Source organism: Lithobates pipiens, unplaced genomic scaffold (genome assembly GCF_037356315.1).
Source record: "Lithobates pipiens isolate NorthernLeopardFrog02 unplaced genomic scaffold, aLitPip1_a1.2 Scaffold_13, whole genome shotgun sequence".
In the NCBI taxonomy this organism is placed as follows: Eukaryota; Metazoa; Chordata; class Amphibia; order Anura; family Ranidae; genus Lithobates; species Lithobates pipiens.
This window is the reverse complement of record NW_027507718.1, coordinates 296,071,976-296,532,836: the sequence shown is the minus strand read 5'-3', so window position 1 is coordinate 296,532,836 and position 460,861 is coordinate 296,071,976. Positions and strand designations below refer to the sequence as shown.

At 43.5% G+C, this 460,861-nt stretch overlaps 1 protein-coding gene across 1 annotated transcript; it reads right to left on the bottom strand.

The window, feature by feature from the left end:
* Positions 1-91,148: 91,148 nt before the first annotated feature.
* SYNPO2 (synaptopodin 2) lies at positions 91,149-446,528 on the bottom strand. Its single transcript, XM_077476817.1, has 5 exons — positions 446,283-446,528; positions 209,218-209,369; positions 185,926-186,710; positions 167,965-170,351; positions 91,149-104,138 (listed from the first exon to the last, which is right to left on the bottom strand). The coding sequence occupies exons 1-5, from the start codon at positions 446,385-446,387 to the stop codon at positions 103,581-103,583; spliced, it is 3,987 nt and encodes a 1,328-aa protein (XP_077332943.1). The 5' UTR covers positions 446,388-446,528; the 3' UTR covers positions 91,149-103,580.
* Between the last annotated feature and the right edge of the window lie 14,333 nt (positions 446,529-460,861).

Here is a 460,861-nt window from a genome sequence, read left to right as displayed (position 1 = left end):
ATGTTTCACCTGCGATGAAGGCTAACTGCTGAATGGCTTCTCTGCCGTTTGACAGTTCTTGAATAGATAAGGGGCGGGGCCACCGGGTGGCATCACCTGGTGGCACTGCCTTTTTTTTAAACTCTTTTATTTTTATACTTTTACATACATACAAATTCATATAAATACACTGCCTCTCAAAGGCCTCTTATATCTCGAGATCCATTTTTCCAACCATACCAAACTCGCCTGGCGACCTTACCAGGTTGGGTAACTGTCCATACATTATTATACACCCTTCTCAATTACACGTCCCACTGCAAAGGAGACGAGTCCAGAAGGGGGCACAGTGTACCACAGATAAAAACAATAAATCTGTGTGGTCTCCTTAACCCCATTCTGTTCCCTCTGTTTAGTGTCTATAAACCATTTATACCCAGCCCATCCTACTCCCCCCTCCCCCCTTCTCACCGGTGCATTTTAAACATTCCTCACTGTGCACATTATTTCTTTTACTTTTAGTTTAAATACAATATGTAGGTTATAATTATCTCTACTCTCCCTCTTACCCCACTCCCCCCTCGTCTCTACCCCTCTCAGCCTGGCTTATAGTGGGGAAAAAAAAAATTGAATATGCTGATACCACGACAGTTCAGATTGTATAGTTTTCCTGAGACAGTGGGCCCATCGTCCCAGAGTCTAGGTTCTAACCGGACCGTCAAGCCAGACATGAACTTCCTGAGGTGTTTGAAATAATTGTACATTGCCTTCACAGACTACTCACAAACGGGCAGGGTATAACATAGAGTATTTTAACCCTTGGAGTAGCAGGCGTTTCTTAAATTATTGAAAATTTGCCCTCTGTTTCTGAACCTCTGGTGAAAAGTCAGGAAAAAACATAATTTTCGATCCATTATATTTAATATAGTTTAGAACCCGCACCTGTCGCAGAATATTTTCCTTGTCTCTATAATTTAGAAACTGTATTAGAAAAGGCCTTGGGTATATTTCCCGATTTCTGTTGGCGGGTAGGGACCCGATGAGTACGTTCTATTACAATTAGTGAAGAAAAATGATCCGTGGAAAAAATTTCAATAAGCCATCATTCAGCCAAGTTAAATTTTGGGTCATTACCCTCGAAGTATCCGACGGACCAAGTGCCACGCATGCTCAGATCAAATTCCTACACCAAAGTTATTGGCTACTAGTGTGAACGTAGTCCCGTCGTAACGAAATAACGTCATCACGTCGGATTTTCCGTCAACTTTGTCCGACCGCGTGTATGCAACAGTTTCGGACAAAATTAGTCGGACAAAATCCGACGGACAAAATGCGACGGATTTGGTTGTCGGAATCTCCGACCGTGTGTACAAGGGCTTAGTGGATTCTTGTACATTTTGGACATCCTTGCATATGTGAACAACTTCTTCCTATGGCCTGTACCTGGCCTGTAAGCATGGAGAGGGAAAAACAATGTTGCATCAGAGAATAAACATCCCTTATGCCCTGCACACATGTTTGGACCTTTCCAATGGAAAATGTGCAATTGGATTGTGTTGTCGGAAATTCCGATCGCGTGTGGGCTCCATCTAACTTTTTCTGTTGGAAGTTCCGACACACAAAGTTTGAGATCTGGATCTAAAATTTTCCGACAACAAAATATGATCGTTTAAATTCCGAACTTGTGTAGACAATTCCAAAGCACAAAGTGCCATGCATGCTCAGAATAAATTACGAGACGAAAGCTATTATTCCCGTCATACGTGTTGTACGTCACCTCGTTCTGAACGATTGGATTTTCCGACAACTTTGTGCGACCAGGCCAAAATCCGTTGGAAAAAATCCGACGGCTTTTGTCGTCGGAATGTCCGACCGTGTGTACAGGGCATTAGGCTGCTTTTACACTGGGGAGTCAGCAGCTTCGTTGGTAAAGCGCCGCTTTACTGTAGTTTTTTCAGAGGTGCTTTTAACCCTCCGCTAGCAGCTGAAAAAGAGTTAAACAACCGCAGCAGTGCTTTGCCGTCAGTTCGGCAGTGCTGCCCATTCATTTCAATAGTCAGGGGCGCTTTAGGAGCAGTGTATACACTGCTCCTTCACCGCTCCAAAGATGCTGCTTCCAGGAGTTTTTTTAATGTCCAGCCAGCATATTGCCTCAATGTGAAAGCACTCAGGCTTTCACACTGAGCCTGCAGGGGAGTCATTTTTCAGGCACTTTACAGGCACTATTTTTAGCCCAAAAGTGCCTGAAAATGCCTCTGTATGAAAGGGATCTTAGTGTGGGTTCAAAAACCTTTTCAGCTATGCTATCCTCTTCAGTAAAAACAGTTGGAGCAATTGAAGTATCTACATCCATACTCACATTGAGCGTAGAGGGGTGAAATCAAGGGGGGGGGGGGCATTCCTTATCACCACAGGAATGCCAGATCGACTGAGCATCCATCTTAGTAATTTTCAGGCATGGTTCTTCTATGCTGGAGACCACCCAACACTCCTCTAGTTGTCCATAGTGGTCTTGCATTGCGATAGTACTTTCTTGGTGGGCAGCAGTCCCTCTTGTGATAGTTCTAGATTGAGAAAAAGAAGAAGGGGGCATTATGCCAGCGCTCCCCGATCCTTCAGAATTTTAATTAGCTTTAATAGAGGTAATGGTTGTGGGGCTTCTGCTCTCCTTACTTTTAGACATGCCAGCCAGAAAAAAAAAAGCAGGTAATATTATATTAGACGCCCACAGATGAAGACGTGATGACGAAACGCGTATGGGCGTGACCAAGCAGCTATTCGTAACTACAGAGCGGTCGATTTGTACGATTGCCCGGGACCCGCCGTGGAAGCCGAGCCTGCATTCGATCTAAGACGCCCGGAGCCGCGGTGAGACAAATCCGGTTGTTCTAGTGGTTACATCTCTGTGAATGAATTTTTATTGATTATGTACGTATGGTGTATATGCGCACAAATTTTTTAAAAGAATAAAGCAGTTTGCACTATGGAACCTCTTTTTGCTGTTTTCTATATGTGAACTTGCTGCTGGGAGTGAAGTGTTAAATCCGAAAAATCTATGAGGACACAGGAATTGGGTACAGAGGAATACCAGTGAAAGACTATTTATAAAGAGGTGCCTGTTAACCCATTGGGTTCTGGTGAGTGCTTTACCATAAGGGGTGTCACCGGCTAACAAGCTCTTTCTGCACTGGTGGTCTTTTCTTGGAGATGGACTTTTCTTTCTGTTTTCCATCATTTTGGTGTTTCAACTAAAATCCCATCCTCAGATGTGTGGGACTTTTTAAGGACATTACTGTGGTTTTTGTTGTAAACCATGGGGCTTCTACCCTCTTAAGAATGATTGTTTTGTTGTTTTAGCGCTGTCAATATGGTATATATTGGACAATAGATTCACGAGGGCTATATACTATATAATTTTTATAATATTATATTATACCAACAGGCTATCACTCTTCCAAAGATATAAAGTCTTAGAATAGCCTCTGCACTGCATTCACCACTGAAACCTCTGAACTCTTCCACACAGCGTCCAAACAGAAACCTCACCAGCCTCAGCGAGGAAAAAAGCAGGCAGGGGAAGCATAAGGCGAGAGAGGTGGAGAGGGGGAGACAGGAGGAGGGAGAAAAGAGAAAAAAGGAAGATCAGCCAGCCCTGTGGGAGATTCCGTTGGTGGCGGGGATCACAAACCTCTCGACAGCAAGACGGGTCAGAAGAAAGGCTTTCTTACTTTTCCCAACATGTGGACCCTCAGAGATCCTAAGACCCTCCAGAACGCAGGGCAAGCAGGACAAGCAGCTTTCATCCCACAAAGTTGTGGCGGCATACAACAATAGCCCCAGCATGAGTACAAACACGAGTGGGGAATACAGTACACAGCGGTGGGTACCAGGGTTTGAGCAGGGTTTCAACAGGGTTTTGAGAGAGAGAGAAAGGACCTGTCTCTGTCATGGCTCAGTCAGCCTTCTGTGTACGCTATAGAATGGAACGTGAAGCACGGAGCAAATAATCTCTAATCTTGTTTCGAGTGCACTAAAATGTGGCCTCATCATTAGTAATGAGCTCGGTGTTCCACTTGAACGCATGTTCAACTCGAACAGGGGCCGTTCGCTTGTTTGGCGAATTCACAACTTTGTGGACCGTTCGCACCATATTCGTGTGATGTGAATGGCCCATCACAGTGCATTGCTTGCTCCGGATTGGCCAAGCATGCACTGTGACCCCGCATGCTTGGCCAATCACAGCGCCGGTAGCCAGGAGAGCCATAATTGGCCACAGGCAGGATGCCTGTGGCCAATTATAGCTCAGTGGGGTTTAGTACATGCCCCACACTATATAAGGCCACCAGCACGGTGGCCTTGTGTAGTGTGTTGGTGTGCAGGAAAAAGCAAGATAGGCAGGGACAGTGTCTTTTTGCTTGGGAACCTAGCGCTGTTACAGTGGGTGTTGTGTGCCTCCTGCTTAGTATACACCTGAAGCTACCCTTTATTACTGGTGTTCTGTTTCTGTAATACAGGTATTTGCAGAAGTTAGAGTGGGTGTTGTGTGCCTGCTGTACAGTATGCACCTGACGCTACCTCTTATTGCTGGTGTTGTTCTGTTTCTGTAATACAGGCATCTGCAGCATTTACAGTGGGTGTTTGTGCCTCCTGCACAGTATACACCTGAAGATACCCTGTATTGCTGGTGTTGTTCTGTTTCTGTAATACAGGCATCTGCAGCAGTTAAAGTGGGTGCTGTGTGCCTCCTGCACAGTATACACCTTAAGCTACCCCTTATTGCTGGTGTTGTTCTGTTTCTGTAATTCAGGCATCTGCAGCAGTTAATGTGTTTGTTGTGGGCCTCCTGCACAGTATACACCTGCAGATACCCCTTATTGCTGGTGTTGTTCTGTTTCTGTAATACAGGCATCTCCAGCATTTACAGTGGGTGTTTTGTGCCTCCTGCATAGTATACACCTGAAGATACCCTGTATTGCGGGTGTTGTTCTGTTTCTGTAACACAGGCATCTGCAGCATTTACAGTGGGTGTTGTGTGCCTCCTGCACAGTATAAACCTAAAGCTACCCCTTATTGCTGGTGTTGTTCTGTTTCTGTAATACAGGCATCTGCAGCAGTTAAAGCGGGTGCTGTGTGCCTCCTGCACAGTATACACCTGAAGCTACCCCTTTATTGCTGGTGTTGTTCTGTTTCTGTAATTCAGGCATCTGCAGCAGTTAATGTGTTTGTTGTGGGCCTCCTGCACAGTATACACCTGCAGATACCCCTTATTGCTGGTGTTGTTCTGTTTCTGTAACACAGACATCTGCAGCATTTACAGTGGGTGTTGTGTGCCTCCTGCACAGTATACAACTGAAGTTACCCCTTATTGCTGGTGTTGTTCTGTTTCTGTAATACAGGCATCTGCAGCAGTTAAAGTGGGTGTTGTGTGACTCCTGCACAGTATACACCTGAAGCTATCCCTTATTGCTGGTGTTGTTCTGTTTCTGTAACACAGGCAGGCAGCTGCAGTAATTACAGTCGGTGTACTGTGTCATCTGCTCAGTGTGCACCTAAAGCTACCCCAATTGCTGGTTTTCCCAGATCCCTGCAGGCCATTACTATGTCTGGAAGGCCAACAAGGAGAGGCAGGCAGACAGTCACAAGCCAATAAAAGAGGGCAAGCAGGCTATGTGTCTAGAGACAACAGTGCTGGTCGTGGATGCGGTGCATCATCATCAGCACGTAGCCATGGGACACGCTTGTCCTTATTTTCGGCAGCTGGACACATTGAGCCGCATCAGGCCGAAGACCTGGTAGAGTGGATGACCAAGCCCTCCTCATCCTCCTCATCCTCTCTCACCCAGGCTCAGGGTACTAGCAAAGCAGCTACCAATGCGTCCTCTTCCCTCGTCTCAATGTCATCAGTCACTCCTTCCCTAGACCCACCATGTCCTCTTGAAGAATCCCCCGAACTGTTTGAGCACAGTGTTGGGTAGCTGCTCCTGGAGAATGCCCAGCATTTTCAAGGCTCTGATAATGATACCCAGCTAGAGGAAGGCAGTAGTGTGAGCACAGAGAGAGGGGATGCTCAAGAAGGAAAGCAATCTGGCAGTCATGTTCCACCAGCTGCAGCATACTGCCAGGTTTGCTCCAGTGGTGAAGAGGGAGGGGATGATGAGTTCACTGACTCCACATGGGTGCCTGATAGGAGAGAGGAGGAGGCCCATCTCCAACAATGCAGGATGCCTTCTGGGGGCCAGCTTAAGGGCAGCACACCGACTGAATCACACTGCAGAGCTCCACCTGTGCAGGGCGCTGCCTCTGCGCGTTATTCCAAAAGTTCTTTGGTGTGCGCCTTTTTTGAGACGAGTGCATCAGATCGCACCGCTGCTATTTGCAACATATGTCTCAAGCGTATCTCACATGGCCAAAACATCAGCCGCTTGGGCACCACATGCTTGACCAGACATATGTTGACCTGCCATGCAGCTTGTTGGCAAGCGTACCTTAAAGACCCACACCAAAGAACAAAGCGGACCTCTCCTTACTCCTCATCAGCTAGGATCTCCAACCCCACTAGACCTTCAGTCCTCTCTGAAACCTGCACTGAGAGGAATGAAGGTGTAGAACTAAGAGTGTCACAGCCAAGTAGTTGCGAGCACACTGCTAGCAGTACACCGACGTCCGATTGTAGCAGGCAAATTTCCCTGCCCCAGCTGCTGGACCATCAAAAGAAGTTAATTCCCAGCCATCCACATGCCCAGTGGTTGAATGCTAACTTGGCTAAATTGGTAGCACTTCAACTGCTGAATTTTCAGTTGGTAGACTCGGCCCCCTTCCGTGAGTTTGTGCAATGTGCGGTTCCTCAGTGGCAGGTTCCCAAACGCCACTTTTTCTCACAGAAGGCGATTCCGGCTCTCTACCGGCATGTGGAAGGCAATGTCCATGCCTCGCTGGACAGGGCGGTCAGCGGTAAAGTGCATATTACCACTGACTCATGGTCCAGCAGGCATTGACAAGGACATTACCTATCTTTCTCGGCCCATTGGGTCACTCTTCTGGCAGCTGGAAAGGATGCAGGACAAGGTGCAGTAGTGCCTCCAAAATGCTACTACTGGTTGTGACACGCCTCTCTCCTCCACCCCCTCCTCTTCTTCTTCTTCCATGGCCTCTTCCAGTGCTTTGTCCTCGGAACCAGCGGTGATCCGTAGGCCTTCAAGCGGCTACACAAGTATGCAGGCAAAAAGATGCCATGCCGTGCTTGCGCTGGTTTGTTTGGGGGACAGGAGCCACACTGGGGCAGATATTTTGTTAGCTCTGCAGGGGCAGGTCGAGAGGTGGTTGACGCCATGCCAGCTTAAGCCAGAAATAGTGGTTTGCGACAATGGCACCAACCTCGTCTCCGCCCTCCAACAGGGACAACTGACCCATGTACCCTGTGCGGCTCACGTCCTTAACCTGGTGGTGCAGCGGTTCTTGGGCAGGTACCCGGGCTTACAGGATGTCCTGAGGCAGGCCAGGAAAGTCTATGTGCATTTCCGCCAATCACTTAATGCCAGTGCTCGGCTGGCTGAGCTCCAAAAGGAATTGAACCTGCCCAATAACTGCCTTATCTGCGACATTCCCACCAAGTGGAACTCTACGATGACCATGTTTCAGAGGCTGCACACGCAGAAGAGGGCCATCAATGAGTAACAGTGCGACTTCGGCACCAGGACAGGGTCAGGGGAGCTCGGTTTTTTTTTCACCACGCCAGTAGGGCATGATCAGGGATGCATGCACTGTCCTGTCCCCATTTGAGGAGGCCACGAGGATGGTGAGCAGTGACAGTGCATGCATCAGTGACACTGTTCCTCTTGTCCACCTGTTGGAGAATACGCTGCGTGGAATAATGGACAGAGCACTTGAGGCAGGAAGAGGAGGACTTCCTTGCCTCTCAAGGCCACCTTTATCCAGACAGTGTTCCTGCTGTCCCGCCGATCACACAGGAAGAGGAGGAGGAGGAGGAGGATTGTGTCAGCATGGAGGTGGAGCCTGGCACTCAGCATCAGCAGTCTTTTAGGGATGATTTACAGTCCCAAGAATCCCGTGGACTTGTACGTGGCTAGGAGGAGGTGGCTGCAGATCATGTCGTCCTTAGTGACCCAGAGGACTCCAGACCGAATGCCTCAGCTAACCTACGCTGCATGGCCTCCCTGATCCAGGGAGCCCCGTAATGATCCGCCCCAAAGGGGAGGGGTAATGGAGGGGCGGGCATGACCTGGTGCCTTAGGAACCAGGAAGATAGTAGAGGGAGTGGTAGGTTAGGAAACAGAAGGGGAGGAGCGGTATAAAAGGGGGGCGGAGCTATAGCGGGAGCCAGTGCACGAGGATATTCGTCGGAGGAGGCAGCTTTTATCACTGCTCCTCCACGCATCATGGCGGCGGCGCCCACGAGGCCGCGGAAGTGCGGGGAGACGGTGCAGCGTACCAGGCAAGTGGAGGACCTGATGGGGGATGACACGGATGCGGGGGGTAGCGGGGTGCCTGTGCAGCGGGCCCGGTGGTCTCAGCCGCCGGAACGCTTTCGCCGGGCCCCGCCCCTCGGCCACCTCATGAGCATGGGAGCCTGATGGGGGACAGGTCGGTCCCCCAGCTAAGCGGAGGCGGCAGGAATGTCGGGGCACGGGGCGGTCAGCACGCCGCCATCTTTCAGCCCGGCAGCCAGTCACGGGGGGATCCCAGGGAGGGCCCCTGCACCAGCGGGGGATGGAGGGAGGGGGTTCAGAGGGCTGAGGACATTGCGCGGAAGCCGGGGGTGGGGGAAGTGCACGGCGGCGGACACAGGGAGTCGAGAGGCGGCGCGGGGGGGGGGCGCCCCGGGTCGGGCACACACCGCCGGTCGGGGGGAGGGTGCCCCCTGTGAAAATGCAACTTTCCGGCTGTCGGAGCGATACGGCCTCTGGGGGGGTCGCCCAGGGGGCTTCCTTTCATGGGTGGACAAGGACGTGGCGGAGCGGTCAGACGGAGAGCTATCCACGGATGAAGAGGTGCGGATCCAGTGGTGGAGAGCGGCGGCGCGGCGTGTTCCTGGTCGGCCCGGTAAGTCGGTGCATACTGTCCTTTCTGATGCTTTGCAGGGGTTGCTGGGGGTGGTTCAGTGTGTGTACAATGGGGCGTTGGTGCCGGCGATGCCGGTGAGTGGGAATGGGAGGGTACAGCGGGTGGCGGGGTCTGGCCCGACTGTGCCGGGGCCCGCGCCTCCAATCCTGGGGCCTATGGAAGGGCTACGGGAATTGGTAGGGAGGTTTGGGTGGCTGTGGTAATGCCGGCGGCGGTGGTGGAGCCTGCAGCACCCACAGGGGATGGGCCGTGGCGCGTGGGGGGGGGGTCCAGGGCGACAAGGTGGCAGAGGTGGGGTCCGGCCGGTCGGACATGGTTAGGATTGGGGACGCGGCACGATGCGAGAGGTACGTTTGCTTCGAGGGCCTGCTGGGAGCACACCTAAAACCGGAGGGCCGTGGGGAGAGATGAAATGCTGAGTATGTGGAGATATTCTCACTCCTCCGTTAGGGGAATTCAACTTAGATCGGGTCAGGCCCACTGACACCAAATAAGATGACGGGGGGAAGAGGCATTATAGGCTGATACAGCGGCCGTTGGCGAATTGGTTGCAGGCGTTTGCGACCTGGGCGAGCGTATTTGGTAAAATGAGCCCCCGAACACCGCTCTGCGGGGTTTTTGCTATATGGACGCCGTCGGGGAGGCCCGCCGGGTGTACGGGGGTATTGCATGGCTACGGTACGATGAACAGTACTGGCAGCGGCAGGCGGTACGTCCGGTACTACGGTGGGGTCACAAGGACATCAGCCTCTGGTTGCGGCTGATGTCCTCGGCTCGGGCCCCGTCTCAGTTTTTCTTTTCAGGGGGCCCCGGGGGGTACACCCTCCTGAGGGCTGTTGGCCGGAAAACAGTGGGGAGTGTGCGGGCTGTTCAAAGAGGGCACCTGCAAATTCGGGGGTGCGTGCGGATTCGGGCACGACTGTTCAGGTTGCGGGGGGGCCCGTGCATCGTCCTGGTGCTGTAGGGAGGTAAGACGTGCCGGCGACGCTTCTGACAAGAGGGAGGACGCCGGTTAGGTTGGGAAGGATGCTTCCTTTCCTACGTGAGTTTCCGGATGGGGGGGGGGCTGCGCGGCTATGGCCGAGGGTTTCCGGATACCTTGTGACTTGACGGTGGTGCCACTGTGGGCGAGGAACCTCAGGCAGCCCTGCAGCATCCCGCGGTGGTGTACGGCAAGTTGGGTGAGGAGGCAACGATGGGACGCACGGGCCGTCCGTTGCTGGAGAAGCTTCGGGGGGGGGACCTTGTGGTGTCTCCACTGGGGGTTGTCCCCAAGAAGGAGCCGGACAATTTTCGTCTCATACAACACTTGTCTTTTCCCAAGGGGGTTCGGTCAATGACTTCATTGATCCGGAGGTCTGCGCGGTGTCATGTACGTCCTTTGACACGGCTGTCTGGTGGGTACGGCGGTATGGCCGGGGAGCGCTGCTGGAAAAGGGGACATCGAGTAAGCGTCTGGTTGCTACCGGTGCGCCCGGACAGCTTTCAGCTGTTGGGTTGGCGTTGGCGGGGGCGGTTCTGCGTGGACAGGTGTTTGCACGTGGGCTGCTCCGTGTCGTGTTCCGTGTTCGAGCAGTTTAGCTCGTTCGTGGGATGGTGGTGAGGGATGTCTCTGGCCTTGAATCAATCATTCACTATCGAGACGAATTTTCTCGGCATGGGCCCCCGGGCTTCCGCTGTGTGTGCGATCCTCCTTTCTACGTTGCAGCACATCGTGAGCATTTTCGGGGTGCCATTGGCGGCGGGATGAGCAGGGGGCCCGGGGGAGACGGAGGCCCTGGAATACGGGCTGACGTTGGAAGAGCTGGAGGACTTGCTAGGGGGGATTCGTGGGATTTAGGGCCGCCCAAAAAGTACTGTTGAAAAGCTTGCGGTCTTTGCTTAGGAGACTGACCTTTGCGGGACGCATTGTACCTATGGGGCGGGTGTTCTGCCGCCGGCTGGCGGCTGCGATGGCTGGGGTGCATTCACCGACGCACTTCAGTCGCTTGACGAGGGAGCACGGGGATGACTTAGGCGTGTGGCGTGCATTTTTGTCCTCATACAACGGCCAAGAGCTAGGTTTGGCCGGGCCGGTGAGCACTGTCGATGTGGAATGGGTTGCAGATACAGCCGGGTCAACGGGTTATGGCGCGTTGCTTTCGGGGCAAGTGGGTGCGGCGTCATGGCCGCAGTCATGGAAGGAGGCTGGTTCCCTGGGCAAATTTGGTGTTGCCGGACCTCTTCCCGAGAGTGCTGGCATTGGAGCTGTGGGGGGTGAGTGGCAGGAACTTGGAATTGCGTATTAATTGCGATAACGTGGGGGTGGTGCAGGTGGTGAATCGCATGTCGGCATCCTCCCCCCGGTTATTAGAGTCTTGAGACAGTTAGTCCTTCGGTGCCTGCATTTAAAACGTGTTCTTTTATGCAGTTCACATCCCGGGGGTGTATACTTCCTTGGCTGACTTACTGTCTCGTTTTCGGTGGGACAAGTTCAGGGAACTGGCGGCTGTGGCGGGAGTCCCTTGCCCGGAGTGGATGTGGGTGCTGCCCTGGGAGTCGCCGTGGGAGGGATACAGAGGTACGTAAGTGTGTCTACCTGGTTTGCATACGAAAGGTATGGCAGGGATGGCAGGGGTTAATGGGCTAGGTGTCCTCGGACGGGGATGCCGGCGACTGGCGTTCACTGGTGCTGTATTTAGTGGTACGTACTATGGAAGGCGGGCGCTCTGCGGCCGCGATTGACAAGGAAATGGCAGGCTTGTCTTTCTGATGTTGCTGGGTTCGGAGGATTGGACAAATGGTTTTGGGCAGGACGTATGCTGTGGGGTTTTCGGAAACAGGTAAAACGTGGGGACAGAAGCCGTCCGGTAGGGTTTTATGATTTCGGCGGCCATATGTGCGTAATTGGGAGCAGTTTGCTGGTCATGGTTTGCGGCAATATTGTTTCCGGCGGCTTTTTCCTTATCATTTTATGGGGGTGTTTGGGGAATAGCGGTGTAATGGGGTCGGAATATGCTTTACGCTCCTGCCGCATCGGGGCGGCCGGGTGTGGGTTGGATATACATCGGTGCGTAGGATAGGTCTTTGGGATTCGCGTAGGTTCAGGTCCTACGTGGGGCCGCAGCTGGCGGCCGGTCAATCTCGGTGAGGTGTGGTGCTGAAAAGGTATTGCTCAAAAAAAAAAAAAAAAAAAAAATGAAAATAAATGAATAAATTAAAAACATAAATAAATAAATAAATAAATAAAAACGAAAAAATAACAACAAAGTGGTACTCATAGTTTGGATCGTGGGCCACTCTGGTGTTCGCTGGGGGGCCAGGAGAGGAGACATGTGACCGGATGGGAAGCAGCTGGGGATTTCCAGGGGGAAAGCAGGGTTACATTGGTTGGAAATCCTGGACAGGCTGTGGGAGAGGTTGACGGGTGCGGTGGACAGGTATGTGCATTTAGACCGTCCTCCGGATGTGTTGGTTCTCCATGCTGGGGGGACTGACCTGGGGGTCAGGAAGGTTGGGGAACTGCTCGGGGACGTGAAGGCGGATTTTCAAGCGCGGTTCCCGAACACAATGATATTGTGGCCAGACATTGTGGCCCGGACCCAACGGGGGCGGGCTTGGTCAGTGGCAAGTATCCGGATGACGAGGATCCGGTTCAGGTGAATAAGGTGGTGGGGTGGTTTGTGGTCAAGAATGGTGGGTTGGTAATCGGACGCAGGGAACTGGAGACTAAGGTGGGATTGCACCTGAGGGGGATGGGGGTACGTCTCACGGGGGTTGGCATTGCTTTATGTCCCTGGGTTTGCAGGACGGCCTCCAGAAGGCATTGGGGTGTGGGGTTGCCCTCAAGGGTAAGGTGGTCACCCTTTCAGGCTGTGGCGGTATCTTTCTGGTGGTCTTTGACGGTGGCGGTAAACGGAGGTGATCAAAAAGGGGTGGGGGGCTCATCGGTAATATGGGCCCCTCCGGTGTATTCCTGAATGGTGGACGGAATACTGGGATGTTGTGTATTCCTGAACGGTGGACGGAATACTGGGATGTTGTGTATTCCTGAACGGTGGACGGAATACTGGGAGGTTTTTCACTGCAGGAATTGGTTGTCTCTGAGCGGTCACAGCTGGAGGCCGGGTATGTAAAAGGTACCGCAGTGAGGTTGGTGTTTTGGTTTAAAGTGGGTCACCGTCAGAGATCACCAGACTGGAATTTAGTTTAAAAATGTGGTTTATGGTTTGATATATGTTTATATATATTTATATATTTATATATATATCTTTGGAGTGAGTAAAAAGTTTTGGTTGTGTTAATAAAGGCTGTTGTGGCCAGTTTACTCCAAAGAGAAGGTGTGGTCTCATTATTAGTAAGGTTGATAAGAAGGTCGAGGTGGCAGTGGTTAAAAGAAAGGGGACATTTAGGCTACGCAGGTCAAGGGAGCCCCGTAATGATCCGCCCCAAAGGGGAGGGGTAATGGAGGGGCGGGCATGACCTGGTGCCTTAGGAACCAGGAAGATAGTAGAGGGAGTGGTAGGTTAGGAAACAGAAGGGGAGGAGCGGTATAAAAGGGGGGCGGAGCTATAGCGGGAGCCAGTGCACGAGGATATTCGTCGGAGGAGGCAGCTTTCCCACCCTCCCTCCCTACTGTGGGGTTGTTCTTTAGTGCGGGGGTGTTTTTGTATCTGGTTGGTGTTTTGTTTTTGTTTTGTTTTTTCGTTTCTTTTCTTTCTTGCAGGGGCAGATGGCTGGTCGTCACAACAGTGGAAAACGGCCCTTTGGGGGGCTGCAGCGGTATCTTTCTGGTGGTCTTTGACGGTGGCGGTAAACGGAGGTGATCAAAAAGGGGTGGGGGGCTCATCGGTAATATGGGCCCCTCCGGTGTATTCCTGAATGGTGGACGGAATACTGGGATGTTGTGTATTCCTGAACGGTGGACGGAATACTGGGATGTTGTGTATTCCTGAACGGTGGACGGAATACTGGGAGGTTTTTCACTGCAGGAATTGGTTGTCTCTGAGCGGTCACAGCTGGAGGCCGGGTATGTAAAAGGTACCGCAGTGAGGTTGGTGTTTTGGTTTAAAGTGGGTCACCGTCAGAGATCACCAGACTGGAATTTAGTTTAAAAATGTGGTTTATGGTTTGATATATGTTTATATATATTTATATATTTATATATATATCTTTGGAGTGAGTAAAAAGTTTTGGTTGTGTTAATAAAGGCTGTTGTGGCCAGTTTACTCCAAAGAGAAGGTGTGGTCTCATTATTAGTAAGGTTGATAAGAAGGTCGAGGTGGCAGTGGTTAAAAGAAAGGGGACATTTAGGCTACGCAGGTCATGCAAAGCCTGCAGAAGGTTCCTCGTATTCATCGGATCAAGGAGAGGGACCATTACTGACTGGCCACTCTCCTTGATGCACGGTACAAGGGTAAGGTTGCGGACCTTATCTTGCCATTGCAGAGGGAGCAGAGGATGAGACATCTCCAGGAGGCCTTGCAGAAAGGTCTGTGCAACGCGTTCCCAGAGACTGGGAGGTTACAAACTCCTGGTCCTGGACAACGTGTTGCTGAGGCATCGGTCAGAAGGAGCGGTGGAGAAGGTGGCCGTCTGACTGATGCGTTCAGACAATTTTTTTAGTCCGCAGCCCCAAGGTATGATTGGTTCCAGCAACCATTGCCAGTGTCTGATTTACATGGTGCAGGAATACCTAGGGGCAAGGTCAGACTTGCACACCTTTCCCACCGAAAATCCTCTGGCTTACTGGGTCTTGAGGATGGATCACTGGCCAGAGCTTGCACAGTATGCAATTGAGCTACTGGCCTGTCCTGCATCCAGCGTTCTTTCGGAACCCACCTTCAGTGCTGCTGGAGGCTTTGTAACCGATCACAGGGTGCGCCTGTCCACTGACTCAGTTGATCGACTGACCTTCATAAAGATGAATCAGTCTTGGATCACCACCAGTTACCAAGCACCTGAAGCTGATGTAACCGAATAATTTTTTTTAAATGTCACATACCTTCAAGACTGCCTATGCTGATGCTGAGTGACTGATCTGTTATGCTGACTGACTATCCTCTTCCTCCTCAATGATCCTGCTGATAGCTTGGAAGAACATTTTTGGTTCTGGGTGATGCCACCAGTGGCTAAGGGCCAATTTTTCAGCCCCTGTTTAACAGGGGCGTGTAATTACACTTTTATATGCAATGCTTTGCAGCAGGGCTCATTCCTGCCCTCCAAATAGAGTATCTGGGAGAGGTTGCAGTGTCAGGGCACCAGCACCAGTGCCTAAGGCCCAATTTTTCAGCCCCTGTTTAACAGGGGCATGAAATTAAAATTTTTGATGCAATGCTTTGCAGCAGGGCTCATTCCTGCACTCCAACTAGAGTATCTAGGAGAGGTTGCAGTGTCATAGCACCAGCACCAGTGCCTAAGGCCCAATTTTCAGCCCCTGTTTAACAGGGGCATGTAATTAAAATTTTTGATGCAATGCTTTGCAGCAGGGCTCATTCCTGCACTCCAACTAGTGTATCTGGGAGAGGTTGCAGGCTCGTGGGACCAGCACCAGTGCCTAAGGCTCAATTTTTCAGCACCTATTTAACAGGTGCATGTAATTACAATTCTTGATATAATATTTCACAGCAGGGCCCATTCCTGTGCCCACCGAGAGTAACCGTGAGGACTTACAGTGTTGTGGCACCAGCACCAGCACCACCACCACAACCACCAAAGGCCCAATTTTTCTACCACTGTTCAACAATGCCATGTAATTACAATTCTTGATATAATCGTTCACAGCAGGACGCTCCAGTGCCCACCAAGAGTCACTTTGCGGGCTTACAGTGTTGTGGCAATACCAACACCTTAGGCCCAAATTTCTGCAGAGCACCTACTTTCAAACATCCAACTTACAAACGTCTCCTACTTGCAAACAGAAGGAGACAACAGGAAGGAGATGAAAAAAGACAGACGGCAAAAAAAATTATACAGGGGTGATATCCCTTCCCTATGTTTTCCAAAAAGCTTAAAAATAGATTTTTTGACTGGAGCTACACTTTAAAAATGTACCAGTTCAAAATTACAAACAGATTCTACTTAACCCAACAAACCTACAGAGTCCCTGTCTTGTTTGCACTGCCTGTATACTGCTGTTCTGAGTATATAGGGCCTGGACGCCCTACACCTTTCCTTTTTTTAATTTCGGTACAGGGTTTTCCTTAATATCTGTACAAGACCCAAAGGGGCTGGTAATGGGCAGGGGGGCTACCCATGCCATTTTTCTCACTGATTTTCATCCATATTGCCGGAAACAGACATTACATTAAAACCGCAAGCAGTTTTAAATGACTTTTTTTTCCGTTAAATGTCATTTTGTGCAGGGACTGTTCTAAACACAGGAAACACGTGCCACTTTACAGGCATACTATAGACACCCCCACAGGCACGATATTTAAAGGAATACTTCACTTTTTTTCACTTTAATCATTAAAATCAGTGCTCTGTAGAAAACTTTAGTTTTTAAAAAAATATTTGCCATTGATCCATGTCCCCTGGGGCAGGAGCCGGGTCCCCAAACTCTTTGTAGGACAATATCTTGCATATTATCCTTTAAAATTAGCACTTTTGGTTTAGAATGTTCGAGTCCCATATACTTTAACAACTTGCCCACTGGGCACTTAAATACCCTTAATAAGCAGACCAATTTTCAGCTTTCAGTGCTTTCACATTTTGAATGACAATTACTCAGTCAAGCAACACTGTACCCATATGACATTTTTGTCCTTTTTTTCACACAAATAGAGCTTTCTTTTGGTGGTATTTAATCACTGCTGGGGTTTTTTTTTGTGCTATAAAAGAAAAAAGACCGAAAATTCTGTAAAAAAATGAATTTTTCTTTGTTTCTGTTATAAAATTTAGCAGATTAGTAATTTGTCTTCATAAATTTTGGCCAAAAATTATTCTACTGCATATCTATGGTAAAATAAGTACAAATTGGTGGATGTTATTTGGTCTTTGTGAAAGTTATAGAGTCCATAAGCTATGGTGCCAATATCTGAAAATTGATCACACCTGAAGGACTGATGGCCTATTTCAATTCCTGAGACACTAACATGCCATAAACGTACAAATACCCCCCAAATGACCCCTTTTTGGAAAGAAGACATTCCAAGGTATTTAGTAAGAGGCATGATGAGTTTTTTGAAGTTGTCATTTTTTCCCACAATTCTTTGAAAAATCAAGATTTTCTTTCCTTTTTTCTTTTCACAAAATTGTCATAATATCAGTTTATTTCTCACACACAGCATATGCATACCAAAAATTACATCCCAAAACCCATTCTGCTATTACTCCTGAGTATGGCGATACCACATGTGTGAGACTTTTACGCAGTGTGGCCACATACAGAGGCCCAACATGCAGGAAGCACCATCAGGCGTTCTGGAGCACCCAGGACAATTCTGCCATTTCTCTCCTACATGTAAAAATCATCATTCATTTGCTAGAAAATTACATAGAACCCAAAAACATTATATATGTTTTTTTAGCAAAGACCCTAGAGAATACAATGGTGGTCGTTGCAACTTTTTATCTCGCATGGTATTTGCGCAGCAATTTTTCGAACGTGTTTTTTTTGGGGAAAAAAACTGTTTTGTGCTTAAAAAAAACAAACAGTAAAGTTAGCCCAATGTTTTTGCATAATGTGAAAGATGAAGTTACGCCGAGTAAATAGATACCTAACATGACACTCTTCAAAATTGCACATGCTCGTGGAATTGCACCAAACGTCGCTACTTAAATTTCCCCATAGGCGACGCTTTACATTTTTTACTGGTTACATGTTTTGAGTTACAGAGGAGGTTCTAACGTTCGCAGTGATACCTCACATGTGTGGTTTGAACACCGTTTTCGTATGTGGGCGGACTTACATATGCGTTCGTTTCTGCATGTGAGCACATGAGGACAGGGGTGCTTTAAATTTTTTTTTTTTTTTTTATTGTTCATTTTACTTTATTTATTTTAGTTTGACATTTTTTTCCCCAAAAATCTATTTTTTGTTCACTTTTATTCCTATTACAAGGAATGTAAACATCCCTTGTAATAGGAATATAGCATGACAGGTCCTCTTTACAGTGAGATATGGGGTCAATAAGACCCCGCATCTCACCTCTAGTCTGGGAAGCCTGAAATAAACAAATAAAAAAAAAGATTCTGGCTTTGATCGTATTGGCGAGTCGGTAGAAGCACCGGAGGGCGGGGGGGGGGGGGGGGGAACGTCCCCTCTCGCCTCCTGTAAGCCCTTGTACACACGGTCGGAGATTCCGACAACCAAATCCATCGGATTTTGTCCGTCGGATTTTGTCTGGCGGATCTTGTCCGAAACTGTTGCATACACACGGTCGGACAAAGTGTCGGAAAATCTGATCTTTCAGAATGTGATGACGTAATTTAGTTACGATGGGACTACGTTCAGGCTAGTAGCCAATAGCTTTGATGTAGGAATTTGATCTGAGCATGCGTGGCACTTTGTCCGATCGGAACTCTCTACACATGATTGGAGTATGTCCGATCGGAGCATTTTGTCGGAAAATATTTCCGGCAAGTTGGAAAATTTGGTCCGACGGATATTCCGACAGAAACAGTCTGATGCAGACCACACACAGTCGGAATATCCGACAAAACGCTCCGATCAGACACATTCCGTCGGAATCTCCGATCGTGTGTACAAGGGCTAAGAACGATCAAGCAGCGGAACTGCCGTTATGATTGTTCTTATGGTGTAGGGAATCGCCGGTTGAAAAAGCTGATATCTGAATGAAGCCTGTAGCTACACCCATCATTCAGATATCCCCAAACAAACTCAAGGACATCGTATGATGGCTGGCTGGGTATTGCAGGATATCACCGACTATGGCTGGGTATTGCAGGGTATCACTGATTATGGCTGGGTATTGCAGGGTATCACCGAGTATGACTGGGTATTGCAGGGTATCACTGAGTATGGCTGGGTATTGCAGGATATCACCGACTATGGCTGGGTATTGCAGGGTATCACCGAGTATGGCTGGGTATTGCAGAGTATGGCTGGGTATTGCAGGGTATCTCCGAGTATGGCTGGGTATCTCCGAGTATGGCTGGGTATTGCAGGGTATCTCTGAGTATGGCTGGGTATGGCAATTTATGGCAGAGTATTGGCAGGGTATTGCAGAGTCTTGGCAGAGTATTGCAGAGTATTGGCGGGTATTGCAGAGTATTGGCGGGCAGAGTATTGGGGGGCAGAGTATTGGCGGGCATTGCAGAGTATTGGCAGGGTATTGCAGAGTATTGGCAGGGTATTGCAGAGTATTGGCAGGTATTGCAGAGTATTGGCGGGTAATGCAGAGTATTGGCGGGTATTGCAGAGTATGGCAGAGTATTGGCGGGTATTGCAGAGTATTGGCAGGTATTGCAGAGTATTGGCGGGTATTGCAGAGTATTGGCGGGTAATGCAAAGTATTGGCGGGTATTGCAGAGTATTGCAGAGTATTGGCGGGTATTGCAGAGTATTGGCAGGTATTGCAGAGTATTGGTGGGTATTGCAGAGTATTGGCAGGTATTGCAGAGTATTGGCAGGGTATTGAAGGGTTAATTTTCGGTGAGCAGCACTGTGGGCACTGCAGATACAGCCCACAGTGCTGCTGACACCGATCTCTTCCCCCTCCGATGTACCAATCGGTACAGAGAGGGGAGGGAGGAACCGGCATCATAACATGTTTTGACAGAGCGATCACGTGGTAAACGTCTGCAGGTCACAGATGCTCTCTAGCGCACGCCCCAGGTGGCGCACGAGAGCGGAATTCTGGGAGGACATTATATAACGGCCTCTCAGAGTTAAGCAACCACCCTGTAGCCGTTATCCGGCTATGGGGCGGTTGTTAAGTGGTTAATAGAGTTCTAAAGTTCATACGAATTTTCGGTCCGTTCGAAGGTTCTGGTGCGAACCAAACCGGGGGGGGGGGGGGGGGTTCGGCTCATCCCTACTCATCATACAGATAATAATTTTATTTAATTTTATTTATAAATGTCAGTTTTGCTGCAGCACGTTCTATACATGATACAGATGCGCCTCTTTACAGGCAGACTAAGGGTACCCCCCCCCCCCCAGCAATATATTTAAAGGAACTTTTCATTTTTATTGTTTCACTTTAAGCATCATTAAAATCACTGCTCCTTTAAAAACTATTTTTTTTTTTAAATGTTTGCATTAGTACTTACAATGGGCACTTGATTTTTCAACTTGTGGTCCCATAGACTTAAATAGGGTTTGCGGTTCGGGTCCAAACTTTTGCAATGTTCGAGAGTTCTGGCACAGATCGAACCGGGGGTGTTCAGCCCATCTCTAGTTGTGAGATGGTATGAAGTTTGTCAATGATCTCTCCTTCTGAAAATACTAGTTTTATGGCTTTCATGGCTTTCATGATGATCCATTGGCTTTAGTATTTTCCAAGGTACTATTTTATAACATGGTCTTTTGACTTTTAGGAGGAAGAGGTTGGGAGTTTTGACTTTATGCTAAGTTTCCCAAGCTGCAAACTTATTTCAGGAACAGTATCTCAGAATATTGATAGCCAGGCAACTGTGTTTTTTTAAATAAAAAAAACAAATTCAGTTTCACTTTAAATTCTGTCCTTATAAATACAAAAAAGTTAAAGTAAAATCAGTGCTGTAAGATCCCCTCCCATCAATTGGCACGTTCTTCTGTCTGCTAAACTGTTGACTTCTCGTAGAAAAAATATTGAAATTCAGTTGCTTTTTTTTCAACCACCATGGGTGGTTTTGCTGTAAGGTATGAAAAAACAGACAAAGAGGATCTGTTAGCCCAGTTAATGAAAATGTAAAAGTAATAAACTTTTAGTATCCTTAAATTTACATAAACAAGTGACCAAGTCCAGGTAGGATCATAAATGTTATTTAATAAGCTCACATTTTGTGGTTTTGTTCATTTCCTATTTATGAGGATGTAGTAGTTAATGCAATTTTCAATGTTTTTATAGCTGTAAAGTAAGAACATTTACAGGAAATAAACCCAGCTCAGAAATCAACACTTCTGTGAGTGTCCATCTTTCGTGCCCCTTTCATTGTGCTAAGTAGTTTCTCCTGTCAGCCTCCACACAGCTGCTTTAACCACTTTGCAAATTTAATTTCCATTTTCCCTTTTAGTCATAATTTAATTTTTTTAGAGATGTGTTGGTTTTACATTCTTTGACAATTTGCTTTTGTACTATATCCTAATATATTATATAGATATTTGTCAGTTTTTATGTTATCAGTCAACATTTACCTTTCAGTTTAGGAAAGCGGGTTACCCCTTTTACCCCCAAAAAAAAGGATGTTTGCCTTAAAGTGATACTAAACACACAGTGTTTCATTTACATTGACCCTTCTATTTCTGTATATGGATGATGACACTGTAATTAATTTTACTAACCCCTTTGCGCCTAAGGGTAAAACAAATCTAAATGCTTAAGCCCAGTTTTGCCATGTGTTAGTAAAACCGTACATATTATCACAACTACTGTGTGCATCCAGGTGGATTATACCTTGCGTTTGTCATTTGGTGGTAAATGGTAATGGATATCTCCTGATTGTTTTATTATTAAAGGAAAACTGGCCCAAAATAGTAAAAAAAATATATTTTTTTAAATTTACCTGTATATTTATTTATTTTGTTTTATTGTGCTTTTTTTTATTGAATATAGAACATGGTAGAGTACAGAAACAAAAACATGCAAAGAAAAGCACATTTGGTGCATTGAAATTAGTACTAGTACAAAATGTGTAACAATATTAAAGGGAATACAAAGGGGTGTAATCAGAGGGCTATAACCTATAAGTAATTGAAAACCGAAGCTAAGGGACTGAACTTTTGGGTTGATACGTGGGTATTAGGTTAGGTTTAGGGGTGTGGTGACGTACTCATATTTGTCCCACAAATCCTAAATTCTATCAAATCTATCCACTGCATCGTACAAAAAACTCTATAAAAATAAATCAACACATCCAAAGATGAATCAATCCATTAGAAGAGAGTCAAAAACAGCGCATAATAGTCTACAGTGGTGTGAAAAAGTGTTTGCCCCCTTCCTCATTTCCTGTTCCTTTGCATGTTTGTCACACTTAAGTGTTTCGGAACATCAAACCAATTTAAACAATAGTCAAGGACAACACAAGTAAACACAAAATGCAATTTGTAAATGAAGGTGTTTATTATTAAAGGTGAAAAAAAATCCAAACCATCATGGCCCTGTGTGAAAAAGTGATTGCCCCTGGTAACTGGTTGGGCCACCCTTAGCAGCAACAACTGCAACCAAGCGTTTGCGATAACGTGCAATGAGGCTTTTACAGCGTCCTGGAGGAATTTTGGCCCACTCATCTTTGCAGAATTGTCCTAATTCAGTTACATTAGAGGGTTTTCGAGCATGAACGGCCTTTTTAAGGTCATACCACAACATCCCAATAGGATTCAGGTCAGGACTTTGGCTAGGCCACTCCAAAGTCTTCATTTTGTTTTTCTTCAGCCATTCAGTGGTGGACTTGCTGGTGTGTTTAGGATCATTGTCCTGCTGCAGAACCCAAGTTCGTTTCAGCTTGAGTACACGAACAGATGGTCGGACATTCTCCTTCAGGATCTCTTGGTAGACAGCAGAATTCATAGTTCCTTTTATCACGGCAAGTCTTCCAGGTCCTGAAGCAGCAAAACAGCCCCAGACCATCACACTACCACCACCATATTTTACTGTTGGTATAATGTTCTTTTTATGAAATGCAGTGTTCCTTCTACGCCAGATATACTTGGACACACACCTTCCAAAGAGTTCCACTTTTGTCTCATCGGTCCACAGAATGTTGTCCCAAAAGTCTTGGGGATCATCAAGATGTGTTGTGGAGAAATTGAGACGAGCTTTGATGTTCTTTTTGCTCAGCAGTGGTTTTCTCCTTGGAACTCTGCCATGCAGGCCATTTTTGCCCAGTCTTTTCCTGATGGTGGAGGCATGAACGCTAACCTTAACTGAGGCAAGTGAGGCCTGCAGTTCCTTGGACGTTGTTGTGGGGTCTTTTGTGACCTCTTGGATGAGTCGTCGCTGCGCTCTTGGGGTAATTTTGGGCGGCCGGCCACTCCTGGGAAGGTTCACCACTGTTCCATGTCTTCGCCATTTGTGGATAATGGCTCTCACTGTGGTTCGCTGGATTCCCAAAGCTTTGGAAATGGCTTTATAACCCTTTCCAGACTGATAGATCGCAATTACTTTCTTTCTCAATTGTTCCTGAATTTCTTTGGGTCTCGGTATGATGTGTAGCTTTTAAGGATCTTCTGGTGGACCTTACTGTGTCAAGCAGCTCCTATTTAAGTGATGCCTTGATTGTGAACAGGTGTGGCAATAATCAGGCCTGGGTGTGGCTAGAGAAATTGAACTCAGGTGTGGACAACCACAGTTATAGTATGTTTTAACCAGGGGGGGCAATCACTTTTCACACAGGGCCATGATGGTTTGGATTTTTTTTCACCTTTAATAATAAACACCTTCATTTACAAATTGCATTTTGTGTTTACTTGTGTTGTCCTTGACTATTGTTTAAATTGGTTTGATGTTCTGAAACACTTAAGTGTGACAAACATGCAAAGGAACAGGAAATGAGGGGCAAACACTTTTTCACACCACTGTAATTATAGACAATCACAATAGTGTGCAATGAATAGTAAAATACTTCCTTATTAAATTTATAATCATATAAATTCACAATGTATATATGTTGAGTAGATTACAAACTCTATGGCCGCGTACACACGGGCGGACTGTCCGCCCAACTAGGTTCGTCAAACAGTTTGACAAACAATCCGTTCAAAATTAGCATGAACGGACTTGACCACACACGACGAACGAACAGTCCGCTGAAAACTTGCGCGATGACGTGAATGGCACGTACGACGGGACGAGAGATTCGAAGTCCAATACACTGCAATGCAACCTTCGCCGTGTAAATTCTTTCTGAGCATGTGCGAGACTTAGTTTCTCGAACAAGCCTACACACGAGCGGACTGTCCGCTCAAACCAAGTTTCAGCGGACAGTCTTACGGAAATTCCGAAAAACTTTGTTCGTCAGACTGTCCGCTGAAACTGTCCGCTGAAGCCCACACACAAGCGGACTGTCCGCTGAAACACTGTTCAGCGGACAAAGTTGGGCGAACAGTCCGCCCGTGTGTACGCGGCCTATGTCTCATTTTATGTCCATCTAAAAAAAGTCCATCTAAAAATTATTTTAGCGCTTGATGGTGAGTCTATTAATCTCGCAGTAATTCAACTTAGTTCGTTAAACTCTTGACATATATTGCACCATTGCCCGGAATACACCTCCACGAGTGCACACATGCAAACACCGCAGAAAGTCGGTGCCAGTGAGACACCCTTATGCCCCGTACACACGAGCGGACTTTTCGACATCCAAACTCCGACGGACTGAGTCCGGCGGACTATCCGATCGTGTGTGGGCTGCAACGGACTTTAGCGAAGCTAAAGTCTGACGGACTTTAGAAATGAAGCATGCTTTAAATTTTCCCGACGGAACTCCGCCGGACCCGGTCCCCTTTGAAAAATCCGCTCGTGTGTGTGCTACTCCGACGGACTAAAACCGACGCTAGGGCAGCTATTGGCTACTGTCTAGGAACTTCCTACGTCGAATCCAGTCGTACGTCATCACGTTCGACTCCGTCGGAGTTTGGTGTGATGGTGTGTGGTCAAGTCCGTTCGGTCGAAAAGTCCGCCAGAACTCCGTCGGAACTCCGGCGGAACTCCGGCGGAACTCCTTTGGAGGTCTGTCAGACTTAATCCCTCTCGTGTGTACGGGGCATTAGGTATTTCTCTTACCAGACTCAGCTGGTTTCACAGATCTTATCAAGAAATCCTGTTAGGTGTAAATGCAGGTTTCCTTCCCCTTCATATACCGCACCACTCGATCTCCGAAAGAAGGATAATTACAAAGAAAAACACATATAGTGTAATTCCATTAAACAAACAAGGTGCTTTATTAAATTAAAAAACCGCCAAACATTGCACTCACAGACGTTGAAACTTTCAAAGCATGGGTTCAATACATGGATTGTCAGCTAGGCTCAGATAGGTTTAGCTAGGTTAAATGATGGTCCTACCGCCCTCAGCAATGGATCACTCCCCGCTGATATCTCCCGGCTCGGTCCCTCTCCTTTTATTTCTCCTATCACTCCTGCTGTGTTAAACTCGTATGGTTCCACCCTGACGGGTTTCGTCGTATTGACATCATCTGAGGGCACTGCATCACCACTGCATCATCTACCTGGGCTGTCATGTGTTTCATTCTACGTATTTTGGAAATATCCTGTAGAAACTGATGCTGAGATGGGGGTGGGGGACAACCAACAGATAGGGATAACTCGCTTGGTGGCCAGCAAGATATAGCAGGCTAATTTGTTTGGTGCTTTCCCCAGTCCAGAAAAGGGGAGACTCAGAAGGAGATGTAATGGATCCAGTGGAAGAGATTGCTCAAATATACGCTGAGGCAGAGACATCAGCATGGACCAAAAAGGCACAATTATTCACATTGCCAGAAGATGTGGTAGTGGGTACCTCTAGATTTACCCCATCTCCAACTAAGAAGAGAGAGGGAGGGGTCATAATGATGCAGTATTTCTGGGGTCCTGTAACAGAAGAGTAGTATTTTAAGTGCTGTCTCTCTCTGCATCACGCACCTGGATACTTTGGACTTTGAAGTCCAGATCTTAGCCCATTGAGGGAGGGAGATTGGTGTTTGAGTGATATGGGCACATTATTGCATATAAGTGTGTAAGTCTTCAGAGCATGGAGAGGACTCCTGCAGTTATTGGTATACGGTAGATATTAGCCGCATTTGATGGGGCCTACATTTAATGGGAACAAAGGAGCTCAAAGGCTGTTGGTTTAGGTAGAGTATGTGTCAGAGAGAGATTTTATAGGCAATGAATCACTTGGAGATTTGAGTAGAACAAATTGTTGTGTATCTGGTGCTTAGACTGGAGGTCTACAAAGGTCTGGAGCTTTCAGGTAATTGGATGAGCAAATTGGTGGAGCTGGAACAGACCCGCTTGAGCCCAGGGAAGCATTTGCATGTGGGATAGGCTGTCTGGGATTAAAGGGTTGTAGAGAAAATTTGGGGGGGGGGGGGGCGGGCACGATGAATAGAGAGAGAACCTTGTAGCACAAGTACGCCATATCTTTAATGAGAACAGCATAGAGCCCAGGCTTTGAAGTTTGGTATCCTCTTGCAGTGGGGGCGACCAGATTAGGGTGCAAGGATGAGCAGGGAACAGAGAACCTATCTCAATCTCCGACTATCTATTTGGTGGTGAAAGGCTAGACCAGGATACCACTGCACAAAGATGTGAGGCGAGGTAATATTTGTGAATGTCTGCGGCCCCCAGACCCCCTCAGTTTCTGGGAGGGAAGATCACTGAGCTTGCTACTCTGTGGGCCTTATTCCCCTATATGAATCTTAGGAACCATTGTTTGATCAGTTTGAGTTATGTGGCAGCACGCAGGTAAAGTCACCTGGTTGTATCCAGGATGGGAAATATGTGTGCCCTAGATTCAGGCTTTATGCAGACTTGTATAATTAGAGGGGAAGAGTTAATGAGCCCAGCTGAAGTAAGTGGGCTCATTAAGACCTCTACAAAAAACCCCAGCATGCTTAGGGAGATGCTCCATCCTGGAACCAGTTTTGTGTTGTATAGACTGGGGAGTGTGATATCTGCTCTGTGCGGTGAGTTAACGCCTGTGTGGCAAACCTTTACAACAGAGGCAAGGACTGGTACAGCACAAGGCTGCATCCAGTTGTTAGACAGGGAATCTAAGTGTGTAGTTAGAGGTCAAGCTGACCAGGATTTATTTTCATGTTTTATTTTTGTTTGGCTGTTATATGTATCACTGCATGTAGCATAAATAACTGCTGTGCCTGATTTTGTGTTGTGAACCCATCCAGGGGGTCACACACACCCGCTGCCGAGCTAACCCCTCACAGTTGGTGGAGAATTTTGGCAGTTCTTTTTATTTTTATTTTTTAAGGCCAGCATGGAGGAGATACTGAGACAGCTGGCTCTAGCAAATGCAAATCAGCAGCAAACAAATGCGGGTTTACAAAGGAGCCTTGCAGCTCGCCAGCAGAGTCTGGAAGCTCAGCAGAAGGCTCACCAGCAGAGTCTGGAAGCTCAGCAGAAAGCTCACCAGCAGAGTCTGGAAGCTCAGCAACAAGCCCAGCAGCAGACAAATGCAAATCAGCAGCAGACAAATGCAACTTTGCAGCAGAGTTTGGAAGCTCAGCAACAAGCCCAGCAGCGATCTGAAGCCCGCTTCATAGACCTGTTGCAGAAGCAAGAGCAGAGTTTTCAACAGCAAATAGAGACATTGATACAGCAACGTCCGCAGACCAATGAAGCAAGTGGTTACAATAATACCGCATCCTTTGGTGTGAGCCGTTTACTGACAAAAATGACTGGAGAGGATGATCCGGAGGTGTTTTTTACCACATTTGAAAGGACTGCTGAAAGGGAAAAGTGGCCTAAGGAGCAATGGGCTGGACTGGTGGCCCCTCTGTTAACTGGGGAATCGCAGAAAGCTTATTATGACCTAGAGCCTGACCAAGCAAAAGACTATGTGGTACTAAAAACAGAAATATTGGCAAGGCTGGGTGTCACCCTGGCCGTCTGGGCTCAGCGTGTGCATAATTGGACTTTTCAGGTTGGAAAACCCCCCAGATCTCAAATGTATGATCTCATTCACCTGAGCAGGAAGTGGCTGCAGCCAGAGATTTTGACCGCACCAAACATTGTGGAACGTGTGGTTATGGATCGTTTCCTGAGAGCTCTTCCTACTGCCATCCAAAAATGGGTAAGCCATGGAGACCCAGAAAATGCAGATAAACTTGTGGATCTGGTTGAGAGGTACTTGGCTACAGAGAACCTGACCACCTCTTCCAGGGACTCACGGACTTTCCATCCTAAGACCAGATCATCCCCAGTGGCGGGTAAGATGACTTCAAGGGGTGAGGGTGGAGAGAGTGAGAGGATGGGAGTTCTACCTAAGGTCTGGCGGGAGCAGCCCAGGAAGCCCATGCTGCAAGAGACAGCGAAAAAGATTATTTGCTACCGCTGCCGGCAAGAGGGACATATTGCAGCCAATTGCCCCGTTGTGGATGAGCCTATGCAATGTGACTTTATAAGGGAGAGACGTCAGTCGCTGTTTGCGACAGTTGCATGCACTGCCATTCGGGGACCTGAGAAACATTTATGTAAAATGTGTATTAATGGTAGAAATGTTGATGTGTTGCTGGATTCAGGTAGCCTGGTAACATTGATAAAAGCTGAATTAGTTACTACAGAGGTCTCTGGGAAGAACAGGGTGGCTGTTATTTGTGTGCATGGGGACACCCGAGAGTATCCTGTAACTTCAGTGTTTTTTGAGACCCCCAAAGGTAACCTCTCTCATCAAGTGGGGTTAGTGTCTCACTTACCACATGATGCTATTGTGGGAAGGGATTTTCCAAAATTCTGGGAACTCTGGGATTGTCCTGAGCCCCCCACTGGTGCCCCTATAGACCAGGAAGATGACCAGAATTCCTCTGGGAGTGGTGAGGACTCTCCTGAATTTCCCTTGTCGGTATTGGCGGGGGAAACTCGAGAAACTGGGGAGGAACCAACATCTTCAGATGAAAACATGCCGTCTGTGGAGTTTTCAGATCTTGAGGTTCACAGGGAAAATTTTGCCACAGAACAGTTAAAAGATCCCACCCTAATAAAGGCACGGGAAAATGTGGTGAAAATAGATGGCGAGTTAGTGAACCCAGATAAGACTTGCACTTATCCTTACTTCACTATGGAAAGGGACCTGCTGTATCGAGTGGCTCAAAGGGCAGAAGAAACCATTGAGCAACTTGTAGTGCCCAAACCTTACAGGAAGTTGGTGTTAGAATTGGCCCATGGGCACATTCTGGGAGGTCATCTGGGGGCCGAGAAAACCAGAGAGAGGGTACTGCAGAGATTCTATTGGCCTGGGGTCATGAAGGAAACAGAAAATTATTGTTCCTCCTGCCCTGTGTGTCAGAAGTCGGCACCTATGCCACATTTCCGTAACCCGCTGGTACCTCTTCCTATCATTGAGGTCCCCTTTGAGAGGATCGCAATGGATTTGGTAGGTCCGATAATGAAGTCTGCTAGGGGGCATCAGTACATTTTGGTTATATTGGACTATGCCACCCGTTATCCGGAAGCAATTCCTCTTCGAAATACCTCGGCCAAAACCATAGCCAAAGAGCTATCTCTTGTTTTTAGCCGCGTGGGTATTTGTAAGGAACTGCTTACGGACCAAGGTACACCCTTTATGTCCCGGGTTATGAAAGAACTATGCAAGTTGTACAAAGTGAAGCAATTGCGTACATCTGTGTATCACCCCCAAACAGATGGGTTGGTTGAAAGATTCAACAAAACCCTTAAACAAATGTTAAAGAAGGTGGTGGATAGAGATGGAAAGAATTGGGACTGTCTAATACCCTATCTAATGTTTGCCATTAGGGAGGTACCCCAATCCTCTACGGGTTTCTCACCCTTCGAGTTGCTCTATGGGAGACACCCCAGAGGGCTGCTGGATATCGCCAAGGAAACTTGGGAAAATGAGAGTTCTCCTCACAGGAGCGTGATTGAGCATGTCGCCCTGATGCAAGATAGAATTGCACAGGTAATGCCAATCGTAAAGGAACATTTGACCCAAGCGCAGTTAGCACAGCAGAGAGTGTACAACCGTGGGGCCAAGACCCGTACTTTTTCCCCGGGGGATAGGGTCTTGGTGCTAGTCCCTACGGTTGAAAGCAAATTTCTGGCCAAATGGCAAGGTCCATACGAAGTACTTGAAAAAATTAGTGAGGTGAACTACAGGGTTAGACAGCCAGGAAGGCAAAAGCCGGAGCAGATCTATCACGTCAATCTGCTGAAAGCCTGGAGGGATAGGGAATCCCTAGTCGCAGAGACTTTGTCACAAGCACAGCCTGATTGCTTAGTTCCTGAGGTTGGAATAGCAGACACCTTATCGAAAGCCCAACAACAGGAGGTTAAAGAGTTTGTACTTCGCAACAAAGAGATTTTCTCTGAGCTGCCGGGACAAACATCTGGCGTAGAGCATGACATTATCACCCCGCCAGGAGAAAGGGTAAAACTAAAACCTTATAGAATACCAGAGGTCCGACGGGAGGCAATACGTGGGGAGGTTCAAGGGATGCTGGAATTGGGTGTGATAGAGGAGTCCCAGAGTGACTGGTCCAGTCCTATCGTACTAGTGCCCAAACCTGATGGGAGCTGGCGGTTTTGTAACGATTTTCGACTATTGAATAAAGTTACAAAATTTGACACCTACCCCATGCCGCGTATAGATGAGTTGATTGACCGGCTGGGAACAGCCCGATATATGACAACTCTTGATCTCACCAAAGGGTATTGGCAAATTCCCCTGGCCGAGTCGGCCAAGGAGAAAACTGCGTTTGTAACCCCAGATGGGGCATTCCAATATAAGAGAATGCCGTTTGGGTTACAGAATGCACCGGCAACATTCCAACGGAAAATGGATAAGATTCTGAGGCCCCATCAGAAATATGCTGCAGCTTACCTGGATGATGTGATTATCCATAGCACAGACTGGGTCTCACATTTGCCAAAAGTACAAGCAGTCCTCTATCCGGGAAGACTCTATCCGGGAAGCTGGGTTTACGGCCAATCCAAAGAAGTGTACCATTGGACAGGAGGAGGCCAAATATCTTGGGTACACTATTGGGAGGGGGGTGATAAAACCCCAAGTCAATAAAGTCGAGGCCATACAGAGTTGGCCACGTCCCAACAGCAAGAAACAGGTACGAGCCTTTCTGGGAATCGCTGGCTATTATCGACGATTCATTCCCCATTGTCATGAACCAGATGTGACCAGAACTGTGTGACTGCGACAAAGTGAACCAGACACAAATAAGTGAAGGTAAATTTATTAAGCAAACGCATATAAATGTGAACACACCACCAATACGAACTAAGTGAACAAACCAAACAACCAAACAGTGAAGATAAGCAAATAACCAGTATATGTAACAAAAGGGAGTACCAGAATCGTAGTCAAGCCAGGCCGGGGTCATAAAAAGGAGGTCAGCAGATGGGGGGACAAGGAGAAAGGGAACAGGTACAGGAGGCAGGAGGCAGGTATCAGGTATCAGGTATCAGGTATCAGGTATCAGGTATCAGGTATCAAACAGGCTGCAGGTCAGGGCTCAAGGACAATACCAAGGCCAGGTGTGTATGAACTTGCCGGGTATTTATAATGGCTGCTGTCAGTCATGTGACGCCTGACTGCAGAGGGCAATACCTGCTCCACACTGCCAGGATCCCTCCGCTGGTGGACACCAGTACTGCGGACCAAAGATTACATAATTCCAGCAGGAGACACCTGCTGGTGGATCGCAGTACTGCATGCCAAATAATTGATATTACCAGCGGAGGGAACCTTTCCTGACACCCATTTTGCTTCTCAGGCTGTGCCCCTCACCAACCTGACAAAAGGGAAAGAGTCGGTCATGGTTAAATGGTCCCCAGAGGCTGAAGAAGCATTTCAGTCCTTAAAAACAGCCTTATGTAGCCAGCCAGTGTTGTACTCACCAGACTTCTCTAAGGACTTCGTTGTACAAACTGATGCATCAGACGTTGGGTTAGGAGCAGTGTTATCCCAGGTCTGGAATGGGGAAGAGCACCCAGTCATTTACCTCAGCAGGAAGTTGAAGTCCCATGAGGTAAATTACGCCACGATTGAGAAGGAATGTTTAGCAGTGAAGTGGGCTCTAGACTCCCTTCGGTACTATCTGCTAGGTAGGCACTTTGACCTGGTGACTGATCACGCTCCTTTAAAGTGGATGGCTCAAAACAAGGAGACCAATAGAAGGGTAAATAGGTGGTTCCTGGCCCTACAGGAATTTAACTTTACAGTTAAGCATCGCCCTGGTGTTAAAATGGGGAATGTGGATGCTTTGTCTCGGATACATGCACGTCTGACTGCTTGTGTTACAACCCCAAGGTTGAAACAAGAGGGGGGGGTATGTGGCAGCACGCAGGTAAAGTCACCTGGTTGTATCCAGGATGGGAAATATGTGTGCCCTAGATTCAGGCTTTATGCAGACTTGTATAATTAGAGGGGAAGAGTTAATGAGCCCAGCTGAAGTAAGTGGGCTCATTAAGACCTCTACAAAAAACCCCAGCATGCTTAGGGAGATGCTCCATCCTGGAACCAGTTTTGTGTTGTATAGACTGGGGAGTGTGATATCTGCTCTGTGCGGTGAGTTAACGCCTGTGTGGCAAACCTTTACAACAGAGGCAAGGACTGGTACAGCACAAGGCTGCACCCAGTTGTTAGACAGGGAATCTAAGTGTGTAGTTAGAGGTCAAGCTGACCAGGATTTATTTTCATGTTTTATTTTTGTTTGGCTGTTATATGTATCACTGCATGTAGCATAAATAAACCGGATCTTTTGTTTTTTACACCTACAACGCTGTCTGCTGTGCCTGATTTTGTGTTGTGAACCCATCCAGGGGGTCACACACACCCGCTGCCGAGCTAACCCCTCACAGTTAAGACATGGGTATGGGAACTGACAGGGTCTCAAAAAAGTTTAATAAAGAGAGAGAGACGGCGCCCTCTAAGTGCAGCAATAAACAGACTAAAATGTATTAAAAAGGTTTAAAAACACTCACATATGGTTAGTGGTGTAAAGGCACATCTTAGATACAACGTTTCATCCGTAAATCCCTTAGGACACAACTCATGGGGGCTGTATTGCAGGGATCCCAGCATCTATCGTTTAGCCGATGGTGTGTGGCTTGATCCATTCCATGACTGTTTCAGGATGGTTGGAGAGGTGCTGGTCACTGTAATGCCCCAGGATTGGTGTTCAGCAGAGTCTGTGTCTTCCGGGAATGGGCTGGGGTGTGTCATACAGAGAAGAGAGTGGGTAACTATGGGGACATGACATGCGCAGTGGGAAAGTGTCATATAAGGAGGAGAGTCGATAACTATGAGAACAGGACATGCGCAGTAGCTAGCTAGGATTATCTATGGGAACAGAAAGATTACGTACGCGTGGCTGTAATGACAGTCATGCGCAGTGACTATAGATAAATTCAGAAGAGCGGACCAAGCTAGTGTGAACAATAGAAGAATAGGTAGAAGGGAAAAGGGAAACAGAATGGGAACATACTGATAGACAATAGATTGATAGATAGTAAAGATGTTAATAATAAAGAATAATTAAATGAGAATAAACATGAAAATAAAAGTAAAATTAAAAATAATAATAATGATAATAAAAATAATAAAAATTAAAATAAAAATAAGAATACGGTACAACTAAAATATAATATATAAAAAATGTAAAAAAATAAAAATAAAATAAAAATAAAAATACAAATAAAAAAACAAAAAAAGGTCTAAGTGAAAAACCAGTTGTTACCTATAGACGTGCCAAAACATTAAATCCCAGATAGCACCCAGCAAAATTAAAAGGTCTGCTCCTCCTGCCAACACTCTTACAACATTTTTAGACATTAAATGCATGTACCAGTGTAAAAAAACGCTATGTCTTACCTGTGCTCATGTCAACCACAAACAAAAAAACTTCTACCATAAGGGAAAACCATACATTATCCCTGAATTTTTCAACTGCGGCTTGGAGTACGTTATTTACTGCCTCACATGCCCTTGCGGCCTACTATACCTAGGCCGCACTATACGTGCTCTTCGCAAAAGACTTGGCGAACATCACAATCTAGTTGAGAAGGGCAAGGACAAACATAGCGTCCCCAGACACTTTAAAGAATATCACAAACAATCCACCATAGGCTTACGTGTCTGGGTTATAGAATCCATCCCACCTACTTTTCCAACTGCCGAGCGTTATAAACGCTTATGTGAAAGAGAAAATTTCTGGATCTATAAATTAGACACCCTGTCTAGCATGCACAGTCCCAGCTTGCGTGACACACACCTCTTTGTTTTCCCATTACCGCCCACTCACCTCACCTCTCGTGTTTGGTATATATATGTCTCTCAACCAACATGGCCATTATTATAGCCTGATGAAGGAGCACGCATGCTCCAAAGCGCCGCTCACCCCAGCCCGATCCCGGAAGACACAGACTCTGCTGAACACCAATCCTAGGGCATTACAGTGACCAACACCGCTCCGACCATCCTGAATCAGTCATGGAATGGATCAAGCCACTCACCATCGGCTAAACAACAGATGCTGGGATCCCTGCCCTACAGCCCCCATGAGTTGTGTCCTAAGGGATTTACGGATGAAACGTTGTATCTAAGATGTGCCTTTACACCACTAACCATATGTGAGTGTTTTTAAACCTTTTTTAATAAATTTTAGTCTGTTTATCGCTGCACTTAGAGGGCGCCGTCTCACTCTCTTTATTTATCATCTCCTAGAGCTTCTTCTTGCTTTAAGACTGGCAGCCCACTAGTGTATAGCCCTTACTTTGGACCACTTTTATGGACTACCTTGATGAACTACATATACCATAAACCTCTTATCGTGATCATTGATTTAATTTCATCTGAAGGTGTATGTGGACATATATAACCTACATAAAGAGTTATACACTCATATTATATATAATTTTTCATTGTATGTATTTTTTTTTCTTTTGCTAAATTCCGGAGTGCGCCATATTACCCTCTCCTTTCGTTGTGCTATTCTCCAAAAAGTTTAGTAGTTTAGGCATAACTGACATTTTCAACACATTGATTCTGCCTAACCACAATATTGGAAGGCATTGATGGCCTTAAACAGTGGTGTGTAGTTGGTTGAGTACAGGGAGGAGTAGGTAGGGGTAATTTGTACGTGTAGATATTCAAGAGATGTGGTGCACCAGTGGTGTGGGTATGAGCTTTTTAGGGATGTAAAGGCAAGGCTTCAGTTTTAGAGGTATTAATTTTGTAACCAGATAGGGAGCTAAGCCGATAAAGGAGATTGTGTAGGGATGGAAGGGAAATGTGAGGGTCGGTGAGGGTCAGATATCAGGACGAGACCGTATAGCTTCTGCCAAGGGTTCTAGACATAGAATGAATAGGATCGGGGATAGAGGATAGTCCAGTCTGGTACCATTTGACATAGGGAGGGTCTGGGATGTAAATGAGGACATTTGGACCTGAGATGAGGGGTTGGAATAGAGGGCCAATAAAGCAGATATGAATGGACCGTGAAACCCAAAATTGTAAAGGGTAGCAAAGATGTAGGGCCAGCTTAGTCTATCAAACAACTTTTGGGCATCTAGGCTGAGGATCAGTGCAGGTCTGCGTACTCTGTTTAGCATATCGATGATATCGATGGTGCACTTAGTGTTGTCCCCAGTGTGTCTAGTAGGGAAAAAGCCTACTTGGTCTCTATCAATTAATTTGGTTAGGAATTGGGATAGGCGATTGACCAGAAGAGTGAAGAGTTTGTAATCTGAATTTAGGAGTGCAATTGGTCGGTATTTGTCTGGGGTGAAGGTATATAAGAATAAAAAAACGATTGGCGGGGGCCTTGCCTTGTAGAAGAGATTTGTATAAAGATGATAGGTGAGCTGACAAGATCGGTGAAAATGTCCTATAGTAGGAATAGGGGAGACAGTCTGGGCTAGGGGATTTGTGTAAAGGTAGGTGTTTAATATTATTAGCTAATTCTTCTCCAGTAATAAGATGTGTAAGTCCGGCTTGATCAGTTTTGGTAGTTTTATGTCTGATAGAAAAGTCTCGAACATCTCCTGATCAAATTGGGGATGGAGTTCTGGGGTTAAACAATTGTAAAGTTTAGCGTAAAACTCACCAAAGACCCGAGTCATAGTTTGTGGGCAGTGGGTGGGGGTCCCATCGGGCTGTTTAAGGTGATCCAGGAAAGGAATGGAAGGACCTAGGGTTGAGTCTGGAAACTAACATTCCACGTGGTTTGTTGTAGAACTCGTAGAACTTTTGCTTAGACCATAGGAAGGATTTGATTATACTTGACATCTCCAGGGACTTTAGCCTGTTTCGTAGCAAGGTTACTGTCCGCAGTCGAGCCCCTATGGGAGAGTGAACTAGGGAGCGCTCAGCTGTTTGCAGTTTGGCCAGTAAGGACAATTTCAGGAGAGCAAAATCTTTCTTTCTACGGGAGCTTACTGAAATACATTGCCCCCTGAAATACGCCTTGTGAGCTTCCCATAGAGCGGATGAACTGGAGACAGTGCCTACATTGAGCTGAAAGCATTCTACCAGAGCGAGGGAGAGTACATCTTTAGGTTTGGGGTCATTTAGCAGTGATTCATTAAGTCTCCAGTGACATTTCTTAGGGTATGCAGTGGTGAGGGAAAGGTCTAGAGTCAGGGGGGCATGGTCCGACCAGGTGATGGGGCATAATTCAGCTGACACTATATTGGTAGAAGAGGAGCCATCACAAAAATGTGGTCTAGAGAACAGGTCTAATCTAGTCTAGAGAACATCTTGGGGGGGGGGGGAGATTAGAATAAAAACTGTTTGCTAGTAGGATGTTTAATCCTCCAAGTGTCTTGGATGTGGATAAAGATTGCACTGGGAGGGGTAGTTTAGTGTGGAACAGGGATCTCCTATCTCGTTTAGGGGAGAGTATTGCATTGAAGTCTCCACTTATCACCGTGAAGGGCTGTGAGAAGCGTGGGAGCTGTTCAAATGCTTCAGTTAATAATTTTATCTGACCTGAGTTAGGTGCATAAACATATAAAATTGCATTATTATGTAGCGATCCTGTGGGTCTAGATGCATGGACTTGATCTGGAGAGGGCAGGAGCGACTAATCAGTATTGCGATGCCAGCCTTACCAGATGAGTCAGATGCCATATGAAAGATTGGAAAATATTTGGATGCAAATTTAAAGGAACCTCCAGCGCGGAAGGGGGTTTCCTGAATCAGGATCACATCCGCATCGGAGGCCCTGAACTCCTTCAAAGCCAGCCATAGTTTTTTAATGCTGTTCAGGCCTTTCACATTGTTTGACACCAGCTTTAGAGCCATGCCAAGGTAGTAAAATTTAGCCAATGTAGATATACTGGAACAGGTAACTTCCCAGAAGTGGTATTATAGGTTAATAACTAGGGATGAGCTTCGTTTTCGAGTCTAACATACGTTCGACTCGAACATCGGCTGTTCGCCCGTTCGGCGAATTCCGAAAGTTATGGGCCATTCGCGCCAAATTCGTGTGGCGCTCATGGCCCACAATGCACTGCGTCATCGCAGTGCATTGCTGGCTCATGATTGGCCAAGCATGCACTGTGACCCCGCATGCTTGGCCAATCACAGTGCCAGCAGCGAGGAGAGCCATGATTGGCCACAGGCAGGATGCCTGTGGTCAATCATAGCTCAGGCTGTGTAGTACACGCCCCACACTATATAAGGCCGCCAGCGTGGCGGCCTTGTGTAGTGTGTTGGCGTCTGAAGCAGTTAGTGGGTGTTCTGTGTACCTTCAACACAGTATACACCGATCGTTATCGGCCGATTTTCGATCTTGCTCTTCTGTAGTGGTTGTTGTCTGCGTGCCCTGACCGCAGTATACACCGCTATAATCACCTCACCGATATAGCTAGTGATCTATCTTTTATAATAGAGCTTGCAGTCAGTAGTGTTAGGTGCTTGTGCGTGCTGTCTGCGTGCTCTGTACCCAGTACACACCGCTATATCCACCTACATAGCTCTTCTCTATTTGAGCCCACTTGCCATCTGCAGGAGTTATTGGAAGTTGTGTGTGCCTCCAGCACAGCACAGTATACATCTGTATATACCCCTTTATCTCTGGTGTTCTATAATAAAGGCATCTGCAGGAGTTAGTGGGTGTTTTGTGCCTCCAGCACAATATACACCTGTATCTACCCTTTATTGCTGTTCTCTAATAGAGCCATCTGCAGGGCTTAGTGGGTGTTGTGTGACTCCATTACAGTATACCCCTTTATCTCTGGTGTTCTATAATAAAGGCATCTGCAGGAGTTAGTGGGTGTTGTGTGCCTCCAGCACAATATACACCTGTATCTACCCTTTTTTGCTGTTCTCTAATAGAGCCATCTGCAGGGCTTAGTGGGTGTTGTGTCACTCCATTACAGTATACCCCTTTATCTCTGTTTGTCTATAATAAAGGCATCTGCAGGAGTTAGTGGGTGTTGTGTGCCTCCAGCACAATATACACTACCCAACTGCTGTTTTACCCAACTCCCTTCCGGCCATTACCATGTCTGGAAGGCCAGCAAGGAGAGGCAGACAGGCGCGAGCCGATAAAAGAGGGCAAGCAGGCTCTGTGTCTAGAGACAACAGTGCTGGTCATGGACGTGGTGCATTGTCATCAGCACGTGGCCATGGGACACGTTTGTCCTTCTTTTCAGCAGCTGGACATGTTGAACCGCAACATGCCAATGACTTGGTAGAGTGGATGACCAAGCCCTCTTCATCCTCCTCATCCTCTCTCACCCAGTCTCAGGGTACTAGCAAAGCAGCTGCCAATGCATCGTCCAGACATATGTTGACCTGCCATGCAGCTCGTTGGCAAGCGTACCTCAAAGACCCACACCAAAGAACAAAGCGGACCTCTCCTTGCTCCTCATCAGCTGGCATCTCCAACCCCACTAGACCTTCAGTCCTCTCTGAAACCTGCTCTGAGAGGAATGAAGGTGTAGAATTAGGTGTGTCACAGCCAAGTGCTTCCGCAGTACACCCACGTCCGATTATAGCAGGCAAATGTCCCTGCCCCAGCTACTGGACCGGCGAAAGAAGTTCACTCCCAGCCATCCACATGCCCAGCGGTTGAATGCTAGCTTGGCTAAATTGCTAGCACTTCAACTGCTGCCTTTTCAGTTGGTAGACTCGGCCCCCTTCCGTGAGTTTGTACAATGTGCGGTTCCTCAGTGGTAGGTCCCCAAACGCCACTTTTTCTCACGGAAGGTGATTCTGGCTCTCTACCGGCATGTGGAAGGCAATGTCCTTGCCTCGCTGGACAGGGCTGTCAGCGGTAAGGTGCATATTACCGCTTACTCATGGTCCAGCAGGCATGGACAGGGACGTTACCTGTCTTTCACGGCCCATTGGGTCACTCTTCTGGCAGCTGGGAAGGATGCAGGACAAGGTGCAGTAGTGTTGGAGGTTGTTCCGCCACCACACCTCCAAAATGCTACTATTGGTTGTGACACACCTCTCTCCTCCACCCCCTCCTCTTCTTCTTCCTCCATGGCCTCTTCCAGTGCTCTGTCCTCAGAACCAGCGGTGCTCTGTAGGCGTTCCAGGGGCTATGCAAGTATGCAGGCAAAATGATGCCATGCCGTGCTTGCGCTGGTTTGTTTGGGGGACAGGAGCCACACTGGGGCGGATGTTTTGTCAGCTCTGCAGGGGCAGGCCGAGAGGTGGTTGACGCCACGCCAGCTTAAGCCAGGAATGGTGGTTTGCGACAATGGCACCAACCTCCTCTCCGCCCTCCGACAGGGACAACTGACCCATGTACCCTGTGTAGCTCACGTCCTTAACCTGGTGGTGCATCAGTTCTTGGGCAGGTACCCCGGCTTACAGGATGTCCTGAAGCAGGCCAGGAAAGTCTGTGTGCATTTCCGCCGATCATTTAATGCCTGTGCTTGGCTGGCTGAGCTCCAAAAGGAGTTGAACCTGCCCAAGAACCGCCTTATATGTGACATGCCCACCAGGTGGAACTCAACGTTGGCCATGCTGCAGCGGCTGCACACGCAGCAGAGGGCCATCAATGAGTACCTGTGCGACTACGGCACCAGGACAGGGTCAGGGGAGCTCGTTTTTTTCTCACCACGCCAGTGGGGCATGATCAGGGATGCATGCACTGTCCTGTCACCGTTTGAGGAGGCCACAAGGATGGTGAGCAGTGACAGTGAATGCATCAGTGACACTGTACCTCTTGTCCACCTCTTGGAGCATACGATGCGTGGAATAATGGACAGGGCACTTGAGGCAGAACAGAGGCAGGAAGAGGAGGACTTCCTTGCCTCTCAAGACCCCCTTTATCCAGACAGTGTTCCTGCTGTGCCACCTATCACACAGGAAGAGGATGAGGAAGAGGAGGAGGAGGATGATTGTGTCAGCATGGAGGTGGAGGCTGGCACTCAGCAGCAGCAGTCTTGTAGGGATGATTTACAGTCCCAAGAAACATGTGGACTTGTACGTGGCTGGGAGGAGGTAGCTGCGGATCATGTTGTCCTTAGTGACCCAGAGGACTCCGGACCGAATGCCTCAGCTAACCTACGCTGCATGGCCTCCCTGATCCTGCAAAGCCTGCGGAAAGATCCTCGTATTCTTCGGATCAAGGAGAGGGACCATTACTGGCTGGCCACTCTCCTTGATCCACGGTACAAGGGTAAGGTTGCCGACCTTATCTTGCCATTGCAGAGGGAGCAGAGGATGAGACATCTCCGGGAGGCCTTGCAGAAAGGTCTGTGCAACGCGTTCCCAGAGACTGGGAGGTTACAAACTCCTGGTCCTGGACAACGTGTTGCTGAGGCATCGGTCAGAAGGAGCGATGGAGAAGGTGGCCGTCTGACTGATGCTTTCAGCATTTTTTTTTTTTTTAGCCCGCAGCCCCAAGGTATGATCGGTTCCAGCAACCATCGCCAGCGTCTGATTTACATGGTGCAGGAATACCTAGGGGCAAGGTCAGACTTGGACACCTTTCCCACCGAAAATACTCTGGCTTACTGGGTCTTGAGGATGGATCACTGGCCAGAGCTTGCACAGTATGCAATTGAGCTACTGGCCTGTCCTGCATCCAGCGTTCTTTCGGAACGCACCTTCAGTGCTGCTGGTGGCTTTGTTACCGATCACAGGGTGCGCCTGTCCACCGAATCAGTTGATCGACTGACCTTCATCAAGATGAATCAGTCTTGGATCACCCACAGCTACCAAGCACCTGAAGCTGATGTAACCGAATAATTTTTTTTGAAATATCACATCCCTTCAAGACTACCTATGCTGATGCTGAGTGACTGTCCTGTTATGTTGATTGTCTATCCTCTTCCTCCTCCGCTGATATGTTGGAAGAACATTTCTGGTTCTGGGTGATGCCATCAGCCCAATTTTTCAGCCCCTGGTTAACAGGGGCATTTAAGTACAATTTTTGATGCAATGCTTTGCAGCAGGGCTAATTCCTGCAATAAAACTAGAGTATATGGGAGAGCTTGCAGTGTGGTGGCACCAGCACCAGTGCCTAAGGCCCAATTTTTCAGCCCCTGTTTAACAGGGGCGTTTAAGTACAATTTTTGATGCAATGCTTTGCAGCAGGGCTAATTCCTGCAATAAAACTAGAGTATATGGGAGAGGTTGCAGTGTCGTGGCACCAGCACCAGTGCCTAAGGCCCAATTTTTCTGCCCATGTTTAACAGGGGCGTTTAAGTACAATTTTTGATGCAATGCTTTGCAGCAGGGCTAATTCCTGCAATAAAACTAGAGTATATGGGAGAGGTTGCAGTGTCGTGGCACCAGCACCAGTGCCTAAGGTCCAATTTTCCTGCCCCTGTTTAACAGGGACATGTAATTACAATTCTTGATATAATATTTCACAGGAGAGCCCGTTCCTGTGCCCACCCAGAGTAACTGTGAGGACTTATAGTGTTGTGGCACCAGCACCACAACCACCAAAGGTCAATTTTTCTACCACTGTTCAACAATGGCATGTAATTACAATTCTTGATATAATTGTTCACAGCAGGGCGCTCCAGCGCCCACCAAGAGTCACTTTGAGGGCTTACAATGTTGTGGCAAAACCAACACCTTGTTCCGCCATTTCTGCAGAGCATATAGGGCAGGCCCCTACATTCAAACATCCAACTTACAAACATCTCCTACCTGCAAACGGAAGGAGACAACAGCAAGTGAGATGAATAAAGATGTACGACAAAACAAATTATACAGGGGTGATAACCCTTCCCTATGTTTTCCAAAAAGCTTAAAAAAAGTTTTTTTGACTGGAGCTACACTTTAAAAATGTACCAGTTGAAAATTACAAACAGATTCAACTTAACACAACAAACCTACACAGTCCCTGTCTTGTTTGCACCGCCTGTATACTGCTGTTCTGAGTATATAGGGCCTGGGGCCAACACACATTTCCTTTTTTTAATATGGGTACTGGGTTCCCCTTAATATGCGTACAAGACCCAAAGGGGCTGGTAATGGGCAGGGAGGGCTACCCATGCCATTGTTCTCAATGATTTTCAACCATATTGCAGGAACCAGATATAACATTAAAACCGCAAGCAGTTTTAAATGATGTTATTTCCGTTTAATGACATTTTGTGCAGGGACTGTTCTAAACACGGGAAACACGTGGCACTTCACAGGCATACTACAGACACCCCCCAGGCACCATATTTAAAGGAATATTTCACTTTTTTTTTCACTTTAATCGTCATTAAAATCAGTGCTCCCGCCAAAACGGCCATTTTAAAAAACATTTTAGGCATTGACCCATGTCCCCTGGGGCAGGAGCCAGGTTCCCAAACCCTTTTTAGGACAGTATCTTGCATATTAGCCGTTAAAATTAGCACTTTTATTTCGAACGTTCGAGTCCCATAGACTTCAATGGGGTTCTAAAGTTCGTACGAATTTGGGGTCCGTTCAAAAGTTCTGGTGCGAACTGAACCGGGGGGTGTTTGGCTCATCCCTATTAATAACCTTATATTAATCAACATACCATACTGTACTGTAGAAAACATTAGAAAATGGCAAAGGAAAAAAAGAGAGAGAAAGAAAAATAACATAATAACAGAAAAAAGTAAAAAAAAAAAAAGTTCTGAGCATGTGTAGCTGCAAAATAAAAAAAGTCTGGATTGGCCTAAAAAAAGACCTAATAAGATGTGTAGGCCTGAGTGGCAAATGCGACTCAGGAGTCCTTGGCCTCAGCCAGAGGAAAAATGGGGTAGCCAGGCAGACTCCAACTGGTGAGAAATACGGGGTCCCGCTGTACTGCTCCGGTAGTGGTGTTAACAGACAGAAGACTCCATAGTCAACCTTACATTGAAAAACTGAGATTCCAACAGAAGGAAGTAGAAAACAACAATGGAAAGCACCCCGATGGCAAAGGAGGGCAAAAAAAAAGAGAAAAAGAGCAGTTAATCTTTCATCATTGGCAACAAAGTGAATCGGGACAAATAAACCCCATGAGAAGGTGTTGTGGGCTTTTGAGATCACAAGGAAAGAAAAACTTCCTGATAGAAGACTCACGGGGATCAGGTAGGTTGTCTATGCCATTGAGGATGTTGAGGAGTGGAGTAAGCCTTTGATTGTTTTCCTCACACTGGGGTCCAGATCGATGATGGAGCTGAAGGAAGTCGGGGGGTAGTAGGCATTGGTTGCCCTTCATCCGGTGGTAATGGTGGTAGGACCAGGTTTTTGAGGAAGGAATCTCTTTCTTGCAGATCTCAGAGGGTATGTTAGGCGCCATCCTTTGTTGCACTGAGGGAGAACAGGAAGCCCCAGAAGTAAGGGATCTTGTGTAGTTGAAGGTGAGAGGTGATGGGACTGTCAGAAACCATGAAATCAGACTGAAACAGAAGTAATGTTAAATCACACTTGTTTAATAATAAAAGTAAATAGAACAAACATAGTCAAAACATAGCCAAAGTTAACGGATAGTGAGCCAAGCCAGAAAGCCAGGGATCAATGTAGTGGAACAGCAAGCAGGATCTGGAGCCAGAAGGTATGTCAGCCAAGCAAGTCTTTAAACGGGAGCGCAGGAGATAGTCTCTGTTATGTTGACCAAGGCAAAGATCCTCTGGGCTGGATGGCTTAAGTAGGCAGCACTGACAAGCAGGATATCATCAACAGGTGAGTAGCTGTGGAGAGATAGGAGCTGGCAATTAGCTGACAGCTGGGCAGCCAGTTCAGAGAAGGAAGGGCTGATCCCAGCCCTGACAGGGACATAGTGAGCACCTTTTAGCACCTTTTAGCCAGGGTGATTGGAGAGAGGTAGCTAAATATTTGAATTCTGTCACCTTTATAATAAATATGGTATCGGTTGCAGGTAGCTAGGGTCAATGACTCTCGTAATAGTGGAACCGCAATCTCACGGTCTGGCACCAGCAGGATGTTTGGGAGCTTGAAACCTGTGGGCCCGATCAAGGCGCCAGTCTATGTCCATTATGTCAGGAGCAACATGGTTGAACAGGCCTAACAAGTATGGTCTGATGTTATTTCTCAGCCACATTCTCTGAGACCTTGCGAATCCTGAGATTTTGGCCCCTCTCCCTGTTTTCCAGGTCTTCCTGTTGAAGTTGTAGCAGGGACATGGAGTTTTAAAGAGAGGCATTTTCCTCTTCCAGGGCCTGAACATACTGTAATGTCTTATCAAACTTGGTTTCTAAAGTTGCTGTGCGCTCACCAAGCTGGTTGATCTCCCCTCTGAGTTCCCTAGAAATCTTCCCCACCTCTTGGGCTATTCCCCCTTTGAGCTGCTGTACTAGAGCCTGTAGTTTGACATCAAGCAGTTCAGGGTTTAAAATGGACTGCGAGGGTGAAGGGAGATGTGAGGGAAGGGCTTGCCTGGAGTTTTCGTCCTCTATCAGGGTGCTAACGTACTCCTCTGGGTCTCCTTGGGTAATCGAAACCGGGCAATGAGGCCTAGTCAAGTAGCGGTCCATTGTAACTACAGGCCGCGGCGCTTGCGGGGGGCGATAGTAAAGTCGTTGGTCCCCAATATTTACCATGGGGTGCTAGGAGACTGTAGGGGTCTATAGTTCTTACTCCTGTGACGAATGTAGGCCGATGTAGCTGTGCAGGGGTCACGGAGAGCAGAGCGGGTCCGGAGCTCAGGGATCACTCGTCCACCATCTTGAAGAGCCGTGCATGCCTGGTCGGCTTGAAGGGGTTAAAAAAACAACCTTTTTCCTAATCGATATACAGTTGTCACATGACTCAGCTCTTTCCCAGCATGTTTGTAGTGAAACATAAGAAGGATGAGCTTCTAGTCCTCTGCTGCTGGTCTGTGTTTGAACGTTCAGACAAGGAAGGATAAAAATTGTTAGTCTGAGCATTAGATGGCTTGTTCATGGACGTGAGTAATTTGGTCAAGTTTTTGTTTCAGTACCATGCCAATGTCTTGATTTTCGATTGACGAAATTAGGGTACGTGGAAGTGATGTAACCTTTAGACACTCCTTTCCTCCTACATATTTAAGAAACATTTAAAACAACAATTTTATGTGTGCACTGCATTTGAGGCCATTATAGATTGTGTGGATGAAAGCCAGTAGTCTATTGCTATAGTGATGCTTGGAGTTTTGGCCATTCAAAATCAAAAAGAAGAGGAATAGTAACATTGTTTACACTTTCATTATTTACATTCATGGAGAAATACATTACATGCCTTTTATCATAGAACAGGAAGAGAGCACAAAACAAGGGCATATAGCACAATAAGGATGGTACTTCCCCTGAATACATTATATCATAAAATACACACTATAATGCTGCAGGGCCACCTGCTGGTATAGACAGCTATAATGCATAAACACAGTTACAGTATGTAAGCAGATTGCTGTTGTTCTTTCAACACTCTGTTGGTAACCATTGTTTTGTTCTGCACTAGTCATTGGCACCTGTGATTTTTATTCTACTGTATCTCCTCCTTAAACCCTCCCTAACTGCCAGGAGACTTCCAGTAAAGGGAGCTGCTCTCAGACAGACTCCAGCACAGAAAAACAATCTCATTCTATAAGAAGTTCCTTTTACCACCACTAGTGACATCAGCAGGTTCCTTATTGACCAATAGAAAATGGACTGCATGCAGCCTGGAATATCCATGAGCTAGTGACGGGCAAGAAAATAATTGCAGAAAATATTGTGATTACTTTATATTGGCATCCAAAATAATTAACCCTTTTAAACTCTTACTATATGTACAGTGAACTTAATTTTTTTTGTATTTCCCACTAAATTTACTAGGTGGAATTATACAAGAAGATAATGTATGTCGTGTACACAGGAGCGGAATTTCTGACAGAAAAAGTCAGATGGGAGCTTTTCATCGTATATTCCGATTGTGTACATGCCCCATCAGACTTTTTACGTCGATAATTATGATGAACCTAGAAAGAGAACATGTTCTAAATTTTTCTGACGGAACCAATTCCTATCGGGAAAACCGCTCTTCTGTATGCTGTTCCGACATACCAAAAACAACGCATGCTCTGAAGCAAGTACAAGACAGAAGCTATTGGCTACTGGGCATTCAACTTCCTTTTTCTAGTTCCGTCGTATGTGTTGTACATGTTGTACGTCACCGTGTTCTTGATGGTTGGACTTTGGTGTGACCGTGTGTATGCAAAACAGCTTGAGCGTACAAACGCTTGTGTGTACAAGGCATAACTGGTGGTACTATGCTGGCTTAAACTTGAACTTTAGGAGATTTACCCCCTTCATGACCAGGCTATTTTTTTACTTTTTGGCACCACATTACTACAACTGACAATTGCGCGGTCATGCAATGCTGTAAACAAATGAAATTTGTATAATTTTTTCCCACAAAGAGAGCTTTCTTTTGGTGTTATTTAATTGCCACTGGGTTTTTTATTTTTTGCACTACAAACAAAAAAAGACCAAACATTTTGAAAAAAAACAATATTTTTTACTTTTTGCTATAAAGCATATCCAGTAAAAAAATGTAAACAATTTAATTTCTTCATACGTTTAGGCCAATATGTATTCTACTACATATTTTTGGTTAAAAAAAAATCCCAAAAAGTGTACATTGATAGTGTTTGCGAGAAAGTTATAGAATCTACAAACTATGGTATATACAGTATATATACTGGACTTTTTATTTTTTAATAGTAATGGTGGCGATCAGCGACATATAGCGGGACTGTGATAGTATAGAAGTCAATCTGACACTAACTGACACTTTGTGGTAATCAGTGACAGTGCTAAAAATACAGTGCATCCGGAAAGTATTCACAGCGCTTCCCTTTTCGCTTGTCCACCTTTTGTTATGTTACAGCCTTATTCCAAAATAGATTAAATTCATTTTTTTCCTCAAAATTCTTCAAACAATACCCCATAATGACAATGTGCAAAAGTTTGTTTTAAATCTTTGCAAATGTATTAAAAAGAAAAATATCACATGTTCTGTACATAAGTATTCACAGCCTTTGCTCAATACTTTGTTGAAGCACCTTTGGCACCAATTACAGCCTCAGGTATTTTTGAGTATGATGCTACAAGCTTGGCACACCTATTTTTGGGCAGTTTCTCCCATTATTTTTTGAAGGACCTAGATGGGGAGCGTCAGTGCACAGCCATTTTCAGATCTCTCCAGAGTTATTCAATTGGGTTCAAGTCTGGGCTCTGGCTGGGCCGCTCAGGGACATTCACAGAGTTGTCCCTTAGCCATTCCTTTGTTATCTTGGCTGTGTGCTTAGGGTCATTGTCCTGTTTGAAGATGAACCTTCACCCCAGTCTGAGGTCCAGCGCGCTTTGGACCAGGTTTTCATCAAGGATGTCTCTGTACATTGCTGCATTAATCTTTCCTTCCATCCTGACTAGTTTCCCAGTCCTTACCACTGAAAAACATCCCCACAGCATGAGGCGTCACTGTAGGGATGGTGTTGGCCAAGTGATGAGTGGTGCCTTGTTTTCTACACACATGACACTTGGCATTCAGGCCAAAGAGGTCAATATTTGTTTCATCAGACCAGAGAATTTTGTTTCTCATGCTCTGAGAGTCCTTCAGGTGCCTTTTGGCAAACCCCAGGCAGGCTGTCATGTGGATTTTACTGAAGAGGGGCTTCCGCCTAGCCACTCTACCATACAGGCATCATTGGTGGAGTGCTACAGAGATGGTTGTTCTTTTGGAAAGTTCTCCTCTCTCCACAGAGAAATGCTGGAGCGCTCCCTGACTAAGGCCCTTCTCCACTGATCGCTCAGTTTGACCGGGCAGCCTGCTCTAGGAAGAGTCCTGGTTGTTCCAAACTTCTTCCGTTTATGGATGATGAAGGCCACTGTGATCATTGGGCTTTCAATGCTGCAGAACATGTTCTGTACCCTTCCCCAGATCTGTGCCTCAATACAATCCTGTCTTCGAGGTCTACAGACAATGACCTGGACTTCATAGCTTGGTTTGTGCTCTGACATGCACTGTTAACTGTGGGGCCTTATATAGACAGGTGTGTGCCTTTCCAAATCATGTCCAATCAACTGAATTTACGACAGATGGACTCCAATCAAGTTGTAGAAACATCTCAAGGATGATTAGTGGAAATAGGATACACCTGAGCTCAATTTTGAATGTTATGGCAAAGGCTGTGAATACTTATATACATGTGATTTTTGCATTTTTTATTTTTAATAAATTTGCAAAGATTTCAAACAAACTTCTTCACATTGTCTTTATGGGGTATTGTTTGTAGAATTTTGAGGAAAATAATGAATTTAATACATTTTGGAATAAGGTTGCAACGTAACAAAATGTGGAAAAAGTGAAGCGATGTGAAAACTTTCCGGATTTACTGTGTCACTTTACTAATGACACTGGATGGGAAGGGGTTAACATCTAGGGCAATCAAAAAGGTTAAGTGCGTGCCTAACAGTGCTTGGTGCATTCACTATGTGCTGTTTTTACTAAGGGATGTGGCGGTTATTATTCCCTGATTTGCAGGGAAATAAAAACTGGCACATTCCAGCTGACAGGACAGAGATCCGTATTATTTACATTCACAGAGCTCTATCCTGCCACCCTCTTCATCGATCAGCGGGTTCTGTCAATCATTGGCTGGGACCCACTGATTGGCTTGTGCTGTGACTAATCACAGCACAGGAAGAGCGCTGGCGGCGTGCGACCCCCTGCCCGGAAGTGCTGGATCATGCACTAGATACGTGGTCCGGCACAGGAGAGCTGCTCTACCGTTATACTCCTACATGAGGTGGTCGGCAAGCGCTTAAAGTGGTTTTAAACTTCAGAAATTAAATATGAACAAAGCATATCCCTCTGTAGTGTTGATTTATCTCAATTAAAAGCACTGCTATCAGCATGAATCACTTCTGACAAGTTTTCCTGACACCAAGAGAAAAATGATGACAAAGATGTCTACTGTAAGTTGTCTATTATATACATCTCTACTGTAGGCAAACATAACTTGTATTTAGGTTTACTTCTTTTCTTGGCTCTGGAAATTGCCTACATTTGATTGTGTTGGTCCTTTCTTTAGACGATATCATATTTAATTCCCAACTGCAAAGTTCTCAGTTCTAATGGATTGTTGTAAGATTAAACCACACTTTAGGGTGTGAACAGGACAAACAACTGTGACCTCTTTGAACATGTTCCCACTTCATCATGGTATTTGCTTTCATAACAGCTGCTTCAAACACATTTTGTGCAACTGTACTGTAATTCTGTGTTTGCACCAATAGGTCACCGTCAGTATGTAAATGATCAGGTTTTGAATGAAATCCTTGAAATTGGCTTAAAGGCAATCTGCAGAGAGAGATTTACATAGGCAGCCATTTCTGGCTTCCTTTTAAAAACATGTATTGTCTGGTTGTCTATGTAGTTTTTTTATTTACTGACCTGCAACAAGCAGGCAGAATCAAAAGTCAGAACATTTGTAGCCAGGTAGTGTTGGCCCTTTAAGAAGAGGCGGGGACGTGTGTTGCTGGGCATGGTCTCTATTGCTCACACTGCAATGCTTGTGCCTTTCCTCACTCTCTCCCTTCACAACAGGGAGAGAAAGGGGTTTTCCTATTGGCTGCAGCCCTGGGAATCCCACCCACTGCCCAGCAGAAGAAGAGGATTGCCTAGTGATCCTGGGAGTTGCAAGGATTCATGGGGGATGTAGCCCCCAGGAAAGATCCTGAATCAGGGAAAGAATGTGTGGAACCACAAGTCCCAGGAAGGCTGTGTCTAAAGTGCAGAAGGAGAGGTCTGGAAAGCTTGGGCTGCAAGGCTCAATCTCATGAAGAGAGCATGTGGATAAAGGTTTGCTGGCTGAAGCTCCCGTGACTGCCAAAAGAGTGCTGCACAGAGCTGCACAGAGCTGTTGGAGAAAGAATACATCGATAGAGAGAGACTGCAGGGGTGAGAACTGCATAGCTAGAAGGGAGGGGAACCTGTGGCTGCTCTGCATGTATAGTTGCATGCACCACAAACTGCCTTTGCCACCCTGATCAGGCAAAATCATCACTGCTGCACCTGAGTTCTGCTGTTGAATGTGGGAGACCCCCCGCCTCAGGGCTACCATCTCCATTCTGCAGAAAGACTACAGCTGAGCATTATCCAAGAGAGAGGTGGTTCTGCTTTGATCCTATCGAGTGAGGCACTGTGCAGCTGCTGCTTTTTAGGTCTGCTGCGGCTCTGCCGTCGCATCAGGGACTGCTGGAACTGAATACACTTAAATCCATTAACTTTGAACTGGATGCCCCAGAAGAGGGAGGAATCTTTGTGACATACTGCAAAGTGGCCACCATAGCACGGATGCATGAGTACTTGCTGCAGGCCAGCAAGTGCTCATGCAGATGTGCGCAAGTGTTCCCATATGTGCGTGCATGTGTCCATGTGCATGCCCGGGTTGGCACACACCTGCCACAACCTGGTCTCAGTGCCAGCACTCCACTATTTGCCAGCCAAGCTCCAGCCAGTATGCTGCCTGCCATTTCTTGGTATGCTGCATCTGCCTGCCATCCACTCTGCTACCTGGCTCAACGTTAGTGAAGCACAGACTACCTACCTGTGCAGCCTGCTGGACATGCCACAGGTTTTCATACTTCACCTTGCTGTTGCAGGTCACTGTCCCACTACCAGCGGCCCTTGAGCCAAAGTTGTAAGAGAGCCTCTTCATCTCAGGCTGTACCTCCAGGTACATGATTTGTTCTACAGAATGTTTTCCTTTTCTTTTTCAGATTACAGAACTCTCTTTAGAACACTCCAGCACAGAATTTGTGCCCCAAAGCTGACCACAGACATCTATTTACAAGTTACAAGGGAGAGGGTAAAGGGGAGGGGCTGTATTTTTATCTATGTTTAGTGCATCCGCTTAAAGTGATTGTAAAGGTCCATCTAGATCCAGCGATGTTGTAGAAATGTCTCGGCTGCCCGGGACTCCCCTCCTCATTGGCTGAGACAGCAGTGCTGCGCCATTGAGAAAGGGAGCGGAGCCAGGCCACAGCTCCGAGTCTGAATGGAAACAAGAAGCTGTGGTTTGGGCCGGGTGCCCCCATAGCACTCTGGTTGCGTGCTCAGATAAGGGCCTGGTGTGGATTTTTGGGGAAACCCCATGCCATTTATTTTTTAAATTTTGGCGTGGAGTTCACCTTAGCATCCATACCAGACCTGAAGGTCCTGGTAATGTAATTTCGGGGGACCCCCACACATTTTTTAAAAAAAAATTTCAATGACTTTTATATGAATTGTCGCTTGAACTTCCAGCGTAGATTCTGCAGAAGGTACGCCCCTTTTCGCAGAATCTACGCCCCTTTCCGAAAGTCCCCCGCTGCCTGCTGGGAAACACACGGATCCCAGCGACAGCGGGGACCATCCTTATTGCGCAGCGCGACTCGCGCATGCGCAGTAGGGGACCGGGAAATGAAGCCGAAAGGCTCCACTTCCTGATTCCCATACCTAAGATGGCGGCGGCAGCACCCGAGAGACGATCGAGAGATCGGCTTTGGGTGCCGATATCGCGGGCGCGCTGGGCGGGTGTCATTATTTTAAAAGTCAGCAGCTGCAGTATTTGTAGCTGCTGGCTTTTAAAAAAAAATAAACGGCGGACTCCCGGCGGACTCCCGGCGGACTCCCGGCGGACTCCCGCTTTAACACAATAGTGAGACATGAAAGTATAAATTGAAGACCAGGAGGCCGCTCTGCAGATTACTTCAGGCGCAACGTGACAAGAGGCCGCCCATGAAGTTGAGAGACTTCTAGTAGAGTGAGCTGTAACCGCCTCAGGAGGAGCCAAGCCCTTCTCTCTATAAGCCCATTGGATTGCCTGGACCACCCAAGCAGCGATGGATCTGACGGAAGCCTTAGAGCAGTTTGACGAAAGGAAGCTGTAACAGCCAAGTATTGCCTTAGAGTAATTCCCATATCAAGAGGATGTGGATCCGGACTCCCAGCAGAATTGAAGGTAGGAAGTGTGATTTCCTGGTTTTCATGGAAAACAAAGGTAACCTTGGGATTTGTTCCTAACATTGAAATAAGGACCACACTATCTGGAAAAAAGGTGAGAAAGGGTTCCTTTGCACCTAGAGATTGAATTTCGGAGATTCTCTTCGCCGAAGTTATGGCTACCAGGAAAGAGGTTTTAAGGGTTAATTCTCTGACTGAGAGAGATTTGTCGAGTTGTGAGAAGAAATCCAGAACCAATGGAAGATCCCATTTGGGAAATCTAGGTTTGCACTGTGGCCTAAGCCTGACTGCTCCTTTGAAAAATTGTTGGGCCAAAGGATGATTGGCCCATGCGACTCCAGAGAATGCTGAAATTGCTGACACCTGAACACAAAGAGAACTAACAGAAAGAGAGATATCCAATCCTGACTGCAAGAAGCTTAAAATGTCCCGGGCTGTCAGTGTATTACAGGAACTAGACCTTGAGGACTTTGCCCAAATTCTCTCATATACCCGATTGATACTACTTCTTCTTGCACTAAGGAGAGTAGGAATAACCTCTTCGGGGCAGCCTAACGCCTCCAACCTTCCCCTTTCAAAAACCAAGCCCTTAGGCGCAGGTGATCCGGGCAAGGATGTAATCTCGATCCCTGAGACAGAAGATCTGGTCTGGATGGTAAAGGAATCGGATCCCTGACACTGAGGAGCATCAGATGCGGAAACCAAGGCCTGTTGGGCCAATAGGGAATTATTTCTATCACTTCTGCTGTCTCTGACCTGAGTCTCCACAGGAACGGAAGAATGACAGGAGTTGGCAGGTAGCCATAGGTCCTGTAGAACCACCATTTCTCCGTCAAGGCGTCCACCCCGTAGGCTTGAGGATCCCTATACCTCGAATAATACCTCACTAGTTTCTTGTTGCATGGGGAGGCAAACAAGTCGACTTCCGGAGAGAGCCCCAACATTAGGATCCAATTGAATACTTCCTCGTGGAGAGATCACTCATTGTTGTCTAGAAGTATTCGGGAATGGAAGTCTGCCTGGACATTCTGAACCCCCGGAACATATGTTGCTGTCAGATCTTTCAGGTTTCTCTGAGCCCAGATCATAATCGGTTCCACCTCCTGGAGATGGGAGAGAAGGGTAGACTTCGAGTACCCCCTTGCCTTCTTATATATGCTACTGCTGTGGTATTGTCTAGTCTGAGAAGGACTGAAGCTCCTGAAATCAGATGACGAAAAGATAGTAGAGCCTGGAAGGCTGCTCTTAACTCCAAGATGTTTGACACCATTCTTCTGAAGATCCCAGGTGCTGCCTGACCACTGACGAAAGAAACACTTCTGAAAGGGCCTCATACTCCACTGCGCCCACCTCACCATTGGAATTGTCACCACCATAGTGCCTATAATTTTCAAGCACTGGAGAACCTGGAGATGAGAGGCAGAGAGGGCCAGACGGATTCTACTGACTATTGACATCTTCTCTTCTGGTAACGAAATGGTGCCTCTGACTGTGTTGAATAGGGCACTTAAAAACACCAGGGACTGAGATGGGTTTAGCTGATTCTTCTCCAAGTTCAAAATCCACCCAAATTCCTGTAGGGTGGAGATGACCTGCCCTCGGTGTACTAGGAGTTGTTCCTTGTCTTGAGCCAACAGCAGAAGGTCGTCTAAGTTGTGATGTAGACAAATCCCTTTGGTCCTCAGAAGAACCACCACTGCCAACAGTACTTTTGAAAATACACGCAGAGAAGTTGACAGTGCGAAGGGAAGGCACGTGAATTGAAAATGGAGCTCCCCCACGGAGAAATTGCTGGAAATTTTCTGCAACAGGAACATGAAATTACACGTCATTGAGGCTTATGTAGGCCATCCATTCCCCTGCTTGAACAGACTGTTGAATTGTGGATAACGTTTCCATCTTAAACTTTATTTTTTGATAAAACGCTTCAAGTGAGTTAGATCTATAACCGGCTTCCAGGCCCCACTCTTCTTCTGGACCATAAAGAGATGCCTCGCTGGTTGACTGGAACATGGATTCGACGTAGGCTAAAAGAATTTGTCTTTTTTCTTCTGTAGCCGGAAGAGAAGTGGGAACCCACCTGAGTCTGAGAGATTCTTTGAAGGTCCAAGCATGGCCTGAAGAGACCGTCTTGATGGTCCAGAAGTATTGAATCGAGGCCGCCCAGACATGGCGAAAGTGGAAAAGACGACCCCCACTTGACCTGTCTGAGCGGGCCCAACCTCAAAAGGATTTGGTCATTTCCCTCTCTCCTTTTGAATCGCTTTTTGTGGATTTCTTAATGGACAATTGTCTTGACTTCCAGGACCTGGAGAATTCACGGCCTGGTCTGTAACTACGAGCTTCCCTAGCTCGTTCCTGGTACTGTCTCTTTGGAAAAGACCTTCTCTGGCCTTGCAGACACCGATCTTGGGGAAGGAACCCCGACCTCCCACCAGTGGCTCGGGTAATAGCTTCATCTAATTTATTGCTGAAAAGGGAGGACCCCTCAAAGGGGATTCGGCACCATACTTGTTTTGAAGCTGGGTCAGCCAGCCAGGGGCGGAGCCACAGAGCCTGCTTGGCAGTAATGGAAGAAAGCATTACCCAAGCCACCAGGCGTATAATGTCAATAGAGGCCTTTCCAAGAAAGGCAGAAGCCAGTCTCAACTCCTGGATAGGCAAACTCTTGGCCGTATCTTCAGAGATATTTCTGAGCATCTTGTCTACATTATCTGTCCATACTTCCATTGCTTTGGACACAGCAGCCAGGGCTAACCCTGGCTTACAGGCCATACCTGCTGTAAGGTACACCCTCTTCAGATCGGCATCAATCCGCCTGTCCAGAACATCCTTAAAAGAAACAGTATCCTCTAAGGGAAGTGTCACATGTTTTACCAGCCTCATGACGGCTGCATCCACCAACGGGATAGTCACTGTCAGGTATGGCAACCAAAGGGTGGCTATGCACAGAGGATTCCCAAGTATCCTGCAACTGAGTCTCCCTCCCTGGAGAACGTGAAGGCTCTGTAGGAGGAAAATAGGACTGGTCATCAATGTTTCTAAGAGACTCCTTAACAACCCTTTCCACCAGGGATTTAAGTTGCTGGTCCGTATTTCCCCTTTCCTTAGAAGCCTTGGCGTAGCAGAGATCTCACAAAGATTTCCCCACAGGGACATGAGCTCTACACCCCCAGCAGGAACTAGCTGAGTGACTGGAGTGAGCCTTTGAGGAATGCGATCGTTCCTCACTATGGTGTCCTGATCTTGAGGAAGAACCGTAATGTTTAGATTTGGAAGAGGAGTGCCGGTGATGTGACTTGGAAGAGTCGCTCCCTCTGTGAGAGCTGTGATGCTGTTCTGACCTGGCAGGGCTGAATAAAAACAAAAAAGAGACCACAGAAAACAAGACATCAGGAAAAAGGGAACAAGCCAGATACACACCCCCCTAATCACTGGTCCCTCAGGTGGAAAAAACAACATTCCAAATACCTTTTATGAGAGGACTGGCCACAGGCAGGCGGTAGAGAATCCATGTCCTCAGCGATATCCATTTGTACTGAAAAAATGACAAAGGGTTCAATGCAAGGGACAGGGAAAACATAGCTCACCTGTCCCAGAATGGCACTTACCAGTAAATGCAACACAGGGGCAGAGGGAAGTCACCGCAATAGCCCGCAAGCATTCTCAAGGCTTGCAGACTAATTCCCCTGTTTAAATAGTACGCCCCTGTGATGTCACTGTCACGCCTGTGCACATGCACGAATAGCGTAATTTTGCTGCTATCGTGAATGCGCGAAACCAAGCCTCGATCTCGTACTGCACTCATGCATGTGCAGTACGGCCGAAAACTAAACCGGAAGTGAAACAGCGGCTGGAACTCAGGAAGAACCAGCCGCCATGCCTGCAAACAAACAAACAGCATAAAACAAAAACACAAATAGGATAAGAAATATTACATAAACTGCTGCTATGAAGAACAAGAAATCTCTCACCACTCCCACCATGATCAATCACCCATGCCGAAAGTAAGATAAGATGACACCTGACTTTCCCGGGGCAAACAGGTCACCTGCTAATAGCTGGCTGTCTGACCAATGCGCAGCCTGCCTGCCAGTGGCCAGGACATGGACTTCTTCTAAGCGCCTCTTCCACTGCCCACTTCATACCTTGCTAAAAGCTAGGGCTTAGCGGAGTAATGCCACTTTCCAGACCCAGAGTTGCAGTTCGGCCAATCTCGATCGTGGAAATGAAAAGATCTTTGGGTAGAAAGACCACCACTAGGTCCTTCAGAGGAGGACAAAAAAAGAATAGATTTATGGGAGTAGTGTCCTATAGGGTAATGGAGGCAGGACTTAACCCACACGTTGATGCCACGGAGTCTGTCAGGAAATATATATATATATATATATATATATATATATATATATAAAAGCTGTTTTACCTTTTAAAGGATTTATATTTCTGTCAATTAAGTTATGAGATTTACAAAGCCAAGCCACTAAGCAAAGTTTTGTCATTCATGGAGGGGATCTGATTTTTCTCTGCTGAAGTTCAGTTTTGCTTACCAGTCTCTTTCCCACCCCCAGTCTGATGCTGGTGAGCTTTTCTTATCTTAGTATGCAGGAGCCACTTATTCATTTTTATAATTAAAAATTCCTATTTGGGCAGTGCATGGAATATGTACAAACATAAACATTACAAAAATGCATGAAAGAAAAAAGGGTAAACAGAACGTTCTGTATTTGTTATGTAATAAAAAGGAAGAAAAAAAATATGGTTTATTCTTTGGCAGAAGCACCCTGGAAATATCCCCTATGTGGCCTTTTCAGAACAGGCCTTGTACGAGTTACAATGTACATTGTTCATCCTGTTTACAGAGGTATGGATATGGGACTGATTCCAACCATTGGCCAATCACCTCTGGAGGTGTCACCTCACTGACCATGAGAAGGATTCTTGCCTCCTGAAGTGCTAATTGGATTTATGTACCTATTAGGCTAGTTTGGGATTATGATTTCTGACATCGGAACATCATCTCGATCATAGCAAGTCTAAGCACTACATGACTGCCACAGGTGGGTCCATATACAGTAAGGCCTCTTTCACACGGGGCGGATCAGTAATGATCCGCCCCGTGAAGATCCGCTCGCTCAGCGGGGATCGCTCCGTTGTCCCCGCTGAGCTTGCTGCGGACAGGGCGGTCTCCGCACACTGTGCGGGGACCGCCCTGTCAGCTCTCCGCTCTCCTCTATGGGGATCGGACGAGCACGGACCGTGTGTCCGTGTTCGTCCGATCCGCTCTGCAGACGGATAGAAAAATAGGATTTTCCTCCGTCTGCAGAATCGGACTGTTGCGGAGGCGGACGAAATCGGGTGTCTGCGGATGCTCATCTACAGACACACGCTATCCCATAGGGATGAATGGATGTCCGTATTTCATCCGCAAACGGATGGATGAAATACGGACATACCATCAGCATGTGTGAAAGGGGCCTGTCTGTCCTTAGGGGGTTCATTGCAAACAAGACATACCATTTTATATCTGCAGGTAGCTCATAATGACTACTATTGTAAGGGGTCATTTTTTCTTTTTATAACTCAATTTTATTGTAAGTTATACCGAGTAATAAAAGTACAAAGTTGAACAGTTGATCAATATATGAGTAATCATGTGATAAGCAGATCTATCGTATCAATAGACGGTATACAGAAGACATTTAAGAATCAGTTGAGTACGTCTAACAAAGGTTTAGCAAATAAAGGTGAAGGTAAACATTTGTATTGTGTTGTGTTTGACAGGTATTTGAGCAAAGCTATGGTCAATTGTGTGTGGAGAAGGCGTTAGGGTTTCAGATATGTGGTAGAACATTCATGGAAAGTAGGCATTTAGGATGTTTGAGCCAAATATCCTAGTGTTTTTGGAATTTAAGAATTTGTAGTTGGGCTTAGCCGTGCATACATTCCATCAGGCAGTGGTTATTTAGAAGAGCAATTAGCTCCAAGCTAGAGGGGGGTGGGGGTTTTCTAATTTTGGGCAATAGCTAGTCGAGTAGCAATAAACATGTGAGAGATGACCGTGTAAATCCATATCCAGACCCAATAGTACTATTTGAGGCTTTAGGGATACAGGAGTTAGTAGAATGGAGAGGAGGAGTTTAGAGAGCATAGTCCAAAATGCGATGAGGATTGAACAGTTCCACCAAATGTGTAGTGGGGTTCCTGGAGTTCCACAGTTTCTCCAACAGAGATTGGTGGAGGTTGGATAGATGCGGGCGAGCTTAGTTGGTGTGAGGTACCAGCTATGGAATAACTTTTGGACAGTTTCCCAATGTAACACACATCTTGAGATTTTCAAAGGTGCTCAGAGTGAGTGGTGCCACTGTTGGCAGGTGTAGCAGCATTGCAGTAGCTGTTCCCATTTTAGCATCGTTGGGGTCTTAGAAGTGTGGCAGGTATCAGTGATGAGCTTGTAGAAAAATGGGATTCCGCACCGATAAGGAGTGGTTAGGTTGAAAAATCTTGTCACATGCCATGGTAAAAAGTTTTTGGACCATTTTACTTTAGATAGGATTGATCGTGCCCTAAGGTATTTTAAAAAATCTTTAGCTCCAATATGCAGTTGTAGTTGTAGTTGTTGGAAGGACATGAGTGTGGGGCATTCATATAGGTTTCCAATAGTTGAGATGCCTGTGGTGATCCAGTCGGAAAAATTTATGTTAGGTGCAAGAGTGTGGAGGGCTTCCAGAGGTATATGTGAGAGTAGACATAACAGGATGCCTTTAGAAGATTGTATAGTGGCTTTCCATGTCTTGATGGTAGCATTGACAGTGTAAAGGAATGAGTGAGTCTCTTGGTATTACAGGAAGAGGGCACTGAGCATCTGTTTGCGATGGGAGGCGAGTGCTGCTCTTTCTATTTGAAACCAGGTGGTTCCACCAGACTTTAGCCTAGAATTGTTGCTTTATAATATGCTAGGTTGTCTGGTGCCCCCATCCCTCCAGAAGTGATGGGTTTGCATAGGGTGTTGCATTTAAGACAAGAGTGTTTTCAGCCCCAGATGAAAGTTGTTATTATAGACTGTAGCTGCAATAGTTGCTTTTTGCTTTTTGCTATTTGAGAAAGGGTACGGGCATAATTCGGAACATATATAAGGCATGAGGGAGAAGATACATTTTGGCGAGGGTGATTTTACCTGCCCAGGAGACCAGAGTGTGTTGAAGTACTTTTACAGTTTTTTGAAGATTTGATACAAGATTATGAAAGTTGCTAGTTTGTAAACGAGAGGGGTGATTAGTTGTTTGCCCAAGTATGTGAGAATGGAGTTGAGGGTTCATGAGAAAGATGTCCGAACAGTGATCTCGTTTTTGGTGCATTGGTCAAGGCCTATACCTAGCATGCTAGATTTGGAGAAGTTAATTTTATATAAGGAGGCCCTACTAAATAAGTCTAAGGTATGATGAAGTGCTAGTAGTGAATTAATAGGGTCAGCCAGAAAGATGATGACATCATTGGCGTAGAGGCCTATTTTATGTGTTTTATCTCCGGTCGTAATTCCTGATATGAGTGGGTTGTCACGGATTGATTGGGCTACGGGTTCCATGACAAGGGCGGATATTAAGGGTGAGATTGGATACCCTTGGCGTGTCCTATTAGAGCTGTAGAAAGGGTCTGAAAGTAGTTTGGAAGTCATTACCCTGGCGCTGGGAGAGGAGTAGAGGGAGAATATTGTTTGCAGAATGGTCCCAGAGAAGCCGAATTTCCGTAAGATCGCTGTCAAATAGGACCAGTCCACCCTTTCAAACGCCTTCTCTGCATCAAGGGAGATGAACAGAGAAGGCGTTTGATGGTGTTCTACCCACTGTAGTAGATTGATAAATCTGCGGGTACCGTCTGATGCTTGTCTACAAGCCACAAAACCTACCTGGTCCAAATACACTAGTTGTGGGATAATGTTTGAAAGCTTTGTAGCTAATAGTTTGGCATATAGTTTAGTGTCAGTGTTTAGTAGGGAGATGGGTCTGTAGCTGGCATGGTCATCCGTCAGTTTGCCTGGTTTTGGAATAGTGTTAATATTGGCTTGGAGAGATTCTGGTGGAATGGAGCCGGTGACAGCAGTCAAGTTGAAGGAGTGACATAGATGGGGGGTAAGGAGCTTAGAGAAAGTTTTATAGTACTCATTACTGAACCCGTCAGGGCCTGGACCTTTATGAAATGGCAGGACAGCAGGGCTCGAGTCCTGCGGGAATGCATGGGAACGGCGTTCCTGTACTATTTCCACAACGGGAACGCCGTTCCCATTAGCCGCCTGAGGCTATTCAGCGCGTAGTCCGCAGCTCCTCGGCCGCCCGAGTGACTGGTTGCTAGGCTAGGACCACTCCGCGTCTGGCAACCGGTCACGTGACGTCGGCCATACACGTGGGCACGCACTGTCAGGAGTCAGTGGCCAGTGCGCATACGGCCTCCAGCGCAGCCAGCGACAGACACACGCCGCTTGGATCTGGACTGTCCCCTCCCTCCCCTCTACCCAGTGCCTGTCCTGGCCTCCTGGGGCCACAGCCGCTGCACTGCTACCAGTTTACTTCTCTCCCGAGAAGGGAAGAGGATACCAGGTTAGTCACTAGTGTGTTATTAAGTTGCACTCTGCAATACCCTGCCAATACTCTGCAATACCCTGCCAATACTCTGCCAATACCCTGCCAATACTCTGCCAATACTCTGAAATACATACCCTGCTAATACATACCCTGCCAGTACTGTGCCAATACTCTGCAATACCCTGCCAATACTCTGCAATACATACCCCGCCAATACTCTGCAATACATACCCCACCAATACTCTGCAATACCCCACCAATACTCTGCAATACATACTCTGTCAATACTCTGCAATACATACCCTGCCAATACTCTGCAATACTCTGCAATACCCTGCCAATAATCTGCAATACATACACTGCCAATACTCTGCAATACATACCCTGCCAATACTCTGCAATACTCTGCCAATACTCTGCAATACATACCCTGCCAATACTCTGCAATACCCTGCCAATACTCTGCAATACATACCTTGCCAATACTCTGCAATACATACCCTGCCAATACTCTGCAATACCCTGCCAATACTCTGCAATAACCTGCCAATACTCTGCAATACTTACCCTGCCAATACTCTGCAATACTTACCCTGCCAATACTCTGCAATACCCTACCAATACTCTGCAATACTTACCCTGCCAATACTCTGCAATACCCCGCCAATACTCTGCAATACATACCCCGCCAATACTCTGCAATACATACCCCTCCAATACTCTGCAATACCCCACCAATACTCTGCAATACATACCCCGCCAATACTCTGCAATACATACCCCGCCAATACTCTGCAATACATACCCTGCCAATACTCTGCAATACATACCCTACCAATACTCTGCAATACTCTGCCAATACTCTGCAATACCCTGCCATTACTCTGCAATACATACCTTGCCGATACTCTGCAATACATACCCTGCCAATACTTTGCAATACCCTGCCAATACTCTGCAATACCCTGCCATTACTCTGCAATACATACCTTGCCAATACTCTGCAATACATACCCTGCCAATACTCTGCAATACCCTGCCAATACTCTGCAATACCCTGCCAATACTCTGCAATACATACCCTGCCAATACTCTGCAATACTTACCCTGCCAATACTCTGCAATACCCTGCCAATACTCTGCAATACCCCGCCAATACTCTGCAATACCCCGCCAATACTCTGCAATACATACCCCGCCAATACTCTGCAATACATACCCCGCCAATACTCTGCAATACATACCCTGCCAATACTCTGCAATACCCTGACAATACCCTGACAATACTTTGCAATACCCCACCGCTACTCTGCAATACATACCCGGCCAATACTCTGCAATACCCTGCCAATACTCTGCAATACCCCGCCAATACTCTGCAATACCCCGCCAATACTCTGCAATACATACCCCGCCAATACTCTGCAATACATACCCCACCAATACTCTGCAATATCCCACCAATACTCTGCAATACCCCACCAATACTCTGCAATACATACTCTGCCAATACTTTGCAATACATACCCTGACAATACTCTGCAATACTCTGCAATACCCTGACAATAATCTGCAATACATACACTGCCAATATTCTGCAATACATACCCTGCCAATACTCTGCAATACTCTGCCAATACTCTGCAATACATACCCTGCCAATACTCTGCAATACTCTGAAATGCCCTGCCGATACTCTGCAATACCCTGACAATACCCTGCCAATACTCTACAATACATACCCTGCCAATACTCTGCAATACATACCCTGCCAATACTCTGCAATACCATATCAATAGTCTGCAATACCCTGCCAATACTCTACAATACATACACTGCCATGACCTATGCATTCGGTAATTACCCCTTCCGTAAGTTTTCTTACCCATAACTGTATCAATACCATTTTACCTTTTCCCATTCCCAATAAATAGACCACACCGGAGTTTGGAGTATAAATTGGCCATAGCAGCCTTTTATTTAACCAGAACTTTAACCAAAATAAAATAAATAACTTTAATGTTATAATAGAAACATACTTATATACATATTGCAACAGCAATTACAACTCCCAGTCGTTTGGTCTTTGACGGTACCTCGGTTCCATTTAACGTTACTATTTTCCAAAACCAAAAACCCACTGCGGGACCAAATTTGTACCATACAAGGCCTCCGGTCGTTTAACAGCCCGGAGACAACCCCACCTTCCCGCAGTGTAACCAAACCCGTATCCCAGCCTACCCTTCCGCTGGGATACACCAAAAGGGGCACATACGACCTATGAGCCCCCCACACCGTTCCATCACCTAATTTGTTTTACCCCGTCAAAGACCAAAGACACCGCCTTCCACTGCTATGACGACCTCCACCACCGAACCTGCAAGAAAAATGAGAAACCCGACAGCAATCGGAAAACAACAGTACAATAACTCAAAATAAAGGGGCGGGTGGGTGGGCAACTTCCACACTTGTGACCCACGCTTCCTGTTTCAGCTCCTCCCCCTCCTTATATGGCGCTCCGCCCTCTCCTCTCTCTCTCCTGCCGCTCCACCCCTCCCTCTTTCTACTCTGCAGTTTAACCCTATAAGGGGCTACCTAGCATTTGTCATGCCAGCCCTGCACCTACGTCTAGCCTGCGTTTCCGGGCTTCCCTTGACCTATGCATTCGGTAATTACCCCTTCCGTAAGTTTTCTTACCCATAACTGTATCAATACCATTTTACCTTTTCCCATTCCCAATAAATAGACCACACCGGAGTTTGGAGTATAAATTGGCCATAGCAGCCTTTTATTTAACCAGAACTTTAACCAAAATAAAATAAATAACTTTAATGTTATAATAGAAACATACTTATATACATATTGCAACAGCAATTACAACTCCCAGTCGTTTGGTCTTTGACGGTACCTCGGTTCCATTTAACGTTACTATTTTCCAAAACCAAAAACCCACTGCGGGACCAAATTTGTACCATACAAGGCCTCCGGTCGTTTAACAGCCCGGAGACAACCCCACCTTCCCGCAGTGTAACCAAACCCGTATCCCAGCCTACCCTTCCGCTGGGATACACCAAAAGGGGCACATACGACCTATGAGCCCCCCACACCGTTCCATCACCTAATTTGTTTTACCCCGTCAAAGACCAAAGACACCGCCACAGCCCGCAAGGATGACCCCTTAGCCTTAAGGGCCCCTCCACACCCGAAGAGCCCGCTCAATCCCCTCCTGCACCCCCAGAGTCCACAGGTCAGTACCCACCGCCGTGAGATGCACACCATCCCCCCTGAGGTACATACCCACATTTACCTCCAACTCCGTGTGCCGTATCACCAACCCCCCATTCCGGGACACAAACCTCCCCAGGGCCTTATTAACCTTAATTCTAGCCTTATTAATTCGAACCACAGAGCGAGCCATACGCCACGCGGTCCGTGCAACGATGTCCGACCAGATCACCACCATGCTCGGAAAATCTCTCCGAAGCATGAGAAAATCCCGTTTCACATCTGACACAATGTCCCTGGTAGACCGGGCCCCCAAATCGTTACCCCCCACATGCAGCACCAACACATCCGGGGGCCTATCAAGCCTGGCGTACCGAAGAAATTCCGGCACCACCCTGTTCCACTTAAGCCCAGGAATCCCCAACCAACGTACACTCGCCTCCCCCCGGGAAATCCCCAGCTGCCGTCCCTCCGGCCTGACATCTGCTCTCCTGGCACCCCAAAAAACATAGGAGTGCCCCAATATCCAGACGAGGCGTTCGCGACCTCCATCTGAAAGGAAAAACAAAAACACTAGAGCAACTATACCAATCCCAACCACGACCCCACCAAAACATCCACCCCCCCCCGCCTGCTCCAAAACATGAACCCAAACCCTGAACACCCCTTACGTCAGATGTGGTCGCACGTACGACCGAAAACGCCGAGATTCCCAGCGCCCAATCCGCTTGACCACCGCCTCGTCCAACCCGCACCTGGCCGCCTCAGTGGCTGCCCCGATGCGGAAGGAGTGGGAGGCGAACTGAGTGCAATCCAAACCCCCAGCCCGCAGACACCTCCGAAACACCGCCACAAATTGAAAACGGGACAAAAAGGTGCCGTCTTGATGCACCAGCAACGGGCCCGCCCCTTGCGGCCGAACCCCCAGGAACTCCGAAACCACCCTCACTGGGCATAACCCCGACCCCGGTAACTCAAACAACCATACATCCACCCCAATCCCAGTCTGATCTGTCTTGGACCTACGCAGCCGCAAACGCACCCTATCAGCCCCCAAGGTCACATCCTGACCCAACAAACCCCCCCCAACAGCCTTAGCAGGACTGACCAACTCCCCAACCCGAAAAGCCCCAAAGAAGGCCAACGAAAAAGCCGCTCGGAACAACCGCACCTCGTAACCCGAAGTGCACTGTTCCCCCAAGCGCCCGCAGACAACCTGTAGAACCTGGAAGGTCACCGGCCTCCGCATATCCCTCCGCGGATTGCCCTTCTTGTACCCCTTAACCGCCTGCTTGACCCAAAAATCCTTCGTGTGATCAACTTCCCCACGCAACTTAAACCAAAACGCCAGTGCCGCAAGCTTGCGCTCAATCAAGGACACCGACCCCGCGCGTTCCATCACCCTAGCCACAAAGCACAACACCAAAAGCCCCTGCTCACCACTCCCACCCAGCTCAGCGTCCGCTAGCCGTGTAAAATCCAACCATTCCTTCCATACTTTACAGTACGCCGCCCAGGTCGCCTTGCTCACCGACCTCCTGATCCAGTCCGTGGCGAGTCCAATGCAACCTCCCAGAGCCACCCCGGGCAGGGGATCCCATCTCTCGCCGCCTCCGGAGCCAACGCCCGAAACCTCTCCCACTGGAATCGAGATAAGGCATCAGCCACGTTATTGTCCACCCCAGGCACATGAACGGCATACAAAAATATGTTAGCCTGCAAACATCGCAGCACCAGGTGGCGCAGCAGCCGGATCACCGGCTGCGAGGAAGCCGACATCCGATTGATCACCTGCACCACTCCCATGTTGTCACAGTGCAACCTGATCTTCAGATCCCTGCACGACCCCCCCCAAAGCTCCATCGCCAGCACCACCGGAAACAATTCCAGCAGCACCAGGTTCTTCGCATACCCCGCCTCCACCCACGACCTGGGCCACGCCTCTGCGCTCCACTGTCCCCGAAAAAAGGCCCCATAGCCCGCGGACCCCGCCGCATCCGTCACCAACTCCACGTCAAAATTACTCACCGGCCCTTTCATCCACACCGACCGTCCATTGAAGTCTTCCAAAAAAGTCTGCCAAATCCGCAAGTCCTCCCTAAGATCCCGTGTCAACCGAATGAAGTGGGTTGGAACCAGGACACCCGCCGTAGCCCCCGCCAGCCGGCGGCAAAATATCCGCCCCATCGGAATGATCCGGCAGGCAAAATTTAACTTACCCAGGACCGACTGCAATTTCCGCAGTTGCACTTTCCGCACGCCGACCAACTCCCGCAGCTCCTGCCTCAGTCCCTCGACTTTGTCGTCCGGCAAGCGGCACTCCATAACCTCCGTGTCTATTTCAATGCCCAAAAAACTCAAGACCGTGGCCGGCCCCTCCGTTTTATCGGCCGCCAACGGCACCCCAAAGCGATCCGCAATGTGTTGCAATGTGGCCAAAAGGATCGCACACACATTGGAGGACGGGGGGCCCACGACAAGAAAGTCATCGAGGTAATGAATCACCGACGCCCAGCCCGACACATCGCGTACCACCCATTCCAAGAACGAACTAAACAGTTCAAACAAGGCACAGGACACGGAACAGCCCATGGGCAAGCACTTGTCCACGTAAAACCGTTCCTGCCAATAACACCCCAAGAGCCAAAAGCTCTCCGGGTGCACGGGCAACAGCCGAAACGCCGCCTCAATGTCAGACTTCGCCATAAGGGCCCCCTTACCGTACCGCCGCACCCAGCCTACCGCCGCATCGAACGACGTGTAAGAAACCGTGCAGGCCTCGGGATCGATAGCATCGTTCACCGACCCCCCTTTTGGGAAGGACAGATGATGGATAAGCCGGAACTTGTTGGGTTCCTTCTTAGGCACCACCCCCAACGGCGACACCACCAAGACCGGCAAAGGCTGCTCCACGAACGGTCCACACATCCTCCCCAAGGAAACCTCCTTAGCCAATTTGTCGCTGACCACCCCCGGATGCCGCAAGGCGGACCTCAAGTTCCTAGCCACCGGGGGAGCCACCTCCAGCGAACACGGAATCCGAAAACCCACCGCAAACCCCTCCCCCAGCACCCGCGCAGCCCCCTTGTCCGGATACCTATTTAGAAAAGGACGCATCCTTTCCACCCTCACCGGGGTTGCTCCCCTTGAACGCAGGGTCCCCAGTACGCTTGCCCCTCTTAAAACAACGGGAGAGGGAGTGAGTGCCTCCGCAACCGGAACACTCATGTTTAAATCGACAGGACCCCCCGAACTTGCAGGCCCCTTCGTTAAATTGCCAGCACACGCCCATCTTTTTTCCGGCCGGAAGTCCAGAGGCGGGGGTACCCCCGGCCCCCCCCTGAAAAAACTGCGAAGGCGTCCGCGCCGACGCCATCAACCGCATCCAAAGGCTGATATCCTTGTGGTCCCACCGAATATCAGGCCGCACCGCCCGCCGCTGCCGAAACTGCTCGTCGTACCGCAGCCAAGCCGTACCCCCATACACCCTATGCGCTTCCCCGATAGCGTCCATGTAACAAAACAGAGCCGAGCAGTGCTCCGGCGCCGTCTCGCCAATCACGCTGGCCAAAATGGCAAACGCCTGCAGCCAATTAGGGAAGGTCCGCGGTATCAGCCGATACCGCCTCTTCTCCTCATCGTCCTTCTTAGAGCTATCAGGCTTGACCCTGTCCAAATTGAACTTCTCCAGGGGAAGCAACGAAAAGATCTCCACATACTCACCCTTCTTGATCTTGTCCCTTACCTCCTGCTTGAGATGCGCCCCCAACGGCCCTTCATAACAGACATAAACCTCACACTTAGCCGCGTCGGCAAGCCGAACCAAATCCACCCGAGCCGCGGCCTCTTTCGCTGCCACCTCCTCCCCCGTACTTACCGAGGATGCTCCCGCCACCGGCGTTTCCTGTTGCGAACTTACCTCCACAGTCCCGGCCACCGGCGCCTGCAACCCTGAGGGCGAGCCCAAAGCCAGCGACCCGAATGCCCCATCCCCTGGCCCTAGTAAAGCACCCCCTCCCTGGGGCACCCCACCCCCCAAAAGTGAACCCGAACTGGACCCAGACCCCAGACCACCCACCCAAGGCGCCACCTGCGGGGGGCCCCCAGAAGCCCCGTCAGCAAACCTCTGCAGCAGATCCTTCAAACCCCCCAACAAAGCCTGCAACGATTCCTGGGTCCCGCCGGAGGCAGGCAACCCGCCCGCCTCCCGCGGCACCACCCCCGCGCGGCCCCACGCCCCGCTCCCAACCACTCCCCCTGACAGACACCCCACATCATCAGGCAAAACATTAGCATGAAAGTGAAGCCCCTTACCTGGCTGCGTGGGTCCCCTCCCGTCAGCCGACCCTCCGGAACCTCCAGCCGCCTCCACTCGACCAAGGACCTCCTCTTCGGAACCCGACAGCTCCCCCTCGGAGCGCACATCTGCCGCGGATGGCATAGGCGTCGCAGACCCTCCGGCCGCTGGGCAGCCCGGGGGTGTAGCAGCGTTGCTGGTAGACGCTCCGTCGTTGCAATAGGCCCGACCAACCATCCTGCCGAGCAAGGCACCCGCACTGCGCACCCGTGCGGGCCCCGTAGGCCTGTTCCCGTCCACCCTCATGGCTCCGCTTCCACTCCTCTCCGACCTGCCCGCCGCGTCTGGTAGCATACGCGCAGGTGTGGCTCTGGAACTCCTCCGCCGTGTCTCCCCGTGCGGCGGCAGCACCGCGGCCGCAAGGGGAACCGTGCTCCCTCCATCAACTGACCGCGCCGGTGGGGAGGGGGTGACCGCAGGCTCCAAACCCCCACTCCCCGAGCCCCGCCCATGAAAAGGATTCCGCCCGGACCCCCCCCTAGCCCCCGCAGATGACCGTTTCGCGGGGGGGGCCGGCGGGTCCGCTATCGGGCTCCTGGTAGGGCGCTGGACTCTGGTGGAGGGGCCAGGAGAGAAGCGCTCCGGAGGCCTGGACCGCCGAGCGCGTGGTGTGGCATCCCCCCCCTCTACAGGCCCCCCCGCCGCCGCACGTGTAATGGCCGCCACCTGCTCCTGCAGCCAGTCCGTCCCTCGCGCTCCCGCCGCCGCACGGAGCCGCTCAAAAAGCTCCTCCATGTCCCCCATTGTAGGCAATGTCCTCCCGAAGTCCCTGGCAGCCAAAATTAACACCCGTCCCGCCCGCAATGCCTCCGTGTAGCCCGCGCTGTACCTGTGCGTCCTTCCAGCCAGGCAACTTCCACACTTGTGACCCACGCTTCCTGTTTCAGCTCCTCCCCCTCCTTATATGGCGCTCCGCCCTCTCCTCTCTCTCTCCTGCCGCTCCACCCCTCCCTCTTTCTACTCTGCAGTTTAACCCTATAAGGGGCTACCTAGCATTTGTCATGCCAGCCCTGCACCTACGTCTAGCCTGCGTTTCCGGGCTTCCCTATACTCTGCAATACATACACTGCCAATACTCTGCAATACATACCCTGCCAATACTCTGCAATACTCTGCAATACCCTGCCAATACTCTGCAATACCCTGCCAATGCTCTGCAATACTCTGCAATGCATACCCTGACAATACTCTGCAATACCCTGACAATACTCTGCCAATACCCTGCCAATACCCTGCCAATACTCTGCAATACATACCCTGCCAATACTTTGCAATACATACCCTGCCAATACTCTGCAATACTCTATCAATACTCTGCAATACCCTGCCAATACTCTGCAATACCCTGCCAATACTCTGCAATACATACCCCACCAATACTCTGCAATATCCCACCAATACTCTGCAATACCCCACCAATACTCTGCAATACATACTCTGCCAATACTTTGCAATACATACCCTGACAATACTCTGCAATACTCTGCAATACCCTGACAATAATCTGCAATACATACACTGCCAATTTCTGCAATACATACCCTGCCAATACTCTGCAATACTCTGAAATGCCCTGCCGATACTCTGCAATACCCTGACAATACCCTGCCAATACTCTACAATACATACCCTGCCAATACTCTGCAATACATACCCTGCCAATACTCTGCAATACCATATCAATAGTCTGCAATACCCTGCCAATACTCTACAATACATACACTGCCAATACTCTGCAATACATACACTGCCAATACTCTGCAATACATACCCTGCCAATACTCTGCAATACTCTGCAATACCCTGCCAATACTCTGCAATACCCTGCCAATGCTCTGCAATACTCTGCAATGCATACCCTGACAATACTCTGCAATACCCTGACAATACTCTGCCAATACCCTGCCAATACCCTGCCAATACTCTGCAATACATACCCTGCCAATACTTTGCAATACATACCCTGCCAATACTCTGCAATACTCTATCAATACTCTGCAATACCCTGCCAATACTCTGCAATACCCTGCCAATACTCTGCAATACATACCCTGCCAATACTCTGCAATACCCTGCCAATACTCTGCAATACCCTGCCATACTCTGCCAATACTCTGCAATACCCTGCCAACACTCTGCAATTCCCTGCCAATACTCTGCAATACATACCCTGCCAATATTCTGCAATACATACCCTGCCAATACTCTGCAATACATACCCTGCCAATACGCTGCAATACCCCACCAATACTCTGCAATACATACCCTGCCAATACTCTGCAATACCCTGCCAATACTCTGCAATACATACCCTGCCAATACTCTCCAATACTTACCCTGGCAATACTCTGCAATACCCTGCCAATACTCTGCAATACATACCCTGCTGATACTTACTCTGCAATACTTACCCTGCCAATACTCTGCAATACCCCGCCAATACTCTGCAATACCCTGCCAATACTCTGCAATACATACCCCGCCAATACTCTGAAATACCCCACCAATACTCTGCAATACCCCACCAATACTCTGCAATACATACCCTGTCAATACTCTGCAATACATACCCTGCCAATATTCTGCAATACTCTGCAATACCCTGCCAGTACTCTGCAATACCCTGCCAATACTCTGAAATACATACACTGCCAATACTCTGCAATACATACCCTGCCATTACTCTGCAATACATACCCTGCCAATATGCTGCAATACCCTGCCAATACTCTGCAATACTCTGCAATACATACCCTGCCAATACTCTGCAAAACATACCCTGCCAATACTCTGCAATACATACCCTGTCAATACTCTGCAATACATACCCTGCCAATATTCTGCAATACCCTATCAATACTCTGCAATACCCTGCCAATATTCTGCAATACCCTATCAATACTCTGCAATACCCTGCCAATACTCTGCAATACATACCCTGCCAATACTCTGCAATACATACCCTGCCAATACTCTGCAATACCCTGCCAATACTCTGCAATACCCTGCCATTCTCTGCCAATACTCTGCAATACCCTGCCAATACACTGCAATACATACCCTGCCAATACTCTGCAATACATACCCTGCCAATACTCTGAAATACATACCCTGCCAATACTCTGCAATACCCTGCCAATACTCTGCAATACCCTGCCATTCTCTGCCAATACTCTGCAATACCCTGCCAATACTCTGCAATACATACCCTGCCAATACTCCAATACATACCCTGCCAATACTCTGCAATACTTACCCTGCCAATACTCTACAATACCCTGCCAATACTCTGCAATACCCTGCCAATACTCTGCAATACCCTGCCAATACTCTGCAATACTCTGCAATACATACCCTGCCAATACTCTGCAATACATACCCTGTCAATACTCTGCAATACCCTGCCAATACTCTGCAATACCCCGCCAATACTCTGCAATACATACCCCGCCAATACTCTGCAATACATACCCTGCCAATACTCTGCAATACATACCCTGCCAATACTCTGCAATACCCTGAAATTACCCTGACAATACTTTGCAATACCCCACCGCTACTCTGCAATACATACCCGGCCAATACTCTGCAATACCCTGCCAATACTATGCAATACCCCGCCGATACTCTGCAATACCCCGCCAATACTCTGCAATACATACCCCGCCAATACTCTGCAATACATACCCCACCAATACTCTGCAATATCCCACCAATACTCTGCAATACCCCACCAATACTCTGCAATACATACTCTGTCAATACTTTGCAATACATACCCCACCAATACTCTGCAATATCCCACCAATACTCTGCAATACCCCACCAATACTCTGCAATACATACTCTGTCAATACTTTGCAATACATACCCTGACAATACTCTGCAATACTCTGCAATACCCTGACAATAATCTGCAATACATACACTGCCAATATTCTGCAATACATACCCTGCCAATACTCTGCAATACTCTGCCAATACTCTGCAATACATACCCTGCCAATACTCTGCAATACTCTGAAATGCCCTGCCGATACTCTGCAATACCCTGACAATACCCTGCCAATACTCTACAATACATAACCTGCCAATACTCTGCAATACATACCCTGCCAATACTCTGCAATACCATATCAATACTCTGCAATACCCTGCCAATACTCTACAATACATACACTGCCAATACTCTGCAATACATACACTGCCAATACTCTGCAATACATACCCTGCCAATACTCTGCAATACTCTGCAATACCCTGCCAATACTCTGCAATACCCTGCCAATGCTCTGCAATACTCTGCAATACATACCCTGCCAATACTTTGCAATGCATACCCTGACAATACTCTGCAATACCCTGCCAATACTCTGCCAATACCCTGCCAATACCCTGCCAATACTCTGCAATACATACCCTGCCAATACTTTGCAATACATACCCTGCCAATACTCTGCAATACTCTATCAATACTCTGCAATACCCTGCCAATACTCTGCAATACATACCCTGCCAATACTCTGCAATACCCTGCCAATATTCTGCAATACCCTGCCATACTCTGCCAATACTCTGCAATACCCTGCCAATACTCTGCAATACATACCCTGCCAATATTCTGCAATACATACCCTGCCAATATTCTGCAATACATACCCTGCCAATACTCTGCAATACATACCCTGCCAATATGCTGCAATACCCCACCAATACTCTGCAATACATACCCTGCCAATACTCTGCAATACCCTGCCAATACTCTGCAATACCCTGCCAATACTCTGCAATACATACCCTGCCAATACTCTCCAATACTTACCCTGGCAATACTCTGCAATACCCTGCCAATACTCTGCAATACATACCCTGCTGATACTTACTCTGCAATACTTACCCTGACAATACTCTGCAATACCCCGCCAATACTCTGCAATACCCCGCCAATACTCTGCAATACATACCCCGCCAATACTCTGAAATACCCCACCAATACTCTGCAATACCCCACCAATACTCTGCAATACATACCCTGCCAATACTCTGCAATACATACCCTGCCAATATTCTGCAATACTCTGCAATACCCTGCCAGTACTCTGCAATACCCTGCCAATACTCTGAAATACATATATACTCTGCAATACATACCCTGCCAATACTCTGCAATACATACCCTGCCAATACGCTGCAATACTCTGCAATACCCTGCCAATACTCTGCAATACCCTGCCAATACTCTGCAATACTCTGCAATACATACCCTGCCAATACTCTGCAATACATACCCTGCCAATACTCTGCAATACCCTGCCAATACTCTGCAATACATACCCTGTCAATACTCTGCAATACATACCCTGCCAATATTCTGCAATACCCTATCAATACTCTGCAATACCCTGCCAATATTCTGCAATACCCTATCAATACTCTGTAATACCCTGCCAATACTCTGCAATACATACCCTGCCAATACTCTGCAATACATACCCTGCCAATACTCTGCAATACCCTGCCAATACTCTGCAATACCCTGCCATTCTCTGCCAATACTCTACAATACCCTGCCAATACTCTGCAATACATACCCTGCCAATACTCTGCAATACATACCCTGCCAATACTCTGAAATACATACCCTGCCAATACTCTGCAATACCCTGCCAATACTCTGCAATACCCTGCCAATACTCTGCAATACCCTGCCAATACTCTGCAATACCCTGCCATTCTCTGCCAATACTCTGCAATACCCTGCCAATACTCTGCAATACATACCCTGCCAATACTCTGCAATACATACCCTGCCAATACTCTGAAATACATACCCTGCCAATACTCTGCAATACCCTGCCAATACTCTGCAATACCCTGCCATTCTCTGCCAATACTCTGCAATACCCTGCCAATACTCTGCAATACATACCCTGCCAATACTCCAATACATACCCTGCCAATACTCTGCAATACTTACCCTGCCAATACTCTACAATACCATGCCAATACTCTGCAATACCCTGAAAAATACTCTGCAATACATACCCTGCAATACTTACCCTGCCAATACTTACCCTGTCAATACTCTGCAATACTTACCCTGCAATACCCAGCAATGCCCTGCCAATAATCTGCAATACCCAGCAATAATCTGCCCTACCCGGCCAATACTCTGGAAAACCCTGCCAATACTCATCCTGACAATATTCTGCAATACCTTGCCAATACTTACCCTACCAATACATATTCTGCTAATATCCAGCCATACCCATCCATGCTCATCCAAAATATTATTGGGGGAGATGACGTGGATATTACAGTGGGGGAGATGTATATTACAGTGGGGGAGATGTATATTCAGGGCCGGACTTTCAATAGGGCTTGACGGGGCTCAAGCCCATGGGCCCCGTCCAATAGGGGGCCCCGCGAGCCCCGCAAGCCCATACTTTGCACTAGGCGTCCGCGCTATAGCAGGCTACAGCGCGGACGACAGTTGCTGGGAGGACGTCTTTGTTTACTTCCCCTGATGCGTGCTGCGGGTGCGCATCGGGGAAGTTCTGTGTCGGCAGTGTCCCTTGGACACAGCCAATCACAGATCATGCTAAATGGCCAATCACAGCGGCCATTTAGCACTGATCTGTCCAATGAGAGATGATATCATGAGATCATCTCTCATCGCCGGCTCTCCCCCTCACAGAGACAGCCTGTGAGGAGGGAGAGCGACGTGCAGCCTGTTACTGTGAGTAAAAAAATAAAAAAAACAATGTAAAGTGCTGTCCCCAGTGCCATCTGTCCCCAGTGCCATCTCTCTGTCCCCAGTGCCATCTCTCTGTCCCCAGTGACACCTGTCCCCAGTGCCATCTCTCTGTCCCCAGTGCCACCTGTCCCCAGTGCCATCTGTCCCCACTCCCCAGTGCCATCTCTCTGTCCCCAGTGCCACCTGTCCCCAGTGCCACCTGTCCCCAGTGCCACCTGTCCCCAGTGCCATCTGTCCCCAGTGCCACCTGTCCCCAGTGCCACGTATAAGTGCCATCTGTACTCAGTACCATCTGTCATCAGTGCCACCTGCCCCCAGTGCCACCTGTCCCCAGTGCCACTGCCATGTATAAGTGCCACCTCTCCCCAGTGCCATCTGTCCCCAGTGCCACGTATAAGTGTCATCTGTCCCCAGTGCCACCTGTCCCCAGTGCCACTGCCATGTATAAGTAAGTGCCACCTGTCCCCAGTGCCATCTGTCCCCAGTGCCACGTATAAGTGCCATATGTCATCAGTGCCACCTGTCCCCAGTGCCACGTATAAGTGCCATCTGTCATCAGTGCCACCTGTCCCCAGTGCCACTGCCATGTATACGTGCCACCTGTCCCCAGTGCCACGTATAAGTGCCATCTGTCCCCAGTGCCACCTGTCCCCAGTGCCACTGCCATGTATAAGTGCCACCTGTCCCCAGTGTCATCTGTCCCCAGTGCCACGTATAAGTGCCATCTGTACTCAGTGCCATCTGTCATCAGTGCCACTGCCATGTATAAGTAAGTGCCACCTGTCCCCAGTGCCACGTATAAGTGCCACCTGTCCCCAGTGCCACCTGTCCCCAGTGCCACTGCCATGTATAAGTGCCACCTGTCCCCAGTGCCCTCTGTCCCCAGTGCCACGTATAAGTGCCATCTGTCATCAGTGCCACGTTTAAGTTCCATCTGTCATCAGTGCCATCTGTCCCCAGTGCCACCTGTCCCCAGTGCCACTGCCATGTATAAGTGCCACCTATCCCCAGTGTCATCTGTCCCCAGTGCCACGTATAAGTTCCATCTTTCATCAGTGCCACCTGTCCCCAGTGCCACCTGTCCCCAGTGCCACTGCCATGTATAAGTGCCCCCTGTCCCCAGTGCCATCTGTCCCCAGTGCCACGTATAAGTGCCATCTGTCATCAGTGCCATGTATAAGTGACATCTGTCATCAGTGCCATCTGTCCCCAGTGCCACCTGTCCCCAGTGCCACTGCCATGGATAAGTGCCACCTATCCCCAGTGCCATCTGTCCCCAGTGCCACATATAAGTGCCATCTTTCATCAGTGCCACCTGTCCCCAGTGCCACGTATAAGTGCCATCTGTCATCAGTGCCATCTGTCCCCAATGCCACCTGTCCCCAGTGCCACATATAAGTGCCATCTGTCATCAGTGCCATCTGTCCCCAGTGCCACCTGTCCCCAGTGCCACGTATAAGTGCCATCTGTCATCAGTGTCACGTGTCATCAGTGCCACCTGTCCCCAGTGCCATCTGTCCTCAGTGCCACCTGTCCCTAGTGCCATGTGCAGGGCCGGACTTTCAATAGGGCTTGACGGGGCTCAAGCCCATGGGCCCCGTCCAATAGGGGGCCCCGCGAGCCCCGCAAGCCCATACTTTGCACTAGGCGTCCGCGCTGTAGCAGGCTACAGCGCGGACGGCAGTTGCTGGGAGGACGTCTTTGTTTACTTCCCCTGATGCGTGCTGCGGGCGCGCATCGGGGAAGTTCTGTGTCGGCAGTGTCCCTTGGACACAGCCAATCACAGATCATGCTAAATGGCCAATCACAGCGGCCATTTAGCACTGATCTGTCCAATGAGAGATGATATCATGAGATCATCTCTCATCGCCGGCTCTCCCCCTCACAGAGACAGCCTGTGAGGAGGGAGAGCGACGTGCAGCCTGTCACTGTGAGTAAAAAAATAAAAAAAACAATGTAAAGTGCTGTCCCCAGTGCCATCTGTCCCCAGTGCCATCTCTCTGTCCCCAGTGCCATCTCTCTGTCCCCAGTGACACCTGTCCCCAGTGCCATCTGTCCCCAGTGCCATCTCTCTGTCCCCAGTGACACCTGTCCCCAGTGCCATCTGTCCCCACTCCCCAGTGCCATCTCTCTGTCCCCAGTGCCACCTGTCCCCAGTGCCACCTGTCCCCAGTGCCATCTGTCCCCAGTGCCACCTGTCCCCAGTGCCACCTGTCCCCAGTGCCACGTATAAGTGCCATCTGTACTCAGTACCATCTGTCATCAGTGCCACCTGCCCCCAGTGCCACCTGTCCCCAGTGCCACTGCCATGTATAAGTGCCACCTCTCCCCAGTGCCATCTGTCCCCAGTGCCACGTATAAGTGTCATCTGTCCCCAGTGCCACCTGTCCCCAGTGCCACTGCCATGTATAAGTAAGTGCCATATGTCATCAGTGCCACCTGTCCCCAGTGCCACGTATAAGTGCCATCTGTCATCAGTGCCACCTGTCCCCAGTGCCACTGCCATGTATACGTGCCACCTGTCCCCAGTGCCACGTATAAGTGCCATCTGTCCCCAGTGCCACCTGTCCCCAGTGCCACTGCCATGTATAAGTGCCACCTGTCCCCAGTGCCATCTGTCCCCAGTGCCACGTATAAGTGCCATCTGTACTCAGTGCCATCTGTCATCAGTGCCACTGCCATGTATAAGTAAGTGCCACCTGTCCCCAGTGCCACCTGTCCCCAGTGCCACGTATAAGTGCCACCTGTTCCCAGTGCCACCTGTCCCCAGTGCCACTGCCATGTATAAGTGCCACCTGTCCCCAGTGCCCTCTGTCCCCAGTGCCACGTATAAGTGCCATCTGTCATCAGTGCCACGTTTAAGTTCCATCTGTCATCAGTGCCATCTGTCCCCAGTGCCACCTGTCCCCAGTGCCACTGCCATGTATAAGTGCCACCTATCCCCAGTGTCATCTGTCCCCAGTGCCACGTATAAGTTCCATCTTTCATCAGTGCCACCTGTCCCCAGTGCCACCTGTCCCCAGTGCCACTGCCATGTATAAGTGCCACCTGTCCCCAGTGCCATCTGTCCCCAGTGCCACGTATAAGTGCCATCTGTCATCAGTGCCACCTGTCCCCAGTGCCACGTATAAGTGCCATCTGTCATCAGTGTCACCTGTCCCCAGTGCCACTGCCACTGCCATGTATAAGTGCCACCTATCCCCAGTACCACTGCCACTGCCATGTATAAGTGCCACCTGTCCCCAGTACCACGTATAAGTGCCATCTGTCCCCAGTGCCACCTGTCCCCAGTGCCACTGCCATGTATAAGTGCCCCCTGTCCCCAGTGCCATCTGTCCCCAGTGCCACGTATAAGTGCCATCTGTCATCAGTGCCATGTATAAGTGCCATCTGTCATCAGTGCCATCTGTCCCCAGTGCCACCTGTCCCCAGTGCCACTGCCATGGATAAGTGCCACCTATCCCCAGTGCCATCTGTCCCCAGTGCCACGTATAAGTGCCATCTTTCATCAGTGCCACCTGTCCCCAGTGCCACGTATAAGTGCCATCTGTCATCAGTGCCATCTGTCCCCAGTGCCACCTGTCCCCAGTGCCACGTATAAGTGCCATCTGTCATCAGTGTCACGTGTCATCAGTGCCACCTGTCCCCAGTGCCATCTGTCCTCAGTGCCACCTGCCCCCAGTGCCACCTGTCCCCAGTGCCACTGCCATGTATAAGTGCCACCTGCCCCCAGTGCCATCTGTCCCCAGTGCCACGTATAAGTGTCATCTGTCCCCAGTGCCACCTGTCCCCAGTGCCACTGCCATGTATAAGTAAGTGCCACCTGTCCCCAGTGCCATCTGTCCCCAGTGCCACGTATAAGTGCCATATGTCATCAGTGCCACCTGTCCCCAGTGCCACGTATAAGTGCCATCTGTCATCAGTGCCACCTGTCCCCAGTGCCACTGCCATGTATACGTGCCACCTGTCCCCAGTGCCACGTATAAGTGCCATCTGTCCCCAGTGCCACCTGTCCCCAGTGCCACTGCCATGTATAAGTGCCACCTGTCCCCAGTGCCATCTGTCCCCAGTGCCACGTATAAGTGCCATCTGTACTCAGTGCCATCTGTCATCAGTGCCACTGCCATGTATAAGTAAGTGCCACCTGTCCCCAGTGCCACGTATAAGTGCCACCTGTCCCCAGTGCCACCTGTCCCCAGTGCCACTGCCATGTATAAGTGCCACCTGTCCCCAGTGCCACCTGTCCCCAGTGCCACGTATAAGTGCCACCTGTCCCCAGTGCCACCTGTCCCCAGTGCCACTGCCATGTATAAGTGCCACCTGTCCCCAGTGCCCTCTGTCCCCAGTGCCACGTATAAGTGCCATCTGTCATCAGTGCCACGTTTAAGTTCCATCTGTCATCAGTGCCATCTGTCCCCAGTGCCACCTGTCCCCAGTGCCACTGCCATGTATAAGTGCCACCTATCCCCAGTGTCATCTGTCCCCAGTGCCACGTATAAGTTCCATCTTTCATCAGTGCCACCTATCCCCAGTGCCACCTGTCCCCAGTGCCACTGCCATGTATAAGTGCCACCTGTCCCCAGTGCCATCTGTCCCCAGTGCCACGTATAAGTGCCATCTGTCATCAGTGCCACCTGTCCCCAGTGCCACGTATAAGTGCCATCTGTCATCAGTGTCACCTGTCCCCAGTGCCACTGCCACTGCCATGTATAAGTGCCACCTGTCCCCAGTACCACTGCCACTGCCATGTATAAGTGCCACCTGTCCCCAGTACCACGTATAAGTGCCATCTGTCCCCAGTGCCACCTGTCCCCAGTGCCACTGCCATGTATAAGTGCCCCCTGTCCCCAGTGCCATCTGTCCCCAGTGCCACGTATAAGTGCCATCTGTCATCAGTGCCATGTATAAGTGCCATCTGTCATCAGTGCCATCTGTCCCCAGTGCCACCTGTCCCCAGTGCCACTGCCATGGATAAGTGCCACCTATCCCCAGTGCCATCTGTCCCCAGTGCCACGTATAAGTGCCATCTTTCATCAGTGCCACCTGTCCCCAGTGCCACGTATAAGTGCCATCTGTCATCAGTGCCATCTGTCCCCAATGCCACCTGTCCCCAGTGCCACATATAAGTGCCATCTGTCATCAGTGCCATCTGTCCCCAGTGCCACCTGTCCCCAGTGCCACGTATAAGTGCCATCTGTCATCAGTGTCACGTGTCATCAGTGCCACCTGTCCCCAGTGCCATCTGTCCTCAGTGCCACCTGTCCCTAGTGCCATGTGCCATCTGTTATCAGTGTCACGTGTCATCAGTGCCACGTATTAGTGCCATCTGTCAGCAGTGCCACATATTAGTGCCATCTGTCATCCGTGCCACATCAGTGCCACGTGTCATCAGTGCCACATCAGTGTCACGTGTCATAGTCCTGGTGCTCCTGGGCCTTCAAAAGTGTAATAGGTAGTCAAGAAGTTAGATGTGTAATTTATGCTCCTAGAACACGTGACGGCGCTCCCTGCATGTTGGGCCTCTCTAAGTGGTCAGGCTGTGGAAAAGTCCCACACATGTGGTATCGTAATACTCAGGAGGAGTAGAATGTACAATTTATCTTGCACTACTTTGTTCAATGAGTTATTTTGTTATATTCTTGCAATTGATTTGTTATGATTGCAACCTTACAAGGTAGTTGATTGTTTTTCAATATGTTTTCCAGGTAAATAAGTGTTTTATATTCTCATTCTGACCAAGACATTTGTGCATTGCAATAAACACTTGATCACTTTGAACTTTTTTAATCATTATTTATTTATTGGAAAAAAACTTTTCAAGCTTCAATCAGTAATAGATTATTACTTTGTTTAGCATTTAACACTCAAAAAGGTAAAAAATAGTGTAGCGCTTCTTAAGTGATAAGTGTCATCAACATGTGTTAAGAAAATGATCATATAACAAAGATCATATAAATAGTGTAAATGGGCAAAATAAAAGTCCAGAAAATGGGTATAGGCTTCCGTAGTAAAGCTGGCACGAAGATGGTTGAACCATATCAAAGTAAGAGGGAAATCCTACTAAACGGATATGTCCATGTACATCAGCTTGTCTGGAAACATTAGGGAAAGTAGATAGATACTTCTTACCAACTCTGTTGGACTCACACAGTCGTATGACAGTTGAGTCAGTAAAGCTTGGGGTCACAATCTGGGACCGAGGGGTGGATCGAGGAAGGTCCGTCAAACTTGTGAGGAAACTCCAAAAGACTGTATGCCAATGATGAATCTCACCGGTAGGACTTCAGGACAGTTTGGCAATCCAGCTCGGATACGGCCACCACACACCGATACTCCAAATACCCCAAGATGGAGGGGAAGAGAATTTGGGGGTTTTAAACCAAAAAAGAAAAAAAGAAAAAGCTCCACATGGTGCGGGTCAGACGGTAAAAAAAGTAATTTATTTAAAAGTCAAAAAAATAACTAATGACTTAGTGATCACAAAGCAATGGAGTAAAAGTAAAAATAAAAGCAATGTAGGGTGCCAACAGCTAGCCCGACGCGTTTCGACACATATGTCTTCAACAGGGGCATGTTGCTATTGTTATTTGTTTGTTATTTTTAGCATTTAACACTGTCTACGGTACCAGTCACCTTTTAAAAGTAGCTTGGCACTTCAAATAACGATTGGATCGATTATATTGTTACGGGACCAGATGGCGACAAATTAATATAGAAGGTAGGGCCCGAAAGTGACTCAAGCCCAGGGGCCCCCAGCACCCTAAGTCCTGCCCTGTGTATATTGCAGTGGAGACTATATGGTGGTGACATTTTCACAGGTTTTTTCAAATTCAATTATTATTTGCTGATCCGAAAAATGATCCGATCCATGACTCTGATCCAAGGAATGATCCGATCCGTGAGTTTTTTGATCCGTTGCCGATAATCTTGCATGGCAAGGGCAACGTTATTCCAGTTTGTGGGATATAGGATATTTGGAACAGGGTGTATTTGTGTTAGAAATTCCCTGCGAAGGGAAAGATCATCACCCATTGTGTTGATTATTCTGTTTGACAAGTTAACTTATTTTGTTTTTGTAAACTGGCACTTTACAATAAATGTTGTACTGTATTTTCTGTGAAATATATATGCATATGAGCGTACCTTTTTTTTTTGGTGGGGGAGTGGATCTTGGGTGGGAGTTGCCACACTTTTTTCCCCAGGACTTGACCCCTGCAGGACGGCAATGACTGTTTCTACTTCAAATGGGGAGAATAGATCCTGTGCTAGTGAGGGAAGGTGTATGTCTTTCAGGAATTTATTTATGTCAGCAGAGGACAGTGGTAGGGTGGAATTGGAGTTGGTTAGATTGTATAATTTAGAGTAGTAGGAGCTGAATTAATCAGCAATGTCTTTAGGACTGGTGAGTCGTGTACCGACATGTCAGTAAGGTATGGTATTTTAGTTTGTGTTAGTTTGCGTTTAAGTCGTCTGGCTAGATATGCTCCATTTTTGTTGTGTTGTGATTAGGATTGTAGGTGGAGGTGTTTAAGGTGGTAGTCAAAGTTTGTGTGGAGATGGGCAGTGAGAGCTTTTCCAGCTGTATGTAGTTCAGAGCTAAGCAAGGGTTTGTTGGCTTTTTCAAGTATGCGTATTTGCTCTAGAAGTTTGTTTGTGGTGGTATTGTATTTTTTTTTCACATGGGCCCCCAACTTAATCAGGAGGTCTTTGATGTAGGCCTTGTGTGCATTCCACAGTGTAGAGGGGTTGTTTATAGCCCCAAAATTGGTTGTAAAATACTGTTGAAGTTCGGATAGGATCTGTTTTTGATATTGTGGGTGTGCAATAATAGAGGTATTGAGCCTCCAGATGGTGTTGTTTTTGGTGGTCAGTGCTGGTTACAGCTTTATTGAAATCAGTGCGTGGTCAGACCATGTAATAAATCCAATTTTAGTTTCTTGGACCAGTTGTAAAGTATGTTTGCCAGTCAAAATGATCTATCCAAAAATATGCATTTTGTGTGTTGACAAAAAATTGTAATCCCTTTCTGTATCATGGAGGCATCTCCAGGGGTCATATAGGTCCTCTGAGTGGATCAGGGAGGAAAGAGAGGTAGATCACTTATGGGCAGGGTTTGAGGTGTCTAGTGAGGGGTCTACAATTTGGTTAAAATCACCAGATGTGATCAAGGGGCCTTGTTGGAAAGGTTCCAATTTCTTCATCATGGTTTTGTAGAAGCAGTGCTGATTAGTATCGGGGGAGTAGATGTTAGCAATAGTCATTGTATGGTTGTTGACAGCAGTATTTAGAATTATGAATCTGCCCTCCGAATCTATTTCGGTGTGAAATGGTTGGAAGGAAACCAATGAGCGTATCATAACCCCTGTTTTTTCTTGGTGGAGTTGGCGAAGTAATAGTGTGGGTATTGTTTGCGGGTACAGGAGGGGGGTTTGCTGGAAATAAAATGAGTTTCCTGTATGCATAGTATGTCAGAAGTTTGGGATAATGCTTCCTTCCCTAATAAACTTTATTTATAAGGGAAATTTAAGCCTTTTGCGTAAAGGTGATAGACATCTTGGCTTGTATTTAGTGGAGGGAGGGGGGGGGGGGAGTATACTCTTTCAGTTGTCGCACACAGATAGGTGTAAGAGGTGTTAGACCTGTAATAGTGTTACACAGTATGCAAAACGTAGCTAACAGTCTAAAGTTAACCAGTAGTACAGTAGTGCAATAAACAGAACTGGTAAGAAAGAAAAATAAAAATATATTTGAAAAATGACAAAAGAACTGTAAATTGCTTGGCACTTTTTCCCTTTTGGGGAGAGAGTATAGAGAGCAGTCAGTATAACGCTCATCAGGGACAGTTGTTGAGATGAGAGAATGTAGGCTTGTTACATCAAAGTTTCAGGGGGCACTTTGTGTCTTGAAGGAGTGAAGACATAGGATGTTTTTACCTGCAAGTGGTAGCAGAGGTGTTGCTTCTGGTATCCTGGGTTTGTGTTGATGGTCGCTGAGGTAGCGGGCCAGGCAGTGGTGAGGTAATTAGGCCCCAGTTTAGCATACGTTTGATTCCATCCTTGGGTGTGAAGATGTTGGTGTTTTGGTTCTGGTATGTGACTACCAGTTTAGTTGGAAAGCCCCACTTATATGGGTTATTGTGGTTCCTAAGGATTGCAGTGATCTGGTAGAATTCCCTCCATTTTTGAGCTGTGGCAGCGGAGATATCTGTGCATTCTGACACAGAAGAGTAGGAATCAGGTAGTGGAGAAGTGGATCTGGCAGCCGCCATGATATTTTCTTTCACCTGAAAGAAGTGGATATATCCAATATGTCACAAGGTACAGATGCAGGAAGGTAGCTAGGTTTGACAATGTGATTGTCAGGGAACTCACCGTACGTATGCCCGTCCCCGTATAGCCGCAGTTCCCCTTTGTTTCAGGCGCCATGCGCGGTGTCCCCGTCAGAGGCGTACGAGTTCCAGGACGAATGGACGTATGCTAATCCGAACACGTGGACGTACGCCAATCCGAACACGCGGAGACACCCGCGCAAACTGAACGGATGTACGTATTCACGCACGGACGGCCACTTCCACCAATTCTGGCTCACTTCCCTCTATATAAACAGGATCCTGGCATGACACCAGTGCTGGATCGTCTTCAGCTACTCCTGAAAGACCTGATCGTTGCTCCTGTGACCTTGTTCCTGTGAACCTTGTTCCTGTGACCTTGCTCCTGTGATCCTTGTTCCTGTGACCCGTTCCTGATACCCACTCCTTGGATACCCCGTGTTACTATCTCCTGGACTACCTTTGACCTCGGCTTGGACTTTCGACTTTGGCTTGCTTCCTGATTCTGTACCTCATTTGCTAGCACGTTACCAAACCCTTGCTCGTCATTGATTACGCACCTGCCTCTTGTTATTGTACCGCATTGCCCGCCAGTTGCCGACCTTGCCTGTTACAGACACGTAGTGCTCCCTGCACACCTGCTGAACTTCCGCTGCCTACCTCCGTGACCAGTCAACACCTCTTCTACCGTGAGGACCCAGCGTCTCCAAGGTCTTCAACTTCCACCTGCAGGCACCTGCACCCTTTCGTTGTCCTCACGCCCCCTGTTCCCATCTCCAGGGGCATGGAGACCGGAAGCGTGCGAGAGGCCACCCTCAGCAGTCTGACTCCGCTATAAGGTACGTGACAGCGATGTGTCCGGTCAATAACCATGTTGGCTTGGTGCAATTGAGGAACGAGCTCGAGGAATAGTTGTTGGAGGTAGGGGATCAGATTGGGAGGTTTAACAGTTTCTGGTACACCCTGGAATTTAATATTATTCCTCCTTGAACGGTCCTCTAAATCTGCGACTTTGGCTTGCAGATAGTGTGTCTCCTCAGTGTGTTGATCATGGGTATCCACCATTTCATTATAGCCTGCAGTGTGTTCAGTGAGTTGCTTTTCTAGGTCATCATTGCGGTCTTCTACCTGATCAATTCTGGATTGTAACATGGAGATTGAGGACCTCAGCTTGTTGCGCATATCCTGTAGGGACAGCAGCATGAGTTTGAGAGTGTGCTCAGATGTGGGCTGGTCAAAGGCAGACAAAGTGGCTAGGGAGTCAGAGCAAGCTATTTCAGGGCCTACAGCTGCTGGAGGGTACCAATGTTGTTTTTTAACCAGGGGAGTTTTGTTAGGAGAGAGGGCTGGAGACTGAGCGGTTCTCTTACCTTGATCAGTGGGAGAAGACTAAGAGGAATCTGTGTCCAGAGCTGTGCTAGCCATCTCCTCTGGGCTGATAACATAGTCCTGTGGGTCTCTGGTGTCTGGAGAGGATGCGCGGGGCACCGTGTCGGCGACATCTTTGCCGTTCTGCATGTCAGCTTTACTGAAATAGTCAGTGAGGCGGCATGGCTTGTGTAGGCTGGTATTACTCCTTCTGGACATACTGCTCGCATGCCAGTTAGATCTTCTCCCCTCTGGTGTGACAGAGAGGGGGGAATCACGGATATTAAGTGCTGCGGGTTTCTGTATGTCCCACGGCTGAATGGAGCTGATTTATCAGGTGGCCATCTCGCTTCGTGACCAGCCACTGTGACTAATACTTTGCATTCTTATTAGAGATGAAATAGAATCCTTCTGATCTTTGGAAAATGATAAATGTTTTGTAGACAAGACGTCACTACCCCAACTCTCCATCTCGTACAATCAGAAAACACTTTGCATTCATTCAGAAAATGCAAAGCATTTTCTGAATAGAACCCAGAAGCAAGTGGAGATTACTGGAGTAGAGGTGGGATTTACAGCTTCCCATTGGCATTAGCCAGGTATGATATAGGGATCTGCTGCCCTCTACTCTCTGTATTTGTTAATTACCACAGAGTTGGTTGGTTATAGGCAGGTACTTCCTTTCCATTTTAGCTGGGTTAAAAACCCCAGAGGAAGGAAGTGGAAAGAGCGATGCTGAGATCCTGTTCATGAAAAAGCTGCTTCTGAATCCAGACCAGAAACAGGTGTTATTAGGCAAGTGCTCTTATGTTAAGCAGTTTCCTATTGTTGCTTATAGCTTCTGGGGATAATATCTACAGACTGGTGACAGTAGTATATCTGTCCCCTTGCTGTTATCTCACATACACTATACCTGATAGCTAAGTCTGTGATATAGGTGTGTGTGTGTGTGTGTGTGTGTGTGTGTAGTGGTCATCTTGCTGCATGTTAGTGAGTGAACCTATTGCAATAGAGTTTATTTACAGTACCTGTTAACCTTGTACTTTCTGGTCTTTGATTTTGTAGCTAGTTTTAGCTCAGGGCTCAATACCCAGCATGGGCTAGAACCAGGGTAGGCATCTGATGGCTACTTGATAGTTAGAGGTCCAGTTGCATTTGACAGTTTATAAGCTACTAGGGACTACTGGGCTGACTCTGATTTCCAGTGCCACACCACAGTTTCTGCTGGTCAGAAGCTGCATTCTAGGCTGATTGGACAACACTTGGAGGATCACCACTGATCTTTTCTTCAGGGCTACGACACCAGGACAAACGCTGCATTACAATCATCTCTAGGGGCCCTTGCAACTGAACTTTGCTGAAACAATCATTTGACAATATCTTTATTAATAGGTATATATGCCCGGGTATATGTGCACAATTCCACTAGGACTGTATTATATCCATACTGGTGTACATTTATACATTTATGGTTAATATTATATATAGGCTGCAGTAGTTCCCTTGCTCTCAGTTACCTTGCTTACCTTTCCAAACTCTGCACATGAAATGAGTTTAAAGCTGTACTCTGGGATATCTAAAATAATCTACAATTGCATTGGGGTCCCTCAGCACTGCCAGGGTTAAATACGTTTTAGAACTATGGACCCTACATTGTACTTGATGAGGTCAGTGTGTGACTGCTGGCTGGAGCCTATAAGAGAAGTGGCTTTGGGTGACCGGTCACACAGATGGAGGGAATCTGCTGGAGAAATGAATAATGTACACTCTATTCTTCTACTCCTAGATGACCATTCAACTCTTGCTGTGTGTGTGGGAAGCCCACTGCAAGAGTAATTTTACTCTTGCTGGGAGTAGGGCTTTAAATCCTTGTTTCTGCTGGCTGACAGGAGCATACAAAACATGTAAATATACCATGGCTCGTTGGCCCCCTCTCACACCCACCACTCCATAGGCTCATGCTTAGGTTGCCTGGTGGGTAATCTGGCTCTGACACAAAGCAGCGAAAGTCCTTATAGGGTACAAAAATATCTAAAGATAGTTTTCTATTTAGGATACATTCATAATTTAGTTTATTCAGCATTAAATGGAGCTTAGTTATGTAGCATGAGGCTGTATATTCTGAAATATTTACATTTTTGGTAAACTCATTTAACCACTTGCCGACCAGCGCATGACGATGTACGTCGACAGAATGGCATGGGCAGGCAAATGGGCGTACATGTACGTCCCTTTAAATTTGCCGCCCTGCCATCGGGAGCGCGCCGCCGGCGACGTGCTCCCGCGCTGGTCGGGACCCCCGTGAGTCCGGTCGCGGGACCCGCGGACTCGATCGCCGCGGGCATCCCCGCAATCGTCTCACGGAGCGGCCAAATGAAGAAATGCCGTTGTAAACAGCATTTCTTCATTCTGCCTAGCAACTAGTGACGCTGATCTCTGCTCCATGTGATTCGAGCAGAGATCAGTGTTCACTAAATGAAAGCCCAACCCCCCCACAGTTAGTAACACACCCCTAGGAACACTTAACCCCTACACTGCCACCCACTGGTTAACCCCTTCACTGCCAGTGTCATTTACACAGGAATCACTGCATTTGTATAGCAGTGATTACTGTATAAATGAAAATGGTCCCAAAAATGTGTCAAAAATGTCTGATGGGTCTCCCACAATGTCGCAGTCACAATAAAAATCGCTGATCGCCGCCATTACTAGTAAAAAAAAATAATAAAAAATTATTAATAAAAATGCTATAAAACTATCCCTATTTTGTAAACGCTATAACTTTTGCGCAAACCAATCAATAATCGCTTATTGCGATTTTTTTTACCAAAAATATGTAGAAGAATACGTATCGGCCTAAACTGAAGGAAAAAAATGTTTTTTTATATATTTTTGGGGGATATTTATTATAACAAAAAGTAAAAAATAATGCGTTTTTTTCAAAATTGTCGCTCTATTTTTGTTTATAGCGCAAAAAATAAAAACCGCAGGGGTGATCAAATACCACCAAAAGAAAGCTCTATTTGTGGGAAAAAAAGGACGTCAATTTTGTTTGGGAGCCACGTCGCACGACTGCGCAATTGTCAGTTAAAGCCACGCAGTGCCGAATCGCAAAAAGTGGTCTGGTCTTTGACCAGCAAATTGGTCCGGTCTGAAAGTGGTTAATGAATCCAAGCTCTGTAAGCTGAGATAACATGCACTGCATTGATGTATTCACACAGTTTCACAGTAACCATGAGATAAACCAAAGTTCAGAAATATTCCTTTATCCCATTGTTTTGCAAATCTATGTACACTACAAACTGTATGATATTGCTGTTTTATTAACCTGACAGCTTATTATTCTAAATAGGAAACCTTCATTTTATTTTCAAATATTAAAGATTCTAACTACCAGCAAGAATGAGTCCTTACACTTAAAGTGGAGGGCCACTCCAAAAAAAAATTGCCTAAAAATGTTCCTAAAAAATTAGAGGGAATTTTATTTTTTTTAACTTACCAGAAATGCCTGTTGCTAGGCAGATCGTCCTAATCTGCCTCTTCCTATTCTTTGGTGATCTTCAGTCTTCTACTCATGTCGTCTTTTAGTGAATGGGGTGCGGTGTGTTCTGGGAAGTGTGTGTCCCCCAGAACACAGCGTGCCCCATTCACAAAGCGCTGTGTGACTTGTGCATGCTCAGTAGGAAATGGGCAGTGAAGTCGCAAGGTGGACATCGCGGGCACCCAGGACAGGTAAGTGTCCTTATTAAAAGTCAGCAGCTACAGTGTTTGTAGCTGCTGACTTTTAATTTTTTTTTTTACCATTTAAAGAGCATCTGTCATTTCAGATCCATCATGACAGCTTCTGTTAGCGGCATCTACTCACCTGCTTCCACCCCTCCCTCACCTTGTTGTGTCACTGCCGCACCACCAGTCATCTCATTAAAGTAAGTGGGACTGTCAGTGAGCCAACAGTGGCTCAGAGGAGCTGCTGTGGGACAGAGATGACAGTTGCTCTTTAAAAATTATGATTTAAATCAACTTGATTTAAATCAAATCCGTTCTGCGTTAAAGTATATAGGTGAAGGTAAATCTAAAGGAAATTGAATAAGAAAATTGTATAATGTATGGCCAGCTTAAGGCCCCTTTCACACTGGGGCGGTACGGGCGTCGGCGGTAAAGCGCCGCTATTTTTAGCAGTGCTTTACCGTAATTTTAGCGGCGGACGAAAAAGGGTTAAAACTGCCCGCTGCAGCAACGCTGCTTTGCCAAAGGTATAGCCACGCTGCCCCACTGATTTCAATGGGTAGGAACGGTTTAGGAGCGGAGAATACACCGCTCCTTCACCGCTCCAAAGATGCGGCTAGCAGGACTTTTTTCACTGTCCTTCACCGTCCTGCCAGTGCACCGCTCCAGTGTGAAAGCCCTGCAGCTTTCACACTGGAGTGAAAGAGGCCGGTTTTTTCAGGTGCTACACAGGCGCTATTTTTAGCGCTGTAGCACCTGAAAACTGCCCCAGTGTGAAAGGGGCCTAAGTGTTGCCTACCTTGCAACCCTTTCTTTCGTTCAGGGCCCCTACTGTCCAGGTGTCCTACCTATTTTCTGTCCAGAGTGGATAGAACAGCCCCTTACTGCTTCCTTTACCCCGGTGACACCAGTTAGAAAGTGCAGCGTGCTTCGCACATGCGCAGTAGAGAGCCGGGTGGGGTAAAAAAAAAAACATAGCGAAGAATCGTGCACAAAACGAAGGATATAAAACGTTATATTTAATATATTAAATTGGATTTGTGGAGAAAATATTTACGTGGTTCTACTCTAGGGGGAATTTGTATTCGCTTTACTGATTTCAATAACTTCCTTTAGTTCTTTTTTAATAGGGCAGGGTAAAGAACGGTGATGATGGGTGAAGTGCACTAATCTATAGCAACCAGTCAATTTTTAAGTTTGCAAATAAACTGCAAAAGATTGAACATCCAATCACATGATTGCCTGTTGGATGTTCTGATTTACTGCTCTGTGTACATTTGATGCCTGATTATGTAACATAATAAATTAAAATTTCCAATGAAATCATAAAGAGAGGAAAAATAGGTGATGTGTAGTTTGTGATGGTCTGTAGTTCTAAGACCGCTTGTTTACAAAAGCAGCATATGGGCACTTTCCTTTCGGTACTTTTGACAACATATCCTGTTATTTGACCTTGCCTTCTTATAATCTCCTGAATTCAGTGAATCTAAAGCAAAATTGTACAGAGAAAGAGATTAAGTGATTATCCGAAAGCCCACATATCAAAACATTAATTCATCTTCCGTTTGTGCTCTAAAGTAATATTTATTAAATCACATAGTTTATCTTCTCAAACATGGGTTTTCTAAGTGGTCTTTTTTTTTCTTCCATGGACAATCAAAATAAACATTCAAACTTCATAAAGGAAAAAAACAAACAAAATACATTCATCAAACAAAGTTAACATAAGATCTGGATGCCAAAGTGATTTACAGTATGTCAGTGGTCCCCAAATGTTCCATTTCCGTGCTCTTCTGTGCATCCAATGTTCAGTTTATATAATGGAATGCTAATACAGGTCAAAGTATACTGCTTTATATTGGTGTAGAGGAAACAATGCCTGAAACAAGACACTTTGTTTGCCTCCTGTATTTTTTCATGGCTTGATTGCATTTATGAGCTACCAAATGCAAACTTTACAAACAAAATCTAGACAGATTTATGATTTGTTAGAGACCAACCTTATTTTTAAGGGGACCTTGCATCATGAGGCAAGGCCTGCTTACTAAATAGACGCCCTATGAAAAGACACTGCATACAAAAACAGGAAAAAAAGCCTGAAAAGAAAACTCAAAATGTAAAAAAGAAAACTTAAAAAAAAAATGTATTTAGCCTACATCCTGGCACAATCCTTCTGGTGAGATCCTGGGAACCCCGAGGATACCTAATCTCATGAGTAAAAGCTCCCACATAGTGCAATTTTGGACAGAGCATGTAAAGCTTGCAATACACATTTAAAAATTTAGACAATTTTTGAGGAATTGGTCGAATTTTGCTCATTGGGTAGCCCTGTCGGTTGCCATTCAGGGTCAGTCTATCACCAGAGAATGTGTGTGTGGTGTGTGTGGGAGAGGAGGTTACGAAAGTGCCAGCTCCTGGGCAGGGCTGGATTAACGTAGGGGCTATTGGAGCTGCAGCTCTATGCCCCTACCTTAATATAGGCCCAGCCACCCAAAAAGAACAGACTGCTCATGGAAAGCAATGGGTCAACGGGAAGAGATCTCCCCTGATGAGCCCCGTTTTCCGCATGCACAGCCTGGGTAGGGTGGTTGGATTGATAATGGGCACCACATGAGCAGTCCTAATGGAAGCCTGGGGCACACCTATGCAGGGCTCTTACAGAAGTCTGGGGCTTCTATAGTGTTAGGCCTGCGCGATGCATGGCCCTTATGGAAACCTGGCAAATCAAATGCCAGGCTTGCCTGTGTGCCCGTGTCCTTTTGAGCTTTGGTGCAAGACAGCACAGGCTCTTGAAAATGCAGAAGTGTGCCCAGTAAAGTAAGTGTGCTTTTTCAAGCCACCTAGGCCTATTTAATCCTTGCAGTTTAAGGGCAGCCTGCAGCTGCAAGGGAACATTTCTGCCTTCCCCAGAATGGGCTTTAGGGTGCATCCACACCGGTAAATGTACCATAGCAGTGGTAGGCAACCCCTTTGAAAGCAATAAGAGGCAACTGGCTCCCGCAGCTAATTGCATTCATCCGTATGTAAATGCTCATGCAGCGATCACATGCGAGTGTTCGGCCCGGGATGTAGACTGCCAACTAATCAGAGACAGGGTGCATTCGCAGGTGTGAATGCACCCTTAAAGCACAAAATATTATATTATCTCCTCATTTTTACAAACTCCCTGGCATGAATCTAAAGTGATGGATGATAGGGAAAAATTGGACTAGTGAAATGCATTGGCATGTGGAAACCACTGACATAAGGTGTACAAATATAATAAAAAAACATGCATGTATAAAACAAGGATAGTTGTACAAATGTGAATGGGAACACCATGAGTTAAAACACCTTAAAAACACTAATCACTACAACATATATTGTCAACCAAAACAAAACAGCAGTAAATATACAATTTAAAGGTAAGGTTGTCTGGTGGTGCTTTCCTATTCAGCTTGATAGTGTTGGATTTGTTTGCCATTTGTTATTTTTTTCCTGAATAGGATAAAACTCCATGTAAATTTTCGAAAGCAGAATCGAAGAAAAAAAGGACAGGGCCTTTTTGGCTTCCTAAGATTCTGTTGACTCTTCCTGGCCTATCTTGGCATAAACTTCCAAGTATGCATCAATGAAGCTCTGTTCAAGCACTTTATTTTTGGAAGGCTAAACGGAACTCAACACTGATGTACCATTGGTGCAGGAAAAACACCCACAAGAGCCAAAATAAAAAGTTCAATTGTCACGTGTGCAATAAACCAATGTCAATATTTCCACTGACTAGTGTTATCTACAGCCTTGCATGGCAAACATGAAGGGGGGGGGGGGGGGGGCGCTATTGTTAAAAAAGATTTAACGTGTTTGTTAACCCTTGGGTAATGTTAATAACATATACAGCATTTCTGTACATCTACTGTGTTGCTGAAAGAGGTATACAAGCAATTAACTAGGCACCATCCACATATTACCATGTAACAAATATAACTATCATACTGGCAGTGATCACTTGGATCTTGCAAATAGTATGGTGTAGTAATTTCAATCTTGATCTGGACATGGCATTGTTATATCCAAATGAGTTAATTTACAAAAAGTGTAAATTATTCATTTAGAAAAGTGTAGCATGGCTCACTTCAATTGTCGAATGCAGGGGTCTATTGGCTATGACCCACAGGCCACATCAGGCCCACTATGTGGATTTTATCTTGCTCACAGCTAGGGTCAGTGGTGTATCCTCAGACTCAATGCGCAGACAGAGGATCCAGATCAGTTGGTCTTTGCTTCATGTGGGGATCCTGATGTATGGGGGAACTATGATAGGGACCTTTTTGTAAAGGGCGGCTCTAAAGTAAAAGGAGGGCTTCTGGTGGGAAAGGGGCACTCTGGTGTGATGGGAAGCGTTTGGACGTGAAGAGGAGCTTCTGATATTATTTTATTAATTTCTTTATAAAAAAGTTATTTTCCTTACGGCCCATGAATATTTGTAAGATACATAATGTGGTCCTCGTGCTGAGACCCCTAGTCTAAGGCATAATACTTTTTCCCTCCGCAGTGAATATTTTTATTAAACCTATCTTTATTTTATTCTCTAAGCCAAGCGGGCCTTCTTTCCTCTTTAAACCCCAAATGTGTTCCTAATGGGGGAGCTTTAGCTCTTTACAAATAAATTCTCTATTATAGAATATTTTACTGCTAATGAAAAAAATGTAACTACAGATATGTGTGTGTTGTTTAAAATTTGTATTAATTCTCAGCATTCCAATATTTATCTATGCGGAATACCATTTACTAGGATAGTGTCTATTGCCTTGTATGTTCAGTGTATTCAATTACAAGTGTTTGTATGTATATGAGCGTGTCAGTAAATATACCCACGCCTTGGGTGAACATTGGAAGATTTCTCATTTTTGAATGTATTGTTTCTTTCTTTCTTGATTCAGCTATGCTTCCACAGCTGCTGTGGGCATTACGGCTTCTGTACATTAGAATGAAACAATAGAAAAACCATCAAAGAGTGCGGTTAACGCAAGTTTTCTAATTCTAAACACGAGTAATAGGTTGCCATGGAACCCATGCAAGGTATGTCTGGTACGGAAAACAGGATACCAAACAGTCATATAAAACTTCCATCGATATACAGTACGGCAACGACTATGCACAAATTCAAATATTTTAATGCATATGCTTTCTTTTCATCCATATTCTGCCAAGTATGATAGTTCAGACTTTAAAGCATATGTAAATCTTAACAATGAACTTTTCTCATTTGATCCCTTTTGATCTGCTAAATATACATTTGAAAACATTTTGTTATATCTGTTTTATAAGTGCAAAAAACAAAAAAAAAACCTCTTTATCAGAAATTCTTTCCTGTTTTCCTGTGCTCTCTCCCTCTGTTATCTCAAAAGGCCATTTAACCCTACCTGTTCGTATTTTGGACTACAACTCAATTAGACCCTATCCTGCGGATAAGAAGTTAGTGGAGGTAGTTGTAGTTTAAAAAAAGAAAATAGGCAGGGCTGACACCACATATTCCACAAAAATGTTGGTTCTTGTCAGCCCCCAATAGGAAATCAAGAGCTGAGTGAATTTCTGGCAGTTCAACCCATATTTGTCTATACTTGCTGGTCTTTACGGGTATAAAATGCTAACAATATGGGGAAATATACATGTATTACAGTGATGCAGTAAAGTGGAGATTTTGGTTTCTTCCAAAAGAACGTTTTGAAATTCCTGTTCTGCTTTTTTCAGGCCAGGGACTCTGAAATTATTAAAAAGGTAAGTTCATCTTTTCATGAAAAAATAAAAGGTAAACTTTCTCTAAATATCCTGGCCACCCGTCTGGACCAAACACCATTCAATGCAGGTCCAAACACCATACAATGCAATACACAACCCTGGAATGAGTATGCATCTTAATGCTTACTGGAAGAAGAAGCCTCAGATGCAATCTTCATTGGCCAGCATAGTCACGAGGCTGTGCTGACCAATAAATGCTTGCCATTGCAAGCAATATGATGGGTAATCGCACCGGGCCTATGTATTCGAGTGTAGGATATATGGGCTGCTACATATGCTGCCTCAGCTCTCATGCTAGGTGTTTGTTGCTGCTGCTGCTGGTGGAATCAGCGACCGATGGCCTGGTCCAGCCCATTGGTGAGTATGGGCCCCTAGCCTGACCCCGATGATTACTCACCATCCTGCCTATTTGATGCAACATACACTCATTAATTTGATTTACTACTTGTATTACAGAATTAGAAAAACATTTACCCTGAAGAGCGAGCGTGGTCTTGTGAAACATCGTCAGGTACTACTCCCCATGCTTGCAAATGTTTGTATATTGGTATATATTGTTTTACCATGTATGTAGATTGTTTCATGTTCACATTGTATGCATATTTTATCAGCCTGTAGTTATTGCTGTTGTGTTTCAGATGCGCAACAACTGTAATAAATCTATATTATTTTACTTCCATGACATGTTTCTTGACTAACCATATTCACCTCACTACATCGGCAGCATCAGGCATCACAGCTGCTATGTGTAGTTGAGCCTGGAGGGGCTTGTACTTGATTCCGAGCATGCATGAACTTTTGTGCAACAGACAAGTGTACACATGATCGGAAGGTCTGACAACAAAGTTTTGTTGGCGGAAAATTTGAGAACCTGTTAGCCAACATTTGTTGGCAGAAAGTCCAACAACAAATGTTCGATGGAGCATACACATGGTCAGATTTTCAACCAACAGGCTCACATCCAACATTTGTTGTCGGAAAATCCAATCGTCTGTACGGGGCAAGAGAGTCAGTATGATAGCCAGGAAACCAGTATTTTCAGAATGACATCAGAAAAAGCAACTCAACAGACACAGTGACCAATTTGCGTTACTAATCTGCCAATATATTTTTGAATTGTGGAAAGCAACCACAGATTGTATTACCTCAATGCAAATAGCAGCCCTATTTGCAACTGAACACAGTATTTAAGTGCCACAAGGCCACAGTGCCAACCATTGCGCCATTGTGGACTGTTCACATACCTACACCATTAACTTACATCTGCACATTTCTCATGGTAACCAGAAAAGTTTGAACATTTCCCACTGGTTACAATAGATACTTTAAAAGACTGTACAAGTACAAGGGAATACAGCTGTGAATTCTATTTACATAAATATTGAAATCATGCTTTAGAATATCAAAGTTGCCAAACAGGTGTAAAAAAAGCAAAACTTGTTTTTTTCTTACTAATATAGAAAACCAGAAAACTTATATATTTTGTATGATTTAAGTGGACAATGTTTCCTGCTGGTTTAGTGGCCTTACCATCACTACAAAGCAATAAGCATACCATACAACTTATTCAGAACAGCAATTTTGCTTCAGAAGGAGATTTAAGTGATGTGTTTTCATTCCAGCATCCCTTGATACATTCAGTATCAGTACCACACTTTACAGTATTGTAGGTGTTCAGTTAAATTGGTTTACTGCCACCTGCAGCACATAATTACCCTTAAAATGCGCTCAACAGTAAAACTGCTCCAAAGTGCATAATTACACTTTATCTTTGCATATTGTTGGCTAAGCTGTGACGTCTTACCACCATCTGAACTGAATTATTCTGTCAAGTAATGTGCCCAAAGCCTACAATGTACAATGTACACATTATATGACCATTAACCAGCTGGACTAAAGACATTAACTGAGATGAAAAAGACAACTCTCACTTCTTCAGCTTTCATTTCACATAACATGCTACGCAGGGAATTTCTACATGCTAGTAAATTCACTCAAACAGTGCTTCAAGGTTACTGTGAAGGGTAATGGATGTGTCAACATCAAGAAGATGTAATTGAGAATCCTTTACGTTATTGATAACTGATATGCTTGTTTATTTCAGACCAGGGACCCTGAAATTATTAGAGGGTAAGTTCAAGTTTACATGAAAAATTAAAAGGTAACTCCAAATATCCTGGCCACCCCTCTGGACCCTAATGCACATATTGACCGTGATGCCCTGTGCAGAAGAAGAAGCCTCAGATGCACTTCTCGTTGATCAGAATGACCATGTGGCTGCACTTACCAAGGAGCACTCACCATTGCAAGCAATTTCATGGATACTCCAAGGTTGTGTATTGCAGACATCACAGCTGCTACGTACAGTGAAGTCTAGATAGGTGTCCAGGATATTTGGAATTAGTTCACTCTTTCATTTTTCGTGAATAGGTGGATTTACCCTCTGAAGCTCGAAGGTCAGTATGATAGCCAGGGAACTAGAAGGACATCAGCAAAAGCAGCTGTATTTTTGTAAGGACAGGTTTCTTTTAAAGAGACTGTCACTTTGCCCATTTAGTTCAACAAAACAGATTTTCTTGTAGGAAGATCCCACACCCATGGCCACTGATGCTTACCTTCTCCAGGCTTTACTAGTCTAATACCAAAGTTGGCCATGTAGGCAATGGCCCTAAATAAATGGCACCTAACACTTTTGGATCTGCATCATTCTACTGGTTATGTGACATTGTATATAACATTGTTTTTGAAACCTCCGAACAGACTCCTAAGCATACACTTTTTCCTTTGTTTTACTGAGATCCCCTCAAGAATCCTAATAACTGGCTAGGTTGACCTCTATGTCCATATATTTTTTAGATCCATTTCATATAGCCCAAACTAATGTCAGAAAATGACATGTGTAATGCAACGTTTAAAATGCTTTGAATGTACAGTCTTACAAGACACTTTCACAGTTTCACATACCATTATACCTCCCATAACCAGTTTCTCTGATCATACTACCGGTAGCTCTCTAATAAGTTTGTCTTTTAGTTCACATACATTTAGATTCTTTTCCTTTTTTCAAATATTTAGATTCTGCCTTGTGTAACCCTCTGTGTATTTTATTGTTTCTGTGTCAGTCTATATTTTGGCTTTAATGTATCCCTGAAATAAATGCTAAAACAGTCAATTCAGTCCTAACATATGACCACAAGGGTAAAAAGGGTGGGACTACTTAATGGTGTATGGCATTCAAGAACCTTAACTTCTACTTCCTTTATTATCCAGCTGTACATATTAAGACAGCATTTGCCTTTCCTTCACATTCGTTTTCTTTTGTGATTGCTTGCGCTAGTGGCCCTAAAAAAAATTGAGAATGGTATCTTTTTTCTAGTGTTATAAAAATATGGACACCTTAAAGGATCACTAAAGGCATTTTTTTTGTTGTTGTTATACTTACATGTTATACTTACTTGGTATACTTACCTCCACTGTGCAGCTCGTTTTGCACAGAGTGGCCCCGAACCTGCTCTTCTGGAGTCCCTCGGCGTCTGTCTCGGTTCTCTCCTGCAAGGACTCCACAACTTCATGCGAAGTGCTTGCGGGCGCGCTCCCATGATACAGCTGGCGGCCGTAGCCGCTCTCTGTATCACTCGGCCCTGCCCCCAGCGCGCCGCATCATTGGATGTGATTGACAGCAGCGCGAGCCAATGGCTGCGCTGCTTTCAATCCATCCACTCTAGCCAATCAACAGCCAGGGTTAGCAGCGAAGAGAACGTGGGGGGCGAGCACGGGACTTTCGAGGGGTCAGGTAAGTAAAACGAGGGGCTGGGGGAGCCGGCATTGTCAGATGTTTTTTCTTGTAAGGTGAAAAAACTTTTACCTTTACAACCCCTTTAAAGGCTAAGGATAGTCAAAGATATAAGAACTCTAATTGAGGCTGCAAGATTTTGTTTGTTACAGTGCCCAATAAGATGAACAGGAGCACGGGGGGGTTGAGGATATTAGAAATGTTAGATCATAGGTGATCCTTGGGTTTAGACTAAATGTGAGATTTGAACTTTGAAGGCTTTTCATAATTTTATACATTGTTTCATGTTATCCCCAAATTTAGGGTGTAACATGAAACGTGGTTTAAAACACTGGCCTACCTTCCGTACCTTCCTTGAATTGCAGGGTACTTCTACCAGGGCAATCCTGTGATTTTTTTTTTTTTATTGTGGCTGTGTGTGGCTTTACCCATTCAGGTTTGTTATTGTGTTATAATACAAGTTACAGTACTACAAGTCCCATTTGCCATTGGAGCAGATTGGAAATTTGCACAGTGCACTGGCTAAGCTATCTCTCCAGCCTTACCACTATGTAGTTCAACTGCATGTCCTCCAGTTTGGTCCGTATCACTGTAAAGACCCGAGTTTGAGGGAAAGTTTTGCAAAATTCGATGCACTGCATCCGTGATGTGCTGATGCAAGGGCAATGCTATGCAGGATTTATTGCAAAAATTAAGTAAATGCACTTCTTCTCTAATATATCAGTGCTAGTGCATTTACTAAATTTTTGCAAAAGGTGTACTTAGGGTTTGGTTAAATGTTAGGGTGAGATTAACTGTTGCGGTCAAGTTAAAGTGGAACTCTCTCAACCAACACTGACTTTTTTAATCCTTATGCTGCTAGCATTAGTAAATAGATAGGGAAGGTTATAATATTTACTTGCTTTACATTTTGAAACTAACAGTGCTGTGCTCCTTTTAGCACAAAAATAAATGCCCTGCATTGATTAATTAGGTCATTAGTTGATTTAATAATGTCCCTGTTGGGATTGATAAAATATTCTCAATCTGATTTATTTAAATAGGCCTTAGGGTGATTCACATGTGTCTTATTATTCAGGACTAGATAACTAGAGGTTACCTGTTTATTTGCAGATGCCACCAGCAATAACTAAGTGAAATAAAGATCCAACAAATTATCATAAAGCTTCGTGGCTCCCTGGTTACTGCAGTCTGCCCAGTCCTCGTTTTGGGGGAAATGTTCATAAATGAAAAGTTTTACTGAAAATAACAGCTCCCTGCTGTAGCAAATTCAATCATGCTTTGCTGTTTTTGTCTTCCATTGGATCAACTGTGGGTATAGGATTGTTTATATAGTATAGATTATATTTTAATTTTCTTTTATTGATTGAACTAGATGGACTTGTGTCTTTTTTTCAACCTGACTAACTATGTGCTGTAACTATGTAACACTCAGTATCATATAACAGAAACAGTTGTCAACCATCAGTAAATTTACTGACAGTTTGTAAAGATCTGTGACTTTTAGAACTGTCCGTAAATACCAGGGACTGATAATTTGTCATGCTGTGTTGACTTTTGTAAGTATAAATCAGGCAAATTGCTTGTTATTGAATTTTGCCAGTGTTTTCATATCATGTTTATACTGTTTAAATACCGACTGTCTTAGATTTTTAAAAGGAGTTCTGCCATTTTTCAGGTTGCCAGTAAAAAATGTGCTTCGTCAATGTCCCACGTTTTGCCAGTAAAAAAATGCCGCTGGAGGTTGGCAACCCTGAACCAAAGTACAATATTACTGTTGCTTTGTCTTACCATATCTGAGTAAATTCAGAGCAAATGCCCACAGATGAGGGAAGTGGAAACTGCTGAGAAAGGTCACTCTCTGTACATCTTGTATTATACAGCTATCCCTTTTCTCTGTATATTACCATAAACTGCTGTATTTATTGGCATATAACACGCTACGGCATATAACACACACCCCAATTTAAGAGGGAGGTTTCAGGATTTTTTTTTTTTTTAAATAAACCACTTTGAAGCAAAATAATGGTCAGTGAGCATCAATGCAGCCTGATTAGTGCGCATCTGCAGCCTTAATGCAGCCTAATCTGTGCCCATCTGCAGCTTCAGTGCAACCTGATCTGTGCCCATCTCCCCCATCAATGCAGCTTACCATCTCTCATCTCTCGCAGGAAATCACAGAGCCATTATCTGTTTACTTGGCTCTCAGTCAGTCGGCAGTCACATACACAGTCCCGCCTCCACCATTGTCATTGGACCAGTTCCTGTGATAGACTGAACATTTATCCAAAGTCGGTGGCGGAGGTGGGACTGTGTGTGTGATGTGCGAGCCGAGTTAGAGCCGAGCTGAGAGGCAAGTGGAGAGGAGATGACGGCTCTGCGATTTCCAGCACCACTCGTCCCCATCCTTCCCCTCCGAGGTACGCTGTTGGCGTAAAACACGCACCTGCAATTTCCCCCTATTTTCAGGGGAAAAAAGTGCATGTTATACGATAAATACTCCAGTGGTAGCCGTATAAATTCAGTGTGCCAGCATCACAGTAATGTTTATATTTTTGTGTCAGTCATCACATAAGAAGCTTTCTGACAGAAGAAAAAGTAGGCATCATTCACAGATGCCTAGGGATGCATGATATATGTCTATGGACTTGTGATTGCCAGTTTATTGGTTGGGTGTAACATCTCTATTTCTGAAATTCTATAGCATTACTTGCTAGTGAAAAAAATAAACTTTCTGTTTTTAGCTGTTGTAAATAATATAAAGAGCTGATAGGTCTCATCAGACAGCAAATCATGAAATACTTTCCAATAATCAAAAATACAAGGATACATTTCCAGCTTGTCAGTGAGAAATACTGTACTACGAACAGGTGCAAAAAACCCAACAGTGCAATGCTGAAAATAATGAAAGCTATTTGTCTTCTTAGGAAAATACCTGTGCTGTATGTATGCAATGGGCAAGACCTTTTTTTTTTTTTACAGATTTAATGTACACAGATATCTGGAGGCTGCAATGTCTTCTAGCTTAAAATCCCAGGCACTTTCCCATGCCTGAGGAGCCAGAGGTAACTTGTACAGGTGCCCATATAAGAGCATAGCTCCCAAATGTCCCTGATTTTGAGGGGCTGTCCTTGATCCCTCTGTCCCTCTTTCTTCCTCATTTGTCCTTCATTTTTGGTCTGATCTATATATTTGTATACAGGGCCAGGACAAGGGGTGGACGGGAGGGCTGGCTGCCCTGTGCGCAATGGTTTACTGTAAGCATGGGGGGGGGGGGGGGGCTTCCTTCTGTTACAAGGCTGACAAGAGTAGTGACAGCAGCAGGGATTTTAACAAGTGAGAGACTGGGTGTAGAATCCCCTAAGCTTGTACATCATGAACGGGGGAGCACAGTTTGACATCTTTGCCCTGGGCATTGGATGACCTTGTCCTGGTTGTATATAAAATGCACTTTTTATCTTGCAAAAAGTGTTTCCAAGTGATAAACCTTTCATACAATTTCTAAATGGCTGCATTTGTAAATTACAAAAGCCAGTATAAAGGAATAGTAGTGGTAAAAAAACAAAACAAAAAATAAACTTGTGGGTTTAACTAATCATTTTTTTTGTATAATTCTGCTTAAAGGGGGGTGTCCCTCGTCCCCATCTCAAAAAGTTGGGAGGTGAATGGCTGCACAATGCCATACTCATGTTAATGCAGATGGCTTGTACATCAACAGTTGTTCCACATGTACACACAACACATTTCCCTGAACATGGTACTTTCATGCTGGATGCACATGTGTGTAAATGGCCATGCACAAACTTTGGTTTTTACAAAGTCACATACAGCCAATCACTTGTATAGGCAGCTGTGCACCACACCTACAATTCCTTAGAAGCAGGTAAGCCATGTTTTTTTTTTTTGTGTGTTTCTTTTATGTATGCAACAATAGTCAGTCATGTTACAGGAAAACAGGTAAGGCCATAGCATCATATAGGGATCAGTACAAAATTACAATCTTCATGATGCAAGTGGGTAGAGGACTGTAGACAGCCATGACTCTGGAAGGGTCTTATACGAAATTGCCTTTAATAAGAAACACAATGAGAGAAAGATAAAACTTAGTAAAGGTCATAGCCTAAAGATAAGCATTTGGCTGGAGTAGTGATGGGGATTTTATGCTGGAAGACTCTGCAGCCTCTAGACATCTGTGTGCATGGGGCCCAACTTGAAAAAAACTGTACAAAGGCATAAACTCTCAGCATTTATAAAGTGTTGCATAAAGAAGGACTTTACATCTTAATCCCTCTGATCACAAGGAAGTTATATATATGCTGGACCTTTCTGGAAACACATTTAGCCCATGCCACAACCTAGGAACAGCATCACTACCACTGGGCCATTAGCATAGCTTAGAGGTTGAATTGGTAAGCAATTTGATACTTAGCTCCTCCAGGCCCTAGGATAAGGATTGAAGTTTGGATTATGACCTGTTGACATGCCATACTCTGATCTAGTATCCAAAGGTAGAGATCGAGCATTAATTATAGAGTGTGTACTTGAATATGGATGCCTGAGCTGGTAACCACATTGCAAAGATGGTGCAGACACTACATTTTTCGGTACTGTTGAAATACTATTACGCTTATTTTCAGATAAGCTTCTGTAGAGACTTGTGCTTGGTACATTGGAGGTGGTCTTCCAAGCTGCTGGAGGTCCTGGTAAAGTCTTTCTACGTGCAGCAGACACTACATTGGAAGATATTGACTCATGTAAAGATTGTGGCAGAAATGCATCATCCACAAACCCTAGTGGGGACTTCGCTGCCGCTTCCCATGGAGTTAACTTCTTCCCTGGCGTTTCTGGTGTTGTGGCTGATTTCCCCACATATGCCGGCGCTGGCTGAAAAAGCATGGGCGATATCGGTGAGCCAAATGGTTGTGAACCGGCAGATGAAAGGCTCCTAGCAGAGAAGGACATAGATCTTCCATCATCTCTTTCCTAGATGAAACACAATCAGGAAGAATTCATACTTTTTTACATTGTACTTAATCAGGTACAATTATACAAAAAAACTCACTTGAGCATGAATACAAACACAATATCATACATACAAAACATACATCCATAGAACTATAGACAAAACTTTTTTTTTTTTTGGATAGAGAAAGGGATAGTTATGACCCCTGTCAGATTTTTTTTTGCCATCTGTGTCCCACTGTGGAGATTTTTCTTCACTTTCTGTCCCATACTGAAACAGAGAGTGAGAAGAAATCCCTGCAAAATAAGGGAATTCTTTTGGGATCCTCAGGTCACCAGAACTAGTGTCCCCATTGGAAGATTTCCCCTCTATTACTTTTCTGAGAACAACCCAAAATTTAGGATCTTAATTTACTTTCACTTTCAACGATAATGGTAAACAGGACAAATGGAAAGGGTCAATCTCCCTAACGGGGCACAGACCGCAAGAAAAACCTGACAGGTGTTCTAATCTCCCTACTCTATCCAAAATGAAAAAATAAAGATTTGGCTTTAGTTGTACTTTAATTTGCAAAGTGAAAATTCTTTCTTGGTTAATAAACCCAAATGAGTCACTGACACAGCAAGTATGTAGGCCAGTAGTACTTACTACTCATTTGACTACTTGCTTAATGCTTGGTGTATATCAGCAATGCAAGTACTGAAGCATATCAGTTAACTTTTATAACCTACACATTTCTATCACTACGGTTTTCTTTTAGATTTGTTAACCTTTGTAATGTAATATATCGGTATTAATATTTCCCTTTTATAACATTGATATTGACAGTAAGAGCTTCTTTAGTAAATGAACGAAAAGAAGAACGGTTATGTAGGTTAAATGTAATGTAACTGACCTAATTAGGAAATGAGCTTGTAACATGAAGAACCAGTCAACTAACATTAGTGTGTGACAGACCTAGTTAGGAGGATGCTCATTATGTGCTCAGCAGGATACAATGATAAACTGGGATAGTAGAGCAGAGACTGCCATTGGCAGCACACACATGAGGCTTTATGGAGTTGTGTTTACAATTAGCTAGAGCACAGGTCATATGGTAGGTTGAATACAGAACACAACTTTATTCTTTGTGTTACATGTGTCCTATTTTATTATTTCTAGAAATTGACACGCTCAAGTCGTTGTCATTGATGCTTTGCAGCACTGGGATCCTCAGTTCAAGTCCTGGTTAGAATACTACATTGGTTTGCATGTGCTCCCTGTGCTTGTATAGATTTCCCAAGGATACCCCAGCTTCCTCCCACACTCTAAACACACCCTGGCAGGTTCAATGGCTCCCATATAAAATTGGCCCTAGTATGATATTCAACTGAGAATGCTCGAGATGGCTGCCCCAACAGTTAATAAATCGCTTAGAGCAGCAGTCCCAACCTTTTTGGCACCAGGGACTGGCTTAGTGGCAGCCAATATTTCCGGGGACCCTGGTGGGTTTATGAAAAACAGAGTTGCCCCTCAGACCCCTTCACACCACAACCCTCCTTTACAGGACAGTCCCTCCTTTATATCAGTTTAGTGTTCAACAATCCCAATTTACATCACAGTTCCCCCTTTAAAGCTGTTCCACAGTACCCTCAGATCCCCTTCACATGACAGCCCTCTTTTCATTACAGTGCAGTCCCCTTTACATCACAGTGCTCCAGTGCAAACCCCTTTAATTCAATGTTTAATGAGGACTGCACTGTAAGGGGGTACTGTGATGTACAGGGAACTGCATTGAAATAATTCCAGTGTCCATTTATCGTGCAGTCCCCTTTATACCACAGTGCCCCTAGCAATCACAGTCCCCCATCACAGTGCCCCTTGCAGTCATGCCCACTCCCCCCCATTGCTCTCTAACATCACAGTGCCCCCTTTTAACTTCTGACTCCCCTGCACAGTCCTACCTTTGGCAGGGCAGAGACAATTATCAGCCTGTGTCTCCTCTCCCCCATATCCCGCCCAGCCGCTGATGTCATTCTATAAGCAGGGTAGAGGGCAGGAGGAGCTGCAGATCTGAACGGAGGAGGGGAGCTGCCCAACTTATCATGTTAACAAGCTGGTAATTACTGTGTTGTTAAAACGAAAAGCCTCCCGCTCTCTGTGCAGAATTCTAACACAGAGATGTGGGAGAGGATATACAGGTTGAGTGGTATGGCCGCAGAGCAGGAGGTGATCAGAGACCACGGTCCGTGATAGTTCTGTGCAGATTTCAGTCGCCAGTCACATCCTGCTGTGCAGCCCAGTCATCAACTTGCCACAGATTGGTACTGGTTGCGGACCCCTGGCTTAAAGTCACCATGGAGAAAAGCGCTAAAAAATATATAAATGAATTAATATAAGAGTTGCCATTGTGGACTTGTTTTTAAAGGTGTTGGCTCCAGGGTTATCATCTTTATCCTTGCTGCATTCCTTTGGTGCCCTTTTCTCATGGGCAAAATCAGGTGGTTGTGGAGCATTTTTACCCAAACTCATCTACTAGTTAAAATGAGGCAATGACTGACGGACAGCCATATACACATTGCTGCAACTAGCAAAAAAAAAAGTAGGGCATATCACGGTTAGTGGGAGAATGGGACCATGCTGCAACTGCATCCAATGGACAATTTGTGTGGCACAGTGGCATGTCCCGCCTGAATGATTGTTAACCGCGGACCAGTCACTGCTGACAACACGATCCACCGCAGAGCGCAAGTTAGTAGTTAGACCAATGTGAAAAAGTCCTTAGTGAGTCACTGACCAGGAATAAGGGGTGTTCCAGTTATATGGATATATAAATGTGCTTTGCAAGTCAGTGACTCACTAAATAGAGAAAGTAGAGGGATCATCACAGCCTTGGAGTTTGTTTGTTCCAAAAGTAGTTGACAGGTTACTTTTAAAAAACTTTTTTTTAAATGTAAGCTTTTAAAGTAACCTGTGAAGACAGAAATAGGGACCTGCCATTTCCGAAGCAGTCAGGGTGTCAAAGGTCCCTGAAGTCAAACAGCTGCTGGCCAGTCATCTACCCGACCTCCAACCTCTAAGGTGTCAGGTACAAACTAAGTGTAGCTAAATAAAGGGAAATATACTTTTTGAATATATGTAATTGTAGTAATTTAAGCTTGACTCTTAAGATTTGTGCACAAGCCCACTTGTGGCTGGTTCTCTTTAAAATCCCCTGCAAACTGAATTTTTCAAAACAATAAAACTGCATAAGAGAACAACATACAAGACTGGGTAGAGATACACAAAAAAGTAGAGAAATCAGCTCCATGGTCAGTAATTTTCATGTGTTGGCATGTAAACATTTGTGATAATGTTTACATGCATTGAGTGTACAGAGCTGCTTGCGTCCTAGCAGCAGCAGGATGCTAGGTAGCTTCATTGGGAAGCTGCCTGCGTCCTAGCAATGGAAGGATGTTAGATGGCTTAGAAGCCACCTGCATGCCAGCAATGGAACGGTTTCCTTGAGAAGCTTCCTGCATTCTTGCAATTAAAAGGCTCTAGGCTTTCTTGAGAAGCCTTCTGCATGCTAGCAATGGAAGGAAGCTGCCTGCATCCTAGTAACTGAAGGATACTAAACGGCTTCATTGAGAAGCTGCCTGCATCCTAGCAACCGCAGGACGATAGGGACTTGATTAAGAAGCTGCCTGCATCCTAGCAACCAAACAAAGCTGTACCCTTCTTGAAAAGTCTTCTGTGTTCTAGCAATGAAAGGATGTCAGGTGGCTTCCTTAAGAAGTCACCTGCATGCTAGTAATAAAAGGATGCTAAGTTTCTTGAGTAGCCATCAGTGTCCTAGCAATGGAAAAAAGCTGTCTGCATCCTTTCAACTAAAGGCAACTAGACAGCTTAATTGGGAAGCTGCATGCATTCTAGCAACTGAAGGATGCTAGGCAGCTGACTTCAGAAATTAATAAAAATGAAAGAAGCTGCGCTAAATAGTCTCAAGTATTGCAGGAAAATCTTCATAGTAACAGCATGTTATTTGATTGACATTCAGGATGGAATGAATCCTCTTCCCAATAGCACCACAGTGATTTAAACAAAAAAGTGACCCGCTACCTGAAGAAAAACCTGCTTACTGGATGGCAAGCAAAAAATGCATGTGGCTATAGCCCAGCCAAGGCCTTTACTTGCGCAGAAGAGCTCTGGCCGAGTGTCACAGGATGAATGGCTGTAAGTTTCCCAAGCCTTGGCACCATTATGAAGTCCGTGACTGTTGCACTCAGCAAGTGACCCAGAAAGACTGACCATATAGTCTAATACAGTGTGAACATTTTAAATATAAAAAAGTATTGCACTAATGTTTAAAAGTTGCATTGAAAAGTAAAAGCTGGCCAGCTGGCTTTTAAATGGTCAGTCTTTCTTTCTGGGTCACTTGTTCAGTTTAGGCCGATATGTATTCTTCTACAAAAAAATCACAACCCCAAATTCGGTATGCAGACACTGTGTATCTAGCACTACAACATATCACAATTTGGGGTTCCTATCACCAAGTGACCCAGAGATAGGAGGCCCCAAAATTTGCGCAAAAGTTATAGTGTCTACAAAATAAGGGATAGATTTATGGCATTTTTATTATCTTTTTTTTTTTTTTACTAGTAATGGCGGCAATCTGCGATTTGTATCGGGACTGCGATATTGCGGCAGACAAATTGGACACTTTTGATACATTTTTGGGACCATTGACAATTATACAGTGATCATTGCTATAAAAATGCACTGATTACTGTATAAATGTCACAGGCAGGGAAGGGGTTAACACTAGGGGGTGATCAAGGGGTTAACTGTGTTCCCTGGGTATGTTCTAAATGATGTGTTCTAAATGATGGGACTGATTAGGGGAAGAGAGAGATCGGTGTTCATACTTAGTATGAACATACAATCTGTCTCCTCTCCCCTGAAAGAACTGGGATTTGTGTGTTTACACACAGATCCTGGTTCTCGCTCTGTCACGAGTGATCGCGGGTGCCCGGCGGTCATCGCGCCAGCCAGGCACTCGCATTGGCTCCAGGCACACGCTGCGCCCCTAGTGGCCAAAAGCCAAAGCGAAGTAAGGTAATGTCATTTCGCCCAGCCTTGCCATTCTCCGGCAGTAAAACTGCGGTGGCTGGTCGGCAAGCAGTTAAGGTCATCACAGAGGACAAGGAGGCACTCTAAGATATGTCATCATGAGTTAACATGGGTCAACAGGCCATCTGGTTATGAATCATCATCTTGTCTCAGACAAACAAACCCACAATGATTATATATATATATATATTTTACAGTGCTTATGCCAGCATCTTTCCAAACATTATTGATAGTGGCAGATTTAAGACATCTGGTATACTGAAATGGGCAATCATGTTTTGGGCATATTACTACATTTATATCTAGAGGAAAAAAAGATTTAATCTCCAAATGCGAAAAGGTTTCTTCACAGTAAGAGCAGTGGAAATGTGGAATAGACTCCCCCCGGAGGTGGTTCTGGTAATTCAGTAGATTTCTTTAAAAAAGGGCTGGATTCTTTCCTAAATGGACATATTATAACTGGACTGATTACTAACACTAAGCCCTTGTACACACGGTCGGAGAATCCGTCGGAATGTGTCCTATCGGACCGCATTGTCGGATAATCCGACTGTGTGTGGTATGCATCGGACTGATTCCGTCGGAATATCCGTCGGACCCAATTTTCCAACTTGTTGGAAATATTTTCCAACAAACTGGTCCGATCGGACATACTCCGATCATGTGTAGAGAATTTTGATCGGACCAAGTGCCACGCATGCTCAGATCAAATTCCTACATCAAAGCTATTGGCTACTAGCCTGAATGTAGTCCCATCGTAACGAAATTACGTCATCATGTTCTGAAAGATCGGATTTTTCGACAACTTTGTCCGACCGTGTGTATGCAACAGTTTCGGACAAGATCCGACGGACAAAATAGGATGGATTTGGTTGTCGAAATCTCCGACTGTGTGTACAGGGGCTAATAAGTAAAGTTGATCCAGGGAAAATCCGATTGTCTCTCGGAGGGATCAGGAAGGATTTTTTTCCCCTGCTGTAGCTAATTGGAGCATGCTTTGCTGGGGTTTTTCAGCTTCTTCTGGGTCAACTGTGGGTGAAGGATTGTTTATATGGGATTGTATGATTTTTTTTTTAAATCTTTTTTGTTTGAACTAGATGGAGTTGTGTCTTTTTTCAACCTGACTATGTAACTATGTAACATACATGTAAATGAACCCCGAACCTAGAAAAAACCCTGAAACTTGCATCATCATGATAGCCAAGTAACAAGCATTTTCATAAATCAATCATGACAGCCAGGTAACTAGTAAAGTCAGCAATGTTCGCCTCTATATTCTCTTACTACATGGTAATACATTATATCAACTCCCATACATACATGTTATACTCTGCTGCAACTATGCAGTAAGACAGCAAAAGTCAGTATGTAGAAACAGACATATACAAGATCTAGTTCTGTACGGTAAGACGCAGGTGAAAATCCTGTTTTTCAGAATTGGCTTTGTGCCCAGTGAAACTGCATTCAGCATGCAGCCCTACCCCTTTCCAGTTTTCTCTGCCTCTAAGGAATTTAATAGATGGAATGTCCAACAGTGGGAGCTGGCTGTAAAGACAGATCATGGAACGTTACAACCTTTTTTTTTAATCCCACCATTTGCTTTCTGCATTAACATTTTTTAATATCTGTTGTAGCTGTAATATGTGTAATAGCTTAAAACGTGTATGCACTATTTGATAGGAGCAGGCCTCCCCTGTTATTGTAGTCAGTAGTTATTGTTCTCCTCCAAGTGAGGTCATCTACATGATCCAGAATGCTGGAAAATCTCTGCATGCACTACTCATGTATCCTCATTATTGCTACCCAATAATCCATTATGCTGGAAGATCTCAGTGGTTGATAAGGAGTACTTTGATTGCCCATGCATCCTTCTTACTTCTCACATACTTATCCAGTATGCTGGAAAATCTCTGTAGCTGTACATCAAGCACTTCCTTAGCTCATACACCCAGCCTAATGCTTATCTAAATGATTGAGTATACTGAAAAATCTCTGCATTTGATGTTAAAGTGGAAGTCCAGGCATGTGATCCCGCAGCTCTCTGTACCAGAGCACTCAACAGTGGCTGGCAATTTCGGGAGTCCTGATGTCACCCACAGGCTCCCATAGCCTAGCAATTGATACAAGGAAACGACAGCTGCAGGGTCATGTGACCAGACAGTAACGGATTAAAAATAGATACATATACAGATCTTTTTTTATATATATATACTGTAAGTTAGGCTTGTCTTCCACTTTAAGAACTTTCATTGATCATGCACCTTCCTCATTGCTCAGCTACATGATCCAGCATCCTGGAAAATCTCTGTTTGCTAACAAGCACTTTCACTGATCATGTACCCCGCTTATTGCTCATCCAGTATGCTGGAAAATCTCTGTATTTGATACCAAGCTCTTTGGCTCATCATACCCCCTGCCTATTGTTCATCTGAATCAGTGGTCATCAACCCTGTCCTCAGGGCCCACTAACAGGCCAGGTTTGCAAGATAACTGAAATACATCACAGGTGATACCATTTGCTGCTCAGTGATTGCAGCATTCTAGCCTGCATCTCCCCAAGGTAATGCATAAAACCTGGCCTGTTAGTGGGTCCTGAGAACAGGGTTGATGACTACTGATCTACATGATCCAGCATGCTTGAAAATCTGTGTTTGATGACAAGCCCTTTCACTGATCATCCACCCTGCTCATTGCTCATCTACATGATCCAGCATGCTGGAAAATCTCTGTGTTTTGATAGCAAGCACTTTCACTGATCATGCACCCTGCTCATTGCTCATCTATGTGATCCAGTATTCTGCTGCAAAATCTGTGAGTTTAATGACAAGCACTTTCACTGATCATGCACCATCTTCACTGCTCATCTACGTGATCCAGTATGCTGAAAAGTCTCCAATCTCCTGCTACTTATTTTATTCTGGCAAGTGGCACCCGCTGCTGTCAGAATACCTGAACAATGGCTGCATCTGACTGGATGCAGCCACTGTTTGGCGGACAGTTTCTTTTCCAAATCCTTCGATTTTAGGGTTGAAGGTGTTGGGAGGAGTGGCGCCAGCAAAGCTACATTAGGGCTAAATAAGGACTACATATCCCATGATAGTAGTGATTGCTGTACTGACTCCGCCTCCTGAAACTCCTCCTCTCAGCTCCTCTGTAGATCAGAAGGCAGGCTCTGTGACATGTGTGGCACAGCGATGCCCACTCACAGGGCATAGGGAATACGTGTCACAGAATTCAAAGGAATAAATGTGTGTCTTTACTAAGTAATCATTCAGATTAAAAGGAGTAGGCTAGAAATAATTGACATACAATATGGAAATGAATAGATGACATTATGACCATAGATAATTCTATCTGCGGATATTACGCTATAATGAGATCATTTGTATGCTCTGCTTCAGGCCAGTGAAAACAATCAGGTGATTTTTATTACAGCAAAACTGGTTGCTGAAACTCTGAAGTGGGTCAGAGATCACATTTTTTTCAGATAACATTGAAGTGGATCTATGTAGTCAGACAGAAAGTTTACCATTCTGCAAACTTGTGAGCTCTATAGAGATGGAATGTCTCATATACCAGAGATACAGGTATCTGCCATTCAAGTACTTTCTTATCATTTCAAAATCATCCTACAGCTCTGTAAATGTGGCTGATGTCCAAAAATGTTAAGTCATTTCTCTTTCATGGAAAAACGCTAACACAACAGTAGAAGGAATGGCGATGGCTTTTTACATCCATTGGATGTTACACAGGGGGTGCAAATCCACTTTTCACTGCAAGTGCACCTGGAAGTGCAGTCGCTGTAAATCTAAGGGGTAGATCCGAAATGAGTGGAAGCTCTGCTGATTTTATCATCCAATCATGTGCAAGCTAAAATGCTGTTTTTTATTTTCCTTGCTTGTCCCCCTCGGATCTACAGTGACTTCACTTCCAAGTGCACTTTCAGTGCAAAGGGGATTTTCCATTAGTAAATAAGCCCCATAGTTACATAAATAGTTACAAAGATATCCAGGTTGAAAAAGACACAAGTCCATCTAGTTAAAAAAAAAAAACATACAATCCCATATACCCAATCCCATACTCACATTTGATCCAAAAGCAGACAAAAACCCCCAACAATTTGCTCCAGCAGGGGAAAAAAAATCTTTGTGGGCCTATCGCATGTGTGCTTCCTAATCTGGCATTTGCAAGTGGATGTGTGCGTTAACCTTCAGGGTTGCTGTTAATTATTTTTTTAAATCTATTATTCATTATAGTTGACATTTTTTTAAATTCTGTTTTCATTTAATTTTATTGACAAGGAGGTTAACAAGCCTCAAATGTGATTGCATTAGCAGGTGGCAGGTTCTCTTTATAGAGACATGAGGAGTCTAAAATACCTCTAATATTTCCCATACCATCTTCTGTAACTGATCAAACCCAGGGGATAGGGTGTAGGGTAGGGTTTCCACCTCATCTCTTTAAACCCGAACAGATATGAATTACACAGGCTCTCTGAGGCTAATTTAGGGCAGATACGGCACCAATTGAGTTTAATTACCACCCTATCTGCCACAGGACCCATTTAATTCATATGTGTTTGGTGAAAGCTTCAGCCAATCAGGGCACAGAGCACTGTCAGAGTCATCATGACTATCCAATCATGGCTCATTCCCACCCCACAGTATAAAAGTATTCTTTCAATGACAGCCATTTTCAGTGTGATTTTGGCGCTGAGAGATATAAAACAGGCACGGTTTGACAGGTGCCTATCATTGCAATTTTTTACAGCAAGGCCAATTCTTGCTTTCATCAAGAGTACCTCTATAGGTTTATGGTGGGAAGGCGCCACTGACACCCAAACATCAATTTTTATACGCCTGTTACTTCTATACAAAGTCAAAGTGACACCAGAATGTGTCCAAAAAAATCTCTGATCTTGTTCCCAGTGCACTACATTGTGGCCTCATCATACACACTGGCTCCCCAGTTGTTGCTGAGCAAAATAAAGTCAGCTTGCAGGGAAAATTTCATTTCCTGACAGACTCCATGGCAGCAACGTGTGGGTTAAGTCCCGCCTCCACTACCCATAGGACACTACTCCCATAAATCTTTGCTCCCTGCCCCTGGCCGTGTTCTTTTTTTGTCCTCCTCCGAAGGACCCAGAAGTGGTCTTCCTACCTGAAGATTTATCATCCCCACGATCGAGGTCGGCCGGTCTGCGACTCTGGGTCTGGAAAGTCGCATTACTCCGCTAAGCCCTAGCTATTAGCAGGGTATGGAGTGGGCAGTGGAAGAGGCGCTGTGAAGAAGCCACATGTCCTGGCCACTGGCAGGCAGGCTGCGCATTGGTCGGATAGCCAGCTATTAGCAGGTGACCTGTTTTGCCCCCTGGAAAGTCCGGTGTCATCTTACCTTATCTTCGGCCGAGTGATCGATCGTGGTGGGAGTGGTGAGAGGTTCTAAAAGTTCTTTATGGCAGCAGTTTTTGTATCTTATTATTTGTCTTCGTTTGTTTCTGTTTGTTTGTATGTGCAGGCATGGCGGCTGGTTCTTCCGCGTTCCAGCCGCCGTTCTACTTCCGGGTTTGCGTTTTCGGCCGTACTGCGCATGCGCGAACGCGGTTGAGATCGAGGCTTGGTTTCGCGCATGCGCGATAGCGGCAAAATGCCGCTGTTTCGCGCATGCGCACAGGCACGGCGGTGACATCACAGGGGCGGGCTATTTAAATGTGGAATTTGTCTGCAAGCTTTGGGAATGCTTGCGGGCTGTTGCGGTGACTTCCCCCTGCCTCTGTGTTGCATCCACTGGTAAGTGGCATTCTGGGATAGGGAGGCTATCCCTTCCCTGTCCCTTGCACTGATCCCTTGTCATCTTTTCAGCGCGTATGGATATCGCTGAGGACATGGATTCCTTACCGCCTGCTTGTGGCCAGCCCTCTCATAAAAGGTATTTCTAATGATCACCTGAAGGTCTGGTGGGGGAGGGGTATGTATCTGTTAGCTCTGTCCTGATGTCTTGTCTCTTGTGGTTTCTTGTCTTGTGTCTTTTTCAGCCCTTCCAGGTCAGAACAGCATCGCAACTCTCATAGAGGGAGCGACTCCTCCAAGTCGCATCACCGGCACTCCTCTTCCAAATCTAAACATTATGGTTCCTCCTCAAAATCAGGACACCGTAGTGAAGAAAGATCGCACTCCTCGAGGACTCAATCTAGTCACTCAGCTAGTGCTTGTTGGGGGTGCAGAGCTCTTGTACCGGCAGGAAAATCTTTATGCGATCCTTGCTATGCCAAGGCTTCTAATGAAAGGGGTGATGCGGATCAACAACTTAAAACCCTGGTGGAGAAAGTTGTTAAGGAGTCCCTCAGAAATATTGAGGGCCAGTCCTATGTTCCCCCGGCAGAGCTGCCACTTTCTCCAGGAAGGGAGACTCAGCTGCAGGATACTTGGGAATCCTCTGCGCATAGCCACCCCTCAGCTGCCATATCTGACAGTGACTCTGATAAAAGTGATCCCTGTGTGGGCTTTGATTTCGCTCTACTGCCTCCTCTGGTCAGAGCTGTTAAAGAGACACTGAACTGGGAAGATTCTGTGGCTGCTCCTTCCAAACAAAGAAAATTCTTTAAGCAATTAAAGAAGGAACGGATTAATTTTCCTTTTATTTCTGAGCTAGGTGAGATTATCACAGATGAATGGGGCAAGGTGGAGAAGAAAAATTCCATGCTATCAAAGGTTTCGAAACTCTATCCTTTCAATGAAGAAGAGGTGAAGCATTTGGAGTCAGCACCGTTGGTAGACGCAGCAGTCATGCGGCTGGTGAAACATGTCACACTTCCCTTAGAGGATACCGTGTCTTTTAAGGACATTCTGGACAGACGAATTGATGCTGATTTGAAGAGAGTGTATCTCACAGCAGGAATGGCCTGTAAGCCAGCGTTGGCTCTGGCCGCTATGTCCAAAGCAATGGAGATATGGACAGATAGTGTAGATGAGACACTTAGAAATATCTCTGAAGATACAGCTAAGAGCTCGCCTATCCAAGAGCTTAGGCTGGCCTCCGCCTTTCTTGGGGAGGCCTCTATCGACATTATACGCCTGGTGGCTCGGGTGATGCTTTCTTCTGTTACGGCTAAACGGGCTCTTTGGCTCCGCCCCTGGCTGGCAGACCCAGCCTCAAAACAAGTATGGTGCCGCATCCCCTTTGAAGGGTCCTCCCTTTTCGGCAATAAGTTGGATGAGGCTATTACCCGAGCCACTGGTGGAAAGTCGGGGTTCCTCCCCCAGGACCGGCGTTTGCAAGCCCAGAGAAGGTCTTTTCCAAAGAGACAGTACCAGGAACGAGCCAGGGAAGCTCGCAGTTACAGACCAGGCCGTGAATTTTCCAGGTCCTGGAAATCAAGACAATCCTCTTTTAGAAAATCTACAAAAAGTGATTTGAAGGGAGAGAGGGAACCAACTAAACCCTTTTGAGGTTGGGCCCGCTCAGACAGGGCAGGTGGGGGCTCGTCTTTTCCACTTTCGCCATGTCTGGGCGGCCTCGATCCAAGACTTCTGGACCATCAAGACAGTCTCCTCAGGTCATGTTTGGACCTTCAAGGAATCTCCCAGACTCAGATGGGTCCCCACCTCTCTCCCAGCCTCAGACGAAAAAAGGCTAATTCTTCTAGCCTACGTGGAATCTTTGTTGGCTCAAGGCGCCATTATCCATGTTCCAGTCATTCAGCGAGGCATGGGAATCTACTCTCCTTTGTTTATGGTCCGGAAAAAGAGCGGGGCCTGGAGGCCGGTCATAGATCTAACCCACTTGAACAGTTTATCAAAAAAGAAAAATTCAAGATGGAGTCTTTATCCACAATTCAACAATCGGTCCAAGCAGGGGACTGGATGGTCTCCATAGACCTCAAGGACGCCTATTTTCATGTCCCAGTTGCAGAAAATTACCAGCAGTATCTCCGCTTCTCCGTGGGCGAAAGCCATTTTCAGTTTACTTGCCTTCCCTTCGGGCTATCAACTTCTCCTCGTGTATTTTCAAAAGTATTGTTGGCAGTGGTAGCTCTCCTGAGAACCAAAGGGATTCGTCTACATCACTACCTAGACGACCTTCTGTTGTTGGCTCAAGACAAGGATCAACTTCTGGTACACAGGAAGCAGGTCATCTCCACCCTACAGGAATTCGGGTGGATCTTGAACTTGGAGAAGAGCCAGCTGGTCCCATCTCAGCGGCTGGTGTTCTTAGGGGCCCTATTCAACACTGTCAGAGGCACCATCTCATTGCCAGAAGAGAAGTTGTCAGTGGTCAGGGACAGAATCCGTCCAGCCCTCTCTGCCTCTCATCTCCAGGCTCTCCAGTGCCTGAAAATTATAGGCACTATGGTAGCGACAATTCCGATGGTGAGGTGGTCACAGTGGAGGATGAGGCCCTTTCAGAGGGGTTTCCTTCTTCAATGGTCAGGCAGCAAAACCCAGCTGATTCGGATCACCTTATCCATGAGGAATTCCCTTCTGTGGTGGCTCCAACGGGAAAATCTCTGCAACTGCCATTCCATTCTCCCCATCTCATGGGTCACCATAACAACAGATGCCAGCAACAGGGGTTGGGGCGCCCACTGTCTGGCGGAAATGGCTCAGGGCACCTGGATTCTCCCCTCCAGAGGGACGGTGTCGAACATCCTGGAGTTAAGGGCAGCCTTTCAAGCTCTGCTAGCCTTTCGGCATCTGATTTCAGGAGCCTCGGTCTCTCTCAGGCTAGACAATACCACAGCAGTGGCGTACATAAGAAGGCAAGGGGGTACCCGAAGTCTATCCCTTCTCCAGGAGGTGGAACCGATCATGACCTGGGCTCAGAGGAACTTGAAGGATCTGACAGCATCTTATGTCCCAGGGATTCAGAACGTTCAGGCAGACTTTCTTTCCCGGATACTTCTGGACAACAACGAGTGGTCTCTCCACGAGGAAGTGTTCAGCTGGATCCTGACAATGGGGTTCTCCCCAGAAGTCGACCTGTTTGCCTCCCCTTGCAACAAAAAACTAGAGAAGTATTATTCAAGGTACAGGGATCCTCAAGCCTACGGGGTGGATGCCTTGACGGAGAAATGGTGGTTCCACAAGGCCTATGCCTTTCCCCCAACTCCTATTATTCATCAGTTCCTGAGGAGACTCAGGTCAGAGACAGCAGAAGTGATAGCCATAATCCCTTATTGGCCCAACAGACCCTGGTTTCCGCTTCTGATGCTCCTCAGTGTCAGGGATCCAATTCCTTTACCATCCAGGCCAGACCTTCTGTCTCAAGGGTCGAGATTACATCCTTGCCCGGATCACCTGCGCCTAAAGGCTTGGTTTTTGAAAGGGGACGGTTGAAGGCTTTAGGCTGTCCTGAAGAAGTCATTCCCACTCTTCTTAGTGCTCGAAGAAGCAGTACTAACCGGGTATATGAGAGAATTTGGGCGAAGTTTGCAGATCACTTGTCTTCAAGATCCAGTTCCTGTAATACCCTGACAGTCCGGGACGTCTTAAGCTTCTTGCAATCGGGATTGGATATCTCCCTTTCGGTTAGTTCTCTCCGGGTCCAGGTTTCAGCAATTTCAGCCTTTTCCGGAGTCGCATGGGCCAATCATCCCTTGGTCCAACAATTCTTCAAAGGAGCAGTCAGGCTTAGGCCACAAAGGAAGCCTAGATTCCCCAAATGGGATCTTCCATTGGTTCTAGATTTCTTCTCTCAACTTGACAGAACGCTCTCAATCAGAGAATTAACCCTTAAAACCTCTTTTCTGGTAGCCATAACCTCGGCGAAGAGAATCTCCGAAATTCAGTCTCTAGGTGCAAAGGAACTTTTTCTCACCTTCTTTCCAGATAGGGTGGTCCTAATTCCGATGTTGGGGACAAATCCCAAGGTGACATCTGTTTTCCATGAAAACCAGGAAATCACTCTTCCTACCTTCAATTCTGCTGGAAGTCAAGATCCACATCCACTCGATTTGGGAGTTACTCTAAAACAATATCTGGATATTACAGCTTCTTTTCGTCAATCTGACTTCCTCTTCGTGCTATTTAACGGGAAAAGTAGAGGCGCCAAGGCCTCCGTTAGATCCATCGCTGCTTGGGTGGTTCAAGCAATTCAATGGGCTTATAGAGAGAAGGGCTTGGCTCCTCCTGAGGCGGTTACAGCTCACTCTACCAGAAGTCTCTCAACCTCATGGGCGGCTTCACGCCACGTTGCACCTGATGTAATCTGCAGAGCGGCCTCCTGGTCTTCTATTCATACTTTCATGTCTCACTATTGTGTTGAGCCAGCTTCTTTATCCTCTGTTGATTTTGGTTTGAAAGTCCTGTCGGCCGACAGTGTTAAATAAATCTTTTGTTCAGCATTTTTTGCCCTCCCGGGTGTGTTTGGCGAGTTATTTCCCACACGTTGCTGCCATGGAGTCTGTCAGGAAAATGGAAAATTCCTATCAAAATACTTACCGTAATTTTCCTTTCCTGATGGACTCCATGGCAGCAGGAGTTCCCTCCCAAAATGGCTGGAGTAGGCTAGTTACCGAACACGGCCAGGGGCAGGGAGCAAAGATTTATGGGAGTAGTGTCCTATGGGTAGTGGAGGCGGGACTTAACCCACACGTTGCTGCCATGGAGTCCATCAGGAAAGGAAAATTACGGTAAGTATTTTGATAGGAATTTTCCATTTTTTTTTGGCTTCATAAATGCAATTATTGCTGCAGCAGATTCTAGACATGGTGGTACAGATTTGCCACTTTACAGGTAGACTAAGGGGACCATTGACTTTAATGGGGTTCGTTATTCATCTCCGGACTTTCGTGGTGTTCAGAAGTTCTGGTGGTCTGTTCGGCCCATCCCTATACAAGCAGAGCAGCGATGTGTGATTTGAGCCCATTCCTTTTTAATGGGCTGAATTGCACTGCACTGCAACAAAAGTAGTGCATGCACTACTTTAAAAAAAAAAAGCGCTGCAACCGGATTGCATGGCGCTTCTGTACCATGCGATCTGGTGCAGGCAAATATAATGTGTTTGCGACCTGTGTGTAGGCAGGTGCCTACAGAAGGGTTAAGGTTTTTTCTATGCTGACTCATGTTTTAAGTTATCTGGGTCAAGTCTGCTGTCTTTCCTGTGAAACTGTTACAATGTTGATATATGGAGGATCTGGGGAACTGATTCCCACCAATTTTCTACAGATCTACATAAAAAGTGGCCCTTCAGTGCTCCAAGGAAGAGCTGCTGGAAATACTGACGAAATGTCTGCTGTTATGCAGCTGGACAGCACTCCTAGCCCCCGTGCACACGGTCGGAGAATCCGTCGGAATGTGTCCTATTGGACCGTGTTGTCGGATAATCTGACTGTGTGTGGTATGCATCGGACTGTTTCCGTCGGACCAAATTTTCCAACTTGTTGGAAATATTTTCCGACAAACTGGTCCAATAGGACATACTCCGATCATGTGTAGAGAATTCCGATCGGACAAAGTGCCACGCATGCTCAGATCAAATTCCTACATCAAAGCTATTGGCTACTAGCCTGAACGTAGTCCCATCGTAACGAAATTAAGTCATCACGTTCTGAAAGATCAACTTTGTCCGACCGTGTGTATGCAACAGTTTCGGTCACAATCCGGCGGACAAAATCCGATGGACAAAATCCGATGGATTTGGTTGGCAGAATGTCCGACCGTGTGTACGGGGGCCTAGTTGGTTGGCCCACTCTAGGCTCCTTGAGGGACTGGGAGCCTGAGGACTCTTAAGCACCAATCTTGGACTTTCTGCCTTTTAAGTATCTTTGTCAAACATAGACTATATGAACTCTGTGCTACCTCAGGTAGATTATTTACCAATCATGGACTGTGTCTCTAGTAGACAATAATGAATCTCTGCTGTTATTCAGGCATGATTACTCTATGGGTACTAAGGCACCTTGAACAGGAATCCATGAGAAGCTGCCTGATGAGAGCTGTACCTGTGTATTACCTTTCTTCACTAAAGTTATTGTTAACTGTTTAATGCCTGGTCTGAAGTAGAGAGTAGATCCAGTACACTTTAGTCCAGCATGTAGTTTTCTGCCTAGAGTAGGCCATATAGCCATGGCTAGGGACAACTGTATATGTATCATAGCTTAAATCAAGCAACCAGCCAGGAAATGGGTGTCTTGGCATATGGTGATAGTTACTCTGGTAATGAAGGGGGTGTTGTGCTCATCCTCTTTACTATCAGCTGGCTCCCTGCATTTTAGGACCAGACCTGCAGCATCTAGGCTGGAGTCAGGGGAGAGATGTAGAGGGGCACCTGAGAGAAAGAGTGAAGTTAATTTCCTGTATCCTTCAGTAACTGAGTACATGTCAATGGGAGGGAGGTGACAGGTGTTGCTGGATGCTGGTGCAGGCTGTGCGGCACTGGTTCCTAAATGTTGTGCACCTGGAAGTTGGTGTTCTCTAACTGTGGTAGTGTTTGCAGTGCTTAATGTAACAGTACAGTCAGGTAGCCAGCAAGCAAACTCCTGCATAGAACCTAAGCAATTAGCGAGTGTAGTTCTAGTGTCCCCCCACTAGGGTGCCTGAGCCCCCCCACATGCTTGCATGTCGTTAACTTACCATTGACAACCGTTCTGGTGTAAATGGACACTGAAGGCAGAGGTCAATCTGTGCCTGTGCTGCCACTTCAAAAATTAGTCATTCAGGAGAGACAAAGACACCAATAGTGTATATTCGGTGGTGGTGGCACAAGCACAGGAAGACCTCAATCATTCATGACTAAAGGCCAAGGTCATTCTGCTTCCGCCCTGCCACCACTACCTACATATGGTTGATGTTTACATGTCATGCCCGAATACATTAGGCAGCAGCAGCTGTGCATAGGGGCTATTATACTGTAGGTATATAATCGTTAGCATAAACATTTACATGAGTACAGCTCAAAATACAGTAAAAATCAGATTGCAAACACTAATTTTCTAGTTGTGGCTTATGCAGGTCAAAACCGGAGCAATGTGAATGGGCTCACAGCATGCAATACTGCTGTGTTCAGATATGGATTGCGAATCTGAATTTGGTGTACACCAGGGTGAATGAGCCCTTAGACCTCTAGGAAAATGATGAAGTCATATGATCACTAAAAATCCACTGCTAGAAAAGGAACAAAGTACAATTTTTAGAAAACACAAACTTTCAGAAAATGTTCTACTTAATAAAAAAGAATGAATACCTGTAATTTTAGTAGAAACAACATAAAGCCCTGAACCTGTCTAGATATCAGCAGCACTTGGACTGGGCAAGGGAGGTCTCACTCCGAGCCAATCAGGGTTCTGTTTACAGTAAACTTGCTTACAGGAAATCATAGAGTTAAAGTGGTTGTAAACCCTTACAGACCACTTTAACCTACAGGTAAGCCTAGATTAAGGTTTACCTGTAGGTGCAAGAAATATCTCCTTAATCTACACAGTTAAGGAGATATTTTCCTAAAAACAGGCACCGCTGTCTACGGCACATGCGCGCCATAGACAACTGCACGGGCGCACTGAGCGTGTCGTTAGTGAAGGTGATCATGCCATCACTAACGGCTCCCAAGCGCATGCGCCGGAGTGGTGTCATCGCTGCTCCGGCCAGTCGCAGAGCCAGAGCAGCGATACCCGGAAGTCACTCCGGGTATCATGGCAGCGATGGAGGAAGTGAAGGAGGGTAGCTTTGGGGGCTTCGATCTCAGGTAAGTAATTCATAATAAACTAGTATGCTATGCATACTAGCTCATTATGCCTTTATTTTTATTTTTTTGTAGAGAGGGTTTACTTCCTCTTTAAGCTGACCAAAAACAGTTCTTTTCTTCTTTTTTTTTTGGTTCAGCCAGTAGACGGATTCCTCCATCCACACAAAAGAGGTGGATGAAGAAATCCCTCTTGCCGAGACATTGTATTCTGAAAACGGGAAAAAATACTATGCTCAGCAACAAAAAAATAAATACTAATACTATACTAATAATAATAATAAAAATTCTATGCTCAGCAACAAAAGTTTTCCAACATCATCGTCTCTTCGGTAGAAGTTGATCAAACGATTGACTTCTGTTGAGCAGGGACAGCCACACACCAATCAAAGACTGGCCAATCCCTTCGGAACCAGACAAATTTTGGTCAGCCCATGGCCAGCTTTAGCCTGCTCATTGTGCAGACGCCCCTTCACTCTCCAATCACAGTCTGGGGCTGGTCCTGGACCAGACTGTATTGCTTAGCTAGACTGTGGTGTGTAGAGATCTAGGACCTAACTGCGTTGTCTGGCAGGGTTGTCTGAATTTCACAACTGGCTGAACAGACTTACAAATTAATGGCAAATTAAATAATTATATATCTGTATTCCAACTGTCCATTAAACTGTTTTACCTGTTGTTTCTGTTTTTTTTTTACATTTTGTGATTGCTTAAGGGCTTAGTTGACATTCAGCTATTGATGCTCCACTTACAGAATGCTATCTCCAGTGGATCCCTTCTCAGAGGCATTTGGCGTAGGGTGAATTATTATTTTTTTGCCACAGCGTGTGCACGCCCTTATCTGGCTGCCCTTGCAGCTTTAGGTGGAGGTGGTAAAAATGCAGCTCACCCATTTTTACCATCACCCCCCTTTTTCCCAACCGCAAATATGAGCTCTTAGAATACAACTGGATGTAGAGGCAAATCTAGCTACTCTTGGACAATTATTTCTGTTTTTGAGAATTAGTTCCAAATTAGCCCCACTGATTCAGAAGATCCTGAATGTCCTAAAATAAGTCTGCCATTTATTTTTTCTTCTTCTTTTGAATGTTTATCATTCAAACACAACTGTTAATTACATATAAGATGTTGAAGAGTGTTAGCCTGTTCTAAAAACTGTCTAATAGAATATTTTATTTTTAGTGCTCCAACAAAGTAGACTGATTCCCACTCAACGATCATTTCCCTCAAAACTCATATTGCGTTGATTGTTCTCCTATTTAAAATGTAATATGTACATTATGAATCCATTATGTTTCTACTTTTAGTAATGACATTTCAGATGAGTTCTTTTTTTTTTTTTTTTTTTTTTTACGGGGTAATTAAATGATGTATTATCATGTAGCATTTGCTGCCATCTGCTGGCAAAAAAGCTTTATTACACTAAAATGAAAGCATTGCAATGGCATTCAGTATTAGTTTTAAATAAAATTAATGTTCAAACTGCGGTAATAGTATTTTAAAGCCATAGTGTGGGACTTGCATATAATATCTTAAGCTGAAAGGAGAAGAGGCAAAGCCTTAGTATAGATGCTATCCTTAAAGTGTTCAAAATATTTTATTTTCATTCCATTTTAATAGTTTTGCTACAAAACCTAAAACACAGCTTATTAATGCTTGCACTTTTACATTCACCTACAATTTGCATACTGCAATCACATAGTTACACTGTAGGTTGCAAAGTGTGGTCTTGTTCACATGGCTTCAGCTTGTATAAGAGCAGTGTACAAAGCATTTGTAAAACTTTATTTTGTAATTATTTAAATTTGTAAAACTTTTGTTAAACTGGAGTTACACCCAAAAGTGGAACTTCCACTTTAAGGCCTTCTGACCCCCTGACATGCCACATTTGGCATGTAATTTTTTTTGGGAGGGGGAGGGGGATGAGTGAGTCCCTAGTTTTGACAGGTACCCAGCTCCCACTTCTGCTCATGGTGCCGTGCTGCTGAGCAGAAGTTCTCCTCTCTCCCCTCCCTCCCTGCAATCTTCTGGGACATGTCACAGGTCCCAGAAGATTGCGCAGCCATTCTCAGCGTGCAGTGAGACTCATGCATGTGCAGTAGGGTTGCCACCTGTCCAGGATTCACCCGGACAGTTCGGGTTTGGAATCATGTGTCCGGGTTTCAGACTGTTTGAGACCTGGACACATTATTCAGACTGGACTATGGCTTTGCAGCAGGGTTGCTGGCTGCAGTTGTCTAAGCTGAGAGTGTCTTTTACACACTTTCACACTGCCCAAAGCCAGCACTAACAACACCCCCCCCCCCCCCCAACACACAAACACACATGGGAGAGGAGAGAGGGCTTGATATGCACCCCCCCACCCCTCCCCCTCTGCATCTGCCCACACTCCAATCTCCGGCTCTGTGCCTCAGAAAGGGAAAGTTGGGGCTGGAAACTGAAGTCCAGCAGCTTCAGATACATCTGAATGAGAGGTGCCAAGGGGTGAGTGAGCTCACCATCCATCCCTGTCTGTGACTGAAGCCTCCCCCTTCTCTCTCCTGCCTCTGAGTGAGTACACTAAGGTAAATCAGGATTCTCAGAGCACCCCTTACATCAGAGTTCCCCTTTACACCAGAGGCCACAGTGTTTCTCCTTACATCAGAGTCCTCTCAGTACATCAGCCTTCTCAGTGTACCCACTTAAATCGGGGGTTTCCAGAGGATCCCTTATGTTAGAGGCCCCAGAGTTCTCTCTTATATCAGAGTCTGCAGAGTCCCCCCTTACAGTGAAAGGGAACTCTGCGAGTTCAGATGTAAAAGGGGAACTCTGTGGACTCTGATGTAAAGGGGGACTCTTGTTATTAACTTCATATGATCAGAAATGTTATGTAATAGCAAAATATATATATATAGTAGGGATGAGCTTCGTGTTCGAGTCGAACGTACGTTCGACTCGAACATTGGCTGTTCGGCCGTTCGGCGAATTCTGAACGTTTGGGCCGTTCGCGTCAAAATTCGAGTGACGCGCGCGCGGACCACAATGCACTGCGGTGGCGCAGTGCATTGCTGCCCCATGATTGGCCAAGCATGCACTGTGACCCCGCATGCTTGGCCAATCGCAGCGCCGGCAGCGAGGAGAGCCATGATTGGCCACAGGCATCCTGCCTGTGGCCAATCATAGCTCAGGCTGTGTAGTGCACGCCCCACACTATATAAGGCCGCCTTTGAGGCGGCCTCGTGTAGTGTGTTACTTAGCATCTGAAGCAGTGGGTGTTCTGTGTACCTTCAACACAGTACACACCAATCGTTTTTGGCTGATTTCCTATCTTGCTGCTGTGTAGTGGTTGTTGTCTGTGCCCTGACTGCAGTATACACCACTATATTCACCTCACCTATATAGCTAGTGATCTAGCTTTAACCACTTAGCAACTGCCCATTGCCGATTAACGGCTTCAGGGGGGTTGTTTAACTCTGAGAGGCCGTTAATTAACGGCCTCCCAGAATTCTGCTCTCGCGTGCCCCGAGGTGTGCGCACTCGAGAGCATCCGTGACCGCCGGGTCGCATCACGGATCACGGCAAACGGCCGCTCATAGCGGCCGTTTACCACGTGATTGCTCCGTCAAATGACGGAGTGATCACTTGGAAACAAACCGGCGTCATGTTATGACGCCTGTTCCTCCCTCCCCTCTCTGTACCGATCGGTACAGCGGAGGGGAAAGAGATCGGTGTCAGCAGCGATGTGGGCTGCATCTGCAGTGCCCACATCGCTGCTCACCGAATTTAACCCCTCAATTCCCTGCCAATACTCTGCAATACCAGTGCATACTCTGCAGTACCCTGCCATTACTCTGCAGTACCCCGCCATTACTCTGCATTGCAGTACCCTGCCATTACTCTGCAGTGCAGTACCCTGCCATTACTCTGCAGTACCCCCCATTACTCTGCAGTAACCCCCATTACTCTGCAGTACCCCCAATACTCTGCAGTACCCGCCATTACTCTGCAGTACCCGCCATTACTCTGCAGTACCCCCAATACTCTGCAGTACCCTGCCATTACTCTGCAGTGCAGTACCCTGCCATTACTCTGCAGTACCCCCCATTACTCTGCAGTAACCCCCATTACTCTGCAGTACCCCCCAATACTCTGCAGTACCCGCCATTACTCTGCAGTACCCACCATTACTCTGCAGTACCCCCAATACTCTGCAGTACCCTGCCATTACTCTGTAGTACCCCCCAATACTCTGCAGTACCCTGCTATTACTCTGTAGTACCCCGCCAATACTCTGTAATACCCTGCCATAAATTGCCATACCCAGCCATACTCAGAGATACCCAGCCACACTCGGTGATACCCTGAAATACCCAGCCATAGACGCCCCCCACCCCTCACCGCCCTCCGGTGCTTCTACCAACTCGCCAGTACGATCAAAGCCAGAATCTTTTTTTTATTTTTTATTTCAGGCTTCCCAGCCTAGAGGTGAGATGTGGGGTCATATTGACCCCCCAGATTTCACTGTAAAGAGGACCTGTCACCCCATATTCCTATTACAAGGGATGTTTACATTTCTTGTAATAGGAATAAAAGTGATCAAAAATATATTTTTGGGGAAAAAAATGTCAAACTAACATAAATAAAGTAAAATGAACAATAAAAAAATAAAATAAAAATTAAAGCGCCCATGTCCCCATGTGCTCGCATGTGCCACACATGTGAGGTATCGCCGAGAATGTTAGAGCGAGAGCAATAATTCTAGTCCTAGACCTCCTCTGCAACTCAAAACATGTAACCAGTAAAAAAAAAAATTTAAGCGTCGCCTATGGGGATTTTTTAAGTAGCGACGTTTGGCGCCATTCCACGGGCATGTGCAATTTTGAAGAGTGACATGTTTGATATCTATTTACTCAGCATAACTTCATCTTTCACTTTATGCAAACATTGGGCTAACAAGTGGTTAATAATAGAGCTTGCAGTCAGTAGTGTTAGGAGATAGTGCGTGCTGTCTGCGTGCTCTGTACCCAGTACATACCGCTATAATATAGGGCAGGCCCCTACTTTCAAACATCCAACTTACAAACATCTCCTACTTGCAAACGCAAGGAGACAGCAGCAAGTGAGATGAAAAAAGATGGACGACAAAACAAATTATACAGGGGTGATAACCCTTCCCTATGTTTTCCAAAAAGCTTAAAGATAGTTTGGAGCTACACTTTAAAAATGTACCAGTTGAAAATGACAAACAGATTCAACTTAACACAACAAACCTACACAGTCCCTGTCTTGTTTGCACCGCCTGTATACTGCTGTTCTGAGTATATAGGGCCTGGGGGCCACACGCATTTCCTTTTTTTAATATGGGTACGGGGTTCCCCTTAATATGCGTACAAGACCCAAATAGGCTGGTAATGGGCAGGGAGGGCCACCCATGCCATGTTTCTCAATGATTTTCAACCATATTGCAGGAACCAGATATAACATTAAAACCGCAAGCAGTTTTAAATGGTGTTATTTCCGTTTAATGTCATTTTGTGCAGGGACTGTTCTAAACACGGGAAACACGTGGCACTTCACAGGCATACTACAGACACCCCCCAGGCACCATATTTAAAGGAATATTTCACTTTTTTTTTTCACTTTAATCGTCATTAAAATCAGTGCTCCCGCCAAAACGGCCGTTTTTAAAACTTTTTTTTGCAGTGACCCATGTCCCCTGAGGCAGGAGGCAGGTCCCCAAACCCTTTTTAGGACACTATCTTGCATATTAGCCGTTAAAATTAGCACTTTCCAATTCGAACGTTCGAGTCCCATAGACTTCAATGGGGTTCAAACGTTCGTACCGAACACGGGGGTCGTTCGCAAGTTCTGGTGCGAACCGAACCGGGGGGTGTTCGGCTCATCCCTAATATATAGTTTATACTATAAAAAAAAATTGCCGTGCGCCACTAAAGTGTTCGGGTTTGACTTGAAGAAAAGGTGGCAACCCTAATGTGCAGTGCGCAGCCGGCTGTGAAACCTCAAGCTGTCACAGCCGAGTGCCCACACTTGCAATGCCGGTGCTGCGGAGAGGCGGAAAGAAGTGAGGCTTCGGGCAGCCACATCGCTGGACCGTGGGCAAGTGAGTGTCTGTTTATTAAAAGTCAGAAGCTACACTTTTTGTAGCTGCTGACTTTTAATAAACACAGAAATGGGTGGAATTCCGCTTTAAGCTCCTAACAGCTTTGTTTAAAGTGACACTGAATTATACCCGTATTCTGCATTTTACAGCGTTTTTCTGCTTCTTTTGTCATGTCCTCCATGAGCTCCAGAATTTCTACTTTCCCCCCCACATCCACTTGGAACAAGCAGTGTACCCTAGTTGTGGTCATGCACACTGCTCTGTTGCTCTATGCACACTACAAATTCCATAGTCCCTAGTTAATTTCAGGAGCAAGTAAGAGGGTAGATATGCTCAAACATACAGTGGTACCATGGAGAACAAATGTAGCCACCCTATAACAGTCAGATCACAGCTGCAATAAAAAAAAAAAATTGGTTTTGGAAATGGTTTTGGAATTTGGAAGGTACTTTTTTTTACGTTAGCAATACCTAGAAATGTCTTTTTTTTTAAATCAGAGTTTAGTGTTGCTTCATTTCACTTCAGTCCAGTATGGGGGTATTAAACACAGATATTAATAAGAATGCTGACTCCAATTTTAACATGCTGTTATCAGGATTCCACTTTGAACAGCCTTCAGGTAGTGCTAAAGGCTTCTAAAGCCTGCTAGCTTAAAGAAGAACCCTGGACAAAATTGTTACTTTCCCATATAGTGGGGCTGTGCCCGCACTGCATGGGTTAATTGCTAGGGGATTGCAGAGCAGGGATATACTTACCTAATCCGCCAATCCTCCTCCCCCCCGCATGTCTTTCAAATGGACTGTTCCTGGCATCATCACGCCCATAGACCAGCTCTGGACGTGAGGACGGCAGGAACAGTTCACCACTGGACACGCAGGAGTGTTTTTTCTGGAGGATCAAAGGATCGGGTAAGTATAAAAATTTTAGTAGTAACATTTCTTAAAGTGACGTCAACACTCCCATTGACATCTGGGCCTAACTTTAATCAAAACTGGAGCTAATGGGTGCTTTCAGGGTTTTAACAAAGCTGCTTAAAGCTTGCTGTCAGAGTAGAATTATCCAAAAGCCAACTTAGGCAGGAGCCTAGGGCCAAGAGGATGTCCAGCTACAAAGACATTGCAGTAAAACAGGGGGATAGTGTGTTGCAAATCTGTGCGTCTGCCTGTCATTTCACAAAGGAGAATGCATTTGGTGGCCGAAAGGGCAGGCCATGTCACTACAGAAAAATGGGGTTGCTTTTCTGTGCCCGTTAAAATCCTTATCAATGTCATTCAAAATTTTTAGGCGAGCAAAGATGCTGTCTTGACCCCATTTTGCCTTAATTCTTGTCTCTGCTTGCGGTACACACTGACCTTACACAAGCTGAAGCCCATGTGAACAAGGCCTCAAGGACACAGGGGTAGACAGGTTGCTTTTTCTTGAAAAGAAATGTAAATTTTTTTTAATAGGCAAATACAGGAAACCAGCTTGCTTCCTGTAAGGATGCCTTAGTGCCGATTCACACAGGGGCAATACGACTTCAGAGCGACTTTGCAATGCGTCTTCAACGCCACTTTAATGCGACGTTGAGCAACTTACAACGTGACTTCAAGTTGCCCCCAGGACAGGCGACTTTGGCTGTGGCCAATCAGAGAATAATAAGCTCTCTGGGAAGGAGGGGTTTGCCTAGGTAAACTAATTTCTTTTCCTGTCACTTCAATATAGATGGAGATCCCATTTGGAAGTAACTTCCATTGAATTCTATGGGTACAGGTCGCCTAGAAGTCGCCTTGAAGTAGTACAGGAACCTTTTCTGAAGTCGGAGCGACTTCAGTAGTGTAAGACAGCTCTCATTGACTATAATGTAATTCCCAATGTCAATCGACTTAGGGCGACTTTAGGGCTGACAATTCGGATCCCAAGTTGTTGTAGTGTGAACTGACCCTTAAAGTGCATGTAAACCCTCACATATACCCAGTGAAGTGAACAGCCTCAGACGATACACAGGGATGAAACAAATCTTCCCATATAAGTTTTACATGTATATCTGCTGTCTTCACCTTTATATACTGTTTAGAAAATGCAGATCATGTTAGAATTTTCTCTTCCTGGTTTCCCTGTAGGAGGGGAGTATTGCTAGACACTGTGAGACAGCTGATTGGAGGAAAGGCACACACCCCCTCCCCACACATGAAGAGGTTACCTGTGTATAGTTTAGTAGTCTGCTAATCTACTTATAGCAACCTCCCTTGACACACACTTCTATCTCCCATCAGGGAGAGCTTTTCAAAAGTTATCATGCTTAGGGAGGACAAAGTTACAGGACTTAATGCTTTGAAGAGTGATAACAAAACTCTGCAGATATATGTGCCCAGCTCAAAGTTCATGAATCGGGTTTACATCCACTTTACTCAAAAAGTAAAGACTTACTTATATTTTATTGGGAACACCTAGAAATGTTAACCCTAAGAAAGTTTACCTTTGATCTTGATATTTCCTTGGAAAACTATTCCTAACGTGATTGTGCCTAGGTACTCCTGTGCATACAGCCTCCTAGCTGTATATCTGCAGAATGAAATCATCTAAGGCAGTGCTGCCTCTGACTGCTAGTTTCAGGAGATTTTGAGTGACATTTGGTGACGTCACTGCTGCACTGCTGGCTGGAAAGGAATATGCATTTCACTGCTTCTACTTCATTTATTCTGAGTATGATTTACTTCCTCTCCGGTTACTTGAACATTTCCCACCCTATTCATCAGATCTCCCTATTCAGATAGGCAAAGCACTGCTCAACTATTAAGACGGCTCCCTCCACACATAGGCCTAGTGCAGAACAAGGTAAAGTAACTTTCCAGGTGGAATGGTAGACTTTGCAAGAAGATGATTTCCTAGCTTTTAGGAATGTAGGGATGACCCTAAGGACCTGGGCTTCAATAGCTATGCCACTGAATTCAACAACTGTAAAGCAGGATGGTGGGCCAACCCTTAATGGTCTGGCTGATCGGGAAGAGCTAGGAGAAAGTCTGCCAGGAGATTGAGTATGTCCAAGTACCATGTCCTCCTGGACCAATTCAGTGCAATATGAATCACCTGAATGCTCTTGCAATCCTGTGGAGCAAACTAGGGAAGACCTTTAGAGGAGGAAAAGCATAGATCAGGTTGAGCTGATCCCATTGAGTCACCAGAACACCTACACTGAAAAGCTGGACCTTCCCTGGACCTGTAAAATAAAAACCGTGACGCGCTACCTCTTTATTTAAATAAAAAAGATATACTGTGCTGAGTGTAAAAGACCTGTGCCACCCAGTGGCTAATGTCAATATACTAAAAACGTGTGCATCACTTAAATTAGGACATTCATAAAGATAAAAAACAGTCTTCTATAAATGAAAACATAATAATGAATAATAGTGAACACTGGCACCTAGTGAAACTCGTGCAATAATAATTCAATTAAAAGTCCATTCAGAGTGAACATGCCGTATCAATTCTAAAGCAATAGTGAGGTCCATAAGTGACTACATGGGTAATCTTCAGAGTGACTTAAACCCTCTACCAATAAACCAATGCACTCACCTCCCCATAAGACCCCAATTGGGTCTAGTCAAGCCTTCCCCACAGGTGCCTCCCTGGTGGTTGATGTAGGCCATGGCCGTGGCATTTTCTGGGCTTATTCTTGTAGAAACTATGCCTCTGTGGGGTCCAGCATTGAAGGGACAACCAAATCATGCTCAGTTGTAGGATGTTGATGCAAAGTTGAGCTTCCTCTGATGACCAAATCCTTTATACTAAGAGGTTACCCAGGACTCTTCCCCAGTCCCATAGACTGGTATCTATTATTGGAACTTTCCACTTCTTTAAGGAAAAGGGTTTCCCTGAATACAGTGCAGAGTTGGAAATACATCTAGCCAGATGCATAAGGTGGTCTAAGGATCACGTCTGTTTGTCCCACGCTGCCTGAATGTTGCTTGCAATGGTCTGGTGTAAAAATGGGTGCACTGGACTGCCTAAAAGGAGGCTACCATCAGACCTAAGACCCTTATCTGGGCACAAAGGGTAATTTTAAGTTATCAGCAGCAAAGCCTAATATAGCACTAGTGTCCATTTATATGTAAGTTACTTCTGCAAGCCATAGAACAAGGGCCCTTACTAGGGGTGGACCTATGTCTACAGGCTTGTGTTATTGTTATGCTGGTCGTACACATGGCAGTTTTAGGGCATTTACTAGAGCTGCACAATTAATCGTTAAAAAAACGCAATCTCAATTCAACCCCCCCGACGATCTCTATTGCAGTGTTTGCTGATTCTTTCATATAACAAATGGAGACTTATCTGCTCACTCAGCTGTCAAAAGAAAACATCCGGGCAGTTTTCCAACATGAAACACTGTAACTAACTCTTCCTTTCTTAGATCAAAAGGATAACCTTCTGTGTATAAAGAAAAAAATCCGACGATCTCTATTGCAGTGTTTGCTGATTCATATAACAAATGGAGACTTATCTGCTCACTCAGCTGTCAAAAGAAAACATCCGGGCAGTTTTCCAACATGAAACACTGTAACTAACTCTTCCTTTCTTAGATCAAAAGGATAACCTTCTGTGTATAAAGAAAAAAATCCGACGATCTCTATTGCAGTGTTTGCTGATTCATATAACAAATGGAGACTTATCTGCTCACTCAGCTGTCAAAAGAAAACATCCGGGCAGTTTTCCAACATGAAACACTGTAACTAACTCTTCCTTTCTTAGATCAAAAGGATAACCTTCTGTGTATAAAGAAAAAAATCCAAGCAGTCTGCCAAATTTTTAACAACGTGTAATTGCAGGAAGTTTAACCACTTAAAATCAAAATCTTTTTCCGACACTTGTTTAAGTTAAAATCAATATTTTTTGCTAGAAAATTACTTGGAACCCCCAAACATTATATATATTTTATCAGAGACCCTGGGGCAGTGATGACGAACCTTGGCACCCCAGATGTGTTGGAACTACACTTCCCATGATGCTCATGCACTCTGCAGTGTAGTGAAGCATCATGGGAAATGTAGTTCCAAAACATCTGGGGTGCCAAGGTTCGCCATCGCTGCCCTAGGGAATAAAATGGCAATTGCTGCAATATTTTATGTCAAACTGTATTTGCCCAGCGGCCTTTCAAACGCAATTTAGTTTTTTGTTTTAATGTGAAAGATGATGTTACACCGCAAGAATCGTGATCTATCTTCTAAGCAAAAAAATTGTGATTTTAGCCAGCTCTAGCATTTACAACCACTTTCCAATGGCTTTTGTTTCTAATAGTGACCTAACAGGTCAATCAACCTACTGCCCACAATTTTTATTGTTTAAAATGTTGATGCATTTATTTTTTTGATTGTTTTTTGAAACAGAAAACTGCCCTGCCTTGCCTTGGAGGTGACAAATACAACAGATCCACGCTGCCATAGGTTTAGTCACAGATCCTGCTTTGGCTTTACCTTTGAAAATGCCAAACCCAAATGATTTTTTTTACAGCAGCTATCCCATTCATGCTTCATAAGCTGCACTTTCAGCTCCCTCAGATGTCATTTTTTGTAGGCCTCTCTGAACATCAGCCACGTTATGTACTTGGCATACACATGAATCAGTCAAAATAGTCTACTTGACATAGCATCGGTGTCTCATTAAACTCTAATGAACTGTCATTTAATTTGATTTAACTATATTTTTTACATTGTTACGCAGGTCACATCCCCTATTTATACATGACCGATAAGCTGAAGAGGCTTGGGGACAGCTGTTTTGTTATCCTAATATTTCTACCTAGAAAATCTGGGGGTTATGAACTATGTGTATCTGTACTGGGCATTATTCCCTGTGTGATATTACTGACTGTTCTTCAAGACTTCAAAGCTTACATGACTAGTGGAGCTTAGTAATCCAGAAATATTTCTCAAGAGCGTGCAAAAATATAAACTGCTATGCCAACTGTTCCGCGCCTACTCCCATTTTTCAATCTGTTAAAGCACGGGATATAGAGCATTTTCTTCTTCCCCTCTTAGAACTCTGTGCCTGATGGGTAATATGTATTGTAAGAAAGAGACGAGAAGTAGAATTTTGATTACTCTCATATAGGTGATTCTTTGTATCAGTGCCCTCCTGATTTTTTTTTTCTTTTATCCATGAGCTACATTCAAATATTGCAAATGCTGGAGGCTCACATTATGAGGCCAATTCCAAGTGGTTGTAAAGGCTGAAGGTTTTTAGTTTACCTTTTACCCTTCTTTTGTCAGCTCTCCCCCCTAGACCCCCAAATACTTACATGAGCCTGATCTTGATCCAGTGCTGTGCCCGAGAGCAGTGGCACTGCTCTCTCTCTCCTCCCTTGACTCATTCTCTCCTGCTGCTATCAATCAATTCCAGTGATGAGGTAGCCCTACATTTTTCACTGATCTTTGCATTGAATTTTTGTTACCTTCTTATGTAGCGGCTGTTCATTTTTCTTCACTAGCTGACATCACCAGGGTCCTTCTATTGGGTAGGAACTAGCCGCTACCACTTTTCAGAGACGTGAAGAATGTGAACTTTTTGATAGCTCAACAATGTGATCTTGTAATCCGGTTTTGTCTTTCCAGTCTGTCTGCTTAACATCTGAGTTGGGCATCTGTATGCAATGCATACTAGCACATTATGAAATTGCCTTACAGTTGATTTTTTTTATAATCAGCCGCGGTTTAATACCACTTTAACCCCTTCCCACCCACCTGTTATAGCCCTTTAACTAGGAGGTGGGCAGCCTAGATTTCATGAATAAGTGACCACTATCATTGACTATGGTCACATGATTGGACCCTGTCCTGCTGGCTGCCAATCATAGCTAGAGATTGGGAGCTGTCAGTGATAGCTACTGTAGGTTGCTATACCAGGAGCATGCAATGAACACACTCCCGACGAAGGAACCTCAGGTGCCATGGACACATAAGTGTCAGCGTTATGTGGTCAGCAAGAGGCTATTGAGTTCATCTCACCTACAAGTGTGATTGCAGGTGAGATGACCATGTGAGGAGCTCTCCTGCCAGCATTTTTTTAAAGCCATACCAATGCTTCCTAATTTTTTAAATCAGCAGTATGCCCTAACTACATGCATACCAATGCTTTTAAAAAAAATAATAGGCCTCTTCGATTCAAAATATAGCACTAAGTATAAGGCATCAAGGAACAGCCTGTTTATGGTGTCATCAGGTCAATCTACCTGACCCCTTTTGTACAGTTTTTAGTAAATGGTAAAAAGTAAAATAAACTGATAGTTTCTTAAATCTATTGCACGCTATTGTTTAGATGTCTGCTCTTGAACCCCTTGGTCTGCACAGTCGCTCTGGCAGGGCAGGACTTAGGGTGGTGGGGGCCCCTGGGCTTGAGTCACTTTTGGGCCCTACCTTCTATACATTACCGTATTCATCGGTGAATAACACGCAGTCCCAAGTTTGGGAGGGAATTTTAAGGAAAAAAACTTTTAGGAGGGAAGTTTAAGGAAAAAAACTTGCATTTAAATGCCCATCAATGCAGCCTTATCAGTGTCCATCTGCAGCCTTGTCCAGTGTCATTGTAGCCTTGTCAGTGTAGCCTTGTCATTTGCAGCCTTGCCCCAGTGTCATTTGCAGCCTTGTCATTCGCAGCCTTGAAGTTTAAAAATGGCGCAGCCGAGATACAGAGTCCTGAGTATCTCGTCGGCTCTCGGGTCCTCTCAATGGCTCTTGGCAGCTCTTGGGTCCTCTTGCTAAGAGTAGCCGAGTGTACTCAGCTCGGCTCACAGTCACGCCCAGTCCCTGTGTTATGTCCATCATAGGGCGGGACTGGGCATGACTGTGAGCGGAGCTGAGCCGAGTACACTTGGCTATGTATCTCGACGGGGCCACCTATTGGGCGGGGCCCATGGGCTTGAGCCCAGTCAAGCCAATGGTAAGTCCAGCCCTGCGCTCTGGCCATTATGAGCAGGTCCCTCTGTCCATATGCCCATTGGTATGAAGGAAAAGCCAACATTCCCAGGTGGACAGGAACAGAATTGGGAACTATGTCAGGGGGATCTCAGTACCCAAAAGAAGCAAGAAGCCAAGGGCTGCATAGGCTTAACTGACCCCACCTATAACTAAAATAACACTTGGCCTGCTTTTTTAAGACCTCATTCACATCTAACGATTTAAAATGTGCATTTTTTGTACGTTTTCCCATAGGGTAGCTCATTTATTTCAATGGGATACCCTACACATGGCAAACACGATAAACTTGCTCATAGACCATTTTACCATGTTCTGGTTTGTTCTGTGCACTTTGCTGCATTTGTCACGTGTTTTTGTGCACAGCTAATAGGGTGCCATTAAAAATTAAAACGTTAATATGTTAAAAACATGTGTTTCTGCGTACATTCCCCGAACACACAGATGTGAATGACACCTAACAGTCAGGTACATAAAAATCTGCAGCTAAATCCCTGACAATCCGCCTATGTCTGAATGATCAAAAAACATCCATTATGTAATGCAGGGCTGGCTGAAGACAAAGGTTTGTAGAGCTGCACATATAATAGTAGATAGTTACGTTAAAGAGTCACTAAACCAACATCTTTAAAAACTATCAATAAATGCTGCATTATATTGTGTTCATACTCACTTAGTCACTATAAGATTTGCTTTCTGTTTTCTGCAAAAAACCTGGTTGATCCTGCATTTCTCTATCTCCCCATTCTGTCCATGTCCCCAAATCAGTTAGGGATTTTGCAGCTGTGGTGGCAACTCTGCACATGCTCCGTTTTCAGTGAGTTTCTATTCTAATCTTTTCCTCCCTATCACATCTGAGCAGCCCACGTGACTATAGAGTCACACATGTGGGGGTTAACGCAGTGGTAAATGACAGCCCACTCCCTCTTTCCTCCTCTTCCATGCCCATTAACAAGCTAAACACAGTGGGGGTGGGATATTTCATGTAGATTAATGAAGGCTTCACCTCCCTTTTATTGTAAGACATGGGGTCAAGGAGCTTGACATAGACGGTGACTGCCCACACCATGTTTTTGCCGAAAAATAATAAAGATTTGATTTCAAATATATATTTGTATGACAAATTAAATTAAATTAATTTATTGACATTATTTATTTTTCTCTGTATTCCAAAGGCTGTTTTTTTTTGTTAATTTATTTTGAACATCTGACCAGCAGCAGAGGACTAGAAGCTCCTCCTGCTTATGTTTCCCTGCAGACGGGCTGGGAAAGATCTGGGTCATGTGACAGATGTATATCAATTAGGAAAAAAATACTTTTTTTTTAAATAATTACAGTGCCGTCATCCATATACAAAAATAGAAGGCACAATGTGAATTAAACAGTGTGTGTTTATTATCACTTTAAATACCCACAGAAAAAGGTTCTGGTGGCAAAACTATCTTGTCACAGCCATGCCAAAACCATTATTATTATGGTTGACCAGGGTGAATATGCTAAGCTCACTTTGAGATAAGACATAGCTAACACAGCTGGATATCACATTTTAGATCAAAGTGGATCGTATTGCTGGAGCACTGGAGGTAAGCAGGGGCGGACTGACCATTCGGCCACTCGGGCACTGCCCGAGGGCCCCAGGCCACCTGGGGGCCCCACCAGGGTTGCCAGCCTCAGTAAAACCAGGGACGGTATGTAAAAATCTGTGTTTTTTTTACATCTGTCTCTGAAATGTCCCTTACTGACATCCTTTTGGTCTAAAAATCCCGAGATTATAGCTGCCCCAACTCTCCAGTACCTTCTCAGCCAATAGAAACATGTCTGTGTATACAGTGTGTACATGTATGTGTATACTGTGTGATTGTATACTGTGTGTGTGTTTGTGTATACTGTGTGGCCCCACAATCTTTGATTGCCTGGGGGCCCCATAATCTCCTATTTCCCGGGCACCCCATGAGTTGTCAGTCCGCCCCTGGAGGTAAGTTAATAACTTGTGTGTAGTTTATAGTCATCCAGGGGCTTTCACCCAACACTAGTCTTGTAGTACTGGATGGATTTCACATCAAAGTATCAAAACTTCTAATTCATCATAAGGAGCCTTATTTATCAAAGTACATGTTTGTGTTGCCTTTTAGAAACTAGTCAAACTCCAACCTACAATGGAAAATAACATTTGGAATCTGAACACTGCCTCTTTTTGTGATATTCATTCACCTTCCCCACGGGCCCCCACCACTCTTTTTACCTGTCTAAACAGAAGTTTTGTAAGCTCAGTGTTTATCTGTGTTGGAACTTGCACAGGTTTAAAGAATATGTAAATCCAACATTTCATATTCCTGATATGTGCCTGCTGTACCATGTACTTGTATGATAAATTATCCTGGTCGCTTTTCCTTTGTGTGAAATCCCTGATGATTCTGCCAGTCCCTCTGCTTTCCTATTACAAACTGACCACACTAAGCAGGATAACACACCATGGTCAGTTCTGTAGCCTTGCTTTGAACTCGGCCTGCTCTCCTCCAATGATCAGGCTTGTCCTGACACCCCCCCCCCCCTTACTTTCACCGGGAAGCTCAGTGTGCTTCTGCTTTTCTTCCCCAGCTCTTGCGTAACTGAGGACAGAGGACATGTGATCAAAAACAATTATAAATACCTCTTTATCACTTATCTTATACATGTGTGGTTCATTTCGTACAAAGCGAAAATTCGTACAAATTTCTGAAAATTCGTACATTCGGAAGCATCCGAAATACAAATTTCTATGCTTTCGAATTGTATACAAAAATTTGTTAATGAATTTCAAATCCAAATTCCGTTACAACAGAAATGTGATTGGTGTTTTGTTGACCAATCAGAGTTTTTCTTCTGCTGCCAAGTGAGGGTTGGGAAAATTACCTTTTTTAATATGGGAGAGGGAGACTGGTACTGGTAGTTGATGGGAGATTCAGAATCGGACAAAATAAGAATGGTCATTATTATTGTTTTAATATTGTCATAATAATTATGATTATTCGTTATGATGGAGTTAAAAACCCAGGAAGTCAGCGCTGATGGGAGCCCCTCATAATGAGCACAGCACAGGGATGGTGGGAGCCCCTCATAATGAGCATAGCAGGGGTACAGCCCCAGGAAGAAGTCAGCACAGGGATTGTGGGAGCCCCTCATAATGACTCGACGACTCCCATATTGAGAAAGGTATTTTTTGCTTTTTAAATTCATCATAACGAACGTTCATAATTGTTATGAAAAGTTAACGAAAAAAAAAAAAAAAATATATATATATATATATATATATATATATAATATTTATTTCGTACAAATCCAAATTGGATTTCGGACACGAATTACGAAATGCGAATTAACAGCTAATACGGAACGAAACAAATTTATTGACGGCGCACATGTCTAATATCTATACACAAATGGTTTGCCCTTCATTTCTATTTTAACCGGTTGGGCAAATGGCTGGGCAAATGTGCGTACCTGTACGTCCCTTTAAATTTGCTGCCATGCCATCGTGTGCGCGAGCCGGCCGGGACCTCCGTGAGGTGGGTCCCGGTCCCGTGGACTAGATTGTCGCGGGGATACCTGCGATCGTCTCACGGGGAGGAAGAACGGGGAGATGCTAATGTAAACAAGCATCTCCCCGTTCTGCCTAGTGACAGTGTCACTGATCTCTGCTCCCTGTGATTGGGAGCAGAGATCAGCGATGTGTCACATGTAGCCACGCCCCCCACAGTTAGAAACACGCCCCAGGACACACTTAACCCTTACCCTGCTCCCAGTGGTTAACCCCTTCACTGCCAGTGTCATTTACACAGGAATCAGTGCAACTGTATAGCACCGATTGCTATATAAATGACAGTGGTTCCAAAAATGTGTAAAAAATGTCTGATGTGTCCGCCGTAATGTCACAGTCACAATAAAAATCACTGATCGCTGCCATTACTAGTAAAAAAAACTATTAATAAAAATAACTTTTGCACAAACCAATCAATACACGCTTATTGTGATTTTTTTTACCAAAAATATATAGAAGAATATGTATCAGCCTAAACTGAGGAAAAAAAAAATTATATATATTTGGGGGCTATTTATTATAGCAAAATGTAAATAATAATTTTACAAAATTGTCGCTTTTTTTTGTTTATAGCGCAAAAAATAAAAACCGCAGGGATGATCAAATAACACCAAAAGAAAGCTCTATTTGTGGGAAAAAAAGGATGTAAATTTTGTTTGGGAGCCACGTCGCACGACCGTGCAATTGTCAGTTAAAGCGACGCAGTGCGGAATCACAAAAAGTGCTCTGGTCAGGAAGGGGGTAAAATCTTCCGGGGCTGAAGCGATTAAACTGAATAGTTTCTTTTACAAGCTTGTGGTTTACAATCACTTTTCTCCAGTGATGTGCTCTGGCCTAGTGTTTGGCTCACCATTATGAAAGTAGAGGCGACCATATTCCCCATACATGCAGGTATTAAGTATTTGATAGGGGCATTTCACTACTGGCCACCAGTGTAATGGAGAACTTTTTTGCTGTCCACCAATGTAAGGGTGGACTTCTCCACTGACCATCAATGCAAAGACTTAACCAAAAGTGGACACTTCAGCAGTGACCACAAATTAAGATGGACAACAGGATACTAATGTAATGGTGACTTTTCCACTGACTATCAGCGTAGAGAGTAGTGCACTGGTCACTCTGCACAGTTCATACCCCAGACATGCAATTTTTATCAACAAATTCAATGCAATTTTTGGAATCCACAATGGTTACATAGGGACCCAAAATGCATACCCTGTTTCCTCTAAAATAAGACCTAGCGTGATTGTCGGTTTTGGCTGCAATATAAGCCCTACCACCCAAATAAGCCCTACTCTGTTTCATCAAAAATAAGCCCTACCCTGAAAAGAAGACCTACAAGGACTTTAACTAGGGCTTATTTGGGGGGTAGGGCTTTTATTGCAGCTATCACCGACAATCACACTAGGTCTTATTTTAGGGGAAACAGGGTATGTGTATAAAGCCAAACAGAAAATAGGTATGTAGCCAGCAAATCTCCCGGCAGCATTGTAAATCGTTACAGTTATAGTATAATTAACAATGTTCTATAGTCACAGCATACACTTTCATTTTATAACATCAGCACTGTAATTATAATACAAACAAATGTTTGAAAATCCAATATGAGTTTACTTGAAAAATCTCTTTTGACGTTGTGCCTTTCATGAGTGCTGCCTGTCTGCCGGCCATCTCTTTCCACCTTTTTCTGGATTCCCTGCATGCTCTGCAGTGTCTCCTCTATGGTTTATTTTCAATTTCTAAGGACTATGTAACACCCTCCTAGATAGGTGCTAGGATTAGTTAGATTTAGTGCTGGCTCACTGTGTTCAGTCGAGCTGGGTGTGTTTTTGTTTTTATGTACATTTGGCTTGCCTCACTGTAACCAGGGTGGCTGTAATTATTGGTAAATTTTAAGGATGCCCACGTGCAGCACCCACCAGGAGGTCGGCACTGCGCTGCGCTAATCACAGGCAGTGAGACATTTCCCGATCTCAGCAGCCGTGCATTGGGACAATGTCTCACTGATTAGCTTTTATTAGCGCAGCGCAGCGCAGTGCTGACTTCGTGGTGGGCTCTGCACGTGGGCTGTGCGAACACACCCAAGCGCATCCTTAGTAAATAGTTCTGCTGATTGTAGTCAGTGCAGCTGATTAATTAGCTCAGTTCAGTGTTCTCAGCTGCTGCCAATTTGATAACTTCATCTGCTTTCCAGGGAGCAGTGATAATTTTCTGGAACATAGGTGTGGAGCTATGCAGATGGCAGTATGAATATTAATGCAGCCCTGGCCGAACCCAGAGAGCAGGGCCCTGAAGGCATGCTAGGAGTCTGTATAAATTATCTGAGCACACTGAAATATGGATATTTTCCTGGAGAGATTTAGTCCAGCCTGAAGAGCATGCTGCCCTACAGGGTAACGCTGCCATGTGCTTGCTGTTCATGAGGCGTCAAGGTGAGCCACCTGTGGGCCTGGATTCTGAAGCTACAGAGAGCTGACCGAGGGGCTGTCTGCTGAAGATCTAGTCTGGTATCACTGGAGGAATGTGTCGCTTGGAAGTTGGAAGGAGGCAACCAGCTTTCCTTGGAAATTTTGTGAGTACAGACTGCTAAGAGATCTTGCAGACTTTTGGGCTGCTGCCACCCCTCTTGTGCTAGAGAGTCAGCTGTGTGTATGCTAGGGTTGCCACTTTTTCCTTAAGCCAAACCCGAACACTTTAGTGGTGCACAGCAAAAAAAATTTTTTTCGCAAACACTATAGGATTGTAACAGACCTGGGACACCTTTGGGTGCTCCAAAGAGAATAGTAATGTGGTGTGCATAGTGCTCCCTCACCCTCCTATCAGGCCCTGTTCTGAGCCCCATTCCTGTCTAAATATTGTGTCCGAGTTTCAGGCGGACTGAAACCCGGACACACGATTCAAAACCCAAACTGTCCTGGAGAGCTTAGTCTATCTAGTTCTCTGTGAAGGGATTCTGTACTTGGTGCTCAAAGAAAGAAGCTTGTTTGCTTTTACTGCTCCCTCTACAATCCAAATGAACAGTCTGCTATGTGCAAGGACTTCTGCTTTGGTTTTAAAGAAAGGAGTTCACTGTCCTCAACCTGTACATAGTTTCTGGACACTAACATCGGTTTTAACCTTTCCTGCGCTATCCAAAATGAAAAAAAAAAAAAAAAAGGTTGTGGCTTTAGATATACTTTAATTTTGGCATTATGAGCATCCTTTCTTTTTCAAGTGTAAAGAGTACTATATACTTGCTTTCATTGTTTATCTTCTCTAAAAGTACTACAACATTGCTGACCTACTGGGTTTAACGCTTGTTGAGTCACTGAGTCCACTTTATACAATCTTCTTTATGGTCAGTAACTCAAAAACCATTGAACTCAAACACAGTCACGCAACTAACATTTCAGAAGGAGGTCAGCAATGTCACACTCGGCAGACTTTTATTTTATTTCGGGAAACCTAAAATATTGTACATTTTTTTTTGCATTTTCTTATCCAGCCAGCAGGTGGCAGTCATGTTTAGTCCATTCCATAAATTACAAAAAGAAATGAACAGCTTATTTAAAAAACAAAAACAAAAAAAATCACCCTAGCTCAAGATATTATCCCTGCAAACTCACAAGTCTGCAATCCAACGCTGGTTCAATTCTGGGCTGAATGATGCCAAGTATCATTTAACACACTTCCTGTGAGTCCAGGGTGTCAATGACCAACCTCCTTGGGAATACATTTTTCATGTGGTCTGAACTTACAGAAGAATTCAGCAGAGAGTGGTGCTACAACAAAATCTAAAATCTACCCACCACCAGAGGAAACTTGGTAACAGAGAACCCGTGACATGACAAGGCCAACTGTAGACAACTGGAAACACGGTATGTACAAAATTAGAAAAGGGGGGTGTTGATGTATTGCTCCAAAAGGAGAAAAAGAAAGAGACGAAAAGGACAAAAAATACAAAAAAGAAAGAAGAATGAGACAGGCCAGTAGTTTATTATCTCATCTGCCCTCCTGTTGTTTTCAATGGGTTTTAATCAAACAGAGGGAGCTATAACGCACATAGCTTCTATTCTGTTGCCCAATTCGAAAATTCTTGATAGTTTGTGAATTCTGTATCTTGGGAGCACCTTGAGGTGGCTCTAGTGACCATCATTTTGTAGAAGACTTTTGCCTGCTAAATGCTTCCTACACTTCACAATAAACAAGTAACTAAGGAAAATAAAAAATGGAAAAGTGGCTAACAGCAGTCTTAGATCCCTCCACTATCATCAGTCAGCATGAGCCCTTAAAGTGTTATATGGTTCACATGGAACAGGAAAACTGAGTCATTGTTTGTGTCTGGGAGATAACCTTATAATCATTGAGACATTCCTAATATTCAACACTCTGTAAAGAACCAGAATAGACATAGTCATGTTTCCTTTTCATCAGGGTGGGCTTAAGATGGAATTAGAAACAGGAAATGTTGAAATCTCCTGTAATTTGAGCATATACTGATAGGTTAAGCTTAAAGCTAACTTAAAGAGGAAGTAAACCCTGATGGGTTTACTTCCTCTTTTTTTCCCTGCAAAGGTAAAGCATAATGGACTACTATGCATCGCATAGTAGCTCATTATGTGTCACTTACCTGACACAGGAGCCAGCGAAGTCGCCGCTGTCCCCTGTAGTCCGCCGCATCCATGTTGCTGGTGGCGTCTCGCAGCTCCGACGAATCACAGCGGCGCAGCCGCGATGACGTCACTCCCGCGCATGCGCACGGGAGTCGCGTCTCGCAGCTCCGCCGCTGCCACTCGGCGAAGCCGCGATGACGTCACTCCCGCGCATGCGCACGGGAGTCGACAAATTAGGCAAATCCATTCTTGGATTTGCCGCATTTAGTGCGCCTGCGCGCCGCTGTCTACGGCGCATGCGCCGTAGACAGCGGTGCCCATTTTCGGGCAAATATCTCCTAAACCATATAGGTTTAGGAGATATTGCTTGGACCTACAGGTAAGCCTTAATCTAGGCTTACCTATAGGTCCAAGTTGTTTGGAAGGGTTTACTTCCTCTTTAAAAATTAAGCTTAAAGGCAGCCTGCATGTAAATACAGCATTTACTCCAGACTGGCATACACCCATCAAAGATTTTGATATTTGCATAACTACTCCCAAAAGCCAACCGGTGTTGATTACTGCCGTCCCCTTCCACCAGCCATGATATGTATGTGTAGCACTGACCCCACGAAGGAGCGGCCGATTTTATTGGGCTTACCGTTACCTTCTTCACCTCGTATGCGTCTAGGGGTTTCCTGAGGTAGATGACCCAAGAACTGTAGAGACTGACGCCAGATCCACGTAAAGGGTATTTTTATTTGCGAAAAGTAGTTAACAACACAGTCTCTCAACATAGGGTTAGAGGGTTTAGGTAGAAAAAGTCCAGGTACTCTTAGTGCTAGTTTCAGTATGAAAAAGTCTCTCAAATACAGAGAATAGCCATTCATAACTGGATCCTCACCCCCATTGGATAGTCCCTCTCTCACCAGGCCCAGCAGCCAACAGGGTGCTCAACCCAAGAACAAGTCTCCGCCACAGACTTTACTATGGAACACTTGAGAGAAACTTGGAAACTTGGAAAACACTCGTATGGTACCAGTATCTTGCAGCCGACCCGTGATACCACACGAGACCGGATTCACTTGGGTCCTTCAACTTGTCCAGACTCTTATTGAGAAGCCAACCCTTGCATGGCCTTCTCTCGAAGAGTCCTCCCCTGGATACCTTCACAGTTGCTGGGCCTCTCCACTAACTGAGACGGCACCAGACCACCTCTGAATCCTTCCTTCAGTTTCCTCGCCTCGGGTTAGCCATCCCCAAGACATAAAATCGGGTGGATCTGCACCCCAGGCCATAGAAGTCCTGGGGGCTGGTCAGGAGGACCAGGACCATACAGTCAGAACATACTTCTGGACCGGAACCCCGAAACACATGACATCCGCACCTTAAGTATCTTCTCCCAGAAGGCACAGCAAGAATGACACTCCCACTGGGCTGGTTCCTAGAAAGAATAACCTTAATGCACCCAACTATTGTGTTTCAATACCTGCCAAAAGTGACAGCGCCACCTATGGCCAGGCAGAACACCCTGCAGTCCAGTCAGACTGGTGCTGAGGTCAAAACACATAGCGCATGCTCTTCAGGAGCCGGCGCTACATACTCGCCCTGGCAATTTAGACAATGTCCTCATCGTCTGGGAAGGGCAGGAAAGACCCAGAAAACAAAAATCTAGCTCTACCAAAATGGAGTACCTGACTTTAAGGTAAGAATGGGGAAAAGTGAAGAAACAATAAAATTTTAAACATTATAAAAACATTGGTTAGCAACACAGGATCATCCTCACACACAATGCAGCCCAAGACCTATCTACCTAAACCACCCACTCTCCGGTAGCTTGATAGACATTCTCCCTGCAAAGAAAAGCACCCATCAGAAACTGCTGAGTCCCTCTCTTCCAACTTAACTGTTACCAAACGCTTAGAAGCATAGAATATTAGAGCGTACTCTTGCAAACTTGCACCATCTAGTGGTGAAAGCCATAAGTGCTAGTCCACACACAAAAATCTCACATCTCTAGGCACATAAGGGAGCTCAAACCCATATTCTAATGCCACCTGCTTGTTTAATAGTCTTTGTGATCTTGCAAGCTTTGGTAGGGCCCTTGCATTCCCAGATCCAAGGGGCATACAGGAATCAGGGGCTGGGTTTAGGCGTGGGCAGATTAACGGGTTTGGTCAAGGCTACGTCTATGGTTGCTGGGGTTTCCGCAAGTGGGGTTCCACTCCCCGAATTCAGGGCCAGCAATCCGGAGATGCTGTAAGTGGCGGCAACATCGTCCGAATTAGCCCAGAGCATTTCCTGTGACAATGTCTCGAAGAGGTCATCATCTCCAGTGTCAGATAGAGAGTCTAACTGAATCTCTCAGTTCCTCCACTGGAAGATAGTTCCTCAAAGTCCCACCCAACACAATGGCCCCAGATCTCTCACCATCAGTGTTGGTCGACCTCTCCAAATCGACTTCCTTCCTCCGGTTAGGCTTGATGGAGCTCATAAAGTGTCTTCGACCATGGCCGCTGGAAAACTTGGATCACCCTACCTTCTCTAAGGCAGGCATCGTTGTGGCAGTCACAGTGGATGATGCTGTATCCATTATCTCCGGAGTAGTTCCTCCGACGATGGCAGCAGTAGTAGTGGTTACAGAGTAGTAGTGGTTACGGTGGTAGTGGTCACCTCTCTGTCCAGAGTACTGTCCGTGACAGGCATCACGGCTGTGGTAGGCCTCACGACAGGAGCATGAGCAGCAAACTCCTCTGCAACCAAGCCCGTGGTCCAGTCCACACAAAAGGCCCTATGCGGCACAACAGGCTGTTCCACGCGGAATAAGTACTCCCCTTATCCCGTACAGTGGGCGAATGGCCGTGGACTTGTGGCCAGTCCTGCACACCTCCCACACAGCATCCCGAGGGCCCCAACCCCTCCCGAGGTGTACAGCAGGAAACGCCCCTGAGGTGCCAGGTTGAATTCTTGTGTCAGTGATCAAAGTCCCTGGGTGTCTCATACCCGCAGGGATACCCGCAGCTGGCATCCTGGGTCCCATGGCAGGCGATGTTCCCGGAACACCAAACATTCTCGTTAGCTTCACTCTCAATCTTATGCACAGCCTTCCTTCTCTCTCTTCCGCGACACTCCCACGTGGTGCCTCATGCAGGGAAAAGAGAAAGGCCAGACTCCTCCCACTGGCTCCTCTGGTCATGCAACTCGCAGGCTTTTTCCACCCAGAGTTTTCGCACCAACAGTGAATGTCAATCATTTTGGTGTTTCCAATATGGCATAGTCCAAATATTAAACCCTCTACCCGATAGTAGTCAAGTACACAGTTCTTTTGTTGCGAGGGGTAACATAAATCCTGGACTCGAGCCCCCACATGAAGCACTGACCCCCGAAGGAGAGGCTGATTTTATTGGGCTTAGCGTTACCCTTTTCACCTTGTATGCGTCAAGGGGTTTCCCGAGGTAGATGGCCCAAGAACTGTAGAGAATAACGCCAGATCCACTTAAAGGGATTTTTATTTGCGAAAAGTAGTTAACAACACAGTCTCTGAACATAGGGTTAGAGGGTTTAGGTAGAAAAAGTCCAGGTACTCTTAGTGCTAATTTGAGTATGAAAAAGTCTCTCACTTCAGCAAATCCAGAGAATAGCCATTCACAACTGGATCCTCACCCCCATTGGATAGTCCCTCTCTCACCAGGCCCAGCAGCCAAAAGGGGGTTCAACACAAGAACAAGTCTCCGCCACAGACTTTACTATGGAACACTTGAGAGAAACTTGGAAACTTGTAGAACACTCGTATGGTACCAGTATCTTGCAGTCGACCCGGCGATACAACATGAGATCGGATTCACTTGGGTCCTTCAACTTGACCAGGCTCTTATTGAGAAGCCAACTCTTGCGTGGCCTTCTCCCAAAGAGTCCTCCCCTGGATACCTTCACAGTTGCTGGGTCTCTCCACTAACAGAGACGGCACCCGACCACTTCCGAATCCTTCCTTCAGTTTCTTCACCTCAGGCTAGCCAGCCCCAAGACGTAAAATCGGGTGAATCCGCACCCCAGGCCATGGAAGTCCTGGGGGCTGGTCAGGAGGACCAGGAGCATACAGTCAGAACATACTTCTTGACCGGAACCCCCGAAAACATATGAAATCTGCACCTTAAGTACCCTCTCCCAGAAGGCACAGCAAGAATGACACTCCCACTGGGCTGGTTCTGAGAGAGAATAACCTTAACTAGACTGTGTTTCAATACCTGACAAAAGGGACAGCACCACCTATGGCCAGGCAGAACACCCTGCAGTCCAGTCAGACTGGTGCTGGGGTCAAAATTTAGAATGATTAAACCCAAAACCAAACTGCGGTTTAAGGGTAAAGTTAACTGACAAAAAACAGAGTGTGCTCTTCAGGAGCCGGTGCTACATATGCTTTGCATAGAGAAGCACAGAGCCCTTTTTGATGTCACTGTGTCCTAAATTAGGTATGTGTTGGGTTCTTGATTCAAAACTTCAAATTAACAAGTTCTTGTGAGTATTCACCCAAAGTGAAATGTCACTGCACTTATTATATAGGTTCCAATTATATAACACTGTACCAAAATGTTCATGAACTCAAAAAACTGTTTATTGTAGAATTGGGCAAACAGTCTTTATACAAATCCATTAATTAAAACACACAATGGCCATAAGTGTTCATAATGTGGCAAAACAGTTCCCAAAAAGCCTATTGTGTGAAATGACATTCAAGAGGAAGAGCTTACTTGGCTCCAGAATAAAGATGGTGGCCTGCCAGAGGCGAGGTTACAACTGGTAACTGCTAAATTAAATCCCGGTGGTGTGGGGACACAGATGCAAACCGGAGCACTGAAAGGAATACTGCTGTAGAACTGAAGATGTGGTTGAAGTTTGGCCGGTCTCTGGAGACAGCTGGATGTGATGTCAACAACCTAGAAGAGGAGCCGCCATCTGAAAACCAAGTGGGGCTGGAGTGCAAGCCAAACTGGAGTCAGAAGTAGGGTATGTAGGGCATATGCTTCCTGGCCGGCTTTTAATTTAATCTCTCCATACTGTCTCAGTCACATGACTTGACAAAGGGCCACGTCCAAAATGCATTGTCATGATGACAGCATAGCCTACTTCTGACTCCAGTTTGGCTTGCACTCCAGCCCTACTGCCCCGGAACCTGTACCATGTGATCGCTGTGACCAATCACAGCAGAAAACCCGATGATTGTACACAGTGGTTGGCTTCCATTCATTATATACTATTGTGTTGATCTCTGTGATTGGTAGCAGTGATCACACTGTACAGACAAGGCCAATCACAGCCCATCTGTACCATTTGATTAGCTGTGGTCAATCACAACTAATCACAATAGTTAACACTGAATGAATGGATTTTATTCAGAAAAAAATGCTTGCTTATAACAGTGAAAGCAGTGAAAAAAAGAACTATGGTAACACTCAAGCCCTTAATTCCGTCACTTCCGGGCTTTCATGACATCACATCCAGATCGCAATTCAGGCTTGGAATGCATGCCAATTCGAGTAAGGCATGCAGGGACTGGTTAAAGCTTCCTAAGTTGTATACACTGGTGCAAGTTCTGAGGCACTGCTGCTCTTCTGGCATTTTTTATATCACATTATGACCTTAAGGTCCTCAAAGATCGGGGTGAAACCCTAAAGAGAAACTGTCTGGGATAAACCAAAAATGCAGATTGACCCTCTGTAAGGGAGGGTCATTTGGGTCTGGTGAGTGTGCATTCTAGGAGGGACTGACTCACCCTCTCCTGCACCTTTCTGTTGGACGATCACCATGACCCACCTGCATGGAGATTGCATGTTCTCCCTGTGCTTGCATGGGTTTCCTCCCACACTGCAAAGACATGTTGGCAGGTACACTGGCTCCTGTATAAATTGGCCATGTGTATGTATGAATGTGAGTTAGGAACTTTATATTCTAAGCTCCTTGAGGGCAGGGACATATACGTTAAGCTCTGCAGAAATCGATGGAGCTATATAATTACCTGTAATAAATAAACTTTTTTAGGCTACTGCACTTGCATATGACAATAGCTGCTTGCACTGCCTTCCCCAAATAATTTTTTATAATAATTTAGCCTGGCAAAATTAACAGTAATGAAGCTACCGGTATAAAGCTCTTTTTTAACCAAATGTCTTAATGTTTGTTCATTAGATTTATTTTTATGGTCTATGCATTGCAATTCCTGCTGGTCGTATAAGCCTTCACTACAACCCCCTACATTACTTTCACAGCAAAAGTGCTCATTACTTTCTACTTTATGTCCCCAGTTGAATCAGGGGAGTCATCTCTTTTTGACGGCTCTGAATATTTTCTTGGAGATTTGTGTGCTGTGCGGTAAATTACACAATTTATCCAGACAGTCATGAATCACAAATGCGTCCTTTCTATGCACATTGGACAAATCTCTGCATGCATATATTCATTCATGTAAAGATAAATATTCACAAGATTGGTTTTCTAAGCAATTTGCTCTTTGCTACCTGCAATGCAATGCAATCTTGAGAACCAAGCTTAGTTTCTTGAGAAGCAGATGAAAGTGAAGTACAGCCTAATCATTTAGCCCACTGCATGACCCATGTATATAAAACAAGCTGTCACAAGTGTAGTTGTTTATCAGTTTGTCAGCTGTCTTTCCTTTAGCGACAGCCAAAAAATGTCACTTGTAAATTAAAATAAGTAAACATTGAGGTGTTGCGAAAGGCATCTTCACTCTAATGACCTTGCAGCAGTAAAGCATGATTTCTCTGAAAATCTTAAAGTGGTTATAAACCCTTGCATATGCCCAGTGAAGTGACCGGCCTCTGGTGATGCACAGAGATGAAGCAAATCCTCTTACATAAGTTGTACCTTTCTATCTGCAGTACTCTCCACATCTGTTCAAAGTGCTGAATTATAAAGCTTGTCTGAGGGTTCAGAAAAAAGGGGAGAGCTGAAGTTACACTCTGCAGAGCTCAGAGAGGAGAGCTCTGAGAGCTGATTGGACAGATAAGACACACTCACCTCAGCAGAGATGTTGCCGGCACTCCTTCCACCAGCTGTCTGTCTCTCATAACAACAGGAGTGTATTCCACCACAGAGGATCCCTATCCTGTACAGAGGTATAGAGGTTCACAAGTTAAGTGCATGTGAGGATCCCACGCAGAGTGCATGGCGGGTCCCACTCCATTACTGAGGAGTAGTAGTGGAAAATGCTTGACAGGTAGATGTGGACATATAGCCCAAGTTGGATGTGGACATTGGCTCAGGTTGTCCCTCCTAAATGCAGACTACACAGAAGTTGTGCATTGACCCAAGAAACCAAGAGATAACTAGAGAAAAGTTGCGGTGTCAGTGTGCATGGTGTATGTTCATCTCTAAGAGTGGATGCCCACCTTGAGGTTGAGTATTCCCTCACTGCAGTCTCAGCCTGGTTCCTAGGCATTGATGAAGACAACACAAAGCAAAGGTACCCCATGTGTGTGAGAAAAGCAGCCCTGTAACACAATGCTTAATGTAGGCCAGAAGAACCTACACAGGGTAGGCCTTCCATGTGACCCAGTGCTTGGTGTCCAACAAGTTAATGGGGAAACATGGAAGATGTGACAAACAACCTATCTACCATTGTAGGCCCCACCTTTCCATACACCCGACCTACAAGTACAAAAGAGAACCAAAAGAAAAACTCACATGAACTTATTATAGCTGAATCCAAATATGCTATTTTCTCCTTTTTACAATGTTTATTCCCATTTAAAGAAGAACTTTTACTCTCTTAATCAACATTGACTTTTTTTTTTTAATCCTTATGCTGCTAGTAAGGATGAGCCAAACACCTCCCGGTTCAGTTCGCACCAGAACCTGCGAACAGACCTAAACTTCGTGTGAACTTTAGAACCCTATTAAAGTCTATGGGACACGAACGTTCAAAATCTAAAGTGCTAATTTTAAAGGCTAATATGCAAGTTATTGTCCTAAAAAGTGTTTGGGGATCTGGGTCCTGCCCTAGGGGACATGTATCAATGCAAAAAAAGTTTTAAAAACTGAAGTTTTTTCGGGAGAAGTGATTTTAATAATGCTTAAAGTGAAACAATAAAAGTGTAATATTCCTTTAAATTTCGTACCTGGGGGGTGTCTACAGTATGCCTGTAAAGGGGCGCATTTTTGCAGTGCTTAGAACTGTCCCTGCACAAAGTGTCATTTCTGCAGTAAAAAAAGTCATTTAAAATCACTTGCGGCTATAATGAATTGTCGGCTCCCCGTAATACAGAGAACAGTCATTGAAAGTCATTGATAAAAAAAAAGCGTGGGGCTCCCCCAAATTCAATTACCAGGCCCTTCAGGTATGGTATGGATATTAAGGGGAACCCCGCATCAAATTTAAAAAAAAATTACGCGGGGTTCCCCCCAAATATCCATAGCAGACCCTTCAGGTCTGGTATGGATTTTAAGTGGAACTCCACACCAAATTTCTTTTAAAAAATGGCGTGGAGTTCCCAATAAAAATCCATACCAGACCCTTTATCCAAGCATGCAACCTGGCAGGCTGCAAGAAAAGAGGGGGAGGAGAGAGTGCCCCTCCTCCTGAACCGTACCAGGCCACATGCCCTCAACATTGGGAAGATGCTTTTGTTGAAGGGGCCTCATTCCCACAACCCTGGCCGGTAGTTGTGGGGGTCTGCAGGTGGGGAGCTTATCAGAATCTGGAAGCCCCCTTTAACAAGGGAACCCCCAGATCTTGGCCCCCCCATTTGAAATAAGGGAGTACAAAAGTACCCCTACCATTTCACAAAGTAAGTGTAAAAGAATGTTAAAAAAGACACACACACCGTTGCAAAAGTCCATTATTAAAATTTAAAAAAAAGATTCCAGCGGTGGTAATCCACTCTTGCTATCCAGCGATGGATGATCATCTCTCCGGGGTCCAGCGATGGCTGATCTTATCCAGCGACAGGTGATCTCTCCGTCCAGCGCAGCGCATCCATCCTCTGTCTCCACTGGCAGAGACACTGCGGGGACCCCGGCAGCCTGACATTTCTAACGCAGGTTTCCATTACATCAGAGGGGGGCGGGGTCACCCACAAGTCATTGGGGAAGCCAGGCTTTCCCACTTGCATCAGAGGGGGCAGGGTCAGGTGACGGGTGGCCCCGCCCTCCACATAAGAAATGTCAGGCTGCCGGGAACCCCGCAGTGTCTCCGCCAGTGGAGACAGAAGATGGATGCTCTGCGCTGGAGGGAGAGATCACCCATCGCTGGATCAGATCAGCCATCGCTGGACCCCGGAGAGATGATCATCTGTTACTGGATAGCAAGAGTGGATTACCACCACTGGAATCTTTTTTTTTTTTTTTTTAATAAAGGACTTTTTCAACGGTGTGTGTGTCTTTTTTAACATTCTTTTACACTTTCTTTGTGAAATGGTAGGGGTACTTTTATACCCCCTTACCATTTCAAACAGAGGGGCCAGGATCTGGGGGTCCCCTTGTTAAAGGGGGCTTCCAGATTCTGATAAGCCGCTGCCCGCAGACCCCCACAACCACCAGCTAGGGTTGTGGGGATGAGGCCCTTGTCCTCGTCAACATGGGGACAAGGTGCTTTGAGGGGTCACAGACCCCCAAAGCATCCTCCCGATGTTGAGGCCATGTGGCCTGGTACGGTTCAGGAGGGGGGCACTCTCTCATCCCCCCCTCTTTTCCTGTGGCCTGCCAGGTTGTGTGCTCAGATAAAGGGTCTGGTATGGATTTTTAGGGGGAACTCCACGCCATTTTTTTTTTATTTGGCGTGGAATTCCCCTTAAAATTCATACCATACCAGACCTGAAGGGTCTGGTATGGATATTTGGGGGGAACTCCACATCATTTTTTTTTTAAATTTGACGCAGGGTTCCCCTTAATATCCATACCAGGCCTGAAGGGCCTGGTAATTGATTTTTTTTATCAATGACGCTTTTTTTTTATCAATGACTTTCAACGACTGTTCTCTGTATTACGGGGAGCCGACAATTCATTATAGCCACGAGTGAGTTTAAATTACTTTTTTTCCTGCAGAAATGACACTTTGTGCAGGGACAGTTCTAAGCACGTGAAACATGCGCCCCTGTACAGGCATACTATACACACTGCCAGGTATGAAATTTAAAGAAATATTGCACTTTTCTTGTTTCACTTTAAGCATTATTAAAATCATTGCTCCCAAAAAAACTTCAATTTTTAAAACTTTTTTTGCATTGATAGATGTCTCCTGGGGCAGGACCCAGGTCCCCAAACCCTTTTTAGGACAATAACTTGCATATTAGCCTTTAAAATTAGCACTTTAGATTTCTCTCATAGACTTATACAGGGTGTTCCGCAGTTTTTCCATTTTGCCGCGAACATCCCAAATTGTTCACTGTTCGCCGAACAGGCAATGTTCGAGTCGAATATGAGTTTGACTCGAACTCGACGCTCATCCGTAGCTGCTAGCATTAATAAATTGGAAATTATATCATATAATTTTTTTTTATTACATTTCCTCAGTTACTTCCTGGTTTACAGGTCTAGGCAAATGATGTGATACATCCCAGGAATCTTCAGGAGGATAGGAGAGGAGGAGGGGTTTTCTCAGCAAAGCACACCTCCCTGCCTGCATGCCTGAGCTACGGACAGATGGATTCCAGGAACTAAATGCTAGTTAAATCATTTGCCCTTACTCAAGATGGCCATGACCATAAATGCTAGGGGGTGTTTTTCAAAGTGATTTCTCAGCAAAATAAAGCATGGAGACATGGAGGGATGGTTGAGTTTGCTTTTAATTCTAAAAATGAATAAAAGCGTTTTTGGTTTCTGGTGCTCTGATACAGTGTTGTCTGCTGTAATGTGAATTTACTCAATGGCATTCCATAATATTCTGTGTACAGTTTACATTCATGTTTGCTTATGCTAGCAATGTCATGTGTAATATAAAAGACAGCCCCACCTAAAACTTGTAAGCTACTTTTAGGTGGGCATGTTTAGCCATCCAGTGAGAGATCTCCTCTGGGATGACAGAGGATGAGTTACATCTCAATGATTTGTGTCCACAGCATCTTCCACAAGGGTGATATCAAAGGTGTTACTTTGCTGCAGCTGTTTATACACTCCCCTTTGTAGATGACTGACCAGGGGAACTTGACACTAATAGCTTGCTTTATGATGGCCATAACAGATGGGCAGAACTGGCAATTCTTATCATTGGTGTCCCTAAGAGAGGTTAAAAGTCAGCTTGAGATTTACCAGTAATTACACTACATTTAAATATAAGTTTTTTTTTTGTTTGTTTTTTGGAGCTGGCCCCAAACCCAAACCATTGTGCCTATATAATAATACCGTGTAAAGAAAAACAACTGAATAATAACCAATGCCAATCAAAAATCTGTTTTTCATTTATGTGTGTACGATATAAAAGTTTTCACAGGATATTGTACGCTACTAGTCTTTACTTATAGAACAATACATTGTGGCCTTGCTCTACACTGATAAATTAGATATATGCAATGCATACTTTGTCAATGTCTTTCAAATCTGTGGAAGGTTGGCACAGTTTTTTATGAGATTGTAGTATAATACCCAGAGACCGACTTCAATTCTGCATCCTCTTTGGGCCACATTTCCGGTGTCCTGCTTAACCATAAAATCCAAACTGAGTCCTTATTCAACAATTATATAAAATACAACCACATAAAAGGGTATTTCTTTACAGATAACGAATGTAAAATGATACTACAATTTTAATTACGGTATGTATCTATGTTCCTTTTCTGGCCATTACTGTTCATTTCTTGACGATAACTAAAAATTTTTTGTCTTTTAGGCTGGGTTCACACCATTGCGAATTGGATGTGGGGCAATTCTCAATAGCAGGAGATTTCAATCGGCTCTCTATGGGGCCGGTTCAAAAATCTCCGGTGCAAATTTGCTCAGGAACCCTGTGCATCTTTTAGTCCATTTCAGGTCCGAATTCAGCCAAAAATTAGGGCTGAAATCGGACCTGAAACGGTGAACCAGGAAGCATCGGTGATGGTGTGAACCCAGCCTTAAATAAGGGCATATTAAAAATGGTCTAGTCTGGATTTTGCTAAGTAAGCGACCGTCCTCATTATTTTGTTTTTTATGTCTTTAACTTGCTGATCACACTAAATTCCAATGAACTTTAGTAAAAAGTTCTCTGCAGCCTGACAGTTATTTCAAGTGTTACTCCATAAAAAAAAGATTGAGAAAGGCTAGTATATAGTGTATTTTTTTGTTGTGTTTTGTAGAGTTAATTTAGGAACATATAATTTATGGGAGGAGTTATTAGAGGACGTAGCCAAATGATATACATGTTGGTTTTTACCAGCCCACTGGCTTGCCACCTTCATCCACTCCTGTGCCTCCCTAAGCAGTATGTGCTTTAGCAGCTTACATAGAGGAAGGAGAAAATGAAACCCATGTGTCTGCTGTATAAATTATGCTACCTTGCTGACCCAATCCACTGCCGATTATTGATATTTAACCACTTGAGGACCGCCGTATTGCCAATGTACGTCAGCACAATGGCACAGGCAGGCACAATCACGTACATCTACGTGATTGCCTTCCAGCGGGTGGGGGGTCCGATCGGACCCCCTCCCGCTGGTTACGGCGGTCCGATTCGGTCCAGGAGCGCTCCGTGATGAGGGGATGGCCGTTGGTTTTCGGCCACCCCCTCTGGATCGCTCCTGGCCAATGAGAAGCTTCCTCCCCTGTGTATTGTTTACACAGGAAGGAGGAAGTGATGTCATTCTCCTCGGGGCGGTCTTTTTGACCGGACTACGAGGAGAAAAGTAAAAGTAAGTGTGCACCAACACTACACTGACATGTAGGTACACACAGGCACACAAACCCCCCCCGATCCCCCCCCCCGATCTCCCCCCGATCCCCCCCCGCCCCCCCTCCCCCCCCAGTCACAGTGTCACTGATTGCATTGATCATTTCTTTACTGATCAATGCATTCAGTGTCAGTTGTGACAGTAAAAACTGTCAGGACAGTTAGTGTTAGGTCCAGGGTAGCCCCCTATCACCCCCCAATAAAGATTTAACCCCCTGATTGCCCCTAGAGTTAACCCTTTCACCCCCTTTTGCCAGTGTCACTAAGCGATCATTTTTCTGATCGCTGCATGTGTCGCTAGGTAGCTAGTTATTTTTTTAGGTTCACCGCCAGGTTTTTATATCGCTAGGTACCCCGATATACTACCCAATAATGGTTTTAACCCCTTGATTGCCGCTAGTTAACCCTTTCACCCCCTTTTGCCAGTGTCACTAAGCGATCGTTTTTCTGATCGCTGCATCAGTGTCGCTACAGTCGCTAGGTAGCTAGTTATTTTTTTAGGTTCACCGCCAGGTTTTTATAGCGCTAGGTACCCCGATATACTACCCAATAATGGTTTTAACCCCCTGATTTCTGCTAGTTAACCCTTTCACCCCCTTTTGCCAGTGTCACTAAGCGATCGTTTTTCTGATCGCTGCATTAGTGTCGCTACAGTCGCTAGGTAGCTAGTTATTTTTTTAGGTTCACCGCCAGGTTTTTATAGCGCTAGGTACCCCGATATACTACCCAATAATGGTTTTAACCCCCTGATTTCTGCTAGGTAACCCTTTCACCCCCTTTCACCAGCGATCACAGTATAAGTGTCACTGGTGACGCTGGTTAGCCAGTTAGTTATTTAGGTTCCCCGTCAGGTTTTTATATAGCGCCAGGGACCCCCATATACTACCTAATAAAAATTTGAACCCCCTGATTGCTCCTAGTTAACCCTTTCACCACTGATCACCGTATAAGTGTTACGGGTGACTCTGGTTAGTTTGTTTTTTATAGCATCAGGGCACCCACCATTTATTACCCAATAAAGATTTAACCCCCTGATCACCCGGCGGGTGATATCAATTAGGTTTTAGGGTCAGGGTCTGCGTCGCCCCAGGCAGCGCTAGGTTAGTGCCAGTACCGCTAACACCCACACACAAAGCATACACCTCCCGTAGTGGTATAGAATCTGAACAGATCAATATCTGATCTGATCAGATCTATACTAGCGTCCCCAGCAGTTTAGGGTTCCAAAAAAACGCATTGTTAGCGGGATCAGCCCAAATACCTGCTGGCACCTGCGTTTTGCCCCTCTGCCCAGCCCACCCAAGTGCAGTATCGATCGATCACTGTCACTTACAAAACACTAAACACATAACTGCAGCGATCGCAGAGTCAGGCCTGATCCCTGCCATCGCTAACAGGTTTTTTGGTAGCATTTTATATTCAAATCCGGAAGGCAGTGCTTGGTTTTCGGGGTCCCGTACGTGGCTAGGCTCCCAAAAAGTCCCCCACATGTGGTATCCCCGTACTCGGGAGAAGCAGCAGAATTTATTTTGGGGTGTAATTTGACTTCTGCCCATAGCATGTGTGAGCAATATATCATTTAGTGACAACTTTGTGCAAAAAAAAAAAAAGTTTGTAATATTCCCGCAACTTTTGGCAAAATATAAAATATTCCATGGACTCAACATGCCTCTCAGTAAATAGCTTGGGGTGTCTACTTTCCAAAATGGGGTCATTTGGGGGGGTTTTGTGCTATTTTGGCATTTTATGGACTTCGAAACTGTGATAGGTAGTGAGGAGTTAAATCAAAAATTTGCACCCTTAGAAATCCTGAAGGTGGTGATTGGTTTTCGTGGTGCCGTGCGCGACTAGACTCCCAAAAAGTCCCACATATGTGGTATCCCCGTACTCAGGAGAAGCAGCAGAATGTATTTTGGGGTGTCATTTCACATATGCCCATAGCATGTGTGAGCAATATATCATTTAGTGACAACTTGGTGCAAAAAAAAAAAAGTTTGTAATATTCCCGCAACTTGTGGCAAAATATAAAATATTCCATGGACTCAACATGCCTCTCAGTAAATAGCTTGGGGTGTCTACTTTCCAAAATGGGGTCATTTTGGGGGGTTTTGTGCTATTTTGGCATTTTATGGCCTTCGAAACTGTGATAGGTAGTGAGGAGTTAAATCAAAAATTTGCACCCTTAGAAATCCTGAAGGTGGTGATTGGTTTTCGGGGTGCCGTGCGCGACTAGACTCCCAAAAAGTCCCACACATGTGGTATCCCCATACTCGGGAGAAGTAGCGGAATATATTTTGGGGTGCAATTCCACATATAACCATGGCTTGTGTGAGCAATATATCATTTAGTGACAACTTTTTGTAAAAAAAATTTTTTTTTTTTTTTTTGTCATTATTCAATCCCTTAGGACAAAAAAAATAAATATTCAATGGGCTCAACATACCCATCAGCAATTTCCTTGGGGTGTCTACTTTCCAAAATGGGGTCATTTGGGGGGGATTTGTACTGCCCTGCCATTTTAGCACCTCAAGAAATGAGATCGGCAGTCATAAATTAAAAGCTGTGTAAATTCCAGAAAATGTACTCTAGTTTGTAGACGCTATAACTTTTGCGCAAACCAAAAAATATACGCTTATTGACATTTTTTTTACTAAAGACATGTGGCTGAATAAATTTTGCCCTCAATGTATGACTAAAATTTAGTTTATTCGATTTTTCTTATAACAAAAAGAAGAAAATATCTTTTTTTTTCAAAATTTTCCCTCTTTTTCCATTTATATCGCAAAAAAAAAAAATCGCAGAGGCAATCAAATACCATCAAAAGAAAGCTCTATTTGTGGGAAGAAAAGGACGCAAATTTCGTTTGGGTGCAATATTGCATGACCGCGCAATTACCAGTTAAAGCAGCGCAGTGCGAAATTGCAAAAAGACCTCTGGTCCTTAAGGTATTTATTGGTCCGGAGCTGAAGTGGTTAAAACCACTATCTTCAGGAAAAGTCATAAAGGGGTAACTATGAGAATTTATTTAGAACCAGGATGGTTTATTCATTTTTTTCATTCAGCATTAAGCTGTACAATTTCAAGGCTATCTTTATACTAGTAAATCTTCCTACTTAATTAAACAAATGAACCATGACTGTATGGAAACTATAATCTTTGCTACAGTCCTGCTATTACTGTTATGAATCTCTATTGTATTCACTCGAACTGGGTCTGGAAATTCCAGCATTTTTTTTTTCCCCCAGGAGTAGACTCCTTTACCCCTGCCAAGTAGGGGCCAGGATAATATATAACCTGCACCAATGAAGGAAATTGAGTAAATAAGTTAAATATAAAAATGTGAATGCCTGCATTAGCTTCATTGCATCCAATGCCTAATAACCTGGTGCCTGGCAGCACCTGGCCTGTGTTTGGAGTTGGGCATCTATTTTATTTTGAACCTGGCTCCTGGCAGCACCTGAACTGTGTTAACTTGGGTATTCATTTTATTTAAACCTCTTCTCTTGAAACAATTGTTGGGTGATGACAGGTATCAACACAGCTGAGGACCCACATGCTTCTATATCTCCAGCCATGGGTGTCCCAACTAGAGTTGCCACCTCATCCCTTGAAACCCGAACACCTTTGAATTACACAGGTTCTGATGCTGATTAAATGCAGATAAGGCACCAAGTGAGTTTAATTACCACCTTAATGAGCCACGGAACCTGTGAAATTAATATGTGTTCGGGTTTAAAGGGATGAGATGGCAACTATAGTCTCAACCTGTGTGCCTGGTGTGCTAAGATGGTCCTAATGGGGGGGAGATCCAATGTTTTTTTTTAAATATATATATATATATATATATATATATATATATATAAAGAAACAATTTTAAGTGACGTACTGGTGGATACAAGCCCAAAATGTAGTCCATAGGAGTGCAGCAGGCATATTGTAGGCACCTGTGACAAGTATTCCTAAAAAAAGACTGCATTTTATTAACCTCCCTGGCGGTATGATTCAGTCTGGAATTAGGCGCTGAAAGCGGTACAATTATTTTGCATGGAAATCTGGCGTTTTATTTCGTAGTCCTGTAATTTTTAGGAATAACGCTCTTAAATCTCTTCAAACCAGAGTCTAGTAGACATCCCGGGTATGATAAAGTTTATAATATAATAAAGAATAATAAAAATTATTCAATAATGTAATCAAATCCTAAAACACTGAAAAAGGGACACTTTCTGGTTGCTATGAACAATCCAGGCAGAAAAAACGGTATTTATAATATAAAAGTGCATGCAGGGCACTGCACAGACCACTAGGGACAAAGGGGGTGGGTAATTTTTAATACAGCACTGTAATCTGTAAGATTACAGTACTGTGTGTGTTTTGTGTGTTTTTACTTTTTTGAATTTCCCGCCATTCTCCGCTCCCGTGCGCCGTAACGTCGAAGGGAACGGAGCTCGGCGGCATTCGGCACTGTGAATCGAGCGGAGGACAACTCGATCACACAGCGCGGGGGACATCGCTGGATCCAGGGGACAAGGTAAGTAAGTCTCACTGTGTCCTCCCCTGCATCCAGCGGTGCGATCCCGAGTCTGGCTCGGGGTTACCGCTCCTGCTAGTAAATTCCCAACCCGAGCCAGACTCGGGATTACCGCTAGGGAGGTTAATTACAAAAAAAATGATAGCACAATATATTCTATATATATATTGTGAGAGTCCGAGGCCCTGACGCTGTGAAAATGGTTGCTAAAATGACAGAGGATTCTCAGAGGTGCAGTTTGAGAAGCTCCAGCATGTGAGCAGACAAAACTGTGTTAAGTTTTCTCTAGGTTTGATAGTGCTGGGTCAGAGCCTATAGTTTGACAGGTCTAAAGTGTCTTGGGTGGGACGGAACCTTCAATCCTGTGTCTGGAATTGAGAGGCACCTGCAGCCTGTGTGATTGCACAGGTGTGGCATTGTCATTATTAACCAAGTTTGAGCATAGCTCAGAGCAGGTTACATTGTTGTGAATTTTAACGTATTAATCTAAAATTAGAGATTTCAATTTTACAGAAATACAAATATATAAAAAAAAGGAAATTTTAGGACAAAACAGCCAATTGTTTTTTTATGGTAAGTTATCAGTTGCTGTCATCACGGTTCCTTTGTTCTCTATTTGGTGGTTCACTGACCTTTAACAAGCATACGCATATCATTTGTCTGGAGAACCAATAAAACATCTGTTTTATGTGACTTAGGCCCCTTTCACATATGGTCCACCATTTGTCAGTTTTTCATCCATCCATTGACGGATGAAAAATGGACATCAGTGCATCTCGATGGAAAAAAAAGTTGTAAATGGATGAGCATCTGTTTACATCCATTTCTGTCAACATCTGTTTTTTGGAATGCATCAAAGCCCTATTTTTCTTCCGTTAAGAAACCGATTCAACGAAAAGTGGATGTAAACGGACAAACAGCCTGTTTTTGCATGAAACTGGACTCAAGTGGTTAAAGACTCTAGCTGGTGGATATAAAAAACTGACGTAAAAAACGGATGTAAACTTCCTCCTTGTTTTCTTTAAAAAATCCTGACTGAACTGATAAAACAAATGGTCCGCATGTGTGAAAGGGGCCTTATTGGGGTGGATTTACTAACAGACTGTGTACACTGCAAGTGCAGTTGCCCCAGAGCTTAGTAAATTAAGGGAAGCTCACCTGATTTCCATCATCCAATCACGTGCAAGCAGAAATGCAGCTTTTTCATTTTCTTTGTATGCGATTGGATATTCTTTGCAAAGTGAAACTTCATCTCATTTACTAAGCTCTGGAGCAACTGCAAAGTGCACCGTCTATTTGCCTTTGGTAAATCCACTCAATTACTGGTAAAGGAAACACAAGTATGACATCTTGAAGCTTACATCTTCAAAAACAAGTTATTAGTGGCTGGCCGGTTCCCATTAACATCAATTTTCTACATCCACTATTATGGAATTTTAGTATTCCAAAGTGCTTTGGGGATTCTCATTAAGGATCGATGCTTCAGTTTTTTTTGCTACAAAACACCTAATAGTCACAAAAAAATAGTTCTAAATACAGAATTCTCTTTAAGGTGATTAAACTACATTATTAGTCATGCACTGAAATAAAAGGTAGGAGACAGAAAAAGAAGACAGAAATATTCTTTTTTTTAATGTTAAAGTGAAAAATACAGCAAATCAACAGTGGAAAAATGAAAATGTGCAGCAAACGTTGAGATCATTCAGAATTTGCCTATAATGTGTACAAGAATGTAACCAGTGCATGAGGAGATAAAATCTAAGACTTGTAAAGAAAAAAACTGAGAGACTACTTATGAAAGGTCTATTCACATTTGTGCATGGACAATAATGCATGCTCTTTCGTGTGGTGAGATGCAAAGAATGAATAATTTTTCTGTACTATTATTGCTAATGCTAATTCTGAGCGACACCACAATGCAATGTACATTTATTCCATGCATTGCAGTTACCACAATGTGAAAACAGCCTATAGGTTTGACAGGCCTGTAATCTGTCTTTTTGTTTTCAGACAGTCAGGATTAAAGGTGCAAAAACCTTTTATGGAGTTATCACATCCATTTCTCTGGTTTTACAGTAAAAACATAGGTTTTCTGGTCTTCCACCTCATGGCAATTTTTATTTTACCCAAATTTCCCAAAATAATTGATCATGGGAACAGTGGTAAATCAGAAATCAATTTTAAACATACTTAAAGGTTTTTGTACATCATGGTAAGGACCCCTTGCTAAATCACCAAAGGCTGAAAGTGCAGAGAGTTAGCTTACAGCCTTGGTTAATCAGGCCATTAGTTTCCAGTTACTTGAAAGCCACCTCTTATATGTGTAATTTAAAAACATGCCATCCAAGTACAGCACACATACTTTCATTAATTAGTGTGTGATGAAATCAGATAGCTTATCTATCCATCCAACTGGCTTCAAAAGGGCATGCTTACTTGCTAGCATTGCTAGATTTGCCCTGAGGACAGTGATCTGCAATCTTCAAACTAGAAAAGTTTTCTACTAGGGTTGGCAAGTGGAGGAGGGCCTTCTATTGCTGATTACTTTCCATCTTTCTCAAGTGGCAAAGAAGTGGACCCTAGCAATTACTGCAAGTAGGCGTGGAAATTACCATAATAAAAGGCATATTAATTTTGTTGGGCAACTTGTTTAATTAACTGAATAATTAAATTATAAATTGATCAAAGCATCCTACCTAGACAACTAATACCAAAGGAAAACCACAAGTTCTGATGGGACATGCACATCACAAAGTGATATGGTGAACAGGCAATGATTCATAAAGCAACATGTTTAAGGGTCTTATTTTAGTACTTGATAATATCTGTACTTATGTAGCCACAGCACAAAACTGGCACGTGGTTTCATTTTTGCAATCCAATAAAATCTGATAGGAGCTATGTGTGCAGATTATATTCTGGGCTACAGAAGAATAAACTTGCAATGCATTTACATTTTTATTACTGAGTGCTGACTACTAAGTGCAATTGGTTTGACCCTAATGTCTGTTGGACTGTAGTCATATTTAGACACCCTCCATAATATAACATACTATTAATGTATAATGTAATAATGTAATATATAAATGTATAATGTAAAATACTATTTTAGGTGTTTTGGGTGATGTTTTTTCTTTTAAAAAGTAACATTACATTTATTTTTCTGATTTTATCTCTTCTTACTGTATTCGTCAGTTTTCAAAACTAACAGGTTACATTCTTGTAAGTAGGGCAGCATTTCTGATTACAGAAAGATTACAGAAGTGGATGGTAGAGTAAAAAAAAAAAAGTGACATAAAGATAATGACAAACGTTGAGAAATAAAATGTATATGAAAGCAGCAAAAATGCCAGAGACTCAAAAACATACACTACTAATATCTCAGGCTTGAAGTTTGCAGAACTGCAAAGCATCTTCTGCTATGAGGGTGTATACAAAGTCTGTCTTCCTAGTTTATAGGCTCAATAAAATACATTTTTAAATGTTCCTTGTACAATTCACATGAAAAAAGTAGGTAAGCGTACATGATGGATCTTTATGGTAGAAAAACCCATATTGCATAAAACTACCCCAGCATTTATGTACTGTAAGACATCCATTTTGTGTGCTATGTCTAAGCCAAAGCAACTCTGTTGTTAAAATAAAAAAAATGAAAAACAGACTGTCTGTAAAGGAGTAATATTTACAAGTCCCGGCATTGGTGGCATTGCTTTCCTACACAGCTACACCAGCTAAAAAATAATCTCCATCACCTGCCATTTCTGGTTAATTAGGATACCTGCGTCCCCTGCTGCACATTGTGGTTTCCCTGTTGGCCACTTCATTACTACAGCTCTGCAGAAACGCAGTGGTGAGCTAGGGGCCAATGGGAGGAACCAAAGCACACAGTGGGGGACGCAGATATCTGACACACCAGGAAGTGTTGGATGCTGGCATTTTATTTTTATTTTTTTTGGTCACTGTAGCTTTGCATGTGAACAAAGACTGGAGTACTATTGAGACTAGTAAGAATTAATACTCTTCTGTTGGCTGTTTTTTTAAGTTTTTTACAGAGTTGCTTTAAAAAGGTAATCTGTCACCAAAGCAAGCATAGATTTGAATGTTTTATAACTAAAAATAAATGCCTTTTATATTTTATAATGTAATGCAATCCTGTGTTACAGTAGACAGTACTGTAAAATGTACGGACTTAACCTGATCACAGTGATCGGGTGGCCTGTGCGTGAAACAAGGTTTCTATTTTTTTAAATGGCTTTGACCAGTCTTCTAAATGCATATATACAGGAAAAATCCTTCTCATTATTTCATAAAATTACAATTAATTATTATAGTGCTTATCGCTGGTGTAGGGTATAATAATAATAATAATAATAATAATAAAATAAAAAAATATATAGGGAAAAGGTTTAATTGCATTTCACAGATGTAGCACTATAAAACCTCTCTAAAAAAACTCCAAAAAAACTACCAGTCAATAAAACCATTTATGTCAGATCCCAGATCATCCTTTGTTACTAGAACCCCACACAAGTGAGTTGTCTTAGTGACAGCAGATGTCTACTTATTATATACATGACTCATACACCTCATAGTAGTTTCAGTTCATGATAGATAAATAAAACATTTACTCAGCGCCCACTAGCATACGCATCACTTATAAATTGCCTTGATTATATTTCTGTTGTACAGCTACACTTTCATTTAGGGAACCTTTAAATGTTTATTATAAGCTACAAACTTTTAAAAATACCTGTTTTAAAGAATTTGAATAAATTCTAATATGGTTCTATGTTGTAAACAGCAGCCAAAAAAGTGTGGGTGTGAAAAGTCTACTATGTGAGCTGTTTTCACTGAATATTACCGTAATTCAGAATGTAATGATCAATATATTATATAAGAAGTGACCCAACACTTGCCCTTCCCTATTTTTCTTATTACATACTTTGTATACAACACCTTTCAATTATTTAAAAATAAAAACTCATTCTTTGGTTACAGTCAAATTGCCCACACAAAACACCTATCTACATTATCAACCTTCTTTTTAGTTATGGACCATTTTACACTGCTCTCTACTGCAGTTGCAAAATTTGAAAAAAAAAAAATACTGGGGAACTGGGTCAATTAAGTTATGTATGTACAGTAGCATTGTATTTAGTGAGTAAGATTCTAATATATTATAAAGCATAAACAGTACAGTCCTGCTTACTTAATAGTATACAACTGTAGGCATCCGTTTGGGGCATCTAGTATTGGTAAGTACTGCAATGAAGTTCTAATGATAGGTAAACCAGTGTGCAATTTATTTTAAAAGAGTTGAGTGATTTGGACCCAGATTAAAAGGATGCTACAATGTAATGGTATTAAGTAAACTCAGAACAAACAGTATGTCAGGTCGCCACCACTGCAAACTATTCTATTCCTTTTCAGCTGAAAACATATTTCCAAAATAAAACTATTCTTCACCAACTTCTGGTTTCCACACCTGGGCTGTCACACCAGCTTTCTTTGCAGAAAATTTAGGCCTCGGAGGAGCGATCAGTTGTGTGATCGGTGATTCTTGTCTAGGCTGCATTGGATAGCTGATTCTGTGGGTTTCACTGGATGGGTTTAACGCAATGGACTGGTAGGAAGGTTGTGTATTGTAGACTGGCTGAGAATTTTCAGGTGGTGGTACGAAACTACTACTAGGAGCAGTATTCACTGGCTTATTGAACTTTGCTTGCTTGGTAGAAGAACTAAAGTCTGACTTAGTGTTTTTCTTCGGAGCTTCAGTATCAGAGGCACTGTCAGATGGTGGTTGAAAAGTAAACAAGGACGAATTAAGCTGATATGGTTGATGTTTCATGACCTGAAGAGCACTGAGTGTTTTGGTAGGCTTTTTCTTGGCAGCTGAAGATCCCGTTTTAGAAACAGATTTGTTTGCGGCAGTGGGATAAAGTGGTGACTGGATTGGATTATATGCTAAAGGAGGAGGTGCTCGAACATTGGATGAATATTTCCAAGATGGTGGTAAAGAAGGAGTAGGAGAGAGTGGTCGAGCTGCTTTTTCTTGCACTGTAGTTGAATCCACTACAAATTTTTCCATTCGGGACTGTCTCCTTGCAAATAACTCAGCTCCTTTACCTCTCAAGGCTGGCATTTCATAAGCTGTTCCAACAGCAGATGTTCCTGATGGAGTAGTAGGAGGTGTTTTTGGTGTATACAGTTGATTTGCTACTGGAACTGTTGCGTGAGGGCCTCTTAAGGGGCCTGATAAATTAAGAGAGGTCGGGGGATTGTAAGAATTATATTTTGGTTGCGCTACATTAGCTTCCACAGGGGCTGCATTTTGAGGAGAATTTTGACTTGAAACCACTTGTGGTGCTGGAGCAGTGGTTGGCGGTGACCATATTGGAGCAGCAGTTTGAGGGTTGTAAGAATTATAGTTTGGTTGTACAGCATAAGCTTCAACAGGGGATGCACTTTGAGGAGGATTTTGAATTGAAAACACTTGTGGTGCTGGAGCAGCAGTTGGCGGTGCCCATACTGGAGCAACAGTTGGAGGGTTGTAAGAATTATATTTTGGTTGTACAGTATTAGCTTCAACAGGGGATGCCCTCTGAGGAGGATTTTGAATTGAAAACACTTGTGGTGCTGGAGCACCAGTTGGAGGTGCCCATACTGGTGAAGTTGGCATTGCTGTAGGGGACTTAACTGAAGGTTTTGGGGCAACAGGCGGAGGAGTTTTTTGCTTGCCAGCATGGACGTGCATAAAGTTACATGCCTCTGCTCCTAGACTAAGGTAATCTTCTTCAGGTCCAGACTCATTACCAGTGTTACGTTTGCCTTCTCTGGTCTGAACAAGAGAAAGAAGCTCAGGATTTGGATTTATTTTAGGCAGTTCTTTAAAAGTGAACATAGGTTTTGTGCTCCTTCGTTTTGCTTCCTGTAAAATTCCTGTTTTGTTGGCTGGAACTGAGATTCGTTCATCTCTAGAAGCTATTTGTTCTGTTGAAAATGATGGAGCCCACACAGCTGCTTGGGCTTTGGCAGACACTGGTGAAGACACATGAAACCTTGGCTCAGGGGGTGGAGTAACTGATGAGTAAGGGGGTGGTGCAGGCACATCTGACATTGGACTTGCTATATTTCTAGTAGGAGAAAATGGTATTGCGGCCCTATTCTGTAATCCCCCAAAAGGTTTTGGGGTTCTGTTAGATGGAGGCTGAAGTGAAGGGATTGACTCATGTGCTCCAACAAAACCATTCTGAACTCTTGTTTGGCTATTGCTGACCTCAATATAACTTTTACTCACACAGCTCTGCATTTTTATGCTCTGCTGTTGCTGTGTCTGAAGTGAAATAGTATTATTTACATTCTCTATGACAGACACCTTTTCTTCGATACTATGTTTCCGGAGTTCTTCTTGCTCTGCTGAAATCTGATCCATCCTCTGCTTCCTTCTTGCAAACATAAGGACCCCTTTACCTTTGGTCTCTGGAAGCTCCTCCATTGCGTCACCACTATTAAGTTTCTTTTCAAACTCTACAAGTCCAGTATCCCAGTCAAATGTTACAATTTTTGTGTCGTTTTCAGGGTCTGAAAAAAAATCGTCATCTAGATCTGACTCACTGGCCCCATAAAATGTAACATTGAAAGTATTCTCTTTATTCTCTTCGTCCTCGTCTTCGCTGTCCACCTGCCTTTCTAGTTCACCAGTACCGTAGCTTGTCAAAGTAAATTTCCTGGCCCTTTGGCGACGCTTCTTAAACATCAACACCCCCTTGGAATTGGGGTTTGGGGCAGCTGTCAGCAGCAAGGCAATACTTTTACATTTAGACTTGGCTTCTTTAACTTGCTTTTCGGAGAGGCTTTCACTGCGCCTAAGCTCTAAAAATAGATTTGGAGAGAAAAACAACGATTAAGTCTTTTGCTATACATTATATCTTACATCATTTGAATAAATAACTCACATAATGAAAATACCTTTAGCTATAAGCTGTTCGTAACCCAAATGACAAAATTTAATTAGGAAATGGTGGATATTATGGATACAGGGTGGAACTGGGAACATTTGGTTTGTGGGACAAATAGAATTAATTGTCCCTAGGGACAATATTTTTTGGGCTAAATAAAGTGTACAATGTAAAGTGCACCCTGGTGTTGCAGTACTTGGTGAGCAAGGTAAAGGGTGGTTGTTAGAAAAAGGATATCGTTTATATATCCAACTTCTTACTACTTTTAGCAGCTGCCCTCTATTTCGGCTCTTGAAATTCATTCACATTACATCTCAGAGCTGCAACAGAAGAATTCTATCTGTTCGAAGCTGTGATCACAGGTCTGGGGATCAAGTAACTATATAATGGTCACCACGTGTCATTGACTGTAGGTCCAGCTCTGATCAATATCTTAATTGTGAAGTATCTGCACTAAGGGTTACTAGCACAAAAACACTTATGCTGCATACACACGGTCAAAAAGTGTGATGGGAGCTTTTGGTTGGATATTCCGACCGTGTGTATGCTCCATCCAACTTTTTCTGTCTGAATTTCCAAAAGAATTTCCAAAAGATTGAGAGCTGGTTCTCTATTTTTCAGACGGAAAAAGTTCTTGACGGAAATTCCGTTCGTCTCTATGCAATTCCGACACACAAAAAAACGCATGCTCGGAAGCATCAAACTTAATTTTCTCAGCTCATCGTAGTGTTGTATGTCACCGCGTTCTTGGCAGTCGAAAGTTCTGAGAACTTTTGTGTGACGTGTGTATGCAAGCCAAGTTTGAGCATAATTCCGTCGGAAAAAACATCCAAGATTTTTCCGACCGAAATCCCGCTCCCGGTGTATGCAGCGCATAACTGATACTGGTCCAGGGGCCAGTACTACCCTGTCCCCAGATCCTCTATCCAAAAGCTTTTGAAATGTTTTCTTTTCTCCTTATCTAATTTTTTTTTTCGCCAGCATTGTCTGCCTACCCCTTCCAATGCATGAACATATGCTCAGGAAATACAAACATGTAAGTTCGTGAAACAATTGTTTAAAAAAAATACTTTCTAGAGAAGCACATCTTATATCTATGGCCAGATTTACATTTGGAGAACTGCATTGAATATATATTTGCACTATTGTACTTTACATGCATTAGTGTGTTATGGTGCCATTCATTTTCAATAAGACAGCTATTTATTATATTGGTTGTTGTGGTCACACAAGTGTCTGTAGATGTCATGAAACGTATTTATTAAAGTATTGGTACTATGGACTAGCTTCATAATCACTAATTATCAAATTCAAATTTGTCTATTATTTTCCAAGGCAGGTTTTAATCCAACATTGGGGGTTCTGGGGTATTATGGACCTTTCCTAATGTCGCCCTTTAAACTTTACAGGACAATTGACCCATTCCAGTCATTTTGCAGCTGGTTTAGGGGACAGTTTAATGTATGTGGGTCACCAGCAGACAAGCATGGAATAGTTTGCTAGTCTGTTAAATTAAGGTAATCTCATCCCTTTGGCACCAGGCAATGGGCCTCATAATCATTTTCTTGGGGTTACTGGAGTATTTATAGTTAGATGGGAGTAGCTAGAGAGAGAAGCAGGTTGTGAGATGTTAGGCATGCTCCCCAGAATGGGCCTTCTCTGCAAATTGAGTTGTCAATCATGACTTCCAAAGCAAGTTGGAACCCATTATTGGCAAAAAGCATAACAGAAGGGTATATACAGAGAGAGCAGCAGAATTGACATTATTGTGAAGTGGAAGCCTGTCAGAACACCTGTTCCACGGTGAACACTCAAACCTGATATAAAGAATATATTTTGTGTGGAAATGTTATTCAAGTCACTTTGTTGGGAAGCCCTTTGTAAGAAGGAACTAAAATGTTTGCTATTGAAAAGCATTAAGTAACATAGTAGGAATGCAACCTGAACTGACTGGGCCATCTGTGTCATTATGGGCTGGGATAAAAAGAGAGTGAGATGTTCAAGTAAAGAAAGGTGCTTATCACCCTGGTGGATTCTGTCTGTGCAGTCAGATCTAGAGAATTCCGTGTCTATCCTGTGACCTTTCGTTGTAGTATTAAATGTTCCACTCCTGGCCTGGTTTCTAGGCCCGTGTAAGGAACTGTACTTTGGAAGCCCTCATAAGCAGGAGGGCCACTAAAGCTCTGTGTGTGCGTTTAGGAAGACAGAGAGAAACAACCTGTGTCCTGGGAGAAGTGAGCTCAGTCTCAGGACTGGTACCTGTGTTGTATGTAAGAAACAGCTGCGGGCTAGGCTGTCTACATCTGTCTAAACAGATCTTTGTGACCACAGCAATGGCATAATTATCCCAGTCACTAGAACAGGCATGCCACCTGTTTTATATGCAGGTTAAGGCTTTTTGATGGGAGAAGCAGCCAGGCCGGTTGTCTGAATGTTATTATTTACTTCCTGATAAGTTGAAGCTGTCTGTAGTGCGTGTTCTCTGCCCATTCTAGGCAATCTGATTATGCCAACCACCTAGGGTTGCCACCTTTTCTTCAAGTCAAACCCGAACACATTAGCGGCGCACATTTTTTTTTTTAATAGTATAAACTATACATATATTTTGCAATTAAGTAACATTTCTAAGCATATGAAGTTGATCACCAGAGTACCCGTTTACATCAGAGTCCACTTTCAGAGTTATCTTACACTGTAAGGGGGGACTCTGCAGACTCTGATGTAAGAGAGAACTCTGGGAACTCTGACATAAGGGATGTTCTTGAAACCCTGATTCAAGGGGGAACACTGAGAACTCTGATATACGGAGAGGACTCTGCTGTAAGGGTGGCTTATGGTGTAAAGGGGAACTCTGATGTAAGGGGTGCTCTGAGAACCCTGATTTTTTTTGTGTGTACTCATTCAGAGGCAGGAGAGAGAAGGGGGAGACTTCAATCACAGACGGGGATGAATGGTGAGCTCCATCACCCCTTGGCACCCAGCACCTCTCATCCATATGTATCTGAGGCTGCTAGACTTCAAATTTCCGGCACCCACTTTCCTTTTCTGAGGCACAGCCCAGGGATTGGAGTGTGGGCAGACACAGAGGGGTAGGGGTGGGAGAAAGAGGAGTGGATTGAGCCCTCTCTCCTCTCCCGTCTATGTGTGTGTGTGTGTGGGGGGGGGGGGGGGGGGGATTGTTAGTGCTGGCTTAGGGTAGTGTGAAAAAGTGTAATAGACACTCTCGGCTTCGACAACTGCAGCCAGCAACCCTGCTGGGAAGCCATAGTCCAGTCTGAATTATGTGTCCGGGTTTTCAGGCAGTTTGAAACCCGGACTATGATTCCAAACCCGAACTGTGCGGGTGAATCCTGGACAGGTGGCAACCCTACAACCACCTCAAATGTCCATACTGTTCATTAAATCTTTAACTGGATTCACTTATTACAATGTGACTGCATTATGGTTATGCTAAATATCATTTTCAGGCAACATAAACCATTTCAACCAACTCTTTGACACTGTTTACAGCTACCAAACACCAAGAGGTTATAATAACTGTACTGGTAAATTGCCTTTATTCAAGTCAAACTTGTTGCAGGAGGTTAATATCTTTTTGTGCAATGCTGTGTGTGTGTGGCCAGCATTAGAATTACTAAAGCCCTTTAGCCCATACACACGACAGCTCAGGTCAGAGCCACTGTACTAACTATCCAGTGTTAGTACAGCGATTTCCTCTGCTCTGCTATTGTGTTCTGACAGGGGGACAGCCCCCCACCAGAAAATTAGTCGGTTGGCAAACCTTTTTCAGTCATGTGCCTTCAACAGAAGCCGGCCGAATGGCTGGCTACTGTCAGTCCGGCTGCTGTACACATGGGCCAAATGTCGGCTGGTTTCTATTGAACCGGCCGATGTCGGCCGACATTTGGCCTGTCTGTACTAGGCTTGAGATTAATCTAATGTGAGGGCCCACCTAACCAATCTGTTCCATTTATATACAGTCACACAGGTCCCTGTGCTAAATAGTTCTTAATAAATCGAAAGGAGATTGCAGTTGTGGCCAGCATTATAATGCTGAATGACAATAGAGTTGAAAAAAAAAATTTGTGTTTCTTCTGGTTCAGTGCCCAATGGGAGGGATCATCTATCCTATCAATGAAAGGAACTGACTCCCAATGTAAAATTAGACAATTTACTATTGAGTTAGCTTAGTCTTTTTTGTTTTCTGACCTAAAGGTGAAGGATCAGAGGTAGCAAAATGTAAACAGACAATAGAGTCAGTTTACACCTGGCTGTCCGCAGGGCACCAACTGAACGGGCACGAATGTAAAAAAACTCAGAGGGTCTGTTCATAGATCCCCTGCTGCTCAGAGCTGGCTCCGCTCCATGTAAAAGGGGCCTTAGTCATTCTTTAAACTGTACCTATCTTTAAAACTTTTTATTTCCATTTTGGATAGAGTGGGGAAGGACTACATCCCCTTAAGCCCACATTTACATGGTGCTGTTTTGACATGCGTTTTGATGTGTCAAATCGCCGGCTATGCCCGGCAATGGCACTGTCCTAATTGGTGCGACGCTGACTTTGCAGCGCCGCACTGATTCCCAAAAGTAGTTCCTGTACTACTTTTGGTGACTTCGGGGGTGATTTGAATAGACATCTGTGCATGAACCTGCACAGAAGTCTGTCACCTGAAGTTGGACCGCATTGCCGGTTTGAAATCTTGCGAGTTCAGCTGACCTCGCACAATTTCAAACTTGCCCTTAACATGAACATGGGCTTAAGGTTTTTATTGCATTCTGCACTGGTTAGACAAAAAGTGATGGGCAATATAAAAATTTAGAATTGTCACTGGAAAAGAGAGTAAGTGAACTCGTGCAATTAGGAAAATAAGGCCGGCCATACACTGATCAAAATTCAGCAGGGACTGGTTGAATTTTGATCCATGTTTGGCCCCTGTGGTCAAACAGAAGCCTATCTATTGATCAACTTCTGTTCAAGCACCCAGTTGGATTTTAGCTGCTCAGTTAGTGCTGCAGGCTATATTCTGCAGCACTGATCTGTGTATTGGACATGTGTGGATGGGGGAATCAGGACAGTTTTTTGTTCAGCCAACTGGTTGAGTGAAAAAAAATTACTAATGTATGGGCTGCCTAAAAGAGGAATTACACTTATTTTTGTTGAGGTTTCCTCACACTTTTTGCTGCATTTCCAGAGCAGGAAATGAAGAAAAATCTCTCCAACAAGACATATACAGCAGAAAATAAACCAATTGGGAATTTAAAGCAGTTGTAAAGGCATTTTATTAAATATATAATAAACATGTTTTACGTACCTGCTCTCTGCAAAGCTATTGCACAGGGCAATTATTTCAATCCAGAGCTGCACTTGTCTACAGATTGCTCTCCTCTCTTCCTCTCCTCACAGGCACAGAGGCAGAAGTGGGAGACATTGGCTCCTGATGCTGTCAGTCAAATCCTGTTAGAAGGGAGCAGGGGGTGGGGCCAAGCTGTGTATATTTATGGATGCACATAGCACAGCTTGGGAGTGAACCCGCGTGTCTGCTCCCATAGCAAGTGATTCGCTATGGTGGTAGACACAGAGAAGGAGAGTGCTGGGGGGCCCAAAAGTGAGGTTCAGGGCCCCTCTGTGCAATACACAGAGCAGGTAAATATAACATGTTTCTATCCTTGGACAGCATAGGGATTAGCACTTCCTTCTAGCAGCACTAAGGTTATTGGTTTGAATCCCAAGTAGGATACTACCTACCTAGGGTTCTCCTGTGTGGATTTCCTCCCACACTCCAAAGACATGCTGATAGGTTAAAGAGGAAGTAAACCCATCGATTTAAACAGTTAAAAAAAAAGGCATGCCGGGAATGCTAACTGCACATTGGCTGTGCTCTCAGCCAAACTATCAAACCATCCAATGGCTGGTGTCATAACGAATCACATGTGCAACACCATAGCAGTTGAAGATTAAACAGGCAAAGATGGCAGCTTCCTTGGCTAAAAACGATAGGGGAGTTTACTTGTGGCTTGTGTGACTTGTGGCTTTAAGTGGCTCCTGTTTCAATTGACCCTACTATGCAAATATATATAGTTGTGTTAGGGACCTTAGATTGTAAGATCCTTGAGGGCAGAGACCAATGTGAATGTACAATATACTGTATATGTATTAAGTGCTGTGTAAATTGATGATGCTATTTAACCACTTCCCTGCTGGCCTATAGCAGAATGATGGCTGGGCGGTGGTTGCATTATCCTGACTGGACATCACAGGGAGGCGCTGCGCAGCGGTCGGTGGTGTGTCACTCTGACACACCTCAGCTCCAATCATGGTAAAGAGCCTATGACGTAAGCTCTTTACCACGTGATCAGCTGTGACCAATCACTGTGATTGGTCACAGCTGATCACAGCGTGTAACCAGGAAGTGCCGGTAAATGGCTTTCCTCGGTTTTTGTGCTAACAGGGAGAGCCGATCGATGGCTCTCCTGTCAGAGTGGGGGGGGGGGGGGTCTGCGCTGATAATCAGCGCATTGATTATCAGTGCAGCCCCCATCAGAGGTGCCCACCAAAGTGCCAATCAGTGCTCATCAGTAATGGCTGTCAGTGCCCTAAACAGATGTCAATTAAGGCCCATCAGTAATGACTGTCAGGCAGCACTGATGATGAGGTACTATCAGTGGCATCTATTAGTGCCCATCAGTGGCATCTATTAGTGGCCATCAGTGCCACCTGTCAGTGCCCATCAGTGTGCATATTAGTGCCCATCAGTGCCGTATATTAGTGCTGCCTATCGGTGCCCATCAGTGCTTCATATCAGTGCTCATCAATTCTATATATTAGTGCTGCCTCATCAGTGCCTGTCAGTGCAGCCTCATTTTATAACAGAAACAAAGAAAAACTAATTTTTTTCCAAAATTTCAGTCTTTTTTCGTTTGTTTAGCAAAACATAAGAACCCCGGTGGTGATAAAATACCTCCAAAAGAAAGCTCTATTTATGGGAAGAAAATGATACAAATTTAGTTTGGGTGCAGGGTTGCATGTCCGCGCAATTGTCATTCAAAATGCGACAGCACTTGAAGCTGAAAATTGTCCTGGGCAGGAAGGGGTTAAAGTGCCCTGTCTTGAAGTGGTTAAGTACCTTTAATTAATACATTTTAGAAAGAAAAAATTCCAGCCTTTACAACCGCTTTAATGATTCACAAGTACACGTTACTAAAGTCTTAAGTATCCATCTCTCCTAAGTTTAGTTAATTTGATATCATAATCAGTTTGGTTTATGTCTAGAAACACACGTGCTCGCACAGCAGCCATATTATGTTTTAGAAACATTTTCACCTAACAGACACACTAGATATTTTTAGTCAAAGTGCCTGAGCACACGTGTCACCAAACCAGAAGATGAGTTAGAGTTGCATTCTTGCCTTTGCTGGTTCCTTACTTCCAGCAACTCTACCTCAGCAACGCATTCCAGAACTGACTATCCTAATGACAGAGTTTATGTGACAGCTTCCAACAGCTGATTAGATAAACATTCACAGACTAGGCACTTCATGTGGACACCGAACATGCTGTTTCCTCTTGTCATCCCAAGAAACAACTTAAAGAACTTTTTACTCTGTTGTCCACAGCTTTTACAGCAAGCAAGGTTGCACAGAAGCTATTTCGTTGTATCTTCTGCATATGTGTAAATTAAATGTATGGGAAAATATAACTACAATATAAAAAATTAGTGTACACTCTAACAATACATTTTTCGTATACCCACTTTGTAATTTTCAGACACACCCTACTGTTCGATAATGCTATGTGCCCAGTGTGTGAGCTTTATTAAAGAAAAATTGTTTTATACCTTATTTCAGAGCGCCGGCAGGCGCTCATGTGACCACCCGCTGTTCCCGCTCCTGATCTGCGGGATGGGCTGAGAATCCCCTGTTGACGTCAGTTGGAAGGAGAGGAGGAGAGCAGCGGGCGGTCACATGAGCGCTGAGCGGCGCTCTGGAATAAGGTATAGAACAACATTTTTTTAATAAAGCACACACACTGGGCACATAGCATTATAGAATGCTAGGGATTGTCTGAAAATGACAACGTTATTTTAGTCGCAGGATGGGAGGGGTGAGTATTGACATGAGCTGACAGGCAGGAAGGGGGAGGGGAGGACAGAGAGATAGCGGATGACAGAGGCATATAAACTGACCATGGTGTCAGGGCTCAGCAGCCATGATAAACCGTGGTCAGTTTATAGAGGGTAAGACAGCACCAGACAGGATCAACCAGCTGTTTTTGATTATACACAAGGCCAAATTACACAGCTGTTATTCATGCTTTAAAGGAATAGGATCAATTTTTTTCTTTTTAGGATAACAAATGTTTTAATTGCTTCCTTTTGGGCTGTTAAATGAACCACTGAATCAAGGCTGTACCTAACCTGTCTAATTTGGGGGTGCAGTAAGAAAAAGTCAAGGAGCCTGCTTTCTGAACTCTAAAAAGATACATAATGAACTATTAATGTAATTTGATGAAGACAATGAACTTGGTAAAGTTAGCTAAATGAAGTACATGTGCTTCCCTAGAGTCTCAGGAAAGCTTTGTAAACCCCTTTTTGTGCAATGCAGGAATCCTGCAGAAGAATGTGCAGAAGTAGGACTGCCTAGTCTCATACAGCCTGGGGTGGGTGCAACACTGAAGTCTGTGGGGTGGGGCTTGGCACTCCCCCACATCCGGCCTTGCTTTAAAGGAGAAGTACAGCCAAAGCTCGTTTGGCAGTACTTTTCCTGTGAATCACAGGAGTGCAGATCATTCTGCAGCCCTGTGACCCATTTTCAGCAGACAGCGGGCTGAAGCTGAAGCCCGCTGTTGGCTGATGTCACAGAGCCAGTCTAGGCTCGGGAAAGATTACGACCATATGATTGGGATCCAGCCACCTGCCTGGACTGGCACCTGGCTCAGCCCCTCAGTGAGCCACTGAGAGCCTGAACCAACCGCTCCCACCCCTCAACAACCCAGTGCCCCAATGAGTGTGGGGAGGGGGCAGAGTAGAGATCGGTGGCTGACAGTCATGGCTCTCTGCTCAGGGAGCTCTGTTTTATTGCTTGATTCTCAGCCTTAGAACTGGCAGGAGACAGATGCTGCATTCATGTAGGCAAGTATGATTCCAAAAATTCCCTTTTTATTTAAACAAATTTTATTATATCCATTTGACAAGTTGTGTTCATCCAGCCAGAACTATTGTGAGCTGATACCTTCCAGTGCTCTCTGACTCTGGACTGTTATCAGTTAGCATTGTTCTCTGCCATCTCTGTGGAATACAAACACCTCTCCCTTTAGGCCCCATTCACACCAGGAATTGCACATGAACACATTGCACATTCCTGCGCAATTCACATGCGGTGCAGTGCGATTTGATCCCGCTAATTTTCAATGGGCTGAATTGCACTGGACCACACTAAAAGTGGTGCATGCACTGCAACTTCAGTACCAGGTGATCCAGTGCAGAAAAACGCAATGCATTTGTGACCTGATTTTGGGGTGTTGTTAACTCAACATTGACATCCCTGCAGATCACAACTGCAGTGCGTTTTGAAAAACGTACGTTCTGGTGTGAACTGGCCCTTATGGAGAAAAGAGTGAGGTGTTATATAGTCCTCCCATTAACCCCCCTCCTGTCCTAGAGTGACAATGCTGCTCAGTGCAAAAAGAGTTACTGTATTTATCACACTTTTTCCCCCTTAAAATCAGGGGGAAATCATGGGTGTGTGTTATACGCCGATCCCCCACTGATTGTTAGCTTCTCAGCGGCTTTCGGCAGCTTTTGGCCGCCGAGAACGGCCGAGTGCGGCACGCCAACGAGATACGGAGCGCTGCCAAGATACACAAGACATCCGCTCAGTATCTCAGCGGCGCCATTTTTAAACAGCAAGGCTGCAATGCAAGCCTGCAACGACACTGACAAAGCTGCAATGCAAGGCTGCAACAACACTGACAAGGCTGGAATGCAAGGCTGCAAATGACACTGACAACGCTGCAGATGGACACTGATAAGGCTGCAAATGACACTGGACAAGGCTGCAGATGGACACTGATAAGGCTGCAAATGACACTGGACAAGGCTGCAGATGGACACTGATAAGGCTGCAAATGGACACCGATAATGCTGCAAATGACAAGGCTACACTGACAAGACTGCAAATGACACTGGACAAGGCTGCAGATGGACACCGATAAGGCTGCAAATGGACACTGATAAGGCTGCAAATGACAAGGCTACACTGACAAGGCTGCAGACGGACACTGGACAAGGCTGCAGATGGACACTGACAAGGCTGCAGATGGGCACTGACAAAGCTGCAATGCAAGGCTGCAACAACACTGACAAGGCTGAAATGCAAGGCTGCAAATGACACTGACAAGGCTGCAGATGGACACTGATAAGGCTGCAAATGACAAGGCTACACTGACAAGATTGCAAATGACACTGACAAGGCTGCAAATGACAAGCCTACACTGACAAGGCTGCAAATGACACTGGACAAGGCTGCAAATAGACACTGATAAGGCTGCATCGATGGGCATTTAAATGTAAGTTTTTTTCCTTAAACTTCCCTCCTAAAAGTTTTTTGCCTTAATATTCCCTCCTAAACTTGGGGTGCGGGTTATACGCCAGAGCTTGTTATACGCTGATAAATACGGTATTTGCAGAATTACCAGGTTTAAAAAAAAAAGGAAAAAAGGATGAAAAAGAAAACGAATGAAGCCACCACTTCTAAAAAGCAGTAAGCTGCAATGCTATACATTTTTGTTTTTAGTTTAGATACATCTTAACTGTGTTTAAAAATAACACCTTTAGCTTGATATAGCACAAAGCCACTATGAGGGAAGGCACAGCTTTCTGCTCTGACCTACATCTGGCCATAGACAGGACAATTTTGGTCTTATGCAATGAAGATTGGAGAATCCAATGCTCCTGTTTAGGGAAATTTGGGCTTCCCATAAAATTTAATTTTATGAATGGGGTCTGGAGATAAATCCTCAATGTTTTGGTGTTGAATTTGAAGGTAAGCATATTTTTGAAAAGTGTAATTAAAAAAATAGTAATTAGAGCGGGACCATCATAACTAATGAGAATAAAGAGATTAAATAAAAGATTTATTAAAAGATACACGAGGATATCTGTTATTATTATGAGGTACCCTTAGCAGCATTTACCTACAATTATTCATGGAGAAGTGCCAGATTCAATCCATTCTGATCCCTTCACTACTAAGAAGCTCCCTCATTACTACTCACAAACACCCATCTACTTCAACTTTTAAAGGGTTTTTTATTAAAGAACATAATGACATAATGGGGTTAATTTACTAAGACTGAAGAGTGCAAAATATGGTGCAGCTCTGCGTATTAACCAATCAGCTTCTAGTTTTTATTTATTTTTAATTTTTTATTAAAGCTCAATTGAATGAGCTGAAGTTAGAAGCTGGTTGGTTACCATGCACAGCCCAACTCTGTTTTTGCACGCTCCAGTTTTAGTAACTGAACCCCAATGAAAACATAAAATAAAAACGAATGGCATGTTCTGTTCATGCCGTAGTGCACTGGTGCAAACACCACAAATTGTTTTTTACATGTTGAAATAAATGGCAATGCACATACACGTTGGGGTTGATTTACTAAAGGCAAATAGTCTGTGCACTTTGCAAGTGAAGTTGCACTAATTTTTCCAGAGCTTATGAATGTATCGAAGCTCTAATGATTAACATCATCCAATCATGTGCAAGTAAAAATGTTTTTCTTTTCATTTTCCTTGCACCTGATTGGATATTCTTTACGAAGTGAAGCTTCATCACATTTACTAAGCTCTGGGGAAAATAAGCGCAACTGCACAGTCCATTTGCCTTTAGTAAATAACCCCAATGTGTTTCAGATCACTAAAGGAAAGCACTTGGTGTTAATGAGCTCTTAACCCTCCCTGGCGGTATTCCCGAGTCTGGCTCGGGGTGAAAATGTTGTACTATTAGCGGTAACCCTGAGCCAGACTCAGAAACGCATCGCTGGATCCAGGAAGAGTATGCTTACCTTGTCCCCTGGATCCAGCGATGTCCCTCCACTGTACGAGCAAGCCGTCCTCCGCTTGATCTATCACATCGCTGGGCTCCGTTCCCTGCAAGCGTTGCGACGCACGGGGACGGAGAATGGCGCCAAATTTAAAAAGTAAAACACAGTATACATACAGTATAATGTAATCTTACAGATGTGATGTATGTAATTATTTCACATCCCCTTTGTCCCTAGTGGTCTGTCCAGTGTCCTGCATGCAGTTTTAGATTATAAAAACTGTTCTTTATGCCTGGAAACTGGAGATTGCCCATAGCAACCAAAACTGTCCCTTTACATCAAAAATGATTTTAGACCAGCTAGAAAACAGCGATAATAAATTGGACTCACTCGCAGAATTGAGGGATAGCGATTTGTGGGGAGATCCGTCATCAAATACTGAAAAGTAATGACAGTGACAATTCTGCAACTGAGCAAATTTCTGTGTTTTTGATTTGATTACATTATTGAATAATTTTTATTATTATTATATTATTATTTGGTATAACTATTTATAGTTATTTATTATATTATAATTTCTGATTTTGTTTTTCAAACTTTATCATACCCGGGATGTCTGCTAGCCAAATTTTCATGCAAAATAATTGTACCGCTTTCAGCACCTAAAATCTGAAATACTCATACCGCCAGGGAGGTTAAAGTGGACTTATTATTAAAATCACACTTCACACACATCAATAGCACACACGTTAACATTACCAAAAAGCATATTTAAAACAAAAAGTAACCCTTTCTTGCCATTAACAAAAAGCACTACTCTGATCTTCACCACAGGGGTTATTTACTAAAGGAAAATACACTTTGCACTGCAAGTGCACTTGGAAGTAAAGTCGCTGTAGATCCGAGGGGGACGTGCAAGGAAAATAAAAAACAGCATTTTAGCTTGCACATGATTGGATGATATAATCAGCAGAGCTTCCCCTCATTTCAGATCTACCCCTTAGATTTACAGCAACTGCACTTCCAAGTGAACTTGCAGTGCAAAGTGGATTTGCCTTTCGTAAATAACCCCCATGTCACTTACAGCCATGCATTGTGAGTGTTTGACATCATATGTGGGTAGCACAGTGGTGTAGTGGTTAGCACTTTCACTTAGCAGAAAAAGGGTCACTGGTTCAAATCCTAACCATGACACCATCTGCCTGGAGTTTGCATGTTCTCCCTGTGCCTGTGTGGGTTTCCTCCAGGTACTCCGGTTTCCTCCCACACTCCAAAGACATGCTGGTAGGTTAATTGACTTCTGTCCAAAATTGGCCCTAGTATATGAATGGGGACCCTAGATTGTGGGCTCTATGAGGGTAGGGACCAATGTGATTGTGTGATGTACAGGGATAGGGACAATTGTAGACACTCACTCAGGATGGACTGGTGTCTTTATTCAACCTTGCTAACTATGTAACTATGTAATTGAGCTTGACAGGTTGTTGTTTTTTTTTTTTTTATAAATAATATTTTGTTCTCTTTACATATTGCTATCAATATGTCTAGCAAAGTTTAACTAGAAATGTAAATGTTCATTAAAAAAATAAAATAAATCTTAATAATAACAAAATGGTTTAAATTAATAAATTATACTTTGTTTTCTTTAAGCCCTTGTACACAGAGTCGGACATTCCGACAACAAAATCTGTCGGATTTTTTCCGACGGATTTTGTCCGAAATTGGCGTTACACACACACGGTCGGACAAAGTTGTCGGAAAATCTGATCGTTCGTAACGTTATGACGTTATTTAGTTATGACGGGACTACTTTCAGGCTAGTAGCCAATAGCATTGGTCTAGGAATTTGATCTGAGCATGCGTGGCACTTTGTCCGATCGGAATTCTCTACAAAACGGATCTTGTTTTCGGAATTTTTTTTATATTCGGCTCTCAAACTTTGTTGCTCGGACATTCCGACGGAAAAAGTCAGATGAAGCCCACACTCGGTCAGATTATCCGACAACACGGTCCGATCGGACATTTTCCGTCGGAATGTCCGACCGTGTGTACAAGGGCTTATAGATAAACTTGCTATCAATATGTCTAGCAAAGGTTAACTAGAAATTTAAATGTTCGTTTACAAAAAAAAAGAAATCTTAATGATAACAAAATGGTTTTAAAATAATAAATAATACTTTGTTCTATTTAATAACCTTGCTATCAATATATCTAGCAAAGGTTAACTAGAAATTTAAATGTTCGTTTACAAAAAAAAAAAAAAAAGAAATCTTAATGATAACAAAATGGTTTTAAAATAATAAATACTTTGTTCTCTTTAATAAATAACCATGCTATCAATATGTCTAGCAAAGGTTAACTAGAAATGTAAATGTTCATAAAAAAAAAAATCTAAATAATAACAAAATGGTTTTAAATAAATAAAAAATACTTTGTTTTCTTTAATAAATAGAATTGCTATCAATATGTCTAGCAAAGGTTAACTAGAAATGTAAATGTTTGTTTAAAAAAAAAAAAGAAATCTTAATAAATGGTTTTAAAAAAGCGTGTGCAACTTTACGTTTAGAAACATCTATATGATCATTTATAATGGCGACTCTAAAATGCTGATATATTTATTGTAAGCCCCTGATACTATAACTGACAAGTGATAGCTTCCAAACAGTTGTCAGAGGGCTCACTGTCAAATGTATAACATGGTGACTCCTCCTCCCTTGCGAGCTTTTATTAATACCCAGCCCTTATGCATGGAGCTAAGTTAATACTGATGGTGATGCAATTTCCATAGGCTGTAAACCAAAAGCACACGGGGGGTGAAAGGACCAGAGCTGAATTCTGCTACCAAACACACACAGGATGACATATCCCTGTAGGACAAGTTACCCAAATGCACAGTTACATTTGAGATTTGGGTTTTTACCAGCCTACGACATGCCAATGCTATGGTTATCCAGGAAAGTTTAGTGAATTCTGTGCAGTCAGCATGCAGTTCTGGACTACGTCAAGCTACTTCTCAGAATAGATTTAGTGTCTGACCTCTAATGGGAGCAAGGCAGAAGAAATAGTAAGTTCACTTCACAGTCTAGCAGACTCACAAAATGGAAAGGATCATGTAACTAGTCGGTGCCACACATGCTGGTGTCTGTCAAACTGTCAAACTGCAAGGATCATCAGGCTTTTCGACTAGTCTGACTGGCTAATAGTCCATTTTGGAAAAATCTCACTCCCCTGAAGAATGAATTACTAATCAGCTTATTCAGTATTCCAGATTCCTTTGACAAAGGAAAGATAAATAAAAAAAAAGGATCTCCCCAAAGACATGCATTGACATAAAAAAAAATAAAACTAAATAAAAGTCGAAAGGGTTAATAAATGATTAAACTATAAGCCAAGTACACAAATGACAGTTACATATAAGAACAATGCAAACAATGCCTTGGGGCATACTTACTGGCGTGCCTGGCCCGGTGTTTATTGGGTCTCACAAGCTCCCCTTCTGCTTGCTGAGCCTCCTCTCCTTCCTCTGAGTCTTCTGCTTTGATTCCAAAGGAGACAGTGGAAGGAGGTCCCTCTGTCTGCCCTCCTTCTTCTCCAGATATTACACACCCCCTGTCAGACTGAAACCTGGGCTCCTTTTCTCTGCCAGAACAGTCTAAGATCAATTCCACCCTTGGGAAACATGCTTCACTTGTCAGTCCCGCAGAAATCTTTGCCTGTTGTTTGCCCACTATGTGGAATGTAGCAGATGTCTGCTGCCTAGGTGGCTCTTTGTCATCAAGGTGGTCAGAGACAACTTCATCTTGTAGCACATTGTGTTCTGCTTCTGGAGATGTACACTGGTCATCACCCGCAAGAGTTACAATAGGTGAACCTACACTGCCCAAATGTATGTCCTGTGGGAGTGACAGTTGCAGTTCAACCATAGCACCTTCTTCTATTCTCCTGGTCAGTGTGATGTCACCTGTTGTGCCATCTTTGGAAGTTTCAATCACTCTAGGGGTAATCTTGTGTTCCATCATGACTTCATTATCTTTCTTTACTCCGATCAACACTGCATCACAACCTGCTTTTGAATAAAGTGACGGATATTGCATTTCTTCAGAGAGGTTCTGTTCTGTGGGCACAATTTCTGGGCCCAGACGGATCTGTAGCATGGTACTTTCAGTGTACAATTCTCTGTTAATATTTTCCTGTTCTCCATTCTTATTTTCTGCTGATTGTGACTTGCTTGGTGCCCTGCAACAATAAACGATAAATATAAAATATGTACATATTTTTGTAATCAACAGCATTTTATGCCCTGTACCCTAACGTTTTATAGCTTTATAGCTTTACAGAGTGGTGATGCAAAGTGACTAATATGAAAGCACATCCATAGCTGATATATTACTTCTGGATAGATTCTGAAGTATTGGAGGGAATGCAGCATAGGAAGACCACCAATAAGCTTCCAAACAGGGCCAGATCTAGCCAATTTTATTTGGGGTTTCAGTAAAAAAGGTTAGGGGGCACAATGTCAACACTATGTCTGAGCCACTGACAGTCTATCACACAGTGTCATGACCCGGGAAACACTGTACTAGGCTGTCATTCGATTACAGTGATTAAACAGAACCCGTGAGCCCTCATATCAGGTGTCCCTGTCAGAGTCCCCATTCACATCAGGAGTCCTCATCAGAGTCCTCTTGATATAATGAGTACTTATCAGAGTTCCCATTTACATCAGGATCCCCATCAGAGTTCCTTGTTACATCAAGATGCCCATCAGAGTGCTCCCTTGCATCAGGTGTCCCATCAGAGTGCCCTCTTACACCAGGTGTCCTCATCAGAGACCCCCCCCTTACATCTACTGTTCTCTGCAGAGTGTTCCCTACATCAGGTGTCCCCATCAGAGTGCCCCCTTACATAAAGTGCCCCCATTAGAGTGCCCCCTTAGATAACATGCCCCCATCAGAGTGCCCCCTTACATGGATTGTCCCAACCAGAGTGCCTCCTTATTTCCAGTATCCCCATCACACTGCCCCTTAACCATTTCCTGTCTGGCCTATAGCAAAGTGATAGCCGGGTGGTGGTTTTACTGCTCTGGCTGGACATCATATGACATCCTTCAGAACAAGCCAGTTGTGCGTGCCCCCCGGGGGCATTTAGCGCTGCGATTGTGTGAGTAGAGGAAAGTCGATAAGCGGCTTTCCTGATGGGAGGATCTGCACGGATAATCAGTGCAATAATTATAAGTGCAGCCCCATCAGCGATGCCTGCCAGTGCCCACCAGTGATGCCCATCAGTGCCCACCAGTGATGCAAATCAGTGCCCATCAGTGCTGCCTTTCAGTGCCTCCTATCAGTGCCCATCATTGCCGCCTATTGGTGCCCATCGATGCCGCCTTTCAGTGCCCATCAGTGCCGCCTATCAGTGTTGCATATCAGTGCAGCCTATTGGTGATCATTAGTGCTGCCTATCAGTGCCCGTCAGTGCAGCCTCTTTCGCGCACATCAGGCAAGGAGAAAAAAATACTTACAGGCATACCCCACTTTTAAGTACACAATGGGGTTTATTTACTAAAACTGGAAAGTGCAAAATCAGGTTCACTTCTGCATAGAAACCAATGAGCTTCTAACCCCAGCTTGTTCAATTAAGCTTTGGTAATAAAACCTGGAAGCTCATTGGTTTCTATGCAGAAGTGAGCCTGATTTTGCACTTTCCAGCTATAGTAAATAAACCCCATTGTGTACGTAAAAGTGGGGTATGCCTATATTTACAAAACTGTATAACAGAAACTAGGAAAAAACATTTTGATGCCACTTCAGTGATAGCCACAATCTTCTGGGCCCTGTGCTTCAATTCACAGAATGCCTTCAATACAAGGCACTCTCTGATTGGAAGAGGTGGAGGGAAGGGGAGGTGACGTCACTATCTCCACCTCCTTCAAACAGAAAATGCCTTGAAAAAATGCAGGGCATGTTGTGAATGGCACAGGACCCAGGAGATTGTGATTATTACTGTAGCAGTAGTGATTGTCAGCTTCCCCAGTGGCGTCTCATATATGATATATGGATACTTACATTGGTCCAACCTGGCCCAATGTAAGTATGCAATAAAGATCATACCTGGAATTCAGTTTTAAGACAGGAAGTGCAGTGAAATATATTCTGTGGACATTCCAGGGGAATCCCCCAGCCAGGCAGTTACTTGCACTGGTGGTGCAGGCACGGAGGAGCCGGCTCCCGTACTTGCATCAGTGCCAGTGACATCAGTGGGGGGGGTGGACAGCCAGTCATCCCATGTGTGATGTTTAGGGGTGTGTAAAGTTCTTCCTCCACTGTCCCAAGGGTCTTTGCTTCAGCTTATTGCCTGCCCCGGATCCCTACACCTCCGGTAAGGCATTCAGGCATTCCTCTCTGCAGGCACCCTATTCCAGCTCCCCCTGATACAGGACTACTTTGGTCAGGTAGATGAGTGCATGTGTCAGGTAGGTGAGTGTAATGGTCAGGCAGGTGAGTATAATGGTCAGGCAGGTAAGTATAATGGTCAGGCAGGTGAGTGTAAGGATCAGGTAGGTGAGTGTAATGTTAGGTAGGTGAGTGCATGTGTCAGATAGGTGAGTGCATGTGTCAGATAGGTGAGTGCATGTGTCGGGTGAGTGTAATTTTCAGGTAGGAGAGTGTAATGGTCAGGTAGGTGAGTGCATGTGTCAGGTAGGTGAGTGCATGTATCAGGCAGGTGAATGTAATGGTCAGGTAGGTGAGTGTATGTATCAGGTAGGCGAGTGTAATGGTCAGGTTGGGGAGTGAATGTGCCAGGTAAGTGAGTGTATTGGTCAGGTAGGTGAGTGCATCAGGTAGGTGAGTGCATGTGTCAGGTAGGTGAGTGTATTGGTAAGGTAGGTGAGTGTAATAGTCAGCTAGGTGAGTGCCTGTGTCAGGTAGGTCACTGTACGTTGCACAGTGTATTGGTCAGTTAGGTGAGTGTAATGGTCAGGTAGGTAAGTGCATGTGTCAGTTAGGTGAGTGTAATGGTCAGGTAGGTAAGTGCATGTGTCAGGTAGGTGAGTGCATGTATCAGGCAGGTGAATGTAATGGTCAGGTAGGTGAGTGTATGTATCAGGTAGGCGAGTGTAATGGTCAGGTTGGTGAGTGAATGTGCCAGGTAAGTGAGTGTATTGGTCAGGTAGGTGAGTGCATCAGGTAGGTGAGTGCATGTGTCAGGTAGGTGAGTGTATTGGTAAGGTAGGTGAGTGTAATAGTCAGCTAGGTGAGTGCCTGTGTCAGGTAGGTCACTGTACGTTGCACAGTGTATTGGTCAGTTAGGTGAGTGTAATGGTCAGGTAGGTAAGTGCATGTGTCAGTTAGGTGAGTGTAATGGTCAGGTAGGTAAGTGCATGTGTCAGGTAGGTCAGTGTATGTGTATGTTGCACATCTGAGCGAATCTGGCAGAATTGTGTGTTTTTTGTCCCTTAGGGCTCATTCAGAGGGATGATCAGTCATCTGTTGGTAGGTTTAATTCTATGTTGGCACTTTGAAAGAAATAAGTTGGTTTTGTGTCGCGGTTTTTGGGCACTCAAAAAGGTTCGCCATCACTGCTATAGATCAACATCTGTCCTGAGTATCATAGTTGTAGAGTAGTGGTATATATACAGTATATGCTGCTACTAAAAACTGTGCTTGGAAAATAGGATGAGGCTTCACAGAGGAATAGATTTCCAGATACACATTTTAATAATGACTGGATATAATCAGCTTTACTAATGCAATTTCCCAGTATGTTCCCCATTTACATTTACATCAGGAATCATTCATAAATGGTAATAAGTTATTCATTTATTCATTAATGGTTTTAATCAATTAGATTTTTCTTTATATTCTACATATTGAAGTATGTAGCATAATCCAAAAAAACTTAAATTTTTTTTGAAAAATTATCTAATTAAGACTTTTTTTTTTTTTTTTTACTTTTATGCGTAAAACCTCCAATTCATAGCTACCTGATCTTTAGCATCTTTCCAACACTTTGAAAGCCATTTTTTTTAACAGAGTGAATGTGGAAAGTTAGTCTATACAAACTTAGCTGGAGTTAATGTGATTTATTTTCAATCACCATCACTGGTACCCTCCTAATCTGCCCCATCAGCTGTTTCTAATGCCGTTCTTTGTTCCCCAAACCATGCTGACTTATCAGAGGTGATGCTAAATGTCCAAATGTTACATTTTTCTCAAATGTAAATAGCTAATAAAAAGAAAGTTGCAAAAAAAATGTCAGTAGCTGAACCCTCATCTTTATACTAAACTACTTCAACTGGATACTGATCAGTGGTGTATTTAGGATTTGTGCTGCCCTAGGCCTGACTAAACTTGCGCACCCCCTAATTTAACGGCTTCCGGACCGCTCACCGCACACATACTGCGGCAGGACGGCCCAGCTGCGCAAAAAAATTGCGTACCTGTACATGATTTTGTGCACACAGTGTAGGGGGCCTGCGCGCACAGCGGGAGCCAATCAGCAGGTCCCGCGGCTGCGATGGCCACCGTGAGCCACCAACTACTTTTTGCGATTTCGGGCTGCGATTTACATGGCCATCTGTGCAGAAACCTACACAGATGTCTCTGAAATCGCGACCGAAATCAGGACTGACATGCGGGAGTGAAATCGTGGAAGTTCAGCGGAACTCGCATGGCTTCATACCCACAGCTCAGTGTGAACCTGGGCTTAGGGTTAGATTTGTCCGCCACAATGTTGCAGTCCCGCTAAAAATCGCTGATCGCTGCCATTACTAGTAAAAAATTTGATAAAAATAAAAATTCCATAACTCTAACCCATGGTTTGTATCACTATACCCTTATTGGGATTTTTTTTACCAAAAATATGTAGCAGAATGCATATCGGCCTAAACGGATGAAGAAATTCGATTTTTTTTTTTTTATTGGGAATGTTGTATAGCAGAAAGTAAAGAATATTGTTTTTTATTCAAAAGTGCTGCTCTTTTTTTGTTTATAGCGCAAAAAATAAAAACCACAGAGGTGATCAAATATGTTGCATGACCGCGCAATGGTCAGTTAAAGCAACACAGTTTTGTATTGTAAAAAATGGCCTGGCCAGGAAGTGAGTAAAACCTTCCGGGGCTGAAATGGTTAAATATGACCCACCCCTTCCTGTCAAGGCCACATACCTTCTTTTAAGACCCACCATATCATCTTCATGGGAGGAGGACAGAGGAATGCCATGGGAGAAGGGCAGAGAGACGCCATGGGATGAGGACAGAGGAATGCCATGTGAGGAGGACAGAGGGATGCCATGGGAGAAGGACAGAGGGATGCTATGGGAGGAGGACAGAGAGGGATGCCTTGGAAGGAGAACAGAGAGGGACGGGGCATATTTTAATTCTGGGGGAGAGGGCGGAAAGGGGATATGTGCTGGGGGTGCTTTGGGAGGGTAGATGACATGTGCTAGTGGGGGGGGGGGTTATGAGACCCCCCCACTAGCACATATCCTCTCCCCTTCCAAAGAAACCCCCAGCACATATCCCCTTACCCCCCATCACTCCATGTGTGCATCTGTTATCTGCCCACCCCTTCCCAGTTACTGTGTCCCACTCCACTGTAAACTATACACAAACCTCAGACCAGCAGCACAGCTCTTGCACTGCAGTTGTGTCCCTCTTCTGTGGCTCCTCCTCCTCCTGGTGTGTACACTAGAACAGTGGAGCCGAGGAGGAGGAGCTGAGGAGTGTGTATGGCTGTCAGTGGGCAGAGAGGTATCGGCTGCTACGGAAAGCTGATCATGGGACCCGGGCAGCAGATGTCCCGGGTGCCCACACTAGCACACCCCTATGTGGTCAGTTACCAGAGCTCAATGCCAGAACTTGTTGTGGGCTCTGGGATTCAGCTTTACTCCCCTGATGGCAACCCTGCGCGTGGGTGTTTTTTTTGTGTGCGGGGGTGGCTTTTTTGCACCCCCCCCCCCCCCCCCGCATAGTGCCACCATAGGCCTGGACCTTGTTGGCCTAGGCCCAAACACAGCACTGATTCTGATATTATGGAAATGTTTCAGGATTTGGGATGGTCCAGGATGCTTTGTGCAGCCTTTATTACTGACTAGCAGATTTTGCTATTTTTGGTATTGTGTAAGAGATGCTAGATGGAAAGGATGGGGTGAGTCGATAAATTGTAATATGGAGAGATCAAGGTCAGTTAGCAAAGTGTTCTATACTTGTGTGAAAACATATGCTATGCACCGTGTCTCTGCCTATTGTTGCTGATTAAAACTGTCATGCCGCTAACCAGGTTCTATCAAATTGTCAGAAACAAGTGTGTAAAATTTGGCCAGGGACAGACAGTTTAGAAACCAGTGAAAACAGGCTGAAATACAGAGACACAAGACATGGAATAGTGTTTTCCTAGAAGAATTAAGAATGTCGGTCCTCAGATGATACAGCTGTCTAAAAATTGATCAGTGGCAGGACAGTTTTGCATCACTGAGAAGAGAGAAAGCCTGGCCAATTTCCACTAACTGGTCAAAGCAGGCCTAGTACCACCTTTTGCTAATTATAACTGAAAAATATATTTTAGTATTTTATGTGATTCTAATATAAGTGGATTAGTATGTTGCTTCTGTCTGTAAACCAAAGTAATTGTAAAAGAACAAATTTACAATTTTGATCTCAACAACTTCATTCTTAAGGCTTTCCCTAAAAATCATACTGTTCAGTAACATCAAGTACAGCTTTATATGTAATATATATTACTATTTCAAACATGAAGCCTTCAAAACCTGATGGTCTTATAATTTAATCATTTTACAGACCATCACCCTGCGATTAAGGAGGAAATTGAAGTTTAATGTAATTGTTGGTCAGATGTTTAAGAAAATGGCTCATCCTTTGTTGGTGTTTTAATGGTATGCTTAAGTATGCTTAACCCTTTCATGACTAAGCCTATTTTTGGAATTTGGTGTTTACAAGTTAAAATCCATATTTTTTGCTAGGAAATTACTTGGAACCCCCAAACATTATATATATTTTTTTAGCAGAGGCTCTAGAGAATAAAACGGCGACCGTTGCAATATTTTATGTCACACGGTATTTGCGCAGTGGTGTTTTAAACGCAACTTTTTGGGAAAAGGGACACTTTCATGAATAAAAAAAAAACAAAACAGTAAAATTAGCCCAATTTTTTTGCGAAATGTGAAAGATAATGTTACGCCGAGTAAATAGATACCAAACATGTCACACTTTATAATTGCGCGCACTTGTAGATTGACGACAAAGTACGGTACCTAAAAATCTCAATAGGCGACGCTTTAAAAATTTTTTACGGTTACCAGGTTAGCGTTACAGAGGAGGTCTACTGCTAGAATTATTGCTCTCGCTCTGACGATCGCGGCGATACCTCACATGTGTGACTTGAACACCGTTTACGTACGCGGGCGCGACTTCCGTATGCGTTTTCTTTGCTTCGCGAGCTCGCGGGGACGGCGGGCGCTTTGAAATTTTTTTTTTTATTTTTTTATTTATTTTATTTATTTTTAAATGACTAAATTGTTTAAAAAATAAAATAAAAAATTTGATCACTTTTATTGCTGTCACAAGGAATGTAAACATCCCTTGTGACAGTAATAGGTGGTGACAGGTACTCTTTATGGAGGGATCGGGGGTCTAAAAGACCCCCCACCCCTCCTTTACACTTCAATGTATTCAGATCGCCGAAAACGGCGATTCTGAATACCGGATATTTTTTTAAAACCGGCGCCATTGGCAGCCGAGTAAACGGGAAGTGACGTCATGACGTCGCTTCCGTGTTTACGATGAGGAGACTGGAACGAAGCCGATTACGGCTTCGTTCCAGTTCCTCCCCAGCAGCCAGAGCCGACGGATGTTTAATCGGTGCTCCCGATCGAGCGGGAGCACCGGTAACAGCGGCGAGAGGCGGCGGGAGGGGGGGACGTCCCCTCCCGCTCCTCCGGCATAACAGCCGAGCGGCTTTTAGCCGCATCGGTTGTTATGCCTGGATAGCCAATCGCCTGCTGTAAAAAACGGTACCGGGATGATGCCTGCAGGTGCGGGCATCATCCCGGTATAACCCCCGGAAGCCGAGTACGCAGATGTGCGTACGCTCGGCGGGAAAGGGTTAAGATCAGCCCTGTACTATATGAAATAAACATTGTTCCACTGACATGGGCTGGCACTCAGAGATTAGAGATGTCTTTGCCATAAAAAGATTTAAAAAGCAAACTGGCAGGCCGTTAAATATTTTTAGATTAAAGAACAATGTTTTGGAAAACAGTTAGGTAATAAGTGTGTAAAAACATAAACTAAGTCATTGGACTATATTGCATGCTAGTAAGATTTACAAAAGTGGTGGTCAACTGGAAAATTATAGAGGGCCTTAAAGTGTGGCCCCCAACACTTCCAGAGGGCCCCACTATAACAGTGCCTTTTGTTTCACCACAAACAGCCAAAGATTTTGGTCCTGCTGCATTTTTTGCAGAGCACCAGAATGCACACTGAAGAAGTTGAAGTTCAATAACCCCCAGCATTGGTGTCAGTGAATGCAATAATAATCTCCAACATTAGTGTCAGTACTATTACTATTTACACACATTAGTAGTCAATGGCATGGAAAGTAACCCCCCCCCCCCTGCACTGGTGATCAGTGGCATGAAATTTAACCTTACCCACCCTGCATTGATAGTCAATGGCAGTGAAAGTTCCCTCATTCCTCCTCTTGCATTGGGTGTCATGAAAAGTTTACCCTCCCACCCCCCATATTGGTGGTTGAGACAGTAAAAGTTAATCCCCCTATATTGCTGCTCATGGCAGTGAAAGCTTTAACCCCCCTTATATTGGTAGTCATAGCAGTAAAAGTGTTAACTCAGCCCCTTTGTTGATCACTTACCCATCAGACCCTCCCCTAAAAATGCCTCTGATTGGTATAGTAAAAGCAGACTTTTCCATTCTAAAATCAGTCTGAGAAAGGACAAGGTGGAGACAAACATATTTCTTCAGAACAAAGAAACATCTGAATGTGCAAAAATGTTTGCTAAAATCCTAATGTGTATAGTGAGCTATAGTGTAGGAATAACCTTAATATTAGCAAAAAAAAAAAAAGATTAAACCATATATTTTTCATGCAGATGCATCCATACAAGTCTACATTTAAAATAATTTTGATGCATTGTGTAAAGTTTGAATACACATCAATGTGCTGATGAATATATTCTAATCAGATATTGCATTTAGAGTCTCAGTGAATGGCTAATATCTCATGACCACTTGATGTATATCACAGTCTCAGATCTCGCCACTTGGCATATTGCTGTTAACAGGAGCATATATGCCAAGTTCCTGATGTGAGAACTGAAGAAATGCAGGCATTGTGCAGGAGCAAACAAATTAACACTTAACTCGGCTAATACTCATTCAGCTGCTTACAGATAGAACTTCATTTGGACCTCATAAAGTATAACTGGTATGTGAAGAATAGTATATATAAATATACTGTGACCCTTACTTATGAAGGTTAAGAGCAATGGAAAAAAGTGAAACAAGCCATGATGACGTGATAGAAGCAGGGCCGGATTAACATAGGGGCTATTGGAGCTGCAGCTCCAGGCCCTTTTCTCAAGATAGGCCCATTTGCCCCAAAAAAAAATCAAAAAAAAAAAAAAATCGACTTCGAGGATTGTAGCTCGGCGATCAGGAGTCACAGAGACCCCATATTTGGGGGGTAGGTAGCTAAAGACCAACTCCAGCACTGGTTAAAATATGGGGCTGCTATCATCTATGGTTCCGGAGATACGGGGCTCCTTGTGCAGCCTGTCAGAACCTACATACAGAGCGGCTAGTTTAAATACAAGCTGGAACACTCTGCAGCAGACTGAGAGGATGAACTCACAGTGCTTATAATAATTATTTGTATATTACTTATGATAATTAACCCCTTGCCACCCAGGCCCATTCTGAGACTTCTCTTCCTACATGTAAAAGTCATCATTTTTTTTATGCTAGAAAATTACTCAGAATCCTCAAGCATTATATATTGTTTTTAGCAGACACCCTATGGAATAAAATGGTGGTCTTTGCAACTTTTTATGTTACATGATTGGGCAGCACAGTGGTGTAGTGGTTAGCACTCTCACCTAGCAGCAAGAAGGTCACTGGTTCAAATCCCAACCACGACACTACCTGCCTGGAGTTTGCATGTTCTCCCTGTGCCTGCGTGGGTTTCCTCTGGGTACTCCGGTTTCCTCCCACAATCCAAAGACATGCAGGTAGGTTAATTGGCTTCTGTCCAAAATTGGCCCTAGTATATGAATGGGGACTTTGGATTGTGGGCTCCTTGAGGGTAGGGACCGATGTGAGTGTGCAATGTACAGGGATAGGGACAATTGTAGACACTCATTCAGGTTGAACTGGATGGACTGGTGTCTTTATTCAACCTAACAAACTATGAAACTATGAAACTATGATATTTGCGCAGCAATTTTTCAAACTTTTTTTTGGAAAAACTGTTTCATTCATAAAAAAAAAACACTAAAATTAGCACGATTTTTTGTTGTGTACTAAGCGATGCTTTAAATTATTTTACAGGTTATATGTTTAGAGTTACAGAGGAGGTCTAGTGTTAGAATTATTGCTCTCGCTCTAACGATCGTGGCATATGTAACCTGTGTGTATCTGGCTCTGATACTAACCAGTGCCTACCCAGGGACTGACTAGTATCTCTCCCCAGCTTGTCCCCACACACCCTCTCACCTGCTGGCCTGTGAATGGGGCAATCACTCCCGCAGTGTTATTGTGTTCTGCCAGTGAATACAATGATCAGTGTTGCTAACTATAGCTGGCAGCACTGATTGTTTTGGGGAAAACCTGACAGGCTGGTTGTACTCAAGTCGGTTAATAGGTTGACTTGTGTAAAACCAGCTAGGCCATACATATATCGACTATGGCTGGTCTCTGCTTAATTGGTGTAATTTCAATCCAAGTCTGGCCCACTTAACCACTACGCAGTCCCTAAACATCCTTCCACAAACCTTTACATTTTTCCTTCCCAGATTACTTCATCCTCCTCTCCCATACATAGTGCCCACTGTCATACTCTCCACACTTCTCTCCTATACATAGTGCCCACTGTCATACTCTCCACACTTTTCTCCTGTACATACTGCTCACTGTCATACCCTCCACACTTCTCTCCTATACATAACGCCCGCTGTCATATCCTACACACTCATCTCTTGTACATAGTGCCCGCTGTCATACACTTCTCTCCTGTACATAGTGCCCACTGTCGTACCCTCCACACTCCTCTCCTATACATAGTGCCCACCGTCATACCCTCCACACTCCTCTCCTGTACATACTACTCCCTGTCATACCCTCCACACTCCTCTCCTATACATGGTGCCCACTGTTATACCTCCAACACTTCTCTCCTATACATAGTGCCCACTGTCATACCCTCCACACTCCTCTCCTGTACATACTACTCACTGTCGTACCCTCCATACTCCTCTGCTATACATAGTGGCCACTGTCATACCCTCCACACTTCTCTCCTATACATAGTGCCCACTGTCATACCCTCCACACTTCTCTCCTATACATAGTGCCCACTGTTATACCCTTCACACTCCTCTCCTGTACATACTACTCACTGTCATTCCCTCCATACTCCTCTCCTATACATAGTGCCCAGCGTTATACCCTCCCTCCACACTCCTCTCTGTAATTACTGCTTACTGTCCTACTCTCTACACTTCTATCCTGTACATAGTGCCCACTGTCATACCCTCCACACTCCTGTACATATTGCTCACTGTCATACCTTCCACACTCTTCTCTTATACATAGTATCCAATGTCATACCCTCTACACTCCTCTGCTGTGCATACTGGCCACTGTCATACCCTTCACACTCCTCTCCTGTACATAGTGCCTTCTGCCATACCCTCTGCACTCCTCTCATGTACACAGTGCCCACTGTTAGACTCTCCACATTCCTCTCCATCACCTACACATACTTCCCACTTTTATACCATCCATACTCCTCCCCTATGCCTCTTACCCACAAAAAACATTCTTTAAAATTATACTGAATATCCTCAATGTTACCAGCTCTAGAATGGGCACACTTTTGTCAGTTCAACTAAAGGAAATCTCACAGTTTTCATATTTGTTCTGCCCCATTATTAGTACTTATTTAATTTTGTAATTACTATTGTAGTGTATAGAGGAACATAGGGGATGTCAGCTACTCTAAATATAGCACTTGTAAAAAAAGCGTCCCTGAAAATATTTTTGAAATGTTGACAACTATTTACTTAGGCACTGCCCAAGGGCCACAGGGTCAGTAGGGGCCCCATGAGAGGCTTGTGATATTAAAGCAGTAGTAAACTTTTCTAACTTTACTACTTTTTAGAGGCCCTGGGGTAGGTTATGCCATAATGTACAAGTATGCCCTGCATATTAGCACATTAGGGTACACTTAAATTGTCAGACTGAGCCCTCCAGTGCTGTGCTGTCATCAATCCGGCGGGGGCCCGGGCACTTCCATCTTCACCCGGTCTCCCTTCTGGGTTCTGTGCCTTCGTTCACTTGCCTTGGCCAGGCTGCATTGATGTCATTTCCACACATGCTCATGTGCATCCTCTTTCTCTCACCCCCCCTTTCTCTCTCATCCTCCCTCCCTTGCCTCTCACACCTCCTTCATCCCCTTTCTCTCTCTCTCATCCTCCCTCTCTCTCTTTAATTTAAATTGTTACAACAAAAAATATTTTGCATTTTTATTTATTTATTGTTTATAAAAGGCCCTACCAAAATCCTCAGCACCAGGCCCATGATGTTCTTAATCTGGCCCTGCCTGCTGTAGAGGTTTCATCATTTGGAACAATTGGCGCATTAATGGAGTGTGCTGCCGTTGGTATTGTATTCACATTTGTAGACTGATCTCTAGTCTGACAGACTGTCTGTATGTGACCTCTACATTTGTATGTCTGACAAACTGCATTTCCAAAACAACATGTATTATGCCTTTGTTTCCTGCCGCAGCTGTAACACTTACCTGTAAATGGAACTGCGACATCACTGTGTGGTGGAAAGTCCTTTAATTCAACATTTACCTTTGGCACTTGATTTATATCCATTGAATTATCTTTGCTGGAGGAAGATTGTATTTATTTTGAATTAAGGTATGCAGGCTCATATGCAAGCGCTACCTCTTGTGCAGTAATAAAAGTTAAGTTCTGTTTTTGGTTAGAAGTTTCCTCTGCAGTGCTTCAAATTGCTGTCCACACACTAGCCTGTCCCTTAGCAAGGATTCTAAACTGGCACCAAAATTGAAATTTTCAGATAGCTTGCGCAGTTCTGCAATATATACTACAATGCTCTCACCCAGTTGTCGGTTTCGTTTTTTGAAATGGAAACACCTCATCGCTTCAGATGCAGTCAAACAAAATGATAAATAAAATAGAGATTGTGTTTGTCTATGGCCATATTTAGCAGTAGACACAGTGGGCATGCACCTATAAAGGCAACAGAGATAAAAAAATATTATTGGCCACATACAGTGCCCTGAAAAAATATTCATACCCCTTGAAATTTTCCACATTTTGTCATGTTAGAACCAAAATCGTAAATGTATTTTATTAGGATTTTATGTGATAGACCAACACAAAGTGGCACATAATTGTGCAGTGGAAGGAAAATTATAAATTGTTTTCAAAATGTTTTACAAATACAGTTGTGTTCATAAGTTTACATACCCTGGCAGAATTTATGATTTCTTGGCCATTTTTCAGAGAATATGAATAACACAAAAACCTTTCTTTCACTCATGGTTAGTGTTTGGCTGAAGCCATTTATTATCAATCAATTGTGTTTACTCTTTTTAAATCATAATGACAACAGAGACTAGCCAAATGACCTTAATCAAAAGTTTACATAGCCCAGTTCTTAATACTGTGTATTGCCCCTTTTAACATCAATGACAGCTTGAAGCCTTTTGTGGTATTTGTGGATGAGGCTCTTTATCTTCTCAGATGGTAAAGCTGCCCATTCTTCTTGGCAAAAAGCCTCCAGTTCCTGTAAATTCTTGAGCTGTCTTGCATAAGCTGCACATTGAGACCTCCCCAGAATTGCTCATTGATATTGATTTCAGGTGACTGAGATGGCCACTCCAGAACCTTCACTTTATTCTGCTGTAGCCAATGACAGGTCGACTTGGCCTTGTGTTTTTGGATCATTGTCATGTTGGAATGTCTAAGTACGTCCCATGCGCAGCTTCCTGGTTGATGAAAGCAAATATTCCTCCAGTATTGTTTGATAACATACTGAATTCATCTTGCCATCAATTTTGACAAAATTTCCTGTGCCTTTGTAGCTCACACATCCCCAAAACATCAGCGATCCACCTCTGTGTTTCACAGTAGGAATGGTGTACCTTTCATCATAAGCCTTGTCGACACCTCTCGAAATTAAGCATTTATGGTTGTGGCCAATAAGCTAAATTTTGGTCTCATCACTCCAAATGACTTTGTGCCAGAAGGTTTGAGGCTTGTCTCTGTGCTGTTTGGTGTATTGTAAGCGGGATACTTTGTGGCATTTGTATAGTAATGCCTTTCTTCTGGTAATGCGACCATGCAGCCCATCTTTCTTCAAGTGCCTCCTTATTGTACATCTTGAAACAGCCACACCACATGTTTTCAGGGAGTCCTGTATTTCACCTGAAGTTATTTGTGGGTTTTTCTTTGCATCCTGAACAATTTTCCTGGCAGTTGTGGCTGAAATTTCACTTGATCTACCTGACCATGGTTTGGTGTCAACAGAACCCCTCATTTTCGACTTCTTGATTCGAGTTTGAACACTGCTGATTGCCATTCTCAGTTAATTGGATATCTTTTTATATCCTTTTCCTGTTTTATGCAGTTCAACTACCTTTTCCTGCAGATCCTTTGACAATTCTTTTGCTTTCCCCATTACTCAGAATCCAGAAACTTCAGTGAAGCACTGGATGAAAGAGCAAGGGTCTGTCAGGAGTCCAGAAACTCATTGACCTTATATACACACACACACACTAATTACAAGCAAATAGATCCTGGGTTAGGATGGTTACCTTTTAATAGCTATTCAAACCCCCTTTGTGTCAATTTGTGTGCATGTTATTAGACCAAAATCACCAGGGTATGTAAACTTTTGATCAGGGTCATTTTGGTGGTTTCTGTTGTGATTATGATTTAAAAAGAGTAAACACAGTTGATTGATAGAAATGTTTTTATGTTACCATTCATATTCTTTGAAAACTGGCCAAGAAATCATAAATTCTGCCAGGGTATGTAAACTTATGAGCATAACTGTAAATATCTGAAAAGTGTGGCGTGCATTTCTATTCAGTCCCCTTTACTCTGATACCACTAACTAAAGTCTAGTGGAACCAATTGCCTTCAGAAGTCACCTAATTAGTAAATAGAGTACACCTGTGTGTAATTTCATCTCAGTATAAATACAGCTGTTCTGTGAAGCCCTCAGAAGTTTTTTTAGAGAACCTTAGTGAACAAAAGGCATCATGAAGGCCAAGGAACACACCAGACAGGTCAGGGAAGTTGTGGAGAAGTTTAAAGCAGGGTTAGGTTATAAAATAATATCCAAGCTTTGAACATCTCACCACTGTTCAATCCATCATCCGAAAATGGAAAGAGTAATGCCCCGTACACACGAGAGGGATTAAGTCTGACAGACCTCCAAAGGAGTTCCGCCGGAGTTCCGACGGAGTTCTGGCGGACTTTTCGACCGAACGGACTTGACCACACACCATCACACCAAACTCCGACGGAGTCGAACGTGATGACGTACGACTGGATTCGACGTAGGAAGTTCCTAGACAGTAGCCAATAGCTGCCCTAGCGTCGGTTTTAGTCCGTCGGAGTAGCACACACACGAGCGGATTTTTCAAAGGGGACCGGGTCCGGCGGAGTTCCGTCGGGAAAATTTAAAGCATGCTTCATTTCTAAAGTCCGTCAGACTTTAGCTTCGCTAAAGTCCGTTGCAGCCCACACACGATCGGATAGTCCGCCGGACTCAGTCCGTCGGAGTTTGGATGTCGAAAAGTCCGCTCGTGTGTACGGGGCATATGGCACAACTGGAAACCTACCAAGACATGGCCATCCACCTAAACTGACAGGCCAGACAAGGAGAGCATTAATCAGAGAAGCAGCCAAGGGGACCAAGGTAACTCTGGAGGATATGCAGAGATCCACAGCTCAAGTGGGAGAATCTGTCCACAGGCAACTATTAGTCGTGCACTCCACAAATCTGGCATTTATGGAAGAGAGGCAAGAAAAAAGCCATTGTTGAAAGAAAGCCATAAGAAGTGCAGTTTGCAAGAAGCCATGTGGAGGACACAGCAAACGTGGAAGAAGGTGATCTGGTGAGATGAGACCAAAATTGAACTTTTTGGCTTAAAAGCAAAATGGTATGTGTGGCGAAAAACTAACACTGTGCATCACCCTGAACACACCATCCCCACCGTGAAACATGGTGGTTGCAGCATCATATTGTGGGGATGCTTTTCTTCAGCGGGGACAGGGAAGCCGTTTAGAGTTGATGGGAAGATGGATGGAGCCAAATATAGGAAGAAACCCTGTTAGTCTGCAAAAGACTTGACACTGGGGCAGAGGTTCACCTTCCAGAAGGACAATGACCCTAAACATACAGTCAGAGCTACAATGGAATGATTTAGGTCAAAGCATACACATGTGTTAGAACGGGCCAGTCAAAGTCCAGATCTAAATCCAATTGAAAATCTGTGGCAAGACTTGAAAATTGCTGTTCACAGATGCTCTCCATCCAATCTAACAGAGCTTGAGATATTTTGCAAAGAAGAATGGTCAAAAATGTCACTCTCAAGATGTGCAAAGCTGGTAGAGACATACAGAAAAAGACTTGCAAAGTATTGACTCAGGGGGGCTGAATGTAAAACATTTTGAAAACCATTTATCATTTTTCTTCCACTTCACAAGTAGGTGCCACTTTGTGTTGGTCTATCACATAAGACCCCAATAAAATACATTAATGTTTTTGGTTATAACATGACTAAATGTGGACAATTTCAAGGGGTATGAATACTTTTTTTTATCTCTGTTGCCTACAGGAACATGCCCACCTTGTCTAATGCTAAATATGTTATTTTCCATCATCAATAGAATTAGGCTTCTTATATAAGATTGTATTCACCTTATTCCAGTTTTCTAAGCAATGTTATTTATGATTTATGCTTTTATATATAGATGTGATTTTAAGAGGGAGCTGTTACTACAAGCTCCATTGGGGGCATCCCTGCATCGGTCACTGGGGGCATAAAAGATCTATATTTTTGTATAACTTCACAACTGTGAATTTAATAAGCAAATGTGCTGGTGAAAACAGCAGAGACCCAGAACATTTGATAATGTACACATACTGTACCTCACAAGTTATAGCAGACTTTAATTCTAAACAACTTGTTAGCATCTACCTCTGTTCTGCTACCTGGTATGCTACTGAATGTACTAACCATGGAATAATAAAAAACACTGCAGGTGTATTTAGAGTTCTGTAACCACGTCAAATGTTCTATTTGCTGCATGCTATGTTATATGATGAAGGCTCTCCATGCTGACTTCATATTTCTGAATTACTTTTTAATGTGGCATGGGAGGTTCCCTGCAAAGGGCATTTGAAGCTGAAAACAAATTGATCAATGTTTAAAAACAAAAATTTAAAGGTCAGCAGCTACACATACTGTAGCTGCTGGCTTTTAATATTCGGAAACGTACCTGTCCTGGAATCCAGCAATGTCAGCACCCCAGCCGATGTTTCTATTGGCTCTTGCGTGCTGACGCCTCCATTGTCTGTAAGGGAAACTGTCAGTAAAGCCTTGCAGCTTCACAGCCGGTGCTCTACTGCACTACCGCAAAGCCTCTGAATGGCTAGGTGGTGGGGGAAGGAGGAGGGGGACCAAACTTCTGCGGGATCTCGCTGCCACGAGATCCCTCAGGAGTGGGGACAGGTACCTGTCAAAAACAGGTCCTCGCTCCCTTCTCCCCCTCCCCCCTGAATGTTGCCAAATGTGGCACTTGGGGGGAGTCATAAGCGGAGCTTCCACTTTTGGGTGGAATTCCGCTTTAACTTTGATCCTTTATAGTAAACCAAAGAGGTTGCCATTGCTGACCTCCTGAAAATTCTACTTGTCCAGTTGTTTATTGACCCTCTGGCTTTAAAGATTGTACATATCTGAAAAGTCAGAGTAAAGTCAGAAGCCTTTATATTAATTTTGGGTTAGTGGGTTAGGGTTTAACCTCCCTGGCGGTATGATTCATTCTGGTTTTAGGAGCTGAAAGCGGTACAATTATTTTGCATGGAAATTTGGTGTTTTATATTGTAGTCCTGTAATTCTTAGGAATAACTCTCTTAAATCTGTTCAAACCAGAGTCTAGCAGACATCCCGGGTATGGTAAAGTTTATAATATAATAAATAATAATAAAAATTATTCAATAATGTAATCAAATCCTAAAACACTGAAAAAGGGACACTTTCTGGTTGCTATGGGCAATCTCCAAATTCCAGGCAGAAAAAAATAGTATTTATAATATAAAAGGGGGTGGGTATTTTTTTTTATACAGTACTGTAATCTTACAGATTACAGTACTGTATATGTTTTGTGTATTTTTACTTTTTTGAATTTGGCGCCGATCTCCGCTCCCGTGCACCTTAACGTCGCAGGGAATGGAGCTCGGCGGCATTCGGGCACTCTGAATCGATGGAGGACAGCTCGATCACACAGTGCGGAGGACATCGATGGATCCAGGGGACAAGGTAAGTAACTCTCCATGTGTCCTCCCTGCATCCAGCGATGTGATCTCGAGTCTGGCTCGGGGTTACCGCTTATGATAGTAAAATCCTAACCCGAGCCAGACTCGGGATTACCGCCAGGGAGGTTAATGAGACTAAGCTGAAGTTAGATAGTGATTGGCTACCATACACAGCTGCACCAAATTTTGCATCCGCCAGCTTTAGTAAATCCCCCCCAATGAATCTTCTGTCCCAGTAAAATACAGATAACAATTTTTTTATAATTATAACGAACACCACCAATGAACTTTATAAACCTAGAAACTTAGTTTTACTTTTCATGGCAAAAACTTGATAACTTATTAAATACACAGAAAAGGCTTTTAACTGCATTACATCAGTTTGCTGTAAAGAGTCTGGAGAAAAAACAAGTTTGAGTTTGGCAGTTATTCCCACCTTAAAAGGCTGCAGATTTTAGACAGCGTACATGTGCTAACAATAGCCACTGCTGCCAACCAATTTCTCAAGAAAATCAATGCAGCACCATAATTTCTACCCAGCAGACAGCAAAATTACATTTAAAAATACTTATGTCTACCATGAAGTAATAAGTACATATGTTTATGAAGTATAGACATAAAAACACAAATTTTTAGTAATAATGTTGTACCATATTACATTTACAACATGGCATCTTAGGGGTACATTGTAGTACCCCTAAGTATTGGAGAATTTCGTCAGTGTACCATAGGTTAGAGAGAGAGGAAGGATGCCTCATAGTGTAGTATTATACAGCTTTTTATTGGTAAAAAATATTTAAAGACAGGTACTCACATTAACAAGTAACAGTAGGACAATGTAAAAACGAGCGGCGAGCTCGTAATGAAGTCACGTGATTGTGACGAACATGCGTCGGGACTTTGACACCGGAAGTGGCGCCGATCGAGCTTGCCGCTCGTTTTTACATTGTCCTACTGTTACTTGTTAATGTGAGTACCTGTCAAACATTTTTTACCAATAAAAAGCTGTATAATACTACACTATGAGGCATCCTTCCTCTCTCTAACCCAGTGATTCTCAACCAGGGTTCCGTGGAACCCCAGGGTTCCTCCAGAGGTTGCTAGGGGTTCCTTCAGCATTGGGCAATTTCTGGCTCTCAGATAAGTTTCCACTGATACCATTGACCTTTTTAACTATCTGTAAGGAGGTAATTCTTCCCAATGACCACAAGTGTAACGACCATTCTTCCCACTGACCATCACACTAATGTATTATGAGTTGTAGATTTACATATTTTAGCTGGGGTTCCCTGAGACCGGAGAACTATTTCAAGGGTTCCTCTGTGTTGAAAAGGTTGAGAAAGGCTGCTCTAACCTATGGTACACTGGCGAGATCCTCCACCCCAGACATCTTAAAGAAGACGTCAACGCCGACTATAGGCAGGATAGGACCACCACATTAGGAATGGTCACCAAGGACCTAAAGACATATAATTATATGCAGTTACCTTACAGCAGTAAGGTAAGGGGACACCCATATATTTAACCATCACGGAAGAACATCCACCGCTTAGTAGCACTTTACTGAACTGTGTTTACCAGCACCCGCACTTTACTTTCCGGATCCACAGGATCATGTTATATTGCACTATTAGTATTTCTTTTCGCTGAAAGAACATTTGTGGACATTTTTGCGTGTTTACCATTTTAGTACGGTGTGATATTTTTCCTTTTTTTGTCTTATTTTTGTACTCTCACTTGGGAGACGAGCACATTGGTTTATGCACTAATATTGGGCAGCTATCAGTATATGCGTTATTTGCACCTATAGTTTGGTCTCATTATATACCCTTTAAGCTTACATACAATATGCAATGTTTTTGGACACCTCTATTTTGTATTTTATTTAAATGATGTGATATTTCTACATTTCTTTTATTTAAAAATCACTTTTGCTATATGAGCTGAGGACCATCCACTATAATCCCTCATTTCCCACTACTAATTTTTAGTGTCTCGTCTGGCACTTTTGCACAGCACTGTTTTGAGCATCTATTCCTCTCTGATGTGTACACTATATACTTTTGTGTGACTACCTTTAGCAGCATATTCATTTTCTAGTACAGCTCACCACTATTCTTTTTACCAATATAGATTTATATTGGACATAAATTTTGTTTATTGTTTAGATCAGCCTTTCTCAACCTTTTCAACTCAGAGGAACCCTTGAAATAGTTCTCCGGTCTCGGGAAACCTCTGCTAAAAATGAGAAATCAACAACTCATGATACATTAGTGTGATGGTCAGTGGGAAGAATGGTCCTTACACTTGAGGTCATTGGGAAGAATTACCTCCTTACAGATAGCTAAAAAGATAAATGGTGTGAGTGGGAACTTATCTGAGAGGCAGAAATGGCCCAATGCTGAAGGAACCCCTAACAACCTCTGGAGGAACCCTAGTTGAGAATCACTGGTTTAGATTAATTTAGTGTGGCATTTCTTTTTTTATTTCACTTTTACACAATTTATATAGATTGTTTTGCCAGTTGCTTATATGCATTTCCGTGCGATTTCATTTTTGGATTATTATACCACGCAATACCCTAGATTCCTTATTGTGAGATTTTTAAAATGTAGTTTTATATGTAAATTTTTATGTTGTCGTTTAGGACCCTTTTTTCCAAAGCCACGAATACTAAAATCTATTTTGCTAAATGTAAGTGTACAGTGTATAAATGCTCATGACAGCCTAAGTCTGTAGGGTGATAAGATTAAAATAGCAGTAGTGGAAAACAAGATAAGCAGTTTAAAGTGACCCTGTCAGAGGATTTACCACATGCCAAAAAAATCGAACCAGTCAAGTAACGTGTTAATTACCCATCTGTAGGGTTTTTTGTTTAAACTTTAAGCTTCATATACACATATCAAAATTTGGACAACAGGAACCGGACACCTTTTGATCAGTGTGTACCCCTTTCTGTCTGTCAAACAGTCTTCCTGGAAAACCAGCATTCAGTCAGCCACTGCAGCCAATGGATGACAACATGCTGGTTGAACAAACAAACAAAAACTCAAAGTATAAACCCAGCTTAATTTTTTACAAAGTTGCCAGCACCAACCCTATTTGACTCCTTGGGCTGGAGAGAACGTTCCTGTATGGGCCACTGGGGTTTCTCCTGCTGACCCCTAGTCACTGTACAATAATGATGTAATGATCAGCTGGAGGAACCACAACAGTTAGCCCTTGTACACACGGTCCGACATTCCGACAACCAAATCCGACGGATTTTGTCCAAAACTGGTGTTGCATACACACGGTCGGACAAAGTTGTCGTAAAATCCAATCGTTCAGAACGTGATGACGTTATTTCATTATGACGGGACTACGTTCAGGCTAGTAGCCAATAGCTTTGGTCTAGGAATTTGATCTGAGCATGAGTGGCACTTTGTCCGATCGGAATTCTCTACAAACGATCGGACAAAGTCCAATCGGATCATGTTGTCGGAAAATTTTATAGCCCAGCTCTAAAACGTTGTTGGTCGGATATTCCGACGGAAACAGTCCGATGGAGCCCACACGCGGTCGGATTATCCGACAACACGTTCCGATTGGACATCTTCCAGCGGAATGTCCGACCGTCTGTACAAGGGCTTAGTGGAACCCGATATTCTACCATCTTAAAAGTGTGGAATGGGATTGGTGCCAGGAGCTTTCCTAAACAGCAAATTTGAGGAAACATGCCCACAGACAGCTATACAGAATATTACTTTCTTCACTGGTTACTTCCTTTGGCATGTTTTAACCCCTTGACAGGGTCACTTTAAGTCCAGAACCCAGCTGCAAGGTTAGTTTATTGCTCACTATGTAATTTTAGGGTAACATGAAACAAGATGGAGTTAAGTGACATTTACTAATATGATTCATTACCTTTTAACAAGTATTTGAAGACTGTCAGTTGATTTTTCAATAAGCTTCACAACTTCAGAGTAAGGAATATCAGTACAAGAAATCTCATTGATGGAGATCACCTCATCCCCTACACATAATCCAGCATCAGAGGCCTTGCTTGTGCTGCGAACCTGGGATAAAACCAGAAGAAAACCAGCTCAATGACGTAGAAAATATAAAGGTACTTTCATATATTGAAGAAAACTGACTATAGCATGTGTATGTACAACAGTGAATCCAAAGATTACATCTATTGACAAAGCCTTTTTACAGTGGTTGAGCATCTTCTATAAGGAATATTGGTGTGTACACGTTGTGCACATTAGAGACTGTGGCACATTACATTAACCAGGCCATTCCATTTGAGTGAGTGACACACATAAGAGCACAAAAAATAGTACCTGCAGGTATGTGTACAGTGCAGTGTACTGCTACAGTATGTAAAAGGCATTCACATCTGTGCTGAATATGTGCTATGGAGTGCAATTAGGAATGAAAGGCAATAGTAAGGTAACTGAAAATATACAGTGTAATATTGTGCTGAACTATAATGCACATTATAATACGTGCTATCACATTTGCTGTCGTGTAACCAAGCCCTATATTCAGCTAGGTTATATTTAAATATATTCATAATTTGCAGAAAGTGAATTCTCATACTGCTGGTTGTTCTGCTGGAGCTAATTCTCAATCAGAGTTTTTATGGTTATAATAATTTATCCACCTGACTACGTCCTTAGTAGTTTATTTCCTCATGGCTTTTTATGGGAGCTTTTTCAAAATGTAATGAGAAGTTACTCTCTCCTGAGAAAAATGTTAAAGTGTAAGGTCTCCTTCAAGAAGATTTTCACAAAATCCCCCTATTCTATGTAGCACCCTCCCAGTATTGGATGCTAGGCAAATATAGTTTTTGGCTTGCTTTGATGAGAATGAGGAGCAGTGATCATTTGCCTTGGTCTGCTTATGGTTCCACAGGCTAAGAGTCTGGTTGTTTCCTCTTTCCTCAGTCTAAGAGAAGCTTTCAGAGCTTAGGTTGGGACATTCAAATGACGGGTTTGAATATTTACTATGTCCTAGCCAATCCCTGGGGTGGTGTGCCCAGAAGGTGGTTAGGGAGGTGGTAAATAAGATGAAGCCCTGAAATCTGGGATGGATCCGTGAGCTCCAGGGAGGGTGCTTGCTCCTGAGCCACCCTTTAGACTGGGTGCTGCATTTCTCTGCCAAGGGATCAAGTTTGTGGATGTATCAGCTCTAGATTTGTGAGTACAGATTTTAACTATTCTGAAAATGACCTCATGGTCCCCAGCCATGCACCAACAGACAGTGGTTCCCTGGTGAGAGAGATAGACTGTGCTACTTTTACTGAGAGAAGTGTGTCCTCTGTTAACTGCTCTTAAATGTTTTGGAGTATCCCATATCCTCTTCACTATCCTACCGTTTGCAGAATGGGCTTAATTTTAAAAATAATGTTCCCCTTATCGGTGGTGGCTCAGGGCTGCTCAGACTGCACACACATGCAGTGTGTCCTCTCCTGGCTTTAACTGAACTTAGTAGCAGCTGGCTGCTCAGGGCCATTCTAACCGAATGCAGTGCGCAGTCTCAGCCAGAGCTCAGCTATGGAAAGAGATGGTACAGTTTGAACAGCCTGGAGCAGTCCTTACCATGGCCACAGGTTTACTTTAAATATGTAACAACTATTCACTGCTGTGATTTGCTTTTCAGCAATACTTATACTTCTTGGCTAAAAGAAGATGGATAGAAATGACTTTTTCACCGGTTTTTAATTTTATTGTCCTAAATCTGGATTTATACTTTAAACCTCACAAAGTGAAATAAATGACAGCACAAATCAAAAGCTATCTGAGCCATTCAAAACAAATATAAACCCCTAAACAGCACAGATTAGTTATATTCTAATCTAGACTACTAGAACCAGACTCTTTTTGGTTCTCTCTGCTGTTGAAATATGAATGAAATATAATATTGTTATTTTCAATGCCAAAAAACAAAGCGATTGTTAAGGTTGTTAGTTATACACTACTAGATACTTTTCCGTATATGGGAGTAACACTGAGAAATATGTTCTGGAAAGATTTTGTGCACTTTATGCTTATGATAGCCCTTAGGAAATTTAAATATCTAATAGGCATAGATCCAGTCTATGGAAACAAAACAGCATGGATAGATTTTAACATACAATGCAACAAGCTAACTTCTGAAAGTTTAAAATGTTACTAAACCCAGGAGCCTGCATTCACTATATCTGGTCTCCCACAGTAAACAGAACATGGAAATGCAATTATTTTAGTAAATATAAACTGCTCAATTATTTTTTCATCAGCAGTATATAGCAGTCTTATGACTTCTATCTGTGTCCAGCCAAGCACTGGTTAAAGCTTGCAGGAGGAGTTTTCATTCTCCTCTGACTGTCTTATGAGGCTGCATGACCCCCTGTCTGCACAGTGCTGATTGGCCCTGTGCCGATCACATGCACCCTCCAAAGAATAGAAAAAAATCTCTAGCAATATGCACCAAACTGAGCATGTGCAGAGTGCCCCCAAGGCTTTTTACTGTAAGGAGATGGATTGGGGACTGTAAAGGAAGGGGAGGATGAGAGTAGACAGGATCAAACTGTCTCTATACAGACTGATTTTACTGTTGTGGGTTAAGTAACACTTTAACCCTGTGTTAGGACAGACAGTGTTTAATTCTAGCTTACAACCGATAAAAAAAAAAATCTGCGCACACGGTACAGAACGGGTTAATTATGGCAAACATGGCTACCCAACATCCTCATAAAGAGAGAACTAAGTAGGATTTTTCTGGATTTGTCATAAAAGAGCATAAAGAGCATTTAAAATGGTAAGCAGCAATTTTTAAATATTTTTTCAAGTTATGCCATGTGCATGAGAACGTGTATGAAATATAATAAGTGGTATCGCAATTTGGCTGCATAAAAGGAAATACACTTTAAGCTTATGTGTGGGGTATGTACAGTTTATCGGTAGTCAAATGGGCAGTAGTAGGAAATGCAGAGTTGCACATATGAATAGGTACATACTTTAAGTGTGCACACCCATGCATCTTCTGTGAGTAGGCTTTGACTAGGTGTGAGCCGAACACCCCCGGTTTGGTTCGTACCAGAACCTTCGAACGGACCTAAAATTCGTACGAACTTTAGAACCCTATTAAAGTCTATGGGACTCGAGCGTTTGAAATCAAAAGTGCTAATTTTAAAAGCCAATATGCAAGCTATGCAACAGACAACACCAGCAAGGGGTATCTTCAGGTGTATACTGTGCTGGAGGCACACAACACCCACTTTAACTCCTGCAGATGCCTTTATTATAGAAAACCAGCAATAAAGGGTAAATACAGATGTATACTGCGCTATGCTGGAGGCACACAACACCTTTTAACTCCTGCAGATGCCTGTATTAGAGAGCAACAGCAATAAAGGGTAGATTCAGGTGTATACTGCGCTGGAGGCACACAACACGCACTAACTCCTGCAGATGGCTGACACACTGTCCCTGCCTATCTAGCACTTTCCCTGCATGCCAACACACTACACAAGGCCGCCTCGTTGGCGGCCTTATATAGTGTGGGGCGTGTACTAAACCCCCTGAGCTATAATTGGCCACAGGCATCCTGCCTGTGGCCAATTATGGCTCTCCTCCCTGCCGGCGCTGTGATTGGCCAAGCATGCACCCCACATCCAGTGCCCCTGGATGACGCAATTTTGTTGCGAAACGCGTAGGGATGAGCGGTGCGCTACTTATCACCTCGGTTTTGTGACGGGTTCCAGGAGAACGAGTCTGTCCGTGTGCGTCCGGCCGGCGCCACGGACTTAAGGCGCTTTCTTTTTTACACGCTTGTAAGTGTATTTTTATATTTTTAGTTTTAAAATAAAAAGGGTTTTACACTATTTTGAGTTTCATCTTTCCCCTATGGTTTTGATGTCCCTGACTCTGAGTCTGTTTGGACTACTGAGTTGAGTGTCCGGGAGTGAGTTTTCTTCACAAGAGTTCCTAAAAAGAGTGAATCCAGGAAGACATCGAGGAACCCCGTTTATCTTGTGGTTGGAAGTGACGTCCATTCCTATTAAGCCCCGTGTGACCCTCTGTAGTGGGGGGTCATTCATATCTGGTAAGCAGTAAATCTTATCGTGTGTTGGTGGTGGATTGAATACAACTACTCCCATATTTGGATTTCCAGGAAGAGTGTGGTGTTTACTCAGAGGACCCTTACTGGGCCTTACGTTACCCCCCTTTTTGTTTTTATACGGACTCATTGTTCACACATTGGGTGTTTATATTTTATAATAGGTGTGTGTCACTGATTCCTACTATATGTGCCCATCAGCATTTGTGGGTTTTTGGGATCAGGAATCCTAATACTTATATGTTCTGTATCACGTATATGCATATACACATATAGGGTTGCTATACCCCATACAATATTTGTTTTAATATTCATTTGTTTATTTTGCACAAACAGTTGGTTGTATTTACTAATATTCATTTCAACATTTACTTTTATATCATTGCACAAATAGTTGGTTGTATTTGCCTTGGTATCTATTTAGCGCGGCTTATGGGTTTTTTCGTTTTTATTTGCATGTATGTGACATAGCGAAAGCCGCAGCTGAATATCCTCACAGGATTTTCTTTATACATTCACACATTCACACATTCACATTTTTAACCTTAGCGCAGTTATTTTCCTTTTTTTCTATTGCACAGAGCAGCCCTGATCCTTCTATTCTGAGCTCCCCCACCAGTGTTCTCTCTCCTCCTCTGAATGTGCCCCCTTCTAACAGGATTTGACTTACATCAGCAGGAGCCAATGGCACCCACTGCTCTCAGCCAAGCTTGGGAGAGAAGAACTGCAGATGGGCACAACACTGAATCATTGTAGGACTCGGGTAAGCATTTTTTCTTGGGGGGGGGGGGGGGGGGGGTCAGCGATTGGAAGTTTTTTTACCTTAATGCAAAGATTGCATTAAGGTAAACAACCTTTTAACTTTAGAACCAATTTAAAGGGCTTACTACTACCAATTATAGAATACCTCTGCAATTTCTGTGCTATTTTTGGATATTCTGCTCCCCTCTTCTAAAATTATGTTCAAAGACAAACAGACCTGCAAACCTCCTTATTTTTTTCCACATCATTTACCGATAACCAAATACTGAGATGGAAATATCAACTTGCTGTACTATATAGGGGGTCTTTCGGCATCACTTCAAGAGGGAGTGCTACAGGACATTTACACTAGAAAGAGACAACGTCATGGTTGCTGGGAGCTTATTTAGAAAATTAATACATAGGTAAATCAATTAAAGCCATCTTTGCAAAATTGCTTTGGTTTTTGGTTATAAAGCACATAAAATAGCTTTAACATAACCATCAAGTTTAAAAATGTACTTATGTAACACATTGATTATATCATTGTTTTTCTATCAAGAAACATAAAATGCCATAATGCAAATATACATTATATAGATAGATATTGTAAATGCCAAACATCACGCCAATGTAAATGGATTGAAACAGCGAACCAGGAGTCAGAACCAATTTAAAACCTTGTAAACCCAGGCAGCTTTAGTATATATCCATTCACTCGCTCTCATCAATTTGTGCCTGAGGGTTCCTGTCGCCGACGCCATCGTCTTCCTCTCTCTCACTCCTCTGGTTACAGAGAGACCCATCCCAACTCTCCACCCTGAGCCGGAGAGCATACAAAGATGCCGCGTGGAGGCGGAGCCTCCACCAGTTAAGCTATGCACCAGGTATGGCCATTGGCCAGTGACACTGACAGTCAGTCAAGGTCTGTTTTATGGGGGCGGCAGTTTCTCCACCCCCCTCGACCAAGTAAGCGCCCAAGCCAACCATACTGCCAGTGCTGAGTGCCCATGACATATAGCAAGGCAAGCCGGCCGCGGGAGGCTGTATCTGAGTGGGACGTGGGGAGGACGGGTCGGGGGGGGGGGTTGTGGGGGGGGAGCAAAAAAGCCAAGACAGAGCACTGACCATTTGTAGCATCTAAAACAGGTTTCACTCTTTTTCAAGACTTACCGTAAGACTTTTGAGTGTGTGTGTGTTGGAGAGCGGCGACTAGTGCACATTCAGCCAAAAGAGCATTTTGGAGGCCAGGTACTGATGATGAATAAGAATACTTGGCTTGGAGACAGGATTTCAGTTAAAGTGGAACTTTACTCTCTCAGTTAACATTGACTATTTTTAATCCTTATGCTGAAAGCATTAGTAAATAGTTAAATACAGTAAATATTATATACTTTTCTAACTATTTTGTTTACGTTTCTTCAGTTACTTCCAAGTTTCTTGCCTAGGCAAATGATGTCATACATACCGGGAGTCTTCTGGAGGGGGGGTATTCTCAGCTAACCACGCTCTCCTGCTTGTATGCCTGAACTAAGGGCAGAAGAATTACAATGCTACATGAATCATCTGCCCTTTCTCAAGATGGCCACAGCCAGAAATGCTAGGGGGGTTTCAGAGTGATTTCTCAGCAAAGTAAAAGCATGGAGACATGGATAGTTGGGGGAGTTTGCTTTTGAAAAAAGAAATAAATAGCATTTTTGCTTTGTGGTGATTAGAGGCAGTGTTCCGCTTTAATCACAAAAGTGTTCAATGGGGGTTGAGTTCAGGGCTGTGAGAACACCACTGGAGTTCCTCCATATCAAGCCTAATAAACCATCTTTATAGACCTGCTTTTGTGCACAGTGCAAAATTATACTGGAATAGAAAATGGTATTCCCCAATTTACTTTCAATGGAAAGAATTGTTGTCTAAGGCCTGGTTCACAAATATGCAGGTTGCAGTTTGCATATTCCAGGTGCATTTTGTGTCTTTTGATCCATTGAAGTCTTTGGAACCAAAAACTAGAAACACATCCCTGGTCCTTTCCATAAAATGCGCGGACGTGAGCATGGCCCATAGGAAGCCATGTTAAATGGACTGTAGTGTGTTTCTGCAAAACTGAAAACACACAAAAAAATGCATATTTAAAACACATAAATAATGCAAAACATTAGGTGGAAAGGAAAACTAGGCATGGAAACCCACGACATTGAGACACATTGTTTTTTAGCCTGTAAAGCACAGATTTAGCAGTTCTGCTAGTGTAATAAAGGACACGATACACAGACTTTATAGAAGACAGATGATGCCAAAACACAGTGAACCCAACTAACATTTACAAATAAGGAATGGCATGCTCCGTTTATTTCTCAGGGGTAAGAATGTAAATAGCCTGGTAGCAGTTTTGGAAGCAATAATGAAAGAGATGTTACTTCAAAACTCACTTCTAACATTTTATCCATCAGACATTTCCATTAGCATGTAACTTTCCAGTAAATATGATCAGGAAATATAAATCTTAGTACCAATGATTTCATGTACTATAGGTGATATATAATTAGATATGGACTACCAGCATTTTGTGGATTGCATCTTAAGAGACTAGGCATGCTTCCCAACTACAAAAAAATGTCAGTTCCCACATCTTAATGATTTATTGCCTTTTAAAAAAATAACAGACATCGGAATTAAATTGTTTATATAGTCAAAACTTTTCTTTTTAGTTTTGGATAGAGAAGGGAGTGGGAGTGTCCCGTTGGAAAGATTCCCTCCACTTCCTGTCTCATGGATACAACAGAAAGTCAGATGGAATTTCTACAAAGATAGGGGACTTCCCCTTTTTAGACCAGGGGTCTCCAAACTGCTGCCCGGGGGCCAGGTGTGGCCCTTTGCATACTTTTATCCGGCCCTTGGGGCACTATCTTATACACTCATACCAACAATGGGGCTTAATTCCCCCCAACTAAGGCCTATACAATTCCTCCCGATGACACCAATGATGGGGCACAATTCCTCCTAATGATGCCAACAATGCAGCCTAATAACATCAATGATAGGGCACAATTACTCCCCCTGCATCAAACGACGGGGCATTATTTTTCCCCACTGATTCTGGGACATTTTCTACTCCCAATGGCCACAGTCTGACCCCCCCCTAAAGTCTGAAGGACAGTAAACCGGCCCTTTGCTTAGAAAGTTTGTTAGACAATTGTCATCTGAATAAGTTTCCTCATTGGAAGATTTCTCTTCTATATCATGCTTATACTTGTCCCAATGCATGATTATTGCTACACCACTTTTATATATCACATTATATATCACATTGGATGTTTACCATTGGTAAAAAAAAAAATTCTGAACCCTGGCAGCAGGAGATGTGAGGAGCAAGATGCAACAGAGCAATGATATAACAGTGAAGCAGCGTCGATTTTCAGCGAGTACATATTTTGAGGTATTTTTGCAATGTTAAAGTGTTACTAAACCCCAGGACCCTGCATTCACTATACCTGGTCTCCCACAGTACACAGAACATGGAAATGCAATTATTTTAGTAAATATAAACTGATAAATACCTTTTCTCATCAGCAGTATATAGCAGTCTTGTGACTTCTATCAGTGTCCAGCCAAGCACTGGTTAAAGCTTGTAGGAAGAGTTTACTGAGCATCCTATGAGACTGCAAGAGCCCTGACACTGTCTGGACAGTGCTAATTGGCTCTGTGCTCTCCCAAGGGGGAAAAAAACCTTTCTAGCAACATACACTAAACAGAGCATGTGCGCCCTGACTCCATAGGCTCTGTGTTATCAAGAAAATTTCAGGGGACAGTGGAAGAAGGGGAGGATCTGTGCATACAGAATTAAACAGTCTTTTCACACAAAGGATTAACCCCTTAGGTTCCACAGTGAGTCTAACAAGCATGCTTTACTGCATATACTGTACAGACTGAGTTTACTGTTGTAGGTTTAGTAACACTTTAAACACAAATCGATTTACTAAAACTGGTGCAGACGTGCATGGTGACCAATCAGCTTTTAACTTCAGCTTGTTCAATAAAGCTTTGACAAAAACACCTTGAAGCTGACTGGTTTCTCTACAGAGTTGCACCAAATCTTGCACTCGCAAGTTTTAGTAAATCAACCCCACAGTAATTTGGATGTGACTTTTAAACTTTTATGGTACTGATATGGCGATTTGTAATTAGTCAATTGGAACACTCATGGAACTGTGTCTCTTTACAGCTCTTGATATATCAACCACACAGGGAGTGCTTTGTTTTTTTTATGTTAGCTGACTAATAGACTTGCGTTGTGATTAAAGCAGTAGTAAAGACCGCTTTGTGATTTTTACCTCCAGGTAAGCCTATAATAAGGCTTACCTGTAGGAAAAATTAATATCTCCTAAACATGCACCTTTTTCGGAGATATTTATCCTGAACGTACCAGCATACCATGTCGGACCGATAGAGCTTTGTGCCGGAACCGAGTGCTCCTGTGCGCATGTGCGGGAGTGATGTTATTGTGGCCCCCGGCTAATCACTCAGCCGGAGCGTGTGAACTCGGAAGAAAGACCAGGGAAAGATGTCAGCCCTCTCAGTGGTAACAGCGCACCACTGGAAGGCTTCACTCCGAGGTAAGTATTTCACATGCGATACATACTAGCACATTATGCAATTGCCTTACAGGTGCTTTTTTTCTTAACCAGCCTACTGCTTTAAGAGCACTGAAACACAACCATTGTGTAGCACATCAAAACATTAACCACTTCCTGTCCTGTGTGCATGTGTAACTGTCGTGGATGGGAAGTGGAAGTCTGGGAAGAAGTCTTCTGGAGGGCAAAAGAGGGAACAGGGGTCTAAACAACCCAAGATTTCCCCTTAGAGACTACTTCTCAATACTCAAGCTATCACAAAGGGTTATATTCATTCCTTATGATATCAATAAACGTAAAAAAAAAAAAAAAAAAAAAAAAAAAAGTTTAAATAAAATAAATGTGAAAAAAAGATTTAAGCACCCACATCCCCCTGTGGTCCCGTTCAGATGCAAAACGCGAATGTAGGTCTTCAATGCATATGTATACAGTGATTGCACTACACATGTATCACTGCGAACATCAGAGTGAGAGCAATAATTTTAGCACCAGAGCTTACACTCCACTTATAACCTGTGAAGGCCTTTATTTTGTTGCCAATGAACAACAACATCATCTTTTATATATTTCACCCAAAAATTTGGTATTGTGTTTGTGTGCACCAAAATGCATTTAAGTGTATTTTTTTTCCTGAAAATGTGTATTTTATAAACAGCTGCACAAATATCATGCAACATAAAAAATTGCAGCAACTGCCATTTTATTCCCTGGGGCTTTTGTATTCAGAAAATATATAATGCTTAGGGATTCTAAGTAAATTTCTCACAAAATAGCACTGATTATAACATGTATGTATATAACACGTATATAAAAAAAGGTTTACAAAACATGAACATGTATTTAGAAGATTGGTTACATCAAGCTAATCTATTTGAATGTCATGAATATCTAAAAATAATTGAAAGACTCTGTGGGGTTGATTTACTAAAGGCAAATCCACTTTGCACTACAAGTGCACTTGGAAGTGCAGTCACTGTAGATCTAAGGGGTAGATCTGAAATAAGGGGAAGCTCTGCTGATTTTATCATCCAATCATGTGCAAGTTAAAATGCTGTTTTTTATTTTCCTTTTATGTCCCCCTCTGATCTACAGCGACTGCACTTTCAAGTGCACTTTCAGTGCAAAGTGGATTTGCCTTTAGTAGATAACCCCCCATATTCTATTTTAAAAGGTTAGCTAAATATGCATTGGGGTTTATTTACTAAAGGCAAATAGACTGTGCACTTTTGAAAACTGCAGTTGCTCCAGAGCTTAGTAAATGAGGTAAAGTTTCACTGTACAAAGAATACCCAATAACATGCTAGGAAAATAAAAACAGCATTTTTTGCTTGCACATGATTGGATGATGGAAGTCATCAGAACTTCTGCTCATGTACTAAGCTCTGGAGCAACAGCAAAGTGCACAGTCTATTTGCCTTTAGTAAATCAACTTCACTGTTTCACTGTAGGCTTAAAGTTGAATACATTTTTATATGTGTATTTTTATTAAATTTTTTTACATTTTGAACACATCTTTATCACATCTCAGTTAATTCTGTTAATATTGTATTATTATTTTCTCTTAATATTATCATGTTACTATTATTATTTTATTATTATTATTCAGGATTTATATAGCACCAGCAATTTACGCGGCACTTTACAATATAAAAAGGAGACAATACAGTTACAATACAATACAAGAGGATTAAGAGGGCCCTGCTCAGAAGAGCTTACAATCTAATAGGTTGGGGTAGGTGGTACAGAAGGTTATAACTGTCGGGAATGAGCTGATGGAAGTGGTAGGAGATTAGTTTGAGATGTGATAGGCTTCCCTGAATAGATGAGTTTTCAGGGATCGCCTGAAGGTAGCAAGAGTAGGGGATAGTCGGACCAGTGGAGGTAGCGAGTTCCAGAGGATTGGAGAGGCTCTGGAGAAATCCTGGAGATGAGCATGGGAGGAGGAGACGAGAGAGCTTGAGAGTAGGAGGTCTTGAGAAGAGCGGAGAAGACGATTTGGGTGATATTTGGAGACAAGATTGGTGATGTAGCTCGGGGCAGAGTTGTGAATGGCTTTGTATGTTGTGGTTAGTATTTTGAATTTAATTTGCTGGGTGATTGGGAGCCAGTGTAGGGACTGGAGGAGAGGATTGGCAGACACTGAGCGGTTGGTAAGGTGGATAAGTCTGGCAGCAGCATTCATGATAGACTGAAGAGGGGATGGCCTATGGAGAGGCAGGCCAATGAGAAGGGAGTTGCAATAGTCAAGGCGAGATATAACAAGGGAGTGAATGAGGAGCTTGGTGGTTTCATTTGTTAAAAAAGGACGAATTTTAGAGATGTTACGGAGGTGAAATCTACAAACTTTTGACAACGATTGGAATGGGGGCTGAAATTACAAGTCAGAGTCTAGGATTAAACCTAGTACCCTGGCGTGAGGGGAGGGCCTGATGGTTGCATTGTTGATTTTGATGGAAAAGTCATGGAGGGGGGCATATGCAGGGGGGAATATTAATAGCTCAGTTTTAGAGAGGTTTAGTTTAAGGAAGTGGTGTGACATCCATGCTGATATGTCAGTTAGTTACTAGTGGCTGGAAACTAGAAAAAAAGATCACATGAAGCATTTTGAGTGCCGCTTGCAGTCACTGGCCAAGATTATATGTCAGCAGTTCTTTCATGAGAGTTGCTTATTTTTTTTAATTGTAGTATAAAATATAAATGTAAGATTTTGTGGAACCCCCAGCTAAAAATGAATTTCTTTGCATGCTCTAGTTGATTATAAAAAGGGAAATGGATGGATAAGTCACTTTGGCCACTGAGACAGAAAGCTAATCTGAAAAACCAAGCAGCTGGCTATAGGATGTCAGAGATGCAGAGGCGTACTAAGTGGGGGGACGGGGGGGCGTGCCACCCCGGGTGCCACACACTGGGGGGGTGTCAGGCCAGCGCCCCCCCCCCCCCCCAGCGCCATGCCTCGGGTTCGCAGCCCACACAGAGAGAGCCCGAGGCACTGGCAGTGGGCGGCATTGCAGGGGGGGGGGGGGTGCGAGCAGCACCCGAGTGGAGTGACATCTGCCGGCTCAGTGATCCGGGACCCGGCTCCCCTTCTCTCTGTGGTCGCGTCGCGCTGCCGTTCTGATCAGTCTCGGGCAGCGGCTGTCACTCACAGCCGAGCAGAGTGAAGCCGCCTCCCCCTCCTCCATGCACAGCACTGTGTAGACAAGGAGGGGGAGGCGGCTTCACTCTGCTCGGCTGTGAGTGACAGCCGCTGCCCGAGACTGATCAGAACGGCGCGACGTGAGTCACGTGACCACAGAGAGAAGGGGATTATTGCGACAGGTCCCGGATCACTGAGCCGACAGGTGACACTCCATTCGGGTGCTGCTCGCACCTCCATCCTGCAATGCCGCTGCCTTGGGCTCCAGGTACACTATGGGTCCTTAGGGGAGGCTGTGCACTGTAGGGGGGTCTGCACTGTAGGGGGGTCCTGCACTGTAGGGGGGTCCTGCACTGTAGGGGGGGTCCTGCACTGTAGAAGGGGTCCTGCACTGTAGGGGGGTTCTTTACTGTAGGGGGGGGGGTCCTGCACTGTAGGGGGTCCTGCACTGTAGGGGGTCTGCACTGTAGGGGGGGTCCTGCACTGTAGGGGGGTCCTGCACTGTAGAAGGGGTCCTGCACTGTAGGGGGGTCCTGCACTGTAGGGGGGTCCTGCACTGTAGAAGGGGTCCTGCACTATAGGGGTCCTGCACTGTAGGGGTCCTGCACTGTAGGGGCCCTGCACTGTAGAAGGGGTCCTGCACTGTAGGGGGAGTCCTGCACTGTAGGGGGGTCCTGCACTGTAGGGGGGTCCTGCACTGTAGAAGGGGTCCTGCACTGTAGGGGGGGTCCTGCACTGTAGAAGCGGTCCTGCACTGTAGGGGGGGGTCCTGCACTGTAGAAGGGGTCCTGCACTGTAGGGGGGTCTGCACTGTAGGGGGGTCCTGCACTGTAGAAGGGGTCCTGCACTGTAGAAGGGGCCCTGCACTGTAGGGGGGTCCTGCACTGTAGAAGGGGTCCTGCACTGTAGGGGGGTCCTGCACTGTAGAAGGGGTCCTGCACTGTAGGGGGGGTCCTGCACTGTAGAAGGGGTCCTGCACTGTAGGGGGGGTCCTGCACTGTAGAAGGGGTCCTGCACTGTAGGGGGGGTCCTGCACTGTAGGGGGTCTGCAGTGTAGGGGGGTCCTGCACTGTAGAAGGGGTCCTGCACTGTAGGGGGTCCTGCACTGTAGAAGGGGTCCTGCACTGTAGAAGGGGTCCTGCACTGTAGGGGGGTCCTGCACTGTAGAAGGGGTCCTGCACTGTAGAAGGGGTCATGCACTGTAGGGGGGGGGGGTCTGCACTCTAGGGGAAGATTTGGCACTGTAGGGGGGTCTGTACTGTAGGTGAGGATTCTGTACTGTAGGGGAGTCTGTACTGTAGGGGGGTGGGTCTGTACTGTAGGAGGGTCTGCACTGTAGGGGGGGGTCTGCGCTATAGGGTTGGAGGGGTCTGTACTGTAGGAGGGTCTGCACTGTAGGGGAGGATTCTGTACTGTAGGGGGGTCTACACTGTAGATGGGGGTCTGTATGGTAGGGAGGGGGGTCTGCACTGTAGGGGATCTGTGTAACATGCAGAGGGTCCAGAGCTGTGAGGGGCTGTGTAATGTAAAGGGGTGCAGAGGTGCAGGGTGCTGTGTAATGTAAAGGGGTCCAGAGGTTCAGGGTGCTGTGTAATGTAAAGGGATCCATAGGTACAAGGGCTGTGTAATGTAAAGGGGTCAGGAGGTTCAGGGTGCTATGTTATGTAAAGGGGTCCAGAGGTACAAGAGCAGTGTATTGTAAAGGGGTCCAGAGGTGCAGGCTGCTGTGTAATGTAAAGAGGTCCAGAGGTGCAGGGCGCTGTGTAATGTAAAGGGGTCAGGAGGTTCAGGGTGCTATGTTATGTAAAGGGGTCCAGAGGTACAAGAGCTGTGTAAAGTAAAGGGGTCCAGAGGTGCAGGCTGCTGTGTAATGTAAAGAGGTCCTTAAGCGCAAGGTCCTGTGTAATGTAAAGGGGTCCAGAGGTGCAGGGCGCTGTGTAATGTAAAGGGGTCAGGAGGTTCAGGGTGCTATGTTATGTAAAGGGGTCCAGAGGTACAAGAGCTGTGTAAAGTAAAGGGGTCCAGAGGTGCAGGCTGCAAAGAGGTCCTTAGGCGCAAGGTCCTGTGTAATGTAAAGGGGTCCAGAGGTGCAGGGCGCTGTGTAATGTAAAGGGGTCAGGAGGTTCAGGGTGCTATGTTATGTAAAGGGGTCCAGAGGTACAAGAGCTGTGTAATGTAAAGGGGTCCAGAGGTGCAGGCTGCTGTGTAATGTAAAGGGGTCCAGAGGTGCAGGGGGCTGTGTAATGTAAAGAGGTCCTTAGGTGCAAGGTCCTGTGTAATGTAAAGGGGTCCAGAGGTGCAGGGCGCTGTGTAATGTAAAGGGGTCAGGAGGTTCAGGGTGCTATGTTATGTAAAGGGGTCCAGAGGTACAAGAGCTGTGTAATGTAAAGGGGTCCAGAGGTGCAGGGTGCTGTGTAATTTAAAGGGGTCCAGAGGTGCAGTTGTGGAGAGGGGGGGTACGCAGTAGTGACAAAAAGATATTGAAGGATGCAGAGGTATGCAGGGGACACGGTGGGTGTTTTTACATTTTATGGTGGGGGGGGGGTGCCAGATATAGGATCCGCCCCGGGTGCCAAATGCTCTAGGTCAGCCCCTGCAGAGATGGAAGGAGATCTACTCACTGGAGGTACCTTCTCATAATCCAGTGGAGGCTGTGTGTGTGTTCATATTTCCGAATTATATTTCACTTACAATTAATATCATTATTTTCTCTATCCTTCTTTATTTGAAACAATCTATTTTCTTTAGTCTCGACTCTCCAGAAACAAATCTCAGTATTGCATAAAAAGTACATTGAAACAAGTTATCAAAGTATGGTACATGCTATAGAATAAAAACATTCCAAAAATAGTGTGTCTCTTTGCAGCTCTTATTGTGTTTTAAAAATCACATAAAAATAATGCAGTCTGAGAGGAAGACAAAAAAAAACAGATCAGAAAATGAAGGCCACATTAGTGGGATACAAGGTGCCACAAGGACAGTAAGTGATGAAATATCTCTTTAAAGTAGAGTTCCGGCTGAAATTTGACTTTTAAGATAAAAACACCCCCAGAATACCTTGTGCGATGTAACGAAGGCATGCTGTAAAATATGCCCAGTTTTCTATCTGTGCAGCATCGTTTTCTTACTTTGTGAAGTTTCTGCACAGCGCGGCCATCTCCAGTGTGGGCATCTGATGCCACAGTGTCCTTCTTCCTGGATTTCGTGCATGTTGGCTACCCAGCATGCACCTGCTGAACTCGCGCATGTGCAGTGCGGTGCAATCTTGGTCAGCTTGACCACGATTTTCCATAGACGCCAATGTTAAATGTTACTGGGGCATGCCAAGCTGACCAAAAATTTCCATAGACGCCAGTGTTAAATGTTACTGGAGCCCCACCATGCCAAGCTAACCAAGAATTTCCATAGACGCCAATGTTAAATGTTACCGGAGCAGTGCTAGTCCAAGCTGACCAAGATCTCTCAGGAGCCAATGTAAAACTGGAAATGTCTGCAGCCACAACCCCCTAGAGCAGTGATGGCGAACCTTTTTGAGCCCGAGTGCCCAAACTGCAAACCAAAGCGACTTATTTTTTTCAAAGTGCCAACACTGCAATTAAACCTGAATAACGAGGTTTTAGTTGAGAAAAAACAATTCGTACAGTTGTTTCACAATGACACTAATAATGAGCTGTCCCCCCCCCTTTTTTTTAGAAAAGTTTTAAGAGTAGTAAGTTAGTTAAAAAAAGGGCTTTATTCAGTTTATGGGCAGAGTACTGCAGAGTATTGCATAGTATGGGCAGAGTACTGTAGAATATGGGCAGAGTATGGGCAGAGTACTGTAGAGTATGGGCAGAGTATGGGCAGAGTATGGGCAGAGTACTGTAGAGTATGGGCAGAGTATGGGCAGAGTATGGGCAGAGTACTGTAGAGTATGGGCAGAGTATGGGCAGAGTACTGTAGAGTATGGGCAGAGTATGGGCAGAGTACTGCATAGTATTGGCAGAGTATGGGCAGAGTACTGCAGAGTATTGGCAGAGTATGGGCAGAGTACTGCAGAGTATGGGCAGAGTATTGCATAGTATTGGCAGAATATTGGCAGAGTATTGGCAGGGTACTGCAGAGTATTGCATAGTATTGGCAGAGTATGGGCAGGGTACTGCAGAGTATTGCATAGTATTGGCAGAGTATGGGCAGGGTACTTCAGAGTATTGCATAGTATTGGCAGAGTTTGGGCAGAATATGGGCAGAGTATGGGCATAGCATTTGCATCTCTCTCCCTCTTCCCCTCTCTCCTCGCACTGTAGGGTGTGCGGGAGCAAGATTCTGGGAGGGCGTCCATGGACGCCCTCACAGAATAAGCTGACTTTGCTGTAGCCATCTTTTGGCTATGGCCCGGTCGGCAATTGGTTATAAAACTCACATTTGAGTTGTTGAAATCGGTGTGGGGTCAGGCTCCGGTCGCTCCGGTGGTGTCCGTGTGTCAGGAGATTTCCCACACAGGCACGTCAACAGGTGCGTCAGATATTTGAGAACGGGGAGCGTGGCTTCAGCGTTCGGAGCATGCGCCATGCCCACTCGGACAGGTCACCGCTATCCCCAGAGGACTGTGGGAGGTGTAGTTCGCGGGAGCGGACGATTTAACAACGACAGTGTAATTGTCAAGGCGTGCCCACAGAGACGGCTCTGCGTGCCGGCAGCGGCACGCGTGCCAAGCGTTCGCCATCACTGCCCTAGAGGAACTGAAATTCCCTGTCCTGCATGCAGTTTTATATTATATACTGTTCTTTCTGCCAGGAAACTGGAGATTGTCCATAGCAACCAAAACTGTCCTTTTACATCAAAAGTGGTTTTAGCTAGAAACCAGCAATAATAAATTGGAATCACTCGCAGAATTGAGCAATAGCGATTTGTGGGGAAATCCGTCATCAAACACAGAAAGTAATGATAACGACAATTCTGCAACTGAGCAAATTTCAGTGTTTTTGATTTGATTACATTATTGAATAATTTTTATTATTATATTATAATTTGTTATAATTATTTATACCGTATATACTCGAGTATAAGCCGAGATTTTCAGCCCCTTTTTTTAGGCTGAAAGTGCCCCCCTCGGCTTTTACTCAAGTCACGGAGATCAGGTAGACAGACGGCGGCCATTCCACTATTCAAAAGCCGCGCCTCCCTGTCTGTGATAGGCGGAACACTCAATTTCCCAGCAGTCAGTGTTCCGCCTATCACGGACATCCGCTCATTCTCATACTACGGACGAGGATGAGAGGATGTCCGTGATAGGCGGAACACTGACTGCTGGGAAATTGAGTGTTCCGCCTATCACAGACAGAGAGGCGCGGCTTTTGAACAGTGGAATGGCTGCCGTCTGTCAGACGAGGAGGAGAGGTGCGGCATGGCACACAGAGGCTGCAGATTGGCACAGGTAGGCAGGGATGGACACAGGGATGGACGGGACACAGCGATGGACGGGACACAGCGATGGACGGGACACAGGGATGGACACAGGGATGGACGGGACACAGGGATGGACACAGGGATGGACGGGACACAGGGATGGACACAGGGATGGACGGGACACAGGGATGTCTCACCCTCGGCTTATACACGAGTCAATACGTTTTCCCAGTTTTTTTGTGGTAAATTAGGGGCCTCGGCTTATACTTGGATCGACCTATACTCGAGTATATATGGTAGTTATTTATTATATTATGATTTCATTTTTCAAACTTTATCATACCCGGGATGTCTGCTATACTCTTGTTTGGGCAGATTTAAGTGTGTTATTCCTAAGAATTTCAGGCCTACAATATAAGACGCCAAATTTCCATGTAAAATAATTGTACCGCATTCAGCATCAAACATCTGAAATAATCAGGGAGGTTAAAGTGGATGTAAACCTGATTCATGAAATTTGACCTAAGCACATATATCTGTAGTGTTTTCTTATCTCTCTCCAAAGCCCTCTTTCTGCTGCTCCATTCTTCTGTTATCAGCATGATAGCTTCTGACAAGTTCTTCGACAACCAAGATAAAACCAGCCTGAAATTTGTGTCGGGTGTATGCTATAAATAAATTAGCAGAGAGCTGGTCTATTCACAGCACATTCCTTCCTTCCTCTGCATACATTGAGGGCGGAGGAGGGGGGGAGGGGGTGAGCCTTTCTTCCAATCAGCTGTCACACAGTGTATGCCAAGAATCCACTCCCATTGATGAACAGAAAAAAAAAAAACATTCAAACACGATGTTCACTTTCCAAAAAATATAGCAAGCTGAAGACAGCAGATATACATGTAAAACTTATGTAGGGAGATTTGTTTCATCCCTGTGTATCATCTGAGGCTGTTCACTTGACTGGCTATAAGTGAGGGTTTACATCCACTTTAAGGTATTACCTTGCCCTGCTACGTGTGTCGTGTCAGAGGGCTTATACCACAAAGGGGGGGGGGGGGGGCAGTTGTGACTGAGAAGATGTATTTTAATAACCTGGGGTGTAGGTTCTCAGTGTTTTGGATGTGTGGTGTTTCTACATTTTTTGCAAGGATGCAGTGCAGCAAAAGTAAAACTTGGGGTTCTTACCTTTCCCAGCTGTGTCTTAAACATTATAAAAAGTTTTGGCTAGAGTTTGACTTTAAGTACTTAAGACTCTAAGTGGCTTCTATACAGATTGTTCCAAAAAAAAAAAAGAAAAAAAAAGAAGAACAGATATTTTATTTCCAACCAATTGACCAGCCCTTCAGCGGTGTAATATAACCAAATGTAACTTAACTTATAAAGTTGTCGGCATGCTTCTCTTGATTTTTGTGACAGATCCAGGGCAAGAAATATAAGTAGACATGAGGTAATGTCCCTGTATTAAGAAGGCACCATGCAGACAACACTAGACTATCACATTGCCCCAGCAAATCTAATTGCCTGAGAGGTGACCTAACAACTCAGAGCAGAAAATAATATAGCAGTGACTTGTGTCTTCCTTATTAATCAACTAAATATATGTCGATATAAAGTGGAGATGAATACAAACAAAATGTAAAAATGACTGCATGTAGTATGCAAACAGTTGTACAGACAAGCAAGGAACACAACTTTCAGTAGAATGATAAGATTTATTAAAGCAGTATTAAACCCAAAAATGAGATGAGATGGCTGTGTTAGTTTTCTTTTTTAGACTTTCTTTCTTCTATTTTCATCTGGGAATCCAGGCAGTGAGCACATTTTTTTTCAAATGAACAAGCTGTTCTGCAGATATAGCCAGCTACAGAGATGCGACAAACCATTTATCAATGACAGGGGTGCTTAAAACGTTCAGCTTTTATTTATTTATTTGTGCAAAACCGTTATCCCATAAGGAAAGAAACTGTTAACTGCTTATAAAGTGTTAGCTTGAGTTTGGCTTTGATTTGTTAGTGTATCTAAAGCTACTAGTCCATCCACTAACACTCCCCTTTCCCAGATTGACAATGCTGCTATCCAAAGTGCCCCCTGTGATCTGTCATGCAAAATGGGGGGCACTCTAATATAGGATGTGTGTTTTTGTCAGGTCACTGGGTGAAAACAGAGGGGGGAAAAAGGCCACCACATCTAATGATTGGTAAGTATATCACTGTAGCGGTGGGCTCCTGAAGAGCATGTGTTTTCAAAATTTTACTTTACCCAAACTACAGTTTGGTTTGGGCCTATTTGCCTAAATTTGACTTCTGTGTCAGTCTGACTAGGCTGTGAGATGTTCAGCCTGGCCACAGGGGGCACTGTCTCTCTGGTGGCAATCGTGGAACTATGGTCTGGTTGGGCGTTTAATTTACTCCCTCTCGAAGTCAGGTCAGTGGGAGTGGCCCTGCCGCTGTGCCTTCTGGGAGAGAGCATTTAAGATGCGGACGTCACGTGGTTCCGGGTTCCGGTCTAGTATGCTGTGCTGATTACATGGTCCTGGTCCTCCTGACCAGCCCCCAGGAAGGCTATGGCCTGGGGTGTGGATCCACCTGACTTTAATGCCTTGGGGGCTGGCTACCCCAAGGCAAGGGAACTAAGGAAGGATTCCAAGGTGGATGGGTGCTGTCTCAGATTCGGGAGAGGCCCAATGAACTTCGAGCATTCCAGGGGAGGACTCTTTAGAAGAACACAATGTGCGGGTTGGTTTTCTTAACAAGAGCCTGGAAGGGCTGAAGTAACCAAGAGAATCCGGTCTTGTGGATATCGCCAAGCTGGCTGAAAGATCCACGTATCCTACAAGTGTTCTGCAGCTTAGTTTCCCTATGTGTTCTGCAACAATGTCTGTGACAAAGACTTTGTTCCTGAGTAAACACCTGGTTGGCTGCTAGGCCCTGTGAGAGAGGGACTGTCCAATCTGAGTGTTCATCCAACTGTGAATGGCTATTCTCTGGATGTAGTCAAAGTAAGCAAGTTCTTTAACGTTTTTGCACTTTGACATTGAGAGTAGCTGAACTTTCCTTTCCAACCCTCTGATCCCAAGTTAAAGACTGTTCAATGGTTTGAGTTTTTGCAAATAAAATCCATTCAAGTGGATCTATTGTCAGTCTCAAGTTACTGGGCCATCTACCACGGGACATCCCCTAGACGTGAAATATGGAGAACGAAAGGTAACGGTAAGCCCGAAAATAACCAGCAGCTCCTTCGGGGGTTAGTGCTACATTACATTTTTGGTTTTGGGTTAATAGCACTTTGAGTGTATGTGTTTAGATTTCTCAGCAATGTCCCTAAAATTGCTGTTTGTATTTAACATGCGTTAGACAAATGGTTAGGCTAATGTTAGGCTGAAAGCAACTGGGTTAAAATGTAGACCCTAACGATCACAAAAAAGGGGCATCAGCAGCCAGCCATGCATCTGCTTTTGTGCTGGGTTTCCTCTCACATGGCCAAAGATGGGTAGCACAAAACTCATAAAATATCCCCATGTGCATGTGCGGGAAATACTCTGTGCATGTGCAGATGTGCCGAAGGGGCTCTGCCAGGACCCAGCAATTGGCAGAGCCCTTTAGTACTGTATATCTGCGCATGCCCTGTAATCGTGGGGCAAAATGGGGTAGCGAAGCGACAAAGAACATGAGGCTGAAGCTCTAAGCCTTTCCGCATTTGTTTTATTGAAACATAGGAGGAATTAATCTGATTTACATACATTTTAGATGTGTGTTCAGAGTATCTAATATGGCTCTGGATACTACACTGATTAAACACACAATATGAATTAAATCATTTAAAATCATTATATGCATTTAAAAGTGTCCTGTAAACTCATTCCGATGTGAATGAGGTCTAACTTCTACATATTCACTGAAGGTAATGCTTCATCTATTTTAAAAACTTTAATTTATTGGGTCACAAAAGACAAGCTCAAAAAGAAGTAAAAGCCTAAACAAGTTATAACCAAACTGCTAAATCAATTCACCTTTTTCATCTACCTGCAGCTAAAATCTTTTCTAATATTCTATAGGGTGAAGGCAGGGACGTGCGGTGAGGTCAGTGGCTGGTGAGGCACTGTCTAGTGTCAGAGCCAGATACACACAGGTTATATATGTCGTGTTAGTTACAGCGAGAACAATAATTCTCACACTAGACCACCTCTAAAAAAATTTAAAGTGTCGCCTATGGAGATTTTTAAATACTGAAGTTTCGTGCCATTCCACAAGTACTATTGGTCCAAGGCTCCAAGCTGTCCATTGAGCTCAGTGCCTCTGACAAGAAGTGAGGAGAGGCACTGTGAGCTCACCTCTCAGTCTGCTGCAAACAGAGTGTGCCAGCTTGTATTTAAACTGAACGCTCTGTATGTAGCTTTTGAAAGGCTGCAAAGGAGCCCCGTATCTCCAGAACCATAGGTGGAAGGAGCCCCAAGTTGTGATCACTGGTGGGGTAGGAATTCAGATACCTGCCTCCAAATTTGGGGTCTCTGTGACCCAAGATTGCCAAGCTATGACCCTCAAAGCTTGATTTTTATTTTTATGTTCATGGCACTCACCTGCCTCCCCTGACTGCACGTCCTGAAGGCTTACAACTGTTGCCCCATGAGGAATATTCTTTTTCAGTTCCTGTACTGTTTACAATACTGTCACCTGGACAGTTAAAGCGGTTGTAAGTAAAGTTGTGGGTTTTTTAATAAATAGATTTACACTTACTTGCTTTATGCAATGGTATTGGGGGTCCCCCGCCTGCAATCTTGGCTCCTCCACTTCTGTGTGTGCCCCTATAGCAAGCCACTTGCTATGGTGGAAGATGTGCAGGCTCGATACCAAGCCAGGCTGTGGGTGTCTATTAGGCACACAATGGTATTGCACAGAGCAGCTTGCACTTCCTCTTCTGGGGTCCCCTTCCTTCGATCTTGGCTCATCCACTTCTGTGTCTACACCTATAGCAAGCTGCTTGCTATGGGGCAGATGTTTGGGATAGAAACAAAGCCAGGCTGTGTGTGTCTATAGACACACACAGTGCAGCTCAGTCCCAGCCCCTGCTCACTGGATTTGATTGGCAACAGCAGGAGCCAATGGCTTCTGTTGCTATTGGCAAAGCCAGTGAGACCAGAAAAATGGGAGAAAAGACTTGCAGCTAGGTACAGCACTGGATCGATAAGGGACTCAGGTAAGTGTTAGGTAGGGGGATGGAGGGGAACAGGCAGTGCGAGGTGTTTTGGGGGGGCAAATCAAACCCTGGCCTGTCACGTGACAGATGGGGATACTTACCACTATACCAACAAGAAGGTGCAAGTTTTTTTTTTACCTTAATGCAGAGAATGCATTAAGGTAAAAAATCTTTTGTATTTAGAACCACTTTAACCCCCCTAGCGGTAATCCCGAGTCTGGCTCGGGTTGGGATTTTACTAACAGGAGCGGTAACCCCAAGCCAGACTTGGGATCCCATCGCTGGATGCAGGGGAGGACACAGGGAGAGTTACTTACCTTGCCCCCTGGACCCAGCGATGTCCTCCGCGCTGTGTGATCGAGTTGTCCTCCGCTCGATTCACAGTGCCCGAATGCCGCCGAGCTCCGTTCCCTGCGACGTTACGGCGCACGGGAGTGGAGAACGTTGGCAAATTCAAAAAAGTTAAAAGACACAAAACACACACAGCACTGTAATCTTACAGATTACAGTACTGTATAAAAAAAATACACACCCCCTTTGTCCCTAGTGGTCTGTGCAGTGCCCTGCATGCACTTTTATATTATAAATACTGTTTTTTTCTGCCTGAAATTTGGAGATTGTCCATAGCAACAAAAAAAGTGTCCCTTTTTCAGTGTTTTTGGATTTGATTACATTATTGAATAATTTTTATTATTATTTATTATATTATAAACTTTATCATACCCGGGATGTCTGCTAGACTCTGGTTTGAACAGATTTAAGAGAGTTATTCCTAAGAATTACAGGACTACAATATAAAACGCCAAATTTCCATGCAAAATAATTGTACCGCTTTCAGCACCTAAAACCAGACTGAATCATACCGCCAGGGAGGTTAAGAAGGGGATAACTCTAAAGGAAACACAGATATTTGACCATGTGTCTTCTTTGCTGGATCATGTGACATCAGGTGGCATATGGGAATGTGCGACTCTGCTCAACACCTGTCCTCTGCACTTTCATGTGCAGCTCTCCAAGAAATTTTAAGTACAAGATTACTAAGTCTTCACATATTAGGCTCCCTAAGTGACTCTGCAGTATCTGGCAGTCTTTATGGAGAAGTCCCAGTAATATGGGATGTGAGCAGGCTCTCTGTACCTAGGGAAAACACTGTAACTCTATGGGTGGCCTTTTGTGATCTGTTTTTATGCACAGTCTCTAGCAGTATCCTTGTGCTCCATGAGCAGTCCCTCAGTAGTCTTCCTATACTCTAAACAGCTTTATTTCTAACATTAAAATAGTATAATCAGGCTTTTTAAGGTTGGGGTAGGTTGTGGGTATAAGCAAGCTATAAAGCAGGTTATAGGTAGTGGGCCAAGGCCCATCGGTGCCCATAGTTTTTCCAATCCTGGACATTCTTACCATTACTGGACAGGTTGATCTACAGTACATTTATAGTGCCTTGAAAAAGTATACCATACCCCTTGAAATATTCCACATTTTGTCATGTTACAACCAAAAACGTAAATGCATTTATTTGGATTTTATGTGATAGACCAGCACAAAGTGGCACATAATTGTGAAGTGGATGGAAAATGATAAATGGTTTTCAAAATTTTATACAAATGGATATCTGAAAAGTGTGTAATGCCAAGGAACACACCAAAAAGGTCTGGGATAAAGTTGTGGAGAAATTAAAATAGGGTTAGGTTACAAAAAAATATCCCAAGCTTTGAACATCTCACAGAGCACTGTTCAATCAATCATCCAAAAATGGAAAGGGTATAGCACAACTGTAAACCTACCAAGACATGGCCCTTCACCTAAACTGACTGGCCTGGGCAAGAAGAACATTAATCAAAGTAGCCAAGAGGTTCATGATAACTCTGGAGGAGCTGCAGAGATCCACAGCTCAGGTGGAAGAATCTATCCACAGGACAGCTATTAGTTGTGCACTCTACAAATTTGGCATTTATGGAAGAGTGGCAAGAAGAAAGCCATTGTTAAAGGAAAACCATAAGAAGTCCATTTGCAGTTTGCGAGAAACCAGGTGGAGGACACAGCAAGCATGTGGAAGAAGGTGCTCTGTTTAGAGGAGACAAAAATGTAACTTTTTGTCCTAAAAGCAAAACGCTATGTGTGACTGAAGACTAACACTGCACATTATCCTGAACACACCATCCCCACTGTGAAACATGTTGTGGGGATGCTTTTCTTTAGCAGGAAGCTGTTTAGAGTTGATGGGAAGATGGATGGAGCCAAATACAGGACAATCTTCGAAGAAAACCTGTTAGAGTCTGCAAAAATACGTGAGACTGGGGCAGAAGTTCACCTTCTAGCAGGACAATGGCCCTAAACATACAGCCAGAGCTACAATGGAATGGTTTAGATCAAAGCATATTCATGTGTAAGAATGGCCCAGTCGATGTACAAACCTAAATCCAATTGAGAATCTGTGACAAGACTTGAAAATTGCTGTTTACAGACGCTCTCACTGGGCAAAAATGTCACTCTCTAGATGTGAAAAGCTGGTAGGGACAATCCCAAAAAGACTTGCAGCTGTAATTGCAGCAGAAGGTGGTTCTACAAAGTATTGACTCAGGGGTACTGAATACAAATGCATGCCATGCTTTTTAGATATTTGTAAAAGTTTTGTAAAACCATTTATCATTTTCCTTTCACTTCACATTTATGTGCCACTTTATGTTGGTCTCTCACATAAAATACCAATAAAATACATTTACGTTTTTGGTTGTAACATGACAAAATGTGGAAAATGTCAAGGGGTATGAATACTTTTTCAAGGCACTGTTAATGCGGAGAGGCAAAGGCATTGGAAATAAGAAACAAAAAAGCATATACTTAGTGATCTTGTAGCATATATCACTACATACAGTAATCGGAATACAATGTTCCATGATCGTGGTTATACAAGTGTATAGAATAATAATATTTTAAAATGGGGAGAAAAAGGATTTTAGCCATTACAGAAGGTGGGACTTATAACTAAAAAATCAGAACATTTATAATAGTAATAAAAAGGCAGCACCTACAGGTCTAATGTGCCTACCTAACCTGTTTAGACTTGATCATTTTCTCCAAGATTACAGCTCCATTCAAGGTTGACCAGGTCATGTACAGTATCTGCTAGGCCAGCTCTGAGTGACAAAACACTTTTCAGCCTGAATGTAAAACTGAGCCAGCATAATTATAAGAGTGTGCATGACCCTGCATAATTATTACAGACATAGGGGGTTATTTACAAAAGGCAACTCCACTTTGCACTACAAGTGCACTGCAAGTACAATTGAAAGTGCAATTGGAAGTGCAGTCTCTGTAGATCTGAGGAAAGATCTGAAATGAGGGGAAACTCTGCTGATTTTATCATCCAATCACGTGCAAGCTAAAATGCTGTTTTGAAAATATAGTAAATAACCTTAAAAACAATATGCAATAATTATTTGTATATTACTTACTTATAGTAAGTAACCACTTGCCATCCAGGCCAATTCTGACACTTCTCTCCTACATGTAAAAATCATAATTTGTTTTGCTAGAAAATTACTCCGAACCCCCAAACATTATAATATAAAAAAAAAAAAAAAAAATATATATATATATATATATATATATATATATATATATATATATATATAGTTTTAGCAGACACCCTAGGGAATAAAATGGTGGTCATTGCAACTTTTTACATTATACTATATTTGCGCAGCAATTTTTCAAGCACGTTTTTAACCTCCCTAGCAGTAATCCCGAGTCTGGCTCGGGTTGGGATTTTAGCAACATAAGCGGTAACCCCGAGCCAGACTCGGGATCGCATCGCTGGATACAAGGAGACTTACTTACCTTGTCCCCTGGATCCAGCGATGTCCTCCGCGCTGTGTGATCGAGCTGTCCTCCGCTCGATTCACACAGTGCCCGAATGCCACCGAGCGCCGTTCCCTGCGACGTTACAGCACACGGGAGCGGAGATCGGCGCCAAATTCAAAAAAGTAAAAACACACAAAACACACAGTACTGTAATCTTACAGATTACAGTACTGTATAAAAAAAATTACACACCCCCTTTGTCCCTAGTGGTCTGTGCAGTGCCCTGCATGCACTTTTATATTATAAATACAGTTTTTTCTGCCTGGAATTTGGAGATTGTCCATAGCAACCAAAAAGTGTCCCTTTATGTCAAAAGTGATTTTAGACCAACTAGAAAACAGCGATACTAAATTATAATCACTTACAGAATTGAGCGATAGCGATTTGTGGGGTAATTCGTCATCAAACGCTAAATCTAATGACAGCGACAATTCTGCAAATTTCAGTGTTTTTGGATTTGATTACATTATTGAATAATTTTTATTATTATTTATTATATTATAAACTTTATCATAACCGGGATGTCTGCTAGACTCTGGTTTGAACAGATTTAAAGTGGAAGTAAACCCTTCTATTGTTTTCCGTCAAGGAAGCTGCCATCTTGGCCTCTAATGATTCTTCAACTGCCATAATGCTGCACATGTGATCAGTTATGAAAACACCCATTGGATGGTTTGAAAGTCTGGTTTAGAGCACAACCAATGTGAAAGTTAGCATTTCCGGCATTTAAGTGTTTTTTGAAACTGGGTTTACTACCGCTTTAAGAGAGTTATTCCTAAGAATTACAGGACTACAATATAAAACGCCAAATTTCCATGCAAAATAATTGTACCGCTTTCAGCACCTAAAACCAGAACTAATCATATGGCCAGGGAGGTTAAAGAAAAAAAAAATGGTTTCATTTATTAAAAATAAAAAAACACTAAAGTTATAATGTGAAAGATGATGTTACGCTGAGTAAATACATACCTAACATGTCAAGCTTTAAAATTGTGCACGCTCGTGGAATGGTGCCAAACTTCAGTACTTAAAAATCTCCATAGGCGACGCTTTAAAAATGTTTAGAGTTACAGAGGAGGTCTAGTGCTAGAATTATTGCTCTCGCTCTAACGTTTGCAGTGTATGTAACCTGTGTGTATCTGGCTCTGATACTATCCAGTGCCTCCCCAGCCACTGACCTCACCACATGTCCCTGAACTGCACCACTACTGCTGGCTTCAAACCAAACTTACACATTATACAGATCCTACAAAACCAGCACTGCTCATTATAAACACAACCGTAACCCATAAAACTGTTATTTAAAAAATCCTTCAAAACACACCAAAAATGCCTTCCACATTATATAAATATTGTAAGATAAATGATATTTAATCGTTACCATATCATTAAAGTATATTACATTACGGCAATTATTCATGTTTGGGCTCCCCATCTAGCATTCAAACAAAACACCTAACTAGAGAGGATCTGACTTCCAAAAGGCTATAAGCAAATGAATTATACTAAACATATTACCACAAGGTGATATTAAAACACATAAATAATGTCAGTGATAAATCCTCATCAATAGACAAACATAACCAATCCTACATGAAATAAGTGATTACAGAATACTATGCATGATTTAAAAATTAGTGGGTCAAAACTTGCCACATAAAAAGTGCAGGTCCTGGAGCAAATCTATAAGCAAAATATGGTCCTGGGTGTAATGGATAAAGGTGGGCCCCCAAAATGCTTCATACATATCATGGAAAAACCACTTCCTTTGAACAAAGAGGTTAGGAGAAGCTGGAGAGCGCTTGGAAATACAGGAAAAGAAGCTGGAAAAACCACTATTACCAATACTGGGCACTTTTGCCCCCTTCCTGCCCATGTCAGTTTTCATCTTTCGCACTGTAAAGGACAATTGTGCGGTCATGCAACACTGTACCCATATGAAATGTTTATATCTTTTTTTAGACATCCTGTATAGAGCTTTCTTTTGGTGGTATTTAACCACTTCAGCACCAGAAGGTTTACCCCCCCCCTCACCTTCATGACCAGGCCATTTTTTGCGATACTGCACTGTGTTACTTTAACTAACTATTGCGTGGTCATGCAATGCTGTACACAAATAAAATTGACATCCCTTTCTTCTCCCACAAATAGAGATTTCTTTTGGTGGTATTTGATCACCTCTGCGGTTTTTATTTTTTTGCGCTATATACTGTACATAAAAAGAACAATTTTGAAAATATTTTTTACTTTATCAGTTAAAGCCAATATGTATTCTGCTATACATTTTTGGTAAAAAAAATCCCACTAAGCCTATATTGATTGGTTTGTGCAAAGGTTATAGCATCTATAAACTAGAGGATATTTTTATGGAATTTTTTTTCTTAGTGATGGCGGTGATCAGCGATTTTTAGCAGGACTGCAACATTGCAGCGGACAAATCAGACACCTAACTGATACTTTTGATACTTTTTTGGGACCAGTAACACTAATACAGTGATCAGTGCTAAAAAATATGCACTGACGGTGCACTAATGACACTGGTAGGGATGGGGTTAAAATCAGGGGCAATCAAAGGGTTAAGTGTGTGCCTAGGGAGTGCTTTCTAACTGTGGGGGGAATGCTGTGACTGAAGGAAGACAGAGATCTGTGTTCCTGCTAGCAGAAAAACAAGATCTCCATCTTCCTCTCCCACAGAACTGTGGTCTGCCTTGTTTACATAGGCAGACCGCCGTTCCGGCACTCTCCAGAGAACGATCGGTGGGTCCTGATCACAGCGGGTCGCCGGCGGCACACGTTCATGCCCAGACCCTGTGCTCAAAATCGTGCAGGAGGGCTGCCCTGCCACAGTGTATCTGCATGGGGCAGTCATTGAGAAGTTAATCACCCCTGTTTTTTTTTCTATTTTGTTAAACAGAGGGGAAAAAAGAGGAAATAAAAAAAACGTAGTTTCTGCTTGCAAATAAGTAATTTTTCTTCTTCACTGATGAGGAGACACTGATGAGGCGGCACTAATGAGGAGGCACTAATGAGGCCACACTGATGGGCACTGATAGGGGACACTGATAGGCTGCACTGATAATCAGGGCACTAATGATCATGCCCTGATTATCAGTGTAAATGATGTGCTGACAGGTTTGCCAGTTAACGGCTCTCGTTTCCTCCCACAGACACAGCGTGGGAGGAAAGGAATGATAATAACCGGCAAGACTGTCTACATGTGAACAGCTGTGGACTGGACATAGCTGATCACATGGTAAGGGGCCACTGTGATTGGCACTTTACCGCAATCTATGATCAGCTGTATTCTAAGGACACAGTGGTCACAGAGTGTACCCGATGTGTGCTGCAGGAGGCGCACAGGGTGGAGGGTTCTGGGAGGATGTTTATGGATGCCATCTCAGAACTGGATGACCGCACTCTAGCCTTTTTTGGCCAGAGCGCATTTGGGAAGTGGGAAGAAATAAGTATTTTTTTAAAAGAATTTATTTGTATAGATAACCTAAATTGACAAGTACAAAATAGTTGAAATAAATGTTTTCATTATAATATTGAGAGCAAATGTTGTTTTCACTTATTAAAAAAAAACAACAACATTTTATTGAGCATTGTTTTAACTTATTCACGAAGGTAAGTGAACATTCACACTGCAAAAAGACAATTCTTAAACCTTAAAGTGATCTTAAAGCTTAATTTTTTTATTTTCTAAAAATAACATACATGTTAAACTTACCTGCTCTGTGCAGTCATTTTGCACAGAGCAGCTCCGATTCTCTTCTTTTTGGGTCCCCTTCTTGTGCTCTTGGCTCCTCCCCATAGAACATGGCCCCAGAGAAAGCTGCCTGCCCTGGGGGGACTGCTATGTACTTGTTACCAAGCCGCAGCTCTACAGTATGCATCCATAAGACACAAAGAGATTGGGCTTCCCCCGCCCCACGCTGTTTCTTCAATGGCTCACTGGCTGTGATTGACAGCAGTGGAAGTTGTGAATCCACAAATTCTAACTTTAGTGCCATTTAGCCTACATTGTCTTTATAAGATAACCTGTACAATTGCTGTAACAGTAAATTATAGGTAAGACTATAAAAAATGTGTTTACTCAACAGCCACCCTGACCCTTTAGAGCTGAACATATTTGCCTACCTTTTGTTCCCTAATAAATACTTTGCGGGTGAACGCAAAGAGAAGAAGTCAATTTGGAGCTTGTATAGGACTAAAGACTCCATTCTTCACCATGTAACTTTGTCGGTGTGTAAGCAGGGGCGGACTGAAAACTCATGGGGCCCCCGGGCAATAGGAGATTATGGGGCCCCCGGGCAATAGGAGATTATGGGGCCCCCAGGCAATAGGAGATTATGGGGCCCCCAGGCAATAGATTATGGCCACACAATATACACACACACACACACACACACACACACACAGGCACACAATATACATACACCGTATACACACACAAAATACACACACAAAATACACACACACACACACACACACACTGAAAAGGTACTGGAGAGATGGGGCAGCTATAATCTTGGGATCGTTAAAAAAACAGATTTTTACATACTGTCCCTGGTTTTATTGAGGCTGGCAACCCTGATGGGGCCCCTTGGTGGCATGGGGCCCTCGGGCAGTGCCCGAGTGCCCGAATGGTCAGTCCACCCTTGTGTGTAAGCTTACTAGTGCTGTCACGAAGGAGAAAGGGAAGTGAGTCACAAGATCCCATTACCCATAAGTAGCAGATATTTCTCTTTACTTGCGATGGTCAAACAGAGTGGCAGGTGAGGAAAGGGATGGTGGGCAACTGGAGAGGGTGGTAGTTAATTGAACCTGTTGCTTTGTCCTGCATAGACACAAAACAAGCTCACTTTAATATGGCGTCTCTTTTCTCAATCATGGGGAGATGCTGTCTGATCATTATGTATATAATATGATGGAAACTCAGGCTAGCCATAGTTTTGATCCGATATTTTCTGAGAGTCTTATTTATTTCCCACATTGCTTTCTGCACAACATAGGCTGTCAGTCTTCTTTGCCTTTTTGTGACAATTACTTGCCAATCCTCATGGTCTGGTACAAATATATTAGAGACCATTAGAAATGAAGATGAGTAAGGCAATGGCAATGGTCTGTATCCTCAACTGGCACCATAATGCGAAAGATAAAATCTGGGTCACACTTTCAAAACTTGGCAGAGGCACCATGGATACCGAAGGTTGCTAAAGGTTTATCCACTTGGACATCCCCATTTTTCCTAGCTACCCTACAAGTATGGGACCAGTTAAATAGAGAGGGTAAATTTCCCCCACTGATATCTCCCTTGGCACCATTAGGAGGTTTTCCTTGGTTCTTATCAAGTGAAAATGTGAATGAGGGATGGAGACACTAAATGTTCCAAACTGGAACACCTACGGGTCACTTTTTACCTTTGGAGTGGCTTAGACAAACCTATGGTAGTCCGTATGGACACCTGAAGCCATAGGCAACTGCATGACTTTTTGCAGAAATTCCATCCCAAATAGAGATCTGATGACACCCTAACAACCCTTAAACCTATGTGTGTCTCTGATGGGGACTCATGACACCTTTTATTACAAACCTATTAATTACTGCATTTCCACCATTCCAAACACTTATCTCATTTTGTGCAGGAATGGGAATTAGAACTAGGACTTAACTTCACGCCCACCCAATAGCAAAAAACACAAAGCTATGTCACATACTGTGCCATCTAAGACCCACATTTTTCTCCTGCTGTTATAAGACACCTTCACAATTGGCTAAGATCTTTCTGGGAGCAGACTCCCAGAATTTGGTGAGGCTGTGCCTTGGAGGGCATATTTATGCACCAATGGTGGCATTGCCCCAAAATTCAAAAATGTTGTAGAGGACATTCACCTTGGATTCAGAAAACCATACAAACTGCATAGCTGGTACATACACATTTTGGCTGGTGTAGATATCAGTGATGGTAGGCTTGGAGGTGGATTTCCTCAGTGCTTTTTTTCAGGTAACAAGTTGGTGATGACTAGTTGACCTTCACATTCTATCATACACAGAAATGGCTATGGAATACCCATAAATCTGAGGGAAGATACTATCTTGTAAAAATTGTTTCTGATAAGGCATCCTTTACCTCATTACCATATTGAAAGTAGTTCTAAAATCAAAATGTTATTTTACCTTAATGTATTCTCTGCATTAAGGTAAAAAAAACTACCTACCTGGTAGGAGCAGTGGGAGCCATAGTCTCCTGCTGCTTTCAGTCAAACTTCTTTGAGGAGGGAGTGGCTCACCATGTGGCTTACCATGCTACCAGCTCAGGAAGACATGTGCCTCCATAGCACCCAGCTTGCTAAGGAGGCACCTGGAGAAAATCAGAGCAGACAGCAAAAGCGGTGGTCTTCCAAAGAGAAAATAAGGGACTGTTCTTTGAAATATTGTGGCAGAGAGCAGATAAGTACGCCATCATTAAAAAAATAATAATAATAAAAAAAAACTTTCACTTTCATGAATGCTAACCAGAACACCTCTCTATGTGTTTATAAACCTCAGTATTTCCATGGATATTCAATGTTAAGTAAATGGTACAACTTATTTAGAATGTGAAATTGAATCCTTAACACCTCAGCTGCAGAAACATGGAATGACAAGATGCATAGACACATACATCAAATCGCTAGACCATATGTTTTACTGTATGTCTGTACCGTTACAATTAATTGCAGCTACTGTAGCATATGTATTCATGGTGATAACCATTTAACCTTCAGAGTGCTACAACTTATACTAGTGAATAACTAACAAATGTGCTATACAGTGATTATGTAGTTAGACAGACACTGTACTAACAACCTGTGTGAGCAAGGCATGCGTTTGTTTTAAGGCACCCATATTGCATGTGTACCCTACACAAAAAATAAATACATCAAAGGATTAGGAGAACGTATTTAAAGTGCATTTTCACTTTTGCAAGCAAATTTGAAAAACATATTTTTTTTCATTTCCTACGTTCTAAATTTTTTTAACAGTTAGCCCTTGTACACACGGTCGGAGATTCCGTCAGAATGTTTCCTATTGGACCGTTTTGTCGGATATTCCGTGTGTCTGGTCTGCATCGACTGTTTCCGTCAGAATATCCGACGGACCAATTTTTCCAACTTGCTGGTAAAATTTTCCGACAAAATGCTCCGATCGGACATACTCCGATCATGTGTAGCCTACTCCGACGGACAAAGTGCCACGCATGCTCAGATCAAATTCCTAGACCAAAGCTATTGGCTACTAGCCTGAACGTAGTCCCCTCATAACAAAATAACGTCATCACGTTATGTAAAATCGGATTTGCCGACAACTTAGTCCGACCGTGTGTATGCAACATCACTTCCGGACCTCTTCCGGAATTAATCCGTCGGAATTACTCCGACAGACTTGGTTGTCGGAATCTCCGACCGTGTGTACAAGGGCTTAGAGTGAGCCTGTCCCAAGTCTGTCCTCCCTACATACAATGCAAGAAGCCCTACTTCTACACCTTTGACCCTTTGTTAGGATAGACAGCATTCAAATCTAATTACAAATAATAAGAAGAATGTGTCTGCACAGTACAGACAGGGTTAATTGTGGCAAACACATCTGTCCAGCCTCTCATAAACAAAGAGAACTATGTAGGATTTTTCCATTCTAGAGAGTCCAGATTGCTAAAAAAAAAAAAAAAAAAAAAAGGTAGTCTGCATTTTTTAAATATTTGTTTAAGTTATACTATTTGAATGGGGACATGTAACAAATATAAAGCAGGCGTGGTTCCAGTTTGACTATAGAAGTGGAAATACACTTTCATCCAAAGTGGAAATATGCGTCCATCCAAAGCCAAAGGTTTAATGCAAGATTGAATCACCTCTGGTTCCTGTTCTGTATTAAACATCTTTGCCCTGCTACTGAGGCTAATATACCTAACAAGAGTTAAAATCCAGAAAAAAACTTAAAGTGCTATTAAACCCAAAGGCATTTGTTATGTTGCAGCTTACCAGTCCTTAGATGCAATGGCTTCATTTGTTTTATTTTTTAGGCTTTCTTTGCCTTATCTTCGCCTGGTTATCTGTGATAATAGTGCCTGGCAGAGTGGAATCTCAATGTCTATTGTAGCCCTTAGATGTCATGTAGCCAACATTGTATCTTTGCCTAAGCCCAGGCCCAGGGCAGCACTTTGCAGGGGGGCGGCACTTTTAGTGTAGCGCCAGTCTTATGGGGCAGACTGGGCCGGGGGTAGGGTCCAGGAGGCAAATTGGTCTGGCACCCCCATAAAGCATCCGCACTGCCTGACTGGCCTGATTTTCGGACAGACCGGTGGCCACACTTACTAGTATTGGTGGCTATTGGCAGTTGTATTAAGTGTGGCACTGGCAGCAGGCCTTAGCAGCCTAATCCTTTAAAGTACCCTTGGGAGGAAGTTACAATATGTAATGTAACTTCTTCCTAAGGGCTCTCCATGTCAATAGTGTGGAAAAGAGAGGAGGGAAGCCCCAGGCATGGCAGCAGAGGGTTTTTTCTTTGCATTCTCACTGACAACTCTGAAGAGGGCATTTAGGTGGTTTCCTTTCGGCTTGATAATTTTAAAGAGATATATAAAGTGATTACGGGATAACTTCCTTGTGAGTCATACTTTGAGCGCTAATGAATCTTACCTGTTGTCTTGGAATTGATAGGGTTAAATTCTGAGAGCTCCAGTATTGGTGTAATAAAAATATTGGGCTTTTGTAGTCCTCTGGATGAGACGTAAAACAAAACGTATACTTTTTTTGATCATGGTTTTTGCAACCTGTTGATTTGTCTTATGTTTTTATCTATAGCAGTGGTCATGAACCCCGTCCTCAGGGCCCACTAACAGGCCAGGTTTGCAAGATAACTGAAATACATCACAGGTGATATAATGTGCTGCTCAGTGATTGCAGTATTCTAGTCTGCATCTCCCCAAGGTAATACATAAAACCTGGCCTGTTAGTGGGCTCTAAGGACAGGGTTGATGACCATTGCTCTATAGGAACATCTTTATGCCAGTTAATTCTGTCTTATTTAGCAAAATGTATTGCAATTAAATATACAAAGGTTAAAGATATTTCAGTCTGTGTGTTGACATATTTTAGGGTAATATTTTGCCTGATTGAGTCCTAATTCTTTGACTATGGAACGGGTTTGTGATTGTCACATGACCACCATCAAATGGAACATTAGTTGGGCAGGTCCCCATCACCAATGGTCCTCCTGGGATAAGTGGCACCAACAGCCAAGAGCGGTACCTGTGTGGTCAGATCAGTACTGTATGTCCAATAATCCACAAATATGGATTTAGCCCAGCCCTATCTACTTGCCCATTGTGATGTCATTTAGGGGTATTTTAGCAGGTAAATATGAGCACTTCCACCACTTAGCACTGGCATTTGTTCTGACATCAGTTTGAGATGTTTCAGTGAATTCATTGACAGGTGCACTTGACCTCCTTCTGATCTGCATTTACATGGGATTCATGCAGATTTTGCATTCCAATAGACTTGCATAGATATGAAAAACCTACTTGAAGCAAGCAAAAGTCTCTCAACACAGGAGCTTAGGGTCCATTCACATCAGCCACTGCGTTGAGTCTAAAGAGGAAGTGGTGGGGTTTACAGATGACATAGGGTTTTAAATAGGAAGGGGTGTGCCATTGACAGGAAGGAGTGGGCCATATTTAAATTAGGGAGTGCATGAGTTTAGTCAGGCCTAGGGAAGCACAAAACCTAAATACACCACTTCATGTGGCCATATGCCAGGAGTTGCGAACAAAGCTGATGCTGAAAGATTTGTCACAATAAACCATGGTCTATGGGAACACCCACTTTTCTTTCTGCTCACCAGTCAGAGCCACATCATTTAACACTTTCTATAGTACACTTTCTTTAGCTCGCAGAAATCTGTCTGTACCATGAACAAGCTTATGGTTGCATTTGCACTCCAGGTTCCCAGTCCCCTGGATTTAGCTTTGATTTACTATGGTCTGTGTAGCACCCTCTAGTGTACTAGGTTTGGTAATGTAGAATGGTTAGTGTAGGGAAATTTAGTTCAGCTCAGGGCTAAGCCGGAGCTATGAATCTGGGTCAGAGTTCAGAGATTTAGGGCTGGATGACTGATTCTAGAAGCCTCTCTGGTTCCCCCTCTTTTCTGGAACATTGGAGAATGTTATAGTCATAGTAGGCGGAGGCTAGGAGGAGCTGCTTGGAATATTTATGAGGGACTCAGCCAATACCCAGTAAAGTGGTCACAGGGGACAGGCTACCATAAATGAGCAGGGGCAGCCGGGTGGAAGATGTAGATGGAGTGCCAAGGAGGCTGTCGGTGGCCCTTAGGGGTGCCCACTAGTCAGAGGGGGTGACCTTGGGCTGGGGCTCGGGTGCTGGAAGGATCCAGAAAAAATATACGGAGGAAGCCCTTCCTGGAGGCATGTGAGCAAAGAGAGAGGACAGCAGGAGCATGTCATCACTACTGTGAGATCTCCAGAGAGTCAGCTGGGTGGGCTGGTGAGTGTCAGTCTATAGGACTGTAGAGGAGAAGTTAGCCTGGAGGGCAGCTGCAGCCAGGTGGGTGGGTGGCAGTGGCTGAAGAGGTGGTGCTGAGATCAGTAGCCACAGGAGAATGAGTACAAGCTGGATAATGTAATACTTTGTTACACAACCAAGGGACCTTGGGTTCCTGCCTCTAATGGGCTATTGCCTTTAATCTGACTGTGTGACTGACAGATCTTCACACAGTGATCCAATTGGGTTCTGCAAGCAAGTGTGTGTTGGAGGAAGAAGTGGAGTTAGATATAAGAAGTTGTCCCTGAAGTTGTTGAAGTCAAGTGGGCATCCAATAACCTCCCATCCCTATTCAAGTTTTACCCTCAATAAAAAAACAAAGTCACGGACTGTTCTCTCTCTGGAGTGCCTGTGAAAATTTGGTGCGCCTGGCTGTGCAGACTGGGGGACCCCAGTTTAGCTGTGGCCCTTAAGGGGGTGTGCTACATCTGTAATCTGGAAAACATACTTGTAATCTATTGTGTGGCAAGGTTTACCACATATCCATACTATACAGAAGAGCATTGTGTGGCACAGTAGTAAAATGACTATTTTAGTTACATAGAAAGGCCTGATAACCTGTTCCTGAAGAAAGCATAATTAGTGCTGCTTCTGTCATGGCAAAAGGTAACAACACAGTTGTGTACTGCATGTGATCAGTGGCAGAACTACTGCCATAGCGACCCACGTGGGCGCTATGGGGCCCGGTGAGCAGGGCCAATCCTAGATGGGAGTGCACCCCGGCTCTGTAAGCTGCCACAGAGAAGAGGGCCAAGCTGCCAAAGCTGTGGCATGCCACTTGACTGCACTGGTTGCAAGAATCGCCGCCCGCCTGGCTCCTAGCAACTGGTGACATCAGAGGCCATGGATGCGCCGGCATTCATAGCACGCTGTGGCCGCGGCTGGAAAATGAGCTTGGTTCCACCCACCTCTGCCATCTTCAGACAGAGTGGCTCAGAGGGAGGGGAGCGAGCAAAGTTAGAGGAGTGTTTCTGAAAAGAGCTGCCTGACGGAGACTGTCTGCCTTGCTGTGTGACTGCACTGCACCTGACATGAACCTCGGCCTTACCCTGTAAGTAATTTGCTGTGCCATCAAACGCAGCCACTGTGCCCAAATGCAGCCACTGTGCCCAAATGCAGCCACCGTGCCCGTCAAACGCAGCCACTGTGCCTGTCAAATGCAGCCACTGTGCTCAGCAAATGCAGCCACTGTGCCCGTCAAATGCACAGGAGCTGTTGCGGGGGGCCCCATACACCATTTTGCTATGGGGCCCTGTGATTTCTAGTTACACCCCTGTATGGGATATTTACATTTTTCATAACAACCCTTTGTTACATCTACTACCTTATTTTTGGCCCATGTAGTAATTCTTAGTGCAAATAAAAAATGATTATGTACAGTACTTAAAGCAGAACTTCACCCAAAAGGGAGGTTATGATTTTTTGCCTTCTCACTCCCTCCTCTATCACTCTTGTATATTGTTTTTGGGGCGGGAACCTAGTTTTGACAGGTACTCACTCACATTTCCACTCGGATCGCCTAGGTGATCTGAGGGAAAGTTGCCCCCCCTATGCCTGCAGCCTTCTGGGACATGTTCCCAGAAGGATGCGGTACAAGTCACGAAGCACAGCATGGCTTGTGCATGCTTAGTGGGAAGCGGGCTGTGAAGCTGCAAGAAGTCACAGCCGGCTTCCCTTTGTAAACATACCAGTAATGGGGGATCTGAAAACTGGAAAAGAACTGGTCCAGGAGAGGATGGTGCTGGTCCTTGAACAGGTAAGTGTTCTTTTATTAAGTCAGTATCTACAGTATTTTTTAGCTACTGAATTTTAATGGTTTTTTTTATAAAGATCCTTTCTAAAACTGGCATTATTACAAGAGCAATAATTTGGTTGCAATCACCTTAATGGTGCAATGTGAGAATCTCTAGGGGCAGATCTTTGAGGGGTAGAGGGCATTGCTTCAGGCACGCTATCGGACCATTCCTGATATTATGCAAAAAGCATTGTAGACAAAAGGAATGTGTCCTTACCATGGCAATGCAGGCTATGGGCATTTTGAAAGACACTTGTAGCATTTAACAGTGTATAGAATATAATTAAAATCTACCTTAACACACATAAGAATTACAGATGATGCCCATGTTAAGGACATTTAGCATTATACATATATGGTTTCTAAATATCGAACAATATGAAAGTAAATCCTAAAAATATACAACCCGTTGAGAAGAATTCCCTTGGATGTCTTCCTGTGTCTTCCAATGCTTTGCATTGCTGCAATATAGAATTACAGTTGGAGAATGCTGAGGCCAGGCTGTGAGCCTACTGCCACTTTTCACTTACAGACCCATTATAAACTGTGCAACAAGTAGATAAAGATTAACAATTCATTTTATAGCAATGGCTCATAACATATATTTAAGAATTTTATCCTGGAAGGTTATACATCCACCTATAACTATCATCTGTATTAGATGCTTGGTTGGTAGAAGATACTTTATTCAGTTCAAAGTGTTTTATGTTAAAATGTTTATAGAAGAGTGTTTAAATTGCAAGTTAAAGCAGTTGTAAACCGCTGGACTTTTTTTTGTCCACCCCCTACAAGGTAAAGGCATAGTGTGCTAGTATGCATTGCATGCTAGCACATTATGTTAAGCTAACCTTAAAACAAAAACCTCCTTTGCCCAGATCTCAGAGCTACAGTGGGATCCCCTCTTCACCCATCTTGCTTCCGGTTTTGCGGATTTCAGCTCTGTGACTGGCCGAAGCCGCACAGGGTTCAGAGGGAATGGCACGGTTGGCCGTTCCTTCAGAGTGCATGCACCAGTGACATCACTGGCTGTGTGTAATGTAAATATAGTGGTACCTTGGATTACGAGCATAAGTTGTTCCAGAAGAATGCTTGTAATCCAATGCACTCGTATATCAAAGCGAGTTTCCCCATAGTAGTCAATGGAAACTCAGATAATTCGTTCCACAGTGACTGCTATTGTATGTATTACCGCATGTGGAGGTGGGGGGGAGTCAGAAACACTCTGAGACCGCTCGGAGACACTCGGGAACGGAGTGTTTCCGAGTGTCTCAGAGCATCTCTGAGTGCATCCGATCGGCTCCACTTGCAAACCGAGTCAGGATATTATGCCTTTACCTTGTTATAAAAAAAAATTTAAAATTTGGTGTGATTTATTACCACTTTAAAACACAAATGTTTACCACTTTAAAATTTATTATATAAAAATGCAATTAGGTAATGCCATTTCAATTGGCAGACTGTAAAGCGGAACTGAACTGTATCTGAGACCCACAAACTCACCCATCCATTCATGTATCAATGCTTTATTTTGTTGAGAAATCACTTTGAAATACACCCCCTTACCATTTCAAACCTTGACCATCTTAAGCATGGAGAGTTGATTTATAGAGCATTTACTTCTTGGGAGTCCATCTGCCCTTAGCTCAGGCATGCAGGCAGCAGGGTGTGTAAGCTGGGAAAGCCCCTCCTCCCCTCTTTCAAATGAAAGAAAAGATGGCAATGAAGGCTCTTGGGATGTAAGACATTATTTTGGCCTAGGCCAGAAACCAAAAAGCAACTGAAGAAATGTACAAAATAAAAAAACAAAAAACACAAGTAAATATACAGTGCATCTGGAAAGTATTCACAGCGCTTCACCTTTTCCACATATTGTTATGTTCAGGGCCTCCATCATCTGTAAATGGAAGAAGTTTGGAACCACCAGGACTCTTCCTAGAGCAGGCCGCCTGGCCAAACTGAGCGATCGGGGAGAAAGGCCTTAGTCAGGGAGGTGACCATAAACCTGATGGTCACTCTGACAGAGCTCCACCATTTCACTGTGGAGAGAGGAGAACCCTCCAGAAGAACAACCATTCCTGCAGCACTCCACCAATCAGGCCTGTATGGTAGAGTGGCCAGACTGAAGCCACTCCTATGTAAAAGGAACACGACAGCCCATCTGAAGTTTGCCAAAAGGCACCTGTAGGACTCTCAGACCATGAGAAACAAAATTGTCTCTTCTGATGAAACAAAGATTGAACTCTTTGGCCTGAATGGTAAGCATCATATCTGGAGAAAACAGGCACCATTTATCACCTGGCCAATACCATCCCTACAGTGAAGCATGGCAGTGGCAGCATCATGCTGTGGGATGTTTTTCAGTGGCAGGAAACGGGAGACTATTCAGGATCGAGGGAAAGATGAATGCAGCAATGTACAGAGACATCCTTGATGAAAACCTGCTCCAGAGCGCTCTGGACCTCAGACTGGGGCAAAGGTTCATCTTCCAACAGGACAACAACCCTAAGCGCATAGCCAAGATAACAAAGGAGTGCCTACGGGACAACTCTGTAAATGTTCTTGAGTGGCCCAGCCAGAGCCCAGACTTGAACCCGATTGAACATCTCTAGAGAGATCTGAAAATGGCTGTGCACCGACCCTCCCCATCCAACCTGATGGAGCTTGAGAGGTCCTGCAAAGAAGAATGGGAGAAACTGCCCAAAAATTGGTGTGCCAAGCTAGTAACATCATATTCAAAAATACTTGAGAATGTAATTGGTGCCAAAGGTGCTTCAACAAAGTATTGAGCAAAGGCTGGTAATACTTATGTACATTTTTTTGTTATTTATTTTTTATAAATTTGCAAAGATTTCAATCAAACTTCTTTCACATTGTCATTATGGGGCATTGTTTGTAGAAAAGTCATGAATTTAATACATTTTGGAATAAGGCTGTAACATAACAAAATGTGAAAAAAGTGAAGCTCTGTAAATACTTTCCGGATACACTGTAATATACCTTTTTGTCTATTTACTACAGCCAGCAGCATAAGGGCCGGTTCACACTGCAGGCGCGGCGAGGCGTCTCCGACTTGCCTCGCCGCGACCTGCGGCGACCTCAGCGGCGACTTGCAGAGGACTTCTGTATAGAAGTCAATGCAAGTCGCCCCCGAAGTCGCCCAGAAGTAGTACAGGAACCTTTTTTCTGAGTCGGAGCGACTCGAGTCGCTCCTCTCAGAACGGTTCCATTGTACAGAACGGGGGCGACTTGCGGGAGCGAGGCGAGGCGAGTCGTGTCGCCTCGCATCGCCCGCTGTGTGAACCGGCCCTTAGGCTCGCCGTGCCGTGACTTGCCATGCCGCGACCTGACAAGTCGCCCCCGTTCTGTACTACGGAACCGTTCTAAGAGGAGCGACTCGAGTCGCTCCGACTTAGAAAAAAGGTTCCTGTACTACTTTTGGGCGACCTCGGGGCAACTTGCATTGACTTCTATACAGAAGTCATTTGCAAGTCGCCGCTGAGGTCGCGGCAGGTCGCGGCGCGGCAAGTCGTGTCGCCTCGCATCGCCCCCTGTGTGAACCGAGCCTAAGGAGTATAAATAGTTAATGATGGGGATAAATATCTGGGAATTTTACATTTCTGTAAATGTAGCAAAAAATGTAAAAAAAAAAATCTGCTACTGAATAAAAGATCTGCTTATCCCACACAAAAAAATATACCATACAGTATCTCACAAAAGTGAGTACACCCCTCACATTTTTCTAAATGTTTTATTATATCTTTTCGTGTGACAACACTGAAGAAATTACACTTTGCTACAATGTAAAGTAGTGAGTGTACAGCTTGTATAACAGTGTAAATTTGCTGTCCCTTCAAAATAACTGAACACACCATCATTAATGTCTAAACTGCTGGCAACAAAAGTGAGTACACCCCTAAGTAAAAATGTCCAAATTGGGACCCAATTAGGCATTTTTCCTCCCCAGTGTCATGTGACTTGTTATTTTTACAAGCTCTCAGGTATAAATGAGGAGCAGGTGTGTTACAGTAAATGTGGTGTTATCGCACTCACTCTCCCATATTGGTCAATGGAAGTTCAGCATGGCAGTTCATGGCAAAGAACTCTCTGAGGATCTTAAAAAAAGAATTGTTGCTCTACATAAAGATGGCCTAGGCCAGTGATGACAAACCTTGGCACTCCAGATGTTTTGGAACTACATTTCCCATAATGCTCATGCACTCTTCAATGTGGTTGAGCAGCATGGGAAATGTAGTTCCAAAACATCTGGGGTGCCAAGGTTTGCCATCACTGGGCTATAAGAAGATTGCCAAGACCCTGAAACTGAGCTGCAGAACCATGGCCAAGATCATATAGTGGTTTAACAGGACAGGTTCCACTCAGAACAGGCCTCCCCATGGTCGACCAAACAAGTTGAGTGCACGTGCTCAGCGTCATATCCAGAGGTTATCTTTGGGAAATAGACGTATGAGTGCTGTCAGCATTGCTGCAGAGGTTGAAGGGTGGGGGGGGGGGGGGTCAGCCTTTCAGTGCTTAGACCATATGCCGCACATGGCATCAAATTGGTCTGCATGGCTGTCATCCCAGAAGGAAGCCTCTTCTAAAGATGATGCACAAGAAAGCCTGCAAACAGTTTGCTGAAGACAAGCAGACTAAGGACATGGATTAGTGGAACCATGTCCTGTGGTCTAATGAGACCAAGATAAACTTATTTGGTTCAGATGGTGTCTAGCGTGTATGGTGGCAACGAGATGAGGAGTACAAAGACAAGTGTGTCTTGCCTACAGTCAAGCATGGTAGTGGGAGTTCATTGAGGGAACCATGAATGCCAATATATACTGTGACATACTGAAGCAGAGCATGATCCCCTCCCTTCAGAGACTAGGCCCCGGGGCAATATTCCAACATTATAATGACCCCAAAAACACCTCCAAGATGACCACTGCCTTGCTAAAGAAGCTGAGGGTAAAGGTGATGGACTGGCCAAGCATGTCTCCAGACCTAAACTCTATTGAGCATCTGTGGGGCATCCTCAAATGGAAGGTGGAGGAGCGCAAGGTCTCTAACATCCACCAGCTCCGTGATGTCTTCATGGAGGAGTGGAAGAGGACTCCAATGGTAACCTGTGAAGCTCTGGTGAACTCCGCGCCCAAGAGGGTTAAGGCAGTGCTGGAAAATAATGGTGGCCACCCAAAATATTGCCATTTTGGGCCCAATTTTGAAATTTTTACTTAGGAGTGTACTCACTTTTGTTGCCAGCGGTTTAGACATTAGTGTTGAGTTATTTTGAGGGGAATGCAAATTTACATTGTTATACAAGCTGTACACTCACTACTTTATATTGTAACAAAGTGTAATTTCTTCAGTGCTTTCACATGAAAACATATAATAAATAATTTACAAAAATGTGAGGGGTGTTACACTTTTGTGAGATACTGTATATAATATATTAGTGTATACTACAAATGCTAAAAGGTATATGTTGTAGAACTGAGACATCTCTGAAAAAAATTTAAATAAAACACTCTGAAACTCAAGGGGGAAAGGTTTGGGGACTCAAGTGGTTAACATGAGAGCTGAAAAAATGATTCCACTGTCCGCACCCCAGTGCTGTATCCTGTGCACATGAAGGCTCTATATTGCCCTGCACCTGAACGTGACAGGCAATACTATTTATAGGATAGTGCTCGGCTCAGCTATAAAAGGCTATGAGAGCTCATGACAGCTCCGTACAATAGACAGGGATACACAATATAACCTGTAACCATTCCCAACCTTAAATTACCCATCCGTATTATAAACCATGTATCACTTCACTCTTTGTTGTAAGCCAAACATTTTTAGATGTAATGAGTTAACATCTTCCAGCCAAAAAACTAGCACAGGCATATATTGGAAAGCTGAATAAATGCTCTCCACAGTCTGGCTGCTTGCAGTCATGTTTTCCTGGCCATACATGGGCCGTTTATTGGGAAGTTGCAAAGAAGACTTCACAATCACTTGATTGATTAAAGGGGTCGTAAAAGCTCAAGGTTTTGTACCTTCATGCATTCCATGTATAAAGGTAAAAAACCTTCTCTGTACAGCCCTCCCCCGCCCCCCAATACTTACCTGAGTCCCATCTCGATCCAGCGATGTGCCCGAGAGCCTTGGCTCTCTGAGAACTCTCCCTTCTCATTGGCTGAGACAGCAACGAGATCCATTGGCTCCTGCTGCTGTCAAACACAGCCAGTTAGCAAATGAGGAAAGAGAGGACGGGCCAAGAGGCAGCTCTGTGTATGAATGGACACACAGAGCATCAGCTCGGAAACAAGCCTGCTTGGGTGCCCCAATTTCAAGTTGCTTGCTTGGAAGGAGGGAGGGACCAAGAGCGCCAGCGGTGTATGACATGTTTGTTATTTTTATTTTTTTTTATCATTGCCCTTAATAACACTTTCAAGTATATGTAAACCATTACCTTGTAAAAAAATGCATTCCGCTTAAAATAGAAGTGCAACGCAAAACATTTGTGTATAGATATAAATGAAAAACATTAAAAACTTTAAAAAAACTTTTTTTTCTTTTTCTATAAGTGATCACATGACCTCTGTTCTCAGCTGCAAAAACAGCTTAGACAGCTGAGGTGGAGATTGCGGGGGGGCATGTCAGCACAAGTCTGATCATTGGAGGACAGGCAGGCTGTTCTCCCTGCACAGCACAGCCAGAAAACTGACCACACTGGAATGGATTTTCTCTCGTGACTAATGTGGTCAGTTTGGAATAGGACTGGCAGGATCACCAGGTAATTCATACAAAAGAAAGAAATACAAAGAGAACACTATACTTTGTAACACACATATATGGTGTAACAGAAACATATCTGGAATATGAAATGTTGGGGGTAACATACTCTAGAAGTTAGTTTACAGATACATTTTTAACACTGATTCTCAGAGACACAAAACTGTATTATTATTTAGAGACATCTCCCAGCATACTGAGCCATAGTTCAATGCACAGTCATAATGAATGGATTTATTTTAAAATATAGTGTGTAGCTTATACATCCAAAGAAACTGATATTTTGTACTAACATCCCCCAAAAATGTACATAATATAAACAAAAGGTAAGGGGTTTTTAAGGTAAAATATAAAAATAATTCATGAATAAAATCCAATTTATTTTAGTGCAAAAGTCATTCATGAAAAAAGAAAAAAAATTATAGATATTGTGGTTTTGTCACATGAAATCACAATTTATTGGAAAAACCTCCTCAAAACAAAGTCTATAATTTGATTTTTAATGACGTCTTTTGTAATAAAAATGGATGTAGCCTACCGAGCATTCCATATTGACAAATAAATAAAGTAAAGGGTCCATCAGTTTTGGAGAAAAGTGTATGGTAATGCACTCCAAAGAGCTGAAGTAACAGCATACTGTATGCAGATCTTGATTTTTACAGGCTTAGTTTGAACCCAACTGTCCCTTGAGAATCTTTATTGGTCAGTGAGTTTGCCCATCGTATAAAAGGTCCAATAGAGATGCTTGAGATATGGGAGAAGGTAGGGCCAAATTCAACTTTCAAAATAAAGATCAACTGTCTATATCTAGTTTTTCCCAAAACCATTAAATCTCATACATTTTTAGTCCATTTTTAAGGGAAAAGATATGTAGCAACTCGGTTATCTCTGTGATGATTTGGCTATTTGGCTTCAATCTGGAAGGAGAGACTCAACAGCTGTTAGGTGACGTGGTTAGACAGAGTATGAAAGAGGATCGCCCATCTTTTCTTCAGGGATAAATTGGCACTGCATCATCAAAATGTAGTATAATACTGATTCCACCATCTTGGCGGAGTGTGGCTGTGTTTGCTATGTTCCCCCAGGAGCCTGTCATCCTATTCCTGGTCTGGAGCATTAGTGCTAAAGGGGCACCATAACAGTGTCTTTAAGTTATGGGACCTGAACCTAGAAAATGAACCCTGCAACTGTTAGCCCCCGTAAACACGGTCAGACATTCCGATCACCAAATCCTTCTGATTTTTTTCAGACGGATTTTGTCCTAAACTGGTGTTGCATACACAGGGTCGGACAAAGTTGACGGAAAATCCGATCGTTCGGAACGTGATGACGTTCGTTCATTAAGATGGGACTACGTTGAGGCTAGTAGCCAATAGCTTTGGTCTCGTAATTTGATCTGAGCATGTGTGGCACTTTGTCCGATCAGAATTCTCTACAAACGGTCGGGAAAAGTCAGATCGGATTTTGTTGTCGGAAAATTGGAGATCCTGCTCTCAAATTTTTTCTGACAGAAAAAGTCCAATAGAGCCCACACACGATCGGATTTTCTGACAATATAATCCGATCTGACCTTTTCCGTCTGAATTTCCGACCGTGTGTACAGGGCATTACAGTTGATTAGAGAAGGAAAGTGAAGTGATATTTGGTCTGTTTTGATGTTTACAAGTTTATCTATAGTAAATTACATTTTCATGATGTCCAATCTTGTGGATATCACCTTATTAAAGACTACAGGAAAGATCTTAAATTGTACCAATGAGGGAGAGAATAACTAATGGATGCAGAGAACATGAAGTGGAATAGTGTCTATTTCATGAAAGTGAGAATGGAGCAGGTGTGACGGGGTCCTGTGATGAGAAACTTGAGTGACAGAGGAGCAGTGTTGAACTGTCCTCTGACAGGTTGTGGATGCTGAATATGAGAAGGAGATAGGAATTACATAGTAAGAAAAAAAATCTACACCTAGTTGTGAATCTGTGTGGCAAGTAGAGAAAGAATTCTGGTTTGGGTGCGCCGATTTGGGTGCACTGGAGAGTGACCTGTCAGGAATGAGTACCGAGTGTGTGGTAAGAATTATATTCACAAGTCATCATGCCCTACCAGTACAGATGGTAGTTTGGTTGCACGTATACCCCTTCCATTATATGGTTTCAACGAACAGGATGGTGCTGATCAGTAGATGCCAGAGCTCTTTGTATTGGATGTTGCTTTCAGCCATTGTTAGTATGGGACGTTGGCTAGAACTTTCTGCAAAGAATAGAGGAGGAATCTGAGTTTTCAGAAAAGACTGAAGCATACCAGATTCCCACTTTTGAGGGATCAGCAAGTGTGAGCCCTCTTTCTACAGTGTTAAGATGGATCCCCATGCATTTTTGCAGCTACAGATCTCTTGACCATCTGGTACCACTTTATTGGATATAGAGCTTTGTTTTCAAACCCTTTTGGGATTGGTTTTGTGGCGTTATGACCCATTTCAACTAATGTTACTGGTCTGTCTGTCCTGCTAGGAAATTATGAATACTTTCAAACCCTGGAAAAAACTTGGTTGTGGATGCTGAATAAGTAAAGGGCTAGACATGACATAGTAATAGATCTACATTTAGTTGTGACCTCCACATGACAAGTAAAGAAAACATTTTTGTTTGAGTGCACAGGTACAGAGTGACCCGTGAAAAGCCAGTACAGAGTAAAAGAATTCTATTCACATAATCATCAGTACAGGCTCCAGGAACTACATTTCAAGAGCATCTATGAGCTGCTCATATGACTCTAGTTATCATGGATTACATTCAAGTTTGATAAAGATAAATTGAGTGAACGTTCTGATGTTACCACAGTTGCAGCAGTATTAACAACTCATAAAATGAAGAAATGGTCGCACTCTGAATTTCCCAAAAAACTTGCTTATTGTACCATTATTGTCACAAGTGTTTCAAACAAGTTTTTTGGAAATTCAGAGTGTGACCATTTCTTCATTTTATTTGTATTGGATGGTGGTGAACCGGGGTCTGCACCTGTCATCCATTTGTGCGCTCTTCTTTTGGTTCCGCAGTATTAACAACTCACTGATTAGTTTTGCTTGTTGCCTCCTACTCCTCTCTAATTTCCTTCTTGATTCCACTTATGCCTGCCTTGGAAACAGTACAACCACCAGTTCCCGTATTTGTTTTTTTTGCCCTCTCTCTTTGCTAATTGGCTAACTGACTTTGATTGCCAGCATCGGGAGCCAATGGTGCCGCTGCTGTGTCTCAGCCAATCAGAAGGAGCATCCAGGATGGCCGAGGAACTCGTGAACAGGTAAGTATTAGGGGTGCTGGAGGTGGGCTGGTGGACAGCGCTGGACAGGTAAGTATTAGGGGGTGCTGGAGGTAGGCTGGTGGACAGCGCTGGGCAGATAAGTATTAGGCCGCGTACACACGCGGGGACTGTTCGCTCAACTTTGTCCGCTGAACAGTGTTTCGGCGGACAGTCCGCTCGTGTGTGGGCTTTCAGCGGACAGTTTCAGCGGACAGTCTGCTGAACAAAGTTTTTCGGAAATTCCGAAAAACTGTCCGCTGAAACTCTGTTTCAGCGAAGAGTCCCCTCGTGTGTAGGCTTGTTCGTCAAACTAAGTTCCGCGCATGCTCAGAAAGGATTTACACGCCGAAGTTTGCATTGCAGTGTATAGGACGTCGTATTTTTCGTCCCGTCGTACGTGCCGTTCACGTCATCGCGCACGGTTTCAGCGGACTGTTCGTTCGTCGTGTGTGGGCAAGTCCGTCCATGCTAATTTTGAGCGGACTGTCCGCTGAAACTGTTTGACGGACAAAGTTGAGCGAACAGTCCCCGCGTGTGTACGCGGCCTTAGGGGTGCTGAAGGTGGGCTGGTGGACAGCGCTGGACAGCTAAGTATTAGGGGGTGCTGGAGGTGGGCTGGTGGACAGCGCTGGACAGATAAGTATTAGGGGGTGCTGGAGGTGGGATGGTGGACAGCACTGGACAGGTAAGTATCAGGGGGAGCTGGAGGTGGGCTGGTGGACAGCGCTGGACAGCTAAGTATTAGGGGGTGCTGGAGGTGGGCTGCTGCACACAGAAGGTGGTATATCTTGATGCATAGAATGCATTAAGATAAAAAAACCTTCTGACTTTACAACCCATTTAAATGGTGGCCATACACTTGTTGCTGATTTGGTTGACTTGGTAATAGGGACAACATCTGGGACCATAGGCAGAACCAAAAATACAATATTTCATTAAAAAAAAATAACTGGGCTCACACTGTGGATTATATTATACCAATACCAACTTAAAGAGGAAGTAAACCCTGATGGGTTTACTTCCTCTTTTTTTCCCTGCAAAGGTAAAGCATAATGGACTACTATGCATCGCATAGTAGCTCATTATGTGTCACTTACCTGACACAGGAGCCAGCGAAGTCGCCGCTGATCCCTGTAGTCCGCCGCATCCATGTTGCTGGTGGCGTCTCGCAGCTCCGACGAATCACAGCGGCGAAGCCGCGATGACGTCACTCCCGCGCATGCGCACGGGAGTCGCGTCTCGCAGCTCCGCCGCTGCCACTCGGCGAAGCCGCGATGACGTCACTCCCGCGCATGCGCACGGGAGTCGACAAATTTGGCAAATCCATTCATGGATTTGCCGCATTTAGTGCGCCTGCGCGCCGCTGTCTACGGCGCATGCGCCGTAGACAGCGGTGCCCATTTTCGGACAAATATCTCCTAAACCATATAGGTTTAGGAGATATTGCTTGGACCTACAGGTAAGCCTTAATCTAGGCTTACCTGTAGGTCCAAGTTGTTTGGAAGGGTTTACTTCCTCTTTAAGCTCAGCTATTGGAAGCTTAAGCTAATAAAATACAATCAGCATACAGTCCCCTTTCTTAAAAAGGGACATAACCTCATAATAAAGCTGCAACATAGGTGGGGGGATGGCTTCTTCTCTTCTCAACTGCATCTCTGTTGACACATCCCTTTAAATAGGTGACAGCTCATGCTCCAGCCATTTGAAGATAGAAGTATAAAAGTAGTTTCAAATGAGTCACTACTTGACACCAGTGGGCTACTGTCCCTTTCAAACTCTTGTAGAGATCCTTCTCTTTATGTTGCCCCCCAGGTTCCTTGTATTATTATCTGGGCTACTGTCCTGTCTCTCTAAATTCAACCTGTGTTACTGCTTACTATACTGTTCACGTTTACCTTAATTCTTCTTTATATACTATTCTTCTGTCCATGACGGGCTTTGCTTTCTATATGTTTGTCACTTATGGTCATAGTTTGCTTTCCCTTTTTAGAACTGGACCCATATACTACTGTCATGTACTTCTATCTGCCCAGGCTCACTCTTCCACTTCCAGGGCATCCTTCCTACCATTCCAACCAAGAAAACAGCAGAGGAGCCCATGTTTGTGGCTACTATCCCCCGGGGACAATACGATTGCTATATTAGCCCCAGCCTGGACCACAGCATCCAGTGGGACCAAAACTGAAGTGGAATGCAATATATGTTCCTGCCCTGCCCTTTCTACTTAAAGGGTAACTCCACTTTAGAGGGGAAAGAAATGGCAAATAAAAATAATAATAATAATATAGCATATACAATTGCGACTCAAGTCATATTGCAATTGAATGTCATAAAAAATTACCTTTCCCTTTCAATCTGCAGCCGCTGTAATTTTCTGTAAAATGCAATATGGCTACTTGGAAGTGTTCTCTACACAGAATGTGTACATAATGCCCCCCCCCAGAAGCATAATTTCCTGCTTGTGTGATTGGCTGATTTTTCCAGAAGTCTACACTAAGATACAGGTCAGATTTCAGGCATCCCCTACAACAAAAATGTCATTTTTGGAGGGATACTCCCAATAGGAAATCACGTCTAAAGGAATGCAGACCCTGCAAGTTTCCTGATTAGAGCAGCTGGTTGATGATTATGAAACTACTGTCATTAGATTCACCCAGCACATGGACACAATCACACATGGATTTCTTAAGAATAACAAAAGGTAGGAATCTGCAACAAAGTTTGTTAAAATTCTTGCAATGTACATTGTTAACCCAGAGGGGAATGTTTTTTTTTTTTTTCCTCAACAAAAGTGGAATTACTCTTTAATCTGTGTATGTCTCCTGCAATTAACAGTTGCCTATATCAATCAATCATTGTCCTTTTTCAAACCTTGTCCGAAGAAATTAAAGTTGGGTACTATGGACACTATAACACAGCTGGAGGTGTGGTGAAGAGAACACTATATTTCAGGTGGGGAATAATAGCTTCCAAAGCATTTAACCACTTCAGCCCCGGAAGATTTGGCTGCTGAATAAGCAGGCCATTTTTTGCGATTCGGCACTACATCGTTTTAACTGACAATTGCATGGTTGTGCGAGGCTGCATCCAAACAAAATTGACGCCCTTTTTTTTCCCACAAATAGAGCTTTCTTTTGGCAGTATTTGATCGCCTCTGCAGTTTTTATTTTTTGCACTATAAACAAAAAACTATTTTGTACTTTTTGCTATAATAAAATATCCCAATTTTTTTTTTTAAAAGCTAATGTTTTCTCAGTTTAGGCCGATATATATTTTTCGACATATTTTTGTTAAAAAAAGCGCAATAAGCGTATATTGCTTGGTGTGCACAAACGTTATAGCGTTTTATTTTTTTACTAGTAATGGCGGCGATCTGCGGCAGCGATTTTTATCGGGACTGTGACATTGTGGCGGACACATCGGACCATTTTTGACACATTTTTGGGACCATTGTCATTTATACAGTGATCAGTGCTATAAAAATGCACTGATTACTGTAAAAATTTCTCTGGCAGGAAAGTGGTTAACACTAGGGGGCGATCAAGGGGTTAACTGTGTTCCCTAGATGTGTTTCTAACTGTGAGGGGGGTGGGGGGAACTGACCTAGAGGAAATGAGAGACTGTGATTCCTAGCTATTGGGAACTCACGATCTGTCAAAGAACGGAACAGGGATTTGTATGTTCACACACACACACACACGTCCCTGTTCTGCCTCTTGTGCCCGGTGGTCATTGCGACCGTCAGCCACAAGCATCGGCACCCCCGCAGTGCAGTGTGCGCATATGCCTACTATTCGGATCCCGCAAGCTGATGTAAAGCTACAACGACTCGTGGGATTGTGCCGACCTACTGCAGTATAATGATAGCGGCTAGTCGGCAAACGGTTAAATAATAGATTCAATTATATGTAAAGCCTTTTACTCAACTGCTCTCCCTACAAAATAAGGGATAGATTTTGTAGGGTGAGCAGTAGGTCTAATAAATATGCCATTTATAGTGTTTTGTTATAGTTGTTTATTATGTGTGTATAGCGCATTCTATGGGACACAGGGGGCTCAGTACAACCTGCTAGGTACTGTCCTACAGAAAGAAAGACACTTATAGATTTCCAAGTTGCGAATCACTTCTAGCTCCCAACTGTCCCTGATTTGGAGGGACTGTCCCTGATTTGGAACAAAGTCCCCCCGTCCCTCTTTCCTCCTCATTTGTCCCTCATTTTGGCCTCATCTATATAGTTTTATACAAAATTTTTATCTTTCAAAAAGTGTTTCCCAGCGCTAAACTTTTCATCTAATTTCGAAATTGCTAAAAAAAAAAAAAAAGCACTTGTGGGTTTAACTACCGTATTTATCGGCGTATAACACGCGCTGGCGTATAACACTCACCCCAAGTTTAGGAGGGAAATTTAAGGGAAAAAAAAAACTTACATTTAAATGCCCATCAATGCAGCCTTATCAGTGTCCATCTGAAGCCTTGTCAGTGTCATTTGCAGCCTTGTCATGCAGCCTGTCCATCATTGCAGCCTTGTCATGCAGCCTGTCCATCATTGCCGCCTTGTCATTGCAGCCTGTCCCTCATGCAGTTTGTCCGTCATTGCAGCCTTGTGCATCGTTGTTCCCTCAGTGAGTCAGCTTTTGTTTTTAAAAATGGCGCCGCCGAGATGTCCTGTGTATCTCGGCGGCGCCTGGAAGTTCTCGGCAGCTTTTGCCCGCCTTCGGCCGTACTCTGCGGCTTTCGGCCTCCTCGGCTTTGGCCGTACTCGCCGGCTTTCAGGCGCCTCGGCCGTACTCAGCGGCTTTCGCCTGCTCTCGGCCCTTCTCAGCGGCTTTCTCGGCGGCTTTCTCGCCGAAAGCCGCGAGAAGGGCCTAAGGCAGCTGAAAGCCGCCCAGAGCCCAAAAATTGCGAGGAAATCACGGGGGTTCGGCGTATAACACGCACCCACGATTGATTTTAAGGGGAAAAAAGTGCGTGTTATATGCCGATAAATATGGTAATTATTCTTTCGCATAATTCACCTTTAAGGGGGCGTGGCAGGGGGTGCGTCCTCTGCCTACATACTTTTGTTAATAGGTGTCCCTTGTTCCCATCCCAAAAACTTGGGAGATTGTATCAAGAACTTTTTCCTGCTGGCAGGCCCGGTCCTTTTATTATTTTAGTAGAGTGAGGGCAGAATTACTGCTTATGCATTACTGTCATTGTCAGGTTGCAACTGCATGAGATCTCAGTGATTCCAACTATTTATTTATTCTGTCTGCACTATTATCGAAGAGTGATATATTTATTTTCCCTTATTTCATCTTTCTTTCCTTGAAAATGTACAACAATTGAATCATAATTACTGATATCTTGTAACCATGCATTCTTTTTAAATAAAGAAGGATATTTGTTAAAAAAAAAAAAACTGATGCTGAGCGATTAGCAATTTTTACTGACATGCATAAATTCTAAAAGCTACTAAAGAATTTAGTGTGAATCAGTAAATTACATACGATATACAGCTGATCAATTTTAAAAATATCGAGCTAATCAGTTTTAAAAATATAAGCACACTCATATTTTAGAACACAGTGAAAAATGATTGGAAGAGTTCTTAACAGATTCATTCATTCAAGAAATGTATGCAGTGATGGTGGGTGACCAATACAAGGAGCAACACTGCCCTCTGGTGGATGACAGTACTCTGTGCAAGCAGATTAAAATAAAACTGAACAGTACTCCCAGGAAATTCCTTTAAAGTGATTTAATATAATCTCTATAATACTTACCTAAGTAAGATATATTTGGAATAATGTCTCAGTGGTGAAAATACAGTTTTTGAGGCTAAATAATTTTTGATAATAATGTTGAACACTACAGGTAAAAAAAAAAAAAGATTGTTATCTCTTGAGGAAGTACAGCAGCAAACATGCTAGGACTTGTAGTTCCATTATTGCTATTAGGCAAATAGTTTAAAAAGACTGACTTTATGTTTGGAAAGTCATGGCAAATAATTGTCACTACAAGGGGCTGCCAGACCCCCCACTTTTTTCTAATACTTCTCCTTTTTGTGCCTTGCTTTATTTCTACTCTCCCTATTTGTGTTATCTGTATTTCCATTTACACTGTTTACAATGTTACCCCAACTGTCCAACATTTTATATTCCTCCTGCTGATTCCCACCTTGTTGTCACATTGTGGAGCGCTGTCTGCTGGGGGAGAGCAGGTTTAGGTAAGTGCAACACTTTTACTCTTCTCTAGACCTAAATGAGCAGTTCAAGTGCTCACTATATCTGGTCTCCCACAGTACACAGAGCATGGAAATGCAATTCTTTTAGCAAATATACGGTAAACAGATTTTTTAGTTTTAGTTTTCATCCGCAGTTAGAGCAGTCTTGTGACTTCTATCAGTGTCTGGGTAAAACTTGTAGGAGGAGTTTTCATACTGCTCTGACTGCCCTATGAGGCTGCAGGACCCCTGACCGTCTGTCTGGACAGTGCTGATTGGCCCTGTGCTGATCACATGCACTCTCCAAATAAAACTAAATTCTAGCAATACACACCAAACTGAACATGTGTGGAGTGATTACAAAGGCTCTGTCTTATTAGGAGATGGATTGGGGACAGTGAAGAAAGGGGAGGATCAGAGAAGACAGGATCAAACAGCCTTTTTACATAATGTAGAGGATTACCCCGCAGTGAGTATAACAAACATTCTTTACTGCATATACAGACTGATTTTATTGTTGTGGGTTTAGTAACAATAACCGCTTACAGACTGGAAGATTTGGCTGCTTAATGACCAGGCCATTTTTTGCAATATGGCACTGCATCAATTTAACTGACAATTGTGCAAGGTTGTAACCAAACAAAATTGACGCCCTTTTTTTCCCCCACAAATAAAGCTTTTTGGTGGTATTTGATCACCTCTGCAGTTTTTGTGCTATAAACAAAAAAAGAGCGACAATTAAAAAAATACTATATTTTTTACTTTTTGCTATAATAAATACCCCCAAAAATGTTTTTAAAAAACACATTTCTTCATCAGTTTAGGCCGATATACATTCTTCTACATATTTTTGGTAAAAAAAAATTGCAATAAGCGTATATTGATTGGTTTGTGCAAAAGTTATAGCATCTACAAACTATGGGAAAGATTTATGCAATTTTTATGGCATTTTATTATTTTTTACTAGTAATGGCGGTGATCTGCGATTTTTTAGTGGTACCGCGACATTGTGGTGGACAGATCGGACACTTTTGACACATTTGTGGGACCATTGACATTTATTCAGCAATCAGAGCAAAAAAATAAATAAAAAGGCACTAATTACTGTGTAGATGTCACTTCCAGTGTACGCCATAACACAGTATTGAAGTTGCACAATACTGTATAGTATTTTCAAACTGTCATCTACGGCTTCCATATTTTGTCAAATTTCTTGGGGAAAACTGTTGAAACAAAACATAACTAGAAGAATAAGAGTGAAGGTGAGGAGGAGCTGCCTAGAGTTTTCTGAGGGCCCTGACCAGTCCCCAACAGATGGGTTGGCAAGGGGCAGGCCCCTGAAATACTCAGGGTCAGCCCAGCTGGCGCAGTAAAGTTTGGGGGGGAAGCTGGAGATGGAGTGTTAGGCTGTCGGTGGCCCTTAAGGGTAGCCCCTTGGTCTGGGGGGGTTGACCTCGGGCCTGGGTGTGGAAGGGACCCTCTTCACAACACAGTTGTCCTGACTGGAGGCGTGGGTGCAGGTGGAGGACAGCAGGAGAAAACTGCTGGGTAAATCTCCAGGGAGGAAGACACCCAGGTGGACTGGTGAGTGCTACAGTCTGAGAGGACTGAGAAGCATGCCTGAGAGGACTAGGAGAGAGCAGTCTGGAATGGATGCAGAGTCAGTCTGTATATAGTTGTGTTCCTGAAGAGTTCTACTGCTTTGATCAAGTGGGCATCCCATAATATCCCTATCCCATTCCAAGTTTATTCCCCTCAATAAAACCAGATCTTTCTGTCCCTCTTTTCTCCTCAGTTGTCCCTCATTTTGGTCTGATGTATTAAAAGCCAATAGATAGGGCTTGGGGCTGTGGTACCCAGCCTGGGAGATATCACACATACACAGTCCGGGGTGTTGTATAATATCTTATATATTGTAATAAGGTATTTGCAGACAGTATCTATAGGCATTGTTTCTAACAATGCTGTAGGATGTTCATGCAGTTGCAATATAACACTTAGTAAAGGCACAGTATTGGAGCAGTATATTATTTGGTAATGGTACAGTATATTACTTGGTAATGGTACAGTATTGGAGCAGTATATTATTTGGTAATGGTACAGTATTAAAGCAGTATATTACTTGGTAATGGTACAGTATTGGAGCAGTATATTATTTGGTAACGGTACAGTATTGGAGCAGTATATTATTTGGCAATGGTACAGTATTGGAGCAGTATATTACTTGGTAATGGTACAGTATTGGAGCAGTATATTATTTGGTAACGGTACAGTATTGGAGCAGTATATTACTTGGTAACGGTACAGTATTGGAGCAGTATATTATTTGGCAATGGTACAGTATTGGAGCAGTATATTACTTGGTAATGGTACAGTATTGGAGCAGTATATTATTTGGTAATGGTACAGTATTGGAGCAGTATATTATTTGGTAATGGTACAGTATTGGAGCAGTATATTGGCAATGGTACAGTATTGGAGCAGTATATTACTTGGCAATGGTACAGTATTGGAGCAGTATATTACTTGGCAATGGTACAGTATTGGAGCAGTATATTATTTGGTAATGGTACAGTATTGGAGCAGTATATTACTTGGTAATGGTACAGTATTGGAGCAGTATATTGGCTATGGTACAGTAGTGGAGCAGTATATTATTTGCCAATGGTACAGTATTGGAGCAGTATATTACTTGGTAATGGTACAGTATTGGAGCAGTATATTACTTGGTAATGGTACAGTATTGGAGCAGTATATTACTTGGTAATGGTAAGTAGTATATAACTCAGTAAGTGGCACAATATTGCAGAAATAGCAGTGTTCCAGGCTTAGCCTGTTTTACCAGAGGACAGCTTCTGCTGGAAAGGTAGGGACACTATGTTGCAGATGGGATCCCCTATTGCTGGTCTGGTTACCAGAATGCCTGCGTAGAATAAGAGGTGTCCCTACAGTGATCCTGCTCACCGAGGAGCCTCTACCTGCACTAATACCTCTCTACCTATCTTAATGCCTAAGCCCAATTTTGCCATTTTGACATGTGTATTTTGAGCATCCAGGTGGATTATTATTATACCTTGTTTTATTTTCAGGACAAATTGGGCTTTCATTTGGGGGGTAAATGATAATGGATAGCTCCTGATTTTTTATTATCAAAGAAAAATTTGATAGGAAAATCATGTTTTTTTTACATTTAGCTGTATATTTTTTGCTACTAACATAACCTACCACCAAAGATCAACTCAAAACAATTTCCTCTGCTCCTAATGCTCGCAGCGATACCATTAATGTGTATGTTAATTGATGTATGTACCCATAGTACAGTCCAGAAACAATGGTGTGCATTTTGCTTCTTTTTATTTTATCCTACATAAAACATGCCGACACCGATACTAATAAATTTTGAAGAAAAAAAATCCTGTCTAAAAAATACTGACTCTGATCTTGACCTTTGACCCTGACCTTGACCCAAGCACCAACCCTGGCATTGACCTAGATCAAGCCTTGATCTAGATATTTTTTTAATTGACTGATCACTGTGATAGCCAATCAGATGCACAAAGGGAGGTCCAAAAATATAAGGCCCCACTGCACTGGGTTTTTCGCATATTTGTGTTACGTCGGTGCCAAGTGGTTAAACATTTAATTTGTTTTCTTTTTTCTATTGTGAATGAAATAGGGGTTTATGAGATTTGCATATCATTGCATTCTGTTTTTATGTAGATTTTACACAGCGACTCATTTTTGTAAACAATATTTTTTTACTTTCTACTATAAAACAGAGCCAAAAAATAAAATAAATCGCAATAAGCGTATATTGATTGGTTTGCGCAAAATTTATAGCATCTACAATCTATGGTATATATATTGGCATTTTTATATATATTTATTTTATATATATTTATTTAAACTAGTAATGGCGGCAGTCAGCGACTTATAGCAGGACTGTGATATTGTGGATGACAATCTGACACTAACTGACACTTTTGACACTAAAAATATGCACTGTCACTGTACTAATGACACTGGCTGGGATGGGTTTAAACATCTAGGGTGAACAAAGGGTTAAATGTGTGCCTAGCCAGTGTTTGAGTGTACACAATGTGGTGTTTTTACTAAGGCATATTCTAGAAATTCCACTATAATCCTGCTGACAGGATGGAGCTTTGCATTGTTTACATATGCAGAGCTCCATCCTGTGTCTCTCCTCACCGATCAGCAGGTGCCTGCGGACATCTATTGGCCAGCATCTACTGTGACTAATAACAGTAGAGGCGGATTGCCAGCGGTGCGCGCATGTGCTCCTATGTGGAAGTGCAGAATCACTTACCGTATATACTCGAGTATAGGTCGATCCGAATATAAGCCGAGGCCCCTAATTTACCACAAAAAAAAATGGGAAAACTTATTGACTCGTGTATAAGCCGAGGGTGAGACATGCCTGTCCATCACTGTGTCCAGCCCTGTGTGTCCAGCCCTGTGTGTGCAGCCCTGTGTGTGCAGCCCTGTGTGTGCAGCCTGCCTGTGTGCAGCCTGCCTGTGTCCTGAGCCTGTGTCCTTCTGCATATACGGCGGCCATGCCAGGATCGCCGCACCGCTTCTCGTCTGTGACAGACGGCGGCCATTCCCCTGTTCAAAAGCCGCGCCTCCGTCTGTGATAGGCGGAACACTCAATTTCCCAGCCGTCTGTGTTCCGCCTATCACGGACATCCTCTCATCCTCGTCCGTAGTATGAGGATGAGCGGATGTCCGTGATAGGCGGACCACTGACTGCTGGGAAATTGAGTGTTCCGCCTATCACAGACAGGGAGGCGCGGCTTTTGAATAGGGGAATGGCCGCCGTCTGTCTGCTCGACACGCTGATCGGGTAGACAGACGGCGGTGACTCGAGTATAAGCCGAGGGGGGCACTTTCAGCCTAAAAAAAGAGGCTGAAAATCTCGGCTTATACTCGAGTATATACGGTATGTATATGTAATTCTGCACAGAACGGCCACCTTGGAGCAGTAAATCTGCTATAAAGCAGGCATGAATTGGTTAAGCATAAAATCTAGTTACTACTTGGAAAGTTAGTGTTTGCCACGACCATGGGTTCAAGGTGAACTGTGCAGGTTTGATATTCACTGTCCTGGCAAATTTATGTGCAGATTTTAATGATTTTCTTAATTTTTTTTTTTTAACCATAATACACTTTATGGCCTTTGAACTCTGTCCAGCAGCCTTATGGCGCGTACACACGAGCGGACTTTCCAGCAGACTAGGTCCAACTGAATCATTCAGTCAGATAGTCCAATCGTTTTTCTTTAAGAAAATCCAACGGACCTAGAAAGAAAACATGTTTCAAATCTGTCCGACAGACACAAATCCTATTGGGAAAACAGTTAGTCTGTATGCTGGTCCGACGGACCAAATACGACGCAAGGGCAGCTATTGGCTACTGGCTATTGAACTTCCTTTTCTAGTCCCGTCTTACGTTATCACGTTCAAAAGAAACAGACTTTTGAACGGACTTTGGTCCATTCGTGTGTGGACAAGTCCGTTTGTTCGGAAGTCTGTCGTAATTCCGTCGAAAGTCCATCAGGAAGACTGTCAGACCTTTTCTGCCGGAAAGTCCCGTCGTGTGTACGCGGCATTAGAAGTGCTTATAAGGGTGCTTTTGGTTAAACCAGCCCCTTCATTATAAAAAGGGGGGCACAGAGCAACCAAGTGTCAGTGAATTGGGAGCATTTTTTGGGGGGATGATTTTGTTTTCTAAAAAGCTTCCCTTCTGTTTCAGGGTTGGTATTTTAGAGTTTTATTTACGTATTTTTCATATTTTTTTTTGCTTCACTTTAAAAAAAATTGGCTTTAGGACTGGTGGAGTTTTTAATTTTAATGGGACCTTTCTTTAAAGTGGTGTTGCACAGAAAAAAAAAATTCATCAAAATTCCATCATCAAAAAAATAAAAATAAAATATTTTTTAACTCACCTCTAAATGCCTGTTGCTAGGGGGTCCCTCGTAGTCTGCCTCCTTCAGTGTTTCAGCTGGTAACATCACTTCCCCTCAGCGCCGGAAGGGCTCAGCTCTGCCCCCTCCCTTCTGTCAGTCGTCTGGGACACGTGACAAGTCCCAGATGACTGCGCGGCCAATCACGGGTGCCACAGACAGGTGCCCACAGTTAGAATGCCGGCACCGCCAAGCGGAGGGGGGGGAACGGTTGGGACATCGTTCCCCCGAATCGCTGGACCCTGGGACAGGTAAATGTCTGATTATTAAAAGTCAGCAGCTGCAGTATTAGTAGCTGCTGACTTATTTTTTTAAGGGGAACTCCTCTTCAAGTTTAGGGAGCTCAAGGTGGAGCATTCACTTGATACCATCTATTCTAGGAGTTGTCTTTTGTTTAACCACTTGGGTACCGCGCTATTGCCGAATGACGGCATTAGCGCGGACCTAGATTTCCGGGACTACGTCTATTGACGTCGTCCCGGTTACGAGCGGCCTGCGCGCCCCCTGAGGGGCGCGCGCGGCGCGCTCTGTGATCGGCGAGTCTATGAGACTCGCCTGATCACCGATCCGTGCAAGGGGTCGATCCCGACCCCTTATCACGTGATCAGCTGTCAGCCAATGACAGCTGATCATGTGATAGAACGGAGCCGGTAATCGGCTATTATTCCTCCTCGCGCTGACAGCGCGAGGAGAAAAAAAAAAGCCGATCACCGGCGGCCGTGATCGGGACATCAGTCCCGATCACGGCCAGCAATGCAAGGCACCACATGCCACCTGCCAGTGCCCACCTGCCTCCCGCAGTGCCATCCTGAAGTATAACTAAAAGTAAAAGTAAGTGCCCCCCGTCTGTGCCCATAGTGCCCACAGTGCCACCCACAGTGCCACCCACAGTGCCACCCACAGTGCCACCCCACAGTGCCACCCCACAGTGCCACCCACAGTGCCACCCACAGTGCCACCCAATCTGCCTCAAAGGTGCTGCACCCCAGTGCCGCCCATCAGTGCCCAGCAGTGCCGCCCATCAGTGCCCAGCAGTGCCGCCCATCAGTGCCCAGCAGTGCCACCTATCAGAGCCACCTATCAGTGCCACCTATCAGTGCCCATCAGTCCCATCTATCTGTGGTACCTATCAGTGCCCATCCGTGCCACCCATCCGTGCCACTTATCCGTGCCACCCATCCGTGCCATCTTATCTGTGCCCATCTTTGCCCATCAGTGCCGCCTTATCTGTGCCCATCGGTGCCGCCTTATCTGTGCCTATTAGTGCCGCCTTAACTATGCCTATCAGTGCCCACCAGTGCAGCCTATCAGTGCCCACCAATGCAGCCTATCAGTGCCCACCAATGCAGCCCATCAGTGCCCACCAATGCAGCCTATCAGTGCCGCCTTATCAGCGCACTTCAATGAAGGAGAAAAATTACCCGTTTGCAAAATTTTATAACAAACTATTAAAACATGATTTTTTTTTTTTTTTTTTTTTTTTTGCATCTTTTTTTGTTTGTTTAGCAAAAAATAAAACTCCGAGCTGTAACTAAATACCACCAAAAGAAAGCTCTATTTGTGGGAAAAAAATGATAAAAATTTCATTTGGGTACAGTGTTGTATGCCCGCGCAATTGTCATTCAAAGTGCATCAGCGCTGAAAGCTGAAAATTGGTCTGGGACTGAGGGGGGTTTAAGTGCCCAGTAAGCAAGTGGTTAAAGCACACTGCTGCATTATTTGAAAGAAAAAAAAATGTACAAGAACAGTGTGCAGCTAAACTACCTTAAATTACATTTAGCACACACCCTTTTTCCATAGATAAGAGTTAGGCATACCCCAGTTAGGCTTATTATACTTGAATAAACTGTTCTGCTGCTGGCCAATTTTACACTGCTGTATCTTCTGGAGTATCTTTATTCTTGTAGTAAAATCCCAGTCTACTCTTATGTCTCTAGTAAATCTGGGCCTAGCCTTGTTAGTTCAAATTATCTTGCTGCTGGACAATTTTAAACTACTGTATCTTCTGCAGTATTTCTATTCTTGCAGTAAAAACCCCAGCTTGTACTCTTTTGTCTCTAGTAAATTTGGACCCAACCATGCTTGTTATTTTTGTCTTGCTGCTGGACAATTTTATACTACTGTATCAGCTAATGTCCTAATTATTACAGTAAAACACCTGCCTGTACTCTATTTGTCTAGTACATTAAATCGGTTGTATACTGCGAATGTTGTAAAAAAAAGAAAAGAAAAAACCTGCAAGGCAATAGCATAATGTGCTAGTATGCATTGCATGCTAGCACATTAAGAAATACTCACCTTGGAATAAAGTCCTCCAGTGCTGTACTGTCGCTGCTGAGAGGGCTGAAATGTTCTCCTGGTCTTTTTTCTGGGTTTGCGCACTCCATCTATGTGATTGGCCAGAGCCGTGATGCCATCACTCTCGCGCATGCACGTGGGAGCCCTTGGTTCCGGCACAAAGCTCTGAAGTCCTTCAGAGCACATGCGCCAGTGATGAAAATCTCCAAAATGGTGCATATTTAGGAGATATTTATTTTACCTAAACGTAAGGCCTCATGCACATTGGACGGTAAAAAAAAAACGGCAGTAGCGTTACCTGTAGAAAGTTGTATCTAAAGCATGCGTTTTGCAGTGTTTTTGCAGTAGCGCATTTCAACATTTTTTAGCTGTAACTTTTTTAGTTTTTTTTAGCAAAACTATACTCCCACAAAAGCTTACGGCTCAAAAAACCCTGATAAACACCTAATAGCTGGGTTTTTCAGCATTTTTTGAGCTTTTATCAGAGTTAGAACATTTTTATAGCTTAAAAACTCCTCTTAAAACCCACCAGTCCTGGGTTTTGTTTTTCACCCAGTAAACAGCCCGTGCCAAAAAACACTGATAACAGCCTATATATTCCTATGTGTGCATGGACACATAGGATAACATGCTGGGGAGTTTATTGGCTACAAAGCAGGTCTGTTACCAATTCATAAAAAAATATGTTCCCCTGCTAAAGCTACTGAAAAAACTGTTTCAAACTTAAATAAATCACCCTGGGTTGCTGCTTGATGTGTGCCAGGCTAATTGTAAATGGGAAAAAAAGAATCAATTGCACAGCCATATATATGCTGCCAATGTTGCTGAGGCTGTCTGAAAATTGTACTGTTGTATAACATCTGCAGAATCAGGACATCCCCCAAGCATGCTATTTAAAGGATTTGTGTATTTTCCCTCAAAACTACCACCCCACAATTTTCTTTTTTTATTTGTAGCATTGGTACAGACCCCTGATGACAATGCCCAGCCTCTCATGCCTTTTTATTGACAGTAGTTTACCTATAAGTCCTAAAATGGACAGAATTTAGTAACAGGATTTGGCCTTCCCATAGTCTGCCCCCCAGAACTTCAATAGGATTCACCGCTTATGCCACGCACACACGACCAGACTTTGATGGACTAGGTCTGACGGAATGAATCCATCGGATATTACGTTCGTGTGGGGGCTCCAGCGGACTTTTTTTCCCCAAAGCCCGACAGACCTAGAAATAAAACATGTTTCAAATCTTTCCGACGGACTAGAGTCCGGTCGCAAAATCCATTCGTCTGTATGCTTGTCCGACGGATGAAAACCGACGCTAGGGCAGCTATTGGCTACTGGCTATGAACTTCCTTATTCTAGTCTGGTGGTACGTCATCATCATGTTCGAATCCATCAGACTTTGGTGTGATTGTGTGTGGCCAAGTTCGTTCGTTCGGAAAGTCCCTCGGAACTCTGCCAAAAGACTGTCAGGAAGACCGTTGGACCTAGTCCGTCAAAGTCCGGTCATGTGTACATGGCATTAGTTCGGGTTCAACGAATTTCCAACAGGATTCTCTGAACCTTTGATGAACCTGATTGGGACAGATACGCCCATCACTAGTCACCAAAGGGTACATTATATTTGCTATTACTAAGCAGGTAATGATGCCATGTGTACAACTTTGCACTTAAGTTATATTCACAGTGTTGCAATTGACTGTTAATGCTCTCCATGTAGCCATAATAAGTGACGCAAATGAAAGCGATTTTTCTGAGCGTACATCATCTTCTAGGCATCAAGGCCTACACATTTTGCCCTTGCAGTGTCAGGCAGCCCAGGCTATGCAGTAAACACACTATATTTAGCTTTCCCAAGTAATATCTACTTTGTTTACACTGACTGTACGCTCACTGTGATAAATGCTCACCAGTAAGTAATTATTTCCATTGTCCTAATATCATTATCTTCAGCAGAACCATTTCCTGACATCAGTTTTGTTTGTCTTTTTAAGTTTAAAAATATGAAAGCGTTTGGTAACCAGAATTGTGTTTTATTCTGTTTTGTTGTTAGGAGCTATTGCCAAGTATTCCTAACTAAAAATATGCCACAAATGAATATAACATATTGCCTTTTAGCAGAAGCAGTCTTCTTCAATTCTAGTCATAGAGTGTAGCAAACAACACAATAAGGGCTAGTTTACACTTGCTTAAAAACATGGCTTCGGACAGGCTTTGTTAAAGCTCTCTGAACACCAGTCAAAGCCCCGTCACTAAATAAAATGGTTATCTTACAGTCCTGTTTATACCTTGCTTTTACTAGGGTGCTTTGATGAAGCTTCGGCTGGGCTTTGAGGCTTAGGTGGAGGTTTGATGGGGCTTCGATGAGCCTTTGGACTTTGGTGAGGCTTCTGTGAGGCTTTGTGCAGCTTTGATGAGACTTCAGTGTGGCCACAAGCGAGTTTTGCCATAGACTTCAATGGAGGCTTTGAAGGCGCTTTGAAGCACCACTAAAGCTACATGGGGTATCATTTTTGAAGTAAAGCAAAAGCAAGGTGTAAACAGGACTGTAAGCTAACAATTTTATTTAGTGACATGGGCTTTGACTGGCGTTCAGAGGACTTTAACAAAGCCTGTCTGAAGCCTTGTTTTGAAGCAAGTGTAAACTAGCCCTTAATGTGTGTTGAAGCCGAAGCAAGTGTAAATGAGCCCTAAGGTTTCATGCACATGGAGATTTTATAGGCATTTGCTATGCCCACTGTAAAGTTCACATCACTTTCCCATGCCTGCAGTTGCTGCATACAGCCTTAAATTCAGTGGCTGTGTGTGGCTGTACTTTTGTAGGCGCAGAAGCTTCTTTGCATTAGCATTTACTCATGCATGCATGTTTGATGTATTTCCCGAACACATCATTTTCACCCTCAGGAAATAGGTCATGCGTGTGTGGGTAAATGCCGACTCATAGGTAAGCATCAGTGCAAAAAAGCATCAGTGTTTACAAGAGCATGGACATGTACATTCACTTGAATGGTGGGTTGTCTGCAGCTCCCCAGGTGCGCCAGGATATTTAGACTAGGCATAAAAAATGCCTTTAAAATCTCTGTATGAACCCTTAAAGTGTTACTAAACCCACAACAGTAAAAACAGTGTGTATATGCAGTAAAGTGTGCTTGTTATACTCACTGTGGAACCTAAAGGATTAATCCTGCGCATTGTGTAAAAAGGCTGTTTGATCCCATCTTCTCTGATCCTCCCCTTCTTTCACAGTCCCTGATCCATCTCCTGATAGAACAGAGCCCTGGGGGCACTCTGCACATGCTCAGTTTGGTGTGTGTTGCTAGAGAGTTTTTTTTTTGTTTTTTTTTTGGTGGTTGGGGGGGGGGGGGGGGGGGGGGGTTGGGGGTGCACTGTCAAGACAGAGGGTCACTGATCATGCAGCCTTTATCCAGTGCTCAGCTGGACACTGATAGAAGTCACAAGACTGCTATACACTGCTCATGAGAAAAGGTATTTAGCTAAAATTATTGCTAATATTTACTAAAATTATTGCTGCATTTCCATGTTTTGTGTACCGTGGGAGACCAGGTATAGTGAATGCAGTCTCCTGGGTTTAGTAACACTTTAAAGTTTAAAGGGCTAGACTAGTCGGCCAGCTTCTGTCGAAGGGGCATGGCCAAAAAGGGTCTGCCGATCGCCACCCAATGCTACACTATAGAAAGGCAGTCCAGATGCATTCCAGATGCTTTTCTGTATGCGCATTTTTGATGCGGTCTAATGCGTTTTTGATGCAGTCCACTGCATTTTCCCCCTCCCGTACGTTTTTGGTGCGTTCCAGTGCGTTTTTGATCTGTTCTACAGCGTTCCAGTGCAGGTAGAATGCATCATGTTCTACTTTTTTTTCTGAAACTGGAACGCACTGGAACCGCAAGCACTGGTGTGAACTATGCCATTGAAAACCATATAAACCTACTTTCCATGAGGTTTTGATGCAGAAAAAAAAACACACTGGACTGCATGGGGTATGAACTGGCCCTAAAGGAATACAAGGCTTCCTGTGATTGGGGAAGTGAGGAGGCAGGCGGATGACATCACAATCTCTTACAATCAATCTGAATTAATGACATGCTGAGAGACACAGCAGATGTAGGGATCTTCATGCACATGTTATGCCGTGTACACGCGATCGGAATTCGTCGAAATTCGTCGGAAAAAGCTCTGATGGTTTTCCCGACGGAATTCGGTTCAAGCTGTCTTGCCTACACACGGCCACAACAAATTCCGATCATTTATAACGCGGTGACGTACAACACGTACAACGGGACTAGAAAAAGGAAGTTCAATAGCCAGTAGCCAATAGCTTCTGTCTCGTAGTTGAATCTGAGCATGCATGATTTTTGGCGTGTCGGAATTACCGATAGAAAGTTTTTCCGTCTATGTACCTGCAGGCATCATCCCCGTCACTTCCTGTTTACTCGGCTGCCAATGGCGCCGGATTTAAAAATATATGCACTATTCAGAATCGCCGAAAATGGCGATCTGAATACTTTGAAGTGTAAAGGAGGGATCGGGGGTCTTTTAAAGAGTACCTGTCACCACCTATTACTGTCACAAGGGATGTTTACATTCCTTGTGACAGCAAGAAAAGTGATAAAAAAAACAAACAAAAAAAACAATTTATTAATTTTAAAATAAATAAGAATTTTTTTTTTTTTAAAGCGCCCGCCGTCCCCGCGAGCTCGCGAAGCAAAGAAAACTCATTCGGAAGTCGGGCCCGCATATGTAAACGGTGTTCAAATCACACATGTGAGGTATTGCCACGATCGTCAGAGTGAGAGCAATAATTCTAGCACTAGACCTCCTCTGTAACTCTATCCTGGTAACCAGAATTTTTTTTAAAGCACCACCTATTGAGATTTTTAGGTACCGTAGTTTGTTGTCATTCCACGAGTGCGTGCAATTATAAAGTGTGACATGTTTGGTATCTATTTACTCGGTGTAACATTATTTTTCACATTATGCAAAACAATTGGGCTAATTTTACTGTTTAGTTTTTTTTTAATTCATGAAATTGTCAGTTTTCCCAAAAAGTTGCATTTAAAACACCACTGCACAAATACCGTGTGACATAAAATATTGCAACAATCGCTGTTTTATTCTCTAGAGCAGTGATGGCGAACCTTGGCACTCCAGAGGTTTTGGAACTACATTTCCCATGATGCTCCTGCACTCTGCAGTGTAGTTGAGCATCATGGGAAATGTAGTTCCAAAACATCTGGGGTGCCAAGGTTCGCCATCACTGCTCTAGAGTCTCTGCTTAAAAAAAAAAAAAAAAAAAAAAAAAAAAAAAAAAATATATATATATATATATATATATATATATATATATATATATATATATATATATATATAATGTTTGGGGGTTCTAAGTAATTTGCTATAAAAAAATATGGATTTTAACTTGTAAACACCAAATGTCAAAAATAGGCTTAGTCATGAAAGGGATAAAGATAAAGTCCACACACTCAAAAAAATTAACTGAATAAAAATAGGAGTCCAAATACACAAATATAATCCTCAGAGTCTTCTACACAAAAATGCACAACACACCACAAGTGCATAAACATTGATGCAAGTGCTCTCCTCCACCTCAATATCCTAGCAGCTCCCCTTGCGTTCTGACCCCTGTTTCACCAGAAGGTCAGAAAAAGTAGGTTCCCTCTCTGGGATATAAGCGGATCAGCTGGTCATGGAACTCCTATTTGGTCTGTGCTGCTTCTGGCTGATTGGATGGATACCAGCCAGTACAAATTCCCTCAAAGGGGTCCGGTGCACATAGGAATAGAAAAGGCAAAATCTAGTGCTCTCTGTATATCAAAACGGTTTATTTCCTCACTAAAATGTTACTCACAAACGCAACAGTGCGGGCTCAGGATGCATAGAAATGACAAGATACAACTGTCACTGCGACTCCTTACCCTATACACATTATGTCAAATGGGCTATTACACCACCGTGACTTCTTCAGTAAGGGCTGGAGACTGGATGTCTCACCGCTGTTTAAATAGACTAATACTCTCTAATCAGGTGTGCTGCATTATCACTTCCCGGTCCGGCCCACCTTGCTGAACCAGGCCTCATGGCACACCCATCGGGGCTGACACAGGAAACAGGAAGTGGTGAAAACAGCACCAATACACATAGGGACATCTGACAAGCCGAAAATCAATTCTTTCCAAGTCAGGTTTTTTCATAGAAAAAACGTATGTGTATGTGACCATTATTAAACCTACTGCTGGTGCACCATCCTGTAAGTATCTAGACCACATTTATTATAATAAAATTACACTAATACATCAAAATACAATAAAAATGTATATAATTATAAAATAAAATAAATATATATATCTATATATATATCTATATATATATATATATATATATATATATATATATATATATATATATATATATATATATATATATATATAAAATCATGAATAACTAAAATTACTGCTAAAACAGTTCAAATCAAAGTTCACATTCAAACCACTCAGCCAAAATACCTTACTTTCATAATTCCAGAAGGATTCCCTTTTGCTGAGTTGTCTGATATAATGACCCCTCCTCCAGTGTCTGTCCACCTGTTCTATACCCAAAAATGGCAGCGAACTGGGATCCTTATTGTGTATTTGTTTAAAATGTATCGGGACACTATGGGTGGTTATACCTTTTTTAATATTGGCAATATGCTCTCCCACTCTAATCTGCAAGGTTCTTGATGTGCGGCCAATGTACTGTAACACACATCCACATTGCAGCATATAAATGACACCTGTGGATGCACAGGTTACGAAATCTCGAATTTCGTAGCTTTTGCCTGTACTGGTAGAACAGAATTCCTTTCTCTTTTTAATATTCTTCGCTGTGCGTCCACAAGCCCTACACCTGCCACATGCACAGAAACCAGTAAAAATGACAAAACAAGACGCAGATGGTCCCTTCTGCTTTTTTGGGGGATCTATCACTCCTGATGCTAATAGATCCTTCAAGGTAGGTGCTTTTCTGTAAATAGACCCTGGAAGGGCTGGTAATTTGGGTCCTAACAGCCTTTCCTTAGGATACCCCAATGTTTTTTATTATTTTTTCCACCTGTCTGAATTGCACTATGAAAAAACCTGACTTGGGAAGAATTGATTTTCCGCTTGCCAGATATACCCATGTGTTTTGGTGCTGTTTTCACCACTTCCTGTTTCCTGTGTCAGCCCAGAAGGGTGTGCTATGAGGCCTGGTTCAGCAAGGTGGGCCATACCGGGAAGTGATGATGCAGTCAAAATGAACACCATTGTACAGGTCAGTATCCACTGTACCTCCAGTACATATATGTACGCCCCAAGGAGATTGATGTTCTATGCCCATAAACCTAGCAGCCTAATAATAATTTGTTTATTTGGGTTCATTCATATTATACTGTATATACCCAATAAGTGCATCCACAACACATATAGGTAGAGGTAATGATGGATTATAGTGTTACTCCAAAAGCAGGCAGAAAAATAGAGTTGAAGGAGTATAGTAATAGTAACCATGACTGTGCCCTGTGGCCTACTCAATGGATAGATTAGAGATGCATGGGTACGTTAAAGAGCTTACAAAAATGGTTTATAGCTAAAGGTGTCATTTAAACCCAGTAGTGACATGGCTTTTAAAATATGGATCCACCGCATCTCTCTCTGGAGGACCCTTTTGTCTAAATCTCCTCATGTCTAATCCATCGGAATCCATTCTAGTGCAGTGAATTTGATAACCGAGGTATTGTGTGAATGATGGAAGTTTACATGGTGCCATAACATGTTGGTGGTGTCATATATATTTTTATATGTGATTTTGATATATATGTAATTTTGTATATTTCTAAATCTATAACCAGCACCCACCCAATCAGTCCTGAAGAAGCAAGTATAGCTTGCAGAAAGGCATTGTTTAAAGTATGGAGCAACAATTGGCCAGGTGCTTGTGATCCACATTGACCCTTGATATCATTACTGGACTTCAATACGCCATGATACATTGTGGCTATTTTTCTCCATACAACAGGATTGGGTATATGTTGACTTTTTGTAGACCAAGAATGCTTTTTAATTCCCCTTTCTATGTGTTTTGTATTGTGTATTTTTTAATATATATCTAATAAATTTGTAAATTTTTTAGACAAACTGCCTCATGCTGTGCTTAGAAAGTCAGTTGTTTTGAGAAACTATTATTGGTTTCCCTCCTTTTATGCTATATTTTGGATGCTGGCAAGGTGAGTGTCCTGCTTCCTATATGATGGGGTAGCAAATACCCACTCTTTTGACTTTCATCTAACTCCTTGTCCTTTCGGTACTATTTGTTGACCAGGATACTGAGGTTAAATAAAATATTATTGCACATATTTTGGTGCCTTGCACATATATTGTTTTTTTGTCTCCATTTGAAAATAGTGGAATACGTTGGTACAGCATAGGATGGTTTAATGCTTAAAATTAAGAAAAATTGTCTGGGAGAACAGGCTGGATGTATTTATACAAAAAATACAGAAGGCTCTAGAAAAAAAATCTAGTCTTTATTGGCATTACAAACTCCTTACAGGATACACTGAGGAGGATATTAACCCTAGAGATCTTACGATCCAGATCCTTCCCAAATATACCCAATATGTCTCCGGGTTTTAAAAATACATGTGAAAGAAGTGAATTAAATCTGCAAAATGATGGAAATTCTGGTAGCTGAATACATGAAAAATATCAAAGAGGTAGATGAGGAATTTAAACAACTATATACCCAGAATAAGCTACTGTGCTCTCATCCCATATATGGGATAACAGATAAAGAACTATGAGACCACCTTGAGCAGTTCAATGCTGATTTAATCAGGAAAAAAGAATAGAAATTTGCCAGAGACAGGATAGCTTTTGATACCCAAGCATATAGATGGTTACCACATAAACCTAGACATCCCTGGACTCAGAAGAAAGGATCAAAGGGTTCCAGGGAAAATGCACATGGACAGGAACTTTTGGATTCTGATTCGTCTAATACATCTACTATATTTGAAAAAGAGGTTTTTGGATGATAGACTTTATAGGCACAACATTAAATACATAGTTTTATAAAAAAGTATATACATTTATTTATTTACAGAAACATAAGACAATTTAAAAAAAATTTACTATCCACAATTGTGCCTTGAGCTGAGCCTAACTAAGACACACCGCCTCTCCTAAATCGCATTACTACATCAAATTTTTGGAAAGTGACTTTGGGTTTCTCACTACTGAGTATTCTAATTTTCTATGATACATACAGTAGGTGGTGTGTTGTATGCTTCAAGGCACAATTGTGTGTGTTTTTTTTTAAATTGTCTCATGTTTCTGTAAATAAATACATTTATATACTTTTTTTTAAATAAAACTATGTATTTAGTGTTTTGCCTATAAAATCCATCATCCAAAAACGTCTTTTTCAAATATAATATATCGGCCCGTGGCATTTGTCTACTCATTTCTCGTATCCACAGTACCACTCGGTGATGATACGAATTAAATTTTTCTAATATATCTACTACTTCTCATTTTTCACAGGGCACTCGGAAATCACAGTGGAAAAATCATCCTTCTCAAAAAAGACCACAGAATCAGGACACTGGTCACACACGAAATAGTGGTGGTAAGAATTGATTGATCCCCGATTAGCACTCACGTTCAAACGCACAGGGTGCTCCATACAATGGGGACTCCACTACTTCTGTCACAATATCATCTACACAGGTGGGCAGATACCCCAGTGGGGGTGATACTATTATGGCCCAATCCGCTAGTTTTGGTACACCTATACAAGTTTTTTCCGGAATTGGAGGGGCTGTTCCCCCACAAAAAGAGAGAAGACTAAGCAACATTATGGATCAGTACATGGTAAGGGTCCCACAAGGGACACAACTCTAAATATCAATAACCTCTCTTCACATATTCTTATACAATCAGAACTTGAAGTTCTAGGTTTGGGGCTCATATTTTGCTCCACTCAAGAAATTGATCAGTTCGAGGCCATAAAAGATTTGAATTTCTTTGCTCAAAAGTTGACATACATTTACCTGTTTGATAAAGATGGAAAGAAAAAATATGAGGATAAAAACTGATGGATCAATGGAAGGGTTTCCCTGTAAAAGACTTCCAAGCATTGAAAGATTTGATGGACATACTAGAGGAAAATGAGAAACTTGATGATCATGGACAGATAGCCTCAACAGTATCCAAGGGTAGTGTAAAAGCCATTGGGAGTACAAAACCTCCCTTGCCTATGTGGAAAAAGTCAGAAAAGTTTCCCTCATTACAGACTAATCCCAACGTTTGGGCCTTTATTACACAAGTCACAAAAGAAATTAAAGGTTTTCCCCCACAAACCTGAACAGACCCTAAAAGATCTAAATGCAGATAAAGAGATTATAATAAAACCACCCAATAAGTGAGGTAATATCGTCCTTATGGACATGGCCCAATATACAGCAATATGTTACAAAATACTAAACAACCGTGACTGGTATAGACAGATCCCAGTGGTTTAGCAGACAAATTCCACAAGGAATTCTCTGCATTACTACTAGATGCAGTCTGTTGGTGGACTTACTATAAAGACACCTATGAGGCGATCCTGGTGAAGCATCCCAGGACTCCTACATTCTATGCACCCCCAAAGACTCGTAAGAGTTTAAAGTAGAAGTCCATGCAAAAACTAAAATCCCTGCATCTATAGACACCACAGATCTAACACTAACCTATCTAGCCCTGTAAAGAAAAAATGAGTATACATACCTTTTTTGAAGCTGCTCTAAACTGGTCCAACTGGATCCCATGCTGAGCTGTCAGGCGCGGTTTCGCTGTGGAGGCGGGTGCAGAGGACATGAACGACAACAAAAACCCCATAGTAAGTCTATATCACTTCCCATTAATTTCACAGCTATTGTCAGCCGTGTCCTCTGCAAAGTTTCTGCCGCTGGAGATCGGGTCAGCTGGGATTCAAAAAAGGTATGTATACAAATTTATTTTCTATATGGGGCTAGATAGGTTAGTGCTAAATTGTTGGTGTCTATAGATGCAGGGATTTGATCAAAAAACTAAAACAAATGAGGATGACACTACTAGAGTCATCCTAACATATACCCATCGACACCCCTACATATGTGGGATATTACAAAAGCACTGGCATTTATTGACTAATGACCCTATTCTTAGGAAACAAATAGGGGACAGGCCCAACATTACATTTCATAGGGCAAAATCCCTAAGGCCGCATACACACGCGCGGACTGTTCGCCCAACTTTGTCCGTCCAACAGTTTCGGCAAACAGTCCGCTCAAAATTAGCATGGACGGACATGCCCACACACGACGAACGAACAGTTTGCTGAAACCGTGCGCGATGACGTGAACGGCACGTACGACGGGACGAAAAATACGACGTCCTATACACTGCATTATAACTTTCGGCGTGTAAATCCTTTCTGAGCATGCACGGAACTTAGTTTGACGAACAAGCCTACACACGGGCGGACTGTTCGCTCAAACAAGGTTTCAGCGGACAGTTTTATGGAATTTCCGAAAAACCTTGTTCGTCAAACTGTCCACTGAAACTGTCCGCTGAAAGCCCACACACGAGCGGACTGTCCGCCCAAACACTGTTCAGCGGACAAAGTTGGGCGAACAGTCCGCCCGTGTGTACGCGGCCTTAGGGATAGACTAACCACCAGCCACTTGATGACTGAAGTGGAAGAGGATCCAACACACAGGGGCATATGGAAATGCTATATGTGTGACTTTTGCCAATGGATTTTTCAAAACCACATTATGTAGTTGCCAAATGAGAAGTTACATTCACTCCCATCTCATGTTAACTGCCAAACTATTGGCGTGGTATATATCATGTTCTGTGATTTCAGTCGTTTTTAGGTAGGGAAAACTAAACGCCCCTTCTGGTGGAGGATTAAAGACCACATGTATTATGTCACCACCAACATGTTATCCACACAAATAGGGTGCCATGTAGGCTTCCATCATTCAGGCAATGCCTCAGTTATCAATTTCGCTGCATTAGAACAGATTCCGATCCCAAGAGGAGGAGATTTAGATGAAAGGGTCCTCCAGACAGAGATGGAGTGGATCCATATTTTGAAAGCCACATCACCGCCGGGTTTCAATGACACCATTAGCTATAAACCATTTTTGTAAGCTTTGTAACGTGCCCATGTACTTTATCTCTAGTCTATCCATTGTGTAGGCCGCAGGGCACAGTCATGGTTACTATTACTATACTCCTTAAAATCTAATTTTCTGCCTGCTTTTGGAGTAACACTATAACCCATCATTACCTCTACTTATATGTATTGTGGGTGCACATATTGGGTATATACAGTATAATATGAGTTAACCCAAATAAACTATTTATTATTGGGCTGCTAGGTTTATGGGCGTAGAACATCGATCTCCTTGGGATGTACATAGTGTAGTGGATACTGACCTGAACATTGGTGTTCATTTTGGCTCAATGGAAGTTGTGGAAATCTGATATAACTTGTCTTGATCCCCTTCTTGTGTCTCCTGTATTCCTTTGCCTTTTGTTTTTGTTCCTCCATCCCCTTCCCCATATCTCCATGGGGGGTTTGTTTATACCAATGTAGCTTTTCTAAATATAATTTGTCTCGATATCTGAGATCCAGTCTCTCTTTTTTCCTCCCCTTTCCCCCTTTACCAGTCTGTGCTACTAGGTGTACATACAATATTCAGCTGTGTTGCTCCCAGTCCCATGTTGTACTGGTATATTTATCTATTATGTAATTTCATCTAATTGTCTCTTTTTCAGAGGGTTTTTTTTCCTTAGTTTTTCTATTTTATTTTTGTTTTTGTATGTGAGTGTATGCTCTTATGTACTCTTTTGGCCTCTGCCTGATGGACTCCGGTGCGTGGAGACAGGGACGGTTTGACTGGAGGGGCGGGTACATGCCCGTCAACAGCCCCCCCTTTCCATCTACAGGGCCGTGTCTGGTTTGGCCATTCCTCCCCATCCGGGGGGAGTTCCTGACCTCTTGGGAGGGCTCCCGTTCCTCCCGCCCTGTCCCATCCCATCTGTGGGTGGGACTTGGGCAACAGAGTTTCTGGTTTCCTGCCCCGTTGACCATCACACTCCTATGCACATGGGGGTCTGTTTTTGGCACCATGGTCGGACATTTAAGAGACAGGATTGCAGGGTTTATTATTCAGGAGCCAGCGAGGGTGTTTATCTGCAGCTTGGTTGGAAGGTGAGCTTTCACTTTTTGACCCCCTATGTGGTCTGGAGATACTTAGTCTTGGCTATACCTATATATGCATGGTATAGTTGATAGTGCTCCTTAATCTGTCCTTGTTTTATCTTTAGGCTCTTTCCGCCTTAAAGGCACATGATACTCTTGATGTGAATCCCTATATATATACCAGTTACTGGGACCTTTTTGGTGGTATCCCCACACATACAGGTGGGTTAATGTTTTTTGAGTCACAGTAGTGATAACCTAGGTATTAAGTCAGTTGTCTTTTACTCTTTTTCTTATTCTTTGTCTTATAGAATATAATGAGCAAATACCTTGATAAACCTGCATGTTCGGTGATGCCTATTGCTGCTATTATGTGATTTCTTACATCCCCAGTATTTTCTTCTCCCTTGCCAATCTTGCCTTCTACATCATCTGCAACATACTAGAGTTTCCTAAGCAATACAATAAGTGTACACTCTATGGGGTAAGAGCCTCTTTATTATATACTAATCTATAGTGCTTTAGATACATCAATTCCATCCTTCTATATCATCATATACTTAACATATATATACAGTATGTATATTCTTCTTTTTTTCCCCATAGTATATTGTGACATCTTGTACCTGCTCCACATATACCATACTGGCTGGCTTTCTGTTTGGTAATAGTGGCGTAGTGGCGGGATCCCCCTCTTCCCTTCCCCCCCCCTTCCCTTGTTCAGGGGGTCTCGCTCCTCTGCACTGTCCTTTTTTCTGTGATGCCCCTTGTGTCCGCTCCTGGTCATATACCATCCTCTCCTCTGCATCTGAAGTCGATCAGGCAAGCATAATAATTCTATGTTTTGTTTATATATGCGCACACCATCTTATATGTGTATATCACCTGTAGATGTGATGAAATAGCTTGTGATACATGTGATTTTGATATATATATATATATATATATATATATATATATATATATATATATATATATATATATATATATGTAATTTTGTGTATTTCTGAATCTATAAACAGCACCCACCCAATCATCCTGAAGAAGCAATTATAGCTTTAAAGTTAAATTAAATTAATTAAATTAAAGTATGGAGCAACAATTGGCCGGGTTCCTGTGATCCACATTGACCCTTGATCTCATTACTGAACTTCAATACTCCATGATACATTGTGACTATTTTTCTCCATACAATAGGATTGGGGATCTGTTGACTTTTTGTAGACAGAGGGTGCTTTTTAATCCCCCCCTTTCTATGTGTTTTGTACTGTGTCTTTTTTGATATTTACCTAATAAATGTGTTAATTTTTTATACAAACCGCCTGATGACGTGCTTAGAAAGTTTGTTGTTTTGAGAAACTATTATAGGTTTTTCTCTTTTTTTCGTTGACGGAGCCGTTCTAACACATGAATATGCTTTGATCTAAACTATTCCATTCCATTGTAGCTATAGCTGTATGTCTAGGGCCGTTGTTCTTCAGGAAGGTGAACCTCTGCTCCAGTCTCAAGTCTTTTGCAGACTCTAACAGGTTTTCTTCTGAGATTGCCCTGTATTTGGCTCTACCCATCCTTCCATCAATTCTGACCAACTTCCCTGTCTCTGCTGAAGAAAAGCATCCCCACAACATGATGCTCCCACCACCATGTTTCACGGTGGGGATGGTGTGTTCAGGGTGATGTGCAGTGTTAGTTTTCTGCCACACATAGCATTTTGCTTTTAGTCCAAAAAGTAAAATTTTGGTCTTATCTGACCAGAGCACCTTCTTCCACATGTTTGCTGTGTCCCCCATATGGCTTCTCGCAAACTGCAAACGGGACTTCTTATGGCTTTCTTTCAACAATGGCTTTCTTCTTGCCACTCTTACATAAAGGCCAGATTTGTGGAGTAAACGACTAATAGTTGCCTGTGGACAGAATCTCCCATCTGAGCTGTGGATCTCTGCAGCTCCTCCAAAGTTACCATGGGCCTCTTGGCTGTTTCTTTGATTAATGAACTCCTTGCCAAGCCTGTCAGTTTAGGTGGATGGCCATGTCTTGGTAGGTTTGCAGTTGTGCCATACTCTTTCCATTTTCAGATGATGGATTGAACAGTGCTCCGTGAGATGTTCAAAGTTTGTGATATTTTTTTATGACCCAACGCTGCTTTAAACTTGCCCACAACTTTATCCCTAACCTGTTTGGTGTGTTCCTTCCCCTTCATGATGCTGTTTGTTCATTAAGGTTCTCTAACAAACCTATGAGGGCTTCACAGAACAGCTGCATTTATACTGAGATTAAATTATACATAGGCGGACTCTTTTTACTTATTAGGTGACTTCTGAAGGCAATTGGTTCCACTAGATTTTGGTTAGGGGTATCAGAGTAAAGGGGGCTGAATTCAAATGCACGCCACGCTTTTCAGATATTTATTTGTAAAATATTTTAAAAACCATTTATAATTTTCCTTCCAGATCACAATTATGTGCAACTTTGTGTTGGTCTATCATGTAAAATCCCAATAAAATACATTTATGTTTTTGGTTGTAACATGACATAAGGTGGAAAATTTCAAGGGGTATGAATACTGTATATCATAAATACATAAAACATGAAACAAAAACTAGAAAGTCCACTTTTTATGTATAGCAGCGCATGCACATTTTTTTCAGAATATGCGTAAGAGTTCAGTTCAGTGTTCAGAAGATAGGGTGCTTTATTCAGTCGACTTGCGTTTGTGATAAAAACCCAGCTTCCACCATACAGATCACCACTTGTGGTACCAAGGACGACCCCCTATGGGAATGCACTCACCAAACGTATGAAACCAATAAGCCTTCAGAATGCCATTACAGATCTCTCCTTTTACCACCAGTTATCTCCTTTGTGGGAAACGGCTTTCACATATAGGAAACAAAAATGCCCAGACATAGCATAATACTGTATAACAATATTTATTATGTAAAAGCAAAATCCATATATGCGTACCAAGTAAAAAACTGTTTAAGCGTTTAAAATACTGTGCCTTATTCCACTGTGTTGAATCCGTCCGAGGAGAACCGACCGTTTACAACGTGCACCTAAAAGTATGTGCTTCCGTATTTCCTCGGATCGTTGGAACGCAGGGATTGAGGCGCACTTGTCACTTCCGGTATAGTTACGCCCTGACGCGTTTCGTCATTTCTGACTTCATCTGAGGGCGTAGCTGTAGATACCGGAAGTGTTCTTTTATTACCATCATCAACCAATCAAAACTCAATGCAACATGATCTGCGGGGCACCCCACCAATCGTCAGCCACCCATAGGATTTAACTATACCTCAGATAGCCACGAACGGTGCAGACCCATCGCAGAATGCAGTAATCTGTAGACTCATCTGCATCGTGCTTAGAACAATATGCATAAAGTACAATGTTACAATAATAAATACACACTGCATAAAACATCGAATCGTAAAACGATCGTGATCAAGGATAATTGAGAACTATTAATAAAGGTGCAATCAGTTACCGTATGCAGTTATCCATGTACCATTGTATAATTATCCCCATACAGATACAATCCGAACGGTTAATATAATAGATCATCTTATGCGGGAACCGAAGACCATTCCCCAATAACTATTAAAATTCTCAACTGATTGTTACGCAAATATATTCTTATGTGTAAACCTTTAGGACAAACATGAATCAAATTGGGTAGATCGATATTTTCGCGGTACCATACACGTCCAATCCGCACGAACGGATCCGATTTCTTTCTTTCGCTAATATTATTTCTTTATTTCAAAAGAAAAATTATGACACTTACTACTGATGATTGATCATCTAGAAGCTTAAGGATCCAATGTGCGTTGCGAAAATATATACATACACAAAATTATATATATTTTTATATATATTTTTTTAAAAAACTATATATATGTTTAAAGGATGTATACTTTTAGAAAAGATATTTTCAAAAAAGATACTTTCAAAAATACTTTTAAAAACGATATTTCTCCAAAAAGGATATTTTCAAAAATATATTCTTAAAAATATATTTTTAAAAAAGAAATCCTCGAAAATTATACGAACAAATATGTCAGAGATCTGTATATATTTAGGCTTGACCAAAAAAGTAATAAATTATATATATCTAAAAATTATAAAAGATGTGTATATTAAAAAATGTATCTATTAAAAAAAAAAATATATATATATAAAAAAAAAAAATCTCTACATATATATATATATAAAGTGTGTAAACAACAGGCACCAGCCGTGCATGCAGTTATTAATAAATATGGTCTTTGTAGCTTGTTATTAAAATTAATTAGTTCTAAGATGAAATGAGATAAAATGTGACTTCATATTTATTAATAACTGCATGCACGGCTGGTGCCTGTTGTTTACACACTTTATATATATATATATATATGTAGAGATTTTTTTTTATATATATATATATATATTTTTTTTTTTAATAGATACATTTTTTTAATATACACATCTTTTATAATTTTTAGATATATATAATTTATTACTTTTTTGGTCAAGCCTACATATATACAGATCTCTGACATATTTGTTCGTATAATTTTCGAGGATTTCTTTTTTAAAAATATATTTTTAAGAATATATTTTTGAAAATATCCTTTTTGGAGAAATATCGTTTTTAAAAGTATTTTTGAAAGTATCTTTTTTGAAGATATCTTTTCTAAAAGTATACATCCTTTAAACATATATATAGTTTTTAAAAAAAATATATATAAAAATATATATAATTTTGTGTATGTATATACAGTGGTGTGAAAAAGTGTTTGCCCTCTTCATCATTTTCTGTTCCTTTGCATGTTTGTCACACTTAAGTGTTTCGGAACATCAAACCAATTTAAACAATAGTCAAGGACAACACAAGTAAACACAAAATGCAATTTGTAAATTAAGGTGTTTATTATTAAAGGTGAAAAAAAATCCAAACCATCATGGCCCTGTGTGAAAAAGTGATTGCCCCCCTTGTTAAAACATACTATAACTGTGGTTGTCCACACCAGAGTTCAATTTCTCTAGCCACACCCAGGCCTGATTATTGCCACACCTGTTCACAATCAAGGCATCACTTAAATAGGAGCTGCTTGACACAGTAAGGTCCACCAGAAGATCCTTAAAAGCTACACATCATGCCGAGACCCAAAGAAATTCAGGAACAATTGAGAAAGAAAGTAACTGAGATCTATCAGTCTGGAAAGGGTTATAAAGCCATTTCCAAAGCTTTGGGAATCCAGTGAACCACAGTGAGAGCCATTATCCACAAAAGGCGAAGACATGGAACAGTGGTGAACCTTCCCAGGAGTGGCCGGCCGCCCAAAATTACCCCAAGAGCGCAGCGACGACTCATCCAAGAGGTCACAAAAGACCCCACAACAACGTCCAAGGAACTGCAGGCCTCACTTGCCTCAGTTAAGGTCAGCGTTCATGCCTCCACCATCAGGAAAAGACTGGGCAAAAATGGCCTGCATGGCAGAGTTCCAAGGAGAAAACCACTGCTGAGCAAAAAGAACATCAAAGCTCGTCTCAATTTCTCCACAACACATCTTGATGATCCCCAAGACTTTTGGGACAACATTCTGTGGACCGATGAGACAAAAGTGGAACTCTTTGGAAGGTGTGTGTCCAAGTATATCTGGCGTAGAAGGAACGCTGCATTTCATAAAAAGAACATTATACCAACAGTAAAATATGGTGGTGGTAGTGTGATGGTCTGGGGCTGTTTTGCTGCTTCAGGACCTGGAAGACTTGCCGTGATAAAAGGAACTATGAATTCTGCTGTCTACCAAGAGATCCTGAAGGAGAATGTCCGACCATCTGTTCGTGTACTCAAGCTGAAACGAACTTGGGTTCTGCAGCAGGACAATGATCCTAAACACACCAGCAAGTCCACCACCGAATGGCTGAAGAAAAACAAAATGAAGACTTTGGAGTGGCCTAGCCAAAGTCCTGACCTGAATCCTATTGAGATGTTGTGGTATGACCTTAAAAAGGCCGTTCATGCTCGAAAACCCTCTAATGTAACTGAATTAGGACAATTCTGCAAAGATGAGTGGGCCAAAATTCCTCCAGGACGCTGTAAAAGCCTCATTGCACGTTATCGCAAACGCTTGGTTGCAGTTGTTGCTGCTAAGGGTGGCCCAACCAGTTATTAGGTTTAGGGGGCAATCACTTTTTCACACAGGGCCATGATGGTTTGGATTTTTTTTCACCTTTAATAATAAACACCTTCATTTACAAATTGCATTTTGTGTTTACTTGTGTTGTCCTTGACTATTGTTTAAATTGGTTTGATGTTCCGAAACACTTAAGTGTGACAAACATGCAAAGGAACAGGAAATGAGGAAGGGGGCAAACACTTTTTCACACCACTGTATTTTCGCAACGCACATTGGATCCTTAAGCTTCTAGATGATCAATCATCAGTAATAAGTGTCATAATTTTTCTTTTGAAATAAAGAAATAATATTAGCGAAAGAAAGAAATCGGATCCGTTCGTGCGGATTGGACGTGTATGGTACCGCGAAAATATCGATCTACCCAATTTGATTCATGTTTGTCCTAAAGGTTTACACATAAGAATATATTTGCGTAACAATCAGTTGAGAATTTTAATAGTTATTGGGGAATGGTCTTCGGTTCCCGCATAAGATGATCTATTATATTAACCGTTCGGATTGTATCTGTATGGGGATAATTATACAATGGTACATGGATAACTGCATACGGTAACTGATTGCACCTTTATTAATAGTTCTCAATTATCCTTGATCACGATCGTTTTACGATTCGATGTTTTATGCAGTGTGTATTTATTATTGTAACATTGTACTTTATGCATATTGTTCTAAGCACGATGCAGATGAGTCTACAGATTACTGCATTCTGCGATGGGTCTGCACCGTTCGTGGCTATCTGAGGTATAGTTAAATCCTATGGGTGGCTGACGATTGGTGGGGTGCCCCGCAGATCATGTTGCATTGAGTTTTGATTGGTTGATGATGGTAATAAAAGAACACTTCCGGTATCTACAGCTACGCCCTCAGATGAAGTCGGAAATGACGAAACGCGTCAGGGCGTAACTATACCGGAAGTGACAAGTGCGCCTCAATCCCTGCGTTCCAACGATCCGAGGAAATACGGAAGCACATACTTTTAGGTGCACGTTGTAAACGGTCGGTTCTCCTCGGACGGATTCAACACAGCGGAATAAGGCACAGTATTTTAAACGCTTAAACAGTTTTTTACTTGGTACGCATATATGGATTTTGCTTTTACATAATAAATATTGTTATACAGTATTATGCTATGTCTGGGCATTTTTGTTTCCTATATGTGAAAGCCGTTTCCCACAAAGGAGATAACTGGTGGTAAAAGGAGAGATCTGTAATGGCATTCTGAAGGCTTATTGGTTTCATACGTTTGGTGAGTGCATTCCCATAGGGGGTCGTCCTTGGTACCACAAGTGGTGATCTGTATGGTGGAAGCTGGGTTTTTATCACAAACGCAAGTCGACTGAATAAAGCACCCTATCTTCTGAACACTGAACTGAACTCTTACGCATATTCTGAAAAAAATGTGCATGCGCTGCTATACATAAAAAGTGGACTTTCTAGTTTTTGTTTCATGTTTTATGTATTTATGATATATTCTTGTTTTTTAAAGCAGCAGCTGTTTGAAGGATGACACATTGAGTTAATATTGTAGTTAGACACCCAGGAGCGCAGAGCAGTGTGCTATAGGGGTTGGCGAGAATTAGTGTTTTTAGCACAACTTTTTTTTATATGAATACTGTATACTTTAATTTTCCAACATCAGCATTGTAAAGCAATACAAACAATAGTTACATCCAATAATCCGACATAAGATTGAAAATTTAAAATCACCTTTCATGTTGTGAGTGCTGCCTGTCTATCACTTTCCACAAGTTCTTGGATTTAATGCATACTTTGCAACTTTTCCTCCGCTGTTTACTTTCAATTTCTAAGGACTACATATCCCATGGTACCTTGCTCCCTGAAATCAGTGTTTCCTGTACTGCCTCTACCTCCTGAAACGTCTCCTTTCAGCTCCAGAAGGAAGGCTTTGTTAAATGCGTGACACAGCAGTAGTGATGGACGAACTTCCGACGGGACGTTTCGCGAACGCGAAATGCGAACGGACCCAAACGTTCGCGAAACCGACCGTTCGCCGCGGGCCCCATTGACTTCAATGGGAGGCGAACTTTGCAAACCTTCATGTCGAATTTGCGGCCACGTGGTAATTATTAGGGGGTAAAACGTAGTCCCACCATCTGGACAATGACATAATACATGTATGAGGTGAATTTGGGATCGATAACTACAAGCATTTTTATTTTATTTGGGAAATTGTTCTAACAATTCAGGACTATGGAGCTAATGAAGGCAATGGAGGAGAGGGAAGGTCAGGGACCAGGGTAGGCAAAGAAGAGGGTGCAGGAGATGATCACCAGCAGCGTGACATACCGGAATGACACATGCACCGTGATAGAGGCATCTGACAGCAGCACCGTAATACAGAGCACTGACAGCAGCACCGTGACATACAGCGCTGACAGCAGCACCGTGACATACAGCGCTGACAGCAGCACCGTGACATACAGCGCTGACAGCAGCACCGTGACATACAGCGCTGACAGCAGCACCGTGACATACAGCGCTGACAGCAGCACCGTGACATACAGCGCTGACAGCAGCACCGTGACATACAGCGCTGACAGCAGCACCGTGACATACAGCGCTGACAGCAGCACCGTGACATACAGCGCTGACAGCAGCACCGTGACATACAGCGCTGACAGCAGCACCGTGACATACAGCACTGACAGCAGCACCGTAAGCAGCCCCAGGAGGAAGTCAGCACAGCACAGGGATGGTGTGATCCCCTCATAATAAGAACCCCCAGGAGGAAGTCAGCACAGCACAGGGATAGTGTGATCCCTTCATAATAAGAACCCCCAGGAGGAAGTCAGCACAGCACAGGGATATCATAAGCAGCCCCAGTAGAAATATGACACCGCTCAACCTCTTCAAAGAGGAGGGTAGGGGCATATAGTACGGTGTGCTTTTTTGGGTCAAGGAAGTGAGCCAAATGAATTAAGAAGGTCTGTGTGCTTGATTAAAAAAATAGTTTATAGACATATACATGGTCTACTGGTCACATGTGTTGAATTCCTCCGAGATCCATGCCTCATTCATTTTTAGAAATGTGAGGTAGTTAACACTGTGGTGAGCTAGGCGAGTACGCTTATCGGTCACAATCCCCCCTGCTGCGCTGAACGTCCTTTCGGACAGGACACTGGATGAGGGGCAAGCCAACAGTTCGATTGCAAATTGGGCAAGCTCTGGCCAGAGGTCAAGCCTGCCCACCCAGTAGTCTAGGGGTTCATCACTCCTCAGAGCGTCCACATCGGCCGTTAACCCAATGTAGTCGGACACCTGACGGTCTAGGCGTTCCCTGATGCTGGATCCGGATGACACCTGTCGATGGGTCGGCTGAAAGAATGACCTCATATCCGAAGTCACCAACACATCTTCAAACCGGCCTCTTCTTGCAGGCGCTGTTGGATTGGTACCCGCAAATCCTTCTCTGGGAGTGGGAATTGCTCCTCTGCCAGCGCACGCAAAAGCAGAATGCAGCATTTCTCGAAGCAAGGCCTGGAAGTGCTGCATTCTGACAGCCCTCTGCGACGGCGGTAACATTTCCGCCATTTTGTGTTTGTACCGGGGGTCTAAGTACGTTGCCACCCAGTACTGGTCCTTGACCCTCATGCTTTTTATACGGGGGTCCCTATTAAAACACTGGAGCATGAAGGCCCCCATTTGCACTAAAGTGGAAGCGGTGTGGTGGCCTGGCTCCTGCTCATCATCCAGGATAATGTCGTCCTCTTCATTCTCCTCTCCCCATCCTCGCACAACAGGGATCCCAGAAAGGTTTAAAGCATGCTCTTCTTGCTCCTGCTCATCCGCCCCGGCACCATCCTCCTCTGACTCCTCATCAGACTCCTGTTGTTGACTTGTCTCAGATAGAGTAGCCCCCCCTGGGAATTCATCCAGCATTGCGACTTCCTCATCTTCCCGCTCCTGCTCCTCCACAGCCTGATCAATGACACGACGCAATGCACGCTCCAGAAAGAAGGCATAAGGTACCATGTCACTGATGGCGCCATGGCTGCGACTGACCAGTTTGGTGATCTCCTCAAATGGCCGCAGAAGTCTGCATGTGTCGCGCATGAGCAGCCACTGGCGCGGTGAAAAAAAACCCAGCTCCCCAGAACCGTTTCTTTCGCAGAGTTCATACAGGTAGACGTTAACTGCACGTTTCTGCTGGAGCAGCCTATCAAGCATATAGAAGGTTGAGTTCCATCGCGTCGGGCAATCGCAAATAAGACGTCTGACCGGCAGATGGTGTCGCCGCTGAATGTCAGCAAGGCGAGCCATGGCCGTGTAAGATCTTCTGAAATGGGCCGAGATTTTCCTTGCCTGCCGCAAGATGTCCTGGACCCCAGGGTATTTGACAAGGAATCGCTGCACGACCAAGTTTAAGACGTGTGCCATGCACGGCACGTGCGTGATTTTGCCCTGTTTCAATGCGCTAAGCAGATTGGCACCGTTGTCACACACCACTTTACCAACTGTCAAATTGAGCGGTGTTAGCCACTCATCTGCCTGTGAACGCAAAGCTGAAAGGAGTGCCGGGCCAGTGTGGCTCTTTGCTTCCAGGCACAACAGACGCAGCACGGCATGGCAACGTCTCACCTGGCATGTGGAATAGGTTCTGGGGAGCTTGGGCGGTGCAGTGGAAGAGACGCTAGCAGCGGAAAAGGAGGAGGCAGCTGAGGAGGAGAGGGAGGAGGATGGAGTAGGAGGAGGAGAAGAAGAGTCAGGCCTGCATGCAATCCGTGGCGGTAAAACCAAATCTACACGGGTGCCACGGGTTACATGCTTGACGGCCGTCAGAAGGTTCACCCAGTGGGCAGTAAAACTGATATACCTTCCCTGCCCGTGTTTGCTAGACCACGTGTCTGTGGTCAGATGTATCTTGGCACCGACACTGTGTGCCAGAGATACATTCACTTGCCGCTGAACATGGCCATATAGCTCTGGGATGCCCTTCTCTGAGAAATACTTCCTTCCTGGGACCTTCCATTGTGGTGTTCCAATGGCCACAAATTTGCGAAAGGCCTCCGAGTCCACCAGTTTATATGGCAGTAGTTGGCGGGCTATGAGTTCTGACAAGCCAGCCGCCAACCGTTGGGCAAGAGGGTTATCCGGCATCATCATTTTTTTACGCTCAAACATTAGGCCCACGGAAGCCTGCCTTTTTGCAGAAAAATGTGAGCTTGGCGTGATGGAAGGTGGAGTGGAGGACAATTGTGAGGAGAGAGGAGAAGGAGAAGTAGAAGACGAGGCTGGACGGTGAGAGCCTGCAGTGTGGCTTTGTGTGTTCCGTTGCTCCCACTGGGCTCGGTGATGGCTGCTCATGTGCCTTCTTAAGGCGGTCGTCCCTAGGTGAGTATTGGGCTTACCGCGACTAACGCGTTGACTGCAAAGATTGCAGATGGCAACGCTATTGTCAGCAGCGGACACGTTAAAAAAAGCCCACACTGCGGAGCCATGTGCCGGTGTCCTGGGAGCGCCAGATGTGACCGTACATGGTCGATGACTCGCTCCTGATACATTTGCAGTCTGCTTTGTCCCTGCTGTGCAATGTAAGTCATTGCTGCTTCTCCTCCCTATCTGCTGGTCCATATCTCCCTCTGAACTCCCCTCCTCTTCCTCTCTTGTGGGCACCCACGTGACATCACTAGACACGTCATCATCAACGTCACCTTCCCCACCGCTATAAGTAGAGATCTCGGAGTAGGCAGCAACACCGGGGACCAACCTCCTCCTTGGGCTGATCTGGGTACTGGCGTCAGACTGCTGAGTAGCGCTTGTTGCTACCTCCTCTTCCTGATCCAATACCAAGAGTGGCTGCGCATCAGAAATGTCCTCTTGATATGGATCGGAAAATAATTCCAGTGACTCAAGCGGAAGGTATGTGGTGGTGGTGGTGGTGGTCGTGTTGTTGGTGGTAGTGTCTTTGGGGGTGCACATAGCAGAGAGTGAAGAAGAGGGTGCAGATCGAGAGGATGAGGAGGGTGCAGAAGAGTAAGGCTGAGCGAGCCACTCAACCAAGTCTGGTGCATCCTTTAAAGTAATTGAACGCACCTTCTGCAACTTCCCACTTTGGCTCAAGCCTGTTGCTCCTGCCCTACCCCTACCACCCCTGCGGAAGGGCCTGCCTCTTCCTCTGCATGTCATTTTTTAAATGACCCTGTGACAAAACTCTTAGTCCCTATACCGCTGAAGGACTGCTGCAGTATAGGGCAGCGGTCAGCAGTGGTGCACGTCAACCCTATCTATTGTGGACCGATAGCGGTCCTTACAGAACAGCAGACTGTACCGCACTCAAGCCTATGTACCGTAGCACCCTATACCAAGTTACCAGTCCTTATAAGAACTTTTGTGGACCAAGCAGGTTGTGTATTAGTGTTTAGCAGACTGTACGTCAGTCCCTATACCGCTGAAGGACTGCTGCAGTATAGGTGAGCGGTCAGCAGTGGTGCACGTCAACCCTATCTATTGTGGACCGATAGCGGTCCTTACAGAACAGCAGACTGTACCGCACTCAAGCCTATGTACCGTAGCACCCTATACCAAGTTACCAGTCCTTATAAGAACTTTTGTGGACCAAGCAGGTTGTGTATTAGTGTTTAGCAGACTGTACGTCAGTCCCTATACCGCTGAAGGACTGCTGCAGTATAGGGCAGCGGTCAGCAGTGGTGCACGTCAACCCTATCTATTGTGGACCGATAGCGGTCCTTACAGAACAGCAGACTGTACCGCACTCAAGCCTATGTACCGTAGCACCCTATACCAAGTTACCAGTCCTTATAAGAACTTTTGTGGAACAAGCAGGTTGTGTGTTAGTGATTAGCAGACTGTACGTCAGTCCCTATACCGCTGAAGGACTGCTGCAGTATAGGGCAGCGGTCAGCAGTGGTGCACGTCAACCCTATCTATTGTGGACCGATAGCGGTCCTTACAGAACAGCAGACTGTACCGCACTCAAGCCTATGTACCGTAGCACCCTATACCAAGTTACCAGTCCTTATAAGAACTTTTGTGGAACAAGCAGGTTGTGTGTTAGTGATTAGCAGACTGTACGTCAGTCCCTATACCGCTGAAGGACTGCTGCAGTATAGGTGAGCGGTCAGCAGTGGTGCACGTCAACCCTATCTATTGTGGACCGATAGCGGTCCTTACAGAACAGCAGACTGTACCGCACTCAAGCCTATGTACCGTAGCACCCTATACCAAGTTACCAGTCCTTATAAGAACTTTTGTGGACCAAGCAGGTTGTGTATTAGTGTTTAGCAGACTGTACGTCAGTCCCTATACCGCTGAAGGACTGCTGCAGTATAGGTGAGCGGTCAGCAGTGGTGCACGTCAACCCTATCTATTGTGGACCGATAGCGGTCCTTACAGAACAGCAGACTGTACCGCACTCAAGCCTATGTACCGTAGCACCCTATACCAAGTTACCAGTCCTTATAAGAACTTTTGTGGACCAAGCAGGTTGTGTATTAGTGTTTAGCAGACTGTACGTCAGTCCCTATACCGCTGAAGGACTGCTGCAGTATAGGGCAGCGGTCAGCAGTGGTGCACGTCAACCCTATCTATTGTGGACCGATAGCGGTCCTTACAGAACAGCAGACTGTACCGCACTCAAGCCTATGTACCGTAGCACCCTATACCAAGTTACCAGTCCTTATAAGAACTTTTGTGGAACAAGCAGGTTGTGTGTTAGTGATTAGCAGACTGTACGTCAGTCCCTATACCGCTGAAGGACTGCTGCAGTATAGGGCAGCGGTCAGCAGTGGTGCACGTCAACCCTATCTATTGTGGACCGATAGCGGTCCTTACAGAACAGCAGACTGTACCGCACTCAAGCCTATGTACCGTAGCACCCTATACCAAGTTACCAGTCCTTATAAGAACTTTTGTGGAACAAGCAGGTTGTGTGTTAGTGATTAGCAGACTGTACGTCAGTCCCTATACCGCTGAAGGACTGCTGCAGTATAGGTGAGCGGTCAGCAGTGGTGCACGTCAACCCTATCTATTGTGGACCGATAGCGGTCCTTACAGAACAGCAGACTGTACCGCACTCAAGCCTATGTACCGTAGCACCCTATACCAAGTTACCAGTCCTTATAAGAACTTTTGTGGACCAAGCAGGTTGTGTATTAGTGTTTAGCAGACTGTACGTCAGTCCCTATACCGCTGAAGGACTGCTGCAGTATAGGGCAGCGGTCAGCAGTGGTGCACGTCAACCCTATCTATTGTGGACCGATAGCGGTCCTTACAGAACAGCAGACTGTACCGCACTCAAGCCTATGTACCGTAGCACCCTATACCAAGTTACCAGTCCTTATAAGAACTTTTGTGGACCAAGCAGGTTGTGTATTAGTGTTTAGCAGACTGTACGTCAGTCCCTATACCGCTGAAGGACTGCTGCAGTATAGGGCAGCGGTCAGCAGTGGTGCACGTCAACCCTATCTATTGTGGACCGATAGCGGTCCTTACAGAACAGCAGACTGTACCGCACTCAAGCCTATGTACCGTAGCACCCTATACCAAGTTACCAGTCCTTATAAGAACTTTTGTGGAACAAGCAGGTTGTGTGTTAGTGATTAGCAGACTGTACGTCAGTCCCTATACCGCTGAAGGACTGCTGCAGTATAGGGCAGCGGTCAGCAGTGGTGCACGTCAACCCTATCTATTGTGGACCGATAGCGGTCCTTACAGAACAGCAGACTGTACCGCACTCAAGCCTATGTACCGTAGCACCCTATACCAAGTTACCAGTCCTTATAAGAACTTTTGTGGACCAAGCAGGTTGTGTATTAGTGTTTAGCAGACTGTACGTCAGTCCCTATACCGCTGAAGGACTGCTGCAGTATAGGGCAGCGGTCAGCAGTGGTGCACGTCAACCCTATCTATTGTGGACCGATAGCGGTCCTTACAGAACAGCAGACTGTACCGCACTCAAGCCTATGTACCGTAGCACCCTATACCAAGTTACCAGTCCTTATAAGAACTTTTGTGGAACAAGCAGGTTGTGTGTTAGTGATTAGCAGACTGTACGTCAGTCCCTATACCGCTGAAGGACTGCTGCAGTATAGGGCAGCGGTCAGCAGTGGTGCACGTCAACCCTATCTATTGTGGACCGATAGCGGTCCTTACAGAACAGCAGACTGTACCGCACTCAAGCCTATGTACCGTAGCACCCTATACCAAGTTACCAGTCCTTATAAGAACTTTTGTGGAACAAGCAGGTTGTGTGTTAGTGATTAGCAGACTGTACGTCAGTCCCTATACCGCTGAAGGACTGCTGCAGTATAGGTGAGCGGTCAGCAGTGGTGCACGTCAACCCTATCTATTGTGGACCGATAGCGGTCCTTACAGAACAGCAGACTGTACCGCACTCAAGCCTATGTACCGTAGCACCCTATACCAAGTTACCAGTCCTTATAAGAACTTTTGTGGACCAAGCAGGTTGTGTATTAGTGTTTAGCAGACTGTACGTCAGTCCCTATACCGCTGAAGGACTGCTGCAGTATAGGGCAGCGGTCAGCAGTGGTGCACGTCAACCCTATCTATTGTGGACCGATAGCGGTCCTTACAGAACAGCAGACTGTACCGCACTCAAGCCTATGTACCGTAGCACCCTATACCAAGTTACCAGTCCTTATAAGAACTTTTGTGGACCAAGCAGGTTGTGTATTAGTGTTTAGCAGACTGTACGTCAGTCCCTATACCGCTGAAGGACTGCTGCAGTATAGGGCAGCGGTCAGCAGTGGTGCACGTCAACCCTATCTATTGTGGACCGATAGCGGTCCTTACAGAACAGCAGACTGTACCGCACTCAAGCCTATGTACCGTAGCACCCTATACCAAGTTACCAGTCCTTATAAGAACTTTTGTGGAACAAGCAGGTTGTGTGTTAGTGATTAGCAGACTGTACGTCAGTCCCTATACCGCTGAAGGACTGCTGCAGTATAGGGCAGCGGTCAGCAGTGGTGCACGTCAACCCTATCTATTGTGGACCGATAGCGGTCCTTACAGAACAGCAGACTGTACCGCACTCAAGCCTATGTACCGTAGCACCCTATACCAAGTTACCAGTCCTTATAAGAACTTTTGTGGAACAAGCAGGTTGTGTGTTAGTGATTAGCAGACTGTACGTCAGTCCCTATACCGCTGAAGGACTGCTGCAGTATAGGTGAGCGGTCAGCAGTGGTGCACGTCAACCCTATCTATTGTGGACCGATAGCGGTCCTTACAGAACAGCAGACTGTACCGCACTCAAGCCTATGTACCGTAGCACCCTATACCAAGTTACCAGTCCTTATAAGAACTTTTGTGGACCAAGCAGGTTGTGTATTAGTGTTTAGCAGACTGTACGTCAGTCCCTATACCGCTGAAGGACTGCTGCAGTATAGGGCAGCGGTCAGCAGTGGTGCACGTCAACCCTATCTATTGTGGACCGATAGCGGTCCTTACAGAACAGCAGACTGTACCGCACTCAAGCCTATGTACCGTAGCACCCTATACCAAGTTACCAGTCCTTATAAGAACTTTTGTGGACCAAGCAGGTTGTGTATTAGTGTTTAGCAGACTGTACGTCAGTCCCTATACCGCTGAAGGACTGCTGCAGTATAGGGCAGCGGTCAGCAGTGGTGCACGTCAACCCTATCTATTGTGGACCGATAGCGGTCCTTACAGAACAGCAGACTGTACCGCACTCAAGCCTATGTACCGTAGCACCCTATACCAAGTTACCAGTCCTTATAAGAACTTTTGTGGAACAAGCAGGTTGTGTGTTAGTGATTAGCAGACTGTACGTCAGTCCCTATACCGCTGAAGGACTGCTGCAGTATAGGGCAGCGGTCAGCAGTGGTGCACGTCAACCCTATCTATTGTGGACCGATAGCGGTCCTTACAGAACAGCAGACTGTACCGCACTCAAGCCTATGTACCGTAGCACCCTATACCAAGTTACCAGTCCTTATAAGAACTTTTGTGGAACAAGTGAGTTGTGAATGTTTAGCAGACTGCAGCAGAAGGGCAGCAGTCAAGTATAATATCCTTTCTATATTTGGAAGAAAGAATATTATACATGTACAAGCCTATTACTGTACCACTGATACCAGTCCTGAAAAGAACCTTTGTGGAACTAATAATAACAGCAAGTCTTTAAAATTACCCTCACTGCCTGACAACACTGCTTCCTTCCTGTCCCTATACAAATTGGCAAAAAAAGAGAACGATTAGTGGTTACTGGAACAGCTCTTTTGTGGACCTTGATAGTAACAGCTAATGATGATGATGATGATGATGATGATGAAAGACTAATCTGGCTGTCCCTGTAGCATACACCGTCCTTTCCCTTTCTCTAAACTAACAAAAGACACTCAGGCTGCTGCAAGAATCAGCAGCACAGCAAACCTATCAACACCTAACACCTATACCAGTCCTGAAAAGAACTTTTGTGTACCAAATAGCTAGTGGTTTATCTCTCCCTACTCCACACAGGAACCTGTCCCTATCTTAACAGAAGAAAGAATGTAAAATGGCCACCGGATCGGGTGTATTTATAGGTTAGGGGGAATGTACAAGTGTCCATGTGCTGTCATGTCTCAATTGGCTGTCCTGTATCACATGATAAACGTGTCACCAAAGGTTAAAGTTCTTGTATACATTAAACACGTAAGTCCGCCGCGGCGAACGACGGAAAAAGGCGTTCGAACGTGCGGACCGCGAATGTCGGAAATTCGCCGCGAAACGACCGCCGGGCGAACCGTTCGGCCATCACTACACAGCAGCTTCTATTAACAGGGCTTATTGAATATGCATCATGAACTGTAAGGAGGTAAATGTTTGGGATCTTCACAAAGTTCAAATTATTAGGAGTAGGCTAGCAACAATTTAAGTACAATGTGAAAATTAATACTGGATTTTACATTTTGCCAATAGATACACTTTAACTGATTCTTTAAAATGTAAAGCTTTGTTACAATTTGTTGGTTTTAATGGTTACAGTTAAACCACTTGCCGTTGTTTAAATTCACGTGAAACCGGGAATCATTCCCAAGTCATAATGTTCTTGACAGGTTATGAGCTTAGAAATGTGGACTTTCTCACACTCCTTGCCAAGGGATCTCCTACAAAACAACATAGAACAAATGCCCCTGGGAATTAAAGAGGGAAAAATAATCAGTGCTGATAGCAATTACAAATGAACTGCTTCACCTTGCAGTACTGTATACTCTATATGGAGATGTTCACTTCAAATAAAAGTGGGCAGATATTCACTTAGATGACTTTACATGTCAATCCTTAATATGGGAGTCCCAAGCCAGGAAAATTGCCAAGTAAAAGGACTTGTTGTGTAAAACATTGAAACAAAGCTCCAGATTCATTTATAAAGTTGAGTCAAGTGATTTAGTTAGTAGTATAAACATGTTATGGCCTAGTCTCATGTATTCTGTAATTATGCTAAATTGAAAAGAGTGAAGATTTGCTATGTTATAAGCAGGGCCTGCGCTACCGCTAGACGCACTAGGTTGCCACCTAGGGTGCACTGCCGCCAAAGGCACAGCCACTGCATGTGGTTTCCTTACTCTCCGCTTCAGGGACGTACATAAGAGGGGGGATAGGTGGGTTTGAACTACCCCCCCAGAGCACTCTGCCCAAAAGCCAAGTTAGCCCCTGCTGCTGCAGGGGCTAACTGACCTGAGCAATCAGATCTGTCAGAGAATATAGGCTGAGCGGCAGTGGTGGTGTAGTTTCCAGACTTCCCACTCCTCCATTTTTGCCCTCCTCCTTCTCTAAAAGTTGGGGCCTGGGGGGCGGGGCAAGCACGTGATTGGTTGCTAGGACATCGGCAGTCCTAGCAGTCCTCATAATGCCTCGCCCACCCTCATACTGCTTCACCTACCTCTCATACCACTTCATCTTCTCTCTGCCAGGTATACCACCTAATCACTGCGCCTCCCTGTCGCCCATCCAATCCCCCCACCCCCAGGTTACAGCAACTCCCACTCACCTCCCCCTCATTCCAGCTTTATCCTACCGACCCAAATCTTCCTCCCCAGTCAAAGCACCTTACATATGCCTCATTCTACCCTGCTTGTCACACTGGAAGTGTATTAGTCTGCTGAACCCATGAAACAATGCATTTTCTATGTGGTTGGTATCTTCTGTCATTTGTTATTAAAGTGATATTCCTGCTTAACCATAACTATTCTCAAAATGCCCCACTACTGGCCCCTAAAATCTGCCTCACTTACTACGGACCCCTGAACTCTGCATTTCTTACAACTGACCACTGAACTCTGTATCCCTTTAAGCCACGGCCACTATTCAGCACAATGAGAACCACACACTATATTTGCTGTGTGCTCTGCACTTTCCTTTTGACAGCCAGGAGACTTATAATTTTTTACACAGGCCCACTGTTTCAGAAAACACCCCCATAGCTAACCTTACTGAGCACTGCAAGAGCCACCATCTTATGTCACTGTTGCAGTTTGAGAGTTGAAGCCTCCCAGAAAAAAAATGATCTACACCCCTGCTTTCTAACACTTTACTGGCTTCCCCAGGCAGTCTACCAATGTTCCCCACACACTGCATTGCCATTTCGCATGCCGCTGCCGAATTTTAAGGTGTTAGCTGGAGACAGAGATTTTACCTGCAAACCTTAGCTACACCATGAAGAAGAGTTTTCCAGCCAATGAGGTGCCGGGCAAGCCATGCACATCCACACAGAGCTGACATTGGCAAAGAGGTGAGAAAGCATCTCTGCACAGACTGTATTTGCAGATATGTTAAGAAATATATTAGTAGTTGAATTGGGCAGCACAGTGGCTAAGAGGTTAGCTTTTTCCACTTAGCAACACTAGGGTTGTAGGTTGAAAACCCAACAACAGCATTACCGCCACAGAGTTTGCATGTTCTCACTGTGCTTGCATGGATTTCCCCCCACACTCCAAAGACATGCTGATAGGTAAATTGTCCCTAGTATATGTATAAATGTGACTTAGATTGTAAGCTCCCTGGGGGTGGGGACTGATGTGAATGTATAATAGCTATATAAAGCACTGTGTAAATTGACAGTGCTATATAAGTACCTGTAATAAGAAAGCCAAAAAAGAAAACAAATGCAGCAATCAAGTATAACAAATGGTAAGCTGCAATATAATAAAATGTGCGTCTTAATGTGGTGGTGGTTCCTTTTGTTTTTTTTTGATGTTTTACCTTTTTGTTTTAGTTTTTTTTTCTTTTTTTTCAAATGTTTTTATTAAATTTTAATTTGTTCAACAAACAAAAAGGAAACATCACATATAAGGTCTTTACAAAGGTCCAAGATTGTCCAAATTGAATAAGCTATCAGTTTACATCAAATTATGCTAGTTAAGAAAAACATAATAAATACATATTTTAGAAAATATCCTGTTACCCCACACGACGGTCTCCGCCTGTAACAGGAGTTGTGAAAATATATGATAGCCATAACAATGATAATCAGAATGTGAAACAAAATGCTGTGTTTTTTTATTTTTTCCTTTGTTTCACCTGGTGATTTCGCGAATAACACACTTCCTGGTGGCTCATCTTATTATGAAGTGTGTCTCATGTTAGACTAGTTGCTTTATAGTGTAGAAAAGTGCTGCCTAGTTTTTCCCTACATCTGATCTAGGGATGAGCCGAACACCCCCCGGTTCGGTTTGTACCAGAACCTTCAAACGGACCTAAAGTTCATATGAACTTTAGAACCCTATTAAAGTCTCTGGGACTTGAACGTTCGAAATGAAAAGTGCTAATTTTAAAGGCTAATGTGCAAGCTATGCAACAGACAACACTAGCAATAAGGGGTATCTTCAGGTGTATACTGTGCTGGAGGCACACAACACCCACTTTAACTCCTGCAGATGCCTGTATTAGAGAACACCAGCAATAAAGGGTAGATACAGGTGTATATTGTGCTGTGCTGGAGGAACACAACACCCACTTTAACTCCTGCAGATGCCTGTATTAGAAAACACCAGCAATAAAGGGTAGATACAGGTGTATACTGCGCTGGAGGCACACAACACTCACTAACTCCTGCAGATGACTGAGAAAAGAACACCCTGTCCCTGCCTATCTAGCTCTTTCCCTGCATGCCAACACACTACACAAGGCCGCCGCATTGGCGGCCTTATATAGTGTGGGGCGTGTACTAAACCCCCTGAGCTATAACTGGCCACAGGCATCCTGCCTGTGGGAAATGATGGCTCTCCTCGCTGCCGGCACTGTGATTGGCAAAGCAATGCTGGGTCACAGTGCACAAAGTTCTGAATTCGCCGAACAGACGAACAGTCGATGTTCGAGTAGAACATGCGTTCGAATCAAACACCAAGCTCATCCCTAATCTGATCTTTTGCCACTGCTGGGTTTGGCGTCAGCTGCTGCAAGTGCGTAAGAGTCAGTTTGATTGTCCACCCCTTCTACAAGCCTCCTCTATTCATGGAACTCATAGTATTCATTCCCCATAATGCAAAGTATTATATGACTGGAGGAGATTCATAGATTGTTCATCTGAAGCAGATCATTTTAACTCCAGCAGCACCAGAAGATCAGCTCTGTGGAGAAGACCCGGTGGCAGCGAAGGACACATTTCATTACAGGCAAGTGGAGGTAAGTGCTGCATAGCAAAAACATGTAACTCAACTTTAGCTTTAAAGCGGAACTAAACCCGCTGATTTAAGTGTTTCTCAAAACAGTTACATGCAAGGAATGCCGTGAAAGTGGTTGTAAACCCATGGGGTGGGGGAAAAAAAAAGCAACCTGCAAGGCAAAGGCATAATGAGCTAGTATGCATAGCATACTAGCTCATTATGAATAACTTACCTGAGAATGAAGCCCCCGAAGCGGTCCTCCGTCTTCATGTCTGCCGCTGCCACGGATCCCGGAGTGACTTCCGGGTCTCGCTGCTCCGGCGCTGTGATTCCCCGGAGCAGCGATTACATCACTCCCAGGCATGCGCACTGGAGCCGACACTGGCGGCATATCGCCGCGATCTGTGGCCTGCCCAGTGCACCTGCGCGCCGCTGTTTACAGTGGCTGTCTTTTTGGAAATATCTCCTAAACCGTATAGGTTTAGGAGATATTTCTTGGACCTACAGGTAAGCCTTAATCTAGGCTTACCTGTAGGTCAAAGTGGTTTGTAAGGGTTTACAACCACTTGAATGATAACTGTCACAGCTGCTTGTGCTCTCAACTGAAGAGTAGAGCCATCAAACAGCTGGTGCCATTACAGATCACATGTGCAGCTCAAACAAAGTCTGCACAGAGACTCAAACGGCAACTACAGATCAAATGGAGGCCAAGATGGTTGCTTCCTTGGCTGGAAAGGATAAGGATGGTTTAGTCCAGCTTAAGCAGCAGATGTTTTCTTCAACTGTACAAACAACAGTTTCTTCTCTTCCATCATTTCCCTCCATGGTCCTTCTGACCCTCACTCCCAATCATTATTACAGAGGATGAAGAATCTTGGAAAGGCACTTCTAATTTTAGGATGTTTTGCTTTACTTTATCGGTCTACATTTGGACACTGATTTACAAGCTCTGTAAAAATAGTATCTATTGGATTGTTACATTTTTGATTTGTCATAGTTGATTTTGCCAAGTTTTCAGTTTGTTTCCTGTTTGTATTCCAGTGACATGTGAAGAGGTTTCACTCTGTTTAATGAAATATACAAGCAAGAAGAAAAAGTTTAGTTGTCTGTAGTTGTAATTGGCTTCAGGCTGCGCTTGCTTGGAATTTATGTTTATGTGTGTGTGGTCTTATAGTGTCTTAATGGGAAAAGTCCAGATGCTTCAATCAACTCCAACTTTCTGATAAAAATAGTTTTTCTGCTCACAATATAATCTAACTTCAAAATACATCAAATAATTGTTAAGTCGGGGTATGTAGATTCACTTGGTTCTACAATCGACTAAGGTATTTGTGGATTTTGGAAGTAGCATGCTTAACCACTTAATGTCCGCCGCATGCCATTGTACGTCATCACAATGGCATGTACAGGCACAAGCACGTACATGTACGTGCTTGCCTTCCAGCGGGTGGGGGGTCCGAACGGACCCCCTCCCGCTGGATGCGGCAGTCCGTTTCGCTTCAGGAGCGATCCGGGATGAGGGGATGGCTGTTGGTTTCTGGCCATCCCCTCTCGATCGCTCCTGGCGAATGAGAAGCTTCCTCCCACTGTGTATTGTATACACAGGCAGGGAGGAAGTGATGTCATTCTCCTCAGGGCGGTCTTTTTGACCGGACTATGAGGAGAAGACTAAAAGTAAGTGTGCACCAACACTACACTGACATGTAGGCACACACAGGCACACAAACCCCCCCCGATCGCCCCCCGCCCCCCCTTCCCCTCCCAGTCACAGTGTCACTGATTGCAGTGAGCATTTATTTTCTGATCACTACATTCAGTGTCAGTTGTAAAAGTAAAAAGTGTCAGGGCAGTTAGTGTTAGGTCCAGGGTAGCCCCCTACCACCCCCCAATAAAGGTTTAACCCCCTGATGGCCCCTAGAGTTAACCCTTTCACCCCCTTTTGCCAGTGTCACTAAGCGATCATTTTTCTGATCGCTGCATTAGTGTCGCTAGTGTTGCTAGTGTCGCTAGGTAGCTAGTTATTTTTTTAGGTTCACCGCCAGGTTTTTATAGCGCTAGGTACCCCGATATACTACCCAATAATGGTTTTAACCCCCTGATTGCCCCTAGTTAACCCTTTCACCCCCTTTTGCCAGTGTCACTAAGCGATCATTTTTCTGATCGCTGCATTAGTGTCGCTAGTGCCGCTAGGTAGCTAGTTATTTTTGTTAGGTTCACCGCCAGGTTTTTATAGCGCTAGGTACCCCGATATACTACCCAATAATGGTTTTAACCCCCTGATTGCCCCTAGTTAACCCTTTCACCCCCTTTTGCCAGTGTCACTAAAGCGATAGTTTTTCTGATCGCTGCATTAGTGTCACTGGTGCCGCTAAGTAGCTAGTTATTTTTTTAGGTTCACCGCCAGGTTTTTATAGCGCTAGGTACCCCGATATACTACCCAATAATGGTTTTAACCCCCTGATTGTCCCTAGTTAACCCTTTCACCCCCTTTTGCCAGTGTCACTAAAGCGATCGTTTTTCTGATCGCTGCATTAGTGTCACTGGTGCCGCTAAGTAGCTAGTTATTATTTTAGGTTCACGCCAGGTTTTTATAGCGCTAGGTACCCCGATATACTACCCAATAATGGTTTTAACCCCCTGATTGCCCCTAGTTAACCCTTTCACCAGCGATCACCGTATAAGTGTCACTGGTGACGCTGGTTAGCCAGTTAGTTATTTAGGTTCCCCGTCAGGTTTTTATATAGCGCCAGGGACCCCCATATACTACCTAATAAAAATTTGAACCCCCTGATTGCCCCTAGTTAACCCTTTCACCAGTGATCACCGTATAAGTGTTACAGGTGACTCTGGTTAGTTAGTTTGCTTTTTATAGCATCAGGGCACCCACCATTTATTACCCAATAAAGGTTTAACCCCCTGATCACCCGGCGGGTGATATCAATTAGGTTTTAGGGTCAGGGTCTGCATCACCCCAGGCAGCGCTAGGTTAGTGCCAGTACCGCTAACACCCACGCGCAAAGCATACACCTCCCGTAGTGGTATAGAATCTGAACAGATCAATATCTGATCTGATCAGATCTATACTAGCGTCCCCAGCAGTTTAGGGTTCCAAAAAAACGCATTGTTAGCGGGATCAGCCCAGATACCTGCTAGCACCTGCGTTTTGCCCCTCCGCCCAGCCCACCCAAGTGCAGTATCGATTGATCACTGTCACTTACAAAACACTAAACACATAACTACAGCGATCGCAGAGTCAGGCCTGATCCCTGCGATCGCTAACAGTTTTTTTTGGTAGCGTTTTATATTTAAATCCGGAAGGCAGTGCTTGGTTTTCGGGGTCCCGTACGTGGCTAGGCTCCCAAAAAGTCCCCCACATGTGGCATCCCCGCACTCGGGAGAAGCAGCAGACTGTATTTTGGGGTGTCATTTGACTTATGCCCATAGCATGTGTGAGCAATATATCATTTAGTGACAACTTTGTGCAAAAAAAAATAAAAAATTGTAATATTCCTGCAACTTGTGGCAAAATATAAAATTTTTCATGGACTCAATATGCCTCTCAGTAAATAGGTTGGGTGTCTACTTTCCAAAATGGGGTCATTTGGGGGCGTTTTGTGCTATTTTGGCATTTTATGGCCTTTGAAACTGTGATAGGTAGTGAGGAGTGAAATCAAAAATTTGCACCCTTAGAAACCCTGAAGGCAGTGATTGGTTTTCGGGGTGCCGTACGCAGCTAGACTCCCAAAAAGTCCCACATATGTGGTATCCCCGTACTCAGGAGAAGCAGCAGAATATATTTTGGGGTGCAATTCCACATATAACTATGGCATGCGTGAGCAATATATCATTTAGTGACAACTTTTTGTAAACTTTTTTGTTTGTGTCATTATTCAATCACTTGGGACAAAAAAAAAATATTCAATGGGCTCAACATGCCCCTCAGAAATTTCCTTGGGGTGTCTACTTTCCAAAATGGGGTCATTTGGGGGGTTTTGTGTTATTTTGGCATTTTATGGCCTTCGAAACTGTGATAGGTAGTGAGGAGTGAAATCAAAAATTTGCACCCTTAGAAATCCTGAAGGCAGTGATTGGATTTCGGGGTGCCGTACGCGGCTAGACTCCCAAAAAGTCCCACATATTTGGTATCCCCATACTCAAGAGAAGCAGCAGAATATATTTTGGGGTGCAATTCCACATATAACTATGGCATGTGTGAGCAATATATCATTTAGTGACAACTTTTTGTAAACTTTTTTTTTTTTTTTTTTGTGTCATTATTCAATCACTTGGGACAAAAAAAAAAAATATTCAATGGGCTCAACATGCCCCTCGGCAATTTCCTTGGGGTGTCTACTTTCCAAAATGGGGTCATTTGGGGGGGGGAGTTTGTACTGCCCTGCCATTTTAACACCTCAAGAAATGAGATAGGCAGTCATAAATTAAAAGCTGTGTAAATTCCAGAAAATGTACTCTAGTTTGTAGACGCTATAACTTTTGCGAAAACCAATATATATACGCTTATTGAAATTTTTTTACTAAAGACATGTGGCTGAATAAATTTTGCCCTAAATGTATGACTAAAATTGAGTTTATTCGATTTTTCTTATAACAAAAAGTAGAAAATATATTTTCCATTTATATCGCAAAAAATAAAAATCTCAGAGGCAATCAAATACCATCAAAAGAAAGCTCTATTTGTGGGAAGAAAAGGACGCAAATTTCGTTTGGGTACATCATTGCATGACCGCGCAATTACCAGTTAAAGCAGTGCAGTGCAAAATTGTAAAAAGACCTCTGGTCCTTAGGCTGAAAATTGGTCCGGGGCTAAAGTGGTTAAAGAGTTAATAAACCTACAACAGTAAAATCAGTCTGTATATGCAGTAATTCATGCATGCTTGTTATACTCAATGTGGAACCTAAGGGGTCAATCCTCTGCATTGTGTAAAAAGACTGTTTGATCCTGTATGCACAGATCATCCTCCTTCTTCCACTGATTCCAGAACATGTCCACATAGAGGGTCAGGGGCAGGGCAGGACTTAGGCCGCGTACACACGGGCGGACTGTTCGCCCAACTTTGTCCGCTGAACAGTGTTTGGGCGGACAGTCCGCTCGTGTGTGGGCTTTCAGCGGACAGTTTCAGCGGACAGTTTGACGAACAAGGTTTTTCGGAATTTCCGAAAAACTGTCCGCTGAAACCTTGTTTCAGCGAACAGTCCGCTCGTGTGTAGGCTTGTTCGTCAAACTAAGTTCCGCGCATGCTCAGAAAGGATTTACACGCCGAAAGTTATAATGCAGTGTATAGGACGTCGTATTTTTCGTCCCGTCATACGTGCCGTTCACGTCATCGCGCACGGTTTCAGCAAACTGTTCGTCCTTCGTGTGTGGCCATGTCCGTCCATGCTAATTTTGAGCGGACTGTTTGCCGAAACTGTTTGACGGACAAAGTTGGGCGAACAGTCCCCGCGTGTGTACGCGGCCTTAGGGTGGTAGGGGCCCCTGGGCTTGAGTCACTTTCGGGCCCTACCTTCTATACATTACCATATTTATTGGCGTATAACACGTTATAGGATAGCTCAGTGCAGTATAAAAACTCCTTCTACACGCTTCACCAGGAACTGATAGAAGTCATAAGACTGCTATATACTGCTGATGAGAAAAGGTATTTAGCTGTTTATCTTTACTAAAATAATTTCCATGTTCTGTGTAGTGTGGAGGGGGGCAGATATATTGGATGCAGAGTCCTGGGTTTAGTAATACTTTAAAACTCAATTCCAGATTTCGTAAATAGGTCAGCCAGCTGGTTTAAAAATGTAGCTCTAGCTGCAATACTTAACTCTCTAACGCTCTCTCCCTAAAACTCACATTTTAAAATCTAGCGCAGTCATAGGACATCCAGTATCATTCAACCCACTTCCCATGAACCCAGCGTGTCATAAACCAAACCTACAACACTGGCCAATAGACATTTTAAAATAGGTGTATACATAATTGGCGTGGTTGGGAATGGAATTGGGCTTTAGGGCCTTTTCCTTTCCTGTATGTCTCCATGTTGTTTTCCTGGCAAATTAGCCTGTGAAAATTGTATGGTGCTTAGTCATATTGCAACATGATTATAGGATTTCCTATTCTGATTAAATGTATTCTTCAGTCATCCGCTGATTGCTACATTTGTGGTGTTTGTGATTAGATGTGATGATTGAACATTGGAGGTTATTTACTAAAGGAAAATCCACTTTGCACTGCAAGTACACTTATTACTCTGATCTGTGATCACTCGAGTCTCAGTGACTCGGTGACAACAGTGTGTGCCCTAGGAGCCCTGCAGGGGATGCACAGGGCACGTGCAAAGGGGAAGCTGTCATATAACGGCCTCCTGGGAATTCAGGTCCGTGCCGTGGCCTTCATTCGGCTATAGCACGGACGCCAAGAGGTTAAGGAGCAGGACACATGCATGAGGCTTTTATTACATTTTTTGGTTGAATAATGATTTGATTTGGTATATTTTCTATATTTTTTTAATGCATAGAATGCACTTTTTGGTTAAGTTCTATTGACAGATAGCATGTCTAATTGTATTTTTATTTTTTTTGAATGCACAATAAACAAATTCTGGTTAATAATACTTGGCTATGTGTTTTACTTCAAATGACAGTTTGGGAGTAGGCAGTTACATTTTTAAAAAATACAATGTAAAATTAACAAGGGACACCAACATGGTTCTATCTTTAATCTTAAAAACTACGGGATAATGGTGTTGTGGTACCTTCCCTAAAAAACAAACAAAAAAACAAGCATAAGTACAAGCATCTTGATATCACTAGAAGATAAAGGCCTTTTAAAATACGTTTGGCAGAACTCCATCAGTATCACCAGCAAAAGCAGCTTCATTATAATCTCATTAAAGAAGAAGAGAATGTGCTCTGCATTTCGAGATTTAATAATTTGCCGCGCCACGAATGTTAATTCTCCATTATGAACACTAGTTTACAAGACCGACCGCATCTGGCTCGTCCTTGCTTCCGGGCATGCATGTTTGTACTTTTGACTTTTGTCTGACAGATTTGTGTACACATACACACAGACATTTGTCCATGGAAAACTTATAAGCCTGTCATCCAACATTTGTCCGCAGAAAATCCGACAACAATTGTCCGATGGAGTGTACAAACAGTCAAAATTTCCACCAACAGTCTGTTGTCACACAATTCTGCTGGAAAATCTGATCATGTGTACGAGGCTTTAGACCAAATTTTGATGGTTCAACGAATATCAGGCATAATGGTCGGCCCTGAAGCATTTTCACTTCATCAAATCTGGCCCTCTTTGAAAAAAGTTTGGACATCCCTGTCCTAAACCAGTGTTCATGTTATTGAATAAAGGGACATTCTAACAGGGAAAGTGGGAACACCTCATAATGGCCACAGTAGCTGAGCACACTATATTACCAAAAGTATTGGGACACCTGCCTTTACACACACATGAAATTTAGTGGCATCACAGTCTTATTCCGTAGGGCTCAATATTGAGTTGGCCAACCCTTTGCAGCTATAACAGTTTGAACTCTTCTGGGAAGGCTGTCCACAAGCTTTAGGAGTGTGTCTATGTGAATGTTTGATTATTCTTCCAGCACATTTGTGAGGTCAAGCACTGATGTGGACAAGAAGGCCTGGCTCGCAGTCTCTGTTCTAATTCATCCCAAAGGTTTTCTATCGGGTTGAGGTCAGGACTCCATGCAGGCCAGTCATGTTCCTCCACCCCAAACTTGCTCATCCATGTCTTTATGGACCTTGTTTGTGCACTGCATTCAAAGTGTCTGCAGATGATTTTGGCAGACACTTTGTGAAAAATATAGATAATCTAAGCTCACAAGCAGAATAAAAAATGTGTCTAACGCATCGGCAGAGCTCTTCAGGGTGGCCAGGCGATTGGCTAATCCCACGTGTGGTCAACCTAAAGAGAAAAACTCTGTTGAATTATGCAAAATTTTGTCCTGTTATTTTAAAGATAAAATAGAAATTATTAGAAAAAACATTTCATCAGTGGAGGTGGAAGAAGCATGCCCACTATATGCAGGGACCCGTTTCTCTGTACTTTATCCGGTGACTCCAGAATATATTAAAATCATTCTCAAATCTCTCAGAGCCTCATCCTCATCACTTGATCACTGCATTTCGCAGTTGGTGAAGGAATCCTCAGATGCTCTGGCACCTTTTATTGCAGACATTGTCAGCATGTCTTTTGCTACCGGTGTCGTTCCATGTATTCTGAAACAGGCAGTGGTTATGCCCCTGCTAAAGAAAGCTAACATGGAGCGCACTGTTTGAGCAACAATCGCCCTATTTCCACCCTGCTGTTTTTGGCAAAAATCATGAAGCGAGCTGTGGTATGGCAATTCCAACCTCACCTGGAGTCTAATAAAATTTTTGATGACTTCCAGTCAGGATTTTGTCCTGGAAGAGGTACGGAAACAGCCCTGGTAAAAGTCCAGGACGACTTACTCTGGGCCTTGGATGAGAATGAAGCTTCGGCCTTGGTACTTCTGATCTGTCAACAGCTTTTGATACCATTGACCCCTCTATACTTGTGGATAGGTTGAAGATGGTGGTGGGAATAGATGGCTTAGCTCTGGCATGGGTAGCCTCGTTCCTGCGAGACAGGGTTCAGAGGGTAAAGTTGGGACCATTTTATTCCTCTGATAGCTCCTTGTCTTTCGGGGTCCCACAAGGATCGGCTTTATCTCCAATCCTTTTTAACATCTATATGAGGCTGGTGCTGTACATCATTCGCCCTCACAATCTCCAGTTCCATGTCTACGCTGAAGACACCCAGATGTACTTCAAATTATCCAAGAAAGGATCAGGTTATGCTGGCCTCCTGTCTGGAGGAAATCCAATCCTGGATGGGTGCCAATTATCAAAAACTAAATGGCACCAAAACAGAATGCATCGTCTTCAGTAACCAGGTGTATTCCAACCTGTTTCCGTCCTGGTCGGAATCTTTCAAACCTTTTCCAATTCTGGCTGCTCAGATTAGGGACATGGGCATCATCTTTGACTCTGGGTTGAACTTGCGCCCTCAGGTAAATCAGGTGGTGAGTTCATGCCACTTCTACCTGAGGCCGACTTTTCGCTATATCCCAGACTCTGACAAGATCGTCATGGTCAGTGCCATTATCAGCAGTCAATTGGACTACTATAATGCCCTGTATCTGGGTCTGCCTTCTTGTACCATCTACAAGCGCCAGTTGATTCAGAACGCCACAGCAAGGTTACTGACAGGTGTTGGTCATCATGATCACATCACTCCATCCCTTAGAGCCCTGCATTGGCTGCCCATGAAAGAACGGGTTCTGTTCAAAACTGGATGTCTTGTCCATAAGGCAGTGCATGGACGGATCTGAATTCGTCAAGTATGTGCCTACCCGATCCTTGAGATCGGCGAACTTGGTCACACTGAAGTTTCCGAAATTTAAAAAGAAAACATGCGGAGGGAGAATGAGTGAAGTACAAGGAGCTGAATTTTGGAACTCCTTGCCTCTGAAACTGAGACTTGAGAATGACTTTTTGAAATTCCGCAAGAAATTGAAAACTGTACTTTTTGTACAATCTTTTGGAGTCACCTTATTTTAATTGGAGTGTGTTGGACAGACTCCCTGGCTTCTATTTTGTATGTTACCCTGTTGGTATGTTGGTTTTCTTAAGGTCTTTTAATGTCAATGTCTTTTGTTTTGCGCATCAAGGTCTTCGGGTAAGACTGCATAGGTTAAGCATTTTAATAAATAAATAAATAAACTGGTGCGCAGTCATGTTGGAAAAGGAAGGGGAAAGGAACCCCTGAAAATCCCTACCCATAATCCCCCCTCCACCAAATTATTTGAATCTGTGCACAAAGCAAGGTCCATAAAGACATGGATGAGCGAGTTTGGGGTGGAGGAACTTGACTGCCCTGCACAGAGTCCTGACCTCAACCCAATAGAACAGCTTTGGGGTGAATTAGAGCGGAGACTGCAAGCCAGGCCTTCTTGTCCACATCAGTGCCTGACCTCACAAATGCGCTTCTGGAATAGAATGTGCCATAGAAACACTCCTAAACCTTGTGGTCAGCCTTTCCCATAAGAGTTGAAACTGTTATAGCTGCAAAGGGTTGGCCAACTCAATACTGAACCCTACAGACTAAGACTGGGACGAGCTGTCTAGCTGAGCTCTGGAAGCATAGAGCACACATTGTCTTCCTCCGAGAGACTCATTTTAGAGCAGACAAGATTCCAAAACTTTATAGCAAACATTTTCCAACAGTCTACCACAGTCTGTCTTCAAAATCCAAAGGAACCACGGGAACCACCATTTTATTATTGAATTCCCTTCCCTGACTTTGATGTCCTTATGGACCAAGAGGGCAGGTTCCCTTTGCTTAAGGGTAAGCTATATTCACATACATTCACCCTGGCGAACGTTTATTTGCCCAATAGCACTCCGGCTTTAGAAACTTTCCTTTCCACTTTTGACTCCTTCATGGAAGAAACATTAATACTTGTGTCAACTTTAACTTGACCTTAGATCCTCACAGAGATGTCTCTGTGGGCTCCTTTTCTTTGCCCAGAAGAGTTAGACATCGCCTTAAAGACCTTTTCCACTCACATCAATTGATTGATATCTGGAGGATATTTCATCCACAGGAGAACCATTTTAACTTCTACTCCTGTACGCATGGTTCCTACTCCAGGATCATTTTTTTCCTGCTTTGCATTCAAAAATTCTCCTGGTCTCTACAGCGGCAATTGGTCACATTACTTTGTCGGATCATGAGAGCACTCCCTATGCCCTATGGTCCAAATGGTCTCTGGCCTATATCCCTGCCCTGTCTTCTCTATCAAGCTCAAAGATTCACTCTACTGTAGACTTAGTAAGAGCCTTTAGAGACTTTTACTCTACGCTCTATAATCTCGACCCAACTTTACCATCATCTCCAAGTTTGATGATGTATTCAGATATGATTCACTACATTCAAGAAGCAAATCTTCTCACGCTTACTGATAAGGAAAGAGACACCTTATCCCAACCTATTTCAGTGGAAGAATTTGCTGCTGTCATAGCCTCTACCAAGAAAGGCCCCCAGCTATTATCAAACTGTACTTGCGTCCCATTTTACTAGGCCTTTAATGCCATTACTGAAGGCAAAGATATGCCACCAGACCTGTTGCATGCTAGCATATCGGGCATCCCCAAACCGTGTAAGGATCTGCTACTATGCTCAAGTTACAGACCTATATCACTTCTGAACTGTGATGTAAAATAGTTTACTAAAATCCTTGTTATGAGAATGACCTCTTTGTTGCCATGCATTAACTCATTAGATCAGGTGAGTTTTATTCAAACACGGAAAGCCAGAGACAATACCATTCAGACCCTTAATGCCATCGAAAAGGTACGGAGATCCCAAACACCCCTTTTACTCTTATCTACCGATGCCTAAAAAGCATTTGATAGAGTAAACTGGAATTTTCTTCATGAAACTTTAAGACAAGTGGGATTTGATCATAATGATCAAATATGGTAATCATAAAGTATATAGTCAGCATTACTAATTGTGAGATTTAGCTGCTGTGATTTCAGGTGCAAATTGGCATGGGGCTGAGATAAATCACTGTGGGAGAATTGACTCAAAAGGGTTTTGGCCTGAAATTGTAGGTGATAATTTTTATGGGTTGCCAGGTTAAGGGCTGTTAAGTTACACTTCCGCCTAGGAACAGGTCTTTACATGTACTGATATGGCTGCTTGGGAATTATTTAACCATGTTAAAGTGGGAACTGGAACATTATTTATGATCTATTCTCATGGTCTAGTTACTACTATATTTTGTCCTATAATTATGGTAAAAATAGAAGCTCTACAATACAGATACAAACACACGTAAGACCTGAAAGGATTTGTGATTGAAATACAGATCTAGTGCAAGATAAATGTAGACCATCTGGACCCAGTTTTTAACTATTGATCTGGAGAACAAAGATGGAAATATATTTATATTAAAGCTGAATTCTGGGCAAAAAGTTGAATACACAGATTAAATAAATGTATGAGAGATGCCAAAGTATTGTATTTCTATCAATCCTGTCGCCACAGTTCAATCCTGCCTGGCAGGGGAAGAGATCTGATTGTTCTCTGCTGCATTTTCATTTTCACTCACCCTTTGACTGGACAAAAAAGGAGAAGCATTGGCTCCTTCTCTTTCCCCCTCTTTTCCTCTCTCTAAGCTATGTACAATAGATTGCAATAGGCTAATGCCATTTTGTATTCAGGTACTTGCACTGCTTATATATAAAAATGGATTGATGCTCTTTGTAAACCCTTGGGGCTGTAAACCCTTGTTTTAAAAAAAAATAACAAACATATCATACTTGCCTCCACTGTGCAGTTCGTTTTGCACAGAGTGGTCCTGATCTTCATCTTCTGGGGTCCTCCAATGGCGCTCGCGACTTCTAGCATCGGGAAACTACCTAGGAAAAGTGCTCTTCTTGGAGGTCCCCGTGCGGGCACGCTCCAGAGTCCAGCATTTGCGTCCATAGTCACAGAATGCCGGACTCGGCCCCTCCCCCAGTGCCCACATCATTTGATTTGATTGACAGCAGCGGGAGCCAATGGCTGCTATCAATCTATCCAATCAAGAGCCGAGACAACCAGCAGAGAGGATGAGCATGCCTCCGGGGTGGGAATCATGGGGCTCAGGTGTGTAAAACAGAGAGGCTGGGAGGCTGGTCAGTGACAAAAGTTTTTTCACCTTAATGCATAGGATGCATTAAGGTGAAAAAACACAAGGGTTTACAACCCCTTTAATGAAAACAGGCTGTGCCTTGTATACCAGTGTGGAGATCAGCTTAAAGTGATTTTAAATGCATACTTTTTTTTCTTTAAAATAGCAAGCATGTCATACTTATCTGCTCTGTGCAAAACCATTGCACAGAGCAGGTAAGTATGCCCACCATCGCAAGCAGGGTCCATAGACACAAAGAGCACAGTTTGGCCCCGCTCCCTCCTCACTGTCTGGGATTGACAGCAATGGGACCCAGCTCTGGTGTGTGAGGGAGAGAGCAGAGAGTGCTCTGCTCTCGTGTACAGTGCTGGGTCGAGATCAGGCTCAGGTAAGTATTAGGGGGGCTGAAGGAATGGAGGATACTGTTTTCGGAAGGTTTTTTACCTTAATGCAGAGAGTGGACTTGTTCTTCGACAAGGTTGTTTTTGATATTATAATATTATGTCATAAAAATTACAGCTAAGGCATTACAGATAGATACAGATTCTTCTCATGGTGACTATTTTCACTAAGGGCAGATGAAACCATCTCCCTTAACTTCCATAAAACTCTGCCTAGAAGTCTGGGTCTGCCTCCTAGAACACATGTCAAGAACTTCCCAGGATGCAGCTGTGAGGCCAGGATTACATCACCAGTGCCTCAATCAGTGGTAAAACAGTAAAAGCAAAAAATGTTTGTTTAACCCCCTCACACTAATCGCCACCTTGCCCTTTTAAGAGTTCTTAGGTATTAGGGCCGTGTGACCGCTGTGATTGACTGTCACAGCGGTCACGTGATTAGAAAGCTCCCAAATGCAAGTATGCATCGGGAGCTTACCGATCCTCTCTGGCTACCATGCTGGGGGTGTGCAGGAAGCACACTCTCAGCGCGGTGAGTGGTTTACACATAGTTGAATGTATACATACGGCCGGCATGAAGAGGTTAACTAATGAATGTAGGATGATTGCATATCAACATGCAAAGCTGCTGTTGGGATTCTTAATGAAAGGGTGGAAGTTCCACTTTGACATAAAAAAATTGCATGTTAAATGTACGGCAATTGCCGGCAAGGGCACTGTCCTAATCGGTGTGACAACGCACCAATTTCAAAAAGTCGTTTCTGTACTATTTTGCGGTCCGATTTTCATTGCTATCTGTGCAGAAACACGCACAGATGTCTGTGAAATCGCAGCCGAAATCAGAACTGTCATATATGTCATATATTAGTCGTGCACTCCACAAATCTGGCCTTTATGGAAGAGTGGCAAGAAGAAATTCATTGTTGAAAGAAAGCCATAAAAAGCCCATTTGCAGTTTGTAAGAAGCCATGTGGAGGACACAGCAAACATGTGGAAGAAGATGCTCTGGTCATACGAGACCAAAATTGAACTTTTTGGCCTAAAAGCCAAACGCTATGTGTGGTGGAAAACACACTGCCCATCACCCTGAACACACCATCCCCACCGTGAAACATGGTGGTGGCAGCATCATGTTGTGGAGATGCTTTTCTTTAACAGGGACACGGAAGCTGGTCAGAGTTGATGGGAAGATGGATGGAGCCAATAACAGGGCAATCTTAGAAGAAAACCAGTTATGCCGCATAGACACGGTCGGATTTTCCATTGAGAAATGTTGGATGTGAGCTTGTTGTCAGAGAGACCGACCTTGTGTATGCTCCATGGAACATTTGCTGTCGGACCTTTCACCAACAAATGTTTGCTAGCAGGTTCTCAAATTTTCCGCCAACAAAACTTTGTTGTTGGAAAGTCCAATTGTGTGTACGCGGCATTAGAGTCTTCAAAAGACAGGAGACTGGGGCGGAGGTTCACCTTTCAGCAGGACAACGACCCTAAACATACAGCCAGAGCTACAATGGATTGGTTTCAATTAAAGCATATTCATGTGTTAGAATGGCCCAGTCAAAATCCAGACCTAAATCCAATTTAAAAAGACTTGAAAATGTAAATTTAAAAGACTTGAAAATTGCTGTTTACAGATGCTCTGCATCCAATCTGACAAAGCTTGAGCTAATTTGGCTTTGCCTTAAGGAAGAATAGGGCAGAAAATGTACTCTCTAGATGTGCAAAGCTGGTAGAGACATACCCAAAAAGACTGTAATTGCAGCAAAAGTTGTTTCAACAAAGTATTGACTCAAGGGGGTTGAATACAATTGCACACCATGCTTTTCACAAATTTATTTGTAAAAAAATTTGAAAACTATTTATCATTTTCTTTCCGCTTCACAATTATGTGGCACTTTATTTTCTTCTATCACATAAAATCCCAATAAAATACATTTACGTTTTTGGTTGTAACATGACAAAATGTGGAAAGTTTCAAGGGGTATGAATACTTTTTCAAGGCACTGTACTCACCTGCTCTGTGCAATGGAACCTCCTCTTCTCCACCCCCCCATCAGCGTTCCTGGCTCCTTTTGTCTGTGCAGTGCCCCCACAGGTCACAGGCAGTGCCCCCACATTGGGGGTGGGACTCGGCCCCGCCCCCCACTCTCTCATCACTAGAGTTGATTGGCAGGAGTGGGAGCAAATGGCTCCCACTGCTGTTAATCTGCCCATTGTGGAGGGAGACTGCAGGAGAGCCACTGCTCTTGTGCATGTCACTGGATCGGATCGGGCTTAGGTAAGAAGAGGGGGCTAGGGGGATCCTGCAGCAGAGAAGGTTTTTTACCTTAATGCATAAAATGAATTAAACTAAAAAAATCTGAAGCTACAGAACCACCTTAAGAAGACCAATTGAGAGGGTGAATCTACCTAGCAGGACACAAGCAGTAGTAAAGTCTGGGACATCTAACCCTTTTCTGCTGTATACAATACAAGCGGTCCCTGGGTTACAAACATCTGACTTACAAATGACTCCTACTTACAAACGGAGGGAGACAACAGGAAGTGAGAGGAAATCTACCCCTAGGAAGGGAAATTCACTTATGTAAGGGTTATCATGGTAAAAAGATGTCTTCACTGAAGGTTTATCACCAATCCTTGGTTCCACAACAACCCAACATTTTCAAATGTTACAGGGGTGTTAACCCTTCCCTATACTATCCAAAAAACGTAAAAATAATTTTTTTGGCTGGAACTACACTTAAAAAATGTTCCTTTTCCGACTTACAACCAAATTTAACTTAAGAACAACCCTACTGTTGTGTTTGTAATCCAGGGACCGCCTGTACTATGAACAACCTTTCGTTATACATATATTTTAATAATTTCTTGCTAAATACAGTACATAACTGTATTAATTTGAACACCTTTGTGGTGTCCTTTGTACTTTTTAAAAAAATAATTCAGGCAAGTTTTTTTTTTTGTTTAGCTTGGGGGAAAAAGATGGCTATTTCTGGCTTCATTGCAGCTGGGTAAAACGCACAAACCAAGGATGAGGCTAGGATCCTCTGCCATTGTTCCGACCACAGAAAATGTTCATTTTTTTTTGTATTTTGTTTTGTTTACTGGAGTGCGCAGAACCCAACTGTTTATGGATTGCTTGAATAGAAATATGATAAAATGACTGTCAGTATCAGATAAGGTTTTAAGTAATGTTCTTCAGAACCTTGTAGAACATTTCCTTGTTTGGCCGCCATACAAAACACTGTGGGATCCCTCTGTGACCTATGACTCCTCTGAAGCCTGGAGAATAAAACGCAGTACTTATTTTAAGATCAACACAATAATTGAAAGCAAGAAATGTTTTCCTTTTAGCTCAACTTGTTTTGATGAATTAGGACATGAACTCACATGGTCCTTTTGTAATTTCACTTCCAAAACATTTTGGGTAGAACCTTAATAGCTTTAGCGTATAATAAAGTAAAACTATGGAAAAATAAGGAAGGCATTGATGGTTCCTGTTGGTTCCTTGGTTTATTGAAAAGTTTTTAAAAAAGAAATGAGAAAGTTGTTTCCGTTAATGTGAATCCTTAATTAGGCCTTGTTATTAGGTAAAAAAAAAAGTATTCTAAATGGTTATTTGCAGTTTTTCTTTTTCATAAGCAATTTTTATTTACTTGTAAGCGGTCCTCTAGGGCAGTGGTCATCAATCCTGTCCTCAGGGCCCACTAACAGGCCAGGTTTGCAAGATAACTGAAATACATCACAGGTGATATAATGTGCTGCTCAGTGATTGCAGTATTCTAGTCTGCATCTCCCCAAGGTAATACATAAAACCTGGCCTGTTAGTGGGCCCTGAGAACAGGGTTGATGACCACTGCTCTAGGGTACAGATCCACCAGCAAGCTACAAAATGACTAGTTTTGTTCTTGTACATACAAAACAGGTACCACTGGACTTTTTCACGTTGAACGCTAGATCGGCCTTGCTGCCCACTTCAGTTTGGGGGAAACAACACTAAAACAAATCAAAGGAAGAAGGTGCACCAGCCTCATGCAATGCCCTAAGAACTCGAATGAAAAAATATATAAAACTAATGTACTCACAAAGGTACTTTACATTGTGCATATACTCTATCTGAAACCAGTCCCATAACAGGAAACCTTTTCATCCACAGGTACACAGCTGACATGTATCAAGGGCCAAGCCCTCCTCTTCAGAGCTGACTTGTAAGGGGCCTTTGACTTTGCTAAGACCAAACACGAGACCAGTTTGTGGTGGAGATGCCGGGGCCAGACCACACTGATGGGATGGATCAGGCAGCATCGCCAATCCTTGCCATCCCCACCTGTGCAACCACGGTCCCACTGGCCCCGAATACAGTCCCACCAAGATATAATGACTTTGCTAAGGAATTTGACCACTCCAGGAAGAGTCAATTCCCTAGCACAGGCATAGCTCCTCCTCTCTTCTGCCACCTATAAGCCTTCCCTTTTTTTGAGAGTGTTTGTCTGTGCTAGTCCAGCTCCTCCACACCTCCCTACATAACCTTGTATGTAGCTGCTGAGTGAAAAGAAATACTATAAGGCAGCCTTTCTCAACCTTTTAATAATAAAAGAAAACTTGAAATCATTTGTGGGTCTCAGGGAACCCTGATAAAAATGATATCTAAAGTAAATAAAATAAAGTAATAGGGTATTCAGTGTAGTTCGCATATCTGTCACCTAGACGTGGTCAATTTTTTAACACCCCCCCCCCCCCCCCCACTAGACGTGGTCACTTTTTTAACACCCCCCCCCCCCCACACTAGACATGGTCACTTTTTTAACACCCAACCCCCCCAATTAGACAGCAATTTTATGTAATAATCATGAAATTAAACAAATAATAATAATGACGATCAACATAGAAATCCTCCCCCATTCCCTAATTTCTATTCCTGATTAAATCTTCTATTACGTTATTGTCTGAATTCTCTTTCACCAAAATGATTTTCTCTTTCCTCAATGAAATATAGCCATATTAAGCTTATTAAATAAAATATTTAAATAATGAACTAATGAACAAAGTATATTTTCACATATGGCTGTAGATTTATTTAAGTATCACATACCTGGTGTACAGTACTAATGTAAACATCTATGGAGAATCATAACCATCTGGTCCGTATAACATACAGTATATAGGCAAATTTATAGAAGCAAACCACATGTGCATTTCTAGTATACACAAAGACTGGCAGATTAAGATAATCAGAAATATTAAGAGCAGATGACTTTAGTGAAAAGGCAGCATTATGTATTCTGTAAAAGAAAATGATTTGATTAGCAACCCTTTTGATAAATTTGAAAACTATACTTTCAGACCTTGCTTTTCATACATTTGCTTGTAGATTACATTCCATTTACATTAGTTATATAAAACTTTGATTTATGTTCTGCTAATGTTAAATAAAACCTGTCATAAAAGTAATTCCTTTGCCAACATTTCTTTTCATAGGATGATAGTTTTAATATTAAAGTGCAGTTTCCTTGGCTTCTCTACTTAGTGAATCACCGATCTGGACCAAGAATGCAGATCAGGAGTTCATTTTCTGTTGGATACCTGCTTGTTCTAGCTCCGTACCTTATTAAGTAGTATCACTTGCTGACCAGGCCTTTTCTGGAACTTTTTGTTTACAAGTTTAAATTAGTATTTTTTGCTAGAAAATTACTTAAAACCCACAAACATCATATATATTTTTTAGCAGAGACCCTAGAGAATAAAATGGTGATTTTCATTGCAATACTTTATGTCAAACAGTATTTGCGCAGCGGTCATTCAAAAGCGATTTTTCAAAAAAAAAGAAAATACACTTTAATGAATAATTAAAAAAAAAAAAACGCAATAGTTATCCCAATTTTTTTGTATAATGTGAAGGATGATGTTATGCCAAGGTAAATAGATACCTAACATGTCATGCTTTAAAATTTTGCATGCTCGTGGAATGGCGACAAACTACGGTACTTTAAAATCTCCATAAGCGACGCTTTAAAAATGTTTACAGGTTACCCGTTTAGAAATGCAGAGGAGGTCTTGTACTAGAATTATTGCTCTTGCTTTAATGATCGCGCAGATACCTTGAATGTGTGGTTTGTATACCATTTACATATGCGGTGCCACTTACGTATGCTTTCGCTTCTGTGCGCAATCACGGAGGGATGGGTCACAAGCTGATACCAGCTCTCAGCACATTGCTGAGAGCCAGCTCCGCCTGCCCCCTTTCCAATGCTCCAGTAAGTACTGTAAGGGTAGAGTGAAGAGTGGTGATTGACAGTCACTGCCCTTCAATCTGAGCAGAACGAGAACTGAGCAATCAGCGGTCATGTGAGTGCTCAGTTCTCAGTCTTAGAGCCGACAGCTGGAGCATCACACCGAAGCTGCAGCATAAAGGTGAGTATGTATATATTTTTTGAATCCCCATACTTCCCCTTTAGGCTGGGGTCACACTAATGTGAATTGGATGTGTATTTTGCTGCATCCAATTCACATGTCAGGAGAGTGTGACCGGCTCTCTATGGATTTAGGCTGAAATCGGACCTGAAATGGTGGATGGGGGATGCAACGGGCCCCTTCTGTGAGCCACTCCGTGCTGCGGCTGATCAATCAACCAAAATATAACATTTATGAAAGAGTAGAGTGCTTTCAACAAAATTGATTACACTGTGAAATTAACCACTTCAATACCTGTATATTGTCATATGACGTCCACAGATGGGATCTCCCATCCTGGATGGGCGTCATATGATGCTCTCGGCTTCCTGGCGGTATAGGCGGCTGCGATGTCTGCTGGTCACCCGCGATTTCTGGTGACAGAGCAGAAACATGGATCTGTGTGTGTAAACACACAGATCCACGTCCTGTCAGGGGAGAGGAGACAGATTGTGTATTCCTAGTATATAGGTCTCCTCCCCTAGTCAGTCCCATCCCCCCACAGTTGGTATCACTCCCTAGGTAACACATTTAACCCCTTGATTGCCCCCTAGTGTTAACTCCCTCCCTGCCAGTGACATTTACACAACAATCAGTGCATATTTATAGCACTGATCGCTGTATAAATGTCAGTGGTCCCAAAATGGTGTCAAAAGTGTCTGATCTGTCCGCCGCAATGTCGCAGTCATGATAAAAATCGCAGATCACCGCCATTACTAGTAAAAAATAATAATAATAAAATATATGCTTATTGCGATTTTTTGTAGAAAATATGTAGAAGAATACATATCGGCCTAAACTGAGGAAAAAAATCGTTTTTTTTTTTTTTTATTTTGGGATATTTATTATAGCAACAAGTAAAAAATATTGTGTTTTTTTCAAAATGCTCACTCTTTTTTTGTTTATAGTGCAAAAAAATTAAAACGCACAGGTGATCAAATACCACCAAAAGAATGCTCTTATTTGTGGGAGAAAAAAAATGATAAAAATGTAATTTGGGTACAGTGTTGCATGACTGCGCAATTGTCATTCAAAATGTTACAGCACTGAAAGATGAAAATTGGCCTGGGCAGGAAGGGGGTGAAAGTGCCCTGTATTGAAGTGGTTAAGTGGTATTAAACCCAAAATTTTAATCATTAAATGTGGGGGCTGTTTTAGATTTCTTTTCATAGGCTTTTAACCCTTTTCTTTCACCTGTTGATCTGGCCAGTAACACACCTCCTGTATTATAACGACACAACTCTGGATTAAGGAGCAAAGGGGGCAGATTTGGACATCAAAATTGTTAGTCTAGGGGAGGAGAGTGTTAGAAACACTAGTCAATTTAAATACACTAACAAACTGAAGCTGAACTCCAGCTAATACTTTATAATCAGTTACAGCATATATTTTTTTTCCTTTTGAGATAAAGATATTACATAAACTCTTTCGCACTGACCAGTTTGTGATGTGCTTTTGGTGTTTAAAAAGAAAAAATGCATGAAAACGTATCCCTTTAAATCATATCAAACTTTTTACATTGCAGCATGCAAGACTGAAAGGTCCTGCATGCTACATGTTTGGTGCAGTTCTACACATCAAAAGCGCATCAGTGTGAAAGGGCCCTAAATAAAAGCTGACCATTTTTTAAGCACCCCTACCAGTGTTAGGCTGCTTTAATATATATATATATATATATATATATATATATATATATATATATATATATATATATATATGCTTTTTTCCCTTGCATTTTCTGTTACCAGACATCCACCATGCTCCTGTGAAAAATGGACATTGGATGCAAAAAAATGCATCAAAAACACAACTGCAGTGTGTTTTTAATGCGTTTTTGATGCATTTTCTATTCATTGCGATGGGAAGCTGCGTTTTTGGTGTCGTTTTGAAAAGTGCGCCAAAAATGCTGTGCCTTCACAGTTGCAATGCCAGCGCCGCCGAGAGGAGGGGGGGGTGAGTGGGCCTTCATTCCCCCGCATCGCTGGACCCTGGGACAGGTAAGTGTCCGATTATTAAAAGTCAGCAGCTGCAGTATTTGTAGCTGCTGACTTTTATTTTATTTTTTTAAGGGACACTCCTCTTTAAGTAGTCTGTCTCATCCCTTTAATTGCAAGAGAGCTTTTCTGTTGAAAGACAACAGACTTACTGGCTAGATAGGCTAGACTGGCTAGACAGTTAACAATAGACAAAAGAAAGCCTAAATAAGGAAACTAATACAGCCATCACATCTATATAGGAATTATTATTTAGTTCACTGAGCTGCTTTTAGCCAACAATATATATATATATATATATATATATATATATATATATTATTTTTATTTATTTTTTATATAGTGTTGCTTAAACGCCATAGCCCCTCTAACTGCTGCACTCTATTCCCACCAAGCTTAAAGTTATAATAGGTTGGCCATCAGCAGAACATTTTTAATTGGAAAGGAATTGTCCAAAATGTACTAGGGATAGGGGTTCTATGTATGAAAAATGAATGTGCCAATCATTTACAAAGGCACAACACATCTTGACTGTAATTTTCTTAATATGTTTATTTGCAATAATTTTCAGTACCAGCCAGTGATAATAATGCAGTATTTAAAAAAAAAACTCAATTAGAAAAAATACCACATTATTGCCACTAGATGGTTGATGATGATCCTAGGAAATACTGTAAATGTATGAAGATTTATGTATTCCAGTGCTAATGATTGACACATTCGCAATGCAATTTCTTTTTTATACAGAGTAAAGGCAGGCTGTACAACCAGACTTTTTATTACCAGATTTAAGAGACTGTAGATGGCTCGACAATGTAAACCTGGTCAGCAGCAGGACAATTTTTAAAGGCAATTTTAAGCCCAAAATTAATAGAGACAAAGCACACAGACTGTCGCTCTGCTCTTTATCAACTGTGCATCCTATCGCATCTAATCACATTGTTTAAAATGGCCACTAGGAACCCAATATTTTACAGTCCGGGGATGGCTTATCCAAAGCCCCCTTATTCGTCCTTCTAGGGCAGTGATGGCGAACCTTGGCACCCCAGGTGTTTTGGAACTACATTTACCATGATGCTCATGCAGTGTAGTTGAGCATCATGGGAAACGTAGTTCCAAAACATCTGGGTTGCCAAGGTTCTTCATCACTGTTCTAAGGGCATATGACCAAAGTTCAAAGGCCAGAAAGTGCATTATTGATAGTTGGGTACTATGGTGGCAAAATCATCCGTTAGTTCACAGCGTGAGCCATGAATGAGCTAAGTTTGCTTTCCAACCCATGCTTAGCCAAAACATGAATCTCATCCCTAGTCAGAATGTTGCATGGCTTTGTAGAAGATATACTGTACATTAGATTTACCTAACTTCATGTTGTGGATTAGTAAGAAGGCTCATTTTAAATGACTAATGACCCATCATCCGCAGATCATAATCATACGTTTTACATGATAAAAAAGCTCAAGAAAATAAGAACACTAAATAGAAAAATATAAAATGTCTGAGTAATATGTGCAAGTCTTTGTGTATAATTTACAGCTATGCACGATGTGGCCAGCATTGCCTTTTCTGTATTTGTTTGAACCCAATAAAGTCTTTATGGAACTAAAATGTCTAAGTATAGCTGTTGTTAATACCTTTTACCGTTACGCTTCTCAAGCTCCAAGACTGGACATTGAAAAATGTATTACCACAATCCTTGAGATGCCAAACCTTTTAACATCAATCTCCCTTACCAGCATTGTCAGTCTGGTTCTTATCATATGTGTAACCGTGCGTTCCTTGTGTAAACACTAAAATCTGTCTGGATACTTGCTGACATGTGCTGGCCTGGCAATGTATGTAATTGCAGCATAGGCAATTTTTTATTTATTTTTTTACAGTTACCTTAAATGTTCTTCTCTGAAAACTAAAAAATTACTAAAAAACTGTGTAGCAACAGACTAATCATACAAAAGGAAAATAGAAAGTGTACAGTAGCCCACATAGAGCAAGCAGAATTCGTCTTTTACTGGCTAACTGACTTTACTCACTTACTACGGTAAAATTACATCTGATTGGTTAAAAGTTTAGTGAGTTTTAATTTTCAAAGGGCAACATTTCATGAATGTGTGCCTGCTAGGCTCGTTGCCATCTTTGGCTAGCTGTTGCGTGAAGGTCCTTCATCTCCATGGATGATGATCCATAACCTGCTGATCAACCTCAAGACTATAGATGAGCAAAACTGGGAGTTTTCAATTTTCTTTTTATAAATGATTATATTTTTCCAAAATGTCCACACTGCTGTATTTTTGTGGAAATGTCACCGTTTGGCAATATTATTTATTAGACATGTTTTGTAAAGTCTTTCTAGATTGTAAGCTCTAACGAGCAGGGCCCTCTGATCCCTCCTGTATTGATTTGTATTGTAAGTGTACTGTCTGCCCTCATTTTGTAAAGCGCTGCGCAAACTGTTGGCGCTATATACCGTAAATCCTGAAAAATAATAATAATAATAATAAAGATTGCTAGGTTCATGCTTGCATGTTGTAAGAAATACCAATTTGTGCCCAGGCATTGTTACAATTGTCTATTTGTTGGCTTTGTAATTTTGGTGAAATATTGGTAAAATCTATAAGTTTTAGGTCAAAATTAAGTTTTCGAAAATAACTGTGTTCATCCCTAGTCTTGACGCAGAACATGCCCTCAAGTGCTCCTAACTATTCACTTGTATTCCTTGACAAAGCCCAGGCCAGACACATCATTGCTTCTTCACGTGCCACAGGTGAGTCCTCTTTGGCTGTAGAAGAAGAAGAATAAAAATGTATAAAAGCTAGCTTATTTCATAAGGCAATGTGGAGATACTTGACTGGCTATAGGTTACTGCCTATACTGTTGAAGCATTTTATATTAGGTTTGATAGTTGATGTATGCTTTTCATTGAAGTACTTCAAAATGCTGATATTTGATCATTTTGGATTTAGATAAAGATTTGGCTTGATCTCAGCAATTGTGGAAAGCAAAACAAAGCTGGTCAAGCATGTTACAATCTGATTGTACAGTCTACTGCATTAAGATAAAACTGTATGGAAATCTTAACCACTTAACGACAGAGCCTCTTTTCTAACACCCTAGGGAATAAAATGGCGGTCATTGCAATACTTTCTGTCATACCGTATTTGCACAGCGGTCTTAAAAGCGCACTTTTTTTGGGAAAAAATACACTTTTTTAAATTAAAAAATAAGACAACAGTAAAGTTAGCACTTTTTTTGGAATATTATGAAAGATAATGTTACACCGAGTAAATTGATACTCAACATGTCACGTTTCAAATTTGTGCCCGCATGTGGAATGGCGACAAATTTTTACCCTTAAAAATCTTCATAGGCAAAGTTTAACAATTTCTACAGGTTACCAGTTAGGAGTTACAGAGGAGGTCTAGGGCTAGAATTATTACTCCCACGCTAACGATCATAGCAATACCTCACATGTGTGGTTTGAACATGGTTTTCATATCGGGATGGGGGCACTTTAAAAAAATAAAAAAATCTTATTTATTTTAATTTTCATTTTTTATTTTGACACAGTTTTAAAAAAATTGAGGGGTCACTTTTATTCCTATTACAAGGAATGCAAACATCCCTTGTAATAGAAAAAAAGCATGACAGGACTGCTTAGCCCTTGTACGCACGGTCGGAGAATCCGTCGGAATGTGTCCTATCGGACCGTGTTGTTGGATAATCCGACTGTGCGTGGTATGCATCGGACTGATTCCATCGGAATATCCGTCGGACCCAATTTTCCAACATGTTGGAAATATTTTCCGACCAACTGGTCCGATCGGACATACTCCGATCATGTGTAGAGAATTCAGATCGGACCAAGTGCCACGCATGCTCAGATCAAATTCCTAGACCAAAGCTATTGGCTGCTAGCCTGAACGTAGTCCCATTGTAACTAAATAACGTCATCACGTTCTGAATGATCGGATTTTCCGACAACTTGGTCCGACTGTGTGTATGCAACAGTTTCGGACACAATCCGTCGGACAGGGATTTGGTTAGCAGAATGTCCGACCGTTTGTACAGGGGCTTAGATATGAGATCTGGGGACAAAAAGTCCTCAGATCTTATTTTTACACTAAAATGCAATAAAAAGATAAAATAAATAGAAAAAATTATCCTTTATGAGCTATGGGCGGAACCCGGCAAGGGCCTTCTTCCCCTAAGTCGGCAGCCAGGCATCCATGGGAGAAGACACAATCTCTGCCACTTACCAGTGGGTCCGGTAAGTGGCGGAGACGACTGTAGCTTGGCGAGAGGGTGGTGGGCATCTCTCCCGCCATCGATAAAACGGATCTTGTGTCAAATCCAATGTGGAGACCACTTTTATCTCAAAGAGAAACACGCGCTGTTCCCGAAAATACCGGGGTTATGTTAGCTGTGGGTACGGCAATTTGCGTGAAGTGGTTAAAGTGTATATCCACTTTTGAAGCCAAATTGCCATAATACCTCTTTATGTTTGTTACATGTTCCAATAAAAAAGCATAAATAAAGTATAAATGGCTGGTTACCTTTTTAAAGTGTTTTTTAGGCCTCATGACTTTTTTTTCTTCTTCTAAAAACCCTACCATGTTAGCCTATGTGTCCAAGCACACCTAGGCATTTACAGTAGTTTAGAGGCAGACCAAAAACATCACTTGTGCATTCAAGATAGGATCATTTTGGCATGTTTAGCACTTGGAGAGAATAAATTATTATTCTGGCCAATTAAATCATTAAATGCCCAAGCACTGGACACATCTAAATGTACCTAAACACATTTGCAAAAAGGCAGCCTAACCCTGGTACACACAATGTTTTTTTTTTTCATTTAACCCAGTGGGTTGAACCAAAAAAACCTGTCAGCTCCAGTCGGAGATGCTGTACTAACTATGCAAAGTTAGTATAGCAATCTCCCCTGCTGAGTTGTTGTGTTCTGACCGGGGGTCGGTACCCTCCGACAGAACACTCTGATCAGCACTCTCTGCCATTGGCTAAGAGCGCTGATCGGGAGTGGGTCGGCTGCTGGTTTCCAGCATACTTGTCCGACAGAAGCTGGCCAAGTGGCCGGCTTCTGTTGGACAGGGTGGCATACACTTGGATTGAATGTCGGCCATTTTTTTCTTTTTTTTAGCTAGCCGATGTCTCGCCAAACATTCCGGTCTTGTGTACGAGGCTTTAGGCTAATTTTTGGAGCTGCTTTTTTTCTTCCAGGAGAAAAGTGTTTACAACAGCCACAGTGTTCATGAGGCCTTGCCTGCTTAAAAATCCTAACAAGCTCTCCTTGCTTTGCAATGTTTATGAAGGGGCTGTGGGTTAACATTTAACATAATTAACCCCTGTCTGTACTGTGCTTGCAGTTTTTCATTAGCAGTTGTAAACTGGATTTGAAACATCAAAAAGGTAAGAAATATTTGTTAAAAATTTTTTCTTTTTTAGGTTGTGAGAATGGGAATACATAACAAACATATAGTATAGTGGGGTTTTCTCAAACTAGACTACAAAAGTGGAAATACTCCCAACTCCAGCTTTCTGTCACTTTAAAATAGGTTGCTTAGATCAAGCTGGTCAAAACAAGCTACTACATTCACTAACAGATATGCCCACTGTTGAGCTCTGTATAAAGTGTATGTAGCTTACATAGGGGGTAATTTACTAAGATGAATGCGCTGCGCCGGTTCAGACCTTAATTTGTGCACCAGATAAATTATTAATTGAGCGCGTGAACCGACGCACGCATAAGCGCAACAGATACTATACCGGCACACGCGATAATGCCATTGATAATAGCGCACGCCGTATCATTAACAGTCCATTCACACAGGGGGAAGATGACTTCCAGAGCGACTTTGGGAAGCAACTTGGACACAACTTGAGTATGAATCACAGCGTGACTTGGGGCGACTTACAACATGACTTTAAGTCGCCCCCAGGCCAGGCAACTTTAATTTTAAAAAAAGGGCATGAGGTCTGGCATGTATTTTAAGGGGAACTCCGCACCAAAAAAAAATGGCGTGAGGTTCCCCGCAAAATCCATACCAGACCTTTATCTGAGCACGCAACCTGGCAGGCCACAGAAAAAGAGGGGGGATGAGAGAGCGCCCCCGTCCCTGAACTGTACCAGGCCACATGCCCTCAACATGGGGTACCCCAAAGCACTCTCCCAATGTTGAGAGCATGTGGCCTGGGTCGGTTAAGGAGGGGGGGCGCTCTCGTCCCCCCTTTTTTCCTGCAGTCTGCTAGGTTGCATGCTCGGATAAGGGTCTGGTATGGATTTTGAGGGGGACCCCCACGCCATTTTTTGCCGCGGGGTTCCCCTTAAAATCCATATAAGACCTGAAGGGCCTGGTATGGAATTTCGGGGGACCCCCACACATTTTTTTTTTCTTAATTTTTTTTTTTAATGCTTAAATGACTTGTGTGCAAATAGCCTTAAAAAAAAAAACATAGAAATGAACCAGTGTAAAAAAAAAAAGTCAAATTGAGAGGCGCGCCTGTTCAACTTGGGCAAATGTCTTTACTTGGCATTTACGTGGCTTGACATTTACTAAGATTTTGCTGGCCCAGTGAACCAAAGCACTTGAACGTGTGCAAATGCCGCTTGCGCATGGGCAGTGCATAAATTGACCTTGCGCAGTTCCAAGTGTATTTGCAGGCGCAGCAGGCTTGTTCAGAGAAAGTTACTTTTCCATTCTATTTTGGGCATATTTGTTACTTGGACAGTTATAACTATACTTCCTCACATCACACACATCACCCCCATAATATTGGCAATTCCAGCTTCTTTTAATTCTGAGTTGAATAATGCATGCGCCATGTCTATAGTGGCGCACCGATTGCCGCCTCCTGTGCTCCGGCATGATAATCGTAAATGGGGAATTGCACTGTGTTACAGGCGCAAATCCTTTGTGAATACGAAAACGGTCAGTGCGCATCTGCGTTCACCGCAACTCATGGCGCAAACCATTTGTAAATCAGGCCCATAGTGTATGCACTATGTTTCAGCAACAGGACAAGGATTTCCCTCCCACTGCCATAACAAAATCAAGTTGGGCTGATCGCTGCTCAGCCATTCGCAAGAAGCACTGTATTTATCAAATGAGTACAAAGCTTCCTCTGATTGGCTGAGGTGGAGACCATGACATTATCTGCCTGCCTCTCTGCCTCAGTTGATCAAAGGAAGCCTTGTAATCATTCAGGAAATACAAAGCTTCCTGTGAATGGCTGTGCATCGCTTCCAATGTTAGTGAAGGTAATAGTTTCTTTGGTCCAAGCAAACTATTTTAAAGTAACAAAAAGTTAAGCGTTAAAGGGGGAGTCTATGGCTCACAGGAGTGTGTTTTGGTCTGGACTTTTTCTGCCGACGGTGGGCTAAATCTAACATCACTCAGCCTGTCCACGCTGGGAAAAGATCCCAAATTTACAGTCAGGATCCACCAAGATGCCTGGGCAGCTGGCTCAGTCTCTCAGCTGCACCACTGGGAGACTGAGCCAGCTGCTCTCTCCCCTTCACAGCCCAGTGCTCCAGTGAGGGGCAGAGCAGAGAGCTGGTGACTCACAGTCATGGCTTTTTGCTCAGACCGGAGGGGAGAACTAAGCAATCAGCAGTGTTTGATCACTCAGTTCTCAGTGCAGAGTGGAGAACTGAGCAATCAGCAGTGTTTGATCACTCAGTTCTCACTGCAGAGGTGACAGGGAACAGATGCAGCCTTGGATAGATACTGCATCCACCTAGGTGAGTATAAGATTTTATTTAAGTACCCCATACTTCTCTTTTAAGCTTTAACTGCTTCGGGACCACCCACCGTACATATACTGCGGCAGGGCGGGCCGGCTGAGCAAAATCACCTACCTGTACGTGATTTTGTGCAGTCGGTGTAGGGGGCGCGATTGTGCTGTGATTGGACACAGTAGAAGCCAATCAGTGAGTCCAGCGGCTGCAATGGCCACCACGCCCCGCCGATCGTTCACAGGGTCATGGAGCAGTGGTGTGCCTATGTAAACAAGGCACACTGCTAATCTGTCAGTGAGGAAAAGAGAGATCTTCTGTTTCAGCTAAGCTAACACTCCCCCCACAGTTAGAAAGCACCTCCTAGGGACACACTTAACCCTTTGATCGCCCCTGGTGTTAACCCCTTCCCTGCCAGTGTAATTTATGCAGGGATCAGTGCATTTTTTTTTTAGCACTGATCACTGTATTGGTGTCACTGGCCCCCAAAAAGTGTCACTTAGGGTCAGACTTGTCCGTCATTACTAGTAAAAAAAAAATTGTAAATTAAAATGCCATAAATCTAACCCATAGTTTGTAGACGTGATAACTTTTGCACAAACCAATCAATACGTGCTTATTGTGATTTTTTACCAGAAACATGTAGCAGAATACATATTGGACTAAACTGATGAAGAAATGAGATTTTTAGATTTTTTTTTATTGGGAATGTTTTATAGAAAAAAGTAAGGAATATCGTTTTTTTATATAATCACCTTTTTTCTTTATTAAGACAACTTCCAACATACAACATAAAAGTACACATTGCACAAGGTATCTATATAAATCCTTTCATTAACACAAACCACAATAACCTGGATCCCTGATAATATTGTCTTCAGGAAGAAGAGAGAAAAAAATTAATAAAAACATAAAATGTAAAATAATAATCCCATACCCATGTATCTATTCATAACCAAAACTCATTTTGTGCAACACATTATTCAAAATATAATTTAGGAAGGAAGCTTTACAGCACCCTATTGCATGTATCAAACAATCTACAAAAAAACAAACAGACAAAAAAAAGTGTATAATTTCAAATTACTATGGTTGTGTTCAATTATATTTGGTGTTTTTACTCAATATGACCTCCCCCTACTGCTTCATATACTTCGCCTCTTTTCATTTCAATATTTCAATCCACCCTTCTGTGTGGTTTTTCATTACGTGTTGCCTATCCCGTGCCTAATTTACCATTATAACTATCCTCTTCCTTTAATTACATCTATCATCTCTCCACTGCACCTCCTGGGGGGATGGGGGGACCCACTGCCTCCCAATTTCCCCTCACCAGATGCATCCCACAGACTATCCGAAACCAAAACACAGCACTATGCCCCATAGGGTTTAATCCGACCCTATTTCTGAGGAGTAGTACAGCCATCCTGCCCATGTGTCTTTAAATTTATTCTGTTTGCCCTTAACCATATGTATCCATCTCTCGGCTTCCATTATTTTTTCCACCTCTCTCTTCCAACCATTATAATGGGACATCCAGACTGTTTCCAAAATCTAGGTATCAATATTTTAGCTGCATTTAGGAAATGTGGAATACTGCTTCTCTTATAAAACTCAGCAGATGATGGCAACCCATGAAAGAGAAAATGTAATGTGGAGGGATCTATAGGTCGAAGTGTCATTATCTTAATCCAAGGAGCTATCGCCTCCCAGAATACTTAAATCTTTGGGCAATTCCACCATAAATGTAGAAAATAACTGCTTTGATTACATCCCCTTCAGCAGTTAAGATCCGCCGATGGGTATATCTGAGCCAATCGAACCGGTGTACAATACCATCTTGTCAAGAACTTATACGACATCTCCTGTATGTAGGAACTTATTGAGGTATGGTGTGTTGCTGCTATCACCCTTTTAATTTGTTTGGATGTAAAATTATAACCCAGTTCCCCTTCCCATTCTCGGATAAAATAGGGAGTTCTCATATTTTGGGCACTCAGAACCATCTTATATATTTGAGACAGCATCTGGCCCGGCTCTGATAAGTCTTCCCCAATATCAAAACCAATTCTGCCAATGGTAGCAATTTACCCTGTGGGGCCACGCTAGCATACTTAACCTTCCCATCCATCCCCCAACAGTCTTAACTCCCTTCCTCTTCCCCCCGGAGGAAACCAGGGGACTCCATCCAGTGGTGTCATGGGGGACATTGGGGGGGGCAAACTTTCCCATACCAATCATTCTGTTCCAGACAGATAGTGTTGTTTTCATGATTGCTGATGCATTGTCCAATAATCCCTATATGAATCCAGGAATCCAGGGGGCTCTGGCCAGGTTCCTACCCACTAGTGTTTTCTCCAGAGGCACCCAAAGTTTACTAGCAGAGTCATGGCAATGGTTCATAATATGAACCAGGGCCATGGCTCTGTAATAAGTCACTATGTCACTATGATAAATCTGGAAATAGCAATTTATGCACCTTCAAAATCAGCCGAGGGTTTATTGCTTTCATGGTGACATCTCAAGGTCTTTCTGCATTTTGGGGGGTAGGGGTAAGGGCATGATGGACTCTATTTCAATCTTATCCGGTGCAGATGGCCCTAGAATTGACTGGAACAAGCTGATCACCTTTGGAAGCAATTCAAGATACTGTTTCATTTCAGGCAGACCCCTTATACGTATATTTTGCCTACGATCTCTATTTTCTTGATTATCCATCTGATCCAACAGAGAATTCAACACTTCCTCATGGTATTTTGTCATATCTTGGATATCAGCCACTCCTTGTCTAATATCATCCTGGCCCATCTCCATTTCCTTCACTCTATGTCCAAGTGCCCCTATACCCTTCCTTAACCCCTCCACAGCCTGCTTGCAGGATAATTTAACAGCAGTTATAAGTGGTGGGCATCGCTGAGGGGTCTGCACTGCACTGATTATCAGTGCAGACCACCCCCTGTCAGGTGAGCCTCTTACTGGCTCTCCTCTATTCACACCATGTCAGCAGTGAATAGAGGAATGCCGATAACCAGCGCTTCCTGGTTACGCTGTGATCAGCTGTAATTGGACACAGCTGATCACATGGTAAAGCACCTACATCATAGGCTCTTTACCGAGATCAGAGATGTGGTGTGTCAGAGCGACAACTCGCCCCACTGATCGCCATGCTGTGCACTCCGTCATATGATGTCCAGTCAGGATAATTAAACCACTGCCCGGCCATCACTCTGCTATAGACCACAGATGCCCTCTTGTGAAATATTTAGGTATAATCAACTTACAGTATCTCTTTTGTAAGATCTAAACTTAACCTGTTAGATGGACCCCTTACACTCATGACTTTTTGAATTATCTTGCCGATCACCAAGCTTCCTTATATGAATCAGTGAGAGTGGGACTTGGATATCGATTTTGAACTATCGGACTGGCAAGACATTGCCTATGTTTTGTCTAAAGTATCTATTAACACAGCTCTAATTGAGGCCAATTATAAAATGCTCTTACAATGTTATTTAGTCCCGACCAGAGTTGTGAAGATCACCTGTCTGCATCCTCCACTTGTTCTCGGCACTGCAGCCAGATGGGCACTATGTATCATGTCTGGTGGCAATGTCCCATAGTAACTAGATTTTGGATTTGGATGTTTAATTTTGTATATTGAGTGACAGGAGTTATTATCCGTAGATCCCCAGAATCGGCCCACTTTCAGAAATTCCCAGACGAAGTCACCAAAAATATTTGTGAAATTAATTACATACAAGTTCTTGTCAGGTAGAATAACTATTGCTAAATACTGGAAGCAGTCGATGGTTCCTCTTGATTGTGTAAAGAATTAACTTAACATAGTTAATGACAGACTTACCTGTATCCCTCGTAACTCTACTAAGAAGTTTGATGTGACATTGGATCCATAGATATGATATCTATTGGTAACTTAGTATGTCCCTGGCTAGCCCTCTCTTTCTTCCTTTCTTTCTTTCTTTCTTTCTTTCTTTCTGGGTTTCTTTCTTTCTTTATATCTCTCTTTCTTTCTTTCCATCTCTCTCTCTCTCGGCCTATACTTTTTTTTAATTATTTTACATTTGATTTTCCTGATTATTTCAGGATACTTTAGGACATACAGGTGGTCTAATATTTGATTGTATTGCATGCAAATGGTGGTTTCCTTTTTCCTATTATGCCTTTATTAAATGTAACCATATTACTACACTTAGAGGCACCTCTCTTCTCTTTTATTCTCAGTTGTGACATGGCACTACTTGTATATCAAGACATCGCTTGTTTATCAAGTCAAAATGTATTAAAACATTTTGCTTGTCTTGCAAAACACTCTCAAGCCAAGTTACTCTCAAACCAAGGTTTTACTGTATACTGTAGATATAGATCTATATACATGGGCATAGCATAAGGGGTTGCAGGGGTCACAATCGCAACCCTGCCCCTAGCTTCAGGGGGCCTCCCTGTCATATTATCAAATTGTCAACAAAGTCTAGCTCCGATCTGCCCTAGGGCCCCACAGCCATGCTCCAGTACTGGGCTTCCACTTTGCCTTCCACAGTCCACACCCATCTGTTCTCATTGGCTGGGAAGAAGCTGTGAGCCATTTCCTGAATGGAGAGGAGAACGGGATGAGAACAGCCCAGGATGAGGAAGTGTCTGGAATGGTAACCAAGCTCAGTGAGTTAAGAGGAGAGGAGTGCTGTCCTGTAGCCATGATACGACTGATGTCACTGGTGAGGTAAGACACCCCTCAGTGTCTCCTAGTCACCAGCAGGGATTCACTGTCCCCCCCCCCACCACCTGTGGATGTGTGCTTACCCCACTTCCCTGACAACTGGGGAAAAGACACACATCTCCAGTAAGTGACCTTCCCCCAACACCTGCCAACACTGACATAGAAACCTTCAGAAATTGCTAAACCAAACCCCTTAAGACCTCCTGAAGGGCCCCTGAGGCTCCAGATTTTGTCACATGACTTTGCCCCCCTATATCCAAGTTGCGCCCCCCCACCAAAGCCCCCTGACTACCCTCACCGCCCTGGATGCTATTCCCATTACAGCACTCTATACTGCTGCTCATCCGCAGGGCTGAAATCACATTCCTTTACAACACAGCCAGTTAGCCACAATCTTCAAATGGTATATCTGCCTATTGCAACTACACTGCAGTTCCGACCAGAGAATTTCACAGGTCTGAACAGCAACATAAAAGTCAGATACACCCTGTGAAGGCTGACAGACTGTGTGTAAAGGAATGTGATTTCAGCCCTGTGTATTGTGGGGGGGGGGAGGGGGAGCTGTATACAGTGCTGGGATGGGAAAGGAGCTCTGCCAATTGGCCTGCCAGGGTGTCTATGCCCTCTAATTCTTCAGCGGCGATTACTGTCCTCTGATTCTCCAGCGGTGATCCCGGTCCTCTGATGTATGGAGTAACTCTGGGAACTCAAAACTCTTAAGCCACTTTGAGTATCTTGTTGTGCGGTGGGTGTATCAGCATGCACAGTGGAAGTGGGGGGGGGTGGCTATATACAATATATGCTATGCTATATATATTTTTATTATCATACAGGATTTATATAGTGCCAATAGTTTGCATAGCACTTTACAACATTAGGGCAGACAGGGGTACAGTTACAATACATTTCAATACAGGAGGAATCAGAGGGCCCTGCTTACATATCGCTAAGATATATATATATTATAGAGAGAGACAGAAAACGACCTTCTGAGAAGGGAATCAGATGACAGTTGTTACCTAGGAATCACCATTAGGCCTCTTTCACACTGACAGACCGATCTGGCTTGCCTGTCAGCTTTTTAGGCAGGCCCAATCGGACCATCTATTGATCTCTATGGAGTAATGGATGTCAGCAGACATATGTCCGTTGACACCTGCTGGCATCTGATCTAATCAAGTCCACTAAAAACTGATGGGTGGGGATCTGTTCCCCATCTGTTCAGTGGATCAGATAGGATGACAGTCATATGGAAAGAGAGAAGTGGTCTGTTTCCATCTGACTGCCCCAATAGGGAACAGCGGGCTTTGTCCATGTCTGCTTTGCATATCGGAGTGGACACGGACCTGTCATCCACCTGCTCAGCGGGGATCAGTGGAGGGATGCTCCAATGAGCAGGCAGATCCACTTGACGGAGTCCACCCAGTCTGAATGGAGCCTAACCGGCAACATAAAAATCTTAGGATAATTAAGATCATATTTATTGATGATATTGTCAGCATTATGCAGTAGAAACATTTATTTATACAGTATGTTCTAATTACAGTTCAAGGCAGCCACATAATTAATAAATATTTGAAATTCTATCAAAGAGTTGCAACTTTTCCAACTGACTGGCAGCTAAGTCAAGGAGTCTCTTGAGAAGTAACAATGCTGGCTTAAATCCATATATGGTTTTGCAAACACATTAAAGCACAAGTATATTAATTCAAATTCAGACCCGATTAGAAACAAAACTCTGTATTTGTAGAAAGGAACACAAAGTAGTAGTGTGGTTTATTTCCAAATTTGTTCTTACTATACATCATAGTTGTTTATAGTAGCTGGGCACCATAAGCCCCTTTTTGTACCAAAGAAAAAATCTGAATTCTTCATGGAAATAATTAGCCTACAAAGAAAAGGCAACCCCTGTGGCTTTGTAGACTTCTTAAACTAAAGATCTACATCTCCCTCCGAATTCTGGCCTCCAGTGATAAAATAACATGCTAGTGTTAATCCTGAAATGAGGTTTTGGAGCCTGGCCTTTACAAATTCTCCTTGTAAATTGCCTGTCATTGCAACATTTTGTATTACCTAAACAGGCATTACTGAGTCATGCAAAGGTGATATATATTTAAATTATAATCCAGTATGATTGGAGTTCTTTTAAGGTTGGGGCAAAAGCGATCTACAACTGTATGCAACCCATGTCCAGAAACTTTGTTTTAAACATAGTTTAAGGATTGTCTCAGGTTTACTTGAGTATAACTCTATGACCAATGTACCTACCTAAATAATCTTTACATATGAAACCTTAATTTGGTACAATGTGTTAACAAGTATTCTGCTCAGACCTTTTTACCTGGTATCTGGGAAAAACAAAAATCATTCTTTGCAGTGGAGCTGTCCCCGCATTACAAGTTACATTTTCATTTTGGTCAAGGGTACATGAACTTACCTGAAACCAACTCCCCCCCCCCCCCCCCCCCCCCCCCAGACACCAGCCCTCTCTTCTCTTCCCCAATGCTCTGTACGGTCCTTTGGTGTCTTTACAATGAGCATTTGACCCTTACAGTGCACGAGCAGCCCCACTGCAAGGAAGGACTTTTGTTTTCCCCTGAGTGCAGCTTTAAAAGTTTAAATTTGTATTTATTTGATTATTTTACACACACACAAAAAAAATGTGTTTCTGCAGAATATCTTCTATTTTCTTTCTAGTGAAACTGTTGTCACTGGTACAGTAAATAAGGGGTCATTTGTCTAACTTGAATGCTGAATAGCAGTAAAAACCTGGCAGGGGTTCTAATCCTTCCCTACTTTTGGCAGAACATACCATTTCATTAATTCATATTTGCAGCCTGTGTACATCTTTATTAGCCCGCTGGCTGCCCCTGTCATATGGCATTTACATTATGGCACGCAACGCCACACCTTCCCTTTTTTGGCACTATACACATAGCGCAACAAGCTGGATCTGCAGTCCAGAGCACACTGCTTACACCATAGCTTACTCCATAGTATACAAGTATACTTGTTGGTTTTAGACATCATATCAGTGTGCACAGCTCATTCTTTTGCTATGCATGCCAACAGAGAAATCAACGCAAACGGGTATATGAATCTGTGGCAAACACCATGACCAGAGGTGCACTGAGACTGGAGAGTCCATACAGATCCTCTGTCCTCAGCGCAGCTTGGCTTCCTTTCACTTGTAGGGTTTGTGGCCTTCAAAGAAAGCCAGGCACGATCCTCCACATACAGGTTGCAGGGCGTCACAGATTGATCAGCCCAAACCAATTCTGTTCCATGCATTGATGTTGCCCTGAGGCCTAAACGTTCCATTTCCCTGGCCCTTAGATAGTTACCTCCCATCTCCTTGGGATTATTTACATACCTGGTCCACACCTCAGCTTCCAGGATCCAGACAGCCTGGTTTGCACCAGTAAGTACACCTCCTTCTCCACTCCCCAGGTATTGGCTGTCATAAATACTTCACTCCATTAGATATCATACAGAGTTTTCCAGATGCAGTCAAATTTCTTTAATTGTATAACTCAGTGAACAAGCATAACATTCCAGATACTGGTAATATTATATTCTAAATTCTGACAGATTTCCTATGGCTTATGCTGGCTTAATTCAGCCCTCACATGTTCTTCTTACACCATGCTGAGTTCTGCTCCCCGGAAGGGAGGACAAGGGGAAACGCCAATCTCTGTCTTTCTGAAAGATATTATCCCAGCCTCTCCCATTTCCAATCCTTTCCTCCATTCTCCCTTCTGATACTGTAGATGTTACATGTGGTGGGGGTGATCTCCCATTAGCCCCTCACCTGAAGGGGAGAGCATGTACACCTGTGGCAAAGAGTGCAGCAGCCAATGATTTTTAAAGCTGGGTGGGCAGAGACTGATGACGATTCACAGACACTAGTTGCACATGTGGTCCACTCCCCTTGTCGTTAACAGCAGGCAATGGGCTGATCGTTAGCTATCCTACAGCCTGCTATTGGCTATGAAATTAGCCCACTGCCTTCTGTCAATCACAAGGAGAGCATAAACCTAATGGGGAATTAGTGTCTCAGCTTACCTGTCAGCCCATTTTTAGCATTTCTGATTGCTAGGAGGCTGTCGGCTGTGAAGTCGGCAATGTTCTTAACAACCAGTGACAGATGAGGACAAATTTGCTGCCTGCTACATAGCGTACGAACACAGGCACTCTGCCTGTCTCTGTATGCCAACCTGGAGTTGGTCTCAGTTACATGCAGTTTTGTTATGTACGTTTTGTCATCTACAAACTGGAGGTAATAATTTTTTATTTTGGTACTGTAAAAGTGGCGCTGTTAAAAACTACCTGAATCTGCCGCACCTTTCGGTATAGTTACCAAAAAAAAAAGATATTACAATCAGGTTTAAAGAAATTTTGCTTGAGAAGAAAGTGTAAAGTGTGTGGTCAGTGTTAAGGTGGCTACTTGCTGCTCCTGTGCAAAATGCCCCTTGTAGATTGTCTGCAAAAGTCATTGAGTAATAATACAGTGTAAGAATTTGTTACTATTTTACTCACATATAAATCAAATGTGTGACTTTTTATATTGCATATGACAGAAATTAAATAACTTTGCCATGCTTTGTACAAAAAACATAATTTTTGTGTTATTTTAAAGTGATCAAATTATAGCACAAATTGTATACTTTTTATTTACAGTAAAAACTGTTTATTCTATAAATAACATAAGAAAATATATTTTTTTTTGCAAGGCATTATTACCAAAAAAAGCCTAGTTTGTCCCCAAAAATCAATGTTTGTATTACTTTTTTTTCTTAAGGAATGACAAAACTATCCTAAAATAATAGCGGAAATGTAAAAATTACTTTGTACCACAATCTGTTTAAAGGTACAACAGCTGAAGTGGTTAATATCTGCATAAGTCCACAAAGGTGTTTCAGCATATTCAATTGTTTTATACAACCTAATTCTTTTTTTTTTTTTTACATGTGTTAAATGTTATGTGAGCCCACACTCAAAAATGGTGAAGTGAAAGCTTATAACAAAATAGCTTAGAGCAATAAACATATTGAAGAAAATACCGCCGCCAATTTCAGTTATTGGCTAGCAAACGAAAAGGTGCACAGGGGTAGGGCATTACTCCAAAAAATATAAATATTCTCCAACACACTCACCAGTTAACCAGCACAAAAAATTCTAACTGTTTTAGCATCTTAAGTTAACAAAGTTTTTAATGCATGCATTTGAGAAGTAGTAGACTATGTACTGTGACCTGCAGCTCATAGTTAATAAGTCACCAACTTAAAGAGAGTAGGATTAGGACCAGGCTTACCAAAACCTGAAACGTGACACACTTTATTGTTCTCCTATAAGTCTTACATAGTGTGTGGTGATGTGTGTTTTGGAACAATTGAAAAAAATGGTGGAAAATGCAAATTACCTGCAGGCATATTTTGTAGCTCTGATTTACATCTGCACTTGATTTGTAACAAATCATACCAAATGCGTGTTACTAGATAGCATGACAAGACTTCGCCTAGGCCTCTAGTACTAAAATTACCTTCTGCTTCCAACGGCAATTATGGGTCAATTAACGTCACTCATACATTATGAGCGAATACAAGGTGAAGAACATTGAAATGGACACGGCGCATTAAAATTTATTTTCTTGGAAGTTTCCTGTGTTCTAAAACCTTGAACTGGACTTGCCATCCCCTCAAGGAGACATGAAACTATATAGATCTGTGATGGGAAGGGAAAAGAACTACATGAAAAAAAGTTGAATGTGAGTATACGTCTGCTTTTTGAGACAGATTATGTATTCTGGTTAAAACTGACTTTTAGGCAGATATTAAAAACACAATTTAATTTTTATTGTACTAATTATTTAAAGAGGAACTGCAGTCTGCTCAAATAATTTGTAATAAAAACATATTTGCCATTCTGAAGCTTCCCTCCAACCACTTACCGCATATTAATTTATATATACTGTGATTCTGTACTTGCCAAATATGCTGCAGAAATCTCCCTCCACTGAGTCTGGCTGCAACCATTTTAACTGTGGGCAGCTGAAGCTGCTGTCTGTTAATTTCCTGGATTTACACAAACACACAGAGGCACACCTCCAGCTCTGCATCTTTTATTGGCCCTCTTATGACTCACCCCCCCCCCCCTCCATTCCTGACAAACTCTCATGCGAGTGAGAGAGCTGTGCATGATGTCATAAGCCTAGGCTTTTTACCACACAAAAAAATATATAAGAATATTTAATAGATGGAACGTTGAAAAAATTACTGAAGATCTGCTTTAATTTAGTTATGCTGTGCTCAATTTGAGTTCAATAAAAAAAGCATTACAATTACATTACATATACAGCTAGTATAAGAACCAAAATCGATTGTAAATATCAGCTACATGTAACCCTCTGTAAAGGCTGGGACAAGGGGTCGGCAGGAGGGGGGGCTGCCCTGGACACAATGGTTTATTGCAGGGATAGGAGTGCCCTGTGCCGGATGCTCCTGCTACAAGTCTGACAGGAGTAGTGACAACAACATCACTGCTAACCCTAAGGGAAGGGGGGGGTGCAGTTTGGTATCTTTTCCCTGGATGCTGTATGACCTTGTCCTGGCACTGCCCTCTGCTCAGCATGACTCAAAATAAGGAACCAAATCTATCTATATATTAGCCATCTGTAGCCCCTTGATCAGCAGGACTGAGCAAAGGAAGCTAAATCTATTGGTATATCAGCCACCTGTAACCCCATGCTCAGCAGGACTGAGTATAGAAATCTGAAACTGTCTACATATCAGCCACCTGTAACATCTTGCCCAGCAGGACTGGCAGAAGGAGGGGCAGCTAAAAAGGCTCTACGAAACTACAGAGTGCTATCAGTGTAACAATGAGACCTTACTGACAGGTTTGCATAGGATTTTTATAGGAATGAGATTGGATCATATGTCAACAGACCAAGTTTCTCTATGTAGAGAGAAAAACAGAGTGCAAAATAGCCTGCAATTAAAAAGAGATATTGAGAAAAAAAATGATTCAAGAAAAGTTACCAATCCAGTCAGCCTGCATATTATGAGGGATTGTGTACCCATCACAAAAATACAGCATATGCTTGAAAAGCCTATGAAAAGAGCAGGATTCCTGCTAGCTATTAGTGAATCTAATCATGTTCGAATCACCATTAATATCAACAACACAACCATTGGTCCCTCCACACATGCCAGGGTCCTGGGTGTAATCCTTGCCTCTGACCTCTCCTTCAGCCCCCATATCCAATCACTAGCTAAATCCTGCCACCTTAACTTCCGCAACATCTCCAGAATTCAACCCTTCCTGACTAATGACACCACAAAGCAACTCATGGCCTCACTACCCTTAAGCAGGCTATCCCCCCTTCAGTCTATTATGAATTCTGCTGCTAGACTAATACACCTCACTAACCGATCCATGACTTCTGCTCCTCTCTGCCAATCCCTTGACTGGCTTCCCCTACCCCACCGTGTAAAATTCAAAATGCTAACCATAACATACAAGGCCATTCACAACATCTCCCCCATCTACATTACCAACTTATTCTGCAAATATCACCCCAAATCGTCCCCTCCGCTCCTCCCAGGACCTCCTGCTCTCTAGCTCCATTGTTATCTCCTGTTATGCTCGTCTTCACGACTTCTCCAGAACTGCTTCCATCCTCTGGAACTCCCTGCCCCAGTCTGTCCGATCAGCCCCTACCCCGACCACCTTTAGGAGATCCCCGAAAACACATTCATTCAGGGAAGCCTATCTCACACCCACCTAACTGTCTCCGGGCCACCTCCATCAAACCATTCTCTGCAGCTATTACCTTTTGTACCACCCCCTCCCTTTTAGAATGTAAGCTCTACGAGCAGGGCCCTCCTGTACCTTTTGTATTGAACTGCAATGTAATTGTGTTGTCCCCCCTATACATTGTAAAGTGCTACGTAAACTGTTGCCGCTATATAAATCGTGTATAATAATAATAATAATAATAATAATAATAAATGTTCACTCTATTTCACTATTATACTGACAAAACAAATATTTGCTAGTCAGACCAAATAACAAAGTCTGCTTTGCTGAATTACAATCACAATTATTTGTGAAGAACCACGTTGCCTTCACTACAGAGATCCTTATTCTCCCCAGGTGACTCCATAAGAAGCAGCATAATTGCATTACTAGACCTCTACTGTATAAGTACTATCTTCCCCTCAAAGCATATTAAAATTATTCTTTTAGTACTAATCAATCCCAAAGGCAGAAGTACATCTGCTCTTTAATGCGTACCAGTTAGGTTAGTTTACATTGATTTGCATAAATTACATCAAACTTGATGTTTTTTTTAAATCTAATTTTCTAAACATATTTGATTGAATGCAGAAATTTCATTTTGCATGATCTGGTCCCAACTAGGAATGAGCCGAACAGCCCCTAGTTCGGTTTGCAGCAGAACATGCGAAGAGGCAAACAGTGTGTTTGAACACGCGAGCACCGTTAAAGTCTATAGGACACAAACTTTAAAAACCAAAAGGGCTCATTTTTAAGGTTAATATGCAAGTTATTGTCATAAAAAGTGTTTGGGGACCTGGCTCCTGCCCCAGGGGAGATGTATCAATGCAAAAAAAAGTTTTAAAAACTTCAGTTTTTTCGGGAGTGATTTTAATAATGCTTAAAGTGAAACAATAAAAGTGAAATAGTCCCTTAAATATTTGGTGCAGGGTTCCCCTTAATATCCATACCAGACCTGAAGGGCCTGGTATGGAATTTGGGGAGACCCCCATGCCATATATATATTTTGTTTTTAGCTCGGGGTTCCCCTTAGGCCGCGTACACACGGGCGGACTGTTCGCCCAACCTTGTCCGCTGAACAGTGTTTGGGCGGACAGTCCGCTCGTGTGTGGGGCTTCAGCGGACAGTTTCAGCGGACAGTTGGACGAACAAGGTCTTACGGAAATTCCGAAAAACTGTCCGCTGAAACAAGGTTTCAGCGGACTGTTCGCTCGTGTGTAGGCTTGTTCGGCCAACTAAGTCTCGCGCATGCTCAGAAAGGATTTCCACGTCGGAAGGTTGCATTGCAGTGTATTGGACGTCGAAATTTTCGATCCGTCGTGCGTGCCGAAACGTCATCGCGCACGGTTTCAGCAAACTGTTCGTCCGTCGTGTGTGGCCATGTCCGTCCATGCTAAGTTTGAGCGGACTGTTTGCCGAAACTGTTGGACGGACAAAGTTGGGCGAACAGTCCGCGCGTGTGTACGCGGCCTTAATATTCATTCCAGACCCAAAGGGCCTGGTAATGGACTGGGGGGATCCCATGCCGTTTTTTTCAATGACTTCTGTTATATGTATTGCCCGACACTTCATTATAGCCGCTAGTAGTAGTAGTAATAAATTACTTTTTTTCCTTTAGAAATGTCAATTTGTGCAGGGACTGTTCTAAACACGGGAAAAATGTGCCACTTTACAAGAATACTATAGACACCCCCAGGTACGAAATTTAAAGGAATATTTCACATTTATTGTTTCACTTTAAGCATTATTAAAATCACTGCTCCCGAAAAAACTGACATTTTTAAAACTTTTTTTGCATTAATACTTGTCCCCTGGGGCAGGACCCGGGTACTCAAACACTTTTTATGACAATAACGTGCACATAAGCCTTGAAAATGAACACTTTTGATTTTTCACATTAATGTCCCATAGACTTTAACGGTGTTCCGGCAGCTTTCGAATTTGCCTCGAACACCGCATATTGTTCGTTATTCGTAGAACATCCGAACAACCAAAGTTTGGCCCAAAATATGCTTGTTCGCCCATCCCTATTCCCAACATCACAGATTTTATTGCATTTGTGACATTTGACAGTTCACAATATCAGTAGCAGTGCTAGTTGTCACCAGAACAAGGATCCCAATTGGGAGAGTTCCCCTCCATTTCTGTAATATTGAAAACTCAGAATTTAGAATTTTTCTCTGCTTTTTAATTTTTTTTGGTAAACTGCCCAAAAGAGGCAGGCAGAAAGCAAAGGACAAGTCACCAGTATTACCAGTGGTAAAAAGATGATCTTTTCCTTTTACTGACTTATCATCCATTGTTCTGTATTGTGTTTTTATGTAGAGGAGGTCATCTTGGAAGAGGCAAGATTATGCTTCCTCATGTCAGAGCCTCCAACAAGGAGAACAATGAACAACACAGTAGCGATATCCCTAAGGCCCCTTTCACACTGGGGCGGGGGGTGCGTCGGTGGTAAAGTGCCGCTACCATTGGATTTGCAGCACTATTCGTCACTAGCGGGGCCATTTACCCCCTGCTAGTGGCCGAGAAAGGGTTAAAAACCACCACCAAGCACCGCTACAGAGGCGCTTTGCTGGCGGTACAGCCGCGGTGCCCCACTGATTTCAATGGGCAGGAGCGGTGGGCCGCTCCTTTACCACACCAAAGATGCTGCTAGCAGGACTTTTTTTTTACCATCCTGCTAGCACAGGACGGTACTTGCAGCTGTTTCAGGGCGCTTTGCAGGCATCATTTTTAGTGTTGTAGTGCCTGCAAAGTGCCCCAGTGTGAAAGGGGTCTAAATCTCATTTCATGTCTCCTGTAACAGGAGGGCGCAATTATTGGGCACACCAACATGGGTTTGCCTCTGCTTTCCCACCAGGTGCTAGCTGATTAAGCAGAGGCAGTTTAGGGCAGTTTTAATTAGGGGAGTTTTGGCCCTCCTGCTCACCCGGTGCAGGTGAGAAGGGGCCAATAAATGTGGAGAGAATTTTCTAGAAGTAATGGGGCTCAGTATAAAAGAAAGAGCCCACTATTCCAAAATGTCGCTGACAAGCTGAAGGTCTAGTGAAGGAAAGATTCCCCCCCTCCCCCCCCCCCCCCCGTTGCGTGCTCTTTATGTGGTTTGTCACCTTACTTTTAAGGGGGACTGGTAGTATAAAGTTAATTAAATATAATTTGCTGGAGTCACCAAGGCTAAGTACTTTGGAGAAGGTTATTGTTGATTTGAGTTTGAGTTATAATGTTATGTTGAGAATTATAATTTTGTATAAACCAATAAAGTTGCCGCGGCTAATTTTTTTGCCAATACTGAAGTATTGTGTTTATTATTTATGGGGTGTGTTTGAAGATGGGGGGGGGTAAGGATGCAGAGTGCAATCCAATGGGACTAGAAATCAGAGCCAGTGCCTTATGCCTGATACACACAGGCAGTTTTTTTTATTTAACCCAAGGGGCTGAAGGGCTGAATGAAAAAACTGAAGAGTTTGATGTACTAATTAAGTAATCTCCCTTGCTGAGCTATTGTGTTCTGACAGGGGGACATCCCCTGCCCCGCCCCCCCAAAACACTGCCAATGTTTTTCCAGAATGCCCATTCCACAGAAGCCGGACTTCCGTCTGACTTCTATCTGACGGGCTGCTGCACCGTGCTGGCCGAATATTGGCGCTTTATGTTGAACCGGCCAACACTGCTTATACAGTATCCAACTATGAGGCTGTAAACACGCTCACATACCAGGAAGTGCACTGCTTTTGTCAGGAGGAATGTGAGACAAAAGATGCAATTTTCATGGCAGTGCTCTGGCACAATTAACAGTTATTGATGTTCCAAATAACGTAGCATATCTTCCTTTTTTAAGTTTAGGCCTACTTTAAAAAATTTGGTTTTCCAAACAATTTACATTTACTTTACTTTTTTTGTGGCTAATGCTGTAATAGTAAATGTATGGAAAATGATGCAGTGATGAATGATGTATGAAAACAATGTTGCGGTGAATGACAAGGGTTCTGACTTATGATAATGGGGGATGGAATAATGAATAGAGGTGAGGGTTATAGTAGAGCCAGGTGGTTGTTGAAGTAATCAGGGTGAATAATTATGGAATGGAGATAATGTAATCATGTGATGTGTGATCAGAAATATGAGCAATGATAACATGTTAGGTCAAAGTAGTTGTGAAATAAATTGATATGAGAAGTCTGGAATATAAGACAAACTAACGTGACTAATAGACAGCAATCAATAAAGCTTTAAAACCTTTCTCAGTATTCTAGATGCAGAAATACATCATCGTTATTGTATTTTTTATATCAAAAATACATGTACATGAACAGAATACCCTTCACATTTAAATGTATCTATCTATCTCATCCTGGAAAAGACTAGAAATGAAGAGCATCTGAAAGATTAATTAGACTTCCTCTGTAGTTAAATAATCGTTTTTTTTTCTCCAGAAGGAGGGGCAGCTGTCTTCGGTGCAGTGTTTTTATGTGGTGAGGGGGCAGATGGAAAGCTATGTACTCCCTGAGAACCGTATTAGAAAAAGTATCACCAATGCTGTGGGTTATTATTGTGGTCACAGACACCAATGTGCGGTTTATTATTGCAGTCTCTGACACCAATACTTGATTTAAACACTGATTTATTATTGTGCCCACTAATATAAATGTCAGGGGGGTTATTATTGCTACCACTACCAACAAAGCTGGGTGTTATGGCAGCCACTGCCACCAAAGTTGGAGATTATTGTGTCCACTGAAACCAGTGCCAGGGGATGGTATTGATGCCACTAACACCAATGTAGGGGTTTTTATTGCGTCCACTAACACCAATTCTGGGGGTTTTGACTGGTGAAGAGGCAGGGCAGTAAATTCATGCTTTCCACCTCATTCAATCAGGGAACACTTTGCATCATTTAGTGAGGGATTTGGAAGCAAGTGAAGGTCACTGGAGTAGCGTGTAATAGCGTTGTTGGAAATTGTGCATATAGCCTTACAGGACAGATGTACAGTCCACATGGGATTTTCTGCAAACAGGAAACAGGAACTTTTATTATATGGAGAAAAGACATAGAGTTTGCAATAGGGCAGCAACAAAAGTATAAACACTGCCATCTACTGGCTGAAGAATATATTTGTAGTTGTTATACAAAATACATGAACCCTGTATTCCAACAGGAGTCTACTTTAGCGATTTCCAGCTTCCAGGGGGCTCCGGCCAGGTATGGTATATGCATAGTTACGTTGGTCCAACTTGAAAAATGTAACTATGTATAAAATATCCATACCTGGAATTTCTTATTTAACCACCTCAAGACCAAACACTTTCACCCCTTTCTTGCCCAGATCAGTTGACAGTTTTCAGCAACGTCACACTTTGAATGACAGCTAATCAGGCATGCAACACTGTTTTTTTTTTCTGTTTTTTTCATATATCTTTCTTTTAGTGGTATTTGATTACCACAGTTTTTTTTTTTTTTTGTTTTTTTTGTTCTATAAACAAAAATAAAATACCAAAAAATTTCAAAATAAAATATGTTTTTTCTGTTATTCAATTTAGCAAACTAATAATCTTTCTTCATAAATTTAGGCCACAATGCATTCTGCTACATTTCTTTTGTGAAAAAAATAACCCAAATCAGTGTATATTATTTAGTCTGTGTGAAAGTTATCGAGCCTACGAGTCCATTCACACAGGGGTAACACGACTTCCAGCGAGACTTTGGGAGGCAACTTGGACACCACTTGAGTATGAATCACAGTACGACTTGAGGCAACTTACAAGGCAACTTGAAGTTGCCTCCAGGACAGGGGACAGGGGACTGTGGGAGGGAGGGATTTGCCTAGAAAACAATTTTTACTTCCTGGAAAGTTGCTTCAGTTAAGACCGGGAAACAGACTTGGAGGCAACTTCCATTGAAATCAATGGGTACAAGTTGCCTACAAGTCGGATTGAACCTTTTCTGAAGTCGGAGCGACTTCAGTAGTGTACATTAAGACGGCTCTCATTCACTTACATTGATTTTATCATGTTACGCGACTTGAGGCAACTTAGGACGACTTCAAGTCGGATCCAAAGTTGCCCCTGTGTGAATGGACTCTACAGGATTATATATTTTAAGATGTATCAATCCTGATGCACTGACTGTCCATCTTATTTCATGAGGTCCTAAAATGCCAGGACAGAACAAACACCCCCCCAAATGACCTATTTTTGGAAAGTAGACAGCCCAAGGTATTAGGATGCATAGGGAGTTTGTTGAAGTTGTAATTTTTTTGTCACAATTTTTTGGATAAGAAAGACATTTTTTCACAAAGTTGTAATTTTAACAAGTTATTTCTCACACACAACAAAGGTGTGCTTATAATTACACATCAAACCATATTTTCCTATGATTCCAAGTATTTTAGAAAGCAAACAATACAAAGTATTTTTTGACAGGCATAGTAAACCTTTTAAAAATGTAATTTTTTGCCACAAGTTTTTGGAAAATGCAGAAAAAGAAACCTTCAAATGATACTTTTTGGAGACCAGTGACATTATTACATTCATCAATGCTATAAAAATGCACTGATCAATGTAAAAATGACACTAGCAGGGAAGGGGTTAACACTAGGGGCGATCAAGGGGTAAATGTGTTCCCTCAGAGTGTTCTAACTGTAGGAGGGGGTGGGCTGGCAGGGAGCTGACAGAGATCACTGTTCCCGATCACTGGGAACAGTAGATCTCTGTCATGTCTCTTGTCAGAATGGGGATCTAACTTGTTTACAAAGGCAGATTCCTATTCTGCCTCTGTATACCGTGAGTGCGGTTCACCAGCGGATATTGAGTTCGCCGTACGGCTACAGCAATTTGCGCAGGAGAGCCGACCTGCAGCTGTATAACGACACCGGCTGGTCAGCAAGCGGTTAAGTAAACATCCCAAGGTATTTTTTTTAGGAGGCATAGTGAGTCTTTTAAAGACTTCATTTTTGCCACAAGTTTTTGGAAAATGTGAAGAAAAAATTTACAAAGCTGCCAACTTAATAAGATATTTCTCACTTACAGCATGTGCATACTTAGAAATACAACTCAAAACACATTCTACTGTTCCTCCCAAGTGTGGCAATACTACACATGGGAAACTTTATCAGTGTCTGGATTGATTATATACCAGACATTGTATCTTGTGTATTACACAAATTAGCCAATTATATCAAAACCAATGCACAGTAATGGTCACCTCTGTACAAGTGATCAGGGAATATAGCTTAGTGTAGCATCACCTATAGCAGTCCCAGTTCCTATAAGCCAAGCAAGCCTAGCCTACTGGTACATGACTACCCCGGGAATGCCATGTTCAGGAGGCTACAGGTGGTCCAGGAAGTACAGGGGGCTGAGGAAAGAAAAACCAAAAGATTTCCTCTGGTTACATTAGTGCAGTTGACCATAGGGAATTGCTGAGCCTGCTGTCTCAGTAATGTTGTCATTGGGATGTGCAGATGGGTCAGTTCAGGACACAGGCAGACACATGGTCAGCAAACAGGCAAAGGATTGGTCCAGGCAACAGGCAGAAAAGTGCTACCCTGCCCTGGTGTGATGGTGATCAGGAACTGTTGCTGGTTGCACTGGTCAGGTGATACTGGGGACTAGTGTGGCAGCAATCAGGAACACTGCTGCTGACTTATACTTGTCTGATGACACTGGGGCTGGTGTGGAGATAATCAGAGACGCTGTTGCTGGTTTACACTGGTGTGGTGACACTGCAACTGGTGTGGTAGTGATAAAAAACACTGTTGTTGGCATACACTGGTCTGGGGACACTGGGACTGTGGCGGTGATCAGGTAAACTGTAACTGGTGTGGCAGTGATCTGGGACAATATGACTGGTGTGGCAGTGATCAGGGACACTGTAACTGGTGTGGTGGTGTTCAGGAACACTGTAACTAATGTGGTGATGATTAGGGACAATATGACTGGTGTGGCAGTGATCATGAACACTGTGAGAGGTGCGACGGTGATTACAAACACTGAGTGGTGTGGAGATGATTAAGGACAGTGACTGTTGATGTAGTGATTAAGGATACTGACTGGCAGCACTGGTCTGGTGACACTGTACTGCTGTGGCAGTGATCAGAGACAATGGCTTATGACACTGACGTACAGTGTTATCAGGGCAGCCAGCTATTGAACATGATCATCGCCACAGCAGTACAATGTCACTATAGTTTTCTCTGGTGACAACATGTAAAAAAAATATCCTTTATTATTATTTATTTTTATTTTAAAAAATGATTATTATTATTAAAATTTTTTTTTTTTTTTACAATTTTCTAAATTTATTTTTTATTATTATTATTATTTTAAAAAAATGTATTTTTTTTACAATTTTCTAAATTTCTTTTTTACATACTGTCAGCAGAGTAGTGCAGTGTCACCATAGCTACACAGTGCTACCGTGGGGGGGATCAGGATTTTTTTTTTCACACTATGATAACTTATTACAGTGATGATCACTACTATAAGCAATCATTTACACTGTGTAATGGCACCCATTCGTAATGCCATTGCTTACTACTGTGATCTCTGTGATTGGTCACAGTGATCATACAGGGCCTCTGTGATTGGCCCTGCACTGATGTGATTGATGTGATCAATGTGACACATCACAGAGGTCACAGTAGTAAGCAATGACATTATGAATGGATGCAGTAGTTTACTACTTTACATGTAATTGCTGTGATTGGTAACAGCAATCACATAGTACCGGGGTCACTTACAATGACCCAGTACACCGATCAGATCGTGCCACTGTGCAGCCCTGAGGCCATGCACAAATGCTAAAAGCAAAAGGACGCACTGGTGTGTCCAGTCAGAGCGATGCCACTACCACCTGGCCGCATCTGTGCATTGGCCGAGCAGGAGGAGGGTAATGCTGACAGTACACAGTCTCAGTCCCTATGTCTTATACAGAAACACGACTAGCAAATGGAATATACACATTTATGACTTCCCAAAGCTAAATTGGACTTCTTATTTAATTAGAGACATTTCTCAAGTCTGTCTCACAGCAAGAAAATGCAAAACAGTCAAACTGTGTGACAGATTTAATACAAGGTTACAGTTTAAGTTATAAATTCCTCCTCTAGCTGCTCTAAAGTAGTACTGCAACAGAATAAAACCTGAACCTGACCTCTTCCTAATTATGTATCTGTTTAGAATGAAAATGTGTCTCATATTCAGTAATAAATCTATCACAGACCTTGAAATCTGTGGTGTTAGCTGCTCAGAAATTCAGACTCATGGTCTGCAAATTCACTGTAAACCTGTTGCAGCCTAATTTGTGTCTAAATTTGTCTTTAATTTGCTTGATAAATGTCCTCTGGTTTATTTTTATTTTCTAAAGAGAGATGGTGTCAGATATTGCCATGACACGTTAATGAATTTGCAATGGCCACATATTTGTACAATCTTCTATAACCGTACCAACAACTGCAGTGTGAGGGGCCAGGTAATTGAAAATAAATTGTAGGGATTACTTACAGTGGCAAGAAAAAGTAGGTAAACCCTTTGGAATTAAAGGGGTTGTAAACCCTTGTTTTTTTTTTTTTTTTTTTTTTTTTAAATAAGAAATATATCAAAGTTACCTCCACTTTGCAGTTCGTTTTGCACAGAGTGGCCTCAATCCTCAACTTCTGCCCCTCCCCCCCCCCAATGGCACTCAAGGCTCCTCCCCGCATCGGGAAACTCCCTAGAAGAAGCGCTCTCCCTGGGGTTACCGTGCGGGCACGCTCCCGAGTCCAGCATTTGCGTCTATAGACACAGAATACCAGACTCGTCCCCTCCCCCCCTCATTGGATTTTATTGACAGCAGCGGGAGCCAATGGCTGCACTGCTATCAAGCTATCCAATCAAGAGCTGTGGAACGAGCGGGCTCAGGAGAAGAAAAACGGTGGGGCTGGTCAGTGACAGAAGTTTTTTCACCTTAATGCATAGGATGCATTCTTTTCTGGGGTCCCCTGTTGGTGCTCTTGGCTCCTCCTTCTTTGCATGTGCTATAGCAAGCTGTGTGCTCAGCCCCACCCCCTGCTCCCTTCTCACAGGGTTTGATTGACAGCAGCAGGGGCCAGTGGCTCTCACTGCTGCCTGAGTCTCTGTGAGAAAAGTAAGAGAGATCAGCACTGCTACAGATGGGCAAAGTGCTAAAGCGAGAGAAATATCAGCTACTGAAAGGTTTTTTTTTTTTTTACCTTAATTCAGAGAATGCATTAAGGTAAAAAACATATTTCGACCTTAGAACCACTTTAAATTTAAGCCAACAATCAAAAGAGATGGGAAATTCTTTATGGTCTTTCAATCACATTGTTCCTTGGGATCATTTTCAATAGGCCGATCAGTAGTTACAATGATGAAGAAAAGGGATAATTTATTTAGATTTATAAAGTGTAAAGTGAGGTGACATACAGTGAAGTGAAATTGGGCTTGCATTAAACATCCAATCATTTACAGGAGAATAAAAAAAAGCCAGACCTTCACCTTTGCGGTATTTGGATGTTTGTGTTCCCTTCTCATTATTTCATCTATGTTGACATTTTAGTAAATCAGGTCCTGGAACTGGTATGTTACTATTGAGCACTATTGTATATGTTTTATCTGTGCAGTGTCCTTTTAAAACCATATGCTGTATGTGTGGTTTAAGTACACCAGATGATAAAAGTCATTTATAGCCATCTACAAAAGGAACAAAATGAATGTAGAGTTTAAATAAGTGATGTGGTAGACTAACAAAGTCACACAGCCCTAGGCCTTGGCAGCCATAAAAGGGCATATCTCCGAGCAAGGATACATATTACTACTCTTTCGAGGCTTGTAGCTCAAAGCTTGACAGATCTCTAAAGTCCAAGTAAAAATATTATGTAGACCTAGCTAATGATGTTAAGAGGTGTATTACCACCGAAGTGCAAAGGTCTTTGAAGGAAACAGAGATACAACTAATACAAATTAGAAGAAAAAAAAGGTAAAAAAGTTACAAACCACTGCATTACAAACAATACAAAAACTATTTAAAAAAAAAAAAAAAAAAATTGGCAAAGCAATAAGAACGTCAAAATCTGACTAAAGGATAAGGAATTTATATATGACTAGCAAAAGCGTGCCTGTTTGCTGAACGTGATTAAATTTGGAACTCTCAGCAGTACAAATAATTTCTCGGTACCGTAATGATTAACAGTATGGAGTATATGGCATGCACAGTGCACTAACTTCAGAATGGATCAATGTGGAGTATGAATTTTTTGCTAAACTAAAAAAAAATACAGAAAATTCTGGAAAATTATTTTTTTTCTTAGTTTCTGTATACAATTTAGCAAATAAGTAATTTTTCTCTTTCACTGATGGGCACTGATAAGCTGCACTGATGAGTACTGATAGGCGGCACTGATGGGTATTGATGAGGTGGAACTGATGGGCACTGGCGAGGAGGCACTGATAAGGCAGCACAGATGGGCACTGATAGGCGGCACCAGTGGCACTCGTCCATAAGGGGCGCAGATGCGCTGCCCCCCAATCTACATGCAGGGTGTCGAACACGTGGATTTCAATGTTTTTTTTTTTTAAGCACATGATTAGAGCCTGAGGCTCTAATTGGCTTAAAAAAGGGTGGTCTCGGGTGCAGAGCACTGTCCCCTGAGCCCACCCAGTTATGTGACATTTGTCTTCTTGATTCTCCTCCCGGTCAATCAGGAAGTGAACTCAGGAGGTCTTAGGGCTCCCCACCAATCGGGTCTCAGGATCCACTGATAAGCAGCACTGATGAGCAGCACTGATTGGCCAGATGGGTAGCATTGGTGGCACTGATGATCTGTGTACATGTGCCTGTCAGGATTGCAAGTTACCAGCTCTCCTCTCCGCATGCTGTGACAGCACGTGAGGAGAGAAATGTCAATAACAGGCATTTCTGTTTGCACTGTGATCAGCTGTGATTGACACAGCTGATTATGTGGTAAAGGGCCACTGTGATTGGCCCTTTACCACGATCTTTGATTGGCTATGTTCAAAGGACACAGAGATCACAGAGCGAGCCAAATGCGCACCCCAGGGGAACTAGAGAGCTGCGCTGTAGCCATCTTCCGTGCCCTAAGTACCCGTTCACATGTTTTTTATCCATCCCTTGATTCCTTCAATGCATCTCTATACAAAAATGCATGTAAAAGGAGTTTTTTTTTAAATCAGTTTACATCCACTTCTGTCGGAATCCACTTTTTGGAATGGATCAAAGCAATATCTTTCTTCCATTAAAAAAAAGAACAATCGGTACATGTGAAAGGGGCCTAACTGATAAGTCGGTACGTTTAACCTTTTCTGGGGAGGACTCATGGAGTGGTTTTTATATTTCATTTTTGTCTTGGTCTGTGAGACCTACATCTTTTTCAGCAGCTTTGCAAGATGTAGAAAAAGTGTACATGATGGGACGGGACTTTTTTTCTAACGCTAGGAACCTTTTTTCCTAACCCTAGGAACCTTATTGTGCAAGAAGTTGGGCTTTAAAGTACAACTGAAGGATTTTTTTATATCTTGGATAAAGCAAGGGAGGGTTATTACCCCTGTCAGGTTTTTTTCACAATCTGTGTCTCTTTGGGAAGTTTTCCCTGTCCCATAGTTGATTTACTAAAAGTAAAGAGTGCAAAATCTGGTGCAGCTGTTCATGGTAGCCAATCAGCTTTAAACTTGCTAGCTTGTTCAATTAAGCTTTGACAAAAAAAAAAAAAACTGGAAGCTGATTGGTTTCTATGCAGAGCTGCACCAGATTTTGCACTCACCAGTTTTAGTAAATAAACCACATAGTCACAACAGGAAGTGAGAGGAAATCCCTGGTAGCTGCCAGATTCACAAGAACTAATGTCCCCATTGAAAGGTTTCCCCTTTAGACCGGGTTCACACTGGTACGACATGACAGTGGTACGACTGTGGATCTGACTTTGCCCTGCGACTTGAATTCTGACATCTATCCGACTTCAATGAATGGGGATCCAACTTTGATCCCGACAATACTAGGCACTTTGTGTCTGGTATGACTCTTTAGGGGAAACTCCATGCTAAATGTAAAAAAAAAAAAAAAATGGCATGGGGTTCCCCCTCTAAGACCATACCAGGCCCTTCGATCTGGTATGGATTTTAAGGGGAACCCCATGTCAAAAATCAATTTGGGGTCCCCCCAAAATCCATACCAGACTCTTATCTGAGCACGCAGCCCGGCAGGTCAGGAAAAGGGGTGGGAATGAGCGAGCATCCCTCTCCTGAGCCATACCAGGCCACATGCTCTCAACATGGGGGGGTGGGTGCTTTGGGGCGAGGGGCCCTATGCTCCCCCACCCCAAAGCACCTTGTCCCCATGTTGATGAGGACAAGGGCCTTTTCCCGACAACCTTGGCCAGTGGTCTGCGGGTGGGGGGGTCAAGAAGAAGATCATTAATGCATTATGTGCAATATTTAATGTGTATCAAAGCATTTTGTACTTTGTACACCCTATATATTAATAGATTGTCAACTTTTATATATTTATAAGAATGTGGTTAGCCAATTTAGAAACTATCCAGCAACTATCAAAACACATAAAAGGACTCCAAATTACTCCTATTATATTAAGTGAAGCAACATTCATTTCTAGAGGAAGCAATGGAGTGGATTTACTAAAACCTTGCATAGTAACCAACCAGCTTCTCTCTTCAGCTTGTTTAGGTAAAGTGGTTGTAAACCCCATTCATGAAAGGTGACCCAATCACATATATCTTTGGTGTTTACTTGTCTCTCTCCAAAGCTCCAAGTGTCCTTTCTCTCTGGTGCTTTGTTCCTCTGTTATCAGCATGAGTACTTCTGACAAATTCACTGACACATGAGACAACAGTAGCTGAAAATTTGTGTAGGGGAGGGAGCTTAGCAGTAGATAAGCAGGGAGCTTGTCTATTCAGACTACAGCTCTGCATGTTTCTTCATTCCTCTGCCTATGTGGAGGGGTGTCCCTTTCCTCCAATCAGCACTCACACAGTGTAAGGCCAGTATCCCCACCCACCCCTATGTCCTGCTGAAAGAGAAAGAAGGATTTTTAACACATTCTGCACTTTCCAAAGAGTGTAGAAAACAGAACACAGCGGATATACATGTAAAACCTATGTAGGGAGATTTGTTTCATCCCTGCGCATCATCTGAGGCTATTCAATTCACTGGGTATATACAGGCATACCCCACTTTTAAGTACATAATGAGGTTTATGTACTAAAGCTGGAAAGTGCAAAATCAGACTCACTTCTGCTTAATTTAACAAGCCAAGGTTAGAAGCTCATTGGTTTCTATGCAGAAGTGAGCCTGATTTTGCACTTTCCAGCTTTAGTAAATAAACCCCATTGTGTACTTAACCACTTCAGCCCAGGACCATTTTGCTGGCCAAATAGAGCTTTCTTTTGGTGGTATTTGATCACCCCTGCGGTTTTAATTTTTTGCGCTATAAACAAAAATAGAGCGACAATTTTGAAAAAAACGCATTATTTTTTACTTTTTGTTATAATAAATACCCCCCAAAAATATATAAAAAACATTTTTTCCCTCAGTTTAGGCCGATACGTATTCTTCTACAAATTTTTGGTAAAAAATATCGCAATAAGCGATTATTGATTGGTTTGCACAAAAGTTATAGCGTTTAAAAATAGGGGATAATTTTATGGCATTTTTATTAATAATTTTTTTTTTCTACTAGTAATGGCGGTGATCAGCGATTTTTATTCTGACTGCGACATTATAGCAGACACATCGGACATTTTTGACACATTTTTGGGACCATTGTCATTTATACAGCAATCACTGCTATACAAATACACTGATTCCTGTGTAAATGACACTGGCAGTGAAGGGGTTAACCAGTGGATGGCAGTGTAGGGGTTAAGGGTTCCTAGGGGTGTGTTACTAACTGTGGGGGGCTGGGCCTTCATTTAGTGAACACTGATCTCTGCTCCAATCACATGGAGCAGAGATCAGCGTCACTTGTTGCTAGGCAGAACGGGGAGATGCTGTTTACAACGGCATCTCTCCGTTCAGCTGCCCCGTGAGATGATCGCGGGTATGCCCGCGGCGATTGAGTCCGTGGGACCCACGACCCGACTCACAGGGATCCAGACCAGCACGGCGGCTCACTCGCGATGGCAGGGCGGCATTAAAGTTTGGACGTACCTGTACGCCAATATGCCTGCCTGTGCCATTCTGCCCACGTACATCGGCGTACGCTGGTCGGGAACTGGTTAAAAGTGGGGTCTGCCTGTATGAGGGTTTACAACCACTTTAATCTTTGAAAATGAAAGCTAGAAGATGATTGGTTGCCATGTACAACTGCTCCAGAATCTGGCTGCTCCAGTTTTAGTTAATACCCTTCAATGTGAAGACCATACAATAATACATTTTTACTCAAACCTCTCCAACTACAAATATTTTTGTTGATGACCATGTTATATAATAAGTTATCATCTCTTTCATTGGTATTCCAAAATCTTTATTATGTTCATTACATGCTGCATGAATTGCTTTCAATGCCATGCTTGTTCCTCTACTGGAATCACACAATAGGATATTTTTCTCATGCCAGGTCTGGTGCAGTTACTTGGCTTACCACATGTAATAGTTAGAAGAGACGGGACAAATGTGTTTTCTATTTAGACTTTTAGCAGATCCAGCAGATACTTTTTATATATCATCGCTGCTGTACTTATTTCTAAAACTAACAAAAGAGCAATTTCCTAATTAGGAGACAAGCACAGAATAAACTGATTATGCAATGTGCCAGTCTCTTAATAATGAACTTTCATACTAACATAGCTTTGTGAAAAAAAACCAACAGCTATTTCAGTGACAGTAACAGTGAATGTTTATGTATATTAGTATTGCATTAGAACCAAAAGAAAGAGAGGACTCAAAAAAATAAACAAAATATGTCTTGTTTGTAAGGACCTGTTGCCACTGTATTTCTGTTTTTAAAGCTCAACTCTAGGAAATTTGCAGGCCGTACGGCAAGATTTAATTGCTTGTTTAGGTCTAGGGGACATAGAAAAGATGATCTAGTTAGCTGATACTTCAGGCTGCAAGACCAGTCCCTGAAGTGTCTTCTCCATCATGCTCCAGGGGTGTAATGTCCCAATGTCATCAAGACCAGTGCAAGGCCCATAGTACTGCATTGGAGGCAATGACTGCAAAATCTTTTTTTGCAGTGGGGTTGCACTCACACTACTCATTTAGTCTAGGGTAGAGTAAAAGCACTTATACTTACTGATCTTCCTTTCCTCTGGCAGATGGCGCAAGTTCATTGCCGGGGTGTGTGTGTGTGTGGGGGGCGCCATCTGCTGTCTGATGCCTGCAGTCTCTGACCGTCTCCTGAAGAATGTCTGCAGTCTCTGACTGTCTCCTGCACTATGTCTGCAGTCTCTGACTGTCTCCTGCACTATGTCTGCAGTCTCTGTCCATCTCCTGTATGACTCCTGCAGTCACTGACCATCTCCTGTGCTATGTCTGCAGTCTCTGACCATTTCCTGTATGATGCCTGCAGTCACTGACCATCTCCTGTGCTATGTCTGCAGTTTCTGACCATCTCCTGTATGATGCCTGCAGTCTTTGACTGTGTCCTGTACTATGTCTGCAGTCTCTGACCATCTCCTGTATGATGTCTGCAGTCTCTCACTGTCTCCTGTATTATGTCTGAAGTCTCTGACCATGTCTCACTGATATGTAAATATTCTTTTCACACTGCCCTATCTGTCAGCCAGAGGTTGGAGTCAAAGCAGTATTAAGCACAAAACCAAAAATGTATTGTATTGCAGCTTACAAATCATTAGATGTGGTGGTTGTATTAGATTTCTTTTCTGAAATTGCTTTTATCCCTCTGTTTTATCCCTCTGATTTATCCCTCTGTTTGTCATCTGGCCAGTAACACACCTCCTCTATTAGAGAGCCCCCACTCAATATACTCTATATACTGTGTATATATATATATATATATATATATATATATATATATATATATATATATATATATATATATATATATATATATATTAGGGTTGTTACTGATTAAAATTTTCTTGTTCGATTAATACATTTTTTAAAATTGATTAATCAACTACCGTATATACTCGAGTATAGGTTGATCCGAATATAAGCCGAGGCCCCTAATTTACCACAAAAAAACTGGGAAAACGTATTGACTCGTGTATAAGCCGAGGGTGAGACATGCAGCAGCTACTGTTACAGCTTAAAAGAGTGGAAAAGAGGGTCAACAATGCCCATCTGCAGCTGCATACCTCCCTGTGTCCATCCCTGTGTCCCTCCCTGTGTCCATCCCTGTGTCCATCCCTGTGTCCATCCCTGTGTCCCGTCCATCCCTGTGTCCCGTCCCTCCCTGTGTCCATCCCTGTGTCCCGTCACTCTCTGTGTCCATCCCTGTGTCCCATCCATCCCTGTGTCCATCGCAGCCTACCTGTGCCAATCTGCAGCCTCTTTGCCTTCTGCAGCCTCTGTGTGCCATGCCGCACCTCTCCTCCTCGTCTGACAGACGGCGGCCATTCCACTGTTCAAAAGCCACGCCTCTCTGTCTGTGATAGGCGGAACACTCAATTTCCCAGCAGTCAGTGTTCCGCCTATCACGGACATCCTCTCATCCTCGTCCATAGTATGAGAATGAGCGGATGTCCGTGATAGGCGGAACACTGACTGCTGGGAAATTGAGTGTTCCGCCTATCACAGACAGGGAGGCGCGGCTTTTGAATAGTGGAATGGTCGCCGTCTGCCTACCTGATCTGCGTGACTCGAGTATAAGCCGAGGGGGGCACTTTCAGCCTAAAAAAAGGGGCTGAAAATCTCGGCTTATACTCGAGTATATACAGTAATTTCGATTAATTAGAACGCACATACAGGTCCAACTACTTTTAGCTGATCTCCTTGCATTGCAACTCTGCATTAGTCAGTGGTAAATGTGGTATACACTATATACAATCTCCTGACACTAGTTAGTTTCCACAATCCATGACTTAACTTCACAGTTCACACAAATACATTTTAAATTCAAACTGTAGCATAGTAGCGTGGCAATCCCTCCACCTCCGGTATAACTAATCACTCTCACCTTATGGCATGGACCCCTGTGCAAACAGGGGGTCATGCATGCAGGTATCAAGAGGGTTAACGCGGACCATAAACTTCTCTCATGTCTCCTTAGATCTCAGCAAGGACGCCAGTTCATGGGTAGAAAGAAAAGATCTAAGTGCTCACCACTTAAGTATAAGATTTAGTTTTTGTGTTCAAACACAAACTACTCACATAAAGATGATAAAAACACAGCATGGTGACGTCATGCGTAGCTCCTCCTCCGTATGTGTTACAGTACGCTCAATGAGAACTTCAATGTCACCGGACTTCTCCCCCTTCCCTTCGTTAGCAGAAGGAGGCACTTGGGGAAGGGAGGAGGAGTCCGGTTACCTCGATGTCTGTGACGTCACTGGATCTCCGATGGAACTCCCTGAAGACCCGGAAGACAGCGGAGAAGTGAGAACCGATCAAAATAATTTTGATCGATCAAAAAAATGTATCGATTAATCGAGGAATTAATCTTTAATTTCCACAGCCCTAATATATATATATATATATATATATAAATATATATATATATATATATATATATATATATATATATATTAGAAAAACTGCTCAGCTTGGTTTCACTACAGAGAAGAATTTACAGGCTTTCACTATTAGTGTGCACTAACCAATATAACATTTATCAAAATTACATGTTTTGGAAATGATTACCTAGCAGAATATTCATCTGACTAAATATATGTTTGATCAGTAACTATAGGAATGCTATTTGGTACTACTATGCCATAATTCTGAACATCTGTAAAAAGCCTAAATAGCTGTTTTACTGCAAAATACTCAAGGTTATACACTATATCCCCATTAGTGGTTCTGATATATGGAAAAGTCATTATGACTGAAATGATTTATTAAATGTCAGGCTATAGTGACCCTCACTCCATGACTGGATGACATAATAATAGGATAATCTATACAGTAATTTGATGATTTTACAATATGTTATTAAAAGCATAGTCCACTTTTTGCAAAAACGTAACAAATGCACTCACAATAATAAAATATTAAATGTGCATTTATTAAATGTTTGCATTGAACCCTGCAGAGCATTGCAACTGTGATCACAGCATCACATGTGCAATGCATAGGCTCCTGCATTGTTTGCTTGCCATAACGGATGGTCCTTACATCTGGAATGACCTGGGGCTGGAATGAAAAACAATGGTTATTACTGCACTGGTGTCAGCATCATCTATGAGTCCTCTTCCACAGTGGCAGATAGGACACTGATGGGCACAGATTGGCATCACTGATGTGAAATGACTGGAATTACTAATGGGCGCTGTTGGGGCTGCACTGCCACTGATCATCAGGGCACTGATTATCTGTACAGGTCTCCCCTGTGAGGAGATGTCGCTGATCAGCTCTCCTCTCCTCAAACTCTGTCAGTGTGAGATAAAGAGGGCCGATAATCATAGTTTCCTTGTTTACATTTTATATGTCAAAAGTACATAAACATTAACTGGGAATCAACTTCAAATAAATCCAACATACAGTATATCCCAAAAAAGACATTTGGCTGTGAATCAACTTCATATATCTAAATATAAAAAAAAAACTGTGTCCCGTAACAAATCCGTAACAAAATGACACTATCCACCATAGATTCCAATGAGAAAAAATGTGAAAAAAAGTCAGTCAAAAATAATCATTCTTCGAGTGAAAAAATGTGTAAGGCCCCTTTCACATGGGCGCCATCAGTTTAGTCACGTTAAAAACTTATTAGTTCTTCATCCATCTTCCGCTCCGTTAATATCTGTTTTCATCCGTTAAAGTACTCGTTTACATCCGTCTTTTCATCCATTTTTTATCCATTTTGATCTGTTCACAGCAGTTTCTGTGCCTTTAAGGAAATTACCCAGAAAGCATTGCTCCTCCCATACAGATAAACAAAGTCTGATCGGACATTGACGGATATTGTCTGTTAATGTCAGTTAATATCTGTTTTGACGGATCTGGACGTAGCCTTGTACATAAAAAAAAAAACGGATAAAAACGGAAGCGGAGGTTAACAGATGGTCATCCGTTTGCCCATAGGAATGCATTGTCGTCCATTGACAGATGGAAGAAAAACAGATAGAGACGGTCCATCCGTGTGAAAGGGGTCCAAAGCAACAAGCTGGTTCTCCCACCCCTTCCACCTCCACACTGTGCTGTTATGATATGCTCACCAGAAATATTGATCTCTATGCTATAGGAGGTCACCAACATTCTAACTTCAGATGGTTTCTCGGATAGAATGGCTAGGCATACATTGGTCAAAATCTTCATCTACATCTTCAAAATCCTCCAAACTTTCAGATCCCGAATATTTCCAAATGAATTTCCAGGTCAAAGCAGTTCCCCAAAGGGAGTCGCTTATCCCTCAGTTGAACACACAAAAAACAAATCAAATGTTCTCTGCTGTGTTTTTATTAAAAAAATATACATAAAAATATAGATGTGTACAGATATACTCTCATCAAAAATGAAAATAGCGTATGTATAGTAAAAAGCCACTGTAGACTAGGCTCCTAGCAGAACTTGCTGATCATTACATGTTGATTTCACAAAAGGTTCAAGAACTGACACATTGCTTTCCAGGATAGAACTTCTTCAGAGGTATGGGACTTGTAGTCTTCCCATTTAAAGATTTATGAATAGATGACGCAGTTGTGAATGGCTACACCCACAAAGCCATGCTAAATTCAAACAACAAAAGGAGGCTCCAGGGAGAAGAACCTTGCAATTTAGGCTCCTTTCACACGGAGACGCTTTTCAGGTGCTACAGCACTAAAAATAGCGCCTGCAAAGCGCCCTGAAACAGCCGCTGCTGTCTCTCCAGTGTGAAAGCCTGAGGGCCTTCACACTGGAGCTGTGCACTCTCAGGACGGTCAAAAAAGTCCTGCAAGCCGCATCTTTGGAGCGCTGTAGGAGCGATGTATTTACTGCTCCTAAAGTGACCCTTCCTATAGAAAACAATGGAGCAGTGCTGCAAACCCGCCTGCCAATCGCCGCTACGCTTTGCGGCCAGTTTTAACCCTTTTCCGCTTGAGGCCAAATAGTGCCGCTAAAATGATGGGAAAGTGGCGCTAAATATAGTGCCACTTTACCGCCACTCTTACAGTAAAGAACCCTCTACGTAGTTTAAGGTTAGATCTCTTTTCTTCTGAATTTTAATGAGTGGCCACGAGTCTTGTTAGACTCCCACGAAAAAAGTTGTATCCCTATTGTGGGGTCATCAGTACGGTATTTGTAAATTGAAATCATATCCCCTCTGAAGCGTCTCTTCTCCAGAGAGAATAAGTTCAGAGCTTGCAACCTTTCCTCATAACTAATATCTTCCAGACCTTTACTAGCTTTGTTGCCCTTCTTTGTACTCACTCCATTTCCAGTACATCCTTCCTGAGGATTGGTGCCAAGAACTGGACAACAAACTCCAGGTGTGGCCGGACCAGAGTCTTGTAGAGTGGGAGAATTATAGTTTTATCTCAGGAATTAATCCCCTTTTCAATGCATGCCAATATTCTGTTTGCTTTGTTAGCAGCAGCTTGGCATTGCATGCCATTGCTGAGCCTCTCTTCTACTAGGACCCCCAGGTCCTTTTCCATCCTAGATTCCCCCAGAGGTTCTCCCCCCAGTGTATAGATTGCATCATATTTTTGCCACCCAAATGCATTATTTTACATTTTTCTACATTAAACCTCATTTGCCATGTAGCTGTCCACCCCATTAATTTGTTCTGATCTTTTTGCAAGGTTTCCACATCCTGCGGAGAAGTTATTGCCCTGCTTAGCTTAGCATCGTCTGCAAATACAGAGATTGAACTGTTTACCCCATCCTCCAGGTTGCTTATGAACAAATTAAACAGGATTGGTCCCAGCACAGAACCCTGGGGGACCCCACTACCCACCCCTGACCATACAGAGTACTCCCCATTTAACACCACCCTCTGAACTCGCCCCTTGTAGCCAGTTTTGGCTTTGGCTTTTCTCCAATCAGCTGGTACCATTCCAGTCAGTAGACTGTCAGTAAAAATTAGGAACAATGGTCTGGCAATTACTTGACTGAGTTCTCTAAGTACTTTCGGGTGCAAGCCATCTGGTCCCGGTGATTTATTAATGTTAAGTTTCCCAAGTCAAATTTTAATTCTGTCCTCTGTTAACCTCCCTGGCGGTATGATTATTTCGGATTTTAGGTGCTAAAAGCGGTACAAATTATTTTGCATGAAAATTTGGCATTTTATATTGTAGTCCTGTAATTCTTAACAATAACTCACTTAAATCTGTCCAAACCAGAGCCTAGCAGACATCCCGGATTTGATAAAGTTTGAAAAATGAAATCATAAATTATAATATAATAAATAATTATAAATAATTGTACCAAATAATAATATAACAATAATAAAAATGATTCAATAATGTAATCAAATCAAAAACACTGAAATTTGCTCAGTTGCAGAATTGTCACTGTCATTACTTTTCAATATTTGATGACGGATCTCCCCACAAATTGCTATCGCTCAATTCTGCGAGTGATTACAATTTATTATCGCTGTTTTCTAGCTGGTCTAAAATCAATTTTGATGTAAAGTGACAGTTTTGGTTGCTATGGACAATCTCCAGTTTCCAGGCATAAAGAACAGTTTTTATTATATAAAGCTGCATGCAGGACACTGGGCAGACCACTAGGGACAAAGGGGATGTGAAATTATTACATACAGCAGTGCAATCTGTAAGATTACATTATACTGTATGTATAGAGAGTGTTTCACTTTTTGAATTTGGCACCGATCTCCGTCCCCGTTGGTCGCAACGTTCGCAGGGAACGGAGATCGGCTCCGTGATAGATCGAGTGAGACACGGCTCGCTCGTACAGCAGAGGGACATCGCTGGATCCAAGGGAGAAGTTAAGTAAGCGTCCTCCTGGATCCAGCGATGCAGTCCCGAGTCTGGCTCGGGGTTACCACTTTTGGTATAAAAATTCCACCTCGAGCCTGACTCGGGAATACCGTCAGGGGGGTTAACCATGGAGGTGCTTCCTGTGATGTGTCATGAGCTGTCCTTATTGCACCCTTACATTTCTTGTTGCATTCTTTAGAATGTCTGAATGTCAAACGCAATTAACACCACAATTTGGTGTGAACGAGCAATGTTTATAAAGCAAAATAACTTAAAGAAATTTAGGGCGCTATGGAACCCCTGGTTGAGTTATATGGGTTACCCCCTGAGCGGGGTTGCCGAGAGATAGATTTAGTGTCCGTCAGTCTGGTCTGTGGTCATGGGGGGGTGGGGGGGGGCTTTTTTCTCTTGCACCCCCCTCAGTGGACTGCCTCTTGGTTGCATCACCCCTCTTCCTTTCTCTTGACCCCAATGGCGTCCACCATCTTCCAACCAGCCAACCACGATTGAGGTGGCTGGGGCTAGCAGCGTGTGTTCGAAGTGGGGGGTGGGTTGGGTGGGGGGTTGGGGGATAGTTATGTAGGCAAGCCTGTGGTAACCTGAGTGTTGTATATGGCTTTGCCTTTATTATATATGTATGAGAAGACGGTTTTTGTGAATTGTGAAAGCTACTGTAAATTTGTGTATAAAAACTTAATAAAGAGAAATTAGTATAAAAAAAAATAAAAAAAAGAATGTCTGAATGCTGATGATGATCCCTCAACCTCGTATATTTTGAAGGCTTTCTCCTTTGCTTTTATATGCATTTTTACATTGGAGTTAAGCCATCGGTAAACTTAACCCCTTCCCGACCGGCGCACGATGATGTACGTCGGCAGAATGGCACGGGCAGGTAAATTGGCGTACAGGTACGTCCATTTGAAATTGCCGCCCTGCATGTGCACGCCGCCTGCGAGCGTGCTGGGCGGGACCCCCGTGAGTCCATTCGCGGGTCCCGCAGACTCGATCGCTGCGGGGATACCCGCGATCGTCTCACGGGGAGGCTGAATGGGGAGATGCTGTTCTGCCTAGCAACAAGTGACACTGATCTCTGCTCCCTGTGATTGGAGCAGAGATCAGTGTTCACTAACACACAGCCCAGCCCCCCACAGTTAGTAACACGCCATTAGGACACACTTAACCTCTACACTGCCACCCCCTGGTTATCCCCTTCACTGCCAGTGTCATTTACACAGGAATCAGTGCATTTGTATAGCACTTATTGCTGTATAAATGACAATGGTCCCAAAAATGTGTCAAAAATGTCCGATGTGTCCGCCATAATGTCACAATAAAAATCACAGATCGCCACCATTACTAGTAAAAAAAAAAATATTCATAAAAATGCCATAATATCAGTGTCTTAGTAGATATTGCTGTGGCCCAACACCGGGCTATTACATACTCATAGATGAAAAATTGTAACCATAAGATATCATTGTCACCTTATTTAAGGTGGAGAAGTTCTAGTTTTAGATCTAGTCAACATGTCATGGAAGAGGTTGCTTGAGGTTCTTTCTTAAGTGCAAGTTGTACTCTATGAATTAAACAAAACAGCTATAAAACCTTTCCATACTGCCTGACATTTGTTAACTTCTATTTCCAGCCATGTAAACAAAAGACTCTTTAGAAGACCTTCAGGCTTAATTCTATAATATATATTCAGTGCCAGACTTCTCTGGTTTACCTCTGGGCAAGTGTAACTCGAGTTGTTGTCCTTGTAGAAAAATCAAATTAAGGCGCAGAGAATAGTTTGTCTGCATGTAAAGGTACACAATGGTACAATTCAAAAAAGGCATGAACCTATCAAGTTAAAGTTTAAAAATCAAATATAATTATTTAGTATGAAACCTGGTATCAGGTGTTGGAACTGAAGTAAATGCGATTTCGGATTATCTTTCTGATAATTAACAGTGCTAAATAAATAAAACCAAAGTAGATCCTGGTAACTGCCTCATACATTGGGGGATTTATTAAAGGAAATTTTTGCACTTTGCAGTTGCACTCATTTTACCCAGTATTTAGTAAATGTGGTAAAACGTCACTTTGTAAAGAATACCCAATCAGGTGCACTGAAAAAAAAGCAAAATTTTTGTGTGCACATGATTGGATGACGTGGGGCGGGTTGATGTGGAGTAACCTCTAATGCCGTGTACACACGGTCGGACTTTCCGGCAGAAAAGGTCAGATGTAATCATTCCATCGGATATTCCGATCATGTGTGGGCTTCATCGGACTTTCTCTTTCGAAAATTCTGACGGACCTAGAAATAGAACATGTTTTAAATCTTTACGACAATTCCTATTGGGAAAACCGTTAGTCTGTATGCAATTCTGACAGACCAAAAACGACGCAAGGGTAGCTATTGGCTACTGGCTATTGAATTTCCTTTTTCTAGTCCCGTCGTATGTCATCGCATTCTAAACGATCGGACTTTGGTGTGATCATGTGTAGGCAAGTCCGTTTTAGCCGAACTCCGTCAGAACTCCATCATAAAGACCGGTTGTGTAACACGACATGAGGTATGTAATATATTCTGTGTAAAAATTCCAGTTGGTCAAAATTGTCCTTAGCAGAGATTGTGAGTTTAGTGTTTTGAGCTTTTACATCCTCCCATTCCTCTGTTAGTACCTAATTTTTAAAAGTCGGTAACTACAGCATTTGTAGCTGCTAACAAAAGAAAAAAAAATCAAGCTATATAATAGTGTGTGAGTATATATATATATATATATATATATATATATACAGTATATTATAGGCCTACGGTGCTTTTTGCTACATACATTTCTCCCTCATTTCTGCCAAATGCCAAGTAAAAGAAAATATAGTTGACTAGAAAAATCGCATTTTGTTTCTAGGCACAGGTCCAACCACAAATGACATTCATGTTCAAATCCCTTACACTTGGCTTGTATCATCATCCCTGCTGCTTTCAACAAATATATACAGTATACTAACAAACAAATGGGAAATGGGATTCCCTAATTTTTAGAATTTGGAGAGCATTTAAAGTCATGGAAAAAATGAACTAAGTTTTGGAGTAAGACAAGTTTACTCTATATTTGAAAATATTTTGCTAGCCAAAGGAAACTGAAACTGAATATTAATTAATTAATGTTAAAAACAAAAGGTAACATCTAGGTTTACAAAATCTGAATATTCAGTCTTTTGTTTCCTGCATCTTTAAATTGACTAAACTCACCAGAAACTAATATCTACATATAAGGGGGTAGTTTTACTAAAACTGGTGCACTCTGAAAACTGGTGCAGCTGTGCATGATAACCAATCAGCATCTAAAGTCAGCTTGTTCAATTAAGCTTTGGTAATACAACCTGGATGCTGATTGGTTTCTATGCGGGGCTGCACCAGATTTTGCTCTCGCCGGTTTTAGTAAATAACCCCAATAGCTAGATTGCAGCTATAAGCCCTGTACGTACAAATGATCAAAATACCGTCCAAAAAATACCGCTTTCAAATCGATCGTACGATAATCTGTTAGCTAGTACACAGCTGTCGTCTGAAATCTTCCAAAGGGACCAATACGAAAAATGATCTCGTACAATACCAAAACGCATGATTTTCATTCAATCAGTACAGTTTTCTTCAGAAAATACAATACAAATAACATTACGTAATTTCCGAATTTTTATTCTGTTGTACGAGAATTTTCATACTTTAGTAATCTGTTTTTGATATAGAAACTAGCATCCAAAAAAACAAAAAAAACAGACAATCGTTCGTCTGATAATCTCATTGTGGCTCAATCGAACAAAATTCAGGTAGTAGGGAAAGTTAAGCATTAGCCATCGTCTTTCACCTCCCACACTACATTTCTGGTGATAAGTGAACTCAATGACCAATAGTAATTCATGGGTGGCAGAAGATCAGATCTTGACTTTTTCTAGTGAAGTCAAATTTTATATATTAATATATATTAAAGAGGAAGTACACCCTGATGGGTTTTACTTCCTCTTTATTCCCCTGCAAAGTACAGGCATACCCCACTTTTAAGAACACAATGGGGTTTATTTACTAAAGCCGTAAAGTGCAAAATCAGACTCACTTCTGCAATCAGCTTCCATGTTTTATTACCAAAGCTTAATTTAACAAGCCAAGGTTAGAAGCTCATTGGTCTCTATGCAGAAGTGAGCCTGATTTTGCACTTTCCAGCTTTAGTAAATAAACCACATTGTGTACTTAAAAGTGGGGTATGCCTGTAAAAGCATAATGGGCTAGTATGCCGCGTGGCATTTACCTGCAAATGAAGCCCACGATGTCCCTGCTGGTGGAAGCATCCATCTTAGCCCCTCTTTCTTCCAGGGCTGCGGACTCCAGCTCTGTGACTCACTGGCCAGAGCAGAGTGACGCCACTCCCAGGGCAGCGGGAGCCGCCACTCATGGCCCATGCTGGGGAAGAAGCAGCACAGAGGGCAGTTTCTTCACTGCGCATGCGCCAATGACCTCATCGGCGCACTACAAGGTAAATATCTCCTAAACGGTGCACGTTTAGGAGATATTTTCAGGATATATATAGGTAAGCCTTATTATAGTCTTACCTATATGTAAAAATGTCTCGGGGGTTTACAACCACTTTAAGCAGCAGCTTTATGGTACCATAACTGCTTGTTTTTAATTACTGGGGGAGATTTCCTAAAATCGGTGCACACAAAATCTAGTGCAGCTTTGCATAGTAACCAATCAGCTTCTAGATTTTGTTTGTCAAAGCCTAATTGAATAAGCTGAAGTTAGAAGCTGATTGGTTACTATGTACAGCTGCACCAGATTCTTTGTCCACCCGTTTTAGTAAATCTCCCCCACTGGCAAAACAAAAATGATTTGACATGTTTACATGTGTCTATTTTTATGTTTTTGTATAACATTTCATAGTAAAGTGGCATGTCAGTGGGAAAAAAAGAAAAGGGTATTATAACACAATTTACAGAACACGAGTTTAATATCAGGTTATTAGATCCTTTTCTACAATCACTGTACAAGTGAGCTAACCTGGCTTTCCTGCATTTCATTCACATATGCTTTTTTTGCAGTTCTCTGCCCTGCAGTGACTCAGAAAGGAAATATCTTCAGTTTGGAGACGTTTCTTCGAAAAGTGGAAAAAAGAAAGGCCTTCCTTATATGGAAGTTAGACACATGTCAATGATAAAGTTGTTTTATGCCTGTTTATCCAATTTATAACCATTAACTAACAAGGTTTACTGCTGAAGAATACTTGCTCTGTGTGTGTTTTATAGGCCGTGTAATACATTAAGGTAATAATATGAAAGAAGGATTTATGAACTTACTGTTATATCCCATTGTGGCCCTATTCACTCTAGTGCAATTTGTTGTGAGTCAGTCTATTTGCTGCAATGCATGACAATACAAATCACATTGTTCTCTATAGTGCCTGTTCATATCAATGCAACACGGTATTACTTTTGAAGATGTGTATTTGATTCTGTTGGTGCTACATGCATTTTCTGCCCAATAGACTTCAATGGGAACATATGAAAAATACATGCACATGCTTTTTTGATGTGTTTTTAGTGCAATTGTATTCTTAATAGCCAGTCTCTTCCTCCTTGCAACAATGACAAAAAAATTAAGGACAAAATAGCCCAACATAGAAATACAATCTGACACAAACAACCCAGTCTACCAGTATCCCGTCATTTTTTGGAACAGGGACACCACGACTCTGACCTTTGGTTTATGGTTTTGGAGGAAGTCAAAAGGGACAAAAGAGGGACAAAAGAGGGGGAGACAGGATACTTAAACTAAAGAAAAGGGAGATATGGCGGATTAACAAATTAAAGTCTCTATGTCCTAACGGAATAAATAGAGACTATGACTTTTATTTGTTCTTATAAAAAATAGTCACAAAACTTGCTGAAAAAATTCCTTATGCTTTCTTTCATAGACCTAATGGGAATATACGGAACTGGATACAGGAAATATATGACTAGCCTGATGAAGAAAAGTGATTTTCGTAACTGTGCAGTAGTAGCATATTGGCATTTCAAGTTTGTATTTTTCTGAACAAATTTTTCAGTAAATGGATTGCAGCATTGGAGCAATTGTCCCATTTTTTGTCCTTATCTGATTGGGGGATACATTTGGAGCCCGCATTGACGTTGCTCTAATCAATAAGAAGTAGAAAGAAGAAAGTAACCCACCTGTTTTTCTTGAGATATATATATATATATATAATTTTTTTTTTTTTATCTGCGCTGTCCCCCACAAACTCAATCCTCTGAAGTCCACTGACAGTGCTCCTCTGTGTTGAATGATGCCCAATTTTATTCAATCAATTTCCTGTGAGTCCAGGCCATCACTGAATATCCCCAAGGGGTGCATCATCAGCCCACCCTAGGCTTTCAGGAGACTGCTGAAGAGAACAGCGTTCATGTCATTACATTCAGGGCCACCCACCATCGTAGAAGGAGGGCCCATGACATCAGGTGCTTTAACTGAAAACCTCTTCCAAAAAGCATGTAGGCCAAAACTGTAAAAATGTTGAAAAAATGCAGGGGGGAGGAGAGGGGGGTTAGGTTGGTTTGGATTTATATTATGATTGAGCTGGTAGCTGGCCATCTTTTTAAGAAAAGTGGCAGGTAATATACAGAGTGACACAATATTATTGGATTAACAATCTCATTGTTTAACAAAAAAACATGCAGTGTAGGACCAGCATTATTGTGTATAAACTGAAAAGATTATACATGGTTGTTGGTAAATCTAAAGGAGATTGTACAATCAGATTGACATATGCACAACTGGTTTTTCTGAACGGGCCTACTTCACTAGACGGTGTTGCTAACTATTGTGAAAAACAATATTATATAAACTGACTGTCACATGAGGCCCCTCGGATTACTTCAGCAATTTGCACTGTTAACCATTATCTGTCATGCATGGGTTGGTTTATTCGTCCAATCCATTCTGTCATCTTTCTTGTTCTTTTTCCTGTGTCTATTTATGTACTGGAAAAAAAATGAGCCAAACTGCATCTACTGTATTTAAAATGTCTCTGTAAATTTTGATAAGATGAGAAAGATAATTATACATCTGTGATATTATAGCATAAGGTAATCCTGTGTAACACTCGTGTATATAGATAAAATGGGCAGAATATGCCTGGGTAAATTGAATCGTTTCGTTGTCAATGACATATATGATTACAATTATTGCTGAAGATATTATCACTCGTTTTGATAATAAAGTGATTGTCACAGGCCGCAGCGAGCGCCCTGCATATAGGGACCTTATTACAGTAGCATAGTAGGAATTCATGGTAGAGACAGAAGAGAAGGCAGATAACATGGCAGGTACTTATGGGAACAGGTTAGGGATCAGAGCAAGAATAGAGACTGGAGTTTCGTATAGGATCAAGTCAGACAAACATGAATAGCTTACCTCCCAACTTTTTGAGATGGGAATAAGGGACATCTATCAGCAAATGTATGCAGGCATAGGACACGCCCATTGCCATGCCCCCTTAAAGGAGAATTGTACAAAAAAAGAAATAGGTTAAACCCACAAGTGATTTTTTTATCACTATTATTCCTTTATACTGGCTTTTGGAAATTACAAATGCAGCAATTTAGCAATCAGATGAAAGGTTTAGCGCTGGAAAACACCTTTTGATAGATAAAAAGTGCTTTTTATATATACAACTATATAGATCAGTCCAAAATGAGGGACAAATGAGGAGGACAGAGGGATATTGCTCCAAATCAGGGACAGTCCCTCAAAATCAGGGACAGTTGGGAGCTATGATAAATGGCTCCCACTGGGTTGCAGGGGTCAGAAGTATTTGGTCTATGCCCAGACCCATGAAGGCATGGATAGAACTTGTGTGGCGGGACAAGTCCATCTCCCTGTATGCAAACTTTGGCATTGTCCCGCTGGACAGACAGAAACAGGAAGAGCGCTAGTACACAGGAGGCAGATAGGAACAGAAAGACTCATAACAAGAAACAACAAGTGCAAATATAGACACACAGGATCAGAGGCCAAAGTTCAAATCAGGTTGCAAAAATCAGAAGGGCCTAGCTGTAAATGCAAGAACAAGCGGAAGCAGAAGTGTGAGTCATTCTCTTTCTCTGTCTCAAAGTGGAGATGTCAGGGTTCTGCTTAGACCCCGGAAATCTCACCAAAGTCCCCCAACAGGGCTGATAAATAAAAAGAATTGTAATAAATATAAAAAATTAAATTGTCAAAAAATAATAAAAAAATAAGCACACAGGCGAACAGTTTTCCAGATTTTAGTCTGTCAAATAGATTTCAATAATGTTCCATTTCTAGGTCCATCTGAATTATTTTTCGAAAAATGATCGGACTAGCACACACATGATCAGATTGTCCGACAGACTAATCCCTTCGGACCTAGTCTGCAGGAAAGTCTGGTCGTGTGTATGCGGCATAACGCTCATCAAATATTATTTGTATAACTAAATTCCAATATTATTTACTGCAATAATTTTTACCCTATTTACCAGCCTTTCTCACATTTTTTACCCCAAATGAATCCTTAAAATAATTACCAGGTCTCAGGGAACCCCTGCTAAAATAAATTCATACACTGTAGTCAGAATTCCCCCCTTAGGAGAGCTACAACATCATTGGTGTTATGCTGCTGACTTTGCCTAGAGAGCTGAACTTTAGAACTATTCAGGCATTAGCAGATAGAGAAATCAGTCATCCATAGTTCAAGGAACCCAGGGCTGCAAATAATTGGGTACCACTGGTTCCCCTGATGCCTGGACCCCATCAGTTCAACGGGGGGACAGCACAGCTGGCAAGCAGAAGGAAGAGGAACCTGGAAAGGAGGGGCGGTAGGGTGGTGGCTTTTACTGGAACTGATGCCCTATAGTTTTCCCCTGCAGCAGCTGATAGCCGGATTTACCTCCTCTTCCACCTGCCACATTCAGCTGCTGCAGGGGGAACTGCAAGCTATCAGTTCAAGTAAATGCCACCTCTGCCAGCCCCTCTGTCCAGGTCCCCCCTCTTTCTGCTGATACCGATCACTCACTGTGTTCATTTGTAATGGACACATAGTAAACCATGTATTCTATGCTTCATTTTGGGAATGAACAGGGAGACTGTGCAGAGCTCTTCCTGTTCATTCATTCTGTACAGTAGAGGCAACAGAGATACAGTGGTGTGAAAAAGTGTTTGCCCCCTTCCTCATTTCCTGTTCCTTTGCATGTTTGTCACACTTAAGTGTTTCGGAACATCAAACCAATTTAAACAATAGTCAAGGACAACACAAATAAACACAAAATGCAATTTGTAAATGAAGGTGTTTATTATTAAGGCTGGGTTCACACCACAGCGATGCGGGAACGCCGCAAATCCGCTGCGTTTTCCCGCATCGCATTACTCCCGCCGGCAGTTCACACTGCCCTATGCGAACGGCTGGGAGTGTCAAAGATATGTTAATGACACCCCCAGATCCGTCCGCATATCGCAGTGCGATCTGCCGACTCGCACAGGAATCGGATCGCATGGTGTGAACACCCATGCGATCCGATTCTGTTGCGGACCAAAAAATGGGTCCCGTGCGAGTTTGCTGCGGGAGCGATGCGAATTCAGCCATACTATCTGTATGGCTGAACTCGCATCGCTACGGAGATCGGATGTGATTTGCACTGCAGTGCGGTGCGAATCACATCCGGATCTCCCCCCGCAGCAGTGTGAACCCGGCCTAAAGGTGAAAAAAAATCCAAACCATCATGGCCCTGTGTGAAAAAGTGATTGCCCCCTAAACCTAATAACTGGTTGGGCCACCCTTAGCAGCAACATCTGCAACCAAGCGTTTGCGATAACGTGCAATGAGGCTTTTACAGCGTCCTGGAGGAATTTTGGCCCACTCATCTTTGAAGAATTGTCCTAATTCAGTTACATTAGAGGGTTTTCGAGCATGAACGGCCTTTTTAAGGTCATACCACAACATCTCAATAGGATTCAGGTCAGGACTTTGGCTAGGCCACTCCAAAGTCTTCATTTTGTTTTTCTTCAGCCATTCGGTGGTGGACTTACTGGTGTGTTTAGGATCATTGTCCTGCTGCAGAACCCAAGTTCATTTCAGCTTGAGTACACGAACAGATGGTCGGACATTCTCCTTCAGGATCTCTTGGTAGACAGCAGAATTCATAGTTCCTTTTATCACGGCAAGTCTTCCAGGTCCTGAAGCAGCAAAACAGCCCCAGACCATCACACTACCACCACCATATTTTACTGTTGGTATAATGTTCTTTTTATGAAATGCAGTGTTCCTTCTACGCCAGATATACTTGGACACACACCTTCCAAAGAGTTCCACTTTTGTCTCATCGGTCCACAGAATGTTGTCCCAAAAGTCTTGGGGATCATCAAGATGTGTTGTGGAGAAATTGAGACGAGCTTTGATGTTCTTTTTGCTCAGCAGTGGTTTTCTCCTTGGAACTCTGCCATGCAGGCCATTTTTGCCCAGACTTTTCCTGATGGTGGAGGCATGAACGCTGACCTTAACTGAGGCAAGTGAGGCCTGCAGTTCCTTGGATGTTGTTGTGGGGTCTTTTGTGACCTCTTGGATGAGTCGTCGCTGCGCTCTTGGGGTAATTTTGGGCGGCCGGCCACTCCTGGGAAGGTTCACCACTGTTCCATGTCTTCGCCATTTGTGGATAATGGCTCTCACTGTGGTTCTCTGGATTCCCAAAGCTTTGGAAATGGCTTTATAACCCTTTCCAGACTGATAGATCTCAATTACTTTCTTTCTCAATTGTTCCTGAATTTCTTTGGGTCTCGGCATGATGTGTAACTTTTAAGGATCTTCTGGTGGACCTTACTGTGTCAAGCAGCTCCTATTTAAGTGATGCCTTGATTGTGAACAGGTGTGGCAATAATCAGGCCTGGGTGTGGCTAGAGAAATTGAGCTCAGGTGTGGACAACCACAGTTATAGTATGTTTTAACAAGGGGGGCAATCACTTTTTCACACAGGGCCATGATGGTTTGGATTTTTTTTCACCTTTAATAATAAACACCTTCATTTACAAATTGCATTTTGTGTTTACTTGTGTTGTCCTTGACTATTGTTTAAATTGGTTTGATGTTCCGAAACACTTAAGTGTGACAAACATGCAAAGGAACAGGAAATGAGGAAGGGGGCAAACACTTTTTCACACCACTGTAGAGATTTTGGATCGTGTCCCCAACCACTTTCTCTGTCTCAAAAGTTGGACATCAGGGGTCTGTTTAAACCCTTGATATTTCACAAAAGCCCTTCCCCCAATAAAAAATCAAATTGTAAAAAATAAGAAGAAAGTAACATTTTAAACACGTAATTAAGGGCTCATTCTCACAGGGTTCTCTGGCCCATTAGTGTGAATGAGCAGTTTGTTCATGCTGCTGGAGCCGCCTGTAACTCTATGGGGATGCAGCAACTGTGCGCACACAGCCGTATGTCCTAATTATGACAGGTGTGCAAGAGTGGCCCCAAATGCACACAGTCTGTGTTCGGGGCCATACGCCTGTCAAATCAGTACTTGTGGTTGTTTTCATAAAACTGCTGTGTCTCTATAGTGTAACATAGGCAGCCTGCACACAACTCCAACCACATAAAGAAAACAACGCTCATTCACACTGGACAGGCCACAGCGCCCATGTGAAAGCCACAAGGCCTCATTCATACTCATAGCTTTATTTATTTACTCAATATAGTTTTATCTTTTAGATATAGAAAGGATTTTTTAAGTTATGTTGTGTTTGCGCCTTTTTAGTGTATTTTTAGTGAAAATATTGTTTTGATATTTTCATAGGGGGTGGGGGGCTGTGATGTGTGGTAGGCCGTACAGAGCCGTGTGAGATCCTATGCTCTGTACGCACTGTCGGAAATTCTGACGGAAAAGGTCAGATCGGATTATGCTGTCGGAAAATCCGATCATGTGTGAGCTCTATCGGACTTTTTCCGTCGGAAATTCCAACGGAAAAAGTTTGAGAGCTGGATCTAAAATTTTTCGACAACAAAATCCGATCAGACTTTTTCCAATCGTGTGTAGAGAATTCTGACGGGCAAAGTGCCACGCATTCTCAGATTAAATTACAAAAGACCAAAGCTATTGGCTACTAGCCTCTACGTAGTCCTGTCGTACACAACGAACGTCACCTCGAGCCAAACTATTGAATTTTCTGTCAACTTTGTCTGACCGTGTGTATGCAACACAGGCTTTGGCCAAAATCCGTTGGGGAAAAAAACTGACGGATTTTGTGGTTGGAATGTCCGACCGTGTGTACAGGGCATAACAGCAGCCCTGAAGGAACCCCTGGCAACTACTGAAGGAACCTCAGGGTTCCACGGAACCTTGGTTGTGAATATCTGCTTTATACTATTAGGTGCTCATGCACATATGATGCTGTCACTTCATCTTATGTAGTGATTGAAAAGATCTGGATAATACCTAACAGATAGCTGGATTTCCAAAATGAAAACATCTTGGAAAATAACCACGGCCAACCCACCATATTATTCATTCTTACGTGTTGACTAATGGAACACAGGCTGTGAAGACAAGAGCACCGGCATTTACAGTACGGACATCAACTCATATAAACAATTTGTTAAATGGTTCATAAATAAATTGTTCACAAAGTAACAACAGTTCTGAAGCAGCCATCAGAACCACATAACACATTCCCAAAGTCATTTAATGTGCAAATACTTTTTCAAATTAGTTTAATAATGTATATTTTTGTGTTTTTGATATAGTTCCTCTGTTGTGACTCCAATATAGTAATGTGTGGTATGGGGATAAAAGAAGAGTAAAAAGCCAACAGTCAACACATCCCAGCTGGTTTTCTCATTGTTATTACTCTGTCTTACATGGACTTGTTTCGTTTTTATTTCCCCATGTCTTAGTAAGAGCCAGATAGACAGCCGCTATCAATACCGCACAATCATACAAGATGTGTTCTCCATCTTGGAATGCAGCCTGTACAAGCAAACAACAACAAGCACATTTTACTTACCAAGATGGCTCATTTGTCTACATTCCACTGATAGAATTGTTTAGTTTCATTTAGCAGCCAAGCTGCATCAAATAATTCCTAAATAAACACCCCTCTGGATCACATACGCTATAAATCATTTTAATTAAGCAACCACAAAATCTGGCTTTGTTACTAATATTTATATATTCTATGCCATATCTCTGTTCAGATTAAAACATAAATTTCAGACTATGGCTCAAATACAGCCAAATCCAGGAGGAATTTGTATTCTATCATTTTCACATTAGGCCACATTCACACAGCCAGTTAGATGTGGCCACCGGATTCCAGCGGCATGAATCAGCGGATTCTTGTGGATGGAATGACCGGGGCCGCTCAGCCTATTTAAACCAATGGCGAGCTGACAGCAGTCATTTCTGTTTACATGTAGCGGCACACAGAGCGGAAAGCTGTGGTTATGGATGGATGTCCGAACCTGGACACAGTCAGCTCCGTCCAGGCTCTGACATCTGTCCCTAACCACAGCTAACTGCTCTGTGTGTAGCTACATATGAACAGCAACCGCTGTCAGCCCGCCATTGGTTTAAATACTCGGTCTTGTAAACTAGCGTTCGTAATGGAGAATTAACATTCATGACATGGCAAATTATGAAATCTAGAAATGCAGCGCATATTCTCTTCTTCTTTAATGGGATTATGAAGCTGCTTTGTTGGTGATACCGATGGAGTTATTGCAAACAAATTTTCAAAGGCTTTTTTTCTCTAGTGATATCAAGAATAATATTATTATTATTTTATTTTTACATTTTTTGGGCAAGTTACCACAACACCATTATCCCATTTTTTGATCAAAGATACAACTATGTTAGTGTCCCTTGTCAATTTTACATAGTATTTTTTTAAATGTAACTGCCTACCCCCAAACTGTCATTTGAAGTAAAACACATAGCCAAGTATTATTCTCCACAATTTTTTTATTGTGCATTAAAAAAAGAAAACAAATAAAATTAGACATACTGCCAATAGAACTTAAAGCGGAGGTTCAAAAATTGAACTTCCGCTTTTCGGAACCCCCCCCCCCCCTCCGGTGTCACATTAAGCACCTTTCAGAGGTGAGGGGGGTGCAGATGCCTGTCTAAGACAGGTATTTGCACCCACTTCCCATCCCCCCACGCTGTCTGCTGGGACACACACCGGTCTCAGAGACAACAGGAACCATTCCGATTGTGCAGAGCAACTCGCACATGCACAGTAGGGAATCGGGAAGTGAAGCCGCAAGGCTTCATTTCCTGATTACATTACCGAAGATGGCGGCTGCAGCATCCAAGGAACGAGGGATGGTTTGGTCTCGGGTGCCGACATCGCTGGACCCTGGGACAGGTAAGTGTCCTTATTTTAAATGTCAGCAGCTGCAGTATTTTTAGTTGCTGACTTAAAAAAAAAAAAATTTGCTTCCGCAAACCAAAAAGTGCATTCTATGCATCCAAAAATATAAAAAATATAACAAATCAAATCATTATTATTCAACCAAAAAATAAAATAAAACCTTCATGCATGTGTCTTGCTTATTAATATAGGGGGTCAACAATGGCAAGAGTTGGTGAAAGCAGGGGTCCGTCTTCCAGAGATAATTTCGAAAATCATCTGGATTATTCTCCTGGAGCCCTCGCAGCAAAGGCATATGACATAATTGGTCACGGTTATTAAAGCAACCAATTTTTGGTCCAAGAACTCCTCCTCCTCCTGTTCCTGGATTGGACTTGGGTCAAAGCAATAACTCCAAGGCCAATAATAAATAACACATCATCTATTCCGATTCCAAAACATATCTGGTTGAGGAACCGTGTTCATAAACGAGTTGAAAAGCATGAAATTAAAAGCGTGAAACTGAAAAGCGCTAAATGAAAAGCGCGAATCAACACTTACCAAACTTCTACTAACATGAAATTAGCAGAAGGAGCCCAAAGGGTGAAAGTCAGAAACTGGCCCCCAGAAAGTCTGAAAATGGCCCTTTGTTTAGAAAGTTTGGAGACCCCTGCTCTAAAGGATCAGAAGATATTTTAACTGCTAAAAAAAATCTGCATATTCCATTGAACATAGGAAAGAAAATATTTTGTTTAGACAAATCTGACAAAACATAAAATCGCTAAATTTCCATTACTGAACTTCAGATACCAGTGATGATAATTCCATCTGCTATTCTAGTGTTAGCAGAAAGCACTGGTCCATATGGACTACTAAATACTTTGTTGACTTGTGTTTCACATTAATTGAACAATTAGGATACCCAAGAGGAAGATGCACACATTTCTGTAAAAGTGTCCAAACCTAACATAAAGAAAACAGGAAAATGCATGTGTGTGGTGTGGCGTGTGTGTGTTTATGTTTGTGAAAGGGGGGCAAACTAAACTGGTATTGGCAGCGTTAAACTTGCTAGAGACAGGGACACCCAGGAACAGTCCAAGCACTTTTATTCAGCAACAAAGTAAACAACTACTCCTCCAATACAAGAGGGCTTTGTACAGCATGTCTATTGCAAAAAAAAAAAAAAAACATCTAGTCATCCAACCACTAACTAAACTTAAGTCCCTTCCTGACTTTCATGGTGCCCCTAATGGGTTCCCTAAAACAAGGAAGCAGCCCTGGTACCTTTTTTAGTTTTCTGGCAGCAGTCAGCCTTTTCACCCAGCAGCAGACTCTCAGAGCAGCTTGCTATGGGGGCACCCGGGCCAAGCCGCAGCTCCGTGTATCCATTCAGACAACGAGCCGCAGCCTGGCCCCGCCCCCCTCTCTCTCCTCATTGCCTAACTGACTTTGATTGACAGCAGCGGGAGTCAATGACGCCACTGTGTGTCTCAGCCAATCAGGAGGGAGAGTCCTGGATGGCCGAGGCACTCGTGGACATTGCTGGATCGAGAGGGGGCCCATGTGAGTATTAGTGGGGCTGAGGGGGGCTGCTGCACACAGAAGGCTTTTTATCTTAATGCATAGAATGCATTAAGATAAAAAAAAAACTTCTGCACTTACAACCACTTTAAAGAGGACATGATTTGCATGGCCTTTTGATACAAAGGTCTAAGAAGATGAGCGTGTGTCAACTTGGGAAGGTGGAGGTCACAATCGTGTTGGCACTAGTGTATATTTATGACTTTACATATTGTACAAGGATATTAGAAGTTTCAATTTATGGACACTGTCATTTGTTAGTGTAACACCCTCTAGTGTGTGCTACTAGTAATGAGATTAGGCAAACTATCATCTGACTCATATTAACTGGTGAGTCTGTAATTGGGTCGGGGGTTACAAAAGTTCAGGGCTTGATTACTCAATCTGGCAGCTCTCTGGTGTCGTCGTCTCCCCCATTTCTAGTTTCTAGAATGTTGGAGAATGTTCTAGAACTAGTGGGTGGAGGCTAGGAGGGGCTGCTATTAATACTTATGGACCCTCAGCCAATCCGCTGGCTGTATAATGGGAGCGCACCCGCAGGTGCTTCTCACCATGCGAGGGAGCTCGCATGAACGTGAGAAGTACCTGTGGGAGGAAGCAGAGACAGCCGCCGAGGGACCCCAGAAGAGCAGGTTTGGGGCCACGCTGTGCAAAACGAGCTGCACAGTGGAGGTAAGTATAACATGTTTGTTATTTAAAAAAAAAAATAATTACTTTACAATCCCTATAAGTTATTATTAGTTTGAATCTCTGAATTTTCAAATTTTCAAATTTTCAAATTTTCGAATTTAACCACTTGCTTACAGGGCACTTAAACACCTTCCTGCCCAGACCAATTTTCAGCTTTCGGTGCTCTCACACTTTGAATGACAATTACTCAGTCATGCAACACTGTACCCAAATGAATTTTTTGTCCTTTTTTTCCCACAAATAGAGCTTTCTTTTGGTGGTATTTGATCACCTCTGGGGTTTTTATTTTTTGCGCTATAAATGAAAAAAGACCGAAAATTTTGAAAAAAAACGCATATTTCTTTGTTTCTGTGACAGAATTATGCAAATTATTAATTTTTCTTCATAAATTTTGGTCACAATTTATACTGCTACATGTCTTTGGTAAAAATAACCCAAATTAGTGGATATTATTTGGTCTTTGTGAAAGTTAGAGAGTCTACAAGCTGTGGTGCGAATCGCACAAAATTGATCACATCTGATGTACTGGTGACCTATCTCGCTTCTTGTGACCCGAACAAGTCAGGAAAGTACAAATACCCCCCAAATGACCCCTTTTTGGAAAGTAGACATTCCAAGGTATTTAGTAAGAGGTATAGTGAGCTTTTTGATGTTGTCATTTTTTTCCCACAATTCTTTGCAAAATTAAGATTTTTCATTTTTTTTTTTTTTTCTCCACAAAATTGTCATTGTAATAGGTTATTTCTCTCACGTGGCATGTGTATACCACAAATGACACCCCCCAAAAAATTCTGCTACTCCTCCTGAGTATTACAATACCACATGTGTGGGACTTTTTCACAGCCTGGCCACATAGAGAGGCCCAACATGCAGGTAGCGCCATCATGTGTTCTAGGAACATAAGTTACACATCTAACTTGTTGACTATTTATTACACTTTTGAAGCACCAGGACAATGACACGTGACACTGATGACAGATGGCACTGATACGTGGCAATGATGACAGGTGGCACTGATGACAGATGGCACTAATATGTGGCACTGATGACAGATGGCACTAATATGTGGCACTGATGACGCGTGGCACTTATACGTGGCACTGATGACACGTGGCACTAATACGTGGCACTGATGACACGTGGCACTGAAACGTGGCACCGATGACAGATGGCACTAATACGTGGCACTAATATGTGCCACCGATGACAGATGGCACTAATACATGCCACCGATGACGCGTGACACTGATGACAGATGGCACTGATAAGTGGCATTGATGACACGTGACACTGACAACAGATGGCACGTGACACTGACAGGTGGCACTGATGACAAATGGCACTGATACGTGGCACTGATGACAGATGGCACTATGTGGCACTGATGACACGTGGCACTGACGGCAGGTGGCACTGACGGCAGGTGGCACTGACGGCAGGTGGCACTGGGGGCAGGTGGCACTGGGGGCAGGTGGCACTGATGGCAGGTGGCACTGGGGTGGATGGCACTGGGGGCAGGTAGCACTGGGGTGGATGGCACTGGGGGCAGGTAGCACTGGGGTGGATGGCACTGGGGGCAGGTAGCACTGGGGTGGATGGCACTGGGGGCAGGTAGCACTGGGGTGGATGGCACTAGGGGCAGGTAGCACTGGGGTGGATGGCACTGGGGGCAGGTAGCACTGGGGTGGATGGCACTGGGGGCAGGTAGCACTGGGGTGGATGGCACTGGGGCAGATAGCACTGCTGGGGGCGGATGGCACTGCTGGGGGCGGATGGCACTGCTGGGGGCGGATGGCACTGCTGGGGGCGGATGGCACTTTTTATTTCATTTTTTTTTTTTTTTTTTTTCCGGAATCAGAACGGCTGCCGCTGCAGCCGTTCATCTCTCCCCTCTCGCACTGTCTGTGCGAGGAAGGAGAGCGGCGCTGCGAGATGATCTCATATGTTTACATATGAGATCATCTCCCATTGGACACGCCGATCACGCTGTAAACGGCCGCTGTGATTGGCCGTTTACAGCGATCTGTGTTTGCCTGTCCCCGGGGGACACGGCGAACACAGAACTTCCGCGATGCGCGCCCGCGGCGGCGCGCATTGCGGAAGTAAACATCAGGCCGTCCAGGGACGACCGCCCAAACGAACGCGCCTGCTCTACGGCCGTAATTCGGCTATAGGGCGGGCGCGAGGAGGTTAAGAATATTCAGAAAAATGTGTTAAATGGGTTTTCGTTAAATTAGATTTTTCCAAATTAACGAATTTGTCGAAATTTATTAACCACTTGCCCAACAAGCCACTGTCATTATACGGCGGCGGGTCGGCTCGTTTCCACAAATCGCCGCAACTGTATGTCGGCTCCTGTAAGAGCCATAGCAAATCCCCGTTCTGACAGGAGAGACAGATCGTCTGTTCCTACTGATCAGGAACAGCGATATGACAGCTAATCTAGTCAGTCCCATCCCCCCACAGTTAGAAACACACATGGGGGAACATATTTACCCCTTAATCGCCCCTAGTGTTAACCCCTTACCTGCCAGTTACATTTACACAGTAATCAGTGCATTTTTTATAGCACTGATCGCTGTATAAATGTCAATGGTCCCAAAAATGTGTCAAAAGTGTCCAATCTGTCTGCCGTAATTTCACAGTCCCACTAAAAATCGCAGATCGTTGCCATTACTAGTAAGAATAAAAAATAAAACAATAAAAATCCCATAAATCTATCCCCTATTTTGTAGACACTATAACTTTTACGCAAACCAAGCAATATACGCTTATTGCGATTTTTTTTACCAAAAATATGTAGAAGAATAAATATTGGTCTAAACTGATGAAGATTTTTTTTTTTTTTTTTTTTTTAATTGGGGATATTTATTATAGCACAACATAAAAAATATTGGGTTTTTTTTCAAAATTGGTGCTCTTTTTTGTTAATAGCGCAAAAAATAAAAACTGCAGAGGTGATCAAAAAACAGCAAAAGAAGGCTCTATTTGTGGGAAAAAAAGGATGTCAATTTTGTTTAGATACAGCATTGCATGACTACGCAATTGTCAGTTAAAGCGACGCAGTGCCGTAAAGAAAAAAATGGCCTGGTCATTAAGGGGGAAAATCTTCCAGTCCTTAAGTGGTTCAAAAATGAATTCGGAACAAAATTAATTGCACATGTTTAACCGGTTCCCGATCAGCGCACGACGATGTACGTCGACAGAATGGCACGGGCAGGCATATTGGCCTACAATCTTCAATGCCACCCTGCCATCGGGAGCGCGCTGCCGGCGGCGCGCTCCCGCGCTGGTGGGGTCCCCTGTGAGTCCGGTCGCAGGACCCGCGGACTCGATCGCCGCGGGCATCCCCGCGATCGTCTCACGGGACGGCTGAATGGAGGAAATGCCATGTAAACAGCATTTCTCCATTCTGCCTAGCAGCTAGTGACGCTGATCTCTGCTCCATGTGATTGGAGCAGAGATCAGTGTTCACTAAATGAAGGCCCAGCCCCCAACAGTTAGTAACACACCCCTAGGAACACTTAACCCCTACACTGCCACCCACTGGTTAACCCCTTCACTGCCAGTGTCATTTACACAGGAATCACTGCATTTATATAGCAGTGATTACTGTATAAATGACAATGGTCCCAAAAATGTGTCAAAAATGTCCGATGGGTCCCCCACAATGTTGCAGTCACAATAAAAATCACTGATCGTCGCCATTACTAGTAAAGAAAAAAATAATAAAAAATGATTAATAAAAATGCTATAAAACTATCCCTATTTTGTAAACGCTATAACTTTTGCGCAAACCAATCAATAATCGCTTATTGCGATTTTTTTTTACTAAAAATATGTAGAAGAATACGTATCGGCCTAAACTGAGGGAAAAAATAGTTTTTTTATATATTTTTGGGGGATATTTATTATAACAAAAAGTAAAAAATAATGCGTTTTTTTTTCAAAATTGTCGCTCTATTTTTGTTTATAGCGCAAAAAATAAAAACCGCAGGGGTGATCAAATACCACCAAAAGAAAGCTCTATTTGTGGTAAAAAAAAGGGCGTCAATTTTGTTTGGGAGCCACGTCGCACGACCGCGCAATTGTCAGTTAAAGCGACGCAGTGCTGAATCGCAAAAAGTGGTCTGGTCTTTGACCAGCAAAATGGTCCGGTCTGTAAGTGGTTAATGGGTATATAGTATAGGATTTGAAGCACTAGAGAGGATTGATTTATTTGCCTTTGCCTTTATTTGCCTTTAGCATGACATATTTTATAAATACACATTTTGTTGGGTAATTTTTTTTCACTTCAAATACCAGCTGTTTAGAGTTACGTGAAGGTTGTAGCGCAAGATATTTAATATGAAATAAAGAGATAATGCAAGTAAAGTCACCTTTCGTTCGGGATAAAACTAGAAAAGCCTTTCTTAACCGGGGTTCCTTGAAACCATAGGATTCCTCCAGAGTGCTAAGGGGCAATGAGTAGTTTCTGCCTCTCGGATAAGTTACCACTGACGCTAATTATCTTTTCACAATGATTGAAATCGGGGCATATTTCCCACTAATTACCAACGTAAGTAGCAATCTTCTCACTGGCCATCAGTGTAAGGAATATTCATCCCAGTCAACGCCAATATAAGAAGGGATGAAATTTAAGTGTGACACCACTGCTAAAAGGTCCAGATACAACTTCATTCCATTAAAGGTTGGGATTTAATTAAAGAAATTCAATGGAATAAAGTTGTATCTGGACCTCTTAGCAGATGCGTGGCACTTAAATTTCAACCCTTCTTACATTACACTACAAGCCAAGGAGGCTGTGGAGATCCTCTGGGGCGTAGAAGCTGTCTGCCCAGGAACCAGATAATTTACACCAACATTAATAACTTAAGATAACAATTATGCCCCATACACACGGTCAGAAATTCAGACAGAAAAGGTCCGATCGGATTATGTTGTTGTAAAATCCGATCGTGTGTGGGCTCTATCGGACTTTTTCTGTCGGAATTTCCGACGAAAAAAGTTTGAGAGCTGGATCTAAAATTTTACGACAACAAAATCCAATCTGACTTTTTCCAATCATGTGTAGACAATTCCGATGCACAAAGTGCCACGCATGCTCAGAAAAAATTTGGAGATGAAAGCTATTGGCTACTGGCCTCTACATAGTCCCGTGTTACTTTACAAATGTCACCTTCCAAACTATTGGATTTTCTGACAACTTTGTGCGACCGTGTGTATGCAAGACTAGTTTCGGCAAAAATCCATTGAAAAAAATCAGACGGATTTTGTGGTCGCAATGTCCGATCGTGTGTATGGGGCATAACAGTAAAATAAACCTACAAGTCCAGCGCTATCTTTCCACTTTCCTCAACACCAATATAAGAAGCATTCTTCTCACTGACCACTTGGGTAACGTAGTCCTTGGCCACTGACCTGCCAAGAATGTTGCCATACACATTCTGTAATGTACCTTTTGGGTTCAGGAGGTACAAACGTAACGTTAATTGAATGTATACCATGCATGGAAAACTAGGACCTCAGAATACACATTGAACATCAGTTTCTGATCAGGTGGATGTGTTCACCGACTTTGCTTGCTATGTGCGTGAATGCTGATGCATGCAGGTCTGTTATCCAAGTGAAACCTAATAGTTTATCCCGACGTTTTCTTTTATATTAGTAATCAGGCCTGCAATTCTGGTGAATTCACAGCTGGGTCATAAAAAGTTATACTGACATTTGGAACCTGAACACAAAAAAATGATGTAACCATCAGTGGTATGAAGGGTGGTAAATGAAGGTAGATGTAAAAGCCCCAGTGGTCTTATTTACAAATCAGACAGAATGGGAAAGGAAATTGTTCTAAATGACTTTCACTAAAGTGGGATGAAGTAGAATATAAAAGAGGAAAGTCAAAAGATCTGACAGAAGGCTTTTAGTCAGTTAAGGAAAGATAATTTTCTTACAGCTCATAGGAAAGTTGATCCCCACAGCCATATTATACATTTATGCATAATGTTTCTTGTGAGTATAATGATGAATTAAACATGTGTAACTGTGTTCTTAAAACTACATCCTCCCAGGAGAGTACTGTGATGTTTAACATAGTACAGCAAGGAAAACATGAAGTCATGTTAGAGTTATAAGAAATCACTGAAAAGGATCCTACTGGGAATGTAAAATGTTTAGTCAATTAAATGTATAGTGCTGCCTCTTAGTTATACAATAAAATGCTAACTTACATTTTAAGAAAATGAAGTGCTAATCTGTAACTGCATCTATCATTCATTACAGCTCTTCATGCAGACCAACGCTGCTCAACTCAGGGCTTTGGGGAAAATGGTCATTTAAAATGGTAAATTAAAGTGAAAGGAATATTCATCCCAGTCAATGCCAATATAAGAACCAATTTACCAATATAAGAACCAATATATAACCATTTTTTTCAAATTTTTTTAAATTTTTTAAAATTTTTTAAAATGGCAAAGGCTAGAACCTCTGTCAGATTTCATTTATAAACAGAGTTCTATAATGCCCTGTACACACGGTCGGACATTCCGACCACAAAATCAAAGTCGGATTTTGTCTGACACTTGTGTTGCATATACACGGTCGCACAAAGTTGTCGGAAAATCCGATCGTTCTGAACGAGGTGACGTAGAACACGTACGTCGGGACTATAAACGGGTCAGTAGCCAATAGCTTTCATCTCTTAGTTTATTCTGAGCATGCATGGCACGCTCAGAATTTGTCCGTCGGAATTGTCTACACACGATCGGAATTTATGCGATCGGATTTTGACGTTGGAAAATTTTAGATCCTGCTCTCAAACTTTGTGCGTCGGAAAATCCAACAGAAAAAGTCCGATAGCGCCTACACATAAACATAATCCGATTGGACTTTTTCCATCAGAATTTCCGACCATGTGTACAGGGCATTAGAGTACTTTCTGTTCTGTTGACAATTTTTTTTTTAAAGTAAAATAAAAACTGACAATAAAAAACTAAAAAAAGGTTAAAGAATTCCCTTACTTAATGTGGTTCTAAAGCCGAAAAGTTTTCTTAACTGAATGCATTCTATGCATTAAGTTAAAAAAAACTTCTGTTAATTCCCCTCCTGCCCCCCCCCCCCCTTCTACTTACCTGAGCTCATTCACGATCGAGCCCTGTGCATGACAGTTGAAGCTCTCCATGGTCTGCCCCTCCTCTCTGGGCAGTTTGATAGCAGCGGGAGCCATTGGCAATCAAATGCTGTGATGAGCAGCGGGAGGCGGGGCTGAGCCGCCCAGACAAGGCGGTTTGGGAGCTTGCTTGCTCGAGTGCCCCATGGGAAGTGACATTCTGTGGGGGGGGGGCACTCACCGAAGAGGGGCCTAAAATGCTCAGTGCAAAACAAGGTAAGTATGACATGTTTATTATTTTATTTAAATAAAATAACTTTTAATATCACTTTAAATGAAAAAGTTCATTTTTATTTTTGTCTATATTGCTGTTATAGAGATCTCCCCTCCTATCCTCTTTTGGGGACAACGCTTTTACCAGACCAGAAGTGAAGGAATCTCTTCAACGGAGCCTCTTTTGTCAGTAAAATTAAACAGGCGTTCTAATCCTTCCCGACTCTATCCACACCTAAAATAAAACAGTTTTGGCTATAGATTAATCCATGCCCAATTCACAATTGATTTCTATGTAGAAATAACGCAGTCATAAACCTTAACTGTTTCTTATTTTGAGGGATGTTAGCACGATTTTGTGTACTTGAATGTGGCTCCTTTTAAAAAAAGACAGGTGTAACGTGTAGGCACTGTAGGGTGCCTGTGCATTCGTGCATCAGTTTTTGTCATTCTAATGTCATTCTAATTAGGCAAAGCTTGACACTTCCTGTAGTGTCAAAACATGCCCACTCCCTCATTCCTTCCTTCTACACATTCCTATTGGCCCATCACTATGATCTGTTACCTCAGGGGACAATAGTAATACGTTTGAGGCTAGATGGGGATACCTGAAGCTTTTCCAATCAGAAGAACATCTATTCACTGTAAGTTCTATTGCAGCTGGATGAATTAGGGCCATAATGCAGCTGCCTTTTTCCAATTTATATACAGTACATATTCAGAGTTCCTCATTGTAGCCCATGATTCACTTGGGCTCGGATCAGTGCCAGGCCATCACACACCATGCCTACCTCCACTGGCAGCACTCTTTTTACATTCCCATTTGCTAAATAAACAGTAAGGATGTCAGTTAACCATTCCCCTTGAGTAGCCAATGAAAATAATACCAAACCCCTGCTATGTACAAAAAGCGAGTTGTTTATATGACTGATCCCTGCATCTGAAAATCTGAGCTAATAAAATCCATGTCTTTCTAGGTACAGTGGTGAGGGGTTGATCTGTTCATAATAGCAAACATGACTAGAGCAGTCTCACAGGAAATACAGTACTTGGAAAATAGAATGGATGAATAATAATGAGTAATGACATCCTAGGTGATGGATAATGTAGAAGCTGATGAAGTGCAGTGCTTAAGCCGAGTGCCAGCTGAGCTATTGGTCATCATAAAAAATCACATTCTGCACTCTCTGTTTGTAATGTGAAAAGTGGTACATGAAAGACAAGTGACTCTGGTGGATTGCCGCTGACAAGTTATTCTATGTGCTGAATACTTAATTATTCTTTCTGTCAACTTCCCTTTGGTCAGCTCACAGCAATAAACAGGAAAATTTTATTTTATTTGATTTATGTCTTTTTTTTCCCCAAGAACGTAAAATAAGTCAACACTTTTTTTTATATATTTTTTTTATTTACATGAGCTTTTTAATATTGAGATGTTACAGGGGGGGTCTGTCTGTATAACAGTCCTGCCTACATTAGTGTACTCCAAATATATCCACATTTTATATAATTTGGATGGTCATAGAAGGGAAAATACAAGGTAATCTCTAGAGCAGTAGGAAACTTCTGTTTCCTATTATATCCTGTATTACCATGTATTGTATATGTATTGTATACTAAATTACTGTAAAACACAAGTGAGTTTGGTGGTGAAATAAATCAAAAGTAATGATAACAAAAATAATGGCTGAAAAAACGGTATCAATCAAAACTATACAGGATAGTTTGCATATACAGTATATAGAGGTAATAAAAGTATTGCTATTATATTTTCCAATTGAAGTCTCACAACATTTATATCTTCATAGTCATGTACCCTACATGTTATAATAATTTTACGCAAAATTTATTTTCTCTCTAAAAATTCTGACTGCTGGACATCCTGCCATAAACTACACTTTCTGCTGCAGCTGCACTAAGGCCAACCACAGATGGAGTGATTTTATTTCCTATAACCACGCGTGTTTATGGGGGAATCCCTTTTGTGAAATTGTGTTCTCCTGGCGGGGGGGGGGGTGGGATCCGTTCCCGCTGGGAGAACACAATGAGACAATGGAATTTTGTCTGATTCCTGCTGAACCGGCCGCAATTCAAACTGTCTATGGCCAGCTTAAAGAGGAGGTCCACTCTGTAAAAAAAAATTAAAAATCAGCAGCTACAAATCCTATAGATATTGACTTTTAATACAAGGATATTTATCTGTCCAGGGATCCTGCCTTGTCCTCACGCGAGCTAGTTCTTCACTAGCCTTCAGGTTCCCGGAGCTGCCATTCTAACTGTGGGCAGCCGACTATGCAGCTTTTGGCTTCACAGCCGAGTGCCCACTGGCCATTGCACATACGCAAACAGTGCTCCACTTTGTGAATGGCCCTGCAGTCTTCTGGGACCTGGGACATGTCCCAGAAGACTGCAGGGAGGGAGGGGAGAGGAGAACTTCCATTGGGATTGCCTAAGTGATCCCAGCGGAAGTGGAAGCGGGTACCTGTCAAAACTAGGTGCCCGCTTCACTCCAGAAGAAAAAACAAGACCAAACATGGCAGGAGAGAAGGACTTAAAGCAGAACATCCTGTTTTGGGTGAAGTTCCACTTTAACCCACTATTTTGCATCTGATAACAGTGTTGTCAGCCTACCGTGTGAGCTTCTACAGCTGGCCTTTGGGGTGTATATATAGTCCATCAACTCCTTGTGGAGTGGATCTGTTTCTTTCCCCAGTCTAGGTAAACTACATGTTTGCTTAAAGAACACCAGGGATCAGCAGCGGCCCATCCATTAGGGGCACCCAGGCTCCACCCCTCTTTCCACGCCACCCCCTATATTACTAATGGATAGATTCATGCACAGCATGAATCTATCAATGGCTGCCACTGTCACCCCCTATTCAGGCACCCAGGCCCTTTCAGGACGTTGGGCACCTGAATTACAGGGGCGGGGGTGTTTTTTGAAACACCTGATTAGAGCCATGGGCTCTAATAGGTTTCAAAATATGTGGGCCAGTGGCGCAGAGCATTGCACCATGAGCCCACCCAGGTGTTACAACAGCAAATTAATATTCGCTGTTGTAACACTGATCCTCAATCTGGCCATTTAAAAGCGGGTGTGAGACCCATTTTCTGATTGGCTGAAAAGAGAAGACTCCTGATTGGCTGCCAAGAAGGAGGGAGGAAACAGAAGCCAGAAGAACCCGGAAGAAGCGCCGCATAGATGGGGTAAGTGTATCAGTCCGACCGATGGACCGACCGACGAACCGACAGACCGTCCGACCAACGGGGGGTGGTACTGATTGCCGCCCCCCCCAAGAAAATTAGCACTGCCAAGGATTATGTATCAATGATTTAGAGCTGTCATCACACAGTCACTAATCAGGGAGGTGTGAATTTGACTGGAAGCTGTAGGGAAACATACTGTTTTTCAGCAGCAACATTTTAATATAAATATACTCATATAACTCAATCTGCTTACTGATGTTCAGTAAGAAACCAATCAAAAATCAGCCTTCATTATCCATTGTTGTTTCCAATGTATTATAAAAACAATTCTGTTTGGTTTATTTCCATATTACAATTAAACCTCTAAGGCCGCGTACACACGCGGGGACTGTTCGCCCAACTTTGTCCGTCAAACAGTTTCAGCAAACAGTCCGCTCAAAATTAGCATGGACGGACATGGCCACACACGCGTAACGAACAGTTTGCTGAAACCGTGCGCGATGACGTGAACGGCACGTACGACGGGACGAAAAATACGACGTCCTATACACTGCATTATAACTTTCAGCGTGTAAATCCTTTCTGAGCATGCGCGGAACTTAGTTTGACGAACAAGCCTACACACGAGGGGACTGTTCGCTGAAACAAAGTTTCAGCGGACAGTTTTTCGGAAATTACGAAAAACCTTGTTCAGCGGACTGTTCGCTGAAACTGTCCGCTGAAAGCCCACACACGAGCGGACTGTCCGCCGAAACACTGTTCAGCGGACAAAGTTGGGCGAACAGTCCCCGCGTGTGTACGCGGCCTAAGGCTTCATGTACACAGGACATTTTTACAACCTCTCCTGAGCAATTTAACTTGACAGATAGTAACCCACATTTAAAACATCTGTTTTGCCGCATTTACATGTCACGTTAGTGGCGTTTTGCCACATTTGTGTTTAGAAGCGTTTTTAAAAAAATAGCCAAAAATGAAAAATGCCTGTAAACTAAATACAGCTAAATGTGAGTTACTGTGTTTAGCTGCGTTTAGAAGCGTTTGGCGCTTGAAATGCCTCTAAACTCAGCTTCGGAACCCATTTTTTTTGCATTCCAAAAAAAGCCTCTAAACTCAACTGCCTAGAAACGACTGTAAATGACCCTGTGTACATGTACTAATCATATAACATAGAGGAGAGTTCAGGAGCAGTTGAAAAAAATCTAAACACATTCAATATGCCTGAAAAATCACACCCCATGCTACAATGGGAATCAGACCCAAATGTTTAATTCTCCCTTGAACAATGGGATACCATATTTGAAAACTTACCCAAATGCACCAAACTCAACTCAACTCATTCTACCCATCAACATCCCCACTCTGTTTCAGAGGCTGCCCTACACATGGGACACTACTACATATATTTTGGGATTGCTCACATCTAAAAAACATTTGGCACAATGCAAGTCTTATGAAAGATCCCACTAACACCCCAAATGTGCCTTTTATTCTGCCCCATACAAGATATACCAATAGCCAGTTCTAGATTAATCCACATCAAGCTCTATCCACTGGACCATCGCTTTCAACTGGCGTTCATCCAACGTACCATGGCCTCTTCTTAACCGTATTGCAAACATCAAATTATCAGAAAGAATACACCACACATTATATGACACTATGTGTATATACCCCAAAAAATTGACTCACTACTGGTATAATGTCCACTACTGTTATTCTACTTCAGGGGTGCTCAACCTGTGGCTCTCCAGCTGTTGCGGAACTACAAGTCCCATGAGGCATGGCAAGGCTGAAAAGTACAACCATGACTCCCAAAAGCAGAGGCATGATGGGACTTGTAGTTTCACAACAGCTGGAGAGCCACAGGTTGAGCACCCCTGTTCTACTTAATCACATCTACAGATCCTTTCCTGCAAATGCTATATAGATTTCTAATCTAATATATGATATGTCTTTACTCAGATATAATGTATAATCTAAATGACTCTCTCACTTGTACATCTTCTACCACTGTTTTAATCTTGTACTATGACCTTATCCATATACCTTATTTTGTAGACAAAAAAAAGAGAAAAATGGCCAACTGCTCCTAAACATCCAATTAGCAGCAGCAGTGTACATGAGGCCTAACTGCCCGTGTAACTTTTATGTGTGGCTGCAAAGAAGGTGGCTTTAAGCCCTCATGCCACACATATGTGTCCATGGGCAGTCAAGGTTTCTGTGCTGAGAGCACAGTGACCAAGCTGTCATAGACAGCTCTCATTCTCTAGTAATGATCAGAATCTGGCAGCCAATCACAGTGATCACAGTGGGTACGTGATCTGGCAGCTTCCTTGACTGCAGATATGCTGCATGCACATTTGAATACATGAACATTCTGACTTCTCCTTTATTGTCCAATAAAGCCTCGTGCACACGATCTGATTTTCCGACGGGAAATGTGTGATGACGGGTTGTTGGCGGAAAATCCGTCCATGTGTATGCTCCATCATTGTTGTCGGATTTTCCATGGACAAATGTTGGATAGCAGATTTAAAAATTTTCCACGAACAAATGTCTTGGATTTTCCAATCGTGTGTACACAAGTCCATCGGACAAAAGTCCAACGTACAAACGCGCATGCAAGCAAGGACGAGACAGAAGCGGTCAGTCTTGTAAACTAGCATTCTTAATAGAGAATTAACATTTGTGACGTGGCAAATTATGAAATCTTGAAATGCAGCGCACATTCTCTTCATTAATGGGATAATAATGAAGCTGCTTTGCTGGTGATACTGATGGAGTTATTGCAAACTAATTTTCAAAGGCTTTTTTTTTCTACTGATATCAAGAATACCACAACACCATTATTCTGTAGTTTTTAAGATCAAAGATACAACTATGTTGGTGTCCTTTGTTAATTTTACATTGTATTTTTTTTAAATGTAACTGCCTACTCCCAAACATAGGCAAGTATTATTCTACACATTTTTTTATTGTGCATTAAAAAAAGAAAACAAATACAGACATTAGACATGCTATCTGTCAAATAGAACTTAACCAAAAAGTGCATTCTATGCATCCAAAAATATAGAAAATATACCAAAGCAAATCATTTTTCAACCAAAAAAATAATGTCAAAGCATTAACTCCAAGGCCAATATTTAATAACACGTTATCTCCTCTGATTCTGCAACATGTCTGGTTGGCAAACGGCCATTCAGAAATGAACTGAAAGGCACAAAAGGAAAAGCGTGAAATAAAAAGCACGAATCAACACTCACCAAACTTCCAAACAGGAAATTAGCAGAAGGAGCCCAAAGGGTGGCGCTAAAGAGCTGAAAAACCATGTAGTACATCACTACGTTCGTGATTGTTGGCCAAAAATTGTGTGCCGTGTGTATACAAGACAAGTTTGGGCCAATGCCCTTCGGACAAAAGTCCACAGTTTTGTTGGCCAACAATCCGATCGTGAGTATGAGACTTAAAAGTCCAGGGTCAGGAAGGTGACCTAGCCGTACAGGGTTAAAAAAAGGCAGACCAAAAATGCAGTTGTGCATTCATTAAGGGAAAAAAAAATAACATAACTGGTGACCTAGCTATTACAGCTTAACTGCAGCAGAGAAAAGTCAGATAACAACCTGGCTGCACCATCTGGCAGGTCTGTTTAGAACTCTAGACTGGATGGAGGGAAAGACAGATCTGTATGCAGTTGAAACTGTTCCCATTATGTATTTCATCACGTATTTAGCTGTTTGCCTAAAGTTCAGCTTTAAATATGTTGAATAATGCAGGATTCAAATGGTGAACAGGTAACTACAATGTGTGACAAATACAGTGAAATGTATGCGCTTATGGATTGCTTATATAGGTTAACATAAATGACCTATAACATCATGGCTTAAACATGTACTTTGGTATCCAGTGCTATACAGGAGGAGTGAGGTAATCCCTCATCAAACCCCATTGCCTGCTGAGGATCATGTGAAAAGTGCAGATGTTGGGATGAAATATATTACAATAATAGTTCAGAAGCATGCTAAATTAGCTGTTAGACAACTGAGCAGGCATAAAGAAGCTGGGGTGTAATATACTTTAATGTATACCAGGTTCATACTTCAACTAAAATGTCAATTCCCTCAGCACTTTCCACTTGTTATTTTTTCTGTGAAATAAACTGTTGGAGATCTGCTCAATGGCCTGTTTTTCATTTTAATAGAGCAGATTCGGTAACAGTTCAGAGAGAGAGGTACGTATGCGATGGACCATGTCTCATGGTTGATTAAGTTGAATTGCCAAGTGTTGAATAAGAATTTAAAGCAAGGCCATAACACATCACTCCTAGATAATGGATGTAGCTCCAGGTTAGAAGGGAGAACTGAGCTCAGACATTTACATTAATCCATTCTTTTCCAAACAAAAAAGGTTGTATATGTGCACATTGCATGTGTGGAAAAGGAAGCCAAACATATTGTAGTGCTCCTGTGGGTTAATACTAACAAATGTAATTAGAAGTGTTGTATAGGTAATAAATCTTCTTCTTAGCTGTATACATTTTATGCTATTTCTGGATTCAACACTTGTGTGCACTGTATTTTAACCCTGTTCCAAAATTTCACTGCTTAACTTTTCAAGTTTAGAGAAGGTTAAATGAAGATTGAAGGCTCAATTAACCAGATTCTGTCCTCAAGAAGGAAGATCCAAATCATTGAAGGATGTCACCTCATTTTCAGGTCATAATGGACAACTTACCTAGGTTAAAATAAATGCACAAGAAAAGGAACGTTGAGCTTTGTCATATGTGGGGTGTGAATGGTGTAAAGACTAACAGAAAATTAAGACTGGGGCTTTAGATATTAATATATGGCTGAGAAGAACGGTATTCAAAGTCTCATAATGAACATTCTGCTTTTTGGGACCTCTTTATATTGAGATACGCAACACTTTGTAGTAGCAGTTACAGTTTCCCAAATTAATAATATAAAATATAAAAGGAAAGAGTCCAAGTACTGCCTGTGTGTGTGTGTGCCATTGAACCACTTATTAAGTGCTCCAGAAGGTCCAAGACTGACCCATGCAAAGATGAGCAGATAACTCTCCTCCCATTGTTTTTTTCACGTTTTATTGTTGTATTGATCTGGAAAATTTAAAAGAACCCACAGGTACCCCTGACTCTGAGCTGTGGTCTAAACTGGAGAACGATGGGCTACAAAAACTGCTAGGAACCCTGGATAGATTGACAAATGGTATGAGGGCCCAAGAAGGATTTCCCTGTTCTCTCACTTAAAACTTGGATTAAAAAATACATTTTGAGTTGCAATAACTGATTTTTTTACAACTCAACCTTAACTGTAAATATAGACAGTCATCCCCTACACACACAAACACACGCACAATATAAAATAAAGCTTTGGATTTTTATAGAGAAGAAAAACATTAGAAAAAACTAAAAGAAAAACTAGAGAAAACCATGAAAATGAGACGTCATAAAAAAGCTTAACTGTGTTAAACCTGAGTAAAGCTGGCCATACACCAGTAGAACATTATTCACTCAACAGATATGCAGAAAAAGTATTTGTCAGAACATTCCACCTTGCCATCATTCAACTAATTTATTTTGAAAACCCATAAAGTTTCATTCAGACCTTTTACTTGAATGAAATCCTATAAGTACTAAACATGTGTTTGCTCCTCATGTGCACATTAAAATATGAAAAATTTTCCTGTACAAAAACCACATTCACCTTTTGAATTTCCTTCATTTGAGAACAGTTTTGTTTTCCTGCTGCTTCAGATCTTCTTATCACAATGGCTGAAAACAATTATAAATTTGAACCCGCGAACAATCCAAGAAAATTTTCAAATGAAAGTGAAGCACAAATTAGACAAGATAGATGAAGAAACAAACAAAACCACCATTTTATTCTAACCTATATAAGCACCTGGCTCAGTGGCAATTATTATTTATTGTTAAGATTGGCCTAAACTGTAGAAAGAATGACTGCAAAAACTACCATGAGCCCTTGATGGTTCACTATGATTCTGAAAACTGGTATGAGGGATATTGAAGATTTATGATATGTATAAGATTTGTATATAATACCAATGGGGCAGGCAGAAGAAGACTGTGCATATTCTATAAATACCTGAACTTGAGTACAAGTTTTCAAAAATGTAACATTTCCTCACAAGTAATTATTTAATTCAATAATATTGGAAAATGGCTCCAAAATTCAAAGCGAACGGTCATAGTTTAGAGTGGCTAGTCCTCACTAGCCACTCAAGAACCTGAACTTTATAGACAGCACTAAAAAGTGACTGAAACAGCATTTTTCCAAGAAAGGTAAGCATTTTAGCCTATTTTATTTTTGCCAATATAGACTCAGTATCCATCTCACCAATGACAATTAACATAGATTTAGCATTTAAGTATAGGTCAACTTTAGGCAATGGGAATATGAATATTTATGCACTAATTCATGATATATGTGTAATGCCAAACATATCCATCTAACAACAAAACACTCTCTTATGTCCAGGTTATTCTTTGCTATAGAGAATAAAGCACAAATACAATATTCCTCCAAGGGGATCACAGTTGATATTGTTCTATAATTTCTCTCTTTTCTATATTCCTCGTGGTAGTCGTGTTACCTAAAATAGAAATCCAAATAAACATGTATACTGACTCTAAGCTTTTAGCAAAATGATGAAGGTTGAATTGGTTCTTATGGCAGCACATTGTAAAGACGACAAACACTTGATAATGAGTATTTTGGAGCAACTAAAAGTAAGTGTTGGCCAAGAAACAATGTATCACAGTGTTCCTCAGTAAAAAAATAAAAAAGAAATTGAAAATAAAAGGTAAAATCCAATTGTCCTTTAAACTACAGGACAATAATACATCCAAGTTGGATGTGTCAATTAATAAAGCATTGGCATTAATAAAAATGCTGGTCATTTGTGGCTAGCTGTGGCATAGCATACCTTTCTACTGACCATACATGTATCCATTTTAAATATAGTTTATTGTATTAAAAAACTTTTCTTTTAAAAATCATTTTAACTAAATGGCAATTTCACTAGTGTTTCTGAAAAAAAATCTGTAGTTTTATTGATTAAGACAGACATGTGACTTTTTTTGAGTCAAACCATGGTGAAACCCAACATAAAATGACTCTTACCTGATACAACTGACAGTGACTGAGTGAGAGAACAATCTTATGTTTTCACTAATATCAAGGGGGAAAAAATTGTTGTTTGGGAAAGGTATTCATAAGCAGTCAGCATTGCTAACCCCAAGAGGCGGCTGCTCCGTACATACTTGTTACATAGTTACATAGTAGGTGAGGTGGAAAAAAGAGCCAAGTCCATCAAGTCCAACCTATGTGTGTGATTTTATGTCAGTATTACATTGTATATCCCTGTATGTTGTGGTCGTTCAGGTGCTTATCTAATAGTTTCTTGAAATTATCGATGCTCCCCGCTGAGACCACCGCCTGTGGAAGAGAAATCCACATCCTTGTCGCTTGTGTAGACTTCATCCCCTGATTTTGGCTAATCCTACAGATTCATTGTCACTGAATTACTGAATGACTAAACTAAAACCAATTTGATCCAACCAAATCAAGAACAACTAAAGCCCCATACACACTATCAGTTTTTCTGCTGAGTTTTTCCTTCAGATTTACCAAAACCATATAATATGAGGTCAAACCTTAGAAATTTCAATTTGTATGCAATCAGGCAGGCCCTTGTACTACATGGTTTTGGTAAATCTGAAGGAAAAAGTCAGCAGAAAATCTGATAGTGTGTATGGGGCTTAATCTGTAACATACTTGTTCTGTGTCACAATTTGTGTACTTGATATACTTGTTACTTGCTATTGCTGTTTGATATTAAAGGAAAGTAGTACTGTTAAAGAAAAATAGAGAAGGAGTGTGCGGTACCCTACCCCCCCCCTTTTTTTTTTTCTCTCTCTCTCTCTCTTCCCTCCCCCTTTTTCTCCCTATCCTTTTTCCTCACTCTACTTAATGCGTTCAGTGTTGGAATATAATCTATTCATGATTAAATGATGTACGAACCATGTGATCGTCAGTCTATGTGCCTTGTTGCCTTATGCCGGTCTCTGCACACCAAGTTCATTTTGGACTCGGTGTATTTATGTCTGCAATGTAATGACACTGCCTTTCACTTCATAAGGGACATGCTATTAATGCACTGTCTAAAGAAAAATTATTAAACAAAAAAAAGAAGAAAAATAGAGAATGCCCATATTTAAAGAGGAAGCCACTTACAACAATCATACAGACTTACAGAGTACACTGAAACAGTGACTGCTTACATCAAAAAGTGCATAGATGATGTGACAGCCACCAAGGTTATTACCACACGTGCCAATCAGAAGCCATGGATGGCAGCAGAGGTTTGTGGGCTGCTAAAGACTAGAGATGAGGTATTCAGATCAGGAGATAAAACAGCTCTCAAAACAGCAAGAGCCAAAACATGGCATTAAGAAGGCAAAACAACAATATGCTAAAAAAAAATTAATAAACACTTTAGCGACAGCAAAGACACATGGGCCCTGTGGCAAGCCATTCAGACCATCACTAACTACAAGCCCCTGCCGCAGGCTAATGATAATGATACTTCTCTTCCGGATGCACTCAACCATTTTAAAGCTTGAGATACAGAACCAAACAACTTCACAAAAACTACTCATATCCTAAAATGACCAGGCGCTCTGCTTTTCTCCTGCGGACGTAAGGAAGACTCTGTTCAGGACAGAAGGCTACTGGCACTGATGACATACCTGGATGTGTGCTGAGAGACTGTGCTGTACAGCTGACAGATGTCCTTACAGATATCTTTAACATTTCGCTGAGCCAGGCGGTTGTCCCTACATGTCTTAAATCTATCATCATAATTCCAGTGCCAAAGAAGACACCTGTGTCCTGTTTGAATGACTATCGTCCCATAGCACTAACTCCAATAATGATGAAGTGCTTTGAGAGGTTAGTCATGCATCACATTAAGTCCAGTCTTTCAAACACGCTGGACCGATATCAGTTTGCATACCGTTCAAACCATTCCACGGACGATGCAGTATCCTCTACTCTTCACTTGGCTATTACCCACTTAGAACAGAAAGACTCTTATGTTATAATGCTCTGGGCCTCAACCTGCCCCTCTGTAATTGGATCTTGGACTTTTTACCCGGAAGACCTCAGTCAGTTTGTTTTGGCTGCAGCACGTCGAGTACTACCACACTGAGCACGTGTGCCCCACAGGGATGTGTGCTCAGTCCGCTGCTCTTCACACTGCTCACCCACGACTGTACTGCCAAGTTTAGCTCCAACCATATCATCAAGTTTGCGGATGAGACAACTGTGGTAGGTCTCATCAGCAACAATGAGGAAACGCTCTACAGAGAGTAAGTGGAACAACTGTTTAAATGGTGTAGTACAAACAACCTGTTCCTTAACGTAAACTAAACAAAGGAGATTGTGATGGATTGCAGGAGAAATTCTGTTGATCACTCCCCACTGACCATTGACAACTTGACTGTGGAGAGAGTAAGCAGTATTAAATTCCTGGGAGTGCACATATCAGAGGATCTTAGCTGGACAACTAACATCACGTCACTAACTAAGAAGGCACAACAGCGCTTATATTTTCTCCGCCGCCTTAAAAAAGCCAGTCTCCCTCCACCCATCCTCACTATGTTCTATAGGGGAACCATTGAAAGCATGCTGACCAGCTGCATCATTGTCTGCTATGGGAACTGCAGTTCTGCTGACTGCAAAACCCTTCAGCGGCTAGTGAAGATGGCGGAAAAGGTTATTGGTGTCTCTCTCCCCTCCATCCTGGACATTTTCCAATGCTCCAGCAAAGCTACCAGTATCGTGAGGGATCCTACCCATCCCTCCCACCGTCTCTTTCAGCTCTTGTCATCAAGTAGAAGATACTGGAGTATCAAAACCAGGACTGTCAGACTGCTCAACAGTTTTTTTCCCCCAGGCTGTGAGAGCCCTCAACTGCGACCAGGAATGTCTCACGTCCCATCCTTTTTAATCTTGAATATGCACTAGACACTTTTATAAACACTTTCTGCTACAAAGACTTTTGGAAACATATAGTATATGTACAGTTACGTAGTTCCCAGATGTGTATAGGTTTTTTTATTGGTGTTTTCATTCTTTGTATATTTATTTATAATTATGTTTAATTTGTATCTAGTACCGTGGCCCTGTGAGATACGACATTTTATTCTACTGTATGTTCTTACGTGCTGTAGAATGACAATAAAGCTTGACTTGACTTAACTTGGTCTTTACCGACCCATTCATTCCATTAAAAAAAATAGTTACCTGACCTTCATGCTGATTTAATGGCTACAATACTCAGATCACCAACCTAAAACAATTATGGTAGCCTATAAATTTCCTATTATAAGTATTATACTCTAACATGAATTTTCATATCTATCAGAAATTCACAGTTGTTGACGCCTGATTATAGATGATATATAGATGATATTTATCTTAGAGGAAAGAATTAAAACATAATTTTCTCTACAATATTGCTTTCTATAGATACATTTTAAGTGCTGAAAACCATTGCAGACCATCAGAGTAATCTTGTACTGGTATGTCTTAACTACTTAAGCCCCGGACCAATTTGCAGCCAAAGGATCAAGCCCCTTTTTGTGATTAGGCACTGCGCCGCTTTAACTGACAATTGCCCAATCGTGTGACATGGCTCCCAAACAAAATTGGTGTCCTTTTTTTCCCCACAAATAGATCTTTCTTTTGGTGGCATTTGATCACCTCTGCGTTTTTTATTGTTTGCGCTATAAACAAAAATAGAGCGACAATTTTGATAAAAATGTAATATTTTTTACTTTTTGCTATAATAAATATCCACCAAAAATATATAAAAAAACTTTTTTTTCCCTCAGTTTAGGCCGATAGGTATTCTTCTACATATTTTTGGTAAAAAAAATTGCAATTAGCGATTATTGATTGGTTTGCGCAAAAGTTATAGTGTTTACAAAATAGGGAATAGTTTTATAGCATTTTTATAAAAAAAAAATTTTTTACTAGTAATGGCGGCGATCAGCGATTTTTATTGTGACTGTGACATTATGGCGCACACAGCTGACATTTTTTACACATTTTTGGAACCATTGTCACTTATACATCAATCAGTGCTATTTAAATGCACTGATTCCTGTGTAAATGACACTGGCAGTGAAGGAGTTAACCACTAGGGGGCAGTGCAGGTGTTATGTATGATGTTATGTGTTTTTTTATTGTAGGGGGTGTGGGCAGCATGTGATGTCACTGATCGTCCTTCCCTATAAAAGGGAACAGACGATCGGTGGCAGCCACACAGGGAAGCACGGGGAGAGGTTTGTTTACACAGACCTCTCCTCGTTCTTCAGCTCTGTGACCCGATCGCGGGACACCAGTGGTCACGGAGCTCAGGACCGGCGGCGCACTCCCGACCCACGGCTGGGCACTTAAAAAGCAATGTCAAGTTACGGCTTGTTGCCAGCCGTGCCATTCTGCCAACGTATATTGGCGTGAGGCGGCCCTTAAGTGGTTAAACAGTGTGAATTTTGATTGATTGTTATGAATAACTACAATTTAAGCTTACACTTCATCCAATGGGCTTTTCTCACTACATACATATGTCTATCATTTAGGAGATGTTTGCAGAGGGGAGAACAGCCTACAAAGCACCTGAATGTGGTGCCCATGTGAGTTTAGCCTAACTGTTCAGGAAACATGGGACATGATTAAGAAGTCATACATATACATCCCATATATCTTAACCAACAGCCTTAAACCGGTTGTAAACCGCTAGTTGTTTTTGTGTTCTTTTTAGGACCTGCGAGGTAAAGGCATATTGTGCTAGTATGCACCTCATACTGGCACATTATGTGAAACTTACCTTAAAACTAAGCCCTTCAGTGATGTAATGTAATCACTGGAGGCAGCGTCCATCTTCTCCTGGTCTTCTTTCCGGGTCCACGGTTCCAGCTCTGACTGTGACAGGCCGAAGCCGCATGCTTGGGGGGAGCCATCATTCATGGCACACATATCTGTGCAGGAGGCCGTTCCTTCAGAGCGCATGCGCCAATGATGTAATTGGCTGATTGTAATGTAAATATCTCCTAAAGTATGTTTAGGAGGTATTTACAGTACTTATAGGTAAGCCTGATTATAGGCCTACCTATGGGTAAAAATTATGAACATGAGTTTACTTCCTCTTCAAAGAAAAATCTTTACCCAGATAAATATATGAATAAATCATAAGAGGCTTAGGCACCAAAATATGGTTATTCTATTTTGTGGTTTAATGTGTGGTTATAGCAATAACCACACAATGGGCAGGGGCGGATTGCATTCCCATTCGATGGGGTCTTCAGCTAAATGCTGTAGACTTCTGCCAAACTTTACGTGGTTAGTCTTCATTAGGGATGAGCCGAACACCCCCCGGTTCGGTTCGCACCAGAACTTGCGAACGACCCCCACGTTCGATACGAATGTTAGAACCCCATTGAAGTCTATGGGACTCGAACGTTCGAATTGGAAAGTGCTCATTTTAACGGCTAATATGCAAGATAGTGTCCTAAAAAGGGTTTGGCGACCTGCCTCCTGCCTCAGGGGACATGGGTCACTGCAAAAAAAAGTTTTAAAAACTACCGTTTTGGCGGGAGCACTGATTTTAATGACGATTAAAGTGAAAAAAAAAAGTGAAATATTCCTTTAAATATGGTGCCTGCGGGGTGCCACGTGTTTCCCGTGTTTAGAACAGTCCCTGCACAAAATTACATTAAACGGAAATAACACCATTTAAAACTGCTTGCGGTTTTAATGTTATATCCGGTTCCTGCAATATGGTTGAAAATCATTGAGAAACATGGCATGGGTAGCCCTCCCTGCCCATTACCAGCCTATTTGGGTCTTGTACGCATATTAAGGGGAACCCCGTACCCATATTAAAAAAAGGAAATGCGTGTGGCCCCCAGGCCCTATATACTCAGAACAGCAGTATACAGGCGGTGCAAACAAGACAGGGACTGTGTAGGTTTGTTGTGTTAAGTTGAATCTGTTTGTCATTTTCAACCGGTACATTTTTAAAGTGTAACTCCAGTCAAAAAAACTATCTTTAAGCTTTTTGGAAAACATAGGGAAGGGTTATCACCCCTGTATAATTTGTTTTGTCGTCCATCTTTTTTCATCTCACTTGCTGCTGTCTCCTTGCGTTTGCAAGTAGGAGATGTTTGTAAGTTGGATGTTTGAAAGTAGGGGCCTGCCCTATATTATAGCGGTATGTACTGGGTACAGAGCACGCAGACAGCACGCACTATCTCCTAACACTACTGACTGCAAGCTCTATTATTAACCACTTGTTAGCCCAATGTTTGCACTCTTCAAAATTGCACATGCCCGTGGAATGGCGCCAAACGTTGCTACTTAAAAAATCCCCATAGGCGACGCTTTAAATATTTTTTTACTGGTTACATGTTTTGAGTTGCAGAGGAGGTCTAGGACTAGAATTATTGCTCTCGCTCTAACATTCTCGGCGATACCTCACATGTGTGGCACATGCGAGCACATGGGGACATGGGCGCTTTAATTTTTATTTTATTTTTTTATTGTTCATTTTACTTTATTTATTTTAGTTTGACATTTTTTTTCCCAAAAATATATTTTTGATCACTTTTATTCCTATTACAAGAAATGTAAACATCCCTTGTAATAGGAATATGGGGTGACAGGTCCTCTTTACAGTGAAATCTGGGGGGTCAATATGACCCCACATCTCACCTCTAGGCTGGGAAGCCTGAAATAAAAAATAAAAAAAAGATTCTGGCTTTGATCGTACTGGCGAGTTGGTAGAAGCACCGGAGGGCGGTGAGGGGTGGGGGGCGTCTATGGCTGGGTATTTCAGGGTATCACCGAGTATGGCTGGGTATCTCTGAGTATGGCTGGGTATGGCAATTTATGGCAGGGTATTACAGAGTATTGGCGGGGTATTGGCGGGGTACTACAGAGTAATAGCAGGGTACTGCAGAGTATTGGGGGTACTGCAGAGTAATGGCGGGTACTGCAGAGTATTGGGGGGTACTGCAGAGTAATGGGGGTTACTGCAGAGTAATGGGGGGTACTGCAGAGTAATGGCAGGGTACTGCACTGCAGAGTAATGGCGGGGTACTGCACTGCAGAGTAATGGCGGGGTACTGCAGAGTAATGGCGGGGTACTGCAGAGTAATGGCAGGGTACTGCACTGCAGAGTAATGGCAGGGTACTGCACTGCAGAGTAATGGCGGGGTACTGCACTGCAGAGTAATGGCGGGGTACTGCAGAGTAATGGCGGGGTACTGCAGAGTAATGGCAGGGTACTGCAGAGTAGGCACTGGTATTGCAGAGTATTGGCAGGGAATTGAGGGGTTAAATTCGGTGAGCAGCGATGTGGGCACTGCAGATGCAGCCCACATCGCTGCTGACACCGATCTCTTTCCCCTCCGCTGTACCGATCGGTACAGAAAGGGGAGGGAGGAACAGGCGTCATAACATGACGCCGGTTTGTTTCCAAGTGATCACTCCGTCATTTGACGGAGCAATCACGTGGTAAACGGCCGCTATGAGCGGCCGTTTACCGTGATGCGCCGGGTCCTATGGACCCGGCGGTCACGGATGCTCTCGAGTGCGCACACCTCGGGGCACGCGAGAGCAGAATTCTGGGAGGCCGTTAATTAACGGCCTCTCTGAGTTAAACAACCGCCCTGAAGCCGTTAATCGGCAATGGGCAGTTGTTAAGTGGTTAAAGCTAGATCACTAGCTATATAGGTGAGGTGAATATAGTGGTGTATACTGCAGTCAGGGCACAGACAACAACCACTACACAGCAGCAAGATAGGAAATCAGCCAAAAACGATTGGTGTGTACTGTGTTGAAGGTACACAGAACACCCACTGCTTCAGATGCAAAGTAACACACTACAGGAGGCCGCCTTAAAGGCGGCCTTATATAGTGTGGGGCGTGCACTACACAGCCTGAGCTATGATTGGCCACAGGCAGGATGCCTGTGGCCAATCATGGCTCTCCTCGCTGCCGGCGCTGCGATTGGCCAAGCATGCGGGGTCACAGTGCATGCTTGGCCAATCATCGGGCAGTGCATCGCAGTGCATTGTGGTCCGCGCGCGCGTCACTCGAATTTTGACGCGAACGGCCAAAACGTTCGGAATTCGCCGAACGGCCGAACAGCCAATGTTCGAGTCGAACGTACGTTCGACTCGAACACGAAGCTCATCCCTAGTCTTCATTAAGAGACACTAAAATAATGTAATCTCCATGTATCTAAATGTTATAGGTTAACTGCTGTGGCAGCAGGCAGGTAAAGTCACCTGGTTGTATCCAGGATGGAAAATATGTGTGCCCTAGATTCAGGCTTTGTGCAGACTTGTACAATTGGAGGGGAAGAGTTAATGAGCCCAGCTGAAGTAAGTGGGCTCATTAAGACCTCTACAAAAAAAAAACAGCATGCTTAGGGAGATGCTCCATCCTGGAACCAGTTTTGTGTTTGTATAGACTGGGGAGTGTGACACCTGTTCTGTGCGGTGAGTGAACGCCTGTGTGGCAAACCTCTACAACAGAGACAGGGACTGGTGCAGCACAAGGCTGCACTCAGTTGTTAGACAGGGAATCTAAGTGTGTAAATAGAGGTCAAGCTGACCAGGATTTATTTTCATGTTTTATTTTTGTTTGGCTGTTATATGTTTCACTGCATGTAGCATAAATAAACCGCATCATTTGTTTTTTTGCACCTACAACGCTGTCTGCTGTGCCTGATTTTGTGTTGTGAACCCATCCAGGGGGTCACACACACCCGCTGCCGAGCTAACCCCTCACAGTTGGTGGAGAATTTTGGCAGTTTTTTTTTTATTTTTTTTTAAGGCCAGCATGGAGGAGATACTGAGACAGCTGGCTCTAGCAAATGCAAATCAGCAGCAAACAAATGCGAGTTTACAAAAGAGCCTTGCAGCTCAACAACAGAGCCTTGCAGCCCAGCAGCAGGCAAATGCAAATCAGCAGCAGACAAGTGCAACTTTGCAGCAGAGTCTGGAAGCTCAGCAGAAAGCTCACCTGCAGAGTCTGGAAGCTCAGCAACAAGCCCAGCAGCAATCTGAAGCCCGCTTCATAGACCTGTTGCAGAAGCAAGAGCAGAGTTTTCAACAGCAAATAGAGACATTAATACAGCAACGTCCGCAGACCAATGAGGCAAGTGGTTACAATAATACTGCATCCTTTGGTGTGAGCCGTTTACTGACAAAAATGACTGGAGAGGATGATCCGGAGGTGTTTTTGACCACATTTGAAAGGACTGCTGAAAGGGAAAAGTGGCCTAAGGAGCAGTGGGCTGGACTGGTGGCCCCTCTGTTAACTGGGGAATCGCAGAAAGCTTATTATGACCTAGAGCCTGACCAAGCAAAACACTATGTGGTGCTAAAAACAGAAATATTGGCACGGCTGGGTGTTACCCTGGCCGTCCGGGCTCAGCGTGTGCATAATTGGACTTTTCAGGTTGGAAAACCCCCCCAGGTCTCAAATGTATGATCTCATTCACCTGAGCAGGAAGTGGCTGCAGCCAGAGACTTTGACCGCACCAAACATTGTGGAACGTGTTGTTATGGATCGTTTCCTGAGAGCTCTTCCTACTGTCATCCAAAAATGGGTAAGCCATGGAGACCCAGAAAATGCAGATAAACTTGTGGATCTGGTTGAGAGGTACTTGGCTACAGAGAACCTGACCACCTCTTCCAGGGACTCACGGACTTTCCACCCTAAGACCAGATCATCCCCAGTGGCGGGTAAGATGACTCCAAGGGGTGTGGGGGGAGAGAGTGAGTGGGTGGGAGTTCTTCCTAAGGTCTGGCGGGAGCAGCCCGGGAAGCCCAGGCTGCAAGAGGCAGCGAAAAAGATTATTTGCTACCGCTGCCGCCAAGAGGGACATATTGCAGCCAATTGCCCAGTTGTGGATGAGCCTACGCAATGTGACTTTATAAGGGAGAGACGTCAGTCGCTGTTTGCGACAGTTGCATGCACTGCCATTCGGGGACCTGAGAAACATTTATGTAAAATGTGTATTAATGGTAGAAATGTTGATGTGTTGCTGGATTCAGGTAGCCTGGTAACATTGATAAAAGCTGAATTAGTTACTACAAAGTTCTCGGGGAAGAACAAGGTGGCTGTTATTTGTGTGCATGGGGACACCCGAGAGTATCCTGTAACTTCAGTGTTTTTTGAGACCCCCAAAGGTAACCTCTCTCATCAGGTGGGGTTAGTGTCTCACTTACCACATGATGCTATTGTGGGAAGGGATTTTCCAAAATTCTGGGAACTCTGGGATTGTCCTGAGCCCCCCACTGGTGCCCCTATAGACCAGGAAGATGACCAGAATTCCTCTGGGAGTGGGGAGGACTCTCCTGAATTTCCCTTGTCGGTATTGGCGGGGGAAACTCGAGAAACTGGGAAGGAGCCAACATCCTCAGATGAAAACATGCCGTCTGTGGAGTTTTCGGATCTTGAGGTTCACAGGGAAAATTTTGCCACAGAACAGTTAAAAGACCCCACCCTAATAAAGGCACGAAAAAATGTGGTGAAAATAGATGGCGAGTTAGTGAACCCAGATAAGACTTGCACTTATCCTTACTTCACTATGGAAAGGGACCTGCTGTATCGAGTGGCTCAAAGGGCAGAAGAAACCATTGAGCAACTTGTGGTGCCCAAACCTTACAGGAAGTTGGTGTTAGAATTGGCCCATGGGCACATTCTGGGAGGTCATCTGGGGTCCGAGAAAACCAGAGAGAGGGTACTGCAGAGATTCTATTGGCCTGGGGTCATGAAGGAAACAGAAAATTATTGTTCCTTCTGCCCTGTGTGTCAGAAGTCGGCACCTATGCCACATTTCCGTAACCCGCTGGTACCTCTTCCTATCATTGAGGTCCCCTTTGAGAGGATCGCAATGGATTTGGTAGGTCCGATAATGAAGTCTGCTAGGGGGCATCAGTACATTTTGGTTATATTGGACTATGCCACCCGTTATCCAGAAGCAATTCCTCTTCGAAATACCTCTGCCAAAACCATAGCCAAAGAGCTATCTCTTGTTTTTAGCCGTGTGGGTATTTGTAAGGAACTGCTTACGGACCAAGGTACACCCTTTATGTCCCGGGTTATGAAAGAACTATGCAAGTTGTACAAAGTGACACAATTGCGTACATCTGTGTATCACCCCCAAACAGATGGGTTGGTTGAAAGATTCAACAAAACCCTAAAACAAATGTTAAAGAAGGTGGTGGATAGAGATGGAAAGAATTGGGACTGTCTAATACCCTATCTGATGTTTGCCATTAGGGAGGTACCCCAATCCTCTACGGATTTCTCACCCTTCGAGTTGCTCTATGGGAGACACCCAAGAGGGCTGCTGGATATCGCCAAGGAATCTTGGGAAAATGAGAGTTCTCCTCACAGGAGTGTGATTGAGCATGTCGCCCTGATGCAAGATAGAATTGCACAGGTAATGCCAATCGTAAAGGAACATTTGACCCAAGCGCAGTTAGCACAGCAGAGAGTGTACAACCGTGGGGCCAAGACCGTACTTTTTCCCCGGGGGATAGGGTCTTGGTGCTAGTCCCTACGGTTGAAAGCAAATTTCTGGCCAAATGGCAAGGTCCATACGAAGTAATTGAAAAAATTAGTGAGGTGAACTACAGAGTCAGACAGCCAGGAAGGCGAAAGCCGGAGCAGATCTATCACGTCAATCTGCTGAAAGCCTGGAGGGATAGGGAATCCCTAGTCGCAGAGACTTGGTCACAAGCCCAGTCTGATTGCTTAGTTCCTGAGGTTGGAATAGCAGTCACCTTATCGAAACCCCAACAACAGGAGGTTAAAGAGTTTGTACTTCGTAACAAAGAGATTTTCTCTGAGCTGCCGGGACAAACATCTGGCGCAGAGCATGACATTATCACCCCGCCAGGAGAAAGGGTAAAACTAAAACCGTATAGAATACCAGAGGCCCGACGGGAGGCAATACGTGGGGAGGTTCAAAGGATGCTGGAATTGGGTGTGATAGAGGAGTCCCAGAGTGACTGGTCCAGTCCTATCGTACTAGTGCCCAAACCTGATGGGAGCTGGCGGTTTTGTAACGATTTTCGACAATTAAATAAAGTTACAAAATTTGACACCTACCCCATGCCACGTATAGATGAGTTGATTGACCGGCTGGGAACAGCCCGATATATGACAACTCTTGATCTCACCAAAGGGTATTGGCAAATTCCCCTGGCCGAGTCGGCCAAGGAGAAAACTGCGTTTGTAACCCCAGATGGGGCATTCCAATATAAGAGAATGCCGTTTGGGTTACAGAATGCACCGGCAACATTCCAGCAGAAAATGGATAAGATTCTGAGGCCCCATCAGAAATATGCTGCAGCTTACCTGGATGATGTGATTATCCATAGCACAGACTGGGTCTCACATTTGCCAAAAGTACACGCAGTCCTAGACTCTATCCGGGAAGCTGGGTTTACGGCCAATCCAAAGAAGTGTACCATTGGACAGGAGGAGGCCAAATATCTTGGGTACACTATTGGGAGGGGGTGATAAAACCCCAAGTCAATAAATTCGAGGCCATACAGAGTTGGCCACGTCCCAACAGCAAGAAACAGGTACGAGCCTTTCTGGGAATCGCTGGCTATTATCGACGATTCATTCCCCATTTTGCTTCTCAGGCTGTGCCCCTCACCAACCTGACAAAAGGGAAAGAGTCTGTTATGGTTAAATGGTCCCCAGAGGCTGAAGAAGCATTTCAGTCCTTAAAAACAGCCTTATGTAGCCAGCCAGTGTTGTACTCACCAGACTTCTCTAAGGACTTCGTTGTACAAACTGATGCATCAGACGTTGGGTTAGGAGCAGTGTTATCCCAGGTCTGGAACGGGGAAGAGCACCCAGTCATTTACCTCAGCAGGAAGTTGAAGTCCCGTGAGGTAAATTACGCCACGATTGAAAAGGAATGTTTAGCAGTGAAGTGGGCTCTAGATTCCCTTCGGTACTATCTGCTAGGTAGGCACTTTGACCTGGTGACTGATCACGCTCCTTTAAAGTGGATGGCTCAAAACAAGGAGACCAATAGAAGGGTAAATAGGTGGTTCCTGGCCCTACAAGAATTTAACTTTACAGTTAAGCATCGCCCTGGTGTTAAAATGGGGAATGTGGATGCTTTGTCTCGGATACATGCGTGTCTGACTGCTTGTGTTACAACCCCAAGGTTGAAACAAGAGGGGGGGTATGTGGCAGCAGGCAGGTAAAGTCACCTGGTTGTATCCAGGATGGAAAATATGTGTGCCCTAGATTCAGGCTTTATGCAGACTTGTACAATTGGAGGGGAAGAGTTAATGAGCCCAGCTGAAGTAAGTGGGCTCATTAAGACCTCTACAAAAAACCCCAGCATGCTTAGGGAGATGCTCCATCCTGGAACCAGTTTTGTGTTTGTATAGACTGGGGAGTGTGACACCTGTTCTGTGCGGTGAGTGAACGCCTGTGTGGCAAACCTCTACAACAGAGACAGGGACTGGTGCAGCACAAGGCTGCACTCAGTTGTTAGACAGGGAATCTAAGTGTGTAATTAGAGGTCCAGCTGACCAGGATTTATTTTCATGTTTTATTTTTGTTTGGCTGTTATATGTTTCACTGCATGTAGCATAAATAAACCGCATCATTTGTTTTTTTGCACCTACAACGCTGTCTGCTGTGCCTGATTTTGTGTTGTGAACCCATCCAGGGGGTCACACACACCCGCTGCCGTGCTAACCCCTCACACTGCTTAAATGTATTTTTTTTTTATTAAAATAATAAACATGTTATATTGATGGTACCTGCTCTGTGCAATGGTACAGAGCTGCCCCAAATCTTCTTTTCTGGCACTCCAGGCTCCACCTCTTCTCGGTGTGCTACCATAGAAAGCTGCTTCCTATGTGGGCGCAGCTGCGTGCTTGCTCCCAAGTCTGGCTCTATGCATCTATAAGGCTGAATTCACACATAGGGGTTGATTTACTAAAGGCAAATCCACTTTGCACTACAAGTGCACTTGGAAGTGCAGTCGCTGTAGATCCAAGGGGGACATGCAAGGAAAATAAAAAACAGCATTTTTGCTTGTACATGATTGGAGTGTAGCATTGTGTTGCCGCTAGTAATTAACATCCACCATATCCTCCTGCTGTCAGACCTCCATATATCACCTCTGAGACAATGAACAGTCATTTGCTTTATTTCTTTTTTGGCTATTTGGGGGATATAACTTGGTTGGGGGAAGGGATATATGGGATGCCCATACATCAAATTACTTTGTCATCATATTTATAAATTAGAACTTTGTTTGAGCCTTGAAGAAATGTTGCACATGTATAACATCTACAGTCTCCTCTCTGCATCACCGTGCAGATTATTGCGCCTCCTTTGTGTAACTCCTGCAGACTATTTCTCCAAGGAATCCATCCCTCCTGCACAAACTTGTACTGTAACACATTATGTTTCTTGTCACATCCTCTTCTATATGCAAAAGATCCCACGCTGAATAGTCTCTAATGCTGACTCTGATAAGTTGCTGCTCCTAGGCCAGAGGTTTGCAGTACCTCTCCCATGAAGGCCTATTAGTTTAGTAGCATGTGCTGAATGGTGGACTACTATTCCCACCTCGGTCCCCATCGATTTGACATCATTCCCCACAGCCTCTCCTCTGTTCCAGGACTGTTCATCAATGACCTTGTAAAGATGAGGACTTCATCCATGACCGTGTAAGGATGAAGTTCCCTCATAGACCTCCTGGCATGTCTCCACACCCAGCCCTCCACTGTGGTACACTCACCGACCTTTCTCTGCCCTGACCCCATGATGGAGAACTTAACCGGACCATACCTTCTGACTCATCCATATGCTACTCCTGCTACCCTGCTCCAGGAGCTCCTCATCAATGACCATGTAAAGATGAAGACTTCACTGTGTAAGGGTGAAGTTCCCTCACAGCTCTCCCGGGCCTGCTCCTGCGATTGGCACACCCCCCCTCCCAGATGGGGGGGGCCTCCTGCTGCTGTCTAATACTCCATTCTCCACTTCACTCGGCCAACAACTACCCCCAGTGGTCTGTTACCTCAGCTTATATGGGAGGCCTGCCCCCTGCCAATTCCAGTTGGGGATTGGTCAAGGCTCCTCACATGAGTTGCCTGCCACTCCAGTTCTAGGCCCTGCCCCTCTTCCAAAACATTCTCCCTGCGGGGGAGGCGTCTCAGCCCTGAAGAACAGGTGGTCACAGCCACTAATACATTAACCGCTCCCTGCCCTCCAGGTCAAAACAAACAGGCCTAGCCTGAAGCATAGGCCTGCCTAAATTTACCTGTACTGACAGTTCCTTACAAAAATATCCTCCCGTTAGCACCTACCAATGGTATGGATGATAAAATCAGCAGGGCTTCCCCTGATTTCAGATCCTCCCCTAAGATGTACAGCGACTGCGATTTCAAGTGCACTTGTGGTGCAGAGTGGATATGCCTTTAGTAAATCAACCCCGTAGTGCAGTGATGTGTTATACTGCATTGAAAATGTGTTGCATTCACACTGCAATGCAGCCTGGAGCATGCTGTATTTTATTGCAACGCACCATACCGAATTGCATGGAACTGTACAGCACCATAAAAGAAGTGTACATTTTGTACACTTCAAATAAAGTTTGTACAAAGGAAACGAAAAAAGGGAGGCATGTGATGCGCTGAATGATGCACCACACTGCCCCCTACGGCAGCTGGGAACAGATAGCTGCTGGAGCGGTTAAAGTGCTTTGGAGGATTTCTGCTTTAGTGTGAGCCTGGCTAGGTAGGGGTTTATATAGGTGAGGAGGCAATATAAACAAGTGAATATTTTTTATTTTAACAGCTTCCGTACTGCCCCATGCCACATGTACAGAGCGTTCAGGGTGCGTAAAGTCACGTACCTGCACGTGAATTCATACACGCGGTTTGGGTGGCACGCGCTGTGACTGGACACAGCGGGAGCCAATCAGCAGGTTCAGCAGCTGTGATGGCCGATGTGACCCACAGATGGTTCACAGGAGAGACGGATCAGTGGTCTGCCAATGAAAACAAAGCACACCACTGATCTGTCAAGGAGGAAAAGTGAGAGATTGTGTTTCAGCTAAGCTGAATCATGATCTCGCTCTTCCTCCAGTCAGTCCACTCAGTCAGAAACAACTCCCAGGGAACACATTTAACCCCTTGATCGATCCCTAGAGTTAACCTCTTTTCCTGCCAGTGTCATATATACAGGAAAAGGGTGCGATTTTTAGCATCACTGTATTGGTGTCACTGGTCCCCAAAAAGAGTCACTTAGTGTCAGATTTGTCTGCCGCAATTTCGCAGTCCCGCTAAAAATCGCAGATCGCCGCCATTACCAGTAAAAAAATAAAAAAAATAAAAGTCCCTAAATCTATCCCGTAGTTTGTAGACGCTATAACTTTTGTGCAAACCAATCAATATATGCTTATTGGGATTTTGCAGAATACATTTTTGCCTAAGTTGATGAAGAAATTATTTTTTTTACTTTGTGGGGGGGGGGGGGGGGTATGTATTATAGCATAATAGTAAGTAAAAAATATTGTTTTTTTTTTCAAAATTGTCGGTCTTTTTTTGTTTATAGTGCAAAAAATTAAAACCGCAGAGGTGATCAAATACCACCAAAAGAAAGCTCTATTTGTGGGGAAAAAAGACATCAATGTTATTTGGGTACAGTATCACATGACCGCTCAATTGTCAGTTAAAGCGACTCAGTGCGGTACCTAAAAAAATGGTCTGGTCAGGAAGGGGGTAAAAGCTTCCAGGGCTGAAGTGGTAAATGCAGGGAATGCATTAAGGTAAAAAATGACCTGCTTTTAGAACCACTTTATAATGTATTTCTAAGCAAAACCTTTTTCTTCTTTTTGGATTTGGGTAGGGTGGGGGAGGTTTAGATACCTTGTCCAATTTTTGCTGTCTTTACACCCATTGAAAAAATCTCCCCCACCTCCTATTTGTATAAGCGGCCATTATTACAGGAAGGAGGTGAGGGGAAATACTACATTTTAGAGTTGTCTCCACACCGAGAGGATTGGGATAAATCTTCTAAAGGGGGACACTTCTTCTGGGAACAACTGCCAAGAGGAGAGTGAGTTATACCAGTGTGTACATGTTTTCTATACTCATACTTTATGTGTTTCCGTCAGATCAAATTTTTTTTTTTTAGAAAGTCCAAATTTATATTTAACCACTTGCCGCCCGCCCTATTACAAATTGACGGCGGCAAAGTGGTTTCATTATCCTAACCGGACGTCATATGACGTGATTAGGATAATGAGCCGCTGCGCGCCCCCGGGGGCGCGCATCGCGGCGATCGTTGTTGCGGGGTGTCAGTCTGACACCCGGCAACTACGATCTCGGTAAAGAGTCTCCGACGGAGACTCTTTACCATGTGATCAGCCGTGTCCAATCACGGCTGATCACAGTGTAAATGGGAAGAGCCGGTGATCGGCTTTCCCTCACTCGCGTCTGTCAGACGCGAGTAGAGGAGAGCCGATCGGCTGCTCCTCTGACAGGGGGGGTCTGTGCTGATCGATTATCAGCACAGCCCCCCCGAGGATGCCCACACTGGACCACCAGGGACACCACTAGACCGCCAGGGAAAAGGTAATAACAATCCATAATCCTCCCTAGACCACCAGGGTGCCAGTCAGCACAATGGGTGCCAATCAGTGCCCATAATGGATGCCAATCAGTGGCCACAATGGGCATCACTGATTGGCATGCATTATTGTTTGGCACTGATTGGCATCCATTACTATAACACCGATGCCGCCTATGAGTGCCCACCTGTGCCGCCTATGAGTGCCCACCTGTGCCGCCTGAGTGCCCACCTGTGCCGCCTGAGTGCCCACCTGTGCCGCCTATGAGTGCCCACCTGTGCCGCCTATCCATGCCCACCTGTGCCGCCTATCTATGCCCACCTGTGCCGCCTATCTATGCCCACCTGTGCCGCCTATCCATGCCCACCTGTGCCGCCTATCCATGCCCATCCGTGCCGCCCATCCGTGCCAGCTATCAGTGCCAATTTGTGCCACCTATCAGTGTCCGTCCGTGTCGCCCATCCGTGTCGCCCATCCGTGTCGCCCATCCGTGTCGCCCATCCGTGCCGCCTATCAGTGCCACTTCATTGGTGCCACATTGGTGCCCATCAGTGCCACCTTATCAGTGCCCATCAGTGTAGCCCCATCAGTGCCCATCAGTGAAGGAGAAAACATACTTATTTACAAAGTTTTGAAACTGAAACAAAAAAAAACATTTTTTTTTTCAAAATTTTCAGGATTTTTTTATTTGTAGCGCAAAAAATAAAAACCGTAGAGGTGATCAAATACCACCAAAAGAAAGCTCTATTTGTGGGAAAAAAATGCTAAAAATTTCATTTGGGTACAGTGTAGCATGACCGCGCAATTGTCATTCAAAGTGCGACAGCGCTGAAAGCTCAAAATTGGTCTGGGCAGGAAGGTGTTTAAGTGCCCTGTATTGAAGTGGTTAACTTGAATAAAGCAGGGGAGAATTATAGCCTCTCTGTTGCTTTTATCACTGTCTGTGTTTCCATTGGAAAGATCTCCCGTCACTTCCTTTGAGGACAAGAACTGATGGAAAATCGCAGCAACAGGGCCACGGTCCTGGTGACACCCCCCCCCCCCCCCTTCCTATTTCTTCAATGTATGTTACAGGCAGAAAAAGTAAGTGATGATCTCCCCAGTGGGGTCACAGACAGAAAAAAACACACATTTTACTCACACACATTAAAGTGGCTCCTAAGTCTAAATGTTTTTCACCTTGATGCATTCCTTGGGTAGTATTACTAGTATTTCTATTAATGTATTACCTCCCTAAATACTTACCTGACTCCTCCACCGATCCAGAACTGCCCTGCCTGTAACAGCACTACTCCCTCTTCCTTCTCTCACAAGACAGACTGTGGGATAGACAGTTTGTAGGAGCCATAGACTTCTGTTGCTGTCAGTAAAATCCTATCACAAGGGAGCGGGGAGCATGGGGAGTGTGTCTATGGACACATGTAGCCAGGCTCAGGAGCAGCACAGGGCTTGCTATGGGAGCACACGCATAAAGAAGGAGTGGAGAGTGCTGGTGAAGGACCATTGCACAGAGCAGGTAAGTACAACATCGTTTTTTATTTTAGTAAAAAAATGAATTAAAAAAAGCAATCTTTACAATTACTTTAATGCAGAGGTGTCCAACCTTTTGACCCTCTTGGGCCACATTGGAAGAAGAGGATATCTCTTGGACCACACATAGAATACACTAATGCCGTGTACACACGGTTGGACTTTCCGGCAGAAAAAGTCAGATGGAATCATTTCATCGGATATTCTGATCGTGAGTGGGCTTCATTGGACTTTTTTTTTCAAAAATTCTGACGGACCTAGAAATAGAACATGTTTTAAATCTTTCTCGATGGAATCAATTCCTATCGGGAAAACCGTTCGTCTGTATGCTATTCTGACAGACCAGAAACAACACAAGGGCAGCTATTTGCTATTGGCTATTGAACTTCCTTTTTCTAGTCCCGTCGTATGTCATCACATTGTAAACAAACAGACTTTGGTGTGATCGTGTGTAGGCAAGTCCGTTTCAGCGGAACTCCATAGGAACTCCGTTGGAAAGACCATCAGAGTTTATTCTGACGGAAAACCCGGTCGTGTGTACGCGGCATACCAATAAGGATAGCTAATGGCTAGAAAAAGTCGGCCAGATCAAACGTTAACTTTATTTTTTTTTATATTTTTTATTACAAAAGTAAAAGAGGGCAATATAAAACTACACTGATAAATGAACACATCAGTATCTAATTCGATGGATCCAGCAGCATTTATCAATTAATTCTCAAGGTGCTCATCAGATATTTTAGTTTAGCTTTTCGTGTGCTTCATCCTTGCAAATAGTTGCTCACAAATATACAGTATCTCACAAAAGTGAGTACACCCCTCACATTTTTGTAGATATTTTATTATATCTTTTCATGTGACAACACTGAAGAAATTACACTTTGCTTTTAAAGTAGTGAGTACACAGCTTGTATAACAATGTAAATTTGCTGCCCTCTCAAAATAACTCAACACACAGCCATTAGTGTCTATACTGCTGGCAACAAAAGTGAGTACACCCCTAAGTGAAAATGTCCAAATCGTGCCCAATTAGCCATTTTCCCTCCCTGGTGTCATGTAACTTGTTAGTGTTACAATGTCTCAGGTGTGAATGGGGAGCAGGTGTGTTAAATTTGGTGCTCTAAGTAAAGATGGCCTAGGCTATAAGAAGATTGCCAAGACCCTGAAACTGAGCTGCAGCACAGTGGCCAAGATCACACAGCGGTTTAACAGGACAGGTTCCACTCAGAACAGGCCTCGCCATGGTTGACCAAAGAAGTTGAGTGCACATGCTCAGTGTCATATCCAGGGGATGTCTTTAAGAAATAGACGAATGAGTGCTGCCAGCATTGCTGCAGAGGTTGAAGGGGTGGGGAGTTAGCCTGTCAGTGCTCAGACCATATGCTGCACACTGCACCAAATTGGTCTGCATGCCTGTCATCCCAGAAGGAAGCCTCTTCTAGAGATGATGCACAAGAAAGTCTGCTGAAGACAAGTAGACTAAGGTCTGGAACCATGTGCTGTGGTCTGATGAAAGCAAGATAAACATATTTAGTTCAGATGGTGTCAAGCGTGCGTGGCGGCAACCAGGTAAGGAGTACAAAGACAAGTGTGTCTTGCCTGCAGTCAAGCATGGTGGTGGGAGTGTCATGGTCTGGGGCTGCAGGAGTGCTGCCGGCACTGGGGAGCTACAATTCATTGAGAGAACCATGAATGCCAACATGTTTTGTGACATACTGAAGCAGAGCCTGATCCCCTCCCTTTGGAAACTGGGCCGCAGGGCAGTATTCCAACATGGTAACGACCCCAAACACACCTCCAAAATGACCACTGCCTTGCTAAAGAAGCTGAAGGTAAAAGTGATGGACTGGCCAAGCGTGTCTCCAGACCTAAACCCTATTGAGCATTTGTGGGGCATCCTGAAATGGAAGGTGGAGGAGCTCTAATATGCATCAGCTCCGTGATGTCGTCATGGAGGAGTGGAAGAGGACTCCAGTGGCAACCTGTGAAGCTCTGGTGAACTCCATGCCCAAGAGGATTAAGGCAGTGCTGGAAAATAATGGTGGCCACACAAAATATTGACACTTTGGGCCCAGTTTGGACATTTTCACTTAAGGGTGTACTCACTTTTGTTGCCATCAGTTTAGACATTCAGGGATGTGTGTTGAGTTATTTTGAGGGGACAGCAAATTTACACTGTTATACAAGCTGTACACTCACTACTTTGCATTGTAGCAAAGCGTCATTTCTTTAGTGTTGTCACATGAAAAGATAGAACATTTACAAAAATGTGAGGGGTGTACTCGATTTTGTGAGAAACTGTAGGTGTTGCCGAAAACTGATGAAATTAATAAAGCTTGATAGTGAACAGTGGGATATTTTTCTTTCAGAATATAAAATGTATAAAGTTCAGTAAAAAGACACTGTCAATATTTTATTTTATTTTGCCGCATGTGTTTGCTAAGTGTAAACACATTTTTTACACAAAATGAAACAAAAAAAAGTAGTAGGGAGGGATATAACCCCTGTAAGGTTTATTTTTGCCATCTTTGTTCCATTTCAGAGATTTCCCATCACTTCCTGTCCCATAGCCAAACAGAAAGTGAGAGGAAATCCCTGCAAATGAAGGGAATTCCTCAGGGACCCCCAGGTCACCAGAACTAGTGTGCCCATTGAAAGATATCCCTTCTTTTACTTTTCTGGGGACGACCCAAAATTTGGGATTTTCTTTACTTTGACTTTCAATGATAATAGTAAACAGGACAAATAGTGAGAATGAATCTCCCTAATGGGGGGGGGGGGGGGGGGGCACAGACAGCAATAAAAACTGGCAGGCATTCTAATCCCTCTCTACTCTATCCAAAGCTAAAAAGAAATGTTGCCTTTAGTTATACTTTAAGTAAGTTTGCGATTTTGTGTTGGGCCACATTCATAGCGGTCTTCGGCTGCAGGTTGGACACCGAAGCTTTAATGTGTTTTAGCTTATTTTTTAAGGTTTGCATCCCACACTTTTTCATAGAGGCCACACTCAAATGAGAAAAGATAGAATGATTTTTTTCAATGTCCAGACTCTTTTACAGTAAATGATTCCAGCCGTTATGGGTGGGGGGGTATTACTTTGCAACAGGTTTAAAGTTGGACGTGTCAATGACTGTAGCAGGAACCACATCAGTAACCCAAGGTGCACTATAAAATGATTCAAGTAAATGTTTTTAGAAGTACTTTGTTGCTATATTAAAGTGAGTTGTGTTAGTCATGTTTCTGCTTTATATCTTATTTCCTATAATTTCCATTATCTTTCTGATCTGAAATGGTACAAGTCTGTGCTGACAGAACCCCAAGCCAGATCTTTATATGCTTTCTGATTGAATGAAAACAGCAACTGTAACCCAGGAGCAGCTAAGGGTTTCAAGAGAATAACTCCACTGATGTCAAGCAGCTCAAAACACTCATAATTCTATCTTGAAGCAGCTTTTTTTTGTTTATATCTTATGCATAATGTCCAAAGGATGAACTGATTTAAGATGGGCAGAAAAGACTAGTACTATAGTGCCAGATTTGCTGGTTGGAAGCTGAAGAGTGTGAAATTTGTTTGGGGGGGGGGGTCTTTCCTTGCAGCTTCTTTACACCTTTTCTGTCACTTTTTAAATAGCTATGTTTTTTCTTTTCTTCCTTCAGACTACTAATTAAGGGGAGTGGTTAATTGGTCACATGTGCTTCGGGTCCTATATAACTTTCAGTAGAACTCATCCTTGGGCTTGCCACCTTTTTGCTTGCTGGAACTCTGACTAAGCGGAACTTGACTAATGCCGCGCACACATGACCAGACTTTCCGTCGGAATGAACTCTGATGGACTTTTCGATGGAGTTCCGACGGAGTTCTGCAGAAACTGACTTGCCTACACACGATCACACCAAAGTCTAATTGTTTAACACGATGACGTACAAAGGGACTAGAAAAGGGAAGTTCAATAGCCAGCAGCTAATAGCTGCCCTTGCGTCGTTGTTGGTTGCATACAGAGGAGCTGTTTTCGGGATAGGAACTCGTTCTGGCGGAAAGATTTGAAACATGTTCTATTTCTAAAGTCCGTCAGATTTTTCAACAGAAAAAGGTCCGATGAAGCCCGATCGAATTGTCACGGCTTCGTTCTGTTTGATGTCGAAAAGTCCAGTCGTGTGTACACGGCATTAGTGGTACTTGACTAAGTGGTGATTTAAAAACCAGAGTTGAAAACAGGAGGTTATAACAGAAGTCTTCTAACCTGTAAGTAACATCTGAAATTTCCTCTTAGTAGTATTATTGTTGTAACTGATAAAATGTGTGCTAGCAAGATTTAAGCGGGTCTGTGCAGTGTACAGTGTGCCATGTGTATGGCCAGTAGGCATGAGTGATTCCCTGGTAAGGTTTGTCTTCTGGAAGCTACCTAAAATAAGTTCAGGTTTTGAATAGCAGGTCATTACATGGCATGAAGCTTATTTACTTTGCTCGTCTCCTGATTCCTTTAATTCCTTTAATCCATAATAAAATATAACAGAAGGTTGAGTTATTTTTCTTGAAATGAAGCACATAGTACTTTGATCCAGGTTACCAAAACTGGATGGGTACCAAGAAAGCAGTTTAACTTAAGGAAAGATATAAGAAAAGGAGGAGCTCAACATCAAAGGGGAAAAACCTCGTCAGTGACATGAATGAATTTGAAGGTCAGTAGAAAGGGGAAAATGTGGACATCAAATGAGAAAAGTAACACATATCTCTTGAGGGAATGGTAGTTCAAAAACAGCTGTGGGCGAGCACTATCGAAACACTTAGGATATATGAACCGCTGAGAACATGGAAGGTTCAGGTGAAATATATTAAGTGTAAAAACTTTGCTTAGTTTGGGACTATTAGGGCAGTGTCAGGGTGCTTTCTGTTTATAACACAGCTCTTCCACACTGACACATAGTGATGAATAAGTCTGAGGAACAACTTCAGATCTTTTTCATCATTAGTTTTTAGAATGTAGGAGAGATTATGGAAAGATCCCCAGACTCTGGTTTAACAATCAGTCCAGCTGTTATGCATCTGGTTTAGCACAAGATTAATGAAATAAAGCTCAGTAACAGTAATTTTTATTGGCAGAATATTTTATACAAACTAGTTCTAAATAAAGACAACAACATTAATCACCGAGCTTGACCCCCAATATTTATTCTGTTATCATACACGTATAGTAGACTGCAAGAAAGCAAGATATCTATATACAGTGCCTTAAAAAAGTATTCATATCCCTTGAAATTTTCCAAATTTTGTTACAACCAAAAACGTAAATGTATTTTACTTAGATTTTATGTGATATAAACCAACACAAAGTGGCACAAAATTCTGAAGTGGTAGGAAAATGGTAAATGATTTTTTAAATTGTTTTTACAAATAAATATCTGAAAAGTGTGGCGTGCATTTGTATTCATCCTCCTTTACTCTGATACCCCTAACTAAAATCTAGTGGAACCAATTACCTTCAGAAGCCACCTAGTTAGTAAATAGAGTCCACATGTGTGTAATTTAATCTTAGTATAAACACAGTTGTTCTGTGAAGCCCTCGGAGGTGTGTTAGAGAACCTTAGTCTGCAAATAGTATCATGAAGGCCAAGGAACACACCAGACAGGTCAAGGATAAAGTTGTTGAGAAGTTTAAAGCAGGGTTAGGGTCTAAAAAATATCCCAAGCTCTGAACATCTCACGGAGCACTGTTCAATCCATAATCCGAAAATTAAAAGGAGTATGGCACAACTGCAAACTTACCAAGACATGGCCGTCCACCTAAACTGACAGGCCGGGCAAGGAGAGCATTAAGCAAAGAAGCAGCAAAGACTCCCATGGTAACTCTGGAGGAGCTGCAGAGATCCACAGCTCAGGTGGAAGAATCTGTCCACAGGACAGCTATTAATCGTGCATTCCACAAATCTGGCCTTTATGGAAGAGTGGAAAGAAGAAAGTCATATTTGAAAGAAAGCCACAAGAATTCCCATTTGCAGTTTGCGAGAAGCCATGTGGAGGACACAGCAAACATGTGGAAGAAGGTGCTCTGGTCAGATGAGACCAAAATTTTACTATTTGGCCTAAAAACAAAACGCTGTGTGGTGGAAAACCAATGCTGCACATCACTCTGAGCACACCATCCCCACTGTGAAACATGGTGGTGGCAGCATCATGTTGTGGGATGCTTTTCTTCAGCAGGGGCAGGAAAGCTGGTCAGAGTTGATGGTAAGATAGATGGAGCCAAATACAGGGCAATCTTAGAAGAAAACCTGTTAGAGTCAATAAAAAACCTGAGACTGGGGTGGGGGTTCCTCTTCCAGCAGGAAAACAACCCTAAACATACAGCCAGAGCTACAATGGAATAGTTTAGATCAAAGCATGTCCATGTGTTACAATGGCCCAGTCAAAGTCCAGACCTAAATCCAATTGAGAATTTGTGGCAAGACTTAAAAAATTGCTGTTCACAGATGCTCTCCATCCAATCTGACAAAGCTATTTTGCAAAGAAGACTGGGCAACAATTTTCACTCTCTACATGTGCAAAGCTGGTAGAGACATCCCCAAAAAGACTTGCAGCTGTAATTGCAGCGAAAGGTAGTTCTACAAAGTATTCATTTGTAAAAAAAATGGAAAACCATTTATCATTTTTCTTCCACTTCGTAATTGTATGCCACTTGGTGTTGGTCTATCACATAAAATCCCAATAAATTAGTTTTTAGTTGTGACATGACAAAATGTGTGAATAGTTTTTCAAGGCACTGTATACCAATATGAATTATGTTACCACGATGAAATAAAATTGTAAAAATCATGCTAAAAAAAACCCACAAAAAATAGCAATAGCAAATAGCAAAAAAAATGTAAATGGTTAAAAGATCAGAAAAGGTACAGAAAATAGCATCATAATAATTATGTAATGATTGTTGTACTCAATTATGCTGCCAATATAACTGAATGGGATTTGCTTTATTGTGGTGCTAAAATTTGTACTAAGTGGGCATGGACAGTTGCTTTTTTAGATTCCATTCTTTTTCAGGAGGAGAATGTGGTGTGCGACCTAGAACTTAAAAGGCTTTGCCGATTCTCAGCTTTAACAAAGTAAAAAGGCGGGCGCATGGTACCCTGGTGTATTACAAAGTGATACTAACTGACATGATAAATTCTTGCGCATTTGTTGGCAACCCTGGCCAGATCATTTCCAACCCTACAACACTTGCATGTTTCCTAGAATTGTAACCTAATGCCGGGTGTTACTACACCCATAGCTATCCTCTGGGGTAGCGATGGCCTCCTTTTTTTTCCTTCTACCCCCCCCCCCCCACTTATCCCCTCTTTCCAGGAAAAGCAGAGAGGGCAGCCACCATAATGTGAAGCAGAGAGTATGGTCCACGTAGCTGCCCCTTTCAGGAACCTGGTCTGCTTCCCAACAAAGTAGGGCATTTTTAATAGAAAGAGATCGAGACCAGGAGCCACAATATATATGTAGGCATATCTTACATGCTTCCCTTGTGAGTACCAATGCTGTTAAGGACTTTGCCCCAAGTTCAGAAAAGCCCTTTGGGGACAGACATGACAGATTTTCCACCTTAAACTAACTGAGCACCCATGAAACTGTTATCACCTGAGTATTAGCAATTCTGAAGATGTTTGTTATGTTCAAACTTGCCTTAAGACACAAGGCAAAGGCAAATACTCTTACTGCACAAATACTCTTTGGGATGAAAACATTGCTTGTTAACAAGTTATATTAAAGTAATGCTGTTAAAACACAATCCGAACCCGACTGGACATTGCATGTCTGTAATTGACTGGGGTGAAGAGTGGGAGCGAGCAGAGAGTGGAAAAGATGTCATCATCATGGGCTCAGGTTTGGAATGGAGTAGTTGACCTTCTAATAGGTTACCACTGCTGTGGGTGCATGGGTTCTCCTTCTTTTGAAATGTGCCATAAACCTGGTGCCCTGCTCTCTCAAGGACCTCAGTGTTTAAGATCATGGTTGCTACTGGTGTGAAGAGAGGCTTCTCAAACTAAATGTTTCCCTGACAGCACTGAAGCTGTGTAGCTGTGAGCCATGAGCGAAAGAATATGTAAACTCAACATTTCATATTCCTGATATGTGCCTGATGTACCATTTACTTGTATGAATAAGTATCCTGTTCTCTTTGTATTGCTTCCCTGTGTGAAATCCCTGGTGTTCCTGCCAGTCCCTCTGCTTTCCTATTAAAAACTGACCGCATGAAGCAGCAGCTATGCTGGGAATTCTCCTCCAATAATCAGACTTGTCTTGACACCCCCCCCCCCCCCTCCCTCCCTGCATAGCCATTTCTGGGAAGTGCAGTGTGCTGCTGCTTCACCTCCCGCAGCTCTTATGCAGTTGAGCACAGAGGAAATGTAATCACTTATAAAAAAGGGAAAAAATACCTCTCTTAGCTGTTTGATAATGAAGCTAGCCCTCTGAGAAAAACTGGCTTAACAGCCTGATGGAAAGGGAGGTAACATGTTGGCATAAGTCATATCCCAGCCGCTAAGAGTAGCTGCCTTTCTTGTTTTATCTTAACACTTTTATATTGTGTTTTGAAACTGTTGAAGGAGGTAAGAAAAGCTAACATACAGCACTTGCTCTGATGAATCCTGCAACTTTTACAGCACGGTGAGCTAAGAGAGAATCTGGTGCGCCGTCAGTATGAGATGTTGTGTTTAAACGTAATTGTAGTATTTACATTTAACAAGAAGGGTTCCTTGTGCTGGTGGCTGCTCTCTTTGTTTAAATTTTCAGTCATCTCCCCCCTCCCACATACCCCCGCATCTGTAATCTTTGGGTACTTCGGGGTCTAACTACTTCCCGACCGCCCACTGCACATATACTGCGGCAGGGCGGCCCGCCTGTGTGAAACAATGTACCTGTATGTTGTTTGCATTTCCTGGCCTCTATCGCGCGCCGTCCACGGCCCATTCAGCAGGTTAGGTGGCTGCGATCATTCGGCAGAATGATAGAACGGAGGTCTGATCTTTGTAAACAAGGCAGACCATCGTTCTGTCACAGAGGAAAAGAGAGATTTGTTATTCCTACTGATCAGGAATGATTTCAGCATCCCCCACACCGTTAGAAAGCGCACATAGGGAACACATTTAACCCTTTGATTGCCCCTGATGTTAACCCCTTCCCTGCCAGTGACATTTATACAGTGTCAGTGCATTTTTTTAGCACTGATCACTGTATTGGTGTCACTGGTCCCCAAAAAGTGTCACTTAGTGTTCAATTTGACTGCTGCAATGTCGCAGTTCCGCAAAAAAATGCTGATCACCACCATTACTAGAAAAAAATAAAATAAAATAAAAAAGTCCCAAAATCTATCCCATAGTTTGTAGCAGCGATAACTTTTGCGCAAACCAATAAATATACACTAATTAGGATTTTTTTTACCAAAAATATGTAGCAGAATACAAATTGGCCTAAATTGATGAAGAAATTTGAATTTTTAAATTTTTTCTTATTGGATATGTTTTATATCGGAAAGTAAAAAATATTGCATTTTTTTCAAAATTGTTGCTCTTTTTTGTTTTATAGCGCAAAAAATAAAAAACACAGAGGTGATCAAATACCACAAAAAGAAAGCTCTATTCGTGGGAATAAAAGGATATCAATTTTGTTTGGGTACAACATCACACAATCACGCAATTGTCAGTTAAAGTAATGCAGTGCCCTATCACAAAAAATGGCCTGGTCGTTAAAGAGGAAGTCCAGCCCTCCACGAAAAAAATAAAAGTCAGCAGCTACAAATACTGCAGCTACTGACTTTTAATATAAGAACACTTACCTGTCCAGGGAGCCCACAATGTCGGCACTGCGGCCGATCTTTGGATCAGCTGTCGGGTTCAGCTGCTGCCATTCCCGGTAAGGGAACCCGGCAGTGAAGCCTTCGGGCTTCACCGTCGGTTCCCTACTGCACATGCACGAAGCGTGCTGCGCCTTCTAATTGGTTCGGTGGCAGAGGAAAGAAGGAGGAGCTGACCTCCTGGAAGACTGGCTACTGCCCAGTCTCCTGGAAGTGGGAAACAGTACCTGTCAAAAACAGATACCTGTTCCCCCCTGAAAGATGCCAAATGTGCCACCGAAGGGAAGGAGTAAACGCATAAGAGGAAGATATACTTTTGAATGGAACTCCACTTTAAGGGGGTAAATCCTTCTGGGGCTGAAGTGGTTAATATAAGCCGCTGGCCCATAGGCAATCATCAAAAATGTCGACTATGCCCCCCTCCTTCATTTAAAAAAAAAACGGTACTATAGCCTCCTGCAATGAAAAGTGTTTTTATGAATGGAGGAGGCAGACTTTCATTATTATTATTATTATTATATAGCACCAACAGTTTGAGCAGATAGATCACAATCATTACTAAATCATTACTAAAATTGTGCCATTTGTTTTTTTGCTGAAAGTAATGGCTTTCTTCTGGTCACTCTGCCATAAAGCCCAACTCTATGGAGCATACGGCTTATTGTCGTCCTATGTACAGGTACTCCAATCTCTGCTGTGGAACTCTGCAGCTTCTCCAGGGTTAGCTTAGGTGTCTGTGCTGCCTCTCTGCTCAATGCCCTCCTTGCCCGGTCCGTGAGTTTTGGTGTGCGGCCATCTCTTGGTAGGTTTGCTGTTACGCCATGTTATTTCCATTTAGTTATGATAGATTTGATGGTGCTCCTAGGAATCATCAAAGATTTGGATATTTTTTTGTAACCTAATCCTGACTTGTACTTCTCAACAACATTGTCCCTTACTTGTTTGGGAAGTTCCTTGATCTTCGTGGCAGTGTTTGGCTAGTAGTGCCTCTTGCTTAGGCGTTGCAGCCTCTGGGGCCTTTCAAAAAGGTGTGTATATGTAATGACAGATCATGTGACACTTAGATTACACACAGGTGGACATCATTTCACTAATTATGTGATTTCTGAAGGTAATTGGTTGCGCCAGAGCTTTTTATGGGCTTCATAACAAAGGGGGTGAATACAAACGCACATGCCAATCATCAGTTTTTTATTTCTGAAAAATAGTTTTATGTATATATTTTCCTAATTTTACTTCACCAACTTAGACTATTGTGTTCTGATCCATCACATAATTCAGATTAAAAAAAAATTGAATTGAACTAAAGGCTGTAATGTAACAAAATAGGTAAAAACCCAAGGGGGGGGGGTGAATATTTTTGCAAGGCACTGTATACAGTACCTGTGCAGTTCATTTTAAGTTGCACCCCAACACACTATACCAACGCGCCATTAACCCTCCTGTGTTGTAGCACAGCATGCAATGTGGTGTGCTACACTGGAAAAGAAAGTGCAGGTGCTATTCTTGGCCCATTGTGGTGTGTCAGTCACTGCACTGAAATGCACAGGTATGAAGGGGGCCTAAGTGAATGATATGTAGTTTGCTAAAGTACTATACATAATAAACAATTAAAAAAAAACACTGTTTTCATCTTTTTCTCATTATTAGTTGCATCTCAGCACAGCCAATTTCTTGTCTACATGCACTTATTCAAGCAACGGTTGCATGGCATTTCTCAGGGTAGGTTTCCTGATGCTGTCAACAGTGGACTATGCATTGCTTCTCCATCAGAACACCACATGACAAGGTGACAGGACAGGATCACAGCTGGGAGATCAGAGCACTGTCACCCTACATCAGGAAGTGCCTAATCAAGGACTTTCATGGCAGGATCGCCAGGTATTATTTCAATAAAAACAATAAAAGCTGAATAAAAATAAAAAAAATTGAAAAACACTTTGAAATGACATTAACATGTTGAAGCATGACATTTATTTTAATAACACTTAATTCTACATTATCCTTTAGGATAGATTCTCATACACCAGGCGTCTCCAAACCTTCTAAATAAAGGGCCAGTTTACTATCATGCAGACTTTAGGAGAGCCGCACTGTGCCCAGTTGGTATAAACAATGTCCCATCTTTGGAATCACGGGGAAAAATAGTTCCCCCTTGTTGGTGCCAGTGGGGGGAATAGTGCCCCCTTGTTGGTGTCAGTGGGGGGAATAGTGCCCAATTGTTGGTGTCAGTGGGGGGAATAGTGCCCAATTGTTGGTGTTAGTGGGGGGGGAATAGTGCCCAATTATAAAAGTAATATACACAGGTCTCACGAGACCAGACCGCACTATGGGGGTACTGCTAGGCACGGTATAAATTAACACTAAGAACGGTGTCGCCACCCCTGTATCTTGCAGTCCTAAAAAAGATCGCAAGTAAAGGCAAAGATCAAATAATTAGATTAGGAGGGGCCAGGCGCTACCTGTAGTGTCTCAGACGGGATGTACACAAATATGTGTAAAAGCATACGTATATAACCCCACATACAACACCATCAACTAAAGAAATGCCAATAAAAAATTACCAATAAAAAATTGGGGGTAAAACCCCTCACCAAGCTATAAATAATTGAAAGAAAGGAGTGAACAGAGCAACTAAACACGGTGTTATGACTGTGCCCCAAAGATGTATGGTAAATGCAGTATACAATAAGGTAATAAATGCCTAGAGGATGAGTAAATGTGTCACACACATGTAAACCACTGTTATCAACTTATATAGCCACGTCCTCAGTTCACAGATAACGGATATCACTCAACATCAAATATATAAATGTGTAAGGTGCAAGCTTATATGTAAATAGTTGTGTATTTAAACAGAGACTGCTAGGTGATATACGGATGTATGGTGAAGGCCACTGAATATCAATAAGGGCCACGGAATGTGCAAATATACAAAAATGTGCAAAAAATTACAAGGTAAACTCATACATGTGCAATGAGTGCAAAAAGTGTGCAAAAACTGCAAAAAATGTGCAAAAATGTGTGCTAGAAAAATATATATACTAAAAATACAAAATATTGTGCAAACGGCCAAATCATAAAGGGAAGGACCACTACCAAGCAAAAAAAGGGGATGATAATAACTTAGATAAAATCCATGGGTAAGTGCATATATACTCCAAATAAAGTCCTTTAGAATACAGTCCACAACAGATGAGAAAATATATATGTATCTTCAGATTCTTCAGTGAATATAACATAAAAGTGACTGGTGTGCAGATAAAATTCAGGTGACTTCCGTGCTCACCCCCTCGGCTCCCCACTCACCAGAACTTTAAGCCCACACAGGGCAATCAAGCCTGTAGATCTCAAATGGCAGGAGCTGATCCACAAAAGGAAGATCCAGGGGGAAGCGATTATCCACTCTCTTCTAAAGAGCAAAAAGAGGAAAAAACAGAGAAAAAAAGGGGAGTTTTTTTGTTTGTCCACCTTTTCTAAGAAATCAGCTTGTGTGATCCAAGGTGCTTCTAAATAGAGCAGGTATAGGCAGGGTGAAGCTCCTAAATATAAGTAGCTCTGCCGTGGGGTCACTGTAAGGTTAGCTCCCGACCGTGGCTTCCCAGATAGAACTCCTAAGCTTCTGGTGCTATCGGGGGGTATCTCCCTCCAGGGCGAACCCAGCTGATAGTCCCGGTGAGGAGTAAGAAAATCCGACACACTTACGAGGAGGATAAGCGTGCGTTCCACCCTGCGTTCCACCTGTGCTCAGTAAACTTCCGGAAGTGGTGTGCGTGATTACGTTAGGCGCGTTTCGTCATAGGACGTCTTCAGCGCTGATTTCTTAGAAAAGGTGGACAAACAAAAAAACTCCCCTTTTTTTCTCTGTTTTTTCCTCTTTTTGCTCTTTATTTTCTATTTTTATTTTTATTTTTTATATTTTTTTATATATATTTTTTATAGTGTCTAAATAATGTTTTTGTGATTACCCCAATCATAAGACTTTGACTACGTATATGAACTGGGATTGTACTTGTATGTATATCCACCTAGGGGTTATGTCATTCTGATTGATTTTTTATCAATAAAGCTTATGTTTTTAAAAAAACACTACTTTTTTGGAGACCTGGAATCACTACACTATGAGGTCCCCCCTTTTTTCTTTCTGAGGATACTTCAATCTACCAACACCAGCCCTCCTTACATACCAAGAAAGGAGAAGAGAGTGGATAATCGCTTCCCCCTGGATCTTCCTTTTGTGGATCAGCTCCTGCCATTTGAGATCTACAGGCTTGATTGCCCTGTGTGGGCTTAAAATTCTGGTGAGTGGGGAGCTGAGGGGGTGAGCACGGAAGTCACCTGAATTTTATCTGCACACCAGTCACTTTTATCTGTTGTGGACTGTATTCTAAAGGACTTTATTTGGAGTATATATGCACTTACCCATGGATTTTATCTAAGTTATTATCATCCCCTTTTTTTGCTTGGTCCTGGTCCTTCCCTTTATGATTTGGCCGTTTGCACAATATTTTGTATTTTTAGTATATATATTTTTCTAGCACACATTTTTGCACATTTTTTGCACTTTTTGCACATTGCACACTTTTTGCACTCATTGCACATGTATGAGTTTACCTTGTAATTTTTTGCACATTTTTGTATATTTGCACATTCCGTGGCCCTTATTGATATTCAGTGGCCTTCACCATACATCCGTATATCACCTAGCAGTCTCTGTTTAAATACACAACTATTTACATATAAGCTTGCACCTTACACATTTATATATTTGATGTTGAGTGATATCCGTTATCTGTGAACTGAGGACGTGGCTATATAAGTTGATAACAGTGGTTTACATGTGTGTGACACATTTACTCATCCTCTAGGCATTTATTACCTTATTGTATACTGCATTTACCATACATCTTCGGGGGAAACAGTCATAACACCGTGTTTAGTTGCTCTGTTCACTCCTTTCTTTCAATTATTTATAGCTTGGTGAGGGGTTTTACCCCCAATTTTTTATTGGTAATTTTTTATTGGCATTTTTCTAGTTGATGGTGTTGTATGTGGGGTTATATACGTATGCTTTTACACATATTTGTGTACATCCCGTCTGAGACACTACAGGTAGCGCCTGGCCCCTCCTAATCTAATAGTGCCCAATTGTTGGTGTCAGTGGGGGGAATAGTGCACAATTGTTGGTGTCAGGGAAGGGAATAGTGCCCCATTGTTGGTGTTAGGGGGAGGAATAGAGTCCAATTGTTGGTGTTAGTGGCAGAAATATTGCCTCAAGGGCCAATAAAGGCAAGCAAAGGGCCACATCCAGCCCCCGGGTGGCAGTGGAGAACAATGTCCTAAACCTTGGACATTGGAAAACTCAAGGCCTGTATAGAATGTAAGTTGCGTGGCCGCCCAAGGCTTCATTTGCATGGGCGTTTAGCCAAGCTACAAATCCCAGAGGCAAGAATCTGATGATTCCTGCGGCTGGGATATACAGCTGCGTGCGGATAGCTGTGGCCCAACCTTGTACAGTGCAATGACAGGCTTTTGGTGCTCACAGCTGTTCAAGACTGCGCAGCCAGCAATTACCTGCACTTTGTGTGCTTCCAGTCACAATTACCACAGGTAATCGCTGGCTGCATGAATAGTTGCGAATAGCTGCAGCTGCTGACAACCTGTCATTGCACTGTACCAGGTCGGGGCCGCAGCTTTCCGCACACAGCTGTCAATCGCAGTTGCAGGAATCAGCAGAGTCTTGCCTCTGGGATTCATACTATGGCTATGTTGGTAGTAGTAACACCCTTGCAAACGGAGCCTAACATATGCTACTATACCAGTGATGGCGAACCTTGGCACCCCAAATGTTTTGGAACTACATTTCCCATGAAGCTCATGCACTCTGCAGTGTAGTTGAGCATCATGGGAAATGTAATTCTAAACCTTCTGGGGTGCCAAGGTTCACCATCACTGTACTATACTGTACAGTGTACTTGAGAGAGGTATGTGAGTCCCTGCACCATGGAAATGTATCTTCCAATCTAATGTCCCTAGCACGGCCACCATTTTATTTTATTATTTATTTTTACAATTGTACATAGAAAGCATTGCACCATTCATGTTAGTATCTTGTTCAGGGGAGGTGACAACTTACTGTAGATATATCTACCATAATTACACAGCTACACAAAGGCAATTTAGATAAAGGAATAATATTACTGATTTGTTTTTAGATTGTAAAAGGCAAATGGAGCATGTGAAGGAATGCCACTGAAATCCAATGACACAAACACATTCCAAAGAGTGTCCTAATTGGAGGACTTGATGTAATTATATTGCAATACATTCCAGGCAGATATAAAAAGACCGAAATGAATGCAGTTCTGTACTTGGAACTATGCAATTGAATGTATTCACTTTAATTGCAAGCACTTTAAGTGCCTGAATATGACTTGATATTAGCCTTTTGCAATCCCTGCACAGCAGAGTGCAGACTAGGGGAGCCAATCAGTTGCGTTGCAGTGCGCATGTGCTAACATGGAATGTTCTAATAGGAAGAAAGAGCAGAGTGACTCATCAGTGTGTTGCTTCTCTTTTCACTGCCCAGTTAGGAAAAAAATAAAAAGTCAGCAGCTACAAATACTGCTACTGACTTTTTTAATACAAGAAACCTGTCCAGGGAGCCCGCAATGTCGGCACTGCAGCCGATCCTCAGATCGGCTGTCGGGTGCAGCCGCTGCCATTCCTGGTAAGGGAACCTGGCAGTTGTTCCTGACCAGGAACAACACCTTTAAGTGTTACTGAACTACAGCAAAACAAAAAAAACAAAAAAAATAAATAAGACTAGGGTGTTCATTGTAGCATTTTATCTGTATTTAATTGTCTGTAGTTCAAATTTAGACCCATTGCTCCACTGAAGATGTCTCCCTAGTTATTGCTTAGATGTCAGTGTGTTAGAGAACAAGCAGGCCCCCAAAAAAAATTCAGCCCAGGAAACCCCGGTGGCTGCATCTGCCAATAATACATACTTTTTTGGCACTTGTACCTACAGGTAAGCTTATAATAAGGCTTACCTGTACGTACTGTGAATATCTCCTAAACCTGAACGGTTTAGGAGAAATTCACACTGCATGCAGCCGGTGACAGCATACCCGTGCTATCCCTTCAAAGCTCCATGCCGCAGTCCGTGCATGCAGAAATGATGTAATCGTAGCACAGCCAATCAGATGGCCAGAGGAGACAAACCCAGAGGGAAGACTGGGTAAAGATGGACAAACCGATATTCCTATCGCACGCGTTCCTGGTATTTGTGGCTCATAAAGTAGTGGGTGCTGCAGCGATTACCAGTTAAGTCCTGGAAACATCAAATGAGAGTACATATTTGCCAGCACACCAAGGATCGGCAATTTTCGCCCAAAAGGTTTAATGGAAAGAATCACATCACAAAAGAAAGTGCAACGTTTTGGAGCCGCTCAGGACCCCTTTGTCACACTCCGGAACGATGGGGCACTATTCCCCCCACTGACACCAACAATAGGGCACTATTCCCCCCACTGACACCAACAATTGGGCACTGTGACCCCATCGTTGGTGTCAGTGGGGGGAAGAGTGCCCCATCGTTGGCATATAGTGTCTACAAAAAAGGGGATAGATGTATGGCATTTTTATTATAAATTATTATTTATTTTTTTGTAATTGCGGCGGTCTGTGATTTTTTATCGTGACTGCGACTTTGCTGCGAACACATCGGACACTTTTGACACTATTTTGGGATCAGTGACATTTATACAGTGATCAGTGCTATAAAAATGCATTGATTACTGTGTAAATTACACTGGCGGGGAAGGGGGTTAAACACTAGGGAGCGATCAAGGGGTAAATGTGTTCCCTCGCTGTGTTTTAACTGTAGGGGGGATGGGCTCACTAGAACATGACAGAGATCACTGCTCCCGTTCACTGGGAGCAGTAGATCCCTGTCATGTTGCTAAGCAGAACAGGGAAATGCCTTGTTTACATAGGCATCTCCCCGTTCTGCCTCTTCATGTCACGATCGCGGGCCAACGGCGGACATCGAGTCCACAGGCACGCTCAGGTGCATGCCCACTACCGATTTAAAGGGGATGTACAGTTGAGCCTATTTGCACAGCCGTGCCATTGGGCCCATGGGCATCGTCATGCGTGGTCAGTAAGCAGTCAACATGTACATTATGCATTTAATAAATAAAGACAGCCAACTCTAATGTCCGCTGCTCCATTTCACCTACTCACTCCTGAAACAATGCAACAAGTTAAATTATGCTTTCTACAACCCAGACGTGTTTAAAATTGCCAGCGTATTAGGTAATCAATTTATATGATTGAACATAAATTCATTTTATTAGGAAATAAACAATGTTTCTTCTAGCATTCCGAATACATCTATATATAAGTTCAAAAACAATCCACTAGGTGGCAGAATTTATCTAGTTTGTATATAAGATGCACAGGAAAAGTTTGCTGCTCAAAAGTTGTATTGAAATACTTTATTCCAAACATGGTACATTTGTTTTCTGATGTATAAAATAGCAGATTGAAATGCTAAATGCTTATTCCTGTATTTTAGTAACGTGCCTACAAAATAATTCTCCAAAATATTTAGCCAAAAGACAATTTTCCAACACCTCCTGTCACAGAAGATCACAAAGAAAGAAATACTTCCAAAAGGGTGAGTTAAGTGTATATTAGACTTCAGATTAGCAAAAAGGTGAAAATCTGCTTTTGGTTAAGTGGACTTTTTTTTTTTCTTAATTTTTTTTTATTTTTTTGAATAATCACTTGTAAATGAATTTAAACATTGCATGTGTTTGTATAACTTAGCAGTCTGTATATGTTCATAACATGACTTACTAAAAACGATTGGATTTAGGCTTGATGTATTACCCTGCGCTTGGCGTGTGGTGTCGTGTGAATCCTGTTTTGAAGTTGGGCCAGCATGCCATTAAAATGACATTAAACATGGTCTCAATGTAAACATGAGCACATTTGTTAGTTCTTACTGTACCCCTGGGCTGTGTATAAAGCTGCAACCTATTTGGAAAGCTTCATAAAACCCTGTAACTTTGTGCATGAAGTTGTTAGGCGTTATCTGTGCTCCATTAACCGACATGGTTGTGTATGTGGAATCGGCAATTATTTTCTGACAATTTGACATGAAGAATTCCCCGTGCTCAGAGATGATCAAAGAGTTCATTGCAGCTAACATCAACATAATCTCTGATCTAAAGCTGAGATAAGTTTGGAAGTTCTCTGATCAAGGAACATACTCTTATGATTAGAGTTTTTCTCAGCATATGCACGACTTATAAACTAAACATTTAAAAAAAAAAATCTGGTTCTCCTATCTATTAATAAAAAAAAAAAATCTGGTGACTATGGGGGGTTATTTACAAAATCTGGCGCAACTCTGCATGGAAACCAATCAGCTTCCAGGTTTTATTGTCAAAGCTTAACTGAACAAGCTGTAGTTAGAAGCTGATTGGCTATCATGCACGGCTGCACCAGATTCTGAGTGCACCAGTTTTAGTAAATCTACCCCTATATGTGTTATTTAACTTCCAAACACAAAACCGATAAAGAAATGCGTCTTCTTACCTTGGACACGTGAAGTATTTCATGGTACTCTTTTCCACCTTGCAGCCTGAAGCCCCAGGGTGCTCCTCCGCTCATTGTAACACAGATATAATCCCCAGTGCCCATTTTCTTTAGCCGCTACTAATTCCTTTTCTGGTGGTGAGAAAAAGTTTTCCAAAGTTCAACCTGAACTGATGTATTTTGGTTCAGAGAGCAACCAGGTCTGAGCCTGCACAGCCCCACTCAGATGCTTATGGCACATTGAAATGTGGATATTGAGGAGGATGGAAGAGATGTAGAGAACTCCAAGGATCAGCCCACTGCATCGTCATTGGGATAGCTCCATCCTCCAGCCCCTGGGAAAAGCATCAGTGTTCTTTCTTCAAACTATTAACACCAGCCCACTCATGCAGATTCTTCTTTAATAAGAGCAAAGGGATCTTTGGATTTGGCAGAAACAACACTATTGAGCAATACGTACGTTAGCGGGAAATATTCCATTACATTAATAACATAATAAATGAGAAAAAAACAACACATTTCTTTAATAAAACTTTGTGGTAGTACTGTAAAGATAATACGAATGATTCTGCCAGCACAACTTAATACGGTTCACCGTGGTGATAGTCAAGTAGTGATAAAGGAAGTTCTAAAGGAAACCTGCCACTACAGATCATTGCTGATTTCATTCTAAAAATACCAGCCACATGGCCGTTATGCTGATCCTTTAGCTGTGTTACATTCTGTGTCAGTGCGCAAATTAATAATAATAAACAGGGCTTTTTTTTCAGTGGAAACGCAGTTCTGGCACCTCCAGCACTTAATATATGTAATGGTAAGGGGTGCTGGGGTGTGCTGGAGAGTCTACTGAAGCTGGCTGCTGGGGGTTCTATTGTTCCTGGAGGGGATCTTTGTTTGCATGGCAGAGGTCTATTATTGTTGCTGGGGGGGTAGTTGTTGCTGAAAAAGATCTACTGTTGAGGGAGGGGGTCTATTGTTGCTGGCTGTTGGGGGATCTATTGTAGCTGGGGGCTTTTATTTTTACGTGGCAGTGTGGTATTATTGGGGAGGTCTATTGTTGCTGGTGGGGGAACTATTGTTGTAGGTTGGCCTTATGTTGCTGGAGGGTCAATTGTTGCTGGAAGGGATCTATTGTTGCTGGCTACTGGAGAGTATATTAATGCAGGCTGATGCTGAGAAATCTGTTGTTGCTACTGTGGTCTTTTGTTGCTAGGGGAATCTATTGTTGCTGGGGGGGTCTATTTTTGCTGGTGAGGAATATATTGTTGCTGGTTGGGCTTATGTTGCTGGAGGGTCAATTGTTGCTGGAAGGGATCTACTGTTGAGGGAGTGGTCTATTGTTGCCGGCTACTGGAGAGTCTATTGATGCTGGGCTGATGCTGAGAAATCTGTTGTTGCTACTGGGGTCTATTGTTGTTGGGATCTATTTCTGATGGTGGTCTATTGTTGCTGGGGGAATCTATTGTTGCTGGGGATCTATGGTTGCTGGGGGGGGGGGGTCTATATTTGCTGGTGAGGCATCTATTGTTGCTGGTTGGGCTTATGTTGCTAGAGGGTCAATTGTTGCTGAAAGGGATCTGCTGTTAAGGAAGTGGTCTATTGTTGCTGGCTACTGGAGAGTCTATTGATGCTGGGCTGATGCTGAGAAATCTGTTGTTGCTACTGGGGTCTATTATTGTTGGGGTCTATTGTTTATGGGGATCTGTTGTTGCTGGGGGAATCTATTGTTGCTGGGAAGGGTCTATTTGAATAAAAAAAAGTGCAGCACAATAACATAAATGTCCATGAATTCCAAGATAAAAATCCACTGAGGAACCACAAGTCCCAGAAAGACCAAAACCCATGAAAGGGTGAATCCAATCCACTAATGGTGAGTGACAATCCCTCCACAGTGGATAAATAAGCGCTTACCAGATCGAATGGACCCAAAGGGTATGTTGCTGCTGAAGATCTACTGTACTGCTTTTCTTGTTATTATTAACACATTTCTTACAAAATACTTATAATCACAAAATGATACTTGGTTCTGTAGTCTCTAAAAGGGGGCGACACTGGGAGGTGGGTAGGGGGTGGAACCAAGGGATGTTCCTTAGAGGTGGGTAGGGGAGGCGGCAACAAGAAGTGACTCAAAAGGGGGTGTTCCTGCACCTATTTTGAGAGAAAAAAATCCCTGACAATAATAATACATTTTCATTTATAGGCGCCTTTTAGAACACTCAAGGTCACTTTACAAAGATAACAACAAAGCAACAACAAAAAAAAAAAAAGTAAATAGAATAAAATAAGTTTTGAGACGTGATTTGAAGATGGATAGGAAATCAATGTTGCTAATGTCAGGTGGCAGGGTGTTCCAAAGTCGGGGTTCAAAGCAGCTAACGGCTCTTAGCTCTTGTACACACGGTCGGACATTCCGACAACAAAATCCGTCAGATTTTGTCCAACGGATTTTGACCGAAACTGGTGTTGCGTACAGACGGTCGGACAAAGTTGTCGGAAAATCTGATCGTTCGTAAGTTGATGACGTTATTTCGTTACGACAGGACTACTTTCAGGCTAGTAGCCAATAGCTTTGGTCTAGGAATTTGATCTGAGCATGCGTGGCACTTTGTCCGATCGGAATTCTCTACAAATGATCGGACAAAGTCTGATCGGATCATGTTGTCGGAAAATTTTATAGCCCAGCTCTAAAACTTTGTCGGTCGGATATTCCGAAGGAAACAGTCCAATGTAGCCCACACATGGTCGGATTATCCGACAACACGTTCCGATCTGACATTTTCCGTCGGAATGTCCGACCATGTGTACAAGGGCTTAGTCCCATAGTGATCAAGTGGGCAGGTGAAACATTGAGTTCAATGGAAGAAGAAGACCTGAAAATCAGGAGTGGGGGGGTTTGTTGATATGCAGGAGTTCAGAAAGGTAGGGAGGAGCAAGTTTATGAATGACCTTAAAGAGGAAGTAAACCCTGATGGGATTCCTGTTTGTTTCCCTGCAAAGGTAAAGCATAATGGGCTACTATGCATCGCATAGTAGCCCATTATGTGTCACTTACCTGACACAGGAGGCAGCGATGTCCCCTCTTCCACGGAGCGTCCATCTTCTTTCCGGGTATCGCGGCTCCGGCGCTGTGATTGGCCGGAGCCGCGATGACTTCAATCCCGCACATGCGCAGGGAGCCGCCACTAGTGGCTCATGCTCAGTGCGCCTACACGCCGCTGTTTACGGTGCATGCACCATAGACAGCGGTACCTGTCTTTTTGCAAATATCTCCTGAAACCGTGTAGGTTTAGGAGATATTTCTTGGACCTACAGGTAAGCCTTAATCTAGGTTTACCTGTAGGTCAAAGTGGTCTGTAAGGGTTTACAACCACTTTAAAGGTAAGTAACAGAATATTGAAACCAATACGATATTTGACCAGAAGCCCCTGAAAGTGCTGAAGGACAGAAGTGATGTGAGGTTTTTGGTGGGGGTTTTGGCGATGATGCAAGCAGCAGAGTTCTAAACCAGTTGTAGTTTATGGGAGGACTTGAAATGGTGACCAAACAGAAGAGAGTTACTGTAATCTATGCGGGAAGTGACCAGGATGTGAATGAGAACAGTAGTGCTGTTGGGTGTGAGAAACGGACAAGGATAATTAATCTTGCGTAGATGGAAATATGCTGACCGAATGACATTACTGATGTGATCTTGGAAAGATAGTGTGCTAGGATGACACCCAGACTCTTTACCTAAGGGGAGGGAAAGACTATGGCGTTATCAATAATAACTGAAAAACTGTTAAGCTTTGTCAGGGTGGATTTCGTACCAATGAGGAGAACCTCGGTTTTTCGTCACTTAGGTGTTTGGCTTTGGCTTCACTCAAGCCATTGAAACCACAGGATCAGCTTTCAGATAATCCTCTGAACATACTCATCACCTATAAAGCAGCCAGATTTGTCTTTTTCATTTCTACTGCAGGGCATTTAATATTGCCTCTGCTAGCTTTCACTTTTTCTGTTAAAGTCATTGGACTGAATTCACAAAGAGGTATGTCCCTCAAATAAAATAACGTTTTTCAAAAATGTTTTTGCAATTCACAAAAAAAAGCTTCTAAAATAAAGCATGCGTTTCATGTGTGATATTTATCTAATGAAACCATGTGGTATTTTATCTCACGACATGATATCCAGTAACAGTGGAGAAGGATTAGAAACCCTGTCGGTTTTTAGTGCTAATAAAGAGGTAAAATGGTTTAAACTGTAGAAATATGGCAACTCACTAAGTCAGTGGGGTCCTTGCAATATATGTATTAATGCAAGAGAAAAAAGTATACCAGTCAAAGGGAAGCTGTTTTCAAAGGACACACTTGGTGTATCAAAAACAACTAAGTTAAATTAAGTACATACAAAATATCTTTATAAATGTCAAATGTTTATTGAAAATAGTATAAAAAAATCACACACGTAAATACTATTCTTCCACCAATAAAAAAAGACAACATTGTCATTGGGGGGATTTACCTTCACTTCTTGCCCAATAGACAAAACAGGAAGTGAGAGGAAATCCCTACAACTTAAAAGAATCTCTTGGAGCAGGTAGTAGCCGAGTTAAATATTAACCCTTCACTGCAAAGAGCCTCAGGAGCCCAATAAAACACGGAGGGATCACTTACAGTGGATTCAGTAAAAAGAGGTGTTGGCCTTTTGGGGAACACCCCAATAAATTCTACCATGCTGTGTGGGTAACCACTCAATAGGGTTTTATACTCTAGCACTACTATCATCAAAACATAAAGAATCCTATTTGAATTCCTCGAGGATGCCAAGTACATATAATGCCGTGTACACGCGACCGGACTTTTCGACGGACTAGGTCAGACGGAATGAATCCATCGGATATTACGATCCTGTGTGGGCTCCAGCGGACTTTTTTTCCCCAAAAGTCCGATGGACCTAGAACTAAAAGATGTTTCAAATCTTTCCGACGGACTCGAGTCCGGTCAAAAAATCAGTTCGTCTGTATGCTAGTCCGATGGACGAAAACCGACGTGAGGGCATCTATTGGCTACTGGCTATGAACTTCCTTATTCTAGTCCAGTCGTACGTTATCATGTTCGAATCCATCGGACTGGCGTGCTTATATGTGGCCAAGTCCTTTCGTTTGGAAAGTCCGACGGAACTCTGCCTAAAGCCCGCTGGGAAGACCGTCGGACCTAGTCCGTCGAAAAAGTCCGGTTGTGTGTACGCGGCATTACACTTTATCCGGTTTTAATGTATGGCCCCATTGTGTATTAAAAAACTATTTTTATTATGGTCTGTACTGCTTGTAGCTCCATCCCATGCTAAAGCCCAGTTTGGTGGCATTCAAATGCATTCAAAGATGAAACCAGGCAACGCACACATCAGGATTAACATAGGGGAACCAGTCACCCGGTGACAGCTCACATGCCCATTCACTGCGGTCTCAGGAGGCGCAGTCTCTCTGAGCACCAGAGAGAGAGATATTTATATTAGATATTATAGATATTTATATATTTATACCCTCCGGGCCCAAAGACTTGTGAGAGCCTTGAGGATTGTGGGAGACAGAGTTAAAGGAGCCTGCACCTACTGTACATCTGCAAATGGCAAGTAAAGGGACACTCTGCTGCACTCCACCCCACTTGTCTCTGACAAGCTAATGGACCAAAAAAAGCAATCCTGTAGCATTTAAGGGGTCTCCTATGTTGGATCTCTGGAAGTGTCTCAAGGGTTTAGTCTGGGCTCTATCCTCTGCAGCAAGTGGTGTGTGTCTCTGTCTGCAGGCACGTCAGAGGATGATGGACTGGAGGCTCCACAGCAGAAGCATGGTCTGGAGCAGGGCGGTCAGTGGGGAATGAGTTAGGAGGAAACTATACGCTGAGGTACAGTATACCATCCCTCAGGGTGAGGCAGGTCCATTGTCTCAGTAGTTTCTTGCTTTCTGGTAATAGCTTAAAGTGGTTATACACCCTGCACAGCCACTTTTACCTACAGGTAAGCCTATATTAAGGCTTACCTGTAGGTGCTTGAAATATCTTCTAAACCTCTGCGGTTTAGAAAATATTTACTAAAAAGACTAGCGCCGATGACTATGGTGCATGCGCCGAATGTCACCGGCGCCCTTTAGAAAGGGCACATCGTGCCGTTTCTATTAGGGGTCATGCCATGACTGGCGGCTCCTGCGTGATGTCACGTGACTCCGGCCAGTCACAGAGCTGGAGTTCGTGGCCCCGGAAGAAGAGGGGCGAAGATGGAAGCTCCCTGGTGGTGGAGACAATGGTGACAGCACGGGCTTCTGTGTCAGGTAAGTGACACATAATGGGCTACTAAGTGATGCATAGCAGCCCATTATGCTTTACCTTTGCAGGGAAATAAAGAGGAAGTAAAACCCACCAGGGTTTACTTGCTCTTTAACCACTTTCAGACCGGACCATTTTGCTGGTAAATGACCAGAGGTCTTTTTACACTTTGGCACTGCGCTGCTTTAACTGGTAATTGCGCGGTCATGCAATGTTGTACCCAAACAAAATTTGCGTCCTTTTCTTCCCACAAATAGAGCTTTCTTTTGATGGTATGTGATTGCCTCTGCGATTTTTATTTTTTGCGATATAAACGTAAAAAGACCGCAAATTTTGAAAAAAAATGATATTTTCTACTTTTTGTTATTAGAATAATCCAATAAACTCAATTTTAGTCATACATTTAGGCCAAAATGTATTCAGCCACATGTCTTTGGTAAAAAAAAAGTCAATAATTGTATATTTATTGGTTTGCGCAAAAGTTGTCACATCTACAAACTAAGGTACGTTTTCTGGAATTTACGCAGCTTTTAGTTTACGACTGCCTATCTCATTTCTTGAGGTGCTAAAATGGCAGGGCAGTACAAAACCCCCCCAAATGACCCCATTTTGGAAAGTAGACCCCCTAAGGAAATTGATAAGAGGCATGTTGAGCCCATTGAATATTTTATTTTTTTGCCTCAAGCGATTGAATAATGACAAAAAAAAAATTTTTTTTTTTTTTTTACACAAAGTTGTCACTAAATGATATATTGCTCACACATGCTATGGGCGTATGTGAAATGACACCCCAAAATAAATTCTGCTGCTTCTCCTGAGTACGGGGATACCACATATGTGGGACTTTTTGGGAGCCTAGCCGCGTACGGGGCCCCGAAATCCAAGCACCGCCTTCAGGCTTTCTAAGGGCGTAAATTTTTGAGTTTACTTCTCACTACCTATTACAGTTTTGAAGGCCATAAAATGCCAAGATGGCACAAAACCCCCACAAATGACCCCATTTTAGAAAGTAGACACCCCAAGCTATTTGCTGAGAGGCATGTTGAGTTCATGGAATATTTTATATTTTGCCACAAGTTGCGGGAAAATTACAAACTTTTTTTTTTTTTTTTTTTTTTTAACAAAGTTGTCACTAAATGATATATTGCTCATGCATGCCATGGGCATATGTGAAATGACACCCCAAAATAAATTCTGCTGCTTCTCCTGAGTACGGGGATACCCCATATGTGGGACTTTTTGGGAGCCTAGCCGCGTACGGGGCCCCGAAAACCAAGCACCGCCTTCAGGCTTTCTAAGGGCGTAAATTTTTGAGTTCACTTCTCACTACCTATTACAGTTTTGAAGGCCATAAAATGCCAAGATGGCACAAAACCCCCACAAATGACCCCATTTTAGAAAGTAGACACCCCAAGCTATTTGCTGAGAGGCATGTTGAGTCCATGGAATATTTTATATTTTGCCACAAGTTGCGGGAAAATTACAAACTTTTTTTTTTTTTTTTTTTTTTCACAAAGTTGTCACTAAATGATATATTGCTCACGCATGCCATGGGCATATGTGAAATGACACCCCAAAATAAATTCTGCTGCTTCTCCTGAGTACGGGGATACCACATATGTGGGACTTTTTGGGAGCCTAGCCGCGTACGGGGCCCCGAAAACCAAGCACCGCCTTCAGGCTTTCTAAGGGCGTTACAGTTTTGAAGGCCATAAAATGCCAAGATGGCACAAACCCCCCCCAAATGACCCCATTTTGGAAAGTAGACACCCCTAAATTTAGGGGTACACTAGTGAGACTAGGTAATAAATGGCGGGTGCCCTGAAACTATAAAAAAATAACTAACCAACCAGCGTCACCTGTAACAGTTATATGGTGATCACTGGTGAAAGGGTTAACTAGGGGGCAATCAGGGGGCTTTATGCGGTAGTATATGGGGGTCCCTGGCGCTATAAAAAGCTGCAGCGAACCTAAATACCTACCTGCCTAACTAGCGTCACCTGTGACACTAATACAGCGATCAGAAAAACGATCGCTTATTAGGCTGGGTTCACACTGGAGCGATGCGGGAACGCCACGAATGCGCGGCGGGTTCCCGCATCACATGCCTCCCGGCGGCAGTTCACACTGCCCTATGCGAACTGTTGGGAGTGTCAGTGAAATGTTACTGACACCCCCAGATCAGTTCACATATCGCAGTGCGATCTGCAAACTCGGATCGCATGGTGTGAACACCCATGCGATCCGATTCTGCTGCGGGCCAAAAAAAGGGTCCCGTGCGAATTTGCGGCGGGTGCGGCGAATGGCTGAACCCGAATCGCACAGAGATCGGATGTGATTTGCACTGCAGTGCGGTGCGAATCACATCCGTTCTCATAAACCGCTGCAATGTGAACCCAGCCTTAGTGACACTGGCGACGGGGGGTGATCACGGGGTTAAACCTTTATTGGGGGGGTTAGGGGGGTACCTTAGAACTAAAGGGGGCTAACCCTAACTGCCCTAACAGTTATTAGTCACAAATGACACCCGCCGGGTGATCAGGGGGTTAAACCTTTATTAGGTAATAAATGGCGGGTGCCCTGAAACTATAAAAAAATAACTAACCAACCAGCGTCACCTGTAACAGTTATATGGTGATCACTGGTGAAAGGGTTAACTAGGGGGCAATCAGGGGGCTTTATGCGGTAGTATATGGGGGTCCCTGGCGCTATAAAAAGCTGCGGCGAACCTAAATACCTACCTGCCTAACTAGCGTCACCTGTGACACTAATACGGCGATCAGAAAAATGATCGCTTATTAGGCTGGGTTCACACTGGAGCGATGCGGAAACGCCGCGAATCCGCGGCGGGTTCCCGCATCGCATGCCTCCCGGCGGCAGTTCACACTGCCCTATGCGAACTGCTGGGAGTGTCAGTGAAATGTTACTGACACCCCCAGATCAGTTCGCATATCGCAGTGCGATCTGCAAACTCGGATCGCATGGTGTGAACACCCATGCGATCCGATTCTGCTGCGGGACAAAAAAAGGGTCCCGTGCGAATTTGCGGCGGGTGCGGCGGGTGTGGCGGGTGCGGCGAATGGCTGAACTCGAATCGCACAGAGATCGGATGTGATTTGCACTGCAGTGCGGTGCGAATCACATCCGTTCTCATAAACCGCTGCAATGTGAACCCAGGCTTAGTGACACTGGCGACGGGGGGTGATCACGGGGTTAAACCTTTATTGGGGGGGTTAGGGGGGTACATTAGAACTAAAGGGGGCTAACTCTAACTGCCCTAACAGTTATTACAGTCACAAATGACACCAATGCAAAAAAAAAAAAAAAATGACATTGGTGTCACTGTGACTGGGGGGCAGGGGTAATTGGGGGGGTGATCGGGGGGTAAAGGGGGGGTGTGAGTGTGCCTGGCATGTTCTACTGTGTGTGTAGAGTGTTGGTGCAACTCACCGATCCGCTCTCCTCCGTGTCGGAACGAAAAATACCGACACGGAGGAGAGAATACATCACTTCCTCTCCTGTGTTTACATTACAGGAGAGGAAGTGATGTCACCGGGGATTTCTATTCGTCGGGAGCGATCGCGAGGGGGTGGCCATGAATGAATGGCCGCCCCCTCGTCCCGGATCGCTCCCCGGACGAAAACCGACCGCCGCAGGCACCGGGCGGGGGCCCGATCGGGCCCCCGACCCGCGGGAGGCAAGGGACGTACATGTAAGTCCTTATGCCTGCCCGTGCCATTCTGCCGACGTACATCGGCGTGCGGCGGTCGGCAACTGGTTAAATCTTTCCATGGAACTGGGCCATCACCATTTCTGTATTACCTCTATTAGGGAACAACCACTGGATCCTCTCTCTGAGTCTCCACCTAATTATACTCCTCCAGTACATGGATGAGTTTCATTTGAGGTATACCCTTACGTTTTCCTTCAGTTAAGCCAGGGACTCTACATCTCGGATTCTTGGACAGGGAGTTGTTCTACTTTGCTGATCCACTACTGGCAGTGGGCGGTCTCTCTGGAGATGGTCCAGCTCAACAGACCTGGCCATGGGACGGTGACCTTGCCCACTTATGCCACCTTTGAGGCAACATTCTTTTTCTCCACACAAGTGCAATCAATGTACTCCCCTCAGGGAAGTATCCCTGTCTGCTTTAGCACAGATAACTCTGCCTGTAGCTGTCCTATCCATTCTGTCAATTTCTGAATGGCTACTTCCCACAGTGTGGTCTGTTTGGTTGCAGGTGGGCCTGTTAGCCCCCTCCCACAACCGCATTGGAACTTGCCGTCCCTGACAAGGTTGCAGACTCCCCTTACCTCACGGCAAAGAAGCAAGGAGAAACCATCTTTGCTTAGGCATCCTCCAGGGTTAGCATCTATTTCCTGCACTGAGATGCTGGTTCAAATATGAAACAGTAATGAAAATACTGGTGTCTATGAATTTCTTGGCTATGCTCACAAATGACTGACATAGATCAACCCCTGTTGCCTCCTACCTTGTTACTTACTACTTACTTACTTACTAGAATTATAATGTTGCAGTCTGGGCACTGGAGTAGAGAAGACTGGGAAAATGCTTATTCCTGCCTGTAGCACTTATGGACGTGACACTGAAAATTGGTATGATTTCTAAGCTAATGTTAATGGTTTTCATTGCTCAAATGCTTTAGATACATATAATACTTATACAGATACAGGTTTATATAATACTTTTTTCCAACTTAAATAGCATGTTGAGTATATGGGCACAATAAATATGATTTGCCTATTTTACCTAGAATGCTGTAATATACATGTAGCAGTCTCCCCGACCTCTAAGGGCCTGATGGTGACCCCCAGAGTCAGAGAGAGATGACATTCCTCCTCAAGATGCAGGTTACTAGGCATGGCGGGTGAAGTGAAAGATGAAAAGATGGGCGCCAGTCACTTAAAAAATTAGTAAAGAGAGTTTTTATTTCTCTTATTAGGAACAGGGAGAGACAGCGTTAGGGCACAGGATACCCTTAGGCAATGCAATAGCAACTGGGCAGACTCCGCAGACCAAAAATAGAACTAGGCAGACAGCAATACAGAAAAGGGCCTTTAAGCTGGATGCAGTGATCTGTATCTTGTAGCAACTGCTGTCTCCTCTGGCAACAACCTCACTCACAGTATCCCACTGTAGTTCTTCAAGCTTAGCTCCCAGCTTCCTGCTGGACTCTGCTGGACTTCTCAAGCTTCTCTAACAGCTACCCACTGTATTCTTCAAGCTCAGCTCGCAGTATCCCTAAGGACTTCTTAGACTCTCAGATACCTGCTGGATCCCTCGCGCTCAACTCACAGCTGCCCGCTGTACACTTCAAGCTTCACCCACACTACCCGCTGGGTTCCTGGACTCACAGCTACCCCCTGGATCCCTCAGGCTTGACTCACAGCTACCCACTGTACTTCTCTTCAAGCTTTACTTACAACTACCTGCTGTACTCCTTCAAGCTTTAATAACAGCTGCCCATTGTACTCTTGGATGAGTCTTTAGTGAAGCTTTCCCACTTACTTCACCATCCCCGGCTAGTGAAGTGTCTGCTCTGGTACTCCTTTAGAACTCCATCCCTTTTACACTTGCCTCCGGCAACAGGAGTGGTCGTCTCTCTGGCAAATGCTTTTCGTTTACCTTTGACAATGATCAGGCTCACCTCAGGCTGAGCTTCTACACACATAGTTAGGCCTCAGGCTTCAGGCCTAACCCTCTGCTGCTGCTCCACACACTGCAGCCTGGGTGGAAAAAACCTTGATCACCCCACTTCTTCCAAATGGTCAAACAGCAAGGTTATTTTTATTAAATCTGCAGTTGTTGTCTTCTTTTTCTAAACAGTGCTACAAACATGATAAAACAAAATGAGCAAGCGCAAAAAAAATTCTACATACAATTGCTAAGAGCAAACTACGTCGTAGTAATATATTTTAATATTTAATTATGATTGAGGCCTTTATCCAGTGTTTTCAAGCTTCATTCATACAGGAACTGTTGTCATGCTCCTGCTACACAGAGTGAAACCTGCCTGTCAAACTAACCAGTCATGCCCCAGAGATTACACAGGAATAGCATTTACATGGCAGGACCACATCATCAGCTGTGACCACATCCTGCTTCAGCACCCAAAGCAGGTGTTTCTACTGCCTCTGCATCAGTCTATACCTCAGGTTTGAGGTTGTAGGTATGGGGAGGTCCTGCATAATGAGAAAAAATCATTGTCAGTCAGCTGGCCTTACTAAACCACTGTAGCAAGCTGCTACAACATACAGAGGATCCTCCAAGACCTGGATCCATGCACCTTTTTCTTGGCTTCTAATGTGTGCCTCTTTGTTCTTAGGAGGAAAAAATAAAGAGGTGGCATCACCATATCTTCCATCTTCTCCTTCTGCTCTGTATAGCAATAAGCATGGCTTAGACACCCCCATGCACCCAACACCTGATGTTGCCTAAATCAGTCGGATTTGGTATGCATGTCTCCCTGTCTTTTGAAGCCTATAGACAAAATACACATTATTCTTCTATAACGTGACATACTTGATAATATGGCAATTTCTATGAAAACCTGGTACTCTGTGATGACATGGCACATTGTCTATTAAATGGACACAATTTTTTCAGTAGCCAATCATCTTTTTCCATTCGCAACCCCATCCCCCCCCCCAATCATTTTTGTTCTGAAAGTGCACAAAAGATGCAGCATGCATAACTCTTTCACACCACAGCCCCCTGCACCTGTGGCACCCCTTTACATTACACAGCCCCTGCACCTGTGGCACCCCTTTACATTACACAGCCCCTGCACCTGTGGCACCCCTTTACATTACACAGCCCCTGCACCTCCTTACATTATACAACCTCTTGAACCTCTGACCCCCCTTACATTACACAGCCCCTGCACCTCTGGACCCTTTAGATTACAAACCCTACTGCACCTCTGGTACCCCTTCATATTACACAGTGCCCTGCACCTCTGAACCCGTTGCATTACACAAATCTCCAATTCCAGTTGATGCATACTTAGGGGAAATGCGTCAAAAGGAGCCAGTTGTAACGTCAAGGAGCACGGACCGCAGTGCAAACGGCTGTGCCATTACCATTTTTTAACAAATTTTTGCAAGTGCACCTTAAATCAATTGATTTTATCAAAAGATAATGCACTAATAGTCTACCTCTTGATTTTTTTCACTATCCATTGTGAGCTGTTAATAGGGGATCCACTCAAGCCCTTGTTAGAGAGGGTACAGAGGAACCTATTTCATTAGCCGCAGATGAGTAGTCACACTCACCAATCCATCAGGGTCTGCTGGGAGCTGTTGTCCTTCGTGAATCTCCACGATTTGGTGGACAGAGGATTGTATCCCTAAGCTGTGGCTCAGCACACACACGCTGTGACTTTTGTGGGTCTGGTAAGCAGCCAGTTTTATTACCTTCGCGCACAACGGTGTTTTTCATATTCACGTGCCCATACACCTTTGGATCGCCATCTGTTTGATTTGGGACTCCTGTTCTCAATTCAGCTTATTAATTTTTTTGAATTGGATTTGCTTTCACATTGACTTTTCAGAATTAGAGAGAGACTGTTCATCTCTTTACTCCCTTGTCTGTCTTTATTTCCAGGGCATATACACATTGTGTTCAGTTGCAATATATTTATTGTGTACACATAGGCATCAGATATTTGTTTATCCCTATCGGTTACAGGTCATTTTTATTTAGACTATACACCTGTCGTTTTTAATTGATTTAATTAATGTATTGTATTCACATTGGACTACAACATTTATTGTGCTTTTTATATATATATTTATACATATATATATATATATATATATATATATACAGTATATATATACACCCTTGTTTTCACGTTTATTTCGTTTTTAAAATCACATAGTCAGCACACCTTCACACAAACAATTACCACTTTAGATTACACAGCCCCTCCACCTCTGGGCCCCCTTTACAATACACAGCCCCTGTACCTATAGCCATCTTTATACTACACAGCCCCTGCACCTCTGGTCCCCAATTACAGTACACAGCCCCTGCACCTCTGGACCTCTTAACATTACACAGCCCCCTGCACATTACAAAGCCCCTTGCAACTCTGACACCCCTTTACATTACACAGCCCCCTACACCTCTGGCACCCTTTTACTTTACACAGCCCCCTGCAGCTCTGGTCCCCTTTACATTACACATCCCCCTGCACCTCTGACCTCCTTTACATGACACACCCCCTGCACCTCTGAACCCCTATACATTACAAA

Bases quoted from the DNA above. Each gene is read 5' to 3' on its own strand.
- SYNPO2 (XM_077476817.1), bottom strand. From the start codon at position 446,387: ATGGGCACTGGGGATTATATCTGTGTTACAATGAGCGGAGGAGCACCC. The intron at 186,711-209,217 runs GTAATGAATCAT...TTATTGTTGCAG, and splicing joins CTTCAAATACTTGTTAAAAG to GGCACCAAGCAAGTCACAAT. The intron at 104,139-167,964 runs GTGTGGAAACCA...TGTTTCATCTAG, and splicing joins AAGCTGGTGTGACAGCCCAG to GAAAGAGATGATGGAAGATC.